Consider the following 532,007-nt stretch of genomic DNA (forward strand, 5'->3'; position numbering starts at 1 on the left):
TGTCATTTTAAACACCCAGAAGTCAACATCATTGTGTGATGAGGAAAGAAAAGCAGACCTGAAAATTACTGACCGTTCTCTTTGCGAATGGACCCAGCGTGTTTCAAAGGGTGAACATACTTATGGTGAAGATTCTACTGCTTTTTGTTCTGTTTTGATTGCACACTGACACAGGCACAACGACTTTTCAAAAAAATTGTTAAGAATCAAATTGCCCTTTCTCGGCTGTTTAAAAGTTTAAATTTGGGCAACCCCCCCCCCCCCCCCCAAAAAAGCACTTCGGTTACCAAACTTCGTCTCTTGATGGCCCATTTGAGTTGATTCAGTAGAGATTTTCCTCTTTGTTCAGGTAAAACCTCAAAGTGGTCCATTTTACAAGCTCTGCAAAGGAAACACCTCATTATTTTTCTCATATTTCCTTCATAACTCCTCCATGTCAACAGGCCAAATTGCAGCACACTGCCGTACGGTATTCCGGTGCGACAGTTATAACACATGGAAATTTTAATTCTGTGGGAGGCAAATAGATCCATGCAAATGACTAAAATGCCAAGGGCCGCAGTTTAATGCAGCCTGAATTCAAGAAGCCCTTTGTGAAATAGTAAAATTGTATTCATGTTTAATTGTCAAGGCAGAATTGTTCCACTCTCTCCGTCAGCAATAACACGATGGTGTTGAGCAGCGAAGTGGCACTTCTGCAGATGAGTGGATACTCTGAAGGGGATGGGGAAATGAGCTGATTACAGATACACACATGTAGATTTACAGTGCGTGCTTGAATCCTCTGATCTAACATGACTAACATAACCATGACTAACTAACTATGAAATACTCTTGTCAACTTAGTTTGTGTACTTTTGTTCGGGGTTGTTTTCTTGGTTTGGCTTGGTTTTTCGGCCAAAGAGTCATTTGCCTCCTGTGAACATTGTGATAACTTTTGGGACAAACCCATTCCCATTTCAACGTGACAGAGCCCTCAAGGTCAGGGTCTTCAACCACCAGGCCTCGGACCAGTTCTGGGTCTTAAAACGTTTAGAGCCGAGACAAGAAACCAAATCTGAAAGAAGATGACGGATGGACCCAGAATATTTGGGATGACTCTGATGTGGGGCCACCTGCATGACCTGTCAGTTTGAGAGATATTCACCTTCCACTTCAGAACCATCGCATAGTTGTAGGCAGATGTACAGCAGATGTTAGAAACACACACACACACACTCTCTCTCTCTCTCTCTCTCTCTCTCTCACACACACACACACACACACACACACACACACACACACACACACACACACAATGCTGTGACCACCTCTGGGAAACAGACACATATAAGTGCAGCTTTCTGCGTGTTTAGTGCAGGTAGCGGATCACCACGTAGTAACCATGCCTCACCCTTCACAGTCCGTATGAACTATTGTTGTTTGTGTGGAAACCTCTGCTACCAGTCGATAAAATGCAATAAGGGATGGGGGGGGGGGGGTGATAACTGCAACCAGGTCCCCAAATTTGATAGCAAACCTTCCCAGTAGAGCAGCAGTAAAAAGCGGTTCAGCAATAATGGGCGTAATATTTGGTGGCAACATACTTTTCTCCTTGTATTACAGAAAGAAGTTCTCGTACTGATGTAATTTCAACAGTTTTTACAGTGGAGGAAGTGATCAGAGGCATATATTAACAAGAAATATTAGTCACTGAAGCATGTGCTCTGGGATGACTCGTTTTTTTTAAAAAAGGTTTGTTTCAATACCGTTAGGTATTATTGCTTGGTAGCGACTGTGTATTTTATTTTGTCGCTAAACTGTCCTCATTCGTGTCATTCAATTTCTCACCTCATTACGCTCTATGTGTTTACTTCAGCTGTGACACTGCAGTGACAGGAAATACAGTCTCACTGGATGGTCCAGTGGCCCAATCCCTTCCGCTAAACTGTCTGCTGAATATATAGCAGCCGCATTGTTGTCAATCAGTGGCGGCTCAGGCTGGTGCAGCCAAAACATTGTATCTTCTTGGGTCTTCAGTGATTATTGACTGGTGGAAGATGAAGCTTGAAGTCAGGTTCAGCTGGAGAATACAAATCCCTGATTGATACCCAACAAGGTCAGTGGTGTCACAATGACGTAGTATGACGGTTGTATGTATGTGGCAGCGGGTCACTCTGAATCATTCAGAGAGTTTTTACAGACCCATTGCTTGATTAGCGAGTGAATGGTGTGAGAGAAATGAAAATTGGCGAATAAGTTTTAAAAACATTGTGCAAAATTGCCAAATCCTTCATGTGCCAAACTTGAGCCGCATGGGATAGAACAACAATCCCTGTTTGGAGCCCATCAAGGGCCCATCATCACCCCATCTTGGACAAACCGTTTAGTCCTCCATGGAAACTAAGGAAGGGTGGCACGTGGTGCAGTGGTCAGTACTGTCGCTTCACAGCAAGAGGGTTCCAGGTTCGAGTCCTGGCACAGGGGTCTTTCTGTGTGGAGTCTCCATGTTCTCCCTGTTCCTGTGTGGGTTCTCTCTGGTACTCCAGCTTCCTCCCACAGTCCAAAGACATCAAGAGGGGACGAGGCTGATTGATACTCTAAATTGACCGTAGGTGTGAATGTGAGTGTGAATGGTTGTCTGTCTATGTGTTGGTCCTGTGATGGACTGGTGACCTGTCCAGGATGAACCCTGCCTCTCGCCCACAGCTGGAAAAGGCTCCAGCCCCCCCCCCCCCCCCACACACACACACACCTTTAACAGGATAAGCGGTAGAAAATGGATGGATGGATATCTCAAACAAATGTTTTGTTCTTCTTCGTGGAACAAGAGCAAGTGTATGTTCACCACATGGAGAGCTCTGCCAACTGAATGTTGGAGCAAACCCCGATCACTGGTCCCTGGTCCCTGGTCCCTGGTCCCTGGTCCCTAAAATGCTACAACAACCAGATGTCCATACATGCACCTGAGAAAAAGACACCCGGGATTCTGTCTATACAAGTGTGTGAGTGGAGGCAGATGAGTGAGAAATGTCCTTCAGCAGTTTGTGCCTTTAAGCACGGAGAGGATATGGGAGCAGCTAGAGTGTCTGTCACTTCTGGGAGGATGTGGGACACAGTAGAACCGTGAGTGGAGGATGTGGCTTTGAGTTGATGAGGCTGCAGAGAAGATTGTTGTCTGTAAGAGGCGGCTAATTCAAAGGGGTCTCCATCAATCAAAGTCCCAGCGGTGCGTCTACGCCTGCCTAAACTCCCACCTCTGCAGTACAGCAACAACAACTCGTATTTATGTCTTACCGTGACCTTTAAGGAATACATGGAAACAGGCAAGCAGGGCAAAGATAAACGACAGTATTTTCACAAACACTACAAATATAATATAACCCTTTCTTGTTGAATGCCACTCTCACTGTCGGCCTTTGTATAAAAAGCAAAAGGAATAAATTTTAGTTGTAAAAATAGCTTCCATTCAATAGACGGCTGTGTAAACAAAACTGGCAGTGGGGCGACTGTTTAAGCAGGCTGCTCATATAGCAGTATGGATTGGAGCTTTACGGAAAGAATCCGATGGATAACCTTTGTTGAGTATCGACTGAGCCTCTCTGAGTTTAAAATTCTGATTTGAGTTGACTGCAGGAGAAGCAAGTGGAGGCGAGGTCTGTGAATTTCATTTGTTAAGAGTGAATTCCAAAATAAATTGCACAAAAAAACCCGATAAATAACGATAACGATAATGAGGATTGTTTTTTGATCAATTTCTGGTCATCTAAGGCGAAGATCATTGGTGTGTACCTGTGTCTGTTCTATAGGATTTGACTTTATCTAAGCTAATGTAAGACATTTTAGCAAGCACAAGGAGAAAAACAGACCATCACCTGTGTAGTACCACACTTTACCTTTAGAGGGGTGCATTTTCCAGTCACTTCCTCGTTGCCAGGAAGGTTTTGCTTACTGAACACCTGATAATGTTTTGTGTTTCATTATAGTTTAATTACGGACAACACGGGAGGACAAACACTGTATATAAATGCAGCTCCAGGTGTTTAATTAATTGATCTTCTCAGCATTCAATATTCCCCCGATGTACTTGACATCCTGTGAAAGTTTTATGTTCGTCATTGCAATAAAGTTGTTGGAGGACAAATGCAGTGTCTTCACTTATTTACTTTAAAGTTGAAGAATGAATGTTTGATAGACTTCAAAGGAAATGCAGTGTATTTCATTTTTAACAACTGCTTTGGCATGCGGATATGGGGTTGTTGTTGGCAGCCAGGGAACTGCTGGTGCTAGGCCTGTTAGCATGCCAAGCCACTCATCATGCTAACAGCTTGGACGTTGTCTGAGTCAGTTGGCAGATTGCTCCCGCCAACAACAGCCTTGGTACAACTGTAGCAGCAAAATCTAGCATGCACACAGGGCTCATATACTTAACCACTGCAGAGATATTCAAGCTAGCTGCCCGTTCACAGACAGCTAGCGCCTGGCTTGCTTGGCTTGGCTTGCTTGCTATTCCTGCTAGCATGGTGTGCTAGCTGGCACATCCTCACAGATCACCTCAAAACTGGCAGCCTAATCAGATGATTAAACACGAGATAGACAGGGATTCCCTCATTGTTCCCTGCTGACAACAGTCCTAAGCCGCCAAATCATCACCAAACATATTGCCTGCTAGCTGCTAGCTAGCCGTTAATGTTCCCGCTTGCTTGCTGTTCCCACTCGATACCTGACAGTCTTGAATACATAACTGCGCCATGGCCTTCAACATACTTATTACAGATAATACAGAGCTAAATTAGAGGTAACATTACATTGATATTCAAAAATATAAACAGAGATTTAACACTGAGACGTCTCTCCAGTGGAAGCACCACAGCGATATGTAACTGCATTTTTATTTAAGTTATGTCGTCTAGATTTCTGATGTCTTCCTGCATTTAGGAATGCTGGAGAGGTTCTTTCTGAGGCAGGTCTATATCAGTGGTGATCAGTCCTGTCAAAGACCCTTCCCCAGCAAGTTGAGAGCGTTTCTACTGAAGATTAATGAGCTTCACCTTTAATGCTGAGGGGTTGCGATGGAAACTGACCCATCTATAATGAATTTCAGGTCAGTTAAAGTCAGCCTGCGGCAGCAGACTAAGGGGCTCTCTTCTAAATCTTCATTAGTTAGTTACAGAGGTTTGATTGATCAAGGTCAACTCTGACTGATCTGCGTTTGCTATTACACGTCTTTGTGATTTAATCCTGTCTTAGATTATAATGGTGATCTAAAGCCTTTTTCACACAGCAAACAAATGACAAACGTACATATTATAGGGCAGTGGTCCCCAAACTACGGCCCGCGGGCCGGAAACGGCCCACCTCCACATTTGGCCCGGACCCCTGACCAATACCAGAGACGCATTTAGATTTTTTTTCCATATGTGTATTTGTATTTGATAATAAAATTGATAACTAGCTATGAACTATTTTCATTGTTAACTATTAAGGTGTGTTCACTAGGGCTGCAACGATTAGTCGACGTAGCCGACAAAAATCGATAATAGAAATAGTCGACCATGAATTCCATAGTCGACTATGGTCGCCAGACGCGTTTTTCCAACAGAGTGAGGCACCTCACGTGATTATAATCTCTGCCGAGAGTCGCTCATGCGCAATAGCGTCTCTGTCTCTGAGCGGTAACATACAGGAACGCGGCGTCAACTTCACGTACGCGCACCAAAACTTCTCAAGTTTGGTGGCATTTTAGCCTGGATACGGCGAATAAAAAGACTACTTGCAAAGGTTGCGAAAGCAGACCTTGCGTATCATGGCGGTGATGCAGGAACATTTAAAGAAGCCCGTCGGGCAGTTGAAGGAAACAGAGTCTGACTCGCCTCGTGAGATTCAAGTAACATTCAAGCCAGTACGGTTTTTATGACACACATTGTACATTTTATAAGCGTCTTTTCGCTATAAAAGAGAGCTCTAGCCTTATGCCAGACTGTGACTGACAAACGTATTTTAAATTAATGAATGGTCAATAAAAGATGTATTTTTCATTGTACCATCTTTCTTGTTTATTATCATTTGCCACATAATTAAATCAACTTCGTGCTGAATTTAAGAAAAAATTAATAATTATCCGATTAGTCGACTAATTGTTTCAATAGTCGGTGACTAGTCGACTATTAAAATAGTCGTTAGTTGCAGCCCAAATGTTCACACCAGACGCAACGCGAATTTTCACATCACTTTATTCGTGCGAATTTGATGGCTGGATCAATATGTTTATATTCGCGAAAAAAGCGACGCGAAAATTCACATTGCCGTTTGGTGTGAACACAGTCAGTCAGTAACTATTTCATACACGCATAGAGCGTGACATTCTATTCCACCCTTCTGCAGTCTGTGCTCCTATCTGGCAACCCCCAGAAAAAAAATCCTAGACCCGAACCCAGAGAGGGTTATTGGGTAGTGTCATTATTTATTTCCTGACTTTTTTCTGTGAAGAACCCAGAGACGGTTATTTGGTTGTGTGGCTTCCTGGAAAACAATACATTTTTACGTTTAGGCACCCCTGCGATCGTCACACATTTTCTGTTACAAACTGACCCCGGCCCCCCATCAGAGAAGAGGAAAGTTATGTGGCCCTCGCCGAAAAAAGTTTGGGGACCCCTGTTATAGGGTATGAGACCCATGTGTTTTTAAAAGACAATACCACAACCACATAAGGCTCACCTAAAGTTTGTCAGGGGATTCACATAAAATTCCAAATCTTATTTTCTCTGAAAAGCCCTAAAGGATGAGCTGTAAAATATCATCACTCTGTGTCCCATCATTAAAGATCGGCGCCGCCCACACCCTCACTTACAGCCTCTACTAACCCTTGAATTACAATTTCAAATAGTTTTTTTCTTCGTATTTGGAGGCCAAATAGCCCGCGGCAACTGCCAAATCACATAAAGCTATTCTACGTCCGGGTGAAGTTGCATTAAACACTACATCACTTCACTTCTTATTTCCCTTGTTCCTGACAGCTTGCAAATCTGCTACCAACAAGGGCCCCGTTTAATGACATAACGTAGTGTTTCCGGCAGTTTAGGGAAATCCATTTCCTGGACATCCGTAATTATCCTTTTTTTTTTTTCCTCTGCCGCTGAAGAAGATGTAAACCAAAACAACCAGCCGTCAAGTTGATTCAAGCCCGCTGGTGAGACTGGCATGAAAACTACTTTAAATCTGCATTAGTAAATCCTTATATTTTTGGAGGCTGACCCAAAGTTAGCATCATGCCTGAATAAAATTCCAATGCGATCCACCCCCCCCCCCCCCCCCCTTTGAATTTAGGAATTTTATGGAGGGGAGAAAAAAAGTTTAAGAGACTTCCACATGCATAAGTGAAAACCACTTTGATGATTTTTGAAGCGCGTATTCAGTCATCGGAAGTCAAGGTATTGGTGTGTGGATGGAGACTGTGCCAGTTTTAAAACACTATTTAAATGAAAACTGTCAATACAGATAGCTTAAGTGTGTTTAGGAGAGAGAGAAAGCCACGCTCGAGGTGTTTACCTTCCTGTGAAACTTGTCACAGTGAGGCTGAGGTAAAGATTTATGAAGCTGGTGTTAACGACCCAGAGGTGGTGAGACATCGTGCTGCCAACCAGCCCGGCGAGAGAGAGCGACAGGCTGGTGACAGGCCGGGGCACACAGGCCTCAGTGAGTCACTGATATGGGACAGCGATGACATGCCATCACTTCAGCATCCGCTCTCCAGGGCTCTGGAGCTCTATTTTAGAGAGGAGGGACTCATGTGGAAACTGGCTGCAATAGCAAGGCTAAGTGTGTGTGTGTGTGTGTGTGTGTGTGTGTGTGTGTGTGTGTGTGTGTGTTTGTGAGAGAGAGGGAGGGAGGGAGGATGGAGAGATGAAGAAAGCTCCAACCTCTTCCTCTCTTCAAACAATGAGCTAAAGAAAGACCGGTGACAACAGAAGATTCCACGTTTTTTGCAGATTGCAGAGCAGCGATACTTTTCTTGCGTTTATTAGGTCAGAAATTTACAGCATGAAGAAAACCGGGTCTGTACCTTTGTACGTTCCTGGCAAACCAAACCTTTCATACATCCATGTACATGGTCACATGATCTCAGTGGATTCCTAAGTGTGTTCAGGCCATTATTTCGCATCTTAAAGCAAGAAGGTCTGAACAAGACCTGATCGCAAACATTCATCCCTTACAGTCCTCAGGAAATCCTTAAGGTGATTTTATGCAACTCATTATTCCCGAGGCAGCCTGAGCCGATCATTTGTGGGCAATTAAGTGTCTTACGAAGCCAGACAGAAACGAGGTAACGGGTTCAGTCTCTCGAACTGTTTTGATGTTGTACCAAGCTTTTATTTTGATTCCACGGAGCATTAACTGCTTACCATCTTCTCCTGAGAGCTCACCAGGGTTCCTTTGATGTGATGATTCACAGTCCAGAGGAGCTCAGAGGGCGTGACCCTGCTGCACAAAATCCACATCATACTGGTGGATATGGAGGGTTTTATCAGTTAATGTCTGTGTATGTCTAGATACAGCACCAAAACTTCACATCCAGCCAGGTAGAATATAAAACAGAAAACAACCATGGTGCGTCTCTTGAACACGATGAAACACAAAGATGCCCTAGTTCACTTACGTTGTCAAGCTGGAGGGACAAGCTTGACATATTTCAGACAGCATTCATTCAGCTTCAAGTGAGGATGCGCCGCTAAAAGTACATTTCTTACAAATATGGATGGTCTCCTTCCAGGGGTTCCAGGGGGAGTGACAGGTACAGCGTTTAATAGCCCAGTGGCAGCCAACTGCTGCTATTCCACTCACACGCCGGCGCGTCTTGTCGTCGGACAAAGTCGGTCAATACAAGATTGATGCTCCGGCGAACGTGGCAGAGGATTTCCTCAAGGACTCATCCATAACATTTCTTTAATGATTAGAGGCCTGCTCCCTCGCCGAGTGGGAGATGAAACGAAAGGTGAAGATATCACGGTTTGACCACTCAGCTCTCTCTTCACAGCCCATCACAGCTTAATTAGGCACCTTTTGGGACACTGGCATTTACGCTTGCCTTAAATAAAGTCTTGTCCAGCGGGAACAACTGCCCTCAGACACCTAAACACACAGAAACACACACCTGTCTGCTTTTTTTTTTTTATCCTCCAGACAGTGAAGTCTAAACACTCTTTGCTGCTATTATGCAAGCTGATGGGACAGAGTGCTCTTTTCCCCTCAGACCAGTTAGCGATATGAGGATGTAGCGTCTCTGCATTAATGCTCCTCCGTCCATCAGTCCCCTGCGAAGCACTCTAACCACTGCGGCTATACGGGGAAAGAAAAACACATAGGTGAATTATTATAATGGATTTAAATAAAAAAAAACAATACAAATAATTAAGATAACTTAAGATTCATGACGTTTATTTATTCATAATTTAATTAATTTCTGGGAAATAAAGTCTATTTTAAGGTGATAATTCTGGTACAACACAACTTTTCACAATGAGTACAATGATGAAGCGTTAAGTTGTAGTTGTAGCAGAAATAACGATCCTCTCAAGGAGAAGTTTCTCTCTGAAATCTCGTGGGAGCGACAGCCAGAGAGGGACATCCAGGGAGGAGAGGCGGACCAAGCGTAAGGTCATACAGGAATGTGACTGTCAAAAACGGTAAAAGCAGTAACTCAATGAATGAGCTGTATGAAGGTCAATCCCTGGAGTTCTCTTTCTATGATGCTGTCAGACACTTCTAATGATCGGAGCTTGTCAGGGATGAAGAAAACTTTCCGGACTGCGGTTCGATTAAGAGAGGCAACTTCGGGAATTTTGTTGCCGGATATGAGATTAGGACACAGATGGAATCAAACGAAAACCTTTCAGTGTCTATTCGGTGAAATCAAATGTGAAATTTTGTCACTGACAGGCCACTGAACAATCAAACAGTTGGAATTTAAGATACGAAAATATCATCACTTCATCCTTTCAAGCTTTAAAAATTAGAGCCATATTTATTAATAGTATATTGGTTTGTTAGATTAATTTTTTTTTTTTGCAATACCAAGAATTTGACTTGTTTTAATTGATGTAAGTCAAGTAATTGAATATTAAAAATCAATAAAAACAAGCCACGAATATAAAATCAATGATGCAGACAAAAAAAGATCAGATTTTCCAGTAGAATTGGAAAATAAATGTTTCAGAACAGAAGAGAAGTATTCTTTTAGCGTGCCAGATATGTGCAGTAAAGCGCAGATATTGCAGTAATGCACAAGGAATTACAATACATTTCACATTTTTGCTTTACTTAGCATGTGTAAGGTTTGTTGTGGCTACAAAAGTCATTAAGTTCCAATTGTACTTAATTCAAAGAAATTCCCACATGGGGGTTACAGTGATTTTGAGTCGTGTGTCCCAGTGGGAGGGGAAATGTTCCTGTCGCATCACGTTCACAAGAATGTGATGACGGAACCCCAAAAATATGTGCTTCTAATCATTTCATCCAACAGGCATCTAAAGAAGATTATAAGATCAGCCAAGGAGAAGCACCACAATCCCGCAAGAGATGAAATCACATGTCAAATTATCATGACTCACAAAAAATGTGGAATTTAAAAAAAAATGCCGGAGTCAGTTGTGATCTTCAGGGAAGGATATATGAGGATACGGGGGGGGGGGGGGGGGCACCTTGACAACATGGTTTATCAACCTCCAAAAGAAACGTCCTGTTGTAGCTGCTAATGTGTGGCAGCAGCAGCAGGGACCTGCAGGGAGCCACGTTTCCTGCCCTGCTTAACCTGCCCAAGCAAGTCTGGGAACCGCTCACAAGTTTCTACGGGACGCTGGAGCGTGGAGGCGAATGAAACGGTGAGGGTAATTTTGTGTTGTTGTTGTTGTTGTTTTTTTTCCTGGAGAACACACATCTCAGTGTCAGTCTGGGTGTAAAAGGTTCTCAGTTGTCTTCAGAGCTGATGAGGAGGCAGGAAGAAGGCAGACTTCCAAGAATAGCTGTTCTCCCGGGAACACGCGTGTGGGTGATGTTGGTGCCTCGCTGCTAACTGCTAATTTATTGAACTTTCATTTGTCTCTCTCTTTTTTTCTTTAAATGTTTCGAGGGCATTCCTTTGATGACAAGAATCAACCTGCGCTCTCAACTCCAATAACTCAGTAAAATCTTTTACACGGAAAATATGCAAATATCTGCTGCTTTATTCAATTCAGGAAGAAATAAATACGATGAAAATGAATGCCAGAAGAAACACAAGCACACAGTGTTGGTTGTAAGTTACTGGTAGAGCCCCGCCTATCGGGCAGGTCTGTTAAAGCCTGATGAGACTCGCTGTAGTGGTGATTGCAAATCTCTCAATAGCTTCCACGTCATGTGACCTAATGACGCCAAATCAATATATAAAATAATTTTATCGAACTGGAAAAAGTAGACACAATATGAATATTTTCAGCTTCCAAAAAAAAATTGCGAGGTTAAAGCAAGAATGCCTGATGAATGCGTGGTTTTGTTGCTCCCGTAATTGACAGCTTCTCCCACATCTTCAAAATCATCAGTTTACGAGGCAGACGTTCTCTTATTTGGTTCAAAACATTATTAAAATCGAGGAAATTCTTATGATTCGTCACGTGAAATGAAGCCCGTCGAGAAAAGTGTTTGTTTTACCGCCCAGAACTACGTTTCATACGTACAACACCCTACGTATTCCTGAGCACGCACCGTATGACTCCGCTAACCCCAACCAACAAGCGATGAACATGCCAATCAACCCCAATAAATCGGAGTTATTTCTGTAACGTGAAGATCGGACCAGTTGTTTCTTGTCCGTGAAGAACTGGGGCTGGTTTCACAATGATGAAATATTTTGAAAAATATTGTTGCTCACAAAGAAAGAGAAAAAGAAAACACTTGCTAATAAAAGCGACACATCTCCAACTCGAACTTGATCCTCATGATGCTTTGCTGCTCACCGCTTGAACAGAATAAATTCATTTTTAAATCCCCTTAAGTTACTTTCAGGGTCATTTTATGAAGTTAACTAATTCAATTGTAGTTCCCAAACACGCTCGTTAAGTTGATAAAAGGATACTTGTAATCTATATTTTACATCTAAAACATGGTAGACTCGTACCAAAGGGGTTTACATCAACGTGGAAGCTTATTTAAAATAATGGTTTTCTCCATTTTTTTTGCATATTTACTCTTTTTGAAGATTAAAAAAAAAAAAATAGAAATCCCCATAAGTGAGTTTGGAAACATTCTATCGTTTCAAAACAGACATCAAAATACCTCGATGGAAACACGACAGTTGAGTTGTCATCTTCTCAAATTGTGATTGTCTCCTTTGTAGCAATAATCATCTTGCAGCCCCTCAGATTCCATGTCGAGCCTTTAAAAGCGTTGAGTCGTCAGTTATGACTTGAGGAGTACTCACATCCATTCAAATCCTTCTTAGTTGCTCCTTTTCCTCCTTTTTTTCAGGAATATTTGAAGTATAAATACCTCATACTCACTACAGAACAACCAGTTTGCATCCCGCTCACCTATCCAAGTATTATGTAACATTCTTTAAAGAGGCCAGACAGTAACCCATGGGCATCACAGTGGGCGGCAACGCAAGAATGACACTCAAATGTTCCAACGTCTAACAGTGTAACCCCGCATAGGCTTGGCATCGCTCCGCGGGGGGTTCTGGGTGACATTTGACTACAGCACCAGGAGGCCCAGATGTGCTGCTTTGATGGAAAAGAGACGTGTCAGGTCAGAATACCAGCGTGACAGAAGACGGCACACATGAGGGAAGACCCGTCCCAGCGCTGGGATGTCCTTTTCTGAAACTCGGTGGGGAGTTCAAATACTTGCTGAAAACTCTGGATACATTTTTCTAGAGCTAGAAGACTCAAATCTGCTCTCTAGGGAACCAAATTAAAGGAGGAAATAAATAAATCCGGCTTTTATCGCTTGCTGACTGTCAATAAACGCGAGGTCTTATCAAACCCTTCAGCTTTATTAAAATGCAGTGCAGTGACAGGCCAATAACCTCTGACAAATTAATTGAATTTTGACAGACGGCTCACAGCAAGAAGAGAGTGGAGATCATTAAACCGAGCTCAGTGGAGATAATCAAACAGACATCGATAAGCTTGGCTTCTTTCATGGCAATAAAACACACAATATAAATTTATTATGAAGCAAATGTGTTTGCTTCTTACTTCCAACAGCAGTAAGTAATGTTTTATGATTTCTGTGAAGGGTTTCCACAAAGACCTTTTGTGATTGCCACTGAAGAGGTATTAAGATGAAGAAGCGTTGTGTGTTTGTTACCGGGATAGCCTGAGCAGGAAAGGACTGATTAGAATTAAATTTGAGAGACGTATTTGCAATATTACATGAAACAAGGGATTTACTCTTGGAAACGATCGGGAACAAATTCTAGGTTCTAGATCCTGACGATTGTTCTGGATTAGCATGACACAGCAGTATTTGTCCGGACATTAATTGGGATCAAATTTCTTTTCGAGTTTGAAGGAAATAAAAGAAAGCTTCAGCTTCCAGTTATCATGTTGATCACATTCCACCCATCCATGTTCTACCACTTATCCTGTTAAGGGTTGCGGGGGGGAGGGGGGGGGGGAAGTGGAGCCTATCCCAGCAGCCTTCAGGTGAGAGGTGGGGTTCACCCTGGACAGGTCGGCAGTCCATCACAGGGCCAACACATAGAGACAGACAACCATTCACACTCACAGTCACACCTACGGTCAATTTAGAGTATCAATCAGCCTCGTCCCCTCTTGATGTCTTTGGACTGTGGGAGGAAGCTGGAGTACCAGAGAGAACCCACACAGGAACAGGGAGAACATGGAGACTCACACAGAAAGACCCCCTGCTGGAGCCGGGTCTGCAACCCGGAACCTTCTTGCTGTGAGGCGACAGTGCTGACCACTGCACCACCGTGCCGCCCCACATTCCACGATATGTATTTTAATTGGACAGACAAAAGTGATACTTCACCCCAAAATAGTAATTTATCTTTAAATCACCTACTTTTAAGTGTCTTGAATCCAAATGTTTTTTTTTCCACCTGCATTACGTCTTGGCGACTCCAGATTGCAGGAAACACGAGCGATATATCAACTAGCTTGAAGCTAATGGAGACCGGCTTCACTCACTGTGCGCCCGGTAACCCACAAACAGCTAGATTTGAGCTAAAACAAGCAAACAAACTGAGTGAAACCAAAACTAATATTACTTTGAAGCTAATGGGGAACAAGCTATGAACGCAAGCTATCCTGGATGGGTGAGTCACCAAGAAATCATGCACAAACATCTGCGGGAAGTGTCTGTGAATTAAAACTCTCCGCCATATTTACTGTCTCATAATGTCTCTTATTTTGTTTTTATGTAAATGAGGGTTTGTAATTTTAGCATCTCTCATCTTACAGGAGGAGAAACATCGCCTCCCATACACTGCTTGACCTTTAGTACAAAACTTAGCAACCTTGGGAGCCATAAAATCATTTCAGTGTGTGTGTGTGTGTGTGTGTGTGTGTGTGTGTTTGGTCAGGATTTTATTTTCTCATTTGAGACCAAAGATGTAATAAGATGTGCAGGCATTGCTATCTCTGAAATAACATAATAAATAATAGCCACAAGCCTCTGAAAATGAGGTTTTTATAGTTTTTGTTGGTGGCTTATTTGCTTAGCTTGAACCGATGCTATTATAAGACACGGTTGCATGAATAATCTTCACCATAAAACAACACCTGACCTCTTGAACAACAACCTTCTATTTCTGCCGTTTCTTTTTTTTTTTCCTTAATGAACGTAATGCAGGATTCTCATATTTTTGAGTTTAATTTAAAACTGGGAGCTGTTTGATTCAGGCAACCTAACATTAAAGTTCTCTACGTCACTGTGGTACGTGATTTAAGTCTTTGTCATAAAAGAGGGTCAAAAGACACTTCAGCTCATTCCTTCAACGACAGGACCTTTTTTTAAGTGTTCTTTTAGCTGACACTCTCCAGAAACAATTTTGCTATTAATTCTGATTGTAAGGACTTCTTTCTTTGCTTCAGATAACAATAGAGCAGAATTGTTAATGATTACAAAGCACCAGAGAGACACACAAAATAAGAACAAGACAGTTTTAAGGATGTTGTATACGTTATCATTTTCTATTTCTGTTAAATAATATGGATTATATGGATGGAGAGGGCTTTCATTAAGAAAAAAAAGCTCAAGAATAGGGTATCATATATATATGTAGATGAACTCTTTCAATGAATCAATCGTGCAAATTTAACAAAGTTCATGTTAAATGTTAAAGTTTTGTTTGTTTTTTTCAAAAATACAAATCTCAGCGAGCAGGGAATCTTCCCATATCATTTGCTGAAATTAGCATCAAATCAATAGAAAATGCTTTAATCTCTTATTTAATGCAAGTTTTCAGGATGTTAAATCATTTCCAGTCACATTTCAATACCTTTAAACTTGTATCCAAAACAAAAACAAAAACATTTGGACGGCAGATTTTGCCGGGGTCGTTGGATGTGTGATCTATTATCTGTTTCGTCCTACATTATGGAAGAACAGATTAAAAACTTTCTGTCAAAGAAAGATCAGAATATTGCATGTAATTTACTTTAAGAACTAAAAAAAAATCTCTGGCTGAGTTCCCTGTCTGTTCCCAAAGGAAGGAGGATGACACTGAATGCTGATTAAAGTCATAAAGCAGATGGCGTAAATGTTCCTTTCCAATGTTTGCACCTGCTCTCATCTGTTTACCTCAATCTGCATGAGGAGGTGAAGAGTTCAGAGGTTTGAGAGGACCTGAGTGTTGAAGCATCTGTTAGCATTTCCAGTGTTTGTCCTTTGGGGGCGTTCCAGGGAATGACAAACAGTGACAAGACTGGAAATGGTCTCAGGGTATCGCGTTTACAAGCTAGCCTGGACGCTCTGATGTCCTTTAAGCAAGATGAAATAGAGACGAGCGTTCAACTGCTGGGTCGGTGTGTTTCCACTCCTGCGTGGCTAAAAGTTGGCTGGATAGATGCGCCGAAAACAATAAAACCAAGGATTTGCTAACCTCTCATGTGCTTGTGTAGTGACTTAGATCAACCATCCGCAACAAAAACGCATTTGGCACAATAAAAATAACTCCCCCGCTGTGACATTTGACTTGTTACCATGGAACCAAACAACGCTGCCTCAAAACTGTTTGAATTTATCATACAGCATCTCGATGTTCTGCGACTGACGGACGAAATGTAAATTCCACACCGTCGTTCCGTACTGTTAAATAGACGGCGAGGCGTAGCGCCGTAATATTCCTTTGTCTGAGGGACCGATGAGAGCCAGGAGGGGTCAAAGTTGTCTGAATGTATGTTTGAATGTAATACTCACATTTATCCAACCACAACATCCCTACAGAGATTCTTCCCTCCACTTATAAATAAAACTGAGCATTGGCTGCCGCTCGGCTTCAAACCGTGGATTGAAACATGCACTGGGTGGAGAGTGGGTGGAGTGTGGCGCGCTACAGCCATGTTTGTTTGGGAAGGTACAAATAATCGTGAGTTACCTGCCCGGCGAGCTGTGATGTTACCTGGATTGACCTTTACCCCTGCGGGCGACAGGATGCAGATCGGCAGGAGAGCTCAGCGGTCAGTCCGTGATTAGACCAGATCAGAACTGCAGGGTGTGGTGTTCTCGGTCCCGCTGTCACAAACATCAAACAGTCAGGCGTCCCCATCAGGTACGAAGGGACAGCGGGACGTAGAGAGACTGGAGGTGGAGAGTGACTCAAAGCTCCTCCGTTTCTCCTGCTCCTCTGACCTCGGCACTTTTTTTTTTTTTTTTTTACATCCTATAATGTGTGTGTGTGTGTGTGTGTGTGTGTAGGTGAGAGGGGTGATGCAGGTGTGTGTGTGTGTGCGTGTGTGTGTGTGCACCCATGTGTGTGTGACAACCAGGAGGAGGCGGCGTTGAGAAAATGAATTGGTGTAAATGAATTAACCCTGAGCAGCTCAGGAAAAAAAAAATACAAATTTACACGCGTTCACAGCAGCCTGCTTGCAAAATTCATGAATTTATCAAAGCACAGTGGATATGCTTTTATTATTACAATTTACATGCTTTTATCCCTCACAGAATCAACTATTGATATTACAGGTGTGATATGTGAAGTGTAATTAAAACTTGAACAGCAGGCTTTGTCATGAGACTCATTAAATGCTGTCAAGGGGAGATTTTACTGTTACAAAAGGAAGAGAATTCATTTAAACAATGGCAGCCCACCACTTGTCAGAGGTTTCACACAATTAAAAAAATCCTTTGCATAAATGTGTTGGAGATTTTACAGCAGAATGTGGGGAAGTCCCCCACATACTAAGTGTTTAAATTTCACTATCGTCATTTCCTTTCACACTTTTTCCTTCCTTCCGTTCTATTTTGCTACCTTACTGTCTTGTATGTCTTCAAACCACCAACAGAAACAGAGAAAATCATTTTGGAGTTGACGCCATTAAATGTTGGCCAACAGTAACATTTCCTGAAATAACTGCAGCACCAGCGGCAATTTGAGCCGGATCCTGCCGGAACAAGATCCGGCACCTCTGAATTTTGGCCTCCCTGTGTTCCGGTACTTATTTGGGCAGATCCGGTACCTCTGATATTAAAAGAAAATATGAAAACGTTTTAAAAATGTTTAAAATACAACAATAATGTGCACAGATAAATTTACAGACCAAATCCCTAGAATTTCATGTTGTTTGTTAAGATTCAACGTCATTTGAAAGATTCGGAGATCTGTTGATGCACTGACGCCGACAAACCACGCCCCCGACACAAACAAATAACCTTTCGAAATTCGCCGCCTCCGAGGAGCGAGCAGAGAGGAAAGAAACAGTTACTATATCAACGCCAACATGTCAAAAAGAAGGAAGGGTCGCATGACGCTTAAAACGAGTCAGAAAAGCCTCCACAAGCGGCGGCGAGGGCAGCTGCAGCGGTCATGTTGACGATCAAAACCGGCTGCAGCAGCAGGCTAGCGCCGCCACAGCTAGCCAGGTTCACCTCCAACTAGCCTGGCTCACCTCCAGCCAGCCAGGTTCACCTCCAGCTAGCCTGGTTCACCTCCAGCCAGCCAGGTTCACCTCCAGCTAGCCTGGTTCACCTCCAGCTAGCCTGGTTCACCTCCATCTAGCCAGGTTCACCTCCAGCTAGCCTGGTTCACCTCCAGCTAGCCAAGCCTGGTCTAACGTGATGTGGGGTGTCTTGGACAACTAAATGGTGAGCATACCGTCTAATAACAGGCCGCCGTGCCAATCTTTAAATACCGTAATAGTAATAATGGAAGATTTGTGTGATTTATTGTGAGCTCTTTTTTGTTTGTTTTACAAGTTGGACCTGTTGAGAAAGGAATTGCTGACTGTAGACTCTTTAAGTCCCACCTGTGGTGACGTGGGCATCCACCTGTGCTGCGCAGAGGAGGCTAAATAACTGAATTATCGTCATTACATTGATACTATGGATATTATTTGAAATGGAGGCTTGTAAGTCCCACATCATGGCAAGTGGGCATTTGTATGTTGTTTTCTGTATACGCTCCGGGACCTGTGTCCATCTCTCACCCCTGAGCCGTCATATGTACTTTGCGTTCTGGCACCTTGTGATTTACAAATTAAGCACTGTGCAGCACCAAAGAGAACTAAGGATGAGATGATGTGAAAGCAGAGGACATGCAAGTCAACTGTTTTTGTGCTTCCATCAAAAAGAGCAACGCATTTAAGTGAAGTGCTTGCATAAAACAACGTGGAACATAGCGCTCATGGTTCAAGCCGTTCTTGTTGTTGTAATGACTCATCGTAATCACGGGGGGGGGGGGGGGGGGGGGTGAAAAAAGAAAAACTGCTGAGGTTGATGTCGTGACTCTTTAAATGCCCCTCGCTGTCATCGCCTGGATATGACGACATATCTGTTAGCCAGTCGGGTGGCTGGGATGACACTGGCAAATTGCCCAACCCCCACCCCCACCCCCCCGACCACACAGGACAGACATGTCAGGAGCGACCTCGGCCCTCTGGGGAAATACTTTAGTGCTGGCAGACACAAAACAATGTGCAGACCGTAATGAAGGAGAAGCCATGATGGAATGGCTGTTTCTAGGGGGGGGGTGTGTGAGAGACGTTCACTCCATGGTGTTCAAGAAAAAATAAAATTATCACTCATCCCAGACTCATATGTGCAGTCTTCATTGTGAAATAAAATTCTGTGAGGAGTCCAAGTGCCACTCTGACCTGGGTGCATTTTCTGTCTGGATCAATATTCTAATGACGGTCTGACCCACGTCCCCGAAGAGCTCGCACTCTAATTTCAGTCTGCCAACAAGGAACGAGCCAGGCTGGCTTCCTGCTGTGACTTTGGCTTTTGTTTAATGTGATTACGAGAGAACAACACGACTCTGCAAACATGAATGAAGAGCAGAATGAGACAACTATAAAGACAGTGGCCGGCTTCTTTGTGTAAACTCACAGAGGGTGAAAGGAATGACACACACACACACACACACACACACACACACGGGAGGAACAAACTTTTTAGTCTCAAATGCTAATGTCAGAACACTGTGTTCTGCAGGCAGAGGGAAGCATGTTTCTTTTTTTTGAGGAGCCCATCTACAGCTTTTTCTTGTGCGAATGTGTGGGTGTGTCCCCGCATCCTGTGGCCAGCAAAGTGTGATACCTCATCTGTTACGCCGCAAGTGTGAGACGCTCACTGGAACATCTGGTCACACTGTGAGGCCATAAAACGTGGAAGCCTCCGCGTCTCTGGCTGGATCTTTGCAGTCCTGCCAGACAATGAGAGCTGTTGCAAAGCATTTAGGCTGAAATAAATGACTTAATGCTGCAGTCTAACCCTGAATAAAAATTAACATTTGTCAGGGCTTCGCAGGTCGTGAGATGTGGGGAGGTAATGAGGGACGTCATCTGGGAGGGACGGGACACAAATTGTGGTGGCCGCTTAGTCACAAGTCAGACAGAAAGATCTGTCCGAGCTGGTCTCAGGGGAGCACCAACTGACTGATGCTGTTCCACTGAGAAAAATGAAAACACTTAGAAGAGGATGCGATATCTGGCTTTGATTCATTGGCTCAGTGCAAGGGGATAAAAATAAAACCAACCAAAAGATAAATAAATTCAAGAAATGAATCACCAGTCACATTTAATTTAATATTTCTGTTAAATATTTCGAGCTGTCTTCTCCCTAGATTTTCACCAACTGAGCTGAAAGATAAGTGACCTATTTTTTTTTTTTTTTGGCTCAATCAAGCAAGACTTATCTTTATTAAACTCATTTCAAAAGGTTCGAGGACAATGAGCCTCATTCATGAAATGTTCTTATGCACAGCTTTATACTCACGCAGGATTTTTATAACAGTCTTTCAGACAGGAAGTAAAACTTGATTTGTAACTCCTTGCTTTTGAGATCTATTGTGTAAGTCTTCGCAATGACCCAGGCTTGAAAGAACACATTAGTACATAAGAGCGTATCCCCAGAGTCAAAGTCTCTGTTTAACCTAACTGCCACGCTAACCCCCTCGATACCAATATACATTATGTACTGTGAGACTCCCACTTTTTCCGCCTTACTTGCAGCTGAAGACATTTTGAGGGCAATTAGCTGTCTTCAGAAGGATTTGTGTGGATTTCCACATGTGGAAAAATCCTCTGACCTTTTAAAATGCTCTCTTTATCTCTGAACTCTAACCTCCAGGTAACCGCTTGCTAGCATTCGGCTAACTACCGAAATTTGAGAACATCAATTTTGCCAGAGAACGCCAACAAACTCCACAAGGACCTACCTGAACAAACAAGATGCAAATGTAGCTGAAATGAGTAACCAACCCTCTGCTAGTCACGAGCAAGTGAGGGTTTTGGCCTGATTAGTTTGTTTGTTTTTGTCCAAAAAATTCTCTTCCTCCAACAGATGCATGCTAACTTTAACTACACAAAGACCAGACCTGGTGTGCAGTTATCAAGTATAGCCAACTGTTACGGCTGCTGCCACGCCCTCTCCCCAATCTAACCAAACGGCCTGGGAGTGGCAGCATAGGAATGAGTCTGGGCGTGTAGGGAGTGGACGCGGGAGGACGAAGATCGCAGACCTGAATTGAGAGCAGCTGCGGAAGGCCAGCGAGCCAATCTCCATCAACATCCACCAGCCCTCCCCGAGTATAAAAAGGCCAAGGAGCGGCTGAGACGGGGGCTTTCAGCAGAGCCGCTAATAGTTAGCCATTTTTCCTGTCTAGGTAGGAACTTGCTTATTTAGTTCCTTTTGCACTTGATTTAGTTTGTAAAACTTTTTAGGTCGCTAGTAATTTTGGTTTGCCCTTATTTTTGACCTCCTTTGAAAATTCATTTATTTGTTAAATAAATACCTTTAGTTAAATCAATGAACAATCTGGTTTATTTCACCGTTGCTTCCCCTTTCCCTAGCCGAGCTGGTCGTAACACCAACAATTCGATATTTTCTGCATTTCCTGCACCATATTTTGACATCGCATTGATGAGAAATGACATTTTCTGTCATCATTTTTACAACAATGCAAAACAACTAATTTTTTTTTACCACAGAGTGGATGTCAGTAAAACACTTTTTTAGGGGACAGTCGTTCAAAATTGCTTTTTTTCCCCGAGCAACAAAATCCTTGTGAATCGAGAGAACACGCTGTCCAACTATTTTATTCGGAGTGGCTCTGAGAGAACGCAGACGTAACAAAGCTATTTATTCTTCAATGAGAAAAAAAAAATTGTCGTTTGAGTGGGTGCTGTGATTGAAGAGGAAGCATGTTATCATTATTATTATTATAGCATTATTAGCCATCGGCTTCACACAACAAACGGCTCATCTGCATTTGAAGGATGTCTCTTGGTTGGTCTGATAGCAGACAACCACCTGAGGCCCCCCTGAGTCTGTATGAGGTGAGGGGATGGGACGTGACCAAGCAGGAGCTCAGACATGCGTGCTGCCCGGTGATGTGCCATGCACCCTTCCCTGTTCTCATTATCCTCTCTCTGGGTGTCAAGGAAGGAGGGGGGGTGGTGGAGGGTTTGTTGGTGGTGATGTCTGGCAGGCTAACTCAACATCCCCCCATGGACAAGGAACAGATGGGACCTGACTCCCTCCGCACAAATCAATGCCAAAGAAGCTTCGGCCAGCTCACGTGACCGTTTCAAAATGACAGCAACAGTTCACTCAAACAGGAGTCCAGGGACCAGAGACTGGAGGGAATATGGACTTCAGACCAGAAGTGACACTTAGTCAAACACACATTCTAATCATTTTGTGTGTGACCGAGGCTAAATTAGAATTCATCTGCAGCCATTGTGGATATTTTGCCATTCCCCAAATGTGGATAAAATGTTCAAAGAAGGTGGGTCAAATGACACCTGAGAGCATTGCAAATGGTTGAAGTGATTCAGTAATTTCTCTTCTGCCTGTTCTAAGGCCACTAAGATGGCTCTTCTAAGGAACACCATAGTAGACCAGGAAAACAGCTGGGTGGAGCGTTACCAGATGTTCCCAGTCAAGGAAGATGGTTGTCAGTTCAATCGAGAACATCCCATCTATCATGGAGGAGCTTGACATTCCACCTCCGGTAGAAGAGCCTTCGGAGGCTGTTGACTCCCTTGCTTGTGGTGACTGCATTTCCCCATAGGACATAAAGGCTGGCAAGAAAGAACACCTGCGTAAACTAGCTAAGAACAGCTGATTGGCCCCTTTTGCTAGTAGATGAGTTGCATCTCTGCGTCTATGGGCACCACATTTGATGTCTTCAATGCCACAGAAAGGCTAAATAAACAGAACAGTCGACAGACAAGTGATGGTGTTTCGGTGGTTACTCAAGGAACTCAATGCCGATTGCACAATGCTAGAGAACATGCATCATAAAATTCGCACCAAACACATGCATCAATGCCGATCAGAGCCAAGCTGATAAATGCGTGTGGCTACTGCAGGGTAAATGCCGGTTAAACCCTGTCTGACATGAGGGGGGAAAAAGTCATTACCGGGTGTTAACTAGTTTTTAATCCAGTGGAAAAGGTGTGATTTCAACATTCTCATACTCTGCGAGAACAAGGAGCTCGTAGTGACTGCAACATCACCAAAGAATCTCCATGCTGCACTTGCCAGCACTGTCACTGCATGAATCAGATGACCAGTATTGACCAGAGAATGCTAATATTCAGAGGGTGTAAAATAATTTCACACCTGCCATCTATTTTCAAATGTTACCAGCAGAGACACAAGCACCCCTAATAAAAGGTCATTAATAAAGGCTCATTGGTGGACCACGGCCTACCCCAGTGAAGTAAATGAGGAAGTGATTAGGAGTTGAAATTTCTCATCAATCCCAGTGATGGCCCATCTAATACCGACCCACACACCTGTCAGAATCCTGTGGTACCTGGGTAATGTAGTCATCCACTTGGGACATAATTAGAGTACTGCCACCTGTACTTCCTCTCCTCTCTCCTCCTCCAGACCAAGACAAGCCTCATTAGAGAGACCAGAGATTGTCTGTGTGTGGAAAAAAAAGAAGAAGAAGAGTCAATTAATCTACAGTGGAAATCTGACACTAATTAGTATTTTTGGCCAAAACGCTGTAAAGGTCCACAGAGACAACAGTGTTGAATCACAGAATACATTTTAATTGAGCTCGTTAGATGCAGAAAATAAAAACACATCAAAACATTGCAATTGGATGTTAATGAACATCTATTAAGAGGACAAAATTGTCAGGACAGTGAAACCCCAGAATTGCTGGGGGATTCAGAGGAAGATGAAATCCTGAGCAAATGTCTGCTTTGTCCATTTTACCCGTGGAGATGGAGGAAGAGGACGGGGAGTAGATGTTTACCTGACCCAGCTGACAATTAAAGACCTGGGAGGCTTTCATTTCAAAACATCATGAACTGACACCTACACTGTTCCGATACAAATGGCTGATGTCATGACACCAAGTCATACAATTAAATTAGGCCGCCACGTTCAGTCTGCTAACAGTAAATCAATAAAACAAATGTACCAGGGCTGTGTGTCAAATTACTCACAAGTGCGAAGCTCCATTTGCGGACAATCTTGTGTCATCAAGTCCTCTTTGTTTGTGACTAAGATGCTAACAAGCCAAAAATAGATCCTCGAGCTATGTTTTAGTTGATGGGATAAGACGGACATTCAAAAGGCGTGCAGGTGCATCAGCAGTTCTGCTTGAGGACAGTCATGAAGACTTTAAAACAAGCGTTTTGACTCCGGTAGTGTTGTCATTGTAAACGCATGCTGTATAAAGTGACACGAGAGCTGACTCAGAGGAGGTGGACCCACAATGTAGTATTTTAGTATACAAATAAATATAATACAGGCAAACTACACCAGGGGGCAGGCCAAGGTCAAACACAAGGGAGTACACAAACACGAAAGTGAGACTGGGGTTTATGTTGGGAGACAATGAGGGGCTGACGAGACACAAGTGTAATAATGAGACACAGGTGGACGCGAGCAGGGTAGGGGACACCAGGCAGGATAACAACGGTCAGACAAAGACAGGGGAAGTTAACAAAATAAAAGAGGAAATCCCAAGACACAATACAACATGACCTTACTGACCCAGACCAAATGCGCCAACCTGCAGTAATCACCACTGGACATTTATCTTCAGGTTTGACTCAAATATCCACTGGAGCTAAACTGAAAGACTTCGGCGGTCAAAGGTCAGAGCTGCTATCATCTCACATGAGCAGAATTTCTATCCGATTCATGTTAAAGTGATTTGTCCACTGGGACTTAGGGATGAATTAAAACATGTTGGTGGTCAAAGGTCAAGGTCACTGTGAAAGGCACTCATCTTGGTGGCAAACAACCACAATGCAGTATTTCTAATTTGTTTTACACCTAAAACACAACCATCATTACTTTAGAAAGTAATGACAACCCATCGATTCCTTGTGCATGACGACACGCCTGATGTTTTTATTCAAAAACTTGATAGGTTGGATTGGACACCCTATGCACATTATAAAAAAAATAAAAACCACTACTATTTTGGGGGTGAAAACACAATACAAAGTGTAAATTTGTCATACAACATTGTCATCATTCACTTCACCACATTTTTGCATCACATTGGTGTGGAATGATGTTAAAACCTCTGCATGCTAAGGCGGAAAGGCAAAGACGTGACGTAGATCTTCAGGTCCTTGATTAAAAGAACTAAGACCCCGATGTATTACATTACAGGCAGTTATGGTTTTCTACTGGCAGGACACAAGGGAGGTCTCTATGTTGGGTAACACGAGCAAATGAAATGGCAACAACAGCCAAAGCAGGAGTGAGACCTTGGTTAATTAACACTCTAAATTTAGCATCAGCTCACACAATTTAGTTGTCAGCAATATTATGAATGCTCAAATGATGTGAATGAACTCTAAACTCAATGGAGAAATAAAGAAGGTGTTTTCACCTAGCGTGGATTCACTCCATATTCCCCTTGTTTTTATCATTTGTACACACAAGAACAGCTGTGTGTGTGTGTGTGTGTGTGCGCGCCTGTAGCATCCGGAGGATTAGAGGGATGGTAGGATCACATACCGAGGAGTGTGTCACGCCAGGGAGAGAGTGAGAGTGAGAGAGAGGAGACAGCAGGGTGACGAGGCCACTGCAAAGAAAGCTGAAGATCTAGGAGGAGTTTGAGGTTGAAGTCATGTATGAACTAAGATGAGACACTTCAATGTTTGGTCTGGCAACATGTTTAAAGAGGATTGTGGCCATGCTGAGGGTACCATTTTCACATAAAGTGGTTGTTTTTTTGAGTTTTTTGTTTTGTTTTGTTTTGTTTTTTTTTGGAGCAAATATCGATATGAAGAGATTGAAAAGCTCTGAAGTAGCAAATCTCGTAACTGACTGATTGTTTCCGCTGGTCATATAATCAGACCCAAACCTACACAGGGTGAAACTCAGGTTTCTTATTAATTGGAATGCGGGTGGTGTGTGTAGGAGCTGTACAGTACAGAAAAGTTGAACCAGAGAAAAGTTTTTGAAGGAGCGTAACCCATCATCACTGAACGGATGAAGACTTATGCTATTAGCGACAGAGAGAGACTGATCACAACCACGTCCCTACGGTTTGTGACCTTATGAGGGAAGATTGGTGAGGGTCCGTGTCAGAGCTTGAGAATCTTCTACCTCCTGTGTGCTGTTTAATAGCAGTTGGGGAAAAGCTCATGTCACATTCGCTTGTGTCAGCTCAGCAGCAGCACAAGACATTGGCGAAATAGTCACAGTCACACAGGTTCGGGGGTTTCCACCACAATTAAAGGTGCCATGGAGAGGTTGAACGGGGTATTGATTCTTGTTCTGTGGTGTGATATGTAACCCCACAAAAAAAGGTTGGGTCTGTAATGGCTCAGAACCTTCCTAAAAGGCTCTCTGAAACCGCTATGTTACCATGTTGGGATTAGAATGCGTCGTTTGTCCCGATTGGGGTCGTTTCTGACCTTATCTGGCAACCTCATTATTTATGCAAGTGCATGAGTTGACGGCGATCGGTTACCGTTGTTTTTCCGGCAACCTCATTTAACTACTACTCGGTGATTGGCCGCCCTCACTGTCACTGAAAAGGAAGTACTCCCACTTTCTCGGCTAACTGTCGCCGGTGCTAACTGTGACTGCTACTGTCAATTGACAACATTCCATATCATACAACAACATTCATAAGATAAGATACCAAGTAGCCATGGTCCATTCGCGGATCCAGATGTATATGCAGTGGCGGGGTGGCCGTCGGGACAACCAGGAGTTTTCCCGGTGGCCTGGCCCCTTGGTAGCCTGCCTGGCTGGCGAGATTTCTTCCCCCTCAAGCCAGGCCAGGCCAGGCCAGCTAGCGACAGAGAGCGCAGATAAAACAAAGGTCTCAATTCTATCTAGGCCATTCATTCATTCAATCAATTTGCTCAGTCAGTGCTGCTGCAGTCTCAAGTTTGTGTCGCGCGAGCGAGCAACACGAGAGAGAGCTGCACTCACTCGACTAGCTCGCATAATCGCCCCCTCCCGAAATATGTCGAAGGGGCGTGTGTGAAAGGGGTGGGTTCAGTGTGTGTGTGTGTGTGTGTGTGTGTGTGAGGGGGGGGGGGGGGGGGGTACTGACTTAACTGTGACGTAACACTTAAGCCAAAAATGCATTGGTCCATTTTCCCACGGCGATTCAAAAAAGGGGGGATAAGTCAAACAGAGGTTATGACACTGCCTCACACTTCGTGTGTATTCCCCACAACTGGGGGACGTTGAATAAACACCAAAAACACGAAAACGATGATTTTTCATTCTAGGGGACCTTTAATCAGAAACATGCTGAATTTGTATTTACTTGCAACGTTCCAAAAAGATGCAGAAACTTTATTGGACAGCTAACCGGCAGCAGGGGTGCGGTGGTGCAGTGGTCAGCACTGTCGCCTCACAGTGAAAAGGTTCCGGGTTCAAGTCCCGGCTCCAGCACAGGATCTTTCTGTGTGGAGTCTGCATGTTCTCCCTGTTCCTGTGTGGGTTCTCTCTGGTACTCCAGCTTCCCCCCACAGTCCAAAGACATCAAGAGGGGACGAGGCTGATTGATACTCTAAATTGACCGTAGGTGTGACTGAGTGTGAATGGTTGTCTGTCTCTATGTGTTGGCCCTGCCATGGACTGGCGACCCATCCAAGGTGAACCCTACCTCTCGCCCAAGAAAAGCTCCAGCCCCCCTCCCCCACGACCCTTAACAGGATAAGTGGTAGAAAACGATGGATGGATGGCAGCAACATCCCAAAAGCGGACATGCAGAGGGAAAAAAGGCAGGTGAAAAGTGCTCCAAAGGTGCGCTGAACCACTAGAATATGTAATCACAGCAGGAGACAAAGAGCAGCTGTCAGGGTTGTAGCTCATGGTTTTTGTTCTGGTTGCCATTCAGTTGGTGTCCTATCTCTGCATAAGCTTCTCTTTGTGTATGAGCTCAACTGTCTCAATGGTGAATTTTTCACCTCCTCACAATCACGCGAACAGAAATTTAAAGGAACGTTTGAAGAACTGTGAAAGTCATACCGCTTATAAAAGAATGTCCAGCAAACAAGGCAGAGAAACAAAGAGTTCACTGGCAAAATTAAGGAAAAACAGCTTTTTTTAAGCAGACATAAATATATATATATATATATATATATACATACACACACACACACACACAAGTTGCAGTCTGAAACCGAATAAATTTTAATTTTTTTTTGAGTTTTTAACTCTGGTTGAGGTTTTCAGATACCAATTATTTCAGCTGCATTGTTACCATGACATCTACACATTTCCCCCTGAAGCCATAAAAGTGGAATCTGTAGGTGTGAATGAGAGTGTTGTATAACGTCAATGAAGCTTTAGAATAAGCAGTTCCCTTTATGATTAGGTTTTTTTTCTTTCTTTCTTTTTTCTTTTTTCTGCGGAGAAAGGATTGTACATAAGGTCATTTTTAAAGTTTTTTTCACCTTTTCCAACAAAATACCAATGTGTCTAGGAAAAAAAAGTAACAGATCCGTACAGGCTAGTTGAGTTTCTGGTTGTTTTTGTCTCTCAATGCACAATCAACTCTGTGTTAATTCCTCTGCTTGTTCAAGTCAGACTGGACAGCTAGTCAGAGGGAACGGCTGAGAGCAAGAGCAGGAACTAGCAGTCACAGACTGCCGCAGCAACAATATGTTTTTGTAGGCTAACCCAGAGGTTAGCATTGGCACGGGTCCCCCAACCAAAATCTAATGGGATTTTCCCAATAGATTGTGCATGATGAGTGAACATTAGCCCTCTGGCATATAAAACTTTCTGTGACACATTTTGTTGAGCAAGACAAGCTCAACAAATAAAAAAACACTTGTATGATTTTTGAAAGGTAAATGCAAACGTTAGCAGTACAAAGCTAACGTAACATGTCACCACAACTAGTTTCATGCCTCTTTTCCTGCATCAAACTATGCTGTCTCATTTAGCCACTTGTTAGCAACTGCTGTTTTTAACATATAAAGAAGCTTTTGAGTGTGTGATTTATTGAGACCTTATTTGAGGCATTTAACTGACAACCCATTCAAAAAAACTTTGAGACGTTCGACAGTGGTAGCTTATTTGTTTGCAACTCTATTACTATAAGTGCACGTGTCTTTGAGGTATTCAAATTGGTATTTTCAATGGCCTCTCTCTTACTCCGACATATGAATATTGTAATTTTTATAATAACTGACTCTGTTATAAATCATTATTCTATCTTTTCATCAAAACTGCATTATTCTCATTTCTCAACACACTTGATTCATCACGTTCTGAACAATCAAACATCCAAATTGCCTTTTCTTTGAGAGACTCATGGAAAGTTAACGCGGTGGGTTGAGAGCTAGCCTGGGGCATGCTCACACATGCAAACACTGGGATTATAGAATTTGAGATGGTGTGTCTTTGGAGAACGAGAGGCTTCGTATGTGGCAGCTTGTGCGTGTGTGTGTGATTGATACTTAAATACACAAGCTGCCACATACAGTATAAGACACTGATGTGTTTTTTTTTTATTTTTAATTCATGAAGCTATGCAGAGAGACCCAGATTTTATTTTAAGCCACATGAAAACATTAGCATATCTTTGAATCCATCACCTTTATAAAAGATGAAGTAATAACCAATGAGCTTCATACTAAGTAATTAAAGCTTTACCAAGGTGGTAAGTGCAATTAAAAACAAGTAGAGCTGCATCCCTTGGTGCTTCCATGATGTAAAAAACACAAAAATTAAGTCCCCAAGCCTCCCAGCTCCTATCAGGATCTTGAGCATGGCACGCAGGCTGTATCTCCACATTATCCACTTTTCACTGTTAATTATTTTATGATTAATGTTTCAAAAAGCATTAGTGTTCATTTGTAAAGATAATATTTCTGAACAAAACATGAAAGTGTCATCAATTTTTGTTGGTAACAGAGCTGATTTTCTGTTATAATCCAAAATCCTATGTAAACATCAGAGTGCTTTTATTCCAGGAAACCCATTACGATGCTCACCCCCATGGTGATGCTCACCCCCATGGTGATGCTAACTTCCATGGTGATGCTAATTTCCATGGTGATGCTCACCCCCATGGTGATGCTAACTTCCATGGTGATGCTAATTTCCATGGTGATGCTAATTTCCATGGTGATGCTAACTTCCATGGTGATGCTAACTTCTATAGTAATGCTCACTTTCATGGTGAAACTTAACTTTCATGGCAAAGCTAACTTCTACAGTGATGCTCTCTTCCATAATGTTGCTAAATTCCATGGCCGTGCAAACTGCCAAGGTGTTGCTAACTTCCATGCCCTAACTTAGCTCCTCATTGGCCTACAAAAATGTGTCACTAATGTGCAACTCCACAGCAGTTTATCTCAATAGCAGTACTTTCATTTTGATGGTACATGACTACTCTTTTTTTGGCAAACATCTTTTGTATATGTAGTAAATACATATGGACAGTCAACAGCCAGTTAGCTTTGCCACATCATGCTCGAGTGTTTGTGAGTGGGTTTTTTAATAATAGTGCTGAAACCCCAATAAAGACATCAGTAAATCTCAAGTGCTTTTACTATGGCCACTGCGTTCACTCTCACAACACATTTGGAAGTTATTAAAGACTTTAATATGAAATCAATATTTATTGAGTTTTCAGTTCCTATTTGGAAGAGGTGTTGGATAAAACAATTACTGTTTTGACAGCGTCTGAACATCACTCAGCCTACAAGACTATTAGCGATCAATACTGGGCTCTAATGTTCCGTGATCTATGATAAATAAATCCCTCGCCCTACTTATTAAGTATTTATAAAGCTTTCACTAAGTGACCTGAGCTCAGCTGATAACTGTTTTCACTGACACGTATTAAATTCTTGTCATCTAAAGAGTCCATTTCTCTATGTTGTAGTGAGTCAACAATGGGAGTCTTGTCAGGCCAAGGTGATATAATGTTGGATGAACTCATGGCGATTTTTGAGGAGGAATAAATCACGAGGAGGGGCTACGTCACCCGCAGCATCTTCCTTAGACAATACAACGATAAGTCACCAGTGTCTAAATTTACCCCGCGAAAGAAATGCTGATAAAAGGTGAAAGGAGATCAGCTTTTACCCATAAAGGAAGTGGCAATCCCTAATGTACAGAGTTTAATATCAAATCTGTCTCACTGCCCAGAGGCACACTTTTTATACCACATGTTGGAGGTGAAGTGACAATTCCCCAATTCATATTATCATATTAAAACCACGCTGTATATTAATAACACAGAAACACTTCTGTTGCTTTCCTCTAGTTTTAAAAACCCACCCAATCCCGAGCAACAAAAACCACGATGGCTTTTGATATGGAAATCTAAGTTCTAATTTGGTCGTACTCCTGAGAGATTCCACGCGCTGCATGACTATTCAGTGGTCACGTCAAATAGATGAAATATTTAGTAAACATTGACATTTCTTGCCATGCATCTCTTTCATCTCCTTTGAAATGCCAGAGGCGTCTCTGTTGGGATTCTCCTTTAATTACAGAAAAATTTGTGCAAACTACATCTGCCAGTGAGCGACTTTGTGAAGTGGTTGTACTCGTGCGTCAGAAAAAGTGTCCAGGACGAATGACAAACGACCTTAAACCTAACATGGAAGCAGTACAGATATATTAAAATCACAATGTTTGCCTAATTTAGGTTTGCAGAATATTAGAAGAACATGAGAGCAGGCTCCAATTTCCCGTTTGTCATCGATGTACTTTGTGTACCACAGCACGAGGCTTATTTGAGAGTCACTGAAAGCTCAATAAACTTTGATGATGTGTTTGCTTTTTTGATTGTCCGGCTGAGCATCATTATCAGCATATATATATATATATATATATATATATATATATATATATATATATATATATATATATATATATATATATATAGTTTTAAGGTACTTGTCCATTTATCCATTTTATGTGATGCTGCACTAATGAGATTTTTCTATATTTACAGAAGCTCAAACGACTGAGCAGACACGGTTAATTATCACCTGACATTATAGTTTTCCATCCCAACACTGCATGTTATTGCCTCCCTGCTCTGGTTTTGCTTTAAAGAGACATTGTGTAGAGTTTGAGGGCTCTGTTAGAATCCATTTAACATAGCGATAAATAAATTTTCATACATGAAGGATCGACCACTATTGGTCCTTCAGGGTCAGCACAGATTATTAGTAAGTCAAGGAAGAGGCTGATAACCGATACTTGTGGATACTCGGCTGCAGTGAAAGTTACTATTTGCCCAAATTTACAGGAATACAAAGTCTAGCGAAAGTCTACCTTAAGATGAATTATTGGAAAGTTTCTTCATGAACAGTTCATTGAAATGTACATTCAAAAAAGCGTAAATTTTGAACATACTAAAAAAAAATTAAATTAAAAAACCGTAACTAAAATAACACAGTGAATCAGATTTGAGCAGGTTTTCCCTAAACTGAATGAAAAAAAATTGAACCCGGAGTTCTGAAACTTCGCAAACATTTTGAGGTTAAAAAAAAAAAAAGCAGGCACTTCACTATTATTCCCATTAGTTTGGAAAGAGGACCTAAATATTAGACCTGTGAAGGAGGACTGGCTACTTTTGCAACTGACAAAGTATTTTTGTGGAATACTACAGATGCTGCTGTGCGTTACTGTATACGACTGCGCTTGAGTAAACACCAGAAATGACAGAAATCTGTTAATCACTTAGCCTGACAAGAATCAGAGCAGAGTTCCTCCCTCCGACCGCAGCGGTCTGACAGTGACCGCTGCAGCGAGCTGCTGATGGACTTGTGAACGTCATTAGGCGGCTGAGTAGTCCCTGGATACACAGACTGCCTCCGCCGTCCACCCGGCCTTAACCTTCTGGGCTTCATTATAGGCAAATAGAAACTCATTTTGATCTCATAACTAATGTCTGTTATGAAATATTCAAGGCCTGGAGCCTTTGCCAATTAGCTAAGCTGTAGGTGGTCGATGACGCTGCAATGACTGCGAATGTGATCACCGCAACAGCATAGCCGACCGCGAGGCCGTCTCATTGTCTGCTTCAAGGTAACCGTGTTGATTCTTTTCACTCCATTCAGCAGCACAACTGTTCCGACGTGGTTCTATGGCAGGATTCTGAAAGCATACGTCAGTTCAATGTGGTCAAGGAGAACTCACCCTTTCACTCGTGTTTCGTTGTTTAGATTCAACAATAAGAGCACTTTCAGTGCGTATCAGGAGACAACTGAACTTCTCATGATGGTACAGGCTTCTATACAAACCTCATTTTCCATAGCCTCCGCGTGTTTTAAGCCATAGAGCAATTTATATGTCACAATTGCATTTTATTTGATAGTGCGCTTTTGTAAAACGATTTGACTCTTGATTTAAAAAAAAAAAGTATAATATCATAAATGGTAATAATGCAAAACTAGAAGAGGGGGGTCTGTAGAATAAATAACCACACCAAGACCAATGTAAAGATTAAATTTAAAATGCTGATTCTTTTCTTTAAACAGAAAACGTAGATGTAGTTCTTCGTTTGACCCTGGATTTTTGTGAAAATCTGCCCTCTAATGTTCCGTTAAGTCCTTTTCACAGTCAAATATTAACTTGAGAGAAGAGAAGATTCAGTTCCAGTTGAGTTTACTCTCTCATCCAGATTTGCTTTCAGTTAAACAAAAAAAAATGAGCACAATTGATTGCGTGTGAATGGTACTTGTGGTCTTTACTCTTAATAGTACCAAATTCAGTACCTTACCCTTTTGACAAAGGTAAAAAGATTAAGAAAAACAATAGAGTAAAATGGAATATTTGAAAATATGAGATAAGTCTGTCATACATGTTTTTTTTCTCCCAAAAAACAACAAATCTTAATGAAAGTAAACTAGCGGAGCTTTGTAAAACCAGTGGATCCAAGTCAAACCAAACAGAAAGCAATATAAATGTTTTAAAATGGACTACAACATTCCTCTCAAAGTATCAGCATGCTTAAGTTGCCCTGCATCAGAGAGCTGTCACCATACCCCTGAACTCACCTCGGCTTACGCAGGGTGGGGCAGGTAATTCTGTGCGGCAGCTGATGCTGAGGGAGTAGTGACGGTGACTTTGACGTGGGAAAATATCGTGCCACCGCTGAGATTAAACAGCAGCTGAATCGATGGGGAGCAGGCCTCATGAATAATGGACAAGAGGCGTTCTCCTGACAACTTTCCTCAAAGCCTTTAAAGAGGCGGCGAACACGGGCGTGAAATATTCAGGTGGAGGTCAGACCCTCTCGTTTACTGTAGCTACACAAATACAAAAAAAAAAAGAAAGAAAAGCAAAGTAAATGTGTGCCATAAACATCACCGATCTAAATTTATTCTTTATGGCCATTTCTGTATTAGAGGAGGAACAGCGAGCCCCAAACTACATACAAGAAGCACTTGAGAAAAGAAATCAATGAGTTAATTTAGAGACGACACTCTCTCCCAAAAAAAGTAAATGGATTTGAGGCATCAGAGCAACCACGGAGCTGTTTTTTTACGTCGTCTACAGATTGATTCATCAGCGGCTCTGAGCGTTGACCAAATAAAGGTTTGATTGACGCCAAGATTGGTGGTGATAATCGGTGTTTCATTCTCGTTAGAAACCCGCTGAGCTGTCAAAACCTACACAGTAGTAATTTCTCCATGAAGAGAGGTACACTCACTGAGATGCAGTTTATAGATTAAGTTTATAAGTTTATACTTAAATCCTCAACATCAACATGTGTAGATCATTAAAGTCACCATGTGTAAAATCTCTGTCCTCGCTGCAAAGCAATGCAACACCCAAAAACATTGTTTCCGTCAAGAAGAGATGTCTTGAGCTTATGCACAGTACTCAAAGTACAAACCACATCTTCTATTTTCAGCCTCATGCTCAGTAATCCATAAACAGTACCGCAATAAAATTGCTTATTCAGCCCTAACCAAGTACTTTTGGCTTAAATGAATATAAAACTTTAAACCAGGTCGCAATAAATTTTAAACTTAAAATTTTAAACAACAGACAAAAGACATGGAAATACTACACATCACTTTAAATATTTTAAACCAAATATTGTGCTTTTTGTTTTTTTTAATTTGATAAATTGTGTATTTAAATGTCCTACACACTAATTTTCCATTTTTTGCCAATATATCAAATTTGATCATTTACCCCAAAGGCATCTTTTACTGCCTTGGTCTGACTGGGGTGAGTCACATCTGGATTTACTCCAGGATATAACGTCACCGTCACCACCAACTGATTGAGGTTCCCTGGCCCTGTCAGTTGAATAAAGATTAAATGTCAATATTTAGAACGGATAATTGTCATCTTTACTGAAGTTGGTCAACATTTTCCTGTAATTATTCTGCAGCCTACCTGCAAACCTTCCTACAGATGCGTCACATGCTGCCAAGTGAGAGGACAAGGGGAACTCAGAGGAAGTGATTGGGAAAAAAAACTAACAGCTCCAGCTTTTAATGGTGTGCCTGGAAGTGTTAACTTTGCCTGCTTCAATCTTACACTCCATAGCCAATGTGTCAGAACTTAATTTGATCGCCTACGTTACGTTTATGGTGACAGATATCGACCCATATTGACCCTCATGATACACACTGACATTTCATCACCGCCGTCCATCCTTGAACCTCTGTCTGCTTTGTGTATGCGCGCGCGCCTGTGTGTGTGTGTGTGTGTGTGTGTGTTTTAATGGATACATTCGTGTTTGTTCTCACAAACGTTTTAATTTCAGTGGAAAGTAAGTCAGCGTTTCTATGGAAACTTGTCAATAGTTCCAGAGGAAGCTGAGGCAAGTTGTGAGTTTCTCTGAGACATTCTTCTCAGTAGGTTATTGTGAGAAGCTCAAACGAGCAGCTTGTTCATTAACACTTTGTTTCAAATAAAGAATTCTGTTATGAAATAAGGTCCCAGAACTCATCGATGAGGGCAGAGTTATTATCAATCAGGTTTTTCCCTGGAAACATTGACTTCTTCAGAAAAACTACCACAAATCCTTTTTGGATTCTATAGAGAAGTGAATCACCTTAACAGCCAATTGCAGAAAATTACTCAATTTAAGAAAAAAAAAAAAGCCAAAAATAACATTTGTGCTGGTTCATGGAAACATTCTGTTTGCTCGATTTTTAAAAAAAAAATAATTAAGGAGGAGGAGAGAGAAAAATTTAAAATGGCAGCAGCTACGTAGCAGTTAGCACAGATGTTGCTGTCGCATCAGCAGAAGAGGCCAGTATTTTCTTCTTCTTTGAAAGAAGCACAAATGAAGGCGTGGAGGGCTTTTCTCAATGGAAAGGATGTCTTCACTTCTCTCCTGTGTTAGCTTGCAAGTTAGCCTGCAATGGACGGTGATAGACAGATGGCTCGTCCAATCACCTGCTAAGTATCTCTGAAAGTTCTATGGAGCAGAGCAGCTACACTAGCCAAGCTAGCTACTTAGCCCTTTGCTAACTTGAATGTGAATCCATAATTTAATTGTGTAGCTCTTCTAAACTTCCTGAATGTTATCAGATCATCTGTTCTGGTAGTGAAACAAGTCATCTTGCAGAAATTATGAAATGCTTCAAACAATTTATCCGCCATTTTACAGCCACTACAGCAACAAAAAAGTAGGATGTGATGTGAGCATCTGTCGACCGGCCATGTAATAACAGCCAGAAGATGGAGACAAAAAACAGTAAGAAGTTTCCGAGTTCGAGTCCCGGCTCCAGCACAGGATCTTTCTGTGTGAGTCTGCATGTTCTCCCTGTTCCTGCGTGGGTTCTCTCTGGTACTCCAGCTTCCTCCACAGTCCAAAGACATCAAGAGGGGACGAGGCTGATTGATACTCTAAATTGACTGTAGGTGTGGCTGTGAGTGTGAATGGTTGTCTGTCTCTATGTGTTGGCCCTGTGATGGACTGGTGACCTGTCCAGGGTGAGCCCCGCCTCTCACCGAATCTTAACAGGATAAGCGGTAGAAAATGGATGGATGGATCTCGCATAGTAGCTTTAATCCAGTCAAAATGATCGCAGTGAAAAAATGGTAAAGGGGAAAAAAACATTTTCCAATGGTGCAAAAAGGGTTAATACTCATACTGGAGTGTCAGATGAAGATTGAGTTGGTATCCACAAATCACCAGAGAAATGCAGTATTTGGCGTGTACTGAACAAAGTGCACGAATTAGAGTACAAGATGACAGGGTAGTACACGAAGAATACGACCAGCAGAATATCAAGCAACGTCCAAGTGTTTCAACCTAAGCCACCATCACCATGGAGACCTGGGAGGAGGACAACCAACGCAAACACCCAAAGGACAAAGCTCACTTCACTCACACTGTCTCATCCTGTAACTTCTCACGTTTCCTCTTGCGGTCACTGTTCAATGAGACACAACAAATTTTATTTAATAAAATCCATCTATAAAACTATAATCCATCATCATTTTTGTAGACCTGTGAATTCTTCTGTGAAGCTAAATCCCTCCCCCTGGAAACTCTGATTTCCAGCCTTAGAGTCGAGCTGCACACTCTTCACAGCCTTTCATCACGCCTTCTAATTTTGGCACTAAAATCCAGCGATGTTGAGCAGGAAGGGAGCATCAAAGGCCCCTCAGTGCAGCAGCACTATAGAGAGTAGAGGGCCATCTATCTGGGGTCAAAGGTCACATCCAGAGGTCACACCCAGACTACAGAAACACCTGGAGCACACAGGAGACCTGGAAGTGGATGTGATGCAATTCAGTGATTGATCTATACAGAAGAAGCTTTATTCTTGAATAATATTCTTCGTGAGGGGCCAGTGTTGTATTATTTGAGGGATAAATATTAGTCGCCATAGAAACCAGAAGTTCAAACACACCTTAGGTAGCAATCTTAACAGCAACGTGCCTGTCTGGTCTCCCTTGGAGCAGCAGGCTGCTGTTCGTGTTCCTGTGCCGTCAAAGACAGACAACATGGGAAGTGGCTGCAGCCCCGGCCTGGATCGGGGAGCTCAGCTGTTGCTTTTTAATAATCACTAAGTACACCTGAGCTCCGTCTCAGCCGCAGACTCGAGATGCCGAGCATGCAATCTTGTCCTTGCTGCTCACATTAATTACTGCTAATCCAAGCTCATAAAGTTGGACCGGCTAATTTTCTCCTGCATGGCTCTGCAAATTTAGAGGATTAAAGCAGATTAATATATTTTATCAGTCCTTATTTCTTTGACTGTTCATTCATGAGTCCAAGACTCGATGAGGCGACTCCATATTGAGGAAAATAAGAACCTTAAGTGCACTTTCAGAATAAAGAATAGAGTGTAAAACATAAGATTGATTTAAAATAGTGTGCATCTATCTGCCCTCTCCTCTGTGAGCAGCCATTTTCAAATGGTCAGTGACAAGGCGCTACGCAGTAATTGGAACTTTAATCTATGTATCAAATGGTTAAATGTGTGCAGCCAGTTGCAAAAGCATTTGAGGTCTGTAACAGCCTGAGCTTCAACTATTTACTCATTTAAAATCTATTTCTTTGCAGAATTTCCTTTTCCTATAAAGACAGATTCAGTTGCTTGTTTTGATTTGTTGCTATGCAGACGTGTCTTTACAGAGTTCTCTTTAAACGTATGTAGAGAAACTCCAGCATGACCTCCTACACCTTCCAATTCAGATGAATTAGAATTAATAGTATCATGCGCAACAGTCTTCAGTGGCTGGCTCTATTGAGCGCTGTAGGCCTCGGCTGAATGGATGAGCGTGTGTGGGTTCATAATGATGATGCTGTCAATACGATTTGCTAAACGCATGTGATTTAACTGTGTCTTCTTGTAAAGCCCCATTCTCTATTTATCGGCTCAATGAGAGATGTCTCATCTCAAGGCCGTGGCAGAGACTGAGCTACAGGTTCAGCAGCGTAGAAGAAGAAGGAATAATAATGATGGCTATTAAAATGTATACAGGTGGTGGTGATGGGGGGGGGGGGGGGCTGCTGTTAGACTCAGGGGGGCTGTTATTTCACACAAATATTAATATTTAGCTCATAAAAAAGGGGGGGGGTTTTGTTTGTCTTAGATTGTTTGCTGGTTTATTATTCTTCACACTAAAGGTTTAAAATGGAGGAGATGAACTTGCAGGCTAATTGGTATTCATCAGGAAGCAACAACACCTCGGTCGCAGCGCCGGACTGGTCACCTGTTCTCCCATGAGGCCATTGTGCTATGCTTAGTGCAAGCTTAAGTAGCAGGTTAAAGTAGCAAAATTGCTAATGAGCTGGAAAATATGGCAGGTGGACACAACTTAATGGAAGGACCAAAGGCGTGTTAAAAAGGTTTTCGAAACGAAAATATAGAAGCCTGCTTCTTCTAAGTTATTATTTCTCTATAGTCAAGCTAAATAGTCATTGAAGATGTGGAAATGTTCTTCAGTGAACGGACCAAAAAGGAAAATATTGAAAAAAAATCTACATATCAAACTCTAATCCAGTCATGACAAATGCTCATTAACTGTGTTTTTAATGACGTGACGCAAAGCTGTTCTGTTTTTTTCTTTTTGCTTTTTTGTTTTTTTACAATGTATCTTCTAGTCCTAGCGCTACAAGCAAATTCCATATTTCATTAATTAAAGGTGGCGATATTTGATCAGGCTGACATCCAGCTCATCTTGTTATCCTCACGTATAATTAGTTGCTGCGTCTCTTCCAGCACAAAGCCTTATTAAAACCCACTCAAACAGGTTTTAAGTACCGCAGGGTTGTTTTATGGTCAGGATGTATTGTTTTAGGATCATACAGCACATATGTCATGTTTAGAAAAATAGTTCTGATGTTGTTGGGTTTTTTTTTATATCAGTCTTTGCAACAGAATACACGTCAGAAATCCATGAATCATCATCTTAATCTCTTAGCGTAATTCTGCCCCGTGAGTTAAAGGTTATGGCGTTTTAAGGAAATGATAAATCAAGTTTTTAAGAATTACTGGAACTTAACGTTACGCATGGAAACCGAGAACAGCCAAGCTTGGAGGGACTTTTTAAACGCTGTTACATCGAGATCGTGGTTTATTGCACTGTCTTGGGGAAAAACAAAGATCTTTCTCTCGGGGTTTACAAATCTCGTGTGGGGGTTGTTTAACTTTATGTAAACTCAAATTAATTAATCATTGAGGGCTTTTCCTCATTTACATCGAGACTGAAGTAAAACAAAACACATATACAAGATAAAACAATCAATCGTATTTTATTCATTGGTGCGACATCAAAATCTTGCATTTTCCATCTTCGTAAAATTTAAAAATGTATGCGTACATATGGCACAGGATGAATGATTGATGGCTTGGTGTCTTGCGCCCTGCAGCTAAAGATGAACACCAACAGAGTTAAATGTATTTCTGTAATGAGAAATCAATTTTGTTTTGCACATCATGTATTTATCATAACTCGTGTGTATCACTGCAAAGGGTGCCTCCCAGGTGAGAGGTAACTCACCAGACAAGGCTTTTCTTTTATATTTAACCATGGAGGAAATATTGTTTCCCTGTAATAATTAGACATGAATCATATCTTCCCATATTCTACCTGATGTTTGGCTCCGCCGCATCCCAGCCTTTAATATTCGCAGTTACAGTGATCTGATAGAGGACGACAATGTTTGAGACTCTGGTGACAGTGTTGGAAACAAGTACACACACACACACACATGCACACACACGCACACACAACTCAGTGAGATCCCTGTTGCCCAGCAGGGAGCCTGCAGGGAGGGTTGATCTGCTCTGCTCTGCCTCCAGAAATGCCAGCAGGTCAAAACCCAACAGCTCAGAGAGTGAACGGCTTGTTTGTTGGTTCTACTTTGTGTAACTGATTATTATTTAGCTGGACTATGGTCTTTCTTGGGTTTAGGTCATAAATAATATTGTAATATTGCAGTCCATATAAACAGTCACGAATGGTAAGAAAAATAGAAAATAAAGCGCTGCAGAGATGACATGGTTTGTAGGCCAACCTTAGCATTAGCATTGACGTTTATCTTTTTTATTTTTTTTACTAAGGAATAAATTAAGCTGTGTGGTGACAGCAAGTTTAAGACTTTCACATTTTGTTTCACAATATAATCGTTCCAAATGCCACTTTAATTATTTTTGAAGCATAAATTCCAATAGCGAGGAGTACAAAGCTAACGTTATGCAACAAACAAATAACTAGCATCATGCTTCTGTAGTTTTGTTTAGCCACTTGCTAGCAATAGTAATTTTTAAGACATATAAAAACTTAGAAATTAACAAGTGCTCAATGTACTGATATATTTTTTGCCATAGAACAAAACATGAAACTATCTGGGCTCCCATCAATTTGGAGAAGAGGGAACTTAAGGATCCCTGAGGCTAAATCTAGCATACTGACCTTTGACCTTTTGGAAGATGACTTCATGATATTATCATTCGTGTAAATTACCAGTGTCATTACCAGCACATGATCTCCTGAGTTATGGCCAAAAAATGAGAAGCCTTGATCTTTGACACCACGAAAAACTCTTTGGTTCCACATTGAATCTAAGTGGATGTTAGTGGAGAATTTGAAGACATTCGCTCAAGGCGTTCCTGGGATATTACCTCCACGTGAATGGTTAAAAACCACACACTGGTATGATCTAATGGCACTGATTTGCTTGTATGGAAATATTGTTCTTCTCATGCTGTTCTCTGCTCTTTCATGCAAACCTGGAAGTCAAAGCACATGGGGGAACTTGTCCGTTCACCTCGACTGACAATGTGCTAAATGCCAAAGACCAATTAGCCTCCCGTGGCCGTCACTGCTGGATCTTCCACCATCGGGGCCTTAATTCCTATCAAGCGCTCCCCGCCTCATCCTGACATCCAGCTCGGCTTCAAGGCCGTCCTCTCTCCGCAGAGCTGATGCAGTCATGCATCCACTGAATAATACCAGGAAGTAGTTTAACTCATTTGAATCTATGTTTTCACAATGAGCTTGCATTAGCAACAATCTTTATACCCTTGAAGAGTCTGTGTTGTACAGTGCAGTGTAAATCAGTTCAGTAGACTGTCAGCACTTTACCTGAAGTTTCTGCTGGTTCCACATGGAACCTTGATTACTAACAGGTCCGACCTGGAGCCAGCTACCTTCAGGCGAGAGGCGGGGTTCACCCTGGACACGTCACCAGTCCATCACAGGGCCGACACATAGAGACGAGACAGACAACCATTCACACTCACAGTCACACCTACAGTCAATTTAGAGTATCAATCAGCCTCGTCCCCTCTTGATGTCTTTGGACTGTGGGAGGAAGCTGGAGTACCAGAGAGAACCCACACAGGAACAGGGAGAACATGGAGACTCCACACAGAAAGATTCTGTGCTGGAGCTGCGCTTCCAGATGAATGTTTTACAAAAATTTAATCTGTTAATTTAAACGCAAAATCATTAAATAAGTGTCTTGTGATGCTTTTTACATCAGGATAGTGAACCTTTTTTGCTGCATCCTTTTGATACGCAGCACAGCAAAACCTCATCTCTGATTGGCGGAGCCCAGCGTAATTGACTACCCCTTCATGGCTGTGAGTGACAGAATAAATCAGACGGTGAGCATGTGTCTGCTCCTCAGACTTTAATGAAGGTAATGAATGGACATGAACAAATTACTCTGCCCCTCTAACTGTCATGGCCCGCCTCACACGCCACTCTCACTCCTCCAGCTCCATCTGGGGAAACTCACTCGCTTGCTCATTAGCTTGTCCGGCTACACCTGATCCTTGGCGCTTATCGGGGCATCGCCAGGGGAGACCGTCAATGCATCGTCCATGTGAACAGATATGTTGTGCCACAAACATCAACGGAAATGATGAAACTGGCAGCTTTGCATGATATACCGCATGTACGCGGCTCATGTTCAAGATGCGATTTGTTTACTTGTTGCTCATGACAAGGTTGGAGTTGTGCGACATTAATTGGGTCCGATCTTTGCCCAATTAGCTGTGTTTGTAATTAAATCTATTGAAAATTTCAGGATGACTTGTATTAACGTAATTCAGATTAATGACCCGGCGAGCAACACTGCGGTATAATTTAAAATCACATTCAGATTCTTTGACCTCTGCAGATTCAAACATTCAATGAGAACCAACAATTAGCGTTTTGGCTCGAGGCTGAAAGACTCGTTTCAAGTGAAGAATCACTTTTCGCAGCAACAGGGAGCCTGGATCAACTGCCAATCACAGCTCGGAAATGAGTTTTCTGATTTGCGTCCATCTCTGATTGATGGCACAGAGGCTTGTGGTTTATTTTGCGATTAGAATTCAGCAGGCAGGGTCGGTCAACAGATGCATCACTAATATTCCTCAAATTCCCGCTTGTTGCCATCACAGTTTTAATTTCCCAAAAAAAAAAAAAAAAAAAAAAGGTCCGTCACTGCCCCCGATTGGCGTTTCTGTGTGCTGTCTCAGACGCAGCAAGGTCAAAACACCGGTAAAACTCACTGTGAAAAAGCTGCCAAATTATTTCACAGCGAGAAGGGCGAGCATCATAAGGACAAGAACATTTTCATCGCTAAATCATTTATGACATTTTTATTCAAATCCTACCCCTAAGTTAAAAATTTGTGAGGCATGTATGACCAGGACACCGCTAGCAGAGAGTGAAGGACTCTGCTCTGAACGGAGGCCATCAATATACCATGAGGGCCTATTTTATCTGTGGACCGCAGCCAGGCGCGGCGAGGCGAGGTGAGGCAGTGGTAGTGGTAGAGATTTCTGTATCAGAGCTCATGTTACCTACCAAATTGTGCTGTTATTTATTTGAACCGAAGAGAACAGAATATACTTACCTGAAACTTCTGCCAGCTTTCAATCTGCCATGGAGTTCCTTTAGAGGTAACATATCCTTTTATACAGCAATATTTAGCCAAACTATAGCAACGTTAGATACACCAACTAACGCTCTACGACAAGACAACTGAAGGCCAGACGGACATTACGGAACACATTTTTTTCTTATTTAGGGCTGCAATTTTACTGAAAAAAGTGATACTTTGTCCAAAAAGTGAAATTTTCCTTGAAGAAAGTCACAATTGTGTCTTTAAGTATGGAGGACATTTTTTTTGGCGGTATAGTGGTGCAGCGGTCAGCACCGTCGCCTCACAGCAAGAGGGTTCTGTTTTCGAGCCCTGGCTCCAGCGCAGGATCTTTCTGTGCAGAGTCTGCATGTTCTCCCTGTTCCTGTGTGGGTTCTCTCTGGTACTCCAGCTTCCTCCCACCGTCCAAAGACATCAAGAGGGGACGAGGCTGATTGATACTCTAAATTGACCGTAGGTGTGGCTGTGAGTGTGAATGGTTGTCTGTCTCTATGTGTTGGCCCTCTGATGGACTGGTGACCTGTCCAACTGACTCCCCAGGTGGTGCTATATGCTACCTGCCCCCCCAAAAATTAAATGGATGTTCCTTCAGGTTCAGCATCCAGTTCACGCATTCAGTTATATTTGGTCTCTATTAGCTTCTTGCTAAAAAATGTGTGGCTAGCTTTCAATTCTCCAGTCACTCAGAAGTCTTGTGAAGAAATGTCTCCATGAGTTCAAAACACATAACGGAGAGGCTTTTAACAGGCAAATCACTCTTTTTGGGTGAGGTATTGGAGGGAATTCGAGAGAGAAAAGCAGCATGAAGCAGTTTGAACAGACGGACTCACATCAGCCCATCAGTATACAGAGGGGACTGAAGTAGGCATTCTAAGGTTAAAAAAAAAAGAAGCACCAGCGCTCTGGATTATTAACGTATCTGCTTTATCCAGAGCACCGGGATCTGCACTCATGAGCTCATTATGGCCCTTAAACGCGAACAAGGAATCACTCACCTTGGTTGTTTATCACCAGGAGGCTGCCGTGGGGTTTAAGACGCTCGTTTCGTATGCAGAAAGGGAACTTTTAAAGTCAAGTTTTATGGGGAGATGATATGCTTGCGCAACACACTGGATAAGAGTAACTTGTCTCTGCAAACAAGACATCGCCTCTGATTAGCGGAGATGAGAGAGCCACCCCTGTGGGTTGCGGATCATCGTGCATTCAGCTGCAGGGGCTCCACACTCATGTTACCCATAACAGTAGTGAGCCAGACAGGAGCAATTATTCACCATAAAGCAGGCTGAGAGTAAATTACAGAGAGAGCCTCATCCAATTACTTCTTGTAATGGTGAGACAAATCTCATTTGACACTATAACACCCTTGCATTGAATGGACCAATAATGAGTCCTGGTTCCCACAAAACCGAGGGCGAGAGAAGAGGAAAACACTCATCTTGGTGATGCATCCCCTCAGTTGCACAAAGAGATGGTTTTGACATAATTACAACAAGCTCACTGAGACGCTTGTTGCAGATTTTTAATGGTGTTTTACCATTATTCCTTTGGAGCCATTAGAATGCAGTACTTTGTACTGGTAAGTCTAAATGAGCACTGGCGGTGTAACAGCAGCTCCTCAGGCTAGAGGCGATGTTTGACCGCAGACCACCGGGGTCTACGATGATGTTCAGGGTCACTGGTCGGGGGCCACGTCTCCCAGAGTTAACGGGTCATAACAAGATGATCTTACGCTTACACGCCGGGTGAGTCTCTTCGGAGTTTGGGCAAATAAATGTTACACAGTTAAACTGTTACATTTGCTGAAATAAGAATAATACGGAAGAGAGTTCAGAGCAGGATTTTTGCTGGATTTTGTGGAATTTGTCTGAACAAAAGCTCCCTCCTTCAGTGACCCTCATGTGACAAACGGTGGTTGGGGGAAAAAAAAAAAAGTGTGCGGTTGGTGATTCCTACCAATAAACACTAGCCTGTCCAATAGTAAATTTCACTTTAAGAGGTTATTAAGTCGTTTCTATGGTCATCCCACATTTTTTTGTTCTAAGAGATCAAAAATTTTACCTGATGGTAATCAATGAAAAGTCAAATTGATTTCAAACCATCGCAGAAATTTGAATAACAGTGCTGCCAGTGGACTAACAAAAAAGTCTTCAGAATTCATGCCCTTGGTACCTTAGACAGCGATGCAGCACATTCATCAGAAGGTATTTCTCTCTGATCCACAAATGTTAAATGTCAAGCCGTTAGGACTCCAAATACCTTTAATATCTGTCTAAAATGTCATGGAAGTCCGTCCAGAAGATGAAATGTCTGAGCCTGGGTGGACTGACGTCACAGCAGCTCTGCCTCTCCCACATTCCGCCCACAGCAGTTGGGCTGGACTCACAAAGGAATAAGCCACATTGCTAGAACGTCACATTCCACATCCGCAGTTCCCTCTAATGGTTTTTAGTTGATGGTCAGCTTGGTTATCAGTGTCACAGATGAAACAAAATAAAGCAGCTACCGACAGCATTTTGAGACTAGATGAAGGCGCTCTGGTCACAACATGGAGGAGGTAAAAACCTCAGTTGAGTTTGAAACAAATCCTAGAAATGCCATAATAAAAAAAAAAAAAAGTGTGTCTGTGGTTGTTTCCATCAAGTGGTTTGAGATTAAAAAAAAGTTATGTAGCTCGAATTCCCACCAGAAGATGGCGGTAGATGCCATGTTAGTAGCTGTTTACCAGGGAGAATTTGAGGGAGGTTTTTGTGGAATTTACCTGGGCTTAGTTGAAATTGTTCTTTTGCGCCAACTCGTATTGGACGTGTCTTCTCCAGAGATTACGGTAAAATTTGGGGCTAATCGTAAAGATACAGTGGCACTGAGTTAGAAAACAATCAGTAAAAAGTAACAAGAAAAAAAATAGAGCTGATATGTTGCAAAATAAGTGTGTCACTAGTAAAAGGCTCATGCCACAAGGTTTAGGGTTACCTGAAGCAAACGGAACCTCCACCGCAAGCTCCTCCCTCCACCGGAACCATCCTCCACCAGGACTTCCTGTGATTTATCGTGGTCACTTAATCTCACTGTGGCGGATCACTTCGTAACACAGAGAGAGAAGCAAGCATGACGAACGCGGACAAACTGCGCTTCCTCAGTGGTCGCAGCTGAGCCATCCTACATGTTGCTGGTAGGACAGTTTTTACAGTTGCACGACTTCTTCATCCCTGTTTAAAGGGTCACCATGAAGTCTTTGGATGAGTTTTGCAATCCAGAGATTTAAAAAAAAAATAACAACAACAAAAACTTTCCATCCGCTTTGAGTGGCTTGAAACTACAAGATTGTCCTCAGTATCTGTGAGTTTTGTGGTCACTACGCTGCAAAGACTGCAGTCTTGGAAAGTATACTTGTGTAGTTTCTGGCCTTAATATGAGACAGAATCTGCTCCCTGTTGTCTTTTTTTTTTAACCCCAAAAAAAACCTCTCAAGGAATGTAAAGGAGAATCCAGTTATCATGTTCTGGACATTCCTTTCTCCAAACTGCCCTTTAGTGAGTTCCAGTGTTGCTGATGTCGCCGGACAAATATATGACATCATTAGATCAGTTAGAGTGGAACCTGGGGAAGAGGGGAGAACAGAAAGTTCAAAAGACGACGCCCACGAGTGTTGTCCCTCCCCATACGATATTCCTAAGAAAGCTGCTTTACTGAATGATTCAGGGCTGTCCTCAGACACAGCGCACTCCATCTTTTTTAATAAGCTTAAGAGCACTGCGCACGCTTTGACAGTAATGGTGCCGATTCTGACATAAATGGTTGTTTGTTGCTCAGCAGAGATCTGTTCGGGGCGTGCGAGGGACGAGTAAACAAGCGTCATGCATTTTTCAAGACTTTGAGCTTCAAGAAAACCATAAAATTCATAAAAGGAATACAACTTTTTTCTATCCTTGCACATCTTTAATAATATCCTCAGCTGCTGGGTTGCTGAGTTTGGCACTTGGTATTATTTGGAAGCTACGAAATGATAATGTCAATGCTCCTCTGTCGTTGGAAGTGCTCCGCGCGTGTGTTTAGTCATTTGTTCCCTGCTGCTTCATCAACACTTCCACCCGCCAGCTTTACCTCCGGAGGAATCTTTATTTCAGGAGCTGTCTGCTAAGATGAACTGCGAGCAGCTAAAGATAGACGCTCTATTATAGTAACGGCAGATATTAAAGATACATATGAAAGAAGGCAGAGTAGAAGATGAATGATAGCGCGCTCATTCACACGCTGGCTGCCATGGAGCTGCTTTTATGAAGCGTCCAAAGGTTATCTTCAGTCAGCGTAATTCTGGATAGTTAACCGACATGATCCAAATTATTCCATCATATAAGACGATGCTATTTTCAGTTCACAAGCCCGACGGCTCTTTCCATAAATGCATTAAAAGTTGGAAAAGAAAATTCAGCCCCTGCAGCAAATGTAGAACTAAGACAGAAGTTAAAAACCCTCCGTGGGGCTCTTGTTGAATGTTCAACAGTATGTAAAATTCAAGAGGGATGAATGAGTCATTAGCTCGACTAGGATCATAGTCGGAACAAGCTAGCTAATCATGTATGACAGGAAATTAAATTCCCCCACGGTGCAGCGATGGTGACAGTCACGTCACCTTTGCTCCCTTCATTCAGGTGTCAGCTGCCGTCGCATCCGATCGCCTCTCGAATGCATCACCTGTTTGTTTGTTGCGTTGTTTAAATTGCGATTTCTTAAAAGGGTTAAAAGAAATTCTCCACAAGCTGCCACTCACTTGGGTAACCGGGAAGACCGAGCGAGCAAAACTCCAGCTCAGACGTTTTGTTGTCTTGTTGGCTGCTTTGTTTGAGGAATGAAGGGATCCTTGATGTTTGTTTTTTTTTTATCAAACACTACAGAGTTGCAATTGAAAGAGAGAGAAAAAAATCATTCATTTGTGCCCACAAGATGTAATTTGCTCTGAGAATTTTGATTAACTTGTATGAACAAGGTGGTAGCATAACTCATTTTCGTGGCAAATTAATTAAAGTCATATCTCCCACCTGTATGGAAGCCTGCACTGGCTTCAGTTTGAATTTGGTAACGACAATATTTATTGTGCTTTTATTTCATCGGGCCTTTCACAGAAATAAACTTCACGAAGTGCTGCACAAGAATAAAACATGAAAACATACAACAATGAAACAGAAGCAGTAAAAACATACGAGTTGATAATTTAAAGGTATTCAGAACAATAAACCCAAGCCACAAAAAACTGTTAGGAGGTAAAAACGAACCTTGTGTTCCCTCACCTGTCTTTTCTGCTCGTTCCTCTCCTTTCTCTGTTCTTTTTCTTTTTTTAGGTGTGAAGAATCATCCGGGAAACTTCTTATTTTATCTGAAAATAAAATACTTTGCTTTGAGATATTTAAAATCCAGATCAAAATAACCAACAAGCAAACCAACAGTCCCGCTTGGCCGTCCTGAAGGAGCCCCCTGTTTCTGTGGCGACCCGGCTTGCTGGCTGCTTTCTAAAGTGGACACTAACAACACTTAATTTCCCCAAAAATATGAGTTGGAGACTAATATTCTCCCAGTTTATCCTGTGAATGGCCGTATTTCTGCTTCAGTTTACCAGCAGTTGTTAGTTTAAAGCGAAAATCTGAATTATAAACTTTGTTGTTTTCTCCAGAACTTGAAGTCACATTTGTCAGGTTGCTCTGTCGTCATGGCGATAGTCCCTTTGCTCCTGACCTTGCTGGGAAGATGGTGTGTTTGTTTTTTGGTGTGAAATGATAAAGACTGTTATTCATCTCAGTTCTGTCAACACACTCTGTGACTGTATGTAGTATTTGTATTTTATTTTTGATATTCAAGTTTCCAACTTTTAAAGCTAAGTCAGTTAGCTTGGTTGCTCAGCTAAAGATAAACTTTTTCCTTGATGTCGGTCACCTGTGCCCTTTGGGTGATTTCGTATCGTACTCTTCCGCTAAAACACAAATAATTCATCGTTCGGGTAAAATTTCCAATGTTCTCTGTCGACTTCAAAAAAAAAAAAAAAAAAAAAAGCAAGAGAAAGCTGGAAAGTATTTATACATGAATATTTGATCCTCCTCTTTTGACAGATGAGTGAAAGCTCTATTCTGGTATCTTATGATTGATCTCTGCTTGTGCTGCAACTCTACGCAACAGCAAGTATATCCATGTCAGCACAAGTGAGATAAATTAATTCTATCTTTAGCAGGATTCAGAGCAAGCAGCTGATTTATCATCGCCATCTCACCGCTGTCAGATGAATGATGTATGTCGCGACATCACGAGCACGACAACACACTTTACAGCCTCGTTTTTCTTTTTTTCTTTTTTCTTCTTTTGACCCCACGACACACCGGTGACTAGAGCGCGCTGTAATGTGCAGGGAGGTGTGTGATCTAATCCTGTAAAACACCAGCCTCAACTCCCAAAGTGACCTTCACCTTGTGTGATTGCTAAGTTTGGCGCTGGTTTTGTGTAGCAACGCAGAGCGCGAATGGACGGAGCCATCAATGGATGCATGTAAATGGTGCATGTGTGCACATTCAGACCCGCAGTGACTCCAGGAAGTGACATCAAGGGGGTCTGCTCAGGCCCAGTGAAAAACCAGGCAAACCCTGCAATATCTGAGGAGCTTGTCAAGCGGCAACGGTGTGTGTTTACATAAGTCGCAGGCAGAGTTGCTGAAAGAAGTATTTCCACCTCTGGAACACTAGGTGGCAGTTAAAAACAAAACAAACAACAAAACCGCAATACCCCGAAGAGCCACTTGAGGATGGCTGGCGTCGGGAGTCAGTCTTCGACATCACTAGCAAGTCAAAGTCTGTTAAAGAACAAATGGACAGCTCTTGCTCAACCTCGAGAACATGAACAGAGCCTCTTGGCCTGTCACATTAGCAAAAGAATGAAGGAATTTAACTTAACCCTTCTGCCTTACTTGTACATGATTGTGAAACACTTTGGTCACCTGGCGTTTTAAATTTACTTGAGAAAAAAAACCTGACTTGACTTGATTGTGTGACTTGCGACTTTCTTTTTTTTTTCCCCACCTCTGATGTTTTCCCGGAAATAACATTTCCAAAGTTGTTTAGAATTCAGGTAGAAAACCTTCCTAGTAGTTTGTAGTGGACGTGTTGTACATTTGGTCATTGAACATCTAATATATCAGCGTAATTTCTCAATGGAACCAAACCGGCTACTGGTTGGTTGAACCAGACAAAGTCTGAGTGCTCAGTCTCTCTCGTGCTGGCTCCAGCTCTGCTATGGTCGTGACATTAAAAACATTTTACTACAGTGTAAAAAGCAGCAGTAGCTTTCTATCACGGCTGAACTTTTGCACTTTCCTGCAGTCAGTCACACAGGGCCCAGGGGGGCAGCTCTGATGAAAGGGCTTCCTGTAGACTCCCCCTCCAGAAAGCGAGAAAGCTGTCACTCATGCGCCCCCCCCACCCCCCCCCCCCCCCCCCCAAAGGAGCAGAGGGGATCCTGGGTCATCGCTGGGAGTTGTGGAGTATAAAGGAGTCGTTGGACTTGAGCACCAGAAGATTCAGCTGATGTGCAGAGTTTATGTTCTTTTAATTCAGAGAGATTTACGTTGTACTTTTATGAATCCCATTTTCCTCCCTGAAACTTGCCACCACTGCCGGTGTGAGACAAACAAAAGCTGAAGCCATCTGAGTGAAACATATCCAGCGTGATCTTTGGGTGCCCAGGAAAAAGGCCACGCCCACTCGCAATACATCCTCCCGGGACTGGTTGCTTGGCAACACTGGCTGATTGGGTTAGCAGGGTTAAGGAAGGGTCTGGCACGGGGCCGGAGGAATCAGATCACTCCCATTGATCATCCTCGCTGTGCTCTCCTGTGAGAGCTGAGGCCACGGCCACAAAATCGAAGACCTCGCTGTCACGTCTGCGAGGGGCTTATTACGCACACGTCGCAGCATGGCTTTGTGTGGTTGCCCCGTAGTGTGACGCTGCAACTCCTCACAGTCACGAGTGATGAGATGGTAATTGAAGTCCTTGAAGCAGACTCAGGTACTAAAGAGGACAGGTCTGGAGAGCCCTCAGGGTCTACAGCAGGTCCTGTTTTATGCTGGTTCATGATGAGGTGCAGCGAGGGTGGAGGGACTGTAGCGGGTGGGCGGTGGTATTCCAAAGGCCAGGTGCCGCACCCACAGTGTGGGAATCCCTGGGGTGTCAACGGGAGGCTCACTGGGAGGCTCACTGACTCATGACGCTTTCTTTGCGTTACGAGATCACGCATCAGTCCACTCCAGGCTGCTCCTTCGTGAGCCAGTGGATTCATGCTGTCATCCAAAACCACATGATGGTTGTCTAAAACATTTCATCCAAACAAAAATCACCTCCACAGCAAGACAAAGGATCCATCTCATAGACCTGGGAACCATTAAGGTGCCATCCATCATTGTGTTCATTATCTTTAAGGTTTATCCTGCACAGGGTTGAAGGGAGCTGCAGCCAATCCCAGATGACATCAGGTGAGAGGCGGGGCATCACCCCGGACAGGTCAGTCAGTGGTCTGCGGGAGGAAGACAGAGCTGCTGGAGACACGGGGAGCTTCTTACTGGGAAGTGACAATCCTAACCGCTGAGTTGGTTGACTTGATTTCACTTCAAAATAAAAGCATAAGGTCATTTCCTCTGGCTCTGCCGCAAACCATCAGGAGCCTCTTTTAAATCACTGTAATTCAAAATAATAAATAGAGAAATTATATAAAGGTATTTTTGTGATCTGTATAGAGGATAAGGGAGCCCTTCCTGTTGTATCAAATGAGCTGCGTCTATTGTGAAAGAATGGACATGAAAATCAAGATTGGTGAGGAAAAGATTATGCACTCCTTATTAAACCGCTCCCCTTGAGCTCTTTTGCTTCACATTGTTCTTGGCACTCTGCGAGAGCACCAGTGTCGAGACGGGCCAACTGTTCCACCAGCACCGCGGGCCTTTGGTGCTGACTGCTGAAGTCCTGGAGAGGTGTAAAGTGCAGCGAGGCAGTGTGTGTTGTGGGTTGGGTGATCCCACCCACGTCTTTTTACTCATGCTGTCCCGAGGGGAGTTAGACACCCGGCCAACTGGTGTCACTGCTCCTACCGCCAAAAGCCACTGAGTCACCATGAAAGCGGGGCAGAGATTTAGATCTTTACTTTGTACGGTTCTGTTGATTTTGTCACACAGACACACTCACACACACACACACACACACACTGAAAGAAAAAAAAAACCTTTAGATTTGTGTGTTCTTTGATAGCTTGTGGCCGTTCCATGCGTGCGTGCGTCTCATTTGTTTCATCGCTCGTACGTGTGATGTTTGCCCTCCGTGATTTTTCTCCTCATTGCTCTCCAACCGTCAGAGAAACTCCATGAATGCAGTGATTTGTACTCTCCACTTCTCAAAGATTAGACGAAATTTTTTTTGTTGTTTACAAAAATTTATTCATACAAAGCTTACAACACTTTTTTTTGACATTTATTGACTTGACCCTTGCAGATCGTCATTTGAAAAAGTAATCTAATATTCTACACAGCAAATATATATATATGTATATGTATATATATATATATATATATATATATATATATATATATATATATATATGAAGATAATCTTCATTTTAGTAAGGCTATTGGCGCTTTCATTATCATACATATCGTGGAGAGTGATATCCTTCCCTCTACGTTCACAGAAATCTAGTGCTCGAAAGAAAAAAAGGAACAAAAAACAAAGCGCAAAAGGAAGCAGTGCAAGCAAGAGTTTTTGCTTGACGTCTAACGCTAGATGTTACTCAAAAAGAATCTGCCTGTGCAACACAAAAACAACGACCAAAGAGTGAAATGTTAAGCTGATGATGTGCAGCATTGTAGGGCCACTAAATAGCCATCTGTGATTCATGGCGATTTTAAAGTCGATGCAAGGCACCACAGCCGCAAACTGCCTCCTGCGTCACAAAGCCTAGAGGAGAGTGCAAAATTAAAGAAAGATTGATACAGTAAATATGACGTGTCAGCCAGGCACAGATCGAAGAACTCTACCCTGCTGTTGGAAAGCTAGAACTGGCTTCCTCTGGTTAAATTTAATCTCCTCCTTCAGGGATTAGACGAAACAAAACTTCATATGTGATTAATTGTCCGTATTACAGCGTAGGTGCTAAAAGGTTAGCCTCCACAATTCAGAAATCTTTTCCTTGCCCACCTCATTTCATACCTCTCATCCTTCTTTCTCTCTCAAATTCTTTTCTATCAATGAAATCATGTCAATTACGGCAGCTTTTTTTTTTTTTTTTTTTGCACCAAACTGCAGCTAAAGACAATAGAAAATAATCTCTAATTGTCCAGTTGCAGCTTTTTGCTTCTTCTTCTTCTTCTTCTTCTTCTTTTTTTTTACTTTCTTTAACCAATTTTACAATTCAAGGTTATGAAATATCAACAGAACCTATAAAGATAAATAATGACATTAATAATAAATACACATTTTTAAAAATGTGTTTTTTTTTAACCACCAGCAAAAGTACATTCAGATTATTTCTCAGCCAAGTTGACACACACACACACACACACACACACACACACACACACACACACACACACACACACACACACACACACACACACACAAATGTCAGCGAGGAGAACAAAACACCAAACAACATCCAGAAAATGGCAGATGTGTATGTTTGCAGTAGTCAGAAAGCAAGCATCCGGTTTGGAGTCGTCTGCACAGATGTGGTGGCTAGTGCAATTGCTTTAATCATGCAATCTATTGTTGTCTTCTTTTTTTTTTGTTCTTTTTTTCTTTTACATTTGTTCACATGACAGAAAAGGGAAGCACAATAGACCCAGAAGGTTCAAACACAAGAGTCCAAACTGCCTCGGATGTCTCTCACAAAGAACGAATCGATGGAGGAGTAACCATGTAACAAGTATCGTTTCTTTAATTGGTTCTAGCTTTTTTTTTTTCGATGTATGCCAGAGGATGTTTAAGATGCGAGTGATACTTATTATATGGGCAGAGAGACACGTGAAAACCGTCAGCAGATTTTTAAGAGGTTTCCCAGGACTTTTCCAAACACAGAAAACCAGGTGATAGAAACACAAGATTGGCACTTGTACATGTCTGTAAACAATGTGGAAGAAAAGAAGCAAAAACCTCAAAAGTACTCTGGTCCTCATCTCAGATTTCATCTTGAATTTTTAAAAAAAATCATATTTATTTATTTACTTATTTATTTATTGTAGATTTAAAGCCAACTGGGCTCACATATCCAGTCAGATCTACTGGAATCCTCTTTCTATCGGTCCAAAATGAAATGAACACATGGGTCTGAGTCAAGTCTCTCCAGCCTGTATGCTCTCGGCGATACAGGTGAGATTACAGTTCAGCTCTGGAGAGAGACAGGAGCACGAATGAGGAGGAAGAAGAAGCGTTTCGGAGCAAGAAGATAAGAAGAAAAAAGACCAAAAAAAAAAGGGAGGGACGTGAGACGTCCCCCCCTCCTCAGCAAGGACAGGGCCTTCGGAAAGAGCCTGAAAACTCACCAGGAACTGTTCAGCCACTCTCCCAAAAAAGCTTCAAACTCATCCCCGTCCGGGAGGGCATCAAAGTCTATGTCTTGTAGGATTGGGTGAAAACCTATGTCTTCAAGGCTGTTGTGAATAGAGACAACTAAACTCTTAATATCACTTTACAAAGAGCAGCATTCGATACATTGATTGTCTTTTAAACTATTTATTTTTCCTCAACAATCATATCTCGTCACTAAATGTTTAAAAGACAGGGCTGTTGTATATCATCATGTCATCTCCCCTCAATAAAATAGGCCTAAAATAAAATCAACAAATACATAAATAGAAGCTATATATATATGTATGTATATATATATACATATACATATATATGTATGTATATATATATATGTATATACATGTGTATATACATGTATATATATATGTATATATATATATGTATATGTATGTATGTTTTGGGGTTGTTGTTTTTTTGGTTGTAATGAACAAAAAGAAAAAAAAAGTTGGTCCACAAAGTAGATAAGTGCTTTAAGTAGAAAATAAAAAACAATATTTTTATCAAAATATTCATTTTAATGGCTTACTTCATACATAAATACATGTTTAAGAACACAAAAGCGATCCACTGATTGTTCAGATCTCGAAATGACTTCATCTGGGGCTGCACACACTTAAGTTGGGTTTTGTTGTTGTTGTTTTGTTTTGTTTCAAGGAGGGGAGGGAGGATGCTACAAATACGCCAGTCGGCGTCCTTTGTTTCTAATTCTCTGTCTATACCTTTTCCCCAGGACCGCTGCCAGGTATTTCTTGACTGCCATTTGCTTTCGGTAGCGGCTGTAACTGTCCGTGAAGATCCCATCTGAGTGTCGCTTGGACAGAGGCTCTGAGCTGTCTTCCACCGATTTCCCCCCGCTGTGAGGGAGGGAGGGAGAGAGAGAGAGAAAGAGGGAGGGGGGAGAGAAAGAGGGAGGGGGGAGAGAGATTTTATACTTAACATCACCTCTGCGTGTGCAGGTGCTGCGGTTAAGACAAGTGAGTTTCTGAGCTCTTAAAAGGAATAGGCATCCCACTTTGGAACAGTTTGGCTGATTCTCGACCTGCGATGAGCGCTGATAAAGGCTGGCCTAATTGCTTCCCCCCATCAGGAGCCACTGGGGCTCAAATCTATAAATTATTCATATGGAAATAAATTTAAGCCGGTTTAATTCTTCCCTCTGCTCTTCACCCACACAGCAAGAAGCTGCGAAAATGATACTTCCTGAATCAATCAAGTACCCATTTGTGCCCCCACCTCACCCCCCCCCCCCACCACCACCACCACCACCTCACCCCACCCCTTGATTACTTCATAGCTTTGATAAATCCTGACATTCCCAGCATGCTGGGAGATAATGAGACCCACAAAGATTAACACAGTGAAATATGGAGGGTCAGACACAAGAAAAGGCACAGAAGACAGAAATATAAAAGAAAGAGGTGACGAACCAAAGAAGGTGCTCTTACCCTACACGTTTTGCCATCAGAGAATGCAGATATTTCCTTGCTGATATCTGACCCAGCGCTTTCCTGTAGGCTTTATTAAACATGCCGTCTGCATGCCTTTCCGTTCTGGGATGATAGACAGCAAAATCACCACACGAGCAGCGCAAGGTAGAGAGGCAACACTTTCAAGTCATAGCGAGGATGTGTGATGGCTCCGGAGTTGGAGGAGGTTTGTTTCAAGATTTATCCTCTTTTATTTTGATGACTTCTGGTGTTTGCTTGGTTTTTTAAAAAAAATATTATTTATTTCGTCAAATAAATCAGAACTTAAACAGACTAAACTTCCCCTTTTGAGAAAAAAAATGTAGTCAAAGAAGCTCTCGATTTAAACAAAACACGTTCAAACGTACACGAACAGAAATAGGACTACAGTCATGAGATGTTCAACATAGAGATTCCCAACGCCGAGGGACGACGACAACAACAAGAAACAAACACACACATTTTAAACACTGCTCATGTAGTCACCTTTTGTCTTGTTTTGTTGCTGGGTAATACAGAGGGTAGACGTCGTCAGCCGCAGACGGAGAGCTTCTCCCATCCAGTTGGTCTCTGTCGTAATCCAGGGAGGGCAGGGAGTTCCCATCCTCATCATAAACCTCGCTGTCAAGGCTGCAAATAAAATTAACATTTTAGCGCACAATTAAGTTTTTTTTTTCTTAAAACGAAACAAAACAAAACAAAACAAAAAACCAATTTAGCAGATGATGCACACAAAACTGCGTTTCTAGGGTTTCAAATTGTTTTCGATTAATTATCCCATCAGAGAAATGATGCAACGCTGCTGCCTCTGCAGCCTAAATCGCATTACCATGTCTCCCTGGTGGATCTTTCTCTGTAATTATGTCTGCAGATCTATGGATCGGCTGTCAGGTGACGTTAACCAGCAATGCAACAGGCTTTTATAGCCACAGACATGTGAAACGGTCCCTAGCTGGTCACTCCTCAGCCGGGCACATGTAGATACGAATCATTGCACAAAGAAAAAAAAAAAAAAAGCTGTGAAAAGTGAGGCTTAGAGTAAATGACAGTGTACCTACCTCGCGCTGGGAAAGCTAAGCCCCACAGGTGAGCAGGTGACGCTGTGATGCATTATGATTCCATAGATGAGTAAGGCTAGAGTCACTTTACTGGACATTTTCCTGCTGAGAAGTACACAAAAATATATCATGATATCAACTGGAGGAACAAGAGCATAACATGTCTTTTGCTTTACATCGTGCATGCGATTTTTCAAAAGCCACACCTGCCCCTCCTGCAACACTTTCGCGCTGCGTAATCCCCCCACCCCACCACCACCACCACCACCACCACCTGGTGGAAAAAGAAAAAGAAAAAAAGTAGCTCCCCTTACCAGTTGAGACGCGATCCGCTGAAGATCTCAATTCGGGAGAGTGAGATAAGAACTCTCCCCCTCTCCCTTTTCTTCCCCCTCGTCACTTCTTCCTCTAGTCCCTCTTGAAGCGTCTTGACAGTCTCCGTGTGCTTCTCCTGCAGCCCTCCGGTGCGCCCGCGGTTCACTTCTCGGAGACAGCGGCTACGCGTACTCGCTCATGGGCGGAACGAAGAGCGCCAAACATTTGTCTGCGGAGAACTTTCCTGCGTCCTATCAAGTGATCTCCCCCTTGCTTTTTTATTCATGAATCCGACAGGCATGCCTTTTTCACTTGTCACGTAGGTGGGGGTGTAGGGTGTGTGTGTGCACGGGGGGGGAGAGGGGAGGAGGCTGCGTCATCAGCCCTGTCCCATTGGAGTGCGCCTTTGTTCCGCGTCAATGAAAGACCCCGAGTCAAGTCATTAAAAAAAGAAAAGAAAAGAAAAAAAGGAGTAGACCTTGATTTCAAACATTACCATTAATGAAACAGTGAATTAATGTCAACAGCTGACGTCATGCCATAAATAGGATCACATGACAGGGACAAGGGACGGAGAGGGAGCTGTCCGGTGCTGAAATGTAACAGACTGACAGCCTCCCTCCGAGAAAAAAATACAAATAAAAAAGTTTATCAAAAGAAAAGTCTCTGATGCAACCGACTTAATTGCTCAGTTATTTTTCACGAGTTTGGTCTTTTTATCGGAGTTTCTGAGCTCCTTGTTTCCTATTTCTGAGGTTTGGAGTGACGCATCATTGTAGCTCAAACCATCAATGAATCATTGGCTTCAGCTTAAGAAACAGTAGTGTAAATAAACAAATATATATATATATATATATATATATATATATATATATATATATATACTATTAATAACTTATAGTTTGTATTTTATCAGCAAAATATAATTGAAATATCATAAGAAGTGCAAAAAAAAGTACCCCTGTCACCGAGACATTAATCAGATTTTAATAATTTAACACTTGTGTCAGATTTTCTTGTTGTATCTCATCTAAGTGGAGATGTATTTTGTTTTTTGCTTCAGGTCATATAATCCTGTCGGTGGGTTCTTCAAAGGGCTAAACGATACATTTAAGATGATCTATGGGTTTTCAAAAGTAAATTTTTTCTGTTTTTCCATACTTCTTTTTTGGTAACATTTGCCTGTTCTGGGTAGATTCATTTCTTTCTTTTTTTCCTGATTTGAGTTTGAAACCCTAAAATGAAAGAGGAGGGGGCCACAAACCGACAGTGCTAACATGATCTGACTGAATTTTAGAAGCTAAACGCGTGATTTTATGTGCTATCGTCACACCAACTGTTAATTTTAGCTCTCAAACGAGGAAAGAATCATATCCTCCTGTTAAATATTGTGGAGTTGAAGTGCAAAACTACCACTCAAGTACTGTTTCTACATGATTTAACTAATTGCAGCACAATTATGGGTCATTCCACCGTGTCCTGATTCTTCATAAAACACCTATTTGCACTGGGTTTTCTATTCCAGGCTCTTGTGACCGGACACCGTTCATTAACAGTCAGCTACAGAGGAAACGACAGTGTGTTGAATATTTAGTGGGTGATTCAGACCCCCTTCTGACGTCATGTGACGACTTTCTTACAGCAAAGAAACTCTTTAGTTTGAATGAAGTCTTTGACGAAATCAGTGCAGGTGCTCAATCGGATCCATGTTTTTGCTTTGTGAGAGTACTGCACCCTAGTGGTTGAAACAGGGGAGTGCACCGTGACGGCTCATTAATGACTCAGTTCAGATGTCATTTTATTCAGAATGATGTAAACTCAAAATAGAATGAAAATGATAGTACAGTTTTCGTTTGTGTATATTCATCAGGTAATTTGGATTATTTGATACATGGGAATTATCAGATTGGGCAATCTGACCGAATAGATAACTTGTTAAGGTGCACTGTAACCTAACATGTGTTATGGAACTTATTTGTGTTGCTATGACATCTTCTACAGACATTCTTTTATCATTAATTTCATTATTATTTTTGAAACCTCTCTATTGTTTGTCCCCTCGCATTAGTCAGTTTTGTTCCTGAGGTCACCATCTTCTTAAACAATTTACAATGAACATTATCTTGATGGAACTTTGTGTGATTTATCTAGATTTCTCTCTTGTTTTTCTTTGTTTTGCTCAATTCACATGTTGTTTTTTGTGAGTCAGTGTGTTATTTATCAAGTGCTGAAGGAAGGGGGTATTTTTGTAAGTTAGCATTGCCACGGTTCACTAGACATGCTAAGCTATCGGTGTGCTGCCATGAGCGACGGCACGGACACAAGACTTTTTAAAGTTTAATGTTTTTGACCACCTTTTTAGTCACGATTAGTTTGTTAGCAACCACGACATTTAAGACATATAAAAAGCTAAGAAATTCACAAGAGTGGTATTTACTGATGTATTTTATGCAATAGTAAAATTTTTTTTTTTTTTAAAGATTTAAAGCTTGCGTTAGCTACAGACCTTATTCCAGGCATTAACTGGAAACCCGTTGTTTTTGAGAAACCAGAATTTAACAATGTTAACTTACTTGTTAGTTTTCCAATCTATTAAGATTTTTAAATGGAATTACTTGCATAATGTATGACCGATATTAATATTAAACCAGTACTTACCGGACTCACTTCACCAATAAAGGGCATCCCACTGATCGTCATGGTGGAACAGTAATAAACCTGACCCCGTTTGATCAATGATCTTATCATTCCTGGTTACTGGAAAAAGGAGATAATGTTTTATCGGATTGGAATCTTTTTGTAATGAACACTTAAATCATCAGTTCGATGTAGGTGTGTGTGTGTGTTTATAGTGTTAACAAAGTGACTGACCTGACATAAAATCCACAAACTCTCCCTTTAATCTGACTCTTACTGTAACTCATCAGTGTGTGGGCAGAGTAAAATAAACTATCTTCTGTTTGTTCAGATGCTCCTGCCTTCAATTCACACTGTTTACGATCATTAACTGGAGAAAAACCTGTGAGTGATTGCATATCTGAGCCTTATCACATCAAACAAGAGAGAACATGACTCATCTAATTTTAGCACGTTAGCTTTTTATAGCCCCTGCTGGCGTTGACATGTTGAGATGGCTTTATTGAAGTTACCATCTCATGGCTCGCATATCTCAACATTTATGTGGTGATAGAACACATGGATGGTGGTCCTCCTCCCGGCGTGGTGGTTGGGCTGGGGTTGGTCGCGGGCCTTGCTGTTGTGCGGTGGATCGCTTGCTGGTGGTTTCACTAAGTCTGAGGTGCCCTGGACCGTATCAGCATCTATTGAGTACTCAGCCCCTGTATGGAGGAAGATGAGGGTATGATTGTTTTGTCCGGGGGGTGGCGGTCCTGGCAGGCTGGCTGGCTGGTGGTGCCCTATAGCCTGAAGCCCGTCTGCTCTGGGAAGAGGGGGAGAACAGGGGATGGGGATCAAGGGTTGGGGGGGTAGCTCTGTATGGGGGCGGTGGGCCTGGTCGTTGTGGTGGGCTGTGGTGGCGGGGGCCTTGGCTGTCAGATCTCCAGACATGGAAACTGGCTTTTGGGACATGGGATGTCACCTCTCCAGTGGGGAAGGAACTGGAGCTGGTGGAAAAGTTTGAGTGTTACCGGCTAAACATGGTCAGCCTCACCTCGACACTTAACTCTGGGTCCAGAACCCAAGTCCTTGAGAGGGGTTGGACTCTCCTTCGCTGGAGTTGCTCCAGGTGAGTGGCACAGGGCCGGGGTGGGCTTTTTGATAGCCCCCAGACTCTCTGCCTGTACGTTGGTGTTTACCCGGGTGGACGAAAGGGTTGCTTCCCTGCGCCTTGGGTTTGGGGCACAGGTCCTAACTGTTGTCTGCTCTGATGTGCTGAACAGCAGTTCAGAGAACTCACCTTTTTTGGAGTCCCTGTGAAGGCTGCTGGATGGGGCCCGACTGGGGACTCCATTGTCCTACTGGGGGACTTCAATGCTCTCGTGGACAATGACAGCCTGACTTCTCTGATCTCTCCCTTTGAGATAGGGTGAGAAGCTTAGTCATTCGGGAGGGACTCAGAGTAGAGCCACTGCTCCTCCACGTCAAGGAGTCAGTTGAGGTGGTTCAGGCACCTGGTGAGGTTCCTCCTGGACTCCACCCTCCGGAGGTCTTCCAGGCATGTCCGACCGGGAGGAAGCCTCAGGGCCGACCCAGGACACGCTGGAGGGATTATATCTTTCAGCTGGCCTGGGAACACCTCGGGATTCCCCTGGAAGAGCTGGTGGAAGATGCTGGGCAGAGGACAGTCTGGGCTTCCTTGCTGAGCCCCACTACCTGGACCTGGATAAGCGGACGACAACGACAAATCTATGTCTTTATGTACACTTACTTCCCAATGTATTAGCTATGCCAAGCTAGAACCAAAAAAGTTACAAAATCAAACTTTCATAAAAATCACAACCTCAGTCTTTGTTAAAACAGTTAATCTAGTATTTATTCAACTTCCTCCCACAGTCCAAAGACATGCAAACAGGGACTAGGTTCATTGGAAACTCTAAATTGACCGTAGGTGTGAATGTGAGTGTGAATGGTTGTCTGTCTCTATGTGTTGGTCCTGTGATGGACTGGTGACCTGTCCAGGATGAACCCCGCCTTTTTAAAAAAATTATTTTTATTATTCATTTGGAGGCAGATACTCCTCTTCTTTTCTAAATATGCTTCCTCTTGTATTATTTTAGGCTCATGTCTTAAGCAGCTATTTGTTTTAATGCATGATATTGTACGTTTTTAATGGTTGCTGTACTTAATCTGGAATTTGGTTCCGGTACCGTCTTGGCCAGGACTTTCTTGTAAGAGAGTTTTTGTAATCTCAGTGAGACTCACGTAGTTAAATAAATTTTCAACAACAAAAAAAATCAAAGAAAAAGCTTTAAAAATATGTCTTGGCTATTGTATTTAAATAGCCTTACACTTGTTCTGCTGTGCTGCACCAGTGTTACATATATTTTCATTTTTAGTTTTTTTTTTTTTTTTACCATGCTATAACCATTAGTGTTATTAGTGCTGGATTTCTTTAAAATTGCTCTTATTATTATTATTACTCTATCAATTTAGTGGTAGTAGTTTTCCGCATAGATTGTTTTGAGTTATTTTACCATCATTAAATGGGTTATAAATTGGAGTGTTTTTTTTAATAGTAGTAGTAGTAACAGCAGTAGAAGAATAAGAATAAGAGGTAGTAGCAGTAGTAATAGTACATGTCCAATCAGCTGCCTGATACATTCAGGTGTGCTCTGACAGCTGCAGTGGCCGAGGGGCGGCCACTAGGGGGCGGTAGAGCTCCGTATTTGTCAGTGAAGAGGGTTAAAAATTGAGGTCGCTTCGAGTCCTCCTTTTCCACCCATGAAACCATCCTCCGGTCCTCCTCCTCGGCTCATATTATCATATGTTTGTTATGTTCGGTTGCTGCCGGGCCTCTTGCAGGAAATCTTCCCGTCAGACCCGAAGCAGCGGACGGATCCGGATCTCCAGCTGCACCGGTCCCGCAGACAGGGTCGGCCATGTTGTTGTGTGGGGGTTGATGTAAGTTTAGGAGTCGGAAGTAACGGCTACAAAGAACTGGGATACTTTAGGAGCTGACTTTGCTGCTCTCTTTTTTTCCCGTTTAAATCTCTATCATGCTGCTACCGGCGGATTAATCTACTCCGGCCTGTCGGCTGTCAACAATGCTTCCATCGCCTCCTTTCTCCCTCTCTACACCTCCGCTGTTGCTGCTGCTGCTGCTGCTGTGATTGAACTTCAGGTCCGAGCAGTGGGTCTGCTCTGCTGGATGGATGAAGTGACAATGAAGGCGGTTCCGTCCCGGTTGGAATAAGTCCCATTTTTTAAAGAAAAATAAATAAAAGTATTAGTCAAGCAAGGAAAAGAGAGGAAACACCCAAAAGGAGGGCGCGGATTAGTGAAGGTAAGAGCCCAGTTGAAAGTGGTCTTTGTCAGTGTGGAGCAGATAAGGAACAAAGAAACTACAAGAACTACTAATCAGGAATATAGCCTCCATCTGGCCGATGGCACTGGCAGAATCCCGGCAGAATCTTTAGGTTAGAACGATAGAAAAATGCTAATTAACAGCATGTGCTTGAACCCCCCACTACAATCTTATCATAGTGCAGACGCATACTTTCAAGTAGGGCAAGGTCACACTGTGTAATCTGGTTTATCTTAATTTGTCATAATGGGAATATTGTATGAAAATGTGTGACTGTATTGACTTAATAGTATTTATTAAATTGTCCTGCAGTTTTTTTGTTTTTTTTTTAGTGTGGATTCATTTTTATTTTATTTTACAAGTTTTCCTGACAGAGTGAAAGGCTAAAGTGCCACCTCATCATTTCTAATAACCTCAATCTGACTCATGCTGATTCATATTTTTGGTGGGATCAGCATCAGGATGAAGAGGAGGAGGAGGAGGAGGAGATTCTTCTCTCCTACTGATGCTGGTCTGAGCACACTGATTTGATACTGTTGTATTTACTTCACATCGGTGTTACTCGGGAACCATCCTCCGTGTCATGTTAACACATCTGATCTTGAATGACTCTGGTACATCTGACACTGACTCATCCTTCAAGGCGAGAGGGAGGTTGAAGAACCACAAAGTTGTTGTTTTTTTTTAAATTCAAATGAGTCATCATACAGCGAACTGAGAGACCTTCTGCCTGCGGTGAGGTCTGAGCAGTATAAGGTCATTTATCTGTCATTTTATATAGCTTTGACAGACCACCTCAGAACGGGGTGCCCCCTCTCTCTCTCCCTCAAATGGATCCTGGTAGCTTAAAGATACCATGTGTAAGAATCGGTCAACTGCCAGATGCAGTTGCCAGAAGGACAGGCACTATCCTATTACAATTTAATTTTGAGCAGTGTTTCCATACACCTAGTATGGGACGAATTTATGAGTACCTGGCGGGGTAATTAACAGTTTTTGTCTTTCTCTCTTTCATGAAAAAAAAAAATCTGCCATGTCAGTGTTGACACTAACGGTGCTAGCGTGGCTAAAGTTAATGCTAGCTGTCTCAGACATGGTTTCTGCTGCCCCCGTGGGTATGAGGTGAGGTTGTTTGAACGGTTTTTCCATGTTTGAACAACTTACACAATATGTAGGATTTTTAAGATTTTTCCAACCCAGGGGGAGTTGTACATACGAGACATGCATCTCAAGGAAACCACAGGGTGTATATGTACCCCAGTTTGCTAATCATGGATTTAGAGTTGGCCTAATTCCTCTAAAAATGTAGGCTCTGTATTGGTAAGTGTGCAAGTCTACACACTGCTCTGATAAAATGTTATTTACTACCTTTGGAACAGGTCTATGCTTCTCTCACTAAGAGACAGAACACTTCTATTTTGCTTCTCAGAAAAAAACAACAGTTGTCTAAAATCCACATAATGGTTCCCTCTTGTAGGATTCAGAAGCAGAGAACTTGCAATTTTGTGTGCAATATTTTAGATTAGAGAAAAGTCGGACAGAGCAGACGGGATGAACATGGGTAATGTTAGCAACTGCTGCAAGCTAAAGTAAGCAACATCCCGCTGCCCATTGGCTATTGATGGTTTTTCTGCTCAATATTCCATCGCTGCTTGTGTCAAACCACCAGAATGAAGTCTGACTCCACAAACATGCATCAAATGATGGTAATGTATTGTAACATGAGGCCTGTAAAACTGCATTTGAAAACAAAGACTGTATTTACACTTGAGGGCTGATCCTCAAATGGTTTAATAAGGTCAGCAGACACTAATCTGGTGTGTCAGATTGGTGTTTCCCTGTCAGTCTCGTGACATTCAGGTCTTGTTTCTAACTGCTCCAAGCTTAACTCTATGAGGTTTGTAGATTGTTTGTAATAAATAAACAACGCAGTTATTTAAAATGAGAAACACCTCTCACAAACTGCTGCACAGAAAAGAAAAAAAAATCCGTTTGGAAAGCAGTAGTGGTAACATTACACAGAATACTACTGCGAATCTTCCTCTCGTGCTACTATGTGACAGACTGTTGCCTCAGCTGTTACTCCGAGTCATGAAAGTACAAAAATCCAGGCTTAGAAACTTCCTATCCGGTGGAACATTAATATATATATTAAAAAATGCCTAATCCACATTGGTTTTACAGTAGATGTTGACAGTTCAAACGGCCTGTGATGTTCTGACGAGTGGAGGATTATAGATTCTGAAAATAGAACCCTGGTATTCAAGTCCCTGTACTCCGGTATTCCTATAAGACCTTTTATTCTACAAACTTTGTTGTAAATGAGGTCTTGTTAAATCGCAATCATTTTTAAATTGAGTAAAGAATTGAGTTTGTGATGCTGGAGAGAGATTAGGAGTGAAAGTAAGGAACAGTGACGGACAATCGGCTCTCAAAGCTGTTTTTTTTTTTTAATGTTTCTCAAGCCTAAAGCCTTTTCTTGGTCTCAAACTGCATCTGTTTTCTTTCTTACAATACAACCAGCGCAGTCTCAATATGAAACATGTGACGTTTCCTTGTTCACATCGCCAGTTTTAACCCTTTGGCATCAGAAGAATGCAGTGGAAGGTGGAAGGCAGCATCTGTTTCAGATTGGAAGCCTAGTAAAGCTCCTGAGATCCTCCCAGTCTGCAGCCATTGTGTCAGCTGCTAACAGCTGTCCAACAAGACACTGGGCAGGGTTTCAGTCAGACTACTGGCTGGCTGGCTGGCTGGAAGGAGGAACTCCATCATCATCATCATAGCTGCCTGGTCGTCACCGTGCCAAATGTCAACATTATAGCTCAAGCCCAAAGGAAAACGGGGCCTTTTAAACAAATTAGATGCTAAAAGAAGGCTCAATACAGACATCTGCAATTTCCATCATGCGAGGCATCCACCAATTTTGCCCATTATATATCCTCATCAGTCCTGGTTCCGCTCTGACTCGGGGTCCACTTCATCACTGTGATAAGCTGCCTATGATCCTGTGCTGTGAGGGCTGTGCAGACAGGCCGTGTTCACACCTAGCTTGTTTGATCTTCAGACTGTACAGTTTGATCTGAGTCATAATGTCGTATGCCAAAGGAGCTTTGGCCCTAAAATGTGGTCCTGACCTAAATTGATGGTGGTGTTTCAGTTTAAACTTAAAATTGGTGTTGCTTTGTTGATTAATGATTTTGGTTATTTTGAACAAAAAAGGTCAAGGAACTACACCTTTAATCCATAATTTGTAGTGCCAGGCAAATAAATACCCCGATGACTGATTTCACGTTAGCTGAGCTGTAATGAATGCTAACGGAAGGGTATGAATCTGACTAAATACTACATGCAGTCATAATTTTCAACAGTATTTTTTTATAGCAAATATTAAGGAAAAACCTAGTTCATCAATGCAGGCAAAGACTGTTCTGGATTAAAGTGTATTTGATGACTTTTGAGATGGCTCTGTCTACCTCCCCACTGCTAACGTTCATCACTAAGCTAACGTGCAATCAGCTGTCTGGTGATGGTCTGGGGCTGTCTAATGTACGCACATTAGCTTGTCTGGCACTATGATGACGGACAAAAGATGGATAATAAGGCTATTTCCTACTAAATTTCCATTTTTCCTTTAAGTAGTCAGAATAATTTTAGCCTAAATGATTTCAAAAATACTCTTTTCCATCCAAAACTCAACAATGATGATCCTTTTCAAAGTGTCCTTGAGCTGCTCTGTTAGTCTTCATCTGTGTCAGCCACCAGGTGCTCTAGTTATCATATTTCAACTGAGGGTCAGCAACTATCAGCCCTGCTGAAGTGTCCTTGGGCAAAATCCCTATACTGGCTCCAAGGTAGCTTACAGAGCAATCTGAATGAACTCGCAGGACAATTAAACAAAGATAGCATCTCGTCTGTCTGACGCACTCAGAACATTAAATAACGATGAACTCAGCAGGAATATAAGCACTGATGCGAGGGTCAGTCACGCATGTTATTCCTCAGCAACATAATACTGCATTTCGCTGTGATGTTGCTGGAAGACTTCTTTGCCTTTGGTAGGAATATTTGCTCTAAAAGCACAATGCGTCATTCAGACTGAGTGAAAACTCACTTTGTCCTCATTTTATAACAGCATGACTGCAGGGAGGACAAAAGATTTAATGGAGGAAGGAGCTACATGTGTGTCTTCTGCATGTCTGATCATGTAAACTTCCTCATTTCAACTCTTCACCTTCCTGGACTATTGTTCCTGTATATTTCTCTGCTGCGTCCAACAACCCGGGAGTCCTCTCATGTTTGCATGCGATGTGCTGTTGTAGGTCATGTTATCTTCCCGAGGGCAGTGGGATGTTGCCAGTAATTAGAATAAGTTTCTATAATTAGCAGCAAGGCAGCTCTGCTGTTGAGGAATGATCTCGTGTTGATCTGAAAAGATTTACTCAGTTGTGAAGATCCACTACCATCAAGGCATGGCCTCAGCTCGCTGTGATGGCTCCATCACCCAGTGAGATACATTATTTTGAGGCCTGTTTTCAAACGGCTTATTTTGGTAGTAGAAGCAAAGCTCATGGTGCCATTATGTGATGGCTGGAGGTTTTAGCCAGTACAGCACTGATGAGGAGGGCTGGCTAGCTGAGCTGATTCAGACGCTGTAGGCATCATAGCCAGGAGCCCTCGAACACAGATCACTCCCAGCTCTGCTTTTTAGACATTGTGTGTACAATAAATACTGAAGTTCCCTGCAGGCTACAATGATGGACTGCGGGTGGAATCGTGGTTATAACTCCTCTGTTCAGGCCCTGTGGTCACTTATTTTGCCTCTGCCAAGGAGGTAATGTAATTACCAGCATATCTGTCTGTCGGGTTGTTGTTGTTGTTTTTTTTTAGAAGGACATCCCATCATCCTAATGGATGGATGTTGATGAGATTTGGTAGCGAGAGGTATTATTAGAAGGACCTAATCTTAGTCAAATTGTAGAACCTGAGTGCTCTAAGCTATTGGCAGGATGTAACTATTTCAGTGGTATTTTTCTTTTCTGGTTGTCACAAATTTGACAGAAATTTCTTGAGTCCCTGATTCACTACCTCCAGAAATCATCTTGACCATATTCCGATCAAAGATTTTTGACGATCCCATGGCAATGTTCTGTATCCACGTAGTCTCCTCGGCAGAAATAATTGCTCTGAATGGTTTCTGGTTTGTTTTCTCTCCAGTACTGCTGGGGGGGGGGGGGGGGGGGGGGGGTTCAAGAGAAATTGCATTCATGTTTTTTCCTTGGCCCTTTTTTTCCCCTCATTTTTGGATCACAATTTTTAGCACAGAAAAAAAAAGATCTGAGCTTGTCAGTGGCGAAACAAACACTTTTAGTAGATGGACTTTGACGTGACAATTGCACTATAATATTATACCCCAATAGTTGGTCATAAAGTCACTGCTCGCGGAATTCTTTGGTCAGTATCAGTCATTGTGACAACAGTTAAAGTCAAAAGTTCCCGGCTTGAAAAAAAAACAACCTGAATTTTCCTTTAAATCTGACCAATATCAGCGTAAACTCTGAAGGAAATCTGTGACGGGGAAACCATTTTAGCATCTTCTACCTTCTGCAACATGTCATCAGTCAGGAGCTACAGCTCACGAAACAACCCACAGGCAGATCTGTGGGCTGAAGTTGTTACCTGTTTCTTGGACAAATACAGCTTAGTGGTTAATTTCACCATTTTCTCTCTGGTCTCTTTTGAAATAGCTCATTAAGAGTCATTGATATTAGCTAACATGATCATTTATCACATTTGATCGTGATAAATTTTTCAGCTACGTCGTCCAGCCCTTTATTATCCTCTTACAATAAATCCTCCGTTCTCTTAATCCTCCTAGTAGTTCCAGCTGGTAAAGTTGGCACGACGGCCCCTCTCTCATTTAACCGACCTGCTGTCTTGCACTCTGTCTCCTCCTTCACCGCAGATCCAAATTTGCAGTGTGAAGAATATTAGTTTATCCGTACAATTCTCTTTCTGCGTTGGTCCGATCACTTGGATTTGGAGGGAATCATGAGGTTTGGGTTCTAGAGTACAATGTTCAAAAACAGGCAATCATTTTTTTTAGTTTAAAACGCCAGGGAACTGCCTCCATGTGGCTTATTGTCATTTTAGTTCAGCCATTGGTGGAGTTGACGGATTGTATATCTTTGTTTTTTTTTCTGTTAACTGCGCACAGAACGAGGGAACAGACAGAGAAGCATCACAACACTTTCATATCATAAGACATTGAATTTACTGTGAAACATTAAAGCAAAAGTGCAAACCAAGAGGAGTGTGCGAAACCGTTTATTCACTCTACCTTTCTATGCCTTTGGGTACAAAATTGATTCATATATTCCCAAAAAAAAAACGACTCGTATTTTCCAGTCTTGAGAAAGCGGCTGCTAATCTCCTAGAATGTTTAATCAATCGAAAACTCAGGATGGACATTGACTAGCAAAGCACATTTGATGGAATCAGTGTGACTTTCTTCCTTTGAGACCTATGAAAATATTTGGCAATGTTTCTTTTTAAAACGAGAATCTTTTTGGATGGAATGTATTGTTAATGTTTTGGTTGCTAATTCAGGGGTCGATATTTAACTGCTAACTGTTGAGGTTTTGTTTTGTTTTTTTCCCTTTTATGGATTTTTCTTCAGAAGTATTGAAGTATTTTTGAAATGTCTGGTTTTTATGTCTTATTATTGTTAAATACTTGCACTTAAACATTAAAATATTGCTGGAAACCTGGCAATTATGAATTTTGCTGCTGCTGCTGAGCTATTAACGCTCCTCTCTCTGTCTCCTGTCTGACGATGGAGTAAAAGCCTACCGTAGTCGCCACTGAATGACGGCCTCAGCTTTCTACGACACCCGCTTTTGTTCTCGAGGTTTAAAGAGAAATTTTGGCTTGAGAGCGTTTTCGTCCAAGCCAACACTCGACGTATTGGCTGCGGATCTAACAACTGTTTTTGAATTTAATTGCTGTATTCCTTTTGAAGAGTTTTTTTTTTTTTTAAATCTGGTTTACTTTGACACATCTCCAGTGACAGACTACTCATAAAATGGGTTTGTTGAGGACTGCTGGCGTTCAGCACGAGCTCTAACCTGCAATTTAAACAGTTGGGTTTTATTTGAACAAAGTGAATCCTCGGAAGGTCTCTATGGCTGTCGATTTCCCTGGCAGCACAGCTTGAGAACTCGATGAACTCTCCATCGCGCCCCTCCCAACATCAAGGCCAGTTATAAAATCAGTGGAAGATGTATTACTGCACCAGCAGATCCTCCTTTCTTTTACCGATTGTGGCCCTGTAATTTGGAGAGCTGTCATTGCTGTCCCCAGCTGTGCTCAGTGGTTTAGTCTGCTTTCATACCCCACATCTACTCTACTCCGAATAAATGCTCCTTTTACATTTTGATCCTGGATTGTTCACCATCCTGTAATGTGCCAAAGCCAATTAACCCTGTCCGACTCCTGGCAGATGAAATTGTTCTGACCTCCCCACACTCAGTTTTCTTTACAAGCATGTCTGATTGTCTCCATATTTTCCGGGCCTTCGCCTCACAAGAGAATGCCTCAAGATGACTCTGGCCAAATTATGTTAGGAGGAGGAATGACAACCATGCAGATGGAGACACACCGATGTTTTAAATCTTCTTGCATGGTCAGGCAGAGGGCCTCAGAGAGGGCTGTTTGAACCACAACAAGGAAAATACAGGACTGATACTGGAGAGCTACTCATTTCCGAGGCTTTGGCTTTTTCTTTTTGTATGGCACGACAACACAGCTCAACAATAGGACTGATAATCACATTATGTATCCCTTCGTTTTACAAGCGTCATAGCTCAAAACATCAGCACACAATTGAATCTGTTGATTGTGACTGATTCAAAGCGGATTTAGCCGTCACCCATATGTCCCAGCTACCGCGTAGCTTAAAGTCTTAGCAGCTCCAACAATAACAACAAAACAATATCAGGTCATTAAATTTTCATTTTATGACGCATGTTTTGATGCCTACAGGACTTATGTTACAATCCCCTACCTCCCTCAGCCCTCCGCTGTATTTACGTATCATGAAAGCCGCTGATGTGATGCTGTACTCCACAATCTCCTGGCATTAAAGCGACTACTCTCTCTGTGTTGTGTCTGTCACAGCAGGGTCACACCATGGGCTGCATTAAGAGCAAAGAGGACAAAGGCCCTACCATGAAATATCGGCCAGAAAATCCCACCCAGTCAGACCCCAGTGCCACCGCGCCTCATGCGGGCCACTATGGGCCCGATCCCACCCAGCTGCAGCAAAATCAACCCCCCTCGTCCTCGTCTGGCTCTGCAGCTGCAAACTTCAACCACACCCTCACTCCGTTTGGTGGATCCTCATCTGCCATGACACCTTTTGGAGGGGCATCCTCTTCCTTCTCTGGTCCTGTGTCTAACTCCTTCTCTGGTGCTGTCTCAAGTAAGTATTATGGTGTTGTAACATTCTCAAATAATACTTCCATCCTCATACCTGCATGAAAGGATCACATATAGGGGGGAGACTCTCAGTCAGGCAGGTCCGGGTGTATGTAGAGTAGCTGGATTGAATTCATGAAGAGCTCTCATCAAGGAGGCTTCTTTGGTTCTTAGGTCAGAAATGTTCTGAGTCCGTCTGCAACGCGTAAAGTGAGTGTAGCAGTCAATAATCACTTTGGACCAGCAACACTGACGACAAGTTTAGAACTGCTCTGTTTCTTTTTACCCACTGCACAACAACGCTGCCCTCCTGGCATGTATAATAACAGACACTCCACAAAACCAGCTCTGTTTGTGCTGTTCTGTTTGCAGAACAAATTGAAACCGACCCGCTGATGCCACCCATCACAGACAGGCTCAGTGTATTTCAGGCGTAACCAACTAGTGGGGGGTTGCTGGCTTTTAACTTTGTTGGGGCATTAAAGCCCTTGCAGAGTGGTTGAGGTCACATATGAGTTCTAGGATTATAAAGGCTCATATTAATGATTTAGAATGCTTCCATGTCCCTTACCTCATTTTCCAAAGTATACAAGTTCATCATCTGCATACGTGCGAATTCTCAGGAGATTCAGCATCCATAAGGCCAACAACAAATGTTCATAGTTCTGTTTATTTTGCTTTGTTAAAGTGGTTTACCCTTTATTTCTGTTGGAATACAGTGATAAACAAACAATGATAACTCCGCTACTCTGTGACTTAAAAAAAAAAAAAGAATAACGGCAGTATTGTCTTCTTAAAGTTAAAGGGAAACAATTTCAAAAGTCGAAAAGTCAGCAGTCACGTTGCATTCAGCTGGTTGAGACCTTCAAATATCTTAATATCATGTTGCGTTCCAACATGTCAGTTTCTGGTTATTTTAACTGGCTTGTTAGCAGGTCCTGCTATCAACTCTGATCGCTCGAAATGTGTCTGAGCAGCTTACAGTGATCCTGTGAGATTGACCCTTCTTGTTTAGGTGGGATTTAGGTTGTAATCCTCCTCCATGTTGGATGATCTGAACGCAGGGGGGGCATGAAGGTGGCACTAAGGTGGCGTTTGCTTTCTGCAGGAGATAATAGGATTACTGTTGACAGCGTTGTTGTCAGCGGTGGGCTTGTGAATGTCATCTGTCTGGGAGGGTGGCTGCACAGTTGGCAGAATCATTTACAGGATGATTTACATCATAATTATGGCGCGCAAGGTTTAATTTGAGTAGAGTGTTTTGCATAATGGGCCAATACCTTGACAAAACTGTGACATATGTCAGATGAGACCCTATTAAAACTGGTGATATCATGACTTGAGTTCATTCGCGGTAATATTTCCATTCAGAGGAAGTATTCACATAATAGAATTACGAGACAAGGAAAATCAATAAATTATGAGCTCTCAGACATTGGTTAGAAATATTTATCTACTTAAATTTGACTCCTGATATGCGCCCTGGACAAGGTATTGATTTATTGATGTTGTTTCCTTGCGCTCACTGTACTTTTGCATGTTACAGGCGGCGTGACGTTCTTCGTGGCCTTGTATGACTATGAAGCCAGGACATCAGATGATCTGTCGTTTAAGAAAGGAGATCGCTTCCAGATCATCAACAATACGTAAGCATCTCTTTATCATTTTACGGGTCTTTTTATTTATGTCCTCGTCGAAGATGCAAAATGAGACGGCCATGTATGTGTTTAAGAGTTTTATTGTTGTCAGCGTTAAGCCAACCATACATCGCTGGTCCTTTCTGCTCTCTGAAGTTAAAAAGAAAAAGTAATGCAGCTGTGGAAAAATGTATTTGTGAGCTCAAGACTTCTGTTAGGTCAAATACGCAGTATATGATGTGCGTGTGCGTGTGTGTGCGTGTGTGTGTGTGTGTGTGTGTGTGTGTGTGTGTCTGCTTGGGGAAGACCTTCCTGTCATTATCTGTTTTCTTTTTTTATCTTGAAAAACACACATCTTCGTGTTGTGTTCCCTGCATTTTTTTTCTTTCTCCTTTTCCATCTCAGTTTTCTCCAACATGAAATCCCACCTCACCTTCTCGATAAAGTGGGAATAATCTTACAGCAGGCTGACTCACAAATTATTAACCATTAACTGCTGTTAAGTGATATGAGCGCCAAGCTTTGGTTGACTGTGAAATGGTGCATCTAAATCTCTCGTGTTGTCGTTCTGTAGAGAAGGCGACTGGTGGGAAGCTCGCTCCATCAACTCTGGGAAGAAAGGTTACATCCCAAGCAATTACGTGGCCCCTGCAGACTCCATACAGGCTGAAGAGTAAGTCCTTATTGCTGCTTCTTTTAACCTCGTTACTCATTCTACAGCGACTGCACCAACAGACTAATGACACTTGCATGATCTCATCTCGTGGCTTTCATCATTTGTAACAGCTTCAGACAAGCTGAAAGAATCTCTGTAATCGGATTCTGATTTTCAGCTCCTCACTTACCCAGTCTCTTTTGAGTTTGACGGGTTTGCCGTCTCTCCGCAGGTGGTATTTTGGTAAAATGGGTCGTAAAGATGCTGAGAGGTTGCTGCTTAATCCAGGGAATCATCGAGGAACTTTCCTGGTGCGAGAAAGTGAAACTACTAAAGGTGATGATCTGTTTGTCATAAATACAGAATTTATTTCAGGCGTAGGCCAGTCAAAGGTCTGGTCCACTCCTTCTCTATGGTATAGGTACAAACTACCTTGAAGAAAAGATGCTAATGCTAATTATGATGATGTAACACTGCGTTTGCCATACCATTAGAGATTCTGTTTTCAGGTTTCAAACCACACGTACAGTGACAGGTTTGTTTGTTGTTGTTTTTTTTAACATATCACATTGTGTAATGGTGCATTAATGCAGCTGAGAAGTTGTTCCCCTTTGGAGAGGTCCTTCTGTATATCCCAGTATAGAGCATTCGCTTCTCAACAAAGAAACAGGCGGCATGTTCGCCCCCAGAAAATCTGCTCCGTGTTTGCTGTCAGGACAAAAGTCATTATCTGTAATTCATCATCAATTTCATTCAATGTAATTAATAAAATTAAAGGTGAAACTTTCAACTGTTAGCATTAAAATGTAGCGAGCTAGGAGCCAGCATTGTGTTAGTCTGGTTCACTGCAGCTACATTCGCGGAATGAGTTTGCAGGTTGGTGAATTTCAGTTAACCCTCTTTACCCCCTCTGCTTTCTGTGTGCCACCGCTTTCAAAGTCCCCCTCGCATATTAAAACAATACCAAACTGCAAGCTAGCTAGCTTAGCTAGTAGCAACTACACACTGAAAATATGTTGACGAAGATTTGGGTCGTGCTCGTTTCTGTCTGTGAATATTTGTGAAGTTATATATCAAATATGAATACATGCAGTTAAGAGAGATAAATAGATTATGACTGGAACAGAAATACAAACAAGCAAGCTTTTTTTCCTACTAAATGCCAAATGATAATGGATTCACATCTCTGTGCTAGCACAGCACAGTGGACAGATGTCTAGCTAATGAGATGAAAATTCTATTAGAACCCAAAACACTAGCTGGATGCCAAAGATACAATTACATTTTATCGTAAATTTGGGGTGGTCTTTCACCCCGAATGCTGCCATGTCAAGTGATATAAACCTACTTTTAAGCTTTTCAAAATGTCCAACTCTCTAAGCGGGATATTCCCAGCTCAAACGTTCACTATGTTCTCCTGCCTTGAAGACCGGAACTTTCACCACTTCCGAAGAGAGAAATCAACTTCCAAGGATACTTTTGGACGGAACAACCGAAACTCCAACGCCGTTAATGAGTCACTGTGTCACTAATGAGTCTGCTGTAATCCTCTTTGAAGCAAACCCGATAGAATATGAAGCCGTCTGAATCAATTCAGTTGAATGAGGAATGTTTTGTCTCCAGGTGCTTACTCTCTCTCCATACGTGACTGGGATGAAACCAAAGGAGACAATGTGAAACACTACAAGATCCGCAAGCTCGACAACGGGGGCTACTACATCACCACACGGGCGCAGTTTGACACGTTACAGAAGCTTGTCAAACACTACACAGGTATGAAATGTGCCACACTTCCCATTCATTCATTATTCATCGCATTCTTTCATCCCTTCACCAGGAGTTATCCTAAAAATTGCTCCCATCTGCTATTCTGTGCCCCCGGAGCGCCACAAAAGAAGATGATTAGCTGTTAATTTTCATAACAATTGGTGGCTCAGCGATGATTTGGAGTCTACGGCTTGAGAAGGTTAAATCTCTGTGACCCCACTTCATTTTAATCTCACTCTAGAGAGGGTTCCGTGTGTTAAAAAGCCACTTCATCTCATTTATATTTCATCACAGTTAGTACGAGCGCGTCTAAATTCATCCACTCAAGTAGAACGAGTTGATGCATGAAACCAGAATGAAACTGCTGCCGGTTCAGAGCCTAACGTGGGCGTGTGTGTGTGTGTGTGTGTGTGTGTGTGTGTGTGTCTGTCTGTCTATACCTCAGAACATGCAGACGGACTTTGCCACAAGCTGACCACGGTTTGCCCCACTGTCAAGCCTCAGACCCAGGGGCTCGCTAAAGACGCCTGGGAGATTCCTCGGGAGTCCCTGCGGCTGGAGCTCAAACTGGGTCAGGGCTGCTTTGGAGAGGTCTGGATGGGTAAGAACAAGATAGACAACCAGGAAGAGGCCTCCTGGCATCAGAGATTGTTTTAGGATTTGGGTGTAGCCATCTAAACAGGAAAATCAACCGAATTACATGGAGGAAGTACAGCAGCTATGTTGAACACACACTCATAATTGTCTATTTATCGTCTCTATTTTGGTGAACTATCCACTTCCTGTAGTTGCTTCCTCTGTTTGTGTACTATCTTAATCTCCAGAGATGGCCTCACTCAGGAGGACAGCTCCAGACACGCGTAATTGTTCCCTTTTTGAACTTAAATCTGCCCATCCATGCGATAACGCCTGTCAGGGAGATTTCCTACAGGAATACGGCACATGCATGACGGCGTGTGTCTGAGCAATTACAAAGCCTAATTAGTGATATTGTCTCGCTCCCATCCCATTACCAACGCTGATTACCCCTGTGGGCTTTTCTCTCCCATTCATGCAGGCACGTGGAACGGCACCACCAAGGTGGCCATAAAAACGCTAAAGCCGGGAACCATGTCACCGGAGGCCTTCCTCCAAGAAGCTCAGATAATGAAGAAACTCCGACACGACAAACTGGTGCCTCTTTACGCTGTGGTGTCGGAGGAGCCCATCTATATAGTCACGGAATACATGGCTAAAGGTACCTGCAACACACCTGAGAGCTGCATCTTTAATCAGTGACTAAACTGATTTCTTAGAAAAACACTCAGCTGTTTCACGACACCCGCCGAGGTCTATTTTTAGACAGAGAAAGGCGTGATATAATCAAGCCTGAGCCTGTAAATGTCTAAAGTTCTCAGGCATGACATTAATCAAGCTGCCTGGTGTTTCAGGCGCAGCAGTGATGTCAGACCTGATGATTACCTTTAAGGAACACACCAACTTTTTGGAAAATATGTTTATTTGCTGTACCAAAAGCCAAGAATAAAAAAACGAAGAGAAATAGAAAGCAGATAATTCTGCTCCCTTTTGTGCCTATACTAGGGAGCTGAGATCCAGAGAGTCGTAGCTAGTTAGCTTAGCACAATGAATAGTAGTGGATGGGAGGTGGTATGTGTTATGTTTGTTAAAGGAAATCAGAAATAGGTTTTTGAGGACAAGCGGGCCATCAGAAGTCATCAGATAAGGTTCAGGATCTTGGTTTCTTCTGAAGTAATCATCCTAATCCTCTCTCACAAAGTCGGCCATGATTAGCAGCTGTCGCCCTTCTAGTCGTCAACAAACACTTTCTTTTGTTTCAATGGTGCTTTAGAGGTGCTCCATCAAATCATTACGCCAAGTCCAGGAAAGTAGTTCCAGCTTTGTGTCTGATTCTTTAATTACAGTGTGACATAACGGGAATTGTTCTATTAATACATGCCAATTTGGAAAAAAAAATGGATTTGATGACTTTTGACGGATGCATGCTAAAACTTCTCACCGACTATTATTTATTGTGCTAAGCTAACTCGCGGTCTCTGTTTGTGTCAGCTCCCTAAGGCACACACAGAGGACATAAAGGGAATCTATCTTCTTGTCTGGCTCCGGGAAGGATGGATGGTCCCAGGAACTTGGGAAAAGAATTTTTGGGAAAAAAAAAAAAGCAAAACAGCATCAAGCCAGAGCGTTTAAACCTCTAGTTTTCAGGCATGAAATTGATCGAGCTGCCTTGGTTTCCTTAAAGGAAAAGTGTCATTTCTATGGAAGTTTTCATGAATATGCTTAGCAGATTGAATGTCCTTGAAATTCCCTCGTGATTCCATGAGGTTGAAAATGGTACGTTTGATTGAAAACTGCAGTCGTTTTGTGGGAGACTTCCATGGATTCAGCTGTAACGCGTTTCTTTTTTTTTCTTTTTTTACGAGAGTATCAGATTTATAAGCGCGTGTGTGTAAATGTTAACTCCGACATATGCCTCCATGTGTGTGAGCGCCTGCAGCTCCTTGATCTACTGCTGTGGTATTTTTCCACAGTTCCTCTTCTCTTTCTGCAGATAAACACTGTTTCTGATGGACATTTAATGAGAAATACTGATTAGATGTCACTGTAAATCAAACACCAACTCCCAGGCATGCTTCATTTGATATTCAGTATAATTGTCTAGGTAAGTATAGTGAGAATTTAGGGCTTAATGGAAATATTTAACATTCTGTACAGGGGTGAATTAGTATGCAGCTGCTATCACGGTCCTTTCATTGCACCTACAGCATTTATGACTTCTCTCTGTGGCGGATCCTGTTTTATAGGGAGCTTGCTTGATTTCCTCAAAGAAGGCGATGGAAAATTCCTGAAGCTTCCCTTATTGGTGGACATGGCTGCACAGGTGAGAGGAATCACAAGTACCTGCATTCACAGCGATTTTTAGTCTTTGTGTCAGGAGGTTCTATTTTAAGCGTCTGGTTTTCCAAAAAAGAAACGAAAGCCTCAGGTAAACACGTCTTCCTCTGCTAGATTGTTGCTTTTTCATTATTTGTCTGCTTGATGTTTCCCCAGCGCCAGCAGCTAAAAATTATTTACTGAAGAGGTATGAGATGCTGTCAAATATTTGTTTTTTAGATCGCTGACGGCATGGCGTTCATCGAGAGGATGAACTACATCCACAGGGACCTGAGAGCTGCCAACATTCTTGTGGGAGACAACCTGGTGTGCAAGATCGCTGACTTTGGTCTGGCCAGGTTGATAGAGGACAACGAGTACACAGCCAGACAAGGTGGGTGCGCAAACGCCCTGGAAGGGAGGTGTCAGCGTAGAAATGGACAGCGGTGACCTCACAGTTGCCCTGTCACGGTCAGTTAGGATCATATTGAAAACCAGATGAGTCTTTTCTATCTAATTAGTCCTGCTTTTCACACCGATAGACAAAATGTTTCTTTCTGCATCCCCAGGGGGTTGACTGCACGTTTATTCCATCATCTGCACAGACTCATACACCACTGGGGAGTGTTCTGTCTGACAAAATGTGCTAACTTGCTTATTTTTTTTCTTGATTTTTGTGCTTCAATCATGAATGGGAAGGTGGAATGTTTCCTTTTCGGTCTGTTTTAATCATTTATTGGAGAGCTCAGATGGGGGTGGGGGTTCTTACTTTTTTTCATATTTGTCAAAATGTACACATATTTATTCCAGCCATCCATTTTCTACCGCTTACCCTGTTAAGGGTCACGGGGGGCTGGAGCCTATCCCAGCAGCCTTCAGGTGAGAGGCGGGGTTCACCCTGGACAGGTCACCAGTCCATCACAGGACCAACACATAGAGACAGACAACCATTCACACTCACAGTCACACCTACGGTCAATTTAGAGTATCAATCAGCCTCGTCCCCTCTTGATGTTTTTGGACTGTGGAGGAAGCTGGAGTACCAGAGAGAACCCACACAGGAACAGGGAGAACATGCAGACTCCACACAGAAAGATCCCGTGCTGGAGCCGGGACTCGAACCTGGAATCTTCTTGCTGTGAGGCCACAGTGCTGACCACTGCACCACTATACCACCTAATATTTATTCCATATTTTCTTTCAAAAAGATGTGTGTTTTCACAGCAAATGTGTGGGAAACTGGGACTTAAAAGACTTGAGTTACACTTCAGTTGGACTTGTCCCTCAAAGGCTTGAGATTTGACTCGGCTGTGGGACTTGCAATAGACTTTGTCCTGCATTAAAGGACACTGGATCAGCAACACCTGAGAACACGATCAGAAGAGGTCAGGCACTTGTTGATATGAATGCTAACGTGAGGCTAGCAAATACATTGGCTCTACTGTATTAGTTCTGTGCTAGCTTGCCGCTGGCTTTATGAGGATGATAGCTTTTAATTGTTGGTTAAAAATCGTTTCCAGTGCTGACATTGCTATGACAACTGAAGTTGTTTCTGTGCCACCAACTGCTCGCTAACTTAAATTGAGAGAAAGGCATAATTAAGGAAATTGGGGTGTGTGACTCATTCCCCCCTCCCATTCAGACAGAGGCTGCCATCTAAGGTGCCCAGCGGCCCATTAGGAGCAATTAGGAGCTCGGTGACACGCTAACCTGGTTGCTAAGGAGCCGAGGGATTGATCCATCCTACAAGTCCTAGCCAGGCCTGGCCCAGTGGCTATGAGTTAGTTATCCTGCATGTAGACTGAGCAGAATCTCTAAAGGGCTGAGTTTTATTGCTCATGAATTTGTTTTTGGATGAAAGAAACAAAGAATGGGAGAGAAAAAAATGCCCTGTTTCTTTTACATTATTATTATTATTATTATTTATTCCATTGTCTGTTTTATGTTCAGCTTATAAGCTTTTGTTTTTTTGATTTATGAGCCAGAATTCCCAGAAACAATGAAATCTATGGGAAGGGGGGAAAAAAATGTTTTTGATGATGTCATTCTTGGTGAGTGTGGCCTGAGGCTTCCTGGAGCTGACTCTAGAAATGGACACGTGCGCCCTCTAGTGGTGTAACCTCTCCTCTGCTTTCCATCACATCCCAGGAGCCAAATTCCCAATTAAATGGACGGCACCGGAGGCAGCTCTGTACGGTCGATTCACCATCAAGTCAGACGTCTGGTCCTTTGGCATATTACTCACCGAGCTCGTCACCAAAGGCAGAGTACCCTACCCAGGTAAGTGACACACACTCCTTCACACACACTCAAAACAAAATGAGATTCGCCGTTGGAGTTATCGGCTTCCTGTCTGTCAGGAGACGTCAGGCTGGCGTGCTTGTTAATGTGGCAGGATGAAGTGAAGCCGTCTGACATCGTCTGTGCTGGTGGTTTATGGCTCTGCGGGGGACGCCGACATCCACACATGCACACACACATGCAGTGATGCCCATACACACATGCACGTCTGAGATTAGATGAGGCCATCTGGTGGGGGACGATCAGGAGATTGAACACCACTCTTGTTTATAACCATCTGTCAGACTGACATTGCCCGGGGTGGCAGCGCCTGCAGGGCTGTGCAGCTCCGCTCTCATGTCCTGTTGAAACTGTTCATATATTTGTACTTGTATTCATTATTTGTACAACAAAAATTTCAATCCAAAGGGATTTATTTGTAAAAAAATATATATGACGAATTGCCACAAGATCTTCAATCCATGGACATGAAATATATTGATTTCATTGTAAGAGTACACAACAGTGAGAATCAAACCTCACAATGAACTCGAACTGAGAGATTTGGACAGAACAAGAGCGCTGGACTCACGATGCCAGCAGGAGAGCAGACAAGGCTGTTGTGTTCTTCTGTTTTTAAGGATATCACCGCCACGGCTCAGTTTGCTCACACTGATATAAAGTTTCCTGCTGCTGCCGCGTTAAATTTTGCAAACAGGTTTGTAACGCTGGCACACAAACACAGAGTCGAGGGCTCTTGTCCAGCTGAGAAACGAATGCATTTAAGTAATATGAGTTGAGATGCATCCCCTTATCACTCCATTCTTTTAAGATGTCAGCTTCCACCGTCAACCACAATATTGCTGCCCTGCTTTCGAGGGAGTCCTGCTAGGACTCTTCACTTCATTGTGTCTGAGTCTTGAACATCTAAAGCCAATTTAAAAAATCATAAATTGATGTGAAATGTGATACAATCAATGGAATTCTTAAAAAAATAATAATAATCCGGGAATATTAATTGATGAAGGAAATTATTATTAACTGCAGCCCAAGGCTACTTTTTTGGTATGAAAGGAAAAAGGTTTACTTTAAAACAGATCTAGTGAAGAAAAAAGTAGCAGATATCGATGAATGTCTGGTTTCCCTCAGGCATGGTGAACCGGGAGGTGCTGGAACAGGTGGAGCGAGGTTACCGCATGCCCTGCCCCCAGGGGTGCCCCGAGTCCCTGCACGAGATGATGAAGCTCTGCTGGAAGAAGGACCCAGACGAGAGGCCCACCTTCGAGTACATCCAGTCCTTCCTGGAGGATTATTTCACCGCCACAGAGCCTCAGTACCAGCCTGGAGAGAACCTATAGCTGGCGTCTCCTCCTGGACCGGATACTCAATAAGACTGGGAACCAGGACGATCAGTCATATCAACCACTACATGCTCTACCTGATCTTAACTGTTCAGTCTTGCCTACTTTATTGTTTTATGTTGTTTTTATTCATGGTACTATTCAAGTCTTAGCCGTGTGCATCTTTAATTTCACCATCATGTGCGGAAACTGTGGTTGTGGGCACATATACGGAGAAAAAAAACCAAACACGGATGACAATGTTCTAAATATGCTACATGTGGGTTCCCGGGTTGCTGTAAAATAAGCTGTGATCCGACTACGTGATGGTCTCTCACTCAATCTTCCTCCATATTGTATTATTTTCAGGTAAATTATGAATCAAAACATAATTATTGACATAGATAATATATGAAACGACAAGGGAGAGGCTCTCAGGGGATTTACAGTCATTACCACAGTCCAGTTCCATGTTTCATACAAGAGTCCCTCAGGCCTTTCTCGTCTTCTTCGGTGCATTTTGATTTTCAGTATTCTACCCTTTATTTTTAAGGAACTTTTGGGGAAATGCACTTATATTCCATCCCTCCTAGATTCAGAAAAGAAGAGAGTCTTCTCTTATCTGCGTATTCATTAAGGAAGTTGAAACCCACAGGAACTAGCTAGTTAGCTTAGCACACTGAATAGTAGTGAATGGGAATTGTTAGCGTAGCTCTGTCAAAATCATCAAACACGCTTTTCCTGCAAATGGTCTTTGCCTGCATTAATATAACTTGGGTTGCGCAAAACATTTGTTTCGAAATCATACAATGGAATATCGCTAACACTTCATATCCACTTCTATTCATTATGCTCAGCTAACTAGCACACATCTTATTATCTGGCTGTGTTGCAGGATGACAAATAAGTGCAACCCCCCCCCCCCGTTCTTTTCAGTATTCATATCACGGCTTGATTTGAAGAGTCATCGCAGTCCGTCACGCTTCATATAACAAGGTCATAATTCCCACCGTCTGATCAGCCTTGGTTGTATAATCTCACTGTTTTCACACGGAAATTATTACATAAATAATAATAAATTTTAAAAAAAACACGGTTAAACAGCAGTGAAAGCTTTGGACTTCAATCCCTCCCCGAGATGAGTTTTTTTGGTTGTCGAATGATCCATAAAACAACAAAGCCACCAGACGTGCTGGAAACAAGCTGTAAAATGTGACTGAACCCTGGAACTCTTCTATGTACATGCATGTAAAGTGGCTCTTTGTATTGCAATATTACCTTCTTTTAAAAAAAAAAAGATTTTTCTCTTTGCATTTCCTTCCTGTATGGACTCATCAGGACAGTATTTTAGAGGAAATAACACTAGTTGAGCTTGTAAAGTCTTTGTATATTATGAAATCCTCATTTTATAAGGTTATTGATGACATGGACAAGGATGCTAACTGTATTTGGGAGGGAGGGGATTTGTACAATAAAGGTTTTGAGTTTATAAAGTTAAGTGCTTTTTATAAATGAGATGTTTTGCGTCTTTAAGAGTGGTGAGTGATTAAGCCAATAGCGGAGGGGAGTGGGTGGGATTAACTCCTGAGAAACTACTCACACGGTCTCGGCAAACTTTGTTCAAAATGTTGCATAAAATTTTAAAATTGACAGTTAAAGATGTGAGATTCCCAACATCTTTGGAGCAGCACGGTTCAGACGCCATGGTGAGAAGCCTGCAGGTGTAGTCGTGTTTCCTGCGTGTGTGTGAACTCAGCACCGTAACAACACCTCCCTCAACTGCAGCACACCGACCCGGACTACTCAGCCGCCTATGTGGTCCTCGACACGGACAGCGGGGCGAAAGGCTTCGGCCTCACTTTCACTCTGGGAAAAGGCACAGAGATCGGTGAGATTCACGTGATGACATCGGTAAAGTTGCTTTACAACCAACAAGAAACTCTGCCGAGACAGTTTGTGTTGTTGCTGCTTTCACGTGATCGGCGGAAACTCGGATTGTTTTTATAATCTGAAATATTTTCGAGTGAAATCCAATTTTTTTTTATTGTTGTGAATTAAATTGAACCAAAACAGCTTCTTCTATAACAATTATTTGCTAGTTAAACCTAATAAAACATAAAAGAGGTGCATCATTGAGTTATCAAGCAAATGGTGTAAGTTTGGTGAAACTTGGTCGGGGAAGGTAAGTCGCCCTTCTATATATATTTTAAAGAATCCGTCTGAAGATTTCAGCACCAAAATAAAAGATTAATTAGGTATAGATTTTACAGAAATTAAGGCAATATATCGCACCCTTGCCCTTTGACCCCGACCCCAAAATCAAAATCATCCAAAAAAAATCATCAAATTCATCAAAATTGATGAATGCAATCTGATTTGATTGATTAATTACAAAACCTGCTGTTTGATAATTTTCAATCAATGAAGAGCCCACATATTTATTCACATTCAGCTGTATTATAAAAAAAATAAATATTTGAAATAGCCACTGCTTCTTCTCCCTATTTATCCACTAAAATAATCATCAAACACCCTGAATGAATACCTAACACACAGTTTGAAGTCTTTCTGCCACAACAAAAAGATTTTTTAGGAGTGAACACATGTACCCTCTAAAATTTCCATATTTTAGGTATTGATGACTGATATTTTTAGAGATGCAATAGTGTTCCAGCAGCATCAAGAAGAATAATTAGTTAATAATACAAATCTGTTGAGGTTCAGCCAGATAATACTGGAAGAAGTTTCACTAAGGAATACCAGGAAGTTGGTCACATTTCTGTATTCATCCCAGGATATCATTCCTTTACTGCTCCTCCAGTGTGCAAAGGTGAACCCTCCGCTGCCACCTTGTGGTTAAAACGTTGCATCGTTTCAGACACTAAATGCATTCTTCAGAAGGTTACATGCTCCTGGGAGTCTTGATTGTAGCTGAATGTGGTCCTGCAGTGCTGTGTGCTGTGAAGGCTCTGGCAGGTCTGGTCATCGGGAAATCCTTGGAGGAGATCGTGAGCGACTTCCGTGGATTTTACCGCCTCCTGACCAGCGACGGCCAGATGAGATGGGTGAGAGAACGCTGGACCCTTCAGCCTGTGACATCATATTCACAAACACTGGCAGTAGTTTGTTTGTACTCTAATAATACGGAGAAAGAACTCGTGAATTTGAGCGTTTTGTTTTTCTAAGGGCAAAGAAAAAGCTGATCTAGAATCAGACGAGATTCTATTTCAGCACACTTTTAACTTCATCTCTCATCTTCACATCCATTCAATCTTGATTCCTGTTTTTGGTTCTCCACACTCTGCCTGTTCCGTGTGACCTTTAATTTACACAGTTAGGCCCAGAGAAGGGTGTGGTCCATCTGGCCACTGCTGCCATCTTGAATGCTGTGTGGGACCTGTGGGCGAGGGCAGAGGGCAAGGTTTGGCCTTTGTTATACATCATTTCCTGTCCCATCATGACTCTTGACTATGACTCACCACCTGCTGTTATACCCCCCCGGCAGCCCCTGTGGAAGCTGCTTGTTGACATGGTGAGTGGCAGGAAAATTTAGATGATTCTTAGAAGTGTTCACCAGGGGAAAACTCTTTTTTTGTTGTTTTTGTTTGTCGAATCAGGATCCCAAGAGGCTTGTTTCATGTATCGACTTCAGATACATTACTGATGTGCTCACGGAGGAGGAGGCGCTAGGTGAGACTGCTTTATATCAAGTACATTTACAGAAGTGGCAGAACGATGCTCTTGCTCACTCTTTTTCTCTTCAGATATTCTCATGAAAGCGCAGCAGGGGAAGCAGCAGAGAGGTGAGCACGCTGAAAAGCATTTTAGCTGGAGATCTACGACGTCTCTATTAAAAGAACATGCCGACTTTTTGGTAAATAAGCTTATTAGCCATTCTTCCTAGAGCCAGACAATAAGACAGATACCCTTGTCTCCTCTGTATTGAATTATATATGACTGCTAGTTAGCTTAGCGTGATGAACGGTACGAGATGAGAAATGTTAGCATACCACCGTCTTGCCCACTCTAAAACCTGTTTTATGTTGTTTGATAAAGATATGCTAACACTTACCATCCACCGCCACTCATTGTGCTAAGCTAACTAGCCTTCAGCCAGTTCAGTTGGTAGAGCAGCAACTAAGCATATATCTTAACAAGTGGTCGTGAGCCGCGTCTTCGTCCTGACAGAGGACCAGATGCTGAGAGAGGGCTACCCTGCTTACACCACCTCCTGCGCGTGGCTCGGATACTCGGACCAGCAGCTCAAACAGGTTCTTGCTCTATAAAATACCCACTGGGCCGACTCCTGTTTGAATAATGTGTGTCTGTATGTTTCTGAAGCTCTGTGCAGACGCGCTTAAAAGTGGTTGGACCAAGTTTAAAGTGAAAGTTGGCGCCGATTTAGAAGATGACTTACGCAGATGTCGTCTCATAAGGCAAATGATTGGACCCACTAACACACTGGTGAGTTTATTTTGGCCTGAAGGGTTTTGTATCAGTTAACAGCAGGCTGAAGCCTCTCTGTGTCAGATGATTGATGCCAACCAGAAGTGGGACGTAGGCGAGTCTATCAGCTGGGTTTCCAGCCTGGCAGAGTTCAAACCTCTGTGGATTGAAGAACCCACATCTCCAGACGACATCCTGGGTCACGCTACTATTTCGAAGGTTGGATTGGTCCTTTGTTACTCATTTAGACTCTTAAAGGAACACTGCATACGTATAAGTCATCCTCCCCAGAGCCAGACAAGAAGACAGATACCCTTTTCTCCTGTGAGTGAGCATTTAGCTCAGCGGAGTGAATGTTAGTGGACAGGTAGGTTAGCATACCTCCATCAGTAGTATGCTACTAACCAAGTGCTTGTTGTCATCATGGCTGACTTCATAAGAGAGAATGAGGAGGATCACCTCTGAACAAAGTTCAAGACCCTAAACTTTATATATTTGTGGAAAAGTGGAACGACAGGCTTCAGAAGCTGAGGGGCATGCTAATCTGCTTGTCCAACACCATTCCTTGTGCTAAGCTAACTAGCGGTAAGCTGCTGTTCTACACTGAATGCACTCAGAGAGAGAAGGGTATGCATCTTGTCTGGCTCTGGAGAAGATGGACAAGAAACAAAATTCTCCAGAAGTTGGTGTGTCCCCTTTAAAGTGATGCATGTTACAGGCTTTGGCTCCCCTTGGCATCGGTGTGGCGACAGGCGAGCAGGTTAGCACTCGCGTTGGTTCTTCCTGTGAATCGGTGATGAAATATTTCCTTGGTAAGAGTCCTTTTCCTCCCTAGTGTCACAACAGAGTGATGTTCAAGCAGTTCCTCCAGGCCGAGGCCCTGCAGTTCGTCCAGATAGACGGCTGCCGGCTGGGCAGCGTCAACGAGAACCTGGCTGTGCTGCTGATGGCTCACAAGTTCCAGGGTAGGAAGTTCTAACATGACAGCTGCCAGCAGAGTGAGAAGTAAATAAATGGTGTGTTTCTTTTTCTCTTCTAAAACGGTTCAGTGTCTCATTTTAGTTTTCCTACTGTTCTTAGCAAAAGTTGTCATTTGATGATTTTCAGGATCAACAGGCAGGAGGGGGGGAAAAAAAATAAAGAGAGAGATGAGATCCAGAAACAGGAAGTGATTAGAAAAATGAAGAGCTTGTAAAAAAAGACTGGGTTACATTCAGTTTGTGGTAATAGTTGCAGATCTGAATTTGAAAGAAAAGGTTAAATCTTCTCTTACTGATCGGCTTTAAATGTCTCCATAGTAACCGCGCACCCATCTCTCTCTCCAGTGCCCGTCTGTCCCCACGCCGGAGGTGTCGGCCTCTGTGAGCTGGTCCAGCATCTGATTCTGTTTGACTACATCTGTGTGTCTGCCAGTCTCACTAACAGGTAAGACTTGGGGGGGAGGGGGAGGGGGGATTCCCAGTTCAGTCCTTTGAACTAAAGATGATCACCCCCCCCCCCCCCCCCCCCCCCCCCACAGAATGTGTGAATATGTCGACCATCTCCACGAGCACTTTACCAGTCCAGTGGTGATTTGTGGCGCCTGCTACACGCCCCCAAAGGTTAGTGATGTCATAACCCAGTTAGACCTGAGGCAACGTCTTCATTTGAGGTGTTTTAAATAATGATTTCATGAACAGCGGGGCAAAGGCAAGTCATTCTATATCTTTTGTTTACGTGTCTATCTTCTACAAAATAAAGGTTTTAGTGGACTTTATTCTATTCTTCTCAGTAAACCTCATTCTGTAGTCTAAGATCCTGGGCGATATTTCCTCCCTGGACTCGGCTGACGCGGTCCCCTTTTATCTTCCCGTTTGTGTGCTCCACTCAGGATCCTGGCTACTCTTGCGAGATGCTGGAATCGTCAGTGCAGAGACACGAGTACCCTGGAGGAGACGTATGGAAGCTGCACGCGACCAAATGAGGACTTGCACTTGTTTAAATTTACCACTGGAATTCCAGACAAGCCAATAAAACTGCAGAGCTCAATACTCATTAATGTATTTATAGAAAATTGTTTTTAAGATAAAAGATTTCTGAAAGACAGAAGATACAAAAGGAAAACACAAGTTATCACCAGACAAATGCGCTCAGTCACACGGCCATCTCCATCTTGATGGCAGGGTGAGGCTTGTAGTCGCAGATTTCAAAGTCTTCCGCACGGAAATCGTCGATATTCTCCACTTTCCTCAGGATATTCATTTTGGGGAAGGGGCGGACTTCTCTCTGGAGCTGCAAATATTCAGATTGACGAGTTTGTTTGAATTAAAGCAGGGAGACGAGAGTGATCGGGAGCAGTTTTTTTTAATGCAGCGTACCTGTAGTTTAAGAGGTTCGATGTGGTTGCTGTAGATGTGAGCGTCTCCCAGGGTGTGGACAAAGTCGCCAGGCTGAGGAAGCAGACGAGAAATGAGGACATTTCACGGCGGGACTGATTAGGAGTTCGAGAGGAGCCTATCGTCACCTTGAGCCCCGTGATGTGAGCGATCATGTATGTGAGAAGAGCGTAGCTGGCGATATTGAAAGGCACTCCCAGGCCAATGTCGCCAGAGCGCTGGTAGAGCTGGCAGGACAGCTCGCCGTCGCACACGTAGAACTGGCAGAGGGCGTGGCAGGGAGGCAGAGCCATGAGGGGCAGATCTACACCAACAGGCACAAACAACAATAATCAAACACTCAAATCACACAAAGGAACGCTTGCGTTTGAACTGCTGCCTGCTGCACCTTTGGGGTTCCACGCACACATGATGATCCGTCTGTCCTCGGGATTATTTTTGATGGTGTCGATGATTTTCTGCAGCTGGTCAACGCCCCGCCCTGTGTAGTCTGTCAAAGGAAATCAAGAAAAGGGAGTTTTTAGTCACATAACAGTGTTGTTGCTGTGCAACATTCACACCCAAATTCTGCATGCAGGTGTTAAAGAGGACACCGGCCCTTTGAATGTCTGAATATAAAAGCCTGAATTGGCTCAACTCGTTCTTTAACGATTGGCAGAAAATGTGTGCTGATGCAAAAACAATGACTGAAATCAAAAGTGCTGAAATCTGCTCGACCCCCGTGCGGAGTACTAGATCTGTACCTGCGTGCATGTTTGTGTACTCGGCACCAAAATGCCTCCACTGGAACCCGTACACAGGCCCCAGGTCGCCCTCCTCTCGGTCCGTGAAACCACACTTGTCCAGGAAGCTGCGGGATCCATTAGCGTCCCAAATCTTCACCCCTTTCTCAGAGAGCTCCTTGGCGTTGGTCGACCCCTGAGACACAACAAATCTCAGAGACGTGCTCGCTGGGTTTGGGTGTAAAAGAGTCAGCTCAGCCTTTGGGCTATGAAGCAGTGCTCTTCACTTATTTCGGTTTTCAACTTAATTATTGCAGTTTTTTTTGTTTGCTCAATTGACTGTCAACAGATTTCATATGGATTCACTTTTTTTGTACGCAGTGATAAAATTAGAAATTGACATCCTAATGCAACATAACACACAAAGTAATAATAATAATGATGATTCACCTTGATGAACCACAGCAGCTCCTCAAGGATCCCCCTCCAGAACACTCTCTTGGTTGTCAACAGAGGAAACTGATCTACAAAACAGGAACAGAAAAAGTCAACGAACGTGTGTGCAGCTGCTTGGTCAGGTGCAATGCGGTGAGTTTAGTGAGACACGTCACGCTGCTTCTGTTTCACCGTTAATAGTAAGACTTTACTCACTAGACTCCTCATTAATATAAAGAATATTAGTTTCCAGACTCACCCCGGAGGCTGTATCTGACCTGAGCACCGAACACAGAGATGACTCCTGTACCGGTCCGGTCCCCTTTCTTGCGGCCGTGCTGCAGAACGTACTCCACCAGGTTCAGGTAACCGCGTTCATCATTGAATAGCCCCGGAACACTCTTCGTCTCCCCGGCCGCTGCCTGTGTCTCCCCCGCTATCGTGCAGCCGTTTTCTCCGGAGAGCTGCCCCGTCTGGATTTCTAAAGTGGCGGGCATTTCGTTGTCGGGACGTTGTCTCAGAATGCGGGCTTTTCTGAAGTGAAGTCCCGGGTCGTAGCAGGAAAGACTCGCGAGAAGAACAAAAAAAAAGCGCGGCCATTTTTTTCCTTTTTTTTTTGTGTGCAAAAAACTTTAAACCATACCGGACCAGTTACAGTCAGCTTCAGCCAGTAGGGGAGAATCAAATTCCTCAGGTATGGTAACAAATAAAATGTACCAAGCCAGCAATAACAACAATTAAGTGCCTTCACGTACAGAAAGACAAGAGAAATACTTTTTATTCAACTTTATTAACAGCATGTGTGAACGCTTGCATATCAAAATGGACAATGTGCAGTTCTCTACCGTGAATGCAATCATGATATACAAGACGGTACTTTTGTTGGTCGCAACAACAATAACCAAACATATGAAAGAGTGGAGAAAAGTGTTGATTCATATTTCACGTTTTTTTCTTTAAAAAATTAACAGGAGGTCAACTCCAGTTAATATAAATGGACAAAAAGCTCCAAGCCGAGCAAATTAGCTTTTAAAATGTTTGTAGTTTTTTTTGTTTGTTGCTGTTTAATTTTTTCCCCCCACATTTGCATTTCCATCGAGTCTTTTACAAAACCGGTACTTGAATCGACACCTGACACCTGCAGTTGCTGGAGTGTTCATGTACATTACCCCATTATGAAGAGGGGAAAAAAAAAAAAACATAAACTGGACAATTTAGAGCCTAGCTGCAGGTTGTGGAGTCCAGTTAGTGTAAGATGGTGTCCAAATGCATCAGGACTTACTGTGGTGCAAACATTTCAAAAAAGATTCATTTAACTCCCAATCAATTTGGTGCTTCAGCAGACCCGGAGGCCACTAAGCCGCAATGGTGCCTGAATCGGGAGCTCTAATCTGCCGTTTATGGAGCGTCAGAGCCTCCTGAGCTACGTAGTGAATGAACATAGGGTCGTCCACTCTCAGGTCTGCTGGCACCGACACGGCTACTGGACCAGAGCCCAGTGTGGTTACAACCACGCTGCTGTCAACCTTGGACGTGTAGTTCTTCATCTTCTGCTGTTGATCTACCTAAAAGATTAGAGACTGGATTGGAGTTTGCGTGAAGTGATGGAAAAAAAGTATTAAATCATAATGCCTGCACTTGGCAGTGTCCTCCCAAATGAACTGTGAAAAGAAAATACCCTGATTACGCTGAAGACGTCGTGCGGACCCAGTGCGGCGTCGGCCAGCTGGCTGACCCAGCCATACTTGTTGTACGCGCTGCTGAACCATCTCTGCGTGTCGGCCGTGTGCGCCTGGACCAGCAGCAGCCTGTTGTAATACTGCTGACGGGAGGAGTTCAGCAGCATGTACATCTCCTCCACCTCAGACTGCAGCTGCCGCACACCGGGACACTCTGAGTCATGAATACATGATCGTGTGATTGTATATTTGCACTCTGAAATCAATCGTAAAGAAAAATCCCCCATTGTACAGGTGATTTACCTTTTAACAGATAATCTGCACATGTCTGGCACATGTCCTGGAGCTTCCAGCACTCAGATACTTGCCTGCGGAGCCGTCTGCACAGATATCTGCTCTGGGGCTGTTCAAAAGCAGGAACTGGCCCTGGATCTTTGTAAAGATTTGAGAGCAAGGAAATAAGAAAGAAGAAGAAGAAGAAATTTGAAGAAAACAAATATTTAAAGTGATACTTCACCCAAAAAGAGCAATTTGCCTCTCAAATTCTTCAAGCCACAAAGATGTTTTTCCTTCACTCCGTGAACTCTTGGTGACTCCAGAAGTCGGAAAAACACCGGACGCATTTTTTTTTTTTTTTTAGCCAGAAGCTAACGGAGAAGAACTACCAACAACAGCAAAATTCCAAATTCTGGAGTCATGGGAAGTCAAAAGTCTTTGTAATTTCAAGGCATCTAACTATGATTCCATCCATCCATTGTCTCCCGCTTATTCCTGTTAAGGGTCGTGGGGGGCTGGAGCCTATCCCAGCTACCTTCGGGTGAGAGGCGGGGTTCACCCTGGACAGGTCACCAGTCCATCACAGGGCCAACACATTTAGACAGACAACCATTCACACTCACAGCCACACCTACGGTCAATTTAGAGTATCAGTCAGCCTCGTCCCCTCTTGATGTCTTTGGACTGTGGGAGGAAGCCGGAGTACCAGAGAGAACCCACGCAGGAACAGGGAGAACATGGAGACTCCACACAGAACGATCCTGTGCTGGAGCCGGGAGTCAAGCCTGGAACCTTCTTGCTGTGAGGGGACAGTGCTGACCACTGCACCACTGTGCTGCCTCCAACTATGATTCATTGAAGGGAAAATTACATTTCTCGGGCGAAGTGTCGCTTTAATGTAAGAGGATACCTGTGTCGGATTGGTGGAATTCCTTTAATTTTTCTGTCTCCTCAAGCACATCAGTCACCATGGAGCTGAAATCCTCCAGCATGTTCCTCCCAAAGTCATAGACTGAATCAAGGACGTGATCCAGACCAGTGGTTCTGAAGAACCCTGCGCTGAAGCTGCTCTGCCTGGCTAACAGGGGAGTGGGCTGCAGCCCGGTAGCCAAGGCCACCGGGAAGGAACCTCCAAACACCTCCGGCATGTTCTTGACCAGTAGGATGCTGTGGTTGTAAAGGAGGCTGGTGTTAGCCAACAGCTGGCTGAAGGTCGCCTCCGCCTGCAGGAGTTGCAGGTCGGCTTTATCCTCCGTGACCTGGTTCTGAGCTAAGCTGGTGCCACCTGCTCTCTCCTGGGTTTGATTGTCCATCTTTTCAAGTTGGGAAGACATTTTCCTGAAAAACTCCTCGACCTGGAGAGATTCGTAGAACGTGTTTGGAGCTCCTTCTTTTTATCATTATTATTATTTTATTTATTTTTTTACAAACCAAACTTTTTTAGGAAAACACGTCAAACATGTCAAACCTTGGACGAGAAAGAGATGAAGCCCCGGCGACAAGTGGAGCTGTAGAAGGTCTTACAAGTGTCTTCCAGACAAGGTCGACATTCCTCTAAAGAAGATTTAGTCAAATCCTGACATTGCTGTTCAGCTTCCCCGAGTTTCTGCTCCATCTCCTGGGTCAGCTGCGTCACCCCCTAAGAGAACCCCCCCAAAAAAAGAGATTCTGTCACAGAAATATTGCCTCTTATTAAGGCAAGTAGAAGACACAGCCTCCCCTGACAGTCAGCCCCATGTTTTATTCTGAATCCACACACAGCTCATTTATCCCGACTGAACTCGCCCCTCTCCCACATTCATTATTCATTGTCAGCTTTGAGGTTCCTTCACAGTTACGAGGCTCAGAGTCTGCGGTTGGCTCCGGGGCGAGAGAAGAAGACCGGCAAGTAACAGTTAAACCGCTCCCATCACGTTGTGTGAAATGTGAATGTTACATGACGACTTTGTGGTGTTTTCATTGTGGTTTTCTTACACTGGGGGGTTGGGGGGGGGGGGGGGTTTGATTGCTGTAAATATCAACCATGCGAACAGCGCTGATAGAGGCCCCGCGTCACAGCTGCGCCGGGTTGATGGACAAGAAAGTCAGAGGGTCTTCAAAGTTTTGTTGTTGTTTTTTTTTTTGCAAATTTGAGGAGGAATCATCAAGTCAACATGCTGGGGGGAAAAAAGTGAATCAAATATGTCATTTCTCGTTAACAGTAGGTGGCGCTACAACAGTACGGGCGCAGATTTATTTTGGCTGGCTCTTGTAGAGTCAAGTTATAATCCCCCTGTTCAGTGGCTGGAAATGATGAAAACAAAAACAAAAAAAAGAACCTCTCATCCTAAAGGTGTAAACAGGTGACCGGTGTGTGGAGCCCTGGAGGGGCCGGAGAGAGAGAGAGACAGTATTTGTGGCCACCACGTGTGAGTTGCTCTGGACCCTTGATGTGGCAGTATGTCAGGTACCTTTGTCTTGACCCCGCTGTGTCTCACTGCATCCATGAGACGTCTGTGCTTCCCTTCTTTGGTCTCCATCATTTCCTTCACCTGCGTCACCCCCAGTAACGCTTGCTTCATCTCCTCACTGACGTAGTGCCTCCCTGCATCAGACAACTCTGCACACCAATGAAACGCATGTTACCTGTGCTACACAGACCGTTGGGTTATTGGTAGCGATCGTAAGAATACATATGATGTTTACTTGTTAGTGTGTCGTCACTCAGTGGAGGAGATTCAGCAGTACAGAGCAGAACTCCCGTGATGAAGAACGTTAGCGCCAGCAAGCCCCTCATCTCGTCTCACCCTTAGAATGAAGTGCAGAGATTATTCTCATTCTCCTGCTGTTGCTCCCTAAAGCTGCCACAAGATGTCACCGTTTCTCACACATTACAAGCTTGATGCTGCTTAAAAAAACAACAACAACAAAAAAACGTTTGCAAAATGAAGCTCAACTTAATTGACATTTGAGGGCCGTGCCAAGTAAAACGCTCGCAAAAAAGAAATCCTCTCTAAAGCTAGCGCTGCTGCAGCAGACTAGACCTGCAGGGCTTCAAACATGGTTTTAACAACTTTATACGCTTTTGAATTTTATCATTAATTCTGTTCTTTTTTCTTTTCTTTTTTTTTTTTTAAAGAAGCTGCAGTGGTTGTTTTTCAAGAGTAAATATGTTCTTGTTCCTGCAGCACGACTCGTGTGGCCCACAAAATGTTTGAATTACTTTAACTGACACACAGTGATGCATCTCAGGCTGCACACACCCTCAAATCAACGTGGGACCAAAAAAAGAAGAAGCTGTTTTTAATGGTTTCTGTGGATAAACGCAGCTGTGATAACCATTGGAAACTAAATAAAGGGTAAAATAAATATTTACCTTCAGAAGTATGAAACCAGTGGCATCCAGAGCAGCAGGTCTGGCTGTCGAAGCAGTGAGGGAACGAGGCATCTGCTTCCTCGAAGGATTGTTCTATTTTTATGGATCTACTCAGCAGCGCAGATCCTATTAGTGAGTTTGCATTATTGCTCATCAAGCCTTATGAGCACCGCATAATTGCTAATCATCTAACGGCCGGGTTTTAAAGGCCAGTAAACGTTACCATGCTCTGTTATTTGCAAGTCTGCTCCACCTAATTGTCTCTGAGTCGTCCTCAGGTGAAGGTTTATGCTCCAATTTGCATCAGGCTGACAGTAAGCCCGAGTCTCCCCTGCAGAGACCTGGCACACACCGGCACAGACTTGGCAGAGTTCGGCGCGGTAGGCTGCAGCAGGAGCAGCAGGACGGTGTGAACATGTGCTGGTGAGCACGCACAGGAAGCTGTTGTGTTTGGCTTTACCTTTGCCTGCAAGACAAGTTTACTGCACACCTCCGCAGCAACAGCCTTGGGCCTGAAGATTTTTTTTGGGTGTTTTTTTTTTTTTTTTTCCCCCAGGTTGTTCATCCATCCATCCAATTCTCAACGCAATATATCAGCAACACCTCGAGGGAATTTCTTCACATTTTTGGCACCAACTTGCGCTGAGACTCGAGGAGAGAGAGAGAGAGTTTGTTGGTCAAAGGTCAAGGTCACCAGAGATGTACGCGCTACCTGTCCCACTCACATTAATGTAATATCTCAGGACGGCCTTGAGGAAATGTCTTCAAATTTGCACAAACACCCACTGGGACTCTCAGATTAACCTGACAGGTCAAGGTCAAGTTAAGGTGGCTGCGATGGGGGCCACGTTGCTGAAGCAGACAACCACAATGAGGCATGTGTAGTTGCATTACAAAGTGCGACTTGTATCAGTTTATGTGTCGCACAGCTATAGCGTGGTTGTCTGATTTGAGGACTGGGTGTCCTTTGGCAAGATATTCAAATTGAAAGATACTATATGAGTATAGTTTATTTTTTCTATCATCACACGCCTCCATTAGATTTCATTAATTTCATATGGCTTGAAAAAAAAAGTTCATCTCTCGCTCCCTGCCTGCCCGCCGCCGGCCGAGTGATCTGAGCTGCCAGTTTTTCCTCATCATGATATCTAAACATGGCGGCAGCGTTGTTAATGTGGAATTCCTGTGTTCTTGCTTTCTCAGTCCTCTGATAATCTGAGCTCACCGCTGAAAGCCCTGACCCAGCAAATGAGGCCGCAACCTCTGAATGAAGACCAGCAGGAGCCCGGCTGTAAGATACCTGACCCGCAGCTGCTTTTTATCAGCTCGCCACGATCCCTAACACCAGCCTGCTGCTCCAATTAGAGCCGACAGTGAAATAACAGATTTGAAGCCTTTAGGAAAACAAGTAATTAGTTGCTTTATCATCTGAGGCTGGACTGGAGGGTAATATGTGATAGTCCGGGGTCAAATGTAACTATCAACAGTTTGAGTTTGAAGGTCCTGTTATCCAAAAAACACAACAGGTTAGATTTGCTGGGTTCTTTTTTTTTAAAGGTACCATGTGTAGGCTTTGGCTGACTGTATGTAAGTCAATATGACACTGCAATCTTTCAATCATCATGTGTGGCATCTTAGCATTAGCAAGACTGTAGCTGCAAGAATCCAGCTAAAAAAACAACAACGTGTATATCGACACCAAATGGAATGTTTGTATTGTGCACTAAAGATTGGTTCTGAATCATCCAAACTAGATCAGTGTGACTTATTCTCAAATGAGAAGGCCTGCACTGTTCTCAATAATGAGGATTGCCCAAAAATGTAAGGGTGCCAAGTCGGCCAAGTAAGATGTGTAACTTGTTTCAACTGGAAATTAAAAAAAAAAAACAAAAAAACTGGCCAGTTTTTAATTTTTTGGCTATTTTGCTTCCTTAATGTGACATTTGAGACACGAAAAATGTCAAAATACACAATAAGGTGTTCATCATAAGCCGAGTCACCCTCTGCACCTAGATCGGGCTGCTCGACGTGACATGCAGAATGTTCTCCTTGGTAAGATAATTTGAATAAAAATCACATTTTTACACATTTGAGCAATGCAAAACTGTAAATTCCAGACTTTGATGGCATTGGAGAGAAGTATGGGAGATTGTCGCAACTTTGACAGATTCTTGTTGCCAAATTTTTACCACCACTAAAACGATTTGTGTCATGCCAGGTAAAAACGGAAATTTGCCAAGAAGACGTCTGACCCAAACCTTTACGTGGGCTCAGGTTGGACGGACCGGGGCTCGCTGGTTAGCGTGCTAACTTCATAAACCCCTGCAGCAAGTCAAAAGTGTTATTTCTCCCCAGTCTGTTAACAATCTTTGAATTAGACGAGATCTTATCTACTTTTTCCTGGAAATCACAAGTGTTCAACCGTGTGAGATCGGGGCCACGTCAGCGAAACGTAACCCAGTGACACTAACTGTTCAAATAAGAGAGCAGGTCCGTCTAATTGCTTTGATGTTCCTCATTAGGCTGAAAGAATGCAGCTGTTTTCTGCCTTTGATCAGCGATGTGCATCTGCAGGCACGCCAGATTATGGACACAGGAAGTGTTGGAATTATCACTGCACCTGGGACAGTTGAGGGGGAGCAACTGCAGATGGAAATTGTACACTGTAAGTTTGATGCACTGATGTCGAGTGTTATTACATATTGAGTCATAAAAGTTTTTGTTGTTTGTTTTTAACGAGTAAACAATTTAAATGTGATATAATTTCAACTCAGAAAGACTTCTAGAATCAGATGATTACTTCATTTGATGATCTTATTTCAAGCACCAAATTCCTGAACATTTATTTTTCTTGCTGGTGTTTTTTTGGAAATGCAATCTAAAGGGGGGGGGGGGGGGATATTAGGACTGTATTGTTTTGCAGGAAATCCTGGGCAATTATGATAAAACACACATCTAAACCATAAGCACCATAAGTAAATATAAAAATGTTTCTGCTGAAAGGAAATGAAATGTGAATACGTAAAAACACAGAAACTGAGCTGAAACGTCGCTCCTTCGGTGTCGCTCCCCTCTCCTCTTTGAAATTATCTTTAATGGATACCAGATTTTTCAGATGGAGACGCGATTGCCATCAACGCCCAGTAACTCAATCTCATCAACGACTGGATCCCTGCTGGTCCACGCGACGTCTCAGTCTGGAGGGATGGACGCATGCAGCGGGAGGAGAGCAGGAGAGGACAGTGGTTCCAGTCAGAGGTGACTAGAGGCGGTGTGAAGCTGCTGGAAAGTTGTGATACTATATTTTTGTCCTTCACAATAAAAGTCTAGTTTTATTTGACCTTATTGGCCTGTCGTCATCAACCAGCAGATATGTTTGGTGGAAAGTGTTGAGGTGGAAATCTGAAAAATCTGGTGAAAAAAGTGCAAATTTTAATAATAATTTATGAAAATAAATGAATATGTGCTGTTTTTGGAGTGAAGTCCTCAGATTGTAGGACTGCATTCAGTATAAAAATGTTATTTTTGAACATTAAGGTAAAAGAATTAGCATCCAAAAATACTTTGGGTACCTAAAGTAAAAATACACCTCAAGCAGAATGATAATGTAAGATTCATGTACGGGATTGTGCTTACTTTTAATAAGTATTATCATTACAAAAAGTGTTTAATTAACTTTTTATTGATAAATCTGGAGGAAACCAGGGCTTTAAATCTGGTGCAGGCTATAAAGAATTTGTCATATTTGTATTAAAATAAATGAACTCTGACTTGCAGAAGGGAAACAGTATAATATTGGAAATGCGTAAACTACATTCTACATTGATATTTTAATTTCTTAACTTTCCTCTACTGTTCATCATTAAAGTTAATGTCATCTAATTAGGTACAAATCCAACAGCTGGAGTAAAGAAAGCAGCAATGTAGCCGCTTTGTTAGCTTCGTGTAGCGCAGGGCCTGGAGACTGTGACATGTGGAAACATGTATTTCTTGGTTGTTGGGGCTCCCCCCCCCCATGAACTGAGACCAAAAAAAATGTGTGTGTGTGTGTGTGTGTGTGTGTGTGTGTGTGTGTATGTGTATGTGTATATATATATATATATATATATATATATATTTTTTTTTTTTAATAATCTCTCAGATTATTTTCTAACCCACCAAAGTGACTGAATAGATTTGTAGAGGAGGTTAGTTCAGTTTTAAACTAGCTGACTGCTAGCTACATAACATTAGCTTCACATTTGATTGACAGTGGTATCAATTAGTGACGACTTCAACAACAAAAAAATACTTTCCAGTGTCAAATGATCTTTTTGAAATTGAGTAAAATTGTATCTGTATATCCACACAGTGATTATTTTGAAAACATACAGTGGAAATTCCACGAAATACTTAGAGAGGATTTAATTTTGAAAGTAACACCGGAAGTAGGTGTGTATCCTGACGTGTGTGTGTGTGTGTGTGTGTGTGTGTGTGTGTGTGTGTGTGCGTGCGCGCAGGGAGTCAGAACTCAGCCCATCGCAGCGCTGCAGAACTCGGAACTTCACATCCAAACTTCCACAGCGAGCAGAGAGAGATGATGGGAGTTTAAACCGAGGAACCAAAATGAAGTTTTACTTGTAGTTTTTGTTTTTGTTTCTGGTTTTTTTTTTTTTTTAATTCATTTTCGTCAGTTGTAGTTCACCGTGGAGCGAGTTTTCACTTTTTTGCGCTGGATGCTGAGATGCGCAGAAAGTGACAGGGGTCCTCATCTCTTCTTCGGTCCTCCAACGACTTAAAAAACGCCATGAAAGGTACGAGCCCACGTGCTGATTTTCTTCTTTTTAACCCTTAATGCACGTGAACAAACTAACCCCAACAGTCCATTTTTATTGAACTTTAGCCAGTCTGTCTTAGTTCTGTGCGTCACATCTGGATGACATTACGGTGCAGAAGTATTGAAAAGTGGGTTTTTTTGTTTTTGCATTCCATTGAAGCATACATCCAATCAAGTTTGCCCTGTTAGCATGCATATTTATGAATTTAATCAGTGGAAAGGATCGTGTTGGAAGCCGATGATCACGTCTGATTTACACGTTTAACTGCTTCTGCCTCTACATTGAAGTTAAAACAACCTGAAGTAAGCTGATGCCCATGGAGAGGTGATCCAGTTGGCATCGCTGCAACTTAAATGGTGCAAGCCCAGCCACCCCCCTCTGACCCCCTTCCATCACTAACACACACACACACACACGCACACGCACGCACACACTCATCCCTCCCTTTTTCATCTGCCCCCCCCCCCCCCCAGACACACACTCTACCCATGACGCCCCCCTCGGCTCCATCTGTTTGCCATTAGCCCTGATGTTCCTGCTCTACTCCAGTCTTCAGTGTAGTGTAGCAAAGTGTAATTAGGGTTTACTGTCAACAACCCAGAGAAACCACAGCCTGTGGCTTTTTACAGCTCTGGACCTCCTATATCTACACACACACACACACACACACACACTAGTGATGATGCTCCACTATCTCTGACCTAAGCTTTGTTGGCTGCTTGCTCAACACAGATCATTGTATTGAGGGATCTAAAGTTATGAGTTCTTGGCTCTGTGTGAACGCCCTGTAGGGTCTGTTACATTTTGTTTGCGTCCCAACTGCATTAAACACCACGTTACCTCCAGTAGTGTTAGCATGACCTATTTATGTCATATGTTTCTTATTATGTCACACAGACGACTTTGCAGACGAGGAGGAAGTACAGTCTTTTGGATACAAGAGGTTCGGTGAGTGACCTTTTCTTCATTGTTCAAACAGACACTTAACATTGCAGGAAGTCCACTTCCCCGCCTGAAATGCGGTAAACACAACCCTGAAATACTTCGAAATTTTGCTCCGCAGCATAAAATACACCAGTAAGTATCACGCTCGTGAATTTTGAAGAGTTTTAAAAATGGCTGTTGCTAACAAGTGGCCGGAGACTAAAGAAGATGTCACAGGTGCTAAATGTCAGCAAGAAAAAAATAGGAACAGCACGTTAGCATACGTTAGCCTTCTGTAACTTGTGACCGCATTTACGCTTCAGAATCCATAAAAGTGCTGTACATTTGTGGCAGTAATGTTATTGAGGCAAATTCTCATCAACCTTTTCTCGCCACAGAGCTTATATTTTTTAGAACCAGTCCAAAATTGAGGTCAAAATTCCAATTGCTTGTAGTCCAGGGAACGTAAGGGGATGCTAACTTCCAGATTAGCCTCCAGAACCCTGAGGCACTGTATTCTTTTCAGAATTGAAATAAAAAAGAGGTTTTGTTTTTTTAATTAAAGAAACTAAACGTTGCTTAGGTTGTTTGCAAATCACACTGTTAACATTTCTAAAAGAGGTTTTGTTTAAGTTTTAATCTCTATACATATCTGGCTAGGTCACTTGTGCGTTTTTGTTTTTTTTAAATTCCTTTTTAGGGTTTAAACATAAATGTGTCTGACAGTGTGAGAGCTCCAGCTCACCGCAGGCTCACCGACTGCTGACAGAGCTCACCAGATCAAGAAGTCTCAGCTTCTCTCGCTTTTATCCACTTAAACTGAATCGCTAAAAAAAAAAAAAAAAATACTGGCTCCCGCAAACATGAGCAGGACCTCGAAAATGCAGTAACTGTAATCGGCACGCATGTTTCAGAGTTTGCGTATGCACGTGCAGCATCTGTAGTAAGATCATCTGTGCAGGAGAAAGGTGCTCTAGATATTCATCACTCAGTTGGCTTTGGCGCCAATATGGCGGACAGGCTGGAGCTTTGTCTGACTGTCTGTTGCGGCAAACTTACAAAATATTGTGGTGACTATCAGAAGAATTACACTTGAGTATTTAGCTTTAGCCTTTAATATTTAAGAAAAGGAACAATATTTTAGAAGCTGCTTCATGTCTCCCCTTCTCTATTTAGTCACAAAAGCTATTAGAACTTATGACCCGGAACGCCACGTGACCCAATAAACTCCCGCACAAAGAGTATACAAAGCGTAGTTGGAACTAGAGGCTGATGGGCTTCCTCGTCTGATGTGTAGTTCCATGAAAATGTGACTCATCCTCCACAATATCTCCTCCTCTGGTCTGAGCTATTTTCAGCCATTTATTTAACGTACATTTTTAAAGTTGTTCGATGTTGATCAGCTCAAACATCTAATCGAATCCCTCCCTTTCAGTCACCATTGGAATGCACACAGAAAACTCATCCCAGTTGCATTGAAGCTGCCATCTTGTGTTTTTGAAGTTCTGGTTTCCATTTGCGTGGCCTTGTCACATGACGTCTGAGCGGGCCACGGTCGCATCCACGTGTGTGTGTATATTAAACCTGGCCACCTTATCGTCTTTCACCTCCATTTTTAATATCTCAAGTTGCCAGAGGCTTAGTCGCCATACAATGATGGATTCCTGAGACTGGCTGTTGGCTAACATGCAGGGAGTTTAATGTTGTTTCCTGTAGTTCAGGTGATTTTCAAAATTGCAGCATATTTAAAAAAAAAAAAAAAAAAAAGGAGAAGGGGCAGGCATCCTCACTAGCGCTGTCGTGGTAAAAAAAAAAAAAAAAATTAATAGTGACCAATAATTATGGTCAATTACCAGAAGTTATACGTAGTCATGTCCACCTCTGGCCGTCTGACTTATTACAGCAGGAACATGCAGGAAAACTGTGCCCATTAATCCTGATGATCCACAGACCTGCTCCGACTTATGACTCACACTTCCTGTAAAGAAGAAATCAGGGTAATTTTAGTGAACTGACCCTTTAAAATGAACCCTCTGGCCTCATCCCCTGGGAGCTTGACACACGTTTTATGACACATGACCTCGCTGATACTTTTCCTCGTCAGTTTGTTGTTGTTGTTGTTTTTTTTGTTGTTTTTTTTGTTTTGCCATCCAAGTGTAACATCGTGTTTCAGGATAAAATCAAGTGCCAGTGAAAGGAACAAACTGTGTCACACACAACGAAGCGCATCAATAATATCCTCCTCCTCGGAGAGAGAGAGAGAGAGAGAGAGAGAGAGAACGCGTGCTCCTTCATTGTTCTGTTGATTCAACAGTGAGAAGCCTCTCGGTCTGTGTTTAGGGTGTTTCTGCAGTGAGTCATGCAGTTCGGCCGAGGTCCATGAGAGCGGTGGACGACGCCGTGTAACCCAGCGCCGGCAGAGACGAGCTCAAACTGTGTTAAACCTCTTTTATCCGAGTCACCCGAGTAGAGGCATCCTGTTTGTCTTTCTGTGAGAGCGCGTGCGAGACCAACTCATGGATTAGATTAGAGCGCTACGAGGAGGGGGAGTCCACTCTTATTCAAATGAACTCTTGACATTCAGAGGAGTAGGAAAAGAGCTGCTGAGTGAGCGCAGTTGTTGCTCTCAGAGGCGGGGCAGATGTTTGGAGGTTTGGGGGGTGGGGGGGGGGGGGGGGGGGCTCCTCGCAACTCCCGAGGCTTCTTAAGAAAGAGTGCTGCGTTGATGCAAACCATCAAAACCCCTCCTTGTTCCACCATTAGCACTCTAATCACAGCACTCCTGGGGACACCAAGAACGGCTTGTACGCCTCCTTTGATCTGTTGTTCTCCCACTTAGTGTTTGAAACCCTTTGGACGAATCTGTGTCCAAGCCGAGCTCTGGAAGATGATGACCTTTTTGTTTTTCTTGGTCCGGCTACACACAAATCACATCACTTTACATTACTTCATCACTTTTCCCTGTCCAGTTCTTCCGTTCGCACCTAGTAAACACTAGACACAGGCTATGCGTGGAGGAGTATTTTTGTAGGCCCGTCCGAAGTCGGCATCAAAATGGGTTCCCTTGACCAAGACCTAATGGGACTTTGGATTATGGCAGAAAATTATCCGAGCAAACAAAAGTTTATGAGATTTACAAGCAAGATCATCTTCACGAATGAACTCAATTTTTACGGATTTCAAAGCGTAAACGCAGTATTTGGGAGTACAAAGCTAACGTGATGCTATGACCCGCATAATCTTTAGTAGTGTCTAGTTTTGGTTCATTTTAGCCAACGCCATTTTGAACACCTACAGTAAACGCACAAGTATGGTATTTACTGAGACAATTTAGGTTGTAGAACATTTTAAAAATATACACAAGCTTATGGTAGCCGCAGTCATATATATATTTTTGTCTTTTAACCAGAATCCAACTGGAAAAATTCCTTTTAGACAAAGGAACCAGGTTCGGACGGATGTTTCATGGTATGTAGGTCCTGAGTGATGCTGGATTTTTGGGAAAGAGGCTGATACCCATTAGGGATTGAGAAAATTCCATTATTAATATGTATATTTTTTTTGTTCATTATGCTCATGAATTTAACCATTGTAAACTACACTAAGTATCGTTTTCTGAATTGGGTATGGAAAAAGTTGCTGTATACGCTGCTGCTGAGATTTACACTGCACAATCTGCCAATATCGGCCTTTATTGCCCGCCAAGACGGGCTCTAACTTGGAGCTTTCTATGCAAGCAAATAAGAACATAGTTTATAGCATTCACTTTGAGCGTTGACGCCGCAATACCACAACGTGATCGACGTCCGCAACCCAATTAATCATTAGACTGATGGTATACAGTTCGAAATACAAACGTCTCCTGGCCTTTTATTACAAAGCTGATTCATGTTGGCCTGTTGTCCCTGCTAGCATTTTTCTTCTTCTTCTTTTCAAGATTTCTGAGCAGATGAATGATGCGAGCTGACGACGTGTTTCTGCTGGCATCTGTTTTCTATTTACATTACGGCGCTACAATTCAACCCCGAGTCTTTTGCGCTGACATGCAATGGATTTTTTGGGATGAATCTCTCTGGTGTCTCAACACATTAATTTTCGTATCGTCATAAATCAAAATTACGTGTAATTTATTGTGAGTTGGTTGTAAGTAAGAGGGGTTTCATCATCCAGTGATCAGTTGCGGTGTAAAGGACTTGCAGGCTGGCGCGCTTTGACTTTTCTCGGAGCAGCGGCGATGAAATGGTCAGATTGCTGTGTTTACTAATGTCCTCTCTACTTCTTCGACTACCTAAATTGCAAGGATTACTTCAATTCTTCAGCACAAAATAGCGTAATCTGCAAAACAAATCACCGAGCAGCCTCTTCTGTTTGTACTGTCTTCGCTGCTTAACTGCTATTCATCCGTACCAGCCAAGAGTTTGCCTCGGGACTTTTCTGTGAAACCTTTTGATGGTTTGAATTAAAACGAACAATGTGTTTTATTAAAATACATGTTCACACACACACCGTAAGTCTTTGTGACTGTGTGCTGAAAAGCACCCTTGGCGGTGTTTGTGTGATGTGAAAGTTAGCTTTTTGGAAGTCATACAAAACAACGCACACACACACACACACACACACACACACACACAATCAGAGGGGAACTGTTTCTGATTCTGTATCTCAGGCTTCATCCAGAGGGCATGCATACATGATTGATTTTCACACACGCATACTGATTATACCATTCGGACAGCATTCACAAGCATGAATAATGATGGATATTTACACAAATACACATTTTCCTTTGGCTTGTAACACACAGACACAGACACACACACACACACACACACACAGTTCATGAGTGAATTCATATGGTAATCCCATCTCTTTGCCTGCCAAGTTGAAGCCAGGCCGGAATAGCTTCCACTGTGTGCTCAACGTTTAGATATATTTATTTTTCTGTAGGGGGCTGACATAAGAAGGCCATCAAGAAAAAAACAAATCTACCTGAGTTTGGCTGAACTCTAACTGCCCTTTAAGAGCTGTTACAGTCATCGCACACTGGCGGTCAGCCATTGTCATTGTTCTGACTTCAAACCGTGACCCATGAAACCATGAAAACACTAAAACTCTTAAGAATAAGCTACTGGGGATACTTTCTTGAAAAGAAGGTGTATCAGATAAAAAGAAAGATTCACTTGTAAAGTTGGACAGGCTTTAGAAGTAGTTTGTTTGGTCTCTTAAATTTTAAAATGTCCTTTTTTCTCATGTCTAGTTTTGAAGGATATTACTGTTCACAACCCGACCAAGCACTTTTGGCACACAAGGCACTTCGGTCGCATTTTTTCAGGTGTCAGGATCTTGTGCATCTGTCTCTTTCCTGTGTGGGACTTCAGAACTGATGGGTTTGGGCCAATAGATATTGTCACTGGTTTGGCTGCTGCCAAAACGAAGGTAATGCTAACAGACTTTCAAAGTTATCAGATGGCTGTCGGCACGATACAACTTTGGTGCCTCGAGTTCAAAATCTTGTTCTATTCTCTTGTGTGTCGACAGCAAAGTCAGGTGTCGTATTAAAGGTGTTCACTCCCTTGTTGGTTGGTTTTACTGTCCGTTGAATGTCGGTCTCCAGATATGAGTCAGAGCCATGAAATAACAGAGTCCTGATTGCTCCGCTTAGCAGGTCCTCCTGGGATCTACCGCTGATGTCTTGATGGGGGTCTTACTCCCTGCGCTGCTTCCCACACATATGTGTTTGGAGGGGCCGGACTCAAGAGGTTTGTGGCCGGTGTGGAACCAAGAGTGCACTAATCTATTTCCTGCTCTTGTTATGGTTTCTCCAGCAAGGCCCGGAACATTCCTGGAGCCGAGCTCAGCATTGGGGTGTCTGTGCCTTGGAAGCAGCTGTGTCAGCACGCCCAGGTTCGGTTGAGTCCGGTGGGCGTTCGCCCCAGAAGCAGCTGTAGTCGTACTGACACCTCAGCCAGCACCTCATCCATCCTTGTTAACATGGAATCAAACACTGTTCTGTTAACATTACTCGCCAGTATTTGACAGACTGACACGTTTAATACAAACTGTCATGTGATGCTTTGCAGCGTGTCATCAGAGTAGAGACATTTTTCAGCTCTTTGCTGTGGTCTCGTTTTTTTTTTTTTTTTACAGTGTCGTGCTGTGGTTTCTCAAGATCTGCTTGTTCATAAACTGTGTGGCGAGTTTCTTTCTTTTCAAGTTCCTTTTGAAAATTGCACAATGGTCAATTCAGTGTCTGCTAATAGTGTCAGACTTTTCAAATTGCTATCAGACTTCATACTTGCAGCAATATATCTGACTGCATTCCTCGTACTTCATTGCCAGTAAGTTTTCTTTTAATACTTTAAGGCCACTTTCTGATGAGATTAGCTCTTGCAGAAGCTCCCTACATACTGTAAACCTGACCCGAGCGTCCATTGGGTCAAACACCTGCGCTTCTTCCTCATTAACTGTAAAAAGCAGACAGAGATTGGAAAGCACTTTCTGAGGTGGCCTGGCATTGAGTTTTGAATGCAAGAATAATAGTGTGTGCATGAGCCAGTGGGAAAGTTCCAAACTCCAAGGTGGGAGAACACACTTGAACGGCTGTCAAACTTGGAATACCCCACTAGGAAAGTGGGATGTTTTTGAAAGCTCGGAGAAATAGTTTCGGTGTCGTGAAATAAGAGAGATGTAGCCTCTCTGAGACGAAATAAATGTCAACTTTGTTCATTTAGTTCATAGTGTGGTTCGCGGTCATGTCAAACAACACATCACTTTACTTTTGTAAAAAAAAAAAAAAAAAAAAAGATTAACATTGTTCAATGTTTGGTTTGTTCATTTCACAGTCAGTTGGTCACTTGAAATGGGTTTTTGGTTCATTGTATTAAATAAGTTAACACCATATTAAGTTTTCAGTTTTTTTTTATTTACTTTTATGTTTATTTAAAAGGGACAGTGCATATCAATGAGCAATTCAGCTTTTGCAGTAATGTAGATATGCTAGTTAGGCAGAAGGCTAACTAAACTTCATCCCTAGTTCCTGGAGCGCCTCGATGTTTTGTTTTTCTTTTTTTCCTACAGCATAAAACAACAATAAATCTTCACTCGGGAATTTTGGAGCATATTGTGTCATAAAAAAATTCAGTTACTATCTAAAGACTTAACAAGACTATGGAAGACTACGGTGTAGTTTGTTCATCGCATAACGTTAGCTTCGTACTGCTAGCGTCAGCCATATAGCTTATTTTCGCTAATAATTCAAAGTCAAATACAAAAATCCCATAAGCTTTCAATCAAGGGATCCCAAATTGTTAAAAATACCACGTCCTAAAAGCCCCCCCCCCCCCCCCCCCCCCAAATTAAGAATTGTAAAATGTATTTTGATAATATTGTTTTTGGCTCAATCTTCCTCAAAACACCAGGTCCTACTGCCTGTTCTTAATTAGTCAGTCTCACACCTGTTGCTTGTTCACAAATTAACCGTTAGAAGCATTTTTCTATCTTGATTATACGATTTTCCTTGTGCTTTTGCTCCTGCATACTATTTTCAATCCAATAGCCTGAGCGCAGATTTACTATTTATTTTGCCCCTGAGAACTTCTCCAAGCACATTAGATAAAGAGAGAGGAATGTGGTAACCAGAAAAGAAGGGAAAATGTGAGTGATAAAGAAAGATGGCAGATGTTACAAGTTCTAATTCCTGAGGAGACTCACTGGAGCAGTGAAGGATAATGTGATTAAAAACATTGTATCCAATGACAGCCAGTACCTTACAAATCTAACATGTCAGGCGTGAATTCTATTTTCTCTCGGAAGGCAAAGGAGAGTTCACCCAGAGATTTTGGAGGAGTTTGGTCTCTGAGTAAAACAAAATGATGACATGCAGACCAGAGATCATGTTTCTGGTGTCTGGTCTTGAAGACAGAGTCTTAATATCAGTGGACAGGCAGGAGGAGAGATAAAACTGAGATGCTTACTTAGCATCAAGAGCAGGGCTTGGCGAAAGGGCTATTTCATCCCAGGAGATGGGAAGGGAGTGTTGAGGAAGTGGGAGAAGGTGGAGGAGATTCAGCCGGTTGTAAGTGAGGAGCAGGAAGTGGATGGATGGATGGGTTTGGAAGAGCATGAGAGGAGCTCTTTGTGAGGAGATAAGATGCGGAGATAACGACGTGAGTGAGTATGTGCAATGGTAGTAAAGGGAGTTGTGATGGTAAAGAATCCAGCTGGAATTATTTATTTATCATGCACCTTTATGCCGTAAGATAATGTGGAATCACCTCCACCTGGTATTTAATCTTGCAGACAACTAGAGTCTTAATTCTGTTATGATGCAACCCATGCAGCTAAGAAGGAAAATGGCAGCCGATCAGAAAGCGCTTCCATGAGCAATTATTTAGGCTTTTTTGCAGGACAGTCGCAGCAGTGAAGTTACTCACCGCTGTATATGCATTCCTGCTGAGCTCAAATACCATTTTGTGGCACTTGGATCGGAGCTTTTAAGCCTCTTATCGTGTGTTGTGCTCCATTTTTGACAGCTATAGTTAGTAAGATTTTATACTGTAGATGTGAATAAGCAGATGTTGGCTAACACGTTCAGAAGATGCCAGCTGCAGCTGGGAGAACGGGACGACACATAATGACTGTGTTGATGTTTTTAATGTGGATGATTTCTGGTTAAGGGAGGCTTGTGTCCCCTAAACCTTTGTGGTAACTATTGTAACCATGGCCAGTTGCTTTTTATGCATAGCAGCATCTTAACCATAGCATGTTTTATTTTTATCTGTATGTTAGCCTTTTAGCTGTGTGGTTGTCTCTGTTATCAGAATGTTAACTGCTGTTTCCAGTGTTCTCGTCTCACACAGCAGTGTTTCAGCCTCGGTTAGCTATTTGTTAGCTTCTTCTGGCTGTGTTTTAGCCTTTGGTAGCTGTATGTTAGCCTATGTCATGAGATTGCCCCTCGGGGATAAATGAAGTCATCTGAATGAATCTGAAGATGTTGCCAGTGTTTTAGCCTGTGTCATGAAATGCGTTCGCCTCTGTTAGCAGTGTTCAGCCTGTGTTAGCTTGGTTTTCACCATCTGTTAATCTTTTGTTCTGGAAAGCCCAGTCTCTGGTAGCACTGGTGGGGCTACGTGGGAGGGGGGCTACGTAGCTTTGCCTCATTCTCCGTGCTGCAGGGGTATATCTGTAAGTGGATAAAGCCGGTGTGACGTCACCAACTTGATTGTGAATGTAATTGGAAACCTCGTGTGACGTTTTGGTTATCATTATCTTGATATTTTTTGCCATGTTTTTGTGGCCCTGAATCTGGCCTTTAGAGTAATTTCGTCATTTATGAATGATTTGCAACAAATGGGGAGGCGACTCATCTACGTGACACCCCAGTGAGGGTATTTGGGTCATTTTTTTTCTCAGACTTGAAGCTTCCAGAGCCACAGAAGTTATCAACCGGCTGTTCATTGACTTTATCAGATCAGAGGACTGGACAGCAGGTACAACAACTTCTAGACAATAGATGGTTTTATCATCCCATTCTGCTCAGATAGAATCTCTACACTTCTCTCCAAACTTTCCAGGCCTTCTCTTCCTTTTATGCCTTCGTTGGGCTGAATAAAAGGAGATGGGAAGAGCAGGTGTCGATCTGCGATGTTTTTGCCAGAGTTGCACACATGCTGGTAGTTAAGTTAATTCTCTATCAGGCCTGTGATCATCTTGAGCGCCGTTGACTCTTCCGATTCACCTCCTGAGAGTGAGGAAAAGCAGCAAGCCCTGTCGTGCCCCCCTGCCTCCAGCTCTCACACACTGTAATAACCCTGGTGTCCTTGACGTGACCCGCATGCAGATGTCAGGGAGCTTTTTCATGAGTTCTCTACGGCCTCTCTTTAGGTGCCTTACTTTCAGGGGTTCAAAGAGGAGTCTGAGTCACTGATTTAGTAATTAAAAGAAAAGCAGAGCAGAGAGAAAGCGAGCCAAGTGTTTCTTTAGCGGCCCTGCATGAAAAAGCCGATATGTTCAACTTGGCTTGCTGCAGCTCTGTGTCCAGCTGTGCTTGCACATTAAATCTATATTCTCAACGGCGTGTGTGTGTGTGTGTTCAGCCCAAAAATAACATACAATATCTCACTTTTGTAGTACCTATTAATACATTTATGTTTGCTAGACTCCTGTGTCCATAAGTACTAAAGTTCCTCCAACACCACCGGCAGCAGAACACGCACTTTAACAATGAATATGGGGATTGTAATTTCTCCTCTTTTAGCGTAAGCAATCCCCCCCCCAAAATCTGTTATTCACGGTCCAAAATGTTAATGAAAGAGGGGAAAAATGGACTGTGATGGTTGCCAAAATCAACCTACAGCTTCCTGGTTTGCAAAAGGCACTTGAAGCAGGTCCAAAACTCTGTCAGATATATAATGACTATCACATTTTCCATGTGTGGCTGAGGCGGCAGAAAGAGGGAATTCACTCAAGTCAGTTTCTGGCACCTTTCAGAGCGCAGCATTATGCGTGTCATGCGTATGGTAAATTAGACATTTGTAAAAAGTGTGACGGGGCTTCTCTACCGCTCTCTGAAAAGCGCGTGTTTGGTTGGTTTTTGAGTGCTGCAATTAAGGCTCCAACACCTTGTTGCAGCAGCCTGCTCTCTGTTACTCCGTATGCTTCCAGCTTCTGTTGAATGGCAATAATCTCCCATAAATTGAGAGTTTATTGATAGAATGATGGCTAATATGGCAACACAGTAGCCAAGACCTGGTACACCGACTGTCAGATACAAATAAACATTTAACTGCAGATTACTTGGCAAATTTACAATTTTTTTTTACCCACCCTAAATAGTGAATAACACTTGTAACAACTTCATTCATGTACTACCTTTTAGAGTATAAATCTTTTGACAGACAAAGGAAAAACACTGGGAGTAGGAGCAAGACAAGATTACAATTTGTGATGAAGTTGAAACAAAAAAAAGGACTTAAAACATCTCATAAACACAATAAAATTAAAAGCAACACATAATTGTGCGTGTATGTAGGTTTTGTCCGCATGATGTACTTTTCAAGTCAATTTTATTTGTTTGGCGCCAAATCACAACAAAAGTTATCTCATGACACTTCACAAGTAGAGCAGGTCCAGGACCACACCTCCTTCAATGAATTTACACCCAACAATTCTCCATCAGCAAACACATCCTGCAACAGCAGCGACAAAAACCTTCCTTCAACGGGCAGGAACGTCGAGCAGACCCAGGCTCAGTGGGGACGGCCCTCTGCTTTGACCGGTTGGGGTGAAAGAGAGCAGGAGAGCGGGGCAGAGACAAAGACAGATAATGGAGGGAGACAGACATAGAGATGGAAATAGGGGGATAGAGATAAAGAGAGAGAGACTGATGGACAGATGGGGACGTGAGCAGGTGATGCTAGCTTGAGCCTCTTCAGGTCTGCTGCCTCCTCCAGCAGCAGCATCGGTCCGGGATCTGGGAAGCAGGGAACCACAAAGGCGCCGGAGAAGCAGACGAGTTAGTGACACAAATGAATACAGGAGGACAGAGGGGACAGAGAGGAGGAGAGAGTAGCCCAATGCACCATGGGAGGTCCCCCGATAGTTTAAGCCTATAGCAGCATATCTAAGGGCCAGCCTAAGCCTAAGCAGACCTAATTGTAAGCTTTATCTGAAAGGAAGGTCTTAAGTCTGCTCTTAAACGTAGAGAGGGTGTCTGCATCCCGGACTGAGACTGGGAGGCAGTTCGACAGGAGGAGAGTCTGATAGCTGAAGGCTCTGGCTCCCATTCTACTTTTAGAAACTAGGAACCACAAGTAACCCTGAAACCTGACTGGAAATCTGCTAACAAACTTTTGCTGTGAAGAAATTCACAAAGCTGTTTAGGGACAGGTTTTTTTCTCCAGTATTTTGGAGAGAAAAGGAAGATTTGATACTGGTCTGTAGTTGGCACAGTTATTGTTTGTTTGTTTGTTTGTTTGTTTTTTTAGAAGGGGTTGAAAGGAGTGGAACGCACCCAGATAGCAGCGACACATTGATCATATCCAAGAGAGAGGTGCTAACTAAGGGTAGAGACTCTTCAAGCAGCTTAGTTGGGATGGGGTCCAGGAGACAGGTGGATGGTTTAGAGGAGGGAATTATTGTACCAGGCTCGTGAAGGCTAATGGGAGAACAACTATCAAAGTGTATGTCTGGTCCTCCAGCTGCTCTGAGGTTTCTGGGGTTATAGGTGCCGTGTTGTCAGCTGATGGCAGGAGGAGAAGAATTTTCTCTCTAATAAGTAGAATTTTGTCATTAAAGAAGTTCTTGAAGTCATTGCAGGTCAGGGACCCAGGAATACTGGGCTCAGTCAGTCTGGCTATGGTACTTTAGAGGAACCTGGGGTTGTTCTTGTGTTCCTCTGTTAATTCTGAGTCGTAGGCTGCTCTGGTTCTACGAAGGGCTTACTTATAGCTGTTAAAGCTATCTTGCCAGACTATATGTGACTCCTCCAGTTTGGAGGAGATCCATATTCTCTCCAGGTTCTGAGTTTTTTTGGTTGAAGTTGTCAAGATTCAGAATTGCACCAAGGTGCTTGTTTCCTTGGATTTATAGTTTTCTTTTTTAGTGGGGCAACAGAGTCCAAAGCTGTTCTTAAGGTGCCTGCTGCACTATCGATAAAATGGTCAGTTTGGGAGGGACCAAGGTTGACATCAGCGTCTTCTGTTATAACGGGACTTGACACTGAATTTAGCGCCACTGGAATCACTTCCTTAAATCCAGCTACCGCCTGATCAGACAAACATCTGGAAACAACAGTTTCCCTTGGTGGATTGTCGGCGATTCGTACAAATTCAAAAGTGATTAATTCCGTGGAAATGCAACTAGATGTTCAGCTTCAGTTCAGGTAAGCATCCAGAGTGAGGACCAGGGCGGTACACAAAAGCAAACACAAATAAATAATAAAATAAGTGTGTTTGCTGTTTGTTTTCCGCAATTACTTGAAGGATACTGGAAAAAACATAAGTATTTGTACAGAGGCTTGGCCTGTAAAGCTCCTTTAGATTTGGATAAACAGAAATGAGATGGAAAATAAAACTCCCATTAATTCATCTAGTTCGCATGCGGACCAGATTTGTCCAGGGCCGTGTTTTCAAATTAATGTTGTACTACTGAAAAAACTTAAAGAGTTTTACAGTCAAGTTGAAAGTAAATCCGACTGCAGTGTATTTTGTTTAGAAACCATTTGGAGTAACGTGGCAATCACAGCCGTCCCCGATGATGCTCCAGAGAGGAGTTTCCTCTGAATGAACCTAAACAAGCAGCTGTGTAAATAATTTAAAGCCATTTTCTGGTGTTGATTAGTGTCAGTGCTGCTGTGGCCTCGTGTAGACGTCAGGCCGCTCCTTCATCTCACTGACTGCAGGCTGCTCTGAGGTAGAGGAGCATTCCACCCTCATGTCTGGAGTGTGTCTGTCTGAGCAGCGTTTGGCAGAAAAATCCCAGCTCTTCCTCATCACCGTTGGCGGTAGATGATGGCTCGTTGTCAATGTGAGTGACGGTTCATGCCCCCGCATCTGACCGCAGAAGTGCTGGGCCACCCAGAAGGAACTCCATCACCCATGATGCAGCATATCTGAAGACATTTCCATTGTTAACCCACCTCGGAGAGTAAACCACCCGTGTGAAGACCTGCTTGTCTTTGTAGTTCATCTTGTTGGTTTTGGAGGTTTTAAAGCAGAATTTGGGAAGTGAATATTCTGGATGTGGTTTCCGCTCACTCATATCTGAGTCACTCACACGGATGATCGCAATTTCTCTGTTTTTGTAAGATACTTTCCATTTTGTGAACTATGCACCTTGTTCTTCCCACTACTTAGAGGCTATTAACAACATCCCTGGCCTGCTCTGTGTAACCAGGCACTGGAATCAAGTAAAGGAAACTCTTTCCCTCTGCCAAGGACGTTTTATTGTTGTGAAAACAAACGCCACAGTTAGACTGACAGAGTTTGAGTGTATTGTGCTTAAAATGAGAGCAGCAGCAGCACGTTGATGCCAGGTAGACTGGTCCCATCATGAGAGGAAGGACTCCAGCTCGTCACTCGCAGTAATATGTGATGAAACTAGGGGGAACTCTTGAGAGTGCATGCCTCCACCAAGGCAAAATGATGTCATCAGATCTGGTTCTGAATCATTTCCTAAACGTAACTGGTTGTTCTCAGCGACAAACACCTTAAGTTCCGTCATCAGTTGGAGTTATAACCGCTAACCCGAAAACAGACCACAGCGCACACAGATAACCTCCCTGACTTGGTTACTATGCACTTAACTAACAGCATGAGTTTAAATAGAAGTTAGAGTGATAGAAATATCAGGCAGGTTTTTGTTGAGCACCACAGATATCAGAGACGCAGCCAGATCAGCTGATCTGATCATTAGTCCCCCCCCCCCAATCAGGGAAGGCTCAGAGACACCCCTAGAACTCTGGCTTATTACTCAAAGACAGAAACATCACTTCAAGTTTGTCTACTGTGTGATTCAGTGGATTCTTTTGAAAATGGCGATGTAGATTGTTCGTTTGTGGTATCTAGAATGTGGAAAATGGATTCTTTCCTGGGCAGCACGGTGCTGCAGTGGTCAGCACTGTGGCCTCACAGCAAGAAGGTTCTGGTTCAAGCCCCGGCTCCAGCACAGGATCTTTCTGTGTGGAGTCTCCATGTTCTCCCTGTTCCTGTGTGGGTTCTCTCTGGTACTCCAGCTTCCTCCCACAGTCCAAAGACATCAAGAGAGGACGAGGCTGATTGATACTCTAAATTGACTTTAGGTGTGGCTGTGAGTGTGAATGGTTGTCTGTCTCTATGTGTTGGCCCTGTGATGGACTGGTGACCTGTCCAGGGTGAACCCTGCCTCTCGCCGAAAGGCTGCTGGGATAGGCTCCACCCCCCCCCCCCCCCCCACCGCCGCTCTTAACAGATAAGAGGTAGAAAATGGATGGAGGGATGGAGGGATTCTTCCTTGGCTCAAACCACATCGCTTCTCCAAATTTCAGTGAATTGTTGTTGTTTTTTTGTATAATCCAGACAAACTGACAAACAGACAAAGGTAAAGATATAATCTCTCTATCTGTGGTTATTGAAAAAAAAAAGATGAAAATTGGTAACAATTTGAGTTGACAGTTGAAGCTAGAAGGTCACTCTGTAGTGTTCATACCACTTCCAAAGCCAGCGTATAAAGATGTGCCATTTACTGCAAAGGGCCTGACCCATGTTAAATTTTTCGTCCATGTTTGGTCAAAATCGTCCTGGTAGGTTTTGCATAATTCTGTTAATGGAGCCATATGCTAGTGCAAGCATAAGCTCATTGAGCTAATTCATAAAGAATGATGGCCGCGTTCCATCACTGCCAGGCTGTACTGGGACGGCTAATGGAAATATTGTTCCTGCTTGGGTGAGTCAGTATATCTGCCATGAAAAGGTATCCTAGCCATTTGTTTCAGTTTTATACGCTGCCAAAATTAACATAAATTCTCAAAAAGTGTAATTGAATTATATCTAAACCCCTTTAAGACCATGTGACCACCTGACAACCCACAAACCGCTGTCATATTTTATAGCTCTCCCTGCTCTCTCAAAAGCCACTAACTGACAGAGCTTCTCATTACAAGCGAGCCTAAAATCACAGAGCGGCTCGGGCCCGGTGACCATAATGTTACACAGACGTTACCCACAAGCGACAACAGCGGTGGAGCAGGAGCCATCGGGTCGGCGAGGAAATGTCAGCCCTCAGCGGGGCCGCCAGTTACACGACTGAGTGCACCGGTGAAGTCCAGCCATCAGTCGGTGATGTATGTGGTGGTGAGTCTGGCCGTGAGGGTACGGCCTGTAGAGGAACTGTCCCATTGAGATGTTCATAAAGCACTTTATGGCTACTCGGCTCGTTTATGGCTTCCTGGTTTGATCTGGCAGCACCTCAGTAGAGCAGGAACTCCAGTTGAGCGCCTTTACATTTCAGACACGCATGAACTGAACCGACTAAAACCAGAAATTTGGCAATCCATCAAATGAAAAATCAGAAGTGGATGTTTTGTTTTGTTGTTTTTTTGAACTGACCATTTTTTTTACGTCTGAATTGTAGCTGACATTTGATCAACCAACAATGATAAATATGGCGTCTCCGTCATCCGGAGGGTCACCGTCACACGGTAGTGTTTAGTGGTTTGTACATGATTTTACCTTTGTTTTTCTGTCAGCTTGCCAGTTGGAATGCTACATGTTATTGATGTGTGGCCCAAAGCCCAGAGGATGTGGGGAATAAAAGAGGAATATCGACATTATATGTTTTTTCTTATTGGATAAACACGTCTTACGATATATTGTCATGATATGTATTGATAGATCGTGATGTAAATTGTGGTGGTAGTGAAAGGCGGGAGCGGCCAGATGTAAGACAGCTTCTGTCCTTCAAGTGACTGTTTTCAACATAATTTTTAAATCAACTCCAAGACTTAAGAGACAGGGAATTAACTGGAAATCTCGGAGTATCCCAGTAGGAATATCCATCTAGGAAAGACGGAAGTTTTCTAGAGCTTCAAAGGTTGCTGTAGGTTTGCTGTGGCAGTGTTTGCAGTGAAAGATGAGTTGATAGAGGTATCAAATAATATGGAAATAATATTTCTCCCCTGCATTCGTTGGGGTGGTGACAAGTTTGCTTGTCGTGTTGCTGCATTCTGGCTATGGATGGGAATCGAAAACCGGTTCTTGTTGAGAACCGCTTCCCAGTGTTCGAATTCCTTGGAATCATTTGCCAATTTTGCAAACGATTGCCTTATCGATTCCAGTGGACACAAATGACGTCATCACGCACACTGCGTTGCTTATGCAAGCTACACAATGTGCGTGGCGATGTCATTCACCATTGCAGCCAGGAGGAAACATGGCGCCCGAGCAGCACAAACGCTCGAAAGTTGAGTTACATTTCACGAGAAAGGATGACAACAGGGCAACTTGCAATACTTGCAAAGTGGATATTTCACCAAAGGGATGAAATACTTCCAGTATGCAGAAGCATTTGCATACACAGCAATAACTTTGAATGAATGTCGCGTTTTCGATCTGCTCCGGTGTGAATCTCAACCCAGCAGCAGCAACGTTAGCACGTCCTCTGCTGTGAATACTGCAGGTAGCTAACCAGCTAACACTGCCTATCATGTTAGCGCCACCTCACTATTGGGTTTAAAAGGTCACGTTACTTCTAAACTAGACAATAATAAAGAAGAATAAATAAGGAACCGAATCGTTTAGCAGAATTGAAAATGGAATCGGAATCGTAAAAATCTTTTCAATTCCCATTCGTAAATCTGGCAGCAGATTTTTGGGGGCGGCCATGTTCCTTGTTTGTTTTTGTTATATGAACCCTCTTAAATAGGAAGATGGGCGTGTTTCCAAATAGAAACTTTCCCAATTCCCAGCTGTCTGAACACATGATATTCCCCAAGAGTTTTCGTGATCACGTCAGTTGCAGTTCTCAGCTGTGGCGGTTGATTTTACAGCAGCGTCTTTGGGAGGTGACCGTCAACAGTGACATACTCACAGCCCACACACAAGGAGAATCGTACCTGAAGTCTAAACTCACAAATTCCAGGCGAAACAGACTTGTCAGAGGTGATCGATGCTTTACGAAGGGTTTGACAATTACTTAAAGAAATAAATGTGCACAGGTCTGTACTCTCACCACCCCCCCCCCCCACACACACACACACACACACCTCCAAAAAAAATTCCAACAGCTGAGCCAGTCAGAAAAGAACATGCCTCAAATTCCATTTAGTGGTTTATTATCCCAGCTGCTCATCAGATAGAAAATCTTATTTATTTAATTTGGTGTTTTCTCTGACTAGTTACCAGTTTATTTTTCTTTGAGGAACTTGCCAGAGCTTCGTCTGCACTGGTGGTGGGGGAGTGGGGGTGTGCGTGTGTGGGGTGACTCTTACAGCCCCGAAACAAGGTTCTTCTTCCTTAACCCTGTTTCGGGGCTGTCAGAGTTTTTTCTTTGACCTTTGAATTGCACTTTTTTTTAGGGAGGGGGGCAGATTGTTGCTCCTGCTTTCCTTGTCCTACATTCTCACTTTGAACTACTTTTCACTGCTGTTGTATTTCCATCAAGGTTCAGCGTAGGCAGGCTATCAAATTCTGGATGTTAATGCGATGGTTGTTAACCGGTGGGCCACACACACAAACACACACACACACACACACACACACACAAACACACACGCAAAAGAAACACACTCATTTACTAGAGAGCTTGCAGCAGTTGGGCTGCTTAAGCTCTGATGTTTTGCTTTGTAACTAAAACCCAAGCTGCTCGGCGGGCCCCACATCCCTTCGCTGAGTGAGTCTGTTCCCTCTGCCCGCTCTTTTGTTGTTGTAGTTTTTTGGAAAGACGACCTGTTTGTGTTACTGTAGTGCGTGCCGAGGCTGTGCAGAGCCAAACGGGGCCTCTGTGGGTCTTTGGGAGGGGCAGGGATGTGCTGCAGGAAATGCTGCAGCTCATCTGCAAACATGGAGGTGTTTATTTCACTACCTCCACTTCCAGCTGGTGAGATGGCAGTACAGCAGGATGAGGAGAGGCTTCGTTGGCTTAGATGCTAATCTGTCTGCTAGATCCGCTCTGCTGCTGCTATAATTTATTTCTGAGGCCATTTGCAGACAAAAAAATACTGAACAGAGATCAAAGTTTTGATAGAGTCATCCTAGCTAAAGCAATCTGGGTATTTTTGAGTCTGCAGTGCAGAACTGAATGAATCAGAATCCATCCCTAGTTTGAGGTAAACATGCTTTCTTGCATTTCTCCAGATGTGCAGCATCAGTCATAAATAACCGCGTTTCCAAGCCTTGGAAAGATCTGAGATTGTAAATAGATCCCAAAGAAAAAAAAAAGAGCTACATCTCAGCTCTGTTTGAAATGGCCAGACCGAAGCCGATAAAACAAATGAGAAAATAGGGAGTAACAGAGGTTTTCATGGGAACCATAATAACTTTCCTTTAATCTTTTATGAAGTCCTGAACTATTCCCAGCATTTTTAGCAAAAGAAACTCATCCTTCCGCATCACCAGAACGTTCAGTCCTATGAATTTTAAAGAAAGCATTTATCTCAGAGACAGAACTTCTACTTTAAGACCCAAAAAGACATTTGGTTTTAGATTTCAAGTTGCTGAACATTAAGTCATTAAAAAAAAATGGAGAAAAAAAGTGATAAAACTGCATTTTTGCCTTTTCATCCACATTTTTAGAAGAGTAGCGAAGATTATATCCGTGTCCTGGCAGACATCTCACCTCTGCTGGACTCAGGCGGACTTTGGGTGATCCCCAACCGCACCGAGAGTGGAAAATGTCTTCAATGGCAAGGAAATTGGGTCAAAAAATGATGGAGAATCTCATTAAAGCCAGAGAAACATCACACCACCACACGAGTATGTAAAGTTGCAAGATATCCAACAATACAGCAGCACAGGAAGGAGTTGGAAAACCTGGAAAGGCAGCGTAGTTGAAGGTCTGGCCCCCTTGTTTTGAAATGGGGTCTAAACTTGATTTATTTTAACTTTTTGTTGCTTAGCTTGTTAGCGTTGTCCTCTTCGCGTTGACAGATCCCACTGGCTTTTGTTCGAGGGAACCCATGGCGATGCTAACTTCCAGGTTGGCCTACAAAATTGACGTCACCCCTGTAGCCCTCTTAATAATAATGTTGAGGGTGGGAGATGAGAACAACAAGCCAGTGTTTGCTAATTTGCTAACTTATGTGAGAAACTGAAGTAAGAAGCTGATTGGACAGCACTTTCGTTCCAGGAACAGATTCATAAAACTGAACTCTGCTACTGCAGCCCCCCCCCCCCCCCAAGTACCGGGGTGAGAGGAGAGGCGTCAGCGCTTGAATTTTGCTGCATTGAAAGGCTGAGCTATGCATCTTTCACAGATGTGAGAGACGGACACGCACCGTGTAAACCAAATGAAATGAGTCGCAATTAATAAAGTATGTCTCAACGCTAATGGGGGGGGGGGGGTCACTTTTCTAAATCCAGCCTCATTTCCTTCATTTTATCACCATCATCATCATTTGAATCCATCAGTGAATCAAAGCAGATCTGGCACTTGAGCTCAACCTTTTCATTGTAAAACGGTTCTATCCCCCCCACACACACACACACGCACACACACACACACCCAGCGAGGCAGCAGACAGTCGGAGCCTGGAAGAGCTGCGGGATGCCGTAATCCCGGCCGCCTCGTAATTTCACAAAGCCATCTGTGGGATGGGAATACAAAGCCCAGTTAGAGAAATCCTGTCAGAGAGGCACCACGTTTTTATTTTGGTGCTTTTTTTCTTCTTTTTTTTTTAACCGTTACTTTAACCTGGCCGTTCTGGCCCGTGTCACAATCCCCTGAGTTTCTTGGCTGACTGTGGATAAATGTGACAGGGGTTACTGCTTTCTCTCCCCCTCGCACATCTTAAATCATTTCCATTTGACGCTCTCTTGCGTCTTTTCTCACATTTAGGTTTTTTTTTTCTTTTCTTTTTTTTAAGACTGTCACGCCTGTCTTCACTCCCCTCCTCATTTATTTATAACTGTGAGCGTCGTGCCCGTCTGTCTGGTGTGATTCCATCACATTTCATTTAAAAAAAAAAGGGGGGAAAAAAAGGAAAAAGGATGGAGTGTAAATCAGGCCACACATGAAGATGGTTTTCCTGAGGCCCCAAAGCCATCCCATGAACTCAGAAACATTTGGCCCTCATTCTGCACTTCCTCTGATTGCATCATTGGCAGGTAGAGCCTCAAAGTAAGCGCAGTGGCCATGAAATGTGTTCCTGAGGCCTTTAAACAGCCACTTATTAGGTGGTAGTAACCAAGCAGCCAGGACCTCCACTGTGAGAGAGCTTGGTGCATTGTGTTAAGTCTGTGTTTAACCTTTTCCAAGAGGAAAATCCATCCTAGAACATTCTCATTGTCACATCTGATTCTTTTTTTTTTTCTTCTTTTTTTGGACTTTTCTCAGCTGGAAAAACTCCCGCTTCAATGCAACAGCCTCATATTTAATGCCTAATTTTCTTCCAAGGATCTAGATGAAAAACACGGCACCCTCCTGGAGGCCATCGAATGTGACGGAACGACGTGGTGTTAAATGTAAGAAGATCCAAATGCGGAGTATTTTTTCAATCACAGATGCAGTTTGAAGTCCCTTATTTATATCCAAAAACAGAGAAAGTCATGGACCAGTGCACTCACTCACTCACACACACACACACACACGCGCACACACACACACTTGTCGAACATGATTCAGTGCGGGCCATGCCATTGAGAAAGCTGGGCTGTCTATGAGTCACTGGAGCTGACATCTCCCTCCTGACTGGCTGTAAAAGACCTTGGCTTCGATTACAAAGGATCAGAGATGTTGTAAAATGTCCTGTTTTTGTTCGAGGAATGGATGCTCCCTCGATAAGCATCAAAAATCTCAAATCGAACTTAGCACACAAACACTGGTACATGAATCGATGTGTTAAGAGTTAGCTAAAGTAGCACAAACCATGTAATAAATTGGCAGACTGTCGTCTGATAGTTTGGCGCGTACCACAACCAGCCACTAGAGGGCCAAGATCCTTTGTCTTCACTTTTGGTGAATTCGTTTTTTAAATTTTTTTTAGTAGGATACTTCAAAAAGTAATGGACAGATTTTTATGAAATTTGGTGGAAAGATCCGGGTGAAATTGTAGATCCTGAATTTTGAGATTGTTTCGGACGACGAGCGTCATACAGTAAGTCGAACTTCAAACACACTTCTTGAGTTCATGTAAAAACGGTTGAAAGAGGAACGATTCTGCTTCCTAAATCATCTTGATTTCTTTATCCTTGAACCCTCCATCCACCTATTTTTGAGGAACGATATCTCTCTAGCATACTTCCAATCGAGTTCTGGATCTGGAAGACCAATTTCTTGGCAGTTTAGAAGAAAATTTTAAACAGATTTTGATGACAAATCGTTCAAAATCTGTTTGTGTGTGTGTGTGTGTGAGAGAGAGAGAGAGAGAGAGATCTCTGGGTGCTTTCTAGTCCATGTCTGTGGTACCAACCTGCCAAAAGCAGTAACACAATATTGACATACAACTGTGTTTGTGCTCTTGTAATCCCTCTTTTTTGTCATTAGTATTCACTAAAGAAATGTTTCTTGGATGCCTCTCAGGCTTTTTCCACTCTCCTCTTAGCTGCTGCAGTAGCTACGCTAGGCTCTGCAAACCAGTTATTTGTATGAACTTACTGGGTGTGTGACGGCACTCCTGCTTTCCAGAGGAAATAATGCATTTTTGGTACTTTTTCATACTTCTTCATGTCACTGGTGCCAGGGAATTTACTAACCTGTACCAGACTTTGTCTCTTTTTTCCCCTTTCGGTCTTGCTTTTTAATTCTTCCTCTGTTTGTCCCTGTTTTATTCCTTGTTTTCGTACTTATTTCCTTTTCATTTCTCCTCCGTTTTCACCTGTTTCCTTTTTCTCCAGTCTGTCCTCTCTTTCTTTCTTTCTTTCCGTCTTTCAATATGCATCCTCAGAGGACGTCTTCCCCTGTTCCTGTCTCTTTGGTTCCAGGTCTACTACTTCCCTGATCCCCCTTCCGGTAGAAGATTTCTACTCTGGTTCCTGGAAAGGGCTTGAGTGTGTTGGGGCAGGCAGGGCTCCAAATCACAGTTTGTGTGACCTCAACTCACAGCTTTGTGTTCTCATCTGTTGCTATGGCATCATGACCGCTATTTACAGTAAATAAATGTTTTAGTTGTTTTTTGTTTTTTTGAAGGAACAAGGGCCAGTTGTTTGTCGTCTTTTGCTGTGGCCTTGTGGACGTTACATCATGCTGAGATTAAAAAAAAAAAAAAAAAAAGGTGTTTGAAAATGAGGCTGACGAAACAAGCGAGGAGAAACTTTTTTACCACCAGGGTGGACATTGTCCAGATGATGCATCCAGGAACAATAGCTGACTTCGTCCAGAAAAAGCACACCGTGGCGAGAGACTCCATTCAAATTTAGGGACCTACTAGCGTGTTGGTCTTGTTTTTGGAGAAGTTCTGGGATTGAAGCTTTGTTTTTGCTATTAGCAGTAAGTGTGTTGCTTTCTGCTTTAATGCTTTGTGCATTCTGGGCCGCGGTTGAGTTTTGTGGTCAGTAACATCTGACTGACTTATACGACTGTGGAGGCAACGTCGAGGGAAAAAAAAAAAGAGATGGTGTAGTGTCTGTTTTAATGATGAGCAGCCAAACTAGAGCGAACGGTCTTGAGCAGCAACTCTGGGTCGCTGCTGCCGCGTCAACAGATCAACAGCGTCACTTGCATCAGCATTCAAGAGAAACCGGATTTTACATGTTAGTGCAGCCCTCACATGGAACACAACTGAGGCTTTGCGTTTCAGGTCGTTACCACATGAAAACACCGTTGCTAAGCAATGCAACATGAACGCCGAGTGATTGCTTTCTCTCCCTCTGAATTCCCGTGAATTATGAGGCAGCTGGGAAGATAACGTGACATCTGCATGACTGCGTAAGTTTGATGTAACGCGGCTTTTACAGTCTGCAGTCCTGTAGCCAAGTTAGCTAAAAAGAACATTGGCTCATGCTATAATAGCTAAAATAGCTAACCTTACTCTGGGTGTTACAGTGAGATTAATAATATGGTAACATAAAGACAGCAAATGAAAATGCTCACGAAAAGATTAGGTCCTCAGTATTATCAACATTATTATCGTCCTTAACAAGAAATTATGAAGAAAAATGACTAAATCCTTCCACCAGAAAAGTGCTAGACACTCAAATATTAGCTAACCACTCAGCTGTGAAGGTTGTAGCTGCAGCTGTGGGTCCCAGGCTAGCTGATGTAGCAAGCGTAACCTGTAGCAATGGACATAGGAACAATACAAGACCGTTTCCTAGAGGCATCTTTTCTGCATTATTATATGTATTAAAAAAAATGATGTTTTCACATCAGCCAGCATTCACACAGATTCCAGTGTAACTGCAAAATGGCCGACATAATCGTCCAGATGATGAAATGCTCTGGATGTGAAATAACGATCAGAACACGAGATATGATCGCGCTACAGAGCTCTCTGCTTCCTATTATAAATATGACTGAGAATTTCATGACTCCAGAAGCTTTTCTAACCCTACCCCCCAGTACTACACATCTACACGTTTAGCCGAAACTCATGCGTTTCCAGTGTCAAGATGTGTTGGAGTCACACATCTGGGCTCTGTCAGGGCGACACTTATTAGAGAAGCATGCGAAAGTCTTGACTGTCTCATATCCAGCTTTCCATTTGTCATATCTAAACAGCCGGTCGGGGAACGTGGCGTCAGTTTTTTGGGAGACAGGGTGTTGATGATGATTTGTGTTGTATTATGTAGTAGTCTGGAGTTTAAATGAGGGTTTTTTTTTAGACTTAAAAGTGAAAGTAGAGTTGAAACAAAACCTGGTTTAAAATGATTTTGGTTAGCTTTATTAAAGACGTCTCTTCCTTATGAAAACTGCGTCGCAGCTTTTTAACCATTATTGTACACTTCAAAATCAGAACCCACTCCATCCTTACTGCCGGTGACAAGTTAGCCCAGACAGTCTCTTTGCATCAAAATATAGGCAATTTTAAATCTTGCCAGCTGAACATCTTTCAGTAATTATTTATCCCATTTAATAAGTCATTTTCGATTACTTACTCGCAGGTTTTATCCAAGTACCTAGTTTCTATCAATCATTTTGGTACTGAATGACTGGACGATGGATGTGTGAGACGATTTCATTTTTATGTGGAACATAGAAATGACCAATACAGAAATCTGAGAGTAAAATCCCGACAGTAATTCTCACTGAAACAATTCAAAAGATTTCCTGCAGCTTTTTTCATTTCTTCTGCTCGTGAGTTGATTTAACTTGACATGCCAGATTGTTTGTCAGGTTATTTGCCATGTAATCTGGATCTGCCATAAAATGTAATGGGTTCTGGTTATTTATTGGCTCGTGGTCCATCGCTCAAACAAGTTTCGGGAAAATTGACCTCTAAGTTTTTGCTGACAGACAAACGACAGTTATGTCAAACTAAATCAACAATTCTAGAGTCGGGACTTGGAAACTGTTTAGACAAGCACGGGAGGTAATGTTTTCAGTTTGTCTGTCAGCAGGATTACGCAGGAAAACAAGAGGCTGAGTTTCACCAAACAGAGCGGAGGAGTCTAGCGTGGGCCCTGGAAGAATCCATTCCATTTTACAGCAGATCTGTTTAGTATTGTTTTTTTCTTTTTAAAAAAAACAAAACAGCATTATTTACATCAGGTTTTACAGAGTTTACCTTGGGGGAAGATATGAGCTGTTGGTTCTTTTGATTCTCAGAAAATACAGGGCTACTGTATCGTTCAGAAGTTTCAGGTATCTCTCCCTCCCCCCCCCCCCCCCTCCAAAATACCCTTTGCATAAAGTATAAATTCATAGGAAAACTCAGCCTAGTAAAAGTAGAATAGCGGTTTAATGTGGGTCCACACGGATGAATAAAGAAGCTCGACTCTCGAGTCCTGATATCTGCACCTACACTGACGACACGCTCATATACATACAGACACTAAAAAGAATACAAGAGAGACCAACATTAAGGCCAGAGCTGCTCTCCGTTTCTGACTTCTCCATCTGTCTCTCTTCTTTCCTTGCCTGGCTCATCCAGTAAGTGACCAACTGGGAAATGAATAGCAAGCAGGTCACAACCCCTGATAGAGTCCTCAACAGCCTGGCGGCTCTCTGGGTCTTGAAAAGACTCCAGCTGTTGCGGATGTGGAGCCGGCGCACCACTCGACGTATGAAACATCGATTCCTCTCTTGTTTTGTCGGCCGTGTGTTTCGTATTATGTCAGGTGCTCACCGCATTTGACAGCCAAGTCAAAATTCCCTCCTTCTTATCCAGCCAGCATCTGAAGACCATCACCCAAATGTACTGGAACTGTACTTTTTCCAGTCTTTTTTCTTGGTATCACTTCTGCACAGTCGACTTGTAAACACTGTCAACATGTTTGGACTGGGGCGGAGAAGTTGGGCTGCAGCGCTTTGATGACTGTGAACCGATGAACTGATATGCTGGTTTTATTGTGAAAGCATGCGTGAGCTGCCACTTCAGACATGTCAGCAGTTCTCCTGCCTGATTCAGAAATGCAACCATTTATCGTGGCTGCATTCCAAGAGTGCACTTCTCTGCTCGCAGCTAAACTGGTGACGAGGGAAGACTTGAGAAGCTCCTGGCAGCTCACGCACAGCTGTGTTATCCACTTTGTGTTCAGTAACACCCAGAGCTTGAGCTGCGCTTCAGGCGTTTGTACTTTTTAATGCATTTTAACAAGGCAACGGGGGCCTTCTACACTATTGGAACACGCGTATCATCCATGTTTAGGACCCCAGAAGCTGAGGTCACCCTCGAGTATGCGGTCATAAGAAATTAACCAATTCGGCGACGTTGCTTTGATTTCATCATGGCAGATTATCACCAAACTTGGGGGAGGGGTGTATGCAGCACGGAGCAAAGAGTAACCCCTTCAGTTTTTGAGCAGAACCATTAGAGACTGTAAAAAAATAAAAATAAAAAAAGTGCTGCATTTTTGTTTGAACTAAACAGTTTTTACAGCGGGTCTGGCTGTGGTCTGAGGTCATACCCTACGCCCACTTTTGGCAGAGGCACTTGCTCTCTGAGTGCTGTCTTACTTGAAGTGTCAATCATTTAAACACAGGAAATGGTTTAAAAAAACAAAACATGGCTTTGCTTGTGTTTTTTTTTGTTTTGTTTGCAATAAAAACTTTACCTCGGCCAACAGTGTGATCACCGCTGTTGGCTTTACCCGTTAACTCAGAAAGATAGCGGTTGACGGATTTGGATGAAATTCTACAGGACGATGGAACGCGCTGTCGAGCAACAGCTGGTTAGATTTTGGAATCGATCCAGATTTGATGACGTCATTATGGCCCTGGTGAAGGTACACACTCTCAGTGTCAAGGCAGTAAACTGCATTGTGTGCTCGCTAACTGAAACTAACTACAGTAACAGAGGAAGTAGATTTGTTTACAGCTCGCAAGTAACGTGGCTCATAAATGGGTTTACGTTGTTCGCGTGGGCTTTTAGTCGATTAGCTACTTGTACGTTTTCCCGACTCATCATCTATCTGCCTCTAGTCTTAAGAAGCAGGATTATGCAAATTAGACACTGTTGCTGCTGCTAAGGACTCCTGTTGTGTGTGTGTGCGTTTCATTTGTGAATGAATGTTTTTCTCCTGTCCTAACTGAATACACTCTAAAAACGGGAGTGTTTTTGTTTAGTATATTCATTTCTTAACATTGCTTTGCTAAATACCTCATATTATTAAAAAAACAATTCCACTTAAAAAATTAAAAAAAAAAACTAAACTAAAACAAAGAATTTGAGGGAAACCTACACTGCTGCTTTATAAATTAGACTCACTTTGAAAAAGTAACAGTGAAATGAAAATAAAAGCTTGTGAAAAACGCAGCACCGCTGTGTCGCAAGTCCCCTCCAGTCTCCCCCTCGCCTGACATCCTCCACTCGCTTTGCTTCTAGTCAAACTTTTGTCTTCTACTGGAAATCAGCAACAAAAAAAAAAAGAAGTCAGGACTGGTTCCACTTGTCTAAAGACAACAATTTTAGGGAGCTCAGCAGTGTTGAGTGCAACAGGGACGGAAGACAAATGAGTCACCGTAGGTGTTTGATTTGGGAGAGAATCAAAACCATAGAAGTTTTATATTTCAAGACTTTTCTTTTTTCTTTTTTCTTTTTTTTTTTTTGAAACGATGAAACACACCAGTGCTCTTTACGGTAAACCTCGTGTGGTTGGCTGAGGAGAACTTCCTTCCAATCGGACACGTAGATCAAACACTAAATGATCATTAAGAGGCCGTTGATGCCGACGGGCCAGTCGCCGCTACGTTTCAATATGAAAGGAACCTGATGTGTGATTAAAGGAATCGCTTGAAAGTTCTGTTCCTCTTAACCTTGACATGTCAGATTTTGCACGCTTTGTGTTGCCATGATAAATAAGATCTTTTCCTTTAACTTATGTGAAGTGAGTTTCATTCCAGGTGCATGAAATCCAGATCCCCACCCCCCCCCACCCCCAACCTACATACACACACGCACTGCACCCTCACACTTCACACACACACACACACACGCGCAGTCACACACTTCCTGAATTGAAAATGAAACACAGCTGTGTTCCCGTCAGCACTGTGGCTCTCACCAGTGTCATGAAAGATATCCTCGGAAAGGAATATTGCAAAAGTGTCCCCACCTGTAGTTGGACCTGCTGGAAGAGAAACTCCTTCTCATTTAAACGCACATGACACATGATTGTCTTGTGGAACACTTGTTTGTTCCGCTCAGGGAAAGAATCTTAGTGCAGTTTGCTGAGTGAAGCCCGAGTTCAGGAAAATAAGCATGTCGCCGAGTGTAAACAAGTCTGTGGGGGGGGGTTGTTTTTGTGTCCTCTGCCCCTTCACCACCCAAGCCCTAAGGGACCTGCAGGACTCTTTAATGTGGACTCCAGGCCTGTTTGTCCAGATGTGGGACTCCGCGACATGGAGAGTCCCCAGCTAACACCGGACTTAACTCAAATGTCCTTTTTAGACTTTTCCACTCCATGAAGTCCACAATGAAATGAATTGAATGATGTGATATTCTTCATCTTCTTCTTCTTTTTTTTTTTTCACGCAGGCATCCAAGAGGGCACCCAGTGCACCAAGTGTAAGAATGAATGGGCGTTGAAGACCTCCATCGCTCTGCTCTATGTGCTGTGTACCCTCCTCACCATCGCTGTTGCTGTGCTCGGATATAAAGGTGACGGCCCGGCCAACGGAACTCTCCGCTCCCTCAAACATTTCCAAACACCACTTGAACGATGTAGTTTGCTTCTCGAAAATATGTGAGCGCTTGCGTGCATCCAGACGTTGCAATTTTTTTCTCCACAAGCTACCAAGAATTAGGAACAGGCTGTTTGTGTGGAGGAAAAAAGTTGTGTGTTCTTTATACTCAATCAAACCATGACGTGAAGAGCTTTCATTTAAAGACAATAAACCAGGAATGGAAAAATATGAACAGTCAGAACCAAATCCTCATCATCAAAAGCACATTCTCTTATAGATGGATCAAATGAGTGGATTTTTTTTACAACCCTCATGTCTGTATCAAAGCTGGAGTCTGCAGCTGCTTAGCTTAGCTTAGCTTAGCACAAAGTCACTAGCCAGCTTGATCCTGTTGAATGACAAAATGTATCCCTCAGCCCCTGCAAATTAGCTCACGAATTATTATATCGTATTTATTTAAAGGGATAGTTCACACACCCCGCAAAATAAGGAAACTTTAATCATTATCTACTCACCTGATTGTTGTTTTGAAAAATGTCACTGGCGCCATGACGTCATGGCCTTGGAGCAACGGCCTACAGTGAACGGTGAGGCTCCATAACGTGGCGTCAGTGACCTTGTTCAAAACAACTCGGCGTGTGGAGGCTTCAGGTCATTTGGATTGCTTCCGACGAGTAGCATGGAGCCAATTTATGGTTTTTGTGTTGTTGTTTTAATTTGAAAATCCATCTCCATTCACTTCAGTTGTCCGGGAGATTACTGCGAGACTCTTTTCCTGCGAAACTCCAGCCGAGTTGTGTGGACTAAAAAAACTCCCCTTGACCTCCCACTGGCATCGGTGTGAGCAGATAATGACTGGGTTTAATTTTTTTTTTTTTTTGGTGAATTATCCCTTTAAGCTTCACTACCTCATCAAGCAACTGCTGATGGAAAAAGCCTCCGGAGTTACGTATCCTTCATCATCATAGCGTTGTACTTCATGGATTACAGCAGACAGGCAGTAATATGAAGGGTATCTTATCTAACGCTGAAAAGAATGAAAGAAAACTTCAAAAAAACGATTTCCTTAAATGTTTCACGCTGCATTAGACCTGCAGATTAGGTCCGTCCACTGTTGCCACAAAACAGTGAAGGTGAAGGGAACTGTGGGTGCAGGGCATCCTCTGATTCTGATCTGTTTGCTTTTCTCTGGTTGGGCTTGAACGGTGCTGTCTAAGCCGAGCTGCATCTCTTTGCGCAAACAAGATCTCGTGTACTCTGCCACTCTGTTTTGTTTCTTTAACAGAAAGTAGATCCAGGGGGATAACGGTTCACAGTTAACTGATTTTGGAGAGATACGTTACACTCAAGTTTATTAGATCTTTCACTGCTGTGAGCGCCGCAAAGAAAAATTCCATTCACCTCCATCCTGAAAGCATAAATCAAGCAGAATTATTGGCATGACTGCATACCACTCACTGTAATTTGGGTAAACTGACCCTTTAAGTTCCTGCCCTGTGCTCCAATGGGCCTCTTTCTCTCTCTCTCTCTCTCTCTCTCTCTATCTCTCTCTCTCTCAGGTTTCAACCCTCGCTTCTCCACCCCAGAACCTTTTCTCAGTTTATGATACCACCCTCACACCTCCACAGAAGGTCTTCAGGCTTTGTGCGGCTGAACTTCCTCCTTGCCTATTTCATTTCTTTTTCTTTTTTCTTGGTTGGGAAATGGTCCCGCCATCTTTCACAGAACCGAGCAGCCATAATTGTGGTAAACATTCCCATATGTTACTGTTTATTTTCTATTTATGAAAAAGGCATGAAGATACGTAAACATGTTCTGGGTTTATCTGTGTGTCTTGAGCACATTACCCATGATGTCCCCTTCCACTCTAAGCTCAGTTGGGCCTACTTGTTCCATGCGGCATGTTTTCATGCAGCCTTAATCGATCCCAGATGAGCAGTGAGTGAACTCGGCACAACTCCGGGAGAACGCACTGAAACTGGGTTTTTAACTGGCACTGAAGCTGTCAGGGGAACCACAGCTCCCAGCTCCAGATGGTTCAATACAGAGACCCCAAGTGCTTGATGTACTTAACACGTGTGCTTCCCTCTGTCCTCCGTCGCTGACCCACAGAAACATCCTCTGTGTGGCTCTTTTGTGTTGTTGCAACTCAAGCTGGAAGTGTGTCGGGGATTCGCTGACCTCTGTCTTCTCCCCCCTCGCAACCTGCCTCGACTGACACAACTTAAAAAGAATATGAGGTCAATCTCAGGACTCTGGAGGGTTTAAGTCCCATTATTTTTTCCTTAAAGACAGTCGGGAAAGTGACTGGAAGAAGACACAACCTGTCTGCGTTACATCATCACTTCCTGCACAACTTGGCTGTGTTGTAAAGAGGAGAGGGAATGATGACTGGTCAGTTTCTTCGACAGATATTTTCAGAATTCTCGGCTGAAGCCAGAGCAAGCTCCGTCCTCTTAGAGGTGGAGCTTAAATTGAAACATTTCCCTGTAAAGCACTTGATACCAGAATCAAGTTTTCAAATAATAACAACGCCACTTTTGCCAAGGACGTTATGTTCTCACCCACGAACGTTGGTTTGTCAGCAGAACTACTGCGCCCATTTTCTGTGAATATTGTTGAGGGGCATAGCATGGACCAAGAAGGAACCAATTAAATATTGGGTTAGATCCATTTACCAGAGGGGGAAAATGGCATTTTTTACATTGGCGTCAAGGTCTGCGCTGTTATGCACAAAATACCAAGCTGACTTTCACGAAACGTGGTGGAGGCATCCAGCGCGAGCCAAAGAAGAAGAACCCATGAAATTACGGGGCAGATCCGTTTAACGTAGCAAAAACATTGGTGGAGCTGCACAATCTATTATCATGCTCTTCAAGATTTACATGAGTAGAAGTTTGATCTCAGAAAACAGCCCAAGCAAAAATGACACACGCCCACTCATAGAAATGAAAGCGAGTTCAAACTGAGTACAAAACAAACTTCTACAACATTCAGGACTGTAGGCTCTGTGCCAAAGTCATGCTTCCCTCTGCAGACTCTTTGTATGTGTGTTTTATGGTTAATTTAGCCACAGTGTGATGCAATCAGAGTCTCTGGAGGCAGTGCATGGATGGAACATATGGAAAAGTTCCAGAAATAACCATAGATGGGAGTCTGCTTGTGGTAGCTTGAGATTCCAGTCAAGCGTACGCGCAAGTGTCGATGAAAGGAAAAATGTGCGATATGGGTTTAACCCATAGCTCTCCATGGTTGCCTAAAATCAAAGAGTTTTTTGTACTCTGCAGCACTGGACTGTACATCCTGTGTTAGGGAAAGTGTCTCATTTAGTTTGGAATATTTACCGTCCAACAAACCATTTTCTCATTACTAAAATAATGCTGTCATCTCAGGATGTTTTTATAGGTTTGTGTGGTTTTTTTAAAGCTGTTTATCTGGCACGACTCTTGTTGGGTTTCAAAGAATTCTAACGGGGCGAAGAGAGGAAACACAAAACAACCCTGACCTTAGTGGTTAAATGGTCATTTTGAAATTGAAGTTTCCCCAAACACATCAGCGTCGATTACTCAGGAGTAGAATTTCAGCTAATTGCAGTCTGGAGACTCAAAAAAATGATTCTCTTTTGTTTTGAATGATCTTGTGTGAGTTGTAAAACGTTTTTTTTTGGTTTTTTTTGGAAATATGTTTATCTGTGTTCTTGCAGAGAGGATAGATACTCTTACGCTGTAGATAAATATTAGCGCTTAACACTTAGCTGTGTTAGCATAAAGACAGGAATTGACTGCCTGACTGTCTAAAAGCAACTAAATCTACCATGGAAAGCTTTGTAAAACAATTAAATCCTACATTCAGTTGTAACTAAAACATTAAAATGTCAAGTTGGGGTTACACAGTGGTTTTATTTGTTTCTGTATCCCGGCTGGAAGCAGGAATGGTCTAATGCTAAGCTAACCAGCAGTCGGCAGTAGCTTCTCAGTATCCTTCAGTGTTCAAGCTGTTGATTCAATGTACACAGGAAGTAAACGAAAAGTGAACATCATACCAACATTGCACAAGTGAAAAATTGGAGTCTGTGCTTTTGTTTTCAGGGATGGGCAGCTTTATTGTAATAAACATGGAAATGTTAACTTCCTTAGCATGCATTAAAGGTGACACTCAGTTTATCCATGATTCATGTTTGAACCCTCACTTATGGTCACAAAATTTAGATATAAATTAAAAAAAAAAACGAGATTATGTACAGGCAGTTTAAGTTAGTGGCGGTGTAACAGGGTCCTTGGCACCATAACAGTTAGCACCTAGATGTGGCAGGTCCAGGGCTAAGTAGTTTGGATTCTTAAATGTTTTACCTGTCAGTTTTGTAGCTAGCCTCTGGGATGCAGCTTCCCCAGCAGAGACGCCGTTCTAGTCTCTAGTTAAAGGATGAGTCCCCCTGGCAAGGCTGGTGGTAGCAGTGGGTTGATTTTCTGAAATCCCAGACACATTCCAGAGGAAATGAACGCCGGTGTCGCCTGTGGGGGCGTGAAGAACCTCTCTGCCACAGCATCAGGGTTGTCTTTGATCCGCCTGTTTACTGAAGACCCCCTAGGTCACTTCCTGTCCCCTAGGGGTCTGACCAGTGGCTCTTTATGCACCTCCAACCTCAGTCTCTGTCACTGACCACCCATAATGTCTTTGTTGAATCAGTGTTTCTGTTCTGTATCTTTCTCAAGTCCCACTCTTGTCTGTCTGCTGTCTCAAATTCATCTGAATGTATTTTTATCTGCTTCTCAGCCCCTCTGTCACACAGTAAATCTGACCTAATCCAGGAGATTACGTTCATCAAGTCCTCTATTATTGCATGTCTTCAAGATCTCTTCTCGTATCTCTCAGTGAATTTTGTTGGTTTCCTCTCTGATCCCTTTTATATGTATCATGTCTGTGGTTGCAGGCGATTCTGGTTTGTTATTGAAGGACAGAGCCTGTGTGAGACAGTGACACTAACCTTTCACCTTTCTGTCTCACTTTTGTTGCAGTGGTGCAAAGAGTTGACAGTGTATCGGAAGGTATTGCAAACTATGGAGGAAAGATCATTGCTGTTGAGACGGATTTGAAAAAGCTGGGTAAGTTTTGTGTAAATCTAAAAGTGTAGATCTAAGTCTTTTTTGATTAATAGTACAAATCTCCCTCTTCAGACGATCAAACTGGGGAAAAGTCGGAGAATACCACCACCGAGATCCAGGCTTTTAAGAACAACATCTGGGCTCTTCAGAGGCAGCTGTCTGCGGTGGAGGAACGCATCCACAGTGATCAAGTTAAGCTGAGTCAGCTGCAGAATGTTGGCTCAGACATCCAGAGCAGCCAGGGCTCCATTCAGGGCCTGCTGGATAGCAACACGGCCACCTTGCGCTTTGTAAATGACACCTTGCATTCTTACGGTAGTATCATCGAGGGTCTGCAAGATGATACAGTCCGAATGCAGACAGATCTCCAGCAGCAAGTCAAACTCCAGAACCAGGCGTTACTTGGCATCAGCAGTCTAAACCTCACCCAGACCCAGCAGAGAAACCTCATCGCTGCTCTGCACCGGTCAGTGGATGACACCAGTCAGGCCATCCAGAGAATACGCAATGACTTTCAAAGCCTGGAGCAGACGACCCGACAGACACGCTCTGATACCGAGTGGCTTCGAAGTAAGGTGGACAACCTGCAGTTGATGGCCAGTAATACGTCAGCTCTAGCAAAGGCCAACAACGACAGCCTGGAGGAGGTGGGATCACAGCTGACTTTTATGTCCAACCAGCTGCAGAACACCAGCAGCCTGGCTGACGCTCATGACCAGGCCCTGAGGGAGGTTATGGACCAGCAGCGGGATTTCAGCAACCTCACCTCCTCCAAGTTTGATCGGCTGGAGGTGCAGCTGGATGAGTTGGAGCAGAGTATGGACCGTGTGACTGGCAACATCAGCTTTACCACACAACTCCTCGGCGCCATCAACCTTAACCTGAACGATTTGCGTACTTGTTCTGAGACAGTCGGCCGCCATGCAGACTTCTTGCTGAACCTCAATGGCACTGTGACAGATGTGAGGACAGATGCAGCTAGTCTGAGGTCGCAGCAGGAAATCTTGGCAGCACGTTTGGACAAGGAGGTCACCAACCTCTCAATAATCATGGAGGAAATGAAGCTGGTGGACACCAAACACTCGCAGCTAATAACCAACTTCACCATTTTACAGGGTGAGAGATGGATATCTTCTGTGACTGCTGTACCGATCTTAACAGTTTCTCTGTAGTTTATTCTATGTTTCCTGTTTCAGGTCCCCCTGGTCCTCGAGGGCCAAGAGGGGACAAAGGACCTCAGGGACCATCTGGGCCGACTGGCCAGAAGGGTGAGAGAGGGGAAAAGGGGGCTTCGGGAATACGAGGACCCAGAGGAGAGCAGGGCATTCCTGGGCCACCGGGTCTGCCAGGGTTGAAAGGTCTGCCTGGCGTACCTGGCAGTCCCGGATCCAAGGGCTCCCGAGGATCAGGAGGTAGGGCTGGACCTTCTGGAGCAAAAGGGGAGCCAGGTACCGCTGGTCTGCCTGGAAGAGATGGACAGCCTGGCCCTCAGGGTGCACAGGGCCCACCGGGTATCAGAGGCCCAATGGGTCCAGCTGGAGAGCAAGGGCCAAGGGGACCACAGGGGCCAGCGGGGCCTCTGGGACCAGCGGGGCCACCGGGACAACCAGGACTTCCTGTGCAGGGTCCAGTAATTCCTTTTGGCCCCGTTTCTCTGCAGGATGAGGCGGTAGCTCCAACGCTGTGGGCCCCAGGTGAGGCTGGCCAAATGTTAGCTAGCATAAACGTACTTGATCAAAGTGGCTGTTGCTAGCTAGAACTTTACCAGAATATTTGTTTGTTATGGCACTCAAAAAACAAAACAAGCTGTTTCATCAGTTTAATGCCACATTGAAGAAAGTTGTTCTGGGAAATACACATTTTCACAATCATGTGGACGGTTTGATGAGAGGATGATTACCGCTTTCAAGTCTTGAATATGAATCACATTCTTGCTGTTACTTGGCTGAACTTCACATGAAGGTAAAACCCCACCACCACCTCGTAGTTGATTCATGATAACATCAGCAATAATAACGACCAGAACCCCCACCCCTCCATGTTTTCAGATGGAAGGACATGAGTTTCAAGGACATGTTTTTCCAGGAATTCTTGTCATTTTTAGATGCACAATTTTTTTTGGGGGGGGGGGGTGATTTGGGTTTTAAATTAGCTTGACATCCATTGGCTTCCATTTGGGAAATTTACGTAAGAGTATAATGAGGAAATTAAAGCCTAAAATCATTCAAAACAAAAACAGAAAAAGTGAACTGATATGATGATCAGATCTGGGTTCCAATCACTTTGATTCCAAATGATGTAGGGCAAAGTGGTAGCCACTGTATTTAGGATACTTTTAGTTTTGAATGGGGGGGGGGGGGGGGGGGTAGACATCCATACGGTCTGCTTTTGCTGCTAGAGGTTCCTCTGTTTCCAGTCTTGACGCTAAGCTAACTGGCTACTAGCTATTGTTTCACAATTCATGAGCGTGGTTCTAGTATATCCCAGCGTATTCAGCTCACACCGTCTGTAACATTCTGCACTGTAACTGACTGAATGAAATGGTTTGGATGTTTGGCAGCCTGCCCTCCCGAGTGGCTGAGCTACAGAGACAAGTGCTACTTTTTCTCCAAAGACCTGCACAGTTTTGATGATTCAAAGGCGGCCTGTGAATTGAAATCAGCTTCACTGGTCATCATCAGTGACATGGAGGAACAGGTGATGGATATTTTGTTAACATTGGAAAGAATCCTTAAATCTGAACTGTTTATGAGAAGTCAAGTGCGTCATTGCTCAGTAATGTGAGCTAACAGGTTGTTACCCTGTGTTTTCGTGTCCTCGTATCACCTCAGAAGTGGCTGACCAAGCAGATACTTGGAAAAGGTTACTTCTGGATGGGTCTGACCGACAGGGTGGAGGAGAACGTCTGGCGCTGGCTGGATGGAACTGAACCTGTTTTCACGTCAGTACTAATTCAAAGTGTTCCGCTGGGAACTGTTTCTACCATATAAAGTAGCTGCTGCTGGGATGAATGTTTTGTTTGAGAAATGTTGCTTTCCAAGACTAATAAGAGTTTTAAGAAGCCCACAGTAGCCCACCATGTTCGGATTAAACGGGGACTGAGAAACCGGAGAAAATCTCAACTTGATGATTGTTCTGCCTTTCGTGTAAAACTCATTCTTTCTTCTTGTGAAAAACAAAACAAGCTTGCCTTTCCAAGGACATCTCTCATTTGCATGGTGTACACACACACACACACACACACACACACACACACACACACACACACTCTCTCTCTACTATAACGTACACTTAAGACCACTTTTGTCACATTTAAATCATCACATACATCTGGCTGTATTTCTAGAACCGGTAATAGTGAACCTCATTTTTTCTCACTTAGGTCCATGTTGTATTTTCTGAGAAATAAATAAGAACGCCCCAAAGTGTGCGATACTACAATCTTTAAAAAAAAAAAAATCCTGCATCCGCTATAAAATGGAATGTGCTCTCCTTCTCCCCCTCACATGTCACAACAGCCTCTGAGCTAGCAGGCTAGCTCGTGAGCTAGCAGCTGCCTGCACTCTTGAAATCAGTGAATGATTGTTGAATCTGTTTAGAACGTCTGCGGTCAAACAGTGTTTGTTTGGTCAGAGGATTTGGAAAAAAGTTCTGTTTACCGAGAAGGACTTATTTCCGCACCCTTAGCTTAGCGCTAACCACGATAATTACCACTGACCTGCTGAAATACAGACGAGGCTGAGACGTCGCTCTGCGCGAGACACGACACTCATACAGCACTTACATGTTCTCTGGGCCGACAACGTTCTACCCCTGCTCCAAGTTTCATGAAAATCAGACTGTGTGTGTCTGTGTGTGTGTTTGTGTACTTGCTACATTTTGATGACTGGAACACGTATTTAACCAATCTAATGAGGACTTTTTTTTGGAAAGTGAGGACATTTTAGCAGGTCCTCACATCTTCTAAGGGTCATTTGAAGGTTAAGACTCAGGTTCAGGTTAGGTTTAGGGTCAAGGTTAGTGTCAGGCAGTCAGTTTAGATGGTGAGGGGCAAGGGGGAATGTATTACGTCAATGAAAGTCCTCATAAAGATGTAAGTACAAGGGTGTGTGTGTGTGTGTGTGTGTGTGTGTGTGTGTGTCCAGCATAAAGTAAAGTAAAAATATATGGCACAGAGCATTGCAGGCTGAGAGTAAGTCAACACTGGGCTCTGAATTCAAGTCAAAGTCAGTTCAGATCAGTGCAGGGTAACGTCAGAACCTGCTGCACTTTTCTCTTCCTCGCTTGTAGTTTTCCACTCCATCCTGAGGTGAAATGTCCTAACTCTAATGTTTGATCGCCCCCTGTTGTCCGCCTGCAGGAAGTGGAAGCCGGGTCAGCCTGACAACTGGGGCCACGAACATGAAATGGGAGAAGACTGTGCGGGTCTCATCCACAAGGGGCTCTGGAACGATTTCTTCTGTGAAGACCTCATAAGTTACATCTGTGAGAAGGAGATGGTGACCTGTACGTGTCTGATCCACCCCCTTCCTGTGCTCATTTGATTGCTTCTTTCTGCTTTTAATTTTCTTATCAATCTTCCTGATCTATGTGTCTTTTTTTTTTTTCAATCTTTTTTCTCAACAGCAAGATCTCTGGGATCGTAGCAGTGTGTTGACAAGGGCGCCTACAGTGAGCAGCTAGACTTCACCCATGTGGCACTGGTCCACTGACGGCACATGGACAGTCCGTACGGAGGGAGCAGAGGGACAATTTAGACGTGAGCCCAGTGCTGCAGAAACAAGAATCTCTAATGCTGATGAGAAGACTTTCTCCTCCTGAGTGGACACAGTCCAACGTCACCAGCAAGTGCAATACAGCCGGCCAACCAAAGAAGGAGAGTCTTTTTTTGTTTTTATTTTTTATAAGTGACCAAATCACCAATTGATTTACATGTACAAATATATTTTTTATGGTGAAAGACATTTTATAAAACTGTAGTCCACGTGCAACTGAATATCTGAATGTATATTTCATTACGCAAGTTTGTAGGAAATTATAAATTCTATGAATCCAAATGGACTCAGACTAGTACTTTTCCTTAAACGTAATTGTCTTAAATGAGAATTCAAGGTGCAAAAAAATGATGCGCAAAAAAAAAAAAAAGACGCTGCCATGCTATCCTTAAAGAAACTATCTAACCTCATCAACGTCAATATAGAATTTTCATTTATACAACTAGAAACCAACTGAATATTTAGAAAATCAGCTGCAAAATTATTCCTCCATGTATGATATTTTGTGATTATGGGATTTTATTCATTATAAACACAACATATGGTAAGAAACTTGATCCTGCCTACAAATAGAAATTGTGCCATTTTCTGCACTCAGGTAAACACCGTTTCCTGTAGAGAAAGAAAAAAAAAAACAAAAAAAAAACCTACAAAAGATGAAGGAAACAAATAAATCTCTAAACCTCTGAGGTATTTTTGTTGCCTTATTTCTAGATTTACATGCAGATCTCACCACGAGTCACAAAACTCTCCAGAATATTGTAGAATTTAAGTTTATTGACTTTGCACAGAATGTATTTTCACATTTCTATTTTGTTTTCTTGAAAAAAATAACTTCAAGTGATTTGTTTCGTGTTTCTTTTTTTTTTTTTCCCTTTAAATGTATCTGGCCTCTCCCGCTTCTCTCCTCCCCATGCAAAAGTGATGATTGCCATCGATAATCGTGGACTCTTGAGTTAACATTTCCCCTCAATTATTGCACATAATTGTTTTCTCTACTTCCTCCGATCACAGTCACTCCTTCAGCTGCACAGAAGATTGAAAAGATCTGACAATAGCACCTTTGGAACGAGCGATTCTAGCTACCGTTCTATCAACACGGACATGGTTGTTATAAAATAAAACAGAACAGCGACTGAAGACTGTGAGTGCGCACATGAATTTTGAATTGGGACTTTGTAGCAACAAAAAAAAAAAAAAAGGGCAGGAAATTTATATTTTTTTGAAGACTCGATCATTTTTGTGAATTCGTAAACAACAAAGCAACATCAAAGAAAGCGGGATCAGAGCCAAGCAGGCAAAATGTTAAGTTTGAGCTTGCTCGTACAGCGTGTGAAAAAATTATCTTTAAGTAACAGCCGAAGCTCGTTATTAACCACTCGTTTCACATTGCATCATTTAAACATAAAACATACACAAAAGAAGCAGCATATTGTCTACATGTGGGTTTATTGTTGAGGTACGAATGAGCTATGAATAATCCCTGTGTGGGGACCTTGTTTTGGGCATGAGTTCTGTATAAAATCACAGTGGTGGCAAACAAGAAAAATATATGGCCGCCAATTACAGGGGACGAGGTGGGGACAACTCAGAAAGACACAACTCACAATCTTCCTCTCACGTTTCATTTCACATTTCCCTGGAAGACTTTCACTTTTGCCACTCGGACGCTTGCTTGTGTTACTCAGTGCATATTTCTCTCACGCTATGATTCCTCGGTGCAACAACCCGTGGTGAGGCCGGTGGGTGAATGAAGGCTCTCTCGCCATGCCAGACCTCACGCTCCAGCAACACTGGGATTGTAAACATGTCTGTCAAAGCTCAGCTGGTGACTGCTGCTGATGAACTTCCGTGCTTTTATAGTTTTCTTGCAGCTCTTCCGGTCCCGTGCGATGAAGAATGAAAACGGCTGATGGCGCTAAAGGTGAGATGGAGTTGAGGCGGGGTGGGGGGTTACTTGGAGGCGGGGCTGGCTCAAACGAAGGCATGAGATGGTGCTTGTCTAGTCATCCTTCTCCACTATGACCTCCCCGTGAAGCACCCTTCTCCTCTGGCGCAGCATGTGGAAGAAGAGCTGAGGAAACACTGCCAGGAACACAGCGGAAATTCCTTCAAACAGTTTCATAAGCGGCAGCCTACAATAATCGAGCGTGAATGGAAACAACTTTTTAGAGGAGTGATATTTACACCCGCAGCTTCACAGACGTAGTACTACTGCACCTTGGGATGCAAGGGTTTGCTATGGTTGCTTCGTCTTGTACAGACTGCACTGCCATAAATGTTGCCTTTGCGGAGGGATTTACATGTGAAATACACTCATTTCCTCTCCTGTAAAGCAGCTGGTTCAGATCCGTGGGCCAAACATGACGCTGGAGCTAGCAGGCTATTAGCTTGAGAGAGTGACTTCTCGCTTTTGTTAGCAACAAGCTGCGAAATAGGCCCCCAAAAACTCTGACATTTTGAGACGAGTTTTAGAAGAGCTGGTTGTCTTGGCATTGTTAGTTAATTATTTCTCTTTTTTACTCATAACGCAAGACGTCCAGCCTCTTAGCCAAACGTTACCAGCCGTATCACCTTTCAGGCAGTGCTACAGTTCAGTGTTAGCTATTTTCTCAACTGAATTTCTGATAAGAATACTTAAGAGAGGTGTTTCTTACATTTTTCTTGCAACAAAACAAAATACAGGACATTGAAACACTTTTCCAACACGCTACAAGTGCAGTGTACTCTACTACTACTACTACTACTACTACTAAAAGTATCTACTGTCGAAGGTTAATAGGATACTTGTCCAATTTTACACCACATTTTATTTACTCAACCTTTACGTAACCAGATCCATTTGACTGACTTGAATAATGCAGTGAGTGAGCAGGTTTGTGAGGTGCGGGACTTGAAACTCTCCTTACATGGGATGTAAGACAGCATGATGATGATGAGGCAGTAGTAGTAGTCGAAGGACACGTTATACTTATTCGGGAGCCTCATTGAGTACATTCCAGATCTGCGTACGAACGGCAGAGCAGCATAAATGGTTAGCAGTTCCCCGACGACTCCCAGAGGGTACAAGACGATGAAGAGGTTGTATCTGGCACAGAGAAAGTGGGAATCGGCTTTGAGCTCGAAGAAATAGATCATCTCACACACACGCATGCAAGTGCGCGCTCGCACACACACACACACACACCTGCTAACACAACAGGCCTGCGGTTACAGATGTTAACACACTGGCATGCGAGGGGATTGTATCTCCTACTCTCTCTCCCTGAACTGGGGGGGGGGGGGGGGATTCAGTCGGTCAACTTACTACGCAGGAAAACTCAACTTAAGTACGGAAGACAAAGACATGCATCGTTGTAAACGGGCTAAAATATTGGACAAGTAGAAACACAGCATTTCCATCTGTGTGTCTGTCACAGTGACATCCACCAAAACCTTTTGAGTTTATCTTCTAATCCCAGGGGATGTTTATGCTGAATTGGAGGAAATTCCCTTGAAGGGACTCCTGAGATATTGGATTACTGAGGATGGGTGAGAGTACGGCGCCTTCGGCCCAAGGAGGTATTAAAGGTTCTGCTCCTTGAAGATGAAATTTAGGGAGAGGAGGCAACCTGGAGAGAAGGGAGGCGAAGCATCGCTAGTTACTCACTTCTTATCATGAAAAGCCAAGAGTGATCAGCAAAGTGGGAGACACACAAGACAACTTCTGCTTGTAAACTGTCTCTTTGGCGTAGTTCTTTGGAACTTTGAGTTGTTCTTCATTTAATTTGCCATTCGGGAAGCTCCGGGACTGACACTGGGCAGTTAGCGAGACTTGAAAGGGAGAGCTTAGGTTCCTAAGTGAAAGAGAATTTCACTTGGCCGAAGTTTGAGTCGGCAAAGCTGCGTGATCAAGCTGTGGCAACATTTCAGCCCTCAGACAACTGCCAGCCTTCGCATCAACACGCTACAAGGCTGATTATGTGATACTGATTACATTTTGGCGGTTTCATTCCAGCTTCTACACATGAGATTATTCAGCAGAAATCGATCCTTTCATCTGCCGCGGTGGGAACGCTGCAAAAGAACCCTCCATTTCAGAATGGCGGCACTTTGCTCAAGGCATGACACATGAAGACGTGATCTTCCACCGGTGTCGCCCTAGATGGCACAGCTGCCAACACATAGTACTCCAGTGCAGTATACGCCATGACTCAGGGCTGCTGGGATCCTGCGCTTAGTGGAGACCCAGAGCAAAGGCTCAGGGGAGCGTCCCAGCGGATGTGAGAGAAATGCTGGGCGAACATTCCATGACCAAAACAGATGGTCTTAAAAACAGGAGCAGCTGAACATGAGCCCCTCTCTGGGGGCCAAGTGTCTCTTCCATGCTTCAAGAAAGACTGCCACGGGTGGGGGCAGGGCGCCGAGTGGCACAGGGAACCAAGACCCAAAACAAAAGGCTGACTGGCACAAAACTGCACTGGCGCCTGACAATGGCGTGACACGGTGAAGCAGCGGGAGAGTTGTTATTTAGCCTGTGCGCCTGACGCAGTAACGCTGGGACAATGTGTCACCTACTTACTGGAGCTGATGTAATACTTATTCTTCCCTATTCTAAAGCAAGATTGCCTCCCTCGCTCTCTCTCTCTCTCTCTCTCTCTCTCTCTCCTCTCTCTCTTTGGGCGTTAGATGCCAAGCTAGTGTGTTGGACAGCTATCAATGTGTACAGCTGACGTTCCCCCGCCATGACTCCAGTTTCAGCTGAGCTACTGTAGCAGAGTCATGCGAGGCCAGTCCACCGCGTCACACGTACTCTTCATACAGTAACCGGCGGCATTATGTCACTCTGCAGCACCACATTATGTTGTTCACCGTCGACATTGAACAGCAACATGGAGAAACGTCTGCATCAAAACATTTAGCTAGCTTACTTTTTAGCTTATTGGAGCAGGTTCAAACGGGACAGTCCAGGTTCCTAAACACATTAGGATAATAGCACTAGCGGTTAGCCCACCCTCCACTAACAAAAGAATGGCTAATGAAGTGCTAATCAATAAACACACATGCTCCTTCCGTCTGTGTGAGCCAGGCGATACTTAATACACACTCAAAAGATGTAAAGCCCGTCTAGTCCCGGGCGGGAAGCATGCCAGAGGTGAAACGGCCAGATCGTGCCCGCATGCTCAGACACAATGTCCGACACAGTAATGACAATTCAAGCGCATCCCAGCCTCGGGTAATGACTTCTCCACCTGGCCCATTTGATGAAGTACGGCAGGTGGTGGAGCAGGTTGAACGTGTAGTAGGAATATCTGGTAATCTCTGTCACCGTCCACACAACCAGGAATAGGATTACGCTTTCTTCATTCTGGACCTTCAGTTAAGCCAGAGAACATGGCACATATGCAGGGGAAGGAAAGAATCAAACCTGATGTCACACGTACGGGTTTTTGTTAACTGCATTGTTAACTGAATGTGCGGGACTAAAAAAAAAAAAAAAAAAAAAATTTTAAATGAGATTTTCCTTGAATTTATGATGAAATAGACAAAAAAAATCCTTTGTATATTGAATATGTCAGTTTTCGGGAAGCAGATGGGTGACAGTCACCTGTCTGATGCTGTTGGTGATGAACCAAACCATGAAAATCCGCGAACACACTTGAACCCCGGTTACAATCACAGAAGTCCTAACGATCCCTGCAGCAGAGCCGGTAAACAAACGTTATGTCACAGCGTAACAACATTTCCATAAATAATGCTAGCGTTTAAAGGTGCTATATGCGAGCATTTTAGTCGAAAACTTTAAAAAGGTAACTCAAATTACCAATGCGGCAACACTTTGGCGTCAAGGCAAGTATGATGTCGCAGATATCTGATGAGGTCGGCATGTTAACCAGTTAGCGCCAGTCCGACAGTAGCGACCGGTCAGACCTCGGTCCAAGTTGGCAGGAAGAAGAAGCCAACTGGCAATTGTAGAGAGGAAACTAAGTGTAACGACCTCGGTCGGACAATTAAAATGGATCTTCAGAGTGGCTAATGAGAACACAAACTAATCTGGCCTTGCTAAGAAACTTTGCTAAACTAGCTACATGAACTCCTCCTCATGTAAATATTACAAAGATGGCAGCAAACTGATGTTTAGACAGTTAGACTATGATGACTAAATAACTGTGATATGTTGCCCCCTATTTGTTCATTGGAATGTGCCTGAAGTCTTACATATAGCACCTTTAACGTCCGTTGGAACTCATAAATGAAGATCATCACATACCAATAGCACAGTGTCCCACCTGGAAGTCAAAATACATAAAAAAAAACAAAAACAAACAAACATTAGCTGAATATTTATTCCAGTTTCTGCCAAACACATCTAAAGCTGTTCTTTGTCTATAGAGGGATTAAATTACACTACAGCGCTGTCAGCAGGACATTTTTGTAAAACAATTTTATGATCAGGGCACAACAATCGATACTGCAACCAGCCAGATGTTATACTGAGTCAAATACATTTGTGATCAAAATGTGATTATGTGAGTCCAAAACTTTTCTTTTCTTTTGGGTTTGTGAACAAAATGAATGAATTTACAGGAAAAGACACAGAAAGAACAATTCTGATCACAAGAATATTTGTCTTTTGTCAATCGCGTTATCACCACTTTGGCTCCAAATTCAGTTTTCGACCGCAAACCTACTCAGGCCGATTTTACAACAAAAGACACACAGCTCCACAGGTTCAAATCAGCCATTTCTCTTGGTCAGTAGTCGTCTTACCTCAACTAATGCAAAGGTCTGGAAAAACTTGAGAGTCCTTGCTATACTCCTGTACAGACCCTTGCGTGTGCCTCTCTGGATGTAGAAGCGCAACATTGCGATCGCCAGAACCAGCCACCTGCAATCAAAGAGTGATGTCACCAGTAACCGAGGCTATAAAATGATCTGACTTGTGAATTGAATACGGATGTTTGCATGTAATTTATCTAAATTATATTATAAATATATACATTAAAATAAGCGTTGAGCTTGGAACCCCAAAAACCATCCACCTTACATCCTGAGATGTCTATGATTCGTAGGCTAAAATACCTCATTTAGGATGGTAGGAACACAATTAAAAAACAAAACAAAAAAACCACACACACACACACACACAAATTAAGACTTAAAAATTGCCATTTATATATTTCAATGAGCAGTGCAATTTTGATAATATTTCAATTAACCGTTCAACCGTTGCTAAAATTCAGGTCTGTGTGGAGTATAACTGAAAGAGTGAATACATTCGTCGACCTCATGTCAAAATTTCAGTGGTTTTAAAAGCAATAATTCACACCACCATCGGCAGTTTGGAGGAATGACAGCGTATATCGATGGTATATCCTTCAGCTCATTCACATTTAATATCATTTCTTTGGCAAATTAGTTGGACGAAACAAGAGACTGGATCACGCCTCTAATTTTGAGGCTGATTCTAACAGCCACTTTTCAATTTTTATTTTCAAACTAATAAACTGGGGGAGAGGTACAAAGATACAAAACGTGTTTCGTAAAAGTGTTCAAACTGAGTGTGAAAAGGGAAAAAGTGATTCAGTGGTTACAGGCTACACTCACAGGGCTGATGGCAGCCGAGGCATCTCATCTCATTAGCGGTTGGAAATTATGACCTAAACGCTTCTTTTACGCCTTAAAAATATCCGGAATATTTTCGGGAACAAATCCGGCTTAGCGACTGATTTTATTCGCTTTTGTAGCTCAAATTGTTTCAGAAGAAAATCCCAACGAGCAAGTTTTGAGACCGCACAAATACAAAATTCTACATGGTTGTGTTTATGGAAGAAAAGCAAAACAACTCGTGTTGTGTGTTCAAAAATTGAACAGTAATTGGCCAACAGGAACAATTCTCAGAGCTGTGAGTTCTGAGTCGACGGATACAAGTTTTGTCGGTTTCTCCTCCCTTCAGTCGATTTCCTCTGTCTGCTAATGCAGTTATAAATTTTAATGTTCGTGTTCTATAAACTTAAATTCTTTTTTTTTTAATCATTTTGTTTTCATTCTGAGCGATTTCAACATTTTTATAAAGAACTCTTTAACTCATTCGTGTTGTGTTTTAAAATGCGGCCTGGATGGTTTGTTTTCGTTCTTCTCTTGCAACTTTTTATGAATTATGAACTTATTGTTCTCACGTCGCCTCCGCCTTCGAGACCGCAGGACGTGTCTTTGACAGTGACTTTCAAAACCATATCAATTCTGTATAAACAGGTTTTATGCTTTACGATGATACTTGGATTTTTTTTTTCTTAAAAAAAATAAACACCCGAACTGAACTCACAGTTATTCATTTCTCTTCTTTGATATTTAAGATTTACGTGTTTGACAGGCGTTATATAACTAAAGTGATAAAATTAACACAAGTCCTTTATAAATAAAGTTGAAAAGTAAAATGATCCTTAACAGGTAGGGGATATAAATACGTAAATCCCCACTGTTTATCAGAGATGCAGATAAATAGTGTAACCTGATTCACCCAGTGAGGAGTTCCTGAAGTTATTGATTACCTAACATGAGCAGGAAAGTATTGATCCTTATTTCTGACCTGGAAGCTATGAATAAGAATAAATGAGATTTTTGGTTGTTGTTGTTTTAAATATCATGATTACTGTAAAAAGTGTCCATGAAGCTTGTGTGTGTGTGTGTGTGTGTGTGTGTGTGTGTTTGTTTGTGAGTGTCCCAGAGCTCCAGTGTCAGCAGCAGCCAGCCCGGCTATACTTAACACTGCAACTGTCGGCGGCGCGGTGGGCCTCGACGCTGACACCGTGCAGGCAGCCCTATTTGGACACGCCGCAGCTCCAGCCTGACACCGTCACCCAACGCCTTCCATTCATTTACAACAACTCCCTCTAACTCCACTCGCATTTTTGATATTATTACACCCGGTTCACCGAGGGTTTCTCCAGCTCTGCCGCGACCCGGAGCTGCTGAAGTCAGCGAACCGAGCGGCACTTTTGGACTTGACACATACACACGGTCCTATAAACGGCAACACACGCTTCTAGTTTTTTAAGGAGCGGCTAAGTTTTCCTGATTAACGGGCGACGGGAGACGGAGGCGCACGTACCCGGCCGTCATGGCGATGTTGTAGAAAGTGAGCCATGCGGTGGCGACGGCGCTCTTCGTTCTCTTCTTATTGTTGTTTTCCTTCTCCTCAACCGTGCCGTCCTCCTCGCTGGACGCCATGGTACCGGGGGGGGCGGCAGTCAGGGTGGGCGAGTCAGCAAGGGGGCTGACAGCTGGGGGTGAGTAGGGAGGGGAGCAGCAGGGTCATCCATCCCATCTATCCGCTCACGGAGCCCCTCTCTCGCGGGACTGGTGCCGCGACAAGTGCGTGGTTTGCCGGTGGAGCGGGCAGCGGGTGTTGGAGTATTAATTGTGGGCCTTCTCCTTTTTGTTTATTCAAGGGAAAAGTTGTACAGCAAAGCTGATGCAGCAAATTGAACGGATCAGCGGGGGTGACGTAATTTTGTAGGCCAACCCGGAAGTTAGCATCATCATGGCTCCTGCCAACCAAAAGTGGTTTTATATCGGATTTTGGGTGATTGCCAGAAATAAACTCCATGGCAAATAACATTTTTAAGAGTTGGTATGCAAGATAATCCCCACAAACTACCACCACTTTAATGATTTGTGAAAATATTATACGTTCTAAGCATGAAGCTAACGTTGTGCTAATAACACCACTGACTTCTCCCCCATTTGCAACTCACGCTTTCCTCACTTTACAGTGTGATGATCTTTAATGGACATCATAACCTTTTGTCACATTTAGCCACTTGTTACCACCCGCTATTTTAAGACACCTAAGAGTCTTGTGAAATTCACAAGTGTGGTATCTACTGATGTATTTTACCCATCTATAAAAAAAATTAAAATATCTTAAATTAGGTGAGAATTGTAGATCTGACTTCTGGTTAGAAATCCAATTCATAAAAAAAGGAGTGATTTGGAGACTTGGGAACTGGGCGTACAGGAATGCTAACGTGCTACTTCCCTAGAATTGAAGTTCCTACATGTTTACTAACTTGTCTTGTAATACATCTTTGAACCTCAAGGGGTGATAGTGAGCCCCAGTGGTGTAAATGAGCAATGGCAGTATTAAGTGTGCTCTTCCAAAGGCTGAAATTCACACTACGTTCTCACCCCTGTCCCATCCTGCTTCTCTGACGAAATATAAAATGGTGATCCTGACAGTGATGCACAGCACAAGGCAACCGGGCCGAGCGTGAGCGCCCTCCCGGTCTGTCACTCCAACTGTTACGCCAGAGCCCAGACTTCTGGTCTCGCATAGCCGGATGTCCCTCCGTTGCAGCTTAGGGGACCAGTCTAGACATCTGTAAAGCACCACAACGATCACTTCAATCTTAACTTTTAATTCATTCAAAGTCATACAAACATAGATGTGTTCCTTTAATATGAGAACATATAATAGCTTCATATCAGACTCCAGTTTTTGAATGAAACATGAATAACCTACTGGTATTCAGTCTAATGTATAGTCATTATTCTCTGTTAAAATGGATAAATCCTGGGACAAGAATTTGGGCAAGCTGGCTTTAGAGTGTGACTGTCTCTCAAAACCTAACACGGGTATTAATCTGAACTAATCTGCTTTGATGGAAGCAAAACCTAAAACCTCAAATCCCTCTAATGAGACTCCTGCAGAAATGTGTGTAAATTAAAGACAGCAACAAATACAGTGCAGACCACCTTGATGCATTCAGCGAAAGCACAATGTCCGGTTGTTTCAGGTTCGGGGCTCCGGACCGAATTTGCGTGAACATGTACCGAACTGAATGTAATTCTGATGAAAGAGAAAAATAATAAAATGACTTCATCCAGCATTTTAGATCATGATCTTGATTAGTGAGACTGATGGTCTCTGCTTGGTTATGTGAGAAATAAATTAAAAAAAAACAACAACAACAAACCCTTTCCTGACACTATCGAGAAACGAGTCCTGATGAATTTAACTTGATTTGAGAGGAATTTAAATGTCGATTAGCAGAACAACAGTTCATCTACTTCACTGATAGTTGGAGTTACAGCCATGTTTTGCCACTAGATGGCGATGTATAAATGTTTAAAGGGGCACCCCTCACTGTGGTTGTCCAATACCACTTTCTTGAATTATGGAAGTTTCAGATAGAAAATGATTAAACCTATGAATTAAAGATACCCAGAATGATGCGATTCATCCATTAAATCTACCTGATTGTTGGTGTAGATTATTCTGGCTTAAAGACTGAACCACCCCTCTGAGATGTCGGTTCTTCAGGGTGCAGAGTTTTACAACATTTGTTTGTAAAGTAGAGTAAAGGGCTAGTCATATTACTGCAAAGGTACACAATGCCTACTGCAGTGTAAGCAGTTGGGTGAGCAGAGAGCCAGGGCCGTGGTGTGTAGAAAATGCTAGTGGAGGCAGACAATGCACTGGTCCGAGGCCTGACCAGCCCTCAGAGGGACAGGGGTCGCCTCACTGCGACAACAGCCCCTGTCTCCCTCCCTTCTTTTTCCTTTTTTGAACGGCCACAGCATGGGCTCAGGGAGGACGCTGAAGTTCGCCCTGTGCGAGGTGCTGCAGTTTGCAGGCCTGTGTGTGCCACTCTTCATCGTTATGCAGAGGTTTGCCGTCATCGTCGCGTTGGTCAAAACCTCAGCGGAGCCCCCAGGTGATGGCAGCACGGCCTACTGGTTAATTGTGGCCTCGTCTGTTGCTTATGTCACCTCCACTGCCCTGCTGGTCTGGGTACCGCTGAAGTATATGGTATTTGTGAAGAAGAAGTTTCTCGTCGGGAGAAAGAAGTGGTGAGTTTCTCCTGCCAGCATGGGAGGTCCAGCACAGAGCAGCTGATTTCTGTCTGAACAGGCCCGTGGTTGGTTTGGACTGCACTTGGCTGGCGAATCCATGAGTTAGCAAGTCCGGCAGTGGCCTTTGTCTTCCTTCCTTACTGTTTTGTCTCTCCTTTGTCTTTTTATCAGGAGGCCTGTGACCCTCGTATATGTGGTCCTGTCCACATTACCCTGCTTTGCCTTTCTCATCGCCAGCTCTGAGGTACAAAATATTTGTCATTTTTAAATATATCAGTCGACATTTTTGCGTCAAGTATCAGTTTGAGTACAGAAGAAGTGGTTTTAGAGGTAAAGAAATGCCCGCGACCAAAGCAACGTACAGTTCTGCACGTGAGTAGACTGATACTGTGAGGCATGTGATTGGAATAAAGGTGATGATTTGTGAGGAACCCTTTGGTTCTCAGGGGAGGAATATCTCGCCTTATGGATAAGGAGCTACTGATAAGCAGCTGGGTTCCTCTTCCTGTCCAAGCTGCCCTTGTCAAATCATCTGTCCATGAGGCACATTTTCACTTCCTCGCTGGCTGCAGCCCAAGTCCCTATGGCTGTTTTATGTGGTACTTTCTGAAGCTCACTCTGACCCTTTGGCCTTTGCTTATCTGGTGTCTTTTACATAAGAGCCATAAATTCTGCTAAAGGCGATCAGCTTGTCTGCTTTGTTCTGTGTCTCTTGGTATGAAGTCCTGACTCAGGGAAATACCAGAGCTACAAGTGAATCAGCCCACGGACCCAAACGTGCAGAAGCCCACAAATGCAAAGTTTTTACTTGTTGAGGGGAAATTCATGGGTCTGATGTTGGTTTGAAATAACTTTCTAGTTCGTTCAAATACTTATTTTCTGGTTGCTTACCCAGGTTCAGATAAATAACAACATGAAATTTGATACGTTCACGGAGCTCCCCGTGTCACTTGTCCTCTTCTCTCTCATCTGTATTGACGTTGTGGAAAGGATACGCCACTGCAGACTGACCGGCCAGGGTGAGCGCACATTTCACACGGAGGGCTATAGATCCTGAACTTTCCTCTGCGGATGTCCATAGTAACACCAGCCTTGTGGGGCAACAGACACATCTAACAGTTCTTCTTTCTATCCAGAATGATTTATTCTTTGGCTCTGTACCTACGACTGAATTATCCGATGCAAGTTAGGAAACACCCAGCCTACTTCTCTTTTCCGTAGTGCTGATATGACAAAATGCACCAACGGTTTTCTTAGAAAAACTCATCCCATATTTTTAGATATGAGAAAAGAAAAAACATTTTAATTTGTTTTTTTTTCGATTCAATTTCACGACTCCACCGATTTTGCCTTTTCCTACATTTGAGAATGTTACTGTCGAAGCGTTTGCACACACTGATCGTATTTGAGGTAGACGGCGCCGTCAAAATCTTTCTTTCTCTCTCCAGATAATGACAGGGAGCGAGACGCTGACATCCCCTCCACTGTCCTCACGCATGTGGAACAGGTAACGTCAATCACTCCAGCTGTGTCAGGGCCAGCTGTGCCCGGGCAAGGCGTTTCCAATCCCATGCCACCGGGGTCGAACCAGCTCAGTGACAGAAACCAGAACAATTCAGGTGCTCGGCCGGAGACCAATGGAACAGTCCCGGGGATACCGGGTAATGCCGGGAGGCCATTTGGTATTCCTGGATTGAACCCTCGTTCAGCGGGAAACACGGCACCACAGTACCGCATCTCCCCGTACACCTATACGGGTCCGCTGCGATTCCTGTGTGCGTGTGACGCCCGAGCTGACGTTTTTGTGGACAGTTTTATGTTCTGGATGGATACGGTGGAGATGGTGAGGGTGGCAGGACATCCGCTGGTCTACTTCTCGGGCTGGGTTTTCCCTATTTATATCTTCAGCTACCTGTCTTGCTTGCGCGTGGTGGTCATGCCCCACAGCCCCCTGCTTTCCTCTCTGGGAGTAGTCCTGCAGGACCTGCCCTTCTTCTTTGTGCGTGTTGGGCTCATTGCCTTCTTTGGCTTTGTCACACCGATACTCTATCTGATGAAGAACCTGTTGGTCTGCCTGGCCTTTATCTATTTCAACTTCATGACCAAGCTGAGAGTTTTCAACACAGAAAGGATGTTCTTTTAAGACCGACAGTTAGACCAAAACCCATTCCAAAACACTAGTCCAAACGGTGGTTTGGAAATAGAAAAATTTGGGGAGAGTTTAACATATAAACTCAAAGGCGGATTTGCATAAAGCTGGTACAGCCTAGCACCGTATGAACGGATGCAGCACAGATTTTGTTCAAATGCATGGTGGTGCTTTCCACAGGCCAAAAGGGAGCTCTTAGGCAATGTTTTCCCATAATGGATATTAATTGTGAAATTACTGTACGTTGTGTTTCTTGTGAATATCGTGTATTAAGTATTTTTTACCACTCAAGATCCCTCACCAAGCATAGCACTTTGAGAATGTACCTGTACGTCACTAAAGAATTTATAGCTGATTTTTTTTCTACCATCATCAAGTGCAGTGAATATGTAATGAATCAATGTTATTTATATTAGGTTTTTCATTGCTATTTAAGGTATATTCACTAAAGGAAAGCAAAGTGTGAGTTTGTATCATTGATACATATATTTTGGTAAGATTAATAAAGAAAATCATTCTTTACTTGTGCAATATATCATTTATTTACGACACAAAAGCAAGTGAGTAACCGTTTAACCTCTCTTTTGCTGGAACTTCATCTCCTTACTTTCCAAAGAAAGAAAGTTTCCTGTCTGCAAACACTCTCATCATCTGTTAAGTCAGACGCATCTCGTCTGGGGGGGGGGGGGCAGGGTTCACCCTGGACAGGTTACCAGTCCATCGCGGGGCACATTGGTAATTTATGCAATAAATTACCATTCAGTGACAAAATTCTGCAGCTTTGCACTACAAACCATCCAAATTGTTCAACTGTCGATGGCACGACGCCCTCTTTCCATCCAGTGATCGTTTTCTCTACTCCTTCAAGGAGCACCAACTGAATCCACCCGCTCGAAGTGGAACCTGCAAACTAAAAAACTCAAGATAAGGTAAACTATCGAAATGTCACTGTCATAGACGTAATACTTCTTCATCCAACTCTAGCACCTCTGTTATTTAGAGTTGGGTTCCAATCCACGGTGTATCACTCTACTTACTTCCCGATTCAGGGAACGAAGAAACTTCATCAAATATTTCCTTAACTCGAAACATTTGGCAACAGCATTCTCAAGGAAACAACAGCAACGTCTCAGACCTAGTGACCACAATTGTTACTGTGTATAACCTAATAAATTTAATCAAACTAATATTAATGCTCACACCTGAAGTGAATGTTTATTTTCAATTATTTTACACGGCTTTGCCAGCAAAACCAATGTTAATTTGACTTTCTAGAAAAATACAAGGTCAACAAAAGATTTTTCCCTTGTAATGTTGAAGCAATTTCAACATAAAGTATTTTTTTAGGATTGTTTTTTGTAAGTATCTTTAGTATTAGCTTACAATAAGCTACTAAAGACATACTCCTGGGGGGGGGGGGGGGGGGTGAATCTTGCTTGTCAATTTCTAGCAAAGTAATTCATTGCTCACTTCACATTTTCTCTTTGCATGTAGTTCCTCCTTGTGGTTTGAAACCCAGAATCCCCTGTGCATTCCACTTACGGGGAAAACTACTAAGTGAAAGCACCTACAGACTTCCCAGACAAACCACTGATATTTGACAAGTATGATTGGGATCCCAATTGTCTGAGCAACATTGCAGGGCATCCCTGCATTTTTTTGAGGCAAAGCAGGTCAGATCTCAACTCACTTCCCCTGTAGGAAGCAGGATTTCCTCTTGTCCTGTCTTTCTATTGACGTGTATCATCGCTGCACTCCTCCGTCCAAGCCAGCCAGACCTCCTTGGGGTCCTGTAAAAACCCCTCACATCAGCAAAGCCCATTTACGCCTGTCTGCTTGTGAAACTGGTATATTCTTGATAAGACTCACCTAACATCGGAAATACAGACTCGCATCATGAATCATGAAGGTTGAGGATCCAGGTACAGATTTAGCTCCACGGGCCGTCTTAAGTGCTATTTATAACAGTCAAATCCAGCACAAAGGTCTTTTTTTTGGGGTCTTTTCTTCAAACTCCATTGTCTCAACATGACGGCTATTCTCTGAGAAAAAGCACGTGATAAATAAAGAGTTTTCTTCAAACTGTCTATATTGACTTTCAGTTCCTCATTCAGCAGTAAAATGTACTGTAATTGCTTGTTCCCCACTTCCCGCCCTCCTCGCCTCTACGAGGAATTCTGTGGAAGCACATTTACATTGCTGTCGTTTGACCAACCCATGTGACAGGATATCCATCAAGGATGATTAAGGAAGGAAAGCAGCATGCGTCTGTGTCATTGTTGCTCTATGTCACAAAACCTAGCAGACACCGGAGCCCATCTCTCGTGACTGGGCATCTCTCTATCCACCTCAAACATGCTACCCTGCTCAAAACTTGCTGTGCTCCTCGGTCTCCTGCACGTTCTCTGCATCACTGCTGACATAGGTATGTACATTTACATCTGGTTAGCTTGGCTATGATCGACAGAAACTGCAAATGATAAAGTTTTGTTCATGTAATAATTCAGACATCTCCAGTTAAAGCCCTTTTTTTTCTGCTCCAGACACCGGCTCCTTCCTGATCTATAATGAGAACCACAACAAGTGCGTTAAGGTGGAGAGCCCCACCTCCATCACGGTGGCCCCCTGTGATCTTCTCGCCAAAGCACAGCAGTTTCGCTGGGCCTCTGAGTCGCGTCTCTTGAGTCTGTCCCTCAACCTTTGTCTGGGGGCCACAGAGATAAAAGACTGGGTGAAGGTGATCCTCTATGAATGTGACGAGAGCAGTGAGCTCCAGCATTGGCAGTGCAAGAACGATACGCTCTTTGGCCTAAAAGGGAAGGACCTGCACTTCAACTGGGGCAACAGAAATGAGAGGAACATTATGATTTACCAAGGCTCAGGGCTCTGGAGCCGCTGGAGGATATTTGGCACCAGGCGTGATATTTGTTCAAAGGGGTATCAAGGTAAGACTCGCTCCTACGTGCAAACGAATGGCCGAAATGTCTTTCAGAAGCAAAGTGCAGAATCTCTTCTCAGTGGAGGTGGTTGACAAGTGTTTTCATTCTACAGACAAAAAAAAACAACAACATTTCAACAAGCATACACATTTGCTTCAATAAAGGACCGAGAATACCATTTTCTAGACAAAGGAACAGTTGTAGTTTGAAAGTTATTCGGAACCAGACCATCGACGCATATTTCTGTGCCTCTAATATACCACGTTTTTACTTGTGAAATTGAAGTTCTAAGAGCTTTTCTATTGTTATCATGACTTTTTGATGAATCTTGGGCTTAGCATGAACCACAGAGGATTTTAGGGTATCCGTAATTAATAGAACGGAGAGAAGAAGTGTTCTCAGTGGGATTATTCCAATCCTGCGTGCCTCTTTAAATGAATATTGGTAGAGGGTTGGAACATGGAACAATTAAAAAAAACCTTGTTTCATTTGAGGAGGATCAATATGGGTCTGCACTCATCGAATCTGGTTCTAGTTTATTAACATTCGGGTAGATGTTTCATTGCCACAGACTAAGAGGCTGGCCTATGAGCATTTGTGACATCACAAATATTTAGGAAGCCAATTCTGGTCCAATGTTGAGAATGCACAAGTGTGACGTAGAAACGCCGAGCCTGCAGCACACAAGCACTAAGTATGGGCTCCAATGTGAAGAGGATGGGATTTGATTATTATATATATTTTTTATTATATATATATATATATATATATATATATATATATATAATTTTTTTTTTTAATTTAATTTTTTTTTTTCCCCCTACAAAAACCACCTCAGACACACAGTATTTTTGTATGCATTAATAACAGGTTCTGCAATATATCCCACATTAATAGGTACTGTCACTATAAAAATGTGTCCAAAAAAAATAATGAAAATGTCCAAAAATGACGCAGCTTGGTTAGTGTTATCTAGAGGTAACCCTAACCCAAGAGGAGAAGAGAAATCATGGATCAAGATGTCTGAAAGAGGACGGAGGAGGCTGTTATGGGAGTGGCAGATTCATGCACCTGTTGCACAACCACATATGGGTAGCGTGGTCTACATGTATGACGTGTTACTGACGTGTTACTGATCAATTTGATCTCCTCAGAAATTTTCACGATCGGGGGCAACTCATTCGGAATCCCGTGTCAGTTCCCATTCAAGTATGCGGATAAGTGGTACTCGGAGTGCACGAAGGATGGTCGCTCTGATGGACAGCTGTGGTGTGCCACGGTTAAAGACTACGATAAAGACAAAAAGTGGGGCTTTTGTCCCACTGGAGGTAGGCGAGAGAGGTCTTTTATAATGGTCAGCATCTCTTGTATCACCATGAAGTCTGGTGTTTTGGCTGTAATTTGCTATCAGTGAGAAGAGGTCAGTGCTGACAGGTCTGGTTTTTGACCCCCCCCCCCCCCCCCCTGTCCCCCCTGTCCCCCAGAACAACAACACTTCCTCTCATGACTTGTCAACACAGCACTGTATGTTTTCCTCTCCTCACTGACTCGTCTTCCAGCTCACCCAGCTTTACAGCAGAGCCAGGAAAGGGATGGGAAAAGACATTTTATCATAACTGAGGCCCTCCTTGTTGATATTCTTCTTATAAAGTATACATCATATCTTTATTACCCTAATCCAGCATCCTCAGACTGGGACACAGACCCGGTTACAGGGGTTCAGTACCAGAGGAATGTACAGTCGGTTTTGACCTGGTATCAGGCCCGACAGAGCTGCCAGCAGCAGGGCGCCGACCTCCTCAGCATCATTGAGCTCCATGAGCAGGCGTATATTTCAGGTACAAAGACAATCTAGTGTCAGATCCACATGACAGTGTGTGTACTTATTGCATATTAATTTTACTGCAATACACAGGACTGACCAGTAATTTGGGAATATCTCTGTGGATCGGATTGAACAGCTTAGACTTTGACAGTGGATGGCAGTGGACCAATGGGAACCCATTCAGATATTTAAACTGGGCCCCAGGTAAAGAAGTGCAGTATGTCAGTTTTTTTACTTCCAAATTATCAACCCCATAGCTTAATACGCAGATGTGTGTTTCCCCCAGGTCATCCCTCATCAGATCCCGGCCTCAACTGTGGCACCATGAATGCTGTGAAAGCTTCAAAATGGGAGAGCAGTGCCTGCACCAAGAAGCTTGGATATATATGTCGCAAAGGAAGCCTTGCTACTCCTCCCCCACCACCAAGTAACAGAATCAGAATCTACATCATTTTCAGTATAAACAATTAAATACGGTCTCAGCACACGTGGTCTCTCTCTGCAGGCAAAGACCAGCCCATCTTCTGCCCCAACCACTGGGTCCCGTATGCTGGAAACTGTTACTACGTGGACAGGACCAAGAAGATGTGGAGGGATGCACTGACTGCCTGCAACAAAGAAGGAGGAGACTTGGCCAGCATTCATAATATAGAGGAGCAGAGCTTCATCTTATCTCAGTCTGGATACTGTAAGTTTTTATCCACGGATTCATTGTTTGTTTGTTTTTTCAGCAGTGCTCTTACGGAATAAGCAAACTGAACACACTCTCATCTCTATGCGTTCCACAACGTCAGTGCCGACAGATAACCTGTGGATCGGTTTGAACGACCAGAGGCACCAGATGCTGTTTGAATGGTCCGATCGTTCCCCCGTGGTCTTCACCCAGTGGAAGCTAGACGAGCCATCTCACGCCTCCAACCTCCAGGAGGATTGTGTCCTCATCGGTGGGAAGGTAACACCAGCGAGGGACAGCCAGTACTTGAGGATTTGTATTTGCCTCAGAGCGAGTGCAGTGTGTGTACTTTTGACTTAGATTCCATTCATTTGAAAAGCAGGAATTTTAATTTCTGTCTAGATCAAAATTTTTCTGAAATCGACTTTCACAAAACTTTTATATCTGTACGAAATGAGTGCAGGGTATAAATATGGATAATTATTTAAAATATGGAAATGATGAGCTGACATGCAAGCTACACGGCCGTTTTCCTTTGATCGTCATGTCAGCTGGAGCTTTTGGTTTCTAAGTTAAAGGCAAATTATCCTTTTAATTTTTGATTTTAAATACATTTGACCGGTCCAGCTTAAACGATGCTGTTATTAGAAATAAATACTCTAATTGAGGTTGCTCCGGAAACTCTTTTGTGTTTCATTTGACGCTCAGTGACAGTAGCCTAATCAACTGTTGTAGCTACAGGTTCTGCTGCATGTATCAGTGTAACGTTACCACAAACAGCTCACAAGCGACTTTGTAATCAGCAAGCTGATGCTGCCATCTTTGCCACACACTGCCTTCAAAGGGATATTTCACCCAAAGCGTGTATTCTTCATCTCAAGTACTCACAAATGGTGTCTTTTCCCTCCTGCATGACTTTGTTGCGACTCCAGAACACAGAAAAAGCCAGCCGTGTAAATTTAACTTGAATCTAAAAGCAACTGATGGCAAACAATAGAGAAGATGCCCGAAAAACTGGAAAGAGCAAGAAACTTTTCTCATATTAGTTCATACATTCAAGATGTGTCCGTCTCTGGGTGGCACCCATCACTGTCCAGAGGTGCGGGGGTAGTTCAGGGAAAGGTTTGATTGAAGTGCTTATGGTAACAATCTGTGTATCAACCATAACAGTATGGGAAGTGGGCAGATCATATGTGTGAGAAGGCCTTTGGGTACATCTGTAAGAAGAAAGCCTCCACCAAATTGGCTGAAGGCGACCATGAGGAAGTCAACCCTGGATGCAAAATGGTGAGTGACGTCATGTCCTTTTTGTTGACGTTTGATCATTAAACTTCTGCGCATTTACCTCATTGTACCCCCCCCCCCCCCCCAAACCGTCTCAAGGGCTCAGTCAGGTTTGGCTCCCATTGCTATAGAGTTGGAGCTGAGAGCAAAACCTTTGACGAGGCACAGCAGGCGTGCTCACAGGCTGGGGAGTACCTGGTAGACGTGGGTGACAGGTATACCAAAAGCGTTTTTAAATGCATTTTGAAACTTCAAAATGTTTGTTAAGCTATAACTTTCTTTTATTATGCTTCCCTGCAGATATGAGAACGCCTTCTTGGTCAGTTTAGTGGGTTTGAGACCTGAGAAGTATTTCTGGACAGGACTTTCCAACAGAGACGACATTCACATGTTCAAGTGGTCCACCAGGAGAAAAGTCACATTCACCCATTTCAATGTGGGAATGCCAGGTGAAGACACGTCGTTATACCTTGCACCCGAACAGAAGTGACATCATCTGCTTAGTTGTGACTATGATAGTGTTCATCTCTTCCCATTTCTTCCATCATGTTTAATAAAAGACAGAAGACAAGGATGCGTAGCTATGACTACAGGGGTGTTTTCTGGATTATGGGATGTGGTCAGCTGTAGCAACAAGGAGAAGTATATATGCAAAAGGATTGCGGAGGATGTACAGACGACCACAATTCCACCTACCACTCCGGCCCTGAGCTGCGCCGATGGGTGGACCCCAGCAGGCCAGCGGAACGTCTGCTACAAAGTAGGGGACAAACAGAACTCGTACTAAATCTCTGCTTTTATTTGGATACTGAACTGTTTTATTTTCCTTGTTTGTTTGTTTGTTTGTTTGCTAGCTTTACAGAAAAAACATGGAGTTTAAGAAGACTTGGTTTGAAGCAAAGGACTTCTGCAGGGCGATTGGCGGGGACCTTATAAGCATACACAGTGAGAGTGACCTGAACAATGCTCCGTATGTAACCTGCTAAAATATAAAAATACATGATATATATATCAAAATTCCTATCATGCTAGTCAGCGTTCAAGTAGTCAATAAATCTGTTTTTACCGTCCTAAAGGTTTCATGCCTCAGACCCAGCCTGGATTGGCCTCAACTTCCTGGGCACTGATAAAGGTTTCGTCTGGAGCGATGATTCACCGGTATGGATTTTCATCATCGTCACAGAATGATTTTGAATGACTTTTATACTCAACTTACACCTAATTACGTATATTCCTGAAAAAAAACAACAACAACTGTGACCTAGTTTGAATTTGAGAACTGGGGCTACGGGGAACCAAACAACCACAATGACCAAGAACATTGCGCAGAAGTCCAGAACTACTACGGGCGGCACTGGAATGATCGTCACTGTGAGACCTACCAGGACTGGATCTGCCAGATACGCAAAGGTAGCGTGGATCTCCATCCCACATCTGTGCAAAAAAACGGTCATGTTGAAATGTGCTCCTGCTGTTGAGATGATTCATTTAGCCTGTACTTGTACTTCCAGGCGTGACTCCCAAACCTGAGCCTTCCCCAGTTGTACCAGGTAAGGTTCACGGGTGTTACACAACCTGGCGGGCTTCCCAAGTTTGGGGACCGCTCTTTAAAGAAAACATGAGTGATCAGGCTAAACATTTCCTTTAATTGATTTCCAGAGACAGAATAACAATTCAGTGGTCATCTATGGTCTTTCTACACTAACAAGATGATCCAAACCAAGTCCAAAATGTGGTCATAAACATGGTATCTATTCATAAATGTCCACAGACTGATTGAATGGATTGATTCGCATAATAATCTGCCCAGGCTGTGATAGAAAGTTAAGCTTGTGTGGAATTTGGAAGGTTAATCATTGTGCTCCATTCATCTGCAAATAAAAACAATTTAAAACCAAAATATTTATCGACAATAAAACGGGATTGTTTCCTGTACAGTGTACAACAAGACAAAGGACGGCTGGCTCATTTATAACGACTCCCAGTATTTCATCAACAACGACCGCCTTCCAATGGCAGCTGCACGGAGCTTCTGCAGGGAACGCTTTGGTGACCTCGTAGTTATCACAGGGGAGAGCGAGAGGAAATACCTGTGGAGAAAGGTGAGAAATGTACAGTTTTCTCATCGCTTTGACACTTCATGTGGAAGTGGCAACACGCGGGTTTTCAGTGACATACTTATGTGATTGAATGTTTCTCTTGTTGTGTTCCAAAAGATAGCGAAAGGCTCGTCGGACCAGTACTACATTGGCATGACAGTGAACTTAGACAAATCCTTCAGGTAGGAACATTTCGAAATCTTGTTTGACATTTTAAAATACACATATTGGAAGCATTTTTTAATAAAATGACGACTGACATCTTGTTCATGATATTCTTTCTGTGTCCAGCTGGGTGGATGACACCCCTGTAACTTACACTGCGTGGGAACGCAATGAGCCTAACTTCGCCAATAATGACGAAAACTGCGTGACGATATACAAGAGCATGGGTGAGCCTCACGGCAGCGACACCACTATTACCCAACCTGAGCAAACGATTCATTCAAATGTATTTATTCTTATTTTCTGTGAACACCAAGGCTTCTGGAATGATATAAACTGCGGTCTTGAGCTACCTTCTATTTGCAAAAGAAGCAGTGATTATGTCAACGCAACAGTGGCCCCCACACCTGTTCCTAAAGGAGGATGTGCCCCGGAATGGTTAGCTTTCCGAGGAAAGGTAAGAATATATCATTTCAAGGTTTAGGTCGAGTCCTCAGATGTAGTTACATCCGCTCTGCTGTATTTTCAGCAAGGTTAACACTCGTCGTCCACTATCTCTTTGTTTGTTATTTTATTGCACTCACTGCAACTTCATCTTGTTTACACAGTGTTACAAATTTGTGGAAGAGAAAAAGAATTGGCAGGATGCCAGGACATACTGCAAAAACCAGGGAGGAAATCTGGTTTCTATCACCAACGTGCATGAGCAAGGTGTGCGTGTGTGCGTGTGAGAAGAACAAATGTTACAACATGTAGCTAATGCTCTTGGTGGTGGAATCTCGTGTAAATAAAACACTACTTGTTCTTTCTAGCTTTCGTGACAACACAGATATTGAGATTCAAAAATGACTTGTGGATCGGCATGAATGACGTCAACTGGGAGATGCACTTTGTCTGGACGGATGGTAAAGGTATAACGTACACCAACTGGGCCAAAGGACACCCGATATCGTCGCCTGGACGTTATTACTTCATCACTGAGGTTATTTCAGCTCCTTTATCCAATACCTTGTCTGTCTCACTCTGTCTCTTTGAATGCGACACTCATCCATGTAAATAGTATTGCCTCGCTCATCAAAAACCACGTTGAAGTGACAGACTTTCTTTCTGACTTGTAATTATCTACAAAACAACAGCATAGTCAGGTTCGATGGTGACAACCGTGACTCCTCCGTCAGTGTATAATGTTCACTGGTGATCAGCTGTCATGTCTGTCCTCTTCAGCGCTGTCTTCCGGCTCTGATGATTCCCTTCCACACGCTATTGTTGAATGTTCCTCTCGGCGTCTTAAAGCCTGATATTTGGATTATGCATGAAGAAGCAGGCCAATGCGTTAATTGCGAAACAAATACGGCTTCCTCGCACCCACCGGGAGGACTAGATGGAGCTGTGACTTAAATTCAGCTTGTAGATTGTAGGTTGGGATTCTCATCCAATGTGCGAAGTTTCAGAAAGTTCTGACCGTCTGGAGTTCCAGTGTGTTGAGTTCGGTGGAGAAACATCAAGAAACGTCACCAGGATATCACAATCTAACGAAATGGCTTCCCCTTCACCATGTTCTTGTGGTGATTCCGCCCACACTGAGATTGATCTGGTTGACCCACTAGAAGGAGAACTTTTGCCACCAGATGGTGCTGTTACTAATCTTATCAAAAACTTAAAGGTTTTTTTTATTTTTTTCCTTGACCCAGCCTGCACCTCTCCAGCAATTTTGGCAAAAATCCGCCTCATAGTCTTTGTGTAATCCTGCTGACAGACAAACGTCGCCTCCTTGGGGGAAGTGACAAAATGTTCTGCAATTTTCAAAGCATTTTGTTTGCTTGTTTTTGTCCAAACCAGTCGTGACTGAAATATACTTTTTTTTGGGGGGGGGGTTTAGGTTCTTGACTGTGTACTTATAGTGCGCAGCCCCGACAAACACATCGGATTCTGGAAGGTGGACGATTGTAACGCAGAGAACAGCTTCATCTGTAAACGGAACGTTGGTGAGTGACATGAGATTCAACCACTTCATCACACCTTGCCGTGACGCTGAGGAGAATCAGAGACTTTTGCTGACCGCTGATGGGACCTATTTGCAAAGATTCTCAGATTGTCCTCCCACCCACCACCGTGTCACCAAAGACCTTCTCCAAATTCGGCAACGACTCCTACAAACTGGTGACTCAGAAGATGCGGTGGGACGAGGCGAGGAGGCAGTGTCAAGCTGATGATGCGGAACTGGCCAGCATCTTGAACCCTGCGACCCATGCGTACATCACGCTGCTGATCTCCAAACACAATGAGTCGGTGTGGATCGGCCTCAACAACAACGTGGTAAGGACCAGAGACACGATAAGGTTCAACTTCCAGTTCTGCACATACTTTTCCTTACTGCAAGGTCTTCTTCCCAGACTGGTGGGCGGTTCCAGTGGGTGGATAACTGGCGTTTGTCTTATACCAAATGGGGAACAGGTGAGCCTGAGCACAACTACGGCTGTGTGTATATGGACATGGACAGAAGCTGGAAGACGGCACCGTGTACCGACACCCATTATTCTCTCTGCAAGACTTCGTCAGGTAAGAAAATCCCACTCTTCCATCTCTTAAAAAAAACAGTGATCAGCTACACGACTTTGAAATCTCCTGTCTCCTTCCAGATTTAGCCCCCACCCTGCCCCCGCAGCTCCCTGGCAACTGTCCTGAAAGCAAGAGGACAACAAACTGGATACCTTTCAGAGGCTATTGTTATATTTTCAGCACAGTGATGAAAAGTTGGGCCCAAGCCTCAGTTGAATGTCTAAAAATTGGTACGTTATCTGAATAAACAAACTAAAAAGAAAACAACAAAAAACTGCATTGAAAAAAAACAAATCTAACAGTATTCTGTTTGTCAGGTGCGGCTCTGGTGAGTATCGAGGACGCTCAGGAAAGTCAATTTATTCAACAAAACGTGGAGATTTTACAGGATGAGACCAAGTTCTTCTGGATCGGAATGTATGAATCCCACAGTGGTGAGAATCTGATTCCTTTAAATAAGAATAAGAAGCGTTGTATTTCTTTTTTTTTGAATCCATGCCAGCACCAGATATGAAGGTATGACACTAAAAAAAAAAATGTCTCAAGTCCCTTCAAAACAACATCAAGTGTTGCTGAAGGGCCTTCTAGGGATCTAAAAGATTGTGGGTTATAACTTGAGGTCAAATCTCTATGGATCATATTCTCTAATGAGCCTCAAGTATTAATGAGCCTCTTTGTTCCAGGTGAGTGGATGTGGATCGATAACAGTGTTGTGGACTTCACCAACTGGAAAGCAAAGATTCAAAACGGTGAATCATGTGTGGATATCGATTCTGAAACTGGACAATGGGGTACAACCAGCTGTGGCAGAATTCGCAAGTACATCTGCAAAACTCCGAAAGGTACCTGTAATGAGCTGTTACATCATCGTAGGTGAATTCAGCAGGTGCTTACCGTGAGCTTTTCTTTTTCAGTTATAGTACCGACTGAAAAACCCCCAACTTTTGGTAAGTTATTGGATTGTGTCTCGGGTTCTTTTTGAATATGATGTTTCAAACTTTAAGTAATACTTTCATATTCAATTCTCTAGCCCCCCGCCTTGAAAAGGCTTCGCACGGATCTGCTGGCGTCACTGTGGCCGTAGTGCTGGTAGTCATCGCCCTGGCGGGACTTGGCGCCTTCCTCTTCTTCCGTAAACAGATACCAATCCCTGTTTTGGGAGAAATCACCTTTGACAACAATTTATATTTCAACAATCCGATTCGAGCGGCTGTAGACTCTAAAGTTTTGGTGGACCACATTGAGAATAACGAACAAGCATAGACAAACAATATGAGCAAAGATTTTTTTTGTTCCCATATTTTAAAGATGACCGTATCAAAGATGAGGATTCATAATTATTCTATAATAATTAATTCAAGCACTGGCACTGCACTGCAAGGGGCAAGATAATATAAATAAAAGATAGATGAAAAACACATGATTGTTGGATTCATGGTAAGTGTATAGATATTTTTTTACTTGTATAACCAAGAATATTCTTAAGAGTGAAGGTGAAGCTGCAGACTAAAAATAAGTGTTTCTTAATGCAATTAACCGGCTCTGTCACGACTGCTTCTTGTTCTTTTCCATGAGCTGACACTGTAAATAAATGCTAAATACAAAAGAAATCAACAACAGAACGTTGGCCTCTTTGTTTTTCTTGTAACAGTTCAAGAACATTGCAGGAGCGTGTTATGATTACCTGTAGACAGCTGATGAGGATCATTGAGGCACATGGAAGTGTGTAAAACTACAGGAAATACAGGGAGAGAAGAAGAGGCGTGACACCACCCCCCCCCCCCCCCCCCGTCACTTTTTCTTCACACTTCCTGTGACCTGAAAGAATTCAAACTGCACCTGGATGGTTAGCTGCCATCAAAACACTAGAAATGAAGCCTTTCTTCTTCTTCTTCTCCTTCTTCTTTTTAACATATACCAGTGTTCATAAACTACAAAGAATATAGCAGGTAAGCTAGCAGTAGGCTACACCTACAGGTTCATTCATAGTATAGTTGCTGTACAATAGAAAATGTAAGCTATTTTGTACTCAAAGTCATCTTCTTTTACATGTCCCTAAAGCACACTTTTATTAATAAACAGTGGAACAATTTAGACATGCCAGATACTGAGCGTGTGCTAAAAGTGCACTGCTAGCTTAATCAAATTAGCCTGAAGTTAGCTTAACAAAATGAGCTTCAAGTTTGCTCAGTAAAATGAACTTGGGCAGCACATCTTCTTTTGCCTGGGTAATGCAGTACCGTAATGTGGACAGAGACACAAAAGAGACTGTCACCAAATCACTTACAGAGTTTTTGATCTATAAAGAAAATAAATGGAAGGAGACACTGCTAAGGAACATGATTGATGCACCGTAGAAGGTAAGAATTATTTCTCTCTTATTCAGACACGCATCCACCCACACTTACACTTATGAACATTTCAGAGCCCATCGGCGGTGTCTGACGACCTCCCCTCAGAGAAAACGGGCCATTACGTCAGAGTTTCTGGTGGAGCCAGCCAGATATCTGCTCCAAAACTTCCCTGCTCCATCCGCCACTTATCGTTTAAGGTATAACAACTTGAGATGTTTGCATGGAGCTAAAAAAAAGGCCACAGATAAGATAAGAGCAGCCGGTTCACACTCAGCTAGGAGTTTCAAACCACTTGAATGGCTTTGTTAGATCCTCACACCACAGCCGTTTTCCCAACCTTGTATTAAACCGTAAACCGTCTGTTTACGCGGACGCAGCCGGAGCTGAGAGCAGCTCAGGCAGAAATCAGAAGCTTCCCTGTCGTGACATTAACCCAGCGTACGTCCTCAGGGCGCCTCTGGCACATGCACAATGACCATTGCGTGAACTCCTGTGGCGAGGGCTTCAACGGGAGCAACTCTCACTTATCGGACCTTATGATGCGCGACCACTTTTATTTTTCGGTTGAAATTTTGATTTCTGACAATGCTTTCAGGTGCCTCAACTGCGGTTTTGTCTACCCCAGTACAGACTCATCTATAATCCTAGTATCCAACCACATTCTGCTTCATCGCTGGCTGCAAATGAGAAAGTTCCAAATGCTGCTCTGTCACGCATCCGACATTTAATAACCTCTACTGGCAGCTGCCCCCCCCCCCCCCCCCGCATCAACTCATTGTTGCAGCCATCACCATGGCAACCTCAGCCTCATAAGACTGTCGTGGCTAATCCTCAAGAGCTTACTCAATTCTTACTTCCCATAGGAGGGTTTTACCAACAACACCAATGTTCAGGAATTCTCCCCAAACGCCCACTGGAACCTCGCTTTATCCTTCCGGAGGAGGAGGCGAGCGAACCTAGTTACCGCAGCAGAGAGGTGACGAGGGAAGCGAGGTAGGCTTGGCTTTTTTTTTTATGTGTATTGCATTCCAGATATTGTTTTAGAGCTTTGTTTTTTTTTCTTTTTTTTTTTTTTGCTGTCGTTGTTGTTGTTGTTTTTTACAGCAACAACCTCTCGTCGCTCAAATGGTTTGACCTTAAGGGAGTACAGTGTAGGAGGAAAGTGTTTGCGCTGTATTTTTGATCTTTGATGACTCAGAGATCAGGGAACCAGAAAATCTTGCATTTGATTGCCACTGCTGCTGCTGTTGCTTCATGAACCCAATCGCATCAGCTTCTGTCCAATACAAATGATGTTCATACAGTAAATGAGTCTCAAAATATACTCTGGGCCGACGACTTAAAGCAAATACTTCTCTTAATTATATCTTTTTCGTCAGTAATTTTATTCGTCACCAGCTTGGTTTTGCACACTGTAGTTTTTCTCCATACTAATTATTTTCTCCAAAATCTGCCCCTTCATGCCCCCATCTCCCTGCCCCTGTGCTCTCTCACTTGCCTGCACTAATCCTTTTGTTGTGGACTGAGGGGCCCAGGCTTTGGCCGACCATTCTGCACTGTAAGGGCTGGTTCAGTTGAAGGGTTGCCCACTGAGTCTTCCACCGAATCAGGCGGGCCGAGTATCATTATTAACGCCTCCCTCAGCAAGACCACATCCACCGCTCCTCTTTTAGATGCTTTTCCTTCTCTCTGTTCATTCACCTGGTCTCAACTCTCTTCCCAGTTTTCATTTTCTTGTCGGCTGCCGAGCCTGTAGCCAACCCCGGGAACTTGAGGGACGGCCTTGGTAGGAACATGCACAGCAGGAGGGGTGCTCCCCTTTTTCTGCTTCTTTGTCTTCTTGGGAGGGTCCTAGAGGTGAAAGGGCAGGAGCAGGGGCACCTGCAGGAGGCACGCACGGCCTTGGATCTGCCCTCAGATGCAGGTGATGAGCCTTATTTCCAGAAGGACCACATAGGTATCCTGATCTCTTCGCTCCTTCAGGCGGTGCACTGTGCAGAGCGGACTGGTACCTCTCAGGATGTGTGTGAAAAGGTGAGCTGTGCCTTTTTCTTTGTGCTGTTTTTTTTTTTTTTAAGACAAGCATCCCAATAAAAACAGCTAACATCCAAAGTGCTTTTGTTGTCTTCATCTTGCCTGCTTATCCCAAGAATCAGGCTTATTATGGCTGGAATGTTGAATGAATGCGGAGGCTTAAGTTCTTGACCTTTATGGGGCATTCACGCTGAGTGCCTTTAGACCCCCCCCCCCCCCACCCTTGACATAACAAAGCGTTGGAGATCCTTCACATGTTTGTGCTGGTGGGATGGGAGCAACCTTTTTTAAATCTCAATAACAAGCACACCCTCCAAACCTCCGTATCTCTGTGTTTTGGTCTAATTGGTCTCAACTCATTAAACCAGCAGCACAAGGCCACTCTTTTTCCAAGAAGACCAGCACATGTACGCTCTGAGTAAAAAGGCTTTTTATCAACTCTTTTCCAGTAAACGTGAATCGAAGGTCAAGCCCTTGTGTGAGGCAGATGATCATCATTCAGCTTGTGTACAGCTCGCTATCAAATTGTTTCTGTGGTATTTCACAACTTCATGCCAACTTTTGGGGAAATTAATTTGCCTCCCTTCCCACAGCCAGACAAATATGGAGGCTCGTGTGACCACAAATGAGGTTGTAGGTCATTGTCGACACAACTGCAAGTAAGTAGATTAATGAGTTAAGCTGGCAGCTACAGGCAGACAAAATAAGTTGATGTCCCACCCACTAAAGTCAACGAAACCCCAATGAAAACATTTTAGATTCACCACCAAAACTTTGCGATCTGTCAATTTTTGACTCGCATACCACACAGTTTTAAATGCAAACATAACTCAAAGATAATCTGAAATTAATTCGACTTGAAATTTAAAAACAAAAATCTCATTGCGGTGTGAAAAGTTCCACTCGCTATGTTATGATTGCAGTTTCGACAGCTTTGGTCTCGAAATTATTTTTCTTTGATTGCAATATAAAGCAGTGGAGTAAATGCATGCATGGATGGATGCATTATAAAGACAACAAATTAACCTCCGGGGTCAAGAAGACTGATAATCTTCTCTTTACTGGCATTCAGGAGCTGACCACTTGTTAGCTTAGCACATCGGAAGGTAGTGGGTTGGACGAGTTCCCGAACGTCAAAAGTCCTCAAATAGCTCAAGTTCAAGAAGTGATTCTCCTCATCCTTTCTAACGGGGATGGCCATGACTGGTGGCAGCAGCCATGTATTTGGTGCCTTTTGACGGAGGAATGCTAACCTGCCCAGCCATTATCATCAACTTCCTAATACACACACAGAGGACTAATCTTCTTGTCTGGCTCTGGGGAGGATGGTAAATACGCATATTTCTCACGAAGTCGACATGTTCCTTTAGGTCCTTAACTCGTCCTCTTTTTGTCCTCTTCTTCCTGTTACAGTGCCTGACTCCAGACTTTGCTCTGTCTGTGCTAGAGGATGATGGGAAAGCTTATCTCACAGAGGAAGACTACCGGCGGATCTCCACTGTTCTGCTGTACTATGTAATTAACTTGCAAGATCTCTGCGTGCCAGGCGCTGCATCCTCCTCCTCCCATTCCTCATCCTCATCGTCTGCTGGGAGCTATCAGTTCTACATTCTGGCCCTCACCAATCTACACCCAGCTGAGGATAATCGCTTCCTGTCATCCAGCGAAACGGAAAGTATCCTGCAGCTCATTAACCAGCACTACAACCCCTCCAGCCAAGATACTTCTGATTTGCAAGTAAGCGATTTCTATATGAAAGGTCTCTCCAGAAGCACATCCAGATATCATAATCTTACCTTCTATCCCACAGTGCATCGATGCTGCTCGTCTGCTTGAAGACGTGCATGAAAAAGAAAATCCGGGAGCTGATGTGGCATCTGTGCCCAAAGTGGCTGCAGCCATCATCAGCCATATCCTGCAGGGTCACTGTTTCAGACGGAAGAACCTCCCGTCCCCGGCCTTCTTCACCAACTACATTTTTCGGTCCCTTAATCGAACAAGTAACCTGCAGGTTATTGGTAAGTATATTTAGCTGATTCTACATTTAAAAACTATTAAAAAAAAAAAAAAGATGTCTGTTTTCCACAAATGGTGCTGCTGCAAAACAGCTAAATACTAACCTTTAAAAGTACTGCTCTGCAGTTTTGGCCACATGAGGGCAGCAGAGATCGCAGTAATAGTAATTCCGTTCAGTTGTCAAGCAAATTTTAAGTGAACTGCAGAAATGTCGCATAGCAAGAAATGCACACATCCCACCAACTGGTCTGCAGCAAATAAAATAGGCTACGCCAGAAGATGGCGCTATAGAGAGCATTATGCATGGCTGCAATGGAAATGGTGGAAAATGAAGAGAGGTTTTGAAGACTTACCTTCAGTTGGACAAGCTGAGATTATGGACAAGCTAGTATGTTGCATGCTGTGCGGAAATGAAGACAAAATATTGGACTATCGGTGCAGACAACGGCGGTAGAAGCAGCTGGTCAGCCACGCAAAATTTGTTTCGTCAGTTTATTCAAAAAAAGGCGTTTTTAACTCTTGTTGCTGGTTCAATCCAAAATCTGACAACAATGGCGGGCTTTAAAATCCTACTCAAATGGTTATGGTAACGGACAAATTAGGATAAATTTCTCTGCTACATTCAGAGGAGTTGCTTCATCAGCTTGGAGTCGGACAGGAAGAAGAGGCACATTCTCACGACAGGAAGAGGCGGAGCACTGGCAGCTCAGAGACGGGGCCGGGGAATTTACAGGATAGTTGCAACCATGAAACTGGGCCAATAAGAAGAGACTGGGCACAGGTGATGTGAAAATGAATTGAAGTTCAAAAGATGCAAACTTGTATCAAATGTAGTCAGGCACTGATCTGAAAAGCCTTGAACTAAAATGGTCTTCCCCTTTGAATCTAATCAGGTATGTTTTTCAGCCAATCAGCTGGTGGATATTTTTGCTCTGGATCCTCATTTGCCAATTTCGAAGGAGCACTTCAGGCAAATCTGTCCCGCCATCATTCAGCAGTTGCTAGGCAACGCCTGTGAGTCTGCGGAGCAGAAAACAAGAGGATCTGTACCCACTGCTCTTGAGAGTGAGACATTTCAACCCCCCCCCCCCCCCCCCCCACACACACACACAACTAAGCGGTAGTTTCAACTAAATAAGCTGGAGAGGTTTAAACTTGATGAACTGGTTTTTCATTTAGTTTCCTGGACTTAGCAGGTCTGTTTACAGCATACGTTTCATTTCAGGTAACACGACATTGGCAAATGAAGACAAACAGCAAATAACTTCATTTGAGTAAAAGTCTCATAGCAGAGTCTGGCAAAAGTCAGGAAATAGTCATGAATGAGTCATGGACTTTGGATTATGATTTGGAAATGATTAATACGATAAATGAAGTGATGAAAATAAGCAGATGTACCATAGTAATTTAGTTTTAGTTGATGACTATAAAAAAATATTAAAAATACAAAGTATCATACTCAGCTTCAGATTGGAGTTTTGGTTTTTCTGGAGAAAAGGCCCGCGTAACTTATATTCGAACATGAAAATCTCCAAAGTGTCTCCTGTCTGCAGAGTACGGCTACAGCACCGTGGCTGTCCTAGTCATCACCCTGGGCTCCATGCTTGGCATTTGCCTGATCTTCTTCAACTCCTGCCAGGAAACATACACCCTCATCCTGCAACTGTTTGTGGGCCTGGCAGTAGGAACGCTCTCAGGAGACGCGCTCCTGCACCTCATACCGCAGGTACAGAACCAGTATCGAGCTGCTGCAGTCAATCAACTGTCATGGAAGCGTATAACATCACTGGGTTTAATTCAAATAATTTCCTCCTTTGGAGGTTTTGGGCCTCCATGGCAGCACTCACAGTGCCGATGATGAGCACTACACGGAAGGAAAGGACTATCTGTGGAGGGTTCTGGGCACCATCGCCGGGATCTACGGCTTTTTCCTCATTGAGAGAATCTTCTCCTTTTTGGTTCCCTCTCACGTGCATGTAAGTTTTGTTTCGTCATAGACTTAAACCACGAAATGACTGGAGGGGCACTCAGAGAGAACCGACATCCACATTGTAATGGAAACTATATTTTTCTTATTATTAATGTAATAAGTACCAACAAGTTAATGAAGACAGTCAATATTAAAGACAGTTAAAAAACAAACAAACACATGTATCCACTCTTTGATTTTGACCTACTTCAAAGTTGGATATGTTTAAACTTCGGCGGCACGTTGGTACAGGGGTTAGCACTCCGGCTTCTTCCCACCGTCCAAAGACATCAAGAGGGGACGAGGCTGACTGATACTCTAAATTGACCGTAGGTGTGGCTGTGAGTGTGAATGGTTGTTTGTCTCTGTGTTGGCCCTGTGATGGACTGGTGACCTGTCCAGGGTGAACCCCGCCTCTCGCCTGAAGGTTGCTGGGATAGGCTCCAGCCCCCCGCGACCCTTAACAGGATAAGAGGTAAAATGAATGGATGGATAGATAGACTGATGGATTGATGTTTCATCTGAATTATCATTTAAATTAGTTAAACAGTTTTTGAAAAAAAAAATCCATCAGACACAAATGCGCAAACAAAAGTAGAGGTGCAGCCAAACACCGTGGATCTCTGCTGAAGCCAACGTCAAATAAAATGCAGTATTTAAATGGCTTGTGATGTTCTAAACCCATAGTGTTAGAAAGGAATAGGTTGTTTGTTGCTGATTTTCTTTACATAGTCAGACTTTTAACTATCAAAGTTTCCATTAAAGAAGCAAGTTTGCTCTGACACATCGTTCTTACAGGGTCATTCCGGTGATCTACCCTCCGAGCTCAACTGTAATGGTCAGTCCCAGAGGGGAAAGTCCATCTCCACTATACAGCTGGTGAGGTTCATTCCTACCCACTCAGACTTGGCGGGAAACTCAGATTTTCCTGTCTGCATTTCTGTCATTTACTCAGTGATAGAACAGACCACAGGGACTGTGGCACAGCAGTTCCTGGATGTTCTGCAGTCAAATATCCAAAGCAGTGCCATGTACAATGCGATAAGTAGACAAGGGGGAACAAATGACTGTGTACAATAAAGAATATTAGAAATATTCTCTTTGGCAGCAGTTCAATTGATACTTTGGTTGAATATTATACAATTACTACAGTCAACAGAGATTAATTCGTGACATCTGCGCAGATGGGTTAGGTGTAGGTAAGAGGCCTGAAATGCAGTAAGTAAGTTTGCATTTTTGAACGTCCTGTTCCGTCATCTTAAAGTCTATGGGATTTTTGGTTAAATATCTGAAATTAGGTCTGTGGTTAACACAGGTGTAAGACATTTTAATATCCCTCCACGAAATAAAACACGAGTGCTTGTAACTGTCAAATTGTTTCTGTGTCTTAAAAACGTACTGCAAGAGAGGATTAAGTAGTGTGTAGGGTAGATTGATGTAGCTGTCAGCATACAAACCACGTTTTATTTGATGATGCAACGTTGATGCTAAAGACAACAATTTTTCTTTCAGCAAAATACAATCCAAATGGTATCATAGGGGGTCTTAAAATAGAGCTAACGGTTGCTAACAAGTGGCTAAAAAAGCTAGTTGATGTAGAAGTTGCATCTGCTTGTGCAAAGCATAACGTTAGCTTAGCACATCCAGCAGAGCACTTACGTTTCAGAAATTTCATAAAGGAGGTGTTCATATGTGAAGATGATGATCATGCTGAACAGAACAGCTACGTGTCATCAGCTTTGTTCAACACAGCTTATTTTCATGAATCCCGAGGGGTTTTAGTCGCTGGAAATAGCTATTAACCTCTGGGTTATCCTACGAAATAGTTCATTGTTGCAGCACTTTATCAACAGCTTTCAAAGCAAACAACTTCATTTGACACCAAGTAGTAGGAATTATTCATGGGCACGACTTGAAAACAGATAACATTTAAGGAACACCCACGGACACGAAGGAAAACAAAGAGCTAATGACAAAAAAAAAAAAATCTATTTGTGAATACGTTGTGACTCTCGCTGAATTCATTTTGGACTGAAAACAATTGAACAGAAATCCATTTTCCGGAACTGCTCTTATATAACAGGAAGTGAGGAGAGGTGTGCGAGGGAGTAAAGGATCAGGGCGTGTAGGATGCTGCAGTACTGGATCATTGAGAAAGCACTTCACGCTTGTGTTGAATAATGCATGTCATTTTGAATACACGCACTCGAAAATAGAAGGTTTCGGACACCAAGACGGGTCCTGAAGAGGCAACAAATTTTGTTTTTATGTGCACTTTTCTATCCTATTGTGTTGGTATTCTACTTTTGTTTTACATTAGAATCATAAAAAAAAAAGATCTGTATCCCGTAGGGGCCAGTGGAGGACTTGGAGTGTCTGGAAACGTCCCCTGAACACACAGACACAAGGGGACCTTTACAAAAGAGTAAGCCCCTTCTATAAGAGCTCCCCAGCACCGATGAATGGCAGTTACTTAGTAATTAGTCGCCTGACATGACAGAAACTGTCACGGCCCTTTGTGTTGCCAGGACAAGGGGTTCCTCTGCTGGCCGTGATGGTAATTGTGGGAGACAGCCTTCATAACTTTGCAGACGGCCTGGTGGTCGGTGCCGCCTTCTCCTCGTCAGCCGAAACTGGCATGGCGACAACCGTGGCCATCCTGTGCCACGAGATTCCGCACGAGATGGGTGAGAGTTTTGCAGCGAATACTTTAGCGAGCGTTTTCCAGAGAGTACCGTGTTTGACCGACCGACTTATCTGCTTGTGTCTCCCAGGGGACTTTGCGGTGTTGCTCAGCTCTGGACTCTCCGTAAAGATCGCTGTGCTCATGAACTTTCTCAGCGCTCTGACAGCCTTCATGGGCCTCTACATTGGACTGTTTGTCTCCGCAGAGATGGAAGTGCAGCAGTGGATCTTTGCTGTTACGGCTGGCATTTTCCTCTATTTGTCCCTGGTAGAAATGGTAAGAGAAACCTTTAAAGAGGTGTCGTTATTTCAGTTGAAAACATTCCAAAAAAAAAAAAAGCAGCTTACATTGAAAGAGGGTGAAGAAATAACAGTTTTGAGGACTAAGACACGCACCCCTGTATGGTTTAGAAGTTCACGTGCTGGTACATCCCAGTTTATTTGTATCATGAGAGTCCCTGCAGGGTCCAGTCTTTGTATGGAATATTAACAATTGTCCCGTCTGTCCTCAGCTTCCTGAGATGAGTCGAGTGAAGACCAGCAGGCCCTGTCTCCTGTTTCTGCTGCAGAACCTGGGTCTCCTGCTGGGCTGGGCCTGTCTTTTGCTGCTTGCTCTCTTTGAACACGAACTCAAATTCTGAATGGGCAGCGTTGCAGTGAGCAAACGACACCGTGTCGCATCAAACTTGTCAGTGAAAAGCTCCAGTTTTGCACAGCCTTATGTTAGTTTTTCATGGTGTTAGAGTCTCAAAACAGGATAAAACACACACACACACACACACACACACACACACACTATAGCCGTATGAATCCTTTCTTTTTTATATATATATATAATGATTTATTTTTGTATGTTAGGTGTTATCTGTATATCTGGCCAGTGGTTGTGTTGCTCACTCATTCATGACTTTGTCTGGCAGCATCAGGTACTAATGTGAATCTCTGGAACTTTGTGAAATACGTCAGACAATCAAATATTTGACTTTGATGTAATTTGTCATGAGCAAAATATAAAATAATGTAACTCTACCCACTTTTCTTGTATATATTTTATCTAAAAGGAATCAAGTTTGTGTGGGTTTTTGCAGATTTTTTTTTAGTTTTTTTTTTACATCGACATGTTTTATATTTTTACTTGATCTTAAAGGGCTACAACATTTCCGGGATTTACAAGAAATATCAGTGACAGAGGTGGTGACGTGTTCTTTACTTTAGTAGAAGTAAGGATAGTTGTGCAAAATACAAGTACCGATTCAGTTTCTTCACGCTCTGAAATGTACTCAAAGTAGAACAGTTTTTGTAAGTATGACGCTCGGAGTTCAGCAAGATTCAAAAGCTAATAGTAGAGGTGAAGTGAATGTAGACAGGTAAATATTTATGGTGAATGATGGAATAATGCAAAATTTCAAACTCGATCAATTCCTCTCAAACGCGTTAAAACCGGGGCGGAACGATGAACCGCCTCGCCTGCCCTGCTAGCCGCCCCACAACACGCTGATGTCTGAATTCCTGCATTGAGAAGCGTTGCTCTCTCTCCCAGCATCTCATCTCAGAGGGATTGCTCTTTGTTTTCGAGGCCTCTCTGCCATCCAGAGTGAGGGCAGCAGCAGCAGCACCACCACCACCCACCTGAGCCACTTGTTCTGTTCATCCACCAACCTGGATGACTAACGCTGCAGCCCACACAGCGATCATGCTCTGCAGCAGCCAGGAGAAGGAGGTGGCGGGAGATATGATGAATCCATCGCTACAATGAGCTAAATGGAATACAGCAAATCGAATTATTGGCACATCAAATTGGATTTGTGATCCTGACAGAAAAGAGAGGGCTTAGCGAGCCCCCCCCCCCCTTCTTAATCAGCTTGCTGTGATTAAATTCGCCAACATATTTGTGCAAACATTTTATTTGTGCGTGTGTGTGTGTGTGTGTGTGAGAGTGTGTGTTGGGGGGGGGGATTAGTTTCATTACACAATTTGCATTATGTTAATTTTATAATCTTTCTGTCGAAGTGCAAAGTCAGTCAAATTGTTCATGAGATTGTTTGGCTATCACAGCAGAAAAAAGCTGACGCTGTTTATTATGACTTCCCGCTGGAACAATAGAAGGAAGTCCATCGCATTTTCTCTTATTCTAGCGATTTCTCTGCTATTTTGGAAATGCCAATCCCTTTGGCTTTTCCAGGAAAGCTTAGGACCTGCTTGTTTGTGTGTTTGACTCTGTTCTTCAGACCAAAGAGCGATGCTCTGGCATGTCTGTCAAGGCGACGGCTGCCAGGATGGAGGAAGGAAAGGATTTTTTGTTTTGGTTTTTTGTTTTTGTTTTAAATCCGTGTTGGTGTGAGCGCTCGGTATCCTCTAGTAGAAAGAGGAGCTTTGCTATAAGGGTCAGGAGCTCACCGGAGCACACAAATGGTGGGAAACAGGAAATATAAGAATGTTTTCCCTTTGATTTTAAAATGTCTGACAACACGTAACCCTTTTGCACCTGTTACTGTGACAGACCGCCTGAGATTACCGTTGCTGAAAGAGGAATTCTAATAAATGAACAATATCTTGACCTGAGTTTTTCCTTTCTATCCCTTAATTTGAAGAATCCTTGCTGCCCACGTCTTCCCATCTTCAGACAGCTTTTCTGTTGCAATGCAATTTTATAAAATTATATTTACATATTAGAGAATCTATCTGAAGAGCCACAGAGGACACTGCGTATCTGGCTGAGTGCTACAGCACTAACCACAACTGATGAGATAATTTTCAAGCCTCACATCAGCAGTTCTCCTATAAACTGCAAGCCCAAATGAAACCACAAGAGGGCAATACCGAATCACAAAACATCTGTGGGAGACTGAGAAGGGGCAGCACTGCTGGGAGTAAGAGTTGGGGCCTCACCTGAGCAGGTAAAAAAAGCGGAGTTCATTTCTGTTCATTTTAACTGGGACAGAAACGTCGTCGCCTGGCTGCTACACACAAGCTTTAAATAAAAGGCAGAACTCAACTTTGGCAGCACTTTTTTTTTTAAATGAATTGATACCAAATACCACACTGAGGCAATGACAAACCACTTAACTAATTCATAAACAGCGAGATACTCAGAGGATGCAGACCTCCACCAAGGCCAAGAGCCTCCTGCTTTAATGGAAAACTGCAACTGAAACGTCACACGCTGACAGATGTCCACCTTTAATGGGGAAGATGCCCAACTTTGTCAGTCTGTAGAACACTTCCTGATATTGCAAAGGTCTTGAAATGTTGAAGAGAGTTAAGACAGAAAACAAAGATATGTACTCTAGTAGTAGAAATGGGAACCCTTGAACAAAAACAGAAATATCTGACGGAAACTTGGGTTGTTTCTAAAAAAAATAAATAAAATAAGAAAAATAAAAATGAGGCCAAACTCAAAGTGTCTGCCCACTTTAGCTATGTTAGCATCAGAAAGACCAACTGCGGTTCCGAATTTAAAGATCGCCAAACCAGTGAAGATGATTGACTGCCACAGTATCCATAACCCCTGCCTGTCACTGGTATTGAGTATCACTTCCTCGATGTCAACTTTAAAGTTATTTATTGCCCTCCCTCGTTGAAAACCTATATTTGAAGAGTTTTGCACCTGTAGCCACACCCAAACAGTGACGCCACGACGTCGTGGAGTTCACCTGCACGTCACGGAAGCAAATTAAAACCCATTTCAGCAGGTGTTTGGGTCACGTCACTTGATTGTGAAGCCGTGAGGGACTTGGCTGCTGTTGGTGTGGACCGCGGCACAATAAAAACCGTCCGTCTGCCTCTCAGTGCAGCTCATCTCACGTCTCAGCGATCGTCTGCATTCGTTTTCTCTCCTCTTGCGCGCGGTGAGGAGGCAGATGTGTTGGCGGTGGATGAGGGCGCGTACGGAGCAGGAGAGCTCTCAGCGAGAGTGGGTAGGAGGAGGGGGAGAGGAGGGCGCCGGTGAGGAGGTGCTGTGATGATGCAGAGTGTGATATCCTAGAGATCATCATCATCACCACCACCACCACCACCATCTGAACTGGAAGAAAACTGCTCCAAACCCCGCTGCTCCTTCCGCACAGGCTCCTCCTCAACGCTCCAACTTTGAAGATTGGTGGTGCCAGCGGAGGAGCACCACCACCACCACCGGCAGCAGCGGCGCCTTGTAATGACTTAGAAAAATGCGTTTTAGTTTCTGTTTCATACCAAGCTTGCACATTTGTCGAGGTTATAAGATGGTGTGATGGTCTTCAATAACACTCCAAAATCAAGAGCGGACACACCCCTGGACAAACATATGGACTCGCTGGATCACCCGGTGTTACAAGTAAGTCAACTAGATTCAATGCAAACGCAGATATTAGCATTAAGCAGTTGTGCCAAAAGTTAGCAAGGTAAAGGTCAGCTCAAGCCCACCCAGCCCGGGTCAAGGGAGAAGTTTCCTCTTTCAAAAATGTTAGATTTTTAACCTGAACCGCGCGTCTTTCAAACGCTTTTCTGTCAGAAAAGGTAAATGGCGTTTTTTTTTCTGTCAGGACGACTTCAGGGCAAACTTCTCCCGGGCGCACCTGCCTGCCACCTGTCCTCTTCCTCGCGCCCACCAGCAGCTAGCTTGATTATGTAAACAGTTGCGAGTGGTAGCGGTTCTAACTTATTTTTGTACTCCAAATATAACATCTAAACCTACATTTATCTTTTTTTTTTTAGCGCTACTTTATTATATTTTATACATATTGTAGTGACTCATAGTTTGAACATTTGTGTCATGGAATTTTTGTATTTTTTCAGATGAAAATATGAACCCATTTCAGCCCGGAGGTGTAATTATGTAGCCTATTAGCATTTTTACTTCCATAATGTAAAGTACTCGTAGGTAAAAGTCCTGCAGATCTGACATGCATTACATATATGAATACACAGATTTTCCAGTGGCATTTTAATGATGTAACTGTTTAATAGCCTTTAGGGGTGAGTATGATATATTTTACATACACGTTTGCATAATGCTTTTATGACATATTTATATTTCAAGATGTGTTAAATAAAGATCTGCAAAATACCTACGGTCATCACCTAAATGAGTTTAAAGTACAATATTTCCCTCGGAAATGTAGTATTACGTGACATAGAAAGTGTAAGTAATGTGTTTTCAACTTCTTCCCACTAATGCATGCTCAACCATGAGATCATGAAAGCCTGAGATGAAATATTAAAGGATTAAATTTATTCTATCATGTCTCCACGCAGTAATTCCCAGTATGTTTGGCTTGTTCAGATTCATTAAACCTCCTCGTTTTCCTCCAGACTCTCTCCGGGCCTCTCAAACTGTTCATGACTGGCTCCAAAGACACAGTCATAATAGCTCTCCATTATTTTTTTAATTTTTTTTTATGACATGACAATAGTTAACGTGTCCCAGGAGTGCAGCTGGAATTTAAGAAAAAAAAAAGAAGCAGATTTTAAAAATTAATTTTCTGTTTCTCAGAGCAACACATCCTTTCAGAGCAGTCCAGCTGAGGGCATTACTTTTCCGGCCCCTCATCATATCAGCTTACGTAACGGAGACGGCCGACTTAATTGCCATCTTGATATGATATCTGTCATTGTTTTACAGCTCAAATAAAATACTGGAACCTGTATACAACAAACTGAATAATGCTCTTTTTCAAGAAAAAACAAACTCAGCGACAACACAACAAGGAAGCGCAAAAGAGGGAAGTTTGTACAAATAAAGACTGGAAGATCTGCTTTTTGGACGAAGTCATTGACCATAATGGGGGTTATTTCATGAAATTCTAGCGATTCTCCGGACTGTGCTCTTTGTTTTGTCGGTTTTGATTGTTGTCATCTGTGTTCTGCTTGCTTGCTTTTATTGATTTCCGCAGTTAGGGTCTCATGCTTGTTTTAATCTTGCCTTGCCTCTGGTATGAAAGGTACAAATAAAGCTGTAATTTTCTTTCTTTTTAAACCGAATCCTTTTTAGCTGGACATTCAGTGACGTTTAGCATTATCGCGTCAAAAAACTGATGGCCATTTTTTTTTCCCCTCTATTTTGTGGAATTTTTTTTAACCAGTCAATACATTGAGAAAGAAACTGTCAGATTAATCAATAAGGAAAATAACCGCGATCAGGCGATGAAGCAGCTGTAGAAAGGAAACTTCTCCTGAACTGGAGGGATCTCTTGTTGGCCTGTATTGACAGAATAATTCCAGCTACCCTTTAACCATTTCCCTCTTTTTTTTTTTTTTTTTTTGTCTCCTGAAGTCGCACACCAAAGGAGCTCGAAGAAAAGGCCGGTTTAAAGGTTCGGATGGCAGCACCTCCTCCGACACCACAACCAACAGCCTTGTTCGCCAGGTAAGTGTGATACTGCCCTTTCGATGAACTTTTAAAACCCTTCCTCGTCCCTTAAAAACATGTTAAGTGCATCGTTACCAGTGCTGGGCAGTAATACGTTACTTAGTAAAATATTACTGTAATATTATTACTTTACCCAGTAATGAGTAATATAACGAGACTACTATGCCAAAAGGTAATATTATGCCTCGCTATTCCGCCGAATAAGGGCCTCGTTACTCGTTACAGAGGCTGTCAAACGTGTAATTTGTGCTGGGTTGTTGCATTTGCAAATAGAACAGATCTACAAGCTATCAACACGCTGTGATGAGCGATGCATAGCAGCTTGTAGGTCTGTTCCAACGCGCCGCCACCTGTGCACCGGCATGACGTCACGTTAGTGTACTGTAATGCGACGCGTGCAGCAGCTGCCTGCTACAAACAAACAGCAAGTAAATCAAAGTGTGGAGGATGGAGAACAACTCGGAGTCGGCACATTTACGTTCCACGGCTGAAGGCATCGCCATTATTGTGACTTTGTGTCAGCCAAAGATGAAAAGAACATAAATGTCCGTGGCAAACTGTGCATGGGAAGAAAAATACTTACCACCGCAAAAAATACGACGTCGAACCTGAAGCACCTGCAAAAGGTCCACGAAGCTGTTAAGCTGGTTGCGAAAGCAGCCCTTGGTGATGACGTGGAGGCCCCCACGCCAGCAAAACAACCAAAACTGGATTTTGGTAAAGGTGCAAGTACATTGAGTGGAGACGATCTGAAGAAACTTGTCGCTGGGTGTATCGTAGAGGATGTGTTACCCCTGTCCACTGTTGACTCGCCCTCGTCCCGGTCCATCATAGAAAAAATACCTTTATCACTTTATCATTATTGACTTTATTATTCCATTAAATTGGATTCAGTTCAAAAAGGAGCTGGCTAAATCAATTGTGGTGTCGTCCATCTTTTTGCGGGTGGGACGGGGGAACGTAATACTGTATGTCATATAAAAGTAAAGTAATATTATTACTCTTGATAATAAGTAATATAGCTATATTACTCTTCTACAGAGTAATAAGTAACTTATCACTCTACTAAGTAATATTGCCCAGCACTGATTGTTACATCACACAGACATTGAAGCTTTAAGTGCCCAAAATGTGATGCTTGAAACTGATTTTTGTATTTTTCGTCTCCAACTGCATTTAGCCGTGAGTGAGAAGTTCTGCGACCATGTTCAGAGTTAGCTATGTCACCGCAATTTCTAAATCCGATGCTCGGTTATAACACGACAAGATGTTTGCTCGAAGAAGCAGTTGAAGATTTGTACCTCATAAACTGACTGGTGAGTGTAAACTCTTACAGCAACACCTTACAAGTCAAATGCTGCCGCAAATACAGAGAAGCGCCAACAGGTTTAGAGCGCACAGAAGCTCTGATTTAGAGCCGAGGTTATTGTTAGCCAGACTCTTAGGAAGAATTATTACATTTCCTGGCTACAGTTACATCATTCAGGAATGTGTGTGTGTGTGTGTGTGTGTGTGTAAACCCTGACAGTAAATGCAAACTGGCATAAGAGCCCCACTTCAGTCATCATCATCCATCAGAGATGAGATGTGTGTTGCGGTGAAAGCTCTCTGTAAACACTGCTGGGTACAACGCAGTAACCGTTGCATTCTAACTGTTTGAGTGGCGAAGTGACACAGTGGCCTGTTATAAAACAGACGCAGAGGTATACACACTGTGTCTGGTCCTTGTTGAGCAGACCTGCATGGGACAGGATGGGCCGGGTTAAGGATGCGCGCCCCTACCTAAATGTTTCTCCCTTTTTTGGGAGGAGGCACTGATCGCCTCAGCTTTGGCACGGCAGCAAGAGGGTGACCGGGAGCCGGAGGAGATCAGAGCCAAAGTGCACCTCCTGCTTCGTCTCAACACTACAGAGAACTTCTGAATGAGCAGTGGGTGCTTAGTGAGAAATCGCCTGATTTTACAGCCACCCTTGGGAGTTCATGTCCATTCCCACAGTCCTGTCCCTAAATGAGGAGTTCCCCTACAGTCTGAGTCATCACTGCTAATTAGGCTGAGAGAGAGTAGCTATCTGCACAGAAATGACAGGAGAGGTTCTAAAAGAATGAGACAGCAAGGGAAGAAGACAAAGATGGACGCGGGGAGGGTGGAGGAGTGATGTGTTCAGGGTCAGCGAGGCCCCCAGATGCCAAGCAGAAATATCCTCTCTTAGATATTTGCCACAAGAGGGCCCTAGAAATAGCAGACCTTCCAGTAAGTTCTCCTATGTTTGGACAATAATGTAAATACTGGCGGGCAGTTGTATTAAACCTGACTTTATTTTCCTCTCACTCATGATCAATCATTCTGCTGCTGATTATTTTCAGCTCTCACAGAGGAATGAAACGGCCACACCTTTTCTGGTCGCCTCACTGCTGATCCATCAATCTGTCATTTGCTTTCAATCTGGTTTCTTTTCGTTTTATCATTTCTCTCCTCACCGCCGACGGCCAGAGTTTTCTAAAGAATGTTTGCATGACTGGATTTCGAAATGATTGTCTGTGTATTTTCTTTCGCTCAGCTCCCTCCTGTCTGATCTGTTGCGCTTGTGCCTCGGAGTCCTGGCATTCCTGTAGGCGTCTTAGAACATCTCAGGCTCGCCAAGGTCTCTGTGTGATCGATCCACCGCAGATCCGCGTGTCATAAACAAGATCTTCCAGTAACTGCGTATAAACAGCTCATAAAAGACAAAACTACTCGTACAAGAAGAAAAGGGGCAGAGGGCAGACAGAGTAGGTTGATAGAGGAATGATGAGACTTTCTCTGTGGTTATGGCCTGATGCCCGGGGGGGGAGGGGGAGTATGGAGGAGGCTGGATAGGGTGAAGGTCCAGGCCACACCAGACCACTCAGCCGTGGGAGTAGAGAGGTCAGTGCTCAACACTCCATTGAGAAGGAAGAAGAGCAGAACTTCAACATTTATTTATATTGATGTGGAGGCGGTGTACATCTGCAGTGTAAGTAAAGAACTGGTCTCACCGAGATGGTGGTGCAGTTTGGAGCTCTTTATGAACGTGCTGGGGCTCAGAAATGCACAGACACGATAAATATAGACAATCAGTCTGCAGTCCAGACGTTTAAACTACTTTTTCATCAAACTTCTGAAAATATAAGACTCTTAATCTGTAAGTAACATGGGTTCAGCCAGCCTTGCTCTGCTCAACTGTAACAAAATATGCCTAAAAGCTAATCGGCTAAAATCTTTTATTATTATTTCAAGGTCGCTTGTGAAAATAAAAGGAATTTGATGCTGATAGACTAAAAGAAGTGAAAATGTACCTTCTACCTATATTCCATCCATTTTCTACTGCTTATCCTGTTAAGGGGGGGGGGGTGGAGCCTATCCCAGCAGCCTTCTGGCGAGAGGAGGGGTTCACCCTGGACAGGTCACCAGTCCATCTCAGGACCAACACATAGAGACAGACAACCATTCACAGTCACACCTACAGTCAATTTAGAGTATCAATCAGCCTCGTCCCCTCTTGATGTCTTTGGACTGTGGGAGGAAGCTGGAGTACCAGAGAGAACCCACACAGGAACAGGGAGAACATGCAGAACGAGCCGGGACTCAAACCCGGAACCTTCTTGCTGTAAGGCGACAGTGCTGACCGCTGCACCACTGTGCCGCCCTCACTTACATTCCTTTAACGGCCAATAGGGTACAACTCAACTGGTAAAAAAAAAAAAAAAATAGTACTTGAGTCATACAGATGTCCATGCGAAAATCACAACACTTGTCCTTACAGCTACAGCTGTGAACATTTTAATAGAGTTCACGGGTTCAATTGGTAATTTCAAGTCTCCTTCAGCAAAGCGCAATATTTATCTTGGTTATGGTTTATTTATATTGAAATGGATGAAAAAGTCGGGGTTTGCTTTAAGGAGTGCGTCAGTGAAATGAGCGGAATGATTGAAGTCTGGAATCTCACTCAAATATTGCAACCTCTGTTTACAAAAAACAAGGCGGTAATGGAAAAAGGACAACCTTGCTGTGGTTCAGGCCGAGCCAGTCAACCCCCCTCGGTTCCAGTCTTTGTTAAACTTTGTGAACCAGTTGCAGGCTTTTTATGTCGTTGATATTGTTTTTTTTTTCATTTATCTTTTCCAAGTTACTTTTCCTGACTGAGGAGCGCAGCTTTACACTCAAGACTATTAAACAGACTATGAGAACTGTGTTAATATTAGTGACTTTCATAAGTTTGACTCAGACTTTGCTACCTTTGAACAAAGCTAGACCAGCTGTTTCCCCTTGCTTCTGGTCCTAAGGCTCTGCGAAGCAAAGAGCTGCTAGCTTAGCTTCAGATTTAAAGTGCAGGTGAGAGAGTAGTGTCACTTTCTGCTTGTGTTTTGGGTCCGATTGGAAACTCAGAACTTGCCTTTTGTGTAAACGTGAGTAATTGTCCATCTGTAGACAGGCAATGTGTTTTGAGTGCCTGCCTTCTTCTGCCTAATGCATCCTGGGAAATGATCCAGCCCACCGTGACCCTGAATAATAATAAACTTTCTTAATATAGCGCTCCTCTAAAAACAGAGTTAACAAAGTGCTTTACAGGGAGCGAGAAACAAAGCAGAGAACAAACAGCATGATTAAACAGTCGAGGAAGGATTGCTCAAGCACACGTCTATAAAAGTTTGTCCTCAGTAGTGAATTAAAAAAAACAAAAGAAACAGTGGCTGTTCCGGAATGTGTCATCTCCAGTGAAGAATGTCTGACCCTGATTAAGATTCATTTGAAGACTGAGAAGTACTCTAACAAAGTCTCATCAGACTGACAGCCCCATCTTTTTGAGAAACGCAGGATGTCGGCTCAGGTCCCAGGCTCGCATGGCCGATGGTCCTTTCATTCTGGTAACACGTGTCATTTAAGCAATCAGTATATTTATGGAAATAATGAGGAAAAATCCAGCCACTTCATCCTTGCTAAGACAAAGAAAAGACAAGCAGGCTGAAAACAGCCAAGGGGTCAGAAATACAAGACAGCACATGAGAAAAGCAAACAAAGGGAAATGGCTGGTACAAAGATGTTCTGGCACCTCAAGATGGGAAAACAGGCCTATCCACACACACACACACATCACTTACAAAATACACCTGAGACACATCAGGGCGCTGCAGACATAAAGGGCTGAAAAACCAAACCGTGACATGAGAACCAAACAATGAAGGCGAAGAGCAAAATCCAACACCTTTTTTTAAAAGTCTGGACAGGACCCATGATGAATGTCATTGTTCACTTTGTTTCTCCCCAGGATGCCAGCGTGTGCCAACCCTGTGGCGCTAAACCTGTAAAATGCAATATTGTGGAACAATTATTTCGTTTTAGAGCAGTGTAAGAATGATGCCTAAAATCTAGAAACAAGTTAGCATTGCTGAACGCCCGGTTCCCTGATCTCAAAGTCAAGGGGTTTTTGGTTAAATTCAGGGAACGTCTGTGGTTCAGACTAGGGCAGGGCGATATCACGATATATATCGTCTGGACGATAGAAAATGTCTATTGTTTAATGTTAAACTTTATTGTTTATATCACGGTATCGCAAAACAGGCTTTACGGCAGTATTTTACGTCACCGACGCGCCTTACGGCAAGCCCAGGCACGCGGCTCAAACATACACAGCCATGGAGGAAGACGTTGGACGCCACACAGAAAAACATGTTACCAATTCTCAATCTAAACAAGATGACGAACAACCAGCGCAAACCGACGAGCTTGTACCTAAAAGAGGGGGAACTTCTGTCATATGGCGGTGGTTTGGATATAAAAAGACCGACAAGGATCAGACTACTGCACTTTGTAAAGTATGCCGCTGCCCGATCCCAACAACAGACTCGAACAAGAGTAACTTTTTTTATCACCTGAAAAAAGAATCATGAAAAAGAATACAGAGAGAGTCAACGAGAAAAAGCAGCAAAAGCTGGGCCGAGTGACGTTGACGTTAAGAAGAAACTCCAGACGCAGACATTGCAACAGGCTTTTACCCACGGCACACCATATAGCCATACCTCCCTCAGATGGAAGGAAATAACCATGGCTGTTCGGGTTGGCACATCTGTAAAGATACGATTCCAATCTACACGGTCGAGAAACGGGGGTTTCTTGAGTTAGTGCGAACACTCGACCCTAGATATGAAATGCCCAGCCGAAAACACATCGGTAGCGTTGTTGTGTTACCTGCTTTATATGATGAGTGCCGGGCAAAAGTGGAGGAAGAAATAAAAAATAAAATAAACTGTTCATTCATTGAATTTACCAAAAATGTGCTATATCGTATCAGGATATAAAATGAGCTATATCGGGATATAAAATTTCCGTCATATCGCCCAGCCCTAGTTCAGACTAGTGTAGAATATTATTTACTTTTGTCTTCATTTACAGAATAAAGTGCAGTGTTTTTTATATGTGTTGAAAACAAGTGGCTAAATCTAGCGAGCTGTGTTGTCGTCGCACCCTCAAAGTGCAATTGAGCTTCAGCTTTGTACATGCAGTGATTACATTCACAAACTAAAAAACAATCAAGTGCTGTTCCTCCGTTGAGATTCTCGTCTTGGAGAAGAAAAAAAAAAAAGCGTTAGTCCCCAAAATTGCGTTAGCCTCACCATGGGCTAAAAAAGCCAATGGGATTGTTGCATTAGATTTTTCAACATCAGAAAAGAAATTCTGTGGCAAACTTCTGGGTGGGCCTACAAAAGCACGTCACCCTTGTGGCGCTCTAAAGCTTCAGGTCTAGAAGAACTGTAAAATAACCTGAAGTCACCCGTGTAAGTGGCCGCAAACCTACTCCATATAAAGAAGTTTATTAAAGACATAAACATTTATGGGGCAAATTTAAGGATGAACCCAATACTGGAGTTGGTTGATAGTCAAACCTCTGAATGGAAGTACCTGCTACGAAAAGATATCAGCTCAGGGGAAGAGAGCATGAATGAGTCTTGTGTTGTACTAGTAAAACTATACTATGAAAATCTGCTGTGCAGTACTTTGAACCAGGATTTACATAACTCAAAGAGCAGTATGTCATAATTAACCTCCTGCTGCTTCCCACACTCGTTATGTTTATATAAACGGCTGCAAGAGGCTTCCCACTTCGCTCTGTATCCCCCGCATCCTTCTGTCTCTCTCACCTCCAGTTCTATGTAACAGCGACCCTCTGATTTCTCTCCCAGCAGCAGCAGCTCTCTGGAGGTACTGTATAGGCTCTGTTACACTCCGGTCCTCCCTGTCTGCTCTGTCTGTACATTCAGACGGGACAAATGGATCTGGTGATGAAAAGCAGTCTGAGGGTGTGGCTAGGACAGGAAACCCCGTCTCATTCTCTCACTGATTGCAGGCATTTTTCCTCCTAATTTTTTTTTTCTCGACTTAATGGAGAAACAGGGTGACGCACCAACCTCGTGATTGGATAGCTATCAGATCTGGCAACCCCTGGGTCTTTATGTAATGGAGATGAGTGACATAATGTAGTGTTAGGATGTAGCTGCCAGTGTCCTGGAAATCTTGGGAAGGTGAATTATAACATGAACCCTGCAGAACTCTTGAACTTTGAGCATCGTATGTCATAGTTTTCCAGTATATTTGGCGAGTCATATGTAGTTTCTGGCATCAGGCAGCAGAAACGATGCCGGTGATTAAATCCTGTTCTTCTGGTAACATTTGGACTGAGGAGAGGTAGCGGTTGAACTACCGCTGCTGCCTGTCGGCCTTCAAAGCTTTACTATACTGCCATCTTGTGGAAAAATCAACAAGTGCAGGTAGTTTGCTTGATTGATTGTAGTGTCACTGCCTGTCAAACCAAAAAGTCTGAATTTAGGTATTTTGATCTTGGTGAGGGTTATAAAATTCCTGAAATATGAAAAGTTTGTAAACGTTCCATGTGAATTAATGAGAAGAAACTGCAATTGTTAAAATAATTTTATCTGTCAGAAACTATATTTATCTTGTCATATATGGACATAAATATGCACTTTTTTTTTTTTTTTTGTTCCCATCAAATATGCACGCAAACATTTGCAGTACAAATTTAAATCATGACTGTTTGGACTACTTGTGAGTAGAACTGTGATGGACTCTTAAATTTCAGAACAAAAACATTTGGTATTTGCAAAGCTTAAATATACCTCATTACATGTATTTTGCCCAGTAATATCTTCAAAACATACCCGAGTCCTTAGGTTCAAATACAGTAAAGTGGCCTAAAAACTCTGCTGGAGCATAGCAGAATGTTATTATCTGCTCATGAGATGCAGTAATGGATAGTTAGTGGTTGAATACAGTATTTAACCCCCCCCCCCCCCCCCCGCATTTTTCATGTTAATTCCCGTAAGACAGCACTGATAAAAAATTTCCAACTCCTCCTCCTTCTACAACTTCTTGTAAAGATTTTTCCTCAGATAAAATTCAACAGGCAGTATTTTTTTTGTTGACATGTTCCCCTGCAGTATTTTCCGTTAGTATTACTTCTCACAGAGTGACTCATGTTGTGACTGAAATACGGGAATCCCCAATCCCCCACCCCGATTGTAATGATCCCCCTCCATCACATCAGACACATGTCTCTGGGTGAAATATTGGCAATAAACGAAGCAGCTTTATCGCTGATGACAGATGGTGTCAGACCTGAACAGGTCGTATATATTCAGTCGATCCTGATTCTATTACTGATGAGCACAACGCTTTTGAGCAGGCGACCCACGAGCAAGCCAAAAGCACTCGTATCAGAAATGCCGACTTTGTTCGCAGCGGTGAAGCTGTGATCCACGTAGAGCTCGGACTGAATACTGAGCCTGTGGTATTCTGGTGTTCTCACATGCGGCGCAAGTGCCTCAATGTCCCCATATCCCCACCTGACCCATTCAAGTACACCTGAACTCTACTTGCCATCACCATGTGAAGTGGATCTAAGTGCAGCGCATCGGTGTGGGCCAGAGTATGATGAAGCGTGTTCACACTAATCAAAAGTGCTGGGCGTTGGGGTCAAATGTACTCTGATTTTGGCCGGACATAAAAACCCTCTTAGCTTAATATTTTGCCTGCAAAGCAGCACAAAACAAAAATTAATCTTCTTTTTTTAGTATATGTGCATATAAAACTTCAAATTTGGTTGAATCCTCTTTTTAAGATCTTTTAAACTTCAGCAGCAAAAACTTGCTTTACCAAGTCAAATGTACACTACCGTATCTGACTTGTACTTGGTTGAACATAGTATCTGACATTTCAAGTTGTAGCACAACACGTACTTTACAACAGCAACAGCACAAATTACTTCAGCTGATTTATTATTCTGGGAGGATGGTACTTCATTCAGCTACCAGAATCCTATCCTAATTGTTTTGTTTTTTAGTTTTGGTTCCTCTCAAGATCTTAATCAAACAATGTCAAATATATATATATATATATTATTACTAAAAACATAATAACTTGTTACATATTTATAATATAGCAGTACTATACCGCTACTTTATTTCTAAGAGGACTACCCGTCAGTATACAATGAACATCGCTTCTGATTTGCAGAGACAATAGTGGAGTTTGTCTTTATCAGAGCGCAGATGTGTGTGACAGCAGAAATGGTGCCGTTATTTCCCTGGTGACAAACTACAGTGAGAGTGTGTCACCTCAGACAGAGACCAGTGCTGGCAAATGGAGACGAGCTGCCCTTTTCCACCAAGCAGACAAAGTTTCCCGTCCTGCAGCGTCGGCGTCAACACTGCATAATATTAAGGTACATTATGTTAGGCTGCATTAACGGAGGACAGCGCTGAGGAAAACGTCCTCAGCTGAGTGCTTCTGTGACGTATCAAGACCAATAACAGTGTCTTGCATTGACATACCATCTTATTGCCGTCTAACATCGTAAACCCCGTTCAACCCTTACACCGCCCTCGCTGTTAAAGCCCTACTTCCGCAGAGCCCACATATGTGAACAAGTAATACATGTGGAAATATTGAAGCATTATCTTATGATTGAAAAAGCCATCATGTTTCAAAAAACTGTACTGCTTGATTTGTGTTAATTGCACCACATCTTTAATTATCCCATTGCATAAATGGGGTCTCTAGGAATGTTCATTTGCAATCTGTCAACAGCTGCCCTTACTCATGCTGCACATGAAGGGATATTACACGTCGAGGCGCTGTGTGAACGACATTGCCGTGAGGATGGATGTCTGTTTGGACTCCGAGTGCAGTGGAAAGGGCAAAAGAGGAGAAGAGGTGTAGGGTGGGCTGAAGAGGGACCGTCGCGCCAACCCCATGTTCTTACTCTGGTATGGCTGAACAGCGAGCGGCTTCCCTCTGCAGCACAGACAGAGTTGTGCTGCTGCTCAGCACAGTGCAGTCTCTTCAGCAACCAGTAGCTGTCCTAAGCACTCACACAGAGAGAAAGTATAGTGCAATGGAAATGACTGAATCGCAGAGGAAAGTAAGCAATAAAAACTGACGGGGGGAAAAAACGGAGGGGGGGGGGTTGCACAAAGTCAAGTAAAAAGCAAGAGTGTGTGTCCAGCTTTTAAAGCAGCCTTGGCAAAAGGAGAGGCTGGGAGTAAAGAGGCGGCGCTCTCCCTTAGGAAGCAGGGGACAGCGGTCGATAAAGGACACTCCACCTCCTCCCCGTGCTGAGAAGCAACTTGTGTGTGACGACGAGTGCGTCTAAATCCACCAGCAGCTGAACCAGCGTGCCAGCCTGCAACTGTACCTCCGCCACAGCAAAGCAGCACTGCAGAGGATTTGGCTGCTCAGACGATCTGCCGAGTCGCCAGAGTGGATTTTGGGGTGGGGTAAATAATCAGATCAGACGGTCACCTCACTGGACGCAACAGTGTGGAGATCTGTGGAAGATGATTAGCAGGACGGGCTGTCTGACTTTTTGAACCCTGAGAGTTTTGAGTACACGTTGGGGGGTGGGGGGTGGGGGGTGGGGTGGGAGGGGGTGAAGACTGAAGTAAGGGGCTGTTGAGGACAACTCTCTCCTCGCCGCATTGTCTCCTTTGCATCTTTTGGTGGTCCGCGCTCCTGTGGGGCAAGTGCGCAGGCATGGACCAAGGCTGAGCGGATGCCGCTGCCCGACAGGGAGTCTGTGATTCCTCCTCGCCCTGGTCCCCTTCATGCCGTGCTGTGGGCTGGGCCATCGCCGGAGAGCACAGCTTCCATATGTGAGTTTGCAGCTCTGATGCTGATTTATCAGAGGGGTGTGTGTGTGTGTGTGTGTGTGAGAGAGAGATTAAGAGGCTGATGAAGCTGCCAGCACGTGTAGACTGATGTGCTTAATCATGATTCTTTCATTTAGGCTTTGGCTGCATGAATATTTCAAAGATGGCTTGATCCTCTTTGCAGCATTCAGGTATTTTGCACAACTTCATTGTAAATGTCATTGTTGGTTCAGGCTGAGCAGTCCGTGGACGCCTGCCAGGCTTCTGCCCCAATCAGTGTTCTGTGGAGCTCAATCCTGAACAATCCTGAATGCTGCAGGATTTAGCTGAATTATTCCAGTTGCAGCTTTCTGCATAGCCCACTGCCAGATATTATAAATCTTTTATTTCATATTTATTCTTGGCGTAGAACTAGAGGGCTGTGGGTTCACATTGCCGTCACACACTAGTTTTAGGCTTTGGTGGTTTATTTCATGTGTCTTTCGCGTGCTAATGTGTGCAGCCAGTCTTAATGAAATGCACTGGGGGAAAATGTGGGTGCATATCTGTGAATATGACTTCTAAGATGGGAAAGGCAGAATTTGATGACACTGGCATTTTTTTTTTCATACTGTCCTTTGCATCATTAATTCTGTCCTTCAGCTGCTGTCAGGTTCCATAGACGCTCCTGTGAATATCCAAAAAAGATATATATTTCTTACACTGTCCAAAAAAGGGACGCAAAAAAGAAGTGTTTTTCTGCTCATTCAATTTAATCCTCCAGTACTGCAGATAAAGACAATCCTCTCTTTACCACTAGATGGCCTTGTTACACTTTTACTCGCCGTCACCCGCAAACCTGTAATTTCAGCTCAGATAGAAAATGTTTGGACTCCAAAACCAAACGACTAAAATGAATCACGAGTTATGTTTTCCAGCAGTAATTTAATGGTAAGCTCACCTCCAGATTCCAGCTTGTTAATCATTTAAACAAAATGATTGAAGATATGATGTGACATAATTATTGTGTCCTGAGTATGCTATTTTTGACTTATTCGTAGTAGGCCCAGTTCAGACTTTATATATATATATATATATATATATATATATATATATATATATATATATATATATATATATATATATATATATATATATATATATATATATATATTATAAAAGCCATGTCCCAGTTCAGAAACTGGATCGTCAGAAACCTAAAGTTGAATTGGAATCTTCAGTCAGACCAAAAATGCCCCAAAAGCCTTAATTAGCCTCACAGAGCCAAAAATGAATGCGTGCCCATGCACTTGTCACGCACAGTTCTTGCATCCAGCTTCTTCACCCAGTTCCACTCACAAGTGTTCATAGCTGTTCGGACGGACCACATAGGAAGTTATGGCAAAAAGCCATCCATCATAGAGCCAACACATTTTTTGAAAACTCCCCTGAAAGAAAGTGACAGAAATGGTGGGATGAAGAATGAAAAAGGAGTTTGAGAGGCCACTTGACCAATCACAGTGGTCGTAGTTTTTGGATTAGCAGTTTTTTTGTTTTTGGCAGAAGTTACAGAGAAATCTGATGTTGACAGGTTTTTGGTTTCACCTGGATTGTTTGCCAACTTTACAAATGAATGAGGATCACCTGAATAAACCATTAAACAAAGGAGGGCTGTACAATGGATTATGTGATACTGACGGCAGCAAGTGATACACCAGTTGTGTCCTACAAATTCAGCCAAAGCCAGCTGCCTTTTTGGAAGAGCGGTTGACTCGAGACCAAGACTCGTGGACCCATTGTTTATTTCTAGACAGAATACGTTGGTCTAAAAATATGATCTTTGCCGAGCCAATGTCTGAACTAGGACTTTAACTTTATTCCAGATATTGTAGAAAAGAAATTCTTCCCTCCTGATGAATTAGATTTGTGTGTGACCAGACCCAGGCTGGATCAACGTTTACTGTACAACTGAGTAAGCTTTAATTTAACTGATGAGTGGATTAGTGTAGGGCCAGCTGTTGATACTCCACGCCGGACTCTCTAAGCCAAATGGTGTAAGGTGTTCGCATGAAAACAATCCATCAGCGGTGATGGAGTAACACTGGCAACATGTGTTTGTATTTAGTTGCCGTGTACATCCAAACGCGCTGAAATCGATCTTGTGAACCTGAGTTTTTGGGCCACAGACGATAGTCTAGCAAGCAGTGCTGACCTTATGAGGACCCCAGCTGCCGTGACAGGCCACTTTTTCTGTGACACCCCTCTCACATGGTTGCCGTTTTACATCTGAAATGGGGCAGAACACAACTCCAATCTAGGTGGAATGTGGAGCATGGAGTTCCTGCCGGATGGAACTCCGTCTGATACACTTGAGTCCAGTCCCACACTCTCCTCATGGAAACTGAGCTAATTGAAGACAGGATAGCCCGACTCCAGTCTTTAGTTTTCAAGTCCCTGCTGCTGCTGATCATGATGCGGGACCTACTTGAGAACTGAGCGAGGTCAGTTAAGTAACAGAAGTACAAGCAGTAGTATTTTGCAGATATCTGGTAAATATGAAGTGAATATATACTTGGCTAATTGTCATTGACACGCACAGCATAAACCCTGAAATACCTCCCTTCTTTAACGAGCTCACAATCTGTCTACAATGCAGAGTATAGACACCGCCCGGGTAATGAGGATAAACTTGTCAGTTTTTTGATACTTAGACGTGTGGAATATCTGTGTGGAATCCTTCAGATGGCAGAAGTCTGTTTTTTTTAGCTCCTTCACAGCCTATCAGCTTGCACATCATCCAGGATCTATCACAAATCCACGGCAAAATGATGGCACCCAAGGCAATAAAATAAAATGAGGAGATTTGCAAATGCATCAGGGAGGTTTCCTCGCAGACTGACTCAAAGACCCCCATGTGTGCGGAAACAAGACGTAAAATATTGATGTGATATGAATGAAAGTTAAGTGAACCCATTCTGATGAGCCCAAGAATTTCACAGCAATCCAGCGGTTGAGACTTATTCTCTTTAACCATAATGGTCAACTTGCTGGCGGCGCTTGTAGTGACTGACATTAAGTCACTGTTTTGGAGCCGTGAATATCTGTGCAAAATTTTGTCCAAAACTATCCAGTTATTTCGCTAAAAAACCAAAATGTAAACCTTTTATGTTGGACTGAGTTAAAAAAAAAACAAAAAAAAAATATGGAGAATTGATCCTCTGGGCACCACGGATGTCTGTACAAAATGTTCACAATGTTCTACGTTGAGTAGATGCTGAGATATGAGTGGATCCGTGAAAGTTTCTGGGTCACTCGAAGGCAAACACTGGAGTATTACACAGAAGACTGTAATTATTCTCAGAAATCGCTGGGTTTCCGTGCGCTAGTGGTGAGCTAATCTCCCATGGCGAAAGTGTGACCTGAAATTCCCAGTTTTCCAGGCACTGGGATACACGCCCAGGGAGGAGTGTCGGCCAGCGCAGAGCAGACTGGAGCAGGGCTTCCTTGGCAGCAGTCGAGCGTTCTTTCACTTTTCCAGAGAATGTGGAAATGTCCAGAAACGGAGCGACTAATTGGCAACAGAGGTCCTGAGGAATGTCTCTGATTTAGGTGGACTTTTACTGCTTTTACATAATCTATTTCTTCAGTGTGGGACTGGAAAGTGTGATGTATATGTGTGGAGGTCTACGCAGGGTAAAAGCCCACTTCAGCCTGGAAACACTGATGTCAGTGACACCATGTGCTGATCTGTGAGCACTGACCCAGGTTTACTTACGAGTGGCCTGCGACAGGTTTAAAACCCTTGCTGGTCCGGAAACGGTGAAGTAATGGGGGGAAAGATTCAGCTCACTCCCCATGACGTGTGATAATATGTGCGGATTTGAGGACAGTGCTTTCGGGGGCCGTTTCTGTATGTGCCTCCTGCACGACTATATTCCTTATTGTGGTGACCAAGTGTTGCCTTAACATGTTCAGTTTGATTGTTGCTTTGATTAACCCAAGTCTCAAAATAAATATAATGGATACACACTTTAAATAACATTACAATGTAAACCTCCAGTTTTGTATGAAAATATATCTGCAAATACGCTCATACTACATTTCCACTGAGAAATATCAGATACCAAATATGTTCCTACAGTTTTCTAACCACAGTCTTCCTGCTGTCAACATCAAGATTTTCTTACAAGCAAATATTTCCTTTATAAATTATTTTACTTCTTTTCAAAACAAGTGAATTATATAAATAATGTGGGCAACAGCTGTTAATTTGATAAGTAATTTCAGGTTGTGGATGAAGGTGAGTGTGACTTAGGCTTCAATATGTAAATAAAAGGCGATTTGATTCTGGTTATTTCAGTGTTAGGTTATTTGATTTGATAAGGGGGCGGCACGGTGGTGCAGTGGTCAGCGCTGTTGCCTCACAGCAAGAAGGTTCTGGGTTAGAGTCCCGGCTCGGGCACAGGGTCTTTCTGTGTGGAGTCTGCATGTTCTCCGTGTACCTGCGTGGGTTCTCTCCGGGACTCCACAGGGTCTTTCTGTGTGGAGTCTCCACGTTCTCCCTGTACCTGTGTGGGTTCTCTCTGGGACTCCAGCTTCCTCCCACATTCCAAAGAGAGAGGACCTCCTCAAGAGGGGACGAGGCTGATTGATACTCTAGATTGACCGTACGTATGACAGTGAGAGCCAATGGTTGTCTGTCTCTATGTGTTGGTCCTGTGATGGACTGGCGACCTGTCCAGGGTGAACCCTGCCTCTGGCCTGAAAGCTGCTGGGATAGGCTTCAGGCTCACCACGACCCTTAACAGGATAAGCGGAAGAAAATGGATGGATGGATTTGATAAGGAATTTGATAACCTACTAACAAACTCCGTCACTAAATCACCTGAGTGCCTCCCTTCTTTCTTACAAATCGCACAGCCACTGTAGAGGCAGTAAATATGCTTTACAACCTGCTGCATGAGATACATACATATCAGGTCATTTGCGCTCTCTGGTGAATGTTTTATAAGCGTTTCCATGCATTTTTCTCCCCGTCAACATGTCACAACGGCAGCTTCACTGCTATCAGCGGCGAGCAGCTGTAGCGGCTTCTGTAGCCATCATCTGTTATGACTAAGCTTGTATTTCCTGGCACAGTTTAGTCAGTTATTCCACTCATTGTTATTGTAAAAGAGATAAAAATATTTATGGAGCCGAATCTTTGCTGTGGATGGAGACTGCGTTTTCTTGTTCAAAGGACGGGACTTCATTCTGATACTCTGACGTGGGGATTGGCAGAGTGACACTCTGTAGTAACCTGACATGAAGAGAAACAACAGATTTTTGCCAGCAAGACTTTTGACAGTGAGGAGCGGAAATGTTAAAGTGAAGAGGTTTTTATGTGCTGCTGTGACATCTTTTCTTTGATTGTGATCGATCTCGTTACCATGATCGCTGATCTGGATCGACAGTCCTTTTTTTTTTTTTTTCATCCTTAGTTAGTTTCTTGTACCTGAATGCAGCACTACAAGCTAGTTGGAGTTTTTGTACACAATCAGGTTAAGTTGGATTATGGAGCTTGGAGGAGCAAAGAAAGTCAATATATCATTAAAATTACGTTAAAACTATTAGTTTAAGCTAAAAAAAAAAAACAATTCTGCACAATGTTGCTTTCTCGTTCTTGCTGTCTTTTATATACTGACTGAACTTAGTGTCCTTTCCTTCCGGTAACACTTCACAATCACGCTATCATTAGCGAGTTGAGGGTGCTGTGGGCACCTCAGACATCCAGGGCACCCGGGCTGAACTGAGCATCTCTTAAAACAGGAGCAGATGTTCATTGGGGCTAATTAACGGCAGAGAGACGCAGACAACCTGGTGCACAAGAGGACGGCTGCCGGCCAATATGGATCGACATAATTAATTAGAGCAGCAGACGTTAAAAACGGATCAAGAGCTGTTTAAAGTATTGCTGTAAAAACTCTTGGGACGTCTAAACAGGGCTTTGTAGTTATGAGGTTGTTGTTTGGTGGTAGTCTTTGAAATTGTCACCCACAAGAAACAAATAGCTGATTTTAAATTAAGGGGGAAACGTGGAGTCTCTCTGAATAAAATGAAGTAAAAAAAGTAGAATTTAAAAGTAGCTTTAAAACAGACGAAGAATTCAAACTCGTACGTAGACGTACAAAACTGGTCATTTACAATAAAGACACAGAATCAAGACTACTTCAAGAAAAGCAAGGTCTTATTTCCCAAAAAAATAAAAAATAAATTGTCCAACAAAGCCACGTAAAAGCACACAAGCGTTTTTAAAATGCTGGTTGCTCTCATAGCTACAGTCTGGTCTGCAGTCTTCCTGTCAGCTGTGGATCTAGTGGACTGTTATTCGCTTGGAGTGCCGCAGCTCAAATCAGCAAGACAGCTTGAGAACTCTTCACTGCAACCTGGAGTATCCAGAGAGTGGGGAGTTAGTTTAAAGATAAAAATACAGTTGGGGGTTAAGCTTGGGGGGGTCAGCTCAATATTTAGAGGCTTAATTGTTGCTAGATTTAATTTTAGGGGGGGGGAGTGCCCCAACTGAATGAGCATCTCTCCTGTCTGTCATGGTGCTTGTCTCTTAGCAAAGAGGTGCCATGACAACAGGTAGCAGCCCGGCAAGAGGACGCACCCCTGGGAGACAGATGAAGGGAGGGAAGCGCATGCAGGAAGAGAGACTCATTTAGAGGTGGGAAGGAAATTAAAAGTGCTGCATCTAGATCAAATGAAGACAAGCTGGATCTCTTTAAGCCTCCCTCTGCTGCTTCCTGTTTTTTGGGATGCCTGGGGGTATCAGCGACCTGCCAGTTACTGGAGACCCTTCTCCTCCAGAGTGTTCATCCTTCTATAAGCTCACCCTCGGGAGCCGACCACAAAGATCTGCTGTGCGATTGGGCGCGTGTTGCGGCTCAGTAGGGCGGGGTTAAACCTGCTGGGATGTTTCATATTCATACTCAGCGTGAATACATAATCAGTCCATCAGGTCACTGTGTGCTGTCAGGAGGAAGACTTTGCTGGATATTTGCGCTTGACTTGTGATTGTCTGGACTTCCTTGAGAACCTTTATTCTCTGACTGGTCGGATCCTCCTGACAGATGCTGGATTCAATCAGAACAGGCTTTCTGGGCTTGCAGGTTTTGAGGGTGGATGACCCATGGGCGAGCGCGACATGCCCTCTGGCCATCTCCTCTGATCCCGCTCAGACCTGCTCGTGCAACAGGCTGTGGGGCTAAAATCCCGCTGAGGAGGGGGCTCCTCTCTACAGGCCTACTCTTGTTGCCATGAACAAACACGCCAAGAATAAAAATGTCTCATGGGTAAGTGCAGTGTGTTCGTGGAGGAGAAACTACTTGAACACGTACTTTTGTAAAAACCTGTGCTCTTTAAAAAACAAACAACTGATTTAACAGGCGTGCATCACTATTGATGAGATCTCCCGGTATTACAGATTATGGAAGATTTACAGTATATTTTTGATGCTCCTGTGTCCAGTGGCTATTCCAAAGAGAGGCTTAGAGATTTAACTATTATATAACAACAAGCTACTACATGCCCACTTTATGAAATCTGGTTATCAGTGTGCCAACTCTTCCTGTGGTTCAAGAAAGAGAAATTGAGAAACTTGGACAAATCAGATGCGAACCGCCAAACGATGACAACGAACGAAACAATAACAACAGGTACATATCAAAAACCAGGTTTTGTAATGTGTGTGAGTTTAACATCCGATTCTTTGCCAGTGCAGACGGATCAGGGGAGATTAGAGCGAGAGTGGCTTTGCGAGGATGAAATCAGCTACTTGGGGGGGAAAGGGGGATGGGGCAGTGAGGAGAGGATGGGGTTATGGTTTCCCCTAGAGTCTATTCTCTGTCTGGCATTTTAGAACAATTTTCCTGTCTGGACTCTGCGGTCACATGACGTCCATCCCCTCAGCTTCTTTTGTTATGTAATTGTCTCTTGATGGAGTTACTGTACGCCAGGTGCGAGCGTCACAGTCGTGGTGCGATGAACCTGTGGCTCAAGTCTCGAGCGCGGACCTCGTGCACCATATGTTGTGCTCTTGTTTGACACCGTCATAACTTTGCATTTTTTTTTAATTAATTTTTTTGTTCAGCCTATTGTGCACATGTGCATAAATAGGAGGGTGTGCTTCTGCGTTTTCCTCCGGAGGGAAACACTGCTCCACTTTTCCTCAATCCACCCATATGGCGCCTATGTCATGCTGCTGCTGCTCTCGGCCGCCCAGCTCGCTGTCCTCACACTGAACCTGATCATTCCTGCACTCACAGAGTTGGAGAGCTACCTCAAAGTGCCTCCTGTGAAATAATGTCACGGCACTGTTTTTCCCTCCGAGTCAATGAAAAGTGCTTGAATCAGCAGAGCGCACTTTCTCGTGTCACACTGCACAGATATTTCAGCTGTTTAATCTGAGTCTCTGTGGTATTAAAATGTAATCTGTCAGAAAATATCTAGTTATTTCCTCTCACACACGCACATGGCAGTCTGTTGTCTGTTTTTGTTGAAGGTAAACTTTTCCCTGAAAATGGGAGGTGACACGAAACATGCGATCAAATGGTTCTTGTCGGCTCCGGATCTTTGAGGTCAATGTGTTGTGTCAGAAGGACTTTTTGCTTTTCCAGCTGCAGGCTTGCAAATGGAAACGCAGCCCCCCTGGCTGTTTCAGCTGAGATACGTTTCCTTAACTCTTTGCTCACGGCGTCCTAGAAGTTGTTACACCATGTAATAGTTTGCATAGAAATGAGCGTGATCACGTACCAGGGATTTTCCCGTCTTTCTTTCTTTTTTTTAAGGCTTTGGAGGTAAAAAATAATTCATTAGAAAATTCTAAGATTAAGGAAAAACCCAATCAGATTTTTTTTGGGGGGGGGGGGGGGTTCTTTTCACCCAAGCAAACATCTGGCAACTATTCAACCCATTTTCTTGAACTCCGGGCATGTCAAGAAACAGGTTGCCTTCACGTCTAGCTTGCCTTCTCACCTCCTAACAATACTCAGTTTGGTTTTATTTTATTGGCTCTCCCACCTTTTTATCAATCCCATGTGCAGTTTACTGCTGCGTCGATGCTGTAACAGCTCAGATTTCACTAGAGCTGGTTGGGGGGGGGAAATGCTTATGTTTCGTTTTGTTTACAAGAAAGTTCATGTGTTTTTTATTGTCACAAAGATTCGAGACATGTCGGAGCCCGTCTCGAAAGCTGTTTCCTTCAAGGATATTACACGTACTTTGTAGAGGGAGCTGACAGGATGAAAATCTACTTAGTATTCAGTCTGACTGATTATGACATTTGCATTTGTGCGCGGAGCTCCTCTTGATAACGTTTGCGTCGTGCGTGTGAAAAGGGCTAAAAAACTCAAATTCCATTGCCTTCGCTGGTCCGATCCTTATGTCCCACAGTGACTTTGTTGAAGTGTCCTTGAGCAAGAAACTGAACCCCGAATTGCTCCCACCCCTAGCATTAGGAGATGCATATGCCAGTGCAGCCTTAATGCTGGTTCCAAGCCTGGATCAATATGAAGAAGTGTGTCAGGAAGGGCAGGTGGAGAAAAAACATACACCGGATGAAATATGTGGATAAGTGATATGTTATGGAGACCCCTGATGGCAGCAGCCAGGAGAAGAAGAAGGAGGAGGAGAAGAATAAACAGGGATCACACTTCAAAATGCATGTGAAATGCCAGCTGTGCCGCTTTCATTCTTGTACCCAAAGTGCATAAGAAGATGCACCGTATGGTGTGGTTTGTTGGTGTCAGGATAATAGGAACTTGACAAATCCTACAGCTCCCGGTATCCATGAACAGGTATTCATCTGTTGCTCTTCAATCATTGATAATTTCCTGTCACTTGACCTTCATAGCACTTGTGGCACAAAGGGTGAGTGCTGCTTGATAAATGTCTGCTTTTGAAAGAAGGTATTTGCAATACTGCCACACAGTGGAATGGTGTTGCCACGCTCCCGTTGTGTGTCTCTATATGTCCCACAGGAGCAGCTGGGTTGATGACATCCAGTGAAAATTTGTTATACATGTCTGGCTCAATATCAAACAGGTTTAAACATTTCTGCTGCAGCCTTACACACCACATGACACACACACACACACACACACACACACACACATTACCACACTGTTTTGTTTTTTTCCCCCTCTTCTTCCCCTAGAATGTGCAGGATATGCACGTGCGCTGATCCCAGGTATATTCACATCTATCCAATAAGCCTAATGACTTTGAGGGCCACATTCATAATGACGGGGGGGGGGGGGGGGGCATTGCCAGGCAGATTAGGCTCCAGATGGTGCTGTTACTGCCTGCCTGCCTGTCTGGCTGTGGATGCACAGCTGCTGGAGGTTACGTGTTTAACCAGAGTGGTCAACTCCACCACTGCAGCCCAGCGGCTCAGCATCACAATTACTTCTCACTAACTCTAAAGCTTTCGCCAACTATTAAGACAGAAAATATGTGTGTCTATGTGATGTGTTTCCAGTCTTCCTTGTGAAGCATCACATAGTTAACCATGCAACAGATGTCACACTATCAAATTAAAGCTTAATGCCCGGCCAGCAGGAAAAACACTTAAGAGCTAACCATGACACCACACAGCTTAAACATTAGACTGAGTTTCTGTGTGTGTGTGTGTGTGTGTGTGTGTGTGTGTGTGTGTGTGCATGTAAGCGTGTGTGTGATGTGCTAGAGAGACTCTTCAGCCAGCTCCACTCTGCATGAGGCATGACATTTGCTGTTCGAAGCGCTCTTGTGGATGGCCACATCTCATTTCCGTCCCTTCAGATATCACCTCGGTGACACCGGTTGTGTTTTAGAGCAACTTAACAGGCAGCGCAGCAGTCGGTGTTGTCCCTTTTGACTGAGCCACAGAGGCTGGCTTTTTTTATGCCAGGCGTCAGCTGCTTGCACCCCTGGGTCATGGTACTCTGAACAAAAACCAGGGGATTTGCATAATTCATTACAGTCGCAGTGGAGCGGAGAGGCGACACAGGTGTTTGCAGGCATTGTGGGAGAGAACGAGCATGTCTAAGAAGCCAAAGGTAAAACAAAACTAATACTGAACCTGTCCTTGTTTCTGTTTAAATCAGCAGCTTACTATTCTATCCAGAGCTTGAATGATTAGTTGTTACCTAATGTTGTTTTTTATAAGCTTTTGCACTCCTGTTACAGCTCAGGCTGCTTTTTGTGTAGTTGCCGCTTCCTCGCTGTTTCAGTTTAGTTGATGACAACAGCAAGTGTGTCCCAATCAATATCACGTCCATGAACTCTGTTTACTTTGGCCTTCACCCTCTAAATTGCACCTGTAAGTAGAGCTTAGTTTTTAATCATGGATTCATGCGGGAGCCGGTCTGCCTTTTAGTTGTATAGAAAAGGCATTGATGCTCACAAGTGACAGACAATCTGCAGGGAAGGTCATGTTTCTCTTCTGCTGCACCTTAAAAGGATTTATTGAAAGAGTTTGTCTGTATGCTGAAATCTTATCTGTGAGAAGTTATTTATATCGTTTAGAGCAACAGGACGTTTCATCCAGTAGCCTTAAATTGATGCAGTTTGTTTCCTTGTTTTATTTTTTCTTTACACGTCTTTTAAAAGTAACTTTAACTTCTGAAAAGTTGCCTCATTTGCATGTCAGAGCTGAAGATTGTTGATGAGTGCAACTCGGATTGATCCGACCTTTTCAGGCTCTACGTAGGTGAAGCAGTGTGTTTTCATCACAGATTCAGACCAAGTAACTGTTAGGGATGAATCGATGGCTGTAATCTGCAAACCAAAAAGCTATCTGGCTGTAGAAATTCTCCTTTTGGCTCCATGGATGATGGTATGTTTATTCAATTGTGCCTCCATTGCAGTGCTAGTGGCTAAGTGCAACTTCTAGTGGCATTAACTGTCATATGTAGACCATACGTCCGTAGTGTTCAGACCTCATAAAATGCCCTAAATTAATACAAATTGTAACAGTGATGTCACAAGACCCAGTCATAACAAGTGGTGTCACAGGCCCTAATTCCACATCATCTGAAACCATCCTTCCTTTCCTGTGTTCTGGTCTTGTATCAAGGCCGCTTTAAAAGCAAAAGTCATATCTCATTGTACATCTTTTCCAAAATCTTTTTGCATCCCATCAAGTTTATCCTCTGACCTGTACGTGGGCTTCTCCCCTGCTTTTGGGAACATTACAGTTTAGTCCTTTCTCCGTATCTAGATTCACTTACTGCAGCCGTACTTAAGGTATAAGCGTTAGCTTCTGAGCATGTTTCATGTTTCCTTTATTCGCAACCCTTGATTGGTTGAAGGACTGAAGCAGATTAAAATCTCCTTACTGAGAGAAGCAATCACGACAAATTGAGTCCAGGGATCAAGTGGACACAAGCAATCGTCCCTCGTGGGTGTTGTTGTGGGCGGCGTGGGTCGTTTCCTGGCCCCTGTAGAGAAGTACAGTTAAAGTACACAATTGAACAGTTAGACTGTGTTAAAGTCAGAAGCTCCACGCTGAAATTATTTACAATGATTAGACTGGAGAGATTTTAAGGTGCGATACGATACACAGACATATATACGTACATTTAGTTATTTGAAAAATCCCATGAAAAGAGCAAAATTATCTGTGATCAACCTAACCAGCCGTCGTCCACATCAGCCGAAGCCTGATGTAACTTACCTTGCCGTGACTCCCATTTTTTTGTCAGTGAGCCACTTGCCCTCAGTGACATGTTCCTTTTTTATGATTCACATGGGCTTTAAAGTTGTTTTTGAGTAAATCTCCCATACTGCACGCTGTCCCTCTCACCAGAACACCAACTTTGCATTAATCAGGAGCCGAAAATAGTCCCCACTTTAGTCAGAGTAACATTTGCTAAAACCTACAGTGTCCAGCTGTTTCTAGAAAATGCTAAGCCTTCTTTTAAAAATGAAAGCATACATTTGTGAACAAATGGGATTTAGAGCAATAGACAGAGCAGAAAAGCAGACACATGCGGAGAGATGATACGTATTTAATTTCTTTGTTTTTTTCCCGTCCTTTTTTCAGTTCATTACATAAAGTTGGACTCGTAGAGGTCAAGTGCAGGAGTTTCACAGAGCTAGGTGTGTACCTGAAGGCCAACTACATTATACAACTGAGCGCTACTGTGACTAAACAACTGAAAAAGCGCAAGAAGGATGAGTTGACCCTCGAGCCAGCTCAGACCACCGACTGCTGGCAACCTGTGTCAAGCTCTGACAAAATAAAGCTCCATCAAAAATTCTTCGTAAGTTGCGGATGCTAATTTGGAGGCGCAGTTCAATTATCTCCTCATGCAGAACCTGTCTTTTCAATATGCATCTGAAAACCTGGCTGGAAACTGTGGTGGAGACCTGCCGATGACCTTCATATGTGCAAAATCACATACATGCACCGTAGTTGTTGATAACTAATATTCTTTCATGGCTGCCTCACACTTTAAGAACCTCTGACCTGAAATGTGCTCACATTGCTCTGATGCATTTACAGCCATGGTGTTACTGTCATTTCATACTCCTGTTATAAGTCGATACCCTGCCCTCCACTGTAGCGACATCAAGTGTGTGTGAATGAGGGCTTGTATGCATGAGTTACCCAGACCTCATCACTAAATTAGCAGATATCAGGCCGTACATTTAACTAATTGAAAATGAGCGGCCTGCCGCCCAGATGTGATGTCGAGTGTGTGGCGCTGTCTCGTCCACTCACCCATCACGTGTGTGTGTCACCAGAGGACATGAAGGGAGTCTACAAACACACTGTGAGTGTATCGCCCCTCTGCCTGTGTTTGCTCGACCTGTTCATGACTGTATTGGTCGCAGCGGCCCTAATTTGCCAGCTGAGAGGTTTTCCCTATGACTCCATGTGGGACAGCCGAAGTGTTGATGTGCTCAGCGAGCGTGAAGTGACTCAGTGAGCGCCACACACACACACACCACACTGCAGCCACTTAACGTTCATAGTTGTACATGCCGGTACTTCAGGCAGCATTTGTGTACACTTGTTGTCCAGCGTCTCTGACCTGATGATCTTCGTTCCCCTGGGCGTGCTGGACAAGCTCGCTCTGTCTCCATGGATTGAACACTTCACAGGAAGGGTGAGGTTAATCAACTTTTAATAAGAAGACTCAGCTTAGTTTAAGTGATGTGTGCGCAGCTTCAGTGCTATTCTCAGGTTTGGCACACATGCTAACGGGATGCCCTTTGGTGAAGTGGAGGAAACAGCAGTCCAACTGCTCTGAGAGGCAGCAGGAAACAGAACAGCTGGGGCTTCCTCCCCTCCTCATCCTCCCTCTCCATCACTTTTTTTCCCAACTAATTTTTTCTCCCTCCGTCTTTCTGTATCTCCCCCTCGTTTTTCCTCTCTGCCTTTCTCTCATTGTCTGTAATTAGAGATGGTCCCGCGGCTCAAGTAGCCTGGCATGCGTTGTAGCTAGGTAACCTCAGTCAGATGCTGGCTGCCGGCCCTCGGGGTTTCATTAGTTGTGAATCACAGTCACGTTGGGCCCAGTGAGGATTCTTAAGTCCTGCTTTAGGTTCTCACTTTAGATATCAGGGCGGCGGGGTATTGCTGATATCAGTACAATGTGTATTTTGAAACTTAACATTTAGGAATATAGGGACATGTTTTCCCTGCAGACTAAACCAAGCTGTTTTTAAGTTCTTTCTAACTCAAGGGAGTACAATTACAAACGTTCTGATTTGAATAAGAAAATATCTGATCATGTTTCAGGAATTTAATTTGGTATTAATGAATAAGAGAAGATAATCTCCTCCGGCTTTGATGCTAAAGGCTCCCAGGCGTTCTAGCCTGTGACACGTCATAGGTTATTGTCTTGTTGTAGACATGAATTTGGAGTTCTTTCCCTCTTAGATAATTTAAATTTATAGTGCAGAATGTTACATCATCGGCTCTAATGTAGGCTACTTAGCAGTTACGCTTTGGCTGTAAAATAGCAGATGAATCGTGTTGAGAGCAACTCTTGCAAAGTGTCCGTCACAATTTGATCCGATTGGTTTGACAACACCTGGAAAGTTGTAAGAGGTGCATGGTTAAATTACTTCTACACTTTCATGTCAGATGCGTGGTCGTACCACGAGGGCTAACCAGGAATAGCATGTAAGCGCTGCAGGATTTCTTCCAGCGGCCCTGGAATGTCAGCACATAAACGAATGCTACCTAGTGTGATACTCAGAGAGATTCACCTGGCTGCATTTAGCTTAACAAACATTGTGTGAACTAATTGGGGTAGGAGTTGAATAGAAGAGATTTATTTTTTTAACCTGAAAGTTTAATCAATGTGGCTTTTTTTTTTTTTTTTCCTGTCTTGCCCTCTTTATTCTTTCGTCACCCTTCAGATTACAGGACCTCTGTTGGGAACCACTGATTTACAGGACCAGTGGGATACAGTTCTGTACTTCCTAAATCTAAAATTTCACTGCATGTTTTTGAAAGTATTTGTAAAAGTAGGGCAATAAAACACACTTAGTCAATGGTGGACTTGCGGTGGGATTCCTTCCAGGAAAACTGAAAGATTTATCCAGGAGCACTTAAAGTCATCTTGGAGAGTTTCATTTGTGGAATAGCATTCTTGGCAAGACAAAACCCCCTCGGAGCAGCCCGTCTGACGGATCTTCAGTGATGTAATTGTGGTGTATTTTAGCTCATTAGTGGTCTTTTTAAGTTTGCTAAATATCTATAACATCATTTATAACAATCATGGCCAGTTTTAATCGCAATTTTTGACTTTGAAAAAAAAAAAAAAAAAGACACAGTTGATGTTGTTGGGTATTGATTCAGTCACCAGCCAGACGCTCCGGGTCTGAGTCAGCGATGTGCAGTCATCGTTTCATCCTTTGTTATGATGTCCTCAGAGTTATGATGTTGACTTGATGTTATGCAGATTAACTCATGATTCCAAGTGCCTCAGCGTTGCCAAGTCTGTTTGGCAGCATGGAGAGGTTTTGTTTTGGGCTGTTTACTTTAATAGAGAGTGATGGCCACTATGGAGTCACACTAGCATGAAACTGCCCGCCACCTGTGACCCCCTCCTCATCTGGCAGGAGGACGGCATGGTGGCTCCCCCTGTTATAGTCCAAAGACACTTTTTTGATTTGGTCAAGGGTTGATCTGTGTGTATTTACAGATACACATAATAAATGATACTCAAGGTAAAGATGGAGATGCAAAAAAACTACAGTATTGAAGGTTAAGATTTAAAGTAGCAGTAGTATCACGTGACTCTGTAGCTCACCTCACTTTTCCACACACGCTTGTCTGTGTGTGAATTTGTAAATGGAGTATCCCCGCAAGTCAATAGAATTACTTGCTGATTATCTTGGTGTGAGAGGGTAACATGGAATACTTCATATGGAATACTTCATAGGGAACTGCAGAGGTAGCATATGTCCGAAGTAGAGCTCAATCATAGCTTGTTAGCTAGCTTGTTTTCAATTGCAGCATGCAGCTGTTTTCAGCAAAAATCAAAATGTTGTACAAGACCTGGTCAGCATCAGGGAGCTAACAGATACAGTCAGGGGCTAGCTGGTGAACATAGTGGAGCATTTAGCCTTTGAAAGAGCCAGATATTTCCCCCAGGAGTTGATGGAGATCAAAAACAGAACTTTGGGGGACATAAATTCACCAGACAGACAAAAACACCAAATTAAATTCACCTTGTCAACTTTTTTTTTTTCCAGTTTCAAAGTGATTTCCTGCTTTCCCAAATGGCCAAAATCTAAAAGGCCAAAAGGTCTGTGCTATTACATGCATGTGCCACTTCTGTGGGGCGATGGAGAGAATCAATGGAATTCCGGGAATCCGACCGTTGTGGTCCCGCATCGATTCTTCAATGAGAGGCAATTCAAAGAATTTCAACATTCAGCATTGAATCAATTCAACTTGATGTTGTGTAATGTTTTACTGAGACGTGTCCCTCCTATTTGTTCCCCCCATTTAAGACACTGCACAAGCTGATGAAAGGAGCAACTGTTGACAGTGTCATACATTTTTTAGGTTGAGTCAAGGTCCCCTTGTGGTCCAATTACTGTATGCTGGTTTCGAAAGCAATCCTTGATGGCCTTTGTGTGCTTGTCAGTGTGAATGGCCGCTCTCGTCACTATGAGCATGTTTACAGATCGATAAGCCAAAGGCAATGCTGGCACTCATTTCCCAGTGCTGGCAGAACCAGAAGACATTGATCTGTCAGGCTGGAGCCATTCAGAGAGGGCTGATAATTACTGTCGGCAGTTGAAGACACTATAATGTCATCACATTATAGTAATTACCCAAAGAAATGCAACTAATCTGGGCTATAGTTTTTACATTTGTAAATTAGACGTACAGCGTATGCTTTCAGATGCTTTTGGATAAACCTCATTACGCACATTCTATAATTGGACTCAGCTTTAAAACCTGGCAAGGAAGGCTGAATCTACGCAGGATCCATAAACATGCAGTGATTTTACACTTTATCGTAATCAGTTTCTTCTCAAAATCCCTCCCAAGTTATCGTCATAAGCTCACTGAGTTTTCATGTCTACTCTTGTTTCCTGGCAGTGTCATTTTTAGTGAGCTTTCAGCATCACTTCCCGATCAACTGTCATCACGCTCAGCATGTAGAGTTTCTTTCCTCCAGGCTTGAACTTAATTAGTCTGAGAATGGTCACTGTGTCGCTTTAAATGTAGATTTTTTTTTTTTTTTGAGGAATTGTAGAAATAAGGATCAGAGGCTTGAGTCTGAGTCATAGCTCTGTTTTTTTTTTTTTTTTTTTTTTTGGCATCAGCGGGCAAAATTTGGTTGATATTGGAGCTGCAGTTTCTTCCATAATGTAGCAGTACGAGGGGGCGGCGGCCCGGACCAGGCAACCGACACAAGACAGTCTGCAGTCTCATTCTTTCAGTTGAGTGTTGGAATATAAGTAGTCTGGTCAGTTGTTTGTTTGGTTTTTGTTTTTTACAAGATTTGTGGACCACCTAATTTTCTGGTTTGGATTGTGAAATAGGAAGCGTTGGTTCGTCGAGATCTGTTTCAAATTCTTCCTTTTTTAAATATTAAAAAGCTCAAGATTTTGCAAACTTTCTCGCGATTTTCAAAAGTCTTCTTGACACGTATCTTGTTTGTTTCAGTCCATATGCACACCTTTTATGAAAATAATAAGTTTCTAGGTTAAAAACACATTATTTCTTGGACCTCAGGAGACTTCACTTTGCCCGGCCAAGAAACAGTCAATCACATAACCCTTAATAAACCTGCCACTTGTTGTTTTTACACTTTGGTTTTTGTGCAGTTGGATGATATAATGTGGTAATGGTGTTCTTGCTGGTAGGTGCATTTTGTTTACATTGGACAGAGCCTTGCTAGCCGTTTCCACTTGTTTCCAGTCGACTTGCCAAGCAAAGCCTCATATTTAAAACAGACATGGTATCAATGCTCTCATAGAATTCTGGCCAAGAAGGGGAGCGAGCCTATTTCCCAGTGAAATAAACTTTATATTACTGAATTTTGCATTTTACACACCATATATATATTTTTTTATATTAATGAATAGTAATTATAATAAAACTTAATTAGGGCCTGAGCCAGAAGGTACTTCTGGTTTATATTATACTTGCTGCAGTTTCAGAACGATGTCATCTCAGAGTACAGAAGCTCGACACTGACTTGAAACCATTGTTCTGTTGAGACGAGGATAACGATGCTCCAGTTTGTCACGTGCCGAGCACACGCTCTGGATGATAATCCCCAGAAAGGGGCTAACCCTGATCAAACAATATAATCTAGGATTTAGGCTGGCCTGCCCAGAAAACATTTTCTCCCCGCTGAAAAATACAAATCTGGGCTTTAAAAAGGATGTTGGGTGAAGCCCAGTAGTTTCTATAGTTATATGGGCTTACAGGTTGGGCTTCTCATAGGCAGCGTTCAGTTTCTCTGACAAAGCTTCATTCCTCTGCTTTATTTCAGGAAAATGCAGGGATCCTTTTTGTTTTTGTTTTTTTTCATGGCAGTTTTTAAACCACAAAATAACAAATTTCCTATAGAAACTGGATAACTGGTACTGAGTACTGATCTGATACCAGTGTGTTCAAACAATAAAATGTATATAATACATGTGTAACCCTATAGATGTGATATGAATTGTATGAACCAACTCAGGCTGCTACATTGAGAGAACGAAACCACAGAGCTTCGGTTAATCATCTGCTTTGACAGTCACCCACCAAACGGCAGTCTCGATACTTGAATGTTGCATTTGCCCACTTTCCGATGCCAGATATGGCCATTGTGCTCGCTGCATCTGGTGAATGTCACATATCAATCAATAATTTCCCTCTGTGCGCTAAAACAGCTGTTGTTAGTATGTGTAGGCTGCTGTGTCGGAGCGGTGAAGAAGAAATTGATTTCCTTTTAAGTCGATTAAGTCCGAGCGAGTTAACTGGGAAGCGCTTGAGACACTTCCAGTGTAGAACCACAAGTCTTACCGTCGGACCCACTGGTATGTGGCCGACAATCAGGCCGTACGTGATAAGAGCACTCAAACATTCATTCTGATGTCACGAGGAGCTTCTATGATTTCTGGCGTACAGCTTCAGCGCCTGATGTCTGACAATGAAGAGTGAGTTTCATTAAGAGTGAGTTTCATTTAGTGAGGCTTTTACTTTTACTGTAACCACTTTTCAAACAAAATAAAACAAAAAACAGACATACACCAGCTGCATCACACTGCAGCTCTGACCGCTTATAGACACCTATCACTTGGTTGCTTCACCAACTTTTATACCTGCCAGATAGCAGTATCTAGTCATCTACTCCTGCCATGCATAACTTCTCTCTAAAGTTAAACAGGAGCAAGCTTGTGTTGCCTTCAACTGAACAAACGGAAAGTTTCAATGGCTTTTTGTACCGTTGACCATGAAAGTGAATATAGCATTTTGTCAATGTAGTGAAGATAATTACTTCCTGACGTTTTGATCTCGGCAACATGTGTTGAGAGTATACAGTGAGTTCAGATCCTTAAGCTGTTCTCTCCTCAGAGTGTAACCTCTTTTGAGGCAAAGAGGAACACATGTAGACTCCCCAGATCTTACAAATACACACACACACACACACACACACACATAAAAAGCTTCTGCAGCTGCTTTCGGTGCTTTCTGGAATTTTCAGGCCAGCCCTGTTGGCCAGAGATCTTACTTCCTAACCAGCTATGTGTGTGAGTGTGTGTGTGTGTGTGTGTATGTGAAACAGAAACTGTGTGTGTGTGTGTGTGGGAGGAGAGAGGCGCAGGGGGCAGGGGGGCTTGTTTTTGGGGCTGGAGGACGGTTGTGGCGTTCTGAAAGAGTGTTCTCCCAGCGTGGGAAAGACGCTTGTCCATTCTCTGCCTCTCAGGGACTAAAGTAGGCCAAAGAAGGGCTGAGAGGAACTAACTACTCTCCACTGGCTCCAACTTTCAAAGCTGTTCGTCTTCAGAGCCGGGAAAAGGAGATTTGTTGGAGCGAATCAGGAGTTCCTGTGCTCCGAGAGGAGATGGGCAGCAGCTGAGGAGATTTTCTCCCAGCCGGGCTGAACAGCACAGAGGCGGTTAGGGCAGAAATGTATCACTCCGGCAGTGAGGAGTCAGACTTGGTAAGTTTTAGTAAACATGTTGTCTGCAACTCAAACCTTTTCACACTTTGCTGAGCCTTCCTTGGCAGTACACTCTTCCCCTCGCTCTCTCTCTCTGTCTCTCTCCACTGGACAAAGAGGAAGGGCTTGGACTCCAGGAGAATGTAGGTTATTAGAGCATATTTTAAGGGTTGTAATCACATTTTTCTCCCTTGTTGATTTCTTCCTCGTGCTCGAGATGCACAGTGTTTCTCCTGTATGCTGCTTTAAGACGTAAATCCAGCAGCCCTCATTTGCGAGCACTGCTGCTCGACTACTAACTTTAAGTGGGGGATGACACGGAGACAAGCTAAGTGAAGGAAATAAGGTGAACAGCCCCGATGAGCTCGGACCTTCTTGTAGGTGTAAGGAGCTGGGAGGAAACTCAAAACTCAAGAACAAAAAGTTAAGATTTGTTTAAAAAAAAAAAACTCAGAATCTCTGCGTTGTCATCGCTGTTTGTGTAGAATTTAAACACGAGTGTTGTTAGTATTCAAAACCTGAAATCTGTAGCAGGTTATTATTCATTTAGATCCATCACTGACACACACGCACACGCACACACTGAAGTACATTCATCGTGATATAAGGAGTCAGTTTTTCTCAATAGCTGTATGACTGCATCCGCTGAACTCTGGAGTTGAGTCTGCTTGTTTGTCAAGCAACACGTATTTTCCTCTGCGTGTTTGTTTAAGCGTGGCTGTGTGTGAGTTTGTCCTGTGTGTGAGTATTTTCGTTAAAATATTTTGTGAACACTTAAGTCAACACAGCTTGAAACAAACACAAAACGGTATTCTGCCTGGAGTGAGAAGTTGCGTTCTTCGTTTGTGTACATCAAGGCAACGTTGAGGGGAAAAGTGGGAATTTGGTGCAAAAACAGGAAGATGCTAAAGCAGAGAGAGGCCGGTTATGTATTGCGTCAAGAGGGGGAATCAGTGCCTCGTATTACGTCAGTTTGATGACATCTTATTTGGATGTACGTAACGGACGTCCTAACACGTGAACATCTGGCCTACTAAAAGACTATGATGATTAGCGTGTAACTCAGTAGTTTAATGATTTTCTGTCAGTTAGTTTTTACGTTTCAAATCCCGTTTTGAAGATGCACTTGAAAGTACACGGCATCGACAGAATCTACTTTTTTTTTTTCCCCCCTCAAGGGGGATGAAGCGGACGATGAATCTGTTTCAACGATGAATGACAACAGTTGTGCAGGATCTGTGATGAAGTGATGGCTTGTGACTGTACAAAAGCCATTCAATGATTGTTTGATGTGGATGGTGAATAACTATGATCAGTTGAGCAGTTAACCCAATGACGATGACGCTAATATAAAAGTGTCACATTATGAAATACCATCATCATATGACGGATTGGAGAAGTCCTTTTGGATCATTGTAACCAGTACAGTAAGTGTGATTGTACTGTAAAACCACTGGCCTTGCCAATAAATGTGAGGGCTGTGAACATTTTAGAGGAGAACCTGCCAAGAACGAGTCAATTATATAGATGTTTGCCTCTTATAGGCAATCAAGTGATACTTAAAGTGCATCGCGCAGAAATGCAAAATGTGGACCTGTGTTCCTGTATTCAGGACCGTTTTGAATCGATCACCAGTTTAGCCTGGAATTGATCCTGAAGATGTGTTTATCTGCTTGAACTGAACTAAATTATTGTGGTAGCGTCAACGTCCAGCGCGGCTCCATTTGTAGGACGGTATGTTTTGCTCCACTAAAGATGTTTAGCAGCTCGCTCTGGCCCCATAGCTCACTCTCATCAATCATCCACAGCCTGCTTCACACACCAGGAAAGTGCCAGAATATTGATGACACAAGCACAAAATAGCAGCGCAGCCCCCTTCCTCTCCTACTGTATCCCCTTCATTAGCAGTCATCCTATTATTGCGGCGTGTTTCCACGCAGGGAGTGAGCCGCTAGATAAACCAGATCTGGCTGAGAGGGCAGTGCTTGTTAATGAGAGCGGTGCCCCCCTTCAGGGCCTGATGCAGCCATTTGCAGGTCATGTTTACTGGATGAATACCATCAGCACATCATTTAGCATGTTACACATTTATTTCTGTTTGACACAAATAGTTAAAGAGGAGCTGAGCAGCTTCTGATTAGCTTCAACCACAGCAAATTTTGAACCTCTGGTTCACCAGTATCAATAATTTAAGACTAAAGTCACTAGTATTTTGTGCCAAGAAGCAGGTTCATGGCTCTGAGAGGAGCAGTAGTGAGAGATTCGCACAGCTAGCATGATTAGCCTGAAATGTAACATCGATGAGCGCTGAAACAAGGTTACTGGAATTTCCTTAAGTTTTTGTTTTTGACTTTTGCTTAAATTGAATTCTAATCTGATAGTTGTTTTTTTATTTTAATGCCCAGTTGTTGTTGTTGTTGTTTTTATTTTATTAGATTCATGTTAAGTTTTTAAGTGGTGAGATTCAAAAATGTGTGTGAGGTCTCTGTGACTGGACCAGCAGAGGATTATAAAGCCACAGTTTCATATCCCTCCAAGCTGTTCAGCTTATAAATGAAATAAACTGACAAAAACCTCAAGACTTATCACCTCCATGTCAAAATTCATTTTGTTATACAGTCAGGTACTTTTTTGGGGGGTAAAATCTCATTTTTAATTTCTATTTCAGTCAACAAATGTATTTTTCACACCAAGTTGTCTGAATTTTTTTGTTGTCATGAACCCCCGACTTAAAAAAAAAAAAGTTACTGCAGGTTTTCTTAAGTGACTCTTGATGCCTCTGAGGTCATGCCATTGATCTGACCTTTTAAGGTCACTAATGACCTTGTGTTTCTTTCTTTTCCCTTAAATCATCTCATTTACTTTCACCGACTTAAGCCACAGTAAGTGCTTTTTTTTGTTGTTGTTGTGTTTTTTTGTTTTTTTTTAAGCGCGTAATTACAAGTGACGTCTCTTTGTCTTGCCCACCTCTGAACACGGTATCTTGTCATGTGTGTGACAGCCAGTGAGTCCATCACCTTGATGGGACGATGCACTTATCTAATGCACTGGCACATGGAATGCTGGGTAAACACTTTTTTTCTTCAAAGGCCCTGTTGGTGTCACCTTGATGTCCATGTAGCCAATCCCTCTTGACTGGCCAGAGGCATCGTTACTACACCTCCCTCCCTCACTTCCCTCCCACACGTGCATTTCTCCTGTTTCAGATATACAATTGCTCACTTTGGTCCTTTGTAAAATATTAATCACCGTTCCCTGTCGCGCTCACACATCTTTCATTCACGGTTGTCCCGTTCACTCCCATTGTCTCTGTTTGAAGAAGGAGACAGAGTTTGTGAACCATTGATTCAATTGACTTTGTGTGTTACGCCGAGTGAAGTGGCAGTGATGGACAGATGGCTGGGAGAAGTGGCTTTGGTTCCAGCAAAGAGCGAGTCACGCCAAGCCTGGTGGTGTGAGCACACTTGCGCGGCCCATTGTCAGCCCTCTGCGGAGTCAAATAAAGTCCAAGAGCCAGAACAGAACATGACTTGGCACGGGCAGAGATCTACATTCTTCGTAATGACGTTGGCTATGCTGTCCAGTCCGGCCACGCTGCTCCAGTAATTTCACTGTTAACACTGGACCTTAAAAGTCGATCCATCTTCGGCGGGCCTGTGCGCTGGGTCAAGTTTTCACCGGTCTCTGGGCCTTCCCTTTGAGCACATGGCAAACACAAGAATAGGAATTTGACATTTTACTAACTGACCAGTAAACCCTCAACAGGTCTGTGTGGCTTTGGTGTCACATTCACTAACACTACTGTACACTGAAGACAAACCTGGTCTTTGTAGTCCCTATGTACCCCCCCCCCCCAATCCCCACACAGACCTGTTCAGTTTTTAATACTAAAACAACATGATGATTCTTTTGGCAAAATCTGAAGCCAGAATGTAGTATGAATGAAGCCAGTATGAATATGCCTCCCAGTATGATGGAAGTGACAGAGAGAAGGAAAATTGAATTGTGTGCTGAAGGTCAGTTCCTAGAAACTGCAAGAGGTGCACGTACCGCTCCTCCCCCTCTTGAGCAAAACCATCGAGACTAGAAAGCCAAAGCCACTGGGAATCCCTGGAGAGACTGCAAATGAGAGGAGCAGACAAAGTGGTTAAGATGGGATGGGATGAATGGAAAAAAGGTGAGGAAAAGACAGTGAGAGAAACCTTTTGGAAACCTGTGGAGATGAATGAAAATAAAATTAACAATGTAGCAGAATATTCAAGAGGTCTATGTAAGAAAAGCTAAAGAGGAGTCCGAGTGCACTTTATAGTACACGTGCACAACCTTTATGTTCTGCATGACTGCAGCTCTGGCTTTTTTATAGTGGGTATATGTAGAGAATAACCCTTATCATGTCTAAAAATGAAACTGGAAGCTTTTAGATCATCCCTGGTGGAACTATTTGATTCGCTATACGTGACTCTGTTAGATATGGAAGGCAGCGGCTACTAACTCACTGTCCTCTGTGATAAGAGCCACAGTGATTTGTTCTCGTGTAAAGCTCGCTGCATCATGTCTCATCTGCATGTCGAGGTCATTTGGTGGTCTCACAGAAAAGACCTCTATCTTCATGAATCAATAAGAGCAGCATAGAGACTGCCAGGCTTTTCCCTGTTCACCTTGCTCTGGTCAATGGAGGAGGACAGTCCCCTCCTCTCATTCAGTTCTGGGTTTCTTAGTGAAGATCATCAGATAAGAGTCACTAGCTAGAAAGTTCATACCGCGCAATTCTCCTCCTTTGTTTGGCTTGATCTAATCTCCCACTCTTGATGTGGTTCGTCTAGGCTGTTGTGAAACCAGACTTGGGTGTGGACCGAGACCTTGTTGAAGATGTGGTCCCAGTGCGCTGTGCCCTTTGTGGCTTAAACAAATTGATAACTCGTCCCCTTGTCTTGAAGCCCTTGCAAGGACTTTTTAATTCAATATGAATCAAGATCATCACCCTGCAGAATACTGTGTTGCAATGCCTTGCTTGGGAAATATGTTTCAGCTTTTTTTTGTAATGAAAAGACCAAGGAGTCTTGCAACAATAGAAATAATCATGAATTAACCCCAAAAACATATTGCCTAAGACTTTTATCGGCAATTCAAAAGGGTTGTCTGTCTGTACATTCCATTTTTTGTTGTCTCTTTTGTTATCTCTGAGGTCATTTCTTCAGATTTAGCTCAATTGTCCACCGAGACTCACAGATGAACTCAAAAGATTTTAGATTCTAGTTTCGTTTCAAGGTCAAGGTTACTATCACCATGTATCAACAGAATATCTCTGGAACTCTCTGAGGGAACTTCTCCACATTTCCTCCGAACGTCCACTGGGACCTGAAAGAGTTTTGGTGGTCAAAGGTTAAGGTTATTTTGGCAGGTTCGCTTTCCAGATGCATACAGCTGTATAGTATTTATAATTTACGTAGTTTCTGTGGATATTAGCCTGTGATAGAGAGATGAAGGAAACACATGTAGAGAAAATGACCTGTAACACTGTTAATATTTAAACCGGGGGTTGTGGCATTTGGCATGGATCTGTAAACTGCAGTGCTCAGTCTGTTTGGTGAGCCCAAAAAACTGTCCCTTTCCTCATGAATCAAATCAGTGTCATACTGCTGTTAGATTATTATTAGTGCCCTGTGTGTGGGTGACACAGTGCTGTCAGGATCAGCGTGGAAGCGGGTCTAGAGGTCGGTCGTGTCAGGCATGCCGGAGGCTCGTTGTGTCGCTCTGAGTCTTTGTCAGTGTTCCCATCAGAATGCCGCCTCCTCCCTGGGCTCCACAGCTCCACGTTCAGACCATCTGTGTCCTGCCTGCAGAGCTCAGGAGGCCGAGGACACTCAAAACCACCTTTCTGACCTTGCAGCACTTTTGAAAAACAGGAATTAGACAGCACCTGCAATCAGGCGGTGGATGATGTTGTTCAAGCTCCAACTGAGGTGATCAGATAATTTGATGATGTGATGGACAAGATTAACACAATACATCATTTTGTTTCTGCAGTAATTGGACCACATTGTCATGTTCTCATCCATCTCTGTGTTCAAAACATAATCTAGCTCAGGTAATTGCCTTCCTCGTTAGAGTAATTGGTCCTAATGAGCTAATATCACATTATTCTCCGCCAGCCTCTGCTTTCATGTACGATGTGTCATCTTTAAGCATCCATGTCTCGTTGTAAAGACCCTGAGCAGATGGAAGGCGTGTCATTGATTGGTTATGATAAGCACCACTGATTAGCATGTCAGCCTTTGATCTACAGTTAGTGCTCCTCAGGGAGTGACTGCTGGTCATAAACCAACAAGGGTATTTCAACCGCTGCTCCCACAAAATGACCCCTGACCTCACACAACCCTCATGACCGGTCAGAGGAGCACCGTGCGTCAGCAGTGAGGACATTTTTAACAAGCCTTCACTTGGCTTTTCACTTGTCTGGTCCTTTATGAAGATGGGCAACTTTTAATTAACGCTGTAATTATTCTCATTTGTCCCGTGTGGTTAAGCAATGCCCCACTCACATGCAATGAATCTCTGAGGTAAAAGCCTCGCCTGTCAAATCAGCAGAGTCCCTGAGAAGGAAACAGGATGTTCATTCATTCCACTCCTCGTGAACAACGAGCACAATCCCTGTGAGGGCTGCAGATATTGATCACTTTCATTATTTACAAATCTGACAAATATTTGCATTGACTGTAAACTGTGAAGAATGATGCTGTCCCATTGCCCAAGGCGGTGTATTCATGGTTAGTCTTTGACTGACATGTTGTCAGAAACAGATGTTCTTTACAGTTACAGTATAACATTTAAGAATCTGATACCCGTATTTTTTTTCCGAAAGTGATTCAAACTATGCAGAGTGTGTTTTCTTTTGACATCCTAAATGTTAATGCCATGGTGCCTGGTTCTTATCGTCAGCAAATTACCTAATTAGTCAGCTGACAGCCAATTATCATGCCAGAATACCAAATATTCTAATGTGTAAAAAAAAGGATTTGCAGTTTTTCCTGTCCTCCTAAATACAAGTACTAAAACTTTGTTTCAGAAACTCAGCCATGTTCGTAACACCCCTGTTACATGATTTCCTACTCTCTATGTCGTGTTAATGGTTGTGTGTTGTGCCGTTTCCTGTGTGTCAGTGTGGACAGCGAATGTTTCTGAAATGGTGCTGAAATGCTTGTCTGGCCAGAGATTTGTCTGTTTTTTAAAAGATTTTAGCCTCAACCCTGAGAAAACACTTAAGATTGATTCTTGCTCACACTCAGGTGAATGAGTGTGTTTTACATGTTAAACAGCCAGTACAGCCAACACACACTTCCCAGCAAGGTTCTGTGGAGAGACAGAGTGAGCAGATGGATTGACTCTTAGGGGGTAACTGAAGGGAAAAAGGAGGGAGTGACAATGAGGAGGAGAGGGAGGGGTGGACAGAGATGGAGAGGCAGAATCACTGAAATAGCGCAGGGGATCTTGTGAGAAGAAGTGTGCAGGAACACTGACAGGCTGAGAGGCAGAGAGGGATGGCGGCAGCACCTGAGAGGCAGCATCTTCATTAGCATGAGGAGGAGAGTCAGTCACAGGCGGCCACACCAGGACTCGTGTAGATAAACTGCCGTGTGCAGTGCTCGTGGAAGCTACAGCAGCGGATGACATGGAGGCTGGTGTAAAAGCTTAAACGGAGAGAGGTGGGGGATGAGAAGCATCACTGCCACCTGACTCATACTGGGAGTCAGCACCTGCAGCAGCAGTCTGAGCGTTCCGACTATCAAGGAGACTTGGCGAGGAGAGAGTGGCTGAGATTATGCGTGGGGCAGTGAGCTCCTGTGGATTCCCCATCTTTGGCGACAGCAGCAGCAGCGGCGGCAGCAGCAGCAGCGGCAGCAGCAGCAGCGGCAGCAGCAGCAGGAGCACGAGCAGTGGCTCTACAGAGAGCAGCAGCCTTTGCTGGAGCTGCAGGAAAATAAGGAGCCCCAACTCCAAACCTGTTCATTCTCCCCGAGATGAAAGAAAGTAGCATTGACATCCAGGGAGTAAAAGGAATCAGCTGTCCATGTAGCCACAGTGTTAAATATACCTGTAGCCAGAGCAGCAACGGTAGCTGCAGCACTGGTGCAAAGGTGACCACAGCAGTGCAGTCAGGTGTAGTTGTAGCAGTCGCAGGGGGGGGCAGTGGCTCAGGACACTGAATGACCAGTGTGGCTGATGAAGGCCACCTGGATCCGCTTGCTGAAACGAGCCAAGGGAGGTCGTGTCAAGAGCTCCGATGCCTATGTAAGCAGATTCTGTGTTTACGCTGTCAAAGTTGGTTTGTGTTTTGTGTGCATGTTCTTTGTTGTTGTGAGTGTCACTACCGCGTCCGTGGGGGGGCGGCCAGAGTGTATCATCTGGTGATGATGAAAAGCTGGGTGTTATCACTTATAGCTGTCACTTTCCCGACAGAGAGAGAGTATTACCTTCCTCTGACCCACTGCGACAGCGTTTACACACACTCCATCATTAGCGTGTGACATAATGTCATAATCACAGCCGATCAAGTATGTTCACAAGCAATTTTTGCAAAAAAGTTGCATATTTTTGACATTTTTATCCTTTATGAAAACCCACCAGCCTGAATGATGTTTAAATACTCCCAAATACACAGTTGTTAACATGCTTGTTGATGTTTTAAAAGGCACTGTAAGGTGAAAATAATTCCAAATGTGTTGAGAGATAAAAGAGCTGCTGAATGAGCTTTTATCCCCCCCCCCCCCCCATGAGTTATTCATACCAGATACAGTAGGATAAAAGAGACAAACGACTGACAAGCAGCAGGGTTTTATGTAAGATGGAGGACATAAATATGAATAACCTTGTAATATCACCAACAGTTGTGTCATCCAGTCAGGTAATGGAGAGGGGAGAAAGGTATGATCCTCCTTTGTATGTGTGTGATGGCTGGGTAATTCTAATCAGGCACAGAGTGAGGGTAGCTATTTTTAACTCAGACAGCAGAGTGTGATGGTGCAGTGAGATGAATGAAAGCCCTTGTGTGGGTGCATACGGGTAAAGATAAACCTCTTTTCACTTTGTTGAAACCTCGTCTTTTAATTGTAGTTTCTCGTTCGTGGCTGACTAAAACGGATTTGTGGGGATAGGAAATTATTCCTGTTCTGACTTTATCATAATGTTATGATGTGGTTCTGTGGCAGTGTTAACTGCGGTAAGAAAAAAAATCAGTGCAGCAATGTATTTATTGAAATTGGACTTGTTTGACTTTTTAAAAAGCGAATATATATGTTTATGCCATGGGAATGTTATGTCAAAGAAAACAATTTGGAGCTCGCCACAGCTAGCTCACTGAACTGTCTTCAGTCTGATAAACTGATGCTGTGGTTATTTACTTTGTTAGAAGACATAGTTTAAAGTTCCCACCAAATTCCTGTTTCCGCTGGCTTTGCTAATTTTGAACACAAATCCTATGAAGTTAGTTAAGGGATGACATCGAGCAAAAACTCTCGCACATTCACACGAACCTCGTTATTGTAATTCACTGACTGAAATCAAAAAAGAGGGCGGGGTTTACGATACTGAACCCGTCTTCAAGAGTGGAGGAGAAGATCATCCTGGCTGTCGCTGACAACACAGCCACCATCTTTGAGTTCATCAACACCCTTGACGAGAGCTACAGCCAGTGCCAGGAATTTATTTGATCATGTTGTTAGTCCAACTTTTCTAACATGAAATACAGAGCGCTAACTTTCACATCAGATACGGACTTTGGCACTGTCGGCAGAAAAATGCATGTAGTGGAGGAAAAAACAAACAGTGAAACTAAAATTAACTGGTTATCAAGTTTGCAATCCCACCGAGCTCAATGGGCGTCTCAGCGTATGTCTTTCTCAGAACCGATCGTTCGGGGCAGGTTAATTTCATAGTTGCTGAATTTAAATCATATAATATACTGTATTATACATTATCTTTCCCCTCTGTATTGAAATCATATGTGATCTTTGTCAGTTTTTAGTAAAATAAAAGTTATTAGTTACAGCCTGTCCAGCTGTCAGAGTGGAGTTCACCCAGTTAAGCTTCAAACTTTTCTAATTATAGATTCTGACCCAGTATGGCAGTATGGCTCAGAAATGAATAAACAGAAATAACATGCATCAATTACTTAACCTACGCCAGCAGCTATTTCTGATCTGGAATTCATGTTGCGTTTCACATGTGATGTGTAATACGGCCATGTGTGTATGTGCATCAACGTACTGCTCAGGAGTGTGTGGAAGGTGGTATTGGTGTGTGGGTGCTGGTTGTTCATGTGTAGATCTAAGACAAACAGCTCTGGTGTTCCTCAACTTTCCCCCTGTGTTCGCTCCAGTGTGAGCAGCCAAGGCTAGAAAAAGAATGTCTGGTCACGTGATTCGATGTTTGTGCTTTTTGACATCCTCTCTTGGGAAGAGAGGAAGTGTCGCCGGTTTGCTACAGTCCTTTCAGTTCTTGGGGTTTTGAAGTATTTGCAGTGTTGCGATTCATGCTTGCGATAACATGCCTGCTGATTCTATTGAATCACAACCTTCATACTTTATTTCAGGGAGCGTTCATTTGCGCTTAACACTTTCATCTGTGTGGGTGTATGTGTTTGAACGCTTCTAAGTTGCACATCAGAAGCCAAACTCTAAATGAACATGTCTTTGGAGGATGATGCATACGCTGGTCTAAAGCGTGGATACAGACGTCTGTGGTTAAGTTTCAGGTTGTTGTTCAGATCGGCTAAGGTGTTGATGTTTGTGTCTCCGCAGGGTTCGGCCGACTCCTACACCAGCCGTCCATCAGACTCCGATGTGTCCCTGGAGGAGGATAAGGAGGCAGTGCGCAGAGAGGCAGAGCGACAGGCTCAGGCACAGCTCGACAAGGCCAAGGTAGAGTATCACATACCTGACAGAGTTGGCCTCACTCTGTCCGGTCACTCACCGTGCGAGGAGGAGCTTCAGCACTTGATATTGTATTTTAATGGGGGTTAAAAACTTGGGGGCCTTTGTGTTTGTTGGTTTGATTTTTGAACCTTGAGAATGGGAATATTTTCAAAAGGGTGGACATTTAGCAGTGGGGACACAACTGAACAGTCCTAGCATACATTAACCTTGTTGACTGCTTATGTTTACACGTTGGTGTGACAGAAGTTAAAGGTTGTTTGATCAAGTTCTAGATTCATGATCACTTTCTTCAGTGCACTGGATCCCTGGTATGAATTCAGATTATTATTTATTTGTTATTTGAGAGCAACAATGCGAAGAAGAAGCTACAAGCTAATTTACATCTGCATCCCCTGGGCAGGCGTAAACTGTAGGAGTAAAGTGGGAATGATACCAGGGAATATGTACACTGCTGTAAAAGGAAATTAATCAAGCGTTAAAGTAAGATTGAAAAAACAAAAGAAATTATCATTTTTCAACACAAAGAACTAACTCTCTACATAAATCCGTTGGAGAAATATTGTTTGAAAGTATTCAATGTTCTCAGGGTGAGAGGAAAGACCTGAGGGGGGCTCATATTTATTGTTAGAATGAAGTTTCAGTGTTAGGGGTTCCAGCATGTGTTTTGTTTTTTTTCCCCAGTGTTTATGTACTAAAAAAACAGGTTTATAATCTTCATGTGAACTATGGCAGGGTTTTGCACAACTAAGTATAACAAGTAAATGGTAACTTCAGACTGCTTTACCACTTAAAGTCCCATCTCCAGAAACTTCACAGCAGTTTTCTTATTTTTGCCTCCCACCACTTCTGTCTCAGACTTTGGAATGCAAACTTATATGTTGTTGCGCTAAATGCCAAGCTATTATTAGTGGACAGTGCTGCATCACAAAGTAGGTGACTGTTAGAGAAGCGGGATGTATAAAAACGGATTCCAGCTGGTTTCTCAGAAAAAGAAAAGGCTTATAGGAGCTGCCCATGTGAGAGGTTAGGGGTCTCAGAGGGCTCAGCGTCACTGTTTATCAGAGCCAAGCCTCGCCTGCTCTGCTCTGGGCCACAATTAGCAGTATAAACAAACACACTCAAAACAGAGCTGGCTTGCTTGTGTGCGACAGGAATTGCAATGAGAGCTCTCTTCCTCAAAATCACTCAAGTCGTTGGCACCATTAAGATTTACGCTCCCTCTTGCTGCATCACAGCACTTTGCATAGTTCATGGGCTTCTATTTTTGCATAGTAACCTGAGCGAGTGTCTGAAAAATTGATTTATTGTCCATAACAGCTAGCTGCGGTATTAGCTGTTAGCTTTTGGCTATCCATTCATTCTAGCAGACATCTTCCTCCTGTGCTGTGTCTCTGTTGCTCGGAGCTGGAGAAGACAGATCATCCCAGCAGATCTATATTGGTATTTTCCAGAGTCACCCTCTCGAGCTCTCTAATTAAAAAGATAAGTCGACTTTATTGATAACCTGGCATAGATGACCCCCCTCTGGCATTTTGCATGACAGATTAGTAGTAAAAATAGCCGCACAGTGATGTGACCACCAGAGAGCGAGTGAGCTGGGGTCAGAAGAAGTGCAGACACTCCGACTGTAAGTCTGTGGCAACAATTCACAAAGAAGTCCCAGACAAAACACTGTGCAGTGAAAATATAGTGGAAAGGGATGTCATGGTACCAGAAATAGGAATTTCTGGCATCATAAATACCACCATAATAAATCAAAGCACAAAATAATAATTAGGTTGTCACTGAAATGAGAATAGTTGGGCCTGGGTTGAAGTTACTGCTAGCTTCTGGAGCAGCTGGGAAGAAAAACATGTGCTTAACACCTTAGCTTGGTTTTTGGGTTGATTTTAGCATTTGTTCCCCTACAAAAATAGTCAGCACGCATACAGGTCAGTGTGTTGTGGTGGCGTCACTTATTGATCTGTAGCTGTTGTATTTCAGGCTATAGCAGCACTGCACACAAGCTTTAGTAATCCTCTCTCGCACTCTCTCTCTCGATATTGCTGCTATAAACCAGCTTCTTTACACAAATAGACAAGTAGGCCTTTTGCTGCGTGTATCTCTGTCACCCATGTGTCATCTGTATTATTGTGGCATTGATTGGTACTGAAATTTAGGTTCTTGTGACAACTGACACCCATATTTCTTCGCTAGTATACATCCAGACACGTTTAACACTCTGTTGTCTCTAAGGAACCTTAAATTGGAGCTTGGCTCTACACTAGCTTGATCCAATCCTAGACAATGACTCACAAACGATGGCTTTTTCTTGGCAGGGACGGATTAATGTAAAGCTGCTATTGAGCTGCATGATATGAATAATTACTGGGGCTCTATCTGCATTGATGACTATTTTGGGCTTCTATTTTGACCACTGGTTTCTTATTTTATCGCACCTTTCACATTCTTTCAGTCACATTTGCAGTGCAAATGCTTTCTAGGTTGTAATAGAGAAAAGTGTGAACCAGAGAGCCAATTAATTGTGGCATTCTGGATTGAATGAACACAAAAGTAGTGTGAAGAAGACCAAAGCTTATATAGATGTTCCTCTTTTTATAGTTGTTGTGTCAGATTGCTCAGACGCTTGTTTGACCAATCTGCATTCACACAAGAAGTCATTTTAGGTGATTCCAAGTCATCTGATTAGTGTCACCCACATCCATTGTCATGAGACTGTAATCTCCTTCAAATCTCTGTTCACATCAATCTTAAAAGTGTGGTATTTTCATTGTTTTTATTTTTTTAAGGTTTTTTTTTTATGCAGCGTATGATAAAAAATCCTTTCGAATCTGAATTGTGCAACTGTATGTGTGAACATTGCTCGCTGGATGAAGAAATCAGAAATCAATCAAGGGTAGAAAAATCTCCTCCTTGTGCGGCTGCTGGGCAATGAAGTGGTGAATCAATCCAGCTGTCATTGATGAAGGGAGAGCGCTCGCGTTTCACCGTGTCACATTTGACTCACAAGGACAGCAGGCACTGGATACCAAGAGATCTAAGAAATTCTCATGCAGTATGAGACGGTACACAGAAACAACTTGAAGTGTACTTATACCGTAAACCAAGCCAGCGCTGTATCTTCCCACACTAAATTAATGAAGGCAGATTCAGTACATCTTCAGTCGATTCAATATGAGGATGCAACACAACATTTGAGGCTTCTTGTGGCTACTGTCAGATAGAAGAAGAAATCCTGAGAGAATTATTAAACGCAGTACGGAGAGAGAGAGGCGGGGGGGGGGCGGCTCTTTTGTAGCAGTGAGATTCTGTCATCAAGAATCTGCAACCTCAAAACTTGTTGGATGACGTGAGCCTCTGTTTCATGCCGGCCATGCAGAGAAAGGAAGCACTGATGTGACGATGCTTTAAGCGTCTTTGTCGCGATCCCTTGGCGATGTGCTGGTGCGCCTGAGTAGGGACATCAGTGATGCTGTATTTCACAGTTTATGAATTTATGAGTTACGAACTTCATGAACGTTTGTCGTTAAATCTGCGAGCTCCAGCAGCTTTTGAGGACACGAGCAGAAACTGGAGAAGGCGGAGGAGCGCTTGGTTTGAGTTAGGGAGCAGCGTTAGCCGGCTGAGAGAGCAAGCGGTACCTTAGCTAGCAAACTCGTTTGGGACGTCAGAGGTGTTTTAGCAAGGGGAAGTATCTAAGAACTGAAGAATGATGGTGGTATATACATGTTTGGGGGGGCGGGAAGTCTTCTGCAGAAAGGTGCGCTATATGGTACCACATACTAGTACTGAGTCAATTTACTTAAAGAATAACAAATGTTATGTCATCGATGTCAAAAAGTCGGTATCATCTCATTTAGATGTACCCATCAGGGCTAAAATGTGAGTCACGATTTGGAGTGAGATCGTGATTTTCTACAGCAATTCTTTTTTCTTTTTTTTCAACAAAACATTTATTGCACCTGATGTTTAGACGAGGCTTTTTACATTATTTTTTTTTACAGAGTTCTGGTGTGGTTTTCAAATCAATTTCAAATTGATATAACATAGGTATGGGAATTGAGGTTTTTTTTTTATGATTAATCGTACAGGCAGAGTATCGTTACACTACACACCAAATCAATTAACCTGTGATTGACATCCATTTTTTTTTTTTGACCAATGAAGCCTGTCTGAATCAATGCTGCTGTATCTTACTCATTAAATTCAGCACAAATTGATTAATCAGGGGATCTTTGCACTGCTGTAAATGAAGTTATTTGTTTCTGCATCCTGGCTCTCAGTCCGGCCAAGGACCAGTGCACACAGCTGAATTAAATCGATCGGATGCATTCAAGGTGAAGCAGTGTTGGAATGTTGATTTATTGTAGGAGATTGTGTGTGTGATAGAAAGGTTGTGGTGTGTTTCCTGGCAAATCGGCAGCAGGACCAGCAAGCGCTCGCTCCGTCAGTATAAATACAGCGAGGGCTGGGAGGTTGTGATGCGATATTGTGACAAGTGTCGTGTGGTGTTAATTGGCTGTGGTTCGTAGCACAACCTCTCAGGGTTCCTGGTAAAACAGGAGCCGGTTATAGCCTCTATTGTTTTTGTTTCCTATGTTCTTTGTTTAGCTACTCCTCGGTGCCGCACCCTTTCTGTCCATTTCCTTCGCTTGTCTTCCCTCGCCTCCAGCCGGTCTCTAACCCGCCGCCTATATCCTTCTCCCTCACTTACTGCAGTCAATATGGCATCCATAATGAGGCCCTGTGTTACATAAGAGGCAACAGAGGGCTCGACCAAGAGATGAAGAGATGCTGCTCAGGAGCGTAAAGGTGCCATCATGCACGGATGCAGCAGTCACCTGTGATACACGGTGGCGTGTTAGACCATCTGTGGTTGCCTACATGTCTTTAAGCCTATAGAAAGCTGGATCTGACAGCCGCCCGTGATAGATCACGGTGAGCAGAGCAGCTGGGAGGGAGGGCGAGGGAGGGAGGATGAGGCAGTGGTCCATGAGATGACCGAGAGAGCACTCACACACACGTACATACAGTACATACATGTTACTAATGGACCTCATACCTTGACGCAGCCATGTGACTGAAACCCTGCAAACACCAAGGACACTCTGTCCTCTACTGTACTTCCACTGCACACACACTGATTGGATGATCTCCGCAAACCAGTTTACCGTGGAATATTTACACTATTCTGTTCGCATGTGGGAAATGATCCCAGCAGGACATTATATAATCTCTCATCCTAGTCACCTCACACCTGTTGTATTTATTGCACTGAGGTATTACTGGACAATGAAGGCCCCAATGAAAGACGGCATCTCCTTTCAGGCCCCCCCAGAGGTCAGTTGATGATTTACTCTTGTAGAATTGAGCTCCACAGAGCTAAGACTGTTTTTTTTCTGATGACAGGGCTTCAGTTCCGTCAGTCCCACTTCCCATCCAGTCGCTGGTAACCATTTAATGTCACATTTATTCTTTAAATCTCAAATGCTGCTGCTTCTGTGTATTGGAAACAAATCGTGATTTCAACACAGACCTCAGCGTGTAAAGGTGCCAGATTGATGTTTGAACCATTTAAAATGTACCAGCATTGATGAGAACTGTGAAAGAAAATCAGATTTTATTGACATTTCTTGACAATGCGGCTCTTGTCCTTGCGGGTGGGGATGTGAATTGAGAGAAGCCACAAGATGCAGTGTGCGAGCACAAACACATCATTTCTAATCGGTTTGAACAGCGTTCAGTTGAAAGCATTTTGTCTCTCATTTACAGAACCGGGACTGTGTACGAACTCAGGGTTTTTATTTTCCTTACGTGAGGATTAATGATGGGGGATATATAACGTTAGCATAGCCCTGTTTTGGTTCCTGTCCTTTGTGATGGAAATATCTCGCTTTTTTTATCAGCTTTGCCTGCTCTGTCTGATGTGTTGTGCTGGCCAGGTTTATCACTAAAATAACCCTGTGTTGCTAAAACCCTTCAAGATCACCCATGTCCTATTTGTTTATTGCTTTTAAAATATATACATCTATATATCTATATCTATATCTATAGATATATATATATATAGATAAATAGAGAGATATAGATAGATGGATATCTATCTATATCTCAAACACTTGTTTTACAGAAAAGCCAAAACGCTAAGCTTTTTAAAACGGCGCAGACGTCCTAACAACAACGAGCTGACGGTTGCTAAATCTCAGTCGGAAGGCCGATCAATCACGTATTCAGAATCTGATTTTGGACCAGCGAAAAGCTCCGGTTTCCAGTCTTAAAGCTGAATCACACACATCTTAACCAACCTGCTGGGAGACTGCTCAAAGCTCCACGCCTGTGCATTGGCTCTGGCTTGCAGTTGAGTTCTGTCATGCTTGTCACCCTGTGAAAACAGAGCAAATGTGATCTGATTGAGACAGTGGACGTGTTTCCAGCCGTTGCTGCTATTGCCATCCAGCAAGCTCCAAGATTATGTCCAGGAGTGTTTTATTATATAATTCTGGAAGCTATGTGGGTATAGTCTAGTCTGGTCTCTGCCAGCATATGTTCCTCCCATTGCATTCTTCCATGATCTGACCTTATTAAATTATACTGATGTCCCTTTTATACAATGGGTCCCTACGGGGAGTGAAGATATTCTCTTGCTTTGTGCAAATGTACGTCTGTGAAGAGAGAGAGAGAGAGAAAGTTGCTATTTTCTCAATAGGAAGAACAGGAAATATCATTAGCTGGACTCATGTTCTCAGGGGCCTCGTTGTGTCTGAGGGGACAGTCTGCTCAGATCAGAAGGCCCGTATTGATTCTGCCACTGTGGAGAAGCATTTCCACGAGGGCTGTTTGTTCTACTCATGAGTGCAAGACAAGAATCAGTGTCGGTGTCAGTTGAAGTGGTGATTGCTACAGACACCAACATTTCACATGTTGACTGTGTTTTAGCAGGAAGACAGTTGAGCTGCGAAATCGTTCATGGAGAGAGATGGCCAAACTAAGTCGGGATGAGTCACTGCTGCTCGAATCCCTCCTTCAGGGTTATTTTTATACCTCACACACAGAAAGGAGAATAGCTCAACAATAAGATCAAAAAGATCAACATTTAAAACGGCTAGGAACTGGTCTCTCCTCTCTTTTTTGGGTATTTTTAGGTAATGGGTTTTTCCACTTATCTGATAGTTATTTATATCTCCGGAACGATCTGATATTTTAAATTTATCTCCCTTCTTTTGTTTCCTCCCTGCAGACAAAACCAGTTGCATTTGCTGTTCGCACAAATGTCAACTACAGCCCGAGTCACGATGATGATGTCCCCGTTCCAGGCATGGCCGTCTCCTTTGAGGCTAAAGACTTCCTCCATGTCAAAGAGGTGATCCATTACTTGAATATTTCCAGTGACATGTGATATTCAGGATAGTGAGGCTGAGGGGGGAGATGAGGGGAGGTAAGGTAAGATAGCGTGAAACCATATGAGGTGAGGTGAGGTAAGATCGTGCTTGGAACGTAAAATATGCTGATAAATAAAAGAATGAGGCGGGTGCTTAACTGTCTTGAATGGCTTCATGTAGAAGTTCAACAATGACTGGTGGATAGGACGCCTGGTGAAAGAAGGCTGTGAAATCGGTTTCATCCCCAGTCCAGTGAAGCTTGAAAACACTCGACTCCTCCAGGAGCAGAGAGCCAAGCAGGGCAAGTTCCACTCTAGGTAAAAAACAAAAAAACCCATACAAACACCCTCCTCCACACCAAAATCTCCCATCTAAGAATTAATTTATACCCCACAAGAGCATCTCAGTCTCAAAAATATTGTGGTATTCCTCTTGTTTCAGTAAATTGGGAGCAAACTCTTCCTCTAGTTTAGGTGAAGTGGTTCCTAACTCAAGGAAATCTACTCCTCCTTCGTCTGGTGAGTAGCATTATTTTCAACCTCCGCCTCTCTACTGGGTTAAACTTTTAAATTGATGTTGAAGGTAAGAATGTGTCTGTAGATTCTAGTTACATGTTTTAACTGGCATAATTGTACTTGTATGCGTCCCATTTGCTGTGGAGTTGTCTACATTCTGTCAGTGTGACCTCCTGTGTTCACACCTGTGTGATGGTGATGTCTGTCTGTGTGCGTAGCCATTGACATAGACGCCACAGGCTTAGACCCTGAGGACAATGAGCTTCCAGTCAACCTGCGCTCCCCTAAAGCCAGTCCAAACACTGTCATGTCACCCCTAGCAAAAGAGAAACGAATGCCCTTCTTTAAGAAGGTAAACTGGACTACCCCGCCCTCTCCTCTTCTCTGTCCGTCCGTCCGCACGCCTCTGACTACATGCCTGTGGCTGCGCGGCGTCACTCGCTGTCCGTCCCGTGTGTCCACGTGTCCTTCGGCGTGCACCTGGCTGTTAGCATGCATGCCTGTTCTTAACCTCTCTCTCTCTCCTCTTCCGTCTCACCACAGCTAAGCAGAAGCAGAAGTCGGTAAGTCGCGGTGCGCAGTGTGAAGGCGCAGCAGGGGTTCCTCTGCAGAGCTTCACCTCTACTGACCTCTCTCAACCCTCCCCACTGATGCCGCTGTCCTCCGTGTTGTGTTGGTGCTTGTTTGAAAGTGAACTTCTCCCTAACCCGATTCAGTGAGAGCTCAGTGGGAACAGCTTTTCGTGGCTGGACACTAAAGGCGCTCTCCTGCTTTTATTTCAACAGCCTGTGAACGGCTCACTGTGTGTTTTCAAGTGTGCGGAGTCCCTCCGTTTTTCAATGTCTGGGTTGTGGCCATGAAAAAGAGAACATCATCTTGCTAAATATCAGATATCTGGCGTACTGATACTATCATTGACTTTTTAAAATACATGTAAATCTATTAGCAGGAGAGGGACAATATATAGACGCAGCGGCTCCAAATATCGATATAAAGCTGTCATTATACAAAGCTTTCCCTGTTGCCATTTTGACTGGTTGATTATTTTGTGTGTGAGTGTGTGTGCGTGTGTGCGCATGCACTTTGTTATGGATTGTTCATCTCATTTGTCAAATTCTGTGACTGATGCAATTATGCAGTAAACAAATACACACCTCCTTTTTGGGTGGGATTTCCTCTTCAGGTCCACAGATGTGGTAAAGTAACAAAGATTCACTGTCTTGCAATAAATTGATTATTGCAGAGTCGTTATCGTAATCAATGTGATGAGTAACCATCACAACAATACAGTGTCATGTATTATTCTATAATTCCAGACCCTGACTACCAGAGATGCACAATATTGCCTTGTTTGTTACTTTGTCTGGTGTGGCTGATATTGATTTGATGTGTTTACCAAAAACAGGTTTATATGACGTTCACATTTTGTGAATTCGGAAAAACACACGCAAACATAGTGAATGTAAAGAAGTAACGTTTCTCCTTATTTCCAAAACATGTGGAAAGCCCATAAATCATGAAGTTAGCACATTGTAAGCAGAAGCAGCTTGATTCTGGCCTGATATAAATATGAAATATCACCAGGTTTCACAAACAACCTAAAGTTTCAACCTAAGATTTGTCCTTTCAGGCAAAAAAACTCGAGGGTTCATTTAGGAGCATTGCATAAAGCCTCTTATGCTAGTGTTTAGACAAAGGCTTTCACTGTATTTACTGTCATAATACAGCACATGTGTGCTTTAGTTACCATGGTTACGCTTCACTCTCATCCTCCAACATCATTATTGTCAGCTTTAGCTTCACTGTTTGCGAAATGGACAGAGAACATAAAAAGAATTGGACAGAAAACGAGAATGAAGATTGAAGAAATAAGGGAAGCGCAAGCAAATATTTTAAAAAATGTTATCAAATTTAATCCAGCGACAACACGTTTTGTGCAGATATTTTCAAATCTGTACTCTCTATCGATCGCGTGACAATCATTTTCTCCAGTAGATTTCCCTGAAAAATGTGTCGTGGTGTCTCTTTCTGTTCAATCCCCAGAAATACAGCCGCTGTCTTATAATCTGCAGGTCCTTCCAGTTTTGGGGAATCTTTGTGGTCTTTCAAGGAAAATAATTAACAGGAAGTCCCTTAAAGATTAAAGAAAGTACAGCAGGGAAATATTCTGACAGAAAGGATGACCACGAGACGGAGTTGCGTTACGCAATAAGTCGTGTTCTCACTGAAACTTCTCGTCAGAAACTTCAGCCCAGCCTAGTTCCTCAAACCTGTAGTGACGTTGATCCCGTATTCCAGGGACGGACGTTAATACAATCACGTTAGTCTGCAGTAGAGAACATCAGTTCCCACAACGTCCCGAGGGACGCTGGCTGACGGCAGCGAAGTTAGTAAATGTTTAGTTAGATGTGGAGAGAAGAGGAAGACAGAGCAACAGTGAGTCCTGTCAAAATTCAGAAAGATAACGCAGACAGATGACGGCGCGGATATGAGGACAAATAAGTGCGGTCTTGAATAAATACTGCGGTGGCTGCAGTAATCAGAGGTGGTGAAAGGCATCCCTCTCTTTGCTTCCCAGCCGTCTGCTCTCCAACAGAGCTTCAGCTAACATCTCACAAATTCTCTGCCGTTCAAAGAAGGACAGAACCTTTATTTTCCCCCCAGTGTACTGACATGTCCACACGTCCTTCAGGCATGCCGCTCTGCAAGCAGCGCAGCCTTCACTGACTTCCTGTCAGGGAGCCTGAGAAGAGACTGTGCTGGTAGTTTAGTAAAGAATCTCCTGTAAATGCAACACAAATTTTACTGCACACTTCCAGAACTAAGTCGATTCATTTCCTTTTCAGTACCTACATGAGAAGGTCACTCCAGCTGGTTAGCTTAGCTTAGCACAAAATTGTTAATGTAAAGGCTGCTACAGGCTGAGCTCTCACTTTGTCTCAACAGTAGAACGCTGTTTTCTTTCTCCCCATGTCTTTGTGTTTTCCCTCTTTCTTCCTAACCTTTCCTGTCACATAGTTCCCCATTAATTCTGCACCATGAAACGGGAGAATTTATCTTAGCATTTCAGTCTGTCCTGGCCTATTACAGATTACCGTAATATGCTTTGGAATTAAAACAACATAATGATAAGAGTCATGAACAACTGCCAAACATTTTCTGTTTTTTCTTCTTTTGAAACCAGATTGCAGTTGTTGTCTTTTGTCAGACAGACGTCCCATTTCATGGTTCAGAGTGTTCCTGTTCGTAGCTGTTCCAAGCACTCAAGTGATTTATGGTTGTGAGTTTTGACTTTGTCCCCATAAATGAAAGTTGTTTTTCCTTCTTCTCCTCTCTTAAGACGGAACACATTCCTCCATACGATGTTGTGCCTTCCATGCGGCCTGTGGTCCTGGTTGGACCGTCACTGAAGGGCTACGAGGTGCGTCAAAGCTTTGACATTTCAAACCCTGACACTGCCTTTTTCACCAGTCCTGTGGGAGCGCTTCAGTAAAGTGTGTGTACCTTAAAGGGATTTGTCGTAATAGCCGCTGAACTTTGTGTCCGCAGGTGACAGACATGATGCAAAAAGCACTGTTTGACTTCTTGAAACACAGATTTGAGGGAAGGTAAGTCCTCCGTGACCTTCCCGAATCCGTTCTCATCCTGCTTCCATCCTCGCTCTCCCTCTCAGTCCGGCTCCTACTGTAAAGGCTGGTATTCACGTGTCCCCTGAGGTTAGCGGAGGGAGTAAGTAACAAGTTTGTTTGGCCTGGAGATGTGTGCTGCTGCTTTAAATAGGACCTCTTCATGTCCTTAATAGGCCATCCTGGACCCCAGAGCAGGACAGGATTCTCCCGAACTCAACGTTGAGTTACACAACTCAGACCATCAGCTGCTGCACTGAATTCTCTTCATTCTCTTTTGGAGCCTGCTCTTCAAACATGGTCGAAATAACCCAAGCTAATATGTTGTCAGCAAGCTTAATGATCCTGCCAGTAATCATCATCCAGCCAGGGTTGTTCTTCAGACAGTTACAGGGGCCGGTCCAGGCACAGCTCCAAAAATAAAAGCCATCCACTCGCCTGCAACATCTCTCTTTTGGAAGGCTGCGCAGTGATTTGTTTCGTGCACTGCCGCCAGGAGTAATGCACTTTTCAGCAACATGGCCACACGTGTTGTCAGAGCGGCTCACCTGGGAGGGAGAGGGCGGAGGTTGCGCACATTTGAAACTTGATGACTGTCAGTCATCCACTTTCTGAGCCTTTAGAGAATGTTAAGAAATAAAGACTGCATGAGTAGGACGAGGAAGTCAGTCAGTGAGGTCTTTCCTGTTTTAAGTGGATGCAGTTGTTCCTGCGTCGTTCAGTAAAACTCAAGTGCAGAGATGCCCAAATTCTTTCCTATCAAGGGCCAGAAATGAATCTGGGTGAAGGGCTAAAAATCTGCGGGACTTCAAAATCTTTGCTCACTCTTTGCAAAACAACAGTGCAGAACCAGATATATCATGGATGTCTTAGTCGTGTGCTCCATGTGGCAGGACGAGATGGTTAAGGGCAAAAAAAAAATGTTGATGGATATGGCAAACTTGAAAGAAACACTCATTTTTTAAAGGTGGTTTTTGCCTCTTTTTTTTTTTTTTTTTTTAAGGAAAAGTGCAAAATCTTTTCACTTTGATGGACTCATCAGCCATTCTTAAACTTCCCAAACTTTATCTTTGTCTCTCGACAGCATGCGACATATCCAGTACTCGTTGGTAACTTTCAACTTTCCCCGACCGAAAGTCATTCCTCACGAGTTCTCTGTTTCTAGACAGCCTCTTCTTCTTCTACCGTGTTTATTACAGCTTCAGCCATGCAGAACAGTGCCTGTACCTCCATCCTCGCCTGTTGTATTTGCTCCAGACCAGCTGATGGAAACACACTTACTGCACATTTACTTTTTGCAACAAATCCACAGTTTGCTTACAGTTCACTTGACTATTAAATGGGTAACTGGTTGGATGTGTTGCTGCAGCGGGCCTCAGTCTCACATGTAGCCTCCAATCCCCTGTTTGTGTGGCCCTGCTGTCGTGCTACTAAAGTTCTGGTGGTTACGGTGGTGTGAGTCAGTTAGTGGGAGAGTTAGTAGTGGCCAGAGGTCTGTTCTCTCTGTTCTCTCCTGCATGCTCATTTGGCCATGCTGTGATACACAACAAGAATAAATATTTGATTGTCGATTAAACATCATCCTGTTTGGTTAACTGCGTGTTTTTCTTGTCTCTCGTGTCAGAATATCAATCACTCGCGTCACTGCGGACATCTCTCTTGCCAAACGCTCAGTCTTGAATAATCCCAGCAAGCACGCCATCATCGAACGCTCCAACACACGCTCCAACCTGGGTGAGTTTGTGTTGAGGTTCCTGCAATGCCTGGGAACATCTGGTGTTTTGATTCATAATGATTTCAAGGAGACTCACTTGCATGGAAAAGGAAGGAAGCGATTAAAGCAACTCTTGACAGCAGTAATGATAACTCCCGACGGCCCTGATTGGCCTTGGCCGGTTTCTTCTGTTCGGAATGAGAGATAGAGCATAGACGCTTGATAACAAGTTCAAGAGCTGCTCTGATTTGACTGGGCTTGATTAGCCTTTAGATGTGATTAGAAAGAAAGAGATTCCTGAGTAAAACGGAGGTGACAAAGTTCATGTTTTCACCAGGAGCTTGAGTCGGGGACTGCATTCAAGTACGAAGCTCCAGGAAAAAGCTTTTGCTGGTTTATTGATCACAGTGGGCCACCACTCTGAAACCTCCTCAAGGGTGCTCTGCTCCGGACTGACACACTTCACCCACGGAGTCTATAGTTCTCATTTAACTGGCATATTTGAAAAAAATACAGGTCATGGTGTCACCCTCCACTCCTAAAACAAATCTACAGCAGCATGTTCAGGATATTTCTCGAATCAGAAGTGACGTTTGCTTGATGTACTTGACCTGCCAAGATTAAATAAACAATTTCAGGAAAATTCTGCGCTGGAAACAAGTGAAACTGTCTGAATCATCTGGCAGATTTTAGCAGCAACAGAAGAAGTTGTGACTCAGTCGGTGTCTGAATTAGCTGTTACCTTGGAATGTTTTCGTGTTATCAGTTTACTTTGTCGTGACTGGAAGTCATGAAGGCTGGTCATGATTTACCCAGATTGGGAAGTGTGCCCCGCTGAGATAGTTTAGGATTGTCATGTGACGCAACAGTCACCATTTGTTCACAAAACATGGCTCATGCTCCCTCTCAGACTCTTGATGTCTTCTTAAGATTTAAAGAGGAAGGAAAGCTCTCGTTTTCCAAACTTAAGAGCGATTAATGTTGTAATAATGTTGTTATTCATCAGCGTATCTCACGGTAACGGCACAGAGTACATTCATGTGGGCATGGACTGCAAATCCGTGCACACAGCGATTGGTGAACCAGGTCAGGATTTGCACGGGGCTTCGTATGGTCCCATATTTACCACGTGCAGAGTGATAATTTCAAATAACAGATGATAAGAACACACACACAAAACTCTGAAATCGTTTTTTTCAAAATGAACTGTTTTTGTTGTTGTTGTTGTTGTTGTTGTTGTTTTTTAAAATTGCAGTATGCGTATAACCTAAAGTATAAGACATTGCGGGAAGTATTCTTGCTCGCCAAGAGTGAGACTTGGAGTAAATATGCAGCTAGAGCCCATTAACCCAACCATGAAAGCAACGGGACGAACGAAAATCACTCCTGCCGATCACGTTGTACAAGAAGTGGACCCTCATAGACAGATGAAAGGAGGGGGCTGGGGAGCCTTCTATGGGATTCTTCAGAGCGAAGCACTTCTAAATTAAGATTCCAATCTTGTATTTAGGCCAATAAATAATTGATTTAGCCAACAGACACTCATGTTGTCAGAGTTTAATAACATTAGGACGTCTGCTGTGACTCTCACTGTCTCCCTCTCTCTCTGCCCTCAGCTGAAGTCCAGAGTGAGATCGAGCGAATTTTCGAGCTGGCCCGGACGTTACAGCTGGTGGTTCTCGACGCCGACACCATTAACCACCCGACGCAGCTGGGAAAGACGTCCCTTGCGCCCATTATCGTCTACGTCAAGATCACCTCTCCCAAGGTGAGGAAAATCACTGCCCCCGCAAAAAGAAAGTGGCGTGTTAAGAAGGACTGATGAGCAGAAGAAGCTGAGGTGACACGCCGGTGCGTCCTGCCGCTCCCTGGCTGTGACGTAGAACCCAACATGTCAGATGTGACCACCGCTTTGAAAGCGAGTGCCAGTAAACCCATTTATCACTCGGCCCTTCCTCAGTGATCAAAAGTAAAAGCTGGTATTTTAGGTAGCGGAGAATGAGAGGAGGCAGGAGTTGTGAGTCACATTACCATCTGTCCTCTCAGTTGCTTCCTGCTGCCTCTGATAACCTTAGAGGGGCGCTGACATTATTTCATATCCACCGATGTAACGGCTGCCGCGTCCTACTTTCAAACTAATCATTTACCTTCCATCAGTTCTTGCCCACAGGCTCCATAATTAAGTTTTGCTAAATCAAACAGCCTTGACCTTGTTGCCTTCTGTCTTCAGGTGCTGCAGAGACTCATCAAGTCCAGAGGAAAGTCTCAGGCCAAACACCTCAATGTCCAGATGGTGGCGGCGGACAAGCTGGCCCAGTGCCCACCTGTAGGACTTACCTTTAAATTCACCTGGTTTAAGTTCTTCTTTTATTTTTTTTAAATGCCACATAAATCCTGATGATTCTTTTTCTGTTCCTCTTGTAATCTGCTTCATTATGATGGAGCAAACATGCCAGACTAGTGAACGTGCAGGCGTGATTAAATTTTCTAGGGTTGTGCAACGTTCGACACAATTTATTCACTGGATGTACAGCCGAAACAGTAACAAGCCCACAGGGGAGCCTGTGACATCATATTTCACACTAGAGCTTGAAACTTGAAGTCTTTGCAAACCTGGATGATCGACCGTTTCAAGGGGTACACAATAGATGTGGAGCAGTGAGTTACAACCGCCATCAGGCTTTGCTTCCTGCCTGTAAGACTAAACTGAGGGTTGAAAAAATTTCATTCGTGTCAGAGAACAACTCTCTTTAGGGATGAACTCACTGATATTCCCTGTTTTGAAATTATTGTTTCAAATTATTATTTTCAGTTGATCATGTCTCTGACTGTGCTCTCTCTCTCTCTCTCTGCCCCCCCCCCCCCCTTCCTCAGGAGATGTTTGACATCATCCTGGATGAGAACCAGTTGGAGGATGCATGTGAGCATATGGCTGATTACCTGGAGGCCTACTGGAAAAGCACCCACCCCACCAGCTGTAACCCCCCCAACCCAGTGCTGACCAAGCTGCCCACGGCCACCCTGCCCTCCAGCCCGGCCCCGGCCTCCGGATTGCAGGTACAAGCCAAGTGATGAAGGCAACACTAAAGGGCTTGAAGGGCGAATAAGAAGGAAAAGTCCAATCGCAGTAGCATTTTATTGTGACATTGGTTTACTGTGGGCATGGTTACATTTAACATGAGAGGGCTACAGTGTGTAAATGCTGCATAACTCCTCACCTCTACCCTCTCTATCCACCGCCATCGTGATGGGAAATGTAAGACTGAAAATGAGGAAATGGCCGATATTGATGAGGAGCAGGAGTGGGATTGACATGTGGTTTCTGGTGTGGTGAGTTTTTAGGCTCCCAGACGAAAAAGTGCTTGAAATCCCGGAGGAGTCAAACTTGAAGTTGGCTTTTGACACGCATGTCCTCCAGGACCAAAGTCCAGCTTCAATGGATGCCGGATAAATGTTGAAGCTGTGTGTGTGTGTGTGTGTGTGTGTGTGTGTGTGTGTGTTCAAGCCTGGGCTTACATATCTGTGTGATTTTATACAATATCAGAATCAGTGTTGATGTGAGTGTGTGTGTGTGTGTGTGTGTGTGTGTGTGTTTGCGGTGCCTCTTTTTCATGTTCCGCCATCTGACTGATGTATGTTGCTGATCTCAGGGCAGCGGTGCCGAGCAGAAAGGAGACAAAGCGGTGGTGGAGAGAAAGGGCTCCAGGGAAGATCACCAGCACCATCACCACCACCACCATCACCACCAGAGCCAAGACCAGGCCGACGCTGAAGCTGAGGGGGAGGGCGACGAGGAGGAGAGACCCCTGAGGACTGAGTCTTCAAGGAGAGCCCAGCACATCCACCACCGCTCATCGTCCACCAGGACTGAGCACCACAACCACCATCACCACCACCACCACCACCACAGTGGCCGAGCCAGGGGCCTCTCGCGGCAGGAGACCCTGGACTCTGAGACCCCCGAGAGCCGCGAGAGCCGTGAGAGCAAGGACTCTGCTTACATCGAGCCACGCACTCAGATGCTCCACCAAGAGGAGGAGCAGGAGGACCTAGGGGAGGGGCACCCCCAGCAGCAGCAGCGCTACGAGCCGCTGCCCCACCGGGACCACAACCACCATCACCACCACCATCATCACCGTGGCGGCGGCGGAGGTGGCGCAGACGAAACCGGCCACAGCACGGGACACCATCGCTCCAAAGAGCGTGAACAGGACCATAATGAACGGAACAAGCAGCGCTCTCACCACCACCATCGGCCGGCACGTGACCACCACCATCACTACTACGACCGGGACAGAGACAGGGACCGAGAGGGGGAGGTGGCCCCCAAAAAGAGGGGCGACGGTGGGGAATGGGCCAGAGACTCCTACATCCACCAGTGACGGACCAAATTCCTCTTGAAGCGCTTTTTGACAGTTCTCTTCTCCCATCGTGCTGCTAGACCTTGAAACCACAGCATCCTATTTATGTACACTTCCTTTGTCAATGCTGTTGCATCTTTTTCAACGGCAGGATTTTGATTACGTAGATACAGATATATATACACATACATACACCCATATATATGCATGTATGTGTGTGTATATGTGTATCTATGCATAGACGTTGTTTATGTGTGGATATGCATGAATATTCTCAAATATGCATATTTTAAACCTGTTTGATAAAGCATGACAAAAGCAGAATTTTATTCTGCTCTGAGCTGTGCTTTCTGTGATTAGCGCTATATTTTTTTGTAGTTTTTTTTTTTTTTTTTTTTTGCTTGCAACCACTTGAATAATTTGTTCCTTCAGACTACTGCAAGGGTTGACTGACCAAGTTAGTTTGATGCTGTACTTGCAGGTTTTTTTCAAAGTCTTAGTTAAACCATTTAGGGAAATGTGTTTATCCGCTTCCGTACATGATGGGAGGGTTGATTACGCCCTCATATCTGTTTGGTAAATATGAAACTACAGCAGGGAGACACTTAGCTTAGCACAAACAGCTAGCAGAGCCACAGGAATCAAATCTGCATCCATGATCTGTACAATAATGGAGCACTGAAAGTGAGTGTTTTTCCTTGGCTGGGAGCATTAAAATAGCAGATTTTCATTAGCAGAGGCTACTTGTTTCCTGATAAAATGCTAAGCTAAGCTAACGGGCTACAGCTTCATATGTAGGGATTGGTGTCAATCAACCATCAAAATCAAAGCAACGTTATGCAGCATTTTAGCTGAAACTAGCATCGTTTTAATGGTACACTGACTTGTGATCATGAGCTTCTGTTCCTCCTCAGAGGTCCGCGTGTACTCTGAGCTAACTGTGCATAAGCGCTGACGGATCAGAAATATTCAAGTATTTTAGCAAATTGTTACACCTTGTACCACACACACAGTCTGTGGGTCTGGCCTGACTGTCGAGATAATGACATACGCGCATAAAGAACGTCATTGTGGAACCAGAAGTCTTCTTAGCTCATGTTTAAACATGTTCCAAAGTTCTAAGTCATGCTACAGTTGCCCGTGACTCAGCTAATCTACATAATGCTGCTTTAAGCGAGTCAGCATATTTCCCAAAATGTCAAACTTTTCACTTTTATGTTCATTAACTTCTTTCGTATTCTGCGCCCATGTTCTCAGACACTTGGTTTGGATGTATTTATGCCTCAGTCGAGTCTTGCCTTCGACGGTAACTTCCTCTCTTACATGCTGTACTGTTGTTTGTATGGGTCCAGAAACATTTTGTAACATTGATACACCCTTTATTCTGCACTTTTACTGATTCACAGAGGTTTCATGTGAAGGCAGTTTGATATGACGTCGCAACTTACTGTAGGTCGACTACCAAAACTCCATGAAGGTTCATCTTTTACCAGGTCTGAGCCCTTTTCTAATGAATGTTGTTTAATTCTGACTTCAGTTCCCACTTCATACTACAAGGAATGTTCATTTTAGGATATCGTCCTCAGTATGTTCCTCACTGTAAATTAAAATATGCATTTGCAAAAACAATTCAAATGTTTACCAGAAATACTTATTTATAGTTTACGCACCATTTTGGATGGAGCGCCAGAGTGGCCCATGATAGAGAAAATACACCAAAAAAAAAAAAAGGCTGTGGCCACTAGATGTAACTCACAGGTTTAATTAATTACTAATAAATGAAAGTCGCATCTCCAGACCAAAAATTAGTCAAAGCGCGGCCGTTATTTTATGATCTTGTGGCCTCAAATCCTAGGAACAAGTTACATCTCCTGGCCACAAATGTATGAAATTGTGGGAAAAGGTTTTATCTTGTGGCCACAAATTAATCAAATTGCAGGAACGTTACATTTCTTTTGTCCCTCTGACCACCCCAGGGCTCCGTCAGGTTTCTCCCGCACACCAATGTGGTGTCACACCTGCTCTGTAACAGGTACCTTTTACGCTGGTTTCCACAGACATGTTATTTCATGATCATGAATTGATCTGGCGCTCCGGTCGACGCGCTCTTCCCTTGTTTACAACCACAATCCTCGACCGTCTTTGGTTTTGCCTGACAATTGTAAATATAAAAACTCCCCTTTTTATGCTACATTTGTAGCACAACAGGTTTTTGTTTTTTTTTAACAGTGTACATGTTTATGTACATAATGCACAAATGCAAAGAATAAAAGTTGGCGACTTAGGGTTGATGCTGTGGAGAAGAATTTGATGTGTTTTTTTTTCTCCCCAGAAAGACACAGACAGGAGGAGGAGCAGGAGGGAAGCGGTGTCTATAAATAGTTTTCTGAAACTCTACTGAAAAATTGAGGTAGACTCACCGGTCTGCCTCCTGAGTCGTCATGACAACATCGACGTGAATGACAATACCGAGGGGTGTGAATCTAAAAAAAGGAAGCGTCTTCTCCACACAGACGCTTCTTAAAATAAATAAATAAATAAATACAAATCAAACACTCCCGTCCGGAGAGGCTGCCACTCCGGAGCTGATCTGATGTCAGGATTTTCACGTTAAGCAGACAGGAAAAAAAGAAGAAGAAAGAAACCAAAACCCTCGCCAGTGCTGTTGTTAGTTAGCGGAGAAAATGTAGAGAAAATGTTCATTGTGCAGATGTGTGGACGGACTGATAACTCTGGTGGTTTCCCAGGGGGACAGAACGCTGCCTGACAGGAGGCTGAGCCAGATGTGTAAACACTGCAGGAACAAATCTATAAATCACTCTAATGGACGTGCATAATTCAGTTTGCCCCGAAAATAAAACTAAATGACATTTTGAGTTTTATGTAAACCAAACGCAAAGATTTAAAACAAAACTTTATTCATACAAAAGGATTTTTTTCTTTTTTTTCCCAACAAATACAAAAATAATAAAATAAAGGGTTCATACAGTTGTGACCAAAAACCTTCTGTAGGGTGAAAATGGCAAATTCCTGGCCTGGAAATGACCAGCGGGTTGGACCGCATGTGTTCCATTCAAGGTTGATTTAAAATCTCTTATATATTTACTGACTTTACCACGTGTCTCTGTTGTATGGAGCCGTGTGACTTGTGTCCTTCATTTAAGTTTATTGTTGATTTCTGTTGAATTTTCAGAGAATTTCAGGTCATTCAAATTTGTGTGGGAAATAAATGTGTGTGAACTAAAATAACTGTATAACTATATTTTGACTGGAGCAAACACTCTGTGTGTGTGGGGGGGGGGGGGGGGGGTCCTCGGTCAGAACGCCCCCTCCAACTTTCAGGCAGCTAATTAGACGTCTTGCTTGTGTGCGCTGCTACTAAAAGACACTAAATTGTTAATACCTCTCATGACCTCTTTCCGCACGCTACTTCCTGCTCTACGCTGTCACCATAACAGCTGTGTCGTCACTGTTGTTATGGCAACGCTAGCAGTGCTGCATTTCCCACTACTCATTCACTCTATCTCCACGTGCCCCTCCCTCTCTCTCTCTCTCTCCCTCTCTCTCTCTGCCCTCGGTGTTTATAAAGCTTATCCCTACATGGCCCGCAGTTTTATAGAGCAGCTGTTAAAAGGCAGATGCTGTAAACAGCCCAGTGAGTGTCTTTGTCAACACTCCTCCGTCAGAGCACACACAGTGTTGGAAGATAAACACGAGTGTTCCCGTGTGAGGTGACGGTGTGTGTGTTGAAGGAAAACACGGCCCTGCAGTCAGGTTTTTAAGAACTTGGCGATAAAAAACCCGATAGAATCCCCGTTGGCTCTGCGGGAGAGGGGGGCCGTGGGGTCGATCTGGTCCCAGCTCAGCTCAGGGCTGAACCTCTGGAGGAGGCGGAGCTGCTCAGGTGACAAACTGGCTCCTAACATCCCCTCAGCGCCGATGTGAGGCTCCTGCAGAACGAGAGCGTTGGGAAGGTGTCGCTAGATCCCTGCTGGAGGCGGGCGTGAGGAATCTTACCTGAGGCTGAAGCGTGAGGCAGGGGAAGGTGTCCAGAGCCCACGCGACCTGCTCCTCGTTCTCCGCCAGAGTCACCGTGCAGGTGCTGTACACCAGGACGCCGCCTTTCCTCAACAACCGCACCGCCTGCAGTAACACACTGGAGTGATTTATGTCTTCACTTCATAAATACATAAAGAGCTTTTATGAACTTGTCACGTAATTCCAGTCTGTCGTATACAAGCGCTGACACACACACACACACACACACACACGTGCGTCTTCCATCTTATCGTTCTGCAGACTGAGTAACCTTCAAGAAACACTGCTGATAGAGCACAAGGTGTCACCGCGATGAAGGATCTCCTCTGCGTCCAATCTAGTAAATAAATCCACCTTCAACCACGTGAGTTTCTGTTATTCCACATTCGCCAGAGAAGATCCCTCAAATTCAGTTGGGAATATAAAAATCAAAGATCTTATGTATAGAAGCCTTGTTGAAAAGGACAGAGGTCACACTTGGGACATCTAAGGTTGTTTTACACAACTGAACGTCCCCATGTCAAACTTGCTGTAGCCGATCCAAACTCCAACACAAAACAAGCATTTTACAAGTTGTTCATGTTGTCTTCTTGCTTGACAAAGCCTGAGCTGATGCTTTCTGCAGATCAGCATTATGATGTCGTCACTTCAGCTTTGTTATGATTTTGATGGTTTGTCGCAGTTAATTCAATGCAAAATCTAAGTAAGAAGTTCTTCAGCAGTGACTGACAGATCGCCGGACCCTGCGCTGCGATTATTGCCATTATTATCAAAAGCATACACGAGAGCGACCTTTGCTGATTGTATCGTCACAATACATGGAAAGTCAGAGTCACCGAATCCATTCAGAGAAAAAAAAAAGATGTAAAAAAGCATCTAAATAATCTGACATTATCTCCATCACAACATCAGTGCATAATTCATGTAATGTTCTTTCCTACAAAATGTTCTTACATGCTTTTTTTTTTTTTGCCCTTGTTTTAGTCTCGGGGGGGGGGGGGGGGGCCTGATGCCTCTCCTTGTCGCTCTTGTTACTGTCACCCAGGCTTGTAAAGACTTTAATGTTACAAGAGGTACAAAGTAGATGTCAGGAGCAAGGAGGGATTTAAACAACTTTGCTTTCTGTCTGTAAGACTAAATTGAGGGCTAAAAAGTCCTAAAACATGAAAGAACAAATGCATGAAAATCTCCTGTGCTGTTGTGCTCAGAGATGAGAGCAAGTTTCACTCTCCTTGAAATTCTCCAGCAGGCAGCAGTATAACTGACCTCATGCTGCCACCTGCTGGTCAGCAGGAGTCACTGTCAGTATGAGGCGACAAAACAGCAAACTGGTGACATAAAGACACTTGACAAGTGAAACATACGGCGTGAAATAACTTGCGCTGCAGCGGCTGGTAGGAGCAGATCTCCTTCAGGCTCCAGGAGCACGCCATGCTGGGTCTCTGTCCGAGGCCGCTGCAGGGGGCGTCCAGCAGGACCCGGTCGAAGCTCTCAGGGGGGAACGGAGGACCTGGAACAGAGTAAGAACTGAACTATCCACCCAAGTATCCTGGGAGAGCTCGTGGATAAATAGTCAGTGTGATGATCTCACCTTCGGTTTCGGGGGCCGGGTCATCGCTCGCAGCCTGAGTGCTGTTGAAACTAAACGCTTTAATGCAGCGTAAATGCAACATCTGAGCGTTTCGATGGATGAGGTGGATCTTACTTCTCTTCCTGTCCAGGGCCACGACCTCGCCCTGCGGCGCACACACAGACAACACCGATCCGTTCCACCCACTAGCAAATCCTTCTCTCATGAAATTAGGCAAAATATAAAATCATAAATACTTTTTTTTTTTTAATTAGGGGCTTAATATTTGAATTAGAGTTTTTTTGGACAGGCAGACACAAAACATGACTAAAGACATCCCAAAAAAAAAAATCTATTTGTTTTTAGCCCAAAGTTCACAATCAGCTTTAGTTTTGGCCCTCCTGAAGCAAACTGAATGAAACATTTAAGAAATATTTTGACAAAGGGCTCAGTTTAATGACATGTTCTAATAAGCTGCTTAGAAATGAGTCATCATTAACCTTCCCTGTGATGTCATACAATAAAATATCTCTCCTTTTTTTTGGGGGGGGGGGGCTTTACTTCACTTTGTTGTTGAGCATAAAAGGCCTTTATTCGAATACAATAAAACATCAAAATCAACACCGTGAAAATGTCAAAACCCTTTTTAATTTTCAGAAATGAAGTGAATTATTATTAGAATTTCCAGTAGATTTCAATTGTTGCAGCACTTTTGCATTTTATTGGTTATTATTTGATTAGTTATTATTACATTACATTTAAAGTGGTGAATGAATTAAAGTTTGGTTTTTTTGGGGGCAAATATGGAATATACACAATAATCGTAAATATGTTCTCATAAGTGTAAAATCTCCTCAAACTACAAATGGTCTGTTTTCGCTGAGCTTAAAATGAGCCCTGGGTCCTCTTCCTCAGAGTCCTCCATGGACAGGAGCCCAGAAGGGACAAGAAAAAACTGCTAATAGCTAATTCTGCTATAATTTACTGGCCCAAAAGGTAACAGGTGGACATGGCGGTGTCATGTGATGGGAGGGGCCCTTGGTGCCACCTAAGCGTACCTGATCTCCCATGAGAGTGGCGATGTGGCAGGTTTTTCCTCCCGGAGCGGCGCACATATCCAGGATACGCTCTCCGGGACGAGGCCCCAGCACGTGACCCACCACCACAGAGGGAAGGTTCTGGAGACAGGAAATTCCCACACGATCACAAACCGAGTTTACTTGCTCATTTAATCAAAGACAATATTCCTGAAGGTAAAACAGATCCCCACCTGTAGGAAGACCAGGTCGGGTAGAACACCATCAAAGGAGGGACTCCGGTAAAGAGGCTCGATCATACGGACTCCGACACCTCTGGATGGAGTTGGAGTTTAATTAAATTAAATTAGTTTAATTTAATTAAATCAGCAAATTCCATCACATTTCAAACAAACAGGGGGCAGCAAATCATCGCGTTTTAGTAAAAAAAACCCGACTGGCTCCATATATACTAAATAAACCCTCCCAGCTGTAGGCAGAGCAAAACCATGGACTCCAACTACAACACCACAGCGACTCACTATCACCTCTTGAGGCTGAAAGTGGTATTTCAAGACTGACAGACTTCAGCTAGCGAGTTAGCACGCTAACCTAAGTAAATATCTCTGCAACAAGGCGTTGAAGTGTTGTCTCGTCACGTCACTTTACAGCAGCATAACTTTGTGTTCCCATTCAAATCTATCAATCTGAGAATTAGCAGATCATCGCACAGTTATAGACTGATTTAAAGGGACCGTCAGTGACTCTGACCGAAATGAGGAACTCGTTTTTCCTCATTTTGCAGAGATTAAGATAAAAACGATGCAGAATGGAGTCTTCATCTGATTAGATCATCTTGTTTTATCCTCGGAAAAAAATCCGATATTGTTTGAAGAAGAAAACCGAATCTACCTGGCTGGTTCACCTGCACAGAAGATGGCGGAACGGTCCTTTTCCGCAACTCCATTTCCCACAAACGCCTTCTTCCCCTGGAAGCTAAAAGCTCCACGGGTGCACTTTCCTTCCAAGTCAGAGAAAACCGACACCACATCTCCCACCTTCATGTCTGCGGTTTGATTTGATGGAGGTGAGTTGCCACAGTTCTTTCATTCGCTGTGATAATATTTGACTCTCTTACACTTTGGGCAGGAGACGATCCCCGGGGCGAACACGTGAGCGCCTCTCAGGACGGCGCCGGCGCACTGAGCACCGACCACCAGCTCTGAGCTGAGCTGCTTCACAGGTCTGACAGGACAAAGAAGAGACAGGCGTCCACTCAGCTCTCACACACTCCAGAACAGTGAACCACACATTCAGGAATTTTGTCCTGGATTAAAAACACTCCGGCAGGAAGGACGGAGCTGAAACAAGAGCTGAAGATACTGATATTCTTCACGGTAAACCAGGGCCTGGTTTTATCATTTCATCCTCTTTTTCCTCATCATTTTTACAACTCTAATCTACTTTTGGCAGGATTTTATTGGATTGCTGTCATTTAAAACAGCAAATATTTATTTGCACCTTCCATTTTTCTGCTTATTGCCTTTACATCTTAACCATCTTCTTGTCGTCGTCTTAGTCGATTCAGATTTCACTTTTCTTGTCCTTGATACTTCATCTATTTTCTCATAACTGCCATGTGTATAGTCTCTTGGCGTGATGTTTGTTCACGTCTCAGCTATGCTGGCGGGGTTGATGTTTTCACGCAGCACAATCGCATTTGTCTGATGTTATCGGGGCATTCCTGTCATACCTCGGGCCCTCGACGGGAAGCAGCAGAACATCTGGAACACTCGGGTGCGGAACGATCTGAACGGAGACGTCCTCTGCTGATGAGCTGCACAGCTGCTGCTTGGACGACAACAACAACAACACCACACTTCTGTACGAGCCGCTGACAACACCCCCCCCCCCCCCCTGCTTCAGTCCTGCTACGAGAGGAAAACTCACCCTCTTCAGCTCTTCTCCCAACTTGTGTCTGATCTGCTCCACGGGAGCCAGATGAGTGCTGACGCGCACGCAAGTGTAGGACGGCGGGTGTGACAGGCACAGCAGAAGCTTCTGGAAACGACGTTCGGCCTCCTGACCGCTGACGGCAGACAACAACTGTGCCCCGAAGAAATCAGGAAGCTGAATCATTAGAAAGCTTCCTGGATACAAACTGGTTTTATAAGCTTGTTAATACATTTTAATCAATTACATCCCACTTTGAAACCGGTCCAGCTTTCTAGCTTCAGCAAATGCAACCGAAACAAACATCTAAATATTAAATAATTTTCAAACATTTGATCACAAGGTGAGATTTTTCCACAATTACACATTGATGTGTTTGAAGGTTCAAACGGGTTTTAAAAGATTTTATTTGGTGATAAATTTACTCAATAAATAAACCAAGCAATAAGATTGTTACCTAAATGAAGCGGTGTATAAAAATTAATTACAAATATTGAATCACCATATTTTTTGTTTCGTTTTATCTTTAATATCTCCTGTGTGGCTTGATGGATTTTTATTTGGCTTTCAGGAAGTCACCTCGTGATTGGAAAAATTGAAAATCCTGTAAAAATATGACATGAATAAAAAAAAAAAAAACATCTAATGGCATTTCCAAAAGTTATAGGAATATTATACTTTCAAGTTTTTTTCTGGAATGTATTTGATGGGTCCAAGTCAGTTGTAACAACTTCAGACATGAAATACTTGTTGTTAAATGTTGAAGGGTGACAACGTTGTTAACGTGGTTGTGGTCAGTAAATCAGTTGATCGCTTCCACTGAAAATAAAGACGTTTGTCATTTCAACTGGGAGCAACACGTCAGTTCCCACCTCGTTGTTTAGGAAGACGTTCCTCAGGTAATCGGTGACCTCTGGCTTCAAAGAAATTCTGGGGAAAATCGACATGTTTCCGCTCTTCAGCCTGCACGACAACAAAAAGTCCTGCCAACGACACGAAACAAATCAACGTCACGATGACACGACTGCAACCAGCAGGAAATAAAATCTGATAACCGTTCATTGCAAGTCAGTACGGTAATCTGATGAGTTGACGTCATTCAACTCACCCGCCTCAGACGAACAGGAGTAACAACTCCCTGACAGCTATAAACTACCACTCACTTCCAAAATACAGCGCTATTTGCCTGAGTTTTTGTACTCACGCTTGTGCAGGCATCGACCGCGGATGTTTCGGCATGTCCTAGCACTACAACTTCCGTACACGTCACAACGCGTTTGGTCACACGACACTATCAACGCGTATGGGGTTTTTGTTACGCGCTAAATCAGAGACCGCGACAGCACAGGCACAGAGGTCATCATCTTCATCATCGTCATCATCATCACCACCATAATCTCTCAAAACCGAAGACACCTGTTCCAGCGATAGCGTCTGCAAAAAAGTAAGTGGTAAGGATAATTTCCTCAGCACAGGTTTACTTCAGTCGAACTGACATAATGATATTCAGTCATAAAGTGACCTCTTAAAGGTATCAAAGTAAAAAAAAAAAAAAGAAAGAAAGAAAGAAAAGGAAGGAAGTACATTTCTTCTTTGAGCAGACCTTGTACATGTTTGAGATTATGACCAACGTTGATGTTTGGCACATGAATGCACTGGGGCCTATTTTTTTCTGATAACTTTTTTCAAGCATTCAAAAATACAGTTTTTCCATTTTAGATGCAACAGGATAAAAATAAAAAAGTGCATCCAAACGCAATATAATGATATTCAGATTATTAAAGAAACAAAATAAGTTGACATGAAATATTATTTACTCTATTATTTTCCACTAAATTTCTACTTGGTGTGCATGCACAATTTGCTATTAATTGATTTATTTTTGCTGAAATTTTAGCTTTTTGTTTAATAAAACGCTAACCCCCACGCCGTACGTCGTGACGTCAGCACGTCACCGGAAGGTAACGGAATAGTTGGGACTACATTCCTCATCAAGCCGCTGCCAGCAGCAGAGAGACGCAGCTGCCGCAGAGAGAAACAGGTCCACACGGTCTGTGGAGGCTTCACCGACACCGGAGACACTCCAGAAGAAGTCTTGTGTCCCCAAACCGGGTTTTGTCCTCGTGTTAGACGCGCTCTTAGATGTTACCGGGGCGCATGGAGTCCGCGTTGAGACGGCCGGCGAGGTGTTTTGCGGATCAGAGATCCTCCAGTTAGCTAGCCGCCGCCGCCAGCCAGCAGCCACGAGAGCGGCGGAGCCCGCTGCTGCTGCTGCTGCTGCTGCTACCTCTCTACCGACGGACGGACGGACCGACGGACATTCGCACCAACTTCAACAATGGGCCTCATATTCGCCAAACTGTGGAGCTTCTTTTGTAACCAAGGTGGGTGTCAGTGACATTTAAAAAAAAAATAGTTTTATCTTTGCGTCTCTCTAATCGCTCGCTCGCTCCTCTACCGAGGATAACGTTAGCCCGTTAGCATGAAAGTGAGCAGCTCGAGGCGTTACAACAGATGAGAAGGCTCTCGAGCCTCGTATCGGAAGCGTGACCTCGGTTCTGAGGCTCCTCTCTTGTCTCGACTTGCTTGCTAGAAAAGTAAAGATGGAGAAAAAAAACCGATAAGCAATTATGTGTGTTGTTCTGTTACTCGGCGTGAAGTCGGAGCGAGTTAATCCTCCTCGTCATCGAGTTGTCAGTCCTCTTTACGGACACACAAGTTTTCCTTGACTTTCCGCAGAGCTGTTAAATGTAAATACTACCGTCCAGATGCCGTCTTTCTGCAGCCTCAGCACTTACTTCAGTCCCTCAAGGGCACCTAGAAAACCGTGTGTGTAGCAGTATGGATAGAAGTAGTTCTTATGCAGAGGGACTCACTGACAGGCTTGTTGTGACGTCTGGTGGTCAGACGCTTTAGAAGATCGGTGTGTTTTTTATTTTATATATTTTAAGGGTTGAAAAGACGTCTGGGGCTGAGGTCAGGGTCAGAGGTGTGTGGTGATTTGAATCAACTCTCGTGTGTGCAGGAACTTGTGTTAGTCCCACTTTACTCATTCCAGTCAGGCTGATATACCGGCGTTTGCTGTATATTTATCATCCTACATGTGCCAGTTTTGACCTTCTTTTTCATTCTACATTTTTAATTTACTCAACATAACTCAGAAAATAGTTGCTTGGGATGAATAACTACCATTAAGTTAGGAGAACTACTTTCGAGGGTTACTGCAAGAACATATTTGTGTGTGTGTGTATAAAGTTTTAGCTACTTCAGTATGCAACGTCACTGTTCCCAGTGCGAACGTCCATGATTTTAAATATTCATTTATCCTGCCTTTGTTTCATCCTCTTTGCAAATGTTTGACAACCACATCTAACCGTATCTTAGGTATCATTGCCACCAAATAATAAAAAAGAGACATTTACGGGCAGGATTTATCACTGTTGGAATTGTCTTGCTTTCTAATGTCGGTATCTACATTGGTCGCGAAGAATCTTGTATCGATCGGGAGCCGCTTGTTTGGTCCCTGTGGTCTATTTCCATCGTCTCCACTCGCTTAACAAGATTACAGGCGAGTGAGTGAAATTGTTTTGATACAGATTAGTAGCTAATTGCATGTAATCAGCACATTGTAATTAGATCACTAGAATAGTAATCAGATCCACTGTTGTGCCATTGTACTGTGCTTCTGGGGGAGTGTGAGACGTGTTGCCTTGATCCTACATGCGTCTACTGGGGAAAACGGTGCATCAAATGAGGTATTTCGGACAATTTGATCCAATTAATCATTATTTTGCGTTATATATGTCTAGGCCTGTGTGATTGCCGTCAAAATGACAATTATTTAGGTCATATTGAGGGGACTTGGCGCAATATAATTCAAGTTTAAAAGTAAATGAGCAGGTTAGAGGCCAATGTTGTAATGGAATTAAATGAAGGTAAATTGCCAGCTCTGCTGATCTTCCTCTCAACATGAGCATAACTCACTTCAAAGCAGTCTGATGCAAAAGCCACATAAGACTTGCTGTAAAAACACTCCTTTCCTTGTCTTCTTTCCTTTAAAACAAAAAAATAAAATCACGTGTTTGCCAATGAAGAGCCTTATTTTGAAATTTGGCCATGATGAAAGCTGAATGAAACCACGACCACATTCTGTGTAGCAATTTAGGATCATGGCGGGGAAGCTGCTTTTTCGGAAGCAATAGACACGCAACACCCTCCAAATGTCAGTGTGGTGCACCGACACGGTCTGAATGAGGAGCCCTCTGACCAGACTTCCTTCCTCCCCGACAACCAGACGGGCAGAGGAGTCAGGACAGTAAAGAGGGAAGTCCTAGCGTCTATGTGTCAGCTGGGATTCTGTCTTGAGCCTGTCCTGTTGGCCTGCCTGACCGCCGCCAGCTGTGCTCAGCATTCATGAATGGCCAGAAGTCCCTATAGTTCCAACTATACATGGATAATGAGGTCAGGAAGTTTTGAGGAAGGACATAATGTCACCATTTTTATTATTATGAATAGGCTGCAGTGAATAGCAGGAATGTTCTGGAACCCAACCACCCAACCACATGTTGTGCAGCGTGATGAGAGCTCATGACTTAAAGGCTACTTTTTGGAAGATACGTTTACTTGTCCTCTCGCCCTGAACCAGAGGAATAAAAATCCCCTTTATCTCTTCTGCCTGTGCAGGAGGTAGCTGAGACCCTCGGAGACCAGCCAGTGCCACTAACATCGATTGCGTTAAGCTCGCTAGAAGTTGGCCAGTTCTTATAGGGAGTCAGCAGGTGCTCTCAGCTGTTTATCTTCAGTATCAGGGTTAATGAGCTACATTTGTTTTGCAGAGCACAAAGTGATAATTGTGGGACTTGACAACGCAGGAAAAACCACTATACTCTACCAGTTGTAAGTAGTTCTACAGCTTGAAACTCCACGAGTGTTGATCCGAACAAGAATTGACTCTTTGATTCTCTGTTTGCTCAAGTCTGATGAACGAGGTGGTCCACACATCTCCCACCATCGGAAGCAATGTTGAAGAAATAGTGGTGAAGAACACGCACTTCCTAATGTGGGATATCGGAGGGCAGGAGTCCCTCCGCTCCTCCTGGAACACCTACTACTCTAATACAGAGGTGAGAGAACTCCTGTTACTCTTTGCTTCTCCTAGCAGATGTTACTGAGCAGCAGCAGCAGCGGTGGTGGTTTTCTTCCTGAGCCTGGCAGCTGGTGTGTTTGTTCAGAGCACAGACGGCAGTTGGGGCCGCCCAAGTCAGAGGTCAGGCTTCCAACAAAGGGGCCTGTCTGAAAAGTGAGCGAGGGTCAGCTTGTGCAGGTTTTCAGAGAAGGAAAGGAGAATAAAAGAAGCGTCAAAACGGGCAGATGAGGCTTCTGGAAACCCCAAACTTGACTTTAATGCATCAACAGACACATTTGCAGTAGTTTTCCACCCATTTGCTCCTTCTACAAACACCATGTGCACATCATCTGATATTCAGCATGGGTTTAAGCCCCTGTTGAGTATTCAAACCGGCCACAAGTAAATACAGGGATGCTGTTGTTTACACAGGATCTGATTCCACCACTGCGGCGTAGTGAGAGCGCACGTCACTGCTGACGTTTACGTACAGCAGAAGCTAAACAAATAAACCTAACAAATGGGATTGCTTCCTGTGAGAAATTCACTCAGCATCAGTAAATGCATGTTCTACCAACAGTGGAGGGATTTTTAATGATTAAACCATAGAGCACGAATGGAGTATTTGTGAACCTTTTTAAATGGTGGTCAAACAAAACAGCTACCCAGGGGTCTCAGCTACAGGTTTCTTTTTCTCCTGATTTATTTTCAGACGATTCTAAAACACTGAAACTGATAAATATGTGATGAAATTAGAATATAAGGGCAGCCAGAGTTGGTAGTACAACTTTTATGGCACTGATCATAATGTTTCAATGCAGTTGAGAATCAAAAGATGCTTTGTCATGTAGCTCTCCGAAGTAGCAGTTTTTTTGTTATATAAAACTGTTGTGAGTGAAGGACAGTCGACATGCTGAAACAAACTACGAACGAGAGTTGAAACAGACAAATGAAGTTAAGCCACATTTGGAGAAACTAAAATGGGTTCTGAAACAGACGAATCGGTGTCAAAGATATCAGTGGAAAGGATTCTCAGCCCTGAGAGCTGGACAGTGTGTGACACTTATCTGTACTATTAAAATGTTCCAGCATCATTGCATTCAAAGCATTAAAGTGGTTGTTTATGGCTGAAAACCATACGGGGGCACTGAGGCTGAACGCTAAATAAAAATTCCTGGATTTGCCTGAGATTGTAACGAATCCATGTGCACAACTGCAGCAAGTTTAATGAAGACACGGCGTTTTTTGGCGATCCTGCTGTTGACGGACAGATAAAGAGTAACCACATCAGTGGTTGGTGGTCGTCCCACAGTGCTAAAGTACTGGAGCTCTGTCAGACATGCTAACACGTGGACTGGTGTTGCAGCAGCTCTGCCAGACATGCTAACACGTGGACTGGTGTTGCAGCAGCTCTGTCAGACATGCTAATACGTGGACTGGTGTTGCAGCAGCTCTTCCAGACATGCTAACACATGGACTTGTGTTGCAGCAGCTCTGTCAGACATGCTAACACATGGACTTGTGTGACAGCTGTGCTTCCACCGGCTCGTTGTCCTGGTTTGATGAGAGTCTCTCACATCTCTACCAAAATGAACGTGCGCTTGGTCTTTTGTCATCCATTGTCTCTGTCCCTCATTCAGCTGGGGCTATTAGCATAGCAGTCTCCAGAAGCCTTTGTGAGGCCTCGGGCCCAGAATTAGCCACCCACTGTTAACTGTCCTTTGTAAAGTGGGAGCTGGGTGTGATTTTTGCCTCCTGCTTTATTACAGTTTGTCATTCTGGTGGTGGACAGCACAGACAGAGAGAGGCTGGCCATCTCTAAAGAGGAGCTCTACAGGATGTTGGCTCACGAGGTAAAACTCCACACATGTTGCCGTGACGCCGTCAGGACACGGACCACTCTGAACTAACTGTTTTGATTGGGCGCTGATTTTCCCACCATGCTTCAGGGTTGTGCTTGATCCTCCTCTCCTCCGTTCTCAGGACCTGAGGAAAGCAGCTGTGTTGATATTTGCCAATAAGCAGGATATGAAGGACTGTATGTCTGCAGCTGAGATCTCCAAATACCTCACCCTGAGCTCCATCAAGGACCACCCCTGGCACATCCAGTCCTGCTGCGCACTCACAGGAGAGGGGTAAGACTGAGATGTCCTGATGCTTTTGATTCTGAACTTAACATCAGTTCAAGCAGTAAACTTATAAGGAAGCCAACAAGATTTTTTTGGGGGGGGGGGTGCTCTTATTTTGCTGTCTCCGCCAGAGCCTGACTTGAAGATCAATACTCTTCTCTGTGAGTGTGTCAGGGAGCCACACAGTCTGGTTAGTTAGCTTAGCACTATGAATGGTGGTGATTAGGAAGTGTTAGCATACATCCGTCACAGTTGTCAAATACACTTTTCTTCACAATGGTCTTCATCTTATTAATATAATATTCATTGTGAAATAACAATATTATGATTTGACACGGTGCTTTAAAGCTTTATCCGACGAAACAAAACATTTGTTGATGACTAGAAGGGTGACTGTTATGAGTTGTAAGAGAGGATGAGGACGATTACATGACAAACCAAGATCCTCAACCTCATCCGTTTGACCTCGACGAAGGTATGCTAACATCTCCACCCACTACCATTCATTGTGCTAAGCTAACCAGCCGTTCTCTGTGGGCCTCGGCTCCCTGATGCACACGCAGAGGAGAGGAGGGTGTCTGCCTTCGTGTCTGGCTCTGGAGAAGACGGCGAATGTGTGTATTTCTCAAAAAGTTTGCGTGCACCTTGTAATTCAGACTCCACCCGGCTGGCAAGGAGACGTTGAGGTGTTTTAATGTATTATCTTTAAGTAGGTTATAATGAATACCACATTCCCCATGGGGAACATCGGCAGAGTAACACGAAAACCATTATTCGGTCATCAACCATCAATCATCCCAGCCTTTACATGCAAACTGAGTTATGACAGAAAAGTTCACATCTGTATCACATCTGTAGAGGGAGTGTTTTTGCCAGAATCTGATCAATCAGCAGAATCTCGTGAGGCTCAACAGTTCTTTGTTGCATAGTTGTTTTGAAAGGCTTTGATGTATTTACTGTGGATGGAATCTATCAGTAGTGTGTGTCAGTAGTAATAGCTGTAGTTAAAATGATGTCGTTAAAGCTTCCTGGCGGGTGTAGATGAAGTGAACGCATGACTGGACAGGTTGCTATGACTCTTACCAACCACCGGATGTCACTGTCTGACATATGGATGTGCAGAGAGCATCTTGTTTCCGCTGACACGTCCTCCTCCTTGTTGTTGCAGCCTGTGCCAGGGGCTGGAGTGGATGACCTCCAGGGCTGGACTGAGATAGCCCCTCCTCCACCGTCGACAGCCTGACTACCTGCACCACCCATGCGGTGGCACAACAGCTTGTCCTTACTGGTTTATTGTTCCTTTATTTTTGAATTATTATTTTTACTTTTTTTTTTTTTTTTTTACTTACAAAAGATGGCTGCTGAACTCTGCAGATGATGTAAAAGACGTGGGGGACATTGGCACGAACGTGACTGGTGGTCACAGTTGACTCTGTCACACCGTGTCAATGACCAGATTGACCTGGAAGCAGCTGTTGCTTCAGGAGGAAGAGGAGGATTCCAGCGTGAGACGGGGCTGCGCTGGACCGATGATTAACACTACAACACACATATCATGTTATATTGCACCATATTGTATCGAAGCGTGCCATAAACGCCGCCTGGAAGCCCCGTTCAGGAGCATCTGGTGCAGCTTGATGACTCGGTTTTTGTCTGGGTAAGAAGTTCAGGTAACATTCAAAGGGATCATGACTTGCTCGCGGTATTGTTCGACCAGCCTGGACAGCCATGGCGGTGCAAAGCTGTGTTGCACTGAGCTCTCATTGGTTGGAGTTTTACACAGTAATGTTCTCAAGACTTTTTTCTTTTCTTTTTTTCCTCAGCACAGCTCTTGATATCTGTTACGTTCAGTTTCATAAGCTACATTATTGGTGGATCGTCTCTCCAGAATTTATTGGTGCTGCATCAAAAACGTTGTCGAACCTGAATTTCACCTCTTCTTTAATGTTGAGCCTGTACTTGCATGTTATTAAGACATATAGTCACGCTGTTGCCACGGTAACAGATTATTTTCAGCCGTTCATCTCGCAAACACTATTTCAAAAGCAAGTACAAATGCTCGGTTTTAATAACAGTATTTTAAAATTTAAACACTATATTGTGTCAGTGTTGCTTTATGGATTTTATTTAATTTTAAATTTTGCTTTTTATAGACAATGCAGGTTAGATCTGTTTTGTATTACCAGGTAATTACTGCATTATAATAGCAACATTTCATGAATTTCCTGCAGCTGTTTCGGCACATATTCTGCTAAATTGACATTTAACAACAAACTAGAAGAACAAGTAACAAGTGCAAACCCCCCCCCATGGTATTGGTTTGTACCCTCGTCCCCCTTCTCGAGGACCAGGGTAGGTCAGCCTGACCTGGCCTGGGTAGGAACTCCTTGAACTTGCTAACAGATCTATGCATGAATCACTTTGAAACCTGTTGGTTTATCCTCAGTGACCACAAGGGTCACTCCGGGTCAGAGGAGGGGGTGCACAAGTTCTACAGAGCCCTGGGGGGCCCGCAGAGGGAGACAACAAAATACTCTGTGACCAAAACATAGTTGCTCAGTTCAGCCATTTTTGGTCACAAAATTTGACTTTTTACTTTTTTGAGGCCTCAAAATGTAAATTGTTTCATAAATTTAACAATTTGTCAAAAACCCCTCATGTAGCTGTGAAATATAACTCATTCCCTCAGTGTAATAATTTGGAGGCCACGTGTACGTTGTTCCCTCAATCTGCTGATCTGGTGGCTACATTGTTCCTTCATGTAGTTATAGAAGCCATTTTGAGGTTGCAAGACACTTTTTCTCAATTGAATTGAGAATAAACAAATTAAGGGAACCTTGAGGCTACAGAACCAGTGAGGGAACAGGTTCTGCCTTGCAGCTCGTCAATCTCTAGTCTCTCCGGGGTTCTGTAGGTTTGAACCAGGTGACGGTGGTCTCGGGTGGGAGTGCTTGCGGCTGAGTGTGTGTGTGAAGGTATTTACACACTAACAGGGTTCTGAACAGTGCTGCATCACAGGTGTCGCGAGTTTACAGCTTCTGCCTTGATCTCACAAAGGGAACTGACCTTATTCTCAGTGTGATGATGACGTGTCGTCTGGGTCATGTACTGTATTACGGTTTCTTCATTAAAGGTTTGTTTTGAACTAAGAGTCCGGCAAATCATGGTTATTAGATTAATGATTCCAACACCAGTTTATTCACATCTGTTATATATTAGCCAAAACACAGCAGTCAAGGAAACTCGAGAGGAACATGAAAGATTTGTTTCTAAAAATAATAGAAGTCATTTTTCTGAAGATTTTCTGTATTTTTTTTTTAACCTCTAAAATTGTACTATACATTCACTTTCAATGAAGCCTTCACACTGAGGTAACACAGCTAAGACATCTAGAAAAAGAGACAACATATAAAACAACGAACTGGGTATTAATGGACTGAAGCGAACTTGAAGCTTCAACTCTGGTGCCACGCTGGTGCTTTTCTGGGCTGTGGCGTCCCGTCCAACACGTACAGACAAAAGCGTGCGCAGATTCAGTAATACAAGTTTACATAGTAAATGCAGCGTTTTAAATCTCAAACTCAGTGCTACAACAGTTCTCACAGTATGGTCACTGTCACTCGTAAAAAGCAACACAACGCGTGGCAAATGATGAGCAATGGGTGAGTGGAACTGATCAGTCTCTTCCTGGATCCTGTCTTGTCCGGGTCAGTCTAGGTTGATGCTGGTGTTACCTGGACTCCTCCTGACTTGTGGGTATTCATGACTTCATTTGACATCAACCCTAAGACGCCACTTGCCCAGTAACACCACCTGACTTCTTCAAGGGTCCATAAAGTGGTCTCTTTGGAAATGTGGAACGTGTGTGAGTGTGTGTGTGTTGATGGGGCCAGAAGCTTTAACCACACTGAAGAATGGAGGAGGAGCTTAAATCACCATGACGGTCTTTATAAAAATGTCCAGCACCTTACGGTACACAGTTCAACGCCAGCGCTCAAACATGCATTAGTCTACGAGTGTGAAAAATGGCTTTGGGTGAAAGGAAATCCCAAACAACAACAAAAAGGTAGACGGGATGGAGAACGCGATGAGGAGAAGCTTGGATGATCTGGGAAGACTCACACGCACAGAGCTCTGGGGCACCTGAGAGGAGAACACAACGACACACTCAGAACCAAACATTTCACCTCAAAATTACACTTTCCAGGAACAACGCTAGTAAAGCTGCTCACCTGTCCTTGGTGAAGCCGTCCATTTCCTCCTCGTCGTCCAGCTCCATGTCCAGCTCGTTGTCCAGACAGTCCCGGCCGTAGCCACTCATCACGCTGCAGGTGAGACGGTTCGGAATGTGATCAAAGGGGAACCCAAGCAGCCTTCCTGCCTTCATCTAGAGACCCAATGTGTTGTCCCTATAACAAATACAAGGACCCTCCCTCTCCTTGAAAAAAATGACTGCTGACCTGACGGAGCGGCACGTGAGGAATACGATCCTCTTCAGCTTCTTGTTGTAGAAGAAGTAGTTGAAGGACCAGAGGCTCCCCTCCTCGCCAAAAGGGTCAGAGTCCAGATCGGGGTTATAGCTAAGAACAAACAAAGACATCCTGTTTATGCGTATGTGTGTAAATAGTATAAAAATACACGTGAGCGCACATTTGCGTCCCTACCTGTAAATGTCGCAGCCCTGCAGGCTGATCTCCTGGTCGATGGCATTCCACAGCTCCGGACCCAGAGAGTTGAACTCCTCTCCTACTGCTGAGAACAAGCTGCTGTTTACTGCGTTGGCCACCTGGAAGCAGACCATGCTTAGATTATCCAACAAAACCTCACAGTGACACTTGTCTGTTCTGCTCCTGAGCAGCACACTGACCCAGTTGAGACTGGGCTCCCGGCTGAACTCGTGGGCCCGAGCCGCCGTGAAGTCGTAGTCTGGCCTGAAGGACTCGTTGAGTGTAGTGATGAGGTAGAAAAGAGTCTTCCTGCAACACTTGTCACTCAGAGGGTTCTCCCCGTCCTCAACGCTCTTCCCCAGCCTGGACAGAACCACACACGAGTATGTGTGAATAAGACACTATCGCAGAGAGTTGAGTCAGGTGCTCCTCCGCTGTGTAGTACTCACTGTGAAGGGCTGGTGGCGCTGGTGGACTGAGGGGGAGATAGAGCCTCCAGGATATGTGGCTCCCCCTCCTGGCAGAACTGCTTGAATATGTGTTTGTCATCACCTGCCATCTTGCAGGAGTAGCTCTCGATCCTGGGCGACACAGAATATCAACATGAGGCCACGTCTCAGACATCATACCAACAGTAAACAACGCTGACCACATCAAACTCTCTACACTTAAAACTGCACAAGAACGAACAAGGGAAGCAGCAGACTACCTTTCTCCTCTGCCACCCAACCGTTGGAGCTGCTCACCCTACATGTCAAGTCCATCTCCAACTGGGTCCAAGCTTTACTGATTATTCTATGCATACCAAGAGCAAAACTCTCCCCACAGGCCCTACTTGCTAGCTCACTGCTTTGGCAGCATAGCTGATAGTTTCCACTTGGACCCGCAGCTTCAAGAACATTCTTGCATGCTCCTTCATGTTTTTGGGTTGGACTCTCCACAGATATGTCAGCACAGCAAACGGGTGCACGGCTGTTTGTTTTTCCTCCGTTCCACAGTGAAGTTATGCAAGAGCAAAGGTTGTGTAATTTAAGATGGACTGGCTAAGACCCTTGCTTGTCCTACCAGCCTAATTATAGGATGCTCAGTTGTAGACACCGGTAGAAATAACTGTCCTGGTGTGTGTGTCTCTCTCTCACACACACACACACACACACACACACACACACACACACACACACACACACACGCCATCACTGGGGGGAAACCAGATGATACCAGAGCCGACTGAAGATAATGCAGAACATAAGTTATCTATTACAGTAACAAGCAGCAGCCGAGGACAGCTGTGAGTATCTTTGACCACTGCTCGCCGACACTGGGACATGGAGCAGAGCGCCAAAGAAACTGAGCTCACTGAGTGTGTGTGCTGACTTCAGACTGAGGAGGTCAAGGCAGCCTCAGCGTAGACTAAGTAGCCCCCACAGTGTTCAAGGGTGCCTAGATGTAAACAAGACACGGCGAGACCCCACAGCAACATGGAGACTTCTAAACCAAAGCTTTGTCATAACAACTGAATAATTAACAAGTCAAATTTGGGGGAGAAATGTCCAGACATTTAAGCACCAAAAAGTGTTACGATATTACATTAATTATGCCTGCAGAGTAGATGTCATTACTTTTTCTGTGAAAGAATTTAAATCTATAGGGACGGCATGGCTCAGAGGTGAAGTGGCCTGCTTTTCGTTTCTGATGGCCCTGCGACGGACTGGCCACCTGTCCAGGGTGAACCTCGCCTCTCGCCCAATGTGAAAATGGATGGATGGAATTTCAATTTATAACCCTTAAAAAAAAAAAGACATTTGATTGACTTCATCAAAAGTGGACCTCCAAAACCTTGAACTCCAAAATTGTTGGACCGATCCACATTTTTCCTGTTCTGATAGCAGAGCTCTTTTTTGTTCTGATTATCACTTTTATCGTACTTCAGGTTAAACAAGGTGAACGTAATAAACCACACAATGGAAGCAAAATACACACACAAATGCATCATAACAAAAACAATTGATCTGAACTGCATGTGTGGATCTAGGATGTTGGGTTACAGCAGTTTCACCACAATCCACCGCTCAGGAATCAGGATCAGTGCATGAACTGGCACCATTATGATTATACCGTCTTCCCAGTATCTGATCTCAATTTTAAAACAAAACCAAAAATACAACATGGGAGCATATGCTCTCAATGGGAGTGTGCTGAGCTCAGCATTTATGAAAAGATCACCTCATTTCTGATGTCACTGTATTTATTTACTGCCCCTTTTACACCAAACAGAGAACCTCTCCACTGAATTCAGGCTGTGTTCTCTAAATCAAACCACAGATGTGTGTAACTGCAACATGGCTGTTTTTATTGCACGCTATACTTGTTGCAAACTCACCGTCTCTCTGCTAGGAATTATTAACTCGCTGGAGGTCTGTTGGGAACAGTTTGCGTTGACGCCTGCAGCTTGGAAACACAGCGGCTGGGATGGGCCGCACTGTTAATCCTCTAAGCAGCCTAAAGACCAGCAGCCTTGGCAGCCCTCTGCTATTATCTAGTATTACTGAGTGTGTTTATGCTCCCATAACACACTCCACAACAGCCTCTAAAATAGCCACAGAGTTGTGTGAGAGGACACCGTGTTGTGCGTCACTGTAGGTCACAACCAGTGCAGAACATTCACCACCCACGCTCAGAACCCAGTGTTTAGCCTGGGCTGCATAACTCCACAACCCACCACCGCTGCTGCTGCTGCTGCTGCTTCTAACCACACTGTCACTGGCACTGCAGGGGCTGCTGATGGAGTTACATAACCTCAAACACACTCTGTCATACTTTTACAATCTGCACAATTCAAAAAAACACACAGGGAGAGTTATCCATTAGCTCAGGCCCTAAAGGTAGGCTTCTAGGTTATCTGTTATCACACCGCTGAGTTGCAGGCAGGCACGTCTTTGCTCCACTGGCCCCATTTATCTCTGAACCAGCCTCACCTCGCCTCTGTCATGACATCATCACACACTACACAAGTTTCTATTATATAACAAAGTTGAAGTTCTCTTGGAATAAACAAACATAACTCAAGTGCTTTTATTTTCACTATTCAAACAGTAAAACCGTACTCAAACACACCTCAAGAGGATGATATGTGCACGCACACCTGTCCAACAACTACACCTGAGCTGTGTGTTACAGCCAAGTACAGCACAATCTCAGATAAAGCTGCCTGGTTGTCTAGAGCCATAAAAAAAAAGCTTGAGTAATGGGATCAGTCGTCATGTGACACTCACCTGCCGAGGATGCGAGCCTCTCCTGTTTCCACACACAGCCGAGAGCTGAGGGCTTCGAAGCTGGAGTTTTCCAACAGTTTCATTGCTGCCTGTGAGACAAGAAAATACTTCCTTTATACACAATTTAATTCCCATGACCTACCCACACGCCTGAGGAAGCTTTCATGACCACAAGTTCTCTGATAGGGTCTGTTTACACATAAAAAAACAACATTAATGACGAGCTAAATGGTTTGACATAACATAGATTTGCATTAAAGTATATAGCAGATGCAACAATTTAACCCAATAACTGTGTACATCAGACCTGCCAATAAAAATACAACTTTTATAAACGTACTAAATTAAACAGACTGAAAGGGGTGGAGCTACAGTGCCCCGTGAGGTCAAATTTGCGATCAAAACACACATTTCCTCTTTCTGTTTCTAACCACTGCCCCTCCCCCACCCTCTTCAATTGACAAATCGTCTTCCTGTTTCAGGGCATCGATTTTACACAATTGACTTACCGAGCAACGCTTCAAGCGCAGGCAGAAATCAAATGGTTCACAAGTCAAAGCCGTTAAAACTGGTCACCTTCGCTCCAACTGTCTTCTTGACGACGCAAAATTCAGCGGTCCGCGATCTGTTGTTGACCAGCTAACGTTAGCTATTAGCTTGTTAGCTATTAGCTTTGTTAACTAGCTCTCTCCGCTTCACAGCTCGCCTCTTAATTCGCACTGGAGTTTAAGCATCTTACAGGAACGCTCGGTCGAGCATGAGTTACTCTGAGGCCTTTTAAATTTATAGAAAAGCTACTCTTTCCGATTAAATGCGAGGAGATTAAATCCAAAGACTGCTGGCGTTCGTCGGAGTCTGTCTGCAGCGGCATCCCTTTCGACCTAATTGTACTAAGATTTGTGAGGTTTTGCTGGATCAAGTCGCCGTTTTCCAAGCGACTCGATCAGAAAAGAAGTGATTAGCGTGCTCTTTAGCCTAATAATTCGCCAAAAACGGTCCAAGGTTGCTACAAATCGTCGATAACCTCAGCTTTGGCTCTATTCTCATCAAAACAACGGAATCAACTGTCCTGTTAAGCCCAACCCCTTTTAATATATATCTACTGCGATGACGTACACGCCCACTTTTACAGCAGTGACCCTATTGGCGAGTTCGTCTGTCCTTGTGAATGACAGCTCCTCTGATTGGTTCAAATCTTCCTTGGTCTGCCCCTTTTCTAAGAGCTGTGTCAAATGTCTTGACTGGTTACCAGCAACGTAAAAGTACATGAATAAAAGGTTACCATTTCTTACCTGACCGCATGAGGTGCTCTACTTTTGCCTTGCACCTTGTTAGGTGTCCTTGTGTTCCGGTAACAAATGTTGGAATATACTTAATCTGTTTATGTAATATGAATATAGTGCTTTAGACTTTAATGTACATCATGTGCTGGCTAAATAACAGATCTATTATATTGCCAAGCATGTAGCATGAGCAGACAGAATAGTAGATTGTGCCCTGGAACCAGTATAAATACAGTGAAGGCCATAGTGCCTGATTAGATTCACTACTGTTATTGAACATCCTGCTGCCACTAGTGTTTTTATCAATCTACATTACTTAGCTCCCCTCAGTTAGTGGCTTAAACCTTGACTTTCTGGCTCTGACTCCATGATAGCAAAAACATAAAATTGGAACTGTGTATTTATGCTTTAAAAGAATAATTTCATAAAACATCTTGTATCTGTATTGCAGTTTAATAAGTACCAAATACCCTTTATTGACAGAAATGTAAATAACATACAGTAATCATCAGTGCAGCCAGCAGCTTGTGTTTCAGGACAGTGTGATATACTGAGAAACATCCTCCAGGCTAGAGCTGTCATTGTCCAGGTACTCCAGGATCACATTACCTCCGTTGTGCAGGGGAGTTTCTGGGCAAGTCAGCAGAGAGAGCAGGGTGTCGTCCATACGAAGAGCCTCGCCTGTCTCAGGATGGCACAGCCGGAGCTTCTGGGAAGCAGCACCGAGAGACAGTTACTGACAGAATTTTTAAAAAAAATGCTTTTCACCATATGAAGCTGAGGGAGTTGGTGACCTGAGGGAAGGTGAGCTGTGTGACTGAGCAATGTCAAAGGGACCATTTATGAACAACAAAAGGAGGTAACTGGAAAAACAGCCAGCATTCTTCAAATATTATTTGGTTGTTTTTTACGTTTTGTTTTTTTTTACTGGTGGCCTATCATGTTACAAATGCTAACCATTCAAAAAACAAAAAAACAACAACAAAAAAAGCTTGCTGTAGGCAGGAAGCCCAATACGGCAGCAACGCATGTGTTGATACAGCAACGGTTGTGCATCATATTTGCTATGAATGACATTTTAGATTTACAAGGTATTGACTCAGACTCATAGTCGGAACTACTTTTCTACCTGGGCACATTGATTTGACGCATCACTTCTAAAAACGAAATAAAAAATTTCTTGACGACTAGAAAAGTGACAGCTGCAACTGATCTTGGCCGACTTTGTTAGAGAGGGTGAGGAGGATCACTTCTGGACAAACTAGGATCCTGCACCTGACCGAGCTGATGACTTTTGCCTGAGGTACGCTAACCCGCCCATAAACGACCACACATTGTGCGAAGCTAACTGGTGGTCAGCTGGTCTCTGTGGGTCTCAGCTCACCCGCATTTCCCAAAAAGTAAGCGTGTTCCTTGGGGAGGGGAGGTTATGAAAACAAGACAAGAGCAGGAACGTGGAGGGAAGCTATAAAATAGATCCGTCATTCAGTGGTGGCGATACACGCATTAAACAACTCTGCTCTTTCTGTTCTGTTACCTTCGCTGTCAGGACGTTATTGTTGTTCTTGAGGGAAGCTAGAGAGGCTGCATAGTCCACCACCTTCCCAACACTCCATTTGGAACAGAAGAACATGGGCTGGCTGGTATCTTTGGATTCTTTGGGAAGATATACTTGAAAATATGTTCTTTCAGTCTGGAAAACCAAGGGAGGTCAGAATATAATCAGGGGAGCAAGAAGAATCATCTTAATCATTGTGTGTAAATGTAATTGTGTGAATAGAGGACAGAGAAATGCAGTGCTAGAGTTTACCTGAGGCAGTCCTTTGTCTCCAGCGGCGTGCAGTTTCAGCTTCATCAAGGCTACCTTGGCAGCTGTCGCACTGTTTTTGGCTCCTCTACGTCCTTTCCTTTTGGATCCATCCTTTGACTCTGAGTTGTCACAGGTGTGTTACATGTAAGAAGGTTGAATAAAAGGAAACTACATGTATGGTATTCGTGAAGGCAGAGAAAGGAGGTTGAATACTGATCCCATGTGGTCAAAAGAAGAACAGCAGAAGAAAACATCAATGACTCCACGACTACTCTGGAACTGACCCACAATCCTCTGCACCAGCTCTTTGGTGGCAGCCATACGAGGCTTTTGGACCTCCAACTTCTCACACTTGTGATCATCTTGATGCCGATGGCTGGAAGTGAAGAACAAAGTTGTTTCAGTTCACCTTGTCAATTTCAATAAGTGCTGTCTTCAGTGAGAGAAAGAAAAAGTGTAAACTTACGCCAAACAGAAATGTTTTTCACATTGTGGACATGTGACAGGCAGCACTTCTTTTCTCTTGCAGTCTTCAAATGAGCAGTGATGGCTCGTACTGCCTCCAGCAGGCCGGGGTTCCCTTGCCACTGGTTCCTGGAAAATAATCACAAGTATGGGAGGGAGCAACAAAGGAACAGCACGGAGGAGAACGTGTGCTTGATTCATCTTCAATTCGTAGAAGAAGCATTTCCTACCTCTGAGCATGAATGGGCCTCTCTGCTTCTGTGCTCAAGGCTGTAAGAGGAAACAGAAATCTTATTAAAATGGAGTGAATGGCTTAAATTATTGTCCTGTACTTTGATCTCATTATTTCATATCTTATTATATCTGCATTACAAAAGAAAACAGGGCTCTAACTGTGCACTGTTTCCATTTCGCTTTTTTGATAACTGATTGTTTATTCAATGAAATGTCACAAAGTAATGAAGATCAGTCATAAACCGACTATAAATGGAGTTATAAGCCAAGTTCACACGCAAGAATGAGTCTTAGTGTTTCTGCGATACAACGTGGTAGTAAAAAGAATAATAGTATCACAAGAGGGTGAATAATAAATGATAAACATTTAAATAATGCACACCATATAACTACAATTGTTTAAAAATAAGATGGGGAGGAAGGTAATGTATACAGTATATATGTGTGAGTGTGTATATATATATATATATATATATATATATATATATATATATATATATATATATATAAATATATATATATATATATAAATAATGAGAGACGGAAATACTTTATGGATTAAAAAGCGCAAAACGTACCAGAAAACACCACTACAGGAATCACAGACAAACGGAAGGAAGTCTAGAAAGAATAAAGACAGTCAGTGAGAAACACACACACACACACACACACACACACACACACACACACACACACACACACACACACACACCTGATGTTCGCTAACTGTGCTATCCTGCATCTAAACAGAGATGCTAACTCACTTGAATCACTTCCTAATGAGTTCCAGTTCCTAGGAACTGAAAACTGCCTGTCACGACCACTTCTTGAAACGCAAGAAAACAAACTAATAAACAACTGACATTATTCTATTGTTCAATTCTACTGAGGAGTCGTTAGCTAACGAAGCTAACACGCTAAAGCCAGGACGCTTCCTGACGTCTCTGACACTCACAGTCACCAACACGGCGGAGTTCCACCACACCTCAATAACTTCATTTATTAAAACGGACCTTTCTGATGGCAGGAATCGATTTGACAATGCTTGCCAATGTCCAACTCAGCCATGAGCGAGCCGCGAGTCCGCTCAGAACGTCAACATTAACTTTGACCCCGGAAGTGAAATCACGTGACTAAGAAGCCGCAGTTATTCCATTAAAAAAAGTTATAATTATTAAATAAAGAAGTCATACCTCTACGTTAGAAGCCCACATTCTGAGATTTTATATGTAAAGTGATTACAATTTAATGATAGTCAGTTAAAAATTCATAAAACGAATAAAAATGTCCAAAGTAGGTAGTAGAATGTTATGCATTAGAGATAAAAAAAAATAATCAAATACAGGTTAAAAAAGTCCTAATTATGCGATTTATGAAGTCAAATTTAGGAGATCAAATGTCATAATCATTAAATAAAGAAAATATGAGGAAAATATATCATAATATGACTACACAATCAAAATTATGAGGCAAAAAGTAATGATGTGAACACATTTTTTATTTAAATTGTGTTTTGAACGCGCAAAGAAGTTCGTCAGGTGCGATGACGTCACGGCAGGACAGGTGTGGTGAAAGGTCTAGTCAATGGCTGGTTTGAATAGAGAGCACAAGCCAGTCGAGCTGGAAAGTCAGCGTAACACACCCCGCACTTCGAAACACAGAGGAAACTCTCCGTCCGCGCAGCTTTAGGGAGATTCTGTGTGTTTTAGGTTTAGGTGGAGAGAGAAAAAATCCCCAAAATGAGCAAAATCTCTCGATTCTTCAAGGGGAGCTCTGATTCCTCGAGTTCTTCAAAGTCCAAACACCACCGGTCGAAGGGAGGACCTTCTCCCCAGGAGGCCATCCACAAGCTGCGTGAAACGGAGGAAATGTTGACCAAGAAGCAAGACTACCTGGAGAAGAGGATAGAACAAGAGCTGGCCATCGCCAAGAAGCACGGCACCAAGAACAAGAGGGGTAGGTTCCGGCTCCGACCCGTATGAGCGCTAATGTGGCGCACTAGGCCCTCAGTCGAAGAAGCGGCCAAACGACTCAGAGCCGTTTGGGAGGCGAGCAGTAAATCTTATCATGAAGCCGCCATGAGCAGGGCCCGACATTTCCCTGTGTGGTTATTTGATAGGCGTTGCTTTGTGCTTGGCAGGTGCAGCGCTTCTTCATTAGCTGCCAAGTTAATCACGAGTTTCTAGGACAAGTTTCAGTCCATCCTCCCGAAAACGTCAAGATTCTAGGCTCTCAGTCCAGGATTCCGATGAACGACACCGTGATGGAACCCAAAGCCTAAACAACTTGAAACAAGAACAACTGGGTGACATCATCTTGATGTTTCAAGTAAATATGATAAACTGATCCTGGTGTCCTTCTGGACTCTGGGGACTTAGTAATAGACTTCCACCGACCACCAATCTTGCAGAAATGATGCAGATTGAGTTGTAGAACTCCGGTGTACTCATACCCAGGACTCACTGCCGCTCTGGTAATGAACTTTACAGCCTTGAAGTGCTGCGTCAATCTATTAGTTTAATCAGTGCGAACAAGGACAGGTCATGTCTGTCTTGTTCTTATGCATAAAAACACAACATGTTAAAATACACAAAGTTTAGGTTGATTTGTCCTGGGGTGAGACTGGAAGAGTGTCCTGGGGTGAGACAGGAAGAGTGTCCTGGGGTGAGACTGGAAGAGTGTCCTGGGGTGAGACAGGAAGAGTGTCCTGGGGTGAGACAGGAAGAGTGTCCTGGGGTGAGACTGGAAGAGTGTCCTGGGGTGAGACTGGAAGAGTGTCCTGGGGTGAGACAGGAAGAGTGTCCTGGGGTGAGACAGGAAGAGTGTCCTGGGGTGAGACAGGAAGAGTGTCCTGGGGTGAGACAGGAAGAGTGTCCTGGGGTTAGACTGGAAGAGTGTCCTGGGGTGAGACTGGAAGAGTGTCCTGGGGTGAGACCAGCACTGGCCTGTGCTGAATGTGTTTTCTCTTGCCACACATTGCTGCTTTCTACCTCAGGCTAAAAATAGCATCATCATTTAAAAGGAGGTGAACGCCCAACACCAGGTCTTGCGTTAAAGGGACATAATGGATTTAGTAAAGTCTTGGGTCAGGAGGAGGAGGAGGTCTTGGGTCAGGAGGAGAAGGAGGTCTTGGGTCAGGAGGAGGAGGAGGTCTTGGGTCAGGAGGAGGAGGAGGTCTTGGGTCAGGAGGAGGAGGAGGTCTTAGGTCAGGAGGAGGAGGAGGTCTTGGGTCAGGAGGAGGAGGTCTTGGGTCAGGAGGAGGAGGAGGCCTTGGGTCAGGAGGAGGAGGAGGTCTTGGGTCAGGAGGAGGAGGAGGTCTTGGGTCAGGAGGAAGAGGTCTTGGGTCAGGAGGAGGAGGTCTTGGGTCAGGAGGAGGAGGAGGCCTTGGGTCAGGGTGAGAAACCGAGAGCAGCTCTGATGTTTAGAACTGCGCCGTTGAGGACGGGGTCAGCAGAACAAAAACAAGCCAGGTATTTTTATTCACATAAACAAATGATCACCAAAAAAAAAAAAATCATTGAAACATTTTCACTGCTTTCCTTTATTTTTTGAATTTGGTAAAATAATGTATTTGTCTCCAGCCCTCGTTTGTAGCAGTCCAACGCTGAGACAAACCAGCTTCTCGGCAAGGGAGACGTGCTGACAGAAATCAAGCGACGACCCGTAAAATGGACGACTAGCTCATGCAACCTTGTTAAAAACAATCCCTTTTATTAAAATGGTGTGTGTGTGTGTGTGTGTGTGTGTGTGTGTGTGTGTGTGTGTGTGTGTGTCCCCTCCATTAGCTGCCCTGCAGGCTCTGAAGAGGAAGAAGCGCCTGGAGCAGCAGCTCACCCAGATCGATGGCACTCTCTCCACCATCGAGTTCCAGAGGGAAGCTCTGGAGAACTCAAACACCAACACAGAGGTCCTGAAGAACATGAGCATGGCTGCCAAGGCCATGAAGAAAGTCCACGAGGACATGTAAGAAGCTGACCATTCAAGCCTGATGAAGAGGGAAACCAAACGAACAGTGAAGCTAAACTTTCAAGCCTTTTTCTTTCTTTTTTTTTATCTGTTCTTGTTGTCAGGGACGTTGGAAAGATAGATGACCTGATGGAAGACATCACCGAGCAGCAGGACGTGGCCCAGGAGATCAGCGAAGCCATCTCCAGACCTTTTGGTGATACTTATGATGAGGTGAATTTTTTTTTTCAACTTCTATATGTACTTTTTTGTGCTTTTGCTTTATTTGCTGTGACTAGAATAAAACAAAATGCAGCTCCTAATCTTGTGCGCTTTGCTTCTTTAGGATGAGCTGCTGGCTGAGCTGGAGGAACTGGAACAGGCGGACATCGAGGAGTCCTTGGAGGACCTGCCCTCGGCGCCCAGAATGAAGCTGCCGTCGGCACAGTCCAGTCACCGCGCTAGTACGTACAACACTGGACGCTCTCCTGTATATTCGAGGGAAAATTAGTCTGTTTTAATCACGAGAGAATACAGTTGCTCCTGAAATGGGTCACGGCTTTACGGCCCTCCTGCTCTCTCTCTCTCCCCCCCCCCAACCGGTCAAAGCAGTCGTTCGTACCCATTGAGCCTGGATCTGGAAGGTTTTCATTGCCGCTGTTGCAGGATGTCTTTGCTGATGGAGAATTGTTGGGTGTAAATTCCTGGAAGGAGTGTGGTACTGGACCTGCTCTACTTGTAAAGTGTCATGAGATAATTTTTGTTGTGATGTGGTGCTATACAAATAAAATTGACTTGACTTGACTTTACCTTGCGAGGGAGATCACACAGGAAAGCCTCTCCTCGGGCTTCCTGTGATGCATTTGCGTCTGAGCCAGAGTGCTCAAATCATCTGATGTGTCAGGTTCTTAGACCGATTACTTGGGGGGTGTCTATATTTGTTGTTTGTTCGTAGCCAAATTAAACTGCTGCTCTCCAAATTAGCAAAAAAGAAAAAATTATTTTCTTAATTTTCTCATAAATTCTTAATCTTTTTTTTTATCCCTTTCTTAACAGCAACCAAGAGAAGGGGTGAAGAAGATGACGACATGCGTATGCTGGCATCGTGGGCAACCTGAGTACTTTGAACGTTTCACTTGAAGGCCACAAGTGTCTATTTTAAAGATTTTTCCTTTTTTTTGTTTAGGGGAAATGAAGAGTGCTATATTATTTTAAAGCCTTAACGCCTTATAATTCCACTTTATTGTAGTGATATAATTTTATCAAGATATTAAAACTTTTTGAGTGAAGGAATCCACTGAATGAAGTTTCTGCTACGCCTGCTGTGTCTTCTCTGTTTCCTTTCTTGTTCTTGTTACCCTTGTCAAGTCGGAATGTTCTGTGTATAATAGACGTAACTGACATATGGTGGTGGTTATTCATTTATCGCATGAAATACAGTTGTAAATATACTCAGACCTTGACTTATCATTGTAAATACATTGCTTTTTTAATGCTCAGCAATAAAAATACTCTTCCAAAAGCATTATCTCATTTTTTTATTAAATCGATGAGGTAGTACTGCAGGAAACTACCACTCAAAAGTATTAAGTGATTGAAATTTACTGCATGTAGTTTCACTCTGGTGTATATTTTGCAGCCCATCTGATTTTTGCCATTTTAGCACTGTCTCTCTTCCTGCCGCTCAAGCGGTGAAACCTGCAGCTGAGAGTTTTCTCCTCACAGTTGAAACTGATACTTGCTGACTTGGACGCAGCAAGACAGCCTGGACCGTCTTCCTGCCGAGTCTCCCAACTTTTTTCAAGAGCCCCTCAGTGGCTGGCTGAATAAACTGTCCTCAGTGACTCTGTGGAAAATCTTCTGCGGCTCTAAATAATGTTCTGATCAACACAAGACTCAAATGAAGTGCTTTTTGTGACAAAATGCAAATCCATCTCTAAACATTTAAAAAGCGAGGAGCGCAATGCAACTATTGACTTGTTTTGACTGTAGACTGACTGTTTTGTACTTCTTATAAGTGAAAACTTCATAATATCGCCATGAAAAATTTTGCAAGGTCCATGTGAACGTAATGGCAAAACAGAGAATGTAAGAACAAAAGTATTTATTGTGAATAATCCACTAGTTGTACATTACTGGCCTTCTCTGGGGAGTAAAAATCCAATTTTAGCTTGTGAGAGGCGTCTTTGGCCATGCTAAAAAAAAGTGCATCAATATAAATGTTTAAACTGCTTAGTTGTTTATGAGAAGAAAGAGCAGGTTGGATAATAGTTGTAGGTTTCAGTGTAGTAAATGGTACCCCCTTCCCCCATTTAAACCTAACACAAACACACACACGCACGCACACTCAAACATAAACGAACAGTTTAGTGACGATTTTCACCATTTAAAAAGATTACTTAAATTTCAACTGCTCACATTTTATCAAAAGTCCGACTGATTGCAACAGAAACACATCTTACTGTACTCTTCATATCCCCGTTTATACTGGAATAGCAAACTACTTTTATTAGTTACCGACACGCTTTCAGAGGCTTTTATTTTGAGAGGCATAACCGGAAGTGCTCGTATTGACACGGGAGGTCTCGCTGCTGTCGTCAGGTCGGAAGACGAGGAAGTCCTCTTAAAAAAAAAAAAAACTTACTAAACCAGCAACAAGTCACCGACCTGGACAGTATGGAAGACAAAACTCCTCCTCAGGCCGCGGGTGAGTCACTTACTCTTTTTTCCCTAAAAAAAAACACCTTCCAACGTGTGTCCGACGAAACTTCAATGGTGCGTGTCCGCGGCTAATAAATTATCGCTAAAGTTAGCCGAATCACCCGAGGCGAAATACTACCGCCTCGACGGGAGTGTGACACGTTTCACACGTCGCCGGTCCTGTGATAGGAAACAGTATGGGTACTCCTGTACAGCCACTTTTACTACCGCTAGCAGAGAAGTAACGGCGAGAGTACTAATACGTTCATTTCACTCGCAGCATCAGAGATATCCGTTGATTACGTCATGACCACTCGTCACACGAGGAAACGGTTGTTCTAAAGGATGAATTACTCATGTAAACGAACTAGTTATGTTTAGAAAAAAATGTATTTAAATCAACTAATAATCAATGGTCGTTCTTGACTCCCAAACAACGAACTTGGTCAGTACATTTTTATCAGTAAAATGTAGATTTTTGTTTCTCTTTGTGGATTTTATGTGTCTGTTTCATATCTGCTCCGTGTTGGAACGCTTCCCTTTGCTTCCAAACGAACTTAATGTGCATTAAAGTGTTCTTGATTCAGTAGGTGTTAGAGTAAACGAAGAAGTCTAAACTAGTTAACTGTTTTGAGCTTGGATATTTATGGAGTAATTCATACTTTTTTGACAGAAAACCAGTTGTTTTCTGCCCAAATCCAATCAGTTGTTGTTCTCCTCCTCAAATGTGCATAGACGCTAGATTCTTAGCTGCTTTCTGACATGTAATAATCAAAAACATTGTCATCTGATGAAGTGGGAAAAACTTAATTGGTCTCTAAAATGGTGCAGAAAGTCTTGCTCATTACTGATGTTTGCGATGACCACAGCTGGAGAGGCTCCTGGACCAAGGGAGGAGACCAAGAAGGCAGCTGCCCCTCAGGCGGCCCCTCACCTGCCTGAGGTCCGTCTGGTGGTGCTGGGCTGGAGGTGGCCGGGGAAGAGCCTGACAGCCAACACCATCATAGGCCGAGAGGAGTTTCGCCTGGAACGAGCAGCCGAGTTCTGCGTGACGCGTCAGACAGAGGTGCAGGGGCGGCAGGTGACTGTGGTGGACACCCCAGGCTGGTTCTCTACCCAGGATACACCACTTTCCTACAAGCAGGAGCTTGTAAGAGGTTCCAGTCTTTGCCCCCCAGGCCCCCACGCCTTCCTGCTTGTCATCCCTGTGGGCATGTTCACAGAGGTGGACCGGGCTCGCATCGAGGAGAACGTCAGCCTGTTTGGGGAGCGTGCGTGGAAGCAGACCATTGTGGTCTTCACCTGGGCGGATGTGTTAAGGAGCATTTCCATCGAGAGGTACATTCGCAGGGAGGGCAAGGAGCTGATGTGGGTGCTGGAAAAGTGCAAGCGGAGATATTTTGTTATAAATAACTGCATATTTGGGGAGCACCCCCAGGTAGGACGCTTAATGGAGAGGGTGGAAAAGCTGGTGGCGGAGGAAGGAGGCTTTTACAAGCCAGAGGAGGTGGAGAAAGAGAGGAAACCTTTGGATGAGAACCAGAATCCAGCCAGAGATGTGCGGGAGCTGGGGGCGCGACCCAAACAGAGCTCTGGGGTGGCTCTGTCCAAAGCCCTGGAGGTGGCGCCGCTTTCCAGTGAGTGATTGAATGATCTTGAACATGTGTTACGTTAAAGAAGTGTAGGTGCGGCTGTGAGTGTGAGGGTCTTTGATGTAGCTGCCTGTCAGTGTTTCTTCACATTATCGCTCAATATGCCGGTTTGATTCGTGTGTCTTTATGCTTTTTGCACCTTTTAAATCTTCTTGAGCTTAATACACAAGAATGATAATAATAATAAGCTATTACTTCTTCTCTGTTTTTGACTCCAGATTAAGACGAGATTCTTGACTGATGACCCTCTGAATACTGACTCATGGAGATTTACCACACGGATGGAACATCTGCTTCTTTGTCAAGTCAGAACATGGTAACAGAAATTGAACTGAATGTACAAAACTGTGTGAGGTATTTATTTTTATAACCTGAGATGTTACTGGGTTCTTGTAGCTGTGTGTCTTCTCTCTCTGATGCAGCGTCTGTGTGACAGAAGGTGGTGATGTTATTAGTGCTGCTGCACTTTAATAGGATTTATTTACTATGAGTTTGAGGTTCACGTCAGCATCTTCTTACAACAGCAGTCTCATGAGGATTCAGACACTCCGTTCTTATTAAAACTGAAAAAAAAACTGAGGTCGTTTTATCCTGGTGTACCTCGCAGACTAGCTGCTAGCCTGTGTGTGGCTGTTTTAACCTGTGATGGTGTGTGAAAGTGTGTACTGGTTTCGAGGGTGTTGTAATGGGACAGATGGAACTGACCTGAAGCTCCAGTTGTTCCACACAGGAAGTTACTGTCGTTGTTCTGGGCTGTCGGAGCTGCACTACTAAATTATTCCTGTCTTGTTCTGTAAGAGAGCGTCGAGGGAATCCCTTGTTTGTGACCAAAAGAAAGAAAAAACCTAGTTACTGTGCTGTTGTCCTGTTTATTTCACAGGTTCTAAAGCAGTGGAGCAGCTCTTGATCTCTGTTGTCTCTGCATCTCTGAGGTGCTCGCCCTCTGTCTCTTCTTGTACTTTTCTCAAAATCGGTTAAAAGTCCAGGCGCGAGCAAAGCCAACGTCTTCACTCCTGCCAGAGTTGCAACCCTAAACTTCCCTGCAGTTTTCAGTTGTTGCAATACAGGATAGAAAAGGGTCCCAGCGGTGTAATTAGTGGAGGCGCCGAGGAGCCTGAGAGGCTGAACGTAAGGGCCTTGGCTTTGTTTGGTCTTCCTGGGTTTTCAACTGCTGGCTCTAGTTCCTCTCCATGTGCCAGGCTTGAGCAGCCTCACATTCTGACCTAATTTTTGTTCTTTTTCCTTTTTTTATGTAATCGTATCTGTTTAAATCTGCTGGCATTAGTTAATTTTAGGTCATCCCAGTTAAGAACTGCTGCTCTCTCGTTAGCTGTTGTGAGCTGATGAGGGATCATGGGGTGGGGGGGTTTCTTTAGGATGCTGTGTATCCATGTGAATGATGTTGTGAGTTGAAGAGAATGAAATGTAAAAAAAACGGGGGTTTTTTAGGAGGTCAGCTGGGCTTCATCAAGCAGCTTTTCAGGGAAGAGTCAGCTGCTGCAGATCCAGGGCCTCTCTGGTCCTGGGTCAGTGTTGTGACATCAACGCTGCCTCTGTTTAGGGAAAACAGAGTTGTGCGGCTGACGTGTCGGCACGGCCCAGCCGCGTGATGACATGAGTACTTCTCGGTTTTGCTCCTTAACCAGTAGTTAGACTGTTTCAGTGTCATGCAGCTGGTTAAGCTGCATGACACAAACATTTCACAGTACAGCTGCTGTAGATAGAACGCCTTCTTCAAAGCTGTTGCACTGTTGTTTTTCTTGTTTGTATGTTTTTGTTTGTCTACAATAAACCGTAATGTTGTGTACTTAAATATTCTACCCAATGTTGGGGGGGGGGGGGGCTACATGTTTGTCTTGATTAATAAAGAACTAAACATAAGAACAAGTTAATAATCATGATGTTTTGAATTCTGAAGGCAGGCAGTAATGTATAGTGATGGTTTGAAGACTCAAAAAAACCTCCAGATTGTTGAGCAAGTAAAAAGTAACAAAAAGGAAAACATGTTCTTGAGGAAGTGGAGCAAAACTGCTGTTGGAATGCAGCCTCACCTGTTCACTATCTGATGACGATTTAGTTGCTTTGAAAGCTCAGGATTAGAAACAGATCTGACTCGTCAATCCTAATTCACTTGAATCCTGTCTAATCTCAGGTTAGTAAACCCTGAGCACTCAATCCAGATTAGATTTTAGGTTTTCGATTTTCTTTGTCAAACACACAAAAATGACCAAAGTACTCTAGACTCAGCAGACGAGCCGATCAGCAGACGAGCCGATCAGCAGACGCGTGCGGTCTCCATGGAAACGCATCATCATAGAGGCATTAAAAAGTGCAGCTGTATTTGGTGGGAAATTTAAAGTAAGGACAGCTTCTTCTACAGTTAGTTTATTTAAGGTTTTGGGAGGTTAGCTAGCATGAGTGATTCACATTTCCTGTCTTGAATAAAAGGCAGTAACATTGAGTACTTCTACATGATCTGTGTACTAATACATGTAAACACGTTAATCCCGCTGAAATTATACTAGGTTGATCTTTTCAAAGCCTAAAGGTGAAAATCCATTGATCTACATCAGTGGTAACTTAGGACCTGTTCACCTGTAATGGTCAACCTCTAGTTACCATGGTTACACAGCAGTTCAAGCGATCTGCTCGTGAAGGAGGTCGGAGCTGCGGTGCCCTGCTCTTTGTTCCTGAGGCGTGTTTGTCTTCCTCCTGCGTGGAGATCAGGTTACACTTCAAGCTGGGTCAGCTGATGAGGAAGCAGCTGATGAGGAAGCAGCCGCTGAGCGCTCGGCCGACACGTTGGCGGCGGGCTGCTTATGAACAGGTTCCTCCCTCGTTGGTCCACACCTGAGGGAAAATATCTGGTTCTTGGTCACGAGTGGATGTTTAGTTCTGGTATATTTTTTATTTATTTATTTTTTTAGGTGATGTTAAATCCAGATAAATGTATAATTAGATCCAGATTTAAGGGCCTGTACCTGTAACACATGATTACAAACATAATAAATGTCCTCATACCTGCAGCTTTACAGTGGTTTTAACCCTTTATAACATTTTTACATACAGCTTAAAAATACAAAAGAGGAAGTACTTCAGTTTAGTTGAGAGTAGTTTGAAGGATACCGTGTTGTGTGCTCTTTTTTTAATGTCAGAATTATACGAGATTTCAGTTGTGAAGTATGCGGCTGTGAGGCAGTTGTGCTCTTTAGTTTCACCACTAGGTGGCAGTAAGACCTCAGGTGGCAGGATGATACTGGAGGCGTTTGGATCAGCAGCAGTGGTGCTCATCTGAGTTATGACTTCGCCTGCAATAAATTCATTTAGTTGATTTGGTGAAAGTAATCACAGGGCGTCCAAATATCAACTCCCTCTTATTAATGTTTATAGGTCAAATATGCAGCGCTTGTGTTTATATCACGCGCTCCATTACTTCCCCACTGTGTGCCGGAGCAGGTTTTTAGTGCCAAACACTGCAGCAGTTTAATCTTTGTTTTGTCCTTCATGCCGCTGAAACGATCTCGTCTGCTACATTTACACGTCTGGAGGCCGGATGACTTCTCCTCCTTCCTGTTGTTGTTTACTCAGCTTTGTCTCTTCCCCGCCGTAGAGCTCCAGAGTCCCGCCTGAGTCCAGGGGTTTAGCCTAAACCAGAGCACTGTCACTGCTTTACAGGTCCAGGACAGCAGAGGTGACGTCGAGAATAATCTCCACGAGCGGATAGGACGGATAAAACTGTAATTGTTAAGTGATAGACTTGTAGAAGGAGAGCTGGTGTCTAGTTTTCCATCAGCGGCACGCTGGCTCTGCTCCAGATGAATCCCTCCCAACATCTCAGTTTAATGTTTGGCACGATCTTGGAGAGGAATTAAGGTGGCATTTAAGCCAAACTAATGCAAAACTTGTCATCTTTCCAGCTCTGTTTGTGCTTTGAATGCATGTGTGAGTATTATTATTACTCCTGCAAACACCCCGAGAGGTGGAATACCCGTAAATACTATGGTTTGCATCAATCGTAACCACCGCCGGCCTTTTAAATCAGGCTTTTTGATTATTATTCATTTTACTTTGCTGTTATATTATTTTGGCCTATTTCTTGACCCCCCCCCCCTTGTAATACCTGTTATTTCTTTCTTAAACTCTTCAATACATGTCTTTTTTTTTGTTGGTGTTTTTATTATTTTTGCCAAATTCCATTCTGTCACCGCGGCCTCACTGTTTACGTTTTAAGCTCACGAATGCTTTACGTTTCACTTCAGTTTTTCTCTTTCTGTCACCGTCTCGTTTGCTTTTACCAACTCAACAAATTTTGTGTGTTTAAGCTTTTTTAGCGACTTGGTTTAATGTTTAATTAAATAAAGAACTGCCATATTTATCATCGAGATCAAGATACATTTAGAATTTTGCTCACTTTAAGACCTCTGATTTTTAACATTTTTTCTGTATTTTTTCCCCCTTTTTGGTTGAGTTCCTTCGTAAAGTCTCGTTTCCTCGCTGCAGATAGAGTTGCAGATATTTTTATTGTGTCATCACTTTCGGTTACACTGTTTGTGTAAAAAGTGTTACACAAATGAAACCCGATTCACCGAATCAAATCCCAGGGTTTTTAGCTTTCCAACAAAATGTCGCATGCTAACCCACTGAAACGCAGCAATTGTGTACACGGCATTATAATCAGACGGCCATTAGAGGTGATTATTTGTAGCAGTTTTCCTTCTCCAATCCACTGGAACTTTGAGATATCATCTAATTTAGCTGAACAAAAGTAAAAATCCCCCCCCCCCCCCAAAAAAGTATAGCAAACCCCACAGAAATGATGGTTTGTTTTTACCAACATTGTTTATTATTTCAAATGTAATCAAACCAACAGTAGTTACAGAAATTACAGACAGCTGTGATACTGTGTGATTTTGACTCTCCCCGGTCACAGTTGTGTGTGTGTGTGTGTGTGGGGGGGGGTGAAAGTCCAGTTCTGGTTTTCTCTTTGTAACTATCATCAGCAATCATCATGATTCAGTTCAACTCGAAAATCAGAAAAATAAAGAACAACCCCAACAACGGCACTTTCCTCATCTGAAAGATCACGCTAAGAAAGTGGGAGTGAGAGAAAGGAATGCGGTCCAGTGAAACAAGCGAACCAAATCTGAAAGAATCCGACCATCGTGTCGTTGTTGGTTTTTTGTTTTTGTTTTGTTTGTGTATTTTTTTTGTTTTGTTTTCTCCGACTGCTTTGTGACAGTAACAAAAACACTTGCAGTTTCAGGTGGCAGTTAACCAGTACACAAGCAGATGTTGCCAGCATTTGCAAAGAGAATTCCTCCCCAGGGATCAATTAAACACGTCTGTCACGGCGTGAAAAACTACTGGTATGTGAAGTTAAGCTCCCAGTTCGTTCCTGTATTGTACACAGATGCAATTTTGGAAATAAGCTCTAGGGGGGGGGGGTGTTCTCTGTAGACATGAATCGTGAGGGATTGAAACAGTCTTTCATTTGGTACTTGTATGTAACTTGTGTCTGCATCTTTGGGGGTGTGTGTGTGCGTGTGAGAATCCCAGCTAACGAGATGATTTGTCAATGAAATGGTTCCATAGACGTCACACGTATAAAACCGACTATTTGCTAAGCCCCGCCCCCTGCTAGTTGTCGAACTCTGCGTTCCCACAGGGCATTTTATAGTAACGTTTCACGTATGTACACTTAAAATTCATGCCCCCCCCCCCCCACACACACACACACACGTTCAGAGGTAGTCAATCGTGACGCTACCTAGCAAGCACAGCTAGCTAACAGTTCCATGACCCAACTGAACGCCAACTCATAATTTGCAGTTGCTTCATTTCATGTTGTTAAAGAGTTATTTAAGATATAAACACATGGTTTCTGCCTTTGATCCAGCAGGTATTAAATTTTAGGTTAATAATTTTTTTTTAAAAAGAACTTACTTATTTGGCTTCAAACCGTATTTTTCACTTTTAACGATACGAGCAAAAATTTTTTTTTTTTTCTGACGTGAGGTGAAACACGGTCTCTGGTATCTAGCTAACACTAGCTAGTGCTGCTAGCTTTTTAACTTCATCTCCATCCACTGTGGAAGCCAAGAACGGCTGCGCTTGTAGTTACTTTTTAAAATGCCATTATCTAGTGACAACATTGCTACTTTCTTGCAGTGATTTGGTTAATTTATCTCTGACCTTGAACAACAACATCAACAACGAAATAAACACAAAAATGGTGGTGTCTGTACGGCAGTAAATGATGTGTCACGTGAAAACAGCTGGCTGGTTCACTTGTAGACTGTACTGTCATGATAGTTTAAACTAAGAAATGGTCTTTTGTTTTACCGGAAAAAAAAACTATCACAAATTAACAGTATTTAAAAAGTGATTATATTTGGCTGTACGAAGCTAAGTTAATACATATTAGCCTTGGTAGTAAGCTAGTTAGCCAAACATGCTGATGCTTAGTCTCTGTTGGGGCTGATTTAAGATGGTTGAACATGTTCTTTACAAGTTTGCGCTTGTATTATTGTGTGGCGGAAAGACAAATTAATGACATGAATAATGCTCACCTGCTTATATTTGCTAAGCTGTGATTGGACAATCATGGATTGGGGGAGGAGTTTGAAGAATATGATTGAATGTGGCTGTTAAACACTTAGTTAGCAACTAGCTGGTGCAGCTGCTAACTGATGAGTTAAAGAGGCTGCAGAAGGTTGAGGTAAATATTGGAAAATGTCACTGATTAGTCTTTGGTATTGATGTGATGTGAGAATGTTGGAATTAAAAAAAAAAAAAAGTCCGGTTGAATGTAATTTGAATGCATTTTCAGTGTTACACTGATGGTTTTTCAGTAGAATCCCAAGATACCAATGAATGCACGATCATAATAAAAAGTTTGTGTGTATCGGTGGAAATGTAAAGTCAGTCAGGAGCCTTCTGCTTGGTGACAGTGGAAAAGTATTCACATTTAAGTAAAAAAGTAGAGAAAAAAGGCCACTCATAAAAAAAAAATAAAATAAAAAAGGTTTTGTTCAGCACTATACTACAAATGTTTGCCGTGACATACCTGAATCTGCAAATGTTTTGATCTCAGTATGTACATTAATGTGTTGACACGGATGAGCCCGTCAGAACAAGCCAATAGTTACACTCTGGACATGGAAACCACACTGTTTAAAAAAAGAAAAATCAAGAAAACTAAAGCGGACCAGTGTGTTTCCTAGGACACACAAACAGCGTCCAGATACCTCAAATTAATCAATACAAATCAACCGTGCAGAGCCAGCTCAAACATGTGCACCCATAGAGCAGGTGGGCAACCCATCACGACTACAACTGCTCTCTTTTGCATTCACACACACAAGAATCACTTACGCTTTAGAAAATATATTCAGCATTCACACTCACAAGCGCCTGTCTTGTAATTTTGCATTAGTACCACATGTCAAACCCCCCCCCCCCCCCCCAAAAAATGTGCAAACTAGTCAAAGACAAAATGGCACGGCAGTAATGAAAAACAACAACAAAAAAAGCGGAAAAAAATACAAACAAAAAAATGTACATACAAATGTATTGATTACATAAGAATCAATCAAAAGAATCAAGAGTGCCCATCACCTGTTCAAAAAAAAAAAAAAATATATATATATATATCACTCGAGAGATATTTTCAGTGAAAAAAAAAACATCTTTAACTTCATTGTCAGGAAACAAAGCCAGCCAATCGTCACAAAATGATTCAACATTGATTCTGAGTGTTCAGAGCTTTCCTCCGTGCTGCGTTCGATGGTAGTGAAAGCTCACGTCATATCACACAGCCGCAGCCGCGCGCTGCCGGACACGCTGTGGAAAAGTCAATGAAGCCTGCTAAAACAGATAAATGTGCCAACCCCTGTGAAAACGAAAGAGGAAAAAGAAAGAAAGTGATGGATATACAAAGGCCTATAACTGTATAACCCAACCAACGGTAAAGTGGAAATCTCTGTTCACATATTGTTTCTGAAAATATATATTGTATAATTCATCCTGCTCCGTCGTCAGACACACCAGTAACAGTCTAGGCAGCCAGGTTGTACAATTCCCTCCACGGCAACATGATAGCAGCCTTTCAAATCAGTCGTGACTGAGCGATGACATCGACGCCGTCCCCTCCGTCTGTCCCCAGTAGATCAGGTCCGTGCCAAACCCAGCTGAACAATAGGTTTGTCTGGGATCAGTTTTCAGGGCGTCCTTGGAACATTGGCTGATGTATCCAGTCTCATCGAGCGCTCGCTGGGCCAATTCTTCCATCTTTGTGTACACCAAGCTACTCCGCTGATAAGCAGATCCTGGTGAGAAGTCCCCGTGGAGGAGGCACAAGGAGGGAGGAGGACTGGCACAGGAGAGGGGAGGAGGGGGCTGCAGGGATGTGGACGTCCCCACTCCCTCCTTCAGCACTGCTCGGACTCGATAAAGCCTTCCTTTTCCTGGCCCACCGGTTCTACCTCGGCGTAGGCTGGGTGACCTGAACCCCTGCGGAACTTCATGGCCGGCCACCTGCTCGGGCGTCTCTGTAGAGGGGAGAACATCTGAGGGGTCAAAGGTCACACAGTCATCGAAGTTCATCTCGTGATTTGCAAAATAATGGAAATGCTCCAAATAAAAACACCCCCAATGACTTCTTTTCATTAAAGCTGTAAGTCTGGTTGTATTTCTTCTATCATCTGAAAATCTTATGAGAATCCATTCTTCTGCCAGGCTTCCTGTGTGTATGACAGCCTGATATGAATCTTATTCTTCCATTCATACGCCTCCATTGTTGTCCAAAACCCATTAATTCCACACAATGACACTGGGTGATATGTCCCTTCAATACAATGATCTCAGGTGAGTGTATTCTGTCATTTCCACTCACACCATCCTGCTGCCAAATTTACCTTCATAAACATTTAGTAGCATAAATTCTCACTAGTGGGCCAAATGGTGTTAATTTGCATGTGAAAATCATGAATAGTGTTGAAATTGCAAAGATATTTTCATGTTTTTCTTGTGGGGGTTAAATTACGCTGAAAACAGAGGAAGTACAAAGCTATTTGTGCAGTCATGAACCCATCATGTAGCATAACGTTAGCTTTGCTCCGCCAACCACTGCATTTAAGCTACAAAAATAATAAAAGTGGCATTCATTTGTGAAATTACCTTGTGAAGCAAAACATAAAACTAATATGTTTTCAGACAATAATTCAAGGTGTAAATCCTTCAGCCTTTTGGTCGAGGGAACCCGTGTCGATGCTAACGTCGCTTTGGCAAACGCTAACATGTCAGAGGTGTTACCAGGAAACTGAACAGCATCTGTGTTTTCAGTGAGTTCTGCTCATCCTCGCCCACCTCGGTTTACACGCAGAGGCATGATAGCATCGGAATATTCCAGCTTCAAAAAGCTGTGATGGGGCTTTAGGTGACCTTCTATAACAATAAAGTTAAAACAGGAAGTGATTAAATCAGGCTTTACCTGATGCGCAGGATGTTAAAATGCCGACCGATGAGGATTTAGACAGACTGCAGCACGCAAAACCGACATCAAGGAATTTCACTGACCTTGTAATACTGAGACGCTGAGTAGATGTGATTCGCTTTATATAAAAAAACAAGTTTCAACAGCGTGCGGCGTGTTACACCCACCTACTGTCCACTGGGAATTAATATGAAATTATTAGCAAACAGCGTGTGCCCCAAGTTTCATCATTCCACTTTGAAAATCATCCTGCATATTTATGAGTCTAGAATTGAGGCATAAAATGCAGCGAGCAGCGTCCAGACCGAGTGTTTTCATTCAGTCGGCCAGCCTGGTCTGTTACACAACGTTCAAAATATCAGTGTGTGCTCTGGAGCCGTCGTCTTTTGTTGCACTTGCAGTGGAATGTCTGAAGGTTTGAGAAAAATGCATCAACTACAAATCAATTTGTTTTAATAGGACATTTTTTCCTTTGTGGACATGTCTAACTTACTGCCCATATTTTGGCAAAGCACGACTGTCTGCATTTTTATAAAATGAGTTGAGGTCTTTGAGAACACTTAGAAATATTGCATCGATTGAGGTGGCTGGACGATACGGTTTCCCAGCAAAGGAAGAAGACATCATTGATTTGATTTACAAAATTTCATAAATTCAGGAAATCCGTAATAATATCCATCAATCCATGCATCCAAAATATGAGCCATCTGGGGAAACAAAGATTTCCCATTCAAAAAATAAAATAAAAATGCATATGTATGTTCTAAAACTGTGATAAAATACTGTAACTTAAAGTTATTTTCACATCTTCCTGCCGACAAAATATGTTTCAATGAGACATTTTTGTCTCTGAAGGTAATAGGAGGCTACTTATAGTTGTTAAGGGCATAAAAGTACCCTCTTAATACCTTCAGGGACAAAAATGTCTCATTGAAACTGCAATTTTTGATCGTACATATTTTGCTCGGGGGTCAAAGCGTTCAAACAGCTGGGATGCCGTCAGATGTCGGCGCTCTCACCTCGATCAGGAAGAGGCTTGCTGCAGACGTGGGGTGGTGGTAGATGTAGACGGTGATCAGGACACCCGCCACCATGATGAGCATCACCAGGAGGATACCCAGGATCAGACTGGTGTGTAACGGGTGTGTACCCGGTGTCCGGTCCACAGTGTTGTCCGCTGGCATGACTGAATACACAAAAACACAGACCCACTCTCATCATGCTGGTAGACGAGATAATAAATACAGCTAAATACCGTTCATACGACACCGCACAGGACAACGATCTACATGGCAAAAGCAACCAATCCTGTGGCCACTAACCATAAAAGTAATACTCGCAGTAGTTTATTTCCTTTTTTTTGTATGATGCAGTGTTTGGTGGGTGCAAATATTTCTAACAAAAGTTGATGTTTATCTCGTCTCTTAGTAAAGATTTGTTTTCGGGACAACGGATTAACGCTGATTATTGATTAAATGTAGAATTTAAACTGTTGATGAGCTGGCGAGACCAGACAACCGTTGTGAACAATATTTGTCAAGTATTTCGCCAAGCTGCTGTATTTACTATTTTATATTCCAAAATATATAAAAAGAAATCTCGCTGTGACGTTTGAATGGGTCTGCTGCAGCTGTTACAATGGATGGTGTCGTGTTATCAATAATCTATCGATAAAACCTCTAGGGAGGCTCAGTGGTCAGGACCGGCTCTGTATTTTGGCCAAATAAATAAATTTAAAACTTGAACAAAACGTGGTATTTTTATACTTATACTTTTATACTATACTGTAGTTCCCTTGCTGACCAGCAGGGGACACTCATAACTCATCATAAGGCTGCATTTCTTACTTTTATGCAAACCATGTATTTGCATGATGTTGCAGATAATTTTTGTCAATCTCATTCAGCCACCTGCGATTTCAACTTCTTCTTTTTTTTTTCTTCCAATTTTTAGCTCTTGTTCCGTTTTTCTTTGACATCTTCAAGATGATTGAGGGACAATTTCTTTGCTTTGAATGTAAATACAAGGATCATATTTGCCCTGAATCTTAAACCAAACATGTTCTCCATTGATTGTTCTGCGGCCTTGTTTAGGTATTCATGAGCTGTTCTCCTCTAGTAAGGATGAGAATTAATTCCAGGCCAAGGTTAACAGCATACTGTATGCTCCTGACAGTAGGAGGAGGCAGACCCACGGACGATTATTGTACCTCCAGTTGAAGCTACACGGCGACTACATAATAAGTCTATCCTTCAGTGAGCCTTGAAAGATGTCACTCATCTTTGAGGCGCTGTCCAACTGAGCCAAAGCAGATGAGAGCTCTTTTGAAGCAGACAAAAGGATCCTGTAACCTTTTAGGTGTCTGTTTTCATCATAGTTTGACAACGAGAGAGGAAAGAATCATATCTGACTCCAGAAAATCAACCCGAGCATTAGCAGTGGTAGCATGTCCCAGCAGAGAAGCGCTCATCATAGCAGGGGAGGACTGATGAAATCATTATGAAACAAACAGCATAAGATTTGCACAAATATACAGCAGCTTCAGCAGAATCTACCCACCGCGGCCACAGTTTTCTTCATCTACGGGCCCTGACAACTTCCCCTGGGCACTCTGGCTTTAATTAGCAGCTCTAGCCACCACTGAGCTTGTCGGCCAATCAGCCTCTCCCCTGGTGTCCTGCCTTATTGATTTCTAGCACGCAGAATAACCGGGTGGTAATCAAACCTGTCCAATGTGTGTGTGTGTGTGTGTGTGTGTGTGTGTGTGTGGGCAGCAGTATGTTCTGTAGGTCAGTGTGTAGCTGTTGTGTGCGTTTGCAAACGGGAAATGTTAAAAAAACAAAACAAAAAGCAAACAGATCTGCATGAGAATAAACAGTTGTACCCCTTGTGCCTGTAATACAAGCACACATTACTTTGAAAAGGCCGCTGGGTTTTGAATAAAGTGTTTCTCCTCATATCTGTGACAGAGTCAATCTGTCTTAAATGTGTGAGTGAGGAGCTCTGCTGCTCAGTGAGGAACAACTTGGCAGGGAAATTTCATTATGACACTTTCTTTATTGGGCTTAATCCTCGTAAACAGAGCGTTTTATTGTATTGTACTATTGTTCTACTATTGTTTACTTGACGGAGCGACAGAGTGGACGAGCCAGAAGAGCCAAAGTACGCAACTAGCAGTTGGTCTGTGAGGTTAGCAGGAGAATCACAGCCAAGGGTCGTCTTTGGAGGTCCTGGTTTGAAGGATCCCTCCTACCAAAGACGGGTCTTCTCTGGAGAACCCAACTTAGAACGTTCCCTCCCTCCTACCACAGAATGATCCTCGCGATTTAAAAACACGCAGTGAGATTCGCTTGAAATTTAACAACCAGTAGGAGGTGAGGAGACTTCCCAGCTATTTGTCACAAAAACACACATGAGAACCGATGCAGGAAATGATGAAAACACCACCCAAGACATGACCTTGGATAGATGGATGTCCCAGACATGCAAATGATCCATGTTGTACTAATTTGAGGAAAAAGTGCTTGGGTGAAGTAATAGTGACACTACAATTTGCAAATGTTGAGCATTTCCAGTTGCTGTCAACCAAGAACAACATCAGTCTGTTGTCAGTCAGTCAGTTTTCCCTCGTGTCCCGTCTTTCCCCCTTCATCGCCTCTCCTGTCTGAAGCTTGAAGCCAAAGGATAAAGACTTTTAGGCTGCTTGAAAGCTGGAGTTTGTGAACACTTCACACGTGGTGCCCTCGCACCAATTTGCATCTAATCTGGGGCTTTGCTACCTCCAAAACCCGTCTGCCAATGTAGCATCAGGGCTAAAACCATAGAACCAGGCATTGATTTTCTGCCATGGCATTCATTTTCTTTAGCTATTCATTAAAATTCTGCACAATTTATTGAACAGGTGTAGCTTGAGATATTCTGCACCTGGAGATGGACTGAGTAACCAACATCTTTCTTTGGTGTGAAATTAAATATCTAATTTGTACACGGATCACCGGCACATCTGAAACTTCTCTGAATGGGTTTGTCTGTTCCCCAGCTAGAACCCGAGGAGACGGTAAACACGAGTAGATGGTGCACCTCTAGACAACAATAAAATGCATTAGTGCTTCTGAGAAAGGATGAATGGCTCCAACAGAAACCCTGCAAAGCTGCTGTTTGTCAGCGCTACTTTGGTGTCACCGGCGCCGTAACAGATGAACACCAGCGTTTCCTCACCTGGCAAATGAAGTTTCAGGGAACTGATTCAAAATGAAGAGAGCTAGAATTCAGCCTCTTTGTTTATAGGTGCTGAGGAGGCGTGGTGTCAAGTCCTGAGATAGGACGCTTCACTCTTGTTCCTTATCTCAGCACTCGCTGCAGCTGTAATCGCCTCAGTGCTTCCTACCACAGTCAAGGTCGGAGGACACCTTGCTGTGACTGTCTGATACGAGAACTGAACGCGCTGGACCACCTGCAGACAGGCCGGCAAGACGTAGACACGTGTTCACAAATGATTGATTCGCATATGCTGAAAAATCCATGAATCATCTCAGTATTGAAAGCAAAGACATAACCAATGCGTTTTACAATTGTTTCTGTCAGTATGCAAATTCAGCTGCCACCCAATTACATTTCACCTTCAATAACATTATACCAGGGATGTGGTGACTAAAGGTCGGACGCATTGACCAAAAGTGCGACGCTCACGCAGCGACATTATTACAGTGTCAGGTGCCGGCGCAAGAGCGGCGGAGTGATGGGAGACATGCTGCGTTTGTGTAATGAACCTGTGACTGAAGCTGCAGGTTTCCAATTCAGCTCAAGCAGGAAATGAGACATTTTAAAGGCCATCTCGCAAAACCGATAGAGTCATTTCAGAGTCTGAATGGGTTGCATATTTTAACAAATAAAGCCCGCTGCACTTCAAGAGAAATGCTGAACAGAAAGGCGTCACAGCCAAGTGATCAGGTCTTTATCGTCCGCTGTCATTAAGGCCCGCTGTTCCTCCAGACCGCACGCAACTTCCTGACACTTAAGAGATTGACCCTGATGTTTTGAGAGGTTCTTTAGGTGTAAATGTTCCTTTAGTTTCCTTCTAATTACTGTTAAAATGCGCTGGCCCTCATTTATCTATGTTCAAGAAGCAAACGGTCATCTCTGGTGTCACAACTACTGTACCTCTCCTAAACTCTGACGCAATTTGACCGTCTGTGAACGGATTTCACTGCCACATGGATCCTCTGGACTTCCTCCAACCTCCTAAAGACTTCGGAGCAACATTCTACTGTAGAATACCGTAAAGGTTGAAGGACAGACTCCAGTTATTTTGCCTCCAAAGTCAACCAGCTGGAGGCTACTTTTAGCCTGAGGATGTTTTGTCAACGTCCCCCGTATTTCTCACACAACACCTAGATTACAAACTGGGTCAGTGGAGTTTAAGAGATGTGGGTCAAGCAAGAAGGGAGTGTGGCACTATGAAGATGCATTGTGGGATTTGTAGGATTCAGTATGTTTGAAGCTGAACCTATGCAACAGATTAATACCTAGATAATCCGAGCTCTTCAGAGTTCATTGTAAACTGTTTTCTTGTCTGTAACAACATCTACTGCACGTCTGTCCGTCCTGGGTGAGGGATCCCTCCTCTGTTGCTCACCCTGAGGTTTCTCAGATTTTTCCCTGTTAAAAGGGTTTTCTATGGAGCTTTTCCTCAGTCGATGTGAGGATCTAAGGGCAGAGGAAGTTGTTATGATGCCAGGTGAAGCCCTTTGAGACAAACTGTTTGTGAAAACGGGCTATACAAATAAAATTGCCTTGCCTTGCCTTGCCTTCAGCTCTTATTGCATGGAATTAAATTTTCATAATTAGGGTGTAATTACCTAAAAACAAACCACAGCCATGTTTTTTATTAGCGTAGATATAGTCTTTTACATCTACGTGAGCAGAGAATCCGCCACATCTCCATTCCCTGACTCCATTCAGAAAACCATAGATTGTTTGCCTACTGTTCAACAAGCAGACACGACAAAGCATTCGTAGTATTACCTGAGTAGCACTAATCAGCATCATGATTTACTTGGTGCAGCATCATTTTGATGAGTTCACTGTAATTGGGTCACAGCAAAATCTAAGTTGCGATAATCAGTCGTGCAGTTGAAGCTGCAGCAGATGTCTTTGAAAGTCAGTAAGTCATCAAAAATACTTGGGTTTATATGTATTTGGGACATTCGCAGAACAAAAGCAGTGCTATGGTAATTTCAGCCGTGGCTAATGAAGGATGGGATTAACCCTTTGCTCCTCTCCAATTTTCCAGGTGAAGATTTGAGGATGACTTACCAGCGTGACCAGATCCTCTTCTGTCTCTACACTCCAGCACTTTCCTCTTTCTCTCCAAAAACTTCAATTATGCAAGACTGGACTATCATTTCCTCCTTCATAACCGTGTTTGTGCAATTGTAGGCTGATAAACGTCATTTCCAGCCCGTATCAATGAAGTTCTCCCGATTGTGAAAAGTTGCCAGTGGCTTTTGCGATCTCCACTTTAACCACTAGATGTCACTAGATCCTACACACCGCAACTTTAATTGATCATTTAAAAAGCACTAGATGCTACACAAGCAAAAGAGACATGATTCATAATTTTGAGACATTTATAGAAAAGCTCAATGGATTCTGGCATTCAAGGTGATTTGTTGTCTTACATTGTCCCCTCCACAATGTAATAACTGATTTATAGTCTCAGAGGGTATGAAATACAATTTTTTTTGGGCACACACTCTCTACACTCCTGCCTTCTAGACACTGTAATTGATCACTGAAACCCACAGAGGACAGTTAAGCATTAAAGTCAGCTGCTGGATAAAGTTTATGAGCTGATTGAGCCACATGTCTTCTAAAATATCCATCAGTACCCTCACTTGCAAAAACAAAGAGACACACTCAGCCATAAAAACAACAGTAATAAAGGCAGCAGCCACAGTAACAGCGGTGAAAGACAAGGACTTACCCTCGTTGTCTCGGAGATTCAGAGCGATCTTAGTATCATCTGTGAGGGGAGACACAGGAACAAATCAGATTAAATTCAAATTATCAATATTTCTCTTTGTAGCTTGTTTTTGAGACACTAAAAAAAAAAAATTTAAAAAATTAATTGCTTCCCCAAGGTCCCAAATGAGTCTGAGTTGAAAATCTTTTCAATGTGAAATTTTCTACACTTACAATACGATTAAAAATTTATTCTTTGAATATAATGGTTCAACATGCATAATGCAACACATAAGAGCCGTCTGGGGTGAACCGTATGAACGTGTGAAATATGGAAATGCAGCGTGACCCACTTCTCTTCCAAGGGTAGCAGACGTTAACACACGCTGTTGGATCATTTATGCAAATTCAGGACCGCCAGATATATTTCACTGAACAACTTTATTCTTAAGGATTTATTATTCAAATTTTCTAACTGTTGCCACGCGAAATGAATCATTAAATGAGATGTAACACTGTAAACAAATACACAAAATATAGTTCAAGTAAACCCGAAACCAGACTATCATGAATATGTATCATGAGGGCTGCTGGAGGAACATAAGTTACTGTTGATTTCCAAAAATATCTGTATTAATATCAGTGCTTGAGGGGGCAAAATATATTCAAAAAAAAACTTTCAGTGTTAAATTGTTTACTATTACTATTTCACAGTTAAGTCGCGTGTATAAAATGTTGGAGGATAAAGGAAACGGTCCATCCCTGTTGTGATCCTTTCCATGATGATGTCAGACACTGTAATCCGTCAGAGGCACAAACTCACGCTGGTACCAAATTGATATTTTTATGAAACAGCTGTTCGAAACAGATTTCCCCATCATCATTTTGCCAAGGTTTTTTTTTTTTTTTTTTTTTAATTGTACATGTGTTGGTGTTAAAGGGGACTTAGAAACTCTTACATCTAAGTTGTCACTTTATGGGAAAGTGTGCATAATTAATCCTTTTTTGCCTTTTTAAGATTTCTCTTTTTTTAATACCTCAGTGCTGACAACAGCTTTAGACCGGAGACGTTATGTCTTTAGGTTGTCTGCCTCAGTCTTGCTCATGTTATATCTCAGGAGCACCTTGAGAGAATTTCATTAAATTTTCCAAAAACGTCCACGGAGACTCGAAGATGAACTGAAAAGATTTTGGTTGTCAAAGGTCAACAGCAACTCAAATCAACAGGATAGATCTAGAACACCTTGAGGAAATGTCCTCAAATACAGTGCAGATAGGCAGTGAGACTCCAGGATGAACTGAGAAGATTTTGGAGGACAGGCACACAGACACAAACGTGATGCAGTGTATTTAGTTTCTTCTTCAGCAACAACAATATGATCTTAGATTAACAGTCTCGCAACATCTTGATAATTCCAGAATCACTGTATCATGATATTATCATCACCAGGTGTAAAGTATTTTAATGGTATTGTATCGCGATTCATGACATTAAATTTCCCACAAAACCCCAAATGTTGTGTCAGTTAAACTTGAAGATGTTGAGAAATTGAAATCGCAGGCAGATGCTTCAATGTGAAGACACCAGACAGACCACCAGATATCATTATGCTGCTAACACAGCTAAAAAATATCCATCCATCCATTTTCTTCCACTTGTCCTGTTAAGGGTCGTGGGGGGGGGGGGGGGGGGGGGGGCTGGAGCCTATCCCAGCAGCCTTCAGGTGAGAGGCGGGGTTCACCCTGGACAGGTCACCAGTCCATCACTTATTTATCTGTGGGAGGAAGCTGGAGTACCAGAGAGAACCCACACAGGAACAGGGAGAACATGGAGACTCCACACAGAAAGATCCTGTGCTCTAGCCAGGACTCGGACCCTGAACCTTCTTGCTGTGGGGCAACAGTGCTGACCACTGCACCACCGTGCCGCCTGTAATACTAACATATTCTGTATCAATCAGAATAACATCATTTTACGTCTATGGAAGATTGGGTATCTGGATGGTACAGGAGATCAAACCAGATCAAAACTTTCCATGTTTGGTTTTCTGATATTCAAACCAAGCAGCCTGTCACATCCCGCTGCTGACCGCCAGCACGAGCAGGAGCAACCCAACCTGTACTCTAACCTGACCTTTGACCCCCTGCAGCTGAAGAGACATGTAAGAGTCAGGTAAACTGATCTTCTGTGCGTGTCAGGCGGTCAGAGACGCTCTCTTCCTCTGTTACACATCAAATACCGTGGCGTGACCTTTTGACACACACGCACACACACAAACACACACACAAACTTCTTATCCCTCTGTTCGTCATCTCACCACGCCCTGGTTTGATCTGCAGATTTACTCGACGTGTTTTGCCTCACAGCTGGACAGTTTTCACACTCCTCCCTGAGCTCGGCAGCTCATCCAGCACTCCGACTGCTACAGAGTTTCCATTTAAACTCAGTCACACAACATGATTAATGGGCGTGGGATGGAGAAAAGGTCAGCTACTGCCACAGTTAGCAATGAAAGTAAATACATTTTGTGGGGAAATGAAATAACAGATAACCAAAGCTTGAATGTTGGAAGCCTTAAAAAAACCCAACAAACAATAGAAAATGCCATCAGCGAGATTACAGCAGGGCACAATAACACTGCAGACGCTGCACTTTACCGCTACAAAATAGCCTTTCGAAACGTATTTAATCTCAGTAACACATTTCCAGAACCTCTAAATCTTTAAGGATTTAAACGATATATCTGATATTCGATGGGAGTAAGCGACTTAATCCGACCCTCTAGTCTTTTTCTAAATAAATACAAAGCACTTTCACAAAGAGCGTAACAAAAGGATGGAAGAGATCGACAAGATGAGAAAAACTTGGAAACAATTTGCAACAACAAAAATGCAGTCATCAAATCAGGAAATTGTCAGACGTTGGCCACATATTAGGATGTTTTATTACAGTCTTTTGTTGAGGAGCAACAATGCAATCTTTCATTTTTAAAGCCAGAACAGACGGCTGAGTAAGCTATGAGATGACCTGAGCCAAAAATACTGGAACCGCAGGCTTCACCCATCAGATCCCAAATATAATACACGAGTATCATTAAAAGATGAGTCTGGCCATTTTCAAAATTGTCAATAAAATGAAGAAGAATGAAGCAGAAACCTGATCCTTATAACTGGAATAATTGCCGTATTCAAAGCTTTTCTCTTCATTATCTTCCACACGCTGCATTTTATTACCGAGTCAGACCCATATGCACCGTCCCTCTGCTGTTAATGCCCCTCGAGAGCACTAAATTTGTATTTTATTTACAGCCCAAAAAATAATCCACAACTGATACACTGTTGACTCCTGTTTTTGGGTAACATTAACTTAATTCCCAGCTGGGTCAAGAGCCTGTTTTTAACAATTCTTCCAGTATTTATGACCCATTTAGAAAGAATATGGCTTCAGTGGGCATGAATGGGCTCCCACAGTGCTGAAGTCAGGAAATACTGAAAGATAGTCCGATACGTTATTAGTTGTGTTGGGGAAAAATATCTGCTTTGTCCCTTAACATTTGAGGAAGTGATGAAAGGAACTCCACGACAGGGTTGGGGAGAAAAGGATGATGATGCATGAAGATATTGCACTGAGATATGGACAGCAAGTTTCAATATTTACACGCAACGCTGGTTTTGTAGCAGTGATGGTTCATCTTTTGTATATAGTTTGATAATAGTAACAATAATAATGATGATAATAATAATAATAATTAGGTGACTAATAACTACTTTTGTGCTCTGATTGTACACCAGAATACCAAAATGATGCTGAACATCCCCCAAACGCGCGGTTTTCCAGTCCTATGTCATCAGCATATTCTAATTTTAAAACAACCAGAGCTCGTGTTAACTCCTTTAAGGCTTCCTGTTGTGGGCAGTGCATGTGTCCCATGTGCTTATTTGCAGTTTGTGCACTTGTAATTCTTATGGTGTTCCTGTTTCTTTCTTTCTTTTTTTTTAATTTTCCCCTTGGTTTATTATTAAATTTGCAATTTAAGGACCCTCTAGAAAGCAAGATGATTCATCTCAAGAGGTTTGTCCTTCAATAAAGATTTTTTTCTTCTTCTGAGCACTACATGGTACAGTTAAAGCAGCATTCCGTCTGTTCCACGTCTCCATTAATGGGGTCAGGTGCTTTTACAAGGATGCGGTGAATTCAAGTCATCACAAGGACATTGGCCAAAAGGGATTGATTGTCCATCCTCATACACTTAAGTGTGCTTTTAATATTGATTATGTACCGTATGATAGGACGCCGTGACGCTATCTGAAAGTTTTGTGGCTCCAATCATTTTGATTAAAGACCATCACACCTGGAGCTGATTAAAATAAATTGCCAGCTTACTAAAATGAATTGCTGGAAAACCACGGAAAGGGGAAATGAGCTGAAAATTGGCACAGTAATTTCACGCCATCTCTCACATCTGTGGAGACGAGACAACAGGAGAAACCAAAGAAATGGAGGTAAACAAACTTTTGGAGGACACCTTGGCCATTTTCCTATCATCAGCAAAGGAATCCTGTCAGTGCCTTTCAAAGAGGATTTGCATTAGATGACTCTGAGATTATGCAGCAATAGGGTTTGGGTTATAGTCTCCCGCTGGGGTGCGATGAATCATGTGCTCAATACTTCACACTGCAATATCAAAGGAGCGTGACCCCCTCAACCTTTGCTGCAAAATACTGTTGGAGAGAGGCACTTAACAGTTTTCACACATCTTGACAGAAGCAGATACACACAGGGACAGCAGAGAAGACATTTTCACCTTCACCACATCGTGGAAATGCTAAATGGCATTTTAGAAGCTTATTTTCATTAACCGGTTTGAATGTTTTTGATTTTCGACTTTTTCAAAGGGCTCGAGCCGGGGGTGGTGCAGTGGTTCGCGCTGTCGCCTCACAGCAAGAAGGTTCCAGGTTGGACCCCCGGCTTGGGCACGGGATCTTTCTGTGTGGAGTTTGCATGTTCTCCCTTTTCTCTGCCTTCCATTTTCTTCAGCAAGACAATCTTCACTAATAGACACCATTTAGGATTTTTTTGTAAATGCAAAAAGTACAAGAAAAAACTTACACCAGGAATGTCAGTGTCACTACAACTATGAGCTTCTTCTGTTCTCAGGGCCGTGACATTTAAATCGTCCGTGACCACCAGCTGAGAACCAATGCAGGCACCAGGAGAAAATGTAAACTCCACACAGAAAGGACTGATCCTAAAACCTTCTTCTGTTGGCACTAACCAATAACCTACCGAGTCTAGTTTAGTGGAAACTCATTTCACTATGTTAGAATTCTCATTTCCTCTCAAGCCTCACTGTCAGGGGACCACCAATAAAGAGTCCTCAAATGTAAAATGAGTCCTCGAAAGAGAGAGCACAGCTGGATCAGAATGAACTAATTTCACTCCACAGTGGTTGTAAAGTCACTTTCCACTGGTTCTCATAAAAACAAGAGCTCAGTCTAATTCACTTTTAAACATTTAGCCTTCAAAAATCACCCTTTTATAAACCGTCACGGTCCAATCGAATGGTTTTTAATTAACCTGAAACAATGATGATGAAGAACAATAGTAGAATGAGAATGAAATCATCCATCTGTGTGGAAGGAATAAAAGGTTGTCTGGAAACAAAGATGGATGGCGAGCTTGTTGAGCTGAACAACGTGTTCACCGGTTTGTGCGGTTGCATCGACTGCTAATTCAATCTTTCTGTTTAAAAGTTGGTACAAACACAGATGCGGCGCCTTGCTCCACTGCCTGCCATCTGGAAGGATGTTTTTAGCTCAGGTAGAGAGCCGTAGCACACCTTTATGCATTATACAAAATGGGGCAATACATCAATACCAATAAAGTTCAATTCCAGCCCATGCACTTCATTTAACATCTTGTCAGAGAAGAGCATCCATCTACTTGATAGAACGACGTGGCCTGGTTCCAGCTGTTACCTTCAGTGGGGACGCTGGTGGGTGGGTGGGAGGTGGAGGGCGCGTCCCTGCCCATTGTGGTCACTTTGCTCCTGGATGTGGTTTTGGCAACGATAGTGGTGGTAAAGGGGTAGAGGTATGTGGTGTCGGTAATGTCACACAACTTGTCCTTGGTCTGAAACAGTAGAAAAGGTGTCATGAGAGGGTATATTGCAAGGAAGCGCATAGAGTGCTACAGGGGTAAGGATAACATATTTTTAATACGTTAGCATCGCCATGGGTTCCTTCACTCATAAGTGGACTGGATTTTTAAATTCAATCGTAGATTATTGCTGAAAGTATGCCTGATGAAGATGGGCTTACACATTTTGTTTTGAAAGATACTATTCACAAAAACAACTCCACTTTTATATTTTTTGAAGGGTAAATGCAGTCGCTAAAGAACAAAGCTAACGGTATGCTGTCAACAAATTACACCACAGACACAGAATTTCGCCTTCACCACAACTGATGACATTCATTGACAGAAACTTATTAAACATAATTAACTTTGAGATGAGGGACCCGGAGAACCTACAATGCTAACTTATATCATGGTTTTAGGACTAATTCCAGTTTCTCTTTTTCTCGATCGCTCACCTCATCTGGGCAGCTGTTGTCCACCCAGTCCTGCCGATGGCGGTCAAATCCACTGGAACATCTGAGTGCAGAGGACACAAAACGTTGAGTAATTCAAAGGTAAATCATTGATGAGACTACAAACATAAGAAAATTCGTTAAAAAAAAATTTGTATGCATTTTGTCTCAATTTTTAAAGCAACATAGACTTGGACAAGAAAGCTGTAGAGAGGGACATCTTTCTCAAAAACAGCCATATTTCAGACACATTCCACAACAAGGAATATTATAAAACTTCACAAAGTAAGTAGTACTTCAGAGGATTCAGAGAGATTATTTTCACCTCCCACTGAGGTTTGGATCAGAAGGAGGGACCAGCTACACTATGCAGACGTAGGATATCTGAGGGGGGAGATCAACGGGTCACAGGGATAAGGGTGGTCATGGGTGGACAGTGTATCACGGCCCGAGACTTCTAAACATCTCAAGAGGCAGATAGTAATTGAGGCGGCAGCTGTTAAATCTCCAACGGTTCAAATATAATTCACTCACTGGTGACCTGTATCGCTCTGTTGTGTCTGAGGAAAAGGTTTATCTGCAACACCCACAGATTGTGATGTGGAAATACATGTCTGGTTATTATTCCCTCCCTGCAGGTGAGATGTATAGAAGACTTCATGTGCACAAATTAAACTCACCTATGACCGACTACAGAAATATCAAGCCTTTGCTTTGTGCTGCACAGACAATATGAGTCCAGTAGACATCCTCAGCAGGGCCCATTCCTCTAGTGAATATATTGTTATGGTAATGGATTTATGTGTATGAGTCCATTTTCGTCTTTCTACCTCTCTAATCATCCCATTCCTTTTATTTCCCCCTTAAAAATTCTGCCTCATCTGTTCAATCAGGCGAGACAGATTCCTCCCCTTAATCCCCCACTTTCCCCCTCGCCGCCTTCGCCCCCAGAGGCAGCAGAAGGAGGCGCGATATTACCGAGCCGGTCTGGTCCAACCTGTCCCACCGGGGAGCTCCAGTTTTGTTTCCTCTGAATGGCATCCATCTCAGCTAGTTGGCATCTAGCGCAGCGAGCCGCTGTGCTGTTAATCAGAAGTGCCTCATTTGAATATAAATGAACCAATAAGGGAGAATATTTCTCTTCGGGGCTCTAATGATCACAGCAGGATGAAAAGATTTCATTATCGCTTTCCTTTCAGATGTCTTGCGAGCCGTTTTTAATACTTGAAATAAAGCGTGTTTGCAGGAGCATAATGTATACATTTACTGAGGTACTCTAAGTACCAAGTATCAAAAATAGCATCTCTAGATCTCCACTCCAGGGTTCCACACATAGACAAAAACTTTTAAGTTTTCTGTGTGGAACCCTGGAGTGGCCAAACAAATGGGGAAATATGAATTTTTATGGCCAAAAAAAAATAAAAAAAAATCACTTGTTCCCTAAATTTAGTTATTTTGACACCATGATATATAACCAGTGGCTACAGGATGACAGATAACTTGTTTAATTTGTCGGAACAAGTTATTGCTCATGGCTTGAAAAAAAATTAAAATAAAGTACAGGATTTATCATGTGGCCATTAAATTTCTAATTTATATCCTGTGACCTCAAAATGACTAAAATGAGAGGAAAAGTTATATTTTGTGGCCACCAAATACATAAATCGAAGGAGCAAATTATACCTTGTTGCCCCCCCCTTTATTTTCTCTTTATGACCACTCTAGAGTTCAATACATAATAATTAAACGAGGGCTTAAAATGTTGTTTTGTTTCAGAAAATCCTTTACTTCCTTAAATAGTTAAACTCTTACACTTGACTTTTTCTCTCTTTCTTTGCTCTTTACTCCCCTGAAAAACCCCATTTAAATAAAAATGTATTCAAGGTTTGGCAGTGTTTGCAGTGGTTTTGCGCAAAACTACAAATTTCACCTTAAACAAATGTTCTGCTTGAGCTTCAAGTCCTCATTACAATGTACTATACAATATTAATTATGTTCAATGCTACAATAACATGGGCCATTTGGCAGAATTAGTGATTTTACTTTTATTTCCACTCCTGAGTGTTTGGCGGTAGAATGACAGCACCAAGGAACTCATGATTTAGTAGTTTCTTGATATAAAAGGATGGAATAACAATTTGCCGGGACAGCAAGACGTATTAAGGCGATCCCGGTCTCCTGAGCAGCCGTTACCTAACTGTGTGCTGCATTTGTGAGCAGCGTCTCAGCTGTGTGTTTAAGGTAAGCAAATCCCTGCATTTCCTCGGAACACATCAGTGTTCATCTGCGCAGGCAGTTATGGCCCGCCGCGGGTCCACTAACACATCTGGCATGTTTTATTAACCTGCCTCTGCATGTATCAATCCCTGGAATGCCGATTGCACTCGGAACTGAACACGGAGGAGGTGCTGTACTTCAATGTGAGCGAAGTTCATTGAGGGTGTTCTCTTAAAGACTGTCAGTGCCTTTCATTAACCCCAGAGCCAACAAGGCCGCCACAGTTTTTCATTAGCAACTGTTAAACGCATGTTTGTCTTTTTCACAGGAAGGGGCTGAAGGATGCAGAAGGTTTAGTAAGGCTGAGCAGTCAGATAATAACAGTTAGGGACCTAATTAAAATGCAGCTTAATGAGATCACCGCTACCGGCATAGAGTAGCTCTCTGATGTGTCCATAAATTACTGGGCGACAAAAGAAAATACTGCTCACGTGGCAGCACTATAAATGAGTTTGTCAAAAGCCGAAAAATTCAAGACGCAGACGCCGACAGGAACTCAAAAAAAACCCAAAAATAACAAATCAAATCTCAGTGGACCAAACAGGAGAGCTGCACAAGTCTCAAGTCAACCACTTAACTCCGAATGAATGAAAGTCCAAAATAAATGAGTGGCAGATTAATATTTGATGCGTAACGCATTCAAAATGCATCGGCACACAAAAGAGAGGAGACAGAAGCTGCCCCGGTTCACAACCAGACTGGAAGCTCAAAAAAGAAAAAACAAAACACTCTCAGCACATTTATCATCTATTGACTTGCAAGTTGAGTGCATTCATTTCTTCTGCTGATGATTAACTGCACCATATTGTTTCCCTTTCACTGTCCTTTTGAACGAGTGCTCAGTTATGATTTAAGCTGGGAGGAAATACCGGGGAGGAACACTAAAACTTCTTTAGCAGCTCGAATATTTACTTTTGTTTAAAGGGAGACAAGAAGGATTAGATTTAGAAAAAAAAAAGGGAGGCAGAAGCTGACAGACCAAGTGTGCACCGAATTAATATGCTGCGACCCAGCTGGTGGAATATTCTTAGAACGTTGTTATTTTTTCAGATTCTGAAAACCACGGGTGAATGATAAAATGGCCAGTCTGAAAGTCAGTAAAAATGTGTTTTATGATGTGTCAACGCTACGGCTAACATCTGTATAGTTTTAGGCAAAAGTGTGTCGGAAAGTATTGGGGCTTTAAGTTGCAGCTGTGAAACAGAGTTGTCTTGGCATCGAATGGCGGTCTGTATAGTCCGGTCTGGACTTCTTCATTAAACGTAGACGCCATGCAATGCTGAAGTGAAACCACAAGCTGTTTGCAAAGACAGACGGACCACATAAGCTTCAAACATGAAACCGATGCAGAAGTACCTTAAACCTGCATTCTTCCTGACAGCCAGCAGGGGGCGACTCAAATGGATGTCTGACTGTATAAGTCAATGAGAAAATTACTGTGTTCTCACTTGGTTTATCAACTCAGTCGGTGAAGATTTTCATGATGAGTTTATGCTCCATTTAAGGCGCCCCCCATCCCAAAACAACAACTTTCGTCTGATTGGCCAACAACCAGAGGCTGTTGGGAACCTATAAAAGCAGTCTGACGCTTTAACTTTCAGTTCACATTGCCTTTACACGCGTTTACCTGATTTTTTGAAATTTTGACCAAGTTTAATATGACCATTGAACATCGTTTTCCATCCGTGTATTTTGATGCACATTTTGAAGTACTGCCTCATAAATAAATTCATTAAGACATTACAAATACTCTTCTCCAGAGACGTGTAATGTTGCATGCTTTGCAATTATCACTCCAGACCAGCTGATGGAAATGTGCCTGTTTTTGTTTGACAATGAACAGGAAACACAGCGATGTAACATTCTAGATGACAAGAAAGGAGGAAAACAATATATCCCATGAAAACAATTGACACGAACCTCAATTCTAACAAAAAGAGTCAAAACTTCACTAAACAAGCAAAAAAAAAAAAAAAAAGCACCACGTGGTACTGTACTGAATATCTGCACACCTGTTGAGTCGATGGCACCAGCTACAGTTGAAGTTGATCTCTGAGGAGATGCAGGCGCTGCAGGTGGTAAACTGGAGACACGCTGGGGACAAGAAGGACCAAAAACATGACTCATCTATCACATCAAACATAGCATCCATTCTGTGGCTTGACACTGCTCGTCTTTAGACCCCACAATGACAGGAATCCATCTAAAACTCGCTCAGAGAACGATAGACCGGTCAGTATATAGACAATAACTTCTTCTTACTTGGCAAAGGCATCATCTCCACTGCTGTGGAATTAGTGATCTTTGTCTTCGTCAGCTCCACGCGGTGATACTCATAAATCGTCCTCCGCCTCACGTCTGTTAGAGAGAGAGAGAGAGAGAGAGAGAGGTGACACAGTAAGAGAGAGAAGGAACCTTCGCAAGTCTTCCAACAAGAGATAAAAACTGGGACATGTGGTCCCCAAAGAAGGAGGAAAGAGAGCAGGAGGCAGAATCAGGTCAAATGGGATGCTACCCCAGCACTTCATTTCTCCCCTCTCTCTGAGCTCGAGTGTCAGCCCCGACTTGGCAATGGTCGGCAGCAATTCTCTCCCGGCGCTGATATCAATCAGAGCCTGTTGAAAGGCTGCCTTCTCAGTCATCTGTAACAGCAAGTCATCAGCAGGAGTAAGATGGAGCGATTGATTAGTTACATCACTGACTGTCATTGCTCTCAGGCCCCAATAACTCACATGGACCGGGATAAAATGGGCTGCTGGCTTTTGCTGGCCATGCATCTTCACTAGTGTGAGTGGAGGCGGGAAAGAGGAAGGATGTGATGCATCGTTCATCAAAGTAAAAGCAAGGCAAGGGTTTTTTTTTTGTTTGTTTTTTGGTATTGCACCTTTCAACGACAAGGCAATTCAAAGAGTACTGAGACAAAAACAAAAAACATTATAGAAAGAGACATGTAAATATCATTCAAACCAGCCAAATGAGATGCAAACAGTCAATAAGCTAAAACTGATACCACTGGAGAAAACAAGTTACGGGGCCGCTACGAAGCAGAGAGATATGAATACATTTTCTTTTATTTAATTTTAATAAACAAATAAAAATTCCAGAGTTGATTTAAAAGAATTATGAGTACACCAAATGTTTGTTCCCGATACGAGGAGCACAACAGCTAAATAGCAGACCTGTTAACAACTTCCCAGTGGGATTCTTATGTGACTTCAAAAGTCAAAATATCTACATTAATATAGATATCTATCTATATCTATATATCTATATCTATATATATGTGTGTGTGTGTGTGTGTGTAGTGGAATATCCCAAAATGTATCATACTAACAGAATTGAATGATTTAATCGCCTCTTTTCATTTCTTTCAGAACAAATACTCAATCACATTCGCTTACCCTCACTGCTTTTAGCACTAAAGGACAATAGAGTTTCGAATGTTTTTAGACAGCAAAATAAATCCAACCTATGACATTATTTCAGCACTTTTGTAAAAATATTAAATGTATGATGTTAGCAATGAATTTTCAGATTTTCAATAGTCATTTACAAGAAATTAGCTTAGCTTCCCAAGCGCCGCTATAAAGAGGACCACTGAACATTTCTGGTAGAGCATGTTGTTAGAAAATTAAGACTTTTTTGTATCAGTGCAGCATAATTCTGTTCAGTAAGATCTCTGAAACTATGAAAGTACACTTATCTTTTCAAATTCCAACTTACAAAGTCCTCCTGTCTGAGTGGCTTTTTGCTTTAAACTTCCTGTAGCTAACCGTCGACGAAGAAGCTAACAAAAGTACATCTTGGAGACAAATAAAAGACACTGGCATCTATTTTTCTACCTCATAAAATGCTTGAAAGTAGATGTTCAGACTGAGTATATTTCAACAAGTTTCAGTGTTGCACAGTGACAAAAACAAACAAACCTCAACTCCTGAACAGTTGAGCAGCACAGAAGGAATTCATTCTCACATCTGTCCAGCAACTGTGAAGTTGCAACCAGCTGACAATTAGTTTAGCTCAGCGGAAAGCAAGCTAATGCGGGGGAAACAACTAAAAATATCCGGCATCAGCATTTCTAAAAATGTCCAGTTAAGATAATAGCAAACATCCCATTTGCTTATGAAAGGCCGTGGTCTTGAAGGGGGTCTGTGCTGTCTTTTTTGTGTGGGAGGGATAGAATGCCCATTAAATAAGCAGTTTACCTGAAACTCTTCTTTTCTTTTTCCTCTGACTTGTGTTCTCACCCTGATAACTGTTGCAAGGGCTTGCCTCACTGTGATTCTTCTCATATGATGATGAGGATGTTGTGTTCCTGAAGGCCTGCTTGGTCTGATTTCACTTCAGACAACTGATCAAAGCAACAAACGTGCACCTCAGTCGAACCTGAGAGTAAAACCACCCTTCCTTTCCTTCCTTTCTTCCCTGGTGACTGACTTCCTCTTGCCCCTAGCGAAGGGATTATCAGGTGCCTAATGACACGGTGGAGGCCAGGGGAAGGTCAGTTCCCCACCCCGAGGCTGACGATGTGTGGTTAAACGCGACAGCTCGGCTGGTTCGCAGGCAGAATGAATATTTTTCAAATTAAGATCTGAAGTATATCCGACAAAGATTGGATTTTGGCGTTTCTGTTCTATAAATATGCAGAAGGAGCTTTGGGTGCATATCTTATCTTTGTGACATTAAAATAATCGAAGGAAAAACAAACATTAACTATTTATAGCCATTTTTTTATTTTCAATAGCTCAAATGAAAAGAACACATTCCTTGAAATGGAAACATTTGTGGAGAAGTTTGAACAAGGCAAAGTGGTGAGATAATCTAACTGTTGGTTCGGGGATGTTTTTGGGTAATCGCCCGGCTCTAATCACCCATATGTGATATAATAATGTTTTTCCTTGCTGTATTAATTACAAGATAAACAGATTACTTTCACTGAGCCTTGAAGTGATTCTGAAAGCCACCCCCCCAAAAAACCAAACCAAAAAACAAAAATGGCATCCATGCTCCATGAATAATTAACACATCTCATTGCTGGAAACCATGATTTTAATCCAGGTAATAGATACAAATCCCAAAATGGGGTGGTGGTTTTGGCATCATAAACCCACTCCAGGTATGACTCAGTGTGACTGATGATGTTTTATCGAGCTCCAGAAAGTAAATTACATCACATTTGCTTGTACGCGACCTGTTAATTACACACTCTGGTCACAAGACACCCACAAGTCTCCTCTCTGCCTTGGATTGGCTGTGGGCCTCGAGGCAGTGTAAAATGTTTAATTTGAGTTTTTAATCTGAAGCGAAGCTACAGTGGAGATATCTGTCTGGTTGCTATGGTTGCTATGCAGTAACTGGCTGCGGATACACTTCATACTTGCTCATCATGGAGCCTGTGGCGGTCATAGTTCTCCAGGCTGCTTCTGTCCCTGTTAGGAATTAAATTAATGTCTTGATGCATCAGGAACAAACGTGTCAAAATATTTTTTTTTTTTTTCAGCACCATGACCTCCTTTAAATTCAATCTGGGGGAGATCATTTCTCTTCAAAGATGATCTTCTCAGCAGCATCACAAGCAGCAACTGCATCTGACAGGTGAGCAAAGTGACGACTGAGTCCCGTTTAATAACCCTTAATATTCTTTGTCGTTGATATCACTTGGAAGGCTGTTATAATGACAGCCTCTGATCTGCGATACTGCATGGTTTTCTGTCTCCTCAGACTTTCCTCATACAGGTCAAACCTTTTAGAAGGTGCGGGATGCAAATGCTGCCCTTTTTCTTCAGACACGGACCTGTGCACTTTGCAAATATCATGGCAAAATGGGAAAATAAAACCTTGTTTGTACCTGCCTTTGCAAGAGTTTGACTTCAGTGACGGAAAAATAAAAAGACTTAACCTGCCCCAAACTATCTGTCTAGCAGAGGTGGACGAAGTCAAAATGTCTATTACAGGGAAAGTCTTTTCACAGACTGAGTTAGGTGAAAGTATGAAAGTGATACTTCACCCAAAAATTGTATTTTGCCCCTCAAGTGCTCACAAATAGGTATCTAGAGTACAAAGATAGCCTTCCTTCCCCCCCTGCATTTCTTCATGCAAAATGTGATGGAAAATGTTTTTAGGAGCTGAAGACACCCATTTGTGAGCACTTGAAAGGCAGAATACACTTTCTGGGTGTCTCTTTAAGTGCTTGTCAAAGAGAATCAGAATCTTAGAACACTCAAATTTAAATTTCAAGGATATATGCCTTCTCAACAGGGAAAAGATTTGTAGCGGTAAAGTAATAGTCCTCGTAAACTCCGTAAGTGCAGTGCAGCAATCAGTGATAATTTCAGATGGATTATCAGTTCTTCAAGCAGAGAACGCACTCCTCGGGCAGGATCAACACACCACCTCTGCGTCGATCTGCTCCCATCCTGGATTATATCAGCTCTTAACCAAGCAGCTGCACATGTTTCATCATCATTAGAGGAATCAAACGTTTATTAGGTCTGGAAGGAATGATCTAACAGGTTCAAGACGGCAAACATCTTTTACTGCTGACTGCAGTCTTCGAGAAGGAGATTGTGTTGCCAAAGCTTTCACACGAGACAGAGAAGACAGGAACGTGTGTTGAATCAAACCAAAGTAACACAGAAAATAGTCACTTGCTACATTCCTGCATCACAAGATGTCAAGTGAAAGTTCGTCTGATGCTCTGGGTTTCAAGTTATTCAAATTTCACACACGCAATCAAAACAGTTTCAATGACTTAATAAATCACTTTTGACAAGCCATTGTTGTGGAGTACTTTGAATCAGAGCCACGGAGACGGAGGGAGGGAGAGGATGGAAAGGTTTGAAGTGTGCCCACATTGTTCCCATTTGCTTTAAATTTAATTTAATGGGTCCAAATTGTGGAAACTCCAAGGAACGGGAGAGACAGATGGGGCGGCCGTGCCCACTGGAGGTCGGACGAAGACGTGATGACAGAAGGAGCTAAAACACGACACGCGAGGGTCAAGATCTCCATCGCTCTCTAAGATAGATATCGTTAAGGGTCAATAATTTCTGTGTGTGTGCTGAAACACAGTGCTGGCTCCGCTCAGCACTGCTTCAGCTGGCTGTTCTCCCACTCCTAAGTCCTTCCCATAGCTGTATCACGACGGTAGGGAAACGTCTACCATCGGAGATATGACCTTGTCATCACGGTGTAAAATATCTCACTTCCTGTGCTAGAACTCACATCTTTTCTCCCGGAATTACACAAGTTGGCCTGTGCCACTTTGGTCCTCATAATCATGAGGGTGATGTTGGTGTGCTTACAGGTTTTCTTTGTTTTACCACCCTACTGTAAGGTTCAGGCATACCTACACTGCTTTCAAATGGAACTCGTGAGCTTGTGTATATTTCATGTGACAGCTCATGAACTTTGCGCTTTCAGATTATTTCCCTCCATCCATCCAGCCAGCCATTATCTACACTGCTTACTCTGGATAGGGCTGCGGGGGTTAAGCCGATATTGGATGAACTACAGGCAATTTAGAGTCTCATTTAGACTGTAAGAGGAAGACGTAGAACCTGAGAGCACCGGTGCAGACATGGTGAGAAAATGAAAAAGAAAGGACCCAGCTGGCCTGCAGGTTTGAACCCAGCGACCTTGTTCACTGCTGGACTGCCTGCTCTCAGCTAATTTCAAGCTCTGAATTGTAAATAGTGTAAGAAGCCGGTGTTCATGTGGAGTCCTCTTGCTATCCCATTTGAACACTGCAATGGTTTTCAAAGAATGGGCACGAAACTCACTTTAAAACTGACACCAGCATCAGTTTGGACTACTGCACTGTCCCAGGATGAGGTTTCGGCGGCAGTCGAGAGAGCAGAAGCAGGGAAATCTACAATCTAAGCTAAACGCTTCCTCACCCCCTGACAATCCTTCCTATAAATAATCTTTTTCCAGCAAGATGAACGAGCGTAACTATCATTAAGTCAGCATTAGGATTAATTTTGAGTCTGTAACCGTGTCCAGGTGAGCAGATGTATGCTGTAAAGGTGTGTTTGAGACTCACTGGGTATCTGCTGGATTTTGTGGACCACCACAAAGGCATCAGACAGGCCCACCTTCACGGGGTGATTGACGGAGCTGATCTGTGACACTTCTGTGGGGATCTGGAATTGAAGATGGGAAAATCAATTAGGGGGACTGCGGCAATCTGTCCGGGACAGACGGGAAAACGGGAGCAGGCCGGAGTAGATTGACAGAAGTGACAATCCAAGCAATTTATTGCTATCTCCCATAGGAATCTGCTGAGGCATAATGGGACGTGAATGAGCATATGGCCATGTTTGGTGCACAGAGCAAACATTTCAGATTCAGACAGGATGGAAATGAGCACCTGACGGATCTCCGAGGAAACGGCTGAAAATCACAACACAAATGATTGAAAGGGAAGACCAGGCTGGAGGGATGTGACACTCGCACCACCTGACATTTAGGTCACAGCATCTTTGAAACTAAATTTAAACTGGACACCAATACTTGACAAGTAGGTTGGTTTTTTTGTTTATTTTTAAAGATAAAAAAATAAAATAAAACGGTATTAAATGTGCTGCTTAGCTGCACTGAATGAGCCCGAGGTTCACATGAACACCTACATGATGTGACCGTCACTTAGTTCTTTCCAGAACAATAATAGAAGCGTGAAGAAAGGCCCATTGCATATCAGCTCTGCAATTATATGAAAATGACAATAAGTGCCTTGCTGTTGTAACCGGCGCAATTATCATGCATCATTACTTAATTATTGCAATTTCACGGCCTTGCAGCGGTCTCTGTAGGAAAACATTCTCCACTTTCATCTTTCTTTCTCTGTTCATTCTGAGTTGTTTTTCTTTAATGTAGATATTAATAGACACCATGGGTTGGGGGGGTCTCATTTGGAAAGATATTTTAAGAAGTCTGACAGATTTACAAACAGGACTGTTTACATTTGCCAAAAGGAGGCAAGACGGTCTATTTAATTTTCATTGACTCTGTTGTATAGGTTACTGTGCTGTACTAAACAAAGGTCAGCGCTGCAAAATATCTGACATACGGCAAGCAACGACTGCTGCTGCAAAGTTAGCAAAATTGAATGATGTCACGGAAACACATTCCTTTATCTTACCAAGATGAATAGACCTGTCTTTGTGTCTTACACTGACATGTGTACTTTGACTATCCATCTATCGTCATCTTCCGCTTATTCCTTACTAGTAAGGGTCGTGGGGGGGCTGGAGCCTATCCCAGCATCTACGGGCGAGAGGCGGGGTTCACCCTGGACAGGTCCCCAGTCCATCGCAGGGCCAACATACAGAGACGAACAACCATTCACACTCACATTCATACCTACGGTCAATTTAGAGAATCCAATCAGCCTCGTCCCCAAATTGCACGTCTTTGGACGGTGGGAGGAAGCTGGAGTACCAGAGAGAACCCACGCAGGCACGGGGAGAACATGCAGACTCGCACGCGGTGAGGCCACAGTGCTAAGCACTGCACCACTGTGCAGCCCTACTTTGACCATAACTGAGATAAATATACAAGACAACATTTAAACTTTTTACGATGTGATAAACTAAATGTGAAAATTCCTGTAGTTTTGGTCCATTAAACGGGCATTAATGAGATATCCCAGGAATGCCTGGAGTGAGTTTTTCAGATGTGGCACTAAAATCCACTGGAATTTTTTTTCGTGATTAATGGTCAAGGTCACTGTCACCTTGAAAGTACATGAAATCTCAGAAATGTATGAAGAGTACTTTCTTCAAATTTGGAACAAATGTCCACTGGGACTCAAGGATGAATTGGATATATTTTGGTGGTCAGGGTCACCTCACATTATACACACACACACACACACACACGCACACGCACACGCACACACACACAGCAGTCTGGATCTTGCCAATATGAATTTGCAGTGTTTTGTAGACTGATTGAATTTCTGACTCTCATGGTGATTAATCAAGAGGGAGAAAACAACACAAGTGTGGAAGAAAAAAAACAACCAGTTAATTGCTGTGGAAACCTGACTGGATTAAGGAGTTTTCACCTCTTTGTAGGCAAAGACAATCCTGCCGGTGTTGTGCAGCGTGGCCTGGAAGGTGAAGCTGCCCAAGTTGTAGTTGTCCTGCAGGTGAACATGGTCCCACTGCACCACCAGAGACGTCCCTGAATGGAACAATCACACAAAGGGAACACATGCGGCTCGTATCAAAGCGTGAATGCAGCTTTTATTTTCAAAATCTAACTCTCCTGTGTCAGATCCTGCATGAAATGAACCTCTGGTCTGGACAGTAAATAAGGAGACATCAGTCTAGTTTGTAAGACGATATGTTTTGAAGGGATTATTTCCTGGCAGACGCTTCCATCCCTCCTGGGGCTGTGAGGTGATTGACATTAAAATAGCGGGAGCGCTGATATGAAAAGACGCCGTGGAGCAGGATGAAAGAGCAATAGAATTGAAACCTTGAGAAAACCAAATCAAGGCCTGGTGGTTACGGTGATGGATCATGTAGTTCTGACCAGTGAAAGATTTTTTTTTATATTTTGCGAGACTGAATAACAACGCAGCAAATTACTTTTTCTTGTGGTAGGAAAAGACACTTAATATCTCCATCTACAGAAGCTGGAATAAAGTCGAGATGATCAGCACCAAATTAAAGCGCCAGTTCTTGCAAATTTGAGAGATTTATACTGTGTTATAACACACTTGTGGTCAACAAACATGCAGATAGTTTGGAGGTTTCGGTTCCACACCGACGGAGTGAGAGGAATTCATTCTTGCTGTTAAAGACATTATAAGACAACAGTTTACGAGATGCAAGAGGTCCTGCACGTTTAAAGATGTTTTTCAGGTTCTGAACTCAATGATGTGAGTGCACTGTGACAAAAAAGCACACGCTTATGTTACCATTCTTACCAAAATTCGAGAAATCGGCTCAATATGGCATCTCTTGCTGCTGCAGAGCGTCTGGTCGAAGCATAAATCTACATCATGATTGGTGTTTGTTAAAGCCTTACAATAAGATGTGGGAATAAAATCAGGTTTATTTGTAATGACAAATAAAAGACAATTAATTTTTTAAAAACCATAAATATAAGGCATCTTAATCAAAATGTTTCTACAGGAGTGATTTAAACAGTAAAAAAGATATACAATTTTGATCGAGTCACATTATTCACAGCAATTTAAGCTGTTTTCGCTCCAAGAGCTCCAGTTCCAGGCTTCACCGGGGCTGGAGCCAGCGGTTTGAACTGACACAGACCACCAGGACCCTCCTCCCCCGCTATTGTCCGCTTCAGGGGATTCTGGAGGGGAAACCTCCACCTATCTGTCATTCTCTAGGAGTCTCAGTTTTCTTTGTCCACTCAATTTATCTCTGTCCGTTAGATAACATCTCCTGCCTCACTCGTGCGTTACTGCATCATCATGGCACATAAAACACAGTCATAACTGATGATTATATCATTAGTCAATGAATCAATTTATTCACTGGCAGAAAAAAAGCAATGCCACATTTCTAGCATCTAAGATGAAGTGTTGGATATCTTTATTCAAAGTCATTAGAAACATTAATGATTTTTGTTAAGATGTCTGTGTAGGTTCTCATTCATCCAGGTCATCGTAGATCGAAGCGAAGTAAAATCTGGTCAACTGGACGTAAGTTTATCTTGAAGACGTTTCACCTCTCACCCGAGAGGCTTCTTCAGTTCTAGTGAAGAGTGTGGAAACTCCAGCTTATAAACCTATGTGGGAGTGGTCAGTGCTATTGTGGTGGAAACGACCCTCCCGAGACTCACCTGACCTCCCCAAACGACAGTCGTTGTGAGGTGTCAGGGAGTTTCAGGGGTGGTCGTTAGGGAGTTTCACCGACCACTCAGATGCTAATGGGCTGTGCTGGCAGCAGCCGTTCCACATGGGTCTTTCAGCTGAACTCTTTGGGGAAGCTTTGAAAGGACTTGGTTGTAAATAGGTGAAAGGAAATGTCGCAGTCCACCTCCTCTGTTCAAAGATGGTTTCTCTATCCTGACGTGGATGGCTTCTTTAACTCCTCTTTCAAACCATCTGTCCTCTCTGTCGAGGATTTGGACATGGTCGTCCTGGAAGGAGTGGCTTTCCTCCTTGAGGTGGAGGAAAACCGCTGAGTCCTGTCCTCCAGAGTTGGCTCTTCTATGTTGGGCCATGTGCTTGTTGAGGGGCTGTTTGGTTTTTGGTTGGTTGATTTTTGTTAACTGTCATAGGCAAAATCAATCAGCAATATGCGAAATAATTGGTAGTTCCAGTGTCTTGTGTTTCTGGACATCAGGGCAGCTTACAGGACTCAAAACGTTACTGTAATTTAGTTGAACTGACCCTTTAAACACACTCTCACCATAACTACGAAGGGATGAAAGTATGAATAAATATCATAAAGTCATATACTATTACATGGAATCGTGACCACAAGGAGTCATCTGGAGGTGTCGCCTTAATTGGGCTTCATGCTAAATTAGTACCAGACTCAGACCAGGGATTCGGTTCTACCCTCCAGACAGGGGCCTCCCGTTACTTTTAACACTATTTTGATTTACTGTGGACTTTGGAGGACCCATTGATGTGAGAGCCATTTGCCCCTGTGAGTGAGTCATTTGGCTGGCCGCCAGGGCAATAAAGGTTTGTTAACACAACTAATCAATTTTTCCATGACATAGCCAGAGCGCTCGCATCCAAAGAAAAGAGGCGCTTCAGGTTTTGTGCTGACAGGTTGGAGAGAGAGCACATCTACGTGAAACCAAGGCATAATATGTGCTGAGTAGGAGCCCTCTGGGAATGGACACGCATGTGTGAGTCTGGCTTTGTTGCATAAAACCATCGAAGATGAAACGCACTGGAGCAACTTGACTATAAAGGAAAAACAGAACAAGTAGGAACGCCGTGATGCAAGAGGAGTTCAGGAGATTGCCAAAGAAGCACTGAGACCTCCATCGCTGCGGTAATTCAGCAAAAGTTAAGCCTGATTTAGGTCTGTTTAAAATGCATCCAGTTCAGGAGGGGAGGCAGTCACCCTAACTGGGGCTTTCCAACTAAAAATACAGAGCGAGTGAGAGAGGAGGCGTGGAGGGAACACACACTGGCCTTGTTTCTAATTCCGCTTACAAGCTTAACAAGCTGTATGAACTCAAAACAAACACAGCAAATCCGGCCCATTACACCAGCCTGCCCTCAGCATGGGGATATTATTAAGAGTTTTAGCATGGTTTAGACCAAGGGTTCTTAAAGTGGTGTTAAGGCACCCCCGAAGGGTCCTTGAGGGTCCTCAACAAAATGAGGAACAGTGTAATACAAGAAACCTGATACAGAATCATTGATGTGACATTGATATTTTGACTAAATATTCAATATGAGACAAAAACAGATGCGGGGAAGTTGGTCCATCTCAGTCAATCCGCTGGTCCACGTCCAGCTTCAGTTGGATCAACTCTACAGTTTGACTTCGTCTGATATGCTCATGTAAGTGCACTGAGTGTAACCCAAAGACCGTTTTGTCCCCGACACACAAAACTGTTTCCTCGTGGCATATCGAAGAGCCAGTTTGTTACATCACACATTTAAAAAAAGGTTTTAAGATCTGTCATTTCAACCGGAGCAGAGTCAAACAAGTTTTACAATTTATTTTCACCACTGTGCTGTCACAAGATCCATCTGGCAGCGACAAGTTAAAGTCTATCAGGTGCTGAAACACTTGACTTCTCTATATTTGTGCATGATCAAACTTCAGGGTACTTTTACTGCGCTCCTGACTTTCTGTGTCTGAAATAAACAGGCCACCTCTTTATTTAGCAGCTTCTAATTAACCAGAAGACGGAAACGTGTTAGTATGAACATTTATCCGCTACTGAGGTTTCAAGCCGACAGTGTGAAGTTTCACGCCACCCCGTCAAGAAACATCCCTGTTGTGAACTCCATATCAACCTTTCACAATCTGATGGAAATCTCGTATTGGCAGGACATTGATGGATGGACAGTGTGTCGCCGAGCAGGCCGGCTGAGAATCGATCGGCTGACAGCCACGTTAAAGTGGGATGAGCTCCAGAAGGTCACACGGTTGGCCCCTCGCTCTGCTGCAGAGGGAAGATGGTGACGACTGACGTGACGCATGACAACCATCACAGATGGCAGGCGAAAGGTGCATATAAGCGAGAAAGGGCACACAATGAGCGTGTGAAGTGGGAACGGAGAAAAATTTAGCAGACATGTACGTGCAGGAACAGCCGCCCCGAGTTGAGGATGAAGAGCAGCATGAAAAAGACTTTTTTTTTGTTATACAGCAATACCAACCTGTACAGCAGAGGAAAAAAATCAACTAAAAGGGGTTATCTCACTGAAGCGAAACACCTTTTTGTGTGTTCTGCAGGAACTGGGAACAACCATAGATTATACTTAGAACTACCTTCTCAGGAACTCTGACATCAGGGTTCTTCCCAAAAAAGAAGACATAAAAGTTTGGTCCTGCATGGGTAACAACCACGTTCATAACCATTTAAAATGATCCAAGTAATTTCTGTTAATGAAGACGCAACAAAACATGGACAGAGGCTGACCTTTTTCTTGAGTATGTAGCATCAAGGGGGGTATTTTGGCCTTCACTGTTAAGCTAATTTATTTCTAAGTTAACACCATGCAGTATTCATAGCTTCAACTCACAGTTTCAAAACCATCACCTTTTCCTCTTTTGCTCCTCATCTTTCTGTTCTGAGCGTCTGTTCTTGCGTGATACAATTTCAGCTAAATGCGAATTAAATGCTAGGTTTTAGTGCTATCAGGCACTACAAAGGTCAAAACCAGTTCTTGCACTTGAATCAGGTCACAGTAGCGTGGTACGCTGCCAATTCTTAAAAATGAGAGTGCACCAGCATCCTGTATTTTACCACTTGTCCCAGGAGAGGGCGCTGCTGCCCAGCGAAACCACGTGATATCGCTCTCACACGAACGTGGTTACGGGAGATTCCATTTTCAAAATAAACTAGTTTGAAGCCGAAAGTGCTGGACTGTTTCATATTCATCACAGTGAAAAAAAGAGAGATTCATGCAACGTATTTGGAGGACGACGCTCTCACCGTTGTCAAAGTAGATGACGGTCGAGTTTCTGGAGACACTTGGGTCAAAGTTTGCCATCAGTGGGGCGATGTATTGTGTAGCCGTTAGCATCCGATGCACCACATCACCAGTGTAGATGAACCCTAAAGGAGAAAAAAACAAAACAAAACACACAATCACACAAAAAAATATGTAATTTACCTTCTCACATTGTAAAAACCAACAAGGAGTGATGTCCGATGCTTCACTAATAGCGGGCCTCTTTTAATTCAAAGGTTTTATGGTACATCTGCCCTTTAGCATCTTATAAAAACCGACACCAATCTTCCTTTCCCTACATTCCTCGCCTTCCCTCCGTCTATAAAGATGTTATCAGGTACAGTATCCTGCAGGATGACGGCCCTCCAGTCCAAAGTTAAAAGCTCCCCATTAAACCACGCGATCGGTTCTTTCTCCGTCTCTGGCAGGCTGCTGCAGGCTGCTTCGCCGAGCAGTGGTTTTAATTAGTGCTATCATCTTCCATCAAAAACAGAGGGGGGGGGCTTCGAAAAAGATGTGTTGAGTGAGCAGCCATACATCATCATGACGATATGTGCATGACAAATTTCCCCGTTCCTCTCCTCCTTTGCCTCCTCGAGTGTGTTTTTACAGAAATCATCAATCATGGATGCGAACAAAGAGGACGTGACAACAAAAAGTCAACTGACAACTTTTCCAATTTATGTGTCCCCTCAACAAGGCACAAATGGTTTTCTCCACAGAGAGAGCGACATGCTCAGTCAACACAAACTAGAGCTGCATCATTTAGCAGCCAGTAAACATGGTTATAAATGGACTCAGGAAAAAGGGGAAAACACCCATTATTCATCACAAGGGAACAGTCTTTGCATAAGGAATTTGCGCTGATGACAAGAGTGTCAAACAACGTTCTAATTTCCCTGCTGACAATAATATTTAGCAAAGTCAAACACTGTCACAAACAGATTGACTCAAAGCTTTCGTTTCTCATTCTGACTCTGTCAGCAACCACAACAGGAACTGACAACCCGGGTGGCAGGTACAATTCCAATGCATCACCTGTTTAGTTCTCAAGTGGAACCAGGTCCATTCTAAACCACTTTGCTGATACCAGTTAGTGAGTTTTCAATACATTCTGAGGACCCTATAGAAGGTTCTCTAAAGGTTCTACAAAGGTGGTAAACGTCCCAAAACTTTACGGAATGTGATCTCCCATGGTTCACTGTTCTATACATTACGTTAGCAGGATGTTCTGTTTTGGTTATCATACGGTCACACTGTAAAATTACAAAGAGAACGACAGAGAAATATATTAAATGTCCCCAAACGGTTCTCTAGGTCATTCGCTCCCTTTTAGAGCTTAGAAAAAGTTTTCTAGCTAAAAAATGATAAATTCCCGGAACATTTGGAGATGGTCCCCACTGGTGTAGACCTCACCGTGTAATGTTCCCCAGTAACATTCCCAGAGGGTTTTCAGGCAGTCAAGAAATGAGTTCTTTAAAGGTAGAGGGACGTCAACTGGTGGACATTCAGGAAGTTCCGGGAATGTCTAGGGGAATTTATACAGGATGTTCCCTCTGGGGATTAGCATAACTATAGCGATGTTACAGGAACCAGCTCAGACGTTTGGAGGGATCCTGTTTTGATCCTCGCATCACTCTTCAGAACACAACTTTAAGTAACCTTCTGCAAGAGATTGGAGGGAATCTTCTACACACCTTCTCACCAGAACATAGCCTAAACTTCAAAGATCTTCAATGTCTTAACTGTCAATGAAGGAACATCACAAGATGACACCAGCAGACACGTTCTCAGCTGTTGGGAACCTAAGATTTGTCGCAAGGTAAACAGCAAACAGGTTTGTTTATCCGTTGGCGCGTCTGTCTCCTCATCGTCTCCGTCTTTCTGCTACATTAATCCAACGACGGAAAAGACCAAACCAGACCAGAGTAAGAAATCACTCTCTCTCACTTTTTTTTTTTTTTTTTTTTTGAAGGGGAAACTTCAAGAGAAATACAGTCTAAGAAGGGGTTGCCTGAGGCAAATTGGGAGGAAAAACCTTGCTGAGGAACAAAAAATTGGGGGGAACAAATCTCATTGAAGCCAGACCAGACCTATAAACTCTCATTTCATGCCACCATATGTCGTCTAATACTGTGGGAGGGCCATAAAAACAAATCCATCACAGTGAAGAGTAGGAGTAGAGCAGACCATGAGGGGAATCAATCTTTCCCTAAAGACCTACGCACTCCCGGTTACCTCTATATAGAGCACTGTCAGCACTCATGGGGGGGGGGGACTCTACCAAGAAATGGAGTGAATAAGATGGGACATCTTGTAGGGCTTAATAGGAAGCGCCGCAATGGTGACAGTAATTAAAGGTACAGGCGCTGGCGCTCAGACAGTGTAAACAAAGACACACATCTAGGCTGGAAAAATAACTTTTATGCTAATTAAGCTGTTGATTCCTTTTTTTTTTCAATTAATTGAAAAATAACATTTCAGTGTAATACTTGTTACACTTTTCTTGATGTGCTTTACAGGCGGATAGCAATTAAAACTGCAAATCTTAAGTCTGTCTACCCAGCGGCTCAAAGATAGCCAAGAGAAATGGCACATCCTCACACTGATGAAGTCACAACCAGCAATTATTTTCTTCTTTCTTTTTTTTTTTTTTGCCACCGAAAATGACAAAAATGCCCAAGATTGTGGTTTGTAGTTTCCCTCCTAGACCTGCCTGACTCTGGTCCCAACCATCTCCATCACGTTTGGTCAACATATCTGTTTAATCCACTGGATTTCTGTCCCCTCTGACCCCCCATCACTTGGCATGGTCTGACTTCCCCCTGCTCAGCTGGGTCTCACCTCAGACGTCTCAGAATCACCAGATACATGAATCAACTCTGTGGTGAGTCCTTTACTGTATCACCGTTAGACTTTTGGAATGCATGTCTTAACCGTGTTTTTAACCACATCATGTAGGTCCTTCATGATGGAAACTAATATTCTATCACCCCCACACACATCCCCACCCAGCAGATAGTGGTGTTCAGCGTGTGTTATGTCATGGTATATGGATTTAAAGGGATGACGCATAGTGAGGTTGCGTTGTTGAGTCTACCTCTCTGTTACTGCTGGAGACGTCATGCTTGCACTGTGCTGCATCTGCATTTTCCCATCTTTTATCTGATTGTGCGACGCACGTTGGACCCGACAGAAACGGCAAACGGCTCCCTCCAAATCAGCCTCCCTACATTCCACATTTTTATCTCCTTTTTCTTTCTAAACTACTTCTTCTTCTTTGTTTTGGCCGCTTCAGTATATATGTTCTCCTTTTCCTTTCAAAACTCCAGAAAGCTTACAAACACACTTGCCTGAACGGATAAACACGCACACACACACACACTGTCCTGTGTTGAAGGGTTTTCTCCACAGACTGTACCAGCAATCTCTTGAAAACACAATACGGCGTATTTGACAGTCTAAAGAAGACCAGACAGCCTCTCTATACACTAAAGAGATGAGCACTGCAGGGCACTCAATAGAGAGCCCACTCATTCATTATGGCCCTCACTTACAGCAGAGGAGGCTGGACCCAGGAGGGAGGAGAGACGTACAATGAGAGGACCAAAAGAAAAGAGAGCTTCAATAATGAAGTGAGAGCTCTGATGCTCGGACAGACAGTCAGAAGGTGTGTTTATGTGCGCCGCGATCCAAAGTGCATGTCCAAGACAAACATGAGCAGGAATTAGCGGTCCCACTAGACTAAAGCTTCACTTTATTGGACGCTGTGTTTAGACAAGGTCTTTGTTCCTTCGTCCTGGCCTGTGTTTAATTTAAAGGAATTTTTTTTTTTTTTTTCTGTTGTTGATCACAGATGTTCTGAGTCAGCGAAAAACCAGGACGGGATCGCACACACACACACACACTGAAGTTTGTTGACTCTAGACGCTTTCTTACATCAAGTAAATGCCAGTAGTTGTTTTTTTTCCTGCACTTTATTACTGATTGATACTAATCTATACTGAGGACATTATGGGAAACGAACTTTAATAGCCCCTAACAACCAAGGAAGAACTCATCATCCTGTGGCACTGTTGGACGTGAAACACTGTCCACTGTGACCCCTTTTAAGCAACCAGTCTGCTAGAAAGGACATTTATAGAGACCATTTGTTTAGAGGGAGACTTATTTGCTCCAGTGATTATGTTCACTAGCTCAATTATCTGTGTGAAGGAATGTGTTTAGACTAGAGGACCACTTTGACCAAGTCTGCATCCTGATTCCTGCATGTGGTTAGCTTTCTGCAACATATACACTTTAGCTAAGCTCAGGGAAACATGCCGCTTCTTCACGGTAACTTTTCAACTCTTAGAAAGGTGCTATATCTATATTGCTAATACTTAAGTTGATCAGCTACTTCAGTGTAACTTCACTACTGTCGATGATGTAAAGAGAAGTAATGACAGGAGTAGAATATGCAAGTTGGACCAACGTGCACCGCTAGACTACACAATTACTTGAGGCATCAATGAGCATTGTTATAGCTTACAACCAGTGACATGTCCCTCCTGGCCACCGTAGGAGCAGAGACCTCTGTGTTTTCAGTCTGGCTGTTTTAATTTATAAGCTGCTTGTCAATATCAAGAATATGTGGGTTCTTAGTTTTGTTGAGTATTAAAGGGTCAGTCAGTGCATCCCAAAATATTAGAAACCTAAACCGGGGCTTTGCTAAGGGACCAGCACCACTTAAGCATTCAAGACAACCACAGAAGGGGATTCCATTTGGAGCATCTTGTGTACCATTTTTAAGCTCCACTAAAGATCTCATCTGAGTTACTGAAACATGCCACCAAGGACAGTTTATTTGCTCCATAAAACTGAATCCTCCTGGATGCCCCAGTGACTGTCCACCAACTCTTCAAGTGCGAAGAAGTGTGATGAGACAGGAGGGGAGCTGGTTGACCTGTGGATGTGAGTCAACATCCCTGCAACAAAATACATCCATGTCTTTGACTCTTTTCCTTCACCTTCTTTTGACAGATTGAGATATCCCTCCATCCATCCATCTTCCAAGTTACTTCAAAACAATCAAAAGGCTGAATTAGATGGAACATTTTGCATCTTAGATAATTTAAGCAATTTTTTGGGCCCATTCTAGTGATTTTTAAGATATTTGCTGGTGCGTATTAGTGGCATGTCCTGAGGGAGAGGTTGAATGTGTCTATGTGGGTAACCAAAACAGGAGAACCATTCCGTTTTTTTACGGTAAAAAGGTGAAAACTTTGATAATTATCAGAAAAATAAATACTTTCAATCCTTCAGATGTATTCTGGGTTTAATGGGTTGGGAGACGCATCTACTGAACAAGTGAAACATGACTTTCCCGCAGCGGAGGTCACTCAACATCACCCCGACTGACCCTTTCTCCTTTTATGTGCTCTAGAATTTCAGCTTGACAGATGTTTCGTATTGGGTCCTCGCATATAAATGCATTTGGTCACAAATTTGCGGTATGATGATACAAAATACCTGTAATTTGATTCAAAAATGTCATTTTGTTGTCTTAACATTTTGTTTTTGGATCCTCTCATATATTCTGCTTGTTAAGAGTGACAGCTGGCCTTGTCAACAGCATGCCACAGCTGGAAATCCGTTGACGCAGCTGGCGGCGGTCGGATCACATAACATCAATGATACTCACAGTCTCTACACACTGAGCTCTCGACACGCTCAGCGAGGCAAACTGACCACACACACACACAGGCACACACTCCAGCCAGCTCACTGCAGCATGCTGACAGTCACTAAACGCCTGGAAATCCCAGTTCATGTCATATATTGTCCCAACTGCGCTTCACATTTGAATGTCTCCGGCCTATTTTTGTCATCGGGGTGTCTAGGCAGCTGCAGTCTTTGGAATTTTAAAATTTGTGCAGTTGTTCCTAAGAGAAGGGTTGTTAAACATGTAGAAAGATTTCAAAAGTTGTTATAAGTTATTTGATTATCGAGTCTTAAGCTCTTCATATTCAAAAGAATGAAACTATTTGTAGACACACGTGTTCAATGCAAGAAATCAGTGTGTGGGGATTGATAGCCTCAAGCCAGCTGTAAAGCACAAAGTCCTTCTAAACAGGTCTTGTCACTCATTAGCCATCTTGCTGACATCACCAGGTACCTATTTTGGTACAAGACAACCAGACTCCTATCTAATTGAATTGGGACTGAGTCCTAACTGCTTTTGTCCACCATCCATTTTCTATTCTGCTGGTATATAGGGGTCGTGGGGGGGGGGGGGGGGGGGTGGAGCCTATCCCAGCTGATAGAGGCAGGTTCATCCTGAACGAGTCACCAGTCCATCACAGGGCCATCAGGAGCAATTAGGGGCTCAGTATCTTGCTCAAGGTCACTTCAACATGGTCACCGGGGGAGGTGAGGATCGAACCAGCGACCCTTCGGTTGCTAGACGTCCACTCTACCACTGAGCCATGCCGCCCCCTAACTGCTTTTGTAGTGGTGGAAAAAGAAAAGACAGTATCCCTCCGAAATCAGATTAAAACAACTGGAACCGAGAGCGGAGAATGCCCTTTCAACTTTAACAGCTAAATACACACTGCTGAGCTCTGGTTCCCCCCACCAGCATTTTCTGTAGATGTCTGATATTTATGTATATTAAAGTCCAGCCGCAATTCAAAAAGCCTTTTTTTTTAAAAACCCTTTTAGTTCAAATTCTTTTTCACATTGTTTCGCTATTCAATCCTGTCCGTTTCTTCATACTCTCTCATCAAAATCTACTTACTACGCATTACTGTGAAACAAAATATTCACGCTTACAGAAACCAACAAATTTCCACCAATAATATCATAGCATCCAGCAGTCAATCAATTTTCATAACATTTATATCTCTCTACAAGCAAGGATATAGTGTTATAGTTAGCTAGTTAGCAAAAATGCTACATTGGTGTGTCTTTCGATTGTTTCCTGTTTCAAATCCTGCTATACATTTTTACATTTCTAAAGATAATCATGTCACACAGGAGTCATCTTATTTTTAGTGTTGAAAAAAAAAACAATAAAAAACATGTAAGACGCAGACTTTTGGTAGAGTAAATCTCAATTCACAGAGTGGAAAGAAGTTGACTTGAACCTCAACTCTTCACGAGTTGCAATCGCGTTTCCCACATCGGTAATGTGTCTGGCTGCCCTGTTGTTTAGAAGATGACTTCCACTGAAATTACGTGAGCTCTTCCTGCAGAGTTTATGCGTGGGTAACCAAAAGAATAAATATTTTCAGAAGTAAAAGCAGTGACTTGCTGACAGCAGTAAAGGCAGGGAGGACGCTAAGGTGGGGATTGGGGGGTGGGGGGTGTTGACTGATAGGCCCTGAAATGGAGGGATGTGAGGAGGGCGTCTCGGAGACAAAGCTCCAGAGGCCTGCAAGCGGCAGATAGCTGCCTCCTCCTCCTCATCCTTCCATCTCTATCTAGAGGAATGCATATTCTCGTTATCTCGTTGCCCATTCCTCCAGAATGTTCTTAAAGTCCAAAGAAGCCACCTCAGTGATGGAAGATCAAATGGGAAAATGAGCCGGTGGTGATAATGATGATAAGAGACATGCCGGATTATTTCTTTATTATTCCAGTGGCAGTTAAATGCAACACAGCATCTCTGAAATAGTTGGGTAAGAGCTGGGCTTTGGTCTCTGATGCGATAATAGCTGGTTTGGTTGTTGTGGTTTTGCCGTCAAGACTCAAGTGGAAAATTGCCTTGCACACTCTGGCAAACACGTCTGCACCGTCATGTGTCTAACACACACACACACACACACACACACACACACACACACACACACACACACACACACACACACACACACACACACACCCTCTGATTCTCCCACCTCCTTATCAGTGTCTGCTAGGCCACTTGGCAGAGGGACTTGTGTTTCCAGCTCTGTTTTGAGTGTAACTGGTGGCACTGAGTGTTGAGAGTCGTTTGTTTTTATCCCCCAGACTAACAGACTATCCTGCCGAGGTGAGAGCTCTAAATGGTCATGTATCAGGCTGACTGCTTGCCTGGCAGAGGACTGCTGGCGGGTTTTGCACGGTGGTTTGTGCCAGATGAGCATTTTCAACCCTGAATCTTCAGATTTATTTTCAAACTTCCCAGATACGTCCAAAGAAATGACTCATAGCTTGTTCGATTTCAGCATTCACAGGTGGGATCTCACCATCATCATGTACACCAAGTGCCAGAGATGCACATATACATGCACAATCTGTGTTCCCCATTTCTGAATGCCTCTGTAGTCCAGACTCATTTTTATAAATCTTACCACATTCCCTCCTAAACCTCAGAGCAATAAAAACTGTCTACATACAGACTAATAAGCCAGGCATATACAGTACAGCATATCCAGTAATAACAGCCGCTATAGAAAGAACAGACTCAAAGTGGTGTGTTTACTTACCACCAGTTGCCACTGTGATTTCACGCAGGAAATGTCCATAAAATGGGAAATCGAAGGACAGATTGACTCTCTGTGAGGGGAAAAAACAGACAGATGACCCCAGTCAGAAAGACAGAGGTGAGAGGGGAATCAGAGGAGAGACTCCTCTCTCTAAAACAACCCACTGTGTTATAGCTGCTTTGGTCAGAGCAGCAAGAAGAGGACAGTAATTACATCATGTCCTAAAAAATAACTGCTGTTGATAAATGACAGCTAAAACAATACTCTCAAGCTTTACACTTTGTTTAATATGCTAAATTTGTGAATTATTTCTCCGCCGGATAAACCCACTTGAGATGTAACATCTTGTTTTGGAGGGTGTACTGCGACATAAAAAAAGGGAAACTTGAAAATTTCAGGTGGATTGAAATAAATCAATGTCCCTGTAGGAGGACACAGATCACAACTATTACTATATCAATCTACTGACTTGTGGAGTGCACAGTAGGGGAAAAAGTTGACTATATATCAAAAACGAAAACTGTTTGCGGAGAGCTTAAGAGCGCCAACCCAGAAACGTATTTTCTTGATGCAACTTGGGGTCTTAAGGACAGTTTAGAATTGATCTAAAAACCCATATTTGAACCGTTTTGGATTAAGTTTTGATTGTGTAAATACCTGCGAATGGCAGAATGAAAGTGTCACCAGCTTGCAGTTGAATGTTACAACTAGAGCAGATTAGAGGAAAGTCACTGATAATTTTAGAAAACAATCAGAGCTCTAAGGTTGATCCTTGGGGGACACCTTTTGTCTTAACATGCAGGTGTAATTCTTTGGATCATTATCTGACAGTCAACCCATGCTCAATTGATTTAATTATTATTGGCAAATAGGCAATGTTTATGATAGAACATGGGTTATATCAAATTTTTTTTTGCTGTACACATTTTTTAAGTATCAATTACTTAGCGTGACATCATCTTCATAATCTTCCATGAGTTTTCTTTTGTATTTTTTTTTCCCAAGCAGAAAAGGTCTTCCACAATATCTGCAGATATCTTAGGGCCTGACAAAAATTTCAGATAACAAAATGATCTTTACTAAAGGATTATAAAATTCCTCTTGGATTCCCATTCAAACGAACAGTTCTGCTACAGTCGGTGTGCCAGAAAATGTTCTGTTAGAGAAAAGTCCACTGTAAAAACGCAGCTATTATAGAGTATGCCAGAAGGAGTAATACTGCGGCAAACCACGCTGAATCTCTATCACTGACTGTATGGCCAGTCCACAGCTTAACCTTTCCAAAATGCTGTGATGAAGTTGACCTCTGTGGCTGGGTTTTGTTTTACGACCTTATTGGCCAATTTCTTTCGGTGTCGGGGGGCAAATCACTGGCAGGCAGCTGGGCCAGGAAGGAGCATGGGAGTTCTCTGCAAGTATTCATAGTTTTATACTGTTTCTCTGGACGTTTGCTAATAAACTACTGGCTAAAAATGTTACTCTGATGAATTAGAGCCTGAATTCCAACGCAGAAGGTTTTCACTTCCTCCTGTATTCCAATCCCACAGGCAAATTATCCAAGAAAGATTTCAGATCTCGTTTTGACTCTCAATCGCTTCGTCCATTATGGAATTGGAACATACACTTATTGATTTTTTTCAGAGAAACAAAACAAAGACAAAAGAACCTCCCACATTCCTCCTAGGCATCACAGCGTTCTCTGGTTTAAAAGCAGAGCTTGTCTGCAATTGTATGGTTCAATCCATCATTGCTTGACTGAAGGTGGAGGAGCAGAATGCACAATGTGGGACTCTATTTTATCTCCTCGCCAGCTTTTGTTCACTGCTTTCTAAAGTCCGTCGCTGCCTCCATGCCGTTCTGTCTCTCCAGTCAGTCTGATGACTGCGTCAGTATTCATTTCACATGGGTCACCTGCTTGTGTGAAGAGACTGAAGACGGAGAGCGTTTTGAAAACTCTGTTTTTCAATGAATAGTGAATAGTTTACTGTAGACTTCAGGGGAGAGTCCCCCCAGTCACAGTCTATATTGATGGCTGATGATGCACATTTTCAGGACTCTAACAAACAAAACTGGAAGGACATTTATTTTCATTTCTTTGAATATTGCTGTACCCTCCTATTTATCTGTCCCTCTCAAATAAAGATACAATATAAAAAAAGAAATGATCTTGCTGAAATATTAATGGCAGCCACACTGATGAGAAATGCTCTTTCCAAGTCCCGTTAGGGCTCAATGATAGCACAGTCATAGTTCTCGGGTTTGACCTGCGTCGAGCTTTATTGAACCCGGTCTCACAAATGGCTAAAATTTCACAGCACCTGTGGAAGGAAACCACCAAGGGTACACATCCTCCTCCTTAAGCCCGTAACAGCGAGATGTCACGAGTAAGCAGAGCCATATAAGGCTCCCACATTCACTAGGACAGGACTCCCATACCATGCGACTTAGCAAGATAGTTTTTGACTCACACACCACCAGTAACACACAAGTCACACACAGTATACAGTCCAACCCATTTGATGACTTCTTTCGATTGGAGTTTCATTTTTGTCGCCATTTTTTCAGGCCACATCAAAACTACCTGACTGAATTTTTATCTTTAACTCTACCAATGAGGTCATTTGCCCGTTTACAGGATTACACAAAAACTATGAGGTGAATTTCACATGAAGGAGGGTAGCAGATTTGTTTGACGTTACGATAAAATTGCTTTTCTTTTTTTTTTTATACCCCTTTTACAAAAACCCAAAATGGCTGAATGACTATCCACTGACGTCACTGTAAAGATCCACACATTGTCCAAACAGTTTATAATTGAGCTTTTAAGTGTTTTTAAAGTCCAGTACTTCTTAAACTAACATCTCCTTCCTTGGATGAAATAAACCACTTTTAGAATCTCAAGACCTGAGAAAGCAGGACACCAACACTTATTTCTGAACGGCAATTATAGAGAGAATTAATAAAACTTTCATCCATTCCATTGTTGACTTACCGCAGCTTGTCTGTGTGTGTTGGACAAAATCCCGTGGATCTTGACTTTCTCTTTGTCCAATTCGTCAACATTTACCCACAAGTCTTTGCTCATGGGATCTGTTGGGCCGTACGTTTTTGATGTGTAATAGTTGTGATCTGTGTCCTCCTGCAGGAAGAGAAATTATACTTTGTGTAAACACAAAAGAATTATGGTGCAAAAAAAAAACAAAACATTAAAGGGAGAGACTTGTGATTGTCTTGTTTTGTCATTTAATCTAACTGAGTCTGTTTTGTTATTACAGAGAACATAAATCCATTAATGCTGTTATGACATCACGCAACCCAATACACTGCAAATTCTAAAAACAAATTAAACCTTTACACAACAGAGAACCACCATGCATCTCAGCTCTGATGTTTTTTTTCCATTTTCCAGTGCAACAAATAACCGGCTAAATTAGATAATATGAATACACAGTCGTTCCCATTTGCCTTTTCATTCGTCTTTATGGTTTTCTTCATTTTGATCATGGTTTTAGTGTTTATTAAACAACAAAAAGCAACCATGTGAGCTAAATGTCTCCCACTGTTAAAGAGCTCCTGGCCAGACTGGAGCGTCAGGATTGTTTTTTTTTTGTTTTTTTTTTTCATAAGAGCAACATTCATGGACTTTTATGAGCCACTTGGGAGAGGCTTGTCTGCTTTTATTGTCTCCTGTACAGAATTAGGAAGAATGCTCTTGTTGCGGGCCTCCTATTTCCCGTCTCTTCCTCTCTGGGTCTTTCAAAGACGCCTCACATTTGTGTCTTTTATCTAAAACATTGTTTCAGTCAGGAAAGGAGTCAGGAAAATGCAGACTATCTTAACTGTGATTTCAGTAATTGGAACACACACAGCTGGGTGGATTCTTTAATATATGTATCATTCATAGCGACCACGCGTCAGCTGTCAAAAGGCCATGAGACAGACGTTAATTAAAGCGTAAATCCTTCCTTGCTCAGTTAATTTTGCTTCAAGGACTCATATTTCCCTCAGAGAGTTCTAATCTACTGAGACAGTCAGGCTGGAATATTAAGCAGACAGATAATGACGCCAGCTTAAAGATCAATAAATATTTCCTAATGGAGTTCAGCCATGTAGGTGGTGCTACTTTTGATTAATGTGCAGATTTACACAAACATTGTCAGGCGTCTTTCATCACAGCTTGAAGTGCAGACACATGGTGTCAAAGAAAGGAGCCCCTCCAGGCAGGCCTGAGTCAGCACTTTCTTCACTGTCAGAGTAGAAAACAAGGGCAGTTTTTTTTAGAGGAGTAGACACCAATACAAGGCCATAAAGTTTATAATCAGGACAAGATGTTTTAGTCTGAAGAGCTTGGAGGAGGTGACAAGGGCCACCTGGTGATTCTGGGAAGGTCGGTAGGGTGCAGTCAACCAGCTGCAAGTCCACATGAAGCTGCGACGGCTTCTTGAGATCGCAGTCAACAAAAAACAGGACCACAGAAACAGTCGAGGACTGAGCTACAGAGGTTTTTCAGGACAAACAGTTTGCTGCAAAACACACCAGTGAGCAAAGTGTGCAACACAGCGTCTGTACGCAAGAACAGAGTGAGTGAAGCCAAAGCATTCAAAATGGCGGCTTCACAAACCAGCATCTCGTCTGGTTTATCCGCCCCAGGTGCAGCTCCTTTAGGTGCCTGACTGCTGCAGCCCAAACAACTGGTCGGACATCCCGACAGCGAGAGCAGCATGGTTACAGGTCTTCCTCAAAGATGACCAAAATCTGTTACAAAATTATAATAATCCAAACTAATTTTAACACAGTCGACAACTCCAAAACATATTTCATCTCAGTTTCTGTGACAGTGCCATCAGCTGATTTTTATATCAAAATCTATGAACTCGAAGCAAAAGTAAGTCGTATTAAGTATGAACTTATGTGTTCTGGTTGCCCTCCTGTCTGTCCTCGCAGCAGTTCTGCACCAGCTTTGTTCGTCCCTCCCTGCCTGCGTCTCCCAGCCAATCAGCTCTTTTCCTGATGGCCTGTTCATGATTAGCTCCACGGGTTTATGTGCCATTTCACTTCCCTTTGCTGTTCGTTTCATCCTTGAGCTGTTAACTTCTGTGTTATAAATCTCCGACTTCCCCAATTTATCCTCTACCAGCATTTCACATATTATTTAATAAAGACTCTCCGTGGCCTCGATCCTCCTGTCCTGTTCTCCTCCGTTCCTGTGACTTCAAATATAATCTTAACAATATTTTCATGTCCGCAGCAAACGCGGTCACAAGTGAGCGAGTCCATCCCGAGAACATGGATAAGACTTCAACGAAAGACAATTCCATTCAACACAAACTTCCTCCACACCTGGAACCTATATAAGAACACATTAAGGACTCACGTAGAGAAGGTTGACGCGTTACCCCATGTCTAATATGTCATTTACTGGAAATAAGTGGGCTGTAAAATTGCTCCTGACATTTTATGAATGTGAAATGTTCTGTGTGCAAATCACAATAAGACCAAGAAGATGGGCAGAATAATCAAGTGGCTGCTACTTGTATGGCACGCTCTAGATCTAAAAATCATAGTCAACATTCTTCATAAAGTTCTGTGCGAATGATCCTGCCTAATCACCACGAGCTAGAATTGGACATGATTTTGAAATATTTGAATTACCTCAAATGGGGGGGGGGGGGGGATGATTAAATTGCTTGTTTAAGTACTGTACTGCACATCTGCGGTGTTTAAAATAGTCTCAGTGCATTCATCAGATTCTTCAAAATCTGACTGTAATAATCAAACTCATTTGTTTTTGTCATGTGACAGAACACAAGCAGCCAATCGGACATATTTGAAATTCAACTGTGTACGGAAGGAAAAAAAAAAAGAAGAAGTTATCTTTGACGCTCAGGCAAAGCAGGAATGACAGAAGATGTGTAAGCGTCCCTGAAACGCTCTGAGGAGGATAATGGAAGAGAGATGAAATCGTGAGAGGAGGTAAAAATGCAGTTGATTACTGCCCGCTGGTGCTAATTGACTATTTTCTGGCCCATAAGCACAAAAACAAACCGTAGAAAAGAATCATTCGCCTCCCAAGATTCGTTCATTTATTCGTCCATCCTGCATTGTGCTGAGACCTGAATATGTTAAGCCAATGTGTTTACAGTTCTAAATTCTTCAGCACTGCAGGATTTATGTTGAGCTGAAGAATTTGTTGCATTGTCCTCATGAAGTTACTTGCAATGTTTCTGTACAAATGAAAGAAGAAAAAAGTTTCTTTAAGGCGTAGAGGTGAAGTGGTACCTGTGACCCTGCTCCGATGTCTCGGTTCATCCGATCACAAGTGGACGGCTGTGAGAATGTATCTCCATGTCTCCAATGACCACTCGTGATCTGATCCCTCTTCCCTGCACCATTTGTTAAATAATTTCGGTTTAGAAAGACGAGAGGCAGCCAATTCAAAACCACACAGACGGAGTCGTGATCCAAGCAAACCAAATCATGCTAGATATTTGATGTACTTGGATCTGATTTACAAATCAGTTTGCACAGTTCATGCACCGTGTCAGACTCATAAACCGTAGCCACGGTTCTAAAAATTCCACAAATGAATTTGTGACTCATTGGCAGGCCGGTGTGTGACTCCAAAGTCAGCACTCTCCTGTCTACAATTAACCTTGCAGGTCTGGGAAAATAACAAGACGATGGTTGAGCAGTTCTTCAGACAAGAGTTTATTATCCAGGCACGCAGATTTTTAAATTGAGGCTGGGCCCGTAGATTAGAACATGGACCTTTTTTTTGTCTGCTGACCCTGGAAGATGAAATTAAAATTTTAATACTTAATGTAATAATTAAATATACAGTAACACTGCAGGTGTATGAATGAGTACTTGTGATTACACTGGGGCATCGGTGTGTGCATATGGCCAAGGTCAGATTCCTCAACATTCATAAAAAATTTTCTGGGTTTGTTTGGGTTATTTTTTTGTTTTTGTTTTTTTTTACAATGCAACTCACTCAGTCTGAACAGTCATAATGGAATTCAAGAGGTTTGCTATTGTCCTGCAAAGGCGGGAGTCACTCGGCGAATACAAACATCAGCTTCGACGGAGGTGGTCAGCGGAGAGACAATGAGGTGTTAGAGCTCATGACTGAAACTGAAGCAGCCACAGACGGAATGTGGCTGCAGAGAAAAGTGGAGAGCCTTAAAGCTCTGGAAGTTAAAACCAGTGAAGCAGTCAGAGTTGGCGGACCTGCTCCTTCTACGGTGAGCTTGACCATATTTTGGGCGACAAACCCTGTTGTCAGAGTGACTTGATAGCTCTGGCAGTGGAAAGGCTTTTCAGTCATTTTTATTAGCATTAACTCGCAAATTTGCTGGCTTGCATTCCACATCAGACTTCAGTGGCCTCCATGTTCACTGTAGCTTTGTACAACTTTGTTGGCAGATGTGTTCATGTGGGTCAGGTCAAGACCGGTTCCACTGGAATATGATATTTGGTTTAGAAAATCGATCCGAGCAATAAATCCCACTGATGATTGCTGTGTGAACCTACAGCATTCAGCGTGTCCTCAAGGTGACTTGTTCCTGTACTTTCCGCACAAAAAAAATAAAAAATAAATAAAAAGAAGTAAACAGAGAACTACACTCTAGTCCCCTTCGTCTCCACCCCTGAGAAAGTTTCATGCAGCACAAGGAGCACTTGGGCTTTGAATAAATGTTCCAATATGCTGGGATTAAGCTGCCTTCCTCATGTTTCTTTTTCCAAAGACTGCATCACGGTGCACGTACAGACGCAGACGCCACAACAGTCGATGGTTAAATCAGACGGAGGCCTGCTTGAAAGAGCATTAACAGGATGTCGTCGCTCATGTGTGCAGCTCCTCATCAGCTGATAATACCTGTGATCCATTATTCATCGCTCCCCTCCATCTACTGCCAGTTGAAGCAGCTTGATGGGAGTGTGTGTGTGTGTGTGTGTGTGTGTGTGTGTGTGTGTATACATGAGTGTGTTGAAACTCAACAATATGAAACCACACAGTGGTCTGTGTTGCACCAGCCAATTTCATATTCCTTTTATGTGTAGGATGGATATACGACTGTGAGCTTGCGCTAAAGTACACTCAGTCATTTAGATAATTAGTTGTCAAACATTTCACTCATCACATGGAATTAAGAGGCTTGTGTTTATGAAATATATACTTTTGTGGAACAATCATCCAAGGAGGGTTGAATCAGGGGAACCAGGCTAGGCTGCAGCAACTCAAGACATTTGGGCTTCATCAGTTCTGGCTGAGTGGAGGAAGTGTCAGCGGTTGTTGGGAGCGTGACTCTGGTGTTCCTGCCAATGTTGCAGCTGAAGCTCAGGTATCCGTGAGCTTCACACGCCTCCTTCGCTTGTTTTCTATCTTTACATTATCAGCTTGGTGGTGAAAGTTTAACTCCTTGACAAGGAACCAAACAAAGTTGGCACAATGCAAATTTTCTATTGTTTTTTTAATGTGTTGCCCTCCCGGTTGTTTGTAATTCTGTGTTCAAATAGAACAAGGAAGGTGGTAGGTAGCAAACCGGATGTCATTTAGCCAACAGTTTTGCCTCATTTACACACACTAACACACACACACACACACACACACACACACACACACACACGTATGCACGCACACGCAGTAGAAGCTGCCATGCAAGGTGCTAACCTACCCCTTCGTAGTGATAAGGGCTTCAGTATCTTGCTCAGTGACCAACTGACACATTCATTGGGGGAACTGAGGACTGAACCAGCAACCTTTCATCAATTTTTTTTGACCACAACCCTGAGCCATGCTGCCCCCAAATCATAACATTAAATGAAAACAATCTAATTTTGCCATCAGCCACCGGCATATTCTACATACACACCAGGACAATCTGGACGAAGAGAAAGTGGTGATTTTGTTACAACACCCAGATTCTAACAAAGCTAAGAGATGTTACAAGACAGGCTGACAAAAGGCTGGACAGCTTAGTGGAATACCAGGTGAGAACTAAACGCTTGTATGGGAAGAACTAATGTTATACTTTGTGGGTCTTTTTTCTGTGCTGTAATATAGTGTCCATCAGCCGTCTGCTTGATTCCATATGAACACAGGTGATAATTCGGCACTGTGGCTACCTCCGCTAACAGCTTAAGAGCGGAACGTTACAGCTCTGTGTGTTTTATACAGAACACCAAAGCATACCAACACCAAACAGCAACATGACCACCTAGAACAGGCTAGAACATGGCTTCTGCCCTCTGCAGCACCGTCAAGAAAGAGCCAAGCTGCTCCTCTCGTGTGAACTTCAGATTACTGTTGACTGAGTTCATGTGTTCAGTGATGGCTTGCATGCGCTGGGGTTTGACTCGTATCATCCACATGCCTAAACCAGTGATGCGGTGGTGGTCTGCTGAGAATCTTTCATGTTCTGCTATTTGGCGAACAGATGAAATGCAACAAGTCTGAAACTTTCAGCTCTCATCCCACCCCCTTTCAGGCTTTAGCCACGCAACTCGTGTGCAAACAGCCAATTCAGTCAGAATTAAGCAAACAACAAAAACGCTTAAAACTTTTTTGGGGAATTTATGACAAAAAAGCCTCCAAATTTATAAATATTCATGTGTGGGATAGTTAAAAACAATGGAAATATGGAGAGAATCATGTAAATCCAGACACCTGATACTAAAAGCCTCCCTCGGGTCTGTGGCTGTAGAGTAGATTGCATAATTTACATTTAAGAACCGTCTGAGTCCAGACTGAATGTGTCTTTATAGTTTCAAGTAACATTCAAAAGCAGAGAAGTAAATCAAGTGTGTTATCTTTGCTTTCTTCATCTGAAACAATGAATGCAAACTGACGTTCTCCTCAGTCAGAGTGTCAAACAAATACAGGTTCATCTGAAGAGCAGCTGGCAGCCATAGTACAGCACGGGAGTGTTTTAACAACATAAAGGTGCTAAACATCTCTCTCCATTTGGAAATGAAAACACAATACAAACAAGAGAGGAACGCTGTTCCCTGCAGGTTAAGCATGCAGGGAATCGACTTGCAAACAGAGCAGTTTTCTTTCTCACCGTGTTAGAACTCCCCCTGAAGAAACTCTGACGCATGCCCCCCCCCCTCCCCCCCCAGAGCCTGAACAGATGAACAGACATCGAGTAATGTCTCCTCCACCATAAACCCACACCCTTACTACCGCACATGAAAACAAGCTCCGCCAGAAACCCCAGCAGTAGGGTGCACGGACCCCCCAAACACTGGTTTGCTTTTACTGGCAAACTGACATGTCTGACATGGGTTAAATGATCAAGACCGGCTGTACTTTGGTGTAAGTATGAACAGCGGGGCGTGAAAAAAAGACCATCATATGTGCACAATCATTTCAGAGGCAGCATGAGGAGTAATATGTGTCTTTTGGCTTCAGCTGCGGTGTTGACTGGTGTTGCAATAAAAGACAGGAATTGAAGAAGAAATCAAAGGACACGTGTGTGTGTGTATGTGGGGGGGGGGGCTGCCATATGTTCTTTGTCTGTCTGTTTGTGCAGTTGATTTATGCTCCACATAAGGATATGACTTTAAATGGTGTCGCATGACAGCTGGGAGCAAGATATCTCAAACCTGAGATTGGCAGCAACGGCAGCAGTGGTGGCAGACACCCCCTGCGTTCGGCTAGCTTGGTCTGCGAGTGATTCCTCAGACGGGGCAGATACTGAGGCTGGTGCACTGCTTCTGCATTGCGGAGTTGGTAGGATACTCTCAAACATTTTTGTAATGTGGCCGAAGAAGAAGAAAACCTGTTGGAGGAGTCGCTTGTCACAAAAAGTGACAATAGCTGGTTTGAAATTGCTGCTAATTTAGGAGCAAATGAGACACATGAACGAAGCAAGGACTTCAGGAAATGTCAGCTGATTCTCAGAAAAATGGTCTAAACTCGAAACTCACTGCACTGCTCCGTTGTTTTATAAAATGACAGCTAAGATTCTGCCTCTCAACCATCGCTAATCTTGACCACACAACCTACCCGCTTCCTTAAAAATAAGTTTGAGTCCAGACCACTTTAGTCAAAATGAAAACATAATTGTGACTGAATGGTAGTTTGTCTCAGCAGTGTGACTGCTGTTCTGGGACCTTCCATGAACAGACGAAGGCAGGGAGAGCAGCAGCAAAGCTCTGTACGCTCTGCAGATGAACCAAGCCCAGCGGCTGAAGCGGTGAAGAGCTTTATTTGACTTAAATCTACTTCATAACATGGAATTCTTGCTACTACCTCTTATGCACAACCAAACGTTGCTGACATTCTCAGGGTGGGAGTCTTCACTGTTGAGTAAAATTGACAGATACTTAAATCTCACATCACACAAATTGGCAATCAAGTCATGAAAATACATCGAATTGCACTGAATTCAGTGATTCTTTGTCCCACTTTGTTTTATTGTATGGTTACCAGAAGACACCATGAGTTGGGAAGCTGTTTCATCTGAGTTAATGATCCACAGAGCTGATGCGTCAGTCGTTTGGGGCGTCAGACAGTCTGCCATTATAAACCTGCACATCACAGGAAGACGAAACTATTGGTGGAAGCTTGCCAGTCAAGACAGTAAAAGAGATGGAAGGGTGTATTTTGGGGGGGGGGGGGGGGGTTACAATATGTTGTAGTGATTCAGTTTGTCACCACTAACAAGAATCCAAACCAACTTTTAAAAACTTTGCATTTTGCAAGAGCCGCACATTTCTCTCTCTCTGTTCTTCAAACAGATAATCAGCCAAACATAAGTTGTGGGATTTTACAGGAAGTAATCAAACAGGAGGAAACATCTATAGCTACATTCTGAGGATAATGAGATAATGTGTCTATAAAATGTTCACGAGTGAGTTCTGGAGGTGTTAATAGTCTTTATGCTAAGCTAAGCTAACTGACATTGTGTAATACTCAACTGAGACACAAGTGGTATCCAATTTCTCAGTAAAAACGTAAAACATGCCCATTTCTTTTTATGTCAGCTGTAATTTTATATACATTTTATGTCAACATCTCTGAAAAAAGACACGACTAGGCCAACAGTTCACCCTTCTGTGCAACTCAAACTAACATATATATCTTGAAATATTACCAAAATAAAAGGGTAGTGTTGTAAGAAAACAGGGCGAGTATGCTGGGGGCCGGAACATGGCTCATTAACACATTACCAGCAGTCACTTCCAATCTTCCCCTCTAAACTGTTAAAACTGCAATTATATAACCGCAAAGTTGTCAGACAAACTCACCATAATTGCAAGACAACTGTAGCGCTGTGATTTGTGCTCTATATAAATGATCACTCAGAGCTACGGTGCAGCTCAATCACGTTGTCAGCTGCCACTGAATGTTCTGCTCCATCTCACTAACAGACACTTCCATCTCGGCCTCTCAAAAGAGCAGCAGCAGCAGCAGCCTACAGACAACTACCCTTTTCTTTTCTGCGGTGTTGATTTTAATAACCGAAGGTTGAGGACAACCTTTTACAAGCCTCCACAGTGCCCTGAAAGTACAGACCATCTATTTTAAAACAATACCTCATCACAATATCACAATGTGTTTTTCAATGACTCACAATTAAACGTCTTGAAATTGCAAAGAGTTTCTTTTCTCCCTGTATGAGTTCTTGGTGAATTTAGAATTCAGAAGACGCTAGTTGCATATTTGTTGCTGAAAGCTAATGGAAACAAAAGATTAACAACAGTAAAACTATAGAAAACATGAAAGCTAGCCAACTGATTCCTGTTGTACATGTGACCAACCATGATCAGCTAATGCATTTAGATGAAACCCCGCCTCCCAGCTTCTTCGTTTCAGCACGCTTACATGACGCGCAGCGTAAATTTCAGGCATGGCCAATTAACAAGCTAGCAGTCATTAATCTTTGTTCCCTGTTAGCTTCAAGGAAACAAATACGCAGTTTTCTGTATTCTAGCTTCACCAAGGTGCAAGGAGCAAAAACCCTCAAGAATTCAGGATGTTTGAAAGTGACTAGACTCACTATTTTCCCATGACGGAGTCGACCAGTTTATTTACAAGAAGGAACTTCCAACAGAACAATGTAGTTACAAGAGAACCTTTGTACAAATACGAAATGAAACTATTTCTGACAGAACATTTAGTCGTAAACCACTAACTGAAGTAGGCCAATGGGTTGATGGTATAATAAATTATGAGAGAAAATCACTCCAATCGATGAAAAAAAAAGGTGTGTGTGTGTGTGTGTGTGAGAGAGAGAGTGTATGTGTGAGTGCGTGTGTGCAGACGCACAGTTCCAACTCCTTTTGTGCTTGACGAGACTCTTTCATTTCCATCTGCTCCCTGCTGGATGGAGGATTTCAGCTCTGAGTCTACTAGTGTCTGAATATGAAGGCTTGTCTCATGTCAGCAGTGTGTAGGTGGCAGGTGGGGGAGTGTGTGTGTTGAACAACGACAGGAGGAATGACAGGGTGTTTATGCAGTGAGCTGCTTTTCCATTCAACAGCAACAAATGAGCCTCGGAGAACCAAAACAATGAGGGAGGATGTGTGCATGAGTGTGTGTGTGTGTGTGTGTGTGTGCGTGCGTGCGTGTTTGTGTGTGTGTGTGTGTGTGTGTTAGGCAGTAGTGAGCATGCATGATTGTGGAAGTAAAACCCAAAGTGGTGCGATCATGCGTTTATCTGTGTGTTTACAGTGCATACAGTATAAATGTGTGTTTGCAGGGTTGTGTGTTTGTGTCAGTACATCAGTGCATCTGTGGGTGTGTGCTTCAGTGTGTGTGTGTGTGTGTGTGTGTGTGTGTGTGTGTGTGTGTGTGTGTGAGAATGTTTACAACTGACGATCAAAGCTCCCTCCCTCCTCGCCAGGAGACACGGGGCTGTGAACCTGAGAAGATTAGAAGCCACAGGAAAACTTAACGAGCTGTCTCGGCCCAGGCGGCCGCCGTCATTACTGCTGAACGCCTGGGTGCTGCACGTCGGCCAAGGCACCATAACAAGGAACATGGGCAATGGCTTTCATTTACATAGACACAAAAACAGGACGGGCCCTGCCCATTCATCTCCAGCAGGTCCAGCAACCCCTTTTGAGGACTGGGTCAATTTCCTCTTCTGGTCTCTGTGTGGTCAGGTTTAAGAGCATTCAATCCGATAGTAGATGAACACCTGCAGGGTGAGCTTAATTTGATATAAAATATTAATCTATGAAGTCTTCTTTTTCATTACCAAACATCTACTGTCCTGGGGAGATTTATGATGGCTCTGAGGAAATAACTCAAGTATTTTTAGCTGCAGCAGACTTGATTCATTATTTTATATTAGTTGTTTTTTTGTTGTTGTGTTTTTTTACGGGGTAGAAAAGTTTCATAAACATGTTGTCTGCATCTGTGGCTCCATATTTTTCAAAAATGTTCATGGTAGAATTGAGTAATGCTGCCGTTTAGGAGGGCAGAGTTGTCTTTTTAGAATATTCTTCATTCGAACTTTCTCTGGTGAAAACTGGAGACATAGTGGAGCTGAGTTGTGTGCATGAAAGGACTATTCACACACATCAAATACCAGAAAAGTTGGGTGGTCAAAACAGCTCTAACACTGCAGAGCTCCAGTCTACAGTTATTTATTGCACCGACTTTTGAGTGACCTTTCAAGTGGTTTTATTTAGGCCGTGTCTCAAGTGCAAACTGTAACAATTAGTGACATGGAACTTACATGGATTATTATTTGAAATCTCGACAAAAGTACCATAAATTTGAATTTACATAAGTTTCTTATGGAATTTTCCATTCATATTTCTGTTTACAAGCTACAGAGCAAAGTCTCACGAATGACTGAAGACGCACACACCCAAATTATGCCCCTAGGTTCTAATTCAGAGTTTCCTTTTGAGTTTAAACCTGAATCCATTCCTGTCACGTTGCAACTGGTACATTTTGATTATTTTCATGCTAAAAATGCAAGAGAATACATATGTTTGTTACACTTGTTGTGAGCTGGACTGTGTGTTGGAAAGCAGTTTATTTTAGGATCTCAAGTAGGACTTCATTGTGCGACAAAGGTCTCTGTTCACTATCTTTTAGAACGACTAAAACCTTTTCAGGTTAAAGTTGTTAAAAAATGATGCTTACATGGCATTCTTGTTCAGGGCATTGTCTAAATTAACTTAATTTCTGAATGTTGCCCTCCATGTAAATGTAGCCAAGGTTGTTGAGGTGTACTAGTTAAGTGGATGACTATTGAGTTCAGTGGAACCATCTCCCACCTCTATCTGGGAGCTGTTGTCCATTTCCTCTGCAGACATCAGGCCTGGGATGCGTTCAGGCTCTTCCTGCTCTGGTTCCTGGTCCTGCTCCTGGCTGGCCCTGTTACTGTCCATGTTACGTGGTTTCGGGGGAAGCCATCTCCTCCACCGGTGGCTGGACAGCTTCATGTCCACTGCCACATCCTCGTCTCCTGTGTTGCCCCCCTGCACGTAGGAGTAAGAGACCCCTGAGGAGATGTGGAAAGGAAAGTGATTAACAGAACACCACTGGTAAAGTATTAAGGAAAACACTAGCGTAGCACTGGCCCACTGCCAAAGCACCTTGAGGAAGTCATTTTATGTCAATAGAATTACAGCGGGTCACCACAAATATATGTAAATGGGTGCAATACCAATTTAATTTGTAACTACTGAACTGCCTATTGGTGGAACTAAAAGGGAAATCTGTTTATAATAAATTGCTGTATTCCATCCATCCATCGTCATCTTCCGCTTATTCCTACACATTAAGGGTCGCGGGGGGGCTGGAGCCTATCCCAGCGTCAACGGGCGAGAGGCGGGGTACACCCTGGACAGGTCGCCAGTCCATCGCAGGGCCGACATAGAGAGACGAACAACCATTCACACTCACATTCATACCTACGGTCAATTTAGAGTATCAATCAGCCTCGTCCCCAAGTGCATGTTTTTGGACTGTGGGAGGAAGCCGGAGTACCCGGAGAGAACCCACGCAGACACGGGGAGAACATGCAAACTCCACACAGAAAGATCCCGTGGCCGAGCCGGGACTCGAACCCGGAACCTTCTTGCTGTGAGGCCACAGTGCTGACCACTGCACCACCGTGCAGCCCCTAAATTGCTGTATTCTCAAAGTTAAATAATGACATGACATAATATTTTTACTTTTGTTAAGGCAACAGTCAAATCACCGGGGCAAAGACTGTTGGAGTCATTAATCTTGTGCTGCTCACTGTCTCCATGGACGTCTGTCATAGCTTCGAGGGAGAGAAATGTTTCCCAGCCTGGAACAGACGAACACTAGGAGTGACTCAGCAGTGATCACACAGACCAGCGGACCACAGTCGTAGCCCATCATTGCCATCACTCAGTCTAAAATGAGACATTGGTGACAGCTGCAAAATGATGGTGCCACGTTACCATCTCTGAATCGATTGTTATAAAATTAATAGACTATTTAGATAATCAATTACTCGTTTAAACAGTTTTCCAAAGAAACATTTGTTAGTTTGGCCCTCTGAAAGATTCTCATTTGCAGCTTCTCCCTGTCTTACATTCTATTCAACTGAGGTTTGGATAGTTGGCCTCCGGGATATTTTAATGCAGAGCAATTTTATCAGTGTTACAGAAACAATATTGATGTTACAGGCAATTTGTCTGAACTGAAAATGCCTAATGAGACATCTTTAATGAGGAAGCGTGGTGGCGTGTGTGAGAAGGAGAGAAAAAGGGTCAAACTTAGGTCTCAAAAGGGGTTTTGTCATTTGTTTTGTAACTCCTGACCCCATATTACTTCTCTTGTGACTCTTATTTAAACTAGCCATCTCATGGTGATTTCTTCTCAAACATGAACCTTTTGTTTCTTCTGTCATAAGGCTTTTAATCAAGATCTGCACATGCACCACATACATACAGGGTCTACATGCCAGACCGCAAGACACATACAGAAAATGTTCTTTTCAAATACATTACACCCCTGGACAAAGAATCGTCTTCTCAACTTGCCTACATGAGTTTAGACGAATTAATTGGATTAAAGATGCAAACTCATCTCAAAGTACAAACCAGAGACGTGTGTTTATCTTTTACTCCTGTGATGGCTAATGCTTGGCTTGCTTGGCTAAGCTGTTGCTCCCCATCACCCAAATAACATTTAGCAGTAAAAGACAATTAATGTCCATTAATCCAAACACAAGTGCTTCTGTGTTATATAAAGTGTTCAGGCTTCAGGAGAACCTACAGCTGATTCTTCCATCATTCTACGCTGCTGCTATTATACAACGCAGAGGTCATCAGGTTTAACTAGCGTGTGTGTTTCCCTTTTGCCTCTACTCTCTCATGCTCACATTTCGTTCTCCCTCCTCTTGGTGGGCCCCTGACCACTGGTGCTCACAAGAGCGGGGGGGGGGGGGGGTGCAAGGATGGGGCTTAAGATGCTAATTCACTTAAAGTGGAGGCGGACAGATACACTATATAATGAGCATCAGCAAAGAAGGAGGCAGAGAGACTGGTGTGCATTTACAGATGGATGTCGATGTGCACGGGAAGGTTTTAACACTGCAGAAGACGAATCTCAGCTCAATGTTTTCAGGGCAAAGACAAGCCAGTGGTGTAATAACAGTGACCGATGTACATTTTACCAGGTTAAGACAAAAAAAGAGTAACAGTTATTAAGAATATACTGAGTCAATGGATGATTTTTGTCTCAGTGAGAAATAAAAAGTTCTCTAAAAAATGTCCAAAGTTGCCACCAGACATCAAGTAAATGGACCACATCTTAATAGCGTCTCGTATCTGTTCACAGGCTTCCTTTTTATCAATTTATTCATCTTAAAATGCAAATTTTAAAAAATATCAGACTTTTTTTAATCAGTTGGAACAGGTGTGTCTACTTGCAGAAAATAGTTTTCACCGTCTGTAAAACAAATATTTGGATCAAAAAATTTAAAGGCTCCTCAAAGTCTTTGCCCTTTCAAAATGAGGCATTTAATTAAACCATATGGTGCATGACTCATTTGTTTGTATTCCCTTCAATTGCAGCTGTTTTTCTAAAATTGTCTTTTGTTCCTTTTTTCAAAATATGATTTACTATGTGTTTCATATTGGTTTTTAAGGTTTTCCAATACAAATAAATTACTTTTTCTTGCCATACAACAACAGTGTAACCCTTTTAGAAATAAAACAGGTCATGAAACCCAATTTCCTAAATTAGCTCCATAAGTGATTGGCTTTTACATCGTTCTCGCTGTGTTTGCATGAAAGAGTCTATTTTTGAAAGTAAATGTAATGGTGCCTCTTTGCAAGGAACATAATGTTTCCTAATTACTGAATAATTAAATCTCAGGACTGACTCATGAATTAATTGACTGTGTCATGGCTGTAATAAGAGAGCTGGGTACAATTTGTCCTGAGGCCACTTGCATCCATGCAATAAAAATACTCCGCCGGTGGAGTAGCGACCATTAACCCCCAAACTGACAGGATACCTCCATATTACTATTTCTCGTCTCATTAAGGTTTAGATTTATGAAAAAAAAAAAGATCAGCCATCCAAACATAAAGGTTTTAAAACATGCAAGAAAATGTTGCATTGATGCATCAGGTGACCAATTTCCATTCACGCCATGAGATTTGTGATTAATTTAGCAGGGCCAACCTGCGACTTGTTTCCAGACCCCCCACTGAGGGAAAATCTGCTTTATTGCCACACAAGAGATAAAACCTCCTGACGGGACCTTTATGTGAACAGAATATAAGAATGGCGGTCTCTTTCTGTGCAGCCTGCAGCTCCTCCTAGCCAACTTTTCACTCACCGTCTCATTCTCACCATACCTCCAATATACTTCCCGACACTCTCTGTCCCTAATGGTCATTAGTCACATCCACCAGGACAAAGTAGTCCCAGAAGACTTGCTGTCAACACCATTTATATCCTCCAATCCAAGAGGCACATACCATTCTCTACTAACACATGAAGATCTATTTTCATCCTTTAAAGAATCTTTGTCAGTTCCTCAAAATACGGCGGAAAGCTGGCAAAGAGCAGATGCTTTAAAACACACCGTGACCACAACATAGGGGTCTTGAATAAACGGCTGAGCTTTTCCCAGCATGTCACTCTGTGAACGGCCATGATGAGTCACTCTTTCAAGGGAGCACCTGCATTTCTCTTGTGTACAGTAGCTCTGAGATTTAAGGACTCTGTCTATTATTATCCGGGGGAAACTCTACATCTTTTGAGAGGGGACTGTAGGCAGACCCCTGAGGGACACCAAAAATAACCCCCAGGAGAATAAGGCTTCTCCCTCAGTGTGAGGCTTTTCCTTAGCTTTTGTGTGAAAGGAAATCTTTCCCTGTCTACTTTTCTTTCAGTGCTTATAAAATCCTCCCACATACCTTCACCCTGACTCTGTCAAGCAGCCTTGTTGGCCAGACTCACGCTTGTCAACACCTCTGATTCACAAACACCAGGGGGACTGTAATTTGGTTCCACCTAAAACCTTTCAAGGACATTTAGCAGGTCATAAAACCTCTGAATGAAGGTGTTGTCTACACAACGTCTTTTATTCAGCTTGGCTAGTTTTCCCCGCTGGTCTCTTGCTTCCCACTTGACTCAGTGTTGCTGACGGGAAACTGCCACACATGACTGGCGAGTAGAATAGGAGGAATGCTTCGTTGCATTAGTTCATTCAAGTGTGTGTGTGTGTCTGTGTGTGTCTGTGTGTGTTCATCATTTCAGTATAACAGATCAAAAAGAAACACACCCTCCCTCTGGTTTCTTGGCCTTTCTATCTCTGGGTTCCAGAATGCCAGCAGACACTCTGGAGGACCTTCTCTTAGGGTGTGTAGCAGCGCCCATCAACTCACAAGGGTCAATACAAATCAAGTTGATGGAACTGTTGCCAGAGCCCCCGTCTGTCTGGAAATGGGCTCATCTGAGCTCAACAACAGAAAGCACGACATGATGAAAAGGCCTGTTGTTGTAACAGCACTCCAACATAAAGAATAAAGCAGCCTTCCCAAAATGGACACCGCCCAATTTGAAATCTGAAAATCTTTCCAACCCAACCCAAACCACACAGTCTGATCAAACACAACATGAAGTATTAGCCTGTATATTTTTATTGCGTAAGCGGAACAGTTTTACATGAATGTGGATGTGTGAATGTGAATCTACAGCAATGCAGAGTACATTTACAATCCCTGTAACTATTTGTAGAGGAACAAATGTGAGAAATTAAAGCCAAAGCTGGTATGCGAGTTGTTTGCCACAGGATAGACTACAATAAGACATTGCTACTGAAAGCTCCTAAATATCAAAAACCAATATCAGTGGTATACATTTAATCAACCATATGTTATAGATACACGAAATTAGTTAAATTAAAAATGACCCGTTTCAACTCACCTGCACTACCTTCAACACCCACCAAGGGGCAACACTCTGGGAAACAGCGGCCATGTTAACATGGACATCAATAAAACTAATCCAGACAATATTTGATCAAGTATTTCGTTATCCTGTTGATATGCTACAGTGATAAGATACTTATCGGCATTACGTCCCGACATTCTACGATGTGTAGACCTGTCTCTGCTATGTTGGTACATTTTGAGTGTTTCCTTGCAATTAATGCAGAAAACTGCTTAGAAGAGTTTGTAACACTTGCTGGAAGGTGATTCATACGTGTGGGAAAAATGCTGCAAAAAAAGTGCATATGAGGTGTATACATGTGTACGTACTTCCATAATGTGATTAATGGTGCATGTCGTAATCCAGTTATTGCTTATTCCAACAAGGATCTTTATCCTGCTTAATGTTGTTTGGAAATGCTGTTTACATTGCAGAGTATTATTCAGATTATTGTCTTAATCGGATTAATATGAGAATCCATGTGAACGTCGCCACTGTAATAGGTAGATAAGGAGATTCCTCTTAATAAGAAGAGAATTGTTTTGCATTGCCGCTGAATAAAACTCAGTCAGTAAACACGTGCAATGGCAGTTAATTTCCTGCATGCAAAAAAAGAATGAGAATTAAGCTCCTACTGCCTTGAAGGCTGATGAGCAGGTTAGTGAGTGCAGGTCATGTTTGACACTGAGCCAAAAACAAGTTTCACTTCCAGTGATGAGTCCTGTCATGGCGAGAGAAACAAACTGGAGAATGAAGAGACCCTGACAGAAGCGATGAGTTGCTCAATTTGACTGATGAGCTAATAAACTGGATTTTAAAAGTGAAAGCTGATGGAATTTAATCTCCCGACAGATGAGACACGACTCCTGTCAGAGTTGGTTATATAAGCCTCTTACTTCCTGTTAGTGATACAATCAACAAACACTGGACCATGGTGTGTTTTATTTACATGCCTGTATAAATCGAATACACAGCGTATGTGTTATTATTACCCTCACCCTGTTCCTGCTGCCCTGCTATGCGTTCATTCTCATATCCATTCACTTTCTGCCCAGTCTGAATGAGAATAACTTCCTGTGTTCCAACACACACACACACACACACACACACACACACACACACACACACACACACACACACACACACACGCGCGCGCGCGCGCAACTACCCTTCCAATCCGTCACCTGGGGTGGAGAAGCATTCAACTGCTGCCTCACAAACGTCCACTCAAATTCCAGACATGCAACCGTCTACAATTGTTATACCAACTAACATGTGCTTTTCTGACCTGCAGAAACTTGCCTTTTACACATCTGTTCTTAAAACAAAACAAAAAACGGAAAAAAAAAAATCTAAAAAAAAATTCAGCCTGTTATTAAGCAAACTCATAAAAATGACAGTGAGAGAAAGTTCAAGACATGCACAAACCTCCAAAGATCTACTTTCAAACTCATTAAGTGATACGCAGCGTGATAAAAGGGGAGAATATAAATAGATAGAATGGGAGATAAATCCGTGCAAGTGAACACAGAAGTGCAAGAAACGACAATAAGAAAATTTCTTCTTGACTTTCTCTCCACAGGGCGACAGATTAACTTAGTGTCTGTCATCATAGTTTGTATTTTGACAACAATCAGTCACATTTTTCCGAGTGTAAACCGTGCACCACAAACCTCCTCTGAGATCTCCGTCAGATTGGAACGAGAGACAGAGACACAAGGCGAGCGTTTTCGAGACGTACTAACTGGCCTGCTGGTGACATTACAGAGTAAATATCACAGTTTAATACCTATTCAGCCCATGAATAGACTTCCTTTGAGGTGAAACAATACATAAAAGAAAATGTGCTTTTTAATGTGCCTTAAACTGACATTCAGAATAAAGAAAATATAACAGAAAAGTTCAAGCAACATTAGAAAACAGGAAACAACTCAAGCTAACTTCACGCATTAACTAACACTGGCACCCTTAATTTGAAAACAGGCAGGTGGTGAAGGGAGGGATATATAAAAAAAAGAACACCAATTTCTGAAGTCTCAAAGTGTTAATTACAATCTGCAGAGCATGGAAGGTGGAGGCAATTCATTACAAGGACTAATGTTGCATTCGCTGAGCCTGGGGAAACCTGGTATTTATGAGGACGGCAGATATCAGGACTCAGGCTGGAAGAACGTGTCAACAAGTCCTCAATATGCATGGAATCTGTTGATGCGTAACATTCATGTTCAAGCGCAAAATGAAGCCCAAAAGTCATCATCAAAGCAGAGAGAGCATGTTTATCTGGTACATCTCAGTCAAAAACTCAACAAATACTCCAAAGACAAGATGCTGTAACAGCTAATTAAGTAGCGATGCTGTTTTCCAGTGCATTTGTGCGACCGCCCCCTCCCAAAAAAAACCCCTACAAAATAAAAAAAACAAAAAAAACAAAACTGAATCCTTTCCGTTAACATGTCAGTTTTGCAGATACAGAAGTACATGTCTGATTATAATCTACTTTTGTGGTGGTGATGGCAGAAACATACGCAGATGGAGAGGCACAAAAGTTGAAGAACCAGAACTCAACAAAAACTAAACTGACATGACACTGGTAAACGGCCTGGAGAACAAATAGGCCTGACAACGCAAAACTAAAGTACAAAATACAAACTCCAGACACCACATAAGTAACAGGCGGGAGAACAGGCACGAAGGAGCTGACGGAATGAGGAACAAGGAGAACATGGCGGACTGGTTACATAACTAGGCGCAAGTTATCACAGGAATAAAAAGGAGGAAAATCAGTGGGAAGTAAGGCAGATAAGATGCAAGAGGAAAGATATTTCAATAAATCAGGAGCTAAGTTAAGAGAACAACGTGAAACATAAAAAAAGAATTTAAGAGTATTAAGTCCTTGATAACGCAAACTTAAAACTCAGAATTGAAAGTCCTTAGACCTAACAGAACTCTGCTGAAGTGAACACTTTCTTTCTAGGCCTACACGACATCAATACTTACTTACGCGGCGAATGTTAACAAAAAAGTTTGTAATGTTCCCTTGATTGGTAGAACTGATGTCAAAATAATATTTACTGTAAAAACAAGTATTTCTTGATGGAAAAAAAACCAAATAAAATTGGAAAATTAATAGTATATGTTATCAATATGTTAACCAAAGCATCATTTGACTTAACAGGAAGTAATTGATTCTTGGCTCATTTTGCAGAGGAAATGTTTTGGGTTTTTTTGGGGTCAATTATGCAGCATTTTAGTGTAAAATCAGTGTAAAATGGTACTGAGTCTTGACCTCATGTGTGGGTTTAAATAAAAGTCAAACTCTGCCCTACATCCTGTGTGGACTGTCAACTGTAAACCACGGGGGGTCACCTGGTAAACCAGTCCCATTCAATCTGAGCTTAAACCACGCCCGTAGCTAAAGAGACCGAGGGGGATTTAGGGAGTCTCGAAAGCATCTAGTGATTTTTAATCAAGCCTTTAACCTTGACGAGCATAATTGTCTTTTAAGTGGGCTTTAGAGAACATTTCCCCTTCCAAGCTTCTGCTCAAAAACAACTAAACACACTGGACACAAAACCCGACCAGGCTGAGCCGCAAAGCACCCAGAAACATAGCCGAGCACACAGTATCAAACCCCAGAAACACAGGGTTTAAAGTGCTGGAGTAAACCATCATGGAGTCTGCTGTCACCGCTGCGGCTTTCTTTATGTAATTGGTGGTTGTTTGGGCTCCGCTGTTGGTCAGTGCAGGAAGACAAAAATGCTTTGGCAGAGAGACAAACAGACGGGTTTGGAGAGCTGCAAGCAGTCAGGAGACAGCAAGAAAAGCAAGTGAGTGACACAGGCCTTCAGGAATTCAGGATTCCAGTCAGGCACAGTGTCTGTCTCATATTTCAGGAGATTGAGTGATTGACTGCAGGACTATGAAGCGCTGCTGTTGGCACTCATTCCACTTTTCAACTTGGCCAATACGTCTCAGCAACCCGGAGGCCTTGAATCGCTCTGGCAGGTGATGTATCACCGGACACTGGACCTCCAGTAACAAATTATGTCTCCTCCTTCCAGTGACTATAAAATGCGATAATATTACTATATTCTTACAGGTCGCAGGCTAACCGTGGTCAAAAATGTCACTGAGTCTTTGTGCAGGAGAAGATATATCTCTCACTCTGCCGCCACCTTAAATCTCTCCATGAAAACACACAAATCTGTCTTTCACTGCTGCCTGAGTCCTCTCGGTGCTTGCTTAACAGACCTGAAAATTGGAAATGGCCGCATCTGTACACAGAGAGAGAGAGGAAGGAAACAAAAAAGGTACTTTTTTATTTTTCAGCGAAAAACAATACCTTTAGCCTCCAGCTTCACACACAGTAGAAAAACAAAGCAGCCAGCCTTTTTTAGATGGACTCCACATGAGAACAACCCTCTTTGTCCACCACCACAAGGATTCTTCTGAGTCATTTTAGCCATAAAACATGCTGACTCGGTCAATTCAGGTACATCTACAACCAAACCTGGACAAATAAACAAAAAATAAGCCCTTAAAAACACTACTGTTTGGCTGGAATTCTCTCCAGTTCCGCTCAGTCTGTTCCAAATATGACAGAAAAAAGTAGGTCTGTTTCCTACAGAGTTTAAAACTTGACAAAAGAACCAATTTTAACCTGCAGAACAAAGTATTTCTTTCTTTTGCAGCACGTCGGTACAAAAACGTGCACACGCCTTGAAAGTGGAGCAGCTAGGAACGTCAGCCATCTTCATTTTGATTTGTTACACTTGCGTGCGACTTTTTGAAATGTGATAACGAGCTACTGAAATCACAAGATACTTGCAATGTCCTCTCCAGTTACAGGGCCTATTTACAGCCGCTCGATTGTAAAGGCCGAAATGCCTCATTCACTCAGGAAATGATGACTAGAATCAAGAAATGCTTTAAAAATTGAGTGAGGTTTAACACGTCGATGCAGAGTTGTTTGGCTGCACAGCTAATCGATCATATATGCGCGCAGATGAAAACAACCAAGGTTACAAGACACCCCCCCCCCCTCCTTTTCAGAAGCATGTCACAAAAAAACGGATAACACACTGATAAAATCAACATTTCCGTGCATCATATCTCACTCTTTAAATTCATGTCTTTTAAATAGCCAAATTTAGCAGAGGAAATATGAATGAAGACTTAAAAAAAAAGGTTATTTTAATTTTTGGAAAAAAAGCATCTGTTCCTGACAAAAATGTCTCATTCCAACGCGTCATAGCTGCAATTTTGATCTACCGTTACAGCATGAAGCAATGAATTATGTTATATTAAACTCTCCTTTCCGACTGATGGCTCAAAAATTATAGTTTTTAATATTTCATACCAGATCAACTGATTTTTTCCAGTTTGACCTTTGGGACAATTTTCCTGAACGGGTTTGGGTGTATTGGTATGGACATAAAAGTGTTACGTGTATTGGGAAACCATCTAAAAGTGCTTGTTGTGCATCTCCACAGAAAATAATAATCTAAATACCCCAAACCTGAGTGGCCTCTAATTGCAGAGTCATGACATTTCATACCAACACTGAAGCTGTTTCCTGTGGTAATAAATCAAGTGAGGAGTCATGGGCCCAGTTCACTGGAGACCTTTAGACTTGTCAAAGATGGAGACGCATGCGTGGAAACACTAACATTAACAATGGCTCAATTCCATTAATTGTGTCAGTAAGTAATGAACATGCAAAATTACTGCTCTTAGTTCCACCGCCCTTTCTCAACCGTCCCCACATCCTCTTCCCTTCACAGTCTGCACGTCCTCATCAAGGGTCCAGACATATTAAGTGCCATCCCAAACCACTTAGCAGGGAGGAAAGTTATCAATACCAAGTCGATCTTAACCACCTGAATGCGGCAGAACCCACTCAGTACAAAGCATTTACTCTCACCATGTTTGAAGTTAAATTGAGTTGTTTACAAGAAAAGATGTCACCAGAGACTCTTGGGAGTTTATTTTTCACCATGGAAACGAAACGTTTCCACTGGAGATGAAGGTTTTTCCAGCATTTTGCTCCTCCTATTTCTCCATTTCACAGATGGCAACTACCTTCACTATCTATTCACATACTTGGTACTAATCATTGATTCACAACAAATCAAGCACATCCACACGCTACGAGCACTTGGCGTTGGGACTGTTACTGACCGAGCGTGGGGGCTTTAGACTAATTGACCACCTTTACTTGTGCATCACTCTAAATGCCATCGATCCGAGAGGTGACTCAGACAAAGAGCATTTGTGTGAGAGACACAGATTGAGCCACTGGTGTGTGGATAGACTTGTTTACACGCATGTGCTAAGAGACTTTGTGTTTGTGACATGTCTAGCAGGCGGAGATTGATTGTCTGACTGGTAGAAAATTAACTGTGTTTTTGACATTTTCCTTCTAAGCTGAGGGATCCAGGCGAGGTCTGTGGACCCGTCCCTCATCCATCAGCATCAGCGCTTGTCATCCCTCCACCTACCTTAACCTCTCCAATATCCAATCAGTTCACCTCTAAGCTCGATGGACTCCCCAACAGTGGGAAGAGTCCATCTGTCCGAGGGGGTGTGTTGAGAGGCCAGCAACAATCCTGCAGTTGGGATTATACTGTGTAGTCAGAATAGCTACATCACACAGCTGAATTTAAGGACTAGTTCATGACTTTATATTTACAGAACCTTAGACATTTTCATTTCAGTGTTACAGTTTTGAATAGTTTTGTCTTCAAAAGTTTATTTTTAAACAGTAAAATCTTATCCTGGTCACACAACTCAATTCAACGAAATGAATCTTCCCTAAAGGTAACCCTTCCTGGACTTGATGGAATCTGGTCTTGGTTTTCACTCCAGGACTACGAACATTTTAGCTGCAGATTTTTAACTCCGGGGTTAATTAGATCTGCTTTTATTTTGAAAAGCACATCTCTTGTGGGTCTTCTGAAGTTTACATCTTGCCAATTAACTGTCTTCAGAGAGGTAAAAATGACCTCTGTTCAGGTTTAATCGTCAGATGATATCTAGTGGCCATAGTAATTAAGGTCCCAAAAAACTAGAAAGCCACATGACGTCCTTACAAAGAAGAAAATCTGTATACGGAGGTGGAGGAGAGCAGGACAAGCCGCTTAGTCAGTGACTGATGTTTCATTGCCATTGGAGATCATGCGGTCGGTGATGAGGTTTGGATACCGTACAGTGCTTTTGTGTTGCCAGTGCTAAGTGTTGGCTTCCTGTTTTCATCAAAAGTATGTTCGACTGAAGTCAACCCATCACCATTTCCTAAACCTAACCAAGTGTTTTTGCATGTAAACCGAACCAGACGGTGCAAGAAATGTGTCTTATCAGTGGGTTGGAACAAACAACTTACATGTGCATTGAGGGAATTGTAGCGTCTTCACCTGTGCCATATTATGCTCCGCCCCCTTCCTCTGAACCAGTCAACTCCATGCCTGCCCTCATAGTCTGCAGCTGTGATTCCTTTGTATCTAGCTTTCAGTGTCAGTCTTATTTATCCTCCAGTGTGCTTGTACCAGTTTTTGAGACATTCTACTTTTTTATCTGTCCCTTCAGTTCCTCACTATGCTGCCAAACTCCTGTCCTCTCGACGTGGGTCCACGTGCCTCCACACTTTGAACAAATATGGATACTTTTTTAAAGTCAAGTATTGAGTCTGCTGTCGTCTTCAAAATTCCATCGGGTTCAATGTTTCTGAGGATATGGATCTTGGTTACGCAGCGTCTAATCCATCATCGTGTGGTTCAGACTCTGCAGTCGTTCCATTTTACAGCCCTCATATCCACTTATGAAATTCCTTATAATCAAGTTAATTTGCTAAAGCCATACTTGGCATGTGTGTGACATATTGGCTATTAAATACCATATGCTTTGCACATGCTTTTCTGTAAGATCTGGAACATTTCCCAGTTAGTATTACACAGTTTCAAATGTGCAAAAAAAAAGAAAAAAAAGAAAGCAAAATCACATCAACTAAGCCTTCAGATACCCACAAACCGGCAACAAAAAAAACTGTTGAAGAATCAGCTTATAAATCCCAAAGATGCACATCAGGAGATATTTGAGACTCTGCTGCTCCACATACTGAGAAGGACAAAGAGAACGCGAAGCCCATTCCCCAAGCTGATGGTTGCCAAGCCCAGCCCAGCATATTTCATATATCTGTTGACAAACTGACTCTCGCCGACTTTGTAATTGCTTCAACCTGTTCCCGTTCAGCGGCGGAGACTTCAGCCACTGACAGGAAATCAATATTAAAACTGCTTTACAACACAACCTCCCTGTGTTTTTCTGTTGTGTGAATGAGACCCTTAGAGCAGCGGAACAGATGGCCCATTCCCTCCCAAAATCCCATTATTGGGGGGAGGGGGTTCGTGCTGAAACTGGTATGAAGACACTGGAGACTCTCTCAACGTCCACCCAGAAATGAACGAATGAATGATGAAATTTCCTCCAGCCAAACATTATTAATTTTTGCAGATACAGCAGGGAAATATGAGTTTTACATTTTCTCTGACAGGACAAGAGAGGAGCACACAAAGGCTGTTCTGGTTGACAGATTCTTAAATGCGTTCCATAAATTGTAATGAAGCTTGAATTGACTCTGGCGACTGCGAAAAAGAAATAAACACTTCAGTTTTGGGGCGAACCAGAGATGATTTCCACAGAAATAAAAGTCCTCAGTGTGATTTAAATTGTTTTGGAGATGAGAGGTTGTACTATGGCTTTAAAATTCAGGAATTTGTGGCACAGATAAACAGGAAGAGATGTGTGTAGAAAAGTGGGAGATTATTGGTTTTTAAAAAAAAAGGGGTAAAAGAGAGGAGGTCATTTGAGTTTATCGCCTCTAGTTGTAAATTTCTAGACAGCTGTGTGGTGCAGCTGCAGGGGCCTGAGCTGGAGGGCAGGTGAGTGTTTGGATGGGTGAAGAAGAAGAAGAAGAAGAAGAAGAAGAAGAAGAAGAGGCTTGGCTACAGCTCATCCTAGATTATTGAGGTTCCTTTGGCCAGTTCTGGGAGATACTGGAAGTGTAGTTTCATCATTTTCCCCCCTGTTCTGCTTCATTAGGGCTGATAACAAATGGGTTTGGATCAAATCTCAGCTGACCTGCAAGCTGATCTCAAGCTCTGAAGTGTAAACGCACCCGCTATGCATTGAAATCCAGTCACTAAGCCCACATACCAGGTTGGTTTGGGTTGCATGTGGCCATATTCTCTCAGTAACGTATCCTTGGACCTCCTGCACTACCGGTATCATCTGCATTAACATCAGGAATTCATACTCATACAGATCTAAAATTCCACAAGCTGGCTAGTTCAACCCTGTCTGAAAAATTCAGAAAGCCCATATAGAGAAATATTGAGTGTATTAAACATCCCTAGGTGATTTGGTATAACTGGAACTGCCAAAACGGTTTGGAATCCTTTTTATGGTCACATTCCAGGCTAAATGTGCCAAATGTGGTATAGCGGGCAGGAGGGACGGAGATATTTTGAGGAAATGTGTATTCTGGGTAGTTTAAAGTAATATCCATTCATTGCTTTCCCTCTGTTAACTAACCTTTTGTGTAACAGATAAATTGCTCTGTAATATAATTGATTCTCTAATTTCCTGGAGCAGGAGGTTTAAAAGAGCAAGAGTTGGAGCTCCTCCCAGAAGTTCAAACCATGTTGGCACCAGCAGGCCACCGTGATCATCCCCCTGCCAAGAGCCCCAACTTAAAGGGACATAAGCCTGAATTAGATTATTGGTTCTTCGGTTTTTCCTCTTTTGACTTTCTACATCACCGTTAAAAGACAATTTAAAGACCGTCTTGTCCCTGCTTACACTGTTACCCGTGTAGCACAAGCTACACACCTACAAAAGCTCATGGACTATTCTTGTTGTACTTTTTCACCTCTGACGCTAAATTACAACATTTCCCACAATTTCAGTTAAACGTTGGGACACTGGCTGGAGAGGCAGGTTTATTGAGCTGCAGGTGAGGTGAGAGCAACATGCTGGTGCTTGCCGCTTCACCCAGGGGTGACACCCACCCACCGGACAGCCGCTCGAGTCGACCGTGCAGTCGCGACCTGCAGTCAAACATCTGCATGTGCTGACATGCTGGTCAAAGCAGCTTAGCCAGACAGCATGTTTATCCCTAAAATATGACTACTCCAAACATATTTCTGACCCCAGTGGAGGACAAAGGAGTAATTGCGCACTTGAAGACTGATGGCAGCATTTGTCTTGTAAAGCTGAGCATGGCTACACTGAGTCTTTAATCAAAACAGACAGTTCAGTGCCCTCTGACAAACAGCCTGAGAGAGACTAGGTTGGAATGCAAATGGGATACACTTGTTCTAAAATACCTCTTCTCTTGTTGTTTATCCCTTTTCTGTCGTCGAGCTGTATGAGAGTTAGTTTGCGCCTCCTGAGGTGATGATGAAGGGGAAGGGGGGTGTTAGTTGTGAGATTGATGTCGGTTGGCAGTTTCGACCGACACTTACAAACCAGCCTGATTTTCCCAGGAGGACCACTGAGACTGCGTTTGTTTTGGCTTCAAGTCTGCAGGGCCTCCTAATCAGTCAGTGAGAGATTCATATTCACACCTATTTCAAGTTCTTGGCTTTCTTGATTTAGTGAAGAGCGCCGTATGCTTGGCTGATGCTTAAGAGGAGTACGAGAGCCTCACATCCAGGGATAAACCACTTCGTAGAAGAAATCCTGCAGTTTCTTGGTCATTTGCACTCACTTAGTTACGCCTCAGTTGATTAACCTTCTGATCCATTCCCTGTCTGGCATATTGGCAAATATACTTCCTTGTTTTCTCTCCTAGAAAATCAATACTACTATCATGAGAGTAAAGTGAAAGCTGGAATCTGTCCACCTAACCTCGATATTTTTTGTGTGTTTGAAAGTTGCAGTATTTGGGCATTTAATGGATAGCATAGCCCCAAACTCACTCTGGGTTTAAAAATCTCTCTGATTTAGGACTTTCAAGTGTGACACGAATACTTCGACCCCCATCTAACCATGCCATGCCTCTGGGAAAGCTGCCATCATCACTGGGCCCCATGATCCACCTCTTTGGGCTTCATTGATCAAACTCAGGGGCCCATAGCACAGGCAGAGTCTTTTCTAGTTCCTCCAAGCAGCCAGAAGTGGGAAATGAGGAGCTTTCCTGGGGATACAGTACATGAAAATTCTTAGTGGTGACAAATTAGTGAAATATGACCTGTGGTGGCCTTGTTTTGGAACACATTAGATACGTGTTGGCTTTGGCAGAGGTGAGATCCCACAATGTGATAGACAGGTGAGAGAAAATGTGCAGTCAAAAGGTGTTTTTATGTGGCAGCCCTGTCTGTCGCAGTTCAATCTGCCAATGGTGGTTTATGATGAAGGGGGTAAATGCGGAGCTGTCAGAGCCACACAGAGGGAGAACGGCCCCCAAGGGGGTTTGAATATGAGGCTGAGTCACTCTGTTACTCTGAGGCACAGCAGACACTATCCCCTAACTTAACTCCACCTGTCTCCGAAGACTCAACCACAGGAGACAGACTGCCGGAGGGCTTTAGAGGCACAAAACACAGGGTTCTATTACACAGAGGGAGCCGATGCAGCTCTGTACCTGACGGTGGCTGCGCAGGTAGACTTCAGTCTTCCCTTCGCAGCTCAAATTAGTTGAGCAAATGATAGAGCCTTTCCACAGTGCTCATTTGGACTTGGGTAAACACAGGTGTAATTTAAGTGTGACTTCAGCCCTAGGTCTGAGCCGAACTCCACCTACTAGGTAATTTTGAAAACTGCTTTAAAAGTGAGTTCATCGAGTACAGTGACACGATCTTTCTCAAAGTGGAGGACTTTCCCCCTCCAAAATCCCATGAAGTCAACATGAATTTGAGCCATCGGGTTCAGCCCCACTGGAATGTGCTGATCCCACTCACCCTGCAAAACATATTTTGTCTGTTTGACTAGAAAAATAAGGGAACATGGCAGTCAGGACCCAGCCGTGTGTCGTTCTGGCTTCCATTTTGCCCAAATACAAGTTCTGCCTTTGTTTCTGGTTGAAAGCTGGACCACCTATCTCTGATTGGAGGAGGGGATGCTCAATTTAGAGTCAAGAAGAGGGCGTTAACATTCTTTTTAGGCGTTTGCAGCAATGTCTGTTGTGGACCTGAGGTGTAACGTTTTAAGGTTGTCCTTCCTATAGCCTAGTCCTATTAACACAATATCTCAGGAACACCTTGAGCAGATTTTTAAATTTGGCAAAAACATCCACAAGACCTCAAGGTTGAGCTGAAAAGCGTTGGTCAAAGGTGTAACGTCCAGGTTGCCTCATAATAACGCAATTTATCAGGAACACCTTTAGGGTATTTCTTCTAAATTGGCACAAATGTCCACTGAGACTTAAGGATGACCTGAAAAGATTTTGGTAGTTAACCGAGGCATAAAATTTCAACACTGCGATGGACTGGCGACCTGTCCAGAGTGAACGCCACCTCTCGTCCAATGTCAGCTGGGAAAGGCTCCACGACCCTTAACGGATAAGCGGTATAGAAAATGGATAGATGATAGATAATTGAAGTGCTAGGTTATACAATGTCCAAAACAGTAGGACAGCTATGATTCAAAACTGCAGATAGCACGTTGAAGCATTTTCAACCTGTGAAATGAAAATTTTACACATTTGCTCCATTTATTTGAGTCAAAGCAATGGTAGTAGCACTTTAAATAGATCCCGTCCATCAGTGTTTACCATGGAAAAATGCCATAAAGCATGAGGTAAGAGTGGCTATTTTGGCTTACAGAGTTAGCAATGCTTCATCTGTTCTTCACTGTCTTGTGCAATGCTGTCCTTGGCAACGGAAGATGGTGTTATTGTTGTTTGACAAGAAAAGTAATTACAGTATTAGCATACTATTACTGGCCGGCAGTAGCCAATCTATCACTGAAAGACTTTTCGTTGGTCTCGCTCCAAATGTAGCTATCATACGCTTCAAAACAAAACAATCAAGGATAAAACTATTGCACCTTATACAGAGCGATATCTAACAAACTTGCAGAGGGAATGTACTCCCACTGGATTTTAAGATGTGTTTTGAATGAGATTATTGTTGTAAAGCAGTGTTGGCACTAGAAATAGAAACAACCAGGCCAGATAGGTTCGGTATAGACGTGTCCCATTACATCAAATAACTACCAATACCTCATATCTGATGCCTCCAACTCTTATGTTGAGTTTATAAAGACTGTACACAGTCATGTGCTGCTGGGCTGTTCCCTCTAATCAATCGTCTGTGCTGTGTTTATGACCCTGTCGGCTGGGGAACTGGGTCACCGCCCAGACGCCAACCTGCACAGGCGCGTCGGGTCTTGTTAAGGATATAAATGACTTTGACAAAGAAACTTGTCTGGTACATTCACCCAAGAGCTTTCATCAGAAGATCTTCTCCATGTTTCCTCTCAACTGTGTGACAGCTGACATTGAGATTAATTGGCTATCGGTTATTCCATGTCAGTTTTTATTAATCTAAGGTGATCTACTCCAATCATGAGCTCAGATCCTTGGACAATTTCGCACCTTCATACATGTAATGAAGCGCAGACAGGCTCACAACCACACAGCTGACTGTCATGTGTGATTAACATTTGTGCTTTCAAGATAATTGGCAGACACGCATGAGATCTTGATATTGAAATGATTTAGTGTGTCAACACATTCACCATCTTGTTTGGAGGAGACAACAGTCCTCACAAGTAATTTGATGCTCGCTGTCACGGTGATGGTTCAGTTTCTGGGCTGGTGTACGGGACAAAACTGGTTAGAGCCAACTGAGCGGAACGGGCATTAGACAACAAAGTTTATTTCAACTCTGACCTCAGACGTCAACGATATTTCAAAGGGTAACTACTAAGAAAAAGGCTGTATGTGACTGGAAGCAGCACATGCGAGGGAGGAAGGAACTGGCAGAGGAACAGACATTTTTAAAAAAGTGTTCAAGGTGTTAGGGGCCCTTCTGAGAACTTCAGTTTTTCTCTTTGAATGACTGTTTTGATCTTGGACTTTGAGTGTTGGACTCTTTGGCTGCATTTTCATTCACGCATTGGTTTTCATCTTTGTATTGTTTCTTTTTTGTCCTCGGTGAGTCAGTATTTGTGTTTTCAACCTGCTTTTCATCAGTTCCTGTCTTTTTTTGATATTCCCGTACTTCCTCTTGCCTTTATTTTGCTCTTCTTACAGTCTTTTTCTGTATTTCCTACTTTGTTTCTGTTAATCATGGAGATGCACCAAATTAGTGACAGGTTGGAATTACACCCCAACCACATTCTTAAATTCCCTGTTTATTTATGTTTTGTTAGTATTCTTGCAATTAAGTCATTTTGCGAAACAGGAATTCTAATTTTAAGACTCAGAGGAACACCTATCGGGAAAATAATGTAGTTTACCCCCCCCAGCAGGTGCAAAGTGGTTTAATTTCTGGACGGAATACAATGCCTAAGTCAAACCCTCAAAGAGGGCAGACATTTGTAGCCCCCGTCCCTTGAATCCAAACTTCCCTTGATACATACCATCTTTTGAAAAAATGTGAGTGCATTTTATCTATAATGAAACACCTTCACTCTTAATATAAAATAAATGAACTTATTTCTGGCCAGCAGAGCTGAAACTATCCAGAGCTCGAGAAAACAAAAGCCTGCAGGAGAGGAAAGTCAGAGTAGTGGAAAAATAAGGCTGGAAAAAATAAGACATCTGCACAACTCAGCGTTGTTAGGTTTTGTTTTTTTCCGGCCTCATTTTCTGATTACGTTTTCTAATTATGCTAAAACGGGAAAGTGTGTCTCAAGTGTAAATTAGAGAGCAAAGGAGGAGAAAAGCTAGCAGCTGACGAGAGGGATAAAAATGTAAAATATCATCAGTCAGGGAGGATATTGCTGACATGAAGAAAAGTTACCACTAACAAGCTTGTGAGAAGAATCTCTGCACTACTCCAGTCTGAACTTCAGCTTTTAGCGCAGCGTTTAGAGCCCGTGTGTTCTCTCCAGATGACCTTTTAAAAATAACACGAAACATTTATTTGACAGAAGTAGACGTGCTGCTGCGCCTGTGACTTCATGCTAGGAGTTTGTGATTCTGTTGCTGCTCCAGCTGTTCGACCCCGCGATCCAGCGGATTAGACCGTAGCGTTGTTCCTCCACTGCCTGCCCTCACATTCCCTCTCCAACCTCTTCCTCTCTGTCCATTGTCCTCTTCACAAGGCTGGAGCTGTTTTTGTCTTTGAGACAGATGTGCAGTCCCATGTGGTATCCCCACCACTCATTTCCTCTCATCTTATTCTCAGAGAAACTGGAACATCTGCCAGAAGCAGCGAGCTCATCAAACAACAATGAAACCTCATGTCTACTTTAACTCAGGAGTTTCATTATCTAAAAGCTAACCTCAAAATTTAAGAACCCTCATCATCATAAACTTTGTCACACTGTTTGACAAGGTCCTGCAATGATGTCGGTCTATAAAGGAAGATGCCCTGACAGACATGGTCAAATTATCACCGTCAATCATTCTCCCATCCACTTCAACAGTGCCAGCAAGGTGGGACAGCTGAGGTGCCGGGCAGTCAGGCCTTCCATTACCTCCCTGTCAATGGGATTGTAGCCTCATATCAAGCCGGATGTGTTACCTGTCATGTCTAGACTGGGACTTGTCACTGCAAATATACCACAGGACACAAACACCTGAGGTGAAGCATCAAGATCCATGTGTCAACAGGCCAGAGGAGGGGATTTACTTGAATGTAAGAATGTAACCGGCTAAGTAACTGTCTCTTTTCCGATTGCTGAGATTCCTGGTGCAAGTGATCCGTCCACTGAAAGCCCAGAGGGCTATAATACAGCGCACCGGAGGGCGAAGTGGACCTGGAGCTCTTAGTGTTCATGATGCCCACAAATGCAAACCACAACAGGAAACAAGAAATGATAAGCGTACTCATTCACATAGGGGCCTAAGTTCATTTAGAGAATTCAAACTTGCACAAGCAAATGCAGACTCACTGGCTAGCTTCAAGAGCTAAACAGGGCCAAGCCTGGAAACTGTCACACCGCGGTGAGGTGGTGGTTATTTGTCTTGTCACTTCCTGTCTTATTGTGAAATATTGACTCTCCTCTCATTTCAGGTCACTTGCCTCCTGTGCCAGTCTGATTGTCTGCCCCACCCTGATTGTTTCCACCTGTGTCCCCTTACCTTGTGTTTAAATAGTCTTTGTCTCCCCTTGTCCGCTGCCAGTGTGTTTTGTCCTCGTGCGTTCACCCAAGCCAGAGATTCAAAGCCCTTGCCACAGCCTTGATCAAGTTACGCAGCCGTGCCTGTTGTTTTCTGTTTGCATCCCTCTGACAGAGTTTTTGGTTGTAAGTTTTATACCTTAGTCCAGGGTTAGTAGTTTCGTTTACAGCCCTTTTTCTTTCCTCCGCTTGGAGTGATTTCTTTCGTTGGTTAACTTTCATAGTCCTAGGCCTCCAGTTTTCAGGAGTGCTTTTGAGTTTCCTTCATTCTGTCTTTTTTTCCTCCACAGTTGGAGTGATTTTCATTTATTGGTAATATTTGATAGCTTTTGTGTTTTCCTCCTTGATTGGAGCGATTTTCATTTTGTATCTGTGCCATAGCTCTGAGTGGATTAGTTTAATTTTCAAAGCCCTTTGATTTCTCTGCTCAGAGCATCATACAATCAAATCCCTTGCCGTGAACCCTGCATCTGTGTCCTGTGTCTGAGCCTGGTCCTGTCAGTACACACTGGCTAGAATGGACACAGCGGGGTCAGAACAACTAGCGGCTGCTCTCCGGGCACAGGGAGCTCGCCTGTCCCAGCAGGAGGAGCAGATGGCTGCACTAGGCCAGGGAGTCAAGGGTCTCACGCACAGCCAGGAAGACTTCAAGGCAGCGGTCACAGCCCAGGTAGAGCAGCTAACAGAACAAGTACAACAGCTGCTCAACCTCCTCAAGAAGCTGACCACTGAGACGGTCGTGCTTGAGACCAAGCCGGGCCTGCCGGTTCCGGTTCACCCTATCCTGGAGCTGGAGCCTGGCTAGCTACTCCAGAGCAATTTTCAGGAGATCCAGGACTGTGCGAGTCATTCCTCATAGACTGTCAAATGCATTTTGAACTTTCGCCACAGGCATTCCCCACAGACCGAGCCAAGGTCGCCTTCATGATTTCCCACCTGGCAGGCAGGGCCAGAGCATGGGCCATGGCTGAGTGGGCATGAGACTCCTTGATATGCAACTCCTTCCAGGAATTCTCTAAGAATCTCCGCAAGAACTTTAACCCAGTCACATCGGAGAGAGAGAAAGCAAGGGAGCTGAGTGGGCTGCGGCAAGGGAAGGAGTCTGTCTGTGATTATGCCATTCGCTTCAGAACTCTGGTGGCTGAAAGCGGGTGGAACGCCACAGCTCTCTACGATGTCTTTCTGAAGGCACTGGCGAGCCCCGTTCAAGAACGGCTGTTGCTGTTAGACTTACCTGAAGACCTGGACTCCCTCATCACCCTAGCCATTCAAACAGACAACCAACTTCAGGAGTTTAGAGTGTTCCAATGTGGCAACCAGCAGAAGCCAGACCGGTCGCAGCAGATTACAGCCGTCGGGGCATCTTCCAGTCACCCACCTGCATTGCGGCACCATCAGGTCCTGCAAGCGGAAGAGGAACCCATGCAGCTGGGCAGGACTCGGCTCACCCAGGCCGAACAGCAGCGCCCACTCAAAGAGGGGCGACGCTTTTACTGTGGGGAGTCTGGTCATCTTGTGGCCATCTGTCCAGTCAAAGCAGTATGTGTGGTGAGCCAATTTACATCCTCTGCATCATCTTCACGCAGTCTGACCTCCGTCAAGGTAAGACACCAAGCCATTGTCACAGAACTAAAGGCTCTAATTGACTCTGGGGCTGATGAGAGCTTAATGGACTGGGGGCTAGCCGAGAAGCTGGGGGTAAAGACAGAAGCCATCTCGCCACCCATCAAGGCTAGTTCACTTAATGGTAATGTGTTACTTACCATAACCCATGCCACAGAACCCATAGCAATTACCATAGACAATCACAGTGAACTGATGAACTTTTACCTGTACCACTCACCTACACACTCTCTGGTACTAGGGCGTCCATGGCTTAGAATCCACAATCCTAGAATAGACTGGTCTACAGGCAAGATTCTGGAATGGGGGAAGGACTGTGGGAGCAAGTGTTTGCCAGACAAGACTCAGAAGGGGGCTACCACCATAATAAATGCTGTTTCTGTTCAACCTGTTACAGAACCCCAGTACCCCGACTTAACATCAGTGCCTCCCTGCTACCACCACCTCAAGGAAGTTTTTTTAATAAAACCAAGGCCACATCTCTCCCACCACAGACCACATGACTGCACCATAAATCTCATTCCAGGATCCACCATTCCAAAGGGGTGACTGTACTGTGTCGGGCCCTGAACGACAGACCATGAAGGACTACATTGAGTCATCGCTGAAGGCAGGGCTCATTCGGCCGTCATCATCCCCTGCTGGAGCTGGATTCTTCTTTGTGGGCAAGAAGGATGGGTCCTTCAGACCATGCATTGACTACAGTCCCCTTAATGAGATCACTATAAAGAATCGTTATCCCCTCCCCTTAACGTCATGTCTTCGATCAGCTTCAGCAGGCCACCATTTTTACAAAGCTAGATTTAAGAAATGCATACCATCTCATTCAAATTAGGGAGGGAGATGAGTGGAAGACCAGATTTAATACCCCCACAGGTCACTACGAATACCTGGTCATGCCTTTTGGTCTCACAAATGCTCCTGCCGTGTTCCAGGCCATGATTAACGACGTGCTCAGGGACTTCCTAGACCAGTTTGTGTGTCTACCTGGATGACATTTTAATATATTCTGCAGATCTGGACTCATCAGCATCATGTTAGCCAGGTCTTGCAGCAGCTCCTAGACAACCACCTATATGTCAAGGCTGAGAAAAGCACGTTTCACACAGACACTGTCCTTCCTGGGGTTCATTGTGGCCCCTGGGAAGATGCAGATGGACCCAGCAAAAGTGAGCGCTGTGGCTGAATGGCCGACAGCCACTAGCCATAAGAAACTGCAACAGTTCCTGGGGTTTGCCAACTTTTACAGGCGCTTCATCTGAAATTTTAGCAAAATTGCTGCCCCTCTCCATGCTCTGACCTCTCCCCAGGTTCGGTTCTTCTGGTCCCCTGAAACGGAGGAGGCATCAGGTCACTTGCCCTTCCTCCTGTGCCAGTCCGATTGTCTGCCCCGCCCTGTTTGTTTCCACCTGTGTCCCCTTACCTTGTGTTTAAATAGTCTGTGTCCCCTTACCTTGTGTTTAAATAGTCTGTCTCCCCTTGTCTGCTGCCAGCGTGTTTTGTCCTCGTGCGTTCACCCAAGCCAGAGATTCAAAGCCCTTGCCACAGCCTTGATCAAGTTATGCAGCTGTGCCTGTTGTTTTCTGTTTGCATCCCTCTGAGAGAGTTTTTGGTTGTAAGTTTTATACCTTAGTCCAGGGTTAGTTTCGTTTACAGCCCTTTTCCTCTGCTTGGAGTGATTTTTTTTTCGTTGGTTAACTTTCATAGTCCTAGGCCTCCAGTTTTCAGGAGTGCTTTTGAGTTTCCTTCATTCTGTCTTTTTTTCCTCCACAGTTGGAGTGATTTTCATTTATTGGTAATATTTGATAGCTTTTGTGTTTTCCTCCTTGATTGGAGCAATTTTTCATTTTGTATCTGTTTCATAGCTCTGAGTATAGTTTAATTTTCAAAGCCCTTTGATTTCTCTGCTCAGAGCATCATACAATCAAATCCCTTGCCGTGAACCCTGCATCTGTGTCCTGTGTCTGAGCCTGGTCCTGTCAGAAACCTACTTTTTGTGTTATTCTGACTAAAACCGGACCTTTACCTATACATGTGAATATGCTGACTATTTGAAAGCAGGATTAACATGCCTCCATAATGCAGTTAGGGATCGATTTTTAGGCATTTATGTGCTGCAATCAAATTACCTTTTGAGCTTGTTCTGTATCATCATGGAGGAAAGCAGGACAGGAGGAGAAATGTGCCATTTAATTTTGCAGTTTGACAGGGGCTGCACTTGCTAAATTGTTTTGTATGTGATGCAAAAAGTGCACTGGTAGAAAGTCGCCATCGATCGCCACACTTCTGCTGTTAAATGGCTTCTTCATTTCATGTACACTGAGACAGTGGCAGTCCAATAAAGTACCTTTAAACATTCACACTCTTTATCTGACATGTACCTCATCTTTTTAAACTGCTTCATGTGACCTTACAGTTAATTTTAATGATGCGCCTACAAAGGGCGGAGGAGATGGTACTTATCCAGTATCAAAACTATCAACTTTTGATAAAGCGGAGTCTTAAAATGTATGTGTTAGGTGATGTCACCCAACTCATTTCGAGGCAGATTTATTTTGTCAAGTTTATGGGGGTTAGGCATCGAAACAAGTCTGAACATAAGCAGAGAGAAAAAGTACTCAAAAGATGACAAAGTTTACGAGGCTTCACTGACCTGAACCGTCCTAAAAGCCCCTGGAAGTTTTTCTGGGTCAATGGCGTTCGGCTGTGAACAAATGTATCACTGACTGTTCTTAAATCCTGAAAATGCTAATATGAAGTTTGTTTTGATAAAATTGTTGCAGAGCCAAAAGAAGTGCAACATTTATTCATGCGATGAAACAAACAGGAAAACGCAGCACGTGATTCCATATGATTCAACTCGTCTTCAAAGGAACTCAAGGAAAAGCTTTCCTTAATGTTTTTTGCATCTGTACATTTGGACCGAGGTACGAAACAACGTTCATCTTTTTGTGACATTTGATAGACTTTGTCTTGGCTCAACATCCTTGCATTGTTTCGTCATCACCTACGCAGGATGCATCTCCCTACTCTTGCCATTGACTGGTTAACAGACGAGAAAGCCTTCGATGTTGGCGTGTTGTCGATTCAGCGGGCCCTTTCTTCCTTCAGTCAAATGTTTCTCTCCTTCACCCCACAAACGACCAAGGCTTATTTTTCACTTCACGTTTGGTTGTTCATTTTCTTTAATGTTTGCCGCAACTTCTTATAATTGCCTGAAAAGTCTAAACCATCCAAAAAAGTATTTTCTAACAAAACACGGAGCACGCCAAGGTACAGTTTTAATCAGACCAAGGCAACCTCTTCAGATCAGACCACATTTTGGTTCCAGACTGTGGTCGGTGGCACCTGTGATTACGGTTCGGACCACACTGAAAAGCCTGAAGGCCGAGGCCAAACAACGTAGATAGGCCCTTACTGTTTCTAAAATCACTTTTCTGGGAACTTTTCTGGCTTTTAAGGCACTTTTCTAGTGATTACACCAGCTGTCTAAGGTTAAGAGTTTATGTGCCCCCTCAATCATGCATTTGCTCGCTGATTGGAAACCTTTGCCGGCGCCTGTTCTTCTGTGTTTGCCTACTGCCGGGAGTATTTGTCAAAGACTTGTTGTCGAGGGCTTTATTTGGCCACAGGCCGACGCCACAGCTTCAATGACCACAGACACGCATTTAGCTGTTGAGTTGGACTGAGGTCTGTTCATGCCACCAGAGGAAGGTCAAAGGTCAAGGTGAGAGAATGGCTATCACACTGCTCAGCCCTCCCCCTCATTCAGGACATGCCTTGTGTCCCGTGAGCTACAGCTTGAGAGTGAATACTATCCTGCAATGATCCGATTACCTTGAAAAAGATGTGTTTTTCAAGGTTTACAATATTTTAGACACCAGACTAATAATTTTCCTAATTTGGAATAAAAAAAATCCCCCCAGTAACTTCTGTACTTTTCAGTATTCATGAATAATGATTGTTGCCTGTGAGTTTAAATATTTACAAAAACTACTCCGAGCCTTGTGACAGGAGTGAGGGCTGTTACAGCAGCACATCTGTGAGATATTTACCCCTCACACAGCTATGTGTTGTGTCTGCCTTCTATGCAGAGACATATTGAGGATTATTTTGTCATCAACTTTATACATGCAAATATTTGCTATTAAGTCAGACCATGTTAACAAATGACTGTATATCTTCTATCAGGACTTCCTCATAAAATGGTTATTTTATTCATTCTGGACTCTGGTGTCCTAATGACTTGTTATTTCAGTACAATATTGATTCATAACCTCTTTCTTCTGGTGGACACACAATGTTATCAGTGCAGTATTGATTTCCAGGCTCTTCATCAGCTCCAGCTGGCAACGGGTGAAGGACAGTTTACACAACCAAACTCAAATGATGGATGGACAAAGACGACTACGAATGCTCATCTTTGATTTGTTTATGCTGCTTTGACTGATGCCATTCTTGATACTAAGTAGTGATGAGAGGGAAAATCCTCTTTACTTTTGTTATCCACGTACCTATCCTGGGTTTATATTTTCTGAGACTATTAGCATCGACAGAAATAAGCTCCTACGCTGTAACTAAGCCTAGACCTTTTCCTAGCTCACTAGCTTTTCGCTACCCTATATAACGACAGTGGACAGACGGCAATTTTTTCCTCTGTAACATCTCCTCAAAGGCCTGTTACAGTACTAGCACGTAGCATCCTTGTCAGGGTTTTAGCAGTGTGGAAAAGTCCGTATGCTGCTTCTATTACTTCAGACTTCCCGGATGTGTGAATGCTCATTAGCAGCAGCCATCATATGGTCCGAGAAAAGCTGCAAGGTGCGAAATGAGTAGCAGACTGTTCACAGCAGCAGATTATCGTGACCTCCAGCTTATTAAAAACACCTCTCTCAGGGTCACTGTGGGCTGCTGTGAACTGGCAGGCTCATTAGGTGACATGTGAGTATTAAAAAATCAGCAGCGATGGGGGAGCGGGGGGGCTAAATTACTGTAGCTTAGCAGGGTTTGCTAAATATGGTCAGTTTGGAGTGCATAGAATCAATTCATCACTGTTTTGAAATTTAAATTCTCCAGAACTTCAGTGTATACATTTAAATTACAATGCAACTTTTGTGCTTTCTTTTGGGGGGGGGGGGGGTTTGAACAATGCAAGGAAAGTGAGAGGAAGCACGAGACACTAAAAAACATGTTGAAAATGAACTGATTGTTGGGGATTCATCTAAAGAAATTGATGAAGTCCCCTGCAAAATCTTTGAATGTGGCTCAACATCGGAAAACAGGAAAAAGAATATTTCTGGGGAGTTCATTTCCATTATAATTCCACATCACATCCTTCTCGCATGATTTTCCAAAACTCAAATGAACCTCAACATTACATTTAAAAACAAAAATGCACCACAAAGCATCGTAAATTCAGCACATATTCAGCTCTGCTCTGCTCTGGCCAGAACAACCGTCATATAAAGTCCCACTCATGGCAAGACAATCTGACTTTATATGTCAGACTAAAGGATATGTCGCAAACACCTGCCTGTTAGACTTTGCAGTAGCAGAGAAATGATAGATTAATGCAGGGCAGAGTACCTGGCAGGACCCTTCAAAAGAAAAACAGCATGTCTGCCAGCCGTTTTGGGGCAAGAAAATGACATGAAGCAAGTCATTTAAATTCATATCGCCACCTCTCATTTTCAATTTTGGCTCCTTGTCGATAGATGAGATTGTCAGGGCATACATCAATTGATTTGGCAGCTCTTCGGAGACACAACATTTTATATCTGACCCCATTTTTAATACCAGCTGAGAAACAGATCTTTCATTTTATCAAGCCAAAAACAAAACAGAAGGGAAAGAGAATATTACCTCGCAGATGTCTAATGACATCCTTATGGCTTTTTATGACTTAGATAAATGTGTTATTTATATAGCTGTAACGATGCACAGGCAGAGTGCAGGTTTCATAGAGATGATGCACAGTTAAGTTGGCACTGGCAACACTGCTGGTGTTCATGACACCAGAGGCCTATTGGTGAATGGGGAGCTGTGGCCAGACATCTAATCAATAGTTGCACTTCCTCTAGCTGAGACACACATCAGCCATGATCAACCTCTAAAATGAGGCATGATGTTCTGAACATAGAACATTTTTCAACACCCCCCCCCCCCCATGTTGCTGCTTTCATACATATCCTCCAGCCAACAATCCCACCTTTTTCCAAAGAAGGGCACTTTTTGTACCTTTGTGCAATGATATGAATAACATATTCATAATTAAAGCACTCACACTAATTTACTCACCATCTAATTAGTGGATTCTGGGGCCCAGGAGATAAATGTCTTTAAATGGGAGTCAATTACCATGTGATGATCCTCTCACAAGCTCACAAAAGAGCCTGAGCACAAACATATTTTCACGGCCACAAATACAACAAATTCCTTCTATGAGAAATGCCATTTATCACATTATTTGGACGGGGCTTCCTTTGCTGCTGACAATGGATTCAGCACTTTACCACAACATCTTGCTAGAAATATTACTTAATGAGTGCAATCCATTGCTGAAACAGAGCAGCTCAACAGCACCAGAGAGGAAGAATATTTCAAAAATAACGGCCTCAGCTCTGTCTCTCTTTTTGGAGCTGATGCTAATTGTAGTTGTCCTAAAACCCTGAAATAAGTTAGCATTGTTGAAAGTCTGGTTCTCTCATTTCCAAGTCAATTAGTTTTTGATTAAAGTTTGGTTAAAATGTCTAAAATAAGGTCTGTGGTTTACAAAAACTAAAGGTTTTTAAAGTTGTGCTCTACAGGAAAAATGCAGCGCCACTCTTGGCAATTTAGCTTTTTTTTTTTCTTGTGAGTGTCTTAAAAACAGCAGTTCTTAACGTGGCTAAAAAAGCCTTAAGTTGTTGTCACAGACATTTAATATCATCTGACCAAAAAGAAAAAGTGTGAAGTTTGGTTATGGTGACATCCATCCCCGCATGTTTGTTCATGGCATAACGTTAGCTTTGTGCTTCTAGCATAACATTCACATTTCAAAAAGCATAAAAGTGGTGGTGATCATTTGTGAAGATTATCCTGTGAAACTAAATTTGTAAGTCATGAACTTTTGCTCAGCACAGAGATCATGTTCAGCAATAATCCAAAGCAAAATATAAAAATCCTGTTGGCTTTCGGTCAAGGAAACACATGGTGTTGCTAACGTTTGCATTGGGCTACAAAAATACATCATCTCTGTGGCACTACATAGCTTCATACAATAGCATTACTTTAATATTATCAGTAAATGTAGTATCAAAGGTGAAGGGACTGCTTACCTAAAATGGCACACTTTAGTGCTAAATTTACCTTTTTTATTAAAGTTTCTAGACCTACAAGTCTAATCTGTCTCACTACGGATATCGAAAAGCACTCCCCATCTCTCTGCAGAGGAGGCTACGTGGATACAGATGAATAAAGTCTCACTGAAATTCGTTCATTCAGTTTCTCTTCAACTGACAATTTTTGTGGAAATACCTCATCTGAATTACAGACAGAGAATGTGATCAAGATGATTTCCAGAAGCCCAGTTGTTTATCTTTCAACCATTTCACAAGCCCAAGTAATTTGATTGAAATTCATCGATGGTGTAGAACAAACTTAAGTATTCAAGCTCTACATTTTGATTCACATCACTTCCAAATGTTAATCACTTGTTTCTTTCAGTATTGTCTCTAAACCCACCACAATTCACCAAAATCATTCCTGCATTTTTAGATATCCTGACAATCAACCCCAAAACAACGGAACCAACAGTCACAGCATCATACGCGAAAAAACTAATCTTTTAGTTTCCATAGCAGCGCACATTGGCCACAGATAAATCTTTAAAAGGCCAAAAATAAAATTGGCTCAAATTCTTCCCATCAGAATCAGGGACTGGCAGAGAAAGTGGCTGCTCATTCTGTCTTGTCAAGTAAAAAGGGAGGGCTAAGTAAGTGCAAAGTACTCCACACTCTTAAATAGGCCTGAGCCTGAAGCTGTGTAAGATATATTCATACCCAGTTATACATAACAAATACCTAATAGAGATGCCACATGCAGCCAGGCCAAGGCTGGCAGGCTGGGCAATTTACTGCTCACAAAGCCAAGCCACAGACTTTGATCTATTGTGCCTCTTAAAATGATGTGTGCGTTCTGGATCATGAAATGTGTACCCTGAACCACACCCAGACCTCCAATGATACTCATCTGCTTGTTCTTGTTAGACTATGCAAGAAAACACAATTAACTCAAAGACAGGGCAGGACATACCAGTGGATTAAGGCATGAGAGTATCTAGTTACCTGGGCAGAGCATGATAGTTGCCAAGTGGTACCAGTCTCTCTGCTTTCTCCGTCTTCCTCACATGAAAAGGCTGCTTTTACACCTTTTCAGTTCATCGCCACAAAGACTCAAAGCAAGCCTTTGTTCGTGGCTCTGTGTTGAGCTCTGGGAGCAACTCTCAAATGAGCCTTGGCAAGGAAGCCGAACCCAGAACACCCTGCAGCACATGGCACAAACTTTTGTGACAGATTTGCTTGTTGAGGTTTGGTTTGGCTGTATTTTCTTTAATGAAGCTTGTATTCTCAGACTTGTATGATTAAGTCAGAAGAAGAAAAATAAGTAGTAAACAGAACAGAGAAGAAAATCAGCTGCTCTTCTGTTTACAGCTTCGGGATGAGCTCATTGCAAAGTTAGGAGGAGGGACAGCTGGGACACAAGCTAGTCCAAGGCTTCATGCCCCCAACAGAAAGTTACCATGACCTCCAGAAACCTCTGCTGGCTTTTGGAATGCATCCTTTGAGTCCATTCTAGGCCGCCCTCAGTCCTTAAGAGTCAAGTGATGAACAGCATAAACAGAAAACCTTACAGATGTTGGATCTTCATGACCCATCTGGGGACTGAATTAACAAAAACAGGTCACAGAACAATGTTGGCCTTCTAATTCAAACACAAGTTAAAGACGAGGTCCAAATTTAATTCTCTGAGGTTGCACCCATGAATTCCAGTCAGCTGTAATTTTTTTGCAGTGGTCAACCCACCACAAAGTGTAAAAGACAATGAACCATTCACTAGAATGGCATTCAAGTTAAAGCAATTTTTACATCTAAGCTATTCGTTCTGTATATACATTATGCATCAAAGATGCTGGGGGGAAAAAGCATGAAAAGTTTACAACCACATGTGTTTTGTTTTTTTTCTACACAAAGGATGTATTGTGTTTTATGACAGACTCAGAGTTGTGCCGCCTGTTAAGTCATTTGGCTTCAGGGCACACTGGCTCTTGTCAGGATGAGTTTGGGGGAGGCATCTCTAAACAGAGGACATGAAGGCAGCTTTCCGGACAATCGCTGCATTCACATGCTAACTATTGCTAAGGCTACATGTCAACACCAGAACTCCAGGTGATTTAGATGGAGCAGCAACCTGTAAAATGTAATTGATGTTGCTTCTGTGTAGGAATGTTGATTGAAGTTGATGTTGATGATGGTGGAGGTGGGGGTGGGTTGGTGGGTGTAATTACTATCTGGCATATCTTGTATGCTGATGACAGTTTGATTATTTTTTTCAGGTTTCTCCTCTTTTGCCACAACCACAGAGGGCCCTGGAAGGGTTAAATTCTTGCCCAATAGAGCGTGAAAAATGCCAGAAAGTGCCTGGTATTTGACGACATCAACATAACATGCAGCGTCTGGATTTCATGGGAATAAAAAGGCTGGCTGGTTGGCACTCAACTGTGGGGTCCATAATGGGAGTCCCTGTTGACTAAAAGCTGTTGAAGCATCTCGAAGAAGCAATGATGTGAAACACAGATGGGATGATTTCATCCCTGATACTTGGTAGACCTTCTGCAGACACGTCATTTAAAGTCTTTTATTTATGTCTAATGGCAGAGCAAAGATGGGAATTTGTCAACGACTTGCAGATGTGAAAGGACGACATAATGAACCGGGCCCTTCGACCGATTCAACAAGAAAGCAGGCTGGGATGGTGATTTCACTTCTCTGGTGGGAGCGACACACAAACCCCTGCAGGTGCACATCCTCTCACTGTGCATCATAACACAGACCAGCTTCTGTGAATGTGGAAATTAAGTATGGTCCATGCTGCTCTTTCCTGCAGCGCTCACTGAGGAGAGTTGAAAGAAGTGTCTTTCCAAGGGGGACCAAAGTGTTACATGCATTGGTATCATGAAGGAGAGGAGAGAGTGTGGTGTTTCAGGCCGTGCAGGCATGCTGAGAGAAGCTGGCTGGACGAAGGACTCTGTGGCCCCACCCTGCCGCAGGCTTCATATCCTGAGCCCAGCAGGAGGGGCAGCTTTGGTCCGTTCAAAGTGTCACTCTCAGGGTTTACGGCATGCTGCTACATGCCTTTGCCTATATGTGCAACCGTGTGTGAAAGATTTTTTTTCCCCTCCCTGGCTCTGTTTGTATCAGTGGCTGCCTGACAGTTGCTTGTTTTCTTTCTTTTCTTCTTTTACTTTAAAAGTCAAGCAAGTGAGGCAGATCAAGGCTGTGAGTCTAGACTGAACTTCAGCACCAAAGGCTTGGCTAAAGGCTGGAAGATATTTAGGAGTTCTGAGGTGTACGAGGGCAGGTTTTCTTATCAATAAAAACAGCATATTTTTACTTAAGGCTAAAAGTTAGAGCATATCGATGCTAAATGCTGTTTGAGATTTTGATTGATACTGAAGTAGAACTTAAGACATAGGACAGCTGTCTGGGGCTGCCTCATCAACCTGGATGGTTCCAATAATCAGTCGGAAGAGAGGAATACTGTCGCCATGACAACTATGGCATTGCAACTGATGTCTATTTACATTTTAAACATTTTTTCCACAAGAATGGAGATGTTATGAGCTTCAATCTGTTTGTTTTAGATAAAGCCTGCAATTTACATGACCTAACGCTAAGGTTTTAGCATTGGCCGGTCACAACTGTCGGCACTCTAAGTTTGCTCTCCCTGCTCTACTGACCTCTTAGTTCTAACATGTTTAACCACTACACAGGCATTTGAGCCAGCTGCAAACCTCAACATGATTTGCTCATGTAAGGCTATTCTTGGCCATGGACCACCAGCAATGACCACTGGTTGCAGACAGCCAGGGAACAGCACAGCTCAGCTAGCAAGGTGAGTGGCCAGCATGCGAGCTATGGTCAGCACTGCCCAAAAAATGAGCCCCAAGTTGAAAAAATGATCCTGAAATTTAGGTCTAGCTCAGGTGTCGCCTTTAGTGGTTAACCAGGAGTTATACTGTAATTTGTTTTAGGACCAACTGCAACTTAATTAAGCTGGCGGTCTCTGTTAGCAGAGACTCCTGGCATTAGCTTGGCTTGCTTCAAGAGAGCTGCCGATGGCCTGGGTTTTTCTGAAGCTGCTGTGATGATGGCTGTCAATAGCAGAACACTATAAGGAGAGAGCAGTCACTTGGTTTGTATTCAACATAATCCTCATTCAGAGACTCAGTGAAAGTAATTCCAGTTGAGAAATAATGCAATTTCATGCACCAGTTGGAGGATAACATATGATTCCTACTGTGTTAGTGTGCACCAATGGAAGTGTTTTGCTAAAGGAAAAAGTGTCTTTGTAGGGAAACGAAGGGACTTTGAACTTTGGTGACAAAGTTTACTTGAATTTAGCTGAGCAACCTCTCTTGGCAGAATGAAGATTAAATGCCAGATGGCACATATGAGTGAAATTAACCAGATAAAAAGGACACTGACTTACATTTTGACTGTGCAAGATTCATGTGTTTCATGGGGTCAAATACGCAGCTACAGTTTAATAAGAGAGCCTTCAGGCTACGTCTATATAGAGGAGGAGAAATTAATACTTCAGAGATGCCCTATTTTGCTGTCATGTACAGCAATCCATCATGTTGGTTAATTACTGCTTCCACTGACAGTAGCTTCAATGGATTTGTAAGATTATTGACGCCCTGGCTGTCAGGTAAGCGTGCGCTTTGTCATCAACAAACATCCTTATCTTACAACCATTCCATCGTCTTTTTTCAGATATGATTAAAATGACTTCCTGAATATCCAGCTATTTCCTGGCACTCCTCACTGGGGAGAAGTAAAAAATAAAATAAAATAAAAAAATCTTGGAAATCATGCAAATTGCGTTGATTTTAATGAGGAAACAACAGACGAAAGTGAGGCAGACGCATCCTCAAAGAAACACCCGGATCTTGTTAATAATCACTTTTCTCTAAAGCTCCTCCCTCATGTTTTTTTTTCTTCTCATACTCTTTCCTGCAGACGGAGCAAAAGACAGCGCCTGATTTCACTCTTTAGCTGAGGAGGTAGCATCCATCCTGCCAGCAGAGTCAGCCTCTGCTGGCAGCTTTACGATCATCTATAAGGGGGGAAAAAAATGCTTTTATCATGAATGGAAATTGCTAACCATCCAGATCTCTATCGCTCCATAACAAAGCTGCTTTAACCACCACAAGCCTCCTGCTTCTGTCGCTGACCTTTTCCAATAGAGAAGCCCATAATTTTGCTGCTTTACTAAACAACAGGCGTATAAAACACCAGTGAGTGTTTTCTGCAACCTCCAAGATGTGCTGCTGGCAGACAATTGGAGGTGAATCTTTTGAAGCATGTGAAAGACAATGAGAAAAACTTAAAGAGGAGCTTAACTGCGCTGGGTTTCATTAACTAGTGGCCTCTTGGCTCTTTTGTTTCTGAGCCTATTGAACTCTCCAGCCCCTTTAAGCCGCTAGACTGAGCTTCTTCCCGGAGCAAAGAGGGGTGTGGAGCTGAGCGACGAGGGCCAGGCGTGACTAATGAAGGAGCCTGGTGCTGCTGTTGCATGCTGCTAAGGGGGACGACCCTGCCTCCATGGGATGTGTGGCACAGCCTACTGTCGCTACATAGAGGGCAGCACAATAACCCCAGCCGCCACCCCCCCTCGATGAATCTCAGCCACTCATAGCACCCCACCCCCGTCACCCATTCATGGCAGATCTTTTCAGCAGGTCATTCAGAGGGCCAATAAAGAGGCATGCTCATTCTGTCCGTTCTGAAATGTGCCATGTCAGAAAAAAGGGAATTCCAAGAATCTCCTCACCAGAGAAGACTTCAGCGGAATCGTCCGCAAGAGCAACACAGCAGTTTGTCATGAAGGTCAGAGTTGCGTCGGGAAGCATGCTCCTCTGCAGCTCATACATCTCACGCCCCTGCGTTCATATGATTGCGGAGGCAGCAGCTGGCGCTATGATGGATGAGGAGACGTCCGTATCGCTGCCTACGAGCTGGTTAACCCTCTATCAACCTCACAAGCCTATAAAGAAACTCAACTCCAGGCTCAGACGTTCTGCTTCAAATGAAATTCCATACACAACCACAATCTTAGCACATTAACGGCCTTCAGCACAGGCTTTTAAATCAGACCACATCCTTGCACGAGGCAAGACGCTCTCTCTCTCACGCTCCCGCTCTCACGCTCTCCCTATCACACATGCAGACACACTCCAGACTCGAGTGGAACATCTCTTTTTTTTTCCACTTGCAGAAAAGCCCCCTCACAGTGCACATTAACCCCCCAAAAATCAACCATTATTGTGTGTGCCACTGCTGAGTGCATCACTGGGTGAACATCACCAGGCCACAGCTTTAAGCACACAGGATGCTGGGTAATTTTACCCAGATGTGCTCCGCAGCTCATCGAACTAATAAATGCAAGGAAGGGATGCCTCAACGTGACTTCATCACCAATCCTTATATTTGTCATTCTGTTGGAGCCACTTGCCGAGACACATCCTGAAAGCTTTTCTTAGTAGGTGCATCGCATCTTCCCATGTGGGTTTGCAGAGGGCTGAAAGGTCCACCTGCGCTCTATTAATAAAAGCCCATCTAAGAAAGGACAAGGGCTGCTCCTTACAGTCGAGGGAAGCCAATTGTCTAAAAATACTGTCCTACATTGAAGCAAGAGACTCAGAGATGGAAGCAAATGTCCTTTTCTTTATGGATATTTTGGTCAAAACAGATGTCATTCTGATTAAGTTTGTGCGATTGAAAACAAGCTGTTGTTTTCTTACAAAGTCAATCGGACACAAGATTGATTGAATTCTCCAGGAAGACTGAGTGAAACTGGAAAGTGTGTGTGAACGGACTCTCTCTCTTTCTCTCTCCCACTCACACACATACACACACACACACACACACACGATAGCATCTCTCCTCCAAACACAGCCATACATTCAAGTCACCCAGTGGTTTGTGCGCGCGCACACACACACACACACACACACACACACACACACACACGGATTTAATTTACAGTCGCTGTCAGCAGTCGAACATTTCTCTAACCACTATCTGATACGTGATGAAAATTCACTGCCAGGAATAAAAGTCTTGGGAAACAAGAGCCTGTCTGTGTGAACATTACCAGCGCTGGCATAAACTTCTTCAGCATATGGGGACCAAGTGCATGTGAAATCTGAGGGAACTGGACTGGAGGCGTTCATGCGATTGCTCTCCAGTAGGGATATCGTTCACAATGGTGCTGTGACTCAATCACTGATCATAAAGAGAGGGGGAAACCATGCAGGTATTCAATCCGTCCCCTAGCAGGACTCCCCGTCTACTTTTTTTCCCTAGGATAATGGCCACTATTCTCATAACTGTTATAGCTTGCAGAGGGAGGATGGCTCCAGGTTACAGGATGTTCTAGATGATAAGAGGTGACAGAGAGAAAAGACGTTCAGCAGCTCAGATGTTGGTGGATCAGAAGATGCAAATTCTGTTTGCTGGTGCCGATACAGGACAACATAGTCGGACGCAGACTGCAGATAATACAGTAATTAACTTCTAATCATTGAACAATAATGGTCATTTGAAAACAACAGTCTAAAGAGAGGAAGTTATGGGTCATTGCAGCCTGTCTAAGGAGTCATAAAGTAATTTAAGTCAAGCAGCTTTGCACGCACACACCATCTCTGCAACGAAAATAGACACAAAGTCAACGCAAATCACATTTAATTGCGGGAATCCTTCGGCCATGCAGACCTATTTGATGTGAGAGGTGATAGAAACACAGACCTGGACTGAGCCTGAGCAGGTCTACTGCTGTGAGGGTGCTGCTGCTGCTTCTTACCGTTCCTGGTTGTGGTCTCGGCTTCAGCGGTCCCCAGACACTGCAAAACTAAAACAACTCCAGCGAGAAGGTCGAACGTCTTCACACACGCCATATCCAAATCCCCCTTCAGCGGTATCCTGGCCGTTCAAGAGGCGTCTGTCTCCCCCTCTCTCTCTCTTTCTTTCTCTGTCTCTCTCTCTCCTCCACCGACACCGCTTCCCCCCGCGGACTCAGGAACTCTCCGGGTTCTCCTGCTGCTTTTAAAACGGAAACCTGCCTGCGCTGCACTCGCTGCGCCGAGCTGATTTGTTCCAGCGTGTGTGCCACACTTGCGCGCTCTCTCCACGCTCGTGCTGCAGCTCCCCGCCTCCAAAAATAAACAACAAATACAATAACTGATTTTTGTTTATAAAAAAAAAGAGAAAAGAAAAGAAAAAAAAGTTCACCACCACACAAGGTGCATCCCGGTCTGACACACTGCTCTTACACCATTGGACGGTAGTGTGTTGGTGTGTGTGTGTGCGCGCGCGCGTGTGTGTGCGAGTGTATGTGTCTGAGGGAGAGAGCGCTGCGCTCCTGGAGAGGATAGTGCGCCTCCTCCGTCATCAACTCTTCAGGGCCAATAGATTCTCTTCAATGTAGATGCGCCGTGTAAACATGAGGAGGCGAAACACAAACCCAGCCGCGCATGAGACGCTCAGTCTGTTGTGTGGCTTCAATCTATCGCTTTGATCTTTTACGAAATATACAAAGAATCTGAATCACAATTTTAATCGTTTTTTTCTATTTATTTCTTTTGTACTCATCAATCTGTGAATCAATCTATCTGTTTATCTCACCTGTGCAGCACAGTGGTTCTAACTGTTAGAGCGCCCTCTTCAGGTGATATTTAGCTCATAATTATGGATCATTAAGGTTTTCATGGGTGGGGGGGATGGGGGGCTTTCAAAACATCAGCAATGTAAGGATGTGAGGAACCGACTGGGACCAGACACGCCACTGCAATGTTCGATATTGATTGAACAGCACAAAATAATCTGGTTCTTCTTTTTTGGTTTTGTGTTTTTCACAGTCAGACATTCGGTGGTGGGGACATCATGTGAGGGAACTTTTCTTTTTTCTTTTTTTTTCCAAGGCAGCTCCTTCTTCACTCACTATACTTTTTCCCTCCTGGTTGCCTGGCACTCATTTTGCACAGGAAGGATAACTTGGACCACATGCTTGTTCCAATTAAGACACTCGCTGTGGGAATTCAGGAGCTACACCGCAGCCATGGAAAAGCTTAATACAGAAAGGAAACTCTTGTATAAAGGAGTTCTTTTACAATTTACTTGGCTGGTGTGCAACAAAACACATACATTTCAGACATTTTAAGTGCAGTTTTCCTGTGCTAAATTGATTTTTAAAAAATTATTATTATTGCTTACCAGGTCATCGAAATCAAAGCCTCAGAGTGAAAATATTCTCTGAGCATCTCTTAAGTCTGGTTCCCAAATGGAAACAGATCGATAAATAGCAATTACCTCCATGGCTTTGTCACTAATTAGTCATTACGTCGATTATCTTCAACTAAAATCTCTGCTTGTGTGTGTGTGTGTGTGTGTGTGTGTATGTTTCATCTGTCGCAGTATCTTTACAGAGAGGCGACTGCCAACTGAGTGGCAGCTGGAAGGTTTGTGGAGAGCTGAAAGTGTAATTTATGCCAGGGGCTGGTAACGTTTGGATTTGCTAGATGACCTTTACTCCAGTATGTTGTTTGGGGATGTGTGAAATTAAAAAAAACAACAAAAAAATAGAGGAAGTATATTTGACATGCTTTTTCTTTTACTTCCCTTCTTATGGTGGAACGTCAGCACCTGCCTGCCCACCATGGTTTCGCAGTCTCGTTGCCACATTAATCTGAGTCACCCTTGAATTGATGAGCACCCACATATCACATGGCAAGAGTGTGACGCTGACTGATCCCTCATGAAACGTGCTTGTCGTTTAAATCATGAAGCATCTGTCAATCAGATCGTGCAGTCGGGTATCAGGATGAAATATGCCATCTACACACGCTCACCTCTCATTTCACTCCTCTCTCTCTCTCCGCAACCCAAGCAGTTTAATCATCCCAGGATAGTTGAAACTGACTCTAATCACCTCCTACCATTCCAGCAAAAAGAGGCCAGATTACTTCTCAGATCCACGTTTTTCTAAAAATCAGTTCTGCTGCAGATTCTGAGACCATTTCCTGATCTGGAGACCCCAAAATGTTAATATTTGTAATAAAATCATCAAATGGGAGGCTTCCAGCAACATCATCAGGTCCGAAGGTGGTAAAGATAACATGGTTTTTTTTTTTGTTTTGTTTTTTTGTTTTTTTTTTAAGTGCTTGGGTTTCAAGTTGAGTCCCTCTTGCTGAGTTGCAGAGCAGCGTGTCAACCGCAGCATTTATGAAGCTCGGCCATTTAATCAACAAAGAGCCAAGTGGTCGACAGACTGCAATCACAGATAAATATTTAGCTTTCGAGGAGAACAAGCTCAGCTTTGTTTTTCTTTCTTTCCATTAGAATATTGGAGATTATTAGCTTTTCCGTCTCAATACAGTATTAACAAGACGTGAAAGCACATAACCTTTTAATTTTGGGTACATACTTGGAGAAGGTTTGTGGGTTTTCATACTGTATTTGAGAGTTGTGTTACACAGACGGTAACTTAAGGAGTTGGATGGTTTTTATCAGGTTTGGATGTGCACAGATGATCTCACAAACACTCATGATAACATGGTGCAGAAAAAGCAGGAAAATCTTTCTTAAATACATAAAATTGATCTTTGGAAAAGTTCGTTGAAGCTGCCAGTCTCTTGTTTTCTGCATCACCGATTCTTTTTTTTTTTTTTTTTTTAACCTTTAAATCAGAATACGATCAAGATGATTTCTGGATACAGGTCCTTTCTTCATTCAACCATTTCACGTGAACTCCAAGAATTTGATCAATATCTAATAATGACATGCCCAGAAAAAAATGAATATATCCTGCATGACTTAGAAGAGTCTTCAGGATCTACAGTTTGATCCGGATCACCTCCAGCCATCCATCGTCGTATTCCGCTTATTCCTTACTAGTAAGGGTCACGGGGGGGCTGGAGCCTATCCCAGCATCTACGGGCGAGAGGCGGGGTTCACCCTGGACAGGTCGCCAGTCCATCACAGGGCCAACACATAGAGACAGACAACCATCCACACTCACAGTCACACCTACGGTCAGTTTAGAGTATCAATCAGCCTCGTCCCCTCTTGATGTCTTTGGACTGTGGGAGGAAGCTGGAGTACCAGAGAGAACCCACACAGGAACAGGGAGAACATGGTGACTCCACACAGAAAGATCCCGCGCCCAAGCCGGGACTCAAACCCGGAACCTTCTTGCTGTGAGGCCACAGTGCTGACCACTGCACCACCGTGCTGCCCCCGGATCACTTCCAAAAAGGATTTTTCCTTGCAATATTACCTATGTTCCCACTAAAGTTCCTCAATATCTGTCTATGAGTCTTTGTGAGATCATTTGTGGTGATCAGATGAAGGTCTGCAGTTTCCCTCACCTCTGCTGAGGTCATCAGTATCTCCTAGCTCGCAGTTGTTTTGATTCCCTCTCTGAGCTTCCATCGGGCTTGTTTCCCACAGTAAGTAGATGATTTCATCAAAAGCACACAGACCAGAGCATTAACCAGAGCGATTAAGACTAATCAAACTGCCAGAAAAAAAAAAAACACTGGACATAAATACCTCTCTATGCTTGATGTGTCAATAACCTCAATATTTCATTTAAAGTATGGATCTCAAAATAAAAAAGGGATCAAAAAGCTTTCTGTTCTGCTGCTATTTTCTATTTTCTCCTGCCACGTTGACCACCATTATTATCCGATATTTTAAAAAAATAGACAGCAGATGTGTATTTTCCAGCCGCTCACTCTTCTCAGCAGCCAGGAAGATTTATTCTGTCTCCTTTTTTTATGCTTTAATGTGACTTTTCTTAGAAATGATTAACAATCGGGCCGCTATCATAACTTGAATGACAGATTTATTTGATTTTTTGGGGGAAAAAAAATCTGCCTTCTTAAAAGGTTGACCCAAACCCATATTCACCCAACTGGACATGTGGTACAAAACCCCCTCGATATTTTGATCAGCTGTCAAGGGTATTAATAGTATTAGAAGCTTACACTGAAGGTAAAAGGAGTCCATTATCGTCTAGTCAATCCTTCGGGGAAGCCTCATTTGTGTAACTGATGAAGCAAACAATGACTATCACACTTAGAACGTCATTAATCCTGCAATGTTTGATGACATATCGACTTGACTGTCTTGTATTTGGAAACTAAAGCTAGTGGACGATGGAGAAACACAGCTGAGTGTGAAACAGGTCAATATTTACGACACATCAGAATAGATTATAATTGGTTGGACAAGGAACATAAAACTCCCTTAACAGTTTCTTTCATAATGAGCCATTACTGTACCAAACAGGAGCCACTGAAGGTGTGGAGCAAAAGCAGATTCACAGCCTCCTAAATCACGAGATATTGAATCAGAAGCAGTCCGCTAGTTTCTTTTTTTCCTTATCTCTTGTTTCTGTTTTGTTTTTTTGTTTTTTTTAAACTCTGGAAGTGTCAGTGGATGGCCGCCATGGCTGATTGCTATCCACTCTCAGTGAAAGCAGAAAAAGAAACATTTTCCTCACCCAGAGAGGATGAGAGAAAAATTTGGAGCTATCGTTACAAAGAAAAAGCTGTAAATTTCATCTTGACCTTACTGGGCTGCATGGGTAACCTCTCTCTCTAACTGCAGCAGAGAGGAAATTGGACTAAATGGCGTGATAACAAGTTCAAGAAATCAAGTTGTTTTGCAAATGATGCAAAACCTTAACAGCGGGAATTCTTTAAGGCTGCTTTTCATTACAGGAACAGGAGTCATACACCAACAAAACATTGACCTTTAGATGCACTGTGATTAACAAAACTGTGACAACAATGATGCCGGTGACCAAAGCTGACTAATGTTGCTTTACCAACAACACAAAGACAAAAGCTGGTGGCGTGCAGCGGCTCTCCTGCAAGCTATTCAGCTGCATGAATAACGAAGCTACCAGAGAGATGTTCGGCCAGAACAAAAAAACACTGATGGCTTCACAATCTGTCAGGCCAGTGTGCAAGCTAGGCAAGGCAAAATAAGGTGGCATTGTTGGTGGAGAAGGTTTTTTTGTGTAGGTCACTGATTGTTGTTTTGTTGGGTCAAATGTCACCGGGTTGAGACAAACAAACATGCAGAGGCTGCGGAAAAGCTGACGTAGGGTTTTTGGGTGATTTAGCCAGAGAGACAGAGAGGTGCCTGCGTGTGGGATTGTTGGCCAAGCAATTATTTTTAATGCAATGATAAAAACCGAGGGATAGGATGGACATAGTGTACAGTGCAGTTATTGCAGGCTACAAAAAAAACCCGGCACAACGTAAAGTGCTGGCTTGCAGACGAAGATGAAAAATAAAAGTGTACCAAACCACAAACTAACAACTTCCTCAGGCTCATTTTTAAAGCGGTAACAGTCCAGCACATGAACTCAAAAACTGAGGTACAAGTGTGTACCTAAAAGAGTACAAATACCTGTCACTGGTGGCGTACCCCTCACTTCACTTTATACCTTTTCTGTTATTGGAATGTGTACCTCTGGCCTCTTCAAGACCAATATTGTACTTTTGAGGTAATAAATGTACCTTTGAGGAAGTACTCTTCAAATGTGTACCTGTACAAAATTGTTTTTGACTCAGACCACCATTTTTTTAGTGTGTATAAAACATCTTGGTTTGTCTGTCTTCACTACACATAAAACTAATGTAACTTAATGTTCTAATTTGTGAGCTGTCCTGTAAAATATGCAGTCGTCTGATGATGGACTGGCACTTTGAAAATGGGGTGTAATTTTTATTTATTTATTTTCTTTAAATCTAACCCAAGAACCACCCTCCTCTGTTTCTCACTGGTGAGTACTCACTGCTTTTGCTGCTTAGCTTCAAGTAGCTTTGGACGCGAGGAATGAGATGGTTAGGGTTACCAGAGGTGGTCAGGGGCAGGGTAGGGAGAGGTCTTCAGCCCACAGTGGCTGGCTGGGTGAGAAAATGTCTACTCCACTGAAATGAAAGCAGATGCAAGATTCCCAGGCTTTATTTATTTTTGCATGGAAGGTGGCAATGGTAGCAGATTCTGGCTATCATTTTCCGTAGCTAGCTAGCTAGCTAGCTACACAATCTAGCCCACTGCTTTGGGTAAATCACACATCAGTGTAGTTGTTCGAAGAAAAGCTTTGTCTCCATTGCAATGAACCTCAGTTAATAAATTAAATCCCTAAATTTATTCGAATTTAGCAAGACAAAATGTGATCATATTGAATTCAACAGGTTTGGGATCATTTGCTTCCATGACAGCCAGCTAGCCTTTAGCATAGTGGTCCATATCAGAGGGTCTTAACACATCAAGACGCCTCAAGTAATTCGGCTTCAATCACAGCAACACATCAGAGTAGACTGTCCAATACTTCCTTGCACAGTATTCCTAATGTACTTTAGTTTTCACTGACTTGGCACCCCTGCGAGGTCAAGACAAACCTAAGAAGTATGTGCATACACTGTTTGACCCAAATCTACTCTGGAGTCAATATGTAAAGTCCATCGTTTTTATGCTTCAGAGCTTCTGCAGTCAGCGCCGTTAGTACCAGGGGGGTAATTGTACAACGGGTTGGCGAAAGACAGCTTGGCATCTTTCCAGGTTGAGACCTGATGTGGACACACACACACACACACACACACACACACACACACACACACACACACACACACATCACATTGCTGACTTCCGCACAGATAATTAGAGAAAAGTCTGAGTTCAAACTCCTTACCTCCACCTCTTTCCTCCAGGGGTAGACGCTGATGGAAAGACCAGCCTCATCACTCCTCCCGGGGTTAACATTGGGGTGAGTGACCGGCCTTTCATCCAGGGACGGGAGCTGAGAGAAAGGAAAATCATGTGCACTGGCTTATGAACCTTTAATGTGTAAAAGCACTAGAAGTGCAGACGCAATTAAACTCAAATGAACCGATGTTGCATCCATAATTGCACCTCTAACCCCCGTAAAACATCTCATCACCTTCCAGGGGTGAAATCATCACACCACTTTCTTCTGCTGGGGCAGGAGATAACGGTTCACACCTACACCTTTCTAATTATAGCTGTGTCCTCACTGACAGCCATATGAAAGCGCACATGCACAGACAAGCCAGGACAGATATAGAATATACTGAAATACTTTATATCTTGTGATAGGAAAGAAGTTTCTCATGTAAGCATCAGTCAGACATATTTGCCTGTATATCTTTACACTAACACGCACACACACACACACACACACACACACACACACACACACACACACGAGCCATTATCCAAATGGAACAGCTGTGATTGTAATATCTGCAGAGCTGCTGGGATCTTTTACCGTGACGGCAGGAACAAGAGTAGAGTGGACACAATAATAGGAACATTTAAAGTATAAAGACATGAATAAAATCACCTGTACAGTCATGGAAAGTAACGGAGAACATTTACTCAGCAGGTCCACGAAGGGTGTGTTGAGCTTTGCCTCAGTACTCTCACTGTATTCTGCTTTATATTATTACTGCACCACATTTCAGAAGGAAATACCCTTCTATTCACTTCAATGCACCGAGGAGATTAAAGTGATATTTCACCAAAAAAGTGTAATTTTCCTTTCAATGACTCACTCTTAGGTAGCTTGAGCTCACACAGATGCCCCGCTCCCCCCATTACTTCTTGGTGAGTCCGAAATTAGGAAAATGGTAGTAAAATATTTTTTACTTGAATAAGTGGAGATGAGCTACTTACAACAGTAAAACTGTCCAAAATGTCTGTTTACTCTGAATAGCATCCGTGTCTTGACTCCACAAATACTATAATTTGAGCAAAAACAAAGAATCTAAAATGATTCCAGTTCAACACCAGTGAGAAAACGTTAGCCAGCTAAATTCGTTCATGCTTGTTCACAATCCCGCTGAACCCGATCATGGGTTCGAGAGTTTGTAAATCAACAGTTTTGCTGTTGTTAATTGTCAATTTCAATTAAATTCAAGCTAATGTGTGGCTAGTTTTCTGAATTCTGAAGTCATCAAAAAATCATGGAGACGAGAAGCAATTTAGACTTTTGTGTGGCGTACCATGAAAAGTGGGAAAAAAAGAGAAAAAAGCAGCTAATAACTGCATTGACTTGACTTTCTGTGTTAGTCAGCATGTGATCATCTGCTTTAAATCACCCACCTGTTTATTATTCTTGTGTTTTTACAAGTTTTCCTACTTATATTCACTTGTTTGTAAGTTTAGTATGTGTTTATTTTTATGATTAAAGACAAACTTTGCGGTTCTGTCTGTTTTCAGGTCCGCATTTGGGTCCTGCTTCCACCAAACCTGACAAGTGCTTGTGGTTGCAGGAGGAGTGCTGGTAGTTGGCTCAGCTGGGGATCCCTGCTCCAGAGTTTGTTTGGACCAACTCTACACCAGGTTCTTGGACCGCTAGGTTTATCCATTTATGCTTTACGTTCAAGAACAATTACTGTGTTCATACGTTTCCAACGCGCAGATTCATCTGAACCCAGTAAGGCTGATGTGAAAGCTTCCTCAGATGTTATATGGATCAATTATAAGTAAAGATTAAATCAATGGTTCCTCATGTTTTTTTAATGCTGATGCAAATTTTGCAGATGCCACTATAACAGAACAATGAATTGATGATTTGCCCATCGTGTTACCTTTCATCAGAAAGGGTTGATTAAACTGGTTGTTGTTGTTTTTTTTTATTTTCATTTCCGCTCGAGGTGCTGCATTTGATCAAATTATATGGTGCAGTTACTGTGTCAGCTTGCTGTATGTGATCTGCAGTGAAATACAAATATCCACAGCTGCACATAAAATCAATAGTCTTAAATCAAAAATTTAATCTAGCAGAAAGCCTTGGCAATCACCTTCTGACCTCCTCCAGGGTTGGAGCCCCTTATTGAGTAGAAAACAGTATGAAAAATTAGATTTGTAAAGCTCAGAAACCTAATGTTGCCCCAAAAGAATTGGTTGATGATTGATTGGACATTTCTGTGTGCTGACCTCTGCTCTCCAGTCAAAAGCTGGGTTATCCATCACCCCGTAGTCCATCGAGTCAGGTTTTCTGTGGAGCCAGCAAATACACTCATCACTGCGTTCATCATCAACATCATCAACATCAAAATAAACATCATTATCACAGCCGGAGCTCACATTATGTAGCATTTTTTCCTGCACAAAGCAAGAACGCAGACGCCGATGCCAGTTATCAACAGCAGCAGCCCGATAGCGATGCCGACATATACTGCATCTAAGAGGGAGGTCGATTGAATGCAACTGAGAAAAGTGTACTTAATGAACGGCTGAGACATAATAAGGGTATGCAAGGACATGGTGGATATACTGATGTGAGAGATGCATTTCTTTACCCATCTGTGTGTCCTCAGGTCCAGGTGACGGGGTGGACAGAGCCGGCTTCTCTCTCACATGGCAGCGGTTGCCCGTCCATCCTGGATGGCACCTGTGATCACACATGAACAGCCGAGAACTCTAAGACTGATTCTGTAACAATCTGCCTCACAGCAGGCAGCAAAATCCTGCCTCACAGTAGGCAGCAAAAATACAAACAAGAGGTGCAAAAAACTCCCCCAAGGCCATAGCTTTCTCTTCCACGAGCCTATGAGCAAATCTGCACAGGAAACCATCACAAAATTAAAAATTACATTAGATTTCCAAATAGCTCCAAAATTTCCTGGACCTTGATTCAAATCCAGATCCAGATCACTCTTAAACAAAGAAACTGAATCAGGTACAATAACATGGACAGCAGAAGTAACACTGGAAATATTTATGTGGTTTTCTTATTATTGATTAATCCAAATAAAAGAAAGCCACAATGAATTGATCCTGGTATATTGTGTTAATCTCTGAGCTCCATTCTGCTGGCCAGCAAAAGTCTGCAGTGAAAAATAATCCGCAAAGACAAACTATTAACTCCTGTTTCAAAAATTCTTGCTAAAAAACTAGAGCTGCGGCAGGAAATCAAATGATATATTTATGAACCATTTTTAAGAGCACACTATTGCTACAAAACTTGTGCACGCACACACACATGCACGCACACACACACACACACACACACACACACACACACACACACACACGCACACCCTGTATGACTGTATGCTGATGTTACTCGGCCAGCGTTAGTTTCATATGGGCTTTTATATCATTATCACAAAGTAATAGCATGAAATGTACAGTTTTAGATACAATTCTCAATCTATATCACACCCCTATGTCTCACAGCAATAAAAAAACGCCACGATTCAATGTTTTTCATTTGGGCTTCCAGCTAAAACACAGACTAATTGCAAACAGTTTAGCCTGTTTGGCGCTCATCACTGGGAAAGAAAGTACAGTGCGTCTCTATTCCAGCCCAACATCTGTTCAATATCAGCTTGATTTCTGAGCAAGGTTGACCTTCCAGCGTGAAACATAGAGTTCTCAGAGAAGTCAGGCTATCATCAAGACGGGGTCAGGGTGCGCATTATGTGACAGTCTAGCCAAGGTTGTGGACCAGGTTTCCTTGTAGATCCCGTTCAGCAGAGTTAAGGAACGTAATGCCAGAGGCTGTTCCTTTGGCTTCGGTACAGCCAGGCGGTTATCAAACCTGGAACACTTGCAGGAGCTCCACACCACACTGTGCAGTGAAGTCCTGTTACATAATGACAGGAGGCTGTGGCGGCGGCAGCGGCGCTGCAACGGGGAATGTTGGACAGGGGAATAAATAAGGGGGGGGGATCAGGGAAGCTGAAAACAACAAAGAACATTTCTGCCACAAACAGCAATGAAATATAACTGCAGCAACACAGTATTTCATGTTTTCTTACTCCACCATTTGCAATGATGTGCCACTGTATTTGCACTGTGAGAAAACGGATATTTGCCTGGTACAAGATTCACGTCCATTCTTTGCAGAATTGAATCTCCTGATGTGGAATTCTGAATGCCGAAGAAGCAGAATCATATAATGATGTGATCAGAACCAGCAGCAAGTCTCATAGTTGTATTTTTAGTTTTGTGATGAAATGTCTCAATACAGACAAATAGATTCAAAATCCTTAATTAGGGATTGCCACAGTATCTGTTTTGAATTTTATTTTTGAAAATGACACTATGCCAACCTTGCTGCAGATTAAACAGATGCAAGGTAATTTTTCTGCCCACTAAGACCGTTGCTAGTGGGGATTGTGTTTCAATATCGACCATGAGAATCAATCAGCAATTCCCAGGAAAGACTGTGCTACTGCTGCTGCCACTGCTGGATAAATGAAAGCACCTTGGTTGAGCTCTGGGGGATAAGCAGATTCCCACATGCTCCATGAAGCGTGTTCTTTTTTTTCCCAAGGAAAGAAACAAGCCTGATGGGATTTCCATGTTTTAAGTCTAACAAAGAGAGATAAAGGATGGGAGGGGGAGTGAGAGACATGATACTTATCTTTGCCAGTGTGACTGAGTGTGTAGGTGTGTGGTGCAGTTCAACTTACACGCAAACAGGACCGTGTTTCTCCACACGGCATGAGCCCTGATCCAGGCAATACATCGAAGGACAATCTATGAATGGCACACAAAAAGCAGATAAAAATGGACCATCACTCGTAAATGTTTCATGTTAACAAATCCAGGCCTTGCTTTTAGTGGATGCAGCCATGATCCATTTCAGCTGTAAGATAACAGGCGTGCTGTACTCTCAAGTATGTTGCTGCTCTGACATCAGAACATGAAATCGGTGAATTATGTTGCCAGGGGAAACAGTGCACCACTGTTGAGCCTTTACCACAAACCCCTGGAGAGAGAGCGTCAGCATTCACATTTAACCATAAATGTCATCTGTCCTGTACATCTGATGATGACTCCATGGCTTGTATGAGGGTTATCGCTGTTGTTGTCATGTTTGACACACCATTATGAAACCCTCAAGTCTTATCTGCCCCCCCCCCACAACTCCTCATGATAAAGTGACTGTGGGCTGGCAGAGGAGCAGACTAAATAGAAGGTTGGTTTGTTTGTTTTTTGCTCAAGAATGTGCAGATTTCATGTTCTGATGTCAAGCTGTGAAAGGACCAATATGCTTGAGGCTTTGTCTATATTCTCACAGGTTAAGATTGTAAAAATATTGGATTTTGTAGTGACTGTGAGGTGCGCTTTGAAGGCTAAACAGCCATACTTGAAAAAATCTTGGCAGTCACAGCTCTGACTGGAAATGAGCAGACCTAACTGACGGATTGGAGACACCAGAGAAAAGCAAAAAGACTGAATTACTAATGCATACCTATGTATTGTACCTATGTCATGAAAATAAAATGGACAGATTGGCTTCACATTTTGATGTAATACTGGTGGCATACGTGGGCTTCAAGGTTGGAATCGATACACAGATGTGTTGAAAGTATTTAGCATTTTATACCATCGCAGCTGGATTCATCGGAGTGGAAAGGCAGACAGTCAGTGTAATAGTCGCAACGCTTCTGAAGTGGGATGCAACCAGGCGAACCTTCACACACCAGTTCTCCCAGCTCACACTGCAGCAGAGCTGGTGGAAATAAATGAGAGTGTTTGAGAGGTGCATTCACAGACTCTTACAGTTGATGCCTCACTGTGCTTGCTTACAGAGTTCATCATACAGCTTTTTAATAGGAAAATAAATTAATCTACGCGTATAAGATAGGAGATGCAGTAAAATACGATAAAATAAAGAGGTGTGTCTTTTTTTTCCTGTCCAGTAATAAAATCTGATATTGATTTGGAGGTGATAGGACACACAATGCCTTTAAATGTATGATGTATGATTGCGTAATGATTGCTAATTTTGATACGAGAAGATAAAAAATCTATATGACGACAGGACAGTTTGATATAAAATCTTGAAAAAAGCATTGGTTTACGTGAGTGAAGATGAAACATACTTGAATCCACGCATATTCCATAACTCCTGAAAATTAAGCATTTCTTAAACTTTTGATACTTTGTCCAAAAGCTGTGCGTTATGTCCCTGGTGAGGACATCAATTTTTAATTTAAGTTCATTCATATAGTTTTTCTTGTCAAAATGACTCTTAACTGGCAGGGGAAACTTGTAGGGTCTACACAAAGGCGGGTCTGGCAGAAGTGGGGTCCTGAAGAGTCTTCCAGGGGGTCCACAGCAAAATGAAGAACAGCTTCATCATTTTTTAAGATACCACTTTGCTCCTTCAGAGGTGACTCACTATAGCATGCAGGAGCTGCGTCAGAACGAGGACTTGCTCCCATGCTCATAGAGTTACGGAACCAACTCTCACTGGCAAAAAGTTCTGCAGCACCAGGAGGGAAAGGCGGTCAAGGCCAGCTTTTATTCTTTCAGTCACTACAATGTGCCCAGGAACTACAGTTGAAATGAGCTACTTTGCTACAACTGGCACATTTACAGTCACATTAATGTGTATTGTCCCTGTTCAAGTAAACTATATCAGCCTGTGAATTAAGAGCTTTGTCGAACAAACCCATCAAGACACAAACACACATACTTACGGCAGCTGTTTTCGTCCTCTCCATCAGGACAGTCAGGGACTCCGTCACAGCGCAGTAAGGCTGGGATGCAGATGTTGTTCAAACACTGGTAAAAACCAGTAGGACAGTGGTCCTGGGGAGGAAGAGTGCCAGGAACCACAGTGGGACAGTACTCTTCATCAGACTGGTCGGCACAATCAAACTCCCTGTCACACTGCCAGCTCTCTGGGATACACTGAAAGGAGTACACACACTGGAAGGAGTCCGCACCGCAGGTTAGAGGCTGGGGAGTTACTGGTCCTGAGGTAACAGGGAAGATTCATGCACACAATTACACAAGAATGCAGGAGGGATTCAGTCAAAGCTTCTTTTATCATTTATTTCCCACATCCTGTGACAATTTCTGAGCGAGGATTCATGGTGAGAAAAGTGAGCTAATGGGCTGCTTCCAGAGAAAGTCAAGCGAAGAGGCAGTTCAAGGGTGAAGGGAAAATGGAGGGGTGGACATGAGGAAACAACACAATATAAATGTAATTGCTTTGCCCTCTGTGACGTCCCCTGGTGCTGACCCCGTCTTCACAGTGAATTTATAGGAACCTATGAGGCAACAGGCTCCAAGAACTTACCAAACTGTCCCTGAGAGGCCGCACAATTTATATGGAAATAGAGGAAAAGGGCACGGGTGTTGGTGGACAAAAAATATGGAAAATGAGGAACTCACATGAGGAAAGATTTTTATAAATTGAAGCATGAGGACGGAAAGGCACAAATTTTCAAAGTTAATTGGCTTTACCTCCTGCCATACACTCTGCTGTGTAGGAGATGTCATCCAGTGCGATGTCTGTCCACATGTCTCCACCCACCTCGGCTTGGAAGGTCACTCTAAAAGGTGCTGGGTTTGACAGGATGACATTAGCGTATTTCCACTGGGCACTGTGATTTCCTGTGGCCGCCCACATCAGCAGACGGGTTCCACTGGGTCCAACGGTATACACCTATGACGAGAAAAGAGGAGGCTAGAACTGTCCCCAGTATTGCTGGTGTTTTTTTCTGCCATGCAGAAACCTTCCTTGGATGCCTCTTAGGTTCTTCTGCCATAAGCTGCTCCGGGCTACTCAATCGCTGCGCTAACAGCCAGTTGGAGTCATTCTTTGCGTTATTCTCAAAAGACTTCCACCAGAAAGGTTTTCTGGCAGAGCCCTCTCAGGGAGAGAGACAGCTTTTAAAAAGTCAAGTGACAAGGTCCACATCCCGCCCAGCAGTTCTGATGGGTGGGCAGATCTAACCCAGCACTTTCACTGAGACAACAGGGTCCTGCTTGAGGCTTTCAGCTGCAATTTTTGACTTCTTTTCAACCTCTTTTCTGGTTTGGTGACAAAACTTCTTGGTTAATAATACAATAAAAAACAAACAAACACATGGTTTGGGTTAAAAACCTTTCACAGCCAGGAAGTGCCATGGCTCTCTGGCTGGTTTCTGCTGGAAAGGTCTTCTGGCAGGGAGTGTTTGGGGTAAATATCTATGTGCTGGGTGGTTTTAGTGTTTTGGAAGCCCAAGGTGAAGAACAATGACAGGACTTTCTCTATTCTGCCTAATCATTTGTAGAGAACAAAAACTATTCAGAATCTGGCCTCTTCTGTTAAGACTGATAACATTAGCTAGCTTCAGACTTTGATTGCTGAAACTGCCCCCAGTCTCTTGAGTCCTTCTCTGCATCAGATTCTAATGTCTGTGGTCAACTGTTACACTCTGATTGTTGTATTTATCAATTTCGGCAGCATAGGCAAACTGTCCTTCAACGGAACATCTTCTTCCTACATGTAATGGACAGACAGTAAATTAATTTTAGTTAGATCAATTTCAGATGATCATTCATCAAAAGGAACTTATCCAACTCATTACCTCAAGCAATTGCCAATCCCGCTTGTTTTGTTAGTTTAAAAACTCTATACACTGTGATAGAGAGATTAAACTGACAACAGCCTTAATCAACACCATGTGAACTCATTTTGCAGAGACTTGAATATAATAGACAATATTTTCTGTTCCACCCTGAAGCTTTGAGATTATTTTAATTAATGCAGGAAAGAGACTGACTTTGACATTCCTACTTTGACGTAGGTAGCACACATCCTGTCTAATTGTTGGTTTATAAATATTTGCTAATTGTTTTGTTGCTCTGGAATTAAAAAAAAACATCAAAAAAAGACATGAAAGATAGATTTATTAAAACAGTTTGTGAGGAGACAAGCTGTGATGGATTTTTTTCCTGGCACTTTTATTCTGTCCTGTGGGTATCAGCTGATTGACATTACGTGGAGTGCATTATCGTGCGACACTCTGTAGCACAGGTAGAAGAAAAATCTCTGACTGTGATGGAACATCTGACAGCAATTGACGTCAAACACAGAAACCAAACTACAAAGAGACTTTGAATCAGTTATGGAAAGGTAGTTCAGATGAAATCACCTTTAGTGTTCCCATCCTGTCGGAACCGTACATGTAGAACCAGAAGCGCAGGTGACACAGGCCAATACTGGCCGGAAATGGGTTACTGGATGTCACCTTGGCAATGTCACCCTCCCTCTGAAGGGCTGAGTGTATATAGAGGAAGTTTCCTCCACCACCTTTGGAGAGAGAAAGACAGTAAACAATACTGTATTGAACAGTTATGTAAGGTATGAGCTGTGATAGATGACAAAGCTGATGCAAGTAAAATATCCACAGCTAAACTGTACTCAACCATTCTGCCCCAAAAGAAATCCAATAACTTTGTTCATATTTGGACAGAAGAAAGCATTTGTGCTGTTGTGAACTGTTGTAGCCTGCAGCCAAAAGCTTCAGCGTCTTCAGCTCAGCTAAGCTCAGAGATGAGACTGTGTCTGTGCAACGCCAGAACAAAGTAGGAGTTTTCCATGAGTTGAAAGGGATTTAAGGCCATTGCAGTGCACAGTAAAGCCCTCTCCCACCCACAACTCAAGGCTCTCCTCCCCTCCTGACTCTCAAGAGAAAAATCAACACAAACGAGCCTGTGTGATTGCTCAGATGTAACATGATGGGATGTCTGCAGTATCACAGACCCCCTCGGTCCTCTCATGTCTGTGCATGTGTGTGGTGATACAGACGGTTGGCTTTATCGATCCGCTCTATAGTGAGATCATAAGTTCCTTCTACGACACAGCGCCGAGTGTCCAGATTTCATCTCTCCGATCAATAAATTCAGATAGCCAATCAGGAGTGTTTGTGGACTCAGCAACACCACTGACAGGCAATGCACAGAGGATTTAGAGCTCAGTGGTAACACAGGACAGTCGGGTTGGTGTGTGTGCTCTATCAACCATGAAAAACACTGCTTTGTCCTTGTATTTATGGGCAATTAAAGTAATATATCGATGATGTGATGACAGTCTAATAACCTACATAGAAATCGTCACATTGCTTAAGACCATTATTTAATGCTTTTTAGATCTTTAACCTTCATGTTTCATTACAGATGTCCACATTGTTGGTAGCAATCCTTCTCCAGGGATAAAATAATTATCATTATTATTATTATCATTATTATTAGTTGTTAAAAATGGACAGGAAATGAGGGGGAGGGACTCAAGGCTGTGCAACATGGCTTTGAACAGTGCATGCTATGATCAAGCATCCATCATCATTGCCCCAGTGAAAAACACAAACATTAATTGTAATAATTTCATTTATTTTGTGCATTAAATATTGTGGTGAGCCCACTGGTTCAACAATGTAGCACTCTTTTTTTATGTTTTTTCTCTGACAACAGCTCCTTAAAAAGATTTTCACTGCTGTAAAATAATATGTCAATAAAGTTAGGGTCTGATTATGTTAAGTTACAAAAAAACAACACTTATTTAAGGTTGGAAGACATTGTGGTTTGGCTTAAAGTTGTAAATAGGACTCAAAGTCTTCTGTTGCAAAGTCCAGTGTTTGTCATTACAAACCGTCAAACTAACCTAATTCTTATGCAGACTTCCTTAAGTTTCAATAACTGTAACCATTCAAAACTACATTTACATTTTTGAGTAGTCTCATGCTGCTATGCTCATGTACAAAAGCATACAATGATTCATCAATGCAACAGCACATGGTAATGAAGCGTTACATTGCCTTGTATAGATGAGGATAATTAGAAATCAGTGTCAAATCCATGTTTAACATCATTGTACACAAGAAGAGGAACATCTTCATTGCTGTTAAACTCAGTTTGACTCAGGCCAACATCGATCAGGATGCATTATTAACCCTGCCTTCACATGACTGTCGGAAGCTCCTTTTTCCAGCTGTCAAGTCATAATTACAAAGGCGCTACACTGAGCTGCCTGCGAGCTGCAAAAGTGGAGGACGTCAGGACACAGGGGTTGTTTGTTCTTTAACTTAAGGAAATCTTACTTTTGACAGGATTATTAATTTCCATGGGAAAAAAACAGACAGCAAACACGAGCTGTGAGTTTTAAACACCAAATAATTTCTTGGATCATGTTTGTAGGCGTTTTTATGCTCATTCAGTCATGAGGAACACGTCAAAGACGTCAGTAAAACCGAGGATCGTAACACTTCCTGAAATTCGCAATTGTGGTTGCAACCTGAAGGCATATTGTGCAATTACTGCTTGGCTGCTTGCTTGACATTCACAGGAAACATTTTTTCTTACATAGTATATTAGCGTTGTACCCAAGCTGTACAGTGTAGAATACAAAAAAATCAAAAATGATACAAGCAAGAACATGCAGTAAAATGATGTGTCTCATACTGCCCATTGCTCATTTCCTTGTACTCATATCTGGTGCTGAGTTGGAGTTCCTGGGTCACATGACATGCAAGCTATTGAAAAACAAAAACTGCTACATTTTGCACTATTTGAAAAAGGAGCTGTACATTTTCTAACAATCATATACAATACAAGAAGCAATAAATTACAATAAAAAGAGGTCTTATAAATCTAAACTAGTACTTGTAGCTGATACTAAATTGGAGTCCCTAGGTCACGTGACATAGGAGATATTGAAAAAAGGTGCATTGTACAGTATAGTTGAAAAAAAAATCAAAATATGCACTGAAATATTAATTTATAAAATAGGAGGAAACAAAATACAATAAAAAGATGTTTCCTGTACAGTCTAGTCATAATAACTGAAAATGATTTGGAGTCCCTCTGTCACCTGACACGAAAACTATTGTAGTTGGAAAAAAATCTCTCTACACATGTATTTGCTACTGAGAAACACGTGTAACCATAATCTCTGGGAGATAACGGAGTGGCTACCGACCCGGACTGTGGTCCTGATGAGGTCCAGCTCCTGGTGTCTCACTCCTGCGACTGATCCTCCAATCAAAGTCATCATCGGTGTCTTGAGAGAGCTTGCAGCTCTCCTCCCATTGGTCTTCATCCATGTTGAAATTACAGGCGCCTGGAGAGTCAAGTATGTGGCCTACGTGAGAGATGGAGTGAGAGAGGTTGAGGGAAAGAAAGAGGGATTTGGGGAGTAAGAAATCTGTGGGTTGAAAGTTGTTTTTCTGCTCTAAAATAAGATGGATTCACTCCCAATTTCACAGAAGCTATTACCCATTTCTACTCACTGCAGTCCATTTCATCAGATTCATCAGCACAGTCATTCTTGTTGTCACACAGCAGGTGGGACTCAATGCAGTCGCCACTGTGACAAACAAAGTCTGTGACTGCAGGGCAGCTCCCTGGCTCTGCTGCGTCTAGAACAGACAAACACAGGAGTCCAAGTGAAATGGAAACATTCATGTTAGAGAGAGAATGGGCCAACATTTAATGTGTATTTCCAGTCAGGGCTGATGGTGGATGTTTACAACTGAAGCAATAAATTCCTCAGCGTTTGCCAGACATTTACAGACAAATGGTGGCTGCTCCACTTCCAACAACAGAGTCGTCATTTAATGTAAACGGTGACGCAATTAGTTTTAAGGAAGAACTACGGGCTAACTTGTATTTCTTCTCTCCATGTCTGGACAGAGAGGGGCCATGAACCGACAGCAAAACTGTGAGAAGAGAAGGTTATGGATATGGATGTTTTTGTTTTTTTTTACCATTTTACCATTACATAAAATCTATTCAGCCCGGGAAATTCCCGAAAGAGAGGCAGAAGCAGAGGCTGCATTGTCCAAGCAAAAGATGTCCTGTGGGGGCCATCCAGAGCCTGAGCTTGTGACAGCAAACGGCAAATGGTGCTTCCTTTGCCCAAATTACTCTTTGATGCCAATGGAGAAGTAACCACTCTTCTGCAGTGGAATTTATTGTGAGCAGTTTTTGTTGCCTGCTGCTGCCAAAACCAAGCAGGGGCTAATCAAATGTATTCTAGAAGCCCCAGAATACCTTGGGAACTGAGGGCCTCCTTCAGCCTCCAACCTGACCAGGCACCATCCCAACCATAAGCCAGGGTCACTGCATCTCCTATATAAGGCCAATCATACAAGTTACTGTGACTCTGGAGGCCTGAGGGCCCAAGACAACAGGCTGGTTTGCCTATGCTGCTGCAACATTGCTGGGCAGAAACAAAATGTATTTTAGCTCTTGTGGTTGCTATAAAGAGGAAACATTGGTCTTGATTGTTAGCAGGGTTTCTCACACAGTATCGGGCTGAGTTTCACCGAAATTTGTGGAGAGGTGTAGCATGCCTGAAGGATATACACTTTGAATTTTGGGGCGGATCTGATTTACACTGCAAAAAATGTTTTTTTTTGTTTTGTTTTTGATTGTGTCTGGCAGAGGTATGCACTCTTTATTTTAACAAGTTTGTCAGGAACTGAAATAACTCCTGTAATAGCCGTGTTTGCTACAGTAAAGGAGTCTGGTGGCTTTGAGGACAGTACAAATCAACTTCCTCCACCAGGACCTGAAAGGATTTGGGGTCTTAGTGCCAAAAGTTTCCTGGGAATCCTGGTGTATCAGAAATTCTGTATTGATCCGCAGCAGCAAACGCAGGCACTGCCTGTACTCCTGACTGAAATACTTCAGCAGACTATATTTAGCATCAGCACTGACACACAGGTAAAATCTGCTGTATTTTCCCTTTAATACTCTTCATTGTGTAAATTGATATAATCTTATTTATGACTGGTGCATTAGACAGGAACCTCTCTCCCCTTTTCCTACTCGCATGGATCAAATCAAGCATCAGATAAAATGTTACAGTGAACAACTGGGTATTATTAAAACACAGCCTCCCTATGTTCTGCACCAAAGCACACGAGTAGCAGAGAAGACAGTAAACAAAAGCCTGTCAGAGGAATCAAAGCCTCCTTCCTCCAACTCCGCCTTGACAGGAACACGGGAAGGAACAGGGATCTGGCGGCTAACAGACAGTAGAACTACATCACATGCATATGAAGCCACTTATAAAGCCAAATGATTATTAAAATGAGCATGGAGGACCAGGAGGTTTTCAGATCCTTATTTCACGAAGAAAAAAAAAAGTTCATGGGCATTATGATTAGCAGTCATTTGGTTCTGGACAGACAGACAGTCTGCTTGTCAGCTCTCGTATGCATGCCGCGGTGTCTGTTTTGATTTAAATCGCCGCCTGTCTGCAGGTCAGATTTAATGTCTGTCTATTTAAGTGTATTTATATTTGAGTATGGGAGAAGGCATTGGCAGAAGCAAGAAATATTCCACAAGGTGTCCAGCATTGTGCCAGGTCCTGTTTAATGTGGAACATCTGTCTTGGATATAAACATCAAACAGCATCTGTCAGCAACTGTCAACACTCTGAAAATCAAAACCCTCTGCCTCTATGACAAACAAGCTCGCTCGCTCTTTCCCTGTCCGTGAAGTCAGTGAACCACTGACAGGATCAATTTCACAGCACAAACTATCAATTGAAAATATCATTTAACGATTTAAAAGTGAAATGATATTGCCGTTTGATATTATTGGAAGCATACTTTGAGAGAACAAGGATAAAAAGAAAGCAGGAGAAGCAGAAATCTTGAAGTCGAATGCTTCATCTAAATTGCAGGTCATTTCTGCTATTACTCAGGTGGTTTAGGAATTTTTAACTGCAGTTGTGAGCACGCTGACATTTAATCCCTGTAGTTATAGATTTAATTCACAGGTGGTGAGAAATATGCTACAGGATATTTGCTAATGTGCTGCAAAAAGCTTTGGTGATTTACAGGCTGTCCATAGTTTGAGCTAATGGTGGTCTTTCCCATTTTGTTCAAACTATCAAAAGTTTGGTTAAATTAAAACTACCTCTTAAAGCTATTAAAACTACTATTAAATCAAAGAAGCAATAAGAGACCACAGCTCTGCACAAAGACATCTGGATGTATGTGCTGAAGTTTGCAGAGGACAATTGATTTTTGGCCGAAACATTTTTTCCACTCCAGTTTTTTATTTTTTTTTAATCAAACAGAGCTACAAATAAAAGCGGCCAACAATCTTCATTTCACACAATGTTTTAACTTGTTTAGAACTAAAAACCAAAGGTTTTTTTTGAAGAACTTGATGGAACTGTAAAAGTCTACTAAAACCTGCCACTGTAGCAAAAACAGAATCATGAAATGAAAATTCCCAATAAAGGCTTGACCTTTAGCATTTATGTAAAATGAGTTGCCTTTGCCCCACTGTTCACCAAATATATCCCTCTTGAATCAATAAAGACCTCAACATTATGTTGCATTTGGTCTTAAAGGGAGAAGCAGGCAGTTGAATAACTCATAACATGTCCGAACAAGTTACAAAAATGCCCTGATTCTTTCCCCAGTTTAGACGTATACCAATGACATTTCCTCGCTGTTTTCAAGATCCAGCTCAAACTGGTAATCTATCTGTGACAGAGACCTAAAAATATTGAAATGAACTTCAATAAATATATTGTTTCAAGATTAAATCTGATGTCTTGGGACATCTGGGAGATTCTGAAGTTGTGATTTGATTGAGAGATAAAAAAGTGTCGTAGCAATCATTTTAATTTTTTAAGCTTTGGTGTATCTGTCTAGGATATTAGGCTCATACTGTAGGTCTCTTCATGCTCATTGTTTTTAAATTATATTTTTAATATTTCATTTTGTGCAAGTGTGTCGTTTTGCGTGCGTTTACGGGATGTGCGTGTAAATGCGTGGGTCACCTACTTGGGGCGCAATCTTTGAACTCCAGGTCGTCCAGGGCAGCGCCTCCGCTCACGTCTCTTGAACGCACCCCCTCAAAGATCACCTCAAAGTTCCTCAGCTTCCTCAGGGGGATCACAGCTTGGTTCCATTTGTTCCCCTGATGTCCCGTTTTATTCCACACCTCCCAAATATCATTTTCTGTCTGAAGAGAAGAGTGGCTTCACATGCATCATCAGAAGGAGCATTTTCACATGCAGTGCTGGTTACTCCGCTGCTGTCAGTTATCTGAATGGATCCGAAGCTACTGCAGTGATTATTGTCAGAAACATATAAGTCATACTTTGAGTAGGCTATCACTGAGTCACTTACACGAGCGAAGAACTTTAGGTTAATATTAAATTAACTCTTGGACGGACTGCTCCTGCTGCAGAGTGGCGACCATCTAAGAGGAGTCATTAAACTCTCATTAGCATAACATCATATTAAAAGGTTCCCCTGGCTTGAGCCATGCTATTCAGACTCAAACTGCTCTCCCTGAGTTATGGTAATGGGTTTCTCTCATGCCACATATGGAACATATTAGAAGACAGGCCGAGTGTATTCCTCTGGAAGTCCTCTCTCTGTCTTTTCCCATGGCAGCAGCCAGGCACTGAATCATGACTAATACAGCTTTGGAACAATGAATGTGACTTTGAAAAGGAGTTTTGCAGATGCATTTCTGAAGAGCCAGCGGTCATGTCAAGAGCATATGTGAGATATGTACAAAGTCATAGCACATCATATTGAAGAGACACAGTTTTGAGTCAAGAGGAACAAGAAGAACAGGAAGTAGAAATCACTCTTCATGTCAAGGATTTCCTTTTTAATAACGTTTCAAAGACACACAGCATTTGTGTCCTAAATCAAACCAAGAAAGATTGAATATCAAAAAAGGTGAACACAGGCTTGAGGAGACGAGAGACAAGTCCCACGAGAGAAAAGGGAAGGAAGGAAGGAAGGAGATCTGCACACAAGATTAAACTTGAAATAAGCAACTTCACGCTCTGTGCAGCACCAGTGTTATTGTAAGTCCAACAACATGCATGTTACACTGTAGTTGTGTTTACAATATGCGGTGGGAGACAATGCTTCCCACAAGTCAGTCCTCATCTTTGAGATGTTTTCTCTTGTAAAACTGAAGGAAACACGTGAAGCCAATGGAACACGGAGCTGTCTCTCCACTTCTGGGTGAGGAACAGGATCAGGGGTGACACTACTTAGCCAAACAAAAGTGAGATTCACGCTTGATCTGAATAGTTTTTCCAAACAGCATATTTAACTTCTACAAGCAAAAATGTGAAGAGGTTTATAAGTTGTATTTCGAACATCTGCCTAAATTCTCCACCTCCCATAACGAGCCACTTGCCTATTCATTCCAAAGGGAAGCATCCAGATCCGGAATTGACTCTCATGCAATGGAATGTTTTTAAAAGAATACATTGACTTTTTGGGAAATAAGATTATTTGTCATCCTCCCCCGAGCCAGACAAGAAGATAGATACCCTTCTCTCCTCTGTGAGGGCATTAGGGAGCTGAGGCCCACAGAGACGTGCTGACTGCTCGTTAACTCAGCCGAGTGAATGGTAGTGGATGAGCAGGTTAGCATGCCTCTGTCAAAAGCCATGAATTACACTTTACTCCATATGCTCTTTGCCAGCATTCATAGAACTAATGATGCATACAATTTGTCATGGAATAATTCAAATTTCATTCATGATATTGAAATTTTAGAACCTGATAAATAACTGCAACTACTTTTCCAGACACAGCGCCTCAAAGGAGCCACTGTGATTTAATCCCTCCCCTCCCAAAAAAATTAAAGTTTGTTGGTGAGAAAAAGAGTGACCACTACTCCTAATCATGTAAGAGAGGAAGAGGATTAATGCTGCTCAACGATCCAAAGTCCTGAGACTTATCTATTTGAACGAGAATACAAAGAAGATGAACAACAAGTTTTGGAAGCTGAGTGGGAAGGACGGATTTATGCTAACCACTCATTGTGCTAAGCTAACTCGCATTCAGCTGGTGTCTGTGGGTCTAAGCTCCCTACTGCAGGCACAGAGGAGAGAACAGTATTAACTATCATCTCACTGTCCACCTCTAAGAAGATCTCAAATAAGTGTATTTCCCAAAAGTGGAAGTGTTCCTCTCACAGGGTAGCATCTGCATCAAGAACAGTGCAAGGCGTCTCATGCAACCTGACAGGTAGGTGTTGGCCAGCACGGGGGAATTTATTAGAAACTGCAATGGCTTCACTGAACTCGCTTCTAAATGACACCCATTTTGTGCAAAGACACATCCACGCACAGTCACACTTTTTATTTGATGGTTTGATGGTTAAAAGTCTACTTCAGCTTCAGGTCATAACGGACACACGCTGGCTGGTTAAACCAGAGAGCATATAATATTGTAAAGTATAGATTTAACTACTGATCTTGCTGAGGTTCCTATTAAGACTGGCGTATCTCTGCTGTAATTCGTAATAGCTTCCTCGTCCTCTGGTCTTAGCAAAGGTGACAGAATGACTGCAGGTCTATAACATCACATCATTAATCCAGCTTTATTGTGATGTCACGATGAAAATCATTGTCAGCAGTGTGAAAAGTTTGGGGCATTGCACTGTAGGTGAACAACTAAACACCCCACACAGTGCGAGCTTTTAACAAAAAAATACACAAAAACTTGCTGTACTTGAAGTTGAAGATGTAGCCAGAGGGTTGACTGCAGGGAAAGAGACCCACTCTGTATCCAAAAACCGTAGGACAAGCAAAGTCACTCTCTACTCCGCAGTTTGAAAGCCTATTAAAATGCACCCTTGGGTGAGGCATGCACAGCTTGTCTCTTCTGCTTTATGCCAATGGAGCCCTGGCTTCAAATAATCTTGTTACTGTGAGCGTAGATTAATAGGCAGCCTTACGACTTATCCAGATTTATGTCAGGGAGTAACAGCTTAATCCATAAAACCAGCCTTAGAGCTGGTTTGTCTCATATACAGTAGTCTAATGATACCCACACACCTAATGTATGTAACTCACACTTGATGACTTGGTGGCAGAGCCTTTTACAATGTTCTTGTTTTAACTCAACTCAGCCACTCACTCAGTCAAGGAATTTGAAGGTTGGAAGGAAGCCTGAAGTCATGGAAATGAAACAAATTATGTTTTGATAGATGTAGAGAGCTCATCTGCAAAAGAGACACTCTCAAAATGGATAAATAAAACATGTACAACTACAGTAAAGAAAAGACAACTTCAAACTAGAGGTGCACTCGACAAGCACATTTCTGCCAGGGTCCATGTAGTGTTTCCTGACAAATCCACCGAGATCCGATTAGATATTTTCATCTTTATAAAAATTAATCATCAGTCATGACCCTGATTTACATATTTATACTATAGTTGGGAAATTGAGTCTTCCTGCTTAGACAGCTGTGTGAAAGAAGACAAATTTGCCTTTGGTCTGTGCCGGCTATGAATTATTTGAGGAGTGTAATTCAAGGATGTGAGGATGAGTTAAACAGAAATTTGTAGTTTAACGCCTTCTCCCACCCTGTGCATGATGTCACCCAGTCCGTGCTATGAACATTCCGTTAATTAAATGTCACAACTTTAACGAAAGCAAAATATATTTTTAAAGCCCCCCCCCCCTCCTGATTTGCGTCAGTAACAAAATTTAATGGGTTCTTCCATGGCTCATGCTTCACCCCTCCAAGTTTTCTGAAATTTGTTCCAGGACAAACAACCTCCTCGATGGAGGTAATTAAATCATATTGTGTTTTATTCATTCATTATTTATTTTCATTTTAATTAATTGTTTTTCAACTTCAGGGGTAGCTTTTCGAAACATCGTATTTGATACCATTGCTGGCGACCTTCTGTTCAGACTGCTCATTTCAACTTTACCTCTGCTTGGTCAAATAATAGAAAAACGGTTAGAGGCCATACATTTTTTGTTTTTGTTTCCATGACAGAGCCGCTGCAAAACTGCAACAAATCAAGAACAAGTTCAAATAATTAATCCTGTTGTGCTTTATTATATTCAGGCACAACATCCACTCTCCTTCTGAGTGACACGTTTGCTTCGCCGTAACAGCCAGCCAAAGTTTAAACCAGGACACCGCATTTAAAAAATTAGCAAAAAAGGCAGAAGTAGTGCTTTAAAGTTATTCCTCTCAATCATCATAACTGTCTGCTGACTGAAAAATTGATCTGTGAATAAGTTACGACAAACAAGCAGCCCGCTCGCGCAAAATGTTATGAAGAATGATATGTTCCTGGCATAATCTGTGGAGGGATACAACCACCACAAACGAGGCATGCTTGACACAGAAAACACACCTAAAATGTTCAATTTTAATTTTCTGTCAGTGTATTTATGACTAAATCTTGCTCCTTCCAATCTTTCTCACACCAACCACATCATCATAATAAGCAAACCGTTCCAAAACCAAAACCCTAACAGCAAAAGTCTCAGGAATGGACTGAGCATTAGTGTTTATCTACATGGAAAATGTAGACTGTCTGACATGGGTTTCTTCACACCCGCATTCTGCAGATTCACCGACTGATTCAGACTACTTCTCACAAGCCACATAACTTCTCAATGCTGAAATGAGACTTTTCAGACCAGTGAATCAGAAGAAAAATGAACTTTTTTGAGACCTCTCGCAAGATTTGACAACACAACTTCTGTTACTGACACACGCTCACTTTGTTGGTCTGGGGTCACCGCGGTGCTGACGACGGGAGAGGAGTTCGAAAGGGTTTTACATGTGAAACCATGAATCACAAGTGACTAGAAATACTCCACTGTGGTCAGATGGCTCTGCGGTACGACCTTGACTTTGACAGATTTAAGAAATGCCTCACTGTAGTCCTGAGATGTCACATATGCGGTGACAGGGACCTCGACCTTTGCTTACCAAGCGGTGTTTTTTTTAATAAGAATTTTGGTTAATCCTCAAGTCCCAGTGGACGTTTATGCCAACGTTGAATACCTCAATGTGCTCCTGTGATATCGTCTTAATTGACAATTTGAAAGATATCACATGCATGTGATGTAAGAGTGACCCTGACCTTTGACCACCAAAATCGTTTCATTTGCTTGTGTTAAAGAATTCAACAGCAAAGTAAACTTCTTTTTATTCATCCATACAACATTCACACCACTTGAGGGATGGGCAGGACATAGGACAGATGGTTGGATGGATTATTTTTGGTGCTGCATCCACTTTAATGTATTCAGACACTTGGTTCTACTCCACCTCCCCATTCACGCCCTGACCCAGGCTCTGCTCAGCCTACCCCTGCTGCTTTGAATGGTTACTCGAGTGATGTACAGCAACTCCAGCAGCAGCTGATAAAAATAGACAAGCTTGTCGATCCTCTTGTGAACTTCAGATGGAAACGCTTGACAGGTAAATATAATCCTCCCCCTCCTCCCCGGTGTCTCTTGCGTCATTATCTTAACTCCCTCTGTTCTAGCAACCTTTAGACGGCCCACACTGTACTTTCACCACGATGCTCCCACTATGAGTGTGTGACTGAATTTCTAGACATACCTGTGGAAATGTGGGTTTGTATTTATGTGTCCTGTTTGACTCAAGGCAACAGTTAAGCAATAAAAATGCTACAAAACTGTACATTACAGCACGAAGGATGTAAGTGCTAATGTAGTTGAACCTTCTAGGTCATAAATGCACTTAAAATGTACGTGTCATGGGAGACTAGAGACATGAACCTGATCTGAGATATTGGGTCTTCTGCCCCCCCCCCCCCCCCCACACACACACACACATATACACACATGCTCTAAAGTCAATGTCTGAAAGAATAAATGACTCTGAACTCATCACCCTCTTTCTGTGTGATACCACTGATTCATTTTCATGTTGAGAGCTGACATTTTACATCCATAAGTGAAGAAAGGCTAGCAAAAAAAAAAAAAAAAGTCCGCTCATATAAATCACAAGCTGCCTTTCAAAAAGTCACATAATCAATCAAAGCCTGTGGGCTTGGCTGGAAAACTGAGCCAATCCCATGACTGGAAATTCTGAGAGCCGTGTTAGCCTGTCTGCACCAGGCTTTGAGCTACAACAAACAGCATAATGTGAGTCGGTATTTCTACAATGATTTACATCAAATATCTACTCATAGAGGGGCTAGTTGAGTATATGAGCAGAACATGAAAGACAAGAGCCCAGGATACACAGTAGTTACTGTACAGCTGGATGCCTCTGGAGCAAGCACTGTACCAGCTGTACAACAGCAGTATCCCTGCTTTGACACTAGTCCTTTAGAAACAAAAAACAAAAAACAATACAGCGATGTAAAAAATACTCCATGTAAAAATGCTGCATGTAAAATCTACTAATGTAAAAATGCACAAGTATCACCAGCAAGATGTAATTAGAGCAGGGCTGGGCAATTCCTTTATATAGGGGGCCACAGGAAAAAACTGAACTGCGTTGGAAGGTTGAACCGACAATAACTTGAACTTAATTCTTCTCAATATTCACTTTCTCCCATTGTAAAAAAGCAGTAAATGATACATTTTGATTAGCTGCTACTACTAATCAGAAGTATAAGAACATTCTGTAAACATTATGTAAATTTATGAATTGTGGTATAGGTAGAAGAGGAAAATAATCCTATAAAAGTAAAAAAAAAAAAGGTTTTTAACAAAAACGATCATTACATTACTGCTTCATTTTATTTTTAATTTGTTAATCTTCAGAAATACTGCAAAAAGGTGTTTTGCAGTATGTTAAAGATAAGCAACTGATCAACCTCACACAAACAACAGTAAGTGCAGTTTACCCGTTCAGTGAGAAAAGTCCTGTCTGTGGCGTAGCTGCGATTCAGATTGTAATCCTTAAGCACAGCGACTTGTGGACTACAAACTAAGAGCACAGCTTTACCTTTGGCTCCTGGAAAGAAATATTTACCAGTCCATGTCTTGTTGAAAACATTTTGTTATAGCATGAGCCAACATTTTTAGGGGGCCAGGGGTAGCTGGCTAGCATCACCTGTCGCTGTGCAGGTAGACAGACACAGATGTATACGTCCATACGTACGTAATAAAAACGCCAGTCTTTTCAAAATAAAAGCAACACAGTTGAATTGCATGCACAGCATAAATTCTTGTTCGTTTGTGTTCATGACTGACATACCACCTGCCGTACCGGGATGCCCAAAGGGCTGGATGTAGCCTGAGGGCCGTAAAATGCCCAGGTTTGTGTGAGAGTGTACCTTGTACAACTATGAGGGTGTTACAAGTGTAACTGTATTAATGTGCTGTTGAATGCTATGGCAGTGTGGCATAGCGTAGTGCATCATGGTGTAGCGTAGCACATTGTAGCATAACGTAGCACACGAAAAGCAATGTTTATCAGCAGCATGACAATAAAACATTGAGGCCGATTTCCTCCAGACTTACTGGAGGGCAGAGAGAGAACACGTTAAATTTTAGGGCCAAGTCAATTTTTTTTCCACAGGGTTCAGGCCAGGTCTTAAGTCTCCAAGCGTATGCCTGGTGGTGCCTTGGTGGAGGTTTGCACAGTCCAAGTGCCCCCTAGTTAGATTATTTATTATTCAATAATAACTTGTAGCCAAAGCTGTCAACTAACTGCTGTGATAGAAAGTACAATATTGCCCTCTGAAATGTAGTGGAGAGGAAGAGTAAGGAAACATAAATAAGAAGCATTCAAGTAGAAGAACTTAAGTAAATATAGTTACTTTCCTCCACTGCCTTTGAGACATACCCCCCATTCTTTCCCCTTGATCCTCCCAGCATCTACAAAGTTACTGCAGGGTTTTTGAATCATAAGACTGATGAGCTGCGTTATTCTTTTGGTCAACAACAACAATGTGTTTGAACCTTTCTTGACTTTCCAACCTCGTCATATCAGCCCCAGGCTCACATTTCTACTATTCAATTTTTCAAAAAAAGAGAGAGAGAGAGACTGAATAACATATATTTATTCCTTTTGGTTTCACCTTTATTTAACCAGGAATATCCCAAGCGAGCTATAAGAGAGTACTGCCCAAGAAAGTAGCATAAAAGTTTCACATAAAAGAGACAAACAACAGACTTGGAACAAATGGCGAATTTCATCCAAACAATGATTCAGTAACATTCAGCGGTCAAGGAGGCCTTAATCCTGTTTTTATAATCTTTCATGCTTATAAAATAATCCAGTTTAAGGTGACACTTCAGCTCAAATGAGGCAGCAGAAACGTTAAAGGCACTTTCATCAAAAACACAGTGGGTTCAAGGAATGAATTTGACAGAGTGGTGTTGACTGGAGCTACTGGTGGTTTAAGGTTGAGGAGTTTGTGCAATATGCTAATAAAGAAGAATCTAACAATGCTCCATTCAACTGCTATATATGGATGACAACTTCTTAATAGAAACTGCAATAATGTGCACATCATACCACAGCCTGCATGCATATGTAAGGTATCACTATAATAGAGTTTTATAACACAAGTTTTATCAGTCATTGTTCAACATAGCGGCAGGATGGTGCATGTGAGGCTGACTCAAACTTACAGTGTGATGATAATGAAGCATCATGACTCATTCATGAGTGTTTGACTGAGAACGTATCTACAAAATAGATTTTCTCTCTTAAAAAAAGTCATACCACAAGTTCTAATAAGACTCGGCAGCTGCAGCATGACAAACTACCTGTCGGGGTTTTTTTTTCTGAGAGCATATGATATGTAAATTTCAGGATGCCACCTCTCACTGTCTGAGACGGAAAAAAAAAAGTGCTTTGTAAAATTTACATGATGACTTGCTGACCTGTTTTACAATTCAAAAAATAACAAAGTTTGTGCATCATACACAAGGACGCACTGACAATTGCTCACGTGCCGAGCATACTGTCGAATATGTGAGAAAGACCTGCAGAGGCACGCACGTTCACACGTTTTACTAGACATTCACACTAAGAAGATTGAATCTCCTCATGTCTGCACCTTGACCTTGAGTCGTAGCTGGCAAAGTTAAATGAGTAGAGAACAAAAGTTGAGAATATAGGGAGGAGGCGGAGTAAATCACAGCAGAATTTCAATGGCAGAAAGCTTAGAGCAGAAATCTTAATCACTGAAATTCAACCATGCATACACAAACTAGATGGCCCGAAGCTTTAACAAGCAAGAAGACTTGAGAACTGGCAGAGCTGCTGCCGCATGCTGGTGTGCACCCAGATGGTAGGGTGGGGTTGATCTGAGCTGAGGGGTGACCGTGACCCTCATCACTCACATCCCACCCCCCCTACAGATTTAACACTAGCAGAGATTGGCAGCACATCTCCCCTTCCCCTGTTTACTTACAGCATAAGACAGCAGCATTAAAACATTGTGATTACTGTCCACATTAACTTGATTTAATAGAATCGGCCTTTAATTCTGTCGGCACTTGATGGCCACGAGTATATAAGCTTTATAAGCTGTCATAGGCTGCAGAGGTTTATATTTTCTTATGATTATCCGCAAACTTATCTGAATCACTTACCTTGATCAGCACACGGATGGTTCCTGAGGCCTTGTGGGAAATATAGTACCAGAAGGAGAGCTTGCAGATGACGCCCGACTCTCTCCACACAGAGCTCCTAATATGAGCTTTATCGCCTTTCAATCCCACTGGTGTAGCTTCCAGATAGACAAAATGACCTACAGAGAGAGGCAGCGATGGGGGAGTGACATGGGAGACCAAGCAGAGAAGAACTGATAAGTATCACTTGAAGACGGTGACAAATTACAGCAAAGTCCTGAAGAGTGCATTGGGGGAGTGAGGGCTACAGGTCACACAGTAATCCGTGACACATCTCCTGATATCTCACTGACTTTTGATCGCTTATTCCACGGATGAGTCGAGCTCACAGAGAAAGCTGAATACCTGAGAGAATGATGAATGGAAACACCTTGCTTGTCTTCTCACCCAAAGATATACACACATAGATGCCATATCTGACTCAGAATAAAGAATAATATTTGACGTGTTGAATTTAATATTACTTTATCCTAATTTCCTCATGATACCCTGCTAAACTCTTTACTTAATAGTTAAAATATTTTAAGAACTGGCTTTGTAAATGTTTTGTGAGGATGGGAATTCATTCACACAATGAAGTATTTTTTACTGAAAATTTCCACGGTGCACCTTTAATATGGGAACTATAACAGCACAAGTGAACCAGGCAATTAAGCACTTCTGTCTGGAAAGGGCCCCCCCGAGATGAAAGTAGTTTACAACAGCGACAGTAGAGAACAGCCCTAAATTCTCTGCTGGGCCATGTACAGTGGACTGCAACCACCTTACTTATTAAGGAGGCCCCCATTGCACAAGCTTGAGTTGGGGTGGTGACTGGTCAGGATTGAGGCCAAGGCATTTATTTTTGATAATTTTAGACTGTTTAATTCTGCAGTACTTACTTAAATATCTTTGTTTATAGCTACAACTACAAGCCAAAGCAAATCTAAGTTTGCAGAGAGGCTGCAATAGTATGGAAATATGAATGTCAGCTGAACTTGTGACCTTTGTCTAACATGTGAAGAAATATCTCTATGAACTGTTTTAATTCAGCAACATCATAGGGAGCACGTTACAATACCATGAGAACATGCAATGCACATACAGTATATTAATGTGCAATACCATATTGTAGTAATATATATTGCAGTAATATTTCTTTCCATCTAAAGAATTGATTCAGCTAAGAATATTGTGTTATACATGAATGAAGGACATTTATGAGAAACTGCGGGAAACATAGTCAAACATTTATGATCTTTCATCATGCTCGACGGAGGCAGTTTGCTTTCCTTCTCCACTGTTCAAGGGAAAGCGTGTTCAGTCCACCACACCTGGGTTGTTGGATTCAATCATTTCCAAATGAGCAGAGAAGGCAAGACCCCTTCGTTAACTATGCTTAAATGCATCTGCATGGCTTCTTTGTTTCAAAATGGCTACTGCCACTCTGGTAATTTGGTTTATATTTATGGTTGCTGCTACTGCATGTGGATCATTACAAACTAAGCAAGCTCATATTTTTAGATGCAACCAAGTAGCACCTCCATACCGGCTCTGTGTGTTTATTGTCCTGCACTGAATAACAGGCCAGAGAAGCCTCCGTCCTTGGAACCTTCATCTGCTGCACTTACTCATTGATTTTATCACTAAAATGGCTAAAGTAGCACATGAATTAAACATTGTGTAAAGTCATAAAACTTTGTGTTTAACAGGTGAAAGTTAAAAAGTCTCATTCATTCTGATTATGCAAACCCATACGTGAAGGTACACTGCTTCAATTATACAATGGTAATTCAGAGACTTCAGATTTATTTGAAAAGGAGGATTTTAAACTACTTTTAAATTAGATTTGAATTTAAATGGGTGAGCACATACCGTTTTCATCCTTCAAAGTGTGATCATATGGAGGCCGTATGCTCTGGACCGATCCGGTTCCCAACGACCAGTCAAAATTATCTGCCAGAGAGCTTTTCCAGCCGCATCGACCGCTCTCAAAGGAGCAGGAGGTTCCACAATCCTCTTCATCAGTCCCATCGCTGCAGTCATCGTTAAAGTCACACTTCTGCCCTTGAGAGAAACACTGGCCATTTTCACAAGGAAGGAAGCCAACAGGACAAGACCCTGAAAATAACACAGTGAATATGATTCAGACATGTTCCACGATACCAGCACAGGGCTGTGTTTACTCTGCTAGCACAGTAATAGGTTTCTCATGAAGGACAGGGTAGGCTGACATTGTCCCTGGGTCTGCTGCCAATTATACTGACACATTTATTCTGCAGATAGCGACCTAGGAGTCAGATGTCAGGATCGGGGGGGGGGGGGGGGGGGGGCACAACAACAGCTTGAAATGTTAAAGGAACAGCTTGACATTTGGGAATATATAATTTCAACCAGCTTTGTATAATTAAATAATGGGAAGAAAATTTTAGGTGCACACATAGTTGATTCTGTCCCGTTAATGTGAGTTTTTCTCACAAAATGGTTTATGAGTACATCTTACTGCTGCAGTCTGATTAACAATAAGAATCACCTGTGAGTGACCTGCCTCAAAACTGAAGGAGGGCAGCTTGCTGAAAAACGTCTTTGTGGCAATAAAGGGAACTTAATTGATTATTGGAGCACTGTGCTGGAGTATTTTACAACACCCAGAAGTCCCCACAGGCTTGTTGGAATTTCAGATTGTACTTCCGCATTTTTATACACCTGCCTCGACAAACCACTCAGTTTGTCACCGCTCCCAAACTTAAACAGCCTGCCATTCTGTCACCAAACCCGGCAGGGTGAATCCCATTTCTGACTATTATAGAAACTGTTTTGTGACAGTGCAAATACAAAACAATGCCTCAGAATAGCCCTGGAAAGCCAAAAGCCAAGCACATTCTGGTTGTTGTAAGTTTTCAACTTTTCACTTTTCCTATGGCACCTGGTGAAAATATGTGTGCCTTTCTGCTTTACAGACACACAGTCTTTCCAGCAGTGAAATACTAATAATTTTGCCACAACTGCTGTTAGCTTATAGATAGTTTAGCATGAAAGCAGTTAGCCTAGCTCCAAAGGTAACAAAGATCACAGGCCATACAGCACATTGAAGCCAGAGCTAGGATGTTAATCAATTGCAAGGCAGATCTTATTATCTTATGACAGAATCAGACAGGCTGTTCTGTTCCTTCTGTTTCCTGTTTGTCTTTGTGCTAAACTACACAAGCCAGCGTGTGGTTGACACCATACATCATACAGAGTTAAGGGTGGGTATTGATCTTCTGTTGGCAAGGAAGAAGACAAATGTATTTCAAAACTACTTACTAATTTAAGATTTGTATAGCCAACGCAATAAAAGCGACTAGTTTGTTTCAGAGTATGTTTCACCAGATTAAATTGCAGCACAAGTAACTTCAGAGCATAAGAAGTTAACTCCAGAGTGAGGATGCCATCTGCATTAAGCATCAGGTTTTCTTTAAGAGGCTTTAGAAGACAAAGGAGCAGGAGGCTATAAGCCCAAATCAGTGTATCACTGGGTGGTGGTGCTGGATGAGGCTGGAATCTGCTTCCTTTGGTGCCAGGCATTCCAGCAGGGTCAGTGCTTGGCTTACGGGAGTGTTAGAAAGGGAGATGAGGCGTGATGAAGTGGGTTGGTCTCTGTAATTAAAGAAGAGAGAGGGGTATAAGTCCCTCCTAATCCTTTGTTCCTCTTCAAATGCACAGGACCAGAAGCAATGTGCCCCCTCAAAGCTACATAGGGGGCATGGAAGCCAGAGCTCCAAACTGTGAAGCTGCCTCACCACCTGGGGTGGAGCCTACTGAGGCCTCAGGTCATGTTTAATTTCTCTTCATATTTTCTTCACTTATTCTAGATCCTATCTTGAGGTTACATAGGGCTCCAAAATTGCTGTGTGCAGTGCGCCCTTGACACCAGGCAGGGGTCCACTGTCCTCATTGTTATCCTGCTTGAAACACTGCCACCTAGTGCAAGGATGCTGCTCAAGATCTGCGGTTCCTTCTATCGCAAAAGTTATTATTCATTATCTTTCAATTTCTACTTCATCTTGCCCATTTATTCTAATATGTACTACAAGGTAAATGAAAATGACATGAGTGAAAAGAAGACGTCTAGTAGGTGTGCACTGTGCTTAAAGCATATAGAAAGAGAGGTTTCTAAAGCTGAAAAGCCCAGCCATACTGGAAGACACGAGCTATGTGTGCTGAGCTTGAAGCGGCATGTATCAGATCTCACTCTGTCATGTAATAGGACGGTATTATAGAATTAACCAGTGGAAGAAAATGCCCATGAGAGGCTTCAGTACATAATTACAAGCCCCGCTGTCGTCAGCCTCATCAGTATTACTGTACATCCTCCACAACCTGCAGCTGCCAACGAGAAAGAGAGAACAGGTTTCCCCCCGGCTCCTTTAATGGAGGGATGAACTTTATTTCACCATCAGGGCATTTACGTTAGTCCCTGTCTTCACCTTCAAGAAATACTTTACATACCTCCATTCTCTACATGCACGTCTCCTTTTCTTTCCATCCTGCTCTATTTGCTCCGCCTCTACATGCTTGGATAATAATGCTGTCCTATCGCATTTGGGAAAAAAAGCAAAAATACATTTTCTGCATTTCATCTTTGCTTATGGACCCTTAGCTATGACAGCTGCTGCTGACTACTCCACTAAAGCTAATGATATGCACCCATTTGAACTTTTTCAGTCTATCTGGATGTAGCAGTGGAATATACAACAACTAAAAATTGATCCAAAGTGTCGTGCACATTCACATCAATGAATACTCCATCCAGTACACTGTATGTACTTTTCTTAAGCACTTTTCTTAAAGTATTTCTGGTTAAATGTGCTCATATTGAGGTCACTTTTGGTCACATTGATGTCATCAGAGTCTGATTATGTCCTGAAATCTAGATAAATCAAGTCAAAACCGCATGAATCAATACCAGTAGATAACATGGAGAATTTAAGATGATGCAACTCCCGCTGATATAAATAGAGAACAGACAGAGATGCAGAACGACTTGAATCATTCTTTAAATGGATAACTTAATATTTATTGATTCTAAATTCCATCTCTTCATCATGGTTTATCTCTTGTAAAAATTACTTTGTTTGCTTCTTCCATTTATTAAGCGTGACTAACATGACTTTACATTTTTCTGGAATCAAGCCGTACAGATTACAGGGATTTTAATTATCCAGGTTTTCAGTTATCAGAAACAGAGATGCCAGAAAATTGTAATATGGTTAAATATTTAGTGTTGTACATTCTCCTTCTCAATTTCGATTCTCAACATCCAAATGTGGAAACAGAATAAATTTGTGGTAAGATGTTAAAAAGTAATTAAAAGCATTAACACACAAACCTGTTTCCTGCTATGAGGGTTCTAACTATTCACCATTGGCACTAACGCCAACAGAGGCATTCACATTGTGAAATAATGAAAGGGAGAGACAGCTTTGAGGAAGCTCAATCAGTATGAAAGCAGCTTTTCCAGCTCAGCTCAAAATGACAAGAAGAATCTTGCAGCAGCCATGTGGAGCTTGTTTTCATCCTTCTCGGAGCAAACCAATCCAGAAACTCCCAAGCAACCAATACAAGACTCATCACAAATTTAATAGGCCAATTACAGTCACAGCGACAATGGCAGTGAATCAGCTCTTGAACTTTTCTTTTGGTTTTTCCTGGAAAAGGAGTTTTTAGTTGAAGACCTCTTAAGACAGAGGAGACAAAACAACGGTGTGGTTTGTGTGATGAGGGTGGCACGGTGTTGCAGTGGTTCGCACTGTCGCCTCACATGTTCTCCCTGTTCCTGTGTGGGTTCTCTCTGGTACTCCAGCTTCCTCCCACAGTCCAAAGACATCAAGAGGGGACGAGGCTGATTGATACTCTAAATTGACTGTAGGTGTGACTGTGAGTGTGAATAATTGTCTGTCTCTATGTGTTGGCCCTGGAATGGACTGCCGACCCGTCCAGGGTGAACCCCGCCTCTCACCCAAAAGCTGCTGGGATAGGCTCCACCCCCCTGTGACCCTTAACAGGATAAGCAGTAGAAAATGGATGGATGGGTTCATGTAATGTCACTCAGTGCCCAAAAAGACAGTGACAAACCCAATGGGACAGTTGGCTCAATAAGTCAAGTCAAGTCAATTTTATTTATATAGGAGGTCATTGGTAAAGTCAAGCTTCAGGCACTATTTTCTTGTAGAACATTGATGGAGGCTTTCATCCCCATCAAACAGTGTTTTATTGTTCCTGTCCTTCATATCAACATGATACAAGTTGAAACAGGACGCTAGCGATGGCAGTTTGGTCATGAAGAATATGGAAGAAACTGTCTTTTATTAGAATCTAAAGGTTTGAACTACTTTTACCCAGAGATAAATGACAGATATGGTTAAAGTCCTCAAATTTAGTAACACCCTGAAGATTAGTATAGTTTTATTTTCTATATGAATATAGCATCAATAACTGAAACTGCCAGTTCCTTCCTTGAAAATTGAGATTGTAATATCCCTGCAGCCAATAATTCGGTGATTGCCCATATGAGAACACAATTACAATGAAAGCCATCAAAACCCCAGTTATCAGTAACTTAGTGATGTAATATCTTTCATAAATCAGGAAAGCAATTTAATTTGGCACTTGGAGCACGACAGTCATAATCGGCTCACACTGGCAATCTTGCTTCTCCTGGAAACCAAGGACTAAGAACTACTGGGCTGGATTAACTTAGAAAAAAATGGTACAGTACCAAATACCCTTACTTTCACATTGAAATTAATCCAGCTTGTTCTTTCATTAGAAGGAATTTGACAACATTTTCAGAAATAAGCTTATTTTCCATCCTCTGTAGAGCCAGACAAGAAGACAGATACCTTTCTCCTCTGTGTTGACCCACAGAGACCAGCTGCCGCTAGTTAGCTTAGCGTAATGAATGGTAGTGAGGGGAAAGTGTTATCATACTTCCGTCAAAACTAAAATACACTTTACTCCAAAAAAAGTATTTACAGGCATTACTATGACAAGCCTTTTTCTACATAACTTTCACCGTGAAATATCATTTTCAACATTGTAATTGTAGAATCAGATCTATTTCTTGAACTACTTTCCAGACAGGACACAGTAGATGAGCTTCCATCAGAGTATCCAGTCCTTGTCAGATATTCAGACTTTCTTAATTCTAGTTTTTACAGCATGAACGAGGCAAATGTTAGATTAGCAAGGACAGAGTCTTGTTGAACCGTCACCTTTTATCTTACAGGGCTTAACTGTGCTTGGGTTTTTATTGTACTGAAACTCAAAGGTCACATTGTCTAATTAGTCTGTGGTACAAAGACTCTGAGCTCCTCTTAAGAGAGAGATCCATACCCCCCCACCCGACTGGCTGAGGGAGCAATGGATAGGTCAGAAACAAAGCAATTACAATTACAAAAAGTGGACAGCGAAATATGAATTCACATAAGGTATAAGAGGACTGATGTGTGTCTAATAAGAGAATCCAAAAAGATAAGAAGAATAGTGAAACTGACAAAGTGGAGGAGAGGTCAGACACAGTTGAATTATGATAAAGAAAAAGCAGCAGCCACAAAATATGAATAAGACAATAACTCAGCAAGAAATCAAGAGCAATGTGTACCTGCAGGAGGAGGAGGAGGCGTGACCTCTTTTCCAGTTGAGGCAGCTAGCAGACACCCTGGAGAAAAGGTGATGTCATCAAGGCAGATGTCGCCCTTTGGACTTCGGCCCACTTTTCCCTCAAACGTAACCTGGAAGTCTTTTGTGTAGCTCAGATGGATCTCCTTCATCTGCCAATAACTGCCCTGGTCTCCTGTCAGGTTCAGCAGGAGGTGAAGATGCCCTTCGCTTTTCCTGAAGACACTGAGGGTGCCGATGCCGTCACCAGACATGTGAAAGAAGAAACGCATCTAAAAAAAAAAGACAGGAAAAATAAACTTTCTCACATCTTCTCAATTACATTACCACAGAGACCCTTCATTTTTATTTTGAAGGGAGAGTGCAGAGCTTAGCCAAAGTCAGAGGATTATGTTCTTTGCTATCCTAGGCATGCATACTTACTGTAGCTTGAAGCTAATGGCGGCCCATGGCCACCAACTACAGACAACAGTAATACTGATTTTAATTTTAAAACTCTCATTCAGATCATCCACTATAATCCACATCTTCTTTATCTAAATCTATACTCAGTAATCCACACAGAGTTTGATTTGAGCTAAAAACAAAGTAACTATAACCCTTCAGAGTCATTGTTCATTCACAGTAGTGCCAAACTACTCGCTCCATAGATTAGCTTTGGCTAGCTTTTACCACATTCTGGAGCAGTGAAAAAACCTATTTGTGAGTTGAATGCACCTTATTTGTGAGGGGGAAAAAACACTTCCTGGGTGAAGATTTGCTTTAGGTAAACTTACTGTGCTGTAAAGCTACAGTATTGCATCATGTCCAGTAAATCCTCGACATTCACATTTAAGAGAGGAAAAAAAAAATTGTATCTTTTTGCCAGGCAGACTGAGATGGTTAGGTTCCAAGGTGTTGATGGGCCAAAAGACAATTGTGTGTCTTTACTTCACACCATATGAGATGGTAAAAGGCATTGTTAATCTCTAATCATAAAATATCCAAAAGAGCACCAAAAGAATTCTCTATGTTTGGGATAATAAGGTCTAAACATGTGTAGTGAGTCTACTTGTGGATAGCCACAACAGTCACATTGATCTGGAAATAATTTCAGAGGGGAATTCCTGTGTAATGACTGATTTTCTAGCCTCCTCTGCAGTTGAATAAAAATACAGAGCTGCAATAAGAATGCAGGGACTACTATCTCACTATGCTTCAAGTATTGCAATTCAAATTTCAACATTTACATAAGTGGATTTTTATTGTCTTTGCTGATATGAAGTCTTCCTCTGCACAGTGACTGCACTCTCTCCCAACTGTGTCACTTTTTGAAAGGAAAACCAAAATTATGGGCATATAAAAGGCAATTTAAGTTTTAATTGTGTCACTAAATTGATGTACTTTTTCTCTTAAGTCCTTAGAGAGAAATTGTGTCTGTCCATCACCAGGCTGAGATATGTTTTATAGGTTTTCTGTCTAAATTGAGGCATGTTCATGAGCTACAGCAGTACAACCACACCTGCTCTTCTCTCCCCCTCGCTTCCCTTCCTTTAGTTTAATTGGTGCCTTTTTTTCAGACTCTGTGACTGATTGACAGCTCAGGAGTGGGAATAGACAGATAGAATGCACAGAGCAAACTGGGCAATCAATCAATCAAGAGATCATTCCCGGTACCATGTCAGGGTGACAGCTGAGACCACAAACACACACACACACAAACAGACACACACACACACACACACACACACACACACACACACACACACACACACACGCACACGCACACAAACAGAACCGGACTAATGAGTTTCACACATTTTCAAATGCTGCTGAAAGTATCCAGTCATATCGGCTGGGATTTGATCAAATAAGTGGTGAATTCAGCTCTTTATGTAAATTCCCTTAAGAAAACGGATTTTCTTACTTGAAATTGGTGTCACATCTATAAGTTTTATAGCCGATTGCAACACTGATTCTGCTTCCTCTAAGGGTATTAGAGCATAGTTTGTACAGTAACCAGTATCCAGTATTTTTAGTAGCCTATATAAAAATACACTTTTGCTTTTCCCCCCATTTAAAGTTGAATTAACTGTCGCAAGTTTTCCAATTTGATTTATCAAATACAGTTTGCCTAAGAGATACCAGAGGTGTGCTAATCTTTTATTCTATTTATTTTATAAAAATCTTTTCTTGCTACCTCCAGCAATTTACTGTGGTGTTTACCTGTTTGTTTGTCTGTAGGCAGGATTATAAACCATGAGGCTGAATTTCACCAAACTTGGTGGAGGGGTGTAACATGGGTCAAGGAAGGACTCATTAAATTTTAGGGTAGAGGTTTAACACAACAACAACAACAACAACAAAAAAGGCATATTTTGGGTTTGGCTGACTTCTCCTTGGCGGAGGTATGTGCTGTCTGAGTGCCCTCTTGATTTAGTGGTTATAGTTTTATAAAAACACATTCTATTAGATTATATTTGTTTATGCAGAAACTCATGAAAAAGTTTCCTTATTCTTAAGAAAATGCCCTTTTTTGTTAAAGATTAAACTGATTTAGCATTTTGCTGAATTCATGTTCAATCATCAGTGTAGACGTGCTAATCAAAGGATGCTGAAGCTGTGAACCCTCACTGACTTAAACAAAACTCTGCAGCATTGATCAAGTAACAGTTCCCAAATCAGTAATCTATTGTCTGAATCTCACTGCAGTCTGTTGACTTGCCTTAACCTTGGCCTGACCTTGCATTGTGAGCTCCTGTGGCTTAGCATGGGTCCTGATATGTGGGCGGTGTTTCCAGCTGCCTGAGGGAAAGAGCTCTCTAGGTAGAGATAATGCCCAGAGGGGTCCCTCAGGGTGTAGTCAGTAGATGGCCCAGTACCAACTGTTGGAGTGCTGCCAGCCTTGATCAGCCAATCAAAGTCATCCTCTCGGCACTGGCGCCAGGAACAGAGGTCAAACTCGAAATTACAGCGTCCGCTAAAGCCTTCTAAAAGAGACCAATAAATAAGGGGGTCAATCCAGGCTGAACAATTATCTGGAAATTATTTTTTTGCTGGGTGTCATCAGTGAGACATTAGAGGAAGACTCACTGCAGATGTAGGGGTCTTCGTCGGAGTTGTCCCCACAGTGGTTGATGAAGTCACACAGGTTGTCCTGCGGGATGCAGTGGCCATTAGCGCAGGTGTACTGCTCAGATGTACATGGCTGGCCTGAAGGCAGCGGAGGGGAGCAATCCAGGAAGCTGACGTCATCTATCACCACATCGCCCATGTAGCTGATCCCTCGCTTAGCTCGGAATACCACCTGACACAAGAGCAAACTAAGATCAGTTTGAATTTTTACACCAGGATAACACCAGCATGGATGCTAAATATCTTGAGGCAGTGAGGTGAAACTAAAGAGCCGCTTACTACTGTCTTAATGAGTTATGATATTGTCTCGGGGAAGTCAGTTGATGAAGAACTCTGTTAGATAAAGTCTTGAAGATAAACCTCTTAGCGTGAGAGGGCCTGACCATCAGCATGGATCTGACTGCTCTGACAAATCTTAATATGCATCACTGAAAATCTGTAAAGGCCATGATATTTGATCAAAGAGACGGCTGCTCCCGTGGAAATAAAGCCACCAAGGCTGACACAGAGTCTTGGGTCTCTGGTGTGGTCATGCTGACCTGGAGTAACCCCAACCAGCAGACACCATTAAAAGAATCAAGGGCCACTGTCACAATCACAACTTAAGGCTCATTAGACAGAATCAGACTCGATCAATTTATCATTGATCCTGCCTGAGTGTCCAGTTTATTCTGCCTTTCCTGAAATTAGGCACTTACATTGATGAGGAGCAGAGTAATCCAAGAGGAGTCTGAGCAGTTGGTACTGAATATAGATTTAAATAACGTATTTGACCTCTGGCCTCTGATCTGCAGTACCGACCAATAAGTCTTTACTACAGATGAGAATAGATTTTGTGAAATATCAAATGTTTAAATTCCTTCCTTTCCTTCCTTTTATGTCATTGTGACATTTTAATTGGTCCACACAATTCATAAGAATATGACTGAAATAACAAGATTACCAAGTGCAATATTCTGCAAAAATCACACAATCTTTGTATTGCTTCTGCTGAAAATAAAATTCGAACATTACCATTCCAACTCAAATCATGAGTCATATTACAATATCTGTCAATAAATAAGAGGCTTTTATTATGAGAGCAGTTACCATAATTGTTATTCACAAAAAACTACAAGATCAAATGTTATTGCAATAATATCAAGTTGCTTTAGAACCTCTTGGCACACATCTGGGAATATTTTGAAGTATTACCAAATCATTTTCACACCTGGAATTTATTTGACAATCCTAAAAATACTTCTCCTCGTCTCCATTTGTTCCCTTGGTTACCAGTCTGAGACCAAACCTCATGTGTGATGTTTTCATATTTCATCAACACCTGCAAATAACGCAAGAAGAATAAAAATGAGCGCAGTAAACGAGATGACTTCTCCTGTTGAATATGCATGATCTTCTCACTTGCAGCGACCCCATGGTGAATCCACTCATGTGATACCAAAAGACCAGGGTGCACTGGGGCCCCACGGAGGAGATAACAGGCGTCTGGAAATCTGTGGTATGACCATAGCCACCGTTTGAACTGTCGGCGTACATATACCAACCTTCAGGGCTGCCTCTGTGACACAAATACACAACAATGTCAGAATTATGTCTACAAAATGTTTACGAGTCCAGTGACTGATTTCAGAGTAACTGAATTTGCTTGCTTTGTCCTGGTTGTGTGTGTGAGTGACCTGCTTTTAAACGCCTCTTATATTCTGAGGTAATAGGTGAGTGAACTGAAATAAAACATTAAGGTGTACAGATTAAGATTGGTTGGATGTTTGCCTTTTTTTTCCCCCACATAAAGCATTAGGAACTTTTTTGTGAATTTTATATCACTGAGCTAAACTAGTGCATACCTCTGCTAAGGAGGCTAACTGGATACAAAACGTGAACATAGTATCATTAAAGTCTTTACATACATTTTCTTCCCAACTGCAAAAAATAGATTGAATTAAATAAAAAAAAACAAAAAACAAGTCTGTTCAAAATTATTCGATTTTTCTTTCAATTATTTCATTGACTCAAGGAATTTGATCAAACTTCTCTGACATGTCCAGAAAAGTCCTCTCAGGATTTTTGAAGGCTTCAGTGTTCTCTGTTCACTACAAACACCCAGTTGTTGTTGGATTTGTTTTCTAACAGAAATCCTGACTACTTTATATGATACTGTATGGTGGTTAGGTATGCCCCAGCTTCCCGAGATCCTCAAACTCAGGTGTCTTAAACCTTCTCTATAGTAGGAATTACAGAGATGCTGTACACGCCTCTGGAACGTCTGATTCAGTCGATGGCTTCAAATGAACTCTTAATCATTTTAGGGACACATTTGTTGCTGTTATGTAATTTGCTGGTTTGAGATATATTACTTTAGTATAGACTCTGCTGTTTTATTGTCTTGGGTTTATCATTTCATTTTTTTTTTTGTCTCTTATTGATGTAAAGCTCATTGACTTGCACTTGCTGGGTTAATTGCTACAGAAACAAATGTATTATTTTTACCTCAAATAAGGAGGCCACGAAACTTGGCGGAAGGGTGGAGCAGGACACGAGGAAGAAGCCAAAACATAGCGCAGTTGAATTCTTGAAACATTTTTTGAAAGCTAATGTGCAGTGTGATAGTTTGTAAACGGACGTTTGTGGACAGATTTAACGTTGACCGTTAATAGTAGCCACGGGGCGCGACTAGCTTTGAGTAAAAATATATGTGCCTGGTTCTTTCTGAATACCCGAGTCATAAAAAAAGAGATGGTACTATGAAATAAAATCTTTGTGACCTCAAGACATCTATTTGTGAATACCTGCGAGACAAAAAACAAAACAAAACTGGGTGACGTAGCTCTTTAAGGACTTCTCCGAGATGTCGGTTAAAGGGCTCTAAATTTCATTCATCATTTGTTAACATTATTTGAGATGATGTAATTTCCATCACTAGCGTCATCTGTATCCTCATTCTTTCAATTGTATACATAAATCTACTCCAACCTCTGCACTTTATTAAATTCCCATAAGAGATGTGGCTGTGCTCGGTTTAAATAAGGCACAGCTCCCCTTCTCCATTTCACTCACGCCTTATCGATTCAGCAGCAGTCAAGGCTCCTGCAGGAGTCAGAGGAGAGTTGCAGGCAGACAGAGAGGTTATAAAAGAAGATTGTGCCTGAAATTACTGAAATGTAGTGGTCAAAGTGCGATGCCATTTTCTGCTCTCAGTGTCCACTCAATAAAACATACATAAGGACAATCGGGTAACTGTCTCTCAGCTTTAGATGGGACATATTCCCTCTGCCATATAGTACATTTGTTTTCACCAGATGTCTAGTTTCACTGAAGCAAAGAATGAAAATGGATCAAAGAGGGGAAAATGTGACCCCGAATTTGGACAGCAAAGCATATGAATTTTATTTTCTACTGACATTCGTTGTTATTGAGCTCCTCTGTAGTGAGGCACATTACAAGAACAGAGGGATATTTCTAAATTCATAAATAATGTGAGATATTTGCTGAAACGTCATATAATTTATCACACATCTGAATATTTCCTCATCAATTAATGAATCTTTAATACTGTCTGAAAATCAAATTCATTACATTCTAATATTCTGTCGCCATAGATGACTACTGGTCTGTAACAGCGTTAAATCAATACAATATTCAATTTACAAGTATCGCCTTTATGTTGTGACGGTGGAGGCAGATGGAGCCAAATGTGGATATTTGGAGAAGAAAAACAACAAAGAAGAAACCAGCAATGCAAATCCTCAACACGCAACTAAACTAACTGATACAAGACAGTGAGATTTTCCTCACTAGATGAGCTGGAAGCAGAAAATATTCGTCATTTTTGTGTGAAAATTATTGACTGTTCTATCGATAAAGATGTTACAGCAGTATGTATTTTTCCGATGTTACTCACAGGGTGTGGTCATTAATGGGACGATCGTACTGCTCTCCATTATGAATGCTTTCTCCTTGGTCAGCTGACCAGCGAAATGCATGGATCGGTACCACGGATGGATCCATGTTCTTCCAGCCACAAGTTTCACCGGCTTCAAAATTGCAACTGTCGGCCACTGGAGAAAGAAAAAAACTGTAGATTAAGAGAATAGGGAGGATGGGAAAGCAATGATAATGCAATATTTAAAACAGTGCAGGGAAACCCAGAAAGGCAAGTGAGAAAAAACTTCTGGTGATCCTATTTAGAGCATGAACGGCGCAGCACTTCAGCCTCTTGTGGCCTAAATTAGTATTCCAACAAATAAACTTGTGTAAAGGTTTTTTTTTTCTTCACTCGCCTCTCAGGGACTGCAGAAATTCTCATGAAAGAAAACACGATGCTTTACCACAATGCATTTCATCTGAGCCATCAGAGCAATCATGCCTGAAGTCACACACTTTCACCAGGGGAACACACTCGCCATGTGCACCACAAACAAACTCTCCATCAGGGCAGGTGTGGGGCTGGACTGTGGGGGCTGGGGTGGTCACTGTTGGAACAGTGGCATTGGCTGGGGGGAGCTCTCCTGGAGCGTGGTACAAGTAGCAAACACAAGTTTACAGCACCGGTGAATTTAGGAGAACATAACAGCTGCAGACCAGGCATGTGTAGACTGAGCATCACAAGGTTGACGATTATTCAGCGGCTTTAGGCACGTCTCAGTGATTAGGATGGCTCATTCATGCTGTATAAATTCTTCTCTACTTTTACGCCAGGATGGTAATGTGATCACTGGTGAATGATTGTTTATTAGGAAACCTAAAAACAACAAATGGGCTGATTTTGAAGAAATTTAATAGAAAGACATGTCATACGACAAAGAACAAAACATTTACTTTCAGAGGCCTGCTAATTATAGATCTAGATCCTGACGACTGCCGGGGGATCTTAAAGACCTATATTAGGCCAATTTTTAATACATATCCATATTCGGGAACCAAGTAACCCAGAGTACTTGGTGGCAGTATACACTTGAGGAAGTACAGTTAAATTTTTAGAGCGCTAATGCTGTTATTCATCTTTTCAGCAGCTGCTCTATTGTTAAATCATTAAATTTAATTACATTACCATTAAAAAATTGCCAATCTGCTAAAGATAGCACTATTTCATAATATGATGATGACTTACAAACACAAGGATAAAGTGAAGTAGAGAATAGTTTGCATGAGCTAAAACGGTACGATACCCTCACCCACAGAATGAAGGAATTAAAGACAGAGGCATAATAATTAATAACCACCTGCTTTACTATATAAAGAGACCTAGATATTGCAGGTTCCCATTTGATATTATGGCATAATAATCTACCTTCATGTGGGACACAGTCCAGGAAGGAAAGGTCATCGATGCCAATGTCTCCATTGAAATCATCTCCAACAGTACCTTCAATTAATATCTGGCAGCAGAGAAAGTGAACACAAGATCAGACACACGCAGTTTGACTAGCAAGCAAGAAAAAGAACAACGTCAATTATTTCCACAGTATGATGACTTTTTTTTTTTAATCTTTAATTCAGCTTTGTCAAAACCTCAATACTGCATTGTCTTTACCAGGACGACACAATGTACTGTAAATGTGGAAACACAATACCCCCCCCCCCCCCCACCACCACCACAGTTATCAGGAGCATAATTGTTCTAAATCAGGGAAGGAAATAAACAAATGAGCAACTTGCAGGTAGCACAACAAAACCTTAACACTTGAATGGATTGCAGCAATTATTAATTACACCTGTGTGTTAATGCTTTATCATCCACATCTTATACTGCAATTTAGCAGTGTCAAACTTCCAGGGCCACAGATTTTCTTCACATGAATTTTAGTTTTTTTTCAAAGGCTTCCAGTACAACAAATCATGACCTGACAGATAATACAGATAAACTGCATCAACAGTCTCCCGCTCTGTGGACTTTGAGGGGTTGCCATGGAGATGACCATTATATGGAAATAAAATAGTCTGATACTAGCTTGCAAAGGCTTGAATGTTTTTCACTGATAGTGTTGTTTCTATATCAGTGCAGCACACGTGTGGATTGCAGAATCTTTAATAACCAATAAATGTTTACTTGAAGCTCTGTCTGGAAAAGGCACGATGTGAGTGTTTACTGTAGGTCTTGTAATGTCACATTAGCATGATTCAAACAGCAGTGTTGTGCAAACATGGACTGAAAGATTTTCCCAATAATCCACAGTTTCCACTTGTTGCCTCTGTAAACAACTTGCCTAAGTTACAATTTAATCAAATATTAATGGCTTTCAGCTCATTCTTGCTATTTTTCATCATTCTGTTTTTAGTTATTCTTTAAGCTGTTTTTTGTTTTTTGGTTCACATTATCCAAAAATCAAATTCAGAATTTTGTGTTTTTGACAACTGTTACATCAGCATACCCTTTTGTGGCTATATGCCCAACATGTCATCAAATTAACGTAATTAATCCGTAGCATTTTTTCCCCTTTAGCCTCTCTGTAGTGAATAATCTGAGCTGCTGTCATCAATGCCTTAATTGGGGAACAGTCTTTTCCCTGCCAAGTTAAACTCAGTCTTGAGTAATGGCACCAGAGTATCCATCTTGAAGGATCAATGTCAAGGTATTAAATAGATCTTCATCATGCATCTCTGGAGTGAATACATAAATACAGGCTCCTGAGCATTTTATTGTTGCCTGCTGGGAAACTGTGTTTACCTGTTGCTCGTGTTATCTCAAGTTACATTACATGAGTGACGGCTGGAGGCTCTTATGCACTCTCTCTTTGTGGTAGGTCTACTGATGTATTTCCATTTTATGATCAATAGGATGCTTTATGGTGTAAAGTAGATCAAGCTCAGAGAATATGCAAGGAAAATGTTGTACTGTTACTTGACTACATGCAATTTTTGGCTGATTGTTTTCATCTTCAATTTAAACCTGAACACTGAAATGCAAATAGATAACTTATGTTTAGCAATGCTGTAATTAATGTTTTTTGTTAGTTTGGGTGAAATAGAATCATTAGTTTGTTAATAATATACATAATTTCACAGCTGATAAGGAGAAAAACAGTTACTCTCTGATTACATTAGTAATCTAATATTAATTTAGATAGCGACATCAACATTTATGTATAAAAATGTGTTTTCAGTGATAACCAGTTATTTGTAATGTTTTGTTAACGGTTTAGTGCCACTTTAACCATGATAAACATCATTAGAAGGGCTTTCAAAGTTTAAAATTGAGACTGGTTAAATTACTGAGATTAACAGTTAATCAATGTCTTTTTAAGCATCTGTTATTGATCAGTTTAACATAGTTCAACAACAGTTTTTATGCAGTGTTACATACCAAACAATTATCAATATTACAGTATCATTAATAACCACAATTAAGTAATGTAGTAAATATTTGTACATTGACAAATAGATTTAAAACAGAAAACTCCAAGTTCTATGAATCGGATCAGAAGCAAGAGGAAGTGAGGGAATATGTGAGATATTCGTGGTTTGTCTCTCTTGCTATGTGTTTTACATGCAAATTAAAAAGGATTTAATTCTTATTTTGCGGCTCAGCATTTTATTCTTGGATTGGTTACCTGGAAAGGCCGAGCACTGCTGAGGTAGAGAGTCTTCCTGTGCCATAAGTTGCCTTGATCTCCGTATCGTACCCACAGCATATGGCCACGGCCTGTGGCAGTGGTCCTGAGGTAGACCGCCAGGCAGAACACATGTGAGCCAAACATGTGGTAATGGAAGCGGAAAACACAGCGGTGGCGGGCTCCGAATGGGTTCTTGCCGCGCCGATGGGTGGGTTGGAAGACTCGACTCAGAAGCACAGCTGTGTCCTTGAACTCCTGGGGGACAGAGGACTCGATGTAAAGGTAGTGTCCATAGCTGGTGCCCAGTGTGTGGTCCTTCCAGGGCCCCGTGTTGAAGGATGGAGTTGGACCTTGGATGTGGGTCCAGTCAAAAACATCTCCTCCATTCTGCTCCTGCTTCCAGCTGCACAGGCCGTGTTCAAAGTTACACTGCAGCTCTGGAGCTATGAGACAGGACAAGAAAATGAATTTAGCTTGAGTCAGTCAGTAACGTCCCATGAACCTTTAAAGATCAGCACTAGCTTCTGAGAACGCTAGTGGGGAACATTTTCAAATCCTCTTAAAATGAGACAAATATATACGACAAATAGAGAACCATATGGGAACATTTTCACTTCTGAGATTAATTGAGTATTTCTGTTTCTGGTTTTCTCTACATCCCAAAACTATTTGCAATGTTGAAATAAAATAACTAAAATGGAACGTTGTCCTGAATTCATATAGGAAACTGTGAAGTGCACGACTTAACCAAAAGTTCAAAAACATCCCCGGTTTTCTTTTTGTTACACTTTTTTACTCAGTTGACTTTATTCATAATCGCTTGTAACAGACTACTTACAACATCTCTCTTCATCTGATCCATCCCCACAGTCATCCACCAGGTCACACAGCCGCAAGTGTTCCACACAGGCCTTGGTGTGTACACAGTGGAAGTGTGTGTCCAGGGGGCACTCTGCCACCGCCGGGGGCATGGAGCAGTTCCTGAAGGTTATATCGTCCAAGGCGGAAACGCCATCAAAGACAGCCAGGCTGATTTTAGCCAAGGCGATCTGGAACGGCTGGGTGATGCGTCCCAGCTGCACAGTGACTTGGTTCCAGCGGGTTCCCTGGTCATATAAAGTTCTCCATATGACTGTGTTGTTTTGAACTCCCTTGATGCGAAGGTACATGTCAGCAGCCCCCACAGAAATGCCTGAGTTATAATGCCTGAGGGGGATGAGAAAGACTTTAAATTTATCCTCATGTTTAGATTCTGGCACTGCAACGTGTTAATACGATCATATATGTTTGAAATTGTTTTCTCTCATCAGATAAATCATCGTTCATGTGTTAAAATGCTTGCAGGGCAAAATGTATGAGGGCTTTTGCTTGTACGATTTGAAAAAACAACATTATAGGAGTTTCTCATCCAAGAGCACCTCTCCAATCACCCAGCAGAAAAATATCATCTGTCATCAGACATAAACTTGAAGCATCCATAAAACTGTCAAAACCTGACAAATTCAGATAAGTATCTCTTCATTGCGTGTGACTGTAAACTAAGAGAAATGCTGAGTTAGCAGAGTGGAGACAGGTGAAATGGTAGGTGGAGAGAGAACAAGAAAAATAGCTGGGAATTCTGAAGGAAATTTGTCACTGTACAGAGAATATCTTAAAAAGTTGTTTTGATTTGAGCAAAGAAGGAAGTTACACAGTGTGATTCTCACCAAAAGGTCATAGAGCACCCAGATGCTGATTGTTGGAACCAGGGTCCTCGAAGGACTGCCCTTGGATGAACACTGCTACTGTTCTTCAATATAAACATAAAGTGACCTGTAGAACATAAGACACTTACTTGATATTAACTAACACCTAAACTTTGTGAGAAAAAGGTAAGCCACCTTTAAAACAGTCTTGTTGATGTGCTATTGTCTGAGATATTCCACCACGACACTGTCTGGTATAAAAAATGGTATAAATAACACGCGGTCGCCACAGCAACTGGTGCTTTTTAATGAGATGGGTCAGAGGACAACACTGAAGCTGCAAATATCAGCTTGTTGCAACGGTGATGTGCAGGAGGAAAGAATGTCTGTTCACAGAACACATGACACTTCATGACAAACAAAGCCGTGAAAAAAAAAAAGTTGTCAGGCTGCTGAGCTGTGTAACACAGAAGGAGGTTGCATTGCCTCGCTGCATTTTTAGGATGATATCTATTTATTTGCAGAGCAAAACACCTGGAGATGCAGCTGCGTTTAAATTTCTCATGAAATGAACTGATACAGCACTACATATACTGGCATTCCCTCAGTGCAATTAACCTGATTTGATTTGTATTTTGTAGCTGATGCAAATAAACACAAATAATCAACTGCTACGAATGACCCAGTATTGTATGGTTGTTGCGGTACGGCTGTATAAGCTTGTCACGGGTGATTATTTCAGATTCTTCGCCCCTTTCATTTTTTTGAGCGCTGCCATTTTCAAAGTCTCCCTCGCCACATGAAACATAACCTCCAGGCTGGTTAGCTCGCTATTAGCAAAGATCTTACTGTACAATAAAGCAGGCTGCTTGTTTCTTTTAGCAGGTAGTTGTTAAGAAATACAAAAAGTGTGATGAGAAGATTTGCTGTTGTACAGGGACGTTCTTGCATGTTTCCCCACCGATTAAGGAACATTTTTCAAACATAAAAAAAATAGACTATCGAAGTTTCCCCCTGATGTTATTTTGTAAAGGCACAGAGTGTTTTGTTTTGTTTTTTTCGACTAGCAGAATGATAATGATTGAGCCAGACATCTCTCCTGACTCAGCACAATAGAGGGACTAGAGAGAGGCTACAAAAGACATTGGGCTTGACATCGGACAGACATTCAATTTGAGTTAAAAACAAAAATCTCGTTGAAAATCAAATGCTGGTCTGGCATTACAATTCCAAAACTAAACCGACAAAATATCCTCGTCAAAAATCATTAAAGTTGATGACAACATTTTGGTTAGTTAATAACAACTTAAAACCAATGAAACATCAACATCACTTGCCGCGAGTACTCTGCGTCAAATTGATGCTGCCATTAACATTTTTTTCGACTTTGAATTTTGGTTACCCAATATTACAATCAACATCTGACCAAATATCATGGATATAGATGGTCAGCTAGGTCCCTGCTGGGGTACATATTCCCTAATTAACACTCCCTGACTCAAACGCATTTTTGCCCACTTTCCCACTTTCCTAAATCTCAGGGTATGTGTCACGTCACAAGCTTGCAAAACATCGATATGCTTCTGGGAATATAATAGAGGCGTCTGCTTCCTGCCTGCACCTTCTTCAGATCTGAACCTAACGGAGCATCTTCTCACAGCATGTTCATGCAACCAACGTAACGCAAACAACAGATGGTGTTGCTGGGAAAAAACAAAACAAAAACCCAGCATGATATTGTCAAGTGTGGCAAGATTGCTTGTTAAATTCATGCTTCAAAGAGTTTTTTAACGTTTTTTTTTTTGTAAAGTAGGTATGGAGAAAAGCCAGATTATGGGGGTGTAATGAGGGATACTGTGTTTCAGAGTGATCATTATATTGTGTACTCTAAACAATGAGGTGTTAATATGCAATTATGGATTTTCCTGTGCTTATCTTTCAAAAACACAAAGACATGAGGCTACTTTTCTCCACAGATGCAACGGAATTACTTATCCATTCTTATGCTGCTGACAGCAATAGCGCGTCACCGATAAGGCTGTGGTGTGTTGGTTTGTCTACCTTCTGTGGTGTTGGTGGAGTGGTCCAGGGGTGGTGGATGGTCATAGTATTCTGGAGGAACATCCATAGATGAGCCCCTCACCCAGTCAAAGCCATCCCCGGGAGTGAGCTCGTACCAGCCACAAGAACCGCCCTCGAAGTCACACTCAGACACTGCGTAAGTGGTAAGAATGAAATGTTTTTTCTTAATAAAGACTGAAATTGAAGTTTATAACCTTTAACAGCAATTTATAAAACAATATCTGAAGATCATGTGTCATCTTGAAGGGTTGCCAAGAGCAACTCAACACTAGAAGATGTAACATGTTGTACTTTCATCACACTTGGCCTAATAGAAGCTTGCACTGCCGCAGCAGCAGCTATAGGCACGTTGCAGTATGCGTTATTTAGTTTACAAGCCAGTTTTTCAGTGTGAAAGATGCTTGCACACAGAAAATAGACAAGAAAAATAACTTGCTACCTGAAATCTATAAATCTTCTTTCTTTTATAACACAAGATTAATATCAATTACCAAGCTGCTCTCTGTCGTTCAAAAGGCTCCTTTGATTATTTTAATGTGTTACTTGGCAACAAGTTTCTTACGGCAGTTGGCTTCATCTTCTCCATGGGGACAATGTGGGGTGAAGTCACAAACTTTGCTTTCTTCTATACATACACCGCTGCCACAAGCAAACCAAGATGGAGGGCAAACTATAGCTGGTGGGGGCGTAGTAGTCTCTGGCACAGGAATCACTCCTGAAAACACAATTGATAAATTCACAGAGATTACATCCACAGTACAGATATCCCTAACGTTCCACTGCAAGAGACTATTTACTGTAATAAGATGTCGACCCAACACATAGATGTTATCATTAATTCATATCACATTATTTTTATCTTCAAAATGTCTCCCAGGTTATAACAGAGGATTATTACTCATAAGGTCAGCAGCATGCAGTGTAAGTAGATCAGAGGCGTTGTGGAAGATTATATACGAATGTGGAGAAATTAAGTTCTGATACTTTTGATTAATAGTGCAAGTGAAATTCTCTGGCTGCATTATTTTTCAATAAGGTAGATAAGAAAGTGTTCATGGTATCCGTATGGTATCAGTATCAATGATATACTGTGAAAGAGGTGTGCAGCAGTATCCCTGCTATATCATGTCCAGATTCCCCCTAAAAATATGTACAAACAAGCACAAAGCCTCAGAGAACATATGTAAAAGGATGTTTTATTAACGACAGCAGGTTGTAAAAGCCAAACCAACGAAAAATTGAATTTCCAATATAATGTTTTGCCTGGATCCATTTGACAGACCTACATTTATTAGTTATAACGCCGTTATCTGTGACAGTTCATTTAATCTAAATTCATAGTAGTTATGAAATAAACCCATAATTCAGGGAGGCAATTTTATCGTCTAGCTGAATAATACAGGAGATAAAGAATTCCCTTTAAGTGATGATAATGACATGTCGCTATATGTTAGATGAGAGGCAGAAATCAAAAGTGGTCCATGTCTTCCTTTCCTTGACAAATCGGCTAGGCTAAACAGATACTAGCTATTTGAAAATTTGATTTGATATCTTTAGCAAATGTGTATTACAATTTAATGTGGCAAAGTTGAAAAACAAATAGTTCAACTGAAGTAGCTTGAACTTCCTGTCGCTACCTCCCCACTTTTACTTTAATGTTTGAATCAAGGAACAAGATGACACTGACCTGTCTCATCCGCTCAGACAAGCTAACTGGCTAACGCCGTTTTAACTTACCCTATATAAACTATATTTTGGGGCCAATTGGAGATAGCAGAACAAATAGTAAACACAAAATTGATTTAATTAATGTACCAAGAATGTACGCTGCTCTAAATATCAAGCCTGACATCATTTGGTTGCTTTCCAACACCTGAGTCAAAAATTGGTGTTGCTAGCAGCTAAAATGCTACACGCCAATATTTTTATTTTAGCTAGCTAGTTGCTAAGGCTGCTAGCTAAAATAAATTTTAGCTAGCTAGTTGCTAAGGTAGCATCACGCAAATATGACAACAGTAATTCTATGTATTGTACAGCACTGAATAGTGAAATGAAGAAAATACTACCTATACTTGGAGATAATTCATTTTCTGTGAGCTGTTTTACTGTGCCCCTGATAGAAAAAAAAATAGGCTAATGGATACATTTATGGCCTGAAGATTAAAAAAAAAATCTAATATATATATATGTGACCTGGCATAATCTTTATCAGCATGTATTTTATAAAATAAATGCATCCCATAAATTATAATAGCACGTTTGTGGTTGTGTTGTAATGCTGCTCTCCTCTTTTAGATTTAACATTTTCATATTAGAACTTATAGTTTGTCATCTGGAATAATGTGCATTTTATCAAACAACTCTGTGGCCACCTCTTATCAATCTTTCTATTAGTTCACAATCATTCAGATACTTTGATTAGGAGAAAAGAGTATAAAATGATGCTTTCTGCATTTTTTTCCTCTTTTTGTTTACATGTATGATCCACATTAATCACCATTTCAGTTACACCATTACTGTTGTGCAACTGAGCTTATTTTCATCCGAAGCCTCCAACAAATCATGTCTGAAACCTACCGTGGCATTCTTGTCGCTAAATATAGAAGCGAGGTTAAATAAATTACTGAGGTTTCACAGCTAGCATGCTGACATTAACGAATCAGTTATAACTACTGTGGTCATAATTTAGATTTTTGAATTGTCCTCTGTCTCCAGACTGAATGTGTCGCTGTGGGTGTGTCTGTGCGAGGGGGTCAGGCCACAAGTCAGTCTGCTGCAATGATGATCATGATCGATGGGTTGGGCTGCCACTTTACTTTCAAAGCCAAACTTACTATTTTCTTGTGTTTATCTTACTCAGGGAGGTAAGTCAAAGTTGTTTGGTTTCTTTATATTTTTGGAGGATTTGTGGGGAACATAACCTAGATTTGGTTGTGTTTGTTATGTTGGCCGTTATCCACCCTGAAGCCAAGCAAAGCACTATTTATGTTAACAAGCAATTCTTCTAAATAAATCAAATTTGCTGTATTGAGGTATTTCCATCTCTGTGGCTGCTTGGGAGTTGTGGAAGACGGTGAAATTTCACGCTGTGTTTTGGAGCCCCTAGACAAGGCATAACACAGTCATCAAGTATGGATGATCACTGACAGATTGTTAAAATGTATACTCAGCAATTAGGGTTACTTTTGGCAGCCTGAGTAAAAACTGTTGTTCTGGCTTCAACCATCAACTTTTAGCTCAAAGATATTAATTCTACCTCCAACCGAATCATTATGGGCTACAGGGACCTGGAAAAGCTGAAGGTTGTAACTTGAAAGAAATAATCAATTAAAAAAAAGGTTGGATTCTTGTTTATTATAAAGGCAGAGAGAAGAACATCATCCCGCAATACTGGCTGAATAATAGCAGTCGAAGAATAAAGTAGATTGCGCTTGGGGGTGAGTGGAAACACCTGCCACGTATAAAGTCCATCCAAAACTCCAAGTGGACAGTGTTTTATCAAACGCTCCAAGCCAGGACACTCAGCAGCACCATATTCATCACTGAGCTACCGGCAGCACATTATAGCCGACATAAATAAAATCCAGGGATTGTGGCAGTGACTGTGCTCCATATTCAGAGCAGGGAAATGTTTAGTAAGCGCTATTTTAATGATTCGGTTCTTCTTTAATGAATTCCACAACGGCTGCTTTAGTGTTTCTCCACTGTTATTAGTATTCAAAACAAGTTTGAGCGAATCTGTTTGTGTGCGGCGATATTTCAAAATGCCAAGGTCTGAGCTCTATGTAGTAAGTTATTATTAATTGTAGTGATACCAGGCACAGTGGCACAACCAGGACTGAAGGATAGGTCATCAATGGCCAGGACCTCTGAGACTTGGCTGTCAGCAGCCAGATGACCTCGAATCACCACCTGAAAAGTTAAGATTTAAGATGTTACCACCCTATGAAATCCATTTCAGCTCGCGTGCATCGGTGCATTCTCTGTGTGTACATACTAGCACGAGTGTGCTTGTGTGTGTGTGTGCGCGCGCGTGTGTGTGTGTGGTTAAAAATGACCTTTCTGAGATTGTGTTCATTCATGTGTGATGCCGCCATCCTAGGTTTGCATGCTAATACCACTAATTAGCACTTGAAACTAAGCACAGACAAAGCGAATGTGAATGCCATTAAGTTTGTGCTTATTTATTTTGGTTATTAGGCAGATTGAATTTTTCAGTTGTGACGCTGCAAAGGAAAGATTATGGGATCAACCGTAGTTATTACAATTCATCTTGAGAAACAGGATGATTATCAAAAACAAATTTGAATGAGATTAAGTCACTGGCGTTACACCTCTGACTCGTCAGTTGGTCTGCAGCAACACATGCAGTCGTTGCTGAGATTTTAGAGTTTTTAGATACTTCCATCAAACCAAAACACAGAAAGGCCGAAATACTGTCTGCCAGTCTGCAACATGTTTTTCTCAATGAAATAACAGCCATGCTGATCAAAGTCCACTGGATGGCTTTATCTCTTCCCCTGGAGCTTTATAAACCATCATTTATGACAGTTCTAAACAAATGCTGGTGTCTGCAGTGTGTGTGTGTGTGTGTGTGTGTGTGTGTGTGAGTGTGTGTGTGTGTGTTCTTTGCTACACAACTATTACTGACATGTTGCAGGTGTGTTGCTGGAGATCAGCCATACTTTGGCTCAGAGTTGTTGGGTTGTTTTTTTTATTATGCTTTCATGACAGAAAAACCCCTGGCAGCTCAGCTCTGTTGGCCAATTTGAGGCATGTAAGGGTCAGAATATGGTGAACCCTATAAGAGATAATAACTGCCTGCTTGACAGCTCCATGTGAGGATGTTCTGGACACCATCTTTAGCCACTATCAGCTGTCTCACTTCATTTTCAAAGCCAGTGACTTTGGTTTAATTAATGGGAAATGGCTGCAGCACTCAGCCCATTCTGCACAGGTTCATTTGAAGGTGCACCGCACAAAATATAGAAGTTTCATGCTGTTGCTTGTATTTATTTTCCTCAAATTTGAACCTGGAGACCATAAAACCAATGCAATGACAACTCTGAGTACGCACAACTGTTTATTTATAGCCAGGCATCTGATCTAGATGGTGTAGCCTCGCTCTCACAGAATCTTCCATCCACAGCCATTTAATTATTGTCAGTGGAAGTTCTGCAAAATCAAATTTTAAATAAGACGTACTGCATTTTTATGCATTTATAACTTCAGGGCATATGCATTTGAATGTATGAATAAGCTATTTTATATCAACACATTTTGATAAAGTTGCCCAAAGGCATCAGTGCTCTGGAGAGGGTAAAAGCAGTGGACTTTCTGTCCCTCATAAAATAATAATATATGAGAAGTGAAAACAGCTGTCTTCTTTTCCTGGATTTGGGTTCATCTCCAACAAATACCATTGTTTTAATGTTTATGGTTTGATTCTGGTTTGGGACCTGCCTCTTATGTTTCCTCTCTGCTTTTAACTGAAAAAGACTAAGCAAAACAGACTCGTCCAAGTCACTGCTCAGACAAAGGGACATCAAGACTCTGGTAATATAATGAGTTGGAAGATTGCAGGTCCAGACACAAACAGGCTGAAATTGAAATCACTTAAATCACAGGGAATAACAAAAAACCTATTAACTTATCTCCCTTTGAAACAGGAAGTAGGTTAATGCAGGGGAAGGTGAGAGCTGGCCTCTCTCTATCCCCAGTGCCCGACAGCCATGTTATGAAACTGAGCTGGCTGAAGGCAGAGACAGATGGGGAAGTCAAAGACAGGGAGAAGGGTGACACACTGACAAGGTCTGAGGATATAAGGAGGACACAGACAGCAGACTTCACCGGACTCCAGAGGGCCTGTGATGGCTCCAGTTGGGTCAAAACTACATTCTGCATATAAACAGCTTCTGCAGCTGCTCATTGTCCTGCAGCTATTTTGAATTCTTCATAAAAGCATTTTCCGATTTGTTGAAACTCAAGTATTGATTGTAAAGTCTAGGCTCCACACCCCCCCCCCCCACACACACACACACACCCTTAACGGATAAGCAGTAAAAAATGTCCTTGAGCAAGACACTGAACCCCTAATTGCTCCTGATGGCCCTGCGACAGACTGGCGACCCGTCTGGGGTGAACCCCGCCTCTCACCTAACATCCGCTGGGATAGGCTCCAGCAACCCCCCCCCTCCCCCCCCCATGACCCTTAACGTATAAGCAGCATAGAAATGATGGACGGATGATTGTGGCATTTGAAAGGCAAAAAAAAACAAAAGGTCACTGAGTTGCTGTTGTGGTTCTTCTGTATTTTCAGCAGTCAAACTCAAGATTATCATGACATAATGAACTAAAGGGCCTTCAAATTCCTCTGCTAAGCCAAACACAGGCTGAGCCCATGTAAGACTAGATGGCGCTAGAGAACACGCACTTCATATATTATGTTGCTGCATCTCGTGAAGATGACACAATGTCATTTGAATGTAAATCAAATGATTTTTGCCACCCACTTCCTGTTGAGGTCTTCAGACCGGGACTCTCATCAAATGTGACATTCTGACCAAGTGAATTCCAGTTACAAAAGCTTCCTGTTCTATGGTGAAATATCAGAATTTGTCACCTGCTAACACTCTGTTGCTAGCTGGTGGCGCAGTGACAAATCTGCCCAAAATTTGGATGAGTTGTTCCTTTGCCCACACACTTCCTCCATATTTGTCGTGGTGAAAACTGGCCCCATAGTTCTTGCATAATAATGTGACAATCAAATTATTCAGTCAATGATGTTTTAGCAGCTCATCTCTTTACTAATCAAACAAATACAGAGAACTCTGTGCCGTCATGACCTCTTTAATCAAACAGAAAACAGAATCATCCCTAGGAGCAGCAGCAGCAACCCCCCCCCCCCCCCCCCCCGAGGGGCACATGGTTGGCAACAATGACTACGTAAGTGGCATTGATTAAATCAGATACAGCATGTAAAGACTGGTGGTAGGTTGGGAGACAGCATGGAGAGGAAGCAAGAAGAAAAGGAGCAGTTTAAGTGAGATGTCTTGGATGCTAGCAGAGTGTGTGGCAGGAGGTGGCTAGGTCTCCAACGAGAGTGGGCTGGTTTGGAACAGAGGATATAGTGGAGAAAGGTTGTGAGCTGAGCTTGACTTCATATCCTGCCTGAACTAACACTCTGCTCTATTTATAGTAGTTTAAGAGTGTTACACACCTGAAAGCTGCTGTTACTTGAAAACTGAATCACAGTCCGCAGCCATGTGTCCATTTGTGGCTGCGTGGAGTTTTGCCATAACACTGTGCTCTGACCCGCGGGCTGGGTCTCCATCAGAACCTGGAGAGCTCCTTGTTTAGCCCAAACATAATAGTAGAAGCTCATCTGTTAAAGAAACGATAATAAGAGGAGTTTATAATTAATTACCATGTAATTGTGGCTAGATTTGTCAAAGTTGGACAACCAGAGGTTACCTGGCACGTCTGACCAGGAAGGAACACAGGACTTAACAGATGTGCCATGGTGCCATTTCCTCTGATGGGCAAAAGTGACAGGAAATATGCTGAAATGGGAGAGAATTGTGAGAATATGGAAAAATACAGTGTACGCACTGTGTAAGTATGTACGGCAAACATCAGATGCTCAAACCTGATTGGTTGGCGTGGTCATGTTTGACTCCTGGGACCTCTGTTCTTCTGGTCCATTCAGAAAACGAGTCTGATCTTTGGATCAGGTCGCAGAACCCCTCCTCAAAGTCACACCTCTGATATCCGGAACCTTCAGGAGAAAACAGTCACTAAACTGCTGCTTTAAATGTTGTTCTTTTATGTTTCACTATGAACTGCATTTTACTATTATTCTACTGTATGGGATTAAGTGTCATGAGATAACTTTTGTTGTGATTTGGCACTATCCAAATAAAATTGACTTGACTTGCTCCTGATGGCCCTGTGATGGACTGGTGATCCGTCCAGGGTGAACCCCGCCTCCTGCCCAATGTCAGCTAGGATAGGCTCCAGGCCCCCTGCAACCGGTTGTTATTGAACTTAATGGCCAACTGGGAACAGGTGACAAATATATAAATCACTTTCCTTTGTTATATTTTGAATGTATTAACAGGAATGATAAAACAAAGAATTCAATTAAATATCATTCATCAAACAGAATAAGAACCAAAATACTAAATAACGTAAGGGACCTTTTTTAATCCGTCATAATAAAATGCAAAGCTACTGACTGTCCAAGTGAAGGTAGATTGTACGCCTAAAAAGACGCAAATGCGAACCTTCATTTTCTCAAATAGACAGCAGGGGACGACAATGATTGCAAAAATGAATTCTGGTTATCAAGTGACACCAGTTCTCTTGATTTATTCCCTCAGTAAATATTTTCCCAGTGAGATTATGGGCTCAATCACTGGTCTTCTTTAATCATGTTGAGTTTGAATTTTATGGTCCCACTCAGAGAAAATAAGACAATAAAATATGTCGGTCCAATTAGTCAAGAATTTGATTTGGGGTGCTGCTCGTGTTTTCGCCTTGAAACTTTCACAATGTTCATGAAATTTAATTAAAACCTAACCTAAAAATGTTCAGCATTCAGCGCAATCTACCACAGCACTACCGCTCCGAGTCAAACTATGAAGCACTGATTTGTGTTTTTGTTACTAATCTAAACACCCAAGTTGTGCTAATCACATCCAAGATACACCATATGTAGAGATGAACCAAAGTGCGCCAAGCCTCCACTGTTCTTCTGTGCTTCCTCCCACAGTCCAAAGACATCAAGAGGGGCCGAGGTTAATCCAGACTCTAAATTGACCGTAGGTGTGACTGTGAGTGTGAATGGTTGTCTGTCTCTATGTGTGGGCCCTGTGATGGACTGGTGACCTGTCCAGGGTGAACCCCGCCTCTCGCCCTGAGGCAGCTGGGATAGGCTCCAGCCCCCCTGCGACCCTTAACAGGATAAGCGGTAGAAAATGGATGGATGTTTATTTTATGGAGAACATCCAGTCATTTCAGATGCCCTCAGCCCACAGCTTTTTAAGTGCACAAACCCAAGAAAGCACACTGTCACGTCACAAATGTGGCAGTCCTTTTAAATGTAGATGTCGTATTGGACAATCACACCTTTTCTAGCAAATATCGTGTTGGCAAAAAAAAAAAAAAAAACCCTCAAGAGTTCAGTGAGGTAGTCATCAAAACATAGGTGACATGACGTGGCTACATCTACCTTGGTAGTTCATTCAGACACCATGTGCTTCTTTTAAATCATTTATATTGTGGACAGCACATTTTTCATTTCAGTTTGCAAAAGGCTGGATGTTTTCAAGTGAGAGTCCACATAACAGCACATCAGCTATGATTAAGCCAATTCATGCACCTGAAACATCCCTCCTGAGAGAGCAGGAATCTACCTCTCATAGCAGCAACAATCTGAAAATGTTGCTTTCGTTTGCACAATCAGTGAATAGAACTTGAGTCACTCTCAACCACTTCAGTCACTTTTTTTTTTCTTCTTTCAATTAGTCAGCATCTCTCAGGGTTATATAATTCCTATCCGAATTTATATATTTTACTCACAGTTTCCCTCATCGCTTCCATCCCCACAGTTGTCGGTGAAGTCACACACCGAGTCTGCGGGGACACATAAATCCTTAGTGCAGGTAAACTCCGAACTTAGACAGGTTCCATCTGACGCAGGGCTAAACGCCAAAGTCAAGGCCAGCAGCAGCCACACCGAGTCCAACAGCAACGTCATCAGCTTGGCGTTTGTATGTCCTTTAACTGAACACCGTCTCACACGTCACCTCTAAGTAAAACATGTTATTGTTGGGACAAAAACAAGAACAGGGAAGAGCTTTTCCTTAGCTGCTTGTATCATGGGCTGATCCCATATGTGTGTCCAAGTTGTAAGCATGTTGTAAAAGGTAATAAATGGCTTTTATGACTCTTACTCAATATGGTTCCTTTCTTGGTGGGTGTATTTCACATGCTAGTACAAGAGGAGATGAGAGCTACATGCTTTGATGTCACTTTGGCGATTGTGGTTTGAGGGTATAAGGTTAAGCTCTGACTGAAATAAATGAAAGGTTTAGAGGTTAGTAAAGGGACTGCCAAAAAGGAATATTTTGACCTCTTCTTTCCGAGAGTTACATAAGAAAGGGTGAAACCACTCTCATGTCTATAAGCCAAGAGTAAATATTAATCTACCTCCAGTTGGGAGGTAATCGGATAACCATTTACGAAGGGGTTTAACATTTGAAAATGATGTCAGTCTTCTCTTCTCACACTCGAACAGAAAACGTTTCACATTTTTTCCAATTAAGTCAAACAAATTGGTTTAAGGCTAGAAATTAGTTTAACATTAGTTATGATAGGTTTATGTCAGCATAATGGTTTAAATTAGGTGATAAGGGGAAAGGATTAAGTCTTTACGAGCCAGTTCCTGTCCTAAAATAAAGGGCACACTAAAATGACAACAAATAGCAAAGATTTGCTCACAGGCCAATAGATCACCCTTTTTCCCCCCACCACATTAAATACAGTTATAGCTGAAAGTCATTACAAGCTGATGGACTTAATGTACAACAAAAGAAAGAAGACTTGAGGTTGGTAATTTGACCAACTATAACTATAAGAGGATCATTAAGTGTGTCTGACAGAGCTCAGCTACACTTTACAGTGAGGCGTAATTTCATTTCACAGCAATCAATAAAGACAGGACCTTACAACAGATGAGCAGAAAGCCGCTACAGGAATTGGAGTAGTTCAAATGAAATTAACCTTGAGAGGAAAAAGTGAGCTTGATGGCTCTTTGGGGGACGAGGGACCATGGGGACAACAAAGTATAACATCTGAATTAACCTTTATTGGCAGTGGTATAGGGTGTAACCAACACAGGCAGCCATGTTGTTTCAATAGAAGGTTTGAAAGATCACGTGTCATATTATGTAGTCACCTCAAGCAGACTCATGAAAATTATATATTCAATTGTGATTAAGGCCTACAGGCTAGTTAATTCCATCAAATGTTAGCATGTGATACAGGTAGGTAGGAATTATAGCGGCGCGGTGAGTCATGGTGACTCATCAATTTATTGGTCTCAAAGAGCTAGTCATTAGCATGGACTTGACAAAAGTCAAATCAACAGACGTTTCTTTCATTGTATCACTGATTGTACATCTCACATAAAGATACAGCGTTCATTATTTTGAGTCCACTACAACCGCAATAGCATCTGTGGGAGGCTCTGCTTTTAGCTTAATCCTAAAATCAGGATGCTCACAAAAAAAAAAAAACATGCTAGGCATCTTTTTTTACTGTCTCTTGAGTTAGCATGTTTTGTTGTGCTGATTGTAAAGGAGGTATTGTGTTCAAAACCTAAGAACTGGATTGCTAATGGATCCTTAAATGTTTCCTCACGCCTGCTAAATATATTCGTCTATATTTTGAGCCAATCCGTACATGTGGAGATATTTTTTATAGAGGAGCGCTAGAGAACAGAAATCTTGAAACCATGAAACTCGGTTGAATTCATTGAGGCCATTAATATCTGTTGAATATTTAAACAACCAACTGACCCAAAATGCATTTCTGGGAAAAAAAAAAAAAAAAAAGTGCCTATTTTCATACAGCTTACTTCCACAACACAGCTCACTTTGTTCATTTAAGGCTATTCAAGTATTTCTTCTCTGCCATACAGCTTGTGAATTCCAACAAGAATTCTTGTAATTCAATTCACCTTCACAAGCAAAACTGAGGTCACAGCGAAGCACCTCTAGTGAGTTGAGTAAGAGAAATTTATCCCTGGGGTCCCAGGGGCTGGTGTGAGCGGGGCAATTTGTCAAAAAATTCGAACTAATCTGTTTCACATCTGTTGTCTTGTACATACTAAAAAAAAGATGTGATTAAATCCTGTTCCTAACCAGATTGATGGCCTCTGAATTCAAATGTTACTCCCTTATACATGTTTCATCTCTCAGCGGTGACTGGGAGGTCACCTTTACATGATCGCACATTATATGTAGTGTTTAAACTCAATTATTGCAGTTTACGTTAAACATACAGTTATTGCATCAAATAGGAAAGTTAATTGCAGGGTTCTTTTTAATATGGAGCCAAAACAATCAGGTTATGAGTTGCTATGGCAAGTGCAGATTAGAATCAATTAAATTGCTGGGAATGTCAATGAAGTACATTACTAGAGGTACCAGACATGCAGATAAGATGATACAGAGTCTGCATCTGCAAAAATGCGTGTCACACAAAATGTAGCTATAGGAGAGAAGAGGAGAAAATTAGGTTGTGTTGCTTCATCATTCATCTTCATAATCACTTTCTTCCTACCCTGGTGACTTTCGACAGTTTGTTAATTTGAACATAGTGACAGGGAAGAACATTTGCATCTCATTCTGAGTGCAGCCAATCTGCTTTCACATTTTTTTTCCTCAAACTGTAGGGATGTGCAGCACCTGCTAATTTTCTTCCAGCCTGAACCTATCAACTCACTGCAGACTGAGGTGATCATAACAGTTGGGGCTTGATGTTTGTACTGTACCTGTAGGAATATGTGGAGCCAAACAAATGTTTTGCAAAACTGTGGCACCTTGATTTTAGCAGGTGGCAATGCACTGATTGGAATATGAGGAAAAGGGAAAAAAAGTGGATTCTGGCTTGCCTTTTGTATTTTGCAAAGTTTGAGAACCCAAATTTTTCATCAGGAGGAGTATCTTGCTTATCATTTAGTGCAAAAAAAAGTCTAGTGTGGATGAATATTTGTTGTTGAAGTGTTCAATACATTAAACTAAAACTAGACAGGTGATGGCAGGAGGTCTTGATAAATACTGAAATGGCTTGTGCCAAGTGTAGAAGAATAGATAATTAGGTACACGATGTAGGCTCCCCTACATGCTCGGAAAGGGAGGGGTTATGGGAGGGGTATTCAGTTGGTTGCAACACTGGTCCTTAGAGATGTCTTCTTTGCGTTTGTCCCTTTTACAGTTGTGCAAAATGTGGTTAAAAACCCACCAATCAACAGAGCGTGAGGGGGAAGAATCTGCAATGTTGTGATGTGTGGCCACACCAATTAAGTGTTGACAAATGAGGAATACAAGTGGACTACAACAGATAAAGCCAGACTGCATTTGGCCCTTTCCTGCCACAATGCTGCCACCTAAAGGCATTCTAGTAAAGTGCTTGCAGAAATATCATAACCTACAGGATGCCAGTCAGCCTTTTATTGGTGAAATGCATCATCAGTCAAGGGATAAATCCTCAGGTTTTCAGACTGGTTAAAAACAATAAATCATCCCGTACAATAAGTCATTACTGCCCGACTGGTTATGGATGACTGGTTCCAGATCCTGTAAATAACAGGTCAGATTATTATGTGATGCTACAGCAAAGACACTGTCTTCTTTGTCTCTGGTCATTAACCTTCTCAGACAATCACCTGAATCATTACAGTTTGATTTATGACTCAAGTGAAGAGGTTCATTAAACAGGGGGAGAGGACTTTGATTGTAAAAGTCATTCTGATTATGATCCCAGTAGATTGATATGTTTAAACACCTGGCTCTGTAAATTTTAATTGATTTTATTGTGTTGTTGTGTACCCTGGAGATGCGTGTAACTGCTTATGTTACCCAGTCTTTGTTATCATTTGTTGCCTACATATGACTACCAGGTTTTATCACTAGACAGGGCAGAAAGATCTTTTTAGTGCCACATATATTAAATATTTTAGCAGAAAAATTCTTTTTTTCCCCACAAACTTTAATATCTTCATCAAATATTAGCAGTAGATGAAAAAAGGACACATTTCTTTTTGATGGATTTTATTGCCACATAATTTCATGTGAATATCGCTGTGAAAGCATTCTTTCAATAATGTTTTTTTTCAGTACCTATCAGGTGACCTTGAGTCTCCAAATCGTGACGAGATAATCATGCTTGGTTGGAATTATAGGAAACACTTCTTTTTATATTGTATTGAATTTGTTCCTATTATATATTTGTTTGCTATATTCTCCTGTGTTTCCCATCTCTTACTGTCGCCTGACTTCAACTGATATACTCAAGCATTTTATTTGATTTTTACAGTAGCTGTTTTTCAAAACTCCTGAATGATTAAAAGTTTTAACACCTACTTCCTAACATGTAATAATAAAGATTTTTTTCAATCTATTAAATTGTCTAACAAAGAACAGAGAGAGATAGGTTAACTTTTACCCATGCATTCTGTTTCTCTCCGTTACAGTAAAATGATCTTTTAGATTACCTGATCTATTAGCACCATCTAGTGGTTCATTAAAGCATATTTGCCAATTTTTTTTTTTTTTGCTTTCGATACCACGAATTCAATCAGATTTTCAGATACTTCATTTACACAACTAGCAAACTTTTTTTTTTTTTTTGTCTGGCTTCTGGCATTTTCCCATTGGGTCTATTTCTTCTTCTCAACGACGTTTCTGCGGAAGGATATAAATCATATTTCTTCACTAACTTCTTGTAGCATCGGCCTTTTAACTGAATACGTTCCAAAGTTGCCCGCTCTATGTTCTCCACTTCTACAATCGTGACGTCTTAGTCATACGTGCTACGTCACGGGCATGCGTCCGTGTAAATATGTAAACACTTCCCTCTACACAGCTACTTCAGTTTGTGGAGTTTGCCAACAAGATATTACAACGACTAGAGTTTCAACCGCGGGAGGCTTCCTCTCGTGGCTACACGTTATTAGCCGCTATCAGATATTGTTAATTCTTTTTTGGGGCTTTACAAGACCGAGTCAGATTTCTAGCATAAAGCTCATCTTCAAGCTAGTTCCAGCTAGCTAACTGCTCCGCGAGGATTTATCAGAGGAGTTACCGTTTATTTGTGCTAGTTGGTCACTCTGCTGAGCGGCAATGGCGCTTTCCCTGGTGAGTCTGTGTGCCAGGGAGGTGGTAAGTGATCACAGCTCGTCGCCCTTTTGGTTGAGGTGGGTGCCAAGGGAGCTGTACAGACCGCTGCTGGAGGCCGCCTTCCGTAGCTGCAGACCGTTGACTGTCAATGAGCTGGTGCAGAGGTGGCCTGAGCGGACCCTGCGAGTAGGAGGACGGAGAAAACAGGGACAAACACCCCCAAATCGCCTTTGTATCCAGGCTTTGTTACTTGCAGTCGTCAGAGGACTCTCGGATCAAAGGTGAGGAATTTACTTATTTGGACTTTCATCTTTTTGCTTTTAAAGTTCGACTGAGCAAAATGTATCTGTTTTTATGTTCCAGATGTTCTCTACAAGTTCTGGATCTCTGTGGATTGCAAGGAGATGAAGGATCAATGGGAGACCCTATGGGGGGCTGGTCTCTGACTGTAGCACTCTGCACCATGGTTGTTCAGGCCAGGGCTGGAGCTCAGAGGAGGGATGGAGAGCGGGAGAGGAAAAGATTCTCTGCCCTTGAGAGAGAAAAGGATGTGAAAAGAGAGAGGGGACAGAGGAAGAGGGGGAAGGATACAAATGGCGATGAGACAAACAATAGGGAGCAGACAATAAACGATAGAGAGAAGCAGGCTCCGTCACTGGCTGAAGAGGAGTTGATTATGGGAGTAAGGAGGAGGATGGAGAAAGAGAGGACAAGGGAGACGATTGTGGTAGGAAGGAAGGACAGCGAGGACAAAGATGTAGTCAATGATGTGTTGCTGCATGTTAGAGCTGATCTGTTTGTTAATGCTCGTTCTTGGGAGCGCGTACGTGTAGCTCTGAGCACCATCGGACCCCTCAAGCTGCAGTGCAGGTACCTTCGCGTGGAGGAAATATCAGTTTCAAGAATCGAGACGCTTCTTGGACTCTTGCCTCATCAGGGTCTTCTGGGGGTTGATATTCGCTACAGCAGTCTAGGGGTGGCTGGCTTGGCTCAGCTGCTGCCTCTCCTCTCCACCTTCCCTGCACTCAAGTCCCTCCGCCTGCACTACTGTAATTTGGACTTTCGTGGAGACCAACCTGGTCAGGAGGAGGCACTGAGGGGCTTGTCTCAGGGGCTAGCGCAGCTGCAACAGCTTCGATGCCTCAGTCTTACTGCGCTGCGCCTACCCGGACAACTACGAGTGCTGCTCAGGTATACAGATCATTTATCACATCTTTTCGGTGCAATTTTGCATTTGTCATGTGATTTGAAGACAGATTACCTGCTGTAACTGAGCATTTTTAATGCTCAAGTTTAAAGTCCCCTGGTAGATTTACTTGTCAGTGTAACTGAAAGACTAAAAGAGACAGTGGACTCTCGATGTCTGCTCATCTATTGTTGGCAGAAACAATATATACTAGCCAAAATATCCTTTGTTGCCCCTGAAAAAAAAAACCTTTGAAGTATGATGCTAACTTTTGGGGAATTCCCCTATTTACCATCCACTCGTTTAGGTGCGATTAGGTGCAAACACACACATAGCCTGAAGCATCGCGGTTCAGATTACTAAAGCTTTGACATTCCTCTTCTCCTTCCAGCTCACTGCCTCAGCCTCTAGAGGTGCTCGAACTGCCCTATCTGAGCCTGAGTCCGGCTGACTTTGCCTACCTGTCCTTTAGCCATCATGCTTCCACGCTGCAGCAGTTGGATCTAAGTGAAAACCGTCTGGATGGAAACACACTGCCCTCTATTCGCCGCCTCCTCTCGCAGGCTTCAAGCAGCCTGCAGCACCTCTCTCTGAGTGGCTGTGGCCTGACAGACAACCTGCTGGCGCTCCTGCAACCTTCACTTGGGGGCTGCCTTGCCCTGAAGAGCCTAGCTTTCGCCCTGAATCCTCTCTCTATGGCAGGTCTCTTGGACCTGGTGAGGACAGCGGTGAGAATGCCCTCCCTCAGACAGCTGCTGTATCCCAACCCCCTGGAGGACTACCAGCCGGGCCTTCCTGAGCTGCCCTCCAGCGCTCAGCTCTTAGAGTGGCCCCTGGATGAAGCCACAGACATCAACACAACGAGCAGCCAGCTCAACAAGGTGCTGATAGATAGCGGACGCTTTGACCTCTCTCTGACCTGTGACCTCCTCAATTATGATAAAGACTTGCTGGATTAGAGCGGAGGTCCAGGCAACGACGGATGCCTTCTGAACGCACTTGAGGACACGGAGCTGAGCAACGCTACTTTTAGCCTGGCAAATTCTGAACTCTTATTTTATTCATAAGAAAGTGCTCGTCTTTTTCACAACCTTTCTCACGTGAGTGAATTATTCATTCACATTTTCATAAAAATATATAAAAGGAAGAAACCATAGACATCAATAAATGTAAGGCAACTGTTGCTGCGTTCCATCAGATTTGTCATATTTGTCAATCGTATTTGGCATAATGACAGGAAGCATTGAAAATGCTTTGTTCTTGTTGGCAGCATTAATGTCATCAGGAGATACTGTTTTTTTTTTTTTTTTAATTGAATAACCAATCTTTTCAAGTTAGATAAATTTAATTATATCATACAAGTTGTGGCTGGTTTTGAACCAAAATGAGTCTGTGCCTTTTAACAGTCACTTTCTCTACGTGAGGCAAATATCTGATGGGTGGCAACAAACACGCTGCACAATAAAAATCATTGCAGCACCTGTAAGCGTTACAAGGGCTCACTTTATAATACGTTTATGCTTCGTATTGTTTTCCTTAAATAGGAAATGAATGTAACAGGTCAATCTGACACTTGATTTATATTTTACTCTTTTTTTTTTCTATCCTGAATTTCTTCAATATCCTTGTTTCCTAACATCCGTGGTTGTGATTTTTCTCTTCAGTATCCTACGGATCACCAACATCAGGAACTGAGTGTACCAAATAAATCCAATACCACATTAATACTGCATTTATGGACTGAATTACACAATAAAGATGTTTTCAAAGTTTTAAGAGTCATCTTTTTAAAAAAGCAAAACAGAAATCCACATCAAAAATAGACCACATATCTCCATCGAGCCAATATGTCATCAGATCTGGATCACTCAGGTTCTTAATAGTGTTCATAGCCTACTGGTCCCATCGCTACCCAGCAGGAATGCAATCACGTCCAAATCCGGGTCCACTGAGAGACATCTAAACATGAATGACAGACCTACAGTTCTGGGTTTTGTTATTTACATGTAAAAAAAAAAAAAAAATGAACGCAACAGGCTACAGGTTGAGTTTTGAGCTTGTAGTAGATAATTATGTAGCTTCACAAAGGAAGGATGTCAAAATAAAGCTATCATTCAAATTTTTCATTAAAAAAACTAAATACCCTGCAGGAAAATCAAGGAAACAGCCGTGGATTTTGTCAAGGCATTAATTATTACTGTAAATCTAGCTAAAATATATCAGACTCAGTGACGAGAGATACTGAGAGGAAAATTGGCAATTGTCATAAGTAAGGCTTAAATTTTTCCTAGAAGGGCCTTAAGTGCATTTCTGTTAAAATGTCAGGGATCTTCCTTTCTCCATGTTCCACCCCTCCTCCTACTTCAGCAAAAACCATCATGGAAGGTTTTGCATGATCCTGACCACAGAAAACAAACTTGATAGAAGTAAAGACGGTAGCGATTGAGCTCATCATCTGTAGTACTCCACGTAAGACTGCTGCTGAATGAAGTAGCGGCGAGGCCAGGCCTTCAGCCAGTTCTGGTCCGAGCAGACATGGAAGGGGCTTAGGGTGATGCGAGATAACGGGAAAGAGATCAAATTGGGGACGTGCATGAGGAAGGGTCGATTTCTCAAGGGTGGCAGAATTATAGCTGTAAGGCAGAAATGTTTTCGACATTAGAAAGTTGTTTGGTTTTTTTTGTAGAAAGAAGCATGTAGTCGGGCGAGAAACCTCACCTGGTGGCCGGTGAACCCTGGCCATGGTGTGAGTCTCTCCTAGACGAAGCACCGGTTGAGAAGTACTGCGGAAACAGATAGAGAAGTCAAAAATGTGGCAGAGTATTAGATGCAGAGTAAATGCTATTAATGACTTCAACGTACTGGTCATCTACGGGTAAAAGAACAGTGTTTTTCTGACCGACGGGAGCCACACTTTGGGCCTTTTTGTACTTGTCTCTTTGCACCCTGCAGAAGTAGTTCAGCACTTCCACCGCAGTGAAGGCCGGTGTGCCCAGATACCTGTTATGTCTCTAGTAGGCAATGAAAGAAGCCAGGAAAGCAATTAATCACTTAGAGCAGCCAGCCAGAACCAGTCAACAACCCAGTGACGAGCTGTCATGTACTCCTATTTACAGGAGTTAAGGTCACAGAAAAGGACATCAGAATCAAGAGAGAGCTGGAAGCACCTCTCAGTTTTCAAACACCTGTTCGAAGATTTTGTCACACTCAAAAATACATTAATGGATGGTGATGATAATAAATGATTGGGAATATGTTTCTCCAGATGTAAACCCAATTAAGAGAGGGTCTAACTTTGTATTTGGAGGTCCAGACGTCCAGCCAGCAGTTGGATCTGGCATGGAGGTTCTTCCAGATGCAGGACTGAGGCCGCAGCTCTGAGTGCCAGCTTTCCAGCTCGGTCCAGAGCCACGGGTCAGCCTCATGCACTCCTAAAGCTGTCAGCACGCACAGCACTGCTTCCCTGTTGGCGGGAAGGAATCAATTCAAGGAAATAAGCATGGAAATCAATTTATATGCACGCAAAAGGTAGAAAGTATAATCTTCTCCACTACTCAATTCATTTTATAAATGTCAATATATTAAAAATTCATCTACAATGACGTATTCTTTTATATTAAACACCTAGGCCTTATTTTAAGATCAATGGACTCACCGGAGACCCAGTTCTTTATAGGCCAGTAGGGCGAGAAGCTTAATCACAAGATCATAGCTGTCAGATTTGAGACGCACCGATAGATGCAACAGTTCATAAATCATAGTTTGTTCCACAGAGGACTGAAATACATAAAGAAATGGGTCACAACCTTGTAAACCTGGCACCTCTTAAAATAAAAAAGTGGAGTCTTGGACTGTTAATACCATGTGAGGTCTCACAAATTTGGGCAGCAAGTCAAGAAGGCCTCTGTGGAGCTCGTCTGGCTTCTGGGTGAGACCCTGGCTGTGAAGCGTCCGTAGAGCAGTGAGGATTTTAATCCTGGTTGGAGCACTGCAGGTTTTTAGATACTCCAGAAGTCGCCAGGAGAAATTCTCCGGAGTGGTTTTAACACACTGCACACATACACACTCATCAGGATATCGAGTAGGACAATAATAGAGCAGGTTGGCCGATGTTGTACCTTATCAGGGCACAAGTCTTTAAACCAGTCTTCCTCGGAAAACTGTCGGAGGAATCTGGGCACCTCAGGGGTGGTTTCCCAAGGAGAAGGAAGAGGTGTCAGAGTCTGTAACTGCTGAGCAGGTGCAGCGGGAGTTTTGGGTTTGGGTTCTTCTTTTGGAGTAGTATTCTCCTGAACCTACAGTGACATGCATGTGTAGATGTACACATTGACTGCTTTTCAAATATCAAGTACTTCAACTTTTACCTCCGTATCATCTTTTTCCAAAATGACAGGTTTTTGGTGGGTAACTTCATCAGCCAATAAAACAGGCTGTGGCTCAACTTCCCTCAGGGTCCTTGGTGCAGAGGTTGATGCCGGAGCCATTTTCACCTGCAGCTACGCAGAAAGAGACAGTGACTGGTGTTTATTACAGGGAATAAAACTGTACACATGACAGCGAAGATGAGCTGAGGCTCATCACATTCAATTTATAATGAACAATCTAAAACTAAAGGGACTCACATACATCCACAAACACCAAACACAATGTTAAGAAAAATGCAGTTTTTTGCGACGTTAACGGATCTGCTCTTGTTTGGTGAAAACGGGCCACATAGATTAAAATAGAAAAATGCCACCAACATTGGAACCTTGACAGAGGTAATAAAATTTCATGCACATGGTTTTGTTTAACAAACTAACACTCTTTACCTTGCATTTCTTCTTTTTCAAACTGACAGAAAGGTTCATTTTGTGGCAGACATCCTTCTCCGCGGGAGGGAGGCTGCAGGGCTTGCTGCCACGTGGTTCAGGATACAATGAAAGTTTATTTGGGTCAAAAGTATCCTCCAACTCAAACTGAAAACACGTCACCACAGAATACAGTAAATGTCTGAATTTTTTCTCCGCCTGCTGGAAAAAGTGAATTTTCACACATTTTCATGACATTCTAGCTGACAAGCTGTGAGACGTAAAGTAGCTTGCTATGTTAAAGGAAACGTTTATTGCATATTCCTGAAAGAACTGAAATTCAGGGGTTTTAGAAGAGAAAGTCACCTTAATATTTGGAGGCAGCCCATATATTATATTCATATAGCGATCAAAGGCCTCTTTCTTGGTTTCCTTTGTACTGACAGGCTTATCTTTTTTGCATTTGACTGTGCCGAGTAGTAGCGCAGCAAGGTCTGTGTCTGAGGTCACTAAGCTCTCCTGGAAACAGATAAATGGAAAATACATTCACCTTGATCCACCTTTGATGCTTTATTGAGTGTGTTTGACATAAATTTCACACACCTTCAGTCTGTCCTCAGTCGAAAAAATATTTCTGGTGATTGACTCCGATTTCTCCTCTTCTTTGGCTCTGTTAGCAGTCCTGCTGATACCAATAACAGTTGAGTTTGCTCCTATACTTTATTCTTTAAATATATGAATGAATCTTACTTTCTGTCACCGTAGGTCTCCTTATTCTTGTTGATCGGTGAGTCAGGGAGACGCTCACTGTCGAAGGTGTAAAGGAGCTGTGGGTATAGAATGAAGAAACCAATATGGGGTCAAAAAAATGTCCCCATATCCATCAACCCCCCCAGCCGGATGACAAGCCACCCATGTGGATGAGGGAGTTACCATTTGTTGGTAGATATGTGGCAGGAATTCTGCACAGCTCATTCGGTACACGTCTCCTCTAATGCCGAGAAAAATGTCTCCGAGCCCACAGTAAGCCATACACTCAGGCACTGCATTCAGCTGAAACGTCCTGGAGGATACAGAGTAGGACATTATATTTTTCACATCTGCAAGAGAAAGTGCTCAGAATGATTCCTAAGTCCTTGGATGACTGGTGAAAACAAGCTTGAGATATAACTTTTTAGTTCTATGGCGTAAAATATGCTTGCGAATTTCAAAGATTTGTACGTGTCTTAAAAATGGCATTTACTAACAAGTGTCTGAGCAAGACTACAAAGGTCATCATGCCGCAAGTAGGAGAAGCACCATAATACCTGTGACCTAGAGGTTACACACAGTGTAATTTGTTTACAGCGCAACGTTAGCTAGTACTTCTTCATACTTATGATTGCATTTGAGAAAAATTTGGGATTTTGCTTGTGAGGATTAACTTGCAAAACAAAAGATCTCGTAAATTTTTGCTCGCCGCATTTTGGTTTTTAGTAATGATCCAAAATCCAATGTAAAAAAATCCCACTGGTGGCGGGAACCGGTGCTAACTTGACTCTAAGGCGGGTAACTATCACCAACCTGATGAGGTGATTCTCCTTGTTCCAGATGCAAACTGTCCCGTCTAGACTGCTGGACACAAATGCCTCCAAATCGGGACACACACACAGTCCTGTAAGCAAACAAACAACACGGCGTTGCCATGGTAACAAATAACCCTTCATCAGGGACACAAACGTTGTAACCTGTGAAGCAATCTGAATGTCCGTCCATGGGCGGGTGATTGGCGGGGCTCTGAGTGAGCAAGTTGAAGTGCATCAAGCTGAAGGTGCCACTGTTTGGCTCTTCAATGGTGAGGGCCAAATGAGGGCCCTGAGCAGCCAAATAGGGTTGAAGCTGGCCGCACTGCAGGCTCTGTTGTTGGGTGAGACACTCCTGGACGTACGGGTTCACTGTCCACACCACCACCGTCAAGTCCTCACCTTGGGGATCGGCATAGGGATAAAGCTGCTGAACAGACACTGACAAGCATGACATCATTGTTAGCTTAGCCTGTGACGTACCTGCTGAGATAAGATTGCCGCTCTCTGGGTACACTTGCATTGTGGTGACTCTCTGTCCGTTGTGTGCCGGTGTCCTGTACAAGATCTTCCCATTATCAAGTCCCAGAACACTCACACATCCTCCACTTTGGCCAATAATGATCAAAAATCTGTTCCAAGTACAGACGTACAATCCCATTAGCTGAAGATCATTTGGCGGCATTTCTAATGTGCTGAAAGTAGTGAATACTCACTTGTTCTTGGCATCATCCAGAGCTGCCTTGTTTCTGTGACTGCATCCTCTTCTCTCCTGCAGACTCTTCCACCCTTCGAAAGCCTGTTGAGTTTCAGGGATGTAACTGTAGAGTATGAGGCAGCCAGCTGGGCCAGGGGTTGACAGATTCTGGGCATCATTTCCTGTCACGTTGTCCTCCTGTCGCCATGGTCCCTGGCCTCTTCCCTGCCACTCTTGCATCCATGTGATAGGATTAGTGAGCATGTTAGCTTGGAGGACTGTACCTGCCTCGGTCAGGGCTAGCATAATCTCTCTGTGCAGGCAGTAGTCAACACACAAAATCCTCTGCTTTACCTTTGAAGATGTTATCACTGCTCCAGTTTCTGCAGCCAATAGAGTGATATCACCATCCCCCCTGACACACAGGACTCTTGCAGGGTAAGGAGCAGGGAAGGGTGAGACTAGTATCTGTCTCAGCGGGACTGCATCACTTCCCAGTTTACAATGCAGATTGTACAATCTACTGATGGACCAAAATTGCACTCCTTCGCGAGAGAAGGAGAAAAATGTATCTCCTGTTCCAGTGCCTCCTACACACAACTGAGGGGTTTTATGTTCTGTGCGAACACACTCGACCACATCGCCTTCTTCCAGATGCCAGCAGCGGAGAGTGCAATCAGCAGAAGATGACAGCAGCATCTTTAGTGCAGAGCAATAGAACAGAGAGTTCACCGGACCTGGATGCATAAAAGGCAGAAGATTTTCAACCTTAAATGCTGTTATAATGAGGTGGGAATAAATGAGCAGAGTGTCATTATACCATTATGTCCATCAAGGGTCGCATGCAGATCCCAGTTTGGACTCCAGACTTTAATGGACAACTCTTGTGATGCAATGATCAGGTAATCCAGGTGAGAGCAGTACACAATTGCAGTGATATTGCTGTGAAACACAGACTGTATTATAAGAATAATGATTTTTACCTCTTGAGGTCTTGAGTTCTCTCAAAACCTTTGTGATATTCTGCAAAAGTCCTCTTCTTTTTTGTCAAATACTGATTTCCTGTCCATCTAAAGACAACATTGTTTCCTTACCGCGAGCAGAGACTCTTCTTGTGCTCCAAAACCTTTCCAGCATCAAGATCAACCACCGTCACGACTCGTCTGCACACAACGAAGGCTTTGTGGGGCCTGTCAGGTCGCGGTGGAGCCAACACCATTTGTGTGAATGTGTTCCGCTGCAGCCCCTCCACTACCTTCACCTTACACCGCACAAGCATCACCGACCACACACACACGTTCCCCTCGCCTGCAGTCACTATCTCTGTAGAGTGCTCTGCAGCCTGACACACACATATGTCCAGGGCATCATGAGCAGAACCCAGGGGGTGTAATTCTTTGTCTAGGAGAGTGAGGATGGGTCCTGGGCCCCAGCCCACCACACAGCTAGAGACCGTGGAGGCAGTCAGACCCATGAATGGGAAGTGAGCAGGGTGGAGTGAGGGAGTCAGCTTATGGCCATCAGCTTTGTAAACGTGAAGTGTGTTGTTTGAATGGAGGCTGATGAACGCTGCTGCAGACTCTGAATACATCATGTAACGCACAGCGCTGTCGCAGGAGAAGTGCTGCAGGCGATGGAAGTCGTAAGTGTTCACATGCTGTTCGCTCTTAGAGTGTATTACCTAGGCAGAGAGAGGATACAGCATGAGACCTCTGGACGCCAGCACATTAGGAACATTAAGATGCATTCCTACCTTGCCTGTAGTCATCTCCACATTCCGGCTGAGCAAACTTTGCTGTCCAACCTTCTTCACATTCGATGTTGGACTCTCCTGAGAAAGCAGCATCATGCTGGCACTGGAACAGAGTGCTGCTGTACTACTCTCCTCTCCTAGGGCCAAAACTGTCTGCACAGACAGGACCACAAAACTTCTGCACTCTCTCTTGAAATAAATGTGCTTTTACATTACAGTTTAGACACTGGGACAAGTCTGTTCAATAAAACTTAACAAACAAGGAACTGTAAATGCAGTTGTTTTAAAAAGGTTTTCTTTTAGTTCATAAAATCCCAGAATTACTGCGTCACTAATTTAGTAATATAAGCAGGGAGAAAACCTAAAGTAACTGAATAGAGCAAAAGTCACTCACCTTCTCAGCTTCACATCAATGAATATTAAGAGGTGGTTATCTGAGGTTAAACTTTTAACTTCCAATAACTAGTAGGTTTTTGCCTTGAAAGACTGACCAAACAAGCTTAAATGTGCTGAGTTTGTTCTCTGAGTTCCTTATGAAGAGCTGTTGCCTGGCAACAGGTCGCTAGGCTGCATCCATGGCTGCAGGTCGCAAATAGAGATTTTCAGTGTTAAAATACCTTTACCAAATGCCACTAATGTAGAACTTGACGTTTTAACATGCGTTATGTGGAATACACTACAAAACACATGGTGTCATGTAGAAGTGATGGTAGTTTATTTTACATTAAGTTGTGACCACTTTTAGGCCAATAAATATAGAATTTCCCCATCAAAACTGGAGTTCTGGCTGCTTGCTGAACATATTTCATGTAAAGTTGGTGATTTTAAAGGTTTCTGCTTGTATACATTGTTTATTAATTACCTTTTTTGGTGTAAAGAAACATTTAGAGGGCAGGAGAAACTCTTTTACTCGTATATCTAAACCTTCCCATGTATGGCCTCAGGTGAAGATACGTTGTTTGAATATGTAATTTCGTAACTTGCATAATTGATCATTAATGATCTGTGTGATTAAATTATACAAACCAGAGACAAATATACTCAGATTTTATATATAAAAATGGGTAATACCTTACAAATATTAAACATCAGTCAAAAAGTACAAATATTTCCATCAGGACACACTTCCATTATATACTTCTGAGAAAAGTATTTATGCGGCACCTTTATAGATCTTTGGTGTTATTCTCATAATAGCTATGCTAATGTCTTTAATTGTCTAGCTATGTGGTATAAAAAAAAGGTAACTTTCACAAAACATACACGACATATACAACACAAATAAATAGAATTAAACTGAGACAAACAAAGATTCATATGATTCTCTTGGTTCAAGTTCTAACTCAAAATCAGTCCAAATGTCAGATGGAATTTTTCAGAAGGCTTCTGTTATTAATCTCTCCAATTTTTCCTCTTCCGTTTCATCCGGTGCAGTAAAATTCCTTGTGAAAAAGTGCATTTCTATTTTTCCTGACTCATGTGCCACAGCTATTCCTGAATATGTGTTTTGCCGTCCTGAGTCTCCAAACACAGACATGGCTGTCACCCTAAAAAGAAAAAAAAAAAAAATCCCGCATATTCATAAAAAAAATATTAAATCATAAACCTGATCATTCTTCTGTGTCATATCTCACCTGTCTGCATGCATCTGTTCACTGACCACCGGCTCTGCCTCATTCTTCAGCAGGTCCCATATGTGGAGGTTGGAAGCAGCATCCAGCACACAGAAGACTGTCGGCCTGGTCTGGTTCCACTGCAGCGCGACCACTGGCTGACCAGATGTGGTGTTGTTCCATTCCGCAACAGGCTGCTCATGGCTGACTGCATGGAGCCTGATGCTGCCGTCCCCACACCCCACCTGGCACATGGGCAGAGAAAAAGAAGCAATATTTTGCAGTTAAAAAAAAAAAAAAAAGTTCGAGTCGGGTGTAAAGATTGAGAAATCACTTTTGGAGGTGATCTGGAATAACATTAGATCACCTCCAAAAGTGATTATTAGATCATTAGATCCCGACGATCATTCTAGGCTGTTAGCAACACATTGATATTTCAGGACATAGCACAGACCTATTCTGAACGAAGTAAGCAGTGACGCATAACCTGAAATACGTGTTCTTGATGGGTGTAAAATCTTGATTGTATGTTCATAATCTGTATCCACGTAGCCTACATGGTGGTGGGGAATGTTCTCTGAGCGCTTTCTAGTTTACACGATGGAGTTATTGGTACACTGATTAATGTAGTTCACCGAGTCCTCCACCATGAGCTAACTGGGGCGGATTCCAGACAACCTTCATTACAACTGCAATGGAATCGACTCAAAGAAATTACAATTACTAGAAGGGATCCTATTCCAAGTCCGAATACGCTGGTCCTTCGCTTTAATGTTTTATTGCTGACCCTAAATTTAAACTTTTCCATAGATGCAACAAAAACATGACTTGTAGCTTTAAATTAGTATCAAAAAGCTGCACTCTCACCAAGAATAATTGTGGCCTGAAAGGAGAGAAGTGGATTGTGCTGACAACAACAGGTCTGAATCCCAATTCCCGACAGCTGTAGAACTTTGGAGGAGCCTTCAAGCCGTGACTGGTCCCATGATTGACCAGACCCTAGAACAGAAGAGATATTAGTGCACCAGCTCAAAAAATATCTGTCAGAATATTTAGAGAGGATCAGAAACATGCTCACCATATTGGTGCCAATAAAGAAATGATTGGAGTCATTTGGGAGGAACCGTAAACTAAGTGTCTGCAGCGGCCCTGTTTTCGCTGCATCTCGTGGCGACACCCTGAGAGGAGAAAGTGATGGAGGAAATACCAGATGAAGAGACCAGACCTTACAAGATTCTTAGCACAAACTGGGCCACCCTGAAACGTGACACTGAATCCCCTTCACACTCTACATATATGACTGAAGATACTGTACGTTCCCATCAAATGTAGAGGTGACAACGATCATACGATCACAACACAACAGCTGCGTTCCATTTGGCAACGACATTATGGGATATTTTGAGCCTGGTGGCAGTGACAGACGATCATCATGAGCTGTTTACCAATCTCACCTCGTAACAGTGAGGCAAGAGGAGCTGTGAAGCAACTTAACTTTGCCGCCGGGACTGAGCCCTGCAAGAAAGAGTGAGAGCTGGTCGAGAACTGGTTCCACACGTGTGAGAAAGGTGAGGACGTGTGTGGAAAGAACACAGCACGATAAAATGTGACTTTTGACTGACCGAGATCTGTTTGAGAGCCTGCCTCGTTAGACTTTGGGAGTTGCACCACCACCTAAAGGATACAACACAGATAGAAAATTATGCAAACCAATTATTGCACAACTTAAAGAGAAAAAGCAATCAGGGTTGACTTTTTTTTTTTTTTTTTTTTTTAAATCAAACATACCCAGAAATTTAAAACTCCGCTTTCATCCAGAGAAGCCAACTGGAAGGACAATCCTGATAACTCTGGGTTTTGAGAGAGAACACAGTAATGTAGAATGAATCGATGTGTTCGACAATCTTTTGAAATCAAATGCTTTTTTAAGAGTGGCATCATTACAAAGCAAAACTTCCCCAAAAACGTGTCACTTGCTTTCAATGAAAATGATAAAATGATAGCCTTTCAACTTGTTTTCCTCTCACAATGATGTTTTTCCTCCCTGCAAGACTCCTTAGCGACCAAAATGCCAGCCACATATTTTAGCTTGGAGCTAATGGAAGCAGACTATCAACAACAATGAAACGTCCGTTTACAATCTCTCAAATGTATCATCCAGTATAATCCAAGACTTCTTCATGCAGCCATATGCTCAATGCCCTACAGACACGTCGATTTCATCAAAGACTAGACACAACACTTCTGGTTCTATGCAGCCATTACTAGTTTGCACATTAGCTACATTTTTTTCGTGGGAGCTCATAATCTTAACTAGAAATGTTTCATCTACAAACACACACACACACACACACACACACTGATATAAAAAAGGGGCTTCTGAATATCAGTACATGCCTTTTTCCTTATCGCCCAGCCCTACCATGCATACACCACTGCTCCTCCATACCATACCTTCCTCAGATGCCAAAAGTGGGACCTCTGGCCTGAGCCCTCCAGCTACAGCAGAGGGGACAACTTCCACAGATGTCACACATGAGAAATGGGCTGAGCAGACGGCATCTGTGTTGACAAGGTGACATAAGAGAGGACATCAGTACACAATGAATCATCACAACTCTAGAGCAGGAAAACTGCATCTCAACTAAATGAGAGTCTATGTATAGGAAGATGTTTGTTATTTGACGCCTGCTGACATTCGTTTTCATTGGATTGTGGTGCAAAGGGTTCACGACACAAGCAACAACAAGCCTGTCAAGACAGATCAAGGTGCTTCGATGTCTAAAAATAAAGCCAGACAAAAAAACATGTAACATGTTCTTGGCATGTAGAGACACAGGAGTCAGCACTGTCCTTACATAATAACATTTGATAGCAGCACAAGAAGCCACGTCTGTGCATTGAAAATAAATCAAGTTGGAACCTTAGAACATGTATAAAAACATGACATGTTTATTTCACTAATTTTCAACTCATGAAACTAAAACACACTTACATAAACAAGCAATAATAAATCAATTCCTTTGTAAAAAAAAAAAAAGCACCATGAACCAACTCTTTTTTCATTGAATTATGTATGCATGTATGTATGTATGTATGTATGTATACCACACACACATCAGTTATTTTGGACAGATTTAAACACTTTAAACAAAAGATGAATGAGAGAAAGAGTACTTTTCTGTACTACCTCATACACAGAAGGGACTGTAAAACATCTTCTACCTGATCAAAAAAAAAGAACTAAATAAATCAAACCTGATGAAGGCCGTCATCTGAGACGTACCAGTGGAGAAGGTAGGGTGTCTGAGGATCCACTCCTCCTCCGCTATTTTCAGGCGGTAGTGATTACTAGCAGGCTCTCTCAGGTCCCACAGCACCACGGAACCCACAGATGTGCCTGCAAACACCAGTATGGCCTTTTCAGGGCTGAAACAGCAGCACTGCACCTGGGACAGCAAGAGATTTGGACAGATGTTAACTTTGGTCTCAGTGTCTGTTGATGTTTCGAGTCAGTTCCACAAATCGTATCAGGTCATATTGTATATTAAAAGTGCTATTTGGAAGTATGTATTGGATCGACATGTTCAAAAAAAATTACTTGAGCAGAATGATGAAAATATTAGGTTTTTACATTATACTAAACACATCTTTGTTTTATACTTCTCTTATAAAAGATAATTGGAAAATTGATATTGCATTGACCCCGAAGTGGATCGATTTATAAAAATTGTGAGATGCTGCCCCCTCTTGTTCAGAATATGGCACATGCATGAATTCCACATCCTATATGATGAAAGCTACATATATTGTGCAATATATTCATATAATGACTGGCAACTTTTAAGTATTAAGGTCATCTGATGTATTTTCAATGTGCTTAAATTAATAAATCTCCTCTGGTAGAACAAAAAATAAGTGATTTGAAGCAAAGCAAACTAGCTCTCTTTCAGGATTAGTAGCCTTTCGGGATTTTATTCAAAACACTTTGCTATAACTAACAAAATGAACTTGAACATGTCACCTCCGATTCATAAACCAGGATCTTCTGAGGTCTGGAGGGCTCCCAGATGTTCCAGATGCAAATTATGGCGCGACTGTCCAGACGTACGGCGCTGAGCTCTGTTCTAGGCTTGTGGACTGTCATCATGGTGTGTCTCTGGACCTGAGAGAAGTGAACCAGGCTGATCTGGCGACCTGTAGTTGACAAAGAGTGGCGAGTAAACTGGCACACGTGTTCAAATCCTGTGGTTGGTTAAAACCAGAAAACAAAATATCATCTGGTAGAATAAAAGCAGATCAAGGGACAACACAACAGTGGCGGTGTACCATAAAGAAAAGGCAACTTGGTGTTGAGCTGCAAACTTCCACTGCTGAACGACAGCGTGTCTGTTTGTGTCTTCAGCTTCCTCAGGGACGTTCTCTCGGCTTGATCCTCTTCCAACAGAACAACCATGACCTTCCAGTCACACAAGCCAACAGGAGTCAATGTAGCAGACATGAATGCAAAAAAATACATTGAAGAATTATGCAGAAGCTGACCTGCGAGGCTGCACGCAGAAAAGTTGTCAGGCGCTGTGAATCAAAATTAATGTCACTCGTGGTTTGGTGTTCAGAGGATTTCTTTGGATCTGTAAAATCATTCAATTAGTATTAATATCTACATGTAATAAAAGAGTTGGTTAGGTCACTATTTAGGTGTTTTCTCACCTCCGGAGGCTCCGCTGTACTCTGGAGGATGCTGCGTCCACTTCTCACTCACTTCTATCTCCTCCGTCTGAATGTCTCGGTCTGCGTTATCTTCGTTACACTGAACGTATGCCTGGCAACCAAGAATTCCTCACAATCAGAAAAACAGCTGCATCACTGAATTTTTCCTTAAAATGCGGCTTATCTGTGTAAAGTCATAACTCACCTGCTTGGTATTTGCGGCTCCAAAGTTTCTAATATACATGTCATATTCGCTGACAGGCGGCAGATCCAGAAGTGAGACTGTCATCGAGAAATCCAGGTCAATTAAGCGAAGCAGATCCGTGCTGCGCTTCCTACATTCACCGAACAATTGCAGAAACAATGAAAGTACTGAATTTAATACATCAATGTGTCAAAAAATACACAGCAAAAATGCCCCGATATCAATTACTACCTACTTTTGTTTTGTGGCAACTTTCTTGCTGACCTCCCGCTGCTTTGCTGCAACAAAATCGATAAACTTCCCACGCTGGGAGCTTCTACTCTTTTCAGATCCCTTATCTACTACAAATAGAAGAATTAAATCCTTTATTATTCCCCACAAAACACTGTGGCATTAATGGATTTTCTACTGAGCCATTTGAAAAGATAAGGTAAGACAGAAGCTTAACTATACCTCTGGACCCTTTCGGCCTTTCTTCTTCCTCTCTGCTGCTCGTACTTTGCGTGGAGTGAGCTGTTCCGACTCTTTCGTTCTCTTCATCCATGGCTCTTTGAATCTCTTTAATCTCCTCTCTCCTCTGCGGCGTGAGTTCCTCCGTCTTGTCTCTAACCCCGGGATGCTCCGGTTTGTTCTCTTCTTCATCTTCACTTGCACTCTCATCCATCTCCTCAAAATCCTCCTCATAATCCTTTACAAAGAAGGATGAAACCATCATTTATTACCTGCAACGTGTAATAATTAAAACCAACAGTTTATCTGCACCAACTTCACAAGTTACAATGATACAAATGAAGGTGCATGTTAGTAACTCTGAATACTCACCACTTTCTTGTAAAGTAAACAGATTACAGCATGCAAAACATAAATTGTATGTTAAAAACCAAATTAGAAATTACATCAACGAAGAGAACTGAGTGCTGCAGCCTTGTTTATGATGAGATGGTGGTATTACCTCAAAGTCATCTTCATACTCCTGCACAGCCTCTTCTTCATCTTTGAGCACCTACAGATGTGACATAATCACTTTTATAAGAATACATGCAGAGATTCATTAAGATGATTTTATACCCAAGAGATTTTAGAATAATGCAGGTTGCAATAAGGCAAGCATGACATTCCTGGCCCGTGCTATATCCCACCACTAAGTTTGGGAAAAACTCAGCCGCATAACTTTAATGAAATTCTACCAAAACTCACCAAAAACATGGTTTCTTCTGTGGAGGTAAACAGAAGAGTTATGAACCACGTGGCCCTGTTTACACTTGGTTTTAAAATGGGTCTCGTGTGATCAGATCAGAAGTGGCCGCTGCTAAACACAAGTGTAAGCCACGACCACCAAGGTGCTACGTAATCAAGCCACTTGCTGAGGCTGTGTGAGACTCATTTGAGCAACATCTTTCAGAGTGCATGTGTCCAGCAGCATCATTAATCAGGACCTGGTGCATACGTGTATCTTAGTTCTTAAAACTTTGACCTTGCAGAGGACTGACATTAAGAAGTAATGAAATCTGGGTCTACTGACCTCTGCTGTTGCAGTTTTCGTCTCACGGCTGTGACTTGTGTCTGATGATTTCTTAGGACTGGTATTGTCTCTGCGACATCTCCCTGGCTCCTCCTCCTCTCTGTGTTGTTTCTCTTTTCGTTTTTCCCCTTCCGCTCGCTCTCTGTCCCCACGCTGATGCCTGACCTCTTCACCTGAGCCCTTCAAACCTCCAAGCTCCCTGGAGTCACTGTCACGTCTCGGTTTCTCATCCTGAAGCAGAAACAAGACGGATTGAAGAATTCGTTATCAAAATTATGATGGACCACAAATATAATTGCGGATGCTTACACGATATTCTCTCTCTTTGTGTCTCCTCTCTCTCTCCTCTTTATGTTTTCTGAGATCGTCCTTGTTCCCTGAAATCAGAAATATTGACGTAATGACTTCATGTGGTTATCCTGTGTGTGTGGAAAGCTGGAATATGGGAAGCTTTACCTCTTTCTTCCCTCCGTTCTGAATGCCTTTCACGCCTCTCTCGTCGCTCTCTGTCATCCCTCCTCACTTCACTTTCATCTTTGTGTCGTTCTCTTTCTCTATGTCGATCTCTCTGTTCTCTGTCATGCCGTTCTGTTCCATCCCTTCGCCCATCTTCCCTCTCTTCATGTCTTCTCTGCTCCCTGTGTTCTCTGACCTTCTCTTCTCTTCTGCTTTCTTTGTCTCTGTCTTCCCTCCTTTTACTCCTGTCCCCCTCATTTAGCCTCTCTCTCGCCTTCTCTTTCTCTCTCACTCTCTCCCTATCACGTTGTTCCTCTTTTTCCCGCCTCCTGTCTCTGTTTTCTCTGGAATCCTCACTGTACTTGTTTGCATCTGTTAGGCTGTCTCTCTCCCTCTTCTCTCTTCTATCCCTTTCCTTATCCCCTCTTCTGTCACGTGAGCCCTCTTTCCGTCTGTCAGCATATCTGTCTTTTTCCTCTTCATCTCTTCTCTCCCTGTGTTTGTCTCGTTCTCGTCTGGACTCCTTCTCTGAGTCTCTGTGGCGTCTCTCTGTGGAATCCCCACCACGGTGCTTTCTCTCATTCTCAGATCTCCTTCTGACATAGTCATCACCATGTCCTTCATCCTATAAATAGATATATTATACATCATGGAAAGGTAGGAATATGATGCAAAGACAGTGATAGAAGACCATCTGTGTGCGTTAGTACTTAACCCTAAGATGCCTTCTCAGGTCAGCTGGTCTCCATGTGTCTTCCTTGTTTATTTTCTTCATTAAAAGACATTGAGTGGACATTACAAAACACATAAGAGGAGAACTTAACTTAAATATATCTTTAAAACAAGCGCTTAACGCTGGCAAATCAGTAAAGAACGAAGATAAGTTTGATAACAAACGTTTCAACAGCAGGTACGATTATTTTTTCAACTGACTAACATTTCCCAGCAGCAGTAACACAACGGTGACGTAGTTACCTTCTCACTATGCATGTTCTCATCTGTGTTCTTGGTTCAGAAGGTTCTCAGTCCCCGAAAATTAGCTTATACCAGTGTAAATTTGGACAGACGCCGCCATGCTAATTTAACCCCACTGCGCACGCGCATATCGTCGAAACCAAGGAGAACGCGTCACTTTAGCTTGGCAACAGGCTTGTTAATCAATAACCGAGCTATGTCGTCAACAGAAAGTTGTCCCGCCAACCGCGAATATTTGCATGTCTTTGTTTTAGTCTTTTTCTATTTTTATTTAGTTATAAACATGGACAGTACGTTTTCAAATGCTACTACTTTAGATTTAGATTCAATGCAGTGTATGTTATTAACAAAAAAAAAAACGTTTATTGATCGATGTGCCTGTGCTCGTCACATTTCATGATGTAGGTAGCAAAAAACTGCTCATACCTGTGGAAGGAGCAAGAGGAAAACAAGACAGAAAAAGAAGAGAAGTACAAAATGAAGACAAAGGTGTCAAATGTACTATGCATGTACTAAGGTGAGACTAATTTGTTAAAATAGTAGTTTGACTTTCTGACATATCGTAATTTCTGTTATCTAGGTGGCCTATTGTTGAAGTTCAGCATTTGGTTTGGTGTCCACCTGGTCCTGAGGTTTTGTTTTCACACAGAAGAGTCAACTGTCTTACATGTCTTCTTGTATAATAATAATCCAAAATATTCTTGAGCACATAGAGCTAAAAAAAAAAGAGACACAGATGAGTTCATATGAGGTATCATAATATTCAGTATCAAGTCTAAATCATGCATTGTTTTGTTTTGTTTTGCATGGATATAAAGTATTTGATGTAAAATTTTAAAGGATTTATCTCGAAGTAACCACATGTGATGACAATTAATTCATAAAACGAGGCCCATACTATATTTGTATTATTTATCAAGTGTTTTGAAGAAAAAGCCAAAAAGCTCATCCTCAACACCGCTAGTGGGTCTTAATCATGGCTTTTCCAACAATAAGCACTAGATGGCGATATATTTCATTTTTGAGCTGGATGTTGCCGTTGTGGAAGAATCAGGTGTTTTCCCGCCAGTGGCCACTAGATGGGGATATTTCTCACTTTCTCTCTTATTACTGGTTGTATTGGGAGCGCACGCTCTCTTCGAGCTCCCAGGGCGTTCGTGGACATGGTCATTCTACCCTGAGAGAGAAAGAAAGCGGAGACCAGTTTAATCAAGGGAATGCGGTGTTTGGCTCGAAGCTGTAGCATAAACCAAGGTGGCCGATGCTAACGGTTCCTCTGAGGGTGATGGACCGGTTCAGAGGTGAACCAACGTGAGATTTTTTTTTTCTCTCGGAGGAATTGCTCGCATATGGGAACCGCGTCTGTCAGACTTTAGTTGAATTTTAACAGTTTGAAGACGGACTCGGGGGGTGGGTGGGGGTGGGGGGCACAGAGACATGTCTAGAGACAGCATGACAGCCGTACGAGGAGCCCAGTCACACAATGCGAGTCCCAAAGAGAATGGACATACTGCGCCGAGCCCTGGTCAACCCTGCGGCAACTTTCCTCATCCCTCCGCGGGGAACACGCCCGATGACACCCCGGTGTCCGCAACCAGCGAGCTGACCCACACCTGGGTCCACTTCGCCAAAACATTTGTTTTAATCTTCCCCGTTTATGCTTTGGGTTATTTTGAGTTCAGCTTCAGTTGGCTGTTGATTGGACTTGTTGTGTTTTTCTGGTGGAGGAGGAACACGGGAGGGAAGCTGAGCCGCCTGAGCCGAGCCCTGGCTTTCTTTGAGCAAGAGGAGCGAAGTGTCAAGCAGAGTCTGACCACCTCTGATTTACCACCGTGGGTAAGAAACCTCGCCAAATAGATGAAATCATGCCATTACTCTCTTTGGGTATTTTTTTTTCTTCAAGCAATATTTTTGAGTGTACAGGGTGAAAAAATAATCAGGTGACAAGATCAGGAGGACCAGATTTGAGCTGCAAAGCTGTGAAGGAGCAGCTGTTCCCCCCCACTCTACCCCACCCCCCCAGCAGCACTGACATTAGCCTGAGCCCCGGTCTAAATACAGCAGGGTACAATGGTAAACCAGACACCACGCTGGGAAGGAAACATGCTCACATGCTCTCTGATATTTTGGGATCCATGCTGTTATCTCTTTTATAGTAACACACTCTGATAATGCATTTTACCTTGGTAAAACCGTGTGAGGAAACAGGAGTGCTTCACGCTTCCATATCAGGCGTTTCCACTTGGATAACATTTCTATGCACTCACGCAACCCCCCAAACAAACGTCACATGAAAACATCTGCCACTTAATTATTTATCAGTGCAGATGACTAAATATCACATTAACCAATGAATTAAAAACAGCTATTTAAGTGTGAACTGCAGGGATGTTTTCATAGACCTTCAAAGCTAATATGCTGGTGTAAAAGGCAAATATTACTAGAGAGCATCGTGACCTGTGGGCTCCTGTAACACATCTAACTGTAGACCAGCAGATGGAGATCAATGGACCGTAAAAACCTCACGGAATTTATTGCCGAATGGATCCTCTGTTGTTGAAAGTTGAGATAAATTTGCCAATCTCATTACTAATTCCAGAGAGCTGAGAGCTACATCAGCCAGCACTGAATCGCGTGTCATCAAGGCAAAAAAAAAATGCAACTCAACTGAACTGCAAATAGAAGTGCACTTAAATTTTAAGTCTCAGCTGAGTCACTGTTCAACTGACCTGTGATCATCAGTGCAGCTTCGTGTGTTTAGAGCAGTAAAAAAAAAAGGCTCTTTCTGCTGATGCACAGGATGGCTTGACTATTAAAGGCTATTAAAATGAGGATGGAGAAGCTAGATGGGCTAAAGTATCTCTCTTAAAGAGAATGTGATGGCGTAACCTCAGCCTCCCCTCACTGAAAAGCGCACTTTATTGACAAACGGTCAAGTCATTCACCGGCATCATAGGAAGCAACATCACACCTCCGTGATGGTTTCTCATCCTCCAGAATGACAAGCTGGGCACATATCAGCGAGGAGTGGCCCTTCAGTCTGGGGAAGTGTCACTTTGTCCCCACTAGAAATAATTTAGTCTCAGTAGAGTTGGATTTGCTTTCACAAAGCCCTTTTCTAGTGGATCACCCTGTTCCCAAACTTCCCTCCCTACAGTGCATCCCTCCTTGTTCCAGTTTATGCCCTGAGCTCATTGGCTGGCTGGTGTTGCAGGATTTTACACTACAAGTGACATCCTGGGTCTCAGGTTATTGTCACCACAGCTCCAGGCAGTGCTCATCTCACAGTGAGGTTCCTCGCTGCTGTGTTATCGAGAGAAGTCGTATTTTCTGCAATACATTGGACGCTTCCTTGCATTCGTCCTGCAGGGAGAATTGTATGGAAGGGTTTCAAGATTAGGGAATGATCAAGAATCTATCGACGTAGATGCTGTTATCGATCCTGCTTATTGGGCTAATTTTGGATCTATGCTCTGTATCGATTCGTGATCAGTTTTCTGTGTGGAAAAGAAAGAGTAGACATTATCCTGGCCGTAGTTTAGAAACACTGGTGGTAAAGGATATTCTTGCCCGTGCAGTGAGTGTCTCTTCATTGAGTTTGACCAAAATCCTCCTCAAGTCCCAGTGGATGTTTGTGTCGAATTTGCAGAGAGAAATTGCGCTAACAAGAATGGGACAGGCGTTGCACACATTCGAGGTCACAGTGACCTTTGACAATTGTACCACCAAAATCTTTTCAGTTCATCCATAAGTCCTGGTGGACTTTTGTGTTAAATTTAAAGGACCCCCCCCCCCAGATGTTCCTGAAATAATTGCATTAACGATAAAAATGGATAGTATGGACAGACTACCCGCTTCCAGCCTTTGGATTTCGCCAGCGCAGAGGCAGAATAAAAGATTTTCGCTCCTGATTTTTTTCCTTCTCAACTATTCAACATTTTGCAGTGCGCAAGTGTCAGACGATGATGATGGAGTTAACGATAGCGATTCTCTTAACCCCTCCCAGTCTCAGTTCCCATCCCTGCCCAGGACACGACTGTACAGTACGTACAGTAGTACTTTCCCTCAATTCGCTGAGTTTGTACTGTTTCAGGGTGAACGTGATACCTCATTAAATCTCGAACGTTTGATCAATACATGGTTTGTATTTTAAGGAAAATAAGAAAGACTAAAAACCGGACTGCTTCACACGCTGTTACACTCAGAGGAGGTAAACCCTCATCTGACCTTTCAGGTTGGTAGTAAAGATGGCTGCTGCTGAATTATTGAGATGCTCTGATCCCACTTTCTGCTGCGCAACTGCACTGAAAAACACTTTAAATTATCCATGGCTGCATTTCCCGAATAAGGTCAGTGTGTCAGGTATAATAACGAAGTCTCTCTTCCACCTCATATTATCTCCATGACAAAACTCCGTGTCATAGTAAGTAGACCTTTCTGTTCCTAGTCTTCCTCCTTGTGTCACTCTTTGACACGAATGCTGGATAAGCACTTTAGCCGCCACCGTGAGGAAAAGTGCTGTCCCATGTAGCTGTCACATGGCGGGTCATAACTCACCAGCACTCCCACCGGTCACGTCACCTCATCTTTCTCTAGCCGTGTGAGGGTGCAGGGTTTACTAAGAGGGTGTGGGTGTTGTTGTATTCTGTCGTGCACGCTATTGACTTTTATCACACGCAGTTCTTTGGCCTCATGTTAAATCAATGCCTCATTGACTGGAGTTGCCCAAGACTATTAGTCAAACCACAGCTCAACCTGAATATAGAAATTCTGATTAAATGTGCTATTCAGAATAACTGCACGTTATTCTTCAAGGAAAAGTCTTTGTAAAGACTTCCCTGAAGAAGAAAGGTCAGTCTCAGTGTTGAGTTCTCCTGCATCCAAATGCAATTAAAAACACTGTTTTGGTCATATTAGCATTGTAGTTAAACCGTTATTAGTGATATAATATAGGCTGTCGTGCCTGCTTGTCTCAATCCTTTGGATTTGTGGCTCATATTTGTTTAAAACAGCAAAACTGTGAAACATTAAAAAATTGAATACTCTTTTTAAGTGCAACATAATCGAAAAGTTCTGAAATTTTTTTATTTAATCTGTGATGTAATATATCAACATAATGGAATCCAAAAACACACAAAATGTAAAAGAAAATTTATATAGAAAAAAAGAGAAAATAATGGGGTTTTTTTTAACGCACACAACACAAAATTTGAAATTCAAGTGCATTCAAGTTTCAAATGTGGAGATGTAACAGCAATCACATTATGATCACTTGGATTTAATTTGAGGGGTTAAAATTATTCATTCTACAGGTTTTAACTATTAAAAGTGATGGCTCCTGCAGCCCACTTTGCTTCTGTAGCATCCCTATAGGAGATGTTAACTTAGTCTTAACTGTGTTGCCCTCCGCCCACACTGAGCTGCTCAGTGGCTGCGGCTGCACCGAGCAGCTTCCAGGTGTGTGTGTGTGCGTGTGTGTGTGTGTGTGTGTGTGTGTGTGTGTGTGTGTGTGTGTGTGTGTGTGTGAGAGAGAGAGAGAGTGTGTGTGAAAGTGTGTGAGAGTGTGTGAGAAAGTGATCGTGACATTCCTGCACTCAGTGAACCTTCCTGGAGAATCATGAATATTAATATACAGTATGGTACATACTACTGATGAATTAACAGTTATCGGTCCGTATGGCTGGGTGATGTGACGGTACAGACTGCGTCACTGTTCACACCCAGGAGCAACACCGGGGGGGAACTATGCCTGCGATCACATGATTATTTTGTGATCTTGCAAATCCGGTAGCCTCACAAATTAATGAGCAGACAGGAAGGAGGAGACTAGGAGAGAGAGCTGCAGTTTGTGTGGACGTTCCCCATTTGGGAAGAGTACCATATGGTTCTTTTAAACCATAATCAGATTTACGGAACAATTTTTGCTGTGATAAGAAATTACTCACACCTTGTATAAAAAGATCTTGGCTGAATCTTCTATTGCTATGGTCAATTTCTCCCAGGACCAAGTCAGTATTGGACCTGATTCCAATCCAGCATATCAGATCAGCACAGCTCTGATTTGATAATGTAGACGCTCCGTCTGTTTCAACTCTTTAATCAGGGTACAGTTGGAAAGCAAATTGAAAAACTTTATTTCAAACATGATTTATAGGAACATGAAAACGGCTGCCTGGCAGGATGAACCGTGGGTGTATGATTGGGGAGAAAAAGGCAAAAAAAAAAAAGTAAATATATTCTGAGTTGCCAAAAAAAAGTTCCTTTTGTCTTCATTTTCATTCTAAGGGTCACGCAAAACTTCAGAGCGCATCATGTAGAGTCAGGTGATGAGAGATGATGTGCTGTCTTCCTCTGCAGGTTCACTTCCCAGACGTTGAGAGAGTGGAGTGGCTAAACAAGGTAAAGAATCACACAGCTGTCTCCTGCATTTGTTTGCCTGAGTAAGCTCTCCTTGGAAGAAATGAATACGAAGAAGCTTGCGGCTCCTCTTAGTGCCGGTGCTATGAGCGTTTCCTATATTAACATGCAGCTCTAACGCTTCTGCAGCGGTGACCCTTGGGAATCCCCGTACCAACAACCTGAAATTAAATTCCAAGTAAAATAAGAGGGCACGCCACTAGATTAAATTTTTTTCTGTCTGTTTGATGCATTTAATAGTTTTCTACCTGAGAAGAACTGCATGCGCATAATTACGTGCATGTATTAATGCATGAAAATGTTGCATAAGCCTCTGCTGTGATGTCCCTCTCCTCTCCCCCCGACAGACGGTGAAGCAGATGTGGCCCTACATCTGCAAGTACGTGGAGAAAGTATTCCATGAGACCATCGAGCCGGCGGTGAAAGAGTCCAACAACCACCTCAGCACCTTCTGCTTCAGCAAGATTGACATCGGAGACAAAGTGAGCTCCGTGTGCGTGTGCTGTTGCAGCAGGTGCCTGTTGGGAAAACTGACGTGTGTGTGTGTGTGTGTGTGTGTGTGTGTGTGTGTGTGTGTGTGTGTGTGTGTGTGTGTGTGAACATACATGCATGTCGCTGACATGTATGCTTGTTTGTTAAATAGTTTCCATGAGGGGTCAAGAGACGGGTCAAGCTTATGTTAAGCACGTGGATGTTTGGGGGGGGGGGGGTTGTTGGTGTTGATTGACTGCAGCACTGCAGTGGCCATTAAGCTTCCCTCTGTTGTGGTGTAGCCCTTGAGGGTCAACGGGGTCAAGGTTTACTCGGAGAATGTAGACAAGCGACAAATCATCATGGACCTTCAGATCAGGTGAGGCAACCAGATCTGTATTTGTCATTTAGATTGACGTGTATTATCATGTGTTTGCATCCTCCCTTTAGCTGTGGTTTAAATTGGTTTCTCAGACTAGACACACTTTGAGCTGCAGACAGTCAGACAAACACAAGCTCCTGAGCGGTGGTGAAAAAGACTACATCTATACAGAGTATGAAAATAAACTGGAGGGACGCACAGTGACATCGGTTTCGCCGCATCTTTGTCATTTTTTGAGTATGTTGGTAATGGCCAATTTTAACAAAGGCCCAGTTTTGCGTTCATCTTTTCACCTTTGCTTGTCATTTATTATGAGGAAACAGTGCAGTAAATATATGATTTATGCACTTTTCCAAATGTCCAAATGTAAACATTATAAACATTTGCTATGTTTGCATGTGTTTTTCACTACATAAATATCATATAAACCTGTTTTCATGCAGATAATATTGACACTGTTACATATCAGCTATCAGCCAAATCAGATTTGGATAGAAATTCATTGAGATGTCCAGAAAAACACCACTAATAGCTAATGCCACACTGCTAATTGCCTGGAACGGTCCTCTGGATCTACAGTTTGATCCACACCATTTGTTCCTTGCAGTATCACTTAGCTTTCAACCAATTTTCATCAAAACCTTTCCATGGGTTTCTGAGATACCCTGCTGAAAAACAGACACATGCCAGCGATCACATTTCCTCCATGCTGGAGGTAATGGAGTCTGACTACCAACATGACACGTCTGGGTAATTTTATTTTATTTATTATTTTTTGCAAATGCTTCTCGAGTCGTAAAACATAAAGTGGATGACTAAAACGCGGGGATCTGTATGAGGTCTCAATTGACTCAGCATCATACCTTATCCCACTCAGCAAGACCATAAAAGTCATTCTGAGAAGGAAAGTGACTGAACCCTGGTAGAAGATTTTAATCAGGCCTGCTGTTGTTTTGATCAGCTTTGTAGGCAACACAGAGATTGACGTGGACATCAAGCGTTACTACTGCAAAGCCGGAATCAAGAGCGTTCAGGTAAGAAAATCCTCTTTTTTTTTCTTCAGTCTTTTAACAATTCGTCGCAGCAGCGCAGTGAGTTGTGGCCTGTCGAGTGGTTGTCAGGAAGAGAACAGGAAGTGACTCGGTAAAAGTCTCAGGTCTGTCCTGTCATTTCGAATTTGAGAATCTCTCCGTTGTGGATGAACCACTTTCTTCTTTGAAGCATTTAACAACAGGATGCTGAAGGCGTTCGTACAGCACTTCCCCTCTCTGCAGTAAGCTCCGTCTGCACTTTTATCAAATGTCTAGAAAGCTTTCAGGTATATACGTGGGTAAATTCATTCTACTCTGGTATGAAGACATAAATTAACGGCTGACATCAGCGGTGAAGTGTGTGGACTCGTGCTGATGAGGCACAGAACAGGAGAGGCAGAAGAATCATGAACTGTATTTCTCAACAGAAGTGAAATGATTCCCAGACAGACACACACAACAAAAACAATTAAAAGCTGAAGAATAACCAAATCAAGCAAGACCAAATTTGAAAAAGAAAAGAGACCTCTTAGAATAAAACAGTTTCTCTAAGTGTCAGTTAAATGAAACAGAAGAATTCCTCCTCTCTTTGAGTCGGATGGGGTTTTCTTGACAATAAATGAAATGAAAGAATGTTTCATCTTTCTTCTGATGCCAAGTAATATTTTTTTTACCTCACTCATTATGAGGCAATGTGGGTGGATCCTTAAAAATAACTATTAATGACCTCAGTATCATCTGATGTACGGATTCACCAAATGTAAAATCTTTCTTGTGCAGGAAGCTCCAGGAGAGGATTCCCTTCTTGTGCGGTTGTCAATTCCATTACCGTGTGTGTTTTATTGCTCTTGTATGTCCTTGACATCAGTGTGCCTCATTGGAGACTGACTTAGTGCCATTACGTGGTTCCCTGGGGGATCTTTGTTGCTGCCCCAATTATGTAACTCTGACAGACCTACATATCTCAACCGCTCATTATCAACCTCTTATCGAGTGCATCACTCCTTGAGCTTGTTTATGTGGCACAGAGCAGGTGTCTTTATTGGTTAAACACTGTCTGATAGCTTTTATCTAATGTCAGACCAGTGTTGCTCCACCAGTACGACTGGGGTTGACTTGCTTCCACAGCTGATGTACAAAGATTATATAAATGATTCGTTTAACTTTTGACTGTCTGTGTAGCGCCATCATCAGTTTGAAGCCTCAGCCGCTGTTGTTGACCAAAACCCAAAAGCAAATATCGTCATTAGCCTCAGCAGCACTCTAGTTAGCAAATGTTAACATGCTAACACAACATGCTAAACAGCCTGTCAGCATAAAGTGTTAATTTGTTAGCAAGCTATTCTTAGTATTTCATTTAAACCCCCTGTGATTATGGCTTTGTGGAGCTGCTATGTGTCTCCTACCCTTAAAGTGAAACTTTAACAAAAAAGTGTATTTTGTCTTTCAGATACTGACAAATGCCTCCTTTTGCTGGAAGCTAATTAACCCCCATTGCTTCCAACTGCTATTAGCAGCAAAACTGGTCTAGAATTTCTTTATTCTTTCCCCAGTCTCATGCTCATTAATCCGCAAGCACTTTGATTTGAGCAATAAAAAAAAACAAAACTAGCTAAAACCAGGAAGTGTCAAATTTTGTTTTTAGCTCAAATCAAAGTTCTGCTGTAAGTGGTGCACAAAGGACGTCTTGCTTTTGCAAATTAATGCAATCATCCAACTCATGGGCTACTTTGGGCACTTTTGGATACTTTTAAATTTCCTTTATATTCAACATTAAGAAGTTTAAAATATTAAATTCTAAAATCACCTGTATGACATTTTTTAATGTACTTTGTGGCACGCCAGAGTTTGCCCTCTTGCTGTTAGCAGGTGTAGGTCTACCACTGTTATATCAGTCCTGTAAAAATTCAGTAAGTGGAACATGATTTCCCACAGCTTGGTACGTAGTAAAATGATAGATGATGTGAAGGAAATATTCTTCTTTGTTTGGTGTGATTTTTGCCTCGGGACTTTGGTGTAGGCGAGCTTTTTTTAATTCATTTGATCTACAGTTTTTCTTCTATGTCGCAGATGATGAACTGAAGGGTATTTTGTCTCTTCTCCAGGTCTTAATGTCCCATTAGTCTCCCACCCTTGTTTGGAGTTTCATATGACAGCGTTTACTCACAAGAGCTTCATACCAACTCAATGAGTATCGCTTTCAAGAGAGTTACTGATATTGATTTCCCCTGCGCTTTATGAGTATTTGGTTCACTGGCATAATTGCTTTTTCCTGCACTTTTCTTCACTTAATTGTCACCCTGTAAATCCAAACATAGCCTTAATACATTGCAGCTAGAATATAAGCAGTCTTTGTTTCCTGGTATAGATTAAAGCAGCTGATGGGATTCACATGACAGCTCAAAGGCTCCTCCAACACTATAATCCTCATAATTGTCCTAATATGTTATGAAGAAGGTGGCATCAGGCAGGTGTGAAGCCAGGCTGTGATCGAGTTTCCAACCTGTCATGTGCTACAGCTAACAGCTCCACCACACAGGAATGTCAGCCGGGTGTATGAGCTTTGCTCTCGCATATGTGTTGATGTGTTCCTCTTGTGCTCCTTAGATCCACGGCGTGTTGAGAGTGGTGATGGAACCGTTGCTGGGTGACATGCCACTTGTGGGAGCGCTGTCTCTGTTCTTCCTCAAGAAGCCAGTATGTCTGATTAAATTTCACCAATAAATTCATTTAATGTTTAATGTAGCAGCAGGGGAACGGATACTGACAGTCTAAAAGATTCACATGATTAGAGTCGAAACTGTTCAACAAGGCTGATTAAAATTTAAGTATCTCCATCTTTTCTCCTCATCATTTAGCTCAGTTGACGTGGCATCATTCCGTTTCACCCTTTTTTGCCAAGTTTGACCTCATTTATGAATATGACAAAATGCCTTTCCTAATCATTTGTATCTGTTCATCCTCCCTAACTTTTTTAATAGGCCAATATTGCACCTCATTTGTGTTGGTTTACTGGTTAAAATTCTAAACAATAATAGTAATCGCAGCTGGATCCCATCATAATGAGTTTCTTTCATTATACAGCCACACATTCCAGTTTCCCTCCTCTGCATTGAAATTTCTACTCCTACAGCATGGACTTTAGCCACTGCTGCGCTGTTTAAAAGAAATGTTTGACCGACTTATAATATCAAATGGGAGCACCCAGTGGAGCTATAGCTGAGCTTTAAATAGCTACAGATCAAGCCAGCCCTACTTTGGCAGATTTCTCTACCCCAGGCGCTCTACTGAAGCTCAAGGTGGATATTTTACCGTAGGAGGCAGAAGAGAGAAATCATCTGCTTTAGTCAGTAATTCTTGCCCACATGTGTAGACACAGTTATGTGTCTAAATCTACCTTTGCTTCTAAATGTGGAACATTACAGGGATATAAAGAAATGACAAATTTCATGTGAGGGGGAAAGAATAACCATAATTTATACTCTGGACTTTATGGTGTTTCTTGGAGATGTGCCATACAAGGTCTGAGTCTTGGTGCCAAATGAAATAAAAAAATTCCAGACCATAACAGGTCTTGGCCAGGTCGAGCTGTCTCATCACCGATGTGACTCAGTGAAGAATAGATAAAAATGTGCAACACATTCTACAGTGTTCTAACTCATTTACACAGTGGTTATGTAATGGGTTCTATCTCTTTCGACTAGCTGGATTGTGACTATCTTTATGTGTATTGATGAATACAGCTAATAAATCTTCTGATAGCAAGTTTGGCAATAAATCAGTGTCAAATCCTTTTAAAGTGCTTCCCATGGCCGTAATCGAAAATCGATGCAATCTCTTGTAGCTGCAGCTAGCAGCAGGTGGCTTAGCTTAGCGTAAAAACTGCACATACCATTCCCACAACACCCAAAGCCGCCTACATGATTCCCAGCTCAGCAGCGTACATTGAATCTGCTGCAGTGTAAGCAACTCTGGAAAAAAAAGTAGGGTTCATTAAGAAAGACCAGCTCCCTCAGCTGGGAGGAAGAAACGGATTAAAGCTTCTGAAGTCTCAACTGATGCTAGTCATACATCTCATTATTTTTACTGTCTTCCCTTATTCAAATGTCATACCTGCTGCCAGCTTTTCTCTGAAGTGGAGCGCAATCAGTGTATAATTGGATCAGCTTTTGACCAAAACTAGCACCCAAAATGGGGGAAAATGGATTCTATTTGAACTCATTAACCCTGAACACTAATGAGAACCCAGAGGGCTGCTGCTGCTGATATGAATATTTCACTAATCTTGGTGTTTTTGAGGATAGGTTCTCTCTGTCCTTTTGCTGTAACTGTAGCTTAATATGCACACAGCAACCTTTCTAAAAACAAGGAAAGCTTCAAATGAAACAAGGACAAAAATGTGAGGGCAAACATTTGTTTTTCAAGAAAAAAAGAAGCTTAGTTGTGGTGATGCTGAGGTCATGTGTTTTAGTGTGTAGTCGCACTAGCTGCTAGCTTATACGTTAGCTTTGTAATTCTAACAGTTACATTTGCACTTCAACAATCATATAGGTGGGGTCCATTAGTGAAGATTATCTCACTGAACAAAGCATGTAAGTTTCTTAAACTCGTTCACCCCAGAGCTGAATTTCTGCTGTAATCCAAAAATCGAATGTAATAGTTTGTTTTGCTACTGGCTGGGTAACTCATGACGATGCTAACTACAGATTTTAGTGAGAAGAATAAAACTAAATCCCCAAATGCCAAAAAAAAAAACCCTGAAGAGACACATTTAAGTCCAAAGTAGTTTTTTGTTTTTTTTTCTGAGTAAGATAAGAATTAAACACTCAGACTTTTAATCTAATGCAGTTTGACTAAAGCATGGATGGGGATGATAGCATGATAAGGACGAATATTAAACCCAGGACTAAGTAACAGCTAAGATTAACATCATCAGTTTCTAGACTTTATAGAGTTAGTTACAAAGTAAGATAACCCTCAGTCTGAGTGTCCCTGTTCCTTGAATAAGTGAACAGGGCACATGTGCGGTAGGTGAGGTAGCTCTGTCTTCTAAACGGACCACCTTGTAGCAAAATTATCCATAAAACCTTTGATTTATTTGGGCTCGCTGCAGCTCGTGTGTGTGAGACTAGGCTGTTATAAATCAGCTGGGTTTGTTGGCCGGAAAACAACAAGTCGAGTGTTAAACGTAGCCCTGGCAGCAGGAAACAATAAAGTGTCTGAATCAATTTACACTTTCCATTCTTTCAGACTGATTAACTGGTATTCTCTCCTTCTCTCCTCTCTGTATTTTTTAGCTTCTGGACATCCACTGGACAGGCCTCACCAATATTCTGGACATTCCTGGACTCAAGTAAGTCAACTTCAACTTGTTTGTCTTGCTTCTCAAGGAAATGTTTGAAAAGAAAGGTGATATTTCTAAGGAGCAGCTTGAGGAAATGCAGGGTTTAGTTTCAGGAAACCTAGTGCTTTTTTTTTTTGGTAGTATTAGCAATAGTAGTGTGCAAGAGCTTGACCTGGATGGATATAGGTTAATATGTTTGTTTCCATAAATATGTGCATTCATAACTATTAACAGTTAGATTAAGGTCATAGTTCCAAATATTTCAAAGCTCTAACAAGGGTGGAACAGGTTCTATCAGTCTTTTCCTCTTGCTCATATTAATTGTCTTTCCCTTTGGGTAGTTACTCCTAGCCATGTGGGCTGAGCAGGAGAGTAAATTAATGTCGATTAAGAGACGCTAACAGCTTCAACACAATTACTCGCTGCTGTCTTAAGTGCTTCATACATTATTAACACCATAAATAGAGTGACACATGTATGCTGCACGTGATTTGATTGGATTACAGCTGCATGTCATTTAGCCTGGTGACGTGAACAGGCTACGGTCACAGTGGCCAGTGTCCCCATGCCCTTCTGTAGAATCCTCTGCAGGGGTGAAATGGATCCATGTAACTTTTGCAATGCAATATGTGTGTGTGTGTGTGTGTGTGTGTGTGTGTGTGTGTGTGTGTGTGTAGGGGGGGACACGTGAAAAGAGTGCTGCAGGACAGGCTCAGATGGTGAAATGTTAGTAGCAGAGTTCCTTGACTACAATGTCAGACAGACAGACGGCATCAGCTGCCTGCTTGTCAGCCAGCGTGTCTCTCTTAAAGCCCCGTTATTACTGTTATGTAACAAACACTATTTAACGTGTCATTGCTGCTGTGTCGGTGTCAGAATCAGAGTGAAAACAAGACTGCAGCCATGCTTGCGCCTCTGTGAGGTTTTACTAAGGCACTACCCTGCATACTAACGCTGTGCACAGCTCAGGCTAATGGGAATGTCATTAGTTCTGTATTATGCCATTAAAAATGCAGGGAACTAATTTACCGGAGTCAGATGTGAAAGGACCAATGTGATTACAATTAATCTGTAGTTGGGCATGAATGACAAATGCACGGATATTTCTCTCAGAACCACAAGTGTGGACCACCTCTTGGAGGAAGTAGAGTAAAAGTCGGGGGATTACCAACGTTGCAAGGGTCCCTCAGCAGGTGACCGGGAACATGGATTGAAATGAACTTTTTTGCTGACCTGCCTCTGCGGCTGGTGGATTCTAGAATCTACCATCCATTCATTTTGTTTTTTTTAAACTGGCAATGTGTAACTGCTTGTGCAAGTGGGCTGTTTTACTTACTTCCACTGTTAGTCTGGCAGTAGGATTATACAAAAGCTGTGACTGTTTTGGAGGGGTGCTGTACGGGCCAGAGGAGAATTTATTCGGGTTTGGGGTGGATTAGTCATAGCGCCACCTGGTTTTTAGACTTTGATGTACTCTTCCTCATGGGTTGACCAGACCCATCACAAACTTGCTCAGAAATACCTTAAAAACCTGGCAATGGGTAACTGTGAGACTGTGAGTTTTAATCAGACATTGTTGCCATGATGAGGCGTCCCATTTTGATTTTCTGCCATAGAACACAAAGCATTTCAAACTGGACTCCACATGGTCAGATATCTGTCTTCAAGTTGAATTCAAGCTGTATTGCCACTGCGTGTTTGTTGGAAGTAAGCCCAATACAACAAACATCATTAAACTTCAGAATTAATCTGTCTCAACGCATGTATGGAACAGCATCATATTTGGTGTGTGCACCAACTGGTGGACACAAGAAGTGATATTTACAACACAGTGCAGGCATTAGTCTCCTCCCTCATGCGAAGATGTATTTATCAGCTTTTGCCTCCTTTTCGCTCTACGGAACAGCCACACTGTGACGTGCATGGGCTTGTGAGGACCTGCGCACCACTGATTGCATCTGTTTGGAGACGTGCACAAGAGTACCAGGAGATGAAAGTCAGCCTTGGCAGGGATATGTACCTTCTGATTGCTCTATAGGTGCGCAAATGAACATTTATACTCTGCAAGAATTACGAATATTTTCTCATGTACACACAAACTGTGAGACAAGCATTAGAGTTGTAATGTGCACAAAAACTGTTTAGTACATACAGTACTCCTATTTGGACATCACAGCTCTGTACATGTTCTGTAAAAAAATTGCAACAAAAACCCTGAGTGCAAGAAAATTGATTTTTTTTTAATTTGTTTTGGAGGTAGAAAAGCTGGTTGCTCATTTGTGTTCTTGCTTTGTCCCTCCATGGCTACTTGTTTAATGGTCAGAGTGAGGCTTTGGAATGTAAAAAACTGCCTGTGTGTGTGTGTGTGTGTGTGTGTGTGTGTGTGTGTGTGTGTGTGTGTGTGTGTGTGTGTGTGTGTGTGAGAAGCGAGAGAGATAGAGAGAGAGAGAAAAAAAATCTTTTATTTATCTGCAACTATGGCAAAAGTAAGTCCCTGTCCACACCAGCGTGACTATGCTACCAATGCTGCTAAAACCGTTGTGGCCTGTCAAAGGAGGATGGGAATTTATTTTTAACAGGGAGCATTTTATGGTATGACTGTGTGTGTGTGTGTGTGTGTGTGTGTGTGTGTGTGTGTGTGTGTGTGTGTGTGTGTGTTTGTGTTTGTGCAGTCAGTGAGGGTGTCCTGGTGTTTATGCCAGAGGAGCAACAGAAATGCAGCAATAAGCACTGATGCAGCAGGATTCCCTCCACACCCTCAGTTCTCAGCTGGAGAAAAGCTGTCTCGCTTCTGATCGCTCCCCCACCAGAGAACCATAATGTCTCTAATCGGCTCACAAAAAAGGAACTGTAGCCTGCTGCCTTGCTGGCAGACGAAGCAAAGATTGATCAAATACATTTTTTTTTCCGGCTCCAGAGAAACTCAGGCAGGTTTATTTCACAGGAGTTTTATGCTGCCTCACTGTTATTTCACAGGTGGAGTTTTTAAATGATTGACTGATTTAGCAGGAACCTGGGTAATGGCCTCCTGTCAGTTCCCTAAGTAGGTTTATTAATCATCATTTAAATAAGTTCAGTTTATTACAGAAATAAATAGCAAGCACTGCACAATTGTCATGAATTGCCATTTATAATGTTGAAGTAATTTTATTCCAACATGAAATTCCATCCATTTAAAACCTATTTTGCACCTTTTTGTTATTTTTGTTAATGTTAACATTTTACGAATTTGACACTCAGAAACTATAACATCTTGATTTTAAATCAATATCGAGAACCGTAGGCGATTCCTGGATTTTTAAAAAAGCTGCACACCACAGATCGTTGTTTGCTGATGACTTTATTCCAACCTGTTGAATTGTAGGTACTCAAAAGCTAAAGGATTGATTCTCAACCTATATTTGTGACCTATGTGCAGTTGTGGATGACATCAGTGTAAATGACAGTTGCAGGAATGAATGCCAACACAGCCGCACAAAGATGGAAACTACAGGAAAAGAGAAGCCAAGAAAGTAGGGTGAGAGTGTTGCAAGGTGCTTAGCTGGCAGTGGCCTTGATTTTATCCCTGTAGATTTATTATTACCCATTGTCACAGACTTTGACTGGACTTTTTTTGGGACATTTAATTATATACCTGATTTTTTTAAAAATTGCTAAATCACATCAAATTACATTATTTTCTCCTTGTAACTGGTACTCATCCAGGCTTGTAAAGACTTGATTTTACAAAACAGGTACATTTTTGGCACACAATAGATGTCAGGAGCAAGGAGTTACAAAGAGCTGTCTGGCTGGGCTTCCTCCCTGTAAGACTAAAGTCAAGGATAAAAAGGTCCTAATATACGAACAAATTTGGAGAAGACTGCTGGGCTCAGTTCAACTGGTCATAAAGGATGGGATATTTCCTAAATTTATCATATCAATTTTATACAAGCTGCCGAGTAGCTGTTTTAAGGTTTTACATTGGTGTTTGTGTCAAAAAACGCTGGGGTCTGGTGTATCAGATCTTGTGTAACAGCGAAAGTGTGACTTACAAGGCTGCTTGTCACATGATCATGTTCTTGCCTGTCATATAGCATCACTGAAGCTCACTTTATAGATTTAGCAAGTGTGCTTCAGAGTCCTGGGCCTGCTCCAGAAATAATTTCAAGATCAGTTCCCAGAAAGTAACTCAGATTCCTTACAATAGGCTGTACGCTGGACTTCATGACATATGGTCAATTGTCCTGTAATCACGACTGTTTTTCAGCCAGAGCAGTAATGCCGTATGATGAATTTTTATTGCTATTCTATTTTTATTGCTGTGATTTGACTGCTGAAGATTCCAGCGGTATGAATATATTAATGGCTGGCGCAATGTCGTGTTTAATCATAAGTAAATCAGACTGACTTTTCAAACGTTTGTTGGCTGCAATCTTTAGAAATGTACTGTACTAAACTGAGATTAAAGGAGAATATTTATAACCCAAGGGCACCCTTACTGTCTGGTAAATAATGCATGGCTTCATTCTGTTTATCCTCCTTCCCTCCCTTCTCTGAAACCATCCTGCCCTCACAGTGGCCTCTCTGACAGTCTGATTCAAGACATTATCTACAGCTATCTGGTGCTACCCAACCGTATCACCGTCCCACTGGTTGGCGATGTGGAACTGGCTCAGCTACGCTTCCCCCTGCCAAAGGTACAAGTCCAACTCTGTAGCCAAAAGTAAAGCAAGAACTGGAGAATGTTTGTTTACATGCTGCAGCTTCATGAGGGAATTGAGAGTTAGGAGATGAAAGTCTCTGATAGTCACACACCTCTTGAGGGGCTTTGGGGGGTGTGTGTGTGTGTGTGAGTGTGTGTGTGTGTGTGTGCGTGTGCGTGTGCGCGCTTGCGCGTGTGTGTTTTGTGTTTTGAGTATTTCCTTTGTTGGTTGTGAAAAGCCCACCCGCAGTATCAAAAGACAACTAAAGCAGCAAAACAGTGTGTCAAGGCTTCATTGCTTGCACTTGTATCCATAGCAACAAGATGAACTCTTCACGCATCTTCAAATGCAGGCAACATGTTTGTGATTTTAATATTATTTATTATTTTGTGATTGGCGCTGTTTTATTGCATATTATAAACTAAAAATTTCATTTTTGCAGAAGCTGTTGTTTTATTTAGATTGTTAAGATGATAAAATATTCTGAATGACAATCAACATTGCCACAGACTATTACATTTGCACATGCAGTTCTTGCGGTCTCTCCATTCATTTTAACAATTACAAATTCAATTCAGTATGAACAGGAATAATTTAATTATTGCCTTGTCTGATGATGTCATCTCATCCATTCGGACTCTTCCACTTACACATGGAGATTCTACAGTATCACGGTAAATTATAAGCCACCTTTATGGTTGGTTTGCTTGACTGAGCAGACGCAAACAGTTTTGCGCGAGTGCATGCATTCATGTAGCAGTGTGCTCATCACCACCACATGTAAACACAACAGCATGAGCATGGAGGGTGAGATGTTCAACTATTTGGGCTCGCATTTTGACACAGATTTCATTTCGGAGCCGTGACTTCCTTCACTACACTACCACCTCGGAACGTTATCTGCCCTGATTGTGTAGTCTTCCTGAATTGAATAAGCTGTCGTGAGTACATCGGATGTGACATTACCTGCAGAGAAAACTGGCCTCTTCCTACATTTGGCAGGAACACAAAGCTATAAAAGGGGTTAGAGACTGCTATTTGAGAGCAGTTCTACTTAAAACTCCCTGCATTTATCTCCAGGGAGTCCTGAGGATTCACTTCCTGGAAGCTCAGGACCTGGAGGGGAAGGATAAGTTTTTTGGGGGGCTGATTAAGGGAAAGTCGGACCCATATGGCATCCTGCAGATTGGAAACCAGCTCTTCCAGAGCAAAACCATCAAGGAAAGCCTTCATCCAAAATGGAATGAAGTTTATGAAGTAAGAAGTTTCAAATCTCTTCATATTACAGCAGTGCAGTGCTATTCTTGAGCAGTGCTTACTCGTGTGCTCTCTCTAGTTTCATCAAAGTGGGAAATGTGTCGATTGACCCACCGTGATTGTTTGAACGAGCGATCAATATGTTCTTGTCCTATTCAGGCATTGGTATATGAGCCCTCGGGTCAACATCTTGAGATCGAGTTGTTTGATGAGGATCCAGACAAAGATGATTTCCTGGGAAGGTGAGCTGCTCTCATTTCCTGCTTCGACTGATCTTATCACACATTTCTCCTGAGAAACAAAGGATCAGTGCTGATACCCGTCCAATTTCCATGATTCACCAGGTAGCAGGCGAAGAGTATTTGACAACAGAAATTTGTTCATCCATAGTAGATGTATAATATAATCAGAGCTGGTGGTACTGAACTAATGTAGGACCCCCCCACCAATTTCAATATAATATAATCTGAATCTGCCCTAAACTGTTATGGGCTCTTCCCTGGCACACGTGCCACCCCTCCACTACATTTCATGATAATCATCTTGTTTTTTTTTTTTGTAATCCTGCTAAAAGTAGGAGAGCGCAAAATTCAGCCGGTGCCAATATTTGAAAAAGAATCTGATTTTATGTTAAAAGGATCTGCGCTGAAACTGAATGTGTTCCCACGTGGCTCGTACAGCAACCCTCCAAGTTTTGTAAAATCTGCATTTTTATACATAATCCTGTTGTCAATTTACATACTTGCAGACATGGGTGAAAACAGAACCTCCTTCGCAGTGGTAAATGTGTGGTATTGCTCCTTGTGTTACTTTTAACTCCTATTCTAATGAATCATCATAGACCATTTATGGTATGTACATGCATATTGTGTATTTGTGGAAGCTTCTGTCCTCTCCAGCACCACTTCAGTTACCAGAAATACAGTGTGGGAATTACAGAGAGATCCATGTTACTGTATTTTGCACCTCTACACTGAGTTGTAATCAGCCAGCTGTACACAAACTTACGCCTCAGTAGTATGGTACAGTATCACATACGGTACCCTAAGCCCAGCCTGGTGCAGGGCTGATGAAAGTGTGCATGTAGACATCGTTTGATATGAAACAAGAGGTTTCATCTCGCAGTTCTGAGACCAAGGACAAACTCAATTGATTTTACCCTGAGGCTGAAAGAATGCACCCCAGCTCTTACAACACACCACGGCCAATCAATACCTGGAACCCTTCCTCTCAGATTAATTGCTGTGATGCCTCTGCTTGTTGTTTGCCAACCAAATTTAGGTAATTATTTGTCGTTACCCACAGCTTGATGATCGACATGACTGAGCTGTACAAAGAACAGAAGGTAGATGAGGTAAGACACAGAATGGGCTTTTTCCTATGAAACATCTAATTATGCTTTTTTATGAATATTGCATAATATGTCTTAAAGGATTAGTGTAACGGCATTACGAAATACGCCATTTACTTTCTTTTTGAGAGTGAGACGGGTGAATCAATGCCACCCACATGTCTTTGGAAATGTGAAGCGGCAGCCAAACAGATTTTCATGGTGCTAAGACAGGAAACAAGAGGGTTTAGCTATCCTGCCAGTCTGAAATACACCTACGACCAGTTCTTAAGCTTTTCCATTAACATATGTCTTGAATGCGTTGGTGGTCTAGAAATTTCAAAGTGTTGAGAAGACTCTAGAAAAATACTACAGGGCATTCAGATGGCACATGCGTTTAGCAATGTGAGCCAAACCCAACATAGATTAAGCAGTGATGAGTGGACCCTCGACATGGTGAAGCTTCATAATAATAATAATTGGACTTTACATGAGGGCGGCATGGAGGTGCAGTGGTCAGCACTAGCGCCTCACAGCAAGAAGGTTTCCGGTTTAAGTCCCGGCTCCAGCACAGGATCTTTCTGTGTGAGTCTGCATGTTCTCCCTGTGCCTGCGTGGGTTCTCTCTGGTACTCCGTCTTCCTCCCACAGCCCAAAGACATCAAGAGGGGACGAGGCTGATTGATACTCTAAATCAGGGGTGTCCAAACTGGTCCAGTAAGGGCCGGTGTGGCTGCAGGTTTTCATTCCAATCGAGCAAAAGCGACACCTGATCTAGAATCAGGTGTTGCTTTTGCTCGGGTGGAATGAAAACCTGCAGCCACACCGGCCCTTACTGGACCAGTTTGGACACTCCTGCTGAAAATTGACCGTAGGTGTGACTGTGAGTGTGAATGGTTGTCTGTCTAAATGTGTTGGCCCTGTGATGGACTGGTGACCTGTCCAGGGTGAACCCCACCTCTCACCTGAAGGCTGCTGGGATAGGCTCCAGCCCCCCGTGAGCAGTAGAAAATGAATGGATGGATGGATGAATTTTGCATGAAGGAGCAGACTACTGCATACACTGTGGTGCAAATTTCACTTCCTTTATCCACTGACAGTAGGTGAAGTAGAGAATACATATTTCCTTTTTTATTCCTTAGTTTTATTGCTTATTGTTCATCATGTGAAGACAACTGCGTTTACTGTAATTCTCATATAAATCAAATGATATATGTTAAATCAGGCTTACTTCCTGTAACCACTAGTTGACAATGTGACTTACACTCAGCTCATCAAATGTGAAGTTTGGAAAAGATCTGACCTTGTGGAGTCCAGTTACATGAGTTTCCTGTTCAATGGTGAAATATCAAAAGAAAAAACTCACAGACTTCACAGTCACCCATCACCAAGTCCTTAAGGCATTTCTGACTAAAGTGAGAGGTACATCAAAGTGTTTAAAAAACACGTTTCCCCCAGGTGGCGCTATGTCTGATCTGCACCAAAATTCAGAGGCTTCATTCGTGACCTGTACTCCACCCTTCCACCACAGATGATGAAAATTCATCTCATTCTTTTTTGTGATCCTACTGATAGTCAGACTATAATCCCCTACATGACTTAACTTTGAAGTTTTGTTGCATCTTTGTAGTGGTTTGAGCTGGAAGAGGCTCCAACTGGGAAACTCCACTTAAAACTGGAGTGGCTCTCTCTGCTATCCACATCTGGGAAGTTGGACCAGGTACAGAATTGTGAGAAGAAGAAAAAAAACAGTTTGTTAATTACCTATCGTCTTTTGATGTAATCTTCTCTGGCTCGTCTTCCTATCACTTCTCTACAAACAGGTGTTGCGAAGCGTGCGTGCAGACAGAAGCCTGGCCAATGATGGGCTGTCGTCAGCACTGCTGGTGGTGTATCTGGACTCAGCAAAGAACCTGCCAGTAAGAAACAGTGCTGCAGTGTTGACTCAATACTGACAATGCTGCTGTGTTGTTCTGCTTCTATGGCTTCTATGTGCTAAAATGTAGAATTAGACCTCACGGTGGGCCTCTTGTTCTCCACCCAAAGCATACACACCACATTTGGCAACACTCTGAACCAGTTTTGTAAGAAATTCCTGTGCTACACTCTTGTTTAAATAAGAAGTATTGGCCAATGTGCAGCAGTACTCCATTTTTCTGTTCACACTTGTTGCCGTTCAGTGACCTCATGTATTTGCTTTCCGTGTTTCCTTGAGCTTTTTGAGTTGCCATGTACACTGAGTTCTGGACGAACCTGTTTGTAACAGCTATGGCAGGAGTTTTTATTATCATCCTTATTATTTGAGCTTTTCTAGCCTTAAAACAAGTGGATTATGGATTTAGCATTTATCATAGCAACATTTCATATCGGTCAGTCCATTAGCAGCTAGCACCACAGGGGTGAAGTATTTTGGCAAGCTAACCCCGATGTTAGCATTGCCCTGTGTTTCCTTGACTAAAACCCAATGGATTTTCTTTTGGATTACAACTGAAAATAAGCTCTGTGGCACACTTAAATGATTTTTGTAGTGTAAAAACAATCTTTAGAAGTACAAAGCTATTAAACTACACAATGACTTCCTGACTTCAGCGTCACTAAGGCTAGCTTGCAACTAGCTAACAAAACAATAATATGTCCCAAGTGCGTGTTATTTGTGGACCCTATTTCAGGCATTTCACTGAAAACCCATTAAAAACACCCTGTTGACTTTGAGAAGAAGGAACCAGATGTTGAACGATGCTTTCTGTATTCCAGGATTTAAGACTTCTCCCTACATGAGAGTACGAATGGCAGAGTTGTTCTTGCCCAGGAATTTGACCTTAAAAAACTTCCTTGAGGTCTTCTTTTCTGGATTAACGTAAAAAGAGCTGTTCACAATTCTTTTTCAGTCATAACTCCTTCTTCTCTTCACTGTCTTTCCTCTTCACCCAAGAGCATCTTCACAGGCAGCCTAGGCTGTGGGAATTTAAGCGAGAGAAGAGCATCTGGCCTAGTCTTTTGTGAGAGCAATAGCTCAGAGTATAGGACAATACTTGTGAGTCCACCTGTATTTTGCAAGCATTAGCTGTGTGCACTGATGTGGGTTGAACAGTAGCAGGAACAGTATTTCAAACCTGCGTCGAGCATGTCAGTAGCTGCACGGTGTGTGCAATAACCATTAACATGAAGAGACACTTCATAACCGGGGATCCAACTGTGCACGCAGCACTATGGCAGCTTGTTAGACGGATTCCTCGAGAATAAGTGTGTAGTTCAAGGCTGCAGAATCGAATAATAGCACAATGAGCTGACAGGCAGAGCTCATCAAATCTCTCCTGGTATTGGTGAGTCAATTGGTGCTACACAGTCTAGCTTGTTATAGTCACAGTTTCTCAGATACACTCATTATTCTGACTCGTGTTCTCATTCACAGCCCCCTTCAGTGTCAAAAGCCCCTGTGCTTATTTTTGTTCCTGATCCTTTATGTTTCTGTACATATATTTATTTTGATATTCCATTTTTCTGGGTTTTTCTTCATGTTTAGTAAAGTCCGTAACGATCACTCCCGTCCTTCTAACTGTGGGTGTGATTTTTTCCCTTCAAATCTCCTCGTGGCTTTAAGAGCAACCTGTCAGATTTCACCTATGACGGGTTGAAGCAAGTCTCAGTCTTTAAGGCTCTGAAGGTAATGTGAGAAAAATGGATTGTATGTACAGATCCCACCACTGCCATGACCCCCCGAACCCACCGCCTTGACCCTCAAGTGCACCATCCATGCGTTTGTGGTTATTATTTGCACAAACCAAGTGACTCTTGTGTTTTTAAAAGAATCTGCATGAAGCTGGGTGATTGCACCGTCTAGTTGACGCTTTGGTCAGGCTAAACATTCTTATCTTATTTGCAGTAATAGGACGTGATTTCCATGGAAGAGGTTTAGGGCCAAAAAAAAAGAGAGGAGGATTTTTATTTTATTTTGTTTTGCATGTCAAGAATTAAGTTTTAATTTCAGGAGTTAAGTTGGAATATTAAGAAAAAATATATATATATACCATTTCCAGAATTTGATAAAATTTGGAGTGTTTTTAGATATAATTTCAAGAATAAAGTCAAAATGTTGAGAATTCAATGTCAAATTTGAGCATTAAGTTGAAATATCCTATAACCTATCTGATGAGTCCATCAGTAGTCCGCCATTTTATCGACCAGATGAGTGGGCTTGAATTTCTGGTGTTAATCTTGACATGTTGTTGACTTTTTTCTCAAAATGGTTTTTCAACTTGATTGTCTACATTTTAACTTTTTTAGACATGCAAAATAAACCAAAATCTTCCTACACTCAGGCCCTAATAATCCTCCGTAGGTTTCCAGCAGCAGCAAATTCCTGATTGAAATGGTGTCAGCGACCAATGCAACACTCACTGCACGTGCTTGTTTTTATTGCACTACTCTTGAATCGAGCTGCATGCGGTTTTCACCATTACACCTACCATAACAAGGCTGGAGGAGCAGCATGTTGGCTCCCTGATAGAGAAGCTCATTATGTCCACCTGATCATGAGGTCAGGGACTGATGAGTTAGCTTTTCTGCATTGTTCTCCTTTTTTTTTGGCCACAATTTACTGTATGTTTACCAGGGAAATGTACTGACACAGAATCAGAGGAGGCAAAAGTGCACACATTCATTACACAATAGGAAATACAGTGACAAAAAGTATCCCATTTACAGTGCATTTCTGAGGCAGCAAAAACAATAACATGCTGATTAAAATAATATATAGAATACAAAAACAGAAACTTTGGATATTTAGGTTTGAACATGATGGTATATTTATTAAGAACTGTCTTTAGGGCTCACAAGTTCAAATATTTCTGGTTTGTTTTTTTGTCTTATTATCTTTTTAATTGTATTTTTTATCCTTCCTGCATCAACAGTAAAGAGTAAGTCTGTTTTTATAACATGAGGAATAAAAAGCAAAGATATTTACATTCAAATGTAGGGAGTAAAATACAATTTGTCAAGAAAAATAGATATTCGAGAAAAGTACAGACATGAAAAATCCACCAGAGGACTCAGTTATGTCCCATCTCTGAACAGAATGCGTTCCATTTGGCATTATAGAAGAAGAAAACCCAAACACATTGATGCAAGTATAGTTTCCTTGTCTCATCAGCAGGTGATTTACTGCAGTACAGCCAGCTTCAGGTTACACATGTTACCCAGAATGCAGCTGCTTAACTGTTCCACTTGGCCCAACTATTTTTTTTTCCTCTAACATTTCCTGGAAGTTAAGAGCCTTTCATTGTGACACATGCGGTGTCGATCCGTCATCAGTCCAGCTGCTTTAGTCCAGCCTGGAACTCCTGCCAGCATTGTAGTCCAGCAGTGAAGTCTTTCCCATCCCTACTGCAACTACCTGGCTGTTGGCAAGGGTGTTAGCTTTAGCTTCTGTCAGCAGATAAACACCTGTTTTAACTTTGCAATGCAATCTTTAGTTCTGTTGGATTTCTGAAATAATTTTAATACCGTGTTTGTTTGACTGCCGTCAACTGACGTGACATTTCGCCAATGACACTGGCTGATGACTATTTGTTGATGTGAAAGGACATTAAGTTAAAGGTTGTTCTATAAATGTGTATGATTGAAATCATCTTTTTTTAATGATAATTTCATGAAGGGTGGAAAATAGTTTTTTCATTCATAATGAAGTTTCATAGTTTGCCTGGTGGAAAAGTGGGAACAGATTACAAATCCACAAGTAAAGCGCGCGCACATTTGCTTCGGCCGAATTTGGATTTTTAAGGCTAAATTCACAGCCAATCGGGTGCTTCTTTCAGAAAAGTGCAACAGCGTTAACACCACATCACGCTGTCGTGGCCAGTCACATTCGATCAGAACTGAACCCACCTTCTTCTGTTTCCCCAGCAGCAAAGACAGAGAGACCGATTGCTGTCATCTGGCTCCAGTCGATGCTGCAAAACAGAGATAGCAACCATCTTCCTTCAGTTTGTCTTTGAGGAGACGGAATGGGGAAAAGGGTCCTCGAGAATCTTCTTCCTCCTGTTTGTTGTTTAGTGTTAAAATGTTTTCACCTCATATTGCAGATACAGGCCATGTGGTGACACGCACAACTGCCGCAGCATTTGATAGTGTCTGAATCTGGACTACTGTAACAGCTGCCCACAATTTCACATTTGTTGCATCTCTGTTGCATCAACCTGCAGGTACAATGTGTAACTCTAAAGCTGCTTGGGGACAGATGTCACACTGAAGCTCCATCCTCAAGAGTAAAAACGGGTTGTTGAGTCAGTTAAGACCTCCCTTCACCGTCAGCGGCCCCCGAATTGCGCCTAGGCTGGGTGCTATTGTGTTGTAAGGAATATTGAATAATACTTAGCTGTCAAAACTCAGCGAGTTAAAATTAGAAAGCAGAGGAGAGACAGAGCTTGGCCGTCTCCCTGGTAGCGTGTCTGCTTGCAGCCTTGCTTGTCAGAATGTATGGTTATCTTCCTCCGTTCCACCGTCTCACCAGTGTGTGCTTGAAAGAAGAAGAGTTTGGGTGTGTTGGCTGCATGGTGTATGTATGTTACAATGAGGTATTTTCTTTCCCTGATCTCTCTGATTCTTTAATAGTCAGCTAAGAAGAGCAGCAGTGAGCCCAGCCCGTATGTCCAGTTAACTGTTGGACACAAAACGCTGGAGAGCAAGGTGGGTCACCGTATCGATCAGGTTATTACCTGAATTTGACCGGGGGTTTATGTCTTTATTAAAATGGTGCATTGATTTGTGGAAAAGTACTTGATTCTCTGTGTGAAAAATGACCTTCTGCAGCATCTCCCATTCTTAGATAGAGTAACACTATGAAATCTAACACCCCTGATTTTTCATGAATTGTATACATTCTCTCCCTGGAGGTTTTTTTTTTTTTTTTTACTGTTAATTTTCCCTCTGACTGTCAAACTGAGATGAGAGCGAGAAATGAAGTGAAAATTGCTGTACAAGAAAATAAAAAGGAATTATATTCATCAAGACGTCGCCACATCGCTGATAGAAAGCTTCAAGGCTGACAAAAAATGTGTTTACAAAGCTTTTCTTGCAGCGTTACAAAGGAATATAATACAAGCACTCAAGTTATTGGGGATGTTGAAGTTTCACTGCAGGAACAATAATTGTAGACTCTAATGTTCGTGAACGTCGTTACAATGTATTTGATCTTTGCCACATTTTTCACTGCACAGCACAGGATTTTAGTTTAACAGGCAGATAAATCAAGTGGGAATACTTGTAATGAATAATATTGTTTACCAATTTATGGAAATTAGCTTAAATATAGTGCAAATGCCCCCGAAAATATCTGTGCCCGCTGCCCTTTCTATAAACTAAACCCATTAATAATAGAGTGAAATGACATACATTTCATTAAAATTTCATGTTTCAGTTCAAAAATTGTCGACGTAATGCATGTTAATGGAGAACATCCTAAATATGGCTGTCAAACCAATCATTAGATTGTAATATACAGTTTGAAAGTACTAAAAGTATAAGAGCAGCAGCTGGAACAACACGCACTCATAAAAATACAAGTACAACTGAACACGACGGACTGAAAAAACCCCAAAACAATTAAAACAGGGAAAATAACATTTTAGTGCACAGTTGAATAAAATTAGTGGCTTATTAGGATCATGATTACAGTTCTGGACAAGTTCCAACCAAAACTATATTATTGTGGATAGTTTAACTTTAATTAAGACGCATTTTTCATGGAGGTCTTATAATGGAGTTTTTTTCTTTTTACTCTTTATTTTAACTAAATACACTTTCCACAAATGTGCAACAGCATTATTAGTAGTAGTTTTTATTATATTTCACTATCATTGTACTTTATTCATTTAAAATTAAACTATTGTGTAAGCAGCCAATAAACGTGATGTACTGTATATGGCCATTGCAGTATTAGTATTTTATCAGTTGAAGACCTTCTTATGACTAACATTGCTCGATTGTTGTTCTAGCAAAATGATGTTTTTAATTAGCATCTAGCCACTAACAACTATCCTGTCTGCACGTTAAAGATCCGCTACAAAACCAAGGAGCCCATGTGGGAAGATTCCTTCTCCTTCCTCGTCCACAACCCCAGGAGGCAGGAGCTGGAGGTGGAGGTAGCCACTGTCTCTCGTTCTCTCTGTTCAAATTTGACAATTATCTATTTTTTTCCAAACCAGAGCCAGCAGTAAAGGCTTTTCTGTTTTCATCTACAGGTGAAAGATGATAAGGCCAAATGCACCCTGGGTAATTTGACTGTGCCTTTGAGTACCCTGTTGGCAGAGGAGGACATGACGCTGACTCATAGCTTCCCTCTCAAGAACTCTGGGCCCAGTTCTGCCATCAGACTCAAGATGGCCCTGAGGGTAAAAGAGCAACTGCATCACCTATCGCTGGCCCTGTATGCATGAATGATGGGGAGAGTTATTCTTTTTGGGCTGAAAAAAACTGGAACACACTTAAAAAAAATCTGCCGAGTTCAGGAAAATGGCTCATGAGAAAGATACCGAGTCAGAAAGTGCATCTGAGTCATTGTTGCAGAGCGTATAAAACAGTTATCAGTGATGCAAAGGCCGATTTGCTGCTTGAAGTTCTTTAGTTCCTAGATGTCAGACTGTGGTTTCTAGACAGATGTAGGATTTCATTTCTTACAAGTGAGCAACTCAGGCTGAATATTTAATGCTTCCAGTTCTTTTATACTCCTGTCCAAGGTGTAGTCAATATAAACTTGATAGCTTCTAATATTGTACTGTGCTAAAAGCCTTTAGAGGTATGTCCTTGGCCAAAAACTGTCTGTTTTCAACAGTTGTTGAAATGCAAGTCAAAGAGCAGGAAGAAGAATTGAGTCATTTGACAGAAATTCATTTGCTTCACATACTTCCCACACAGTCTGTTTTCAATGGTAACAAAGAGAAAGTGCATTAAAAGTTTGATGACATGTTTAGTGAAGATGCTTGAGGATGAGGAGCAGGACAGAGACACTGATGTTGCCTTGAACAAGTGTTTCTCAACAACAGGGCGGGGGCCTGTGGGTGGACGGTGAACTCCCTCAAGTGGGTTGCAAAAAACATGCAAGTTGAAGCTCATATTTTGTGAGTTTATTTACAAAGGAGTCGTGAACTAATTAACAAAAATGTGATAGGAAACGTGCTCAAAACACATTACGTCATTACAGTTATTAAGTGATGTCATTAAGTATATGAGATCCATTCTCAAACACCGAATGAAACTGTAAACTGCACAATTCATTGGAGAAGTCCCTTGTGATGACACAAATGGTTTTGGAGGCATTCCAAACATTAATAAAAAGGAAAAAACAACATACATTTTAGCACACAGACATTTAAAAAGTGTATTACCAACTGTACCACTAGATGGCCCCAGAGAGCCCTTGATCAAGTGTACCCATCTATAGAATGAAGGCTAACGTTGTGAGAAAAGCATAAGAAACTGCCACCTACATGAATATTATGTAACAGATGGTGTGTTTGAGGGGGAAATTGTTCCAATCTGAGGGGGCTTTAATCATAAATACTTTTTCCAATCACAATTTTGATTGAGGGTCTTTTTATTGTACTTATTTAATTCCTCATGCTTGTATAACAGGGAGTGACGTTCAAATATTAGATAAAGTTCGTAATGGACAAATTCATTTAAGTACCGGTAAGTGCATTTATGTGGGCCGATACCAACTAAATTATCATGCTAACGTTGACATTTCCTTTCCTGCCAAGGTCATTGTGGTTTCTGTCAAACCACGAAGGAAAAAACAGCAGTTACCACAGCAAGTAAATTGCATTGCCCTTCACGACTGTGAAATAAATCCCCTCATCTTGTGTTGAATCACATTTGATCAAATAACAGAAAGAATGCAGCTGTATTAGATATTGAAAGGCTCCGAAATATCATTCCCGTGGATCACAAACAAGAGTGGTCATACAGCAGAGAGGAGTGGTATGCAGGCTTGATTCATAGCTGAGATAGTTTTGGGAGACTTGTGGAACGATTGGTTACACCAGAAAGACAAAAGGGCTGAAACAACAGTATTTGAACACTTTAAAAATTTAAAAAAAAAACACCAAAATGTGCAAATCAGCTTTAAAGAATTGTCTTTTCATTTGGGCAGTCGAGTTTAGACTCTTTCACTCTCCCTGTAGATCCTGTCCCTGGAGAAGCAGGGCTCCTCGGACCAGCCGTCCTCTGTCCAGGTCAGGAAATCCAGCTTACCGCAGCCGACTCCAGTCACCACCACGAGTACCTCCGACTCCCCGCGACCTCCACCCACCCCTCCACCACCTACAGATGCTTCCACACTTACTCTCCATCATCGGGATGGTGAGCCATACTCAGCTAGCCCCCTTCGCAGTTCCTCCAGCCTGAGCATGTCGAGCTCCCAGAAACACCTGCCGCATAAAGAATCCACACCCAGTCTGGCCTCAGATATCTCGCTGCCCTTCGCCACCGTGGAGCTGCAGCAAAGGCTGCGCCACCTGCAGAAGTAAGTACCTGTTGTGCTTTATGCATCTGGTGCTGTCAACTTGATGTTAAGATATTTAACCACCCATCTTGTCATACCTGCTCATGTGCAATGTAAACTGAAGTGACACGGTGTGGTGTGTTCACAGTGGCTCCGCCCCCAGCCGGTTCCCCTTGGGAGAGGTCCAGCTGACTGTCCGACACAGTTCTCAAAGGAACAAACTCATCGTGGTGGTCCATGCCTGCCGGTGAGCTCAACACCTACATCATTCAAGGCCGTTTTCAACCTAAAGTTCCTGAAACTGAAAAGGTTCCTGTGGCTGATTGTTGTCTGACCTGCACCACGTTGTCAGTCCATTGGCTGTTAACGTTCTTGTTGTTCCTCCATGATGTATTCATAGAACAGCAACAATAAACCCCTTTGATTCGCAGACCTTTAACCTTGGCAACTCAAAACATGGCAAAATGCAATGAAATCTAACCAATCTGATATGCTCTACAAAAAAAACCCACCCCATAATTCCTGAAATGTCAAAAAGTACTACCTCCTGTGGGGAGGGACTTCCTCTGGGTGAAAAGATGACTGCAGAGCAAGATTTAGACCCTCGTCCTTGATACAGAGGTTGTTCCTGCAAAAGTTCCTAGCTCCTGTTGAACCTTCCACTGGTTAAAAAGAGGGTCTACGCATCATTTTAATGTTTCATCAGCACAAGTCCAAATTGAAAGTGGTTTCAGATTCTTTCTGTTTGACTCACTGGCACCTCTTATGGTGCAAAGTGGTAATTGAAAGCTTGTTAGTGATCTTTCAAATGGGCCCTTTAATTGCATCTTGCCTGGAGTAATTCAGCAGATCGTGTTACCTCTTTCGAAACAACTTACATTTAAGATTAGATAGGCTCCAGCCACCTGAGCACCATGTCCCTGGCAACATGTGAGGGAAACCATTTTGTCCTTTGTGTCCTCAGTAACTTGATCGCCTTCACCAAAGACGGCTCAGATCCCTTCATCCGTCTCTATCTGCTGCCTGACAAGAGTCGGACGGGGAGGAGGAAGACCAGCACGATGAAAAGGACCCTTAACCCTGTTTATGATCAGACGTGAGCGTAGACATTGTTACTCTCTGATGTTTAAACGGCCTGTTGGTTTTGTTTAGAGTTTAAAAAGATGCAGTACTCCTGTGTACTGGAGCTGTTCTGCCATTGGCTGAGAGACGCCTCACACTGAAGCTTTTAATCTAAACTGATGGTTGTGAAAGTGTGATAGACTTTTGAAGCTCCTTTTAAGGCCAATTTTCACGGTTCTACTGTTTTGGTAAATCTTATCGTAAAAACTTTCTTCAGTTACAAAAATGCTCAATGAAAACATTGTAAAAACCATAAAAATTGAGCCCAATAAAAAAAAAAAATATAATGATGATAAATATGAACATTTATGTTTTAGCTGAGATTTTAATGTGAGTCATGATTTCATTGTGGATCGTAAACTGTGGTTATTTTTAACTTCATGTAGGTTTGAGTTCAGTGTGTCTATGGTGGAGCTCCACAGGAGAACTCTGGATGTAGCAGTGAAGAACGGCGGGAGCATCCTGTCCAAACACAAAGGGCTCCTGGGAAAGGTAACGAGGATTTGTTTTAATTCTGATTTTTAATTTAAATTTATTTCATTTTTCTAAAATTTGTGTTTTTTGTTTTTTTTTGTGCTTTTCATTCACAATTGCAGGTGCTGGTAGATTTAAGCGGAGATGATATATCAAAAGGATGGACGCAATGGTAAACCTGCTTCTTCTTCTTCTTCTTCTTCTTTTTTTTACAATTTCTTGTGCTGAAACAACAAGATGTAGTTATTGGATATAATCTATCGATCATGTATTCTTGCAGGTATGAGCTGAGTGAAGATGGTTTGTCGTCTGAAAGCATGAGAAGTATCCAAGACCCCCACTTCACATAGTGCTGCTGTAATCAATTTTTTTAAGGGGCACATGTTGTATTCATGTACATTTGTCATATAGTTTACAGGAATAATTCCAGCATGCAATACATATATTTCCTTTTATTTCCCGAATGTTTGGCTGATAGATATTGTAACATAATTTAATGAAACACACTAAATGCCTTGACTATGTTATGGGTGTGTTATGTAAATAAAATGTTGCTCGTACATTAAAGTAATTCACAGGGGTTTTCATGGCATTACGTTATGTCCAATCGTTGTTGTTCAATTTGTTAAAATATTACAATCTTTTTTTTTTTTGTTTTGTTACCAGAGAAATCTTTTACCAAAGGATCGGAATCAAAAACAGAAGTAGCAAGTCTTGACTATATGGTTATGCAGTGCAATTTGATTGTTTACCTCTTTGTTCTTATTTATGCTTGTGAGAAAAACTTGGAATGCACATATGCAAAGTGTAAAATGGTTGCTCTGCGTGTTTTAGGAGGACTCTGCAATATTCAGGGCATACCGAGGGCATTTTAGGGCTATGAACAAGTGCTGTAGATAATGAACAAGGATACTTGAACAAGGGTTTGATTGTTCACAACAGATGTGCGTCGAGGAAAATGAAGAATACGAACAGAGACAACTGTTAAGGTCATTTACAAGCAGGGCTACCAGATGTTAAAATGACGCAAAGGTTTGTACGTGTGTTGCCATGTGGTTGTAACTGTTTGTTGGAGCTTTTAAATGTCTCTCGTTATCTATCCTGTGCCTTAAAAACTCACTATGTAATTTTGCCTTCTTAATGTTATTGATTTTAAATGATATGATGGCTTTTGATGATTAAATGGTTTCTTTTGTGAAATTTGTCCTGACTTGTTAGCAGAATTAATCCATTCGTCCAATAGATTGCTACAATGTAGAATCAGTGTGTGATATTGTAAGGTTTGGATTCACTGGGATACAACTGCACAAAAACCTATAGAATTATGATTTTTCTATACATTATACACATCTCCTATACAATAAGTGAGATAACGTGCAGCTATGCACCATGATTAGTACACCCAGATAGAACTAATACAGAACAACAATTCTGCAATTTGATTGTTTACCTCTTTGTTCTTATTTATGCTTGTGAGAAAAACTTGGAATGCACATATGCAAAGTGTAAAATGGTTGCTCTGCGTGTTTTAGGAGGACTCTGCAATATTCAGGGCATACCGAGGGCATTTTAGGGCTATGAACAAGTGCTGTAGATAATGAACAAGGATACTTGAACAAGGGTTTGATTGTTTGGAATGGAGAGTTGGTATTTCAGTATAATTCAGTACAAAAGCATCAGAAATTTGGCAAAATAAACATGAACTTAAATGAATCGCTCTCTCAGGTGGATTAAAAAATTAATGATTCTCATGAATTGAGGATTTATTACATGGTTTTAATCAAGCGTACCTAAGAAAGCCCATGTCAGTGTACAATCCACACGCATTCGCTCCTGGAGGCAGGACATACGAAGGGATTTATCGCCATCATGTGGCGGAAAATAAAAACGACATTCTCTTGCGTCACAGCTTTCACGCACGACGATGTGACGTCTGGGGTTACGTATATCCAAATTTGCGCGGGTTTCCTGTGGACTGCTGTCATCCGGCAGCTACGAGAGCACGAAGCTATCGGTCAAAAGGTAACAGAACACCTTAATGTTAAATAATTTATGCTTTTATTAGTAAAAGAAACTGTAGTACAAGTCACAGTTTGGAGCGGCCGGTGTAAAAACCACTTTTGACGTACTGTCAAATTGGCAGCCATGTTTGTTTTGGTCTTGATACACTATTGTTTATAAACGCCGTTTTTCTTACACTACTGCAGTTGTGCTGGATATACTCGCAAAACTGAGGAACATGTCAAAGCGGGAGGCGTTTTGTGAAGCTGCTTGTAAGGAAAATGTGAAAGACTTCCTCAATTTCATCAAGCTCCACGTAAGTAAACTTTACAACTGAGCCAGCTTAAAATAAGCTAACATTATACTCCGTGTGAAATGAAGAATTCCCTCCTGGCATAAGTGTGAAGTAGAATATTATACAGCTGTACTCTGCAATATTCGGGCATTTAAAGTGTAAAATGCAGTGTAAAAATGTTATTTGAGACCACATTTAACTCGTTGTTGTTTAACTTTTATTTCTTAAACCTTTAGATTTATCCGTTTTCTTTACTTTATCATTTCAAATGTATTTTTATAAATTAACTGATTCTTTTTTTGCAGTTTACTCCTTCAGTGTTATGTATTCTATGTTATTCTCTTTTCAGTTGTCTCTTCACATGTCTAACGTTCGTTTCTTTTTGCTCTAAAAACACTTTGAGCTCTTATTTTTGTAGGAAAGGTGCTATATAAAAAGTTAATTCGTATTATTGTTAGTCGTAGTATCTATTTAGTTAAGGCTAAGTAACCTTGTTGTATCATGAAATCATTCCTGTGCTGCAAGTGTTCATTATTTTACACATTCATATTTTGATGTTGCTGGTATGTGTTTAAGTTAAACTAAGTGCTACTGCACTAAATGAGTCCTAAGTTAAGTGTTAGATAGTAAGCGCAAGCTCATTTTTGGGTATTTGTAAAGTTTTTATGTGATAATGGGTTATTGTAGTGGAAGCCAGTATGTCTCCTGGCAGTCAATGACATGAATTTGAAGGGATCGTCTATTTGTTGAATCTATTTTGTCTCTCTCCTGTCGAGCAGAAGGACAAAGCAGACCCTTTTGATGTGGAAGAGGTGGTGCAGGAGATGTCCAGAGACCAGAGAGAGGGTCTGTGGGAAAGACTGGCCTCCCTCCTCCGGGACACCTTGCTGGAGTTGCCCCCCGAGCGCTGGGAGGAGGGCGGAGAGGAGGGCATGGTAGAGGAGTCAAGTGTAGACCCTGTGAGGTTATCTTTGGAGTCACAATATTATGCAGTACTTCTTAAAAAAATATATATTTATATTATAATCTCTTCTGCAATATTTAGGATAACAATAATAATTAAATGCTGTCGCTATTTATTTTTCCATGGATGAATCCTAAACTGCTGCTTGCATATTTAAAACTTAAGTGACTTCTGTTTGCTTCCCCTTCAGAAAGATGTCATGGCCGTCGTGGAGGGCGTGACAGTCGTGGCAACAAAGTCCTTAAAAGTCCTACAAAACGGCGACACCTACAAAGCACTTTTAGAAATGACTCATCAACTTCACCGTGCGTGTCCTAGCCTGTTGTTCTTTCTTTTCAAATAATATCAGCTGTATAAACAAAAGAATTGGTTTTTCCCCTTAGATGTTTTGGTGTCGCTGCCAGTGTCAGAGGCTCATGTGCCCACCCATATTCATTCTCTGTGTGAGGCCTGGTGGAAGAAGGGTCTGCTGGATAAAGAAACGTTTGGACGTTCTGCTTTGCTCCTCTCTCTGCAAAAGAGTTTTATGTTGAAGAAGCCGGTCAGTTTGTGTATTCACATCAGTTACTTAATAGATGAAAGATAAATGCAATGCAAACAGATTTAGCCAATCAGTGATGAAGTAGTTCAGTCATGTGATCTTACCAGAACTACATAGCTACAATATTAGTTGTTCAAAACTCTTTATTTCTATTGTCTGTTAATAAGGTTTGCATCCATCTTTTTGGTGTCCTCTTTTGTCTCCATGTGTGCTTGGGGTTTTACTGGCGCTCTTTTAATTACATCATCATGCTGCGCCCTCTTAAACTGCGGTAGATGTGAGAGTTTGTGTCTTCTGTTAATCTTGGTGAACAAACACCTTCAGCGGCGGATGAAAGTGTCCATACATTTCTAAGAATGCACAACTCATTTGGATGAAAACCTGACTGCTGTTACACTTTCCAAAATGATCCAGCCTGATGTAGTAGAACTGCGAATAGTCAGGTGTGATGACTGTAACAATTGCCATCAGATATCTGTGCTGTTCATGTTATCAGGGTATTGAGATTCAAAGGATTTGGAGTCTCCATGATGTGATTCTGAGTCTCGACTATGCCTCCGAGGACAACCAGCTGATAATCGACCTGTTGCTTCAGTGCTGTCAGTCTCCGACTCACATCAGGAATGATGACGTGAGTCCTGAAACATCCAGGAAGTGTGTCTGTGTCTGTGTTTTCACAATCCTGTCTGATATGGTTTCTGCATCTTCACAGGGGAAGCGACTGCTGGTCTTCCTCTTCAGCTGGAACATCAACTTCATTCTTCTCCTTCACGGCACCCTCAAAAATCAGCTGGAGTTCTTTAGCAAGTAAGAGGATTACGTCTCTCAGGGACACGAGTCGCTTTAAAATTACTAACGACTACATTGTTTTGTTAAAGATCCATGATTTCCAATATTATGGAAATCTATTTCCGAGCATGGAAGAAAGCCAGCGGGGACTTCCTGGAGAAAATGGAGAGCTTGTGTATTCAGGACTTTTTGCAGTGTGCCATCTTGCTTCCCAAAACCTCTCCTGTTCATGCCAAAGTCCGACAGGTAGATCTTTCACATACGCGCTGCTTTGATTCATCTTGTACGTCTTTCATTTTATTTATTTAACATGCCATGCAGATTGTGAGTTACTTCCATGCAAGAAAGGGGCATCACAGATTGGAGAAGATGCTCTACACTCTCTACAGGCCCATCCTCTGGAAAGCTTTGAATGTATGATTGCACCTCTCTCTCTCTCTCTCTTTTTTTTTTTTTTTTTGCATTTATACTAGTGTTTTTTAGAGCTTTGTCACTACTTGTACCACCACTAATCCATCTTGTCTAATGTCTTCATGCCCCTCTAGGCTCCCAACTTTGAGGTTCGTGCAAATGCCACTTTGCTTCTCACCGAGGCCTTCCCTATCCATGACCCGGAACAGAACACCCAGAATATAGACGCGACCATACAGAAGCAGCTGGACACAGTAATGGTGAGAACTTCTCAATGCCTCATGTGAATTTGTGTTGCGATTTTTTTTTTTTTTTTTTTAAGAATTTTAATCGCCACTGAAAATATGTTTGGCACCGTGCTCCTCAGGGCCTCCTCGATGACCCTCATCCCAACGTGCGCTCAATTGCTACTCTGGGGGTTTGCAAGATCCTGGCTAAATGCTGGGAGCTCCTCCCTCCCGCCATCATCACAGACTTCCTGAAGAAGCTGACAACGGAGCTGGCCAGTGACACCAGCTCATCTGATGTCCGCTGCTCCGTCTTCAAGGTGGGAAATGCAGTGCATCACTTTCCTTATGTCTGTTGTCCTGGAAAATGCAAATGTGAGATTCATGAGCTGTCTTGTCATGCCACATTAGGGGAGATTATTCTCACCACAGAGGAAACAAGCATGACTGGTACTCTAGAAGAGAGATGTGTAATGATTTGAAGTGTTTTCTCAGTGTTTGAGCATCGTCTTAGACAACACGCTCAGCCATCCTCTCCTGGAAAAGCTCCTGCCTACTCTCAAGTACAGCCTCCATGACAACTCCGAGAAAGTCCGCACAGCTTTCCTTGATATGCTTATTAAGGTCAAAGCTGTTCGTGCTGCCAAGGTAAGTGTGCAGTAATCCAACAAAAACATCAGGCACAGTGGAAGTGTGTATGCTTCTTCTCCTCATCCTCCCTCCAGTTCTGGGACATATGCAACACAGACCACCTGCTCGCTCGCCTCGCTAGTGACTCCCACTCCGTCTCCAAGCGTATTGTTGACCTGCTCTTCAAGTCCTTCTTCCCTGTCAACGAGTCGGAGAGGGAGTGGTGCGGCAGGTGCATTACCCTCGTTCAGATGAACCCCACGGCAGCCAGGAAGTTCTACCACAATGTCCACAAACACACAGCACCCACTAACATCAGTAAGTGGAGGGAACAGAAAACTGCTATTCTATTGTAGAGTGTTCATAAAAAAAACAAACAGCTAATAGTCTTTGCACATATATCTTCCTCAGTGTTTCACATGTAGTAATTTATTTGTGGAAATAAAAACTTGCAACAAACTAATTTTGATTTTAGAATTTCACACCTTGATCTCTCTTTCTCCAACACAGACACTTAAGCACTTAAAAGCACATCTTAGATTGAACGTGGGTGACTATTGCGACGTAAAGCTCTGCGCACAGAAGGGACTTTACGTTGCATTCAGGAGTACCTCATAAATTTAAACTGTCACAAAGGTTGTTTTAGAATATTAGGTTGCCATTTCTGTCTCGTTTTCTGTTTATTGAAATACATCCATCCGGTGTGACATTATTTGTTCACTACATTCATAATCACAGAGAAGTCGTAAATGTAAATCTTTAAAATTCCATAAAATAATCAAATTGAATTGTAAGGAGCAAAACCCAGCATATATTTCTACAAGTCCACAGGTATTACTGGGATTTTTCAAGTTTAACTTCATGTTTGGAATATTTAAATCCTCGATAACATTCCATTTCTTCTACATAGTTTAACGTTCACTCGTCGAATTATGATTTTAACTTCTTTGTTCTTTTTCTTATGCAGTAAAGCTGATGCTGGCCATTCGTCGCGTTCTGAACTGCTGCATCCAGACCGACTTTGATGACACTGAGATGAATGAGAGCAACAAGGAGAACAGCATGGTAAAAGGAAAACACTGTCAGTTAATTCTTCCAAAGTAATGAACGTTTCGGATCAGAACCAGTTGTGAGTAGGTCACACGTGTAGTCTAAACCTTGGTTGTCTCTCAAACCGACGGGGACGTTGTTTATGTAGAGTTGATGGAGGTTCAATGCAGCGTTTCGATCTCAGCAGGGTGATGGCGGTCTTCTGGGGAAAGACTTGGCTCTCGTGGCGAGTCTGCTGGAGGTTGTGGTTATCTTGTGGAGAAGTGTCGAGAAAGCTCTGAAACAAAACGAGGAGGCCCAGACGTACATTTACACTAAGTTTGGCAACGTCATGTCCAAGTATTTTAGCACCTTTGAGGTACATCAAACCATCATTTGTTTTGGTGTTTGAATAACTGCCATCTGTTAAACTAAACTGTTTAGACCTTGATGATTTTTTTTCCCCCCAGAATGAGCGGTGCACCGTTGCTCTCATACAACTGGCCTCGTTTATGCCCCCGAATGCAGTTCCGACCTTTAGGTGAGCAGCAAAGCATCACCTTTTTCATTTTGTACTTTCTTCTTCTACTAATGTTGCCATCTGTCCTGTTTGTGGCTCCCAGCTGTGGCGTCTTGTCCAGGTTGAAGAGGATGGACTCAGGAGCGGCACCAACACAGTACAGCCAGCTGTTAGACTGCATGTGTATGTGGGGTCAGGCTGCCGACGTCCTGGAGCTCATCACCGACTGGCTCACCGAGGCGCTTCCCAAGGAAGGACGGGTCAGTCAACAACAAACAACAACAAAGACTCTCAGCGCGGATCTAACAGCTGGTAACGGTTTCTTCATGTCATCTTCAGGAAAATGCAAAGCGAAAGGTGCAAATCATGGAGACGGCGGAGGCCAAACCTGATCTGGCACTGGATTACTTGGAGCACCTGTTCCTCCACACATCAACCCGAGAGAAGGTTCTGGCTGTGGGTCAGGGTCCACTCAAGCAGCTCCATACAGTTCTGGGAAACTGGAAGGTCTGTGGAATATAAAACATTGCTATTTAGATAGAAGGAATTAATACAAGAAAAATCAGATTTAAAAGATCAAATAATGAAATGATTTAATGCTTAAAAACTCAGCATTGAAATTAAAAAAAAAACTGTAGGCAAAATAAATGAGAATAAGTTTTCAATCACATCAAAGAGGGAAAGTATTAACTCTATAATGTAGTCGGGCTTCAACTAATAATGATTGTCATCATTAATCTGGGGATTATTACCACAATTAATTGAGGAATTATTAAGTTTATAAAGTGCCAAAAAGAAAAGCATTTGCTCATCACAAATTTCCCAAAGTGACATTTGAATTGCATCTCACGTCCACCCAACAGTTGCAGACCCTTCATTCTCTTCATTTTCTGTCCCTGAATGACACAACATTCTTACATTTAGGAGTCTGGACCCAGAAAATGTTTGACAATTTTGCTTGAAACAATAATTGTTTATTAAACCGTTTGGTAATTTTAATTTTGTTTGATTAATTGTTTCAGCTCTAAACTACTTTAGTAATACAAAATAGAAAATGGAAAGAAAGGAAAGCAAAATAAAAGTGCAGTCGGTGGTGGGATGGTGGGAGCAGTTTAATGGGACGTGAGACGGAGTGATGAGGAGGTGCGAGGTCTGAAGCCAGAACAGAATCTGAGTCTTTCATCAAGGAAACACATAATCAGTGTTCATGACTTCCAGCTCCAGCATCTCATCCTAGATTAGAGGAGCAGTATGAAGGGTTTGATGTGATATTTGTCCCCAACAGTCAGTGCTTTACACTCATCTCAGCTCAACCAGTAAAGATCCCAGAACTCCCAGTGTGGATGTTGCTCTGAAAGCCTTCACCTACCACGGTCGTCTGGGTGCACATCTGCAAAACAGCGTGAGCCTTCGGTTTTCCTTCCTTTTAATCGTCGCTTACGTTTGACTAGTGCATTGCTCAGTTATTCATACATTTACTTCATTCATGTCGCTCTAGGTGACGGAAGGCCGAGGCTACCTGCTCTCTCTGACACATGTGGCGGCGTGGCTAAATGAGAAGGTGCTGCCCTTCCTGACAGCATCGCGTGATGACACCGAGGGTTTGGAGAAGCTGCAGCCACTGGCTGCACAGATAATTGAGGTGAGATTCCCTGCTGCTGGGTGACAGAACACACAGGCAGCTTCTCATCAGCTCAAGTCATCAAGGAGCTTCAGCGCTGACGCGTCCCATCAGTACTCCAGAACACACATGTATCTCCTCTGTTGATTTACATGCTTTTTTGAATAGTTTAGCTCTGGCACTGATTATTATGCTTGAACCTGTTTGTATTTTTGCAGTAAAGTCAATATAAAATTGTACTTCTTGGATTTTTTTTCTTTTTTTTTTCTGGTGTGTGTTTTTTCTCTCCCTGGAATTCCACTTGCGTTGCCTAAATTTATCTCCATCGTGCTGATCTGCTCCAACGGGCTCCATCGATGTAGAAAACACCCTCGACATTTATGTCCGTCCTCCCCAACATTCACGTCGTGGACAGCAGTGGATGCTAGTTTCTCGTTTTGAACTCTGAAGTTAATCATGATTTTAGTGAGCATCCGGTCTTTTGTCCTTGATGTGTTTTGCACCAGAACTTCCTGACAGTGTGTCGTGACGTCGTCCTTGTCGGTTTGGGCGATGACACATTCAAGGGTGAAATCCTCCACCTGTGCTCGCTCATCCTCCTCTCAGGTAAATGTTTAAGTCATTTGCACAGCAGCCATTTTTACTTTGGGTGAACAGTGTTAACAGTAAGTGTTTGTCCTTTGCAGAAACGGGTCACGTGTGTATTCCTGCACTACTGCCAGTTTTGAAGGAGGTGGCTGACAGTTATGTACCGGACGACGACAGCCAGGATGAGGAGCAGGAAGGTTCGACCTCAGTTATTCTGGGAGTAGTGGCCAACATATTCCAGAAGATCATAGAGCTCTTAGCCCGCCAGCTCAGGAAGGAACCGGAGAAGGGAAAACTGGTTTGTAGATATTTGTTGTTTTTATCCTACATGAATGTTTTGTTTTCAGATTTGACACTAATGGTCCCTGGGACTTGAGGATGAACTCAACTTTTCAAAGATCAAGGTGGACAGGAAGAGATTGCAGAAGCACAATCCCTTGTTAATAACAATAATAAAAGAAAGTTTTGGTTTCAGCTATTTTAACTTTCCAATGTAACCCTTTTTTTTTTTTTAATTTCTTGGTCCCCGCCTTAGCTGTGCCAGTCAGCTTTACCTGGCCTGACAGACTTTGTCCAAGTGGCACAGACCTGGGATCGAGCCCCTCTCAGGGGGGTCTTCTCTACGCTCTTCGCCATCATCATTGTGGAGAATAGACATGTCCTCCAGAAGGTGAGCTTCTAGAACATGCTAGCAAGGCAAAGACACGAGATGCTCTGACTGCTGATGAGTGAATGTTTTCATTTTAAAGATGACCCATCCAGAGGAGGTCGTCACCCCAGAGTCAGTGGAGGACATGCCTCCTCTGTCTCGCGTCCTACTATCGGTCATCCTCAAAACTCCCTCTGTTACCAGGTACACACCTTCCACCTGGACTTAACCTTCAACTTGAAGCTTTTGCTCTAAGTCCAAGTTTGAGCTGAACCCCTGTGTGTTTATTTTAGAGCGTTTTTAACAGAAGTCAGCTCATCTCTGGACGCCGAGGTCATCGGCAGTCTGACTGAGCTGGCTGCCATCCTGCACGTCCTGGCCGTCATCAGACACGGTGAGTTCTCGTGATCAGAGCGAAGACGACTTTGGTTTTCCTGTTGTGTGTTTGCTGATGGTCCATCGCTTGGTTGTTCTGCAGCGGGACAGTCCACAGCGAGTCTGAAGACTGCAGCCGTCTCTGTCCAACGGCAGCTGTACACACACGCAGTCGCGGCAGTGGACAGCGGAGACATCCAGAGGTGGGTGCAGAGAAATCCCATCAGAGCTTTCAGGAGATGCCTAACCTGTTTATCCTTGATGAAGTGACTTATCCTTCTCCTTGCAGGGTTTTTTATGAATCTTCTGTGAAGACACTCAACGTAATTCTGGATTTATGAGCTTCATTCCTTGAAAAAAAAGGGCCGATTTGATACGTAGGTTTCCAAGAAGCAGAGAAATATCGACAAGCTGTTGGCGTCACAGACAGTAATGTACATAAAATAAATTTGACTTCTCATCGGATTTTTTTTTTAATGGTTTGACCGAACCATCCCAAATGAGGACAAGCGCCAGTTAGCTAGCACTTCTCTGTCTGCTGATTTGTTGAAGGCCTGCACATTACTCTGCCAGTGTCTTTACACAGTGTGAGAGAACTGATCAAAAATATGGGTTGGAAATGACAGTGCAAGGATAATATATGAGCCCCTAAACCGGTTACACCCTGCTTTAACTCCTCAGAGCTCAACTTATTTCACACGACGTTTTGTTTTTTTAATAACAAGACCATTTCATACATATGAAATACATTTATTGTTTTGTGTGTCTGTCTCTGTTTTCATAGATACTGTTCTGTCAGCATGTGGCATCCCAATAAAGAATAAAACAACCTCAGTGGAACATACTGTTCTTATTTTTATTATTATTATTCAACACAATTTCTAGGTCCTCTTAGCTCCACTCATTGATGATCTGTGAGGTTTTGGCAGGTTTGATTCAAAATGACTGCTTTTTATATATGTGACATGTTTAGCTTGAGCAAACTGACCTTCATTAGCCTCCAGTTAGTTTCAGCCACAAGGGATCTCAGTTCTAAACGGTAAAGGATGTTTATGAGGGAGGTTAAAACGAGACTTCAGTCCCTCTAGTGGTAGCTGCTCTGTGCAGTGGTGGGAAATGTGAAGCTGCACGACAGTAGTTTGAACTGGCAGTTGAGGGTTCAGCAGTGATGCGAGGGTCTTTAAAGACCTGCACCCACCAACCCAACCCGCAGAAATACATGCTAACAGGCCCCTTGCCAGCGCAGCCACCTCCGATGCCGAAGGCCATACAGTAAGTTTGAGTCCAGTGTTCACCTGTTTTAGTTGCTCCAGTCCATTTAATGGCTGGAATCTTCATTTCCACTTTAACAGCATCATATGGACAAATGGCTACTCATGCTAAAAACATGGCCTCTTCTTTTTTTTTCTCCCCTTCAAAACAACTTGCTGTGTGGAAGCTTGTGAGCGCTGGGAAAAACTTCCAGCAGAGGAACTTAATGGTAGAACAGTTTTTTTGTTTTAGTTTGTTTATCATTGACTTCAGTTCTCTGGGTGAGTACAGTTCAGTAAACTGTCCCTGTCATCAGGGAAAAGTTACTTTACCCTCTTCTGTCTTAAAGACAGCCACATTGCAGCATGTTTTGCCACTCAGTCTAACTATGACGTCAGTGCATAGTAACCGTCAAGAGTAAGAAATGCTGTTCGGAAGGTTGTTTTTTGTTTTTGTTTTTTTGTTTTCCTGGAGTTGTCCCCACCCCCCGAGGGAAATGAAACGGGCCTATCCGCCCCTGGCTGGCTTCAGGGCGGCAGTCATCCATCCATCCGGCGCCGCTGCACGTATCCCTCCTCACCCATGTATGTTTGACGTCAGACACTTAGGAGGGGCTCCTCCGCGAGGCTGCTGGTCGCTGTTTGTGGTGCTGAAACAACGCCTGTGTTGTGTGCCATTTTCTGGGTTCCCCTCTCTGCCGGTCAAACATGCGTCTGTAGCCCTCCGAGCTGCTCACACCTGAGGTGGCATGCCGTTTTAGCGGAGGGAGGGGAGGTGTGCCATGGATTTCGTAGTTGTGTAAAGGCAGGAGCGGTATGGATCCACGCTGGTGTCCCGTCCTCTTGGCTGCATTGGCTGCCAGCCTGTGCTCCCCACCTGCCGTCGCTGACAGAAAATATGGTAAGCAACTCAGTTTTATCATCATATTCCTGAAACCCATTGCTCTCTTTAGTAAAGTTAATGAAAATACATGACATTGTGGTATTTGCATGTTGTCTTGTTTGGTGCTGCAGCATCTAAAAATCCAAAGGAAAAGTTACATAATCTATCAGGGCCAGTGAGTAAAATGTTTACTGGCTTGATGAAAGCTGCATCAGTGCTTTATTGATAGAAAAACACACACTTGTGTAAACTTGCAGCCTGATTGCCTCCTTAATAAAACACTATGGGTGTAATAGTTTCAATGCCCACAAACAGAAGTCAACATGCTCCCTAAAGGGGCATGCAATTTTAAATCAAGTTACATATTTAATGTTCCATCCCTCCACAGGAAGGGCATCTTTCATGGTTCACTTTCAGATTTGGCTGGGTTGTATTTTCATTACCCTTGATTTGTTCCTCCAGCCTCCAGACAGTCATTTCCATGAGTAAGTCACATTTCTAATATCATAGAAGCCATCATGATAATTGTGTCCTTTTGTGAGTACCGATGCAGATTAAAGGATTTTCAGATGGCCTCCCACCATTTACACCTCCGGCATCACCAGTCAGAACACATGAGGGGATAAACTTTATCAGGAGCACAGAGGCAAATACGGGTCTGGCACCGCTGCTCGGCGATGATTCATACCGACAGCCAACTGCATCATATTCTGCATATTTAGAATGTAGCAATGCACATTCACACACTAGGGCTGTCCTCCCGATACGTCAAATCACGATGCGATTTATTGCGACACTACATGCTAAATATTGCGATACTCTACGTTCTGCATTGAAAATCTCAAAATAGAACTGCAATACAACTTCCACTGCCACATCTGGGTCACGATTTTATCACGATAAATTCAACACCTGGGAACTTGAGTATTAAAACGGTATATTGAAAAAAAATGGCAATGCATTTGCTGATTTTATACAAACATGCATGTCTCCGATGCTGTTGGAGGCTTTTGGGTGAACTCAATATAGAAACCCCAGAAATATGGGTTTTCCTCCTCTGCAAGTGGCCTAATTTATGCTCCGAATGCTTGTGAATGAGTCAGTATTTATTCCCAGTGTGTATTCTCTCCGAATTCTCAGCATGTTTCATCCATCATATTTTCGCACCACAAATTACAGCCTCCAAAAGGGCCGTTAAAATAAGGCAGTACCTCTCTCGAACAATGAAAACTGATCATGATCCACATGAAGGGAGGATTTATTTTTATATTACTGCATTTGTTTGATCTAGCACCTAATTAGTTGGCAGGCGAGTGTGTGATAGCAAGTGTATGTGGGAGCGAGAGCAGTTTAAAGCCAGAAAAACAAGTCCGCATTGCTGTGAAATTTAACATGTTGCATGTTTTTATTTTCCCCCATATGACCACAAAATAGTGTCACATTTTAAAGCGTTGCAACACTACCAGTTATGACTTCATTCAATTTTGACTTTTTAATGCACTTTACTGGAAGAAAAACATGAAAACATCGACTATGATTAAACGAGAGAAACGATGTCCGGTGTAAGCCGAATCCTCCTCTCGAAGCTTCGACGCGCTCAAGCCCTTAACAGATGACATCAACGCCGCCTTGACCCCTGGATGACGTCTGACTGGTGTCTTCCAGGATGACGCTCATCCAGCAGCAGAGGTCATAGACTGGTAATGTTTCTGAGCCCTCCTGCTGAGGTGATGCATTAACCAGCCTCGGCTCCTTCAAGTGGAAGTGATTCGAGAGGATGCTTGAGTGTTAGCCAGAGGTTGCTGTTTCTGCTGGTGGGAAACGTTTGACAAACTTAAAAAACAAAAAAACAAAACCTGTTACAAAGTACGCTGTTGGTGTATTGGTAGCTTTCAAGCAAAGTAGTGTTTTTTTGGGGCTTAAGTCCTAAACAGTAACTACTATCTTGAATATAAAACTTCTCTGATCATTTGCATTCATGCAGTGATGCGGAAGAACACATTTTTCTCATAAGGAAATCCTTTATTTATGGCCGTGTTCACACGCAGATCATGACTGCACGGCCGTCACATTTCCAACACATGGCTTCTTATTTGCATAATGTGTCAGCCAGTGAAACAAAGAATTAAAGGTACATGAAAAACACTATACAACATGATTTAGCATTACAGGGAGCATAAAATTATATACATTGAGCTTGTCAGGGGTTGGTGTTCAGTGATGAGCTTTAGCGGCCAATTATTTTGCAACATAACTAAAAGTCAGACCCTAACATACACGCTGCAATTTAGTTTTACAACTGCATTTTCATATTAAATATCTGCCTGTTTGTGCGTAGTTGTTAAATATGATCTGAAAAGTCTGACGAAGTTTTAAAGGGATTTCTAATTGGAAATTGCATACAATTTTCTCAAAGCTGAGACACCACATCCTGTATCACACATTCCTGTTAGCGACAAGCAGTGAGGGATTCTCTCTCAATTTACCTAAACACATTTCAAAAGTCTTTAACATAGAATTAAGGAGTGTTACAGTGTATTGATAGATTGAGATGTGTGTCATAGTCACTTATCTACAGTCTGTGCAGACATTCTCCTTTGCAGCACTGCTACTGTGTCTTTTCATTATGGAGGGCTATCAGCAGCCATCGCCTAATAAACCCAGACAAGTTAGATTTGATTCATCGTCTGCTGAGCTCTATCTTTTTTTTTTCTTTTTTTTTTTGCCGCGGGCCTCCGTCATCTCATAGATATCAGGACTGAGTGGCGACATCAAATGTTTTATAGTGTCTGTAAATCATCCGGGAGGATTGAAATGTGCTGTGATAGGAGGATGGATGTTCTACAACAGTGTGGATGAGGATGCTTTATGTCCAGGCGAAGCTGTGCGTCTTGCTTCTATGGAAGTGGTTTGTTTTCATGCTCTATATGTTGTGTTATTATTTCCTGTGTTGCTACGAGTCGCAGGTTCCCATGAGACTAGTTATTTCAATGTGCCTTTTCTCAGGAGCAGGCTAACTCCGGTCCACAGGAAACATTTTACAGAGCATTTTTGTAAAAGGATGGTAAAGCCTCTAATATACGGTTACACATGTTAAGAATGAGTCTCAGATTTGCCACAATAACACGACAGTCAGGCTCGCTGCTAATTTAGGCTGTACGAAGGCCACTCTGTTAATTTGGTAGATAAATTTTAATGTAAGCATGCTAACATTTTGATGTGTAGAATTTCCTACGCCCTGGTGAGTGTGTTAGCATGCAAACATTCTGATCTCTATCCTGGTTTGTGGGTTAGCATGCTAACATCATGATATCTAGCATCACCTACTTCCTAACTACCCTAGTTTTTATGTTCGCATGCCAACATTTTGTGGAGTATTTCCTGTGAGTGAAACTATCTTAGTTTGTGTGTTAGCGTTATAACATTCTTATGTGTCGCATTTCCTACTTGTTCACTATCCTAACGTGTGTTAGCATGCTTACATTTGGATTTGTAGCATTTCCTCCTCATAAGTAAGCCTAGTTTGTGTGTTGGCACACTAATATTCTTACAGTATGTCTATCCTAGTAGTCCGAGAACGCTTACATGTAGAATTGTGGCATTTCCCTCTTGCTAACAATCATAGTTTGTGCATTAGCATGCTAACATTCTGATGTGTAGCATTTCCTGCTTGTTATCAACCTTAGTTTATGTATTAGCATGCTAAATTTGATGTGTTGCATTTCCTTCTTAGTGACAATCTTATTTTGTGTGTCAACATGCCAATATACTGATGTGTAGAATTTACCACTTGTTTTCCTTGTCTGGGTCCTAGCATGCTAAAACTCGAATGACTCTCCTAGTTTATGTGTTAGAACGTATTCGTTGGGATGCGCGGCGCATCCATTGTTTAACTTTTCAACCTTTGTAGTTTGTGTTAGCAAAGTCAAGTTTTCTAAGTGACCCTTGTCATCAAGTACAGCTCAGCCATCTTTAGTTTATGCCTTAAACACCAGGAGAACTAAAGTACATATGGTCTCTTACAAAAGCTAAATAAAAGCAAGCTTCAAAAGGTCAAGCTCTTGGTCCTCAATGATAATGTGTGAGTCGCCCAGACACGCCTCTGCTTCTGTTACAGGCTCAAGCTCTGTTTATACACATTGGAGACTTGATCGAGGCACTTCAAAGGAATTAGCAATGACAGCAGTAGAGGTGAGAGAGAGCACGGAGGAGAGGAATCTCCAAAAGTGTCCTAGATTCAGCCTAAATATGCTTCTACCTTGCCGTGTAGACCTGATTTAAGCTGAAAATTGAAGGGGTCCCTTCATTTATTCCGCTGAATCCTGGTGGGACCGTGAATGCACACAAGTTCATTTCGATTCATCCGGCAGTTTTTATTTAAAGGTAACTGAGGTTCTTTAAAAAAAAAAAAAAAAAACCCTTCACTCAGCTGTCTGAACACAATGCACGTCTATCGAGAAGCCGCATCAATATGGTCTGAAAACAAACAACCTTTTCCTCGCAATAACTCACATTAGATTTTAAAAGCAGAGGGACCTCTCGGAAATAATGAAAACTCCATTTCCATTTCATGTCCTGAATGCCCTCTGAAGTCGCAATTAACATTAAGATTGTTCCAAGGATAAAAACGTAATAGGACTGCCAAGACTTGTATAACCCTGCAGCGTTGTGCTTCACACTCCCAGCAAAGGTCTCTTAGAATGTGAAAGGTGGTTTTCCTTCAGTTCAGACTTTTATTTCACCCTTAAGCTTGGAGTATTTTGAAAAATTCACTAAACGATTTGACTCCTAAACTATTTCCTTGGTAAGATTCTGTTGGAGCGCCTCTGTGCTTGTGGTTGTGCCGGATGGTTCGATGAGCATTTTGTGTTTTATTGGTGATTAATAATCTCCACAGTTGCAGCGTTCACCCTGCATGGATCATCTGTTATTGGATGTATAAAATGCCTATTGACTGAAATGATTAACAAGACACAGGATTAATCTGTAATCAGCGTTTACTCCAGGGTCAAATGACTGCTGTAGACGCAAGTAGTAATTGGCTCCGTCTGGCACTGACGCAAAAACAAACGCGGGCTGAAAGTGGCAATTCGCTGCCCGCTTCCAATCTTGGACCGACATATGACGAGAAGTCTGGGCTCCACTATCAACAACATGAAGGCAAAGAAAGTTTGTTCCCTCTGCCCGTAAATTTGGTGGCTTTTCTAGATATCTGCAGTGAATTCCAACCGCACTGACGCGCTCTGACATCATTCAGTTGGCCTTGAGTTTGAAAACAGACTGGAGCAAAAGATAGAAACCACGAAAAAACCATCACTGCTGTCCATGCTGCTATTCTGAAGACGAGAGAAGAAGTATGGCGACTGGATTCTGATGGTGAATTTGATGCAACAGGGAAAAAAACTCAGAAGAAAGAACTCCTCTCCTACTAGCGACTCTGCTCTGGATCAAACATTTACTCGGGTGTGTGCAGTAGGAAAGTTGTCTTGTTTTTAGGGCTTTTGGAAGCCAGACTTATTAGAAATTCATAAAATGTTACTTTAATTCCAAAGCTTCAAAGTGTAAGCACTCAATTTCCCAAATCAACACAAAGGAATGGTGTATATTCCTGGCTTGGAATGCCGCCGCGGCTGGTGCGAGAACAGTCGAAGTGTCTTTGTGACTCAACAGATGCTCGGAGGAGTGTGTTGGCTTATTGATGCGAGTGGGTAGTAAAGCGACGGACGGGCTGTGGGTGTGTGTCTTTCCCCACAAATGTCAGCGGCTCTGGAGAGGAAGGAAATCGTGTCAAACAGTCTTGTCGAGGCAATACATCTCGTTATATTCTCTCCTGCTTTGGATGAGGGTGAAGCCAGAAGAATATTCTAGGTCAAGGAGGAACTGTGCCGCCAGAGAGGAAAGGAAGGTTATGTTACATTTTCACGGGAGAAAGCTGCTCTTCTTTTCCACTCTAAATTTAATTTACATTTCAATAAAAGCTATTTACCTTTCAGAGACGTGTCAGGAACAAGAATATGATGCGTTTACTCGACTGTGTTGGCAAAATACTTTTCCCACTCTGTCTTCGTCTCCGAGGAGAAGGTGCAAAGAGCTCGCCTCCAGAGCCTTGTGTCACAGGAAGTGTGAAAACCCTCGCAGGTATTAGAAGGAGTCGCTCCCATGTCTTTTCACAAGCGTTTTGTTGGGTTCAAATTAAATGGTGTTGGCAAAGGGGGGGGGGGGGGGTCAAACTGAAGGTGACCTCTGTGATACCGAGATTTATAATGTAGACAGTAGCAAAGTAATGAGGATTCAGAGTGTGGAGAGGGGAGCGGCGGGATTAATCTATGGTTTCTCAGCTGTGATTAAAGCGTTAATGTGTCTGCTTTGTCTTAGGGTGATGTTGATTAACACCTGAGACCATTTCTCATTGCAGCGGGGACAACGAGGCAAGACGAGGGAGAGACAGTTGCAAAACCAGCGAGGGAATATTTTTAGAAATGGTATGACTGTTGTAGTCTCTCGTCAGTGATACTTATCACCTAATTTGACTCAGAACTGTCATATTTTTGCAGTTCTTTTTGTTCAGATCTAATGAAACAGTGTTGTAATTCTTTGGTATTGGCTGGCAATAATACTTGTCCCTACCCCAACCCCCCTCCCCTTCAAGTGGTGCAGTTTCATCACATCGAATATTTTTTGTGATCATTCTGTTCATTCGTACCACATTTGGAGCTCGTACACACGGGGACCAGGAACCAGTAGCAGAAGAGTGGATCTCAATTTCAAATCATTACTGTAATAAATACCCTCTGGTGGGGTGGGTGGCCTGGATCCCCGGTGGGCCGTTGGGTGAAAATTGGTGGGGGTGATTATCTTTTATTTTGTAGCTTACTTTTCTGTTTGTTTTTATGTAATGAGCTTATGCTGTTGTTTTCCTGATTCTGATTGATTTCAAATCAAAAGCTCAATTGCAAAAAATAAATATATATATATTATATATATATTTAAAAAAATATATATATATATATACGTGGCAAGATCTGCTCACTGCTTGTTAGCTTAGCATGATGAAAGGTTGTGGATGGGAAGTGTTAGCATAACTCTCTTTAAAGTATCAAATGCATCAGGAAGTAATTTATTTCATTCTCTTTTACAAAGTCGGCCACGATCAGAGGAAGCAGTCTCTCGTCTAGTCGTCTGCAAATATTTTGTTTTGTTTGCAGAAGGTTCTGCGTTAAATCACTACGCTTCAAGAAAGTAGTTCCAGCTATGTGTCAGATTGCTTTGCTAACCCATCCATATATCCATCCATTTTCTACTGCTTATCGGGTTCACCCTGGATGGGTCACCAGTCCATCACAGGGCCAACACATAGAGACAGACAACCATTCACACTCACAGTCACACCTACGGTCAATTTAGAGTATCAATCAGCCTCGTCCCCTCTTGATGTCTTTGGACTGTGGGAGGAAGCTGGAGTACCAGAGAGAACCCACGCAGGAACAGGGAGAACATGCAGACTCTGCACAGAAAGATACCATGTTGGAACCAGGCCTCGAACCCAGAACCTTCTTGCTGTGAGGCAACAGTGCTAACCACTGCACCACTGTGCCGCCCCTGTATGCTAACCTTCCCATCCATTACCAAGAAGAGCGCTAAGCTAATTAGTGGTCAGCCAGTCTCTGTGGGTCTCAGTTCCCTGCACACTCAGAGGAGAGAAGGGTATCTATCATCTTGTCTGGCTCCAGGGAGCTAATAAGTGTATTTTCCAAAAAGTTAGCGTTTTCCTTTAGGTCAATCGAATTTGTGCTAGAAATCTAAATCGATTAGGAGGATGGAGGAGGTTCTTCCCCTCAACTCTCGGTTTCAGTTTCACACCTCACTGCTCTTATTGCACTCAATTTCAGCTGCTCTTTTAATTGAAAATACTCTAATGAACCACCTGTACTGCCACTTCTCAGTGCCAAACCACAGACACACAGTCAGGAAGTAGAACTGGCGACAAGAATGGAGCCTTCAGCAGCTTAACAGCATGATCACTGGCATTAAGCTGGTGAATAAGAGGGCTACATTCATCAGGTTGCCAGAAACATGATTCCGTATTTGTAGAATATTAAACACATTTACCATTTTTATCAGTTCGTGTGGTATTTTCTGCTTGCTCTACTGCCCCCAGGTGGCTTAATTATATTATTGCATGTCTCAAGGCCGAATATGGACTCAACGCTGTCTGTTAGCGACATCAGAGATTCTAATCATGCAGGTTTTTCTGCTTCTTTTATTAGTTTAGTGCGTTAAGTCAACACTGGTGAACAATTATGGCAAATGTAACACGCCTGTTGGATTATATTGGTCAGATCGCCCCAGCACAGAGTCTTGACATGCACGTGAAGGATGTGTGTGATATAGTTCTCTGAGTCAAACTGCTAAAATTGCTTCTCAGTTAGAGATGACAAGCGGCTTTGAGTTGATGGAAGCAGTGATAGAGTTTCATGCGAAGGTGGTGATCTGTAATAATTCAACCTAAAGTGTGCTACTCCCCAGCTGGTGCAAGCGAGCAGTTTTATTTTGAGCTATGAAATGACCAAGCTAGCATGAGAATGATGACCTGCACTTCAAACCACGTTCAACTGGCGCCCATAAGAGTGAATGCTTTACTTCTTGCAGTTGACGACGAGAGATTTCCCACGAGGGCAGGTTGTGTTGGTTCCCTTTGAGACAGAGGAGAGTTTGACTTGCTCTGGTCCTGCACTTCAGCACCTAATCATACCTCTGAAGAGTAGAGAAAATCAAATGTCTGAATCATTCAGCACAGGTCAGAGAAAAGGTCAGGCCGTCCTATTTCTGGGTCTTCTGTTGCAGCAGTGATGCTGCCATCTTTAATTCATGGCTGCTTTTGGGGGCTGTCGCCTTGAGCTGGCAGCTGAGTGACCTGCCTGCCTGGGAATTGTGGGAGAAATCCTCTAGAAAATCGGGGTGAAACCAACACAGTCTCATTCCCAACTTGTCACGTGTGGACACTTGGTCCCATGTTTCGGATTGTGGAACTTTCCGTACCTCTCAAGCGTCCGATATTTGCTTTTCTGTTTTGAAAGTATGTCACCCTCCAAAAAAAGAAACAAGTCTTTGAAAATAATTGATGATGATATGTAACTCCATGGCTCAGTTCTGGTTGAAACACAAAAAAACACTGTTAGGGGAGCGTTGCTGGCTCGGGTTCATGTTATGTTATTGTTTATGGTTTTTTTCATTTGTGATGTATGTTTTGGAAATTTGCCGATGAACCTGGATGATCTCCCATGTTTGCCGTGTTTATGGAACATGTTTCAAGTCCGTCTCGGTTTCCCCTGATGTTGCTCTGCAACAGCACTGTTGCTGCATCCTGTGCTTGGTGCTCCACCCAATAATTATGATGCATTTACAGTTTTAAAAACAAGTCCGAATGTTTTTGTCTAATAAGTGAAAATCAAAGAGCAATCTCGCATTGAAATGTCTCGTGTTTGTGAACATAGGGACTTATAAACTAGAGCTTCAACATATAATTGACTATTTTCAGGCACAAGTGTCAAATATTAGCTGTTGTAGACTCTTAAATAGAAGGATTTGCTGCTGTTTTGTGACTCGTGACCACAAGTAAATTTGGATGGATAAAATAAGTAATTAGAGCATGAGACTCTGGTCTCTTTGAAGATGTGATAAGCATTTATTTTTGTTTTGATTTTACATTTTAAGGACATTTTAAAGACTAAACACTGAATTGATTAAATTGCTAAATGAAGCGATGCTAAAAAATTGTTGCTCGTCCCAACCCTCATATAGACTTCATCACAGGCTCTCTTTTTTCAAACCTTCACAACCAGCACTCCAGAGTCCTAGTTTGCGTCTCTCTCCTTGTGTCAGTTCTGTTTGACGAGTTGCGAGTGGGAACAGGTCAGAGAAATACGTTTGGTTACACTCCTCTGGATGTCAGGTGGCTTCACATGCACGTCAGCGTCTCTCTTTAATCAGCGTGACGTCAAAGCCTTCCACTCCTTCCGCCTACGAATTATTCATGTATGAATGAAAGAACTTTAGATTCGTTCCCTGATGCCTTGGGCCTAACTGAGTTGTGTCTTATTTTTTGAACAGCGTCATGGTGTTTTTGTGGTATGAAAATAAATTGTTCACAGTGTGATTCACCACAGAGAGACGGATGAAATGTGGATGCACAGGAGTGCCATAGCTGCTGAAACACACTCTTGTCATGTAGGGAGGGATACATGAAAATGTGCAGGGTAATGATTCCTTACCGTGGCTGGTGTGTGACTCTTGACAAGAAAAGAAAAGCTTGCAGCCATCTTTAATTTTAGCGCTGTAATGACACAAGCTTTTTAAATCTGCCAACATGGTGTCAGGCTGATGCTAATTTGCTTGCAGGTGATGTTCCTGTCTGCTGTCCCCGCTCCAGCCGTGCTCTCTTTTCAATTCACTAGCTGTCGTCAGCTGCTGCAATGTTCGGGAATGGCTTTTTTGGCTGATAGGTACAGGTATTCGTGTGTGTGTGAGTACAAATGAGTCAGGTGTCCTTGGTTTAAAGCCTGTTGTTTTAATAAAAGAGCTGTTTGCAGGCACCAGAGAGTGAATGAAATGTGTCCTAAACTGCAGCAGGCTACAGGGAGTGGCTGTCCTGGCTGCCAGACTCCAAGCGTCCTCCTTGGCTTCTCATACATCCCAGATGGTGGCCTGGCGCTGGCCAACCACCTGTGTGGGAAAGTGAACTATTGAGACTTGAATATTGTGCAGTCATGGGTTTTTTCCTCATGTGGACATATATAATCTTCCAGGCGAGGTCAGTGAGTCACGGCCAAATGTTAGCCACTCAGTCTCCTCCACACTCAAATCTACTCTGAGATCTGTAACAAATGTTTTTTTGCGTTGTTTTCTTTTTAGAAATTCATTGGCACACATGGATGACCTAGCATTAGCACAATTAGGGTTGTATTTTTTTTCTAATGAGGCATTAATGAATTTTTCCTTTAAATACGCCCCTCTCTGACTTCACACCTCCGAGGAGCAACGCCCATGCTATTATGTCGCTGACATGTTGTGATGCTGAGATTTTAGCTGAAGAGTTGTGTGTGTGTGCGTGTGCGTGTGTGTGCATGCGCACGCGCACACATCTATTCTGCGAAACACCTGCTGCCCTAAGTAGTGGTTAGTTTTAATAAGGCAGGCAGGGTGCAACATGGGAGAGTGTCGCTCTGCTCCACAGAGGTCCAGGTCACAGGTAATTAACCCAGACTCCGTTTTCACATCAAGTCCTGGTAGAGCTTTTATGCAAAGCCTCTATCCACCTACTACATATAATATTCTATCACTTCGCGGGGTTTTTATCATTTTATCTTCTATTTCACAGGTTTGTTGAAACCTACACTGACATCCAATGACCCTCTAGATTCTCTGTTAAGCTGTAAATGAGGTCACAAAGTGTCTATTTGGAGCGAGGAGCCGTGGCACCCATCATAGGAAGAGAACCCACCCAACGAGCTGGTTTCAGTCCCTGACGGATCTTTGTCAGATCAGTTCTACAAAATTTGACACAGATCGATGAATTGCTACCAGTGTCATCTGATCAGGACCCTGAAGTCCAGAGGTCTGTACCCAGCATTCAATGACGTATTAAACTTATCTGTAATCACTAGTCTGTCCCAGTTAGGAGCTGGTAACATGAAGATGGGATGAAAAACCAAAACTGTCATAGTGAAATCTAACAATTTCATGTCTAACATGGAGTCAGAATGACCAACAACAAAAAAAAATGCATCATTTCAGTAACATGATTTCAGTGATTAATTACATTTAGAGGATTAAATTATTCAGGCCTGAAAAATAAGACTTAATCTTTACACGGTGGACTTAAATAATGCTTCACAGAGTTGAGTTATTCGTTTTACTATTATAGTTGGTGACAAACGCATGAGGAATAGCCTCCAGTATATCTGCTTGCGATGACATCATAATGTTCTATAAACCATTTACTAACTTTTAAAATGATCGCTTGAAACTGTTTGAGATTGAAATATTAGAAAGCGCCACACGTTTTACATTTACTTAAGTCAAAAGCACACTCCAAATCATCTCTGCTGATCCCTCAAATCCTTCTGAGGCTGTATTTACTCGTCTTCTTGAGCTCCCGAGATTGATCTGTGATGAGGTTGACATGGCAACAGAGCATCATCACTCAATAGCAAGTGTAGTAACGTTTTTTGTTTTGTTTTTTTTTGTCCCTGAAAAGGTCATTTTGTTTGCTCAATTATCTTGTACGCCTTGAGTAAGAGGAAGATAATGTGGCTCTTTTTCGTCAGGAGGCTTCATTAAGATATTGCCTGGACATGTTTTCTTTTCTTTTTTCTCTTTCTTCTCAGTCACGACAAGTCTCGGATCCTATTTTAATGCTTGAGGTGATCAGCGGCACTGTGATTGCATTTTAATTAGAAGGCACCATTTTAATCATCTCTGGCACGGTGCGTTATCCATCGTATATACCTGCATATCACACAGGCATATTCACTTAAAACACATTTGGAGGGGATTGACATAGACTCACATTCCTTTCCTGGAGACCTTCCATAACTAACTTTAGAGAAAATTAGTCTTTGACCAATTGGGGACACGGCTTTTGTCCCCTCACTGCTCTTAGCTGACTGGTCTTAAGTGTGACTCGTGTCCCTGAAAGTGGTTGAAGTCACACCCTTCCACACACACTCCTAATGTCTGACAAACTATGCTCGGATGGATGCTTCATTTAATGGAAGGTCGTAATTAATATTGAGAGCTGACAAGGCCTCCCAGAGAACCCGATGAATCAAGGAGAGAAGTGATGAGGAAGTACAGTCGAATGGACCGACAGTAATTGCAGAGCAATGAGACGTGTGGTCAAGAGGGAGAGTTGGACTACTTCATCTCCAGGTGACTGCTGGGTATTAGTTTGGTCTCAATAAGAGTTTTGGTGAAGTTGGTGCAGGTCTGGACAGAGTAATCCCACCATATCGAGACCCTTTAAAGGACGTGATTTTCTCTGGTCCGGAACAAACTCTGGAGTGTTATTTTATCTTGGGAACATGACCTGATCTCGGTCTGGCCCAGGTGCCCGATGTACTTGGCATGTTTGATCTCAAAGGATCCTGTAGCTCAGTGTGCTTTGCATTCTGGGATGAGGGAGAGCAAGAAATATAATTAAGTTGATGCTTCCTTTCAAACACTCACAAACTCTTTTATTTGAGCGAAAGACAAGATTATAATCTTTCCAGTTCAGTGCTCATTGACATTAGCACCTGAGCAGAAGTTTGTGTTTTGGCTTAAATTGAAGTGCTTGTCATGCTTTTTAGACAGTTGTGCTCTTGTTAGCTGTCAGTTGCCATTAGCAGCAAGCTAAATATATGTAGCTGGCTCTTTCTGCATTCTGAAGTCAAAGAAGAAATGTTGCTGCCAACCACCCCCCCCCCCAAAAAAAACAAAACAAGACCTAAACGTCTGTGAGCTTAAGACACACTTGTGAGAGAATCTTAGCAGAAAGCACTATTTGGGTGGGAAGAGTCATTTTAACCTTCTTAACACGTTGACCAATTAGCCGAATGATTATTTTAGTAAAGGAGAGTTTGAGAGAACGAACATGCTCCGTGGGACTGAGGAAACCTGCATTTATGTCATTATTTTTGTTTTGTTTTGACATCTCCAGGGATCCATAAAGTAGTTAAAGTACATGTTAAGCAAATATACGATGACACATGATTTATTTCGTTGTTTTCCACGATATCTTGAAATCTTCTGTTGTACGGATCTGGAGTTGCAAGCATCTTTGTTGAGATCAAGGACAAATACTGAAGTTCAGATGCAGTTTTAAACCAACAGTTGTGGCGTGGGAACATTTATACCAAAAAAATAAGCTGGAAGAAAAAAAAACAAGTGAAAGATTTTTAGGCGTCTTTGCTCAGGAGCCTGTTGTGTCACAATCCTTCCGTTAATATGAGCAATGCAGCAGGAGAGGGTGCAGTGTAAGGGCCAGGTATGAGCTGCTGCTGGCTTCAGTCACCATGATCTTTATCTCACAAAATTCTAATCAGCCTTATACTTCTACTTGTCCGTCTCATTAAATAATGATTTCTCTGACCTATTGATGTCATTATAAGAAGTGTAATTTCCTAAAATCTCATCTGTCAAAAAAAACAACAACCCACAAACAAAAACGAACAGCATATTGTCTGTAAAATCACATGCATTTAAGTTAGTAATGATTCTAATGATGGTTTTAAAATGAAGCAGTGTGAATAAAGCTGGAACAAATGATGCCTGAAAAAAACATCCTTTTCACTGCACCTGTTCTGACTGTTTTGTGCGAATAAATTAGTCTTAATGCACCTAACTCTCATTATTTAAAAAAAAACAAAACTACAACTTTCCTCCTACTCAGCCTCTTCTTTATTCACAGTCACAAGCTTCTCATTACTATCCATCGAGGCCACCAGGCCAAAAGGTGCATCCAATTTCCTCTCACTCCTCCAGATGAGCAGAGGAGAGGAAATAACAAAGATAAAGAAGGGGGAAGGTTGAGGTTCAGCATTTACAGATTGTCTCGGTGTTGCTCCCTGTTCAACTGTCATAACCTCTATATCATGACCTCTCAGGAACTGAAAGGCTGTATTCTGAGTGGTTCATTTTTTCCTCTGGATGTACCAACTT

The 532,007-nt window shown here is 42.6% G+C and overlaps 25 protein-coding genes and 2 long non-coding RNA genes across 74 annotated transcripts in view; 15 read left to right on the top strand and 12 right to left on the bottom strand.

The window, feature by feature from the left end:
• Positions 1 to 46,205: 46,205 nt before the first annotated feature.
• On the bottom strand, positions 46,206 to 49,323 carry LOC147241493 (uncharacterized). Its single transcript, XR_015110947.1, has 3 exons — positions 49,225 to 49,323; positions 46,910 to 47,017; positions 46,206 to 46,312 (listed from the first exon to the last, which is right to left on the bottom strand). It is a non-coding gene; the product is annotated as an uncharacterized LOC147241493 (long non-coding RNA).
• Positions 49,324 to 53,409: 4,086 nt separating this feature from the next.
• On the bottom strand, positions 53,410 to 64,159 carry adcyap1a (adenylate cyclase activating polypeptide 1a). 10 transcript variants are annotated; one of them, XM_086191694.1, is made up of 10 exons: positions 62,842 to 64,155; positions 61,532 to 62,720; positions 61,041 to 61,139; positions 58,382 to 58,786; positions 58,068 to 58,172; positions 57,496 to 57,639; positions 56,989 to 57,093; positions 56,263 to 56,397; positions 55,498 to 55,605; positions 53,410 to 53,914 (listed from the first exon to the last, which is right to left on the bottom strand). In XM_086191694.1, exons 5-10 carry the CDS (start codon positions 58,163 to 58,165, stop codon positions 53,851 to 53,853), a joined length of 654 nt encoding a protein of 217 aa, XP_086047820.1. In that variant the 5' UTR covers positions 58,166 to 58,172; positions 58,382 to 58,786; positions 61,041 to 61,139; positions 61,532 to 62,720; positions 62,842 to 64,155; the 3' UTR covers positions 53,410 to 53,850. The 10 variants fall into 10 exon arrangements, with proteins under 10 accessions (XP_086047820.1, XP_086047821.1, XP_086047819.1 ...); XM_086191695.1 differs by having other exon boundaries at positions 61,532 to 61,720; positions 62,299 to 64,155; XM_086191693.1 differs by having other exon boundaries at positions 61,532 to 64,155.
• Positions 63,678 to 84,884, top strand: LOC147241495 (tyrosine-protein kinase yes-like). 4 transcript variants are annotated; one of them, XM_086191690.1, is made up of 13 exons: positions 63,825 to 63,962; positions 64,183 to 64,344; positions 72,541 to 72,844; positions 74,387 to 74,486; positions 75,052 to 75,150; positions 75,365 to 75,468; positions 76,756 to 76,905; positions 77,345 to 77,500; positions 77,957 to 78,136; positions 79,722 to 79,798; positions 80,032 to 80,185; positions 81,940 to 82,071; positions 83,221 to 84,884. In XM_086191690.1, exons 3-13 carry the CDS (start codon positions 72,553 to 72,555, stop codon positions 83,427 to 83,429), a joined length of 1,653 nt encoding a protein of 550 aa, XP_086047816.1. In that variant the 5' UTR covers positions 63,825 to 63,962; positions 64,183 to 64,344; positions 72,541 to 72,552; the 3' UTR covers positions 83,430 to 84,884. The 4 variants fall into 4 exon arrangements, with proteins under 4 accessions (XP_086047814.1, XP_086047816.1, XP_086047815.1 ...); XM_086191688.1 differs by lacking the exon at positions 64,183 to 64,344 and having other exon boundaries at positions 63,678 to 63,962; positions 72,544 to 72,844; XM_086191689.1 differs by having other exon boundaries at positions 63,837 to 64,344.
• A 102-nt stretch (positions 84,885 to 84,986) lies between these two features.
• Positions 84,987 to 90,023, top strand: enosf1 (enolase superfamily member 1). 3 transcript variants are annotated; one of them, XM_086192204.1, is made up of 15 exons: positions 84,987 to 85,117; positions 85,197 to 85,299; positions 86,361 to 86,476; positions 86,746 to 86,832; positions 86,917 to 86,943; positions 87,029 to 87,101; positions 87,176 to 87,214; positions 87,600 to 87,682; positions 87,753 to 87,875; positions 87,942 to 88,076; positions 88,576 to 88,617; positions 88,693 to 88,822; positions 89,183 to 89,282; positions 89,377 to 89,458; positions 89,728 to 90,023. In XM_086192204.1, exons 1-15 carry the CDS (start codon positions 85,037 to 85,039, stop codon positions 89,818 to 89,820), a joined length of 1,314 nt encoding a protein of 437 aa, XP_086048330.1. In that variant the 5' UTR covers positions 84,987 to 85,036; the 3' UTR covers positions 89,821 to 90,023. The 3 variants fall into 3 exon arrangements, 2 of the variants coding, with proteins under 2 accessions (XP_086048330.1, XP_086048332.1); XR_015111063.1 differs by lacking the exon at positions 89,728 to 90,023 and having other exon boundaries at positions 88,704 to 88,822; positions 89,377 to 89,459; XM_086192206.1 differs by lacking the exons at positions 89,377 to 89,458; positions 89,728 to 90,023 and having other exon boundaries at positions 88,693 to 88,873.
• tyms (thymidylate synthetase) lies at positions 89,882 to 91,954 on the bottom strand. Its single transcript, XM_086192207.1, has 7 exons — positions 91,649 to 91,954; positions 91,405 to 91,478; positions 90,976 to 91,150; positions 90,621 to 90,722; positions 90,361 to 90,536; positions 90,215 to 90,286; positions 89,882 to 90,128 (listed from the first exon to the last, which is right to left on the bottom strand). Exons 1-7 carry the CDS (start codon positions 91,884 to 91,886, stop codon positions 89,991 to 89,993), a joined length of 975 nt encoding a protein of 324 aa, XP_086048333.1. The 5' UTR covers positions 91,887 to 91,954; the 3' UTR covers positions 89,882 to 89,990.
• On the top strand, positions 91,891 to 141,936 carry LOC147241498 (collectin-12-like). 5 transcript variants are annotated; one of them, XM_086192198.1, is made up of 16 exons: positions 91,891 to 92,083; positions 97,037 to 97,122; positions 97,256 to 97,400; positions 97,903 to 97,990; positions 99,274 to 99,364; positions 99,806 to 99,957; positions 101,199 to 101,492; positions 102,414 to 102,464; positions 131,203 to 131,325; positions 136,367 to 136,453; positions 136,526 to 137,569; positions 137,650 to 138,147; positions 139,014 to 139,150; positions 139,285 to 139,394; positions 140,814 to 140,959; positions 141,080 to 141,936. In XM_086192198.1, the coding sequence occupies exons 7-16, from the start codon at positions 101,486 to 101,488 to the stop codon at positions 141,097 to 141,099; spliced, it is 2,223 nt and encodes a 740-aa protein (XP_086048324.1). In that variant the 5' UTR covers positions 91,891 to 92,083; positions 97,037 to 97,122; positions 97,256 to 97,400; positions 97,903 to 97,990; positions 99,274 to 99,364; positions 99,806 to 99,957; positions 101,199 to 101,485; the 3' UTR covers positions 141,100 to 141,936. The 5 variants fall into 5 exon arrangements, with proteins under 5 accessions (XP_086048324.1, XP_086048326.1, XP_086048328.1 ...); XM_086192200.1 differs by lacking the exon at positions 97,256 to 97,400; XM_086192202.1 differs by lacking the exons at positions 97,037 to 97,122; positions 97,256 to 97,400 and having other exon boundaries at positions 97,903 to 99,364.
• Positions 92,095 to 96,941, bottom strand: LOC147241499 (clusterin-like protein 1). Its single transcript, XM_086192203.1, has 8 exons — positions 96,700 to 96,941; positions 96,030 to 96,131; positions 95,795 to 95,943; positions 94,813 to 94,983; positions 94,255 to 94,699; positions 93,372 to 93,500; positions 93,068 to 93,282; positions 92,095 to 92,954 (listed from the first exon to the last, which is right to left on the bottom strand). The coding sequence occupies exons 2-8, from the start codon at positions 96,118 to 96,120 to the stop codon at positions 92,745 to 92,747; spliced, it is 1,410 nt and encodes a 469-aa protein (XP_086048329.1). The 5' UTR covers positions 96,121 to 96,131; positions 96,700 to 96,941; the 3' UTR covers positions 92,095 to 92,744.
• Positions 141,937 to 142,658: 722 nt separating the features above from the next.
• Positions 142,659 to 150,843, bottom strand: hacd1 (3-hydroxyacyl-CoA dehydratase 1). The gene is made up of 7 exons (XM_086192208.1): positions 150,320 to 150,843; positions 147,979 to 148,096; positions 147,479 to 147,497; positions 146,816 to 146,904; positions 146,460 to 146,581; positions 144,138 to 144,316; positions 142,659 to 143,313 (listed from the first exon to the last, which is right to left on the bottom strand). The coding sequence occupies exons 1-7, from the start codon at positions 150,436 to 150,438 to the stop codon at positions 143,231 to 143,233; spliced, it is 729 nt and encodes a 242-aa protein (XP_086048334.1). The 5' UTR covers positions 150,439 to 150,843; the 3' UTR covers positions 142,659 to 143,230.
• Positions 150,844 to 152,547: 1,704 nt separating this feature from the next.
• LOC147241501 (transmembrane protein 236) lies at positions 152,548 to 155,702 on the top strand. The gene is made up of 4 exons (XM_086191445.1): positions 152,548 to 153,063; positions 153,238 to 153,310; positions 153,962 to 154,085; positions 154,515 to 155,702. Exons 1-4 carry the CDS (start codon positions 152,792 to 152,794, stop codon positions 155,207 to 155,209), a joined length of 1,164 nt encoding a protein of 387 aa, XP_086047571.1. The 5' UTR covers positions 152,548 to 152,791; the 3' UTR covers positions 155,210 to 155,702.
• A 1,723-nt stretch (positions 155,703 to 157,425) lies between these two features.
• Positions 157,426 to 168,338, top strand: mrc1a (mannose receptor, C type 1a). Its single transcript, XM_086190976.1, has 30 exons — positions 157,426 to 157,640; positions 157,759 to 158,160; positions 159,309 to 159,482; positions 159,837 to 159,992; positions 160,070 to 160,183; positions 160,266 to 160,406; positions 160,485 to 160,667; positions 160,774 to 160,931; positions 161,823 to 161,939; positions 162,036 to 162,151; positions 162,237 to 162,385; positions 162,497 to 162,696; positions 162,791 to 162,906; positions 163,013 to 163,094; positions 163,202 to 163,346; positions 163,448 to 163,486; positions 163,875 to 164,038; positions 164,153 to 164,217; positions 164,327 to 164,427; positions 164,518 to 164,657; positions 164,809 to 164,911; positions 165,013 to 165,182; positions 166,080 to 166,185; positions 166,284 to 166,516; positions 166,594 to 166,759; positions 166,840 to 166,989; positions 167,077 to 167,193; positions 167,443 to 167,601; positions 167,674 to 167,706; positions 167,790 to 168,338. Exons 1-30 carry the CDS (start codon positions 157,571 to 157,573, stop codon positions 168,020 to 168,022), a joined length of 4,302 nt encoding a protein of 1,433 aa, XP_086047102.1. The 5' UTR covers positions 157,426 to 157,570; the 3' UTR covers positions 168,023 to 168,338.
• A 238-nt stretch (positions 168,339 to 168,576) lies between these two features.
• LOC147241503 (zinc transporter ZIP12-like) lies at positions 168,577 to 180,373 on the top strand. 5 transcript variants are annotated; one of them, XM_086190978.1, is made up of 15 exons: positions 168,688 to 168,708; positions 169,185 to 169,310; positions 169,977 to 170,106; positions 170,837 to 171,147; positions 172,561 to 172,884; positions 172,958 to 173,165; positions 173,790 to 173,944; positions 174,057 to 174,228; positions 174,717 to 174,889; positions 174,984 to 175,139; positions 175,931 to 176,011; positions 177,485 to 177,557; positions 177,661 to 177,819; positions 177,907 to 178,094; positions 178,330 to 180,373. In XM_086190978.1, exons 4-15 carry the CDS (start codon positions 170,908 to 170,910, stop codon positions 178,456 to 178,458), a joined length of 2,058 nt encoding a protein of 685 aa, XP_086047104.1. In that variant the 5' UTR covers positions 168,688 to 168,708; positions 169,185 to 169,310; positions 169,977 to 170,106; positions 170,837 to 170,907; the 3' UTR covers positions 178,459 to 180,373. The 5 variants fall into 5 exon arrangements, with proteins under 5 accessions (XP_086047105.1, XP_086047104.1, XP_086047106.1 ...); XM_086190979.1 differs by lacking the exon at positions 169,185 to 169,310 and having other exon boundaries at positions 168,577 to 168,708; XM_086190980.1 differs by lacking the exons at positions 168,688 to 168,708; positions 169,185 to 169,310 and having other exon boundaries at positions 169,882 to 170,106.
• A 1,168-nt stretch (positions 180,374 to 181,541) lies between these two features.
• On the top strand, positions 181,542 to 246,135 carry cacnb2a (calcium channel, voltage-dependent, beta 2a). 6 transcript variants are annotated; one of them, XM_086190891.1, is made up of 14 exons: positions 181,542 to 182,129; positions 184,068 to 184,160; positions 226,777 to 226,896; positions 234,149 to 234,271; positions 234,471 to 234,607; positions 234,732 to 234,808; positions 235,024 to 235,157; positions 238,146 to 238,226; positions 238,355 to 238,413; positions 240,056 to 240,165; positions 241,762 to 241,913; positions 242,376 to 242,471; positions 243,020 to 243,202; positions 243,796 to 246,135. In XM_086190891.1, exons 1-14 carry the CDS (start codon positions 182,046 to 182,048, stop codon positions 244,525 to 244,527), a joined length of 2,181 nt encoding a protein of 726 aa, XP_086047017.1. In that variant the 5' UTR covers positions 181,542 to 182,045; the 3' UTR covers positions 244,528 to 246,135. The 6 variants fall into 6 exon arrangements, with proteins under 6 accessions (XP_086047017.1, XP_086047019.1, XP_086047020.1 ...); XM_086190893.1 differs by lacking the exon at positions 235,024 to 235,157 and adding an exon at positions 235,349 to 235,368; XM_086190894.1 differs by lacking the exons at positions 181,542 to 182,129; positions 184,068 to 184,160 and adding an exon at positions 195,208 to 195,344.
• A 1,268-nt stretch (positions 246,136 to 247,403) lies between these two features.
• Positions 247,404 to 254,588, bottom strand: nsun6 (NOP2/Sun RNA methyltransferase 6). Of its 3 annotated transcripts, none has more exons than XM_086190897.1 (12): positions 254,288 to 254,588; positions 253,956 to 254,066; positions 253,081 to 253,236; positions 252,884 to 252,981; positions 252,269 to 252,375; positions 252,043 to 252,196; positions 251,385 to 251,466; positions 251,173 to 251,292; positions 250,136 to 250,280; positions 249,909 to 250,054; positions 248,524 to 248,649; positions 247,404 to 248,456 (listed from the first exon to the last, which is right to left on the bottom strand). In XM_086190897.1, exons 2-12 carry the CDS (start codon positions 254,028 to 254,030, stop codon positions 248,277 to 248,279), a joined length of 1,389 nt encoding a protein of 462 aa, XP_086047023.1. In that variant the 5' UTR covers positions 254,031 to 254,066; positions 254,288 to 254,588; the 3' UTR covers positions 247,404 to 248,276. The 3 variants fall into 3 exon arrangements, with proteins under 3 accessions (XP_086047023.1, XP_086047026.1, XP_086047024.1); XM_086190900.1 differs by having other exon boundaries at positions 252,884 to 252,978; positions 254,288 to 254,564; XM_086190898.1 differs by having other exon boundaries at positions 254,192 to 254,323.
• Positions 254,254 to 263,488, top strand: arl8 (ADP-ribosylation factor-like 8). The gene is made up of 7 exons (XM_086190902.1): positions 254,254 to 254,527; positions 254,981 to 255,467; positions 257,919 to 257,979; positions 258,059 to 258,206; positions 259,978 to 260,061; positions 260,192 to 260,343; positions 261,506 to 263,488. Exons 2-7 carry the CDS (start codon positions 255,422 to 255,424, stop codon positions 261,552 to 261,554), a joined length of 540 nt encoding a protein of 179 aa, XP_086047028.1. The 5' UTR covers positions 254,254 to 254,527; positions 254,981 to 255,421; the 3' UTR covers positions 261,555 to 263,488.
• Positions 263,489 to 263,512: 24 nt separating this feature from the next.
• Positions 263,513 to 269,350, bottom strand: maf1b (MAF1 homolog, negative regulator of RNA polymerase III b). Its single transcript, XM_086190901.1, has 8 exons — positions 268,786 to 269,350; positions 268,277 to 268,365; positions 265,454 to 265,585; positions 265,205 to 265,367; positions 265,002 to 265,123; positions 264,798 to 264,917; positions 264,570 to 264,662; positions 263,513 to 264,480 (listed from the first exon to the last, which is right to left on the bottom strand). Exons 2-8 carry the CDS (start codon positions 268,357 to 268,359, stop codon positions 264,456 to 264,458), a joined length of 738 nt encoding a protein of 245 aa, XP_086047027.1. The 5' UTR covers positions 268,360 to 268,365; positions 268,786 to 269,350; the 3' UTR covers positions 263,513 to 264,455.
• Positions 269,351 to 270,003: 653 nt separating this feature from the next.
• zfand1 (zinc finger, AN1-type domain 1) lies at positions 270,004 to 273,181 on the bottom strand. Of its 2 annotated transcripts, none has more exons than XM_086191416.1 (8): positions 273,082 to 273,181; positions 272,647 to 272,689; positions 272,065 to 272,104; positions 271,836 to 271,963; positions 271,654 to 271,745; positions 271,370 to 271,488; positions 271,097 to 271,252; positions 270,004 to 270,265 (listed from the first exon to the last, which is right to left on the bottom strand). In XM_086191416.1, the coding sequence occupies exons 1-8, from the start codon at positions 273,134 to 273,136 to the stop codon at positions 270,092 to 270,094; spliced, it is 807 nt and encodes a 268-aa protein (XP_086047542.1). In that variant the 5' UTR covers positions 273,137 to 273,181; the 3' UTR covers positions 270,004 to 270,091. The 2 variants fall into 2 exon arrangements, with proteins under 2 accessions (XP_086047542.1, XP_086047541.1); XM_086191415.1 differs by having other exon boundaries at positions 270,004 to 270,268.
• Positions 273,182 to 273,616: 435 nt separating this feature from the next.
• On the top strand, positions 273,617 to 277,529 carry chmp4c (charged multivesicular body protein 4C). Its single transcript, XM_086191133.1, has 5 exons — positions 273,617 to 274,024; positions 275,854 to 276,031; positions 276,139 to 276,247; positions 276,360 to 276,477; positions 277,070 to 277,529. The coding sequence occupies exons 1-5, from the start codon at positions 273,808 to 273,810 to the stop codon at positions 277,129 to 277,131; spliced, it is 684 nt and encodes a 227-aa protein (XP_086047259.1). The 5' UTR covers positions 273,617 to 273,807; the 3' UTR covers positions 277,132 to 277,529.
• A 1,033-nt stretch (positions 277,530 to 278,562) lies between these two features.
• On the top strand, positions 278,563 to 298,319 carry gimap4 (GTPase IMAP family member 4). 4 transcript variants are annotated; one of them, XR_015111089.1, is made up of 4 exons: positions 278,563 to 278,720; positions 279,583 to 280,350; positions 280,584 to 280,681; positions 296,151 to 298,319. XR_015111089.1 is itself a non-coding variant. In XM_086192384.1 (3 exons), exons 1-3 carry the CDS (start codon positions 278,690 to 278,692, stop codon positions 280,586 to 280,588), a joined length of 804 nt encoding a protein of 267 aa, XP_086048510.1. In that variant the 5' UTR covers positions 278,563 to 278,689; the 3' UTR covers positions 280,589 to 283,926. The 4 variants fall into 4 exon arrangements, 2 of the variants coding, with proteins under 2 accessions (XP_086048510.1, XP_086048509.1); XR_015111090.1 differs by lacking the exon at positions 296,151 to 298,319 and adding an exon at positions 284,041 to 288,564; XM_086192384.1 differs by lacking the exon at positions 296,151 to 298,319 and having other exon boundaries at positions 280,584 to 283,926.
• On the bottom strand, positions 287,823 to 383,288 carry plxdc2b (plexin domain containing 2b). Its single transcript, XM_086192382.1, has 14 exons — positions 382,716 to 383,288; positions 344,525 to 344,751; positions 332,271 to 332,417; positions 329,279 to 329,348; positions 320,810 to 320,932; positions 315,762 to 315,880; positions 313,737 to 313,836; positions 307,955 to 308,050; positions 307,705 to 307,786; positions 303,419 to 303,479; positions 302,801 to 302,954; positions 296,844 to 296,882; positions 290,878 to 291,044; positions 287,823 to 288,914 (listed from the first exon to the last, which is right to left on the bottom strand). Exons 1-14 carry the CDS (start codon positions 382,807 to 382,809, stop codon positions 288,795 to 288,797), a joined length of 1,599 nt encoding a protein of 532 aa, XP_086048508.1. The 5' UTR covers positions 382,810 to 383,288; the 3' UTR covers positions 287,823 to 288,794.
• Positions 303,142 to 311,578, top strand: LOC147241512 (uncharacterized). The gene is made up of 3 exons (XR_015111091.1): positions 303,142 to 303,517; positions 311,193 to 311,287; positions 311,414 to 311,578. It is a non-coding gene; the product is annotated as an uncharacterized LOC147241512 (long non-coding RNA).
• A 5,628-nt stretch (positions 383,289 to 388,916) lies between the features above and the next one.
• malrd1 (MAM and LDL receptor class A domain containing 1) lies at positions 388,917 to 444,701 on the bottom strand. 5 transcript variants are annotated; one of them, XM_086191366.1, is made up of 31 exons: positions 444,623 to 444,701; positions 444,369 to 444,533; positions 440,965 to 441,061; positions 437,712 to 437,864; positions 437,129 to 437,281; positions 435,089 to 435,194; positions 434,221 to 434,588; positions 433,380 to 433,825; positions 431,120 to 431,207; positions 430,158 to 430,337; positions 429,731 to 429,887; positions 427,234 to 427,390; positions 427,043 to 427,153; positions 425,791 to 426,004; positions 425,440 to 425,687; positions 422,702 to 422,990; positions 416,932 to 417,177; positions 415,039 to 415,196; positions 405,499 to 405,679; positions 401,977 to 402,105; positions 401,667 to 401,828; positions 398,845 to 399,002; positions 397,169 to 397,370; positions 396,397 to 396,675; positions 395,298 to 395,423; positions 394,378 to 394,444; positions 392,257 to 392,348; positions 392,042 to 392,138; positions 391,892 to 391,952; positions 389,622 to 389,729; positions 388,917 to 389,499 (listed from the first exon to the last, which is right to left on the bottom strand). In XM_086191366.1, the coding sequence occupies exons 1-31, from the start codon at positions 444,668 to 444,670 to the stop codon at positions 389,401 to 389,403; spliced, it is 5,145 nt and encodes a 1,714-aa protein (XP_086047492.1). In that variant the 5' UTR covers positions 444,671 to 444,701; the 3' UTR covers positions 388,917 to 389,400. The 5 variants fall into 5 exon arrangements, with proteins under 5 accessions (XP_086047492.1, XP_086047493.1, XP_086047494.1 ...); XM_086191367.1 differs by lacking the exon at positions 430,158 to 430,337; XM_086191368.1 differs by lacking the exons at positions 440,965 to 441,061; positions 444,369 to 444,533; positions 444,623 to 444,701 and adding an exon at positions 438,965 to 439,198.
• A 6,945-nt stretch (positions 444,702 to 451,646) lies between these two features.
• On the top strand, positions 451,647 to 455,008 carry LOC147241514 (leucine-rich repeat-containing protein 14). Its single transcript, XM_086191377.1, has 3 exons — positions 451,647 to 452,336; positions 452,419 to 453,246; positions 453,633 to 455,008. The coding sequence occupies exons 1-3, from the start codon at positions 452,059 to 452,061 to the stop codon at positions 454,198 to 454,200; spliced, it is 1,674 nt and encodes a 557-aa protein (XP_086047503.1). The 5' UTR covers positions 451,647 to 452,058; the 3' UTR covers positions 454,201 to 455,008.
• Positions 454,319 to 462,568, bottom strand: wdr97 (WD repeat domain 97). Of its 5 annotated transcripts, none has more exons than XM_086191374.1 (21): positions 462,438 to 462,568; positions 462,044 to 462,196; positions 461,385 to 461,971; positions 461,111 to 461,232; positions 460,310 to 461,027; positions 460,077 to 460,225; positions 459,759 to 459,995; positions 459,595 to 459,685; positions 458,965 to 459,094; positions 458,782 to 458,858; positions 458,635 to 458,713; positions 458,398 to 458,550; positions 458,053 to 458,199; positions 457,606 to 457,737; positions 457,360 to 457,530; positions 457,103 to 457,291; positions 456,897 to 457,018; positions 456,536 to 456,704; positions 456,104 to 456,252; positions 455,960 to 456,024; positions 454,319 to 455,874 (listed from the first exon to the last, which is right to left on the bottom strand). In XM_086191374.1, exons 2-21 carry the CDS (start codon positions 462,137 to 462,139, stop codon positions 455,693 to 455,695), a joined length of 3,765 nt encoding a protein of 1,254 aa, XP_086047500.1. In that variant the 5' UTR covers positions 462,140 to 462,196; positions 462,438 to 462,568; the 3' UTR covers positions 454,319 to 455,692. The 5 variants fall into 5 exon arrangements, with proteins under 5 accessions (XP_086047500.1, XP_086047499.1, XP_086047498.1 ...); XM_086191373.1 differs by having other exon boundaries at positions 455,960 to 456,021; positions 457,360 to 457,536; XM_086191372.1 differs by having other exon boundaries at positions 457,360 to 457,536.
• A 277-nt stretch (positions 462,569 to 462,845) lies between these two features.
• dync2i1 (dynein 2 intermediate chain 1) lies at positions 462,846 to 471,661 on the bottom strand. 4 transcript variants are annotated; one of them, XM_086190966.1, is made up of 22 exons: positions 471,525 to 471,661; positions 471,265 to 471,318; positions 470,550 to 471,174; positions 470,403 to 470,470; positions 470,094 to 470,324; positions 469,524 to 469,574; positions 469,025 to 469,259; positions 468,807 to 468,909; positions 468,572 to 468,701; positions 468,367 to 468,478; positions 468,199 to 468,287; positions 467,986 to 468,115; positions 467,681 to 467,853; positions 466,943 to 467,105; positions 466,111 to 466,218; positions 465,445 to 465,506; positions 465,279 to 465,330; positions 465,111 to 465,171; positions 464,735 to 464,834; positions 464,524 to 464,655; positions 463,678 to 463,901; positions 462,848 to 463,590 (listed from the first exon to the last, which is right to left on the bottom strand). In XM_086190966.1, the coding sequence occupies exons 1-22, from the start codon at positions 471,537 to 471,539 to the stop codon at positions 463,419 to 463,421; spliced, it is 3,090 nt and encodes a 1,029-aa protein (XP_086047092.1). In that variant the 5' UTR covers positions 471,540 to 471,661; the 3' UTR covers positions 462,848 to 463,418. The 4 variants fall into 4 exon arrangements, with proteins under 4 accessions (XP_086047090.1, XP_086047092.1, XP_086047089.1 ...); XM_086190965.1 differs by having other exon boundaries at positions 462,850 to 463,590; positions 468,807 to 468,912; XM_086190964.1 differs by lacking the exon at positions 471,525 to 471,661 and having other exon boundaries at positions 462,846 to 463,590; positions 471,265 to 471,360.
• Positions 471,662 to 472,917: 1,256 nt separating this feature from the next.
• esyt2b (extended synaptotagmin-like protein 2b) lies at positions 472,918 to 505,741 on the top strand. 3 transcript variants are annotated; one of them, XM_086190967.1, is made up of 23 exons: positions 472,920 to 473,360; positions 477,882 to 477,923; positions 478,289 to 478,423; positions 478,715 to 478,791; positions 479,756 to 479,828; positions 482,433 to 482,522; positions 485,123 to 485,178; positions 489,728 to 489,848; positions 490,935 to 491,111; positions 491,271 to 491,353; positions 492,417 to 492,465; positions 494,071 to 494,160; positions 494,264 to 494,359; positions 496,042 to 496,104; positions 499,050 to 499,124; positions 500,492 to 500,578; positions 500,678 to 500,827; positions 502,619 to 502,959; positions 503,087 to 503,185; positions 503,903 to 504,034; positions 504,447 to 504,552; positions 504,657 to 504,706; positions 504,815 to 505,741. In XM_086190967.1, exons 1-23 carry the CDS (start codon positions 472,962 to 472,964, stop codon positions 504,882 to 504,884), a joined length of 2,661 nt encoding a protein of 886 aa, XP_086047093.1. In that variant the 5' UTR covers positions 472,920 to 472,961; the 3' UTR covers positions 504,885 to 505,741. The 3 variants fall into 3 exon arrangements, with proteins under 3 accessions (XP_086047096.1, XP_086047093.1, XP_086047095.1); XM_086190970.1 differs by lacking the exon at positions 504,815 to 505,741 and having other exon boundaries at positions 472,918 to 473,360; positions 504,657 to 504,710; XM_086190969.1 differs by lacking the exon at positions 496,042 to 496,104.
• Positions 505,742 to 506,439: 698 nt separating this feature from the next.
• ncapg2 (non-SMC condensin II complex, subunit G2) lies at positions 506,440 to 516,005 on the top strand. 2 transcript variants are annotated; one of them, XM_086191085.1, is made up of 27 exons: positions 506,440 to 506,556; positions 506,742 to 506,851; positions 507,610 to 507,789; positions 507,985 to 508,099; positions 508,178 to 508,335; positions 508,832 to 508,966; positions 509,048 to 509,142; positions 509,214 to 509,370; positions 509,446 to 509,538; positions 509,670 to 509,795; positions 509,903 to 510,082; positions 510,258 to 510,410; positions 510,488 to 510,710; positions 511,360 to 511,457; positions 511,627 to 511,800; positions 511,892 to 511,962; positions 512,045 to 512,201; positions 512,281 to 512,448; positions 513,227 to 513,343; positions 513,440 to 513,583; positions 514,069 to 514,168; positions 514,249 to 514,448; positions 514,686 to 514,820; positions 514,900 to 515,003; positions 515,093 to 515,193; positions 515,278 to 515,377; positions 515,464 to 516,005. In XM_086191085.1, exons 2-27 carry the CDS (start codon positions 506,774 to 506,776, stop codon positions 515,513 to 515,515), a joined length of 3,414 nt encoding a protein of 1,137 aa, XP_086047211.1. In that variant the 5' UTR covers positions 506,440 to 506,556; positions 506,742 to 506,773; the 3' UTR covers positions 515,516 to 516,005. The 2 variants fall into 2 exon arrangements, with proteins under 2 accessions (XP_086047211.1, XP_086047212.1); XM_086191086.1 differs by lacking the exon at positions 509,446 to 509,538.
• Positions 516,006 to 516,866: 861 nt separating this feature from the next.
• ptprn2 (protein tyrosine phosphatase receptor type N2) overlaps positions 516,867 to 532,007 on the top strand; it is a 127,880-nt gene continuing 112,739 nt past the window's right edge. Inside the window, exon 1 of the mRNA XM_086191534.1 lies at positions 516,867 to 517,325. Coding sequence (XP_086047660.1) covers positions 517,241 to 517,325 — 85 coding nt within the window. The 5' untranslated portion in view covers positions 516,867 to 517,240. The remainder of the gene's footprint in view (positions 517,326 to 532,007) is intronic.

The sequence above is a fragment of the Aulostomus chinensis genome, chromosome 21 (assembly GCF_037954235.1).
Source record: "Aulostomus chinensis isolate RoL2024-O1b breed Wild chromosome 21, RoL_Achi_v1.0, whole genome shotgun sequence".
NCBI lineage: Eukaryota > Metazoa > Chordata > Actinopteri > Syngnathiformes > Aulostomidae > Aulostomus > Aulostomus chinensis.

Excerpts from the sequence above, each read along its gene's own strand:
- enosf1 (XM_086192204.1), top strand. The coding sequence starts at position 85,037 with ATGTTGCATAAAATTTTAAAATTGACAGTTAAAGATGTGAGATTCCCA. Across the intron at positions 87,102-87,175 it reads CACGGAGGAGGAGGCGCTAG|ATATTCTCATGAAAGCGCAG; the intron begins GTGAGACTGCTT and ends TTTTCTCTTCAG. Across the intron at positions 88,077-88,575 it reads GTCACGCTACTATTTCGAAG|GCTTTGGCTCCCCTTGGCAT; the intron begins GTTGGATTGGTC and ends TGCATGTTACAG.
- maf1b (XM_086190901.1), bottom strand. The coding sequence starts at position 268,359 with ATGAAACTGTTGGAAAACTCCAGCTTCGAAGCCCTCAGCTCTCGGCTG. Across the intron at positions 265,368-265,453 it reads AGCGCCACCAGCCCTTCACA|GCTGGGGAAGAGCGTTGAGG; the intron begins GTGAGTACTACA and ends GGTTCTGTCCAG. Across the intron at positions 264,663-264,797 it reads CTCACGTGCCGCTCCGTCAG|CGTGATGAGTGGCTACGGCC; the intron begins GTCAGCAGTCAT and ends TCTCACCTGCAG.
- adcyap1a (XM_086191698.1), bottom strand. The coding sequence starts at position 58,165 with ATGTCCAGTAAAGTGACTCTAGCCTTACTCATCTATGGAATCATAATG. Across the intron at positions 56,398-56,988 it reads CTGATGGCAAAACGTGTAGG|CGGGGGGAAATCGGTGGAAG; the intron begins GTAAGAGCACCT and ends CCTCCCTCACAG. Across the intron at positions 53,915-55,497 it reads GAGTGGCTGAACAGTTCCTG|GCTTTGTGACGCAGGAGGCA; the intron begins GTGAGTTTTCAG and ends ACTCTCCTCTAG.
- malrd1 (XM_086191366.1), bottom strand. The coding sequence starts at position 444,670 with ATGGCACATCTGTTAAGTCCTGTGTTCCTTCCTGGTCAGACGTGCCAG. Across the intron at positions 437,282-437,711 it reads AGAAGATGAAGCCAACTGCC|TGTCTGAGTGTGACTTCGAG; the intron begins GTAAGAAACTTG and ends CCACTTACGCAG. Across the intron at positions 399,003-401,666 it reads TCATCAGGACCACAGTCCGG|GTGGTGGAGGAAACTTCCTC; the intron begins GTCGGTAGCCAC and ends CTCTCTCCAAAG.
- arl8 (XM_086190902.1), top strand. The coding sequence starts at position 255,422 with ATGGGCCTCATATTCGCCAAACTGTGGAGCTTCTTTTGTAACCAAG. Across the intron at positions 255,468-257,918 it reads GAGCTTCTTTTGTAACCAAG|AGCACAAAGTGATAATTGTG; the intron begins GTGGGTGTCAGT and ends TTTGTTTTGCAG. Across the intron at positions 257,980-258,058 it reads ACCACTATACTCTACCAGTT|TCTGATGAACGAGGTGGTCC; the intron begins GTAAGTAGTTCT and ends TGTTTGCTCAAG.
- mrc1a (XM_086190976.1), top strand. The coding sequence starts at position 157,571 with ATGCTACCCTGCTCAAAACTTGCTGTGCTCCTCGGTCTCCTGCACGTT. Across the intron at positions 162,152-162,236 it reads CTGGTAGACGTGGGTGACAG|ATATGAGAACGCCTTCTTGG; the intron begins GTATACCAAAAG and ends GCTTCCCTGCAG. Across the intron at positions 164,912-165,012 it reads CACCAACGTGCATGAGCAAG|CTTTCGTGACAACACAGATA; the intron begins GTGTGCGTGTGT and ends TGTTCTTTCTAG.
- LOC147241495 (XM_086191688.1), top strand. The coding sequence starts at position 63,783 with ATGAAACCATCCTCCGGTCCTCCTCCTCGGCTCATATTATCATATGTT. Across the intron at positions 74,487-75,051 it reads TTCCAGATCATCAACAATAC|AGAAGGCGACTGGTGGGAAG; the intron begins GTAAGCATCTCT and ends GTCGTTCTGTAG. Across the intron at positions 75,469-76,755 it reads AGAAAGTGAAACTACTAAAG|GTGCTTACTCTCTCTCCATA; the intron begins GTGATGATCTGT and ends TTTTGTCTCCAG.
- hacd1 (XM_086192208.1), bottom strand. The coding sequence starts at position 150,438 with ATGGCGTCCAGCGAGGAGGACGGCACGGTTGAGGAGAAGGAAAACAAC. Across the intron at positions 148,097-150,319 it reads AACATCGCCATGACGGCCGG|GTGGCTGGTTCTGGCGATCG; the intron begins GTACGTGCGCCT and ends CTTTGATTGCAG. Across the intron at positions 144,317-146,459 it reads TACTTCATCAAATGGGCCAG|ATACAACCTCTTCATCGTCT; the intron begins GTGGAGAAGTCA and ends TCTCTGTGCCAG.
- zfand1 (XM_086191415.1), bottom strand. The coding sequence starts at position 273,136 with ATGGCTGAGTTGGACATTGGCAAGCATTGTCAAATCGATTCCTGCCAT. Across the intron at positions 271,964-272,064 it reads AGGCCCATTCATGCTCAGAG|GAACCAGTGGCAAGGGAACC; the intron begins GTAGGAAATGCT and ends ATTATTTTCCAG. Across the intron at positions 271,489-271,653 it reads GCTGGTGCAGAGGATTGTGG|AGTCAAAGGATGGATCCAAA; the intron begins GTCAGTTCCAGA and ends GTGACAACTCAG.
- LOC147241498 (XM_086192198.1), top strand. Across the intron at positions 137,570-137,649 it reads CAACTTCACCATTTTACAGG|GTCCCCCTGGTCCTCGAGGG; the intron begins GTGAGAGATGGA and ends TTCCTGTTTCAG. Across the intron at positions 138,148-139,013 it reads TCCAACGCTGTGGGCCCCAG|CCTGCCCTCCCGAGTGGCTG; the intron begins GTGAGGCTGGCC and ends GATGTTTGGCAG.
- esyt2b (XM_086190967.1), top strand. The coding sequence starts at position 472,962 with ATGTCTAGAGACAGCATGACAGCCGTACGAGGAGCCCAGTCACACAAT. Across the intron at positions 477,924-478,288 it reads GAGTGGAGTGGCTAAACAAG|ACGGTGAAGCAGATGTGGCC; the intron begins GTAAAGAATCAC and ends TCCCCCCGACAG. Across the intron at positions 491,112-491,270 it reads AATGGAATGAAGTTTATGAA|GCATTGGTATATGAGCCCTC; the intron begins GTAAGAAGTTTC and ends TGTCCTATTCAG.
- cacnb2a (XM_086190891.1), top strand. The coding sequence starts at position 182,046 with ATGGTCTTCAATAACACTCCAAAATCAAGAGCGGACACACCCCTGGAC. Across the intron at positions 238,414-240,055 it reads AAACACAGATTTGAGGGAAG|AATATCAATCACTCGCGTCA; the intron begins GTAAGTCCTCCG and ends CTCTCGTGTCAG. Across the intron at positions 242,472-243,019 it reads AGCTGGCCCAGTGCCCACCT|GAGATGTTTGACATCATCCT; the intron begins GTAGGACTTACC and ends CCCCTTCCTCAG.
- plxdc2b (XM_086192382.1), bottom strand. The coding sequence starts at position 382,809 with ATGGCGTGTGTGAAGACGTTCGACCTTCTCGCTGGAGTTGTTTTAGTT. Across the intron at positions 308,051-313,736 it reads CAAAATCCAGCAGATACCCA|ACGTGAGGCGGAGGACGATT; the intron begins GTGAGTCTCAAA and ends TCTCTCTAACAG. Across the intron at positions 291,045-296,843 it reads GAATCTCCGAGACAACGAGG|TCATGCCAGCGGACAACACT; the intron begins GTAAGTCCTTGT and ends TTGTGTATTCAG.
- tyms (XM_086192207.1), bottom strand. The coding sequence starts at position 91,886 with ATGCCCGCCACTTTAGAAATCCAGACGGGGCAGCTCTCCGGAGAAAAC. Across the intron at positions 90,723-90,975 it reads GTACACAAACATGCACGCAG|ACTACACAGGGCGGGGCGTT; the intron begins GTACAGATCTAG and ends TTCCTTTGACAG. Across the intron at positions 90,537-90,620 it reads GTGTGCGTGGAACCCCAAAG|ATCTGCCCCTCATGGCTCTG; the intron begins GTGCAGCAGGCA and ends CTGTTGGTGTAG.
- LOC147241514 (XM_086191377.1), top strand. The coding sequence starts at position 452,059 with ATGGCGCTTTCCCTGGTGAGTCTGTGTGCCAGGGAGGTGGTAAGTGAT. Across the intron at positions 452,337-452,418 it reads AGAGGACTCTCGGATCAAAG|ATGTTCTCTACAAGTTCTGG; the intron begins GTGAGGAATTTA and ends TTTATGTTCCAG. Across the intron at positions 453,247-453,632 it reads CAACTACGAGTGCTGCTCAG|CTCACTGCCTCAGCCTCTAG; the intron begins GTATACAGATCA and ends TTCTCCTTCCAG.
- LOC147241501 (XM_086191445.1), top strand. The coding sequence starts at position 152,792 with ATGGGCTCAGGGAGGACGCTGAAGTTCGCCCTGTGCGAGGTGCTGCAG. Across the intron at positions 153,064-153,237 it reads CTCGTCGGGAGAAAGAAGTG|GAGGCCTGTGACCCTCGTAT; the intron begins GTGAGTTTCTCC and ends TCTTTTTATCAG. Across the intron at positions 153,311-153,961 it reads TTCTCATCGCCAGCTCTGAG|GTTCAGATAAATAACAACAT; the intron begins GTACAAAATATT and ends TTGCTTACCCAG.
- LOC147241503 (XM_086190979.1), top strand. The coding sequence starts at position 170,908 with ATGCACAGCAGGAGGGGTGCTCCCCTTTTTCTGCTTCTTTGTCTTCTT. Across the intron at positions 173,166-173,789 it reads AAGTAACCTGCAGGTTATTG|AGGAGTTGCTTCATCAGCTT; the intron begins GTAAGTATATTT and ends TGCTACATTCAG. Across the intron at positions 174,229-174,716 it reads TGTACCCACTGCTCTTGAGA|AGTACGGCTACAGCACCGTG; the intron begins GTGAGACATTTC and ends TCCTGTCTGCAG.
- ncapg2 (XM_086191085.1), top strand. The coding sequence starts at position 506,774 with ATGTCAAAGCGGGAGGCGTTTTGTGAAGCTGCTTGTAAGGAAAATGTG. Across the intron at positions 514,449-514,685 it reads AACCGGAGAAGGGAAAACTG|CTGTGCCAGTCAGCTTTACC; the intron begins GTTTGTAGATAT and ends TCCCCGCCTTAG. Across the intron at positions 514,821-514,899 it reads ATAGACATGTCCTCCAGAAG|ATGACCCATCCAGAGGAGGT; the intron begins GTGAGCTTCTAG and ends TTCATTTTAAAG.
- dync2i1 (XM_086190963.1), bottom strand. The coding sequence starts at position 471,357 with ATGTGTTTTGTAATGTCCACTCAATGTCTTTTAATGAAGAAAATAAAC. Across the intron at positions 469,575-470,093 it reads CGAAAACTGCAACAGCAGAG|GTGCTCAAAGATGAAGAAGA; the intron begins GTCAGTAGACCC and ends TCACATCTGTAG. Across the intron at positions 468,288-468,366 it reads GTACAGCGGAGCCTCCGGAG|ATCCAAAGAAATCCTCTGAA; the intron begins GTGAGAAAACAC and ends ATGATTTTACAG.
- chmp4c (XM_086191133.1), top strand. The coding sequence starts at position 273,808 with ATGAGCAAAATCTCTCGATTCTTCAAGGGGAGCTCTGATTCCTCGAGT. Across the intron at positions 276,032-276,138 it reads AAGAAAGTCCACGAGGACAT|GGACGTTGGAAAGATAGATG; the intron begins GTAAGAAGCTGA and ends TCTTGTTGTCAG. Across the intron at positions 276,478-277,069 it reads ACAGTCCAGTCACCGCGCTA|CAACCAAGAGAAGGGGTGAA; the intron begins GTACGTACAACA and ends CTTTCTTAACAG.
- gimap4 (XM_086192383.1), top strand. The coding sequence starts at position 278,690 with ATGGAAGACAAAACTCCTCCTCAGGCCGCGG. Across the intron at positions 278,721-279,582 it reads AACTCCTCCTCAGGCCGCGG|CTGGAGAGGCTCCTGGACCA; the intron begins GTGAGTCACTTA and ends CGATGACCACAG.
- LOC147241499 (XM_086192203.1), bottom strand. The coding sequence starts at position 96,120 with ATGAGGGGCTTGCTGGCGCTAACGTTCTTCATCACGGGAGTTCTGCTC. Across the intron at positions 93,501-94,254 it reads ATTCCACCAATCCGACACAG|ATCCAGGGCCAGTTCCTGCT; the intron begins GTATCCTCTTAC and ends ATCTTTACAAAG. Across the intron at positions 92,955-93,067 it reads ACGTCTTCAGCGTAATCAGG|GTAGATCAACAGCAGAAGAT; the intron begins GTATTTTCTTTT and ends CTAATCTTTTAG.
- wdr97 (XM_086191372.1), bottom strand. The coding sequence starts at position 462,139 with ATGATGCTGCTTTCTCAGGAGAGTCCAACATCGAATGTGAAGAAGGTT. Across the intron at positions 458,200-458,397 it reads GGCTGCCTCCAAATATTAAG|TTTGAGTTGGAGGATACTTT; the intron begins GTGACTTTCTCT and ends ACGTGTTTTCAG. Across the intron at positions 456,705-456,896 it reads TATAAAGAACTGGGTCTCCG|GGAAGCAGTGCTGTGCGTGC; the intron begins GTGAGTCCATTG and ends TCCCGCCAACAG.
- nsun6 (XM_086190897.1), bottom strand. The coding sequence starts at position 254,030 with ATGTCGATTTTCCCCAGAATTTCTTTGAAGCCAGAGGTCACCGATTAC. Across the intron at positions 252,197-252,268 it reads GATCGTCTCCTGCCCAAAGT|ACATGAAGGTGGGAGATGTG; the intron begins GTAAGAGAGTCA and ends ATCAAACCGCAG. Across the intron at positions 251,467-252,042 it reads TGTGCAGGTGAACCAGCCAG|AGGTGTCGGAGTCCGTATGA; the intron begins GTAGATTCGGTT and ends AACTCCATCCAG.